The 573,067-nt window shown below is 51.4% G+C and overlaps 3 protein-coding genes across 11 annotated transcripts in view; 2 read left to right on the forward strand and 1 right to left on the reverse strand.

Moving 5' to 3' along the window:
* The first annotated feature begins 4,164 nt into the window (after positions 1-4,164).
* On the forward strand, positions 4,165-50,047 carry Efcab2 (EF-hand calcium binding domain 2). Of its 3 annotated transcripts, XM_070023134.1 has the most exons (8): positions 5,622-5,663; positions 9,633-9,672; positions 18,522-18,606; positions 31,058-31,130; positions 42,193-42,272; positions 43,616-43,658; positions 43,752-43,818; positions 49,733-50,047. In XM_070023134.1, exons 3-8 carry the CDS (start codon positions 18,527-18,529, stop codon positions 49,843-49,845), a joined length of 456 nt encoding a protein of 151 aa, XP_069879235.1. In that variant the 5' UTR covers positions 5,622-5,663; positions 9,633-9,672; positions 18,522-18,526; the 3' UTR covers positions 49,846-50,047. The 3 variants fall into 3 exon arrangements, with proteins under 3 accessions (XP_069879237.1, XP_069879234.1, XP_069879235.1); XM_070023136.1 differs by lacking the exons at positions 5,622-5,663; positions 9,633-9,672 and adding an exon at positions 4,165-4,244 and having other exon boundaries at positions 49,733-50,046; XM_070023133.1 differs by lacking the exon at positions 9,633-9,672 and having other exon boundaries at positions 5,613-5,663; positions 49,733-50,046.
* Positions 50,048-61,992: 11,945 nt separating this feature from the next.
* On the forward strand, positions 61,993-347,778 carry Kif26b (kinesin family member 26B). 2 transcript variants are annotated; one of them, XM_070023180.1, is made up of 15 exons: positions 61,993-62,064; positions 62,556-62,954; positions 167,103-167,636; positions 196,392-196,549; positions 272,564-272,747; positions 300,847-301,050; positions 303,926-304,019; positions 304,760-305,022; positions 306,645-306,828; positions 314,247-314,406; positions 330,097-330,259; positions 331,291-334,639; positions 339,834-340,036; positions 340,390-340,540; positions 342,613-347,778. In XM_070023180.1, exons 1-15 carry the CDS (start codon positions 62,002-62,004, stop codon positions 342,759-342,761), a joined length of 6,258 nt encoding a protein of 2,085 aa, XP_069879281.1. In that variant the 5' UTR covers positions 61,993-62,001; the 3' UTR covers positions 342,762-347,778. The 2 variants fall into 2 exon arrangements, with proteins under 2 accessions (XP_069879281.1, XP_069879282.1); XM_070023181.1 differs by lacking the exons at positions 61,993-62,064; positions 62,556-62,954; positions 167,103-167,636; positions 196,392-196,549 and adding an exon at positions 249,847-250,005.
* Positions 347,779-353,484: 5,706 nt separating this feature from the next.
* Positions 353,485-573,067, reverse strand: part of Smyd3 (SET and MYND domain containing 3) — a 401,196-nt gene continuing 181,613 nt past the window's right edge. For 5 of the 6 annotated variants that reach the window (XM_070023183.1, XM_070023182.1, XM_070023187.1 and 2 more), the window contains 7 exons: positions 428,926-428,993; positions 428,347-428,449; positions 424,720-424,830; positions 400,971-401,058; positions 395,932-396,106; positions 363,018-363,126; positions 353,485-354,314 (listed from right to left, as the gene is read on the reverse strand). In XM_070023183.1, the coding sequence (XP_069879284.1) occupies positions 354,213-354,314; positions 363,018-363,126; positions 395,932-396,106; positions 400,971-401,058; positions 424,720-424,830; positions 428,347-428,449; positions 428,926-428,993 (756 nt within the window). In that variant the 3' untranslated portion in view covers positions 353,485-354,212. The remainder of the gene's footprint in view (positions 354,315-363,017; positions 363,127-395,931; positions 396,107-400,970; positions 401,059-424,719; positions 424,831-428,346; positions 428,450-428,925; positions 428,994-573,067) is intronic. The other variant, XR_011372134.1, reaches the window with a different exon arrangement.

The following is a 573,067-nucleotide window of genomic DNA, read 5'->3' on the forward strand; positions in this document are numbered from 1 at the left end:
ACCTGAACTACAGTGCCACTTTTGGTTTTCTGGTGGTTTATTGGAGATAAGAGTTTCATGGACTTTCCTGCCTGAGCTGGCTTTGAACCGCGATCCTCAGATCTCAGCCTCCTGAGTAGCTAGGATTACAGGCGTGACCAATGGCGCCTGGCTTAGAATTGTCTGTCTTGTACTTTTGATGGTCTGGCTATAATATGCCATGGATATTATAATCTGTTTTGGCCACATCTGATCAGAGTCCTTCGAACTTCCTAGCTGTTGCTATCTTTCCCAAGGTTGGGAAAGTTTTCAGAGATTATTTTTTGTTGTTGTCCTTTGTTGCTGGTCCTGGGGCTTAAAATCAGGATCTGGGCATTGTTCCTGAGTTTTGTTTTTCTTTTCTTCAAGGCTGGCACTCTACCACTTGAGCCGCAGCTCCATTTTTGGCTGTTTGGGTAGCTAATTGGAAATAAGAATTTCATGGACTTTCCCGCCAGGGCTGGTTTTGAACTGCAATTCTGAGATCTCAGCCTCCTGAGATGCTAGGATTACAGGCCAATTCCATTTCCCTTGAGGTGTAGTCTAGGGTTATCATATCATGCTGCCGTGTGTTTCCATGCTTCTTGTGTCCCTTTCCCAGTATTGATGCATCTGACAGATCAGCTGCCCATTACCTTAACTGGCAGCTTCTACTGTAGCAGGCTTCCCCCGAGGTGCTGTGTCCAGGGTCCTGCCTGGAGGGACCATGTGCTGCGGTGAGACATCACTGTCTGCACCTGCATGTGCACAGCCATCTCTGTGGCCGGGGCTGCGGCACCAGCTGGGGTGCAGGGCCTTCACACGGAGTCCACCTGTGAGGATCCTGGGCCACTCGGTGGGCCCAGAAGGTAGCAGGCTGGGCCTGGGCTTCCGAGGTCCCCATGAAGACTGCCTTGTACTGGTGAGCTGGACAGGCCCCTGTCCGTGGAGAAAGGTTGAGTGGATGCTTCCCAGGGACCCTGGGGTTGGCCTGCACAGGGAGGGGTGCCCGCCCCCCTTTCCTCTCACACCCCCCCCCTTCTTGGGTCAAGGGAAATGGGCAGGGCCAAGCCTGTGCTCCTAAGGGCCTCAGTGAGCCCGGTGACTCCTGCCTCCTGGGCCCCAGGGGGGCAGTGGCATCCTGGTTACTTCCCAGGGCCTGGGCAGGCCACACTGACTGGTAAGGCAAGTGCAGGGCCAGGCGGCGGGGGTGGGGGGCACTGGGCTCCTTCTGGGACTAAGGCAGGCAAGGGCAGCCTGCCTGCTGGTGGGTATGTGACTGGACCCTGGACTGGGCCGGCAGAGCTGCCAGGGTCCTCGTGCGGAACTCAAGGTGCAGTGTGCAGCAGGAGCTGCCGGGGAGCAGCTCCCTCTCCCGGCACTGCAGTGGCGGGGTGACTGCACACCTCCCCAACACGGGCTCAGGGCCTGCAAGGCTATCTGGCAGCCCCTGCCCCGCTCTGGCAGCCATGGCGGGCTGTGGCTGCTCACCCTCTTCTGCCTGGTGAAATCTTGGTTCAGGGTTCATCTCCAGAGACAACTGGCTAGGTGCTGCATGCTAAGTTCCTTCTCCACAAGGCCAGCATGTACCCGTGCTCAGTACTGTCTCTGCCACAGTCCCAGTACGCTCTGGCATCCTGCCTGGCGCACTACAAAGAACTAGTCATTGTTTTCTGTTTTGTCTTTTGTGGTGGGGAGAAGCGCACCGAGCATCTCCAGTCGGCCGCTTTTGTCAGTTGTAGCTATTTTCAGGAATGGAGCCACATGGGATGGTAAAAGACAAAAAAATACCTGGACAGATGAATGATACAGGACTCCACACGGTGAGACCACAGGAGAACGTACATTCCTGAGACAGCCACATGGGTTCAATAGCTATGGGCATAGGATCATTTAGAATGATCGTTAGCGAAATGAACTCCAATAAATGGAAACGAGGTTTTATGTTCTTTTGCTTCTTGTTTTGTTTCTCCTTTGTACTGTTTTTTTCTCCTTTGTACTGTTTTTTGATTTCTGTCCCTTTTGTATGTGTTTATCTGTTTTGGGGGAGGGTAAGAAGCATAGAAATGGGGGAGAAAAGGTAAACAAATGCAGCAGTTGTACTCAGTAGACACTACCTTCAAAGTGAACTATACAACTGGAAGATAATGAAGAGTTGCACTGCTCAGAAAGAAATGTATTCATTATCTTATGTAACAGTAACCTCTTTGTACATCATCTTTACAGAAACAAACAAAAAAAGAAATGGAGCCATGGTGGTCTACCATTCCCCAGACAACACAGCAAGGGCTGGGGGGAGGGGGAGGTGAGGATATCTGGGCTCTATCTTTTTTTTTTTGGCCTGTGGCTTGAACTCTGGGCCTGGGCGCTGTCCCTCAGCTCTTCAGCTCAAGGCTAGCACTCTACCACCTGAGCCACAGCGCCACTTCCAGGTTTTTCTGCTTATGTGGTGCTGAGGAATCAAACCCAGGGCCTCATGCATGCAAAGCAAGCACTCTACCACTGAGCCACCTTCCCAGCCCTGGCTCTGTCTCTCTTATTCACTGTTCATTGCTAAAATAACCTTTTTTTTTTGGCTACTACTGGGCTTTGATTTCAGTAACCTTATGTTTGCTAGGCGCTTGAACCATATATCAAGTCTTTTTCTGTGTGCTGATTATTTTATTATTATTATTATTATTATTAGTGTGTGTGTGTGTGTGTGTGTGTGTGTGTGTGTGTGTGTGTGTGTGTGTGTGTGTGTGTGTGTGTGTGTGTGTGTGTGTGTGTGTGTGTGCTGGTCCTGGGACTTGAACTCAGGGCTTGGGATCTGTCCATGAACTTTTTTGCTCAAGACTAGTGCTGTACCACCAGAGCCACAGCTCCACTTACAGCTTTGTGGTGGTTAATTGGACACGAGTTTCATGGATTTTCCTGCTCAGGCTGGCTTGAACCATGATTATCTGCTTTCAGCATCCTAAATGGCTAGTATTATAAGCATGAGCCAGCGATACCCAGTTTGCTTCATGTTTTATGCTGGTTGTTTTTTTTTAATCCCACAGGGAGAGAGGTGACTAATTTTGTGAAGAATTTTTTCCCTTCAGATTCTCCTCTGAAGAACTGGCTCAACCACTGATGTATTTGCAACGAAGCTGCAGCAAAGGAGCTACTACAGCTCTCCTGAAATCATATTCTTGCTCTATTGCTGAGTGTGCACATACACACATGCGTGTGCTCATGCACGTGTTGCTGGGGCTCATACCCAGTCTTGTGCCCGTTAAGTGTGTTTTCTACCCCTGACACCCTAACCCCTTCTGGCTGTGTTGTGATGGGTCTGGTGGTTGTCTTTAAGTTCTGAGGCCGGGTCCTTCTGAAGCACAGCCATGCTTGATATCAGCCAACCCAGGAAGGCGGGTGGGTGCCTGAGACACCTCAGCAGCTCACGCCTAAAGCTCCAAGCCTCCAGGTGTGCTCAGGCTACATCTAAGGGTAAAATGGCCAGGTGTAAACAGAGAGGGGCCAGAGCGAAGGAGATTAGCAATCTCATGCAGTGCATCTCTCATCCTGTAGCAGCGGAGTGTTCGGCAAGCGGAGTCTGGGCAGAGGCTGGGGTTGGACTTCTGCCTGCCCCTTCCTGTGTGAGGGGCATTTGTTTCACCTGAAGGGGATTTTCCCTGGAAGTTTCTTTTTGTCTCTTGGCTTGAGCTTTCCCACCTGCTCTCCCTAGACTGGAGTTCCACACTACTGCTTGCTTCGTTTGCTGTCTTCTGGATATAGACTATTTTTTTGTGAGTTGTGGGGCTTGAACTCTGGGCCTGGGTGCTGTCTGTCCCTCAGCTCTTCAGCTCAAGGCAAGTGCTCTACCACTTGAACCACAGCACCACTTCCTGTTTCCTGGTGGTTTATTGGAGATAGAGTTTCACAGACTTTCAAGCCTGGGCTGGCTTTGAACCATGGTCCTCAGATCTCAGCCTCTTGAGTAGCTAGGATGACACCTGTGGGCCACTGGTGCCCAGCTTCAGACGGTCTTTTTGTTTACTGGTTTTTTTTTTTTGTTTGTTTGTTTTTTTGCCAGTCCTGGGGCTTGAACTCAGGGCCTGACCACTGTCCCTGAGTGTTTATGCTCAAGACTAGCTTTGAGCCACAGCACCACTTCTGGTTTTCTGTTGGTTAATTGGAGCTAAGTTTCAGACACTTTTTGCTCAAGGCTAGTGGTCTACCACGAGGTCCACAGCTTCATTTCCAGCTCTGTGGTGGCTAACTTGGAGGTAAGAATCTCTTAGACTCTCCTGCCCTTTGCTGGCTTTGAGCCCTGCTCTTCAGATCTCTGCCTCCTGGGTAGCTAGGATTATAGGCGTGAGCCGCTGGCACCTGGCCTATGGTCAGGGTACAAAGATCTATGTCTCCAGCCAGGTTTGGAGGCGCACTCCCATAGTCCCAGCTACTCAGGAGGCTGAGACAGGCGCGTCCTCTGAGCCCAGGAGTTTTGAGACCAGCCTGGGCATCCGAGATTCCTTTAAACCAAAGCCAGACACTCCACAGTGTTGTAGGCCTTCGTAGCATGACACATCTGTGTTTCCCGACAAAGAAGCCCATTCCTCTCGCGCTGGGCTCTGCAGGGCGTCGCGGGTCCGCTCTGGACTGGCACAGTGTGCTCAGAGGAGCCCAGTGTGGAAGGAGAAAAGGAGCGCCGAGGCTGCTCCCCAGCCAGGGGCTGGCCTGGGAGGGGGCCGGGGCCGGGGGTGAGGAGGAGCGGGGCCGGGGGTGAGGAGGAGCGGGGCCGGGGGTGAGGAGGAGCGGGGCCGGGGCCCAGCCGGGGGTGAGGAGGAGCGGGGCCGGGGGTGAGGAGCGGGGCCGGGTCCGGGGGTGAGGAGGAGCGGGGCCGGGTCCGGGGGTGAGGAGGAGCGGGACCGGGGCCGGGGGTGAGGAGGAGCGGGGCCGGGGCCGGGGGTGAGGAGGGCCGGGGCCGGGGGTGAGGAGGAGCGGGGCCGGGGCCCAGCCGGGGGTGAGGAGGAGCGGGTCCGGGGGTGAGGAGGAGCGGGGCCGGGTCCGGGGGTGAGGAGGAGCGGGACCGGGGCCGGGGGTGAGGAGGAGCGGGGCCGGGGCCGGGGGTGAGGAGGGCCGGGTCCGGGTCCGGGGGTGAGGAGGAGCGGGGCCGGGGGTGAGGAGCGGGGCCGGGGGTGAGGAGGGCCGGGGCCGGGGGTGAGGAGCGGGGCCGGGGGTGAGGAGGGCCGGGGCCGGGGCCGGGGGTGAGGAGCGGGGCCGGGGGTGAGGAGCGGGGCCGGGGCCGGTGGGTGGCCCAGCCGAGTCGGCCTCTCTGTCCTACACAGGCCGCGGCCGAGCACCGCCATCTTTCGGCCTCTCTGAGCGCAGGCGAGCGGCCGCGACCTTGAGCGCCGCTCCCGGGCCGGGGCCGGGGCCGGGGCCGGGGCCGCGCGCGCCCCGCACGGTCGGAACTGCGGCTCTGCGCCCGGTACGGCCGGGGGGAGGGAGGGGGAGGAGGGGCGGCCCTCCCCCCCCCCCAGTCCTCACCGGCCGGCCCCGGGCGGCGGCGCGGGCCTGGGTGTGCAGCGCGCGGGAACCCGGGCAACCCGGGCAGCCGAAGGGCGGGGCTGGGGCGGGGGGGGGGGGACGGCGTTGCCCGGGCGACGGCAGCACCAAGATGGCGGAGGATAAAGACCGAGAAGGTACAGACAGGGCGCCGGGCGCCGCCGCCCGCCTCCATCTTGGGCCGGAGGACGGCGCCTCGACGTCCGCCGCCGGGGCCCCGCCTCCCCCGTCCCCCCCTCCCCCGTTCCGCCTCCGCGCCATGGCGGCCTCGGTCGCGGACAGCGCGCCCGCCTCCGCGGAGCCAGGGCCTCGCCGCCACGGCCTCCGCCTCGCCAGCCGTCGCGGTCCCGGGCCCGCCCCGCCTCCATCTTGCGCCTGCCGGGCGTCCTAGACCCGGGGGAGGTGGCGGGGCCCCGACGGGGCGGCCGAACGGGGGCGGGACGGGAGGGAGGACGCGGGGGGGGGGGGCCGGCCTCGGGAGCCCGCGCGCCTCAGGCCGCCCAGCCCCGCGGAGCCGTCCCCCCCCCCCCCCCCCCGTTCCGTCTCGCCCCGGCCTCGGGAGCCCGCGCGCCTCAGGCCGCCCAGCCCCGCCCCGCCCCGCCCCGTCCCGGCCTCGGGAGCCCGCGCGCCTCAGGCCGCCCAGCCCCGCGGAGCCCCGGCCTCGGGAGCCCGCGCGCCTCAGGCCGCCCAGCCCCGTCCCGTCCCGCCCCGGCCTCGGGGAGCCCGCGCGCCTCAGGCCGCCCAGCCCCGCGGAGCCGTCCCCCGCCCCGTCCCGCCCAGCCCCGCGGACCCTCGCTCCTCCCCTCTCCCCCCTTCTCTTGCTCGTGTCAGGCCTATTTCAGAAGCCAGCCTCGGGGGCACCGTGCCTTGGGCTCATTGAAAACCTCCCCAGGAAACTGGGGTGGCTGTGCTTGCCGAGAGAGAGGCAAACACTCTGAACTTAGTTCTCATTTTGTGCCAGTCCTGGGCCTGGGCGCTGTCCCTCAGCTCTTCAGCTCAAGGCGAGCGCTCTACCACTTGACCCACAGCGCCACTTCCTGCTTTTTTTTTCTGTTTATGTGGTGCTGAGGAATGGAACCCAGGGCCTCATGCATGCAAGGCACGCGCTCTACCACTGAGCCACCTTCCCAGCCGCGGGGATGGGCTCTTGCAGACTCCTGTGCTTGTGCAGGCCTCAAACCCCCATCCTCTAGATTTCAGTCCTTTGAAATGCCTGGATTGCAGCCATGAGCCCCTGGCACCTGGCTCTTATTTGTGTGTGCCAGTCCTGTAGTGTGGTCTCGGCCTGGGCACTGCCCTTGGATTTTTGGCTCCCGCTAGTGCTCTACCACTTGAGTCTCAGACCCACGTCCAGCTTTTTGGTGTTTTAGTTGGAGATAAGTTTCCTGCACTTACCTGCGTGGGCTGGCTTCGAACTATATGGTCCTCAGAGCTCAGCTAGGATTACAGAGACAAGCCACCAGCACCCAGCCATAGTTGTCTTTTATTATCCTATATACACGTTTAACCATAATTTGTTTTGCTTTGAGCTGTTTTGAGAGCTACATATGATCATGTCACTTTAATGAATTTTAAAACATATATAATTTTTACTTATTTTTTGTCAGTTACACAGCTTGAACTGGGGCTCTGTCCCTGAGCTCCTTTGCTCAAGGCTAGTGCTCTACCACTGTGAGCCACAGCTTTACTGTGTTAGGTCTGCCTTTCTTCACCGGCCTGAAACCAGTAATCACCTGACTGTGAGTCAGCAAAGGCTCCCAGGCTCTGAGGTCACTTCCTCATCTGCTGAGGTCATTTCCTGAACCGATCTGGTCATGCCTCCCTAGACAGTGGGAGGTTCCACAGTCACTTGCACATCTGCCTTGGTCCCACATTTCCCTGTGTAATCCAGCTCAACACAAGTCTGTCCACCTCCCCCCCCCCCCTTTTTTTTTCTCTTCTTCCTTTCCCTCTGTCTCTGCAGGCCTCCATCTCTGGGCCTGCAGTTTGCTCTCTCCCCAATAAACTTCTGCGTGAAACATTGTTGTGGGTTTCCTTTCCAGTGAACCTTACATATGGTGCAGAAACCCAGGTTAATTGGAAGAGGCGCACAGGACTTTTCTGCATGGGCTGGCTTTGAACCGCAGTCCTCAGATCTCAGCTTCCTGAGTAGCTTGGATTACAGGTGTGAGACAGTGGTGTCCAGCTGACAAATCAAATTCTACTATACATATTCCAGTTTTGCCAGTGGTCCTAATTGTTTCTCATGCCTTTTATAGCGTTTTCCCTTTGTATAGGTTTCTGTCTAGAATCACATTTAGTTGTCTTCACTTTGATAGGCCATCTTACTTAATTGAGAGCAGTAGTACATTTATTTTTCTTTGTCATGACGTGGATCAACATTGGATCAGAAAGAACTCTTGTCTGCAGAGATTCATGATTCCTCCTGCCTCATGGACGGCCAGGCCCTTCATTGAAACTTCAAGGCATAAAATGTGGCCTTCCCTCAGTTCCGGATACTTTCTGAGTCTAGCAGATGACTGACTGCAAAGGCCTCTAAGATGGCTTCTGTGTTTTCATTTATCAGCTGAACATGGCTCATCTGGATCTGAATTCTCTACAAAAAACCTTCCATTTCCCTTAGAATACACTGAACTCTTCACACAGCACACCAGTGGTCTTTTTCCTTTGTTGTTGTCTGGAAGCACCTTTCATGAAATCTACACTTTACCATAGTACATGGTCATGTACCCTTTTCTCATCCTACATTTATTTTTTTTTGGGGGGGGGGGCCTGGTCGTGGACCTAAACTCTGGCCCCAGACTTCACATTCTTAACACTAAGAAATCGTATTTAAATGTAGGATGAGGGGCTGGGAAGGTGGCTCAGTGGTAGAGTGCCTTGCCTTGCATACATGAGGCCCTGGGTTCGATTCCTCAGCACCACATAAGCAAAAAGAAAAAAGCCGGAAGTTGCGCTGTGGCTCAAGTGGTAGAGCGCTAGCCTTGAGCTGAAGAGCTGAGGGACAGCACCCAGGCCCAGAGTTCAAGCCCCACGACCAACCAAAAAAGAGAAAAAAGAATGTGAAGTCTATAGTGAGTTCTGAGAGTTGGAAGCTTCAGGCTAGGTAGTCACTGCTGGAACTTCTGCCCAGGGCCATGAGGAGTAGAGCAGAGCCCGGCTTATTCATGGTGACACAAACAGCTCTCACTTCCAGGAATAAAACATTGCCCTCATGGAAATTACCACAAGAGAACTACACAATTACTCCACTAGTTGTGGAATAGCTTTTAGAAGTGCAGGGCTCAGAGTCTGCATAGGATGCAGACATTGGCATATGGTGTTTGTTGCGGCTCTGTCACCAGCGCCACGCTGTGGAGTCGGCTTAGGTGTCATCAAAGGATGGATCACTGGGTGGAGGATCTAGGTAGTGGACAAGCACTTTCCTAGCAAGTGCCAAGGCCCTGAGTTCAGCCCTCAGCTCCACGGGGGGGGGGGGGGGTGTGAGGCTGGGAGGCAAGAAGAAAGGATGGTAGATACGCATATAAAAATTTCAAAAGTGGGCTGGGAAGGTGGCTCAGTGGTAGAGTGCTTGCCTTGCATGCATGAGGCCCTGGGTTCAATTCCTCAGCACCACATAAGCAGAAAAAGCCAGAAGTGGCGCTATGGCTTGAGTGGTAGAGCACTAGCCTTGAGCTGAATAGGTGAGGGACAGCACCCAGACCCAAAGTTCAGGCCCCACGACCGGTCAAAAACAACCAAAAAACAAAAACAAAAAAAATTCAAAAGTTCAGAATTCTAGAAGGATACCCAATTTAATTTTTTCTTATTTCAAGGGCTTTAAGTATGACATTGTTTAAGTTGATTGGAATTCAGAAACCTGAAACAAAACTCACTGTGCCCCCCCCACCTCACCAAAGCCTAAATCAAGAAAGAGTGGGTCAATAGAGGGATTAAGTGGGGCCTTGTGTGGCTGGAAAGAGGCTGTGAAGTGAATCTTGTAAGTAGGTAGAGGCCAGGCCTCTGAAAAGTCAGGCCATAGGGGCCGATTCTGAGATCAAAAGGAAACCCTCAGCTTTTCAATGGGGAGACAGTACCGATTCTGTTTATTTTCTTATCTATTTTAGGCAGTACTGGGGTTTGAACTCACGGTCTTGTGTCTACAAGGTAGGCAGACACTGTCTCTGAGCCACATCTGTAGCTCAGCTTCTGTGTTTATGAGGTAACTCTATCTCTTTAAATGTACTCTCCCTCCCTTTCCTTCCTCTCTCCCTCCTTCCTTCCTTCCTTCCTTCCTTCCTTTCCTCCTCCTCCTCCTCCTCCTTTTCTTCTTCCTCTTCTTCCTCCTCCTTTTCCTTCTCCTTCTTCCTCCTCCTTCCTCCTTCTTCCTTTTTCCTTCTTATGTCTTTCTTTTCCTTCTCCTCTTCCTCTGTTTTGGCTGGTACTGAGGTGTGAACTCAGGGCTTTGTACACTCACTTGGCTTTTTTGCTCAAGTCTGGAACTCTACCACTTGAGCCACACCAGTACTTCTAGCCTTTTGCTGATTAGTTGGAGACAAGTTTCCTGGATTTGTCTGCCCTGGTCAGAATTGATCTCTTAAGCTACTGTAGCTTGTTTTCCTTTTCCATTAGAATGCTTCCATATAAGAAGATGATCAATTAGTGTTTGACAGATTGGAAGCACAAATTATAAAATTAGACTGTGATTGAGTATAATCTTTATATTTAGTGGGAGAAATAGGAATTCACAAAGAACTACCTCTTCTCTCCAAAGAACACAGGAATATGTCCCTTGGCTGTTATTATTTAAAGCAGTCTACTTGTGGTTTGGGTGTTGGTGCTACTGAGTCATGCTGGACATAACATTATTTATTTATACTTCCAGTTAATTAACCTTGAGGGCCTTTCTTCACCTTCTCTGTAGTACACTTTAAACAGCGCTCCTGGCAAGCATTTCTCTTGGGGCTTATTATTTTATCTCAGTTCCTCTAGGTGGGTGTGAGCGCCTTGTTCAGTGTTTAACTATGTGTGCAGACCTAGGCTTTAGGAAAAAACTCAGCTCCACTATTTTGCATAAAAACTTGTATTATTAATCTGGCTTTTCTCGTGGTGATGGGCACTCTTTTTTTTTTTTTTTTGTCGGTCGTGGGCCTTGAACTCTGGGCCTGGGCGCTGTCCCTCAGCTCTTCAGCTCAAGGCGAGCGCTCTACCACTTGAGCTACAGCGCCACTTCCGGTTTTCTGGTGGTTTTATTGGAGATAGGAGTCTCACAGTCTTTCCTGCCCGGGCTGGCTTTGAACCGCGATCCTCAGATCTCAGCCTCCTGAGTAGCTAGGATTACAGGCGTGAGCCACCAGCGCCCGGCAGTGATGGGCACTCTTGCTACATGTGCTATCACTCATTTCTTTTGAAATGAAGCCCGGGTTGTGCTTTTTACTTTGTTTTGGTTTTAACTTCCTAGATTCAGTTGTCTTAGTGTTTCTATTGCCAAAAATCAAGTATAACATGAAATTTTTGGCAATGGTAGCATATAGTATGGAATTAAGCTGTATAATGATATAACTCTCCTCTAACTAGTGTTATCAATTAAAAAGCATTTTTAGTACTTCAACATATTAATTTAGTTATGTTGTAATAAATTTGCTGCATTTTGTGGTCTAGTAAAAAACAACTAAGCATAAAGTAGAATATATATAATATATACTATCTATGTATATGTGTATATAAGGAGGTAAGAGTCTCACAGAGTTGCCTGTCTGGAGTGGCTGGCTTTGAACTGCAGTCCTCAGATCTCAGCTTCCTGAGTAGCTTGGATTACAGGTGTGAGCCACCAGTGCCTGGCTTGGTATTCTTTCTGATTATTTTTTTGTTTTTTGGGGGTTTTTTGGGTGGTAGGTCTTGAACTCTGGGCTTGGGCGCTTTCCCTGCACTCTTCAGCTCAAGGCAAGCGCTCTACCTCTAGAGCCACAGCGCCATTTTCTCTGATTATTATTCTGGTTTTTTTTTTTTTGGTCCAGTCATGGGGCCTGAACTCTGGGCCTGGGCCCTATCCCTCAGCTCTTCAGCTCAAGGCTAGCACTCTACCACTTGAGCCATAGCGCCACTTCCGGTTTTTTTTTCTTTTTGCTTATGTGGTGCTGAGGAATCGAACCCAGGGCCTCACGCATGCAAGGCAAGCGCTCTACCACTGAGCTACCTTCCCAGCCCATCTGATTATTATTCTGGTTATATTTATTGAGAACTTATTTACTATGAATCTACTTTATGCTAATCCATTTATGTTCATTATTTGTTCTAATCTTCATAACTCAATGAGTTATTGTGAACATTATTCTTATTTTAGAGATGAAGAAATATGCTAGTTGGCAGGAAGGGCCTGTTTGACTAAATGCATAGTTTCTGTTCATTCACCATTTTACTGTTGCATGCTTTTTTTTTTTTTTTTTTTTTTTTTTTGCCAGTCCTGGGGCTTGAATTCCCTGAGCTTCTTTTGCTCGAGGCTAGCACTCTGCCACTTGAGCCACAGCACCACTTCTGGCTTTTTCTGTGTATGTGGTACTGAGGAATTGAACCCAGGGCTTCATGCATGCTAGGCAAGCAATCTACCACTAAGCTACATTCCCAGCCATGTTGCCTGCTACTTTAAACTTTGATATTAATGTTCAGTATTTGTAGAACATCATTTAAGATCTTGATATTTGTGAAACCAGTAAACAAATACTGATGAGGTTTTTTCTTGGCACTCTACTTTTCAAGTTATTTTCATATAGTTTAAGCCTTTTCCTTCCTTTCTTCCTTTTTTTTTTGCCACGGTCTCACTATATAGCTAGTGTGGCCTTTGGGTTCTCTAGCCCAGTCAAGTCTGGAATGTGTGGTCCTCCTGCCTCAGCATCTCAGAATCTTGGAATTCGGGTATGTGCCACAGAACCTGGCTAGCTTGAGCCATTTAAAAACAGAAAAGATATGCTGGTGCTGGCAGTTCACACTTACAATCCTAGCAACTCAGGAGACTGAGATCTGAGGATCATGGTTGGAAGCCAGCCTAGGAAGGAAAGTCTGTGAGACTTTTTATCTCTTAAGTATTAAAAGCTGGAAGAGGATCTGTGGCTCAAGTGGTAGAGTGCCAGCCTGGAGCAAAAAGCTCAGGGAGAGTGGCCAGGCCCAGAGTTCAAGCCCCAGGATCAGCATGCGTGCGCACGTGCACGCGCGCACGCACACACACACACACACGAAAAGGCTTCTTTGTTTTTCATAGTATATCTTGTAAAGAAGACTGTTAAAGCAAACTTTTTGCTATGTTGAAAATGAACTATACAGCTGGTAGATGGCGATGGGAGGGAAAAACTGGAAATGTACTCTTGCCCAGTGCTGGTGGATCATGCCTATAATCCTAGCTGTTCTGGAGGCTGAGATCTGAGGATGGTGGTTCAAAGCCAGCCTGGGCAGGAAAGTCTGTGAGACTCTTATCTCCAATTAACCACCAGAAAAACAGAAGTGGTGCTGTGGCTCAAGTAGTAGAGCATTTGCCTTGAGCTGAAGAGCTCAGGGACAGTGTCTAGGTCCAGAGTTCAAGCCCCACAACAACAACAACAAAAAAAGGAAATCTATTTTCTACCTATTATTAATCTTATTACTTCAACATATTAATTTTGGTATATTATAATAAACAAGTTTGCTGTATTTTGTGGCTTAGTAAAAACTATGCATAGGTAGAATATATTATGTATATAATATATATTATATGTATTAGTAGGTACATCACCTTTATAATAATAAAACATAAAAGGTAAAAAATTTAAAAATGGCTTTATGGACTGATCAAGAAGTAAGTTGATTTATAGAAGGCGTTTAGCATTTCCTGAGTATATGTTTTAAGCTACACTAAAAAAAAACATAAATAGGAACAGCCGACAGGAAGCTGAAAACTGCAATAAGCTTTCTTCTAAATTATAAAATGTGGTTGACAGACATCTTTTTATAAATATATCTGTGATTACACACTGTTTTTAGACTTTGATAATTTTTTTTCTGAAGGGAAATCTTTCCTTCAAATTTCTAAAAGCTAAAATAGCAAATTATGACAAGACAGAAATTAGTCCTACCCATTTTAAAGCTAAGTTTGGACCATATTCCCTAATCCTAGGGCTTGAACTCCGGACCTGTGTGCAGTCCTTGAGCCTCTTTATACTCAATGCTAGTGCACTACCTCTTGAGCCACAGCTCTACTTCTGGGTTTTGAGTGGTTAATTGGTGATAAGAGTCTCAAGGGAGCTAGGCGCCCGTGGCTCACGCCTTAACCCTAGCTACTCAGGAGGCTGAGATCTGAGGGTCGCAGTTCAAAGCCAGCCCAGGCAGGAAAGTCTCCAATAAACCACTAGAAAACCGGAAGTGGTGCTGTGGCTCAAGAGGTAGAGCATTTGCCTTGAGCTGAAGAGCGCAGGGACAGCGACCAAGCCCAGAGTTCAAACCCCACAACCGACCAAAAACAAAAAGAGTCGCAAGGGGACTTTTCTGCCTGGGCTGGCTTCAAACTGTGATATTCAGATCTCAACCTCCTGAGTAGCTAGGATTATAGGCATGAGTCACTGGCACCCAGCTCAAGTCTCAAATTGAAAGGGAAAATTGAAAGGCAAAAAGCCAGGTGAGCGAGAAAAGGGAAAGGAACACTGTATGCCCAGACACCCCAAATATAGCAGCTTAAGACCACTAGCATCCATGCTTTCCAGATGTGGCTTTGCTGTCGGATGCTGATGTAGAATCTGTCATAATTCTCACCTCACATACATGGCTATTAGCAGGAACTCTTGATTGTTTTTGTTGTTGTTGTTCATTGTAGGGCTTGAACTCAGGGCCTGGGCATTGTCCCTGCACTTTTTTTGCCCAAGGCTAGCACTCTACCACTTGAGCCACAGCACTGCTTTCTGCTCTTTCTGAGTAGTTTATGGGAGATAAGTCTCTCGGACTTTCCTGTCTAGGCTGGTTATCAGTGGTGATCCTCAGATCTCAGTCTCCTGAGTAGCTAGGATGACAGGCGTGAGCCATGGTGCTCAGCTCACCTCTTCTTTGACACTAATTTTTCATCTTCCTCCTGCTTACTGCTTGTTGTACAAGCTTTGGCACCACTTTATTAGTTCTGTTCACTTCAGTTTCAGGGTCAGTCACAGGGTCGTCCACCACCCAATACTCCAGCTTCAGGGTCCTTTCCAGCTTAGTGATCTTCATTCCCACTCCTCTCAGGGGCTGCATTTACTCATAAGCTCTGGGAGACTCTGGGAAATCTTTGCTGCCTTCTTTCTGTTTATGGCACAGATCTCCTAGATGCCCAGTGCTGTTGTACCCTTATGTGAAGGGCTTAGGCTTCGAGTTGCTTTGACCTGACAGTTTACCAATCAAACAAAAGTGATTTTGACTAGTGTAGAAGAAAAAGGAATCCATTAAAAGATTGTAGGGAGCTCATAAAACCAAGAGGAAGCTGTAGAGACAGTGGACAGGAGGAGCAAGAGGATGCTGAGCAGCGCGAGCCACTGTGAGTGGCTCGTGATCACCATGAGCTCCTCAGGTGTCCCTGCTGGGCCACTGCCACCAGATTCCTGCAGCACCTGCGTCTACCCTTCCCATAATGAAGTTATAAACTCTGTGTGTGTGAAGGAAGGCCGGACTAGTGTCTAGTCTTGCCCCAGGTTGGTTGAGAAACCAACCCACTTTTAAGTCTCCCGATGATGATTGTACTTCATGTTTTAAAAAACAGAAGAGCTGGGCGCTGGTGGCTCATGCCTGTAATCCTAGCTACTCAGGAGGCTGAGATCTGAGGATCGCGGTTCAAAGCCAGCCCGGGTAGGAGAGACCGTGAGACTCCTATCTCCAATAAACCACCAGAAAACCGGAAGTGGCGCTGTAGCTCAAGTGGTAGAGCGCTCGCCTTGAGCTGAAGAGCTGAGGGACAGCGCCCAGGCCCAGAGTTCAAGCCCCACAACCGACAAAAATAAAAAAAAATAAAAAAATAAAAAACAGAAGAAACACTTAGGCCTGACTTCCTTCGCTTGTTGCCCACCCTTAGACACATCTTTTACTAGTATTCTTTCCTACTCTCTTTAAGTAGGAGACCATTTTATTTTATAATTATTTGTGGTGCTGAAGATTAAACTCAGGGCCTTGTACATGCTAGGCAAGAGTGTTATCAACAGCTTGAACTCTGGGCCTGGGCGCTGTCCCTCAGCTCTTCAGCTCAAGGCGAGCGTTCTACCACTTGAGCTACAGCACCACTTCCGGTTTTCTGGTGGTTAATTGGAGATAGGAGTCTCATGGTCTTTCTTGCCCGGGCTGGCTTTGAACTGCGATCCTCAGATCTCAGCCTCCTGAGTAGCTAGGATTACAGGCGTGAGCCACCAGCGCCCGGCCGCCCTTATCTTTCTTTAGTTATCTGAGCAGAAGAGTTGTTTCTTTTGTTGTTCAAAACTAATTTTCTTCTTTGTGTTTAAAGACTTCATTTATTCTTCTCCAGGATCTTCTTTCAGCAATCAAGCCTTCCTTTGCTTTAGTAAGATTACTTATTAATATTCTTTTTTTTTTTTTGTCCGTTGTGGGGCTTGAACAACTTTGTTGTTGTTGTAGTTGTTGATTTATAATGAGACACTGTATCAGTAAACCGTGGTATGCTCCTGTAGTACTGTTAAAAATGGAAGATCACAACCTGAAGAATGTAGCACGCAAATGCGGGAAGAAGGCGACTGCTTTTGTATTGGGAATACTGACCTTTGGTGCTCAGGGCCGGGGAGGAGGGAGATGGGTTTGACCAGCACTGCCCCTTAGTAACTGCGATCTTGGCAGGTTGTAGAGCCTCAGATTCTTTCTTTCTAAGGCTGGCCACACCACTGCGCTTGGCAGTGCACGCAGGCACCTGCACGGGCCTGGGGGGCAGCGCCTACTCCATAACCAGTTGTTGAGTGAGTGAATGCTAACTATTAAGTGCTGTAAAAAAGAGGATACGTAGGAAGAAGGACTGAAGGAAAGTACAGCAAAATGGTTAGTGTTATGTTAGAATAAAGAATGTGAGTCATTCAACAGTTTCTCTTCTCCTCCTTCTCGTCTACCACCTCTTCCTTTCCTTTTGTTTTGTTTTCTTCTTTCCAAGTCCGGTACTGGGGCTTGAACACAGGACATTGTGTTCTTGCACTTGTGGCTTGAGCCATGCCTCCAGTTCTGGCTTTTATGGCTGGTTAATTGGAGATAAGAGTCCTGACGGTTTATCTATCCAGGCTGACTTTGAACCATGATCCTCTGATCTCAGCTTCCTGAGTAGCTAGGATTACAGGCATGATCCACTGGTGTCTGGCCCCATTTTCTTTCCTTCTTTTTTTCCTTCCTTCTTTCTTTCCTTCCTTCCTTTCTTCCTTCCTTCTTTTTTCCTTTTTTTTTTTTTTTGTCGATCATGGGGCTTGAACTCTGGGCCTGGGCACTGTCTCTTAGCTCTTCAGCTCAAGGCTAGCGCTCTACCACTTGAGTCACAGCGCCACTTCTGGCTTTTTCTGCTTATGTGGTGCTAAGGAATCAAACCCAGGGCTTCATGCATGCAAGGCAAGCACTCTACCACTGAGCCACCTTCCCAGACCTTCCATTTTTTTTTTTCAGATCTTATTATTTTTTTTTTCCTGTCACACTTTAGGTTAAAGGGAAATGAACAGAAGGTGGGAGATTCATGTCTTATTTGGTGATATTTACAATTAAAATAATTACCCATATTTTGATCCCCTTCTCTCCCTTTCTGGCTGTTCTGTTATACTTATTTAATACATGTTGAGACGGGTTCCGGGTTACATATATCCGCTTATTCAGCTGCACGTGGAGTTAGCCCAGCCCCTTTCTTTTCATACCGGGCATTGGTCTGTTGGCAACTCTTGATGGTGGCTTTGTCCTTTAGCATCCTGCAGACTGTGGGGTTTCTTCCTTGCTTACCGCTGCCCTCTGGGTTCTCTGAGCTGTGCTACACGCTGCAGCCCCAGCATGGTCCTGGTGTAGAGGCCAGAGTGAACAGAAGCAGATGAGACCCTCCAAGCTGCTCCTTGACTTCAAGCCAAAGCCCAAGTCCCAGAGGTAGCCATAGACTCTTACAGAATCCTTCCCCTGTCTTCAAACTTACACTTTTCTGATCTTTCCTACAGTCCTGTGCTTTCTGTGCTCTGCCTAAGGTCCTCATGGAGACACACCAGGCGGGGCCCTTTCCAGCCTCCTCGCTCCTGTCTTCCTGCCCCAGCACTCCTGCCTTCCCAGCTCGTTTGTCTGCTTTCCTGTAGCACCCTTTGACTTACTGTCTGTCAGCAAATATGTACCGACATCTATCTTCCCGCTGCAAGGCAGGAATTTCTGTCTGTTTGGTTCCTGGCTGTTTGGTTCCTCATCAGCTGGTACAGTGTCCTTCGTAGTAATACTCAGTGACCATCGTCGGACATGTCACCGTTTCCTGTCAGTGAGCCTTGCCCACACCGGTGGAAGCTTTCTGAGCGAGCCTCGTAGGTTGGTGTCCTGCCCCTCGCCCCTCCAGGCTTCCTCAGGCGCAGAGCAAAGCCAGCGGGCAGGGCACGTGACAGAGAAGCGGGCAGCGTTTGTTGCCTCTGTGTGCTCTGCCGCTGGCTGGGGAGGCCCCCGAGCGACTGGAGAGGGAGGGGGTTCTAGGGGGTGGCTCTGGGGGGACACATAGGTAAAACGCTCTGAGGGTGCATTTAAGATTGAAGTAACTTTGGTGTTAGGTCTTGGAAGATGGAGAGGAGTTCAACATGCCAAGCGCTACAGAAAGATCGGGAGACAGCATGGAGCCAGGTGTGCTGGTCCACACCTCCAGCTCCGGCTCTTGAGAGTCTAAAGCAGGAGGATCTTGAACTTGAGGCCAGCTGGTGCTCCATATCAATACCTTGTCTCAAAAGCAGCCATCAGGCAAAACCCCGCAAGATTCTGAGACTGGTTATGAGGTTTTTGTTTTGAATTTATAACTAAAGAAACATAATTTACTTTGTCTTTTGCAGAGATAATGGTAGCAGAATTTCACAAAAAAATCAAAGAAGCATTTGAAGTGTTTGACCATGAGTTGAATAACACGGTGGATGTGAGGTTTGGAAATCTTTTTGTTACTGTCATAATTCTGAATTACTCATGCAATTTACAGGTAGGAGAAGAATCTTCTTAACATTGTACCTCGGATTTATTATGCTATTTAAAGCGTTTTTCTGTGTCTGCAGAGGTCTTTGCTAGTGACTGTTTCGGGTACATTTTGTTTCTTATTCTTCATAGTCTGGTGGATAGAACATATTCACATTGCTTATTCCAGTCTATAGATTGTAACGCAGTGAGTAAGCTGAACTCTCCTATAGCTTTAGTGCACATAGTTGGGACTCAGAAAATATTTATCAAGTGAATGAGTAGACTTTAAAAGATACGCAGCTCGTATTATCAGGCCATCACGAATAGGCTATTACAAAGAAAGAGTAACAAAGTGTACAGAACGGCGCCATGGCAAAAAGAAGAAAACACATAAAAAACGGAAACATGAACATTGGCAGAGGGACAACCCCAGAGGGACAGTGAGCAGAGGGACCATGACCAGAAGGACCAGGAGCGGGCTGGTGAGGGGTGACCACGGGACGCCGTGCGGGGCTCGCGGTGTCCATGCGCGTTGTGCCTGCTGTCTTCCCTCAGGAGAGGTCCAGCAGACCTAGGCTGCATAGAGGTGGGTCTGTGGTGGCGGCTTGAGGTTCCCTTATCTCTGTGGAATGGTGGCAGCCCACCCACGTGAGTGGCTTACCACCAGCTAGACTTGGAATGGACGCAGCTGTCCCTATACCAAGGAGGGCGCCCGGAGGGCTCCAGGCAGACTTCTGCGGTTCCAGGCCCAGCTGTGTGACTGGGAGGAGCTGATTTCTTCTCTTGGTGCCTCACTATTACATTTCCTCAGAATCATCAGTGTAAGTCATCTCAAAGTGTGGTCTGGGGACCCTTGTATGTCCCCAGGGCCTTCACAGGTGACTGAACACATACTCTTCTTATTAATAAAGCTAAGACAATATCAGCTACTTTTGTGTCAATTCTCTCCTGAGAATGTCTTTAAAAACTACATTACATGTGATGTTACAACAGGTTGAATCCAGCCGTGTTCTTCTGAGCTGGACATCAAAGAGACTTGGAGACATGTAGAAGCACTACTCTTCCTGTTAAATTTATCTTTGTGCTGGAACGTGTCTTTGTTTTTTCATAAAATTGTTACTTATGTAAACATACAATAGGGTCATCGGTTAGTGCACTAAAGAATACATATTTTTAAAATTGAGCTTTAATTTCTAATATGATGACCATAGATTCAAATAACTCCCATAAGTGACTAAGAGCATAAAGGAGTTGTGAGACCAGAAAGTTTGAGACCTGCTTCTGTCAGTGAACATTTTTTTAAGCTCTTAGAACAGTGTGAGAGGGCTGGGAAGGTGGCTCAGTGGTAGAGCGCTGGCCTTGCATGCCTGAGGCCCTGGGTTCGATTCCCCAGCACCACATAAGCAAAAAGAAGAAAGCCGGAAGTGGTGCTGTGGCTCAAGTGGTAGAGCGCTAGCCTTGAGCTGAAGAGCTGAGGGACAGCGCCCAGGCCCAGAGTTCAGGCCCATGACCAGACCTCCCCCCCCCCCAAAAAAAAAAGAGTTACATGGAGTTTCTTGCCTGGGATGCCTTTGAACCGCGATCCTCAGATCTCAGCCTCCTGAGTAGCTAGGATTACAGGCGTGAGCCACAGGCGCCCAGCTAGTTCTGCAAATTCTCGTAGAAATATTTTGTGTGTGTGTGTGTGTGTGTGTGTGTGTGTGTGTGTGTGTGTGTGTGTGTGTGTGTGTGTGTGTGTGTGTGTGTGTGTGTGTGTGTGTGTGTGTGTGTGTGTGTGTGTGTGTGTGTGTGTGTGTGTGTGTGTGTGTGTGTGTGTCTGTGTCTGTGTCTGTGTCTGTGTGTGTGTGTCACTGGCCTTGCTCCCAGGGGCCTGTGGAAGGGTAAGCTGTGTTCAAGGTTGCAGAGAGTCCCTTACGGCCATTCAGGGAGGGCTGATGAGGTAATGGGTACAGCAGTGTTAGGTGAAGACGGCCCTGTATCACCCCTCCACAGGCCACTACTCAGGAGGCTGAGATTTGAGGGTCACCTTTCAAAGCCAGCCCAGGCAGGCAAGTTCATGAGACTCTTATTTCCAATTAACAACCCAAAACTGGAAGTGGAGCTGTGACTCAAGTGGTAGAGCCCTAGCCTTGAGAACAAAAGCTCAGAGACAGCACCCAGGCCCTGAGTCCATGCCCCAGGACACAGAATGTACCCCAGTTCATTTGGAGAAGGGAGATAGGGAGTAGTAATACTGAGTGATTCGGCCTCGTGCACAGAACAGGAAACTCTGCCGGCACTGTAGCGATGACACACGTCACCTGAGCACAGCGAGGAAGACTGCGGCTGCTGTGCGCCTGGGGAGGCGGCGCAGATGGGACTGGAGGGTGCTGCTCACTGGTGTGGGTTGTGCAAGGGAGCAGGTCCCAGGGGCTGCTGGGAGCTCATTCTTTACACCTTGAAGAAATTGGAAACAAGTGTAGAGTCGCCACTGTGCGGTGTAGTAGTGAAACCAGGCCAGAAGCCAGGCTGTAAAAGTACTGTAATTTAAGTTAGCTTTTGGTTAATTTAAAGGCCTGGGAGCTCTACCAGCTCCCAACCTATAGTCTTCTGTTTCTTTCCTATGAAATTACATTAATTAACCAGTGCTAGGAACTGAGGCCAGGGCCTTGGGAAAGGTGGATGAGCATTCTGCCACTAACCTGCGCCCTCACCCCTTCCCTACCAGTGGCAAGTCGTCCGGGTATTGAGTTGAGGGATTCAGCAGAGACACACACTCTTGAAAAGGAAGAACGAAGTTGCACTCAGACTCCTGATTTCAAATTTTACTTCAGTGCTACATCAATCAAAAGACTGGTGCTGGCATTGTGGCTTAGAGCTAGACACACAGATCAGTGCAGCAGAAATGAGGGTCTAGAAATAGACGCATGTTCACTCAGTTGATCTTCAGCAAAGATGGCAGGAAAGGAATTGGAGCTGTGGCTCAAAGCAGCAGAGTGCTAGCCTTGAGCACAAAAGCTCGGGGAAAGTGCCTGGGCCCTGAGTTCAAGCCCCATGACCACCACCAATAGAAAACAAATAAACAAAAACTCTCTTCATTCTTACTGGGCACTGGTGGCTCATGCCTGTAATCCTAGCAACTCAGAAGGCTGAGATCTGAGGATCACTGCTTTAAAGCCAGCCCGAGCAGGAAAGTCCGTGAGATTCTTTTATCTCTAATAAACTACTCAGAAAAAGCTGCAAGGGGCTCTGTGGCTCAAGTGGTGGAGGACTAGCTTTGAGTGCAGAAAGGCTCAGGGACAAGCACACAGGCCCATAGTTCAAGTCCCAAGACCAGCACAAAAAAAAGCAGGGAAATTCAACGAAGAATTGTCTTTTTCAATAAATGGAGCAAGGACCACTGAAGATCCATGTGCAAATACAAGATGCTGGACCTGTTATACACACACTGTGTCTGAAAATTAACTCGAAAGGGACACAAGACTCAACCCACCTGGAAGAGCCCAAGCTATAGGCCTCTAACTAGAAAACTTGGTACATTATAACTGGTATAAGTCTTAGTGATTTTGGATTGGTAAGTGGTTCTTTAGGTATGCACCAGCAACCTAAGGGGGGGCTGTTATATTTCATCAGAATTAAAATCTTTTGTAAGCTGGCACATGTAGTTCACATCTGTAATCCTAGCTACTCAGGAGGCTGAGGTCTGAAGGACTCAGTTTGAAGCAGGTATGGGCAGGAAAGTCTGTGATAGATACTCTTACCCCCAATTAACACCAAGAGCCCTAAGTATAGCTGTGGCTCATGGGGTAGAGTGCAAGCCATGAGTACAAAAGCTCAGGGACACCGCCCAGATCCTGAGTTCAAGCCTCCAGGATTGGCACACACAAAAAAGTAAGTTGGGCGCTGGTGGCTCACAGCTACTCCAAGCTACTCAAGAAGCTGAGATCTGAGGATCACAGTTCAAAGCCAGTGCAGGCAGGAAAAGTCTGTGGGACTCTAATCTCCAATTAACCACCAGAAAACTAGAAGTGGTGCTGTGGCTCAAAGTGGTAGAGTGCTAGCCAGGAGTTGAAGAGCTCAGGAATATGATCAAGTAGTTAACAAGTCAAGAGAATCAATGCAAAAACTACTGCAAGGAAGAAAAAAGACAACAGGAGATAAAACTAATGGATAACTCATCTGTCACAGCAGCTGAATTCGTAGATAAAAATGTAACAAATGTACAAATATGTCCTTAGGAAAACCTGAAAGATATGAAAGTAGAATAAATGGAAAGAAATTATGCTTTTTGGATAAGAAGACTCGAAATACTCAAGATGTTAAACAATTTGTGTTAACTTTAAGGTTTAACACAAAATACCAACATATCTTTTCTGGAACTTGACACATGAATTTTATTTATTTATTTATTTTTGGGTCCGGTTGTGGGCCTGAACTCTGGGCCTGGGCGCTATCCCTCAGCTCTTCAGCTCAAGGCTAGCGCTCTACCACTTGAGCCACAGCACCACTTCCAGCTTTTTTCTTTTTGCTTATGTGGTGCTGAGGAATCAAACCCAGGGCCTCAGGCATGCAAGGCAAGTGCTCTACCACTGAGCCACCTTCCCAGCCCCACACGTGAATTTTAATGTTCACATGAAGAAACAAGTAAATAGGAATAGCCAAGAGGACTGATAAAGAAGAGCAGGAAGGAGAGTCAGCGTCATTTGCTCTGAAGACCCGGTGCATCTCTGCGTGGTGGCAGCTGCGAGGCCCCGGCATTAGGAGGTGGCAGCCGGAGGATGCTGAGCTTCAGACCCACCTGGGCTCCCCACACTTGAGACTCTCCCCACGCCACCCAAGCACCCCAAACCGAGAGGAGAAAAGTGTTAGAAGGGCTGTGACTGCAGGTCAGCAGTGCAGAGCTTGGCTGGCAGGGGCAGGCCCTGGGGGTGCCCTTCCACCAACAAGCCTAGTAAGAGAAGTGTGGCAGAGAAGATCCTGGCCTAGAACTAAAAATGTGCAAATAGTGTGCAGGTCACAGGAGCATTCCCAGGAGGCAGGCGGCATCTGCAGCGTCTGCAGTGTGCGGGGAAAGCGCTTGGCCTGGAGAGTGGTTTGGAAAAGAGCAGTACTGGCTCTGGGCTCTACCCCGAGGGGGCGTGGAGGGGGAGACTCAGGAGTTAAACTGAGGGTGGGTCCTGCAGGAAGCCGAATGGAGAAGATGAGCAGCACAATCCAGGAGGATCCATACATTTAGCCACAAATAAAGAATCAAGAGGTCCTGGGTTCCATTCCTCAGCACCACATAAGCAGAAAAAGCCAGAAGTGGTGCTGTGGCTCAAGTGGTAGAGTACTCGCCTCAGTGGAAGAGCTGAGGGACAGCGCCCAGGCCCGGAGTTCAGGCCCCACGTTCAGCAGAAAAAAAAAAAAGAATCAGGAGAAACTACATGAGGAAGTCTTTTATCGGGGTCAGTGTCCCTACATAGAAAAAGTGTTCTTTTAAAAATAGCTGATCAGGGGCTGGGGAGGTGGCTCAGTGGTAGAGCGCTTGCCTTGCATGCCTGAGGCCCTGGGTTCGATTCCTCAGCACCACAAAAGCAAAAAGAAAAAGGCCGGAAGTGGCGCTGTGGCTCAAGTGGTAGAGCGCTAGCCTTGAGCTGAAGAGCTGAGGGACAGCGCCCAGGCCCAGAGTTCAGGCCCCACGGCCAGACCCCTCCCCCCAAAATAGCTGATTACCCCCAAATCTTCCCTCCCCCCATTACTCCCTTCCCTGCTCCAGATGTCTCCAGGAACACTTGTGATCCTCCTGCCTTAGCCTCCCTGGGCTGGGATTACAAGTGTGTACCACCGGCCGGGTTTCCGCTTCTTGATCACAGAGATAAAAGAAATTTAGCCTCCCGCCATTTAAAAACATAATCTCTTCTGTTCTTTTAAAACCACTTCAAGGGCTGAGGATATAGCCCAGTGATAGAACACTTATCTTTAGTGCACACCACCCTGGATGTGAGCTCCGGCAGAAAAAAACAAACCAGAACCACACATTTTGTTTTTATTTTATTTTATTTTATTTTTTTCCGGTCATGGGGCCTGAACTCTGGGCCTGGGCGCTGTCCCTCAGCTCTTCAGCTCAAGGCTAGCGCTCTACCACTTGAGTCACAGCGCCACTTCCGGCTTTTTTTCTTTTTGCTTATGTGGTGCTGAGGAATCGAACCCAGGGCCTTGAGCATGCAAGGCAAGCGCTCTACCCCTGAGCCACCTTCCCAGCCCCCACACGTTTTGTTTTGAAATAATTTTAGAGTTGCAGAAATAGGGATAATTGGTGCTGAGTACGTTTGGGACCTTCCCAGCGACCCCTGTTCACACAGCACAGAGCTGGCGACAGCTCGGGCCAAGCCGAGGAACGCCGTGGGTGGCGTCGTGAACTGAACTACAGTCTGCTGGATTTGATAATGACCCGGCGCCCAGCACCCGGCGCCCAGCACCCAGCACCCAGCGCCGAGTACTGCTTCGCCTGCTCTACTCCACACCGTGCCAGCTGCTTCTTCTTCTGTTCGTCTTGCCTGGCCTTGGCGCTCAGCATCAGCCCAGTTGTTTTGTTGGTGGCCCTCAGACGCAGTGGTGTCGGGCTGGCCTCAGCATACCAGGATGCAGTCAGGCTGAGGCGCAAGGTCATGAGTTCCAGGCCGGCCTGGGCTAGACGGTGAGACCCCGCCCCAAACACAGTAACAGGAACCAGCGGCCCAGCACCTCCCTTCTCAAAGCTATTTTGAAACATCCGATTACTTATCATCAATGACAGCTACCCATCTGCACCCCTCTCCCCGCCTCTCCCTTCCCTCCCCCAGCCTGTGGTGGCCACTGTGTGTCCATCCGCTTGTCCACAGTACCGCTGAGCGCCCGTGGCCTGTGAGCCACTGCGAAGTGCAGCATGCAGGGGGAGGCAGGGGGAGGGGTGAGGTGCAGTGCACGGGGGACACAGTGTGGCCTCCTATGAGCCTTACGTTACAGAGGGGCGAAGGAGATAGGCATATACAAACACCGTGCCAGAGAGCAGTAAGTACCATGCCTGGTGTAACGCAGGTCATGTGCGTGGAGAAAATACCGGTGACGGAGCGGGTGGTTGGCATGGGTGGTTAGTGGCTGCAGCAGTCCAAGGCTCTGGATCAGGACAGCATCTCCAGAGCTGTCTTGCGAGCCTTGACGTTCTGTTATCAGGAGCTAAGTGCTAGAGGACAGTAGGAAAGCCTGAGCTTTGTGTGTACAAGGCCTCGGGCCCAATCCTTACACACACCCACACCACGATTAGGAGTCAGATTAGAAGGTTCCAGAGAGCAGATACGAGGCCTGGGAAACGGAAGGGAAGAATGGAGATCTGAGAATCGAGATTGGAAGCCAGCTCAGGCTGAAAAGTTTGGGAGAGTTAGCCAGCAAAAAGCCAGATGTGGAGCTGTGGCTCAAGTGGCAGAGCACCAGCCTTGAGCGAAAAGGCTAAGGAAGTATGTGAAGCTCTGACTTCAAAGCTCAGTACTGGCACAAGACAAAAAGGGAAAAAAGGAAAAGGAAAGATCTTCGCTTGATTAGCAGGACCTTGAGAGTGTTTTTGTTTCTTTAATTGTTTATTTTTGTGCCAGTCCTGGCTTATACTAAGCCTGGTGCTGTCCCTGTTGTGTTTTTTTCAAGCTCTACTACTTGAGCCACAAATCCACCTCCGCTTTTTGGTGGTTAATTCTCATAGACTTTCTTTCCTCTCTGGCTGGCTTCAAACCCAGTCCTCAGATCTCAGCCTCCTGAGTATCTAGGATTCTAGATTTGAGTCACTGGAGTGAGCCTGGCTTGAAATGAGCAGAGTGGATCAGTCAAATACTGATTTTGCCCTAATTTTAGCTCGATTTTGTTTTTTCCCTTCAATAAATAAAAGGTCTGTGAAAAAATGTCCTCATAGGAAATAAGGGCAGGTCCTAATTTTGTTCTTACTGTAAATAGTACATGCCATATAGTTGTGTACAGTATTTGTTAAAATCTGTTGAAAGCAAATCATTTTCAGAATCTTTGTTCTCAGGAACTGCTTTAAATTTAAATTACTTTAAGTATTCTCTTCCCCGCGGCACAGCGTCAGAGGTGGAATGTTTCACTCTGTCCTTAGAACTGCAGGAAGGTCCTGAATCTGCTCTTCACTTGGGATGTTTGTGACCTTAGACTGCCCTTAAAGCTGAAGACTCACCATCTAGCTCACAGGCACTGGCGCCACCTGGTGTCAGAAGTATGAAACTACGCTCATGGAGTGCCAGCTTGCCAAGAACCAATCTTCAACCAGTCAGGTCTGAGTGGTCCAATGTGTGTTATAAATGATGACACCATTCATTGTGACCATTTGCTCAGAAATAATTTCATGCTCGTGTTTACTACAAGTGCAAAATGCACATTCTTTTTTAATTGCTATTATTAAGGAGTGGTACAAAGGGGTTACAATTCCTTAAGTCAGGTGATGAGTACAATGTTTTTGGACAATGTCACCTTCATTCACTTTCCCTCATCTCCTCTTCCTGTCCATGCCCACAAGTTGCATAGTTCTGAGGATCTCCGTTCAAAGACAACAAAGGAAGAGAACAAAGTCCATGAGACTCTTATCTCCAAGCAACCACCAGAAAGCTGGAAATGGAGCTGTGGTTCAAGTGGTAGCCTAAGAACCTAAGTCCTGAGTTAAAGCCCCAGGATTGGCACATAAACATCAAAAGCCCCTGTTTCAGCTCAAGTAAATTGTAGCGGGCACAAAGGTTCTTGCTTTGTAGCAGTATAGAGCCCTAGCCTGGCCTGGTCTGTACCTCATTCGTGCTGTTCTACGTAAAATGTACAGTACATGTAACCACGAAACCCCCCAAAGGTGATAAATGAAATTTGCCTCTTGCTTGCTTTGGCCTTCTTGCAAATGTGAGGTTATGTACGGCTATGGTGCCGTCACTGGTGTGTGGGTGTGGCAGCGACCACAGGTATCCACAGGGCGTCTGTGGGCGTCCAGACTCCCCCTCAGAAGACAGGGGCGATGGCCTGCCTGCTCGTGAACTTCAAAACCCAGGAGAGGTGCTGACGCCTTTAATCCTAGCCACTCAGGGGGGTGGGATCTGAGGATCGCAGTTCACAGCCAGCCCAGGCAGGAAAGGCTGTACAAATTGAATCTCCAGCTAAATCATGGAAAATGCCGGCAGTGGTGCCATGGCTCAAATGGTAGAGTGCTAGCCTTGAGCAAAAGGAGATCAGGGACAGAGCCCAGTCCTGAGTCCAAGCCTCAGGACTGGCAGCTTCCTTTCTGCTGCTGTTTGTGGTGCGGTGTGGGCTGAGGTCTAGAGCGTGGCAGGCAGGATGCTCAGCTTCCTGCCTCCTGCCTCTCCTCGGCGTCTTGGGCATGTCTAGTCCTCCATCTCCTCCAGCATGGTCCACATTCCCTTCGTGACCCTCCTCCTCAGAATTCACGGCCTGACCTTCCCCTCCCGCGCTTCCTTTTTCTTCTTTCCTCCTCCCACCGCCAGGAGCCAGGCCGCTGGTGAGGCTGAGCTGTCCACAGTCACAGGCTGCCCCGGGCGGGCACCCAGCTCACCCCGTGGCCATCTGGAGTCCTCCGGCCCCACCCGGCTCTCCGCGTGGGGGCAGTGGAGAAGCACAGGGCAGCGGAGAAGCGCAGGGCAGCGGAGAAGCACAGGGCAGTGGAGAAGCACAGGGCAGCGGAGAAGCGCAGGGCAGCGCTCCCAGGCACCGTGTGTTTCAGGACACGGCTCCTTCTGCGGTGATTTCCCTCCACTCTCCAGGCTTCAGGACCTTGCAGGGGCCCTGCCCGGCCTGTTCTAGGGCTCGAACCCAGGGCTGGGGCTTGGTAAGGTGGTGCTGCGCACCTGTGCCCTTGTGAGACCGCAAGTCCATCTGGCTTGGTTATCGCGTGAAGCAGGGAGCCGAGGGAGGAAGGCCTGCGGGGTGTGGACACCTGGCCGCTCCTCCCCGCGTGGCCTGGCCCGCAGTCCCCCCCCGCAGTCCTCCCGGGGCTGACCCGCAGTCCCCCCGCAGCCCTCCCGGGGCTGACCCGCAGTCCCCCGCAGCCCTCCCGGGGCTGACCCGCAGTCCCCCCGCAGCCCTCCCGGGGCTGACCCGCAGTCCCCCCGCAGTCCTCCCGGGGCTGACCCGCAGTCCCCCCGCAGCCCTCCCGGGGCTGACCCGCAGTCCCCCCGCAGTCCTCCCGGGGCTGACCCGCAGTCCCCCCCCGCAGTCCTCCCGGGGCGCTCCTTGGTGGTAGGTGCAGAGAGCAGGACGTGCCAGCTGCTGCTCTGAGCCCAGAGCCCCGGTCAGCCACAGAGCCAGCCCTCCCCCTCCCCGGCTGTCTTCCTGCTGGTCACCTTGTCCTTATGAGGGGCTGTGTGTGTGTGTGTGTGTGTGTGTGTGTGTGTGTGTGTGGGTCTTGGGGCTTGAACTCAGGGCCTGGGAGCTGTCCCTGAGCTGCCTTTTGCTCAAGGCTAGTGCTCTACCACTGAGCCATAATTCCACTTCTGGCTTTTTGGGGGTAGTTAATTGGAAATAGGCGTCTCATAGACTTTCTTGTGCAGTCTGGCTTCCAACTGCGATCCTCAGATCTCAGCCTCCTGAGCAGCTAGGCTTGCAGGGCACCATCACCTGGCTAGGTGGCGGTTCTTGCAGGGTCTGACGGCAGGACATCCAGGCTACCTGTGTCTGAGTGGCATCTCCACTGTTGTGTTGTGCTGTGGTCTTGGGGAGAATGGAGGGGATGCTTCTCCGGCTTGTGGGTTTGAAGGTGTCAGTCGGCGGCTGCTTGGCCGGTGGCAGCACAGCAATAGTGCAGGAGTGATGGTGGAGGCGTGCTCACCATATGGTGGCCAGGAAACAGGGAGAGAGGAAGGGCTGGAGTCTCAGTAATCCACAGCTCACCCCAAGACCTAACTTCCTACCATTAGGCCCCGCCCCCGCGGGTTCCACCAGCTGAGAGCACCAGGCTGGACCCCGCGCCTGTAGCACATGGGTCTTTGGGACACATTGAACATCCAAACCATACCAAGATGACCGGAGGTGTCAGCGTATTGTAGTGCCCTGTTGTGTGGACAGTGAGCGGGCGCCGGGCACCGCGGGGCAGAAGGGAGCAGAGCTTGGCAGCTCAGGCAGAGCGATGAGATGTGGGTTCTGGGCAAGCTGGCTGGGAACGGGAGGAGGATTGCTGAGCACCCTCCAGGCCCCGCTGGGGGTTGGGGAGCGCGGCGCTATCGTGGCCAGGGTCTTTCTGCTTGTCTTCCTCCAGCAGGGCTGCACAGACACCCAGAAGCTGAGAAGGGGAGCTGCTCAGAGCTACAGGTCACCAGGCAGGACAGAGGCCCAGGGCCAGGGGCCAGGCTCCTGGCTTGGACTGTTGGAAGGCCGACTGTCAAGTGTTGGGGACCTGCATAGATTAATTAACCACTGAACACAGGTCCCCGAGCAGCCGCAGGTGAAGCAGAAGATCCAGCTGTGAAGGAAGAAGCTAAGTGAGAATTTGAGGCCCTGAGTTCAAATCCTAGTACTAGTGTACACACACACACACTGAGTCTTCTGTAAAATGTATTCTCATTAAAATAGGGAGTAAATTAAATTCTACTAAAATTATCCTAAGCAGTAAGGAAATTAAATACTTTAGAGAAGCGCATAGTTAGGGTCTTTTCTTCTTTGATACCAGGGATGGAACCCAGGACACTGCACTCACGGGGCTGGGCGAGTGCTTTGCGGCTGAGCTGCATGCCAGCCTGAGGGTTTAATTAACACTCAAGCACTCTGACTGTAGCTGTAATGCTTTCTGTTGGAAATGCTTAGCAATGTCGTCCTGTGAGTGTCTGACCTCTGGGGAGGCTTCGTGGGCCCAGTCCAGGGGTGGAGTGGGGGGGTGGGGAGGGAAGGGGATGTTCTTACTGAGGAGTGGCTGTGTGTTGTGCAGGATTTGCTGTTCCCCCGGGGTCTTTAGCCGCTTGCACGTGCTGCTGGGAGGCGCTGTGTTCTGGACGAGGCTTATTTTTCGCGGGCACTGCCCGATGTGGGCAGTGGCAGGGCGGGGAGCTGACCGTGCAGGCTGGCTTAAGTCCTCAGCCACTGACACCTTAACACCGGGGTCTCAGGAGACAATAGCACCTGCATTTTTGCAGCCTGGAACCAAAACCTGGGAGACTTACCCCCCCCACACTCTTCGAGGGGGGCGGGCGGGGGCGTTGCTGAGGACTGGCAGGGCTGGCGCGAGCAGTCACTGAAAGCATTGCGTCTGTCGCTCTGGTTCCACCTGTCCTTTCTCCAGAAAGTGTCTCATAACCAGAAAGCCCAACTCCATAAATTGGTTTGCTGTGTTATTTATGATATGAAATCATTTAGACCAATATTTCACCTGATAGTTTACATAGCAGTTGCCTTTGTCGTTCCTGTTCTAAAGTATTAATGCCTTCTCTTCCCCCAGAGAGATCGGGACGATTATCAGATCCTTGGGGTGCTGTCCCTCTGAAGGGGAGCTGCAAGACCTCATTGCCGAGGTAGGTGGGGAGACGTGTGCTTGCTGAGTCTCGGCTCCACTTTGTGTCACTTTGTGACACCACAGTGCCTGAGCCACAGAGGCCAGGCCTGGCCCAGGGCAGCTTGCGGCCCCGCGCAGTGAGGAGATGCCTATGCACAAGCAACTCTGTCTTCAAAACCCAGCTGAAGGCAGGCCAGGAGGCGCGGGAATAGAGGACAGAAGTGTGTAAATGATGGTGTTTCATGGGATAGAAGCGGAAAGACTTTTGGTTACTTACTTGGAGAAATACAACTATCAGAATAACCAGTAGGCAGCAGTAAAATAAGATCAGTGTAAAAGTTCTAAATTATTATTTATCATGATAATTTGATTTACAAATACAGTGGATTTTGAGATGGTGACTGGCTTTATTTTGTGGTTCTAGAAATGGGCGTCCCTTTACTCATGAAGTAGAGTGTGGTTTTCTAGTGGGTTATTGGAGATAAGAGTCTCACAGACTTTCCTGTCCGGGCTGGCTCTGAACCATGATCCTGAGACCTCAGCCTCCTGAGTAGCTAGAATTACAGGCGTGAGCCACCGGAGCCCTGTTTCCTGTCATTTTTATTTAACAGAGAATGTGAGTCCTGGTCAGGAGATGGATGCTCTGCCTGGGGACAGATGTCCTATTGCTCACTGGTAATAGTGTTTAACACGTTGTGTGTGTGTGTGTATGTATATATTTGTGTATGAGTGTATGTGTGTGTGTGCGTGTGTGTGTGTGTGTGTGTGTGTGTGTGTGTGTGTTTTGTTTGCTTTTGTTGTTGGTGGTGGTCATGGGTCTTGAACTCTGAGCCTGGGTGCTATCCCTCAGCTCTTCAGCTCAAGTAGCTTTCTACCACTTCGAGCCACAGCACTACTTCCAGTTTTCTGGTGATTCATTGGAAACAAGAGTCTCACAGACTTTCCTGCCTGGGCTGGCTTCAAACTGCGATCCTCAGATCTCAGCCTCTTGAGTAGCTAGGATGACAGGTGTGAGCACCAGCTGTGTGTATGCTTGCTTTAGGCTTGTTGAAGCCCATGAGCGGTTGTGTGTTGTGTGCTTGAATTGTGGCTTAGGTACTGTCTTCTCCCCGGTGTTGTAACTTTCAGCCTGTCACTTTCTGGAGCTCAGTTTGAAATCTGAAAAAAATCACTCAGCTGGGTGCTGGTGGCTCACGCCTGTAATCCTAGCTACTCAGGAGGCTGAGATCTGAGGACCATGGTTCAAAGCCAGCCCAGGCAGGAAAGTCTGTGAGACTCTTATCTCCAATAAACCACTAGAAAACTGGAAGTGGCACTGTGGCTCAAGCAGTAGAGTGCTCGCCTTGAGCTGAAGAGCTGAGGGACAGTGCCTAGGCCCAGAGTTCAAGCCTCACGACCATCCAAAAAAGAAAATTCACTCACTGACCCATCGATTTCATATTCTCTGAGCATTGCGTCTCCGGGTGTCCCCGGCCTGCTGGCCTCACTCAGGGCAGGTGAGCAGGTAACGCTCCCCAGGCAGGCTGCCTCTGCTCTGCAGTGTGGAGGCGGGAGGAGAGGCTGGGTTTTTGTGGGTGCTTTGAAGTTCAAGCCTCAATGAGCTAATTACGGAGGAGACCCGGAGGGCGTGTGGGAGCAGGGCCTGCGTGGACAGGGTCACGCACGTGGCTCTGGGCGCTTATCCCCGGCCCTGTCCCTGAGAGCTTGCGGGGCCTGTGCTCTGTCAACCATGGCCCCCATTCCCGGGCTCCCTCTGCGTCTCCCTGGCCACTGGATGAAACCCTTAGCATGTCACCGGGATTGGGAGCCTGTTGGGAGATTGTCCCTGGGCCCCGCGTTGGCCAGCCGGCGTGGGTGTGGCTCTGCGGCCCAGGCCTCGGAGGAGGCCGTGGAACCCGCGCGGTGCGGCATGGCGCGGCCTTCCTGCTGGCCAGCCCGAGGCCTGGCCACATCACTGTCCTCCCATATGTCGTTCCTCTCATGGTGTGGCCGTCGCTCGCTGCCCAACCTGACCGGGTCACCCCCGTCCCGGGCTCATCCAGGCCTCAGCGCCCGCTCCCCGGCCTTACATCTCAGCGTTAGCCGCGCATTTAGACCCTCCAGGATTTCCTTTTGAAGTTTTTGAATTTTTCTTTTTTTCCAGTCCTAGACTTGAACTCAGGGCCTGGGCGCTGTTCCTGAGCTTCCTTTGCTCAAGGCTAGCACCCTACCACTTGAGCCACAGCTCCACTTCTGGCTTTTTTCTGTGTATGTGGTGCTGAGGAATGGAACCGGGCTTCGTGTATGCTCGGCAGGCCCTCTCAGTAGCTCGTTTTTGCTCTTGAGTGTTCTTTTGCAAGCAGCATTCCTCATTTTGTTTTATACCCTATCAAATAGGATTGCTAGTGCACTGGGAGTGTCCTTCTCTTTGTCTAATCCATTTGCTGCAGGTTGACACTTGTACGGGACCGCCTGTTCTCAGCGTCACCACTGGTTCATCAGAATCAGAAATGTGCTCTTGTCTGCTTTAGATGCTCCACAAGAGAACTGTCTTCTGTGAGGGGCAGAAGCTCCCTGCTGCTGGCTAGGATGCCTGCTTTTTTTTTTTTTTTTGGGGTCCGGTCGTGGGGCCTGAACTCTGGGCCTGGGTGCTGTCCCTCAGCTCTTCAGCTCAAGGCTAGCACTCTACACGTGAGCCACAGTGCCACTTCCGGCTTTTTTCTTTTTGCTTATGTGGTGCTGAGGAATCGAACCCAGGGCCTCAGGCATGCAAGGCACGTGCTCTACCACTGAGCCACCTTCCCTGCCCCTAGGATGCCTGTTTTTTGCTGCCATGGAACTATTAATTTCCACAGCACAGGGTCTGTCATTCGTCATTGCTGAGGGGTATTATGAAACAATTCCTGGCTTTACTTTTTTTTTTTTTGTCGGTCGTGGGGCTTGAACTCTGGGCCTGGGCGCTGTCCCTGCACCTTTCAGTCAAGGCAAGCGCTCTACCACTTGAGCTACAGCACCACTTCTGGTTTTCTAGTGGTTTACTGGAGATAAGAGTTTCCTGCCCGGAATGGCTTTGAACCGTGATCCTCAGCTCTCAGCCTCCTAAGTAGCTAGGATGACAGGCATGAGCCACGGGCTCCCAGCCCTGGCTTTACATTTTAAACAGACTGTACCCCAGTGCTCCTACTCCATTCCCTCCTGTTGCAGAAGTAGCTGATGCTTCTAGAGCATTCCTTACCCTGCTGGCTCCCGCTTCAGTGTCCTGCTCTTAGTTGTCACCATTCCTCCGCCTGTTCCCAACTCCCAGCGTTATTCCCGCTGTGGCCTCTGCTGCGCCCCCTACTGGCTTTGGGCTAAAGAATGTCCCTGGGTAATTTTCCTCTTGACTCAGTAGTTCCACTGATACTCTGTTAATTAGAAATAGAGCAGTACTCCAGAGAAAAGGAATAGATAGAAACTCTAGTGCTCATAGGCTGGGGCAAGAGGACCATGAGTTCAAAGCCGACCTGGGCTCTGTACTGAGAACCTGCCTCCAAAAAGATAAAGAACACAAATCAGCAAAAACTGAAATCAAAATGAGATATTGTTAATCCCTTTAGTTTTGTTATTTCATTTTTCTGTTTTGCAGTGCTGGGGATGGAACTCGGTGCCTTTCTAAGCACACACTCTTATCAGCAAGCTGTACTGTCAGCCCCTAAATAAATACTTTCAAAGAGGCATTACTAAGGTCACACTTGTAATCCTAACTTCTCAGGAGGCTGAATTCTGAGGATCATAGTTTGAAGCCACCCTGGGCAGGAAAGCCTGTGAGAGTCTTGTCTCCAGTTAACTATCAAAAAGTCAGATGTGAGCCAGGCGCCAGTTGGTCACGCCTGTAATCCTAGCTACTCAGGAGGCTGAGATTTGAGTATCACGGTTCAAAGCCAGCCTGGGCAAGAAAGGCTGTGAAACTCTTATCTCCAATAAACCACCAGAAAAACCAGAAGTGGCGCTGTAGCTCAAGTGGTAGAGCGCTCACCTTGAGCTGAAAAGCTGAGGGACAGCGCCCAGGCCCAGAGTTCAAGTACCACGACTGACAAAAAGAAAAAAGAAAATCAGATGTGGAGCTGTGGCTGAAGTAGTAGAGAGCTATCTTTGAACAAAAAAGCCCAGGGGCAGTGCCTAGACCCTGCATGCAAGCCCCAGGGCCAGCACAAAAACCAAAAACCAAAAAGACAGAGCTATAACAGTGCATAATTACAGTATGTAAGTGCTTTATTAAGGTTAACTACAGCAGAATGGAAATGAAAAGTGCAGTTTCCAAGTTGATAATAGAAGATAAAAGAATTACGGGACATCCAGTCGATCCAAAGATGTCAGAAAAAAACAGATGAACTCAGATAGGGTAGCTGTGTCTCACAAAGATGCTGGGGAACAAAATGGAGGAGCGCGTGTTTAACCTTTTTAAGTCTGCTGCTGGCCTGTGTGGCAGAGGCCAGGGACTTGAAGGAGAGTCCGGGCCAGGGGAGTCGCAGGCTACTGGGTTCACTGCACGGGGTATGCTCAGACAGACAGACAGCCCTTGTGGGATTCTCGCTGCAGCTTGAAGTGCTGGTGACTGATAATGACAAATCAGGGTGCTCTCTTCATGCTGCCGCTTCTGCCAGCTGGGACAAGAATGGAAAAGCTCTTCAGAGAAAAGGAGCGTGATAACTGCTGTCCATCAGCGCAGCACACGCCCTGTGTTTGGCAGCTGGGGGAAGCAGGCACGCGGTCACCGTCACCGTCACTAGAAGGTGGGCGAATCTGCATGCTGAGGACTGCTCTGAGGCTCCTGCCAGGTTAGTACCAGCCACCAGGCAACGAGGCTGAGCCCAGCGCCACTGCTGCTTTCTGGTGGTTCATTGGAGAGAAGAGTCTCATGAACTTTGCTGCCCAGGCTGGCTTCAAACCACGATCCTCAGATCTCAGTGGCCTGAGTAGCTAGGATTAAAGGCGTGGGCCACCAGCACCCAGTTTTCCCTCCAACACAAGATGTGACTTTTGGTGTGTGTGTGTGTGTGTGTGTGTGTGTGTATGTGTGTGTGTGTGTGTGTGTGTGTATGTGTGTGTGTGTGTGTGTGTGTGTTGTGCGTGTGTGTGTGTGTGCACTGGGCTTGAACTCAGGGCCTTGCACTCTCATTTGGCTTTTTCTGCTCAAGGCTGGTGTGAGCCACTGGCAGCAGGCAAGCTGTGTCATGCTTTAAAAGGAAATAAAAAAACTACCCATATTGACTAACATTGGATTGAAAAGACTGCCAGGTGTGTTAAATTGATCTGCAATCAATTAAAAAAAAATTGATTTCAAAATTAGAAAACTAAAATATGTGGAATAAAAATGTTGAAAGAAAAATAAGTTCAGGTATATGGAAAATGCAAGATTATGGTACTAATGATAAGAGATGCAGACTTAAAAATGTAACCTTATGACTTGTTTTTTTTTTGTTGGTTGTGGGGCTTGAACTCTGGGCCTGGGCGCTGTCCCTCAGCTCTTCAGCTCAAGGTGAGCGCTTTACCACTTGAGCCACAGCGCCACTTCCGGTTTTCTGGTGGTTTATTGAAGATAGAGGTCTCACGGTCTTTCCTGCCTGGGCTGGCTTTGAACCGTGATCCTCAGATCTCAGCCTCCTGAGTAGCTAGGATTACAGGCGTGAGCCACCAGCGCCCGGCTCTAACCTGATGACTTGTTAGCAGTTTCTGCCATCTCTTCTGTCATCAGCTTCTAAGTTACACTGCTGCCCCATGCCGGGTCTTCACTCTGGCCTTGCCTGTCCTCTGTTCTCACGAGAGTGCTCTTCGCCCTGCAATCACAGCAGTCCCCACTTCTGACCCCGTCAGAGAAAGGAAACCTAGAGTTCTTTCACATCCCCGGGCTGAGGGGCTCCCCGGCCAGGCCCGCTGCCCTGCCCTGTTGTCCCTGCACATCTGGGATTTGTCATATACCTTCCTGGGCAAAGCCTTGGTTCTTGCTCTTAGTTTTCTGTTTGGTCATGGCTCCCCCAAGTACCCAAAATGAGCACAAATGTTAGATTTGGGCCAGAACATGCTGGAACGCAGCAAGAAAGTGTCCAGGGGTCTGTTGACATCGGATGTCTCCATTTTCATCTGCTTTGTGAAGACCCGTGACCTTGACATTAATTTTTTATTCTTTTTGACCTTGAAATTGTTGGTACGTTTTGGCGCTGAGCAGCGGCTCCGGCCTGCGTGCTGTTTCAGGGCACTAACACCATTTCAAGCCAGCGTCGTGCTGCTCAGACGCAGTCTCCTCCTGCGCCATGTGCACTGCACGCCACGAGGGCAGAGTGCCTACCTGTTTGTAACCTGGCAGGCCTGGCTCAGGAGCCGGCCAGTCACGTCCTGTTGTTGCTTCCTTCCCGCACTTTCCCTTCTGTCCCTCATGCTGGGTGCAGTGAGCACAGTGCCCGCAGCACATGTGGACACCAGCCTGGCAAGGTCCCGCGCGGTTAACAGAGAGGAGCTTTACAATACCGCTGATTGACGCGTTCAAAAGTTCCAAATTACAGGCAGAAGAGTAACTGAGCTGGGCACCAGTGGCTTCTACCGGCAATCCTAGCTACTCAGGAGGCTGAGCTCTAAGGAGTATGGTTTAAAGCCAGTCCCAGCAGGAAAAGTTCATGAGACTCACCAGGTGAACCACCAGAACACTGGAAGTGGTGCTGTGGCTCAAAGGGTAAAGCGCTAGCCTTGAGCAAAAGAGCTTAGGAATAGTGCCCAGGCGCCAAGTTCAAGCCCCACAACTAACAAAACAAAAATTACTCTGAGCTAGTGATTATTGGGTATTAACCACATACTAGACCAGGTTATCTTTGAAGAAAATTGGAAAGTCCTATCCTAATTTGATTCAAGATAATTTTGGATATTTTAATAATTGCAGCAATCAAAATGTAAGTACATGTACAGTTAAACATCTGGGATTACTTTTAGTCTCTACTCAGTTAGCTAAATGAGGAAAACCATAAAAAAAGCCTTTAGGAGTGCTGGGCATGGTAGCTCATGCCTGTAATCCCAAGCTATCTGGGAGAAGTAGGTAGGAGGATTGGGGTCTGGATATATTATTTAGGGTCTAACTTGAAATCGCTCATGGTTTTTATACTCTACTACAAATAGTATTTTTAAAAACTTTTTTCTTTTGCTAATGGGGTTGACTGAGGACCTCACACGTACTGGGCGGAGGCGCTATCATTAAGGGAAGCTCCTACTAGTTGTTTTTCTAAATCATAGGAATATCTTCTTTGGTGACCTGAAGCTAGTTGAAATAGAGATTCTTTGTAACCCTCCACGCTACTAACATTGTGTTGGTTTTCATGAAGCATGAAATAGTTGAGTTTATGGACGCATTGTTTTGTCACTGGGGAGAGATGGATTTTGACTGTCTTTTATTGTACCTGTTTCACTGAGTTCAAACACCAGCACTGCCCCTGGCCCAAGTCAAAAGATGCCAAGAAATGGGGAGGATATGGAAAGAAAGGAACTCTACACCAGTGGTGGGAGTGTAAGTCAAGAGCTGTTACAGAAAAAGTGGTGGGGGCGGGGTGGATCCTCAGAGCAGTAAGGCCAGAACTATCGCTGGATCCTAGCCCCGCCTCTCAGCAAACAGATCCCCAAAGGAAGCGGAATTGAACCCATCTGTACCACCATGCTCATCACAGTGCTGTTCACAGTAACCGAAGCATGGCAACATCACTGACTGTCAGTGGATGACTAGATGAGGAGAGTGTGGCACACATCTGGAATGTTCTTCAGCCTCCAGACAACACAGACAAGCCTGGAGGACATCACATGAAGGGAAGGCAGGCCGACGTGCATCCGGCTCAAAGCCAGCCCAGGCAGGGAAGTCTGTGAGACTCTTATCTCCAGTTAACCACCACCAAAAAAAAAAGATAAAAAGCCAGAAATGGAGCTGTGGCTCAAGTGGTAGAGTGCTAGCCTTGAGCAGAAAAGCTCCGGGACAGTGCTTGGAGTTCAAGCCCCAGGACTGGCATAAAAACACAAACAAACAAACAAAAAAGTTAAAGTGAGAAATTGGGTAGGGTATGTGAGTTCTTTACTTTTGTAAACCCAAATGATCTTAAAATTAATGTTATTTAAATATAAAATCCTACAGAATAGTGTCTGGTCCTAATAAATGTGATTACGTTGAGATACCATGTGTGTACAGGCGGGGTGTGACCTGCAGAGGGCAGTGTTGGGTCATGTTCTTGCCAATTTGGAAGTGGCCGTAGTTCCCTTTTTCACTGTAAGACCTCTATTTGTACTCATTTTTCTTTGAAATTTTTTAAACCCAAAAGGAACATTGGGGTTAACTGGCAGTCTTTTTGCGGTGTGTTAGTTTTGTTTAGAAGGATTTGTTAAGCAGGGAGAGCATGCAGTTTTCACCTCTCCCTGGGCTGGTGGAAGGCACAGGGCGTGTGTGTGTGTGTGTGTGTGTGTGTGTGTGTGTGTGTGTGTGTGTGTGTGTGTGTGTGTCCCCGGCAGTCTTCGTGATGGTCTTGCTGCTCTGGGGCTGCACTTAGACACTCCGGGAACGGTGCGGGACTGGAGGACTGGAAGACGGGGGAGCATGAGGAGGGCTGGGCCTTGTAAGCGTGGCAGACAGGGAAGGAACCCTCTGGAGGGTTCTGGAGCAGATCTCCAGGGGCATCAGGATGGGCACGTTAAGATTATTGCTCCACAGGTAATGGAGCATTGCCTTTTCTTTTTGTTGGCAAGGCCGGGGTTTGCATTCAGGACTTGACTGCACTGAGCTATGCCGTACAGAGGGGTTGTGATTACACGGGCAAGGAAATGAGTGCATTTCTTACCAAGCATTGTTGCCTCCCCCCTTTATTTTTTTGCATGGGTTACTTTGGCCTTTAAGAGACTCTTGGAGCTGGGAACTGCTCACACATTACCAGGGACAACTGAACGTGACACCTGGAGTTCATTGGAGACAATTGTCATAGGCTCAAAAATTTCTGGGACATTCTGCCTTTAGGTGGCTGCATTTCTGCTGGGGGCAGGGCCAGGCGCCGGATGGTAGAAACATTGCAGTGCAGTTGTCGCTTGGATGAATGTGTTTCTCCCAGTCAGCGGCTGCCTAGATTTCTTATTTTCAGTCCACACAATGAGTCTTTGGAGGCCCATCTCGCGCATTGGGATCTACGAGCTCAAAGAGGATCTTCAGCAGGGACTGGAAAGTTCCTAGCAACCCACGAACAGCCTGCCGTGAAGGCGGTGGCCCCCGGGCTGTGTTGGGTGCTCACAGCGTACCAGTGCTGGCTTCGTTGCTTCTCCTCACTGCGCTGAACACAGCCCCGCCCCAGCGTGCCACGCTGTCTTACAGGGGTTTGAGGTCCAGTGTGCTTACAAGGCTGTGTTCTGCTGTGGGGAGAGGTGACACGGCCATGGGTGCCCGTCACGGTCTGGGGACATGTCTGCCCTGCTCCCTTCCCCCTGACCATCCTGTGCAGCGCTATCTCTGCCCGCAGCCCCCACTGCAGCCCCCCCACAATCCACACGTCCACTGACCCTCAGGGACTTCGGTGGTTCTCAGGAGAGCCACCAAAGTCAGCCAGAGCCCTGGCCACGGGTGAGGAGGCCCCGCGCACGAGGCCCAGCCGCCTTCCGCTCCTCTGGCTGCCTCTCCTGACCCTGGGGCCCCCGGGGCCCGGTGGAGACTGGGGACGACGGGACGTCTCTTCCCTGCTGCTTGCGCACGCCTGCTACTCACCCTGAGCAGTTGGCTCAGGGCCTCTGCCTCGTGACCTCCTGGTCCGGAGGTTTCCCCCACTGTGCACACCTGTGGAGCCACACGCCACACACGGCTGCACACGGCTGCACACGGCCGCACACTGCTGCACACCGCTGCACACTGCCGCACACTGCTGCACACTGCTGCACACTGCTGCACACTGCCGCACACGGCCGCACATGGCCGCACACCGCTGCACACCGCTGCACACCGCTGCACACTGCTGCACACCGCTGCACACGGCCGCACATGGCCGCACATGGCCGCACATGGCCGCACACCGCTGCACACCGCTGCACACTGCTGCACACTGCTGCACACCGCTGCACACGGCCGCACATGGCCGCACACTGCTGCACACTGCTGCACACTGCCGCACACTGCTGCACACTGCTGCACACGGCCGCACACTGCTGCACACTGCCGCACACTGCTGCACACTGCTGCACACTGCCGCACACTGCTGCACACTGCCGCACACTGCTGCACACCGCCGCACACTGCCGCACACTGCCGCACACTGCCGCACACTGCTGCACACTGCCGCACACTGCTGCACACTGCCGCACACCGCCTCACACTGCTGCACACCGCTGCACACTGCCGCACACTGCCGCACACTGCTGCACACTGCCGCACACCGCCTCACACTGCTGCACACCGCTGCACACCGCCGCACACTGCCTCACACTGCTGCACACCGCTGCACACCGCTGCACACTGCTGCACACTGCTGCACACCACCGACAGTGCCGCACACGGCCGCACACGGCCGCACACTGCTGCACACTGCCTCACACTGCTGCACACCGCTGCACACTGCCGCACACTGCCGCACACTGCCGCACACTGCCTCACACTGCTGCACACCGCTGCACACCACCGACAGTGCCGCACACTGCCGCACACTGCCTCACACTGCTGCACACTGCTGCACACTGCCTCACACTGCTGCACACTGCCGCACACTGCCGCACACTGCTGCACACTGCTGCACACGGCCACACACTGCTGCACACTGCCGCACACTGCTGCACACTGCTGCACACGGCTGCACACGGCTGCACACGGCTGCACACGGCCACACACTGTCATGATGTGCCCAGGAGCGTGCCCGGGTAGACGGAGGCAGGAGGATCTAGAGCTCAAGGCCAGCCTGTGCTGCAAGGCCAGACCCTGGGTCAAGAAAGCAAGGCAGCGAGGCCGGTGCTTGTGGCTGTGGTCTCCCAGCGGAAGGCTGTGCAGGGGGGCTCTGAGTCGCAGCCCCGCAGCCCCGCAGCGGCCGCAGAGCTCGGTGCTTCTGCGCCCTGAGGGACATTTTCCCTTTGCTGTTCAGGTGGAGGAGGAAGAGCCCACCGGATACATTCGCTTCGAGAAGTTTCTTCCCGTGATGACCAAGGTACTTCTGGAGAGAAGGTCAGTAGAGCGTGACTAGCGTTGCGTTAACTTCGTTTATGTGTTTAGCGTGTGATGTTGTGGGCTGACGCCTGGCAGGTTCGAGCCCACACGAGCCAAGTCCCTGCCTGAGAATGACGTTCATTCCAGAACACTTGACTTTTCTTTTGGTGTTTTACGCGACCGCTGAATGTTAATGAAGCTTCCTCTGAATCACCAGTAGTGTGTGCCTAGAAGTATCAGCCACATTGCTAGTGCGCTAAGCAAAGCACCACTAAAGGACAGAGAAGCCACAAAGTAAGGAAGACAACAACATTGTAACTGTCTCTGTTGTGAATGACTGTGTGTATATGAAACTGTTAATCCTGGCTGGGCGGAGTGTCACAGACCTGTAACACCAGCAGCCTGGAGGCGGGGCAGGAGGGTCAAGAGCTGGAGTTCTAGAAGTCAAGGGGAGGGGGGCACACCGGGGAGAAAGGGCGGGTGAAAGCAGCTGTCGTGAAAATGGACCGAGGGAAATTGAGGGGAGGGGTGAGGTAGGGAGAGATGGAGGGGAAGGATGAAAGAGTACAGCTGATGAAGGATAATTTAAAGAATTCCAAAATAAACAGCTGATCTTGATCTTTAAAGCAAATGTAGAGTAGCTTACCCAATTTGATTTAGGATAGGATTTTTAAATACATAAATTGGTTTCTGTAATGATAATTAAAAATACTAATTGAATTAGGTGTGGTGGCTTATGCCCATAAGCCAGCTACTCTGGAGGTGGAGATCTAGAGGATTGCAGTCCAGGCCAACCTGGGAAAAGAGTTAGTGAACTCCCAGCCAATAAACTGGGTGTGGACGCATGGCCGGGCCCCTGGGGCTACAGCAGAGGAGCGAACTGGAGAACTGAGCTCCGGGCCTGCCTGAGCCAACAGTCAGACCTTGCGCAACCCTAAACCAAAGCTTAAAAATGAAGAAAAAGGGGCTGGGGAGGTGGCTCAGTGGTAGAGCGCTTGCCTTGCATGCATGAGGCCCTGGGTTCGATTCCTCAGCACCACATAAGCAAAAAGAAAAAAGCCGGAAGTGGTGCTGTGGCTCAAGTGGTAGAGCGCTAGCCTTGAGCTGAAGAGCTGAGGGACAGAGCCCAGGCCCAGAGTTCAGGCCCCAAGACCGGACCCTCCCCCCCCCTCAAAAAAAAAAAGAAAGAAAATAAAGCTAGTATGTAACAGCAGACCTGCCAGGGATTGCATGGGAGAAAGTTCCAGAAGCGTCATGGCTCGGCGTGCTGGCGGCTTTCGTTTTGTCCCCTGTGGTCACCTGTTCGTGCAGACGGGCTCCCCGCGGCAGCGGCACTGATGCCTTGTGTTGTGAAATTACAGATACAGACCTGTCCCCGAGGACATCCTCCTTCGGGCTTTTGAGGTGCGTGAGCTCCAGATTGTGTGTGTGTGTGAGTAAATCCATCATGTGGAACTTACTCGCCAAATAAAATGTACAACGTCTGCTTTTCCTTAGGCTTTAGATACAGCTAAACGCGGATTTCTCACTAGGGAAGAGCTGATCAAGCATATGACTGAAGAAGGTAAGAGTGCTTTCTTCCTTTCAGCTGTAAGGAAGGCTTCTGTTAGGTATTCATAATTTTTATCAACAATAAACTATCAAGCACATGATTAATCATAATGTATTCAATGTTCCTATTTGGTTGTGGGGTGGTTATTTGGTAGGGGTTAAAAGGACAGGGGTAGAGAAAACAAAATGACAGGAGTAGGTTAAATACGGAATCAGTGTATAATGATGTACAATGTATAGTGATGTAAATTACAGCCAGCCCTGTCATCTGTGTTTCTACCTGGAAAACATGACCATCAGTCAGAATAAATCAATGCCTTTATTAGATTGGAAATTTGAGTTGGAGTATGTAACGCCCCTTTTTTCCTCCCTCCCTCCCTTCCTTCCTTTGCTGTTATCAGAACTTGAACTCACAGAGCTCTGCTCTTGCTTAGCTGGCCTCTAGTCCAGTGCTTCTACTGGATGGGTCCTGGCTGGCTTCAAATGATGATCCTCAGATCTCAGCGTCCTGAGTATCTAAGATAACAGGTGTGAGCCACCAGTGCTTGCCTAAAATTCCCTTTTAAGATAAAGTTACAGATAATATAACCCCAACTGAATGTGAATTTATACAATTTGATTTTTCTGTTAGTGAAACCACATATGTTAGCTTTGAATGTAGGTCTCTCTCTCTCTCTCTCTCTCTCTCTCTCTCTCTCTCTCTCTCTCTCTCTCTCTCTCTCACACACACACACACACACACACACACACACACACACAGGGGAGCTCACATTTCCTTTAGGATTTCTCCCTACTGAGGTCACTGTGCCCCTCCTGACTCTCCGAGGCCTTTGGCACTGTCTGGAAACCATTCTTATCTTAGTCACCTCCTCCATTCTCACGCAAAGAGAAAAGGCTGTTGCCAGGGAATGGTGGCTCACACCTGTAATCTTACTCAGGAGGCTGAGATCTGAGGATCATGATCAAAGCCAGCCCAGACAGGAAAGTCCATGAGACCCTTATCTCCAGTGAACCAGCAGAAAACGGGAAGTGGTGCTCTGGGTCCAGTGGTAGCACCCTAGCCTTAAGCTGCAGAGGGACAGTGCCCAGGCCCAGAGTTCAAGCCCCACGACTGACGAGAGCGAGAGTGAGTGAGTGAGTGAGTGAGAGAGAGAGAGAGAGAGAGAGAGACAGAGGCTGGGTCTCCCGTGTCTGGGGCCTGGCTCACAGAGAGCCCTGAGTGAGGAAGCGCCTGATCATGTGACAGCAGCTCACAAGTGCCAGCAATTCTGTGGGGAGGCCAGGCCTGCAGCACATGGCCACCCGGTTTGACCACTGGGACTTGATGTGCCCGTCGGAGGATGACGGAGCCCCAGCGGCCGTGCAGGAGTACCTAGGACAACGTGAAGATGAGCGTAGGGAGGCCCTGGGACGGGAGTGGCATGACTTGCAAAAGTCGAGCCTCTTCATCCCAAGGATTAAAGGAAGTAGATGGTAGATTGTATTAGGCAACACAGCCCAAATAGTTGTGTTGAACTAATATCCTGTGCCTACGTATGCTAAGTGTTAGAGCACAGTGGTAGTGAAATCTCCTTTGTCAGTGTTATTGGGGAAGCCAAACTAACAGATAATAGAAAAGTAAGTGGCAGGAGATTAACGCAGGCTGGACTGCCTGGAAAGCCTGGCCCTGGAGGCTCTCAGAGGAACTAGTTTTCCCTGAGAAGGCAGAATGTTTGTGGGGGGGAAGGGGGCGCTGTTGAGGGCAGGGCCCTCTAATGTGGTATAGAACCTTACATGCTGTTGGTTTCAACCAGTAAATGCAGCAGATGATCAGTGAAGGATACATGCATGAATGCGTGTGTGCTTGGCTGAAAAGTGAATGAGAGGCTGAAGCCATGCAGCCGGGAAAGCAGCACAAACAAACCTGGGAGGCGGCTCGGAACGCGGGCTCAGCAGTCTGTGTGGCGGGCGGGAGCCTGGGGAGGTGGACTTACTGGGGTGACTTGTGCAGGCCTGGGCGCAGGAGTCTGCGCTTCCTCCCGTGGCAGTGGAGAAGCGTAGTAGGGTTTTGAGGTGAGTCGCATGGTCGGGAGGGGCTGTGGGAAAGTATTCTGCGGGTTGTTTGTTAGACTACTGAGAGAGGTTCAACCAGGGGTGACTTCAGCATTCTGAAGAAGCCCTAATCAGGAGGGATTGAACAATGGGGCTCACAGGGGGACTCATGCCACGATGAGTAACCGAGGGACAAAGACAGGCAGCCAATTAGAAGCATTGTCCTGGGTGGCGGTGACACCACACCTAACCGCATGCCGAAGGTGCAGCTGCGACTCCCAGGGTGGAGCCGCGCCAGCCTGTCCCAGACGCGCCTGTACCCACAGCTCACGGCATTCCCAGGCCCGGGGCCGGCTGTCTCTGGACTGAGCAGAGAATGAGTATTTGTAGGTGAGAATAGATGTGGTTACAATGACTCAGTCAACAAATACACTTCAACATCTTCCAGGTATCTGAGCTACTTTGATAGGGATACAGAGGTTAGACAGTACTATGCAGATGTTAGACTTAATGATTATTATTATTATTATTATTTTTGGGTCCAGTCATGGGGCCTGAACTCTGGGCCTGGGCGCTGTCCCTTAGCTCTTCAGCTCAAGGCTAGTGCTCTACCACTTGAACCATAGCTCCACTTCTGGCTTTTTTCTTATGTGTTGCTGGGGAATTGAACCCAGGGCCTCAGGCATGCAAGGCAAGTGCTCTACCACTGAGCCACCTTCCCAGCCCCAGACTTAATGATTATTATTAGATGTAACAGACCCATGGTCTGTGTGTAATGTACTTGATGAGTGCAGGGATTCGGTTGCTTAGGAGTTAGTGCTCATAGCCTCATAGCACAATCTGTTCACAATATCCACAGAGCACCTGGCGTGTAAGTTTGAGACTGAGTATGCTTTCCAATGCCCAGGAAGTCGTCGGATACACACGCTGGTCACATAGCACGGCGTTCCTGCGCAGCCGAGTCTGCGCGGGGCAGGGACGTGAGTGTCACGTGGTAATTTAGCAGCCGGGAGGCTCTCAGAACAACTTTTAAACAAATGCTCACATGTTGCCATCTGTGTGTCAGGCTCTTCTGGGTGCTGCTCAAAACCAGACAGGTTTCCTGCTGGCTGTGGCCAGCATTTGTGTCAGTCTTCTTTGTGTTGCTGTGAGGTCATGAGCACAGAGGTGGAAAGGTTTACTGTGGCGTTGGGCCCGTGTCTCTCACCCGATTCCCTGGACGTGGGCTCACGCACAGCATCACCACAGCTGCTCCTCTTATGGAGGCAGGGAGCAGAGGGGAGGTGGGACAAAGATGCCCTTCCGGGTCACGCCCCCTGGCCTGCTTCCTCTAACTGGTTGGCTGGACCCCGCCCAATGGCAGCCCATGCCTGTGGATTGATCCGTCAGTGGACAAATCCACCACTGCACTTAGTGTCCTGGCCAGCCAGGTGTGCCCCTGCCCTCCCCCCCCCATCTCTGAACACGGCTTTCTTCAGGAACACTGCGAACCTAAGCCATGGCTGCCTTCCCTGCATCTTCATTGAACAGGCAGGCGGCAGAGCAGCGGCTGGCTGGCCTGAGCACCTGATGCGGCGTCCCTGGGAGGCCCGGCCCCCGAGCCTGCGCCCTCACCGGGACGCGGCTCCCACCCATTGGTGCGGGGAGCAAGGCCTTGTTCTGAGCAGTGGGGTGCGGCGCTCTGCCCAGGCCTAGATGCTGGCATTCTGGCCCCGGCCCCCTCAGATTTTCTGTCCAACTTTTACTTCAGTTGGTCCAAGCTGGGCCACACTGCAACAAGGAGGCATTTTGTGGTTGTTGTTTGTGTGTGCGTGTGTTTGCATGTGTGTGCGCGTGCGTGCATGTGCGCATGTGTGTGTGTGTGGGCGTGTGTGTGTGTGTGTGTGTGGCTTGAACTCAGCACCTGGGTGCTAGCCCCAAGCTTTTGTGTGTAAGGCTAGCACTGTACCATTTGAGCTGCAGCTCCTCTTCTGGCTTTTATGCTGGTTAATTGTCCATAAGAGCCTCACAGACTTTCTTGCCTAGACTGGCTTTTTGCTGGGATCCTCAGATCTCAACTTCCTGATTAGCTATGGGTGCCTGGCCAAAGAGGAGTTTTTTTTTTGTTGTTGTTTTAGGTATGTCATGGGGCTTGAACTCTGGCCTGGGCGCTGTCCCTCAGCTCTTCAGCTCAAGGCTAGCACTCTACCTCTTGAGCATCAGCCCCACTTCCCATTTTCTGGTGGTTTATTGGAGATAAGAGTCTCACAGACTTTCCTGGCTGGGCTGTGGGCTGGCTCTGAACCGTGATCCTCAGATCTCAGCCTCCTGAGTAGCTAGGATGATAGGCGTGAGCCACTGGTGCCCGGCAAGGGGGAGCTTTTACAGGGCTGAGGAGTGGCTTCTGTCTGTGGGTTTAGCTGGCCACCTGGTAGCCAGAGCTGCTGAGGAGTTCTTCAGAGATGTCATGATCACAGTGGCGTCCACGGCCTGCTCTTCAGTGATTTTTCATGGTAAACATTCAGTCATCTCTCCATACCTCTGCTGAACATAGTAATAGACTCCCTGTGAAGCTGGGGCTTTGCATTAATCTTTCAACAATTCAATCCTTTTCATTCACATAAACAGCTTTCTTCATGAGGTGTTTATTTCCCCTACTGCTTTGACCACAGCGCTGGATTCAGTAGGTTTCTTGGTTTATGATGGTGCAGGGAAAAATCAGTCCACAACCCACCAGAGTGTACACAGACGTGCCGGTCCTGGGGTGTGAACAGGTGTGCTCATCCTGGAGTGTGCACAGATGTGCGGGTCCTGGGGTGTGCACAGGCGTGTTGTCCTGGGGTGTGCACAGGCGTGCGGGTCCTGGGTGTACACTGGTGTGCTGGTCCTGGGGTGTGCACAGGTGTGCGGGTCCTGGGGTGTACACTGGTGTGCTGGTCCTGGGGTGTGCACAGGCTTGTGGTGCGGCGAACGCCTTCTCGGCCAGTGAGAAAGAACGACCACCACACCAGGAGTCTTCTCAGATCACGCTTTATTGGAGAGCCTTTTAGTTGATGGGAGAGCTTGAGCGCGAGAGCGCGTGCACCCGAAACATGGCCGCTTATATAGGGAATAGGAACACGGGTCTTTCTATCATTGGTCGTCTGCCTTTCACCGTCACCAGCCACGGGATTGGCTGGGGACTCTACGTGGCTCGCGCATGCGCAAAGCCCAGGACCCACCGTCCCGCCAAGCACTGCCTGAAATGGAGTGGTTACCTCAAAGCTGCAAGGGAGTGGGTGCCATCTTGTAATGGCGTTTACCCTGGCTCCCTACAGTGTGGGTCCTGGGGTGTGCACAGGCGTGCGGGTCCTGGGGTGTGCACAGACGTGCTGGTCCTGGGGTGTGCACAGGCGTGCGGGTCCTGGGGTGTGCACAGGCGTGCGGGTCCTGGGGTGTGCACAGGCGTGCGGGTCCTGGGGTGTGCACAGGCATGCGGGTCCTGGGGTGTGCACAGATGTGTTGTCCTGGGTGTGCACAGATGTGCTGGTCCTGGGGTGTGCACAGACGTGCTGGTCCTGGGGTGTGCACAGGTGTGCGGGTCCTGGGGTGTGCACAGGCGTGCGGGTCCTGGGGTGTGCACAGGCGTGTGGGTCCTGGGGTGTGCACAGGCGTGCTGGTCCTGGGGTGTGCACAGATGTGTTGTCCTGGGGTGTGCACAGGCGTGCGGGTCCTGGGGTGTGCACAGACGTGCTGGTCCTGGGGTGTGCACAGGCGTGCGGGTCCTGGGGTGTGCACAGGCGTGCTGGCTGCACAGTTCCAGGGGCTCAGGCAGTGGTGGTCAGGCTCTGAGCTCCATGGTGCTTGGCCATTGGGTAGGAAGAGAAAAGAAAGCCTGAGACGATGATGGATGGTAAACCACCCTCTGTCTCCCTCAGGTGAGCCCTTTTCTCAAGAGGAAATGGAGGAAATGCTGTCGGCTGCAATTGATCCGGACTCCAATTCAATGAACTACAAGGACTACATAACAATGATGGTGATAGATGAATAGTAAATCTTCTGAAGATTTCAACAGCTGGGCAAAGGGATCGTTGGTCTTTGCTTATCTTACATTTTATATCATATATAAAATACTTGGTGATGTAACTGTTCCAAGATTTTTTTGTTTTTAAATATGATTAGAATAATTTAAAATATAAATTTACTTGGTATGATCAAGCCATATGAAATGACAGATTATTATTTTAAAACAAATCTTAAAATGTTCTAACACTGAAATGGATTGTTTGAAATGATTATTTTATTGTTCTTTCTTCTCCCTCCCCTCCCCGCCCCTTGCTAACTTCCTGTGCATTTCTAGTGAGTTATTTGTGGCCCTTCCCCGGGCACTTGCCCACTCCCTGCCTCCAGGTCCCCCAGCAGGGTGCACTTCCTCCTGTGTCTTCTTGCCCTTTCCCCATTAGCTCTAATCCACCCATGGGAGAAGACACGGTCATTTGTCTTTGTGTGTGTGTGTGTGTGTGTGTGTGTGTGTGTGTGTGTGTGTGTGTGTGTGTGAGTTGTGGGTCTTGAGGTCAGGACCTGAGTGCTCTCCCTGAACTCTTTTGCTCAAGGCTAGTGCTCTACTACTTTGAGCCACAGCTCCACTGCTGGTTGTTTGAGTGGTTAATTGGAGATAAGAGTCTCACAGAGCTGCCTGGGCTGGTGTTGAACTGTGATTCTAGATCTCAGCCTTCTGAGTCGCTAGGATTATAGGCGTGAGCCACCAGCACCTGGCGTATTATTTGTCTTTTGAGCCTGGTTTGTTTCACTCAACATGATAATTTCCAGTTCTGTCCATTTTCCTCCATTTTCCATTTCCCACTTGGTACAATGTTGGCTATGAGTCTGTCATCATATATAACTTTATTATGTTGCGGTAAGTCTCTTGTATTCCTAGTGTCTTCAGGGGTTTTATCATTAAGGCATATTGAATTTTGTTAAAGCTTTTGGTGCATCTATTAAGATGGTTATATGATTTTTTCTTTATTCTGTTTATGTGCTGTGTTATATTAATGATTTGCATATGTTGAACCATCCTTGCATTCTTGGACAGAGACCATCTTGATCATGGAGGATGATCTTTTGATGTGCAGTTGAATCAATCTGCAAGTACTTTATTGAGGATTTCTGCATCTGTATTCATCAAAGAAATTGGTCTATAACTTTCTTTTTTAAAAATTGTTATTATACAGGTGATATACAGAGGGGTTATAGTTACATAAGTTTGGTAGTAAGTACATTTCTGTTTGGACAATGTTCATCCCTTCCCTGACTCTCTCTGTTTTTCCCTTCTGTCTCCACCCACCACAAGTTGCATAGCTCATTTTCAACATGGCATCTAGTGACTACCCTTACTGCATTTGTTCACCCTTTGTCCCTTTCTTTCTGTGTATAATTTTCTTTTCAAAAATTGTGTCCTTATAGGATTTGGACTCAGAGTAACACTGGCTTCATAGAATGAATTTGGTAGTGTTCCCCCCTTTTCTATGTTGTGGGAAAGTTTGAGAAGCATTGGTGTTAATTCTTCTTTAAAGGTCTTGTAGAATTTGTCAGTGAATCCTTTTAGTCCTGGGATATTTACTAGAAGATTTTGTGTGTGTGTGTGTGTGTGTGTGTGTGTGTGTGTGTGCACTTGCACTCATACCCTAACTAGAGAAAGAGTCTCATGCACTTTTTTCCCCAGTCTAGCTTCACACTATGATCCTTAGATCTCAGCCTCCTGAGTATCTAGGATTATAGGTATAAGCCATTTACATCTTCTTGGTTCCTTCCCCCCCCCCCCATGTTATATATGCCAAGAATTTTCTTCTAGATTTTGTAATTTATTAGAAAATTATTTTTTCAAAAAATGTACAGGATCCCTAACAGATAAAAGATACCAATTGGTATCTGTTTTAACAGCCCTCTTTTCAACTTTAATATTATTAGTTTGGGTCTTCTCTTTCTTTCTTTTGGTTAGTTTGGCTAAAAGTTTATGATTCTTGTTTATCTTTTCAAAGAACCAAGGCTAATCTTGTGAGGTAAGGATGCTTTTTTGGTGGGTTAACAGCATTAACACACCAGTTTATTACGGATGTGCAGACAGAGATGGCCTACATGGAGGGAAAGCACTGCATGGAGTTTATTGCATTCGCTCACCTGACCTCTGCAGCGACGCTCACACACTTGGGGGAGCCGGGGTGTGTTTTCCCCTAAAAGTCACAGTTGAGCATTTGGAAGGAGCTGTTGTCTTCGTGCCTGATGACCCAAAGTAGCTGTGGCCCGCATGTCACACACGGCCTTCGGTCAGTGACCTCAGATTCCATGTCCCTTCCTCATGGGACCGCGAGTCTGTCCATGAATGATCCAGCAAAGACACTGACAGTCATGAGACACTGGGGGCGGGGCCAGATGGCGGCCGTGTGCGGAGGCCCGTGTGCAGAGGCCCATGTGCCGAGGATGTGGGGTTAGAAGGACAGTTTGGGTTAGCTCTAAAAATGACAACAGAAAACCAAGTAAACACGTAAGGTAATCAGCTGGACATAGTTTGACAGGTTAATATATTTAAATGAATGTGTATTTAAAAAAGAAAACTCATACAAGTCAGATTTGCTAACTTGAATTTCTAAGTCTTCTATTTTCAGTTCCGTCATTCCGCAGTGTACGTAAGTCACCGTGAATTGGATGTGGATTATAAGCATAGAAATGTGAGGTGATGTCTGCAGTACCCAGGGTTAAGCAATCCCGATTTCGTTTTGTCTTGTCTTCTTAAGGAAGTTCTCCCCGTGTGGCCTAGGCCGATCTTGCCTCTGCCCGTGGAGCCGGGGCTGCAGGTTTGTACCACCATGCTCAGCTCCTTCCAAAGCGTTTCTTCATCCAGAAATGAAGAGTTCTCATGACAGGTGCGGTGGCGTTACTTGTAAGCAGTGTGAGCATGGGTGGTCGCAGGCCGGCGGCGCCTGCGCTCCTGGCGGGCGCTCCCTGCCCCTTGCCCGGCCCAGCCCTCACCTTGCTCCGCAGCTCCGCACCGCGTCCCCGGCTCCTGGCTGCCGGCGCCGGCCAGCGCATCTTTCCGGGCTTTGGGAAGGGTCACCTAAGAGTTTATGTAATGTAACCCTTACCACAGCAGGTGAGTGGGCTAAATCAAGGGCAGCTCTGTCCTAAGGAAACGGAGGCTCAGAGAGCCCAAAGCTCACAGAGGCGGGGCCGCTTTGACCCAGGTCTCCACTGAGACACGGAGGAGGAGAGACGAGATGTGGCCGTGGCCGGGCAGGTCTCCATCTTCCCCCCCCCTCCCTCCCCCTCCCCTGCCATCTCCACAGCCTCTCCACAGCCTCTGCCCCTCTCTGTACCTGCTTTCTTTTCTTTTTTCTTTTTTTTTTTTTGGGGGGGGGTCCGGTCGTGGGGCCTGAACTCTGGGCCTGGGCGCTGTCCCTCAGCTCTTCAGCTCAAGGCTAGTGCTCTACCACTTGAGCCACAGCACCACTTCTGGCTTTTTTTTTTCTTTTTTTGCTTATGTGGTGCTGAGGAATCGAACCCAGGGCCTCATGCATGCAAGGCAAGCACTCTACCACTGAGCCACCTCCCCAGCCCCGGTCCTTTATTTTCTAGTGGTGTTACCTCGGGCCTGCTTCCTTCTGCAGCTGACCTTCCTCGCTCACCAGCCCCACGCACACCCTCCAGCCAGCTCGCTGACTTGCTATGCAGCCTTCAATAGCCACTAAAATTAGAATTCAGTGGAATCAAAAGTAACTTTGCTTGAGCCAGTGCTGTTGGCTCACGCCTGTCATCCTAGCTACACAGGGGGCTGAGATCGGAGGATCACTATTTGAACCCAGCCTGGGCCAGGAAGTTTGAGAAACTCTTCACTTAACCACCCAAAGCCAGAAGTGGAGGTGTGGGTCAAGAGGTAGAGTGCTGGCCTTGAGCAAAAGAAGCTCAGGGACAGCGCCCAGGCCCTGAGTTCAACCCCCCAGTACTGGTGTGCGTGTGTGTGCCTGTGCACGTGTACTGTCTTCATACCACGCACATGAATACTGGAGGGTGAAATTTCTTCAGTAAGACAAGAGTCACTTGGGGTTTTCCTGGCATCTCGTGCTGTGTGGGGAGCAGGAGCAGAGAAAGTCTGGGTCCTCACCGAAGTCCAGCCAAGGCCGAGCGCCTTCCCCCACGCAGGCTGCCCCAAGGGCCAAGGCCTTCGCTCAAACCTAAAAACACTCCATGCACAACTTCTGTCTGTGCAAAGTGACCCAGTGAACGAACGCTCCAAGAGCTCTTCAGCTCCGGGGCACGTTCACGGGGTGGTGGTGGTGGTGGTGGTGTGTGTGTGGGGGTGCTGTGCTGTGCTGTGTGTGGGGTGCTGTGCTGTGTGTGTGGTGCTGTGCTGTGCTGTGTGTGGGGTGCTGTGCTGTGCTGTGTGTGGGGTGCTGTGCTGTGTGTGGGGTGCTGTGCTGTGTGTGTGGTGCTGTGCTGTGCTGTGTGTGGGGTGCTGTGCTGTGCTGTGTGCTGTGCTGTGTGTGGGGTGCTGTGCTGTGCTGTGTGCTGTGCTGTGTGTGTGGGGTGCTGTGCTGTGTGTGGGGTGCTGTGCTGTGCTGTGTGTGTGGGGTGCTGTGCTGTGCTGTGTGTGTGGGGTGCTGTGCTGTGCTGTGTGTGCTGTGCTGTGTGTGGGGTGCTGTGCTGTGTGTGTGGGGTGCTGTGCTGTGTGTGGGGTGCTGTGCTGTGTGTGGGGTGCTGTGCTGTGTGTGGGGTGCTGTGTGTGTGTGGTGCTGTGCTGTGTGTGTGGGGTGCTGTGCTGTGTGTGTGGGGTGCTGTGCTGTGTGTGGGGTGCTGTGCTGTGTGTGGGGTGCTGTGTGTGTGTGTGTGTGGGGTGCTGTGCTGTGCTGTGTGTGGGGTGCTGTGCTGTGTGTATGGTGCTGTGCTGTGTGTGTGTGTGTGTGTGTGTGGGGTGCTGTGCTGTGCTGTGTGTGGGGTGCTGTGCTGTGTGTGGGGTGCTGTGCTGTGTGTGGGGTGCTGTGCTGTGTGTGTGTGTGTGTGTGTGTGTGTGTGTGTGTGTGGGGTGCTGTGCTGTGTGTGTGTGTGTGTGTGGGGTGCTGTGCTGTGCTGTGTGTGTGGGGTGCTGTGCTGTGTGTGGGGTGCTGTGTGTGTGGGGTGCTGTGCTGTGTGTGGGGTGCTGTGTGTGTGGGGTGCTGTGCTGTGCTGTGTGTGGGGTGCTGTGCTGTGTGGGGCGTATGACACCCTCCTGGGAGCCATCTCTGCCACCTACAGGAAGTTGCTGTTGAGCTGACACCAAAAGCCAAAGCAGTGTGGACATATCTACCATACAAGAGGAGAAGGGAGCTCCTCAGAAGAACTTCCACCCGCTCCGCTGCACTGCGCAGGTCCCGGAGCACAGCGAGGATGACTTAGCTTTTCAAATAAACACCCATGAGCGCGAGCAACTTCACCATAACCTGGCTTCCGCCTCAGCTCGCCAGGTCAGCTAGTAAATAAAGACCCAAGGACGCACACTCCGCTGCTGACAATGGAAAGAGCAACCAACACACCCGAAAGGCAGCAGGAGTTCTTCCCCTGGGTCCGGGGCGTGGGTCTGGTGCCAGGGGACCGGCAGGGCTGGAGAGTGTGCCAGCTACTGCCACCTGCTGGCCACAGGGCCAAGTGTTGGATGGTAAGAAGAGTCACCTCCTTCACCACCAACCGCCGCTGCTGCTGTCACCGCCTCCTCTTCACCTCCCCCGCCCCCCCCCTCCGCTGGCTGCCCAGTGCCTTGAGCCTTCCCGGCCTGGCTGCGCTGTGGATGAAGGTGCTGGATGTCTCATCGCCCCCGGACCTGGGCTGTTTGTTCTCACTGCCCGCTGCCTCGTTCTACCTTCTCTTCCCTTGCACCGAGAGGGAGGCCGGCCTTTTCCTCCTGTGTTTGGCAGTACTGAGATTGGCAGCTGGTGCTCTGCCCCGGGAGCCTTTCTGTTCTGACGTTACATTTCCTGCACAAGTAGCACAACGTCTGCCACCCAGCCAGCCCGGATTCCGCAGGGCCAGTCCCACGGCCTCCGCACGCGAGGGCCCGAGGGCATGGGGGCCGTTCTTGCTGCTTCACACTTAGTTTCTGGTCATCTTTTAGATGATTGGAGTTTAGAGAGAACTGTGTAGCTGAGAGGGAGAACATGTGACTTTTAAACATCTATACGCACGTGTATATTTAAACATGTACACGCACATGTGTATTTAAACATGTACATGCACATGTGTGTTTAAACATGTATACGCACGTGTGTTTAAACATGTATACGCACGTGTGTGTTTAAACATGTATACGCACGTGTATGTTTAAACATGTATACGCACGTGTGTGTTTAAACATGTATACGCACGTGTGTGTTTAAACATGTATACGCATGTGTGTTTAAACATCTATACGCACATGTGTGTTTAAACATGTATATGCACGTGTGTGTCTAAACATGTATACGCACGTGTGTGTCTAAACATGTATACGCACGTGTGTTTAGACATGTATACACACGTGTGTGTTTAGACATGTACACACACGTGTGTTTAAACATGTATACGCACGTGTGTTTAAACATGTATACGCATGTGTGTTTAAACATGTATACACACGTGTGTGTTTAAACATGTATATGCACGTGTGTGTTTAAACATGTATACGCACGTGTGTGTTTAAACATGTATACGCACGTGTGTGTTTAAACATGTATACGCACGTGTGTTTAAACATGTATACGCACGTGTGTGTTTAAACATGTGTACGCACGTGTGTGTTTAAACATGTGTACGCACGTGTGTGTTTTCCTGTGGTGAAATGTACAAGGCAGGAGCGCGTGGTGGAGGAAGTGCCCGCCTCACGTCGCAAGCGTTTGCCTCTGTCTTGAGCCTGTCAGCCCTTGCTGCGTCCCTGCAGGCCGGGCTTTGAGGGCTGTGTTCTGTGGACTGAGGTGTCTGCCTGTGCTTGCTTCGCGCTGTCTCCTGCTTTGGAGACTGCACCGTTACCCTCCGGTTCTGTGGGCGCTCGCTCACACACCTCCCAGTATCTCCTGCGTGCTTTAACCCCTTCCTCTGGAAGATCATTCCTGGAGTCCCATCCGCTCAGGAGGTGGAGGTAGGAAGATCACTGTGCACTCAACCCGGGCAACAGTGAGACTCATCTCAAAGAAAAAAAAATAAGAAGGAAAGGGGGCAGCTGTTCCTGATTCTTCTCCTTCTCCCCTCGCGTTTGCCTTCTTTGGCTAACTGGATGAGCCTGTAGCCTCCTACCATCTCCACTCGGTGTTAGAAGTAATGATTATTATAATATTATATTATACCATGCATATGCAGTTCATAGATGAGCAGCTGCTAGTCTTGTTCTTTAAACCTCACGTGCAGCCCTCCCGGGGTCTTCCATCAGGTTTGCCAAGTCCCTTGAACTTGGGTCAAATTCCAAGTTCTGGGGCCTGCAGCGGGTGGCAGGCAAAGTCTCTGCTCACAAGGACTCTGGGGCAGCCCAGCAGATCATAGGCAAATACTGTCTGCATATTCATCAAGATCCCACATGGACAGCGTGAGCTGCTTAGTTATCTTTCAGGGAGAAGCATGGTAGCTTGCACGGGCACTGGCTGCTCTGTTGGCACGCTGTTGCCTGGACCGATATGGAGATGCATTCACAAGAAAGATATCAAAGAGAAATGGAATCTGTTTCAGTCTGTGTTCTGCTCGGCAATTAGAAGTTGCCAGCCTGAGTTGGGATTTTTGTTTCTGATTTATACTTTCAGGCTTTCCAAGACTCAGTGACATAGTATATTTTAGCTGTGAGATTTATGAGCTATTCATCTCTGATGAGAAGGGAAAATTGCATTCTCTGAAAATATAAAAGGCCCATGAAACATTCCCAAAGAAATTGGATCCATTTAATAATTAAGCAGCAAGGAATAAGGATTAAGACTCTCATTTTTTAAAAGTTTCAGCAAGGATTTATTTTCGTATAATAGGACAAGTGGAGAAATGGAGACGAGAGAAATATTTCCTGTTCCCTGTGAAGAAAATGGGAGTTAATTCCTCGTTCTTTCTTTCTTCTTTCTTTTCTTTTGTTTATTCAGCACTGGGGTTTGAACTTGAGGCCTGGTGCTGGCCAGGCCAGGGCCTCTTCCGCTTGAGCCGTGCCCCATCTTTCCAGGTAAGGTCTGGTGCGTTTGCCTGGGCCAGCCTGGGAATGTGGTCCTCTTCTCTTCGCCTCCTCAGCAGCTGGGTGTGGAGGCTGGGTGCCGCCATGAGGAGCTGGGCTTTTAGCTAGGGCCTCACTCACTTTTCCTTAAATCAGGATGCTACTCCTGTCTACCTCCCCAGAGGAGCCATATGCCTCCGGTTCCTGCTAAGATTTCATTGTGTTTAGATGACAGACACCTTGGTGCTCATGGATGGACTGAAGAGACAGTTTTACCCAGGGTATCTATGGAACCAAAATTTTGTGTTCATAGAAGAACTGGGTCTTTAAAAGTTCACACACACACACACACACACACACACACACACACACACACACACTTCTCTTGCTAGGGTTTGAACTTAGAGCCTCATGATTGCTAGGCAGGCACTCATTGCTTGAGCTGCCTCTTTGCACTGGTTATTTATTTATTTGTAGGTCGTGGGCTTGAACTCTGGGCCTGGGCACTGTCCCTCAGCTTCAGCTCAAGGTGAGCGCTCTACCACCTGAGCCACAGTGTCACTTTTGGGTTTATTGGAGTTAAGAGTCGTACAGGCTTTTCTGTCTAAGCTGGATTTGAAAAGCATGATCCTCAGATCTCAGCCTCCTGTGTAGCTAGTACTACAGGTGTGAGTCGCCGGCGCCTGGCTTGCCCTGGTTATTTTTAAGGTAGGTGCTCACTATGCCTTACCTGGTCAGGACTGTGGCGTTGCTTTTCTGTGTTCCTTGTGTCATTAGGGGGATAGGGTGTGCGCTACTGTGCCCAGACACTGGGTGAAATGGGGTTTTATGAACTTTTTTGCTTTGGGCTGGCCTAGAACCGTGATCTCTGTAGCTAGAATTACAGACTTGATCTACCATGCTCAGTGTCAGTATAGATTTTTTTTCATTCATGAGTATTTTTAACCCAAATCTTAAAGTTCTGTGAGTGTGAAGGGAGAAGGGTATGCATGTTTGTCTAGTCCACTGCTCTATGAAGCATTCAGTTGAGACAGTGGAATTTTTCAGTCTAGTAGAAAATAAAATCACGAGCAGTCTCTTCACCCTACAGAAGAAAAGCCTTGACACCGTAAGAATTCTAAAAGCTTTCCTTGGGAGTACAGTTAATGGCAGAGAGCTTATAGCTCAGTGCTAGTGTTTACCTCGCACGTGTAAGACCTAGGGTTCCATCTTAGAAAACGACTTCTAAAAGCCCAAGGTAGACTTGGAAAAGCAAAACAGTAAAAAACAGAATTGGAGAGTACCTTTATACAAAACTGAAGTTTTTAAGGGAAACTTTAAAAAAAGTTTAAGAAATATTCTTGTCTTTTAAGTAGTTGTCCACGGGGGTTACGGTTCAATGCCAGTCCCTCCCAGCCTCACCTGCCTGGTTCCTAGTTTCCTAGCACACATGGAATATTCTGGCTGTGCTCTCTTCCTCTTCTCTTCATTTGTCTACCCTCCTCTGCTTCCAGGACCAGCTTCGGGGAAACTCATCCACGGGACAGCAGAGCAAAGGCTTAGTGGCAGGCAGACGGCAGGGGCTCCGGCCTTGCAGGGAGGGTCAGTCTACGCCTGTGTGGAGTGGCACTTGCTGAGGCTCAGGACCTGGGAGGAAGAAAATCCTGTAGCCGCCCTGATGTCCCTGCGAAGCTTCCTTCAAATCTTTGGCTGGTTCCTTATTTTTGTGCCAGTCTTGGGGCTTGAACTCAAGGCCTGGCCACGGTCGTCTAGCCTTTTCATCTCCAGGCTGGCAGCTACCCAGTGCCCAGCTTTTGAGTTTCCCCGACCTCCCCAGGCTGCCTCCGAAGCCGGCCTCCTGAGCAGCGGGTGAGCAGCGGGGGTGGCGGGCCCCGGCCACGCCAGGCTGGCTGGTCCCTTTCCGCTGCAGATGCGCAGGGCTGCGAGCCCCCGAGGCAGCACGGAGCCGCCGGAGAGCTTGCCTGCGGCCTGCGGCCTGCGGCAGGCCCAGGCCTGGGAGTCTGACCCGCCTTGGCACAGCTGCCGGAAGACCCAGGGGGCTGCGGCGCCTGGGGTTGAGGATCAGGTCCGTCGGCGCCCGGCCTGAGACTGGAGATGCGTGGGGTGACATCGTATGTTGCAGGTTCACACGTGACACAGCATAATGGTCACCACTCGGGACACCCGAGGGGCGGCGCCAGGCCAGACCCGTCCGGCCAGCCAGAGCAGGGAGCGAGGGGGAAACCAGCCCGGTGCGACCGCACGCGCAGGGTCCCCGCAGAAGCCCCCGTCCGTCCGTCCGTCCGCGGTGTTAACGGGGGCCGGGGGGCTTCCCGGCGGGGCAGCGGGTGGGTGAACGTGGGGACCCCTTGCCCCCATCGGAACCGGCGGCTGGGAGGCCGCCCCGCCCGGCGCGGCCGCCAGAGGGCGCCGCGAGCCCGCAAAAAACGCGCCCCGGGCCCAGCGGTCGCGGCCGGGCCGGGCCTCCCGCGCCTCCCGCGCCGGTCCCCGCCGCCCGGGTCCTCGGGGCGATGGCGTCCACGTGGGGGCGGGGCCGCCGCGGGGCCGCACACGCCTCCGTCCCGGACCCTCCGCTCCCCTCGCCGCGAGGCCGTGACAGCCCCGCAGGCCGCGAGGCGGCGCGGGACGCGGGTGGGCGCGGCCCGGGGCCCCGCACGGCGGGCTTCCCGCCCCACGCGGTCGTGCAGCTCGGGAGCGCCGAGCGGAGCCCCGCAACCCGCCCGTGACCCCCACCCAGGCCAATCCCCCGGGACCCCGTCCGTGACCCCCACCCGGGCCGATCCCCCGGGACCCCGCACGTGGCCCCCGCCAGGCCGATCCCCCGGGACCCCGCACGTGGCCCCCGCCAGGCCGGTCCCGGCGGCGCGGCACGGGGTGTTAATTAAAGGCCACGACGGACCGCGGAGCACCGTCCTCCGGGAAATGAAAACGACTCCCGGGGCAGCCACGTGCGGAGCGGCGGGCGCCGGCTTCGTGCGTCCCGGGGCGGCGGGGCGGGGGCTGGGGACCCCGCGGGGACCGGAGCGCGGGAGGCCGAGGCCGGCGGGCGGGCGCCGCACCTCCCGGGCCCGCGGGGCTCGGGCTCGCCGGTGCCGGCCGGGGGCGCGGGGCCGCTCCGCACCCCGCGGCGGCGGCGGGGCGGGGAGGAGGCCCGGCCCGCGCCCCTGGGGCTTGCGGGGCAGGGCTGCGAGAACAAAGGGGGCGGGGAGGCCCCGGCCCGCGCGCGGACTCGCCGGTGACGGATCCCCGCACCGGCGCGTGGGGCGGACCCGCGGGCCCCGGCGGGAGTGGAAGCGGCCGGGGGCGGGGCGCCGCGCGCCAACCCGGCCACGCCACGCCCGCCCGCGCCGCCCGGGCTCGCGCTCGCCCGCGGCGCTGCCCCGCAGCCCCGCACGCGGGCCCCGCGCCGGGAACCCCGCCGCCCGCCGGCGACCCCGCCCCCGCCCCGCGCCGCCGCGCCAGGTCGGGCCGGAGCGCCGCGCCGTAGCCTGCGCCCCGGCCGGCGGGCGGCGGGCGGCGGGCGGCGGCTCCCGGGCTCGGCGGACGCCCCGGCCGGGCCGGGCAGGGCCGCCCCCCGCTCGGCCCTCGCGCGGCCGGCGGGCGCATATTGGCTCGGCGGCGCGCGAGGCTCCTCCCAGCCCGGGTCTTTATATTTTGGGGATCTCCGCGAACTCAGTTCGCAGGCTCGGCGCGGCGGCAAGTTCCCGCGTCCGCGCCCGGCCCGCCATCGCGCCCCGCGCCGGCGCGAGCGGAGCGGACCGCGCGGCGGCCGGGGCCGGGGCCGGGGCCGAGGCCGGGGCCGGGGCGGCGGCGGCGGCTGAGGCCGAGCCCGGCGGGCGCGCCCAGCCCTCCCGCAGCCCGTGCGGTCCCCGCGCGGCCCCGCGCGCCTCCGTCCTCCGCCCCGACCGAGAGGCCGCGCCTCGAGGCCCGGCCCCGCCGGCGCCCGCGCCGGGCGCGCGTGCCGAGGCCGCGGTGGCGGGCGTAGCGCGCTCGGCTCGGCTCCAGGCTCCGCTCCGGGAAGCGGCCACCATGCATTCGGTGGCCGGGAATAAAGAGCGGCTGGCGGTCCCCGGCAGGGGCAAGAAATGCGGGGTGAGTTGTGGCGGACGCGGCGCGGGGACGCGGCCCGGATCCTCCGCCCGGCTCCCCGCTTCCCCGGGACCCGCGGCCGGGCCGGGCGCCCCGCGACCTCCCCGCGGCGGAGGCGCCTGGCGGGCGGTGCGGGGCGGTGCGGAGCGGTGCGGGCGGCTGCGGCTCCGGGCTCCGGGCTCTGCCCGCCCCGCCGCCCTCCCTCGCCCGCCCGAACTTGGGCGGCGTCGCCGACTTCCAGGCGGAGTTCGGCCCGCGGGGGGCGGGGGGTGCCCTGAATCCCGGCCGAGCCCCGGTGCGGTCCCCGGGGGCGTGCGGGGAGCGCTGCGCCCCGAAAGGCGGGGCCGCCCCGGCTGTCAGGACCGCGCGCCCCGCGGAGCCCGAGGCGGACCGGGGACCGGGCCGGGGGCACCGGGGCGGGGGTGGGGGGCCGGAGGACCGGGGCGGGGCGCGGGCCCCAGGCCCCGCCCGACCCCGCCGCTGTCTCCCCGCAGGTGGCCGAGGTCTGCTCGCCCCCCAAGCCCGCCGCGCCCTTCTCGCCCGAGAGCTGGTACCGCCGGGCCTACGAGGAGCGCGCGGGGGCGCGGCCGGCCCCCGAGGGCGCGGGCTCGGCGCTCGGCTCGTCCGGGACGCCGTCCCCCGGCTCCGGCACCTCGTCCCCCAGCTCCTTCGCCGGCTCCCCGGGCCCCGCCTCCCCGGGCATCGGCACCAGCTCGCCGGGCTCCCTGGGCGGCTCGCCGGGCTTCGGCACCGGCTCCCCGGGCTCGGGCAGCGGCGGCGGCTCCTCCCCGGGCTCCGACCGCGGCGTCTGGTGCGAGAACTGCAACGCGCGGCTGGAGGAGCTGAAGAGGCAGGCGCTGAGGCTGCTGCTCCCCGGGCCCTTCCCGGGCAAGGTGAGCCGCTGGGCCCCGGGATCCCCGAGCCCGGACCTGCGCCCCGACCCCCGTCACTGTCCCCCGGCCCCAGCACCCCGGCCCGGTGTCCCTCCCCCCCCCCCGTGTCCCTGCCTCCCAGCCTCCCCCCTTCCCTCCCCGTCCTCAGTCCCCATCCCCTGCCCCTGCCCTCGGCCCTGCCCCCCTCCCTCGACTCCCTGTTCCTGGCCCCAGGACCCCCAGCCCTGTGTCCTGACCCTCTGTCTCTGTGCCCCAGCCCTGTCCCCTGCCCCCACCCCCTGTCCCCCTGTCCCCTACCTCTTGTCCCTCTTTCCCGTCACCCGGCTTCCCGACCTCCTGTCACCCTGGATCCTGGACCCTGTCCCCCATCGTCCTGCCCCCCCTCGACCCTCTCCCCTGGCTCCTGCCTCACCCTGGCAGGACGCATCTGCAGCCCCAGCCTCCAGGGCTGGGCTGCCCCCAGGTGGCACATCCTGCTGTCCCCTCCTGGTCCGCAGGCTGCTGGCCAGCTAGTGCCCATCCCCCTCCCCTGCGACCCCGACAGGGCGCGCTCTGCAGGGGCCGTGGTTGCTCCTTGCAAGCCTTCCCGTGGCTGATAGTCTAACTACTGGGGGGGGCTCCCCTCTGAGGTGGCCGTCGCGGACCCCAGGAGCTCCTGGGTGACAACGCATGGGCGTCCACTGCAGCCCCCCAGCCCCAGAGGGCAACCAAACACGACAGTGTTTTCACAGAGTATGGCATTTGCACCCCCATGCCACAGAGGGTTCTTTTTCTTTATTGATTACGTTTATCACTGATTTTAGAGGAATCGCTGACACCCTCAGCGGCGTCCTGCGGTTCACACTGCTGGGACTCGGGGTCAGGGACGGCGGCATCTGCTTGTGTCATCAGCGCCTGCAAACACTGGCGTGTTTTCACACACCGTGATGTTTTCACACACCGGGGCTCAACCAGACACACACCCACAGACTGCGGTCACACGCACAGTGTACCCAGGACAAGTGGTTGTTTAAGAAGCGTTAGTGCATGGATTGTGGTCAGTTTGGCATGTTTGTAGTTGGATGATGAATCTGCCAGGGTGGCCTGAGAATCCATCTCAGGATCACACGTGCGTGTGCTGCACCCTCCCATGGAACACCTTGCCCTGTGCACAGATTTGTCTGCCCTCTTGCTCATGCATCGCTGCCCCATTGGAGGCACTGTGCTAGTCCAGCAATGGACATAACAGCAAATACCAAGTCAGCCCTGCCCCGGGCGGTGTCTACCCCCGGGGACCTGCAGACATGAACCACAGAATGGACGGGCAGGTTCTAGTTCACTCACGGCTCGGGGCTGGAGGCGCTGAGCTGGGCCAAGGGAGGCTGCGGTCCTGTGCACCAAGGCTGGGCCATCTGATAGGCATTTGGGGGACTTTAGATCCTAAAGATGCGATACCATCTGGGATTTGGCAGTTGTAATAGGTTGCAGACTACCAGATTATTTTAGAACATTCCTGAAGACCCGTTCTTATAATAGAAGCTTCTTTGTATAGCTGCTTGAGTGCGCCTCACATGCAGAAGTAAATCAAAACAGATTCTTTTCATGAAGATGCAAGAGCTACGGGACGAAGAGACAGCAGTGGAAACTCAGAGGCACCATCCTGACTGAGGGGCCATGTGATGACTGGATTTTTGTTTTTGTGGAGAATCCAGTGTTGTCAGAGGCAAATCAACCTGTTTATGAGATGGGGGAAAGCAGTCTGGGGAGACTGATCTTATTGCCCCAGCAAGGTGATGGTCGAAGACAGCCTTGTCAGCGACAGACACAGACACAGTTCCCAGGAATCATGCTAGGCACACATGTGGCTGTCACTAGAACCACAGTTGCCTGAGTTTTCTCTGTGAACTATTACATTAGGTACAAAACAGTGTGTGGGATTTTGCCAGGACTAGAGATGCCTTGGGTTAGCTTGCTGTCGATAATGTGATATGAAGGTTTTAAAGGCTAATGTTCAGCGTGTCTTTGGGATAATGGTTTTAGGAGTATATATTTTAAGCGTTTATACTCTCTAATTAGCTAGAGCTTCCATTATACTTATAAGGTTTGCAACAGTTTAACCAAACAATTGCCACATTCTCTGGTGTGCCCTGTGTGGTGGGTGGTAACTTGAGAGACAAGGCCTTCCTTCTCTGGGCAGGATTTATGAGCAAACTGTGGACTGATGCAGCCCTTGGGCACTGAAGGAGTTAAGCTTCATTAGAACAAGAGATGTCATTGTGACTCTAACGTGTAATTTGCCCTGGAGAGTTAAGAGTCTGGAAGATAAAGACATGTTTTTGTGGGGTAATTAGCAAAATTCATCTTTGCAATTCACTTAAGATGCTTAACGGATCTGGGAATATTTTCTCAAATAGAGCACTAGATTCTTCTAGGTGGTTTGAAACGCATTTCAGGTAAGCAGGCATCACAAAGTCAAAGGAAGACTAGAGTACTCAGGAAATCTATGTATAGTAGAACTGGTTTATGTTCTTCCACCACTAATTTATTTTGGAACATTGAGTAAAGAATCTTTTTTGCCTATTTTTTAAAACTTTCCATTAATATTGTAGTGAAAAGAATGATTTAAATGTTTAGAATAGCATAAGATGGAAGGTTTAAAAGGTACACCCATTGTTTAGAGAAAGTATGAAGGTTGACATTCATTAGACAAGACTTAGGTTTATGATTGCTAGAATTTGAGAGTTGTTGTTGTTGTGGGGCTTGAGCTCAGGGCCTGAACGCAGCCCCTGAGCTCTTTTGCTCAACGCTAGTGCTCTACCACTTTGAGCTACAGCTCCTCTTCCAGTTGTTTTTCCCCCAGTGAAACATTACGCTCCTGCAGGTGCTAATTTCACGAGTGCATTTCTCAAATATCGTGCTAGCCTGTGATGGCTTCGCCATGCTCACTTGTGGTCAAGGCCCTGTGGATTTCTCTTTGTTTTGTCTTTGGGACAGTTGGATAGAGTGGAGAGGAAACACTGGAAAGCCCTGCAAGGTGTCTGGTTGTCCCCTGAATCAATGACTGGCTCTGATGGCCCCAGAGTGTCCCCCATCATCTAGTGCTGGGATCCCAGGGTTACTGGCAGAGCTGGTGCCGGGGCGGGGGTGGTGCTGGTGTGGACGGAGGCTTCCCATGGGGGCCTCGATGGATGATGGCAGGATTGGGCTTTTTCTTGGGTGGAATTTGAGTTTTCTGCGGAAGGGATGGAGAATGGAGCAGATCCAACCCTGGAGCAGCTTCTTAGTGGCTGCACAAGAGTCAGGCATGCCACGTCCACGCATGCGCCCACGGAGCGCTCCATACTTTGAGTCTGTCTCTCCGGGAGCATCCCGCTGGGGCCAGGAGGGCGTGGTGCCGGGGACAGATGTAGAGCATCTGGATTGACTTCTATTACCTGGGTCAGGGAGAAAGTTTCTCCCTGGTTTCTGGCATTTCTCGTCGGGCACCGGCAGTGGAAGAGGATGGGAGCCACAGAATGTGGGGTGACAGGTGCTGGGCTTTGCAGGAGACAGCCCTGGACGCGCCTCCGTGTTCCCGTCTGCACGGCGAGGGCCTTTCCCGTTTACCACATTCGGGGCCTCTGGCTAGAACTAGAGGCCAGGGGGTGCGATGGCTCCTGTTTGAACCCTCTCTCTCCTGCCGTGTCTGTGATGGAACTGCGGGGCTGGCTGCAAACGGCAGCCCAGAGCGGTTCCCCTGAGTACGCAGAGACGCCCTGTGTGGCTAACGGTTATCGGACCTCTGTTCAGTTCCCTGTCGATAAGAGAGAGTCCACAGCTATGCCCCTCTCCGATTTCCTTTCCCAGCCACATTTCGGAGTCCATTTATCAGTCCAGAAATATCATCCAGAGGAGCCGGGCCTCCTGTGGAGTGGGGGAAAGATGACAGAGATGAAAAGCAGGAATGTGTCCCGGGTTAAAAACGCCAAACGCAGGCTTGAAATAGCCTCAGCCCGGGCCGTCTAGACTTGGGGAGATATAAATACATATTTCTGTAGTTTTGTCAGCTCCAAAAAAGGGGGGCATGAAAAGGAACTCCATTCCAAAGAGCCCCTCAAAGCCCCGGGAAGCACTTTTTAGAGGCAAAATGGACATTGCGTTGTAAGTGTTTACTATGAGGGGGTTCTAGCTGAGCTTGGCTTCTTTTAAGAATGCAAAGCTATTTCCAGAAAGCGCCATTGCAGTCCGTCATCTGGGAAATATTTTGGAGAAAGGGACAGCTGCGCGGTCCGGTTGTGTCAGTGACAGAGCCATCCTGCCGGTGGCGCTGGCCCTTCCCGGCCCTCCGGGTTCGCGCCAGCTTTCCAGGGGGTCGCGGAGCAGCGTCCTCTCCCCAGGCAGGCCTCCCAGGCTGGGGACCACAGAGCTCTCATTCTCCTGGACTTTAGTTGTGGAGACAATGTGGTGGAGACAGTGTGGTCCGTTTTCGCAGCAACCTAATTCACCATGCAGAACTCTCCGGCCTGGGACCATCCCCCAGCCACTGCAGAGAGGGTGATGGCCTCTCAGATATGGTTTGTAAATGGCCCAGCTGGTAGTGTGTCAGCATTTGAAAGGATTAAGTCACTGGGAACTTAGCCTACCTCAGATGAAATCAGATTGTGCCATTGATCAGCTAATGAGTAAGAGGCTAAGAGTAATGAGAGTAATAATTAGTGTTCTACACACACACACACACACATACACACACACACACACACACACACACACACACAGAGGCAAATAATTGCCTAGAGCAAAATAAAAATGAATGTGATTTTTTGTGTGTGAATGCTAATACTCGGGCTTGAACTCAGGGCCAGGGCACCGTCTCCTAGCTGTCTCTGCTCAAGGCTGGCGTTCTACCCCTTGAGCCACACCTCCATTTCCAGCTTTGTGCTGGTTGATTAGAGATATCAGTATCACCGACTTTTCTGCCCAGGCTAGCTTCAAACTGTGATCCTTAGATCTCAGCCTCCTGGGTAACTGGGATTATAGCCGTGAGCCACCAGTGTCCAGTTTCATAATTTATCTGGAAATTTCAAGTGCTTCATGTGATTATTAAAGTCATATAAAAAAGATTGAAAAAAGACTCTAGGAACAGAGAAATCTGAATTTCTTGTAGCCTTCTAAGTCTTGCATGTCACAATTAGTGTGTGTGTGTGTGTGTGTGTGTGTGTGTGAGAGAGAGAGAGAGAGAGAGAGAGAGAGAGAGAGAGAGAAAGAGAGAGAGAGAGAGAAAGGAGAGGGAGAGAGGAAGGGAGAGAGAGAGAATGCACATGTACACATGCACCAGTGTCACTTGAGAATGTGGGGGTTTTCGGGGCTCCCAGGTGGTGCTTCACCTGTGGGGGGGCTCAGAAGGTCAGAAATCTGCAGTGTTATCAGGATCAGGTTGAGCCATTTTCTTGTCTGAACCAGAGTGAGGGAGTAAGAGGGAACTCATTTTATACTCACCGGACCGGAGGGGCTCGGCTGTCCTTCCTGTCCAGCCCTGCCCCAGGCCCTGCCCAGGCCGAAACTTTGTCTGAGAGCAGGCTCTGGTCTTCCCTGAAGGTCTTGAGTTGGCCATGTCTGGGGGGGGTCCCCCACTTTCCTCTGGAATACAAAAGCAATGTCCTATCGCTGTCTGCCCATTGGCATGTTTTCTTTTCAAACCCTGTATGTTCTGCAGGACTTCCCGTGTGTGCTTACGTGCAGAATGGCCACTGGTGGGGCATTTCTACGTTGGTGCACACTCTGATGTGACCTGTCTCCTCTTTACGCTTGTATAGGTGCAAGTGGTCGCCACTCAATCTGCATTTCTAGCTTACTTTAGGAATATGTATCAAAATGGCAGGTCAGTGTGTAGCCACCGTCCTTCCTGCCCCGCTGCGGGCCCGCTCGGGAAGCGTCTGATCTGTCATGGTTAGAGAGCCATCTGCTCCCGTTTCTACATGGCGGCTCCTGTGTCTCCCATACTTAGATGGGGTCCTTTTTAGTATTTCGTAGCATTGAAATCTCTGCTCCACTGGGGTTTACGGTGAAGGGCATGGGTCGGTTTTACCTTCCTCCAAAGAGCCAGGAGCCTTCAAACCCTTTATTAGTGCACACAGCCTTCACTCTGGGATTTAAGATGCTGTTGTTATGTAATGGACTTAGAAGAAAAGACAACACTGCTTTCACGAGGCGGATTTTCAGTTGTGGGGTCCCTTGTGTTTCGGGGAGTGGTGTTTTATGGATCTGTCTCCTCATCGCAGCAGTTGGAGGGAAGCGTCATGTTGGGCAGAGGGAGACCGCGGCCCCAGCAAGGCCTTTCCTTTCTGAGCCGTTCCTCGTTATTCTTCCCACATCGTGTTCCCATAGGAACTTGGCAATCAACTTACCAACCCCCAGAAACACCATTTTGTTTGAGACCATGATAAATGTCTATTTAAACTAGGGGGTGGCTGGCATCGCTTTAGGAAGTTATCTTTCCCGAGAACATAGAAAGGCTTTGAACAAGTTTTAATTTCTAGTCACTAAAAGCGCTATCTGGGGTCAGGCTTAGCATGTAGATGACTATGTTAGTCGCGGTCCTACCGCCTCCGCCTCCCGTGGAGTGCACCACCATGCCCGGCTACCTTCAGCGGTTTGGAGGGAGTCCTCCGCGCAGGGGCTCTGCCTAGCTCAGGTTACATATGCCCTTAGATGTATGGCTTTGTTGTTGTTATGAATGGAATCTTCACTTCCATTGTCTCTTCAGATGGACAATTATATAAGTGAGGGGTACAGATTGGCTTATTAATTTTATTAGTTATTACTTGATCAATATAATTTTATAACTATTAACATTTATTAAATTCTAGTGGAGTCATTTTTTATTGCTTTTATAAAGGTGATATACAGAGGGTTACCGCTACATAAGTCAGGTAAAGAATACATTTATTTTTGGACAATGTCACTCCTTCCCTTGCTCTCTCCTAGTTTTTTTCCTCCCATCCTCACCCACAAGTTGTATAGTTCAATTTCAAAATAGTGTCCAGTGAGTACCATTGCTCTTTTTTGTGTGTGTGTTTGTACTCGACCTAGGGCTTGAATTCAGGGCCTGGGCACTGTCCCTGAGCTTTTTTGTTGAAAGCTAACACCCTACCACTTGAGCCACAGCTTTACTTCTGACTTTCTTGATAGTTAATTGGAGATAAGAGTCTCATAAGCTTTCTTGCCTGGGCTGCCTTAGAATCATGTTTCTCTGACCTCAGCTTTCTCAAGTAGTTAGGATTACAGGTGTGAGCCACTAACATCTAATTTCACTGTTATTTTTTGAAAAATATTTACTCTTTAAAAATCTTTACGGCGCTGGGAAGGTGGCTCAGTGGTAGAGTGCTTGCCTTGCATGCATGAGGTCCTGGGTTTGATTCCTCAGCACCACATAAGCAGAAAAAGCCGAAAGTGGGGCTGAGGCTTAAGTGGTAGAGTGCTGGTCTACAGCTGAAGAGCTAGGGGACAGCGCCCAGGCCCAGAGTTCAGGCCCCACAACTGACAAAAAACAGACAAACAACAACAAAAAACCCTTAAAAATATTGTTTTCAAATAGAGATATTATTTCTTTCTCCTTTGCTAATTTTATGCCTCTAATTGTGTTCTCTTGTTGTTTTTTTAAATCATTGGATAATACTTCTCACACAACGGTTAGAGGTGCTGTAGTGAGAATGAGTACTGCTTTGGCCCGTTGAGTAGGATTATCTCTTTATTTTTACTAATTAAGAATGTGCTTGGGGCTGGGAAGGTGGCTCAGTGGTAGAGCACTTGCCTTGCATGGGTTCGATTCCTCAGCACCACATAAGCAAAAAGAAAAAAACTGGAAGTGGTGCTGTGGCTCAAGTGGTAGAGCGCTAGCCTTGTGCTGAAGAGCTGAGGGACAGTGCCTAGGCCCAGAGTTCAGGCCCCATGACTGGACTCCCCCCAACCAAAAAAAACAGAATGTGCTTATAGTTCCAATAGTATTTTGTATTTCTCATTTTAAAAATCAGGGATAGGGGGAGGGGGGAGGCGGGGAAGGGAAGTGAAGGGTAAACAAAGGAGGAGGCTGCAATGCTTGGTAAGAAATGTATGCATTATCCTGCCCATGTAATTGTAGCCCCTCTGTACAGTATGTTCTCAAATAAAATAAAATACAATTAAAAAAATATTCAAATGATTGATAAAAAAAAATAAAAAAAAATAAAAATCAGGGATAGCGTATTCATACTATCTAGGGAGATAGTCATATGACCTAAAAGTTATTTAGCTGTATAAATATTGCTAATGAGCATCCTTGACTTCTGGATAGCAAACCATCCTTGCATTCCCACACTTTGCTTGGTGTGCTTTAAATATGTGCTGTTGGGTTCAGTTGGATAACACTTATTGTTGTTGCTTCGATGGACATATGAAATCTGTGTATCAGCTATCATGTTATATCAGGTCATAAACCAAATTATGAAGAAGATTGGGGTCCCTGCCCTAATATTGAAGTCAGACATACAGTGTGCCTGCTAGTGTGCAGTGTAGTGAGTGCTGCACTGGGACTGTGCCTGCTGCTGGGCACTCAGGCAGGGGATGAGCTAGCTCTGGAAAGCGAATAGGCTGTGTGCATCATGAAGCAGACATTCTGGGCCTAGGTCAAGGCAGGGGGAACACAGAGGACCATGGATGCTTGATGCTCCTGGAAACAGAAGTGGCGTGTGGTTACCATGGCACTGTGTGTGCATGAGCCAGTGTCAGGGTGGGAAGGTGGCAAGGGAGGAAGGAGAGGATCAGGTCCTGCAGGTGAAAGAATCTGGACCTTACCACAGGCAGTGGGCAGTCACCGGAGGGTGGCCAGGAGGGGAGCAACAAGAGCATCTGAGCAGAGGATGGGTGGGGAAGGGCAGCCCTGGGTCTTGCTCGGGCCCCTCACAGTGGCTTGATTAAGTCATGCAGGTAGCACTAGGCAGTAGCATTGAGAACGAACAGGCAGCTTGGACTTGATGACGTGGTGCATACAACACCCATGATGCGTGGGAGCTGACTGTCGGGGTCAGAAGAGGAGGGAACGTAGCTGTTGTTACTCATTTTACAGATGGATATGCAGCCAGAGAGAAGGGTTTGTTACTCTGGGCCTGGTTTCCCAGCATGGCTGCAGGTACGGAAATGGGTTTCAGCTCACTAGCACTTGGGGAGGAGGAGCCTAGTCGTGTGTGGAGGTGGAGAGGTCCAGTCGTGTGTGGAGGTGGAGGGGTCCAGTCGTGTGTGGAGGTGGAGGGGTCCAGGTGCGTCAGGCCAGGGCTCTAGGGTGGTTTGGAGACGGAGGAGTGGCTGTGGGAGTTGCCAGCATGGAGAAGGTGGAATTCACAGCTGTTGTGAGCTCCTGGGATGTGAGGCAGGGCAGGGCAGCACCGTGGGGCACTGTGGGGCCTGCTGGCCCTGAAGTTCAGGCAGCCTGAGGAACCAAGAAGCTTCTGGCATTTTCTGATTAACTGGAGATTAGAGTTTCATGGACTTGTGTGCTGGGGCTGGCTTCAAACTGTGATCCTCAGGTCGCAGCCTTCTGGCATAACTAGGTGTGGACCACCTGTTGTCTTCTTTGAATTGTGCTAAAATGTACACGACAGGAAGCCTCACGGGCTAGCCCTTCTTCAGTGTTTGTGGTGTGGCCTTGAGTACGGTCACAGCGTTGCGCGGCTGTGACCACGCTTTGTGCCCCAAACGTGTCTTTAGAGCCTCGTACACAGTGCCCCCATGCCCCCACTCTGCAGTATTTAAAAGGAGAGAGCTGGAAACACGTTGGAGCACAAAAGAGGAGATCATCACGGAGCCTGTCAGTCACAGGTCACCACTGCTCAGTCGTCTGTGAGGGCGTAAACCCAGACGTCCACATTTGTCCTCCAGAATCGCAGGGTGACAGGCGCCAAAGGAATCTCACTCTGTGTGACACAGGCAGGGCTGGGTGAAGGGGGCCGGAGGGCCTGGGCGCCTCTGGCTGCGAGCCTGCGCAGGGCGGGCAGGTGACCAGGCCGTGGGCCTGGCCCTGGACTGGGCTCGATCCCCGTCAGCTGTCAGCAGCGGGGCTCTGCGTTGTGAGTGGGCCGGAGGCCGCAGGAGCTCGCTGGCAGCTCTCAAGCGCTGTGCGCGGAGTTGGCTGTTGCCGCGCTTGGCTTCCCGGGAGCTTTTCTTGGAATACTCTTGGGGCTGTCCCATGGTGCTGGGCAGCTTTCCCACTGCTTCCACACACCTGAGAAGGAGGAGAGGTTTGTTTCGGCATCTGGTTTAGAGGTTTCGCTGGCCTTTGGCTTTCGAGCCTGGGCTGGGCGAGCGCGTGGGGAAGTGTCGGGGAGAGAGCAACTGCTCACAAGGTGGAGAGGAGAGGCCAGCAGGCCCAGTGTCCCTGCGAAGGCCACGCCCCAGCGCCCTAACCTCCCTTCAGAGACACCCCCACCCCCCTGACGGCCTCCCAATGTTCCCTCAGAGACACACCAAGTCCCACCCTGCCCCGCCTGGAAACCAAGCCTTCAGTTGAAGCCTGGGCCTCCGGGGTGTGTGGCGTTGGACCGCGGCAGTCCGTGTAGGAGAGCCTGTGTAGTCTGGCCAGCAGGGAACCCCGGGCGGTGGAGGCTGTGCAGAGCCCAGGCTCGCGCTTCCTCCTGTGGCCATCAGAGCCGCTCACCTGCCACCGCTCCCGCCTCTGTCGCCCCGGCGGCGCTGTGAAAGCACTCAGCCCCGCACAGGTTTGGTCTCAGCGTAGCCCCCGTGCCCACACGGTGACCTGTGCGGAACGTGTGCTGAGCGTGACCCCGTGCTTGCTCGGGGGATTTGTGGCCACTCCAGCCCTTCACGTCTGCTCCCGCGCGCGTGCCCGAGGGCCAGAGCTGTGCTGATGCTTCCGCCTGCCGGGGGTGTGAGGTCGCCGTGGGAGTGGGAGCGGGAGCGGGCGGAAGCCAGACCTCAGAGTGGCCTGAGGACGGGGCTCCTGGGGAGTGGGCCGAGTGACAGACCCAGGCCCCAGAGAATCTCAGAGATTTCCCCCAGCCGTCCTCCTGCGTGTGAAGTTCCCTCATCTGGTTCATATGCACATTTGAGCCCCCTTTCCTTTAAAGAGCCTCTCGCTGGGGAGGAGGGCCACTGCTGCTGAGCAGCAGCTCCAGCCTGTGGGAGAGGAGAGGTGAAGAGAGGAGGGGTGGGGCGGGGTGAGGAGAGGAGAGGGGGGAAGTGGAGGGGGGAAGGGGGGGAGAGGAGAAGAGAGAAGGGACTGAGCTGTTCTTTTCATTTGAAGGTAGGTTATCAATTCGCACGCTGCCAGTTCACCACTCAGGCTCTGGATCACAGTATGGTGTAAATTTTCCAGATTGTATTATGTTAGCTAAGGAGAATTTGGGAGTGAAAGACAGAGTGGAGAAAATGAGTATTCCATTCTGTTGTATCCCAGGTACAAATAAATGTGGACGCAACTGTGTGTGTTAGGAAAGAAATTCTGTGTGCCTGTGTGTGTGCATTGCTTGTGTGTGTGCAACTGAGGTTTTTATACTTGACGCTTGGGGGAACCTAGCATGGGCTTGAAATTACTTTTGATTTTTGGCTTGTTCTTTGTAGGACTGATTTTCTTGGGGAATATGATTTTAGGGGACACATCTGACTGTTGGACATATTCTCTGTGGTAGGTTTCAGGACTTTATGTGTGTTTACGTATGTATTTGTATATGTGTATGTATATATGCTTTATATTAGAGTTATATGTATGAGTTTTATATATGCATATAGGTATGATGTATATAATGTATATACACATAACATACAAATATATGATATATATATGTATATATATAAGTAAGATATATATATAGATGTAAAATTATTTTTCTTTCTAGATAGATCATCATTTATGATTGGACAGTATTTTCTTTTGCTTTGTGAATTAATCTTTTCATTTTCTGGATGGTGTCATTTGAAACCCAGCAGTTTTATTTTTGATGAGGTACTTAGCATTTTTTCCCTTTTATTAACATGCTTTTGGTATCATATGTAAGTTATCACTGTCCAGCCCAAGGGCAGGAAGTTTTCCTCTTTTCTTCTAAGAGTTCTGTACTCTTGGTGTTGACTTTTAGGTCTAGGCTCCGTGTGGGTTAGGATCATTCTCTAGCAAAGGTCATTCTGGTCTCATTCCCATTCCAGTGGGGTAGACTTGAAGTGATCATTGAAGATCCTTACAGAACATCTGTTGGGTGCTGGGTGGGTGGAGGATGCAAAGGCAGACCTAAGGATTTGGCTTCCTGGTGGTTAGTTGGAGATCCGGCCTCTTCGGGGGTGAGATCTGGCAGGGAGGCAGCTGCAGGTGGAGTTGGACTCTCTGACCCTCGCGCTTGTCCGAGGGGAGCGTGGCCTTTTGTCCACAGGGACGGAGGGAAGGAGCCTTCAGCGAGAGGCGGGCAGCCGCACGATTAAGTCGTGATGGCAGAGGCGGGCTGCCAGGAGAGCTGTCAGAGGGCAGACGAGTGACGGTGTGCTGCGGGGCTGCTGTCACGGAGCTGCTTGATAAAGCCGTCTCTATTTTAAAACCCATTCACACCTTTTCAGAGGAGTTTCATTTCACCCTACCCCAGCCTCCCGAGGCAGGCCTGGGGGGTTTTAGCTCTGCCCGTGCTCTTCCTTCCGGGACCCCAAGGAATGGAACTAAGGGGGGGGGAGGTGTGGGACTGGGCGGATTTATTTTTGAACCAAAGCCACACAAGGGACACAAGATAAAAGTCATTAGATGGAGTGACCTCATAGGACACTTGGCTAGCGGCATTCATCATCAAAGCAAACTCACGGGTGGTTTGTCAGGAGGAGCTGAGTGCTTTGTCAGTGGAGCCCCTGCCCAGGCCCAGAACTCCTTAGGCGCAGCGCCAGACATAGCTCAGGCCCGTGGCCGGTTGATGGATGGCAGACATGGGTCCTTGGTTGATTTTGGCGGTGATCTTGTTTGTACACATGTGCACACCTTGATCTAGGTATGCAGGTACAGGCTATGTTCTATCCTCTCAGGGAAGGGGAGGGTGGTCAGCATTGAAGACCCTCCTATCTACTGCTTGATTTTAAAGCCTTAGAAGCAAAGTATTGAAAAATCAAATGTACTCATTTGAAAGAGCCAGTATTTTAAAATCAGAGTTCATGCAACAAATTCAGCATGGAGTTTCGGTTTTCAAGCTGAGTATCCTTTATCTGTAAGGCTTGGGATTAATAGTGATTTTTTTTTTTTTTTTTAGATTTTGGAATATTTTAGAAGCAGTTAGAGCCCCACAGTTGGTCCAGTGCGGTGACCCCACCGCCTTCCGCCAGGTTCTGCCTCTTAAAGGTTCCTGCACCTACCGGAGGCTCCAGGGGCTGGAGAGCGTTTGGGGTGATAGCATCGCGTCCAGGGATCCTGATGATCCCACTGTGTGAACGCATCAGCCTCTGCGTACCCTCTGCATGTCTGAGCAGCCAAACTTGGGGAATGATTCCTGGGGAAACCCCGTTCAGTGGGGAGCCCTCAAGGCTCAACAGAAAGTCTCCAGTGAGTTATGGTGGGGTGCTGCTGGTTCTCGGAGCATTGAAGGCAACTTTCCTGTTTTAGTGGTGTTAATGCCAGTTGCTTTGGTAACCACATGACCCTGGTAGCAAATTTTAGAAGCTGTAAGTTTTCCTCTTATCTTTGTGCCTGATTCTCACAAAGAGTTATTAGAAAATGTATTGGACACGTGGGAGGGGGTAAGGGGCTGGAGAGCGGGCGGAGGGCGTGGGTTAGCGCCCTTTCTGGAGCTGGGGGTGTCGTGGAATCTGGGTGGAGATGATCGCTCTGGTCTTGGGGAAGGTCCAGCGTGAGGGACGAGAGTCTGATGAGAGTAGAACGTGCTGAATTCAGTAGGAATCGAGGGAGATTCAGGACGATGTAGAAGACCGTGACTGCTGAGCATGGATGAATGACTAGGAAATGACGCTGAGCAGAAAATGGCAGAAACTCACCTTTGTTCGATGATACCATTTTTGAAATTTCATGTGGGAGCTTGATTTGTTGATTTTTACTTTTCTGGCGGATCCGTGTGCCTATCTGTTTATCTGTCCATCATCTATTTATCTATCGTATCTCTATCGCTGTCCTCCGCCCATCTATCCACCATCCTCTGGTTAACATCTACCTGTTTTGGAAGGGGAAAGTTTTTCTGTGAGTCCAGGCTGGTCTCGGACGTGCAGCTGGGGAGAGATGCTTTCACGTCCCTGTGTGCATCACAAGTAAGGGGAACCTCGCGCGGTGCCTCCCGCTCCCCAACACCTACAGACCTTCACACCGTGAGCGGAGTACCTTCCTGCTGGGTACGGAGGGAACGGGAGGGGATTCCTCAGAAGACGGACATAGAACCCCACGCGATCCAGTAATTGCTCAGGGTACAAAGCCCAGGCAGGTCAAGCAGGCCTGGAACAGGGACTGGCTACCGTGCACACCGCAGCGCTGTCTCCCGCAGTGGGAAGGCAGAGGTGAGGGTGGTGTGGGTGTGCTCTTGCGTGAGTGTTACCCAGGGAGGGGAAGGAATTTACCACTGCTGCAGCCTGGGGAAGGCTTGGGAACGTCTCCGTGTCGCCGAAGGATGAGCCTGGCGTGGAAGTACACAAGGTAACCAAACTCTCAAACCAGAATGGGTTTTGCTAGGGTGGTTGTTGGGGAGGTGGGAGGGAGGTGTGGTTTAGAGGGCATAGAGTTTCAGTTGGAGAAGATGAACAAGTCTAGGAAATAATGATGGTGATTGTTAAGCAACAGCATGAATGTGTTAATTAAAAGAAGTATTTAAGCTGGGCACTGGTGGCTCACGCCTGTAATCCTAGCTACTCAGGATGCTGAGATCTGAGGATCACCATTCAAAGCCTGCCCAGGCAGTTCATGAGATTTTTTTTTTGTCAGTCATGGGGCCTGAACTCGGCCTGGGCACTGTCCCTCAGCTCTTCAGCTCAAGGCGAGCGCTCTACCACTTGAGCCACAGCGCTACTTCCAGCTTTTTCTGCTTATGTAGTGCTGATGAATCGAACCCAGGGCCTCAAGCATGCAAGGCAAGCATTGTACCACTGAGCCATCTTCCCAGCCCCTCCCTGAGATTCTTTTTTTTTTTTAATTTAATTTAATTTTATTTGTGAACATACTGTACAGAGGGGTTACAATTACATGGGCAGGATAATGCGTACATTTCTTACCAAGCATTGCAGCCTCCTCCTTTGGTTTACCCTTCACATCCCTTCCCAGCCTCCTCCCTCCCCCCCAATCCCAATCCTCCTTCCCCCTCTTCCCCCCCCCCCCAAAGTTGTAAAGCTCGTTTTCTCCCTGAGATTCTTAACTCCAACTATCCACCAGAAAACTGGAAGAGGAACTGTGGCTCAAAGTGGTAGAGTGTTAGCTTTGAGGGACAGTGCCCAGGCCTGGAGTTCAAGCCCAATGACCTACAACGAAAGCAAATAAATAAAAGAAGTATTTACTTGATATGGTAATTGAACATATTTGTGAGTTACAGTGATGTGACACATGTACACATTATGTAATGCTCAAATTCAAGTAGTTAGCATGTCTATCAGCTCATATATTTATCATTTTTGCTATACATTAAAAAACTGTCTTCTTATAAAGGTGATGGACAGAGGGTTTACAGTCAGGCAAAGAGTACATTTCTCCTTTGATAACATCACCCCTTCCCTCACTCTGTCCCTGTTTTCCCCTCCACCCCTATTTGCATGTTGCATAGTTAATTTTTAACACAATGTGATTTTTGTTGTTGTTGTTGTTGGTTGTGGGACTTGAACTCTGAGCCTGGGCGCGGTCCCTCAGCCCTTCAGCTCAAGGCGAGCGCTCTACCACTTGAGCCACAGCGCCACTTCTGGCTTTCTGGTGGTTTACTGGAGATAAGAGTCTCATGGACTTTCCTGCCTGGGCTGGCTTTGAACCACAATTCTCAGATCTCAGCCTGTTGAGTAGCTAGGATTACAGGTGTGAGCCACCAGTGCCTGGCCAACGTGAATGTTTTTAATGCCACCTAACTGTATACCTAAAAATGGTTACTATGATTTGGGTATGGTGGTGCATGCGTGTAATCTCAGCACTCAGGAGACTGAAGCAGGAGGATCACAAGTTCAAGGCCAGCTTGTACAACATGGTGAATCCTCTCTTAAAAATGGAAAGGAAAGGAAAGAAAGGTTAACTTGGTTAATCTTGTGTATGTTTTATTACAGTAGAAATTGCGAACTGTTGTCATCTTGTATTGATGCCTTTTTGCTTTTAGGTACTGCAAATAGGATCTAGAATTCAGCTGGCTGCAGTTCTGATTGATAGGTGATTAGTCAGCCCTTTACTCTAGGAAGTAGCTGAAAGTCCTGCTTCCTCGGCTGCCCACCCCGACAACGTTCTCAGAACAGAGCCACAGGGTGCACGCGAGCCTGTGACTGCTGTTGAGCTGGGAAGGAGCTGATGGTTAGACTTGCGGATGCATCTGGGGCCCTGGTGCTCTGGCCGAGCGCCCACGTGACCCATCCTGTGCGTGTGCGGAGGTCTGAGGGGGGAGGAGGGGCCTGGGCATGGGGGGCCCTGTGCCCATAGTGCTCCCCTTTAATCCTTGAGGGGTCACCGGGGCCTTTTGCTCACATTCCCGGCGCTCAGGGACCCCTCCGCACAGCCCCTCCCTCCCTCTGCCTGCTGGGGTGTCCCTTCATTTCCTTATGTGATCCACAGATAGTTATGAGGGCAGCAATGTGTCAAGCGTTTGTGCCGGCTGTTTTGATGATCCAACAAACCCAGCACACCCCCTCGTGCGGTGTGTGTGTGTGTGTGTGTGTGTGTGTGTGTGTGTGTGTGTGTGTGTGTGTGTGTGTGTGTGTGTGTGTAAAACAAATCAGTAGTTCCTCGCCATGGTGCCCACTTGGAGCGGGCCTGTTGCTTGTGCTGGTTTACACACGCGCGCGCGAAGGCTCAGACACCCGCGAGGAGCGCTGAGCTCTAGGCCCACGGGGCTGTGTCTTTACTGGTTTATTTATTTTTAATTTCCACGATGGGCCTGGCGATAGTCCCACATCTCATTTCTCTTCTGAATCTCGATTTGCAGCAGGCGCAGGAAGGACACCTGCTGTGTGCCGGGCCAGGGGCGCACGAGCTGCTTTTCATTTCCCTCTGGTCTCTCGAGTCTGCTTGAGCTAGTCGAGAGCCCTGGTAATCTCCTAGACAGAATAGTTAAATCCACTGCAGCTCTGGGACGCGCAGGGGCCGAAATCTTAAATATTTGGGAATATCATTAATGGAAGGCGATGGAGCAGATGCTGAGTGCAAACTCTCAAGGGAAGGTCCAGGTTTGGGAACCTGTGTGTGTGTGTGTGGGGGTATACATGCATGCACGCACATGTGCGTGTGGTCATTTGCACACATGGCAGTTTCCCCTGCTTCCCCCCCGCTCCCCCCCCCGCTCCCCCCAGGCCAGAGGCCATCCCTTCCTGGTCTGCTTCTGATTATACCATAGGTTTTGTTTTTGTTTCTAGAAAGATTAAAAGATTGTTAATGTTAGTGACCAACAGGGGCAGGAACCAAGTCTGTTGAATGAATGAATGAATGAATGAGCGAATGAGTGGAGCCAGGGAAGAGGCTGTGTGGTGTTGAGGTGCGACTCCCACAGGACTTAGGGGAGAATTCTGTGTTGTGGATGAAACCGCGGTGTGGGGCATTCCCTAAGGTGCTGGGAATTCAGTCTTCCCCTGTGTTTCCTCAGTCCCTCACCCCACAACTCACAAACACACAAGCACATCCAGTTTCACGCCGTCATCCTTCATGATGGAGAAGCGCATTTGTTTCTGCGGAGCGTTAGTCAGCTGATTGCCAGACACTGCGAAGGTGTGAAGCCATTGGGAGCTCAGCGAGGGGCTCCAGAGGAGAGGCCGGAGTGCCGCGGGCTGCGCAGCCTCGGGAGCCGCTCGCTGGTCTCTGGGTTCAGCAGGTTTCCTTCTCAGGTAATTCTCTGTGAACTGAGTGAGGGCTTCTGGGCCTGGAATGTGAGCCCCTCTCTCGTTCTCAGCCAGGTTTTTCTTGGCCATTGACAACAAAGTGATAGGTGACGTGCGGACTGCGTGGCGGGGGGCAGCATCACCCGTGATTGCACGTAATTGCAGAAAACACCTTGAATTTTATTAATGAGGCACTCTAAACATCCTTTAACCCATTGTCCTACTTAGCAGCTAATTTGCTGGAGTTCAGCGCTGGGATTTACACTTCTCTCCCCCTGTGGGAGCCCCAGGCCCCGAGGTTCTGTAGTAGGCGCGTGCGGGTTATTTCCAGGCGTTTCTCTAAGGGTATCAAACAAACAAGCTTGCCGGTGAGCCGCTTCCAGTTAGCCCCACCCGGCTGGCACGCAGCTTGAAATTAATTTGCTTGCAGTGGAGAGCTGGCTGAGCTCACTTCGAGACACGAGGCAGGACTTGGGATGGCCCTGGAAAAGCTGCGGTCAGGAGATTTCTCTTCCTTCCGTTTGCTCCCATAGGTTGGGCGCCTGCAGGACTGTTTCTGGGGTACCCTAGAGATGAACCTGGGGTAGAGATGGGTGGCCACATGTGGCCCTCACTGTAGACCATGCGGGCCCAGCGGCCCAGCTCCTCTCCTGGAGTGTCCACAGCCGAGCCCGGTGGCCACTTCCCTGTGTCTGCTTAGCGCTCTGTGGCCATCTGCCCCCGGGGCACGCGGAACTGTGAAGCAGAGACCGCTGCTGCCCTTTGGGTATTTGTTGGATGCTACTGTTTATTTTCCTACCAGACCGTAATCCTCCACGTGGAAGACCTCGTCATCGAGCCTGGATCACTGTGAGACGCGTAACTGGCTTTCGAATGTGTTTTCTGTAGAGGAGGGGCCTGAGGCCGTCTCCTCGGAAAGGGGGAAAGGCTGCTTTGCCTTGTGGTTTCAGAGGCTTCAGTCCATGGCCACCTGGTCTGCACCTTGGGGCCGATGGCGGCTGGTCATGGCGGGAGGGTGGCAGAGAGGCAGGGTCTCCACTGCATGGCAGCTGGGAAGCAGAAGATCCTCAAATCTCAGCCTTCTGAGTAGCTAGGATGACAGGCGTGAGCCACCGCCGCCCAGCTTCCTGTCAAGTTTTTTAAGAATGAACCGGGCCTTTAGGAGGTTCAGGTACCGCAATTAACCCCCAGAGGCAGACCCCAGGCCTGTGAGGTGGGCCGGGGCCTGCACCTCCGCAGCCTTGGGGACACGCTGTGACCGCAGTGGCTTTTCCGGTTGCCAGGTGTGCAGGCCAGCATTTCAGGCTCCGGTGAGGCTCCATGCAGAGCGCTTTCCTGACAGCCTGGAGGCGGAGGCCCTGCCTTCCACACCAGCCCTGCAGACGCGGGACAGTGTTGCATGATGCAACCCCGAGCAAACAAGCAAGCCCTCGCATTCCTCAGGTTCTTTGTCTTTTAGCATGGACTGTCCCCCCCCCCCCCCCCGTCCCTCCCCCGCCGCTCTTCTCCCGGGTCAGGGTTGGGTTTTCTCGCCGGGGCATGTGACCCTGGAGGCCAGCCGAGCTGTGCCCATGATGGCGTGTAGCATCCTGGCAGCATGGTGCCCAGTTGGCACTGAGGACTGGTGGATAACTGGGAGGGGGATGAAGACATACACAGCTCATTTTGTCCTTGACTCAGTTTACCCTTGTTGGTGTGAGTGGTGATAAACGCTCTAGCACAAGGGTTGCCCTGGGTCCCTGCTGGGAGACATGATGTATGTGTGCCGCAGCCAGTGGGGTTTAAGGGTGAGAATGGTAAGCCCCGGCCCTGTGGGTCATGGGGGTTCAGAGATGTCTAGACCTGAGGAGTGGGGTCCGGTCTGGTGTTACCCTACGCCCTCTCCTCTGCTCTTGCTCTTGCTCTGTGTCAGGGCAGACTTGGCTTCAGCCGGACAGGCCATCCCGTGGGGGGCCTTGGGAAGTGGGGGGCCGGATTTCAGGGCGGGGGTGGTCTGTGGTGACGGCGGGAGGCCAGGGTGGAGAGGCCTGCCCGGTGGAGGGACAGGGCGTGGGTCCACGCGTCCGTCCGGGAGGACCTAGGCATGCAGTACTGTCTCTTTCACAAAGAGCTCGAGTTCTTTGGCAGCTGGTTTTCTTTAGTTCCCATGAACCCCGGCATTGTTTTAGGAAACCACAGAATTTGGGAACACAATGGAAATTCCCAGCACATGGAGTGTGGTTTGGAGCTGGGCTGGGTGTGGACAGGCTCGGGGAGGGGGGACCCCAGCCTGTCCCCTCTCATTAGCTCAGTTTGTCTTCAAGACAAGTTTAAGCCTGGGAAAATAGGGATCCACTTTCTGATCTTCCTAGGAGCAGGCCCCCGGGGTCCTGGGGCCATAAAACCCAAACAGGACAGGCAGGGCAGCTCCGTTTGCGTGGCCTGGTGGCCGGTCTGCGTCAGCTGGGCCAGAGGAGGCTCCGGCAGCCAGGGCTCCAAGGCGGTATGTGTAGAAGTAAGCCGCTCCATGAGACTTTAGTTCTTCCTTCAGACTTACAAATTGCCATGATGATAAAAATATTTTAGAAATAGGAGCAATGGTAACAGTAAATTGGGGAGACTGGTGGGGTCCAACCCAAGGAGGAAAAGCAAGTTCTGAGCGGCGCGAGCAGCGGCATCTTTGGGAAAAGTTTCTCACACAGCAAGAACCGTCAGCAGTAGTTGGAGCAAGCTTGCTGGCCTGCGGCGCTGAAGAGCTTTCCCGGTCTGCTTCTCTCCCAGCCTTTGCTTTCTGCTTTGCATTCGCATCCACTTTCTCCTTGACGGCGCAGGCAGCCTTCCCAAATGGCTCAGTATTTACTTGTGAGATTGAGTTCTGGTTTTAAGGGAACTGTTTCCAAATGGCGTTTTATGCTTCGAAGTAAGGAAAGTCAGGGCGTCTGTTCTCTGCGTGTTCTGTGTCGTGGTTGGAACTCATCCCGACGCTGCCGGGAGCGCTGGGAGCCAGGCGTCTCGGGGAGTCGGAGGGAGCTCAGAAGGGTGAACGCTTTCAAGCTGCGGGCGGCATTCTGGAGCAGTTCTTGGTGTTTTATCTGCACAGGAAGCTGTGCTGTGCTGGTGAAGAAGGATTGCATGCCAGCATAGTGAAGGGAAAGAGACTTTTACATTTTTTAATTGTTTGGTGCTGGACCTGGGGCTTGAACTCTGGTCCTGGGTGTTGTCCCTGAGCTATTTTGCTAGTGCTCTGCCACCAGCTCCACCTCTGGCTTTTTTTTTTTTTTTTTTGGTAGTTAATTGGAGATAAGAGTCTCATGGGCTTTCCTGCCTGGGCTGTGTTCGAACTGTGATCTCAGCCTCCTGAGTAGCTAGGATTACAGGCGTGAACCACCAGTGCCCAGCTTAACAGAACTTTTCTGTTAAGTGAGAAATCTAGAATCGACAACACTGAGCAGCAACACATCCAGATAGCTCACCATTCATGCTAGAAAACCAGATTGAACCAACGAGAAGAAAACACTGGTGGCTTATTATGTGATCTCAGAACAGAGAATCTTTAGTCATGACGGCAAGGAAAAGAAACGCCAGGGAACAGGACACACACTGGAGGACACATTACATTTTCAGCAACATTCCTAGCAAAGTATTGCAAAACCTTGAAATAACCCAGATGTGTAGTCAGAGGAGTGTGGATAAATGATTTTTTTTTCATACCACTTGTTTTTTTTGGGGGGGGGGTGATGGGGAAGTATTTTAAAACAATAGATTAATGAACTATAGTAACCTCCAACCTTAGCAGTATATTAAGTGCAAAAAAGACTAATACAGTCACATTAGGGCAATGAACTATTTAAAACATAGAAAGGGGGGGGCTGGGAAGGTGGCTCAGTGGTAGAGCGCTTGCCTTGCATGCCTGAGGCCCTGGGTTCGATTCCTCAGCACTACATAAGCAAAAAGAAAAAAGCCGGAAGTGGCGCTGTGGCTCAAGTGGTAGAGTGCTAGCCTTGAGCTGAAGAGCTGAGAGACAGCGCCCAGGCCCAGAGTTCAGGCCCCACGACCGGACCACCCAAAAAAATAAAACATAGAAAGAAGTTGATAGTGAATATCTGTATGCCCATTGGCATTATCTCAGATATGCTGTATTATATATTATATAGCCATTCTTCTGTTTAAGTCAGTAGTTTCGTGCTTGATGTGCTACGATTTCTTCCTCAGGAGGCCAGCGATGCGCCAACTATTCTGGCTTCTATAGGCCGGCACCCCATAAAACACTAGCTGACCCCGATATCAGATGCATGTGGAGCTGAGATTGAGTGCTGTTCTTGCTGTTTGACTGGTTGATTCCTTTCAGAGGAGTGGGAGGCGTTGGTATGCTTTGCCCTCTACATACGTAACCATGAGCATGATTTTCCTGGTCTTAACGTGTGTCTGTGGCAGTTTTCCTTCTGTGTGAGTATACACAGGAGTCTTAAGGGTGTGGTCCCTGAGTTTGGCTGGCACAAGTCCCCGGCCTTCTCAGGACACAGATGGTTATCTTCGCCTTCCAAGGCCCCGTGGGTTCCATCCCCAAGTCCCTTTCTCTCATCCCCCCAGATGCAGTGGCTTCTCACCTTCATATCGCAGAGGTGCTTGCGTGGGATCCACGCACACACGGACGCACAGCACACCGTCGCTGCGCCCAGGTCTGCTGCACGCCCAGCTCCTCCTCCACGCGCTGGCTTTGGGGGGGCCAGCATGCGTCGTTTAGGGAAGCGAGTCTGGTATACTCACGTGTCCCACGTGTCCTCTCACATGTTTTCACGGACACAAGTGCTTTCATGCGGCACACACACACGTAGCAGGCAGCCCCCCGCGGTGTGCTCTCTGGAGCTCTGGGGGTCCGCAGAGCCCTTCGGAGGATCCTCGTGTGACAGGAGCTGCCGTAAACTCACAGGTCTTTTTTTTATGGACTAAAGAGGAGTTTCCAGACAAGCAGTGCTTACTCAGACTTTAGTGTGGGGCCGGTTGTAGCTGAGGCTTCAGAGGAAATAGCAAGCACCAACAGCGTTTGTTGTCGAGAACAGTCTTATCTGGACATGAGGATTAGAATTTGGAAAGCTCAAGAGCTTCCCCGGGTCTAAGAACATCTCTGGTGAGATGTAATGAACGTGATAAAGCTGCACAGTGACTTACATGACTTATATCACCATTTGCAAGACGTGTGTAATCAGGGGCACGGCCTGTGAGCTGTGTGTGATGTCCGTCCCAGCCTCTGGGACGTGGTTACAATGGTTTTCAAGTCACAGAATACAAAGGTTTATGGAGGTGGTTTCAAGTTCCATATTAAAACTGAGTCAGAAACTACCACTTGTGGCAATTCAGTTCCTATTAAAGATGAATAGCTGTCATTACCTGAAAAGGCTATTAAAATAATCCATCATTTTCCAATTACATATCTGTGTGAGGTTGAGTTTTGTCTGTACACTTCAGCCACAGAAACTTCACAAGACACATTGAATACAGAAGCAAATAGGAGATCATTGCTACCTTCCACTAAGCCAAACGTTAGATGTATAAAAGTCTTTTAAGAGAAGCACCATCATTGTTCATATTTTAAAAAATGGAGTAAAAGATAGCTTTTTTCTCAAGAACATGCCCATCTGTGATGGATGTGTTTTATTGTGTGTCGGAGATGGTGGCGATGACTGTGATTCCAGTTGCTTGGGAGGCAGAGGTGGTAAGAGAATCACATCAGAGGCAAGAGAATCGAATCAAGCAAGGCGCTACCTGAAAAATAAGCTAGAGCAAAAGGGCCTGCGGACATGGCTTGAGTGGTAGAGTGCCTGCCCAGCAAGTTCAAGCTCTAGGTAGTAAGTAGAAGTAAAAAGCATTAATATGTGCTTAATTTTTCTTATTTTAATTTCTATTATAATAGAGTCCCAATAAAAACATTGATTCTTTAATGCAATATAAAATGTTTCTGGGGTTTCCCCCTTCCCTAGAGTTTAGCTTTGAGGACTTTTGTATTTGATTTGTAACTTACCCACATTATTTAAGTGTGTGTGTGTGTGTGTGTGTGTGTGTGTGTGTGTGTGTGTGTGTGTGTGTGTGTGTGTATGTTTATATGTTTATACGGGAACATGTGTGTTGGCTCTGGGGCTTGAACTCAGGGCTTTGTGCTCTCACTTAGCTTTTCCACTCAAGGCTGGCACTCTACCACTTGAGCCACAGCTCTACTTCTGGCATTTTGGTGGTTAGTTAGGGATAAAATTCTCTTGAATTTGTCTGCCTGGCTGGCTTTGAACCATGGTCCTCAGCCCTCAGCCTCTTGAGTGGCTGGGAGTACAGGTATACGCACCTGGCTTTGCGTGTTCTCTAACCGAGCTCTGTTTTGTTGTGTGGATGTGTTATGGTTGCTTGTTCTCCTGTTGCTAGTCATCCAAGCTGTTGCGGATCTGGCTGCCTATGAGGAAAGTTACATTCAGTGTTGTACAGATCTGTTATTTTCAGATGACGTTTCAGAGTACTTGGCCATTTTTCATTTCCTTCACGATGTTTAAGTGTTTAAGGACCAGGAGCTGGAGGCGCTCTTCCCACTGGAGGGCTGGCACCGTGGCTCTCTGTGTGGCTCGCGCTGAATTGCCCGTGTGAGCCTGCTCGGCTGTAGATGTCTGCACGGGTCAGCCCAGCCGAGGAATGAGCCCGCCGCTCCTGTACCAACCAGCTGGCATGGGGAGGCGGTGGCGGCTTCTCCTCGCCTGGCCCAGCTTCTGGATTTCCTGGCTGGGGAATCTCCTCCTTCATCCCAGTGCTGTGCTGGGCAGCTTGCGGCCAGGGAGAAGACTCAGGTAGCTGCAGCCCAGGCCTCCTCCTCCCCTCGTCCCTGGGGACGGAATCTGAGCTGGAGTTTATTCACCCTTAGCAGAACACAGCCAACTTTTATTATTGTTATTATTTTAGGACATGGGCTAAAAAGGCCCATAAAAACAAGAGCGTAAGACGGCATGACTGGCAACACTATGCTGATGTGTTTGCGAGAGGAATCTGGACCCTATGGCCTTGTTTTCCTTAAAGCACACGAGGGTTCGGGATCAAGGGGCAGAGACACTTGGCAAATTTGTTTTTGCATTTTGGCAAGCACATCGCCGTGAGAATTTAGAGTCTGGGCGCTCACTCAGGAGCCCACGGTGGCGGCCGTGCTCGCTCAGCTCAGGAGGAGCTGCGTAGCAACTCGCTGTAGTCTTCACAGCCAGCTTGTGATCTGCGGTCATGTAGGAGTTTGGGCTAAGTGGGGGAAGGTATGGAATTCCAGCTCCGTCCAACAGTGACAGTTACTTTTTCTCCTAAGGCCCCCCCAACGGTGGCCAAGATGAAACCAGACGTGGCAATGTGGGTTTGGGGCTGCAAGAGCGCCTGTGCTCTCTGCTGCCTGTCACAGTGGACGCGGAAGCCAGATGGGCCTGGCTGGGCCCCCGAGCTTTCCTCCTCGCTGGGTTGCTCGGATCCCCGCCCTCTGTCCGCCAGGGTGGCATCACGTGCCACTGGAATGCTGCTCTCGTGTCATTCCTGCTTGGGTGTGCACTTCCAAACAGGCAGAAGCAGCCGCACAGGCAGCCTTTCCCTGGACAGTGACCGTGGCTGCGGGCTCAGGGACCCCTCCGCCCATTTCTGCTTCCCCTCAGTTCCTGGCACCAGGATGTTTTTCAGCTTCTTGTAAGACAGGTGGCTTGTTTGGAATGGACTGCAGGGAATGGCAGGCTGTGAACTCACCACTCACCCCCCTTTGCTTGTGCTGGCCTTGCTGGTCAGGGCCATGTCTTGAGAAAAAAACCTTTGCAGTAGTGGGCGACGGTCTTTCCATGGTCTACTTTCTGGTGAAATGAGCTGAGAGCAGGTCAGAAAAAGCGGAGGGTGTCCCTTTGATGGAATGAGTCACCATTTTTTCTCACAGAGTAAAGAAAAGAGATCTCCATTCATTCCACATCAAAGGACTTACCAAGATGGCTCACCCCGGAGGCTACCCTCCCAGGGGTGACCGGGACCCGAGCCCAGGTTCTCCGACTGCACGGCTCACTCTCCATCGCCGCAGGACTCCGTTGCGTAATAGACCTGGAAGGCCTGCAGGTCACAGCCTAGCTGCCGATTTATTTTTATCCACACCCCTGACAGGATGCTGCCCGAACTCGGCTATTTTGAGAGGCATTGTAAAATTGCCTTCCAAAAGATTTTTCAGGGACAGGATGCTCTTTTTCTGTCTAGAGTGACACAGGAACAATTCTTTGGTTCATCACCTTTGCAGGTAAGATCTGTAACTTCCTTTCAGGAACGTTCACAGGTAAGGGCGGAGTCTCTGCCACCACCTGCTGGGGCCCAGTGGCTTTGGCCCTGTCCTCCCTTGACTCTTCATCTGGTATGTGCTTCCTGTGTTCCTTTCTTTGCCTTCTTAGCTTCACTAGAGCCTCTACTTGATGGAGGTGGTGATAGTTCAAGTGCTAGTTAGGGAAATGTTGGGTTCTGTAAATGAGGTGTAGGTGGCTTTCTGTATCTGTGGGTTCTGTGTCTACATGGAGCCAGTGGCTGAGGGGAATTCACAGGAAAACACAGTTGGATTCTTGTCATCGTCTCCTAAACAGCACAGCATAGATCTTTCCATAGCACCGGCGTTGTATGGGAAGATGTCACATTATCCAGAGACAACGCCAAGTCCTGACGGGGCTGTGCTGTGGTTTGTGCAAAAGCTGCACCACATGGGGTGAGGCCCACAGCACCCTCTCCACCCTCCGAGGGGCCTGGATCAGGTCACTTGTGGAGATTGACAGGTCACTGAGGAGATTGACACCGAGTCTCAATTTCGTCACTTTCCTATTTTCTTTTCTTTTCTTCTTTTTGATGTTACTGGAGATGGCACCCAGGGCCCTGAACTATTGTTAGGCAGATGTTCTACCACTTGAACCACACCTCTAGTTCCTTTTTGCTGTTTTGGTTATTTTCAAAGATTGGGTCTCACTGTATGCCCAGCTGAGCCTGGGCTGTGATCTTCCTAATTGTACTTCTTTGTGTCATTGGAGATGGCAGGCACGGGCCACTGTGCTTTCTCCATACCTGGGAGGACAGGTACTTGCTACAGTGTCCAGTCATTGATTGAGATGGGGTCTCATGAACTTCTTTTTTCCCTGGCTGGCCTGTAATTGTGATTCCCAGATCTCAGCCTCCCAAGTAGCCAGGATTACAGACTTGAGTCCCTGGGTCTGGCTCTAAAGTTTTTATTTACTCTCCTGTGGGTATACATAGAAGTCAAGAAGAACAAGTAAGACCACTCCCAACCCACACTGACAATGCAGTCAGGAGATGCAGACTTCCCGGAGCAAACAGAACAAAACAAAACACCGATGCCAGCAGAGCAACTTCTCAGCCCTTGCCAGAAAAGGTGCCGTTTAGAGAATGTCTTCAATTGAAACTTCATCACCTGAAGGATTTGGAAGCTCTCATTCTTATTCTCTAGGAATGTCCAAGTTATTTAAGAATGATTAAAAGATAGCAGGTAATATACAAAAGTTACAAAAAATACAAGAAATCATTTCAGTAGCGAAGACAAAAGAAATGCCAATTATAAAAAGTGAAGACAAGCCACAAGGTTTGTCTTCAGATTATACAGAAGAAATAGGGACTTGGAGAAGAGGAATAAAACCAACACAACAAAATGAAATGAGATAGAGAGGCCAAAGGATCCTAGAGGATAATATGGTAAAGAAGATCCAACATAGAAATAGTTTATGAAAAAGAAGCTACAATAAATTGACTTTTCTTTTATAACCACATTCTAAGGGTACCTTTTATATAAAAGGTGTGATTCCATGTGTGTCTGGGTAAATTGTCCCAGAAAGCTTAAAATATTCTTTTTTTTTTTTCTTTTTTGGGTCTGGTCGTGGAACCTGAATTCTGGGCCTGGGTGCTGTCCCTCAGCTCTTCAGCTCAAGGCTAGTGCTCTACCACTTGAGCCACAGTGCCACTTCCAGCTTTTTTCTTTTTTCTTATGTGGTGCTGAGGTGCTCAGGGCCTCAGGCATTCAAGGCAAGCACTCTACCACTGAGCCACCTTCCCAGCCCCAAGCTTAAAATATTCTAAACATATCCTAATAAATGGAGAAGTTAAAGATGATGAGAAAGGAGAAAAGATGGAGAAGGCTGCCTGTCAAAAATTCGGGTCACTTCATAAAAAAGGAAGAAAAGTAGATTGTGTCAGACTTATTGGCAGACACAGGATGACACTGATGGGACAATATTTTAAAGAAGCAATAACAACTTGAGGAAAATGTGAGCTGGGGATTTTTATACCCAGCGAATCTGCCCCTCACATATCAGGTTATAGAAAAAAAAAGTTTGCATGATTATAGAAGCTGGGGAAATTGTTACACCAACAACTTTGTGAAGAATTGCTGGCACCATTAAGCTGGTGAACACTGAGGAAATGGGTCAAAGCAACTAAATCTATTGTGAAAGGGGACTTTGGGCTTATGAGATGGACATATTCATGCATAAGATCCTCTCTAATGAATTCAGAATAAGAAGAAGCCAAGCCAGCAATATATTCACCAAATCCACATTGAGACAAGACATTGGTACTACCAGATGCCAAATTTGTAAAGCAAGAAGGGAAATGGAGGTAATTAATGGAACTATGAAAAGACTCAAAGCACTGGGCCTGGAAATGTGTGTGTGTGTGTGTGTGTGTGCGTGCGTGCATGCGTGTGTGCACACATGTGTGATGTGCATGCAAGTGTGTGGTGCTGGGGATTAAAATCAGGTCCTTTCATGTATGGAAAGCTGTATCACTGGGCTATACCTTCAACCCAGTGATAGAGCTTTCTTTCCCTCCCTCTCTCCCTCCCTCCCTCCCTTTCTCTCCCATCCTTCTTTCCTTTTTTCTTTCCCCCTCCCCTCCCCTCCCATTCCCTCCCCTTTCCCCCTTCTTCTCTTCCCCTCTCCTCCCCTTCCCTTCTTGTGCTGGCCTTGGGTCTTGAACTCAGGGCCTGGGCACCATCAGTGGGCTTTTGTGCTCAAGGCCTTTTGACAGTTAATTGGAGTTAAATGTCTCACATACTTTCCTGCCTGGGCTGAAGAACAATCCTCAGATCTCAACCTCCTGTGTCACTAGGATTACAAGTGTAAGCCACCAGCACCCAACTATGGTAGAGCTTCCTAAGAAGAGAAGTAGAAATCTCAAGTTTGGTAAATTTTATTGATAGACAGGCCCCACATATTATTGAGTGAATAGACCTTAGAGCACCTCACCTCAGGTGTTTTGTAGCATCAGACTATGGTGTTCTTTAATTGTGGCTTACCTGTGCCTTCACTATCGTCTCCTGCTGTTGGACTAGATGGCAACACCTGGCGTGTGCCGTCCTTCTGGCCCTGTGAGGTCATTGGGAATCAGTCACCGATCTCGGCAGTTTTTCTGAGTCTTGAGAAGCTGTAGAGTTTTACTCAACAGAGCTCCAAGTGCTGGTCATCCCCCACACTTGCTGAGCAGTGTTTGCTGCCCGTACCTTAACCATGAGGCCTGTGGTGACCTGCCCTCTCCTCTCACCACAGAGGCTGCACGTGCTTTCAGCAAGCACCTGTGAGCACTTAGCTCCAATGTGACAAGGACTCACCCTCCTCAGGAGCAAATGCAGGTTCTGTGGAACCGTCATGAATGTGCGGTCACATTTCGGTGGTGAAATACTGTTTGGTTAGAAAATCGCAGAATCTCATGAACCTCGAGTTTTTGGCATGGGAAAGCATTATGTACCATCTCCTAGGTAAAATGGTTTCCCTTGTTTTCATTCTTCGTGTCTTCTTAAGGTGTGACCTAAGGGTCTCTTGGGGACTAGTTAGAAATGCAGGATCCCAGGCCCCACCCAAGGCAGAGCTACTGGGACAAAATGTGTGTTCTGCTAAGAACATAAGAGCCAGGTGGTCTGTCATATGTCAGGGTTGGGGAAACCTGTACGTTCAACCGGAGCAAAGGAATATTGTCTGCCTCCCTCCCCACCCACATCTTTAGATGAAATCTCTTAATCAAGAAACATACACCAAACCTCACTTTCTCTTTTAGTTACAGCTTTCTTCTGGGTAGGAGGAGAGATGACTGTAAGATGGCAGCAGTGCTGTAGTGTCCTGACTGCCCACGTGTTAAAGGCCTGGCCCGGGTCTGTGGGGAGTCGGGCCTGTGTGGGGAAGTTAGGTCGCGGGGGGCGTGCCCTTGGAGGGGCCGTCCTGGTGAGGGCTCCGCGCCAGAGTCCAGCCCTGACTTACCAGAATCCCGGCCAAAGCCTGGCTCTGCATTGAGAAAAGGAAGCAATATCCTACGGGCAAAAACAGGAAAGGATTTTATTTATAGTTTTGGCCAAAACTAAGCAGGAGAACGCCGTCCATGTCTGCCTTGCTCACGGCGGTGGTGTGGCTTGCAGAGCCCCTGTGTGTACACAGGCAGCCGCGCCCCTGGGAGCAGAGTCCCCTCGGGGCTCCTGGGTGGGCATTTCCACGGTCAGAGTCCTGATTTCACAGCACCCTGTACCCAGCCCACCCTTCCCATGGGTGTACACCTGGAACCAAGCTGAGTCAAAGCAAGCCCTTCCTCCAGGTATTCTGTCTGGGTCAAGGAAAGGTGGTCAACGCCCGTCTTCAGGATGGCTGGGAGGTTTCGTGGGAAGCGTCTCCAGGATGGCTGGGAGGTTTCGTGGGAAGAGGCCGGTGAGAGTCTGGCGCGGTGTGTGAATACTGTTGTGTAAATGCAATGACTCCAGTGGAATGCAGGTTGGGGACTGAGGTGGCCTTTTGGTTCCCTAACCTGTTTCTCACAGGAGGGACTTCTGAGCCAGGTGGCTGTTGGACTCCTGCCTGACGCCTGTCAGTACCCGGCAGCATGGCACCTGAGCTCCCTACTGCGCTGGGCACCTGGGCTCTCAGTCGGACACATGCATAGGACACGCAGGTGCCCAGCTGACAGTCCTGGGAGATGTGGCTGCCCGTCCTGCTTGCTGAGACCTGCAGGGAGGCCAACATCCAAGTCCCAGGGCTCCCTGGCTGCCCCTACCCCCCGTCCCCGGACTGAGGGGAATTGCTGCAGCCCTGAGCCCGGGGTGCCAGCAGGGCCGGGTGCTGGTGAGGCTGTACCAGGGCTGGGTTGGGGACATACCAGCCCTGGCCTCCTGGCTTTGGGCACTCCAGCCTGGGGCAGGGGTGGGGATGGGGGGCCCTCTGGCTGGGGGAAGGCAGAAGGGTACTGGTTTATTCAGCTGGGAATGCCCGTGTTGGCTGAGAGTTTGGCTGCATGAGCTCAGCGGGGTGGTGGTGGCCGCGGCTTCTCCGGGCTCTGCCACACCAGCCTGCCATGGTTTCTAAGAGAATCAAGCCCTGTGGGACGTGGGGGCCTGGCTGGCATTCCGGGCCCCGCACCGATCTGTTGGACAGTGAGTGGTGCAGCCCGGGGAGGTGCAGGCTTCTCACCCGCCTGCCTGCCGAAATAGCCCAGATGTGTGACAGAGCATTGTCCTTTCTGGTCCCCACCCTTCCTGCTGGAGGAGAGAGGCGCGGGGGCCTTGTTTGCAGATGATGGTTCTGGGAAGAAGCCATTTGTGCTGGATGGTTGTGGATACAATCACACTTTAAGATTGGACTTCCAAAGCCACGTTAATTAAAGGTAGGTGTTCTTTGCTAATGGGAAAACTTGTATCAGGTGGTTAGAAGTGTCTTTTCGTGTCTGTTAGGAAATGCTTGGAGGAGCTGGCTAGCCCGAACCCCGCCGTGGAACCGAGGAGTATGACTGCCTTTACTCGGTAACCGGTTAGACAAAGGCAGCTGGAGACCCCAGACTCCACCGAGCTGGAGACCCCAGACTCCACCGAGCTGGGGGGCTAGGGGTGTTCTCTGAATTACTTTATTTTATTTTCATACATTGAGGAGATGTGTATATTTCACTATGTGAAAGATTTACCTCAACAAAAATGTATTAGGTACATATTTTAGGTAAGGTGAATCATCCCAGAAGCCACACTTCACAATATAGAATAGCGGGGCACCGGTGGCTCACGCCTGTCATCCTAGCTACTCAGGAGGCTGAGAGCTGAGGATTGCAGTTCAAAGCCAGCCTGGGCAGGAAAGTCCATGAGACTCTTATCTCCAATAAACCACCAGAAAACCAGAAGTGGCACTGTAGCTCAAGTGGTGGAGCACTGGCCTTGAGCTGAAGAGCTGAGGGACAGCGCTCAGGCCCAGAATTCAAGCCCCATCACACACACACACACACACACACACACACACACACACACACACACACACACACACACACACACACACACACACACACACACACTCTTAGTCACACACACACACACACACTCTTAGTCACACACACACACACACACACACACACACACACACACACACTCTTAGTCTTTATTATACAGTTAACAGGCTGCAGGCCACCAGTTGTTACAAAGGACTGCAGCACGCAAATACACATAACCCAGCTAGGAAATATGCTAAAGAGGAAAGAGATAACAAGAACAATACCAACAAGCCAATTCAGCTGCAATGGAGAGCTGAATTGGGACTCCATGATGACTGGAGACGAGCCAGGAGACAGGACACGGGACACGATTACAGAGACACACAGACACACATGTGTCATGGAGTCCCACGGCTAGGCTGGTCCAGCCCTAAATAGGTCCGTGCAGGGGTCAGATCCTCAGGAAATTCCCAGTCCCAGGCACTGGACTGACAGATTCAGTAACCTATCAGCCAAGTGCCCGCCCCTGCCTCCAGGGGTCCGGCCACGCCCACTACCTGGGAGGCAGGTGACTGGGGTAGGGGGCGTTCCTTCCCCCAGCATGAAGACAAGAGCCAGACCTACCATCCACATGTGGCCAATATGGCGCCAGCCAGACCTGACCTCCTTACTCCAGACAAAGGGATGAGATAATTTGACCAACTCATTAAACTAGGATAGAAATGAAAACAATAGTGTCTGATTCTTCCAAAGTGAGGTACAAAGACTTTTCTGTAAGTTTAGCCTATAATATCCTGTGTTGATACTCTTTTTCTTTTATAAGTAATTTGCTTTATTATTATTATAGAGGTGGTGTAGAGGGGTTACAATTACACAAGTCAGGTAATGAGTACATTTCCTTTTGTCCTACAGTGTCTTCTGTTCCCTCCCTCTCTCCCAGCCTCTCCCTCCCATCTCTGCCTGGGAATTGTGTAGTTCATGTTCATTAGTGTTACCTCCACTGCTGCATGCATTTTTATCCTTTTTCCTGCAAGTTCTGTCCCCTTTCCCCACCCTCCTGAGATACATACACGTGAAGACACCATACACAAAAGAAGACAGAATCATCAAAAAGTAGAAAGTTAAAAAAAATACATACATACATACATACATACATATATATATACATACATACATATATATATATATATATATATATATATATATATATATATAAAAATAAAGAGATCTCTTGTTTTCATGTCTTGGAGTTCATTTCGAAATACGAGGAGGCACTTTGGCATTGTGCCTCTGTTTCTCTCCTAAGAGAGGATGAAGAGTGTTCCCAGGGTTCGTCACTGGGGTGCCTTTCCAGCGATCACTGTAAGAAGGGAGGCGAGCATGCGTCCACCCAGAGGTGCGGATGAAGTGCCCAGTTCTGCCCTTGGTTCTGTCACTCTCCAGGGGGCGCCTGGACAGAGTCCGTCAGAGTCAGTTCATCCTCGTCCACATTGTCACCAGTGGAAAGAAATGGTCCAAGGCTCATAGGATGTCCGCTTAGACGCAGCTCTGCACGGGGCCTGGGCGTAATATCCACCCCAGAAATGCAACCACAGTGTGTGAACTCCAGCGTTTGTGTTCAGTGCTCGGAGCTGAACCTCTGTGCTATCGGGTCTGTCAGGGAGCAGAATCTTGCGCGGTCAGGTTTCCCGCCTTGTTTTCTGGATGATTCTTGATTTCCTCTTTTTAGTAAGAGAGCTCAAATGTATAGACACTAAAGAGCAGAGATAATAGTTGTGACTCTGAGTTCTAGGATGCTTGTGGAGGGGAGACAGAGGTCCTTGCTGGGCTCCTGTGGGCTCCAGAGGGCTGAGAGCCAGAGCCAGTGTCCAGGCCCAGGGCTCCTGGGTGGACCTCATCTTGCAGGAGTCCTTGGCCTGGCCTGTGCCTAGATTTCCAACTCCCAGAGGAAGGCAGTGTTCCCCAGGGGCCACTGCGTTTTGCTGTAATTTAGGTGCAGGGAGCACCCTTGGCTCTGAGAATCTTGGGATTTTTCCTGGAATCTGTGTCTTTGGTGCCACCAGGGCCAGCCATGTAGGCTGGTCTTCCCTTCCAATGGGAGCTCTTCGCTTCCAATCACATTCATTTTGAATGGCTTTGCCTAATCGGTGCTTATACTGGGGTGTTTTTTGTTTTTTTTTGATGGTTCACTCAGCAGTGACATTTATTATTTTCTACAATGTTGTTTAATTTTTTGGCAGTTCTGGAGTTTGAGCTCAGAGCCTCATGCTTCTGATTCTCTATCACTTGAGCCCTGCCTCTGGCCTGGCATTTTACTGGTCAATTGGAATCTTCCCAGGCTAGCTTTGAACTTTGATCCTCCAGATCTCAGTCTTCTGAGTAGCTAGGATTACAGGCTTGAGCCTGTGGTGTTTTATAATTTTATTGAGATGTCTTATGAGATACCTTTGCCTTTACCTATCCCATTGTACCTCCTTGCATTTGCCCTAAGAGCTCTCTCTCTCTCTCTCTCTCTCTCTCTCTCTCTCTCTCTCTCTCTCTCTCTCTCTCTCTCTCTCTCTCTCTCTTTCTCTCTCTCTCTCTCTCCAGTCCTGGGGCTTGAACTATGAGCCTGGCCACTGTCACTAAGTTGCTTTTTGCTCAAGGTGAGCGCTCTACCACTTGAGCCACAGCACCATTTCCATTTTTTGAGTAGTTTATTGGAGAGAAGAGTCTCACGGAATTTCCTGCCTGGGCTGGCTTTGAACCGTGATCCAAATAATTTTTTAGAATTACCTTTGTGATAGGTGAGAAGGATGGCAGCATTTCACCCGCTGCGTGACGCAGCCAGTCAGTTCTGCTCTGTGTGCTGGGCAGGCTGTCTTTCACAGATCTGTTGGTTTCTTTGTTACCCCAGGCTCTCGGGGTGTTCCTGTCCCCCATTGGCTTGCCAGCTCATGGAACACACGATTATCACTTCATAAGTTTTGATATTAAGTAGTGTCTGGGACCCACTTTGCCTTGATTAGCTTGGATTCTTTTGACTAACTCATTAATTTCCAACAAAATTGTTAATACTTCTGTGGAAATTGTGTAGAATTTGTAGATTAAGGAGAATTCATACCCTTAAATATATCAGGTCTTAGACTAGAGGGGTGGCCAAGGTAGTAGAACATCTGCCTAGCAAGAGCAAGGCCCTGAGTTCAAACCCCAGAGCTACCAAAAGAAAATTATATTGCATTTTCCTGTCCAGAATCATGTATAGTTCTTTATGGTCCTTTATTTGTTCAAAGTGTCTTTACTGGCTTTTGGTCATCATTGCTATTTTTCCTTATAAAAGCATGAATATATTTTCTTAGACTTCTTCCTTGATACGTTAAGACTATTTTTTCATGTTGTAAACGTAAATTTTTTCTTTTTAGAAATTTTACTTTCTGGGGCTGGGAAGGTGGCTCAGTGGTAGAGCGCTTGCCTTGCATGCACGAGGCCCTGGGTTCGATTCCTCAGCACCACATAAGCAAAAAGAAAAAAGCCGGAAGTGGGGCTGGGAAGGTGGCTCAGTGGTAGAGTGCTTGCCTTGCATGCTTGAGGCCCTGGGTTCGATTCCTCAGTACCACATAAGCAGAAAATACGGGGCTGGGAAGGTGGCTCAGTGGTAGAGTGCTTGCCTTGCATGCATGAGGCCCTGGGTTCGATTCCTCAGTACCACATACACAGAAAAAGCTGGAAGTGGGTGCTATGGCTCAAGTGGTAAAGTGCTAGCCTTGAGCTGAAGAGCTCAGAACAGTGCCCAGGCCCAGAGTTCAAGCTCCATGACCAGCAAAAAAAAAAAAAAAAAAAAAAAAAAAAAAGCCGGAAGTGGCGCTGTGGCTCGAGTGGTAGAGCGCTAGCCTTGAGCTGAAGAGCTGAGGGACAGCGCCCAGGCCCAGAGTTCAGGCCCCACGACCGGACCCCCCCGCCAAAAAAAAAAGAAAAAAGAAATTTTACTTTCTGATTTCTGATTACTGTTGACCTGTATGTGTGTGTGTCACTGAGGTGTGCAACAAATTGAACTCTATCATTAAGTTGTGTACTTTGTAGATTCTCTAGAATTTTCTGTGGAGATTATCATATTCCTGTAATTATGGTCACTTGTCTCTTTTTAGTTCTGTGTATTGATTTTACTTGTCATATGTTGAAGGGATAATGACACTGGATGACCTGGTTCTAACTTTCATTAGCGTGCTTCTTCCATTGCGCTATTATTAAACTATTATTATTGAAACTATTATATGAAAGATAATCCTTATGAGAGTAAAGGATCTTTTGTCCCAGGTTGCTAATATTTTTAATCTTATGAATGAGATTTGGAGTCTATGAAATACTTCCTCTGCATCCATTGAGGTGATGATACATATCTTTTTGATGCTATAGGAAAGAACTTTTTAAGGTTAGCTAGCCCATTCTTACATTAGCTACATTAAACGTGCTTTGTATACAGTAATGGCAGTAATAAAAATTGTTATTTTAGCTCACTGCTATGTTTGATTTGACAATATTTGTTTAGAAGGTTCAACATCTGTATTTATAAGTGACTGTGGCCTATATTTAAAAAATGTGATCTGGCCTCAAGGTGTTTCACCCGGAGGCCGCGTAGCTGGGCATGCCCACGCCTCCCGGCGGAGGGTGGGGGAGAGCCTTCACACATGCCGGCGACCCTTTGCCAAGTGTGAAGTGGCATCTGTGGGGTCCTGTCAGTGACCCCTTGTTCTGGGCCTGGGCTCAACCCAGACAGACGCAGGCCTGGCCCCTGACTGGACTGGAGCCCTGGCTGTCTTGGCCATGGCAGTGGAGTTCCCTGCCTCCTCCTTCTTTCCTTTCTTAAATCTTCCCCAGCCCTGAGCATGAGACTGAACTTGTTGCTCTCTGGGGCTGAGGGTCACTGACTGGTTATTCATGGGGATGTAGCTGGAGATGTCAGCTCTTGGACGGCGTGGTGATTCCACCCCTGGCCTTTGGATCTAACAGTAATGCTGTCTCTTGCCGCTCGGTCCTTCAGTCCATGTTTTCAAATACCCTCCAGCACTGGGCTATGAGATACTCCAGGTGTGTCACATGAACCCTCTCCCCCAGCCCTGCTCATAGGCAGAGTGGGTTTGCATGCACGTCTTCAGAACCTTATAGTGTCTGCCTATAATGTCCGCACCAGGTTCACAGGAAACCACCATTGGAGAGGCAGGAGACAGCACCACTCTAAGTGACCGAGTAGTTGAAGACCAGCAACCGCTGTGTGACTACTTGTAATCTAGCTTTGGGTATGGATTTATTTCCATGGTGATAGCTACCTTCCTCATAGGCTTTTTTGGCTCCTAGGAGACGCAGGAAGACACTGGGAAGGTCTTACAAACATCTGCTTGTGGCTCACTCTTAAATTTCTTTTCCAGGTAGTCTCCAGTGAGGAGTTATTTCTAATGGGCTCTCCTGGGAGTCCGTCTCTGGAAGAATGGAATGTTTAGAAGGATGGAAGACAAATGTTCCTTGCAGAGCAGAATGCTGAGTTCACACAGCCTCACAAACAGTGGCATCTCAGCCAGTGGCGAGGGTTTGGTTAGGAGGAGGATTTTCTCCTCTGTTTATATACAGGTAGCCATACAGGTCTGTGGGTTCCCTATTCCTGGAGTCAGATGACAGCCACGGAAAGGGTTTAGAAAAATATTTACATCTGTAGTGAACACAGACAGATTTATTTCCTAAACAATGTGATATAACAGCTATCTACCTGGAGCTGTCTGTTTACATAGAATTTTGCCTCAGACACTGCACATGATCTGGAAAAGGGTTTAAAGTATGTGGGAGGGTGTATGGAGGTTAGATGCAAAAACAAGCTATTCTGTATGAAGGCCTTGAGCACCCACAGAGCTCAGCATCCACGTGGGCCTGGCACCAGCTGTGTTTTTCTTTTCTTTTCTTTTTTTTTTTTTTGTCGGTTGTAGAGCTTGAACTCTGGGCCTGGGCGCTGTCGCTCAGCTCTTCAGCTCAAGGTGAGCGCCCTACCGCTTGAGCCACAGCACCACTTCTGGTTTTCTAGTGGTTTTATTCGAGATAAGAGTGTCATGGACTTTCCTGCCCAGGCTGGCTTTGAACCTCGATCCTCAGATCTCAGCCTCCTGAGTAGCTAGGATTACAGGCGTGAGCCAATGGGCTTCAGCTGTGTTTCTAACTCCTTCCTTCCTTCCTTCCTTCCTTCCTTCCTTCCTTCTGTCCTTCCCTTCCTCCCTCTTTCCCTCCCTCCCTTCTTCCCTCCCTCCCTCCCTCCCTCCCTCCCTCCCTCCCTCCCTCCCCAAATGGCTTTTGTTCTTAAAACACTCAATGCTCCCATCCGTCCGCCCGTGTGGCGCGTTGCTGAGGCCAGGGACACGCAGGGCTGGGGTCCCCCGCCCCCCGCCTCGCTCAGGGCTTTTCGTGAGGGGTGCTCGGTGTGTGTCTAAAGACTTACAGCTCTTCTGGGTGCACATAAAGCCTGCGCGTGTTCCTGGCTCCTGACCCGTTCCGGTGCCTCTTTCCTGGCCTCGGTGGTGGAGGCCCGAAGGCAGGCCACAGACGAGGCTGCCTGACGGGGCTCCGGAAGCTTGCGGCAAGCCTCTGGTGGGGGACGGTTCCTGGGGAGATGGCCCCTCAGGCCGGTGAGGATTGCTGAGGTGCTCGTGGTCTGCCAGCCGCCTTCCCTGTCGGCGCCTTTGCCAGGAGTTCCCATCCCTGGGGCTGCTTCACACAGGAGGGGCGGCCGCCTCCCCGCGCTCCTGGCCTGCCCCGGCTTCTGTGTGAGTCAGTGATGACCCACGCGTCCTCCACGCAGGAAGACATCGCCTCTCTCCCAAGAGAGACCAGCATGTCTGCAATGCTGCTGCCGCTCAGCCCCTGCCAGGCAGTGGGAGGCGCGGCTCTGGGTGGTGATCGCTGCCCCTGCCCCTCACGCTGCCCTGGGGGACCCCGCTTCACCCGGCTGCCAGCTCACGGATGGGGAGCTTCCTGGACCTTTTGGGAGACACGTGACTTGGAAGACCCATTTCCTAGAATCAGTTCTCCTGGAAGATTCGCTTAGACCCAAGCATTAGTCATTAGTGTGAGTGATACCCAAAAAGTCACTTAGAGAATAAAAGAGCACAGTGTGTTAACAGATAGGAAAGGTGGGCTGAGCGAGAGGCCTGGCGAGATGCCGACTGGCTCCGTCAGCTTGCGGCCACAGCCCCGCATGTCTGCCCGGCTGTCTTACGCTGGGACTTCTCCCTCAGGATTGTTGGCAGTTTTCCCCCAGTATTTAGATGATTAAACTCACAGATGGCAGCATCTAAGTTATTATGGCACTGATTAAGGAATTGTTAAGGCAGATTTATTTCTCTAAATACAAACACATGTACCAGTGAGGTTTGGGCCCAAACTTTGCTAGACACAATAGTGTATTGTTTCTCTCTTCAAGATGTATTATTCCACCGTGGACTCATGTCATAAACAGCAGCGCATGGCATTTGTATTGTGGTGTCTATCTGCAAAGAATTCTCAGCTCTTGGGGCTGGGAAGGTGGCTCAGTGGTAGAGTGCTTGTCTTGCATGCCAGAGGCCCTGGGTTCGATTCCTCAGCACCACATAAGCAAAAAGAAAAAAGCTGGAAGTGGCACTGTGGCTCAAGAGGTAGAGCGCTAGCCTTGAGCTGAAGAGCTGAGGGACAGTGCCCAGGCCCAGAGTTCAGGCCCCATGACCGGACCCCACCCTAAAAAAAAACCCACCAAAAACAAAGAATTCTCAGCTCTTGACCATGTTTTGAAAAATATATTCAGTCTCTCCAGATCTTCCCCTCCCTCCCTCCCTCCCTCCCTCCCTCCCTCCCTCCCTCCCTCCCTCCCTCCTTCCTTCCTTCCTTCCTTCCTTCCTTCCTTCCTTCCTTCCTTCCTTCCTTCCTTCCTTTCCTTCCTTCCTCCCTCCCCCCCACTAGTATTTAGGTAACACGTGCAGAGCATGGCATTGTCTGAAGAGAAGGCTCTGGGCTCACATTACCTCTGTCAGTAGCCCCAACAGATGCATTCATGGACAAACAAGTCAGCAACTGGACTTCATTGCCATCTCTCTCTCTCTCTCTCTCTCTCTCTCTCTCTCTCTCTCTCTCTCTCTCTCTCTCTCTCTCTCTCTCTCTCTTTTTCTGTTAATACCATTTAATGTTATTCAAACAAATGGAAACCACTGGTCTTAGTCTCATGCCAACTATTCTATTCTGATTATTGTTCTTAAGAAATTAAATGGTATTTATTTACATCCTCAGCAGTTTGAAAATAGAAAACTATTTAGGCATAAACCTAACAAAAGATGTGCAAAACCCCAGTGGGGAAAATTGTAAAACAGTTACAAGGACCTTAAGAATTATAAATAATTTGAGACCTATACCATATTCATTATAATAGAATGGCTCAATGCCATAAAGTTTCAATTCTCCAGAAAATGAGATAAAGATGCAGTGTGATTTCAGTCAGAATTACAGCTGGAGTTTGTGGAGAAGGGGATTTGATATACAGTTTGTCAGATTTATGAGAGAATGAGAACTTGAGATGTGAAATGGGTATTATCACAGGAGAAACATACAGACCATTGGACCAAACTAGAGTTGGGAATACATAGACCCCATGGGAGAGAAGTTGCTAATGACAGATGGGCCTTGTGGAAGAGTGGGAGAGGGAGTGATTACCAATAACCAGTTCACGGCTCTGCGTTAGCGAGGAAAGGAGCAACACATCGGGCTCCTGGGCACGCCGAGTACAAAAACCTGGATGTGGAAATCAGATTCTGAACAGTTTAGAAAAGAGCTGAGGATGTCTGTCTGTCTTTCTCTGTCCCTCCATAGTGTAGCGGAATGATTTTTTAAAAGAAAACACGAACTTAAAGATCGGTAAATCTATACTAAATATGAAGAACATCAGTTTATCAAGATACCATCAATTTCAAACAACTTGAGTTCAAGCTCAGAAACATTATTTCTAATATATTTAACCTAAAAGGTTTTGTACTAGTTCTTTAAAGAACTAGTATAAATAAAGAAGAGCAATAATAAATAATTCAACAGAAGACATGCAAACAACATGAACACACCTTTGAGAGAATGGCAAATAGTAAAATAGCTAATAAACGTATGAAAAAATGCTTAACCATCAGAATTCAGGAACTCCAAATTGAAGTCCTGATGAGACACCATCTTCTACCAGCCAGACGGGCAAAAGCATGAGTGTGCGATTACCTGGTGCTGGCGGGCGAGGGCTGGCAGGGAAGTTTGCACGCACGGTTGGGCTGTGGAGCAGACCCGGGGAGGACAGTGAGCTCTGCAAGTCACAGGGAGATTTGAATGTCCCTTAGTCTTCTTGCTCAATGCTAGCGCTCCACCACTTGAGCCATGACTCCCTTTCTGGCTTTTTGCTGGTTAATTGGAGAATAAGAGTCTCTTAGATTTATGTGCCTGGGCTGGCTTCAAACCACAACCCTCAGATCTCAGCCTCCTGAGTAACTAGGATTACAGGTATATGCCACCCACACTTAACTGTCACCTGCATTTTATTGTATGCAAACTTCCACGCCCAGGCCTCTCCACACTGTGGCACTAAGTATTCTCTGAGAAACTCTAGCCCGCTGTCTTCCTCATGCCATCTCTGTTGGTAAAGCAGCCATAACATCTGCTTTCAGCGGTGGGCACATGCCATCAGAACACGGCAGGGCTTTTTGTGGAAAGGACGTGTTGTTTCTGGATGTCTGGGATCCCAAAGTGCTTCACAGAAGGTGTAAGCCAGCACTGGCAAATATGTGTAGAGCAAAGAGCTGATGTCAGGATGAAGTTGGGGGCTCGGCTGTGGCCGGCTCCCGGTGCGCCAGTGTCATACATGTTCAGTGTTCTGAAATCTCGCTCTGCACTGGTGCGTGCAGAACAGCTCTGCGGGTGTGAGCGGCCGGCGCGGGCAGCGACCGCTGTGCTCGGCCATACAGAAAACTCTAGTATCGGTGAAGAGTGGACATGCCACTCGTGACATCTAAGTACCCTTACTCGAAAGTGAGAAACGAGCAAGACTTTCAAGTGAATCACAAACCTGAGGACAAATTCTGAGGAATTCCTAAATGGAGGCTTTCAAGAGAAGAAGTAATTTGGCCAGGTGACTCTCTTGGGGGTGAAAGGTGTTTTTTAGTCAGTGGGGAGAGTTTTAGACAGCTTCAGGAGGCGATGTGGGAGAGCTGGGGGCTCATGCTGGCTGGCTGTGCATTTGGGGACATTCAATCACACCTTTTGTTTCTCAGCAAAGATTTCACAGCTTGTCCTTGTTATGTGAAGATCTGTCATGAGCTACGCGGAGGGCTGCGGCTTCAGACAATTGTGCTGGCTGGTGGTGCGGAACGTGTCCCTGTGGACGTCCTTTCTGCTTACAGATTGGGCCACTTTTCTCTGACCATGGGGGTACTATTTCCAGAGTGCACTGGGGGAGGGGTAGGTATGCCCATGCTGGGGTTCCCTGCAGGAGGCAGCCCCAGAACTGAGCAGGTCCGGATGACAGCCTGGACCTGGGCCTGCTAGCCCAGTCTTCTGGAGTCCTTCTGCTGTTTCTGATTGAATATCACATGACACTTGTAAATGCTGTTTAAAAAAATCTAAGTCTTCCTGAGTCCTATGAAGGTGTCAGGCAGCCTGGTTCAACTGGCCCAGGACTGTCTGGGCTAAACCTGGGCCCGTCGTGAGCGCTGTGGGTGGCTGGCGCTTTGATGGCTGCTGGGTAATAGCTGGGTTGTGAGAGCCGGGTGAATGCTGGTCCAGCACTGTGGCCTTCTTTGAAATAATAGTCTTTTTTGAAAAGTAGCTAAATTATAATCTGAGATCTACCCTCTTTACTACTTGTAAGCGGATAGAACAGAACTGTTAGCTTTAGTCCCATTGTTGAACAGCAGATCTCTAGAAATCTTTTATCTCATATTATTGACGCTCTGTACCCTCCATCCCCAGCATTCAGCTTCCTGCTTCTGGTGTTTGACCGCGTGAGCTGTCCGGCATCAGCAGGCTCGCACGGCATCTGCTGCGCGGGAGCTTTTTGGTTTGAGTGGTCCCGCTTGTCTTTTCGTTTTTGTTGCCTGTGCTTTTGGGGCACACCCAAGAACTCACTGCAGAGACCAGCGCGATGACACTTCCCTGTTTGTGTTCTTTGGAAAGTTTTGTAGTCCTTCAGAAGTTTTAACTTCATAGTGTGTGTGCTACGAGAATAAGAATATAATAGTGTCCTAGAGACATTGTGGAGACTCATCCCCCACAGTGTAGCCTACACCGCGGGGCAGGTGGGCCTCTGGGCTCTGCTCTCTGTCTATCAGTCTGTCTCCATACCAGTATTAAACACGCGATATCAATAGCTTTATGAGATGCTTTGAGGTCAGAAAATATGACTTCAGGTGTGTGTGTGTTTTTTTTGTCTTTTCATGATCCTTTATGGTTCTATATGAATCTTAAGGTTTTCTAACATTCTGCAGAAAATGCCATTGAGAGTTTCATGAGGATTGCAATGAATGTATAGATCCCTTGTTAGTATGCACAGTCTTCCATTCCAATTCATGTATAAGAGGTTGAGTGTTTAGATAAGTCCTTTGTTTTGTTGAGGTAATCTATTCTTAATTTTTGAGTTTTTTTTAAATCACAGAAGGATACAGAATTCCATCAGTCTTTTTTTTGGGGGGGGGAGGTTGGTCATGAGGCTTGAACTCTTGGCCTGGGTGCTGTGTCTCAGCTCTTCAGCTCAAGGCTAGTGCTCTACCACTTGAGCCACAGTGCCACTTCCGGTTTTCTGCGTGGTTTATTGGAGATAAGAGTCTCACGGACTTTCCTGCTTAGGCTGGCTTTGAACTGCGATCCTCAGATCTCAGCCTCCTGAGTAGCTAGAATTAAAGGCGTGAGCCATCAGCACCTAGCTCCATCGATCTATTTTTATCCCTGTATATATTGAGTTGATTGTGTGATTTTAATTTTTCTCCTGTCAGTGTATTGTATCATGTTGATTAACTTTTTTGGTGCTTGCATTTTAAGAACAAATTCTCCTTGGTCTTAGTGTATGTTCTCTTTACTATGCTGTTGAATTTAATATTTTGGAATGGTTGAGGGTTTTTGTATACATATTGGTTAAGGATGTTGGCCTGTACTTTTTTCTTTTCTTGGAATGTCCTTGTCTGTATTTGTTATCAGAGAAATTCTGGCCACGTAAAACGGGAAGTATGGAAGTGTTCTCTCCACTTCATTATTTATTTATTTTTTTTGGGTCCAGTCGTGGGCCTGAACTCTGGGCCTGGGCGCTATCCCTCCGCTCTTCAGCTCAAGGCTAGCGCTCTACCACTTGAGCCACAGCACCACTTCCGGCTTTTTTCTTTTTGTTTATGTGGTGCTGAGGAATCGAACCCAGGGCCTCATGCATGCAAGGCAAGCGCTCTACCACTGAGCCACCTTCCCAGCCCCCTCTCCACTTCATTATATTGGGGGAAGTTGAGAAGAACTGGTATTAATTCTTCTTTAAATGCTGTTGGAAGGCTTCTGTGAAGCCATCTGGTCCTAGCTTTCTCTTTGTTGCAGAGTTTCTGATTACTGACTCAGTCTTGTTACTACTTATAGGTCTGTTCAGACTTTCCGTTGCTTCATGATTTAGAGTTTTGGTAGTTTGTATGTTTTTAAGAATTTGTCCATTTCCTCCAGACGAGCTAGTTTGTTGGGGCTTACTTCTTTACAGTTGTCTCTTCTAATCCTTTTTGTTTCTGTGACATCTTTCATTTCCGATGTTAAATCATTTACATCTTCTTGCTTTTTTTTTTCTTAGTCTAAAAATTTGTCAATTTTATTTGTCTTTTCAAAACATCAACTTAGTTTCATTGATTTTTTTTCAAGGCACACACATATATCTATTGTAATAAATATAGTACTATATTGTAATATCAATGTGATATTTCATGCATGTTTATAATGTACTTCACATTGATCATTTCACAACCATCTATTACTCTTCTTTCCCCTCTTTTGTTATAGTTTTAATGATTCATTCTCTATTCTTTATTTCATTCTCCTCTCTCCCTCCCTCTCTCTTCCTCTCCCTCTCTTCCTCTCACCCTTCTCCTTTTCTCCCTCCCTCTTTCCCCCTCACTCTCTCCCCTCTTTCCCTCTCTCCTCCCGCTCTCTTTCTCCCCCTCTCTCCCTCTCTCCCCCTCCCCTTCTCTGTCCCTTTCTCTCCCTCTCTCCCTTTCCCTCTCTCTCTCTCCCTCTCTCTCCCCTTCCCTCTTCCTCTCTCACCCCAGTTAAAGTCAGGCTTGTAGAATCTGGATATCCATTCCTTCCTCAGATTTGAAAAATTCCCTGACATTTCTTCAAAAGAAGTTTGCTCGTCTTTGTTTTCTGTACTCTTTTTGGGACTCCACACAAGAGTATATGATGTTCTGTAAGTCCCTAGGGTTTTCCTCATCGTTTTTTCTTCACTGGATAATTTCACATGATCTTTCTTTGTGTTTGCTGATTCTTCTTCTTTTTTTAAAGTTTCTTTGGGCTGCCACTAGTGCTTGAACTTGAGGCCTGGCGCTGTCCTTTAGCCTTTTTACTCAAGGCTAGTGCTCTGCCACTTAAGCCACAACTATACTCCCAGCTTTTTTGTGGCTAATTGGAGATAAGAGTCTCATGGGCTTTGCAGCCCAGGCTGGCTTCACACTTGGATCCGTAGGTGTAAGCTTCTTGAGTAGCTAGGATTTACAGCCGTCCCATGAGCCACTGGTGCTCAACTGTGTTTGCTGATTCTTGCTTTTGCCTCATTAAGTTCACTGTTGAATCTCTAATGAATATTTCAATTCAGTTATTATATTCTTTTTATTTTGTGCTGGTCCTAGCACTTCAACTCAGGACCCAGGCGCTGACCTTTAGCTTTTTGCTCAAGGTGAGTGCTATACCACGTGAGCCTCAGCTCCACTTCCAGCTTTTTGGTGGTTAATTGGAGATAAGGGTCTCAAAGACTTCCCTGCCAAGGCTGGCTTTGAACCTTGATCCTCAAGTCACAGCCTCCTTAGTAGCAAGGTTTACAGGTGTGTGCCACCCATACCTGGCTAGTTATTAGAATGTTTAGCTCCAAATTTTGTTTCTTTTAATATTTTTTACCTCTTTGTTGGTATTTTTATTTTGTTCACACATCAATTTCCTGAGCTAATCAGTATGCTTATCATAGCTATTTTAAATTTTGTTGTATAATTTCTGAAAATCTTATTTATTCTGGTCTTTTCTAAGGGTCACGCCTCCCCCATTACAATGCTTTTGAAAAATAAAATACTTTTCCATGTTACTTTTTTCCCAAGGGTTTTTTTTTTTTTTTAACAGACTGGCTTCATCTGCATACAGGAAAATACCTCCCAGTGGCTCACCTAGAGATTCTGAGGGTCTTGCACGCTTTTCCTGTGGTTGTATCCTCCCTTGACGTGTACATAGGGATTCCCCCTGAGACGCTTGCCAACTTCCTTGCGCAGAAGCTCTCTTTGTCTGCATGTTTTCTGAAGCATCTTCAAGTTTCCCAGCTCACTTTTGATGCTAGTGTTCATTAGGCTTCTCAATCGTGCAGGCTCTTTGTCAGTACTCTGAGATGGGAGCACTTATAGCAGCCCTCTGTCCATCCTTGCCTCCCTCCTTCCTCCCCTCTTCCCTCCCTCCCTCAAGCGAGCAGGTGGAATGCACTTCCCAATTCCTTTTGCTGCCCTGGAGGAAGCTAGGACCTGACCGTCCCTCCCCCTGCCCTGCACGGGGCTGGAGAGGGTCTTGCCAAGTACACGCTGTGGCTTTTCTACCAAACGTGAAGCATCTGGTATTGTACTTGCCTGAGGTTCAAGAACTTCTTAATTGGTTTTTGGATTCATCACAAAAGGAATGAATTTGTTTTGTTGTGTCTTTGTCTCTATGGGGTTATCAAAGATCTGGGACTTGTTTTTTTTTTTTTTTTTTTTTTTTGCCATCTTGCAAACTTAGCAAGAGAGTCACAGAGACACAAGCCCTAGCAGGAGAGTCACAGACATGACCATCAGCAGGAGAGTCACAGAGACACAAGCCCTAGCAGGAGAGTCACAGACATGACCATCAGCAGGAGAGTCACAGACATGACCATCAGCAGGAGAGTCACAGACACAACCATCAGCAGGAGAGTCACAGACACGACCATCAGCAGGAGAGTCACAGACACGACCACCAGCAGGAGAGTCACAGACATGACCGTTAGCAGGAGAGTCACAGACATGACCACCAGCAGGAGAGTCACAGACATGACCACCAGCAGGAGAGTCACAGACATGACCATCAGCAGGAGAGTCACAGACATGACCACCAGCAGGAGAGTCACAGACACAACCACCAGCAGGAGAGTCACAGACACAACCATCAGCAGGAGAGTCACAGACATGACCACCAGCAGGAGAGTCACAGACACGATCACCAGCAGGAGAGTCACAGACATGACCATCAGCAGGAGAGTCACAGACACGACCACCAGCAGGAGAGTCACAGACAGAACCACCAGCAGGAGAGTCACAGACACGACCACCAGCAGGAGAGTCACAGACACAACCACCAGCAGGAGAGTCACAGACATGACCAGGCTGAGGATCTCCAGAGGCCGTCGATCCGGGTTTGGGTGGCCCAGGACATCAGTCTGGATTTGGATGGACCCAGTGAGGTGAGGCATGTCCTCACAGGAGACAAAAGGAGACCCAAGGACACAGAATCACAGGTCAAGGAGGGTGGCAGCAGAGACGAAAGACATGTATTCTAAACCGGGGGATGTCAAGGATTGCTGGTGACCTGCAGAAACAGGCAGAGAGGTGGGGGTGCGTGCTCCCACAGAGTCCTTGCGAGAAGCCATCTTCGTTTCACACTTGTGGCTTCTAGACTAGAAGAGGGCATACCTTTTTTGCTTTAAGTCAGCGAGTTGGTGGTAATTTGTTATAGCCACTCTAGAAAGCTCAGGAAAACAACAGGGGATGTTTTGGGGGAGTTTAGGTGTACAGAGCTGCGAGGAGGTGGACTTTAGACCCTAGTCCAGTTGGGACTCTAACCTGTCTGTGCCCAGTGAGCCCCTGAATATCCTAGGCTGTCGTTCATGTGGGTGTCTGGTGGGATTGCTCTTTGGTGTACCCTACCTACATTTCCCGGGATTGCTGAGGGGCTGGCTGCATCTGTGCCTGGGCTACAGATGGCCTAACCTTCCTCATGAGTCACATTTTCGATGACTGATTGTGTGTGTGTGTGTGTGTGTGTGTGTGTGTGTGTGTGTGTGTGTGTGTGTGTGTGTGTGTGTGAATTCTAATATGGTTTGGTTTGGGGAAGAAAAAATTCCAAGGAACTGAAAATTCATGGTCACTTAAAGAAAACAAAAAGACTAGGTGCCTAGTTCACACCTGTAACCCTGGCTTGGGAGGTGGAGGTAGGCAGATCACAGTTCAAAGTCAGCCCAAACAGAAGGTTAGCAAGACCCTGTCTTCAAGCATGGTGGAACACATGCTGTGATCCCAGCCACTCTGGAAGTAGAGCTAGGAAGTCTGTGGTCCAAGGCCTTTCCTAGGCAGCTATTTAAAAAAAATGAGCAAAAATAGCTACAGTGGTGAAATGCTTGCCCTAGCAAGCATGAAGCCCTAAGTTCAACCCCAATACTACAAAAGAAGAAATGGGAAAAAAAGAATAGAATACTAATGAAGACACCCTGAGTTCCCTAGAGGTCTCATTTCCACCCTGCTTTCTCTTCTGACCTGATTTTGGACATGATCCTTGCCATTATTTCCTGCCTGTTTTTGCAGCCGATGGCATTTCAGGGTGTGTCTGTCTCAGTGGTTCTGACACCAATGGGGAAGGGGGAAAGGAGCTTTGATCTGAATCTCCAGAGGGATGGGGCCTTAAGAACCTCCAGTGCTTCAGGAAAAACCCCAAGGAGGCCTGGCTGTCCCCACATGTCTGTCACAGACTCTTGCTCCTCTCATGACCAGTATCCTGTCCAAGATCTGTCCTAGGCTGAGGTCTTGAGTCCACTGATGGCTCACCCAAAGCGGGGTGGGAGGAGCAGTTGGAAGGTGCAGAGGGAGACACTGAGTACTAAAGAAGGGAAAAGTGGGCAGATGAGCAAATCATTTTAAAAGGGTGAGGGGAAAAGGGAGGTGGGGCAGTAACAAAAGAAAACACTGTATCTCCATTAGAGTGCTATCATTTCCCCCAAGTATTGCCGCAGGAATCACACTTCAGTCTCTGCCGGCATTCATGAATGTGCAGGACAATTTGCCTGCATTGTTCTCACGTGTCAGCGCTGTCCTCTTTCTCGTGAGTCAGGAGGGAGGCTCGTTTTGTACCTCATCATCGGGTGCTGAGGAGGGTTCGTTTCTTTCTGCTGATTTTACTGCCAAAGTGTGCTTTTTCCAAGTCATGGACGTCATTAAGGATGCTTTTTATTTTACACCGCTTATCGTGTTCAGAGCTCTTTTAGTTCATTACTTGGCATTCAGATTTCAGGCCTGAATCGATGCCCTTGACCGAGAGGCGAGTTCCCGCTTTGGCTTGCATTACCAGTTTGTTTCCTACATTGGAAAATTTCTGCTTCTCCCCAGACGCCCAGAGGAGGGGTAGGGGCGGCAGTACACAGCATGCTTCCAAAGTCTTCATTTGTGAGAGATTCAAAGTTGGTGATGGGAGCTGGTGTAGTAGCATCCAGCTCTAGTCCTCACCTGGTAAGGTGGATCTAGGAGGTTTGTGACTTTGAGGCTATCCTGGATATACACAGTGAGACCTGTCTCAAATGAAAAATAAATCATGCTGGGCACTGGTGTCTCATTTTGTAATCCTAGCCACTCAGGAGGTAGAGGGAGATCTGAGGATCACAGTTAGATGCCAGCCCACATAGATAAATTGGAGAGGCTCTTATCTCCAATAAACTTCAAAAGGCCAGAAGTGGAGATGTGGCTCAAGTGGTAGAGTGCCAGCCTTGAGTGAAAAAGCCAAGTTAAGAGTGTGGGTTCAAGCCCTAGTCCCCCCTCCCCCCTCCCCCAGCCGCCGTCACAAATCAGTCCAGCCCTAGCGTTGCCACAAGCTGGCTGCTCAGCTTTTAGAAAACTTACCTTTCTGTTCTCACTTCCGATTGCTTTGGGGAGTACTTTGATAGATGAACTATTGAGCAGCTATCACGAGAAGCAGCTCCATGCACCAGTAATGTGAATGAGTCTTGGAGCAGTGGGACGCCGTGTCCACAGCTCAGGCCAGTCTCGGCCTCATTCTGCCCAGAATCCAGCTCCGTTCTGCCATGCCCGAGAGCCAGTTCCGTGGGCGGCTCGTGCCAGGCTCCTGGAGCAGGTGACCCTCCTGAGGGAGCTAGGGAAGAATGTTACCACTGATGCCAGAAATGGAGCTGTACCAGGAAGTACGACCTCCCAGGGACTCTGAGTTGTGTCTGGATGGATTTATAGCTGGCTGAAGCCAGCAGAGAGGGCGTTGTCTTCTCCCGTGTGCCAAGCCCCCACACCGCCAGAGGACTATGCTCATTCACTCCCTGCCTTATACTCTGAAGCCAAGGTGTTTAAGGTTAGTGACTGATGCCTGCATTCCATCTGGAAGTTACCATGGCAACACAGATCATCACCAGCTGCCCATCTTCATTTCTCCCCAGTTCTTAACATACCAGAAGCTTTCTTGTTGTAGTGTGCTTCCCAGGCAATTAGCACCAAGTCCTTAGATCATGTCTTTTCTCTTCACCCCTTGGAAACAAGTCAGGCTATGGAAGGCCCACTGACAAATCTCTCTGGCTGAGCTGAGTTCTGGGAGAGTGTCCAGACTTAGGCTGTGGGCAATCTGGTACCTGTAAAGTCTGTTTCTTTCTCTTATGTTTTTATTTTTACTTTAATTTTTATTGTAAAGTGTATGTGTAAAAAAAGGGTACAGAGTATAAACATAAAACAAAGAATAGTACTAAGAGTTATAGGATGGTTTCTAATTTAAAATATGAAATCTGAAACGTTAAAAATATAAATTTATTATTATTAAGGTGTTGTACAGAGGGGTTACCATTTCACAGCTCAGGTAATGTGAACATTTCTGTTTTGGACAGTATCACCTCTTCCTTCACTTTCTGAAATCTGAAGCTTTTGAGTACTGATGTGACACCCAGTCAGTGTCATACAGTTAGAATATGAACTTCCCTCCCCCCATGTACCCAGGGGTGGCAGGCTTGGTCCCAGCCGGTGGTGCTATTTTGGAAGGTGGTGGAAATTTTAGGACGAGGGGCCTTGCTGGGGGGAGTGGCCCCTAGGGGTGTCAGGAGATGACCCCAGTCCCTTCCACTCTCTCTGCCTCCTGTGAGGCGAGGAGCCTCTCCCGCCATGATGTCCCATCCCAAAGAATCACAGCCAAGGACTCTGGATGGAAAAAAATCTAAAAATCAATCTAACCACCCCTTAGGTTGTTTATGCGAGCTGTATGGTTGCAGTAATGCAAAATCAACATATAGAGCATGAAATTGTCATGTATAACATTATTTAAAATGTTCCAGAAAGCTACTTTCAGGCTCGGTGTGAAAAAGTATGCATGTAACATAAATGAATTTTATGTTTTGACTTGGGTCCCCTTCCTGAGATCTCACTATGTACAAACTTTCTAATATCAGAAAGTGCCCAAATTCCAAGACACTTTCGGTCTCAAGCACTGCAGATCAGCATTACTCAGTTGAACCATCCTGCAAGCTCAAGAAATGGACAATTAGTTTTGAAGTCGCAGACCATCTCCTGGGATTTTGCTTTCTATCCTATCAGATGTAACATTTAACCTTGAATTTACTGTTACAAACCCCTGGGTGTTAATACAGTAAGTCTGCAGCATGCATGATAATTTTCTGGATTTATTACAATCAGTTTTAGCTAAGTGTGGCCAGCACACATGCATTACATTCAGATGTATGTTTCTCATGCTCCCTTGTCACTATTTTGTGACTCAGATGTGGAGATCTCCATCAATTTTGGGCTATCATCACTTGAGTTTAAATTTCATGAAGATCGCTAGGTAAAAATTAGTCGAAGTGACAGTGTGAAAATCTGAGATGTGCCAAAGGTCTATGTGTCTTTAGCAGAGCTTGGGCAGCATACGGTGGGACAGGACAAATGAACCCTGTGCAGCCTGAGCATGCGCGTTTTCCCCAGGGCTGATGCTGTGTAGACTGAGCATGTGTGTTTTCCCCAGGGCTGATGCTGTGTAGACTGAGCATGCGCGATTTCTTCAGGGCTGATGTTGTGCAGCCTGAGCATGCGCATTTTCCTCTGGGCTGATGCTGTGTAGACTGAGCATGCGTGTTTTCCCCAGGGCTGATGCTGTGCAGCCTGAGCATGCGCGTTTTCCTGTGGGCGGACTCCTTGTAACCGCTTCCTGCCCCACCATGGGTCTACTATGTAGACTTTACCACATATTCCATATTTAAATAGTGCATTGCTTAGTTTTGCCTCTGTTCTTTAAATGGTATATGGGCTATATTTTTTCATACAATTTGCTCATTTTGTAAACAGGTTTTAGTTTCATTCATATTGATCTATAGTTTTTAAAATTGGAATTCATGTTTCTTATGAATTTATCTATTTGTAAAGTTTTGGGTCTTGGGTGTAAAGGACCTTCTTCCAGAATGGATTTTAAAAAATGTGCGTAAGTTTGTTACCAACCCAGGGCCTCTTACCAACAAATTACCGGGGCTTTTTTTTTTCCCTTTTGGACACACAGTCAGTGTCAGTTCTGACTAATCCCAGGCCCATGCAGGACTTTCTTCATTCATTCATTCTATCCAGAGCCTTGTCTGAGAGCATCATGGATTTCTGTAGTTCATTCCTGGGGGGAGGGGTGTGTGTGTGTGTGTGTGTGTGTGTGTGTGTGTGTGTGTGTGTGTGTGTGTGTGTGTGTGTGTGTGTGTGTGTGTGTGTGTGTGGTGTGAGCATGTGTGCATGCTTGTGTAGATTTCTGTTCCAGGTCACTCATGGGGAGTATTAGCTTTTGGGAAGCGTGTTTTTTTTTTTTTTAATTCTCTCATTTAGATTTCCTACATTTATTTATTAAAATGTAAGCTAAACGGTCCAGCCATAAAACAACAAGCTAGGCATTAGTTATCTGACTACTGGTGCTATGTGACAGGTTTCCACAGAGTGTAGTGACTTGGGGAACAGCCGCTCAGCTCAGCTCCTGTGTCTGGAGTCGGTGGACCTGGGGATCCAGGCTGGGCTCAGCCGAGCTTGCCCCAGCTGGGCCGACCTGGTCTCACATCCTCCTTCAGCCAGTGGATTCTGCTCATGGCTGCAGTGTGAGAATGTGCAGACCTTCTGACCGTGGTCTCAGGGTGGCTAGTGCGTTCAGCCTTGGGAGGAGAAACGTGGATGGCAGTGCCCTGGTAGTTGAGGGACTTTGGAGCAATAATTCAGTTGCCCCAGAGACCTGGCTCTCCTTTACTTATGTGTGCCGGCGCTGTGTCCCTGTGCTCCCTGGGCTTCATTCTCAAACATTTCACTCCCTGAGGCTTTGAGTATATGAAATTGTAAAAAGGAGCAAAATTAAAAATATCAGTAGAGCACTAACTTGGATCGGCATCTGCTTCCCTCAGCCTTACCCGTCCTAAGGGTGGAGGTCCTGGGAGCCAAGCTTTTTCCATGGAGGCTTCGGTCATCAGCGGCGGGTGTCACTGGGCCTGTGGACCTGTGGATTACCTTTGTTTCTAAGGCTGGAATAGGCAGAAGGCAGAACAAAAGTCAAACTCATATGTTTTGGATATCAATTCTCTTCTTTTTCTTCTTCTTCTTCTTCTTCTTCTTCTTCTTCTTCTTCTTCTTCTTCTTCTTCTTCTTCTTCTTCTTCTTCTTCTTCGTTCTCCTCCTCCTCCCTCCTCCTCCCTCTTCTTCCCTCTTCCTCCCTCTTCCTCCCTCCTCCTCCCTCCTCCCTCCTCCTCCTCCTCCTCCTCCTCCTCCTCCTCCTCCTCTTCCTCCTCCTCCTCCTCCTCCTTTCTTCTTTCTTCTTCTCTGGGCCTGGGTGCTGTCCCTCAGCTATTCCGCTCAAGGCTAGCTCTCTACCACTTGAGCCACAGTGCCACTTCTGGTTTTTGTGGTGGTTAATTAGAGATAAGAGTCCTGTGGACTTTCTTGCCTGGGCTGGCTTTGAACTGTGATCCTCAGATCTCAGCCTCCTGAGTAGCTAGGATTACAGGCATGAGCCACCGATGCCTGGCTTGGATATCAATTCTTAATCCACAGATGAGCCACACACTCTAAGTATACAGAAAACTGCTGTGCAAAGTGTCCAGTTTCCAGATGGCAGACATTAGGCCTGTCTATAACAAGGGTAGTTAAGTCGTTTTCATTGTAAATTAAAGATCCTTTTTCTCTTATAAATGTAGTTGCAAGGGTCACTTAAGTAGCAAACTTTTCTATAAAATCTTTAGGATTCACATAGGGTTCATTTCCTGCACTTGGTAATTTCCTTCTTTGCATTGTTAAATTTTTGCATAAAAATGTATTTTTGTATAGCGTCTCACTGCGTGGTTGAGGCTGGCCCTGAATTGGTGATCCTTCTGCTTCTAGCTCCCAAGTGTGGAGATTACAGGCTGTGCCACCAGCCTTGCATGTAAAAAGAATTTAAATGTCTTCAAATTGACTTGTGGTTGCATATTGCATATGTATATATATATATATATGTATGTATGTTATCTCTGGTAGTTTATGATCTGATAAGTATGTTTGTCTTTCTTCTAAATTATTTGGATTTGGCTCTGTTTTCAAGGCTGTTGCCATTGCTTCCCTGTGGCGGGAGGATGCTTGCAGTGACGGTGTTACTGCCGAGGCCTTTGAGCAGGCCTGAGCCTCTTCCCCTTACTGATCCGAGACCCAGGGACAGGAAGGAGTCCCACCCTCAGTGGGTCAAGGATTTCATCCTCTTCCCATCTCATCCTTTTCCTCCTACCATCTTTGACACTGAGTATCCCAATCATACTATTATAGGTTTTTAAATATAAGAACAAATGAATGAGCCTAAGGAAACAGCTAGAAAATGCACTGACAAAGCCAGTCCAGGGCCAGGTTCCAAGCTATTTCCAGTTCCGGTCCCATCCTTTCTGTCTACTGGGCTTTAGCAGCATTATTCCCAGGAAGAACTGTTAAGTTTTCTGGGCTCCATCTGCCTCCAAGACGGATCCCAAGCCAAAATGTCGCACTGCAAGTGCTGTGATTCAGTTGTGTGGTGACTCAATTTGTTTGTTTGCTTGGTTCACTGTGTATCCTTTAAAAAAATTGTTAAGTAGTTTTATAAAGGGGTTACAATTTGATAAGTCAGCTTACGAGTACACTAATTTATTTATTTATTTGTTTTTTTGTTGGTGGTAGGGCTTGAACTCTGAGCCTGGGTGCTGACCCTCAGCTCTTCAGCTCAAGGCTAGCACTCTACCACTTGAGCCACAGGACCATTTTTGGCTTTTTCTGCCCATGTGGTGCGAGGAATCAAACCCAGGGCCTCATGCATGTGAGGCAAGCATTCTGCCACTGAGCCACCCTCCCAGCCCCTAAATTTGGTTTTATATGTAGTGGATTATGAGCTCTGTGGGGAACATGCAGGGTAAAATGAGGAACCCCTAAGGCCAGACAGCCGGTTTCACACAGCTCTGCTTAGCAACCAGGGAAAGGTGGGGAAATGGACAGCCCAAATGACTGGAAGGCCATGCAGGGCCCCGCCTAACGGTCTGTTCTAAGTGCCTCCAAAACCTACTCTCAAGCAGAAGTTTTAGGTGACACCCAAGATATGGGGCAGGCTTCCTGGGAGAGGCGGCTCCCTGGCTGTGAGGCCTGGGGACCGGGTTGGTGGGAGATGAAGGCCCCCAGGACGTGTGTGCTGGAGGATTGGGTTCTGACAAATGCACTCGAAATGAGTGGAGTTTAATTTATGTCTAGTTTCCTGTGTTTGGAGGAGGAAAAGCTGTCCAACATCTACATCTATGAGTTGGCATTTAGCACTGTATACTTAGCAGCACCAAGAACCTAAAGGTCTTGATTTCCTGCCAAAAGCCCCTGAGTCTGTGCCAACTGAGTGCTGTTCGGTAACTGTTGTTTTAAGGAAGGCAGTTTTTATTAGGAAGAAGAAAGCCAATCCAAATAAATAGTTCATGACCATCTTCTTTTTGCCATGTGTACAACACAGGTGACTAACACAATAGGTCCCATTGTATCCACCGGGATTTGTGTTCCCTGTCGCATGTCACTTACACCAGAGGAAGCTGGCCTGTCCGGAGCCACTGAAAGTAGCTCAGAAACAAAGTTTCCTTCAACTTTCTGGAATCTTTTGGAATCCTCTTCAGAGCTGAAGAATCAAGTCAGACGGCCTTCATCATAGGTGTAGTGAGGCTGTTTGTTTTTGGTCGTCAGTCATAGATGTGGTTATAGTGGGCATTTGAAAGCATCTTTGAGCCTTGGACAAAAGACTCATTGAAGAAATTATTGGCAAGTTATAGGAATTCAGACATTGTAGAATCCTCTCACTCTATTACTACTACCTATTACTGTTATGATGATGATGATTTTCTCCTCAGCAAGGGTATGGCCTTGAAAAAATAATCTAATAAGCACTTATTACTCACTGCTTTTTGCCTATAGCAGCAGATTAGAAGGAACCCGCTTTAATTAATTGGCATAATCAGGAGTGGGATGCAACATCAGGGGTGAAAATTGCTATCTTAAATTGTGGCTTTGTGGCTCAGAGGAGCTTCTGCAGTTTGCAAGTCCTTTCCCACCTTGAGTAACTATATAGCACCAGCTGCCGTGTCTCCCCCTTCCTCTCCCTCACTTTTCCCCTTCCTTTTTAGTGGGAAGGGAAAATCTTCAATTAAAACTCTTATGGAGCAGCAGATTCCAAATGGGCAATTATTGTACTGGAGAGTTGGAAGTTTATTTCCAGACTTTCCTCAGCTCATTCTAAAGACAGGAAAAGATGCCTTCCTTACTTCTTAGTACAGACACTCAGCTTTGGACTTGTCTGTTTATGTTACTTGGGAGCAAGGGTTGGGTCATTTCACTTGCATCTCTCCAAACTGTAACGCACAGTTAACACTCAGTAGGTGCTTAATGGGAAATGTTGTGTGTGGATGAATGAATGAAGGTAGCATCTGTCTCTCCTAGGTGGTAGCTATTTTGTACCTTGTGCATTTCTGCATTCCCCCCTGCCTCTGTGGTGTATCAGCTATCAGTTGCTGCATAACAAACACTCCAGTGCCCCAGTCGCGGTCTGGGAGTTTGGTTAGCTCACTGTGTTACTGTTTCTGGCCCCATGCATCAGCTTCTAGCACAGTTGGGTAGAGGGATTGAACTTGGCCTAAGCTGGGAGGTCTTCCTCTTTTTCATGTGATCCTTTATCTTCCCAAAGGCCAGTCTTGACTTGCCCAAGTGGCCCCCAGGTGGGGTTTCCAGAAAAGAAGTGCAGGTATCCACAGTTTCCTGAGGCCCAACTTCAGAGCTGGTCCAGTGTCACCCCCACTGACCTTTGCTGGTTAAAGGAGTCAGAGGCCTGCCCAAGGCAGCCCGGCATTCAGAGAGGGAAGCAGGCCGCTCCTCCGAGTCACATTGCAAAGCGGCTGGGTCAGGAACGGGCAGAATAACAAGTGTACGTCTGAATACCTTTCCACCACCGCACCTTGCAAATGCTCCTCAGTTTGCAGATTGTTTGAATACAACAAGCATAAGACATAGCTGAATGCTTGGGAAAGCTTTCAGAGAAGATGAGATTTCGCTTTAGCTCCATTGTGGGGAAGTCCTTCCGCTTCCCACCACCCGTGTACTGCCCCGCGGGTGCGCACACTGTCATCCTGTTCAGAGCACAGCCCATGCCAGTGCCTGCCGAGCACCTTATGTAAACCAGACTCAGTGGGTGAGGAAAAGAAGACCGTTCTCGCGGTCTGAGGAGAAAGCACAGTCACAGTCATATAGGACTGAGCTTGCTCGATAAAGTACTCTACCACTGAGTCGTTGCCTCCAGCCCTGCTTTGCTCAGATTACTTTGAGGTAGGTCTCACTTCCTGTCAAGCCATGTTCCTCCTATTGCTCACTTTCCCATCATAGCAGGGATGACAAGTGTGCACCATTATGCTCAGCCTCTTCTATTGAGATAGAGTCCAGTGGACCTCTCTGACCTGGCTGGCCTAGAACCACATTCCTCCCGACCTCAGTGTTCCATGTAGCTGAGGTGATAGGCACACATCACAGTTCCCAGGTCGCAGTTGAGCAAGAGTCTTGTGTGTGAGATCAGGACCCAACTCTGGTCTCAAATTATGATCCTCTTCACCTGGGTCTCTCAAGTAGTTAGGATTACAGGCACGAGCCACTGGTCCTTCCTGGGCTTTGGAGGCAGTGTCTTCACCAGCCACAATGTCTTCCCCACTGGGTGTCACGTGTGTGTGTGTGTGTGTGTGTGTGTGTGTGTGTGTGTGTGTGTGTGCGCGCGCGCACTTGTGCGCATGTGTGTGCTCACACATATGCATGCGTGTGTGTGCTCAAAATGGGGCTTGAACTCAGGCCCTGGGCACTGTCCCTGAGCTATTTTGCTCAAGGCTAGCACTCTGCCACTTGATCTGCAGCTCCATTTCTGGCATTTTGGTGGATAATTTGGAGATAAGAGTTTCACCAGTTTTCTTACTTAAGCTGGTTTGAACCACAATCCTCAGATCTCAGCCTCCTGGTCTGGGGTGTCACTTTTAGTCTAATTTGTCAGCACACTTTACTCCCCTGTGATGCTGGTCTTCCTGGGGTGGAGCTGGGGTCTCCCTTCTGCTTGGCTCTTGGAGCCCCTCCCCCCTGCTTTTGATCTCTTGGGAATGGCTGTGTGCAGGTCACTGCTGCTGGAGCAAGCCAAGGGCACGTCTGTCCCGTGCCCTCAGTGGCACATAGCAGTGTGCCGCCCACCAGCTCCTTCCCAGCGCAGCCCTGGCGTCCTCAGCTGGCCAGCAGTCCCCTAACCTGACGGCCGCGTGTGTGCTGTGTGTGCCACCGTGCCACCTGGTGGAGGAGGTTCCATATCAGGGGCTGTCCTAAAGCCCAGGTCCTGCCGTCAGTTCTGCTCAGTATTAGGTTACCTGCAGAACTGGAGTCATGATCGTTAATGTTTAATAACTGTGCGCATCCATAATAGAATAAGATCGGAGAGATGTGATTTAGAGAGGCCGTGTGGTTTTAATGTTTTACAGTCCTGCCCCCAGGGCTAGGGGAAGCCTGGCTTCTCCTCTGTCTTCTTGGTTTATCTCTTAGGGTTTTATTGTATGCGGCTGAAATAGTTGGGGTCCTGAAAGGAGGGCTGTGCTGCAGGAGTGGGGGGCTGGTGGGCTGTGGGCGTTCGGGGCTGGAGTCTCGCACTGATGGGGCTGACCCGGTGTGAAGGAAGGGTGGCCTGCGCGGGTCTTGGCTCTGGCTCTACGCGAGTGGCACCTCCAGGACTAGCAGCTCCGCGTCTTCAGATCCACGCCAGCCTGGAGGCAGATGGCTGTGGGCGAGGAAGGGATTGTGGAGCTGGAGGTTGGCAGCGAGAAGGATGCCTTCTTCCCTTCCTTTCCCCCTTTCCTGTGTAAGAACTTGCATGGAGTGGAATCCAGCCGTTCGGATGGACGTAGTGGAAGCAGCAGAAGATGAATGGGTCTTTGAATCTGCAAGTTCAAACTGATTTCCGTGGGCAGCAGCGTCCCCGTGAGAAATAAGGAGGTCGACTGTTTTGAATTCTTCCTTTGAGGCCTACAGACCATAATGGCGGCCCTGTTGTGTGACCTGAGGGGCTGTGGACAGGAAGTCTAAGGGAAGGTTCATAAAACACTTAGAAGTCTTGGGGAGAAAGGAGCCATAGAAATGGAAGGCGGCCCATGTGCTGGAAACCTCCCGCGGGGTCTCCGGGCTCTCGTTACAGCCCAGGTCATGAAGGGAGAGGGGTCCCCCCCCCCCCAGTCTGGTCTCCAGGAAAGCGGCAGGCCATCCTCTCCGCCCCTCCAGCCTTCCGAGGAGTCCGGTAGCGCCCCCAGAGCCGGCCTGCCTCCCCTCTCTTTCCTGAATGGCACAGTTCATCACGCACACCCTCCGCAGCTGCTGCCGGAGCTGCGCACCTGGACGTGGAGCCTCCGTGGGGCCTTGAGTCCAGCCGCGCGCACGCGGGGGCCGGGGAGAGCAGCCTCGCTGGGGGTGGGCGCCAGGCCGGGGCATGGCCAGGCCTCCAGGGAAGTGTTCTCACACAAGCTAGCCTTGAGGTCCTCGGAGACTTGAGGTTCTGACTGGCTTGCTGTCCCTGTCTCCTTTCTTGTGTGGGGAGGAACTGCAGCAGCCACGAGGGAAATGGCGAAGCACACACACTTCACATGCCTGAGTAACATTTCATTGAGCCCTCTGTCTGGCACAGCACTTCAACAAATGGCCAGTTTGGTCAACTTGGTCATTGATTTTGGAACTAAGTGAAGCGATTGGCTAGTCACGTGCGTGGGAGAGGTTGGGCCAGCGTGGTAGGTTACACCGCTTGGTGGTCAGGGGCTGTGGTCAAGCACACAGAAGACTCAAGAACCCTTCCCTGGGATCCACACCTCCTGACACGGCAGCGTGACCAAGTCCCCTGGGGTTTCCCTAGGGCGTCACTTCAGGTGATAGTTTCAGTCAGCACAGGAAGCACTTGAAGAGAAGTCGCTGCATTTAGACGCATGGGACCCCCGGGGCCGGGCCAGGGCTGAAAATCGTTTTGGACTTCACTGTGACAAAGCTTGTGGAGCAGGGCTCACGGACGGCTTTGGCGTGGCGGGGCGGGGAGTAGATGCGGAACTGTCTTGGTTTGCCTGAGGTGGCTGTTGTTCAGAGCCCATCCAGGGCTTCGTCTGGACCCTTCTCAAGCCCCAGCCTTTTACAGTCATTCCACACACAGCTGCAGAATGGCCAGCAAGGTGGCTTGAACTTAAGATGGTCTGTGTGCTGACTTAGCTTTCTAGCTCAAGGCTAGCTAGCACTATACCACTTGAGCCACAGCTCTTCTCCGGCTTTTTGGTTAACTGGAGATAAGAGTCTCTATGACTTTCCTGCCTGGACTGGCTTTGAACTGTGATCCTCAGATCTCAGCCTCCTGAGTAGCTAGGATTACAGGTGTGAGCCACAGGTACCTGGTTTCTTTGGAGCATTCTTTAGTTATGCTACTCATTAAGTTTAGGCTTCTTGGAGAGTGCCTTGAAGAATCATGTCTGACTTGCTGTGTGTGTGTGTGTGTGTGTGTGTGTGTGTGTGTGTGTGTGCGCGCGCGTGTGTGCGCACGCATGTGCGTGTGCTGCAGAAGCCTGCCAGGGATATTTCCAGCCAGGCTTTAGCCTCACAGAATCTCTGTGAGGGCAATTCTTCTTGTTTCCACAGTGCACATACTAAAGTTGAGTTTAGGTCACACAGCCAGGTGAGAGGCGGGGGTGGGGCTTGAAACCTTGCCTCTGACTTTGTGACCATTCTTCCATTTCTACAAGATGCCATTTTGATCATCTGATGAGGTAGCTGTATTTCCACACTAGATTTACAGAGTAAAACAAAAAAGACTTCTTGAGGAGGAACAGCCTGGGAAGCAGATTTGAACTCAGGACCTAGCACATTGGTTGATGTTCTACCATTTGAGCTGTGCCTCTAGCCCTGTTTTCCTGCTGGTTATTTTTGAGATAGGTTGTTGCTCTCTGCCCGCTGCATACCTTCATGATGATCAGCCTACTTTAGGGTTCTTGTTGCTGGAATTATAGGTGCACACTACTGTGGCAGGCTTCCTGGAGATGTAGTCTTACTTTCTGGCAGCCTGGATCTGAGATCCTTTCAATCTCAGCCTCCCAAGGAGCTAGGATTATAGGCGTGAACACCGGCATCCAGCTAAAAATGTCTTTTGGGATTTGAAGTCAGGGCTTTGTGGTTACCATGCTGGTGTTCTGCGTGAGCCACATCTTCAGTGGGAAGTTGAGTTTGCTAGAGAATAACTTGTCTTAGAGTGAGGACTGGACCTGGACTCCACCTTTGGGAGGAAGGTGCGTGTTTAGGTTTCTTCTTCCTTGAAGCTAGCGAGGCGTGGTGGTACCCACCTGTAAATTGTGGCACCTGGGCGATGGAGGCAGGAGACTCATGAGCTTGAGTTTAGACAGGAAACACAGCAAGACCATGCCTCTGAAACACACTAAGATATAGGCCATTCATCCCCCACCACCAACAAATAAACACAAGACCACAACAAAAGCGTTTATGAACTGTCTGCCAGCTGGCACCGTGCTGGCGGTGGGAAGGGGAGTGTGTTGGAGGACCAGATCCCTGCCCTTCCTGAACTCCCAGCCCTGCGCTGGGAGGTCGACCCCATGGGCGTGTGTCCTGTGGGCTTGTGAGTCTGGAAGGCTAGCTTCAGTGTGTGGGTAGATTGTCCCTGTGTCGGCTATGAGGCAGACTCTAGGATCCATTCACAGGGAATGCACAGCCATATGTGGTGCATACACACAGCCCAGCTGCATTCTGGGGTCCCAGGGACCCACGCTGCAGCAGGGAAGCGCCTTGAAGATGCTGAGTCAGCAAAAGGGCAGAGGATTCCACTAGATGCTAGACAAGTATGTGGAGAGAGAAAACAGAGAGGGGAGAATTTGGGGCTGGTTACTTAATGAGTTGTCTCATTTTGGAAAGACAAAAATTCTTACATGGATAGTGGTCAAAGTTGCATAGTCATTCCTACCCCGAAACAAGGGGGGAATCAGCAGTTTGGGCATCAGGTGTGTTTCAGCACAGAGTTGAATGTTGCCAGTTCTCTGCCTCACCCCTTTAAGGCCACGAGCAGGTGTTTGGGACCTAGTGAGCTCCACGTGTCACTGGTTTTCGGAGTCCAGCAGCCATCCGGGGCGGCTTCACCAGTGCTGGGAACAGCACTGGTGGTGCGGGAAACCTGGCTGGGGCTGGGCGACTGTGGCGCAGTTGGTGAGTAACGGGAAGAGCTGACTCGGAGAAGGCAGAGCATGTGTCTGGAGGGCTGCCTGCGCTGAGCGCGCTGTGCATCCAGCAGGCCAGATGGCGGTGTCTGTGGTTTCTGCAACTGCGATTCCAGATCGATTACCACACCCGCCATGTGCTGCCTTTCTGCCTCTCTACCATGTCCACATGGAGGTCGTGCCCCCATTACTTCACTGCCACGTCCACTTGCCCAGCTGGAAGCATGGAAAGCCGGCGGGGCGGCTCCCGGCGGGGCGGCTCCCGGCGGGGCTCGAGCTTGGCAGTTATGTCTGTTCTAGACTGATTCTGGAGTTTTTGTTTGGATCGCCCCTTTCAGGGGTCTGACCCCAGGCTGCACTGGCCCTGTCTGGCTGACCCGGAAGCAATCAGATGGCTTCTTTCTAAGCAAGGCAAATCCACATGAAACGCATGACAGCCAAGTTGGACTGGACTGGATATTTAGGAACTTATGTGTTTTTTTTTTTTTGAATATTCAAAATACTTTCTGCATGGTCTCCTTCTTTGTGACAGTTCTGAGGAGGACTGGGACAGGCAGTGTTATGTCATCTGGGGAAACTGAGGCACAGCTCAAGGGTGTGCTCAAGGTTGCCTGGTCAACATTGGACTGAGCTGCCTCTGAGATGTATCTTCTCGGTCCGCTTGCAAAGCCCCACCAGCCTGCCATACAGTAAAATGCAGTGTGGCATGAATGAGTTGTGTTACCCGCTATTTTGAACCTACCAGGTGAAGTCCTTTCTTAAATAAGTCACATGACTTTGTGAAAGTCTCTTCTTCCTCTGTGGGCCTCGAAACTCAGGTGCAGCGCCTGCTCCTGTCCATCTTAAGGAACTGGCAAAGTGAGACAGAGATGGAGGAGACTCCCTTGTGGAAACCTCTCATTGTCCCAGTGAGGAACCTGGGAAGATCGTAGGTCGTGGGCTCCTCCCCCCTCTGTGGGGGCTTCCAGAGTGGTGGTGGGGTGCAGGGTCCTGCCTCCCGCTGGAAATGCTGGTGCAGTGAGGAACTGTCAGCACATAATCATCAGTAGCAGTCAGGAAAGTCTGACAAGCCAGGCGCCAGTAGCTCGTGCTTGTAATCCTAGCTGCCTAAGAGGCAGAGATCTGAGGATCGTGGTTCGAAGCCAGCCCAGGCAGGAAAGTCTGTAAGACACTTATCTCCAATTAACCACCAAAAAGCTGGAAGTGGGGCTGTGGTTCAAGAGGTAGAGCACTAGTTTTGTACATAAAAGTGCAGGGACAAGGCCTGGGCCCTGAGTTCAGGCCCAAGGACTGGCATGGAAAAAAAGAAAAGAAAATCCTGACATAAATGTACTGTGATGCCATTAAGAGAGGGTGGCTCTTTTGTCCTAAATAATCTCTTATTAGGTGAGCAAGCTGATGATTAGAGGACTTGTTTTAGAATTATGTCTGAAGCATAGTAGCTGTACAGTACACAGACATGTCCAAGTGAACTGAGCCAGGTGAATGCCTCCAGTTTTAGTCAGCCAGGGGTGGACATTGTATTGTTTGGCTATAGTGTTCCCTAAGTTTGGTAGCAAGGAGGCTGCTAGCTTCCTCCTCCTCCTCTTCCTCCTCCTTCTCCTCCTCTTCTTTCCTCCTACCTTCCTTCCACACCCCCACCCCCTTCTTGCTTCTTTTGTGGTAGTTCCTTCAAGGTATGGAGAAATTTGTGACAATAGGTATAGGGACTGGTTATTTATAAGGTGATCATAAAGCAATAAACCAGGGCTCTGCATTCTATTCCCAGTTCGGTCTCTGATGCTCAGTGACCTTGAGCAAAGTCTCTTTACTTCGTTGGACCTGAATCCTCTTATCTGTAAAAAGACACCATCAAAGGACTGTTCTTGAAGGTCCTTTCTAGCCCTCATGTTGAACTCAGTGTGTCACCTGTATGATTTATTGACACATTCTTAGCAGGATTGATGTGGATTTGTTAATTGCTTGCATCTGGCTAATTCTTGCTTGTTCTCCCGAAGACGAGTGCTTAGGTTTCTTCTCCACTTCAAACACAGAAGAGAAGGAAGAAATCTTCTAGTACAGCCCACAGGCAGGCACACGCTTTGCACTGTCTTTTTGGAGAAAGGAAAAGCAGTACCAACACTGGAGCCTGATGGGATTTCCATCTCGTGCTTCCATGCAAGCAGAGAGCTGTGTTGTGTTCTGGCACATTCCATGTGGAGATGCTTCGGAGTGTGGAGTCCCGCAGATGTCTAAGCAGAGCCTTTTCCTCGACCTAGTTGTTCAACAAGACCCAAGAAAGGCCTCAGCCAGGCAGATGTTACTATTCAGGGAGATTTGCCTGGCCAGCGATTGACAGTGCAACTGGTGCTTTACAGTTTGCTCTACTTTTCTTTTTTCTTTTTTGGTGGTACTGAGGTTTCAACTCAGGACCTCACATTTGCCAGTAGGCACTCTACCTCTTATTTTTTCTTTTTGTGCAGTTTTGGGGTTTGAACTCAGGGCCTGTGCTCTGTCCCTCAGCTTTTTCTGCTCAAGGCTAGTACTGTGCAGCTTCAGTTCTGGCTTTTTGGTGCTTGATTGGAGATGAGAGCTTCCCACTTTCCTGCCCGGGCTGGCTTTGAACTGTAATCCTTATATCTCAGCCTCCTGAGTATCCTCTAGCCTCTAGTGCCTAGCCTCCCGAGCCAGGCCTCTGGCTAGTCTGGGACCCCATCGTCTACTCATGACTAGTCTATCCATTGCTCCTTCCTTTGCAAATACCACTGCAGGAAAAATAGCATCTGATACCCTTGACTCTGTTTTCATTCTGGATAACATTTGCAATTTTGGCTTTCTGTGATAGGTTTATGATTAGCTTAAATGGAATCATCTATGTGGAAGCCTCCCCCACCCCCCCTTCCCTGAATTTCTCAAAATACCCACTGCTGTAGCTGCTGTTCTGGGACATGGAGCTTGCTAGTAGTCTGTGTGTCACCTGTTTTTCTCTTCATTTTGTGTAGCCTTTCTGTTTCTTTAATGCAGACATCTGCCTCACGTCTCTCCTTAGGCTCTTCTCTCTTAAAAGGTACCCCTGCTAGGAGCTGGTGGCTCATGCCTATAATCCTAGCCACTCAGGTGGCTGAGATCTGAGGATCCTGGTTTGAAGCCAGCCTGGCCAGACAAATCTAAGAGGTTCTTATCTTCAATTAATCACCAAAAGGCTAGAAGTGGAGGCATGGCTCAAATGAAAGCACCAGCCTTGAGCTGAAAAAGCTTAAGCAAGAGCCTTATGCCCTGAGTTCAAGCCCCAGTCCTGGCACACACAAAGGTACCACATGTGGGTGGATTTGCTACAAACTAGTGAAGTCCCAGCTTCAGGCCTCTCATTGTGTAGGCGCCTCCAGGGGTGTGGACCGGGGCTGTGTGCCCAGGTGGGCCTTTAGCGGCCCCTGGTTTGCCCATGGCAGTCCCCTCCCGTCCCTCCTGTGGCGCCCTGGTGGGGGTTGAGAGCTGCTGAGCAGAGGTGCTGGGGGTTTAGTTTTGTGGATGTGTTTCTGTGGCTCCTAGTTGCTTTGATGACTTCATCATTGTAGGGCCCCAGCAGACAGGCCCCTTCCAGCCCCGGCAGCCTAGTGTCCAGGACAGCATGGCTCTGACGTCCCAGACACAGATTTGGGCAGAGGAAGAGGAAGGCGCAGGGCCAGAAGTTAGGCATGGAAACTTTTTTTCTTCCCTATAACTGGGATTTGATGTCAGGCTTAGTCAGCACTTGTGAGGCAGGTGCTTTACCCCTTGAGCCGTGCCTCTAGCCCTCAAGTTTTTTAGACTATTAAAAAAAATCACCATCAGGGCCAGGTGCCAGTGGCTCATGCCTGTAATCCTAGCTACTCAGGAGGCTGAGATCTGAGGATTGTGGTCCAAAGGCAGCCCGGGCAGGAAAGTCGTGAGATCCTTATCTCCAATAAACCACTAGTGGAGCTGTGGCTCAAGCAGTAGAGCGCTCGCCTTGAACTGAAGAGTGCAGGGACAGCACCCAGGCCCAGAGTTCAAGCCCCACGACCCACAAAAAATAAAAATCACCATCAAGCTGGGCATGATGGCTCATGCTTGTGACCCCAGCTACCTGGAGCCATAAATAAGAGAATAGATGTTTGAGGCTGGTCCCAAACATGAGCCATCTTGAAAAATAACTGAAGTATAAAAGGGCATGGGTCAAGTGGTAAAGCATCTACCTACTAGTATGCAGTCTTGAGTTCCAATCCCAGTGCTGTCAAAAATAGCACCACCATGCTTGAGAAGGGACTTAACATATTTCTGTTTTCTTTCAAAACAGATACTACAAAGTAATTATTATGTGAAGAGAAAAATCCAAGAGTTTATTGACAAAATATATAGGAACAGCAATACATGAGGAGTAAAGAGAAAGCAGACTGTGGAGGCGGGAGGCAGGCTTGGGGGATGGTGGTCCATCCGTATCTGCCGTTTTGGCTATGTAGGAGTAGGAAGTCTTGGGGTGCTGTTTTGGAGGGAGGCACTATAACTTTCAAAGACCTAGAGGAAAGGTATTTTCATAATTCTATCACTAAAGGCGGTTTGAGGAGCTCGATATGGTTTATCCGATTTAAACCACACAGTGTCTACGTGTATTCTTCATACAGCATGCCATTGTGATGTACCATTTTTATGTCAGCTTAAAAGACATAAAACAGGTAAGCTGGACTACATCAAACGCAGTTGTTCTTTCATTTCAAATTTTACCATAAAGCAAACGAACAAGAGCCAGGGATGGGCGAAGACTAAATGTCCCGTCTTCACGATTCAAGCCTTTTGTGTGTATGAAACTCGCCCAGTGCATCTGCACCCTTGTAAACCTGACCCGTTCGTTGTCCAGACGCGGCGGTTCATGCGGCTGGGCGGCCCCTTCCTCAGCTGTGGTTCTTCCCCGTCTCTCACAGCCGTGCTGTCACCTGCACTGTGCTCATCTGTGTGCTGACTTGTCTGCTGGGCAATTCCAGGCCACATTAGTGCCCCTCACAGTACCAGCCCATTTCTTGTCTGATGGGCACATGATAAGTTTCTGCCACTTGGCAGAATGAGTGAAATTATTAGAAATCCCAGATGCTGGGCACTTGTGCTCATGCCTTAATCCTAGCTAGTCAGGAGCTTGAGATCTGAGATTGCAGGTTAAGCCAGCCTGAGCAGGAAAGTCCATGAAACTCTTTTTTTTTTTTTTTTTTGTCGGTCGTGGGGCTTGAACTCTGGGCCTGGGCGCTGTCCCTCAGCTCTTCAGCTCAAGGTGAGCGCTCTACCACTTGAGCTACAGCGCCACTTCCGGTTTTCTGGTGGTTTATTGGAGATAGGAGTCTCACGGTCTCTCCTGCACGGGCTGGCTTTGAACCGCGATCCTCAGATCTCAGCCTCCTGGGTAGCTAGGATTACAGGCGTGAGCCACCGGCGCCCGGCCATGAAACTCTTATCTCCAGTCAACCACCAGAAAACAGAAGTGGAACTGTGGCTCAAGTGGTAGAGTGCTAACCATGAGCTAAAAAGTTTAGGGACAGTGTGCAGGCCGTGAATTCAAGACCCACACGCAGCGCGCGTGTGTGTGCGTGCACGTGCGCGCGCGCGCGCGCGCGCGCACACACACACACACACACACACACGAAATGATTGCAGACATGACACTGGCTTGACTTCCCCTTGCTGGAGAGCAAGCATATAAAGATGTGTCAAACATGCTTAGAACTCTGTACAGGGTATTATTTATTATCTGTAACCCTGGCAGCTATTCAGATAAGTGTCCACTTACTTCAGATGCCTTGTCAGTGACACAGTTTGTCAGATGAGGTATTAATGCACACTTTCTGAGCATACTTGTCTTTGAAGAGACCAGCAGTGATCTGTGGTGCTGAGGCGTCCTGAAGCCCTGTGACATCTAGGTCCTTTTCAGCACTGTCTGGTAAGTGAATGAGTGTCTGCTCTGGTCCTGGGCTGCTGGGTTAAATGTGGGGTTCCCAGGGGCCTTGTCTAGGCCAGGAGCCCCTGAACTCCTGCAGCTTCAGTTTAAAGTTCATTTTCTCACTGGCAGCCAGAATTCCTTAAGTCAGCATACTTACCAGATTAGGAATATTCCAAAGCTTCAGAAACAGCCGGGATGACATCATCCACAGCCCACTACCACACTAACAAACGGGAGCTTTCTGTCCTGTCTGCTTGGCTTTTTTTAATGAAAAACATTTTGAAGACAGTTGAACCCTCCCTCCCTCACATCCCGTCATCCCTTCCCCTTCTCAGAAGTAGCCTTCACCACCCAGGAATCTCCAGCTGGTTAATTTCTTCTCCAGCTTGTTTGTTGTTGTGTCAGTACTGTGGCTTGAACCCAGAGGCTGGGCTCTGTGCCTTATCTTTTTTGCTCCAGGCTAGTACTTTGCCACTTAAGCTACATCCCCAATCCTGTTGTTTTTTTGGTAGTGGTTAATTGAAGAGTCTCAGAGACTTTCCTGCTGGGCTGGCTTTGAACTGTGATCCTCAGATTTCAGCCTCCAGAGTATCTAAGATTATAGACAAGAGCCACCACACCTGGCCTTCCAGCTTTGATGTTACCTGATGACTTTTGGAACCATTTTCTACTTTAGACTGTCCTTTGCCTGGTTCCAATCACTGGCTGTTCTCAAATCTTATATGGGATTTCCCCTAAGTCTGTCAAATTGGGCCTGGGGGCAGGGGAGGGCAGACTGCAAGGAGGAGCAGCTCATTCTATCACATGCTACAGGCCCCAAGTGACTGACTGACCATAGTTGTAAGCCAAGAAAAACCTTTTGGCTTCCTAAGTTGACTATTCCAGGTGTTTTGTTACAGTAACAGAAGCTGGTGATCAGTAGCGAGATGTGCTAACATGGCCTATGTATATAAATTTCTGGTTCATTCAAAAACAAACTGGAGACATCTTTTTAAATTACATGAATAAGAAAGGTGAGCTGAGGAAATGAAAGTGAAGAAAGATGAAGATTGGAACAAAAGCTTTCATTCTAAGATAGTCAGCCTGGAGATGTACCACTGGACACATGTGAGGCTCTGGCCAGAAGTGGCCAGTGGGTTCATGAACTTCCTGAGAGATGCTGAAAGAAGGCTTATGGCCAACCAGCTTCCCAAGGGAGAATGGCTGTTACAACACAAAAGCCATCTGGCCAAGACAGTGGTCTTCACCCCCGAGAGACAGTCGGGACATCTAACGAATGTACACAGTGCTCTGGAGGGTGTGGGGTATAGGGAAGACATCTGAGGGGCAGAAAGCCCCTGGAACCAGAGGTATTATGGGTGCTTGTACTGCCCCCAATGGTGATGTGGAGGTTGACTTCTGTGTCAACCTGAAAGAACTATGGGTGGCCCAGGTATTTGCTCAGACTCTCTTTGGGGTCTATCTGTGGGCCCTTAGCCCTCCCCAGTGTTGGTGGGCCTTATCCAATCAACTGAAAGCAAGAATGGAAGAGAAGGGCTGCCCTTTTGGTAAGTAAAAGGAGTGCTTCTGACAGCTTAGTCTGGGACCTATGCTTCTGGGACCCAAATTAGTTCTTGGGTCTTTGGACCACAGCCACACCATCTGCCCTCCTGGGTCTCAGATGTGTGGTGGATGTGGAGTAGAACCTTACCTTCAGCTCCTCTGACTATCCAGCTTAGCAGCTACAGGCCTTGGAACTTGGCACCTGCCACAGTCACGAGTCAGTTCCTGTAACTAGGTTCTCCTTATACATATACATGTCATATTCCTCTTGTGTCTCTGAAGAAGTCTGATGCAAACATTCTATGTGTAAGAGAGACGGCACCAGTGGGAGGTAGTAGTTAGCTTAGTTTGGATTCTTTGGGTTTACCATTTTCGAAATGATGTTATTGAACAGTGGAGCATTTTATACAGTTTTTACCCAAGAACCTTAAGTACTAATACTAGGATTCATGTGTGTGTGTGTGTGTATGTGTGTTATGTTCTTTTTCCCTTTTGGTGGTACTGGGGTTTGAACTCAGGGCCTTGTGTTTATATTCTTCCTCTTGGGCATGCTCTCAGCCCTTTTATTGCTTTTAGTTATTATTTTTTAAGGTACACGTCTTGCATTTCTTTCCTGGGACTGGCCTGGACCATGATCCTCTGACCTGTAAGTTTCCTGCCATTGATGGGATGAGAGTTGTAGGCCATGGTGCCCAGCTGTTTTGTTGAGATGAGGTGTCAGTTTCAAACCACAATCCTTCTGAACTCTGCTTCCTAAGTAGGTGGGATTACAGGAGTGAGTCACTGCTCCCAGGTTCAAGGCATAGTTCTAAGCCCTCTCTATATACTAGTTCACTTAAGCCTCATAACAACATTCTCAGGGAATCAGGCACTTGGTTGTTAAGGGCCTTGTTCAGGCCTAGAAGTGACAAAAACAAAGCAGGAAGCGGATATGGCAGATGGTCCAGATGCTGCTGCTTTGGCACTGGCAGACTCTGTCTTCAGCATGTGTGCAGGTAGCAGCCGAGTGGAGGATGGAGACTGAGCTCTTGGGAAGGGAAGCAGGATGTCCATGCTGTGACGGCACTGGGGAAGGTGAGGTGCCATGCTGTGCCCCCCTGGGGAAGGTGGTTTGTGGGGGCAGGCATCCCCCTCCAAGGCATGGCACACATGACTTGCCTTGGGGCAGGGATTGAAGCTTTAGTTGATATTCACTGCTGGCTCTCATCTACTTACCTCTCTACTAGTTCCATCTGGGCTTCAGGAAGTTCTGAGGAGCATCTGTCTTAACTGCCAGTGTGCTGGGCTCAGATGATGCCCAGGGCAAAGGTGGGAGAGAGGAGCCAGGCTGCAGCAGCCCAGAATCCTTGCTCCTGAGCTTTCCCATCTGGGTGTCTCCTTCCCTCTGACCGCCTCAGCTTGGCAGGGGCCTGTGTGGCCTGGGTCTTTGGGTCCAGAGACCCTCTCCTGCCTGCTGCTGCCACCTGCCTTCCTGGCAGGTCTGTCCTGGCTCTGGTGAAAGTCACAAGATGAAATCTGTACCAAGATGCAACTGATGGCCCGGGTCAGCTTGTTGGAGTTAAAAAATATATTTTAATTTGTTTAGCTCTCAGGGGAAATTATCTGAGCCTGCATGTGCTAATCAACTTTCACATGAGCTTTCAAAGAACCTGAAGTAATTCAAGCAACAAAATGAGATTTTTAATCTGCATAAATACAGAAATCTTCTGCCTTTTTTTTTAAAGGGAAGAGGGAGATTAAAAAAATTGTAATTCATACCTCTCTTTTCCCCCAGGACATTGTCACAGCAGTTATGGCAGAACGATGGTGACACATTCCTTGCTGAGCCTTTTCCATGCGCGGGAGGGCAGGCGTTGGTGCATCGGAGGCCATAGGGTTCGCAGTCAGGACTGGGACTCAGTGCTTCTGGGACTGGCTCCGTGCTCTTTAGGCCCTGCCTGTATCTTGGAGGTAACGCTGACGTGGCAGCAGGGATAGGATCTACAGAGCCCTGCTCATGCCCAGGTGGTCTTACCTCCCATTCTCCTCTCCCCTCAGGTTGTCCTGTAACTTGTTTAGGCCAGGTCCACTAGGGGACTGCGCCGAGCTGTGCATCTCTCAGGCTTTGGTCTCTGTTCCTGCGGGAAGCCGGGGTGCAGGAAGGGCTCAGGGAAGGTCGCAGTTGGGGCTGGTTTTTAAGCACCCCCCCCAACCCCCAAAACAACAAGACTGACAGCCTGTCAAAGCCATGGGTCTGCCCGACTCCCAGCCGCAGTTGTGAGGCCACGTGTCGAGTATGCCCGGAAAGGGAACAACAGCCAGAAACCTGGATGACTGAGCGCCACCCCGGGCCCCGAGGTAGGCCTCCACATGCCGGAAGTCCTTTCTGGAGCCATCCACAGACTGGAGGGCCACGCACCGGAAGTCACGTGTGGATCGCCCACAGACTGAGGAAGGTGTCCACACCGGAGTTCACACCCAGAGAAAGGCGTCGGCATGCCGGAAGTCACCACAGACCCGGAGGAAGGCGTCGGCATGCCGGAAGTCACCACAGACCCGGAGGAAGGCGTCTGCATGCCGGAAGTCACCACAGACCCGGAGGAAGGTGGCCGCATGCTGGAAGTTACCGCACACGCGGAGGAAGGTGGCCGCATGCCGGAAGTCACCACAGACCCGGAGGAAGGTGGCCGCATGCTGGAAGTTACCACAGACCCGGAGGAAGGCGTCTACACGTCGGAAGTCACCACAGACCCGGAGGAAGGCGTCCACATGCCGGAAGTCACCACAGACCTGGAGGAAGGCGTCTACACGTCGGAAGTCACCACAGACCCGGAGGAAGGCGTCTACACGTCGGAAGTTACCGCACACGTGGAGGAAGGCTTCTGCATGCCGGAAGTTACCACACGCGGAGGAAGGCGTCCACACGCCGGAAGTTGCTGCAGACCCAGAGGAAGGCGTCCTCACGCCGGAAGTTGCCGCAGACCCAGAGGAAGGCGTCCTCACGCCGGAAGTTGCCGCAGACCCAGAGGAAGGCGTCCTCACGCCGGAAGTGCCGCGGCCCTCCTCGTCAGCCGCCCGCCCGACACCCGGCCCGGCCACGGTGAGGACGCCTGAGGCCCAGGCGGCACCCAGCTCTTGGGGCCCTGCTTCCCGGCGGCCCCTGGGCTCCCGCGCAGGCCGGGTTGCCTTCGTGGCCTGTGCGGGAGGTGCCGGCCCGCCGCCCCGCCGCCTTTGCTTTCCTTCCTTCTCTTCCTGTTGGCTTTGCACCCGCCCCCATTTCTCTCTTCGTTTTTTGGGGTTGCCTTGTACCCCACCGCTGTTTCCTCAAAGCGGAAGAAAAGTCTGTTTCTATGTGCCCTGTCACGTCTCCGGCGGGTCACGTGGTGGCGCAGACCGCGGTGGCAGCCTCGGCCCGCGCCCGAGGCCCCGCCTTAGCCATGGCGCCGCCCGGAGGCCCCGCCTTAGCCATGGCGCCGCCCGGAGGCCCCGCCTCAGTCATGGCCCGCGCCCGAGGCCCCGCCTTAGCCATGGCGCCGCCCGGAGGCCCCGCCTCAGTCATGGCCCGCGCCCGAGGCCCCGCCTTAGCCATGGCGCCGCCCGGAGGCCCCGCCTTAGTCATGGCGCCGCCCGGAGGCCCCGCCTTAGCCATGGCGCCGCCCGGAGGCCCCGCCTCAGTCATGGCCCGCGCCCGGAGGCCCCGCCTCAGTCATGGCGCCGCCCGGAGGCCCCGCCTTAGCCATGGCGCCGCCCGGAGGCCCCGCCTCAGTCATGGCCCGCGCCCGAGGCCCCGCCTTAGCCATGGCGCCGCCCGGAGGCCCCGCCTTAGCCATGGCGCCGCCCGGAGGCCCCGCCTTAGTCATGGCCCGCGCCCGGAGGCCCCGCCTCAGTCATGGCCCGCGCCCGAGGCCCCGCCTTAGTCATGGCGCCGCCCGGAGGCCCCGCCTTAGCCATGGCCCGCGCCCGAGGCCCCGCCTTAGCCATGGCCCGCGCCCGAGGCCCCGCCTTAGCCATGGCCCGCGCCCGAGGCCCCGCCTTAGCCATGGCCCGCGCCCGAGGCCCCGCCTTAGCCATGGCGCCGCCCGGAGGCCCCGCCTTAGTCATGGCGCCGCCCGGAGGCCCCGCCTTAGTCATGGCCCGCGCCCGGAGGCCCCGCCTTAGTCGTGTGGCCGCCAAGTCCCCGCCTTAGTCGTGTGCCCGGAGTGGGGGTAGGAGGAGGAGGGGTCTCGGGGAGGTGGGGACAGCTGAGCCACTCCGGCCGCCCAGGGGACCCAGCGCGAGGACAGGAAAGCCCCAGAGAAGTTACGTCGGGTTGACACCACAGGGCCGCGGCGGCTCGCGTGGTGGGGCCGCGACCTCGGGAGGAGGACTCAGGCCGGGCCGCCGGCGCACGCGCGCAAGTCGGTGAGAAGGCCGAGGGCCATGCACCCTGCAGCACAGTGCAGGTAGACTTTCACGACAACATGCGGCGCTAATTCTGCAAACGCAACCATAAGCACACATCACTGCCAACTACGTAGTCTTGCTGTCTGCCCAGTCTGAAGCGGGTCACCGCCGTCCATGTCCCCCGGCTCACGGGACTGTACTGCCAGGCTCCTCGCTGTGACTGATTGACATTTAGCTTCTATGGCTCCTGCTTATTTGGGAAGCATTCCCCCATGAGACTAATCTTGAGTCCACGTAAAAATAACTACCTTGATCTCTTTGCCCAAGAAGAAAATCCAGCTTAGTTATTTTCAAATCTTTTTTCATCTTTATTTACTTACTTCTTTTGGAGGGGGGGGTCCGGTTGTGGGACCTGAACTCTGGGCGCTGTCCCTCAGCTCTTCAGCTCAAGGCTAGCGCTCTACCACTTGAACCACAGCACCACTTCTGGCTTTTTTCTTTTTGCTTATGTGGTGCTAAGGAATTAAACCCAAGGCCTCATGCATGCAAGGCAAGCGCTCTACCACTGAGCCACCTTCCCAGCCCTATTTACTTACTTACTTACCAACTTACCTATTTTTTGTGGGACTTGAGCTCAGGGCCTTGAGTTTGCTAGGCAGGCTTTCTACTCCTGAGCCATGTCTCTGGCCTTTATTTGCACGGGTTAGTTGTGAGTTGCAGTCTCACTTCCTGTCGAGGCACACTTTGGAACAGAATCCTATTTTAAGTTACTACTTGGGATGACAATTGTGAACCATGGCGCCCAGCTATTGGTTGATAGGGGTCTTGGGTAGATGCCAGGACTGGCCTCAAATCACAGTCCTCCCAATCTCAGCCTCCCAGATAGCTAGGATTATACAGGTGTGAGTCACCAGAACCCAGCATCCAAGTCTTTTTTTAAAAGTCATTCCCAGCCCCTTTTATTTTTTTTCCTCAGAATTTGCCTTAAAAAACAATTTCAAAGTATCCTCTACCACTGAATTTATAAAGGAAATGTTTCCTTCTACCCATGCTTTAAGATTTCCAGGCACACATTGGCTGGTTTGGACAGCCTGTTTCTTTATACTTATTTGTGGCCTCATCTGTATGTGATGTAATCGTGGTTTCCAGCGGTGAGGGAAGTTGACAAAGCAAAGCTAGCTGGAGAAGCCTCACTGTCTCCTTGGAGGCAACAGGGAGCCTGCGTTTCCTTTAAGAGCCCTGGCTGGGGCCTGTCCCATGCTAGTGATGGATGGCCTTGTCAGCCCTGCAGATTGGATCTGTTCACCGCAAGGATGGACGATCCCACTGGTTCAGGGTTTGGATTTTCTGTACTCTGCCTGGAATTTGGTTGCCATGTTGTGTTGTGCTTTACTGTGCAGGGAGAGAATAAATCTAAAAACATGCTTAGCCATGGACATGCTGCATTTGATCTTCTGTTATGAAAAGATCTTAGGAGTGGATGCCTTCCTTCATTTCCCCATCAGTACCAGGGTGAGGGCATTGGAGGCCCTTGCCTGCCACAGAAGTACAAATTTGTTGCTAACAAATCACAATATTAGCAGACCTAGCATCTCCAACATTTTTCTTGTCTGGCAGGCCCAGAGGGCTCATTGTCTCGATTTCCCTGGCCCTGCTCTCCCCCAGGGTTGATTGATCTGTTTATTCTAAGCTTGAGGCCAGAGCTGGAAGGGAGGTCGTTTGTTTTGGGCACTGCTGAGAAAAACAGACTAATCACCTAAATACCACCTTGGGGAATGAAGAGACTCTGAAGGGAACTTTTCTGGGAAGCAGGGAGGCAGGCAGGCTGAGCAATGAGCGAGCTCGGTGCCCCTGGCTGGCTGGGAGGGCATCTGGCTTCTCCTGCTCTTCAGAGTGAGCCCCTCACTCCAGAGGCAGCCGCCTTGCAGAGCTGCCCCTCTCTTGTTGGGGAGGCCGGCTGAAGCTAAACCTTGCTCTAGGCAGAAGTCCTACATCTTACCCCTGGCCAGCAGTTTGAAGACTTTTGGAGGAGTGATGTCAAGGCCTAAAACAATTAGAATTTGCTAGAGTAGAACGGTGCTAGGGCTTCTGGCTCCCTTCAATGGCACAGGGAGCCTGCATGGATCTCCATGCAGGCCTCATCTCACCGGATTTACAAATTGGGCAGTCTCATCTGAAAACACAGAGAGGGAAAATGCTCTGTTTCTCTTCCTTGTTCAGATTGCCTCTGCCTGGAGGTCTAAGAATGCGGAGATCTGGCCCATACGTATTAGGATGCAGCCAGTATATTGGGTGGAATCAGCAAATATTCATTAAGTGAACACAAAGGACAGGGCACAGACCATTCATCAACATCAACACCTGTCTCTGATGTGGGAGCTGGGAGGTACCATAATGATGGACTGGCAAATACAGGTGTGAATTCCTCTTAGCCTCAGTGAAACAAAGTGTAGGAACATCCTGGAAAGGGAGAAATCAACCAGGAACAACCTGAGTCACCCTCAGGGATGATGATCTAAGGATTTTTTTTTCTAACTTTAGGAAATTTACAGCTTGGTGGAACACTGATACGTCAGGATGCAGGCTGTTGGCCAGGGCTAGGGATTAACCAGAGTGCAGGCCTGGGATCTCCCTGCGAGTCTTTTGTGTCAAGGATGTTGTTGTGAGTCCCCAAGGTCACGGGGCCAAGTCAGAAAGCAGCAAGGGAAGTTTGGGCGTCTCTGACATCCGCATCAGAGTTGGAAGGTGAACACTTTGTAAACTATACATAACTTAATCCCTTTGCCTGTGGTGTGTCTGTCATCCTGGAGATTTCACGGGGCTAGTTTAGGTCAACATGAGCCAATGAAACACAATCCAGTGGAGCAAGTACAGGAAAGAATTTCCCAGTCACAACGGAAACTTGGACTGCTTGAGATTGGCCTGAAGCTGATCTCAAAAAAATAAAATCTATTGCAGCCTGTTCCTAGAATGGAGGACTACTTTTGCAATCAGAAAGAATATGGAAATATTTTGATCATGGTTCTTCGAGGAATTTATGCCAACCATCGTGTATCTTTCTTTGGTGGTTAGGAAGTATTATTGGCTCAAAATTTCACAAAGTTACCCGTGTAGCATGAATTTGGGGCATGGATGGGGGCATGCTTAATGCTCCAATTTTGATGAGGTGTGGAGGATATGGTGTAAGAGTTAGTATATGTAATTCTTTTGCAGGAAAAATGCACTGAGGTGCCAGCAGATTCATGGACAGGAGGAAGCTTTGCTTGTGAGTAATCTAGAGATCGAAGAACCACCCTCTTGGCTGTGTAAAGATCTGCGCCTGGGTCTCTGAGAGAGGGGAGGAGGTGGGTGAGTGGCAGGAAGCCACAGGGCAGGGGCAGGGCTAGCTCCAGGAATGGCAAGGGCCCTCAGCTGGGAGGGGGCACACTAACTGTTGTTTAAGGCTGATGTTTTTGTGACTGGTGACATTGCTCTGCACTATGGCAGTGAGCTTGGAAGGAAACAGCATAGCCAGGAACATCTTCCTTTGAGTTATGACTCTCAGGGTACAAATGATAGAAAGTAGACATGACCTTGTAACAGTGCATCCAGATTCAACTCACTCATCCGGCCCGCGAGGACCTGCATCCTTGTGTATTCTTTTGCAGGTGTTCTTGCTTTGAGAAGCCTCACAGCCGTCAATTGTGTCATATAAATTACTGGCCTGCAGAAGAGGGCGGGTGGAATGTGGCATCTTGCTTGGCACTGCTCACCATTGCCTGCCACCGGCCAATGCCAGGCTTGACAAACAGCCGTATAAACAACGTGTCATGAAATGATTAGAAAAAAAAAATCACTGGGGTTATTTTACATTTTCTGTACTTGGCAAAATAATTACTATGCTAAGTGTTTTTTGATTAAAAAAGAAAACATTGCTGGGCGCTGGTGGCTCACGCTTGTAATCCTAGCTACTCAGGAGGCTGAGATCTGAGGATCACAGTTCAAAGCCAGCCGGGGCAGGAAAGTCTGTGAGACTCTTATCTCCAATAAACCATTTGAAAACCAGAAGTGGCTCTGTGGCTCAAGTGGTAGAGTGCTCGCCTTGAGCTGAAGAGTGCAGGGACAGCGCCCAAGCCCAGAGTTCAAGCCCCACGACCGACAAAAAAAGAGAAAACATTGTTAAGATGTTTTTCTGACATTGAATTTGAGGCTTTTCAGTGGTCTCTGAGCTTTGTCTTCATGTGTGTGCACATGGGCATGTGCGGGTTTGTGCCAGGGATAAGTAACTTGCAGACCATGACCCACTACAGCTGGATGAAGTTCAAGTTCAATACTAAGGCTAGTATGTCCAAGAATAGATAAAGCATGGATAGATTTAGGATGTGACTGTTTATGGTGTCAGTAGGCAGGCAGGTGGCAGAAGCCAGGGCCTGGCAGGCTTGGTCCAAATAAATACGGACATTTTTTTTTCCCCTTCAGTTTAGGTTTGTGGGGAGAAAACAAGTGAAAAATAACAGTTCTCAAGCACCCTCCCCTAATAATGAAGTGCTGTTCTCCCAACTTGCCTCTTGTGGGGGCGGTAGAGTTGTACATGACCAGCTGAGCTGGTTACCACTGTTATGGACCAGAGTGCAAAGGTGACATGGGGCCACCCTGTGTTGAGCAGGTGCATAACAGCACCACCCTTGGGCACTGATCACATGCGTGTTTTCATGGCATCAGATGAAATAGTCTCAATGCCCTAAAAGTCCTTGTTCACCTAGTCATCTTCTGTCTGTCCTCCCCCTGTCCTCCCCTCCACCCTCTCCTCCTTCTCCTCCTTTCCATGTTTCCCTCCACTCTACTATCCACCTCCTCCTCCTCCTCCATCTTCCCCTCTTCCTCCCCTTTTTCTCCCTTCCACCATGCTTTTCATCCTCCTGCAAATACTAGCACTGCCCCATGGAAGAGACTGCAGTTAGCATTGTGCTGCCTAGGGGAACAAAGACTGCGTCCAGTCACTGATGTTGTATAACCACTGCCCATTTGTTCGGCATATTTACTTACTGAGATTTGGTGTTTGTTTGGTGGTGGTTTTATTAAACATCCGGAAGGTAACAACAAGATGATTGTAAATGTTCATAACTTTAATAAGGGCAAAGTATTGTGTTACAAGATAAGTATGAATCAGATAATTAAGGGCTTGCTGATGGCTGCTGCTCACCTTTCTAGCACAGACATGATGAGCGGGTGCTTTTAACCTTGTCAGTTAGGTGGCAGCACAGTCTAGTGGAAAACAGCTCTAGCTGTGGGCCAAAATTTCTCTGGTTTGCTCTGAAGTCTCTTACTTTTACCATATCTGCATGACCCTGGGCAAGTCACTTGATTTCTCTTGACCTCCTTGAGTAATGTGGAGTCATGCTATTTTGGTTCTGGCTTAGGGAAAATAGGGTAATAGATATTGTGTGTTTCACGCGGTTGGTTTACAACTTCAAATAGGTTTCTAAAGCAAAGTGTTGTAGCATTCAACTTCATTTTATACAGCTCATGAACATCAAGATCTTCCTGTGTGTTATGTATGGATGTGTAGATTTGTGCCTGTGTGTGTGTGTGTGTGTGTGTGTGTGTGTGTGCGCACACACACACACATGTATGTGCGCATGTGTCCCTTGCATTCTGCAGTTTTACAAAGCTCTTGTGGGCCTCTTCTAGTCCTCCCACCAACCTCTGAGGGTAACATTCTTACATTTATATAATCATGGATGGGATCACCAACCTACAGAAACATAGAAAAAACTTCACTGTAGATGGTGACAGATTAAGTGCCTTTGGAACCAAATGGTGAAGAGATTTGGAATCCATCAAACGTAGAGCGCCTTCTCGAATGGAAAGACTCAGGTCTGCATAAGGGACTCGACTTCTAAGAAGCTCAGCTCAGGATAGGGCCCTCGTCACCCTGAAAGCCCCACTGCAACTTGTCACTTATCCAGACTCCCAAAGGGCCACCCTCTCCATCTAGAGGTGTTTATTAATCAAACTGTGCATTGATTTATTCTTCATTTGCTCAGAAGCACTGACCGGGTCCTCTGACTCCCTGAGGTGTCTAGCTGTGTGTCAAGACAGTTCAAGGAGACGGAGTTGGACATGGACCTGGGGGCTCTGCCACATGGGCTGAGGTGGGCTTGTGGTGGACTTTCTATGTCTGAGCTGAGCACTGTATAGATAAATCCCAGGTGAACAGAGCTGCTGGAAAAAGAAAGTTCAGAATATAGTTATTAGGACCAGGCCAGTAAACTGCCAAAAAGCCAGAAGTAGAGCTGTGGATCAAGTGGTAGAGTGCTGGTATTGAGCAAAGAAGCTCAGGACAATGCTGAGGCCCTGAGTTCAAGCCCCAGTATTGGCACTCCCCCTAATATATTTAAATATAATTCTATATAAAATAATATACAATGTATGCAATTAATATATAATATATACCATGCTACATATTATTGTGTGTAATAAAAACAAATGTCAGGTATTGTGTATATGACATACATATAAAATGTTACATATATAAAATAATATATAAAACAAATATGTGTTAAGAGAACCTGTTTTTAAACACAAAATTGAAATGTACTAGAACTTTGAAATAGGGAGAAAGAGAATACTTTCAGTGGAAGGGATGAATTGTGCTGTGATTTGTGCAGGATGTGTGAAGGTTATAGCAAATGCCTGTGTGAGTGGTTGTTGACTCCCTCACAGGAAGGAGAGATTACAGGGGCATGGGGATTTAATTGAGGCTTAGTCCTCAGCCTCTTCCTCGGCCGAGTGTCCAGGTCATCATCTTGCCTTTGCCATGTGTGGTGGGTCCCCAGACAGTGTCAGCCCGCCGTGAAACCTGGCTGTCTCTCAGATGCACACAGCTTTACCTCCAGGTGCAATGTGAAAGACTAGCCAAGACAGCCAGGAAGTCCTGTTCATGTCTATGTGTCCTAAGGAGCGCTTTTTTACATGCAGTGAGTTGAACCATATGAAATTGCCAATGTTTGCCATTTGAACCTATCAAAACATGGTAGTTTCATGGGGCTTAGCCTGCTGCAGATGATGGTGAGCCCCTTTCTCTCAATGGAGTGAGGGACCTTTTCATTCTTTATCTGAGGGTCTATGTCCCTCAGAACAAGGCCTGACCTGTTATAAGTATTTAATAAACATATACATATGTGAAAAAGAGGCTTAACATTCTATATTTTCTGGTGATTAAATGAGAAAATGTGTGCATTGATTTTTCAGCTAAGGAAAAGTGCATGTGAGAAAGTCAGAATCACATAGGCTCATTATAGTGCCCTGAAGATCTGTGTGTGTGTGTCTGCAGCATAAGATCCATCTGAGGCTATGGGCATGGAGGGCCTTCAGTTTGTTTCTGTAGTGCTAGAGCTTGAACACAGGGCCTTGAGCATGCTAAGCTAGTGCTCTGCCACTGAACCACATCCCCAGTTCTTGTCTGTTTGAGAGGGGCTCTTGCTTGGAAACCCAGGCCAGAGTCCTCCCGCCTCTACCTCGTGAGTGCTGGGATGATAGCATGCCTGGATCGTAGAGAGGTTTTCTGAAGGAGTTACTTCTTAAAATACTTGATAGAGGGGCTGGGAAGGTGGCTCAGTGGTAGAGCGCTTGCCTTGCATGCATGAGGCCCTGGGTTCGATTCCTCAGCACCACATAAGCAAAAAGAAAAAAGCCGGAAGTGGCACTGTGGCTCAAGTGGTAGAGCGCTAGTCTTCAGTTGAAGAGCTGAGGGGCAGCACCCAGGCCCAGAGTTCAGGCCCCACGACCGGATCCAAAAACAAAAAAAAAAAAAAAAAAAAAAACTTGATAGAGGCCCTTACTTTGGACAAAATTTTACTTTTATTGCAAGTGATTCTGCTTTTAGGTGAAGAGCCTAGAGTTCGTCAGAAGAGAACTTGGGTTCTCGATGAGAAGGCTCATTTGTTAAAGGGATCTTGAAACCATTGAAGGCTATGATGCTAGTACTGTGAGCCTCAGTCCCTAATGCCTGTGAGCGCAAATGTCAGGCAGAGCCTGTGTGTGTGTGTACATGTATGTGTGTGGGGAGGTTATGATGGGGATTGTCTATCCAGCACTGTCATTGCTTGCTTGACCGTTGGTCCCATTACCCTAAGGACAACCAGAAGCCGCGATCTCAGATGTCAGGCCCTGGTTGGCATGGTTAAATGGGGATAAGATGAGGGAGCAAAGTGTGAAAGTACAATGTGGACTTTGTGAGCTGCACACACTGTGTGGGAGACAGGCAGGAGCGCAGACTACCCCTCCTCTTGTAAGAGCAACGAGAAGAGCAAAAGTCCTGGAGAGTGCCCAGTGAGCAAGTTCCCTGGCAGCCAGGTGTGTTCTTGCTGTGAACATTTAGTGCAGCTGCAGTAAATCTGATGTTTTTCAAATGTAAACAAAAGTCATCAGGCAGCCAAGGTTTACCTCGTGACTTCATTTTTATTGTCCAAAGGTGTTCTGTTTAGAAAGAAAACAAGTAGCATATTCCAACAGGAGAACTGTTAGCATGATTTAGTAGGTGAGTTGTTTAGAGATTCTGTAGCAAAGAAACAGCATTTCTGGACAGTGGTAAGCTTGTTCAGCATCTCACAAATCCACTGAAATGGCCTTTGTTTCTTCCCACCCAGTCAGTTTCCCCTGTCTTCCGCCCAGAGGCTCAGATTCCACCTTTACTCCAGAGCGATCCCACACGGGGTCTGGGCCGTTTTCCCTCTCAAATTTTGGGTCTCATGGTGCTCAGAAGTGTTGACTTTCATACAAAGAAGCCAACAAAGTCTAAACCTGTGCCAGGGTTTTGGCTGTGGGCTTGGCACCGGGGCAGCAGCTGGTGAGGGCAGGGGCAACTGTCTCCCAGGACACATGCCTTGCACAGGGTCTGCTCTAGGACCACTCATGCTTTCCGGTTTTCTCAGCATTACTCTGTCCTTAACAATTATATTCATGGTTTGAAAAAAATAAAAGCCTGGGTTTGTCAGTAGCTGGGAAATATCATGGAACAGACAGGTGACGACTGTGAAATCACCTCTGTCCATTTCCCAGCCAATTTTCCCCATCATTTTGCAGATCCAGGAAATCAGGCCCCAGAGGCCATATGGTGAGTGAGACTCTGCTCCTTCCCTCCTGTTACCCTCAGTCCCCCTTCCTCTTGTCCACCCTCTCTTTACCTCTCCCTTCTTCTCCCACTCATCATGGAGGTTGGAGACCTGGCCACTCACTCTGGTGCCATTTGGGCCGTGTGGTAGTAGGGGAGGGAGTTGTTTCTTCTTGTGGTGGTGGGGTCCTTGGGCTTACCAGTTATAAAAATAAGCGCTTGTGCTGGGCCCAGAGGTGCTTTGCAGCTCTCATCTGTTTCACTCCTGAAATTAGGGAAGATAATGAGTGGTGGTGGTTAGAGCTTTACTTTGTAAGACTTTCTCTTTTGGATGTCTGACACTCATTTTGTTCATCTATTTCCTGGATCCTCAATTAGCGCTACAGCGAATGCCTGTGTCAGCTGGCGGCATTGTCTGCCTTCACTGCCAGGACAGGGAACATGCCGCTCAGTGCTTACAACCTCTGGCACACCAGCAGGGCCTTCCCCAGGGTTTCAGAAGTCTCCTGGCTCTCATAGGGACAAGTGAGTAAGGATGAGACTCCGCCCACCGGGGGATTGGCTCCTCCCCCAGGCAGGCCCTCCACTGCCACGCAAACCTGCTGCAGTGTGTGTTCTTATTAATAGATTACCATCTATTGGCCATTTTCTCTCATTTCTGGGCAAAAGGCATGAAATGGTGGATTACCATGAGGGCATCTGGCTATTTCTGGAAAACACCAGCTGAATCCACAGGCTCTGAAGCAGCTTGTTGGGAAAGGCTCAGCCGTTCTGGCAGGCCCCTTCGTTCTGGAGGGGGACAATAGGATGTGGCCACTGGCCCCTGCAGCTTGTCTCCAACGACCTGTTCTGTAGTGGGGGTGGATTTTCCCCTCAGGATTAGCCTTCGATCTGTTGTCAGGCCGTAGGGAAGCATCTGCTCTTCAGCTGTCCCCAGCATCAGCTAGAGGGCGGTCATCATTAGTGGGTGGACGGCAAGGGTGGAGTCAGGCCCTCCTTCCACCTGTGGATGGGAAGCTCCCTAGGCACTTTGTCTCTGAACCACAGGGAGATGAGGCTCCCGAATGAACAGTACCTGGGGTGAGCAGACCTTCAGCCAGATTCCATGTGCAGGACATGTCCTCTCTCTTCTATCGTGTGCCGCATGTGCCCCTACCCTGCCCCTGCCCTGCCCAGCTTCCCAGCCAGGCTGCAACTAGTAAGACTACGGGCTTCTGTTTGGAAGAGAAGACATTGGGAGATGGTCAGTGGTGATGGCCGCCAATACTGCAGATGCACACACTGCCCCCGAAATGCACATGTAGAGTCATTAGTTCATTTCATTACGCGTATGTTAACATCATGCGTTCAATGGGAACTCCTTGTTCCCTAGCCTTTGAACTTGTATCACTTTTTTTTTCAGAGTTTTAACTTAAATGTTTCCCTTATAAGAGCATAAGGGGGTGGGGGCATTAACTTGGGGCTCAGAGGAAAAGACAAGAGGAAGCAATGTGTATAGGGTCTGCCATGAACTCTGTGTGTATGTGTGTCTGTCTGTCTGTTGTGTGTGTTTTTGTCTGCTGTGGTGATGGCCTCTTGTTATTTTGCGGAGGAAATGGCAGGAGCCCTTTGAACATTCTTAAAAGGCAGCTTTAACATCCGCATGACATGTTTTGAGCACTCTAGCAGCCGCCTACTGACCTAACGTGTTTTTGCTCCTTCCTAGTACACAGGAATGTTATTAAAGTGTTCCTTCCTGGTCTTAACTAAAGCGGTTCTGTCTTTGTAGCCTGGTTGATTAATGGCCAGGTAATTGCCATTCATTGCTTTGCCTTCAAAACATTGCCACCTGTGTCATTAGCATCCTCAAAGCAGATGTCCTGTGCAAAGAGCGAAATTGCTGCCAGTTCTCCCCTCCTTGGGTAACATGTAGGTGAGAAGCCATGGGGGTTCACCGAAGGGCTCCTGGCAGGAGTCCTTGTAGAGGACCCCTGGGGGCCGCCCCTGGAGGGGCAGTAGAGAGCAGGGATTTTCTTCCAGATTGGAGTGTGGATGCCAGGTCTGCGAAGGAAGGAGGGAGGAGGTTGCAGAAGGGGGCAGTTCCTTCTTGTGTTCCAGCACAAAGGTCACGGCTGAGTCCCTCGTGACCAGACTGCCTAATGAGAGAAAAGTGTAGCAAACTTACTCCTCCGTCGTTTTGCTTAAATGGAATTTGAGACCAAAGACCCCGATGAGCTGTCCATTCTTAGGCTTGGCTTCGGAGAAGTGTGGACAGTGTGTAGAAATATGAAGGGTACCGGGCATGAGCTGATGGATGAAGAATGAGGAGGGAATTCTAGGAAGGCCTGGCTCTTCTCATTCTTCTGGGTGCCTCCATTGTAGGATTTCTTCCTCAGGGGTTTGGGGAAGGGGGATCTGGAATGAGCTGGTCTGTGTCCCACAGTCAAACAAGGCAGGCCCCAGGGTTCCTCTGTAGCCAGCCCTATCACAGGGGTAGGAAGAGTCACAGTGACGGTTTTGGTTCTGTGGCAGGCTTGGCAGAAAAGGAGTTCTGGTTTCTTCAGCCTACTTTGAGAAAAAAGGACTTCTCACTTCCATGGTTTCCTTCAGGGGGGATGACAAACGAGACTGGAGGGCAGAAGGTCAGACAGGGTTAGCTTTGAGGCTTTGCTTGGCGACATGGTTTTCTGGACTCGGTCCAATATCAGTTTGTTCTCTTATGGTAATATTTTCTGGGCATCTGCTCTGTACCTGCCTCTGCCAAGCAGCCCACAGAGAAGCCATTACTACGCTGCCATCTTGATAGATGAGCCACCGAAGAGCAACGATGGGAGGCAGTGCTGCCACAGCCACACTGTGTTCAGGTCCCTCGCTGGGTGGGGCCCTAGATCTAAAGTCCCTAAGGAGGGAAAGGATTAGATCTGCTCTGACTTCCCAGCAAGGGCTTGCCTCGAGCGTCCAGTTACCCGTGGGACAGCAGGGGTCAGCTCAGTGCAACCAGATCCCGAGCCAGTGTGGTCAGGGTCTCCTTGGCACTCACGGGGACATCAAACTGTCTGCTTGATCCGTGATGCTGCTCCCAGCTGGCCTCTGCCCTGCCCGCCCTGAAGGCCTTGTTGGGGAACCCTCAACTGTGTTCGCCCTTGCTACCAGCACGGGCCTTGTCAGCCTCTGTGCTTTTCCTCTTAATTCAGTCCGGTCTTGGACTTCTGCTTCTCACTTCCTCTGCTGTGTTGTGTCCTTCTTTGCCTGGCTTCTCAGACTCCTCTATCCCATTTACCTGTTGACTAGGCCCCTGGCACACATGTGCATGCACGCGCACGCGCACACACACACACACACAGCCTCTTATCCTACAGGCCACCAGGAGGCTGGTTTTCTTAGCCTGGGGAACTGGCATGTGTGGACCAGATGAGGTGGAAGAAACTGGAGGACGTGGCTCCCCAGGGGAGAAGTCCTCCTCACCACTTCCGGAAGGAAAAGACCACCGAGTATGAGTGTGTGCTCCCCAAATCCTGTGTGGTTCGTGGGCCTTGTGCCCCGCACACATGCTGTCTAGAAGCAGGACTGTCAGAGTTTCCAGAAAGATGGAGTGGGCCATCAGGAGAAGGGCTACATCTGGTTCAGAGCTCACTGATCTGGACACTGTACCATGGCTGAAGGCTGAAGGCCAGGAGGGCTGGGGGGGGGGGGGGGGCTGTGGCTTTATCTTATTTCACAGGTCTGGGTTCAAGACCAGGCAGGCTGGTAGGACATGCCCCCTCTGTATCAGCAGCCTTCCTTTCTGTAGGTTCTTGAGAGTCTGGGAGGGTCCCAGGTGTGGTCATTCCTTACGTTGACCTGTTCACCTACCACACCCTGAGTCTTCGGGCTTTAGTTTATCTTTTCTTCACCCTAAGCACCCTGGGTCTACAAATCCAGTTTCATTGGACTGTAAAGACTGGCTCTTTGTTAATTAGTCTGTTTGCACTGAAATTGAAACCTATGTAGGATTTTTGGTTCACCTCCCAGATCCCAGCAATTTATGGTCTCATTAACTGTTGAGTAAGCAGTCTTAAATGGTCTAGGAACAGGCCGGAACCCCGGCGGTCTCCTAGGCTCCCTCCCCGGTCTTTTGGCTGTTTTGTGACTTACCTTTGCATCCCTGGGGGAAGGGGGTTAGGGAGGAGGAGAGGAGGCAGGAAATTGGAGAGAGGAGGCATTCTGCGTTATGAAGCAAAGGTGTGACTCTCTCTCTCTCTCTCTCTCTCTCTCTCTCTCTCTCTCTCTCTCTTTGTTAGCAATTTAATCCATCTTGACTATAGGGCAAGGATAGTTGATGTACGCTCCTGATAGCTGTGTGTGTGTGTGTGTGTGTGTGTGTGTGTGTGTGTGTTGTTTGATGCTTATTTTCTAATCTTTTCACTGATGAATTCTAAGTAGTTTGAGAACAGAGGCTGGCACATGGGAATTCAGTCTTTCCCAGGTGGACAATAACCGAGGATGTGTGAGTAGGTGTGCACACCATGACTCATTTGAGAGCAGAGTGAGGAATGAGAACCTGGTCTGGTGGCCACCAGGGTGACAAGCCTGAGCTCCTTAACTTTTGTCATCCCCTGTAGTCGGGTCCACTTCAGATTCTGTTGAATTGTCCCTTGGCCTGGCATGCTACGGGACTTCGTGGCTTTGTTCTTGATGGTTGGTATCCTGAGTTTATAGACTCAGGAACATGAAAGCCCAGTACCCAGACCTCCGTCTGGGTCTTAGAGACTGGGGTATTGACCATCTGGAATTCTTTCTCTTCAGTGCTGGCTGCAAGGAGTGAAGGGTCTTCTCTGCTGTGGATTCAGGAGAGCACAGCAGTGACATGCTCTGGCAGAGTCTCACTGCTGTATAAACGGAGTCACCTCTGCCTTTCTCCAGCCCCAGCAGCCCTGCCTTCTTGTTCTGAATGGTTCCATGCAGAGGACACTTCATTTCTTCACTCATTCACTAGTACAAGTAATTTTGATCCCACTATCTGTAAGGTGAAAGCTACCGGGCTCCTACTACTTATAAGAACTATTGTGATCTTATCTGGGAGGCCCCATGTCCTGGGAACACAGAGGAAAGATGCGTCCTGCTCTCACAGTGATGATAGGAAGGTGCAGAGACACTACACCGTGACTTGTCTAATCCACAGCTGTGTGAGATACGTTCAAGAATTTTGGTAGACAGGTGTAACAGGGGAAGCCTCTCTGGGGTGAGATGCATTGGCTACGATCTGAAGACTAAGGGAAGGGGTGTTTGCAAAGGCAGGAGGGGCCTCAGCCAAGGGGAAGGAGTAGGAGTGCCAGGGGATGTCCTGTGCTGCACTGCAGGTCGGGTGCTGTGGGAGCAAGGATTGGGGCTCAGCAGGGGAAACCCCGTCCCCTCTCCTCCCGCGGTAATTGGTGTGTGTTGGATGGTTAGTGGAAGCCGGGAAAAAGCAGGGGCATTTCTTGCAGTCACTGTGGGGAGAGAGGCAGTTAGTTCTCAGGCAGGTGTGGGCAGCAGCGGTTGTGAGAGACCCTGAGGAGACAGAACTGGCCCTCGGTATTACACCATGGCTTGTTGTTATTGTGTTGTGTTGTTTGTTTGGGTACAGTCTGGGATAATCTGCTTTCCATTTCTGTAACAAATATCTATGATAACCAGCTTGAAGAGAGGAAGGGTTTATTGTAGCTCTTAGGTTTTTGGAGGATTCCTGGTTTGCCTGGCACATTGCTTTGGGCCCGTGGCAAGGCCAGAAGCATGTAGTGTGTGTGGGGAGATGGTCACCTCAGGACCGCTGAGACTGAAGGGCAGGTGGGGCCCCAAGGATCTATGCTGTCCCATGAGCCCATCTCCCACAGTTCCCAGGCTGCCCAATGGTTCCGTGAGCGGGGACAAAGCTGAGCCTTTGGAGGGTGCCCCAGATCCAGCCCTGTCAGAGCACGCCCTTCCTCACCGCCCTGGGGCCTTACGTGCCCTTGTTTTTTCTGTTTAGCTGAGTATGTACTCATGAATGAACCCAAGTGCAGTGGAGCGATTTTAGGGTGCTTCAGAGCCAGGTGAGCAGCGTTAGAGACCTTGATTCACAAAGGGGGGAAGGGTTCCAAAGATCAGTTTTGGATTACTTCTTGGGACTGTTAGCTAGGAAAGCTGCAGGTTATTGAAAATGCAACCTTGCACAAATGCAAAATCTCAGGGCATGAGAAAAAAATCAAAGGGATAATACAAAGACTTGTTTGTAAATTTCAACACAGGAGATTCTTCCATGCTGGAAAGTTTCTCTGTTTAAAAATTGTATTTTAATTTCTCTTGGTGCAGACTTGATCTACCTATTTATGGGGCTTCGCGTAACAGTTGCATACATGCACACATTGTGCATTGATCAAACCTAGTCTTCTCGGAAGCCTTGGAACATGTGTGCCTCATTTCCTAAGCCTATGGGTGGGAAGGGAGGGTCACCAGATGCAGTGGAGCCCAGAATGGAGGAGGGGGGATGTGGCCATCTCCTGCCTGAGTTCCTGAACCTTCTATAACTTGGCAGGCACTGTCTCATTCTGTGTCACAGTTACCATGGAGAAGTTCATTTCTTGTCACTCTGGTGGTGGAGTTTCAAACTCAAACAGTTGAACTAGAAACAGAGTTGAAAGCAATCCTTGGAGGATGAATAAGAATGGGTGCTTTGGAGACCACAGCAGGTGACTGACTAGACAACGTCTTGAGCCTCTGATGTACTGTGATACTGGTTAAGGCTCATGTGAGCAATGCTGGACAAACACACCTGTGTCTGTTGAAGATTGGCCACATGTGTGACCGTGTGACTGGCTTTTGGCCTTCTTCATGGGTTTCTTTCATACCATGGATCAAGATGACCAAGTTCAAGAGCAAGAGGTTAGTTAGGTTCCTCGTGAAATGCTCTGCTACGTCTGGAGGCTCCAAGAAGAGTACAGAGCCGGGCCTCGGAGCTTTTATATTAATTTACTTTTGGAAAAATGCTGTTGCTATGTGAGGGCTTGGAGTATAGCTCAGTGAGAGCGTGCATCTTTAGCATACCCAAGGCCCTGGGTTCAATCTCCAACACAGCAACCAACAATAATCATTCTGTCAGTTTTTACACCATATGTTCAATTGATAGTAATAGGCAGAAATTTAAATTGGTTAAATTTAAATAGGCAGAAATTTAAACTGGTTATAGTTTTGCTCAAGGACCAGTGTATTTTTGAAGGGAAGCATCATTAAACCCATTTTCTTATTTCCTAAACCCTTGGAATGCACAGTATTCTTTACTGTTGAATTATTTAACAGAAAAAAAATCAGCCCAGAATCTACCCCGGTATTAACTGGCTAGGGTTTAAAAGGTTTTTATTAATGCCTTGATGATGCTTGATGAATTAAGTTCTCAGGAACAAGGCCAGGCATAGTAAACAATAAATCAGGTTATACTAGCTGTTGAGAAAGAAAGTAAAATTCTGCTTGTTAATAGCAACGGGGAAAGATCTGGTCTCAATCAAGTCGCTCTCTAGAGCTGGCCTTTATATTCAGCTCCTAAGCATAGCGGAAGTAATAATGACATATCTGTGTTTGAAGCTTAGGGGACACAATCGTGTGATTCACTGAGAAGTTTGGTGAAAATTTGTTAAGGAAGTGCACATGAAGCCCATTTACAGAATCAAGCTTCCAAAGTAATTGTCCTTGAAGTTTTATCATTTATTGTTGGCAGGACTGGGGTTTGAACTCAGGGCTTCATGCTTACTAGGGAGGTGCTCTGTCACTTGAGCCATAACCCCCATCCTTTTTGCCTTAAGTTAGTTTTTGGATAGGGTCCTATATTTTTGCGTGAGGCCAGGCTCAGACCACAGTCTACCTGTCTGTGCCTCTCACGTAGCTAGGATTACTGCATCATGCTCAGCTGAGTAGCTGAGATGGAGTTCTCAACTAAGTTTTGCTTAGATTGGTATCGAACTGTGATCTTTCCAGTGTCTGTCTCCCTAGTAGGTAGGATTGCAGGCATGAGCCACCATATCCAGCGTGAGCTTTGAAAAGTCTCATGAGTAACCTCTGACCCTGTAGTTAGGAGTACAGACTATTTTGTCTAAATAATTGTTGTTCACATTTCCTGAAGTTGTCATCTGATCCGCTGGTGGTTGTGAAGAAGCTGGACTGCTGCTGGTTTATAACACAGTGGATTGTAGCCTCACCCTAGTCTGGAGCTCTTCTCTGGTGCTGGGGCTACTGTCTGTCTGCTAAGCACTGGGCAGTGTGTCATGGGCACTGGGCAATGTCTATGTCCTGAGCAGAAATGCCTGTCTTTGAACAAAGGGAGACCCAGTGTGAGACCTGGTGCCATCAAAGCCCAGGTACGGCTGCACCTGAGTGTTGACTAGCCACACATGCCCCAGTGTCCGGGGTGTTCACCCCCTATTCGACCCCACGTCTGTTTCAGAGGCCAGCAGCTTGTCCCATAGGCCTGACTCACGGGACACCTCTGGCCCTCTGCTTCAAGGCGAATCCAAGAATACAGACACACGGGGTCTCTGGATGTTATCTCCAAACACTGTGTGTGAGCCCAGGCACGCACATTTGTGGGGGGGTGGTACATACATGTGTGCATGTGTAGGAGATGTGACATGTGGCCCCTTGTGACTCTATGTGTTTACAGACTGCTCTGTAATGGTTTCCATTAGGATGTTCATATTCTTCACATTTGGGTGGTCTAATGACTGTTGATTTACATTTCTTCTGCGGTTGATATGTGTAAGTAGGCAATGCACGTGAATTGGCCTTTGCAAGCTTGTTTCTTTTAGGGTCTGTTGAAGAAAGTAAGAAAGACCCTTAAATATGAAGATGGCAGTTATGGTTGTGCGTGCCTGCAGTCTTAAGTTTTTGGGTGGCTGAGGAGGAGAAATGCTTAAGCTCAGCAATTTGAGACTGGTCTGGGCTATCTAGGAGACCCTGTCTCAATGAGTAAGTAAGCAAGTGATAAATGAGTTAAAAAATAAATCACTATACCAGGCGCCGGTGGCTCATGCCTGTAATCCTAGCTACTCAGAGGCTAGATCTGAGGATCGAGGTTCAAAGCCAGCCTGGGCAGGAAAAGTCCGTGAAACTTTTATCTCCAATAAACCACCAGAAAAAAAAAAACTGGAAGTGGCACTGTAGCTCAAGTGGTAGAGCGCTAGCATTGAGCTGAAGAGCTGAGGGACAGTGCTCAGGCCCAGAGTTCAAGCCCCACGATTGACAAAAACAAAACAAAAAACAAAAAATAAATCACTAATTTCCCAGTACAGCAGATAGGCCGAGCTGTGCTCTGTCGGTCAGGCCCGGCTCCTGTGTTTGGGGTGACAGGGCCCTGGCTTGTTCCCCCTCTTTCATGTGATCATCTTGGCCTGCTAGGTGTCAGGCTGGGTAGTCTCATCTCAAAGTGTAGCCTCAGTTTACCCCCTGTCAAATCCTCTAGCCCACCACCAGGCGTGGCCGGGAAGAGCTTCAGTACTGTTGCTGGCCTCCTGGGGTGGGTGGGTGGGTGCTGTGTCCAGGGTAGACCCGTGGTCAGGTCTGCACCCTGCCTGCCTGTGGTGGTCTCAGTGAGGTGGGATCGCGTTGAGGACGTGCGTGTGCAGTAGCCTGCGGCTGCGGCTGTATGGAACTGCGGCCACCGAAGTGATGCTGAGGAGAGGGGTGGCCAGGCCCCGGGGGGAGTATGGGGAGGGAAAGGGGTGGCCAGGTGAGGGGGTCGTGAGGTGGAGGAGGGAGGCTTCCTGCTTCTTCCTGCTGGTTCTTTCTGAGAGGAGGGGAGGAGTGGTACCCCAATGCCAGTCATCTGTCCCTAAGTAAGCAAGCAAACAGTGTGAGGAAAGGGTTGAAGTCAGGCCGCGAGGTCCCCAGGCAGCTGGTCTCTGTTCAGCGTGGCAGGGGCTCTGTGCTCTGCCCTGGCACATGACGTTCTGAGCGTGAGTGAAAACAACAGAGGTGCAGCTCAGCTCAGCTCTCCGCGTGGGCCGCAGGCTCTCACGGCCCGAGACCCTGAGCGCCCCTTCCCGGCCAGGCAGCCCAGGCAGCCCAGGCTCCCCTGCGATGCCTCTCAGCAGTAGGGTAGCTCAAGCCCGGTGTCTGAGTCCAGAAACAGAGCTGTCTCCGGTCCTCTTCTCTAAGGGAACCAAATGAGATGGCTTTGTCTTCTGTGGCATTGGTTCCACAAGTTACACGGCATGAGGCCTGCCAGAGGCTTGGCGGGATTCTGTGGACAGGCCCCCTCAACCCCTCACAGACCCCAGACACCAGAGACAGGTTCCCCACCAGAGACCCAAGAGCTTGTGCACTGTGCCGACCGCACCCCAGGGGCTTGCTCCACAGCACATCACCGGGGAGGATGAGGCAGGAGTGGAGGCTGGGGCAGGAGGCCCGAGATGGAAGGTTTCAGTTGTCAGAAGGCCTTTACCCCCCACACCCCCAGCCCTCCTCGCTGTCCCTTCACCGGACAGTCAGGCCCTGGAGAGAGTGCTTTCCAGGGCTTAGCGTCTCCACACCCAAGGAAAATGGGGAGAAGACCCAGAAGCAGGTTCTGGGCAGAGAGCACCCTTTGACCTGTGCAGAGGTGAGGAGAGGGACCCCTCTGGTGAGTGGGGGAAGGAACAGGCCAGAGGCGAAGGTCAAGGTTTCTGTCTGGGCACTGGAGCAGGGCGGGGCTGGGTGGTTGGTGCTTTGTGAAGAGCAGGCGCTGAGCCCCTGCACTGTGAGACACGCGTGGTCAGCACCCCTTCCCGGAGGGATGACACAGTTCCCAGTGTCCCGCGGGGGTCAGAGCCAGGCCACAGAGACCCTGGTGGGGACAGGCCCTCACCCCTGCTGTGTTTCTGTGCTTCAAAACCAGGACCAGAGGGATATCCACGAATGGGTGAGGCAGGGGTGAGTCTTGAGGCAAAGGTGGCATTGGAGCATCTGCAGGGGTGAGGGCCACCAGGTGATGTCAGGATGTCACGAGGGCATGTTCTATGCAGGGGCGCGGAGGCTGGGTAGGAGAGCAGCGAGAAGGCTGGTGTGGCTGACACACCCGGCGTCACAGCGCACACAGCAGAGCTGCGGCCGAAGGGCACCGGGCAGCCAGGGCTAGCAATTGACTTTGACTCTGGGAAGCTGAGGAATGCCAGGGTCAGGTTTAAGATGCAAAGGGCCTAGTTTGGCTGCTGTCTTGTGAGCAGACTCGGGGATGGGGGGGCAGGAGCTGCTAGTGCCATCACCATGAAGACTCGGGCATGGTTTCTGCCCCCGCGGAATGTGTCTGATGGCACAGATAGAGCATGTGTGACTCCCATAAGGAAGTGTGTATTTGCTGAGTGGGATGTGTGAGTCAGACGGGGGGGGGGGGGGGACTTCTGGGCCTGGGGATGAAGCAGGAAGATGTTTGCTTTCAGCTTGATGAATGTGTGATCGACACTCAGTAAGTGGTGTGCATGTAAAATTCGCACTTGACACGTGGGGGCATGTGCAGATACCCAGAGGCTCCTGCTCACTGTGGGGGGTGGTGGTGGTAATAACCCTGACCCCCAAAGTTGTCCCATGGCCTCAAGGCCAGGTGAGATTTACCATCAAGACAGGAACCTGAGCAGAGACCCAGACAGGGCAGTGACAGGGTACCTGCGGGGTGGCAGAGCCCATGCTGGGGCCCCGCTGGTCCCACGGGAGCCGTGGAAGAGGTCTGGCAAGGCTGTGAGGAAAGCTGTGCCCCTCTTTGACCTCACAGATTTCAGTTTGTTGTGGGACAAGGAACAAACGGCATTTTTCTGCTAAAACTTCATCTTTTGGAAATGACATCACCACTTCCAAATTTTAGATATTTCATCTGTTTGAAGTGAACTCAGAGAAATACAGCCCTGTACATATGTTCATACATATAGAATCAATGAAAGGGAACAGAAACATTAGACCATTTTGTAATTAGATAATTATCAGAATCCTTCATAATCTTATACAAACACAGCTACTTACACATGGAAATAATTTCATTTGCCATCAGATGATACATCAAAGCTTACACATAAGAAGTACAGCCTATATAGATTTTAGTGTGTTGTGCCAGAATTGTAACGAGGGCTTACATTTGTGAAGTCCAGCACTCAACGTTGGTGTCATGTTGAACGTGAACTTGAAAGTGAAGGGTGACCTTTAAGTATGTAGTCGGGATCTACTCTTTGATCTTAAGCTCTTAAGATCTTAAGTTTGTGAGTGGATTCTATTTGCCCAGAGCCAAGGTTCAGACTAGAGAACGAGATTTTCAGGTTTGGAGATACGCGAACATGAAATCATCCCTGCTGGGCAGGAGGCACTGGCAGAGTGGCCCATGAGTCCAGCCCGGCATCTAGCGAAGCCTCTTGGAAGGCTTGACGAATAAAAACAAGCTTCATTCACCTGGTGTTCAGGGAGAAGCGTGCGCTTAAGTGCCAAGGAAATGAACAGTGTGTGGCTCCCTTCATCCTGTGAATTGAGAATCAGTCAGGGGTCATGCAGCAGACCGGCCAGGACCTCCAGGGACCTGTTCTTACTTCTGTGTTTTTTTGGGGAAGATGTTAACTTGCCAAAATGTAAGAGGATTAACTGAAGACCATGTGCTCCCTTTTCTACCATCCCTGCCTCCTTTTATTTTGTATTGTTCCTGGGGCTTCAACTCGGAGCCTGGGTGCTGTCCCTTAGTGCTTTGCTCAAGGCTGGCACTCAGCCATGTGGTTAATTGGAGAAAAAAACTCTCCTGGACTTTTCTACTTGGCTCGTTTCAAACCATAATTCTCAGTTCCCAGCCTCCTGGGTAGCTAGGATTACAGGGATGAGCCATGGTGCCTGCCTTTTAATCCTCTCCCTTTTAAATTTTAACCATGTTTGCTAAGTCTCCTGTGTAAAAGTAAGCTGAAAGGTTGTTGCCAGCACCCCCATTGTCATCACCATCACCATCATCACTGCCATATCACCACCACCACCACCACCACCACCACCATATAAAATACAAAATTTGTACACTATTCTGTGACCACAGTCCGCAGAATGTCTAGGATCTCGTTAGCACTGATGATCACGGACACCACCCATTTAGTGCCTACTGAGAACAGGCTGCACATTACACTTAATAGGCTCCATTACGAATCCCCACTTCTCCATGTAAGGGATTGAAGTATGAATAGGTTTTTAAAAATGGCTTCTGGTCACAGATACTCAGAGACTCAAACTCCCCACAGTCTTCACAAAAATCTCCCAAAGAATCCACAGAAGCTGTGCATGCTATCTAGCTGGAGAAGATGAGACATGGACATTAGTGAAGATCTTATAGTCCTGAGAATTACTTTGCTTGTGTGGTTTTTTTTTTTTAATTCATGAACTGTTTTTTTTTTTTTTTTTGTCCTGGTACTGGGGCTTGAACTCAAGGCCTCAAGTTTGCTCATTTTATTTGCTCACAGCGGTGGCTCTACCACTTGAGCCATGCCTCCAGTCTGATATTTTGCTGGCTAAAGATGGAGTCTTGTGGACTTTTCTGCCTAGCTGGTTTTGCACCTTGATCCTCCAGATCTCAGCCTCCATAGTAGCTGGTACAAGTGTGAGCCACCAGCACCCGACTGTAAACTATTCTTCATCATATCACGTTCTAGTTAGAATTCTTCCTTTTCTTTTGAAGTAAGATGATCTTTGTTGTTGCTGCTGTTTTGGGAGGATCGAACTAATATCTCTTGCATACTGTCCTTGTGAGTCATTTCTAATCCTTAAACCACTTTGCAATGTAGGTATTATTCCCCACTTAGCAGTGGGAGCGTGGAGGCTCATAGAAGGTGTGCTGGTGTCATGGACAGGCCCCCAACCCTATCTACTGAAGCCCGAGCCTTTTACCTCTGCTCTTTGTGTGGCTGCCTCTGATTTGGACAGAATCGTTATGTTTGGTTTATTTAGCTTCTGAGCTTGTGTTGTTCACAGCTGTCTTGATGTGCAGTCTTGGCACGTGTGGGCTGTGCTGTTGTAGGTTGAGGGTATGTCTATGTCTGAAGTCCGATGGACTTTTTGCCTATGGCACTTTTTCAAATGTCCTGTGAGTTGCGTTCCCCCCCTGCCTTTGGTGCTCCCCGCCTCCCATGTGATTGGACCACAGCCACACACACCGTCCTCAACCATCGGTGCCATCCTTGTGCTGGGGTGCCCGGCAGAATCACTTAGACTGGGTGCAGCCACTACACCGGTTTATTTCACATTCCTGTGTAGAACAGCTTTGATCTGACATTTAACATCTTTCCCGGTGGTGGTTTTTCTCCCTCTGTCTCTTTCAGCTCATTACCCAGCATTACTTTCATTTTCTGCACACGCCAGGACTCATGTGGGAGCGCATACCACGTGTGATCCCTCCTACTGAGGGAAGGGTAGACTAGTGGCCTTGCTGCAGACCTGGCGTTCCAGTTCCTCTGGCAGCCAGAGGGCTTTCTGTGGAGTTTTACACTGAGGAAGTAGGGCTGTGGACCCCCTGGTGCTCTCCTAAGGGCTTGCTTTGGAGAAGACACCATGCTTAACCCCTTGCATCACACCCAGCGATTAGTGACTTCCTTTAGTCTATACCTTCAAGTTTGTAGTTGCCATTCAGAAAAGAGCCATCAATATGGACAGCTGGCTTTGTGGCCAACCATGGAGGGTCTCAGAAAGGAAAGATGCTGCTAGTGGGCATGGTAGAGCCCCCCGGGGTGTGGGCAGCGGGGTGCCATCGCTGTGTCTCAGTCTCGTTTGTTCCCTGGCTACCCTCCAGGTAGCATAGGTCTTCATCGTGGTCGGGGGAGTGTTTCTGTGGATACTGATATTCAGCCCAGGGTCATTCCTGCTGGGTCAAGGTAACATGCAAAGACTCTGGGTGATTAACCCTTTGTACCCCTAGATCCTCAGTCACATGTGGAAAGGCAGAATGTTGGGGAGCCAGCAGAAGGAGGAAGAGCGTCTTGTAGATTTCAAGGTTAAGCTGTCTTCCCTCCAGTGACGGATTCGGATTTGGCTGATTTATCTCCATCTTCCTTCTGGAAATACAGAGGAGGAAGCAGATCACTTCTTTGAGAGATGTCCAACTCATGGTCTGACTCCGGAGTGCTAAGCTAGGAAAGAGAACATTGGTGTTCAGATTGCCTCAGATCAGCAAACCTTCAAGTCTGTAGTTTCTGTTCCGAGGAGAGCCATCCGTTTGGACAGCTGCCTTTGTGAAGGAAGCATGGAGGGTCTCAGAAAGAAAGGGTATCCTGGCAGGCAGGGGGCGGGAACTCGCAAACTCCAGTGCTGAGGATGGAGGAAGTGTGAAGGTAAGCACTGTTCATCTGTGGAAGGCTGCTGTGGGAGAGCAAAGCCCGTGTCATTCTCAGGGCCCTGTCCTCCCTTCTGGGCCTCTTGGGACAGTTTATGGAGGAAGAAAGTTTAGGAACAAAGTGGGAAGGAACTGCCTTTGAAGAATAGCTTAAATCTTGTTGAGCTTGTCATTAGAGGCTGCTAGAATAATAAACCAGAAGCAAACACCAACAGGAAATGTAGGACACATGCTGGAGGAGAGGCCAGCTGTTGCCTTCACTGGGGGGGCCTAGACGCTTTGGAGGAACATACCGGAAGCACTCTTCTGGCTAAAAGAATGCGGAAAAACACCCTGCCGGGCCAGTGACATTGGCATTTATTGCTAGGCAACCTGTCCCTCTGAGGATGGAATGGAATGGAAAGCAACCAGGAACACCAGGAAATGGCTTTGTGGGCCTGGCTGGCCCTTCTCATTTTCTTGCCTGAGTTCCGCAGACCCCATGGACCTCATTAGCAGTCCCCCCTCATGCTGGGGGCCTGCCACCAGTTCTGCAGGGAGCAGCTTCTTGCTTGCTGTGAGTCAGTGGGGTGGGACTGGTCCGGAATTTTCCTCTAGGAGGTGTCTCTTGTCTTCTTCCTGGGGAACTGGGCTGAAGGGTTAAACATTTTTTAAATCCTCTTGTATATCATTGTTACTTTCTTGGGAAAAGATGAACAGATGAACAGAAAAGCCAGAGACTCTATTCTAATAGCTTAAGGAAGAATCAGTAAAGGGAGAGGCCGCATGAGGCTCTGCAGCCAGACGGACAGCTTTCATATCAGGGCAGCTGTCTAATAAGTGACCGTGCTAGTTAGCTCTCTGTCAGTGCAACTAGATAGCCTAGATAATCAGCTTATAATGAGAAATAAAAGGTTGATTTTGGAATCAGGGTTTATAGATTCCATAATTCTATAATTGAATGAGCTCCTTGTTTTCAGGTTTCTAGAGGTGGGTGTAGTATGGCAATGTTGGGGACAAGTGGCAGAGCAAAATAGGTCACCTCCTGGTGGGAGAGAGGCGGAGAGAGGGATGGGGGAAGAGGTGGGGGGGGGAGAGGAAGAAGGGAGACAGGCTCCCTCAGTTCTCATCAAAGAAATTTCCCAATGGCCTAAAGACCTCCGGCCAGGGTTCCACTGCCTCCCGTCCATAACCTCCCAGCAGCACCGTGCTGGGGTCCTGGTCTTTGTGGGCCTTCACTACATCGGCAGATTTGGTGTCTGAATGTGAAAGTCATTTGTCCCTAACCTTTTTTCTGGGAACCTTTCCCACTTCCTCTTCTGATGGGAGGTGAAGCAAGAGTGGTTTTATATATTTTCTTGAGAGATGAGTGTTTTGACAGGGTCGGGGGGAGGGGGTGGGTGCCCGGTGGGGAGGAGCTGGGGTGGGGGAGAAGGGATGGTAGGGAAAAACAAAGGAGGAGGTAATAATGCTCCATAGGAAATGTACTCATGACCGTACTCATGTAACTGTAACCCCTCTGTACAGTATCTTTACAATAAAAAAAAACTGTTTTGAATACAGAACTCCTAAATTTAAAATTTTAGGATGAAAATATTATCTAAGGGCCTAGTAGCTGGTTTTTATGTGCGCTAAAGTAGAAATCAGGGCATTGAAACAGGAGTTCTGCTTGTGAGTGACTTGTTTCCTGAGACCACATGTCAGGCTGGAAGTAGACCGCACAAGTGTCCTGGCTCCATGAGTGAGCCAGCGTGACTGCCAGCATCCAGCCACGGGCCTGTCCGTCCAGAGAGTACCTCCTACGTCCAGAAGTGTTGGAAAAGTTTGGTAGTTTGCTCTGTCCATGGTTCAAAGCACTAACTAGAAAGGTATTTTCATTTTCCTAAGATGTCTTTCCTGACTTGTCAAGGTCTGTGGAGTTGGAACTCATGGGGATAGAAGGAATGGTTCTTTGACATCGGCCAGCAGTGGCATCCTGTGCCTACTCCTGGAGCGATGCCGAGGCTGTCTGAGGCCACCTGAGGGCGGTAGGCTCAGCAGTGGCTGGGTTTTATGGCTCTCACGGGGCTAGTGCTAGTTGGCACAGGGGTTGGAGGAGAGCCAGGGAGCAGTGCTGCTTCTCACCGAGTCAGAGGGAACACAGAACTCCATGGTGTGTCTGTGATACATGGTTTCCATGAGCTCCACAGACAGGACTACAGGGGCAGCAAAGGGTGTGGCGTCTGCTAGTCCAGGAGCCAGGAAAGCCCCTGCCTTTGAATTCACACAGGCCAGGGATTGTTCCCAGGGATCCTCAGATCCCCCTGCCCAGGCAGTGGTGCCTGGTGTGTTGGAAGTCAACATTACCTATTTGGAGAGTGATAAAAACCAAGGAGAGAAGAGGACAGTGCTTCTCAGCCCAGGGGCGGCCATGCCCCTGCCAGTCAAGTGCAGAGGCAGAGACTCAAGTCCAGGGCCCCATGTCCTGTGCTGGGGGGGGGTCCTCTTCTGCCGCTGCCCCCCTCCCCCACCAGCATGCCATGTCTCCCGGACGATTGGCTGAATGAACATTTTTCCAAAAAAGCAATTCCTTTCATGCTGCTTGAAACCCAATAGTTTGGTGACTTGAAAAAACACCCCATGGGCTGGGAAGGTGGCTCAGTGGTAGAGCGCTTGACTTGCATGCGTGAGCCCTGGGTTCGATTCCTCAGCACCACATAAGCAGAAAAGAAAAACGCCAGAAGTGGCGCTGTGTCTCAAATGGTGGAGCGCTAGCCTTGAGCTGAAGAGCTCCCAGGCCCAGAGTTCAGGCCCCATGACCAAAAAAAAAAAAAAAAAAAGAAGTGCATATCCTGTATCCTGTTACTTACTAATAAAAGAAATAAATACTTAAAAAAAAAAAAAAAAAAAAAAAAAAGAAAAAACACCCCATTGGTTGTGGAGTGCACATAAATGCCATTCCCCAGGTCTCTTGTGTTATCTTAAATTATGCAATAGAACGTGGGGATAAATAAGGAAATGGCAGAACAACCGGAGGAGAAAATGGCATATGGTCATTAAAAAATAACATTTCCACATGTTTTTTGATAAGGAAAAAAATTGTTGATAAGGAAAAATTCTCATTATGGATTGTCATACAAAAAAGCAAGAAACTGTACTGTAGCACATATGGAAAGCCACATACATTCTTTTTGAGTAAATGAGTGTTTCTTATAAAACCTTGTTATGCTGCAAAAAAAAGAGAGGGTGTTGGAGGAGATGTCCGTTTGGCTGTTGCCGAAGTGTGAGTAGTAGTGGCGGGATATTCAGTGTACTCTCCCTGTGGTCTGAGGAGCACTGTGAGATGAGCCTTGTGGGGCTCCCCGGCTTCTCTGGTCAACCTTGACCTCCTACTGCTTTCTGTCATTTTCTCCAGCTGCCTGAGTTTCCGTCTTCTGAGCCACTCCCTGCTACCTCCGTGTTAGGGAGGCCTCTTGATTTATGAATCAGGTAATCACTGTGTGCCGAGGGGCTGTTAGGGAAACATAACACTGGTGCCCCAAGTCCAGACAGATTGTAATTAACAGCTACCCTCCCATCAGCTCTCTTCCTGCCTGCCCTGGCTGCTTCCCACCCTCTCCTCAGCCATACCCTGGCACGCCCCATGTAAACCCCGGTGGGGCTTCTCCCTGTAAGAGCTACAGCAGATTTGAGAAGGGCCCCAGAGGAAAATGATCCTTCAGGTGAGGCTGGTAACTGTTGAACCTGAACATTCAACTGGGCCCAAGAGATGCCGCAGCGCCTCTGTCCATGTGCGCTGTGGCAGATGAGGGGTTCCATGAGATTGAATAAGTTGTCCGGGCCACATAGTTCCCCAAGGTCAAAGGAAGGTGAACCCAGACTTAGGCCAGTACCCATCAGCACGCCTAGGGCTGCTTCTGTGTCTAATGCTGCTTTTCTATGAGAGTTAACCTTCTGATGTGTGCTAGGGAGGGCTTCTGACTTTAAGTAGTTTTTCTCTTTGGTGGTGGTTTTTTTTTTTTGTTTGTTTGTTTTGCGATGCTGAGAATTGAACCCAGGGCCTCATGGGTGTGTGAGATGAGCATTCCAACACATGAAGTACACCCTCAGCTCTTTCGTTTTTATCTTGTTTTTGAGATAGGGTCTCACCAGTACAGTAGCCCTAGTTGTCCTTGAACTTACATCCCTCCTGCCTCTGACTCCTGAGTATCCAGGGCAGCACCACACCAGCTTGAGCTGGAGGTTTTAAAGTCATAGTGGGGATGAAGCTCACAAGGAAAGCAAAGTGTCTTTGATGGTTGTGGTGGGGCAGCAAGTCAGATTCACAGACATAGCTGCAGCCAGCCTGCTATGGGGTGGGTGATCAACACTGGTTCATGGGTGACGTTTGCAGAGTTCCTGGTCCTGAACCTGTTTGGTTATAATTTTCCTTTGGTGATACTTAGCACATGGTGCTGCTGAGATCAAAAGTTCTTAGAACAGAATCTCTGCTCCTGATCTTAGTAACATCGGTGGATGAGAGGGCCTGGGGAGGGGGGCGGGGAGACACACACCCGTGTGACATGCCTCTGTGACATGTCTTCTGGTCTAACACTTGAGGAGGTCTAGGTTGGACCCAGGAGACTCTGAAGCATTTGTACTTGGCTGTCTGCTGAAGATGCTAAGGGGTTTTGTTCTGTAATGTCTGCGAAGGTTTCTACTCTAACCCTGCCCACCACGGAGAGTTCCTGTTGTGTGTTGTAGTATTGGGTGCCAGTCAGACTCTTTGGAGGCTAAGGTGGGATTGTGCGGGCCAGCCTCGAGTTTCAGGCTCTCCTTTTTACCTTCTCCCATGTGTTCTCCAGGATCCTGACTTCTCTGCTGTGGTTCACGACAAACTTCAGGTCCCCAACACCATCCGGAAGGCTTGGAACGACCGGGACAACCGCTGTGACATTTGTGCCACGCACCTGAACCAGCTGAAGCAGGAGGCCATTCAGATGGTGCTGACCTTGGAGCAGGCGGCCAGCAGCGAGCGCTGCGATGCTGCTCCCGGCTCCCCGCCGCCACTCTCCCCCATCCCTGCGCTGGCAGGCTCGCGGCACGCGGGCAGCCTCCACCAGCCCAGGGACTGGGCCTTTGTGCCTGCCGCCTATGCCCCCTCCAACTACACGGGCCTGGTCAACAAGCACAGCAGCAAGCCCAACAGCCTGGGGGTCAGCAATGGGCTGGAGAAGAAGAGTGGGTCCCCCACCCACCAGGCCAAGGCCGGCCTCCAGACGGCCACGAGTCCCAATAATGGGAATGTTCTCAACTCCGTGGCTGTTCAGGCTCACCAGTACCTGGACGGCACCTGGTCCCTTTCAAGAACCAATGGGGTCACCCTGTACCCGTACCAGGTGAGTGCATTCGTGATCTCTGCCCTTCTTCTGAACGCCGGCCTCAGAGTCTGAGCTTCCACGTTCCTCCTGGAGTACTCTCACTAGGGTGCTCCTGCCTGCTGGGGGGTGGGGCAGTCCTCCAACCCGGGTGTCCTCTCCCCTTCCTAAGACATCCTCATTGCTGTAGCTGCCCTGCAGTGCCCACCAGGCTCACTGCACAGCCTTGCGTAGGCCTGGAGATGCGTGGACTGGGCCCTGGCCTCACCCGCTCATGAGCAGTACATGCCTCCTGCAGGTGTTTGCCCGGTCCTGGGCTCATGTCTCTCACTTAGGAATGGACAGGATAATGGTGGGAAAGAAACCAGGCAATGTATGGAAGCCACGGAGTCAGTCCCGAGTCGGGTGTACCATTAGGGATTGTGGTGTCTGTTCACAGAGAATGTTGAAATTAAGACAAAGTGGGGAGTGATGTTTTTAATTGAAGCATATGGTAGGTCCCTAAATCATGACCTTGAGCAGCCTGTGGCTTGGGTTGGACATCCTGGGAATAAGAAATGTAGGGGATCAGTTCTCTGCCTTGCTGGCCTGCTTCTATGCTGTACAGCTCTGTAGACCCCCGTCTAGCACCCTCTCCTGCCATGATGGGGCTCAGCCCTTCTCTCTGGGCATCTCACTTTTAAATTCCCCTGGGACTGGGTTGTCAAAGGCTCTGCCTGATGCTTCAGTTCTCTGGACTAGTATACACCCCAACTTTCCTTATAAAAGAAGGAGGGCAAGTCTTAAATCAGCCAGGGAATTGAAAAAGAATTTGACCTGTTTTTTCCTCCAGGTGAGTTTTCCTGTTGGGTGGGGTTGGGCTTATCTCCTCTGCTTCCTGTCCCATGTCCCTCCTGTAGGGCACAGTGGGGAGTGTGGGCTGACACTGCAGTACTGAAGGGGATATGGTCATGGGGTGTTAGTCAGGGGAGATACAGATTCTGCTTCTTGGGATTTCCCATGGGCCCTGTGTTAGTGGGTGTTGGAGAATGGCCTCAGGCTGTGATGTAGGGCCTGAGGCTTCTTCCATTAAATGTGGCCTCCACCAGAGCTGTTGCAGCCAGTCAAAAAAAAATGAGGAAAGGAGTGTGGAAGGCCTCACTGGCGCTTGGGCCCAGCCTGGCCTGTGACATCTGTGTCTAGGAGCGGTGATTCGGGAGCCAGCCCTGTTCTCCTGCAGGAGAACCTAGGAAAGCCAGCCTGTCCAGTGGACACAGAATGGACACATGCACTGCTTGTGACACGCGAGGGATACAGGGAAAGCATAAATGAGTTCAAGGTGGCCGATAAAATTCCTGGTCACTTTTCAGGAGTGTTTGAGGGGGTCGTGGATTGTGACTGGTGAGCTCTTGAAGGAAAATAGAACCACTGATAATTTTCCTAAGAAGTTAGCGTTCTTAGAGATTGTCAAGCTTTTCCTTTACTGAGGGCCTTACAGTTTCCAAGTTACCAAGCACAGGTCATTCTATTTCCCCTGCGCAGGCCTGCAGGGGGGAAGCTGCTAGGCCTTCCTTTTTCTGACGGGGTGGTGGAGGGATAGAGGGGGGATTGCACTTAGAGAAATCAAATGGCTGTGGCTACTCAGCCACGGACAGGCAGCACCAGCTCCACTTCACCAAGGCGTGCATTTTCCCAGCACAGAAGCCCCCACCTTTCCTAGCGTACCCCACACAACCCTGCTAGCACCCTGCCTAGATATAACTCCTTTTCAGGCTTGGTATACCAAAGAGAACTCCTGCTTTGATATATATTATATTATATTATATTATATTACATTATATTACATTATATTATATTACCACTAAGGATGCTTTAGAGAGGCTTCAGAGTCTAGTCCAGAAAACAACGATCCAGAGAATGCTGGTTAGTTTTCTATGACCATAAGAAATGTCTGAGCCGGGCACTGGTGGCTCACGCCTGTAATCCTAGCTACTGAGAAGACTGAGATCTGAGGATCACAGTTCAAAGCCAAGCCCGGGAAGGAAAGTCCGTGAGACTCTTATCTCCAATAAACCACCAGAAAACCAAAAGTGAAGCTGTGGCTCAAGCAGTAGAGTGCTCGCCTTGAGCTAAAGAGCGCAGGGATAGCACCCAGGCCCAGAGTTCAAGCCCCTCGACCAGGAAAAAAAAAAAAGAAATGTCTGAAACAATCTGTTTACAGAGAGGAAAAGTTTGATTGGCTCACAGTTTTGGATTTCCATGCATGATTAATTGATTTTGTTGCCTTTGAACCTGGGCGAGAGGGTATACCGCAGTGGGCAAATTGTGGTCAAGCCAAACCGTTCACCTTACTGCCAGGAAGCAAAAGAGAGGGAGGAAGTGGCTGGGCCCCTTTCAGCACACACCTGGTGATGTAAAGCCCTCCACCAGGCTCCTCCTCTTTTCATTGTAGAATGCTGCGGGGTTTTTACTATTTGTTACTTTAAAATATACCAGTTTGAAAACTATAAAGAGAAACACACTGTTTTAAAGTGAAACTAAAATGAAGTGAAAAAGTTTAAACTATGAAACACATCTGGTGTATGTTCTCCAATTATTCATACACTCACAGCTTTTACAATTGAGACTAGCCTTAATCCTGTGGCCTGCTTTTCTCCTAATAGATTTTCCCATGCTGTATTTTTTTCCCCAATACGATCTTCAGAGTTGAGGCTATAGGTAGGTGGTAGAGCACTTGCACTTCCATCCCTTATACTGCAGAAATAAAATATGATCTTTAATGGCAGTGTAATACTCTATTATATGAGTACAGCTATGGTTCGTCTCTTCTCACGTATGTAGCCAAGTATTACTGGAGAGTAGGGCTTTGCTAGTGTGGGTTAAATGTCCAGGTGAGCATATTCCCACCACGCCCATAGTGCTGGTCACACACTCATATCACTCACACAGGCAGCTCAGGTTTCCCTTCCATGTCCCAAGTCTTTGTCAGGTATCTGGATTCCTCAGAGCAATGGGCTGCTACACTGGAACCAGTGTTTTCACAGAAGATGCTCAGTAGGAGAAAAAGCTGAATGAGGCAGAAAACTGGGAGATGCTGCTAAAAAGAATTATTAGGAAATATTGGTGTATTTCATTGTTTTTTTTTTCAATATTTCTGCTTTTATTCCCCTGTTTTGGATAAAAGATTTTTTTTTTTTTGGTACTGGTTCTGGGGATGATCTCAGAGAGCCTGGGCCTGTCCCCAACCTTTGCTCAAGGCTACAACTCTACCACTTGAGCCACAGCTCCACCTCTGGCTTTTTGGTAATTAATTTGAGACAAAAGTCTCTTGGACTTTCCTGCCCAGGCTGGATTTGAGCCGTGATTCTTAGATCTCGGCCTCCTAAGTAGCTAGAATTACAAAGCGTGAATCACTAATGCTGGCTTAGATTTTCTTTCTTTCTTTTTTCTTTTTCTTTTTGGTAGGTCATGGGGCCTGAACTCTGGGCCTGGGCGCTGTCCCTCAGCTTTTCAGCTTAAGGCTAGCTCTCTGCAGCACCACTTCCGGCTTTTTCTGCTTATGTGGTGCTGAGGAATTGAACCCAGGGCCTTATGCATGCGAGGCAAGCACTCTACCACTGAGCCACCTTCCCAGCCCTAGTTGTTGTTGTTGTTGTTTTTTGTATAAGCACTTACTAAGCCCTCAGAAAGCAGTGCCCTGAGGCACAGGCTAGAGCTGGCAACCCTCCCAGTTAGGGAGGTGGAGCCACACCCCACTGCCTAGAATGCTGGGGAAAACTGGAATCCAGCCCCTGCTGAGGGTAAGCCGATGTGGCGGACACTGATTACAAAGTCTTTTGTGTTCTGTTACCTCTTTCCCATGGGAAGGAGGGAAATTCATGCATCATCTCTGAGTTCAAGGGAGGGAGGAAATCTCAAATAAAGAGATGAGGGGCCTGGCTGCGAATCCCTTTCCCTGGTGTTGTGACTGTCACCCAATGCCCTGGGGCAGGGCCAGGCTCTGGCAGACTGAGTGTCTCCTGCTGTGCACACCGCCCAACAGTAATTATTCTGTGCAGTAAATATTCAGCCCTTCAAGGTCTGGCCAGCAAGTCAGAGATGGTTGACTGCCCTCAAACCCACTGTGTTTTTCCCTACCCTCTGCATAGTGCCCCAGCTCTTCCCTGCACAGTAAGCCTGTGGGCGTTGCCACTCTTGAGGTCTTGTTACACAGATACCCCAAATCCAGGTTCTGGATAAGAAGAGGAGGCTGGTCCTCCACAGCTGGGATACACCCAGGGGGAGAGCGAAGAGATCAAGTTCCCAACAGGGGTCCTAGGGACCCTTTGTATGGATGGCAGGAGGGTCCCTGGAGCCAAGCTCCTCTTACCACACCATGGTGTAACCACTCCAAGGTGGCAGAAGGGAGATTCTGGATGCTTTTGCTCTTTCATGTTTCCAAAGTATCCCCAGAAGGAGCAAATCCCCAGGAATATCCTATTTGGGGAATCTCAGATTCTTCCTTGCCTTTTGGTAGAATTCTGTTTATCCCCAGTTAAAGAAAGAGTAACTTGGGGCAGTCCTGAGATTTCATGGAGAATGTCTGTTACTGGTGGTAGGCTGAGTGAGGGCAGTAGCTAGGCCATCGTGGGTGGGACAGGTCACACAGTGGAAGCGACTTAGCAGATGGGACTGAGGCTCTGTCACATAGAGGTTGTCTGTGCCTGTGTAGGCAGCCCCAGTGGTCTCGAGAATCCTCATAAGAGGAAGGCAGGAGGACGAGAACCCAAGGAGAAAAGAGGTCAGGGTGTCATGCAGAGTAAAGGATGGGACCCAAGTCTCCAGGGCAGAAAGAAGCAGCTCTGCAGATCTCTGGACTCCTGGCTTTCACAATTCAAGGACAGTAACTATGTGGCCATTTGCTTGAGCACCATAGGAAATAAGCTTTAAGCATCGAGGACAGAGAGGCTGAGGAAGAAGAGGCAAGCTGATGGCCAGGAACACGGGCTCCGTACCCCACTCAGCACTGTGCTATGCCTTGTGGAGCCACCAGCACCCTGGCAGGGTCATCTGAACCCTGACTCACACTGCATTTGTGGTGTGCGGTGGTGTCGGATTCCCCTGTGGTGGTGGAGCCATCCCCGCAGGCACCACAGCCACCCACCTCTGGCACCCCGTCATTACCGTTACATAAGTGCCTCGTGCTGCTGAAACCGGTCCATGCTGGGGGACAGAGATGTGACGGAGACCTGGGGAGACGGCTCATCTTTCCTGCAAGCCTGTGACCTGACAGAAATCCTTGTCGCCTCATCTGGTGCTCGTGCTTGGAAGACTTTGAAGGCTGTGGCGTTCTGGTTGGAGCAGTCCGGGTGCTGGTTGGCACTGTTGTCTGCTCAGTAGGCAGAAGACATGCCAGAGATTTTAGAGGAGGAAATGTGAAGCTTTCCTTCTCTGAAAACAGACGTTCTGAATTTTGACTGCACACTAGAATCACTTGAGAGGTTGTATATAAATAATTCCCAATGCTGAATCTATACCCCAAGCCAATGAAATGAGAATATGTGTCATGGGGCCCAGGCCTTGAGGAATGCTATGCCCGAAGCTGGTGTTCTAAGTCCAGCAGTGTTGTAATACGCTGCGCAGTGGACAGTTGTCAGCCAGCTTCCTGTCACTTTGACACATTTAGAAGAGGGGAAGCGTTCAGAGGTTTCAGTAGCAGGGCCCTGGGCCTGAGGTGCTGCACAGTATCAAGGTGGAAGTACACAGTGGAGGAAACTAGTCACCTCATGGCCACCAAGCGAAGAGAGGACGAGAAGGGCCTGGGGTCCCCTAATCCCCTTTGAGTGTTATGCCCTCAGTGACCTAACTTCATTTCCCCAGGCTCCACCTCCAAAAGGTTCCACTACCCATTAATGCTGAACTGAAGACCAGTTGAGCCCATAGGGAGAGAGGAAGGCAGATAGAAGAGGAAATACTAGTGTCTAAGCTGCCAAAACAAATGATTATAGACTAGTTGGCTTTAAACAATAGAAATACATTATTTCCTAGTTCTAGAGAGTAGGGGTGTCAGCAGGGCTTGTGCTTCCCGACAGTGCCTCTTTTGGCATTTCTTGGCTTATGGTGCATCCCTCTGCTTCTGTCTCCATGTGGCCACTTGTCTGTCTGTCTCCTCCTCTTTGTCACAAACACGTTCTCATCCAGCATAATTTCATCTCAATTCTTAACTAATTATATCTACAAAGACCTTGTTTTCAAATAAGATCATATTCTAAAGTTTCAGTGGAAAACCTTATTCAACCCATGATACGTAGATAGATAAATAGGTAGAGGATAAGAGGGAAATGATTGATGGATGATAGGTAACAGATGGATGATAGATGATAAATAATAGGCAGATGTTAGAATAGATGATAGGTGGATTAATGATAGAAGGATAGATGAATAGAAATAAGTAGGTGATAGGTAATATATATATCAGGACCTTTTTTCAATAGAATCACCAGTGTAGAGAAACAGTACTAAAAGCATAAAACAAGTATCAAACACACTATAGGAATATTACCCAGCAGAAAACCCCAGCCCCCTCTGCAGAACCCAAGTGCTAACTTACCTATGTACATCACTTCTCACGTGAGAAATGTTCCCTGTGGTGCTGGGGGTGGAACCCAGGATCACCCTTGCAGCCTGAAGATAACACCTCTGAATTAGAAGTTATCTCATGCCAGGATTAGTGAACCGATTGATAAAATACTGAAAGCTCATTGACCAATTGTTTCTGAGATGTGGGGACTTTTCAAAGGGAAGAGAAGCAGTAATGTGCAGACTCGAATCTCCTCACCCTGTGGAGGTGAGAAGAGGACACATGTAAAATAATCCAGAGGGGTTTGACGTGCCTTAGAAGCTCAGACTCTCCTCACTGAAAGAACATGTTGAAGACTCTCAGCTTCTCCTCTTGCTTTCCTTATTTATAAACAAAGGAAAAATTACAATTTTAATAGGTTTGCTTTCTTGTGAAACTTTTGTGAAATGCAGATGTTTCTTTTAACATTGCTACAGACTATGGAGAGATGGAAGTCTCCTCCTCACCTAGCCCCATCCTAGACAATATCAGAATGAGATTTTGCTGTGCCAGCATCTTTAGCAGGACAGATGAGCATACTGCTGTTTGTGGGGTGGGAGGTAAGGGGGTGAGTCATCACGTTCATATGTCTAGGTCACCCTAGAAGCAGATTTGTCTCCATTCTGGGGGCCTCTGGAGACAATCTGCTACAATAGTGCTGCATCAGAGGCCTTAGAGAGTTAACTTACACCTTCCGTAGCTTGTCCCGGGTCTAGGGCAAGCCAGGGGAAGAAGGAGCCATGGGAAAGCACGCAGAGAGGCAGCCGGCTCTGTGGGCAAAGCTGTGTCCAGGCGCTTCCTATTTACAAACCAGCCTGAACCGTCCAGCCACGCTGTTCTCTACTGGGCAGGGGTGGGGGGGTGGGAAGGTTTGATGGATGGGATGGTGCGCCAGGAGCCGGTGATGTTCTCACGCTCCCTTATGCCCAGCTAACAGATCTCAGGGGCCAGACATGACCTGGTGACAAAAACCAGCCTGGATGTGTCAGGGGTCCTGCACGAGGTCCAGCGGGAGGACATGACAGGGTTAGAACTCACGCAGGCCTCCACTTCCCCCCCAACCGCCCCGCCCCCACTGGCCCAGCCGCAGAGGACCTCCTACAGCGCCTGCTCCCCGCACCGGGTCTTCCAGGCCATTCTGTGTAACTGGCATGCCAAGTCAGGTTTTCACTGTATTGCTGCCCCGTGGTGGGGAAGCAAAAGCACTGTGTTGTATCACCTCAGTGGGAGGCAGGGAGGCTGGGAGCTGGAGAAAACTGTGGGCTCAAAATGAGAGAGAAGCATGTAAGCCATGCCGCCATGTTATGTGCACTGTTTTATATACCATGCTTGCATGAAAATGTATACATCTATATGTGCTTATATCTGTAGATCTTTACTTATGCCCATGTGAACTTCTGTCTGTCTGTATGTTGTTGAGAAAGAGAGGAAGGCAGAACCTCACACTGAAAAGTTCTGCAGAGCCAACCTCTCAGCAAACTTGCTGGGTGCAGCTCCCTACCTTCTGTGCCCAGGCCAGCATAGAGGTGAGGCGGATGTAGCCAGAGCAGTTACCATGGCTCTGAAACACGGAGGTGGGACCAGTGACTGTCGGAAAGGGAAGCAACTCCCGTCTGACTGCCGCAGAGCCCATTTCTGCACGTCTGGTGGTTAGGCCCTGACCATAGGCCTGCTGCAGGGTACCACAGGGCAGGGAGAGTGTGCTCTGGAGTGTTTGTAGACACCACGGTTTCTTTTCTGTCTTCTGCTATTGACAGGTCGCATTGTTTGTTTGCTCATGTTAATTATTGTTATGTAGTTGCACAAGGAATCTCCAATTCCACTGAATCTCCAATTCAGCTGAATCTCCAATTCAACTGAATCTCCAATTCCACTGAATCTCCAATTCCACTGAATCTCCAATTCCACTGAATCTCCAATTCCACTGAATCTCCAATTCCACTGAATCTCCAATTCCACTGAATCTCCAATTCCACTGAATCTCCAATTCCACTGAATCTCCAATTCCACTGAATCTCCAATTCCACTGAATCTCCAATTCCACTGAATCTCCAATTCAGTGTTTGAAGACACTGCATCTTGATCAGTGCCACCCCTTCCACTGTTCCCCCCACGTCCCTTGGGTTTTCCTAGCTCCATTTTCACATGTGGGCATTGACTGCGTCCTCTTCATTCCTCTGTCCTCCTCCAATAACTCCCATCCCCGGACAACACGTGTTCCAGCTTCCTGGTGTGCATTTTGTTCAACTGTAAGTCACTTCAAAGGAGTTACACCGCGGGAGCCCCCCACCCCCCTGCTTGGACCATTCGTTAGTTAAAATGTTTGAGTACCTGTGCATGTGATATAAATGCTTGCATATATATTTATAATTTAGATCTAACTTCCACATGTGAGACAAAACAAGCATCCTTTGGCTCTCTGAGGCTGGCCCTGGACTTAACATCGAGATGTGATGTTTTAGTTCTCAAAGTGAGCCCTCTCTGGGGCATTTGGGTTCACACAAGGTTTTTGCTGTGTTTGCAAGACCAAGACTATTGTTATAGGGTGAAGGTGCAGCTCAGTAGGAGAACATTTGCCTAGTATGCCATAAGTTCCAACTCCAGCAACACACACACACACCAATGAAAAGTTCCAACTCCAGCAACACACACACACACACACACACACACACACACACACACCAATGAAAAGTTCCAACTCCAGCAACACACACACACACACACACACACACACACACACCCCAATGAAAACAAACCCCCAAACTCACAAAGTTCCAACTCCAGCAACACACACACACACACACACACACACACACACACACACACACACCCCAATGAAAACAAACCCCCAAACTCACAAAGTTCCAACTCCAGCAACACACACACACACACACACACACACACACACACACACACACACACACACACCAATGAAAACAAACCCCCAAACACACAAAGTTCCAACTCCAGCAACACACACACACACACACACACACACACACACACACACACACACACACACACACACACACACACACACACACACACACACACACACACACACACACACACACACACACACACACACACACACACACACACACCCCAATGAAAACAAACCCCCAAACTCACTGCTTTCAAAGTTGCTGAGACATTATCTGCCCTCTTGCTGTTCACACAGAGCAGAGGCAGTAGTGGATAAATCTGCTACTTCTTAGCATGAATCAAGGCAGTGACACCAACCTCTGCAGGCTGAGTGTGGTGGGTCATGCCTGTAATTTTAGACCCTCAGGCGGTGGAGGGAGGAGGATGTGAGCCTGGAAGAAAGGTGTTTCCTGGAAGTCAGGGAACTTACAGGAAAACAGCCAATAGGATTGGTTTATCAATTTCAAAATGTAAGCTTTCAACTGAGAAATCAAATTTAGGCAACTTGACTCTGCTAGTCTCCATAGCCTGAAAGCGGCCTCGTTCTAGAGGATTTTCCAATAAGATGAGTGGTGATATTCGTGAATGATTTATTCACACTGTGTAATGGAACCTGTCAGCTTTGGAAGCTGTGTATAACTCAATAAGCCAGAATTTTCCAGATGACCAGTGCATTATGTTTCAGGTCTTACAGCACAGTCACGGAGCAGGGCAGCCCATGGCAACCCCACAGCTGAGCCCTGAAAGCTTGGGGGGGGTTGCTCATTTCAGTGACACCCCAACTCCACTGTTGATTTGAATGTAGCAGCACAGGAGACAGCCACTATTATTTGAAAAGGCCACTAAATAGTCTTTCATTTTAACAATACTTATGAGGCTGGATTTTCTTCATCTGTTTCATGCTTTAATTGAGATAGTCTATTAGTCAGTCTGTAAAGAAAGCTGTTGTTTTCTCCCTGCAGTAGTATAGACTTAATTCAGAAGGAAACAGGTCCAGATTGGAGTTGAGCTGGGCACACATTTCTGTTGAACATAAATTCACTGTTACAGCGTTGTAAAGATGCTTTGGTTTGCCAAGACGGGCATTCACTCAGGGACAGGTTAGCTCTGGTTATCTCCTGGGACCTTGATTTACTTGTTGGTTCAAATAGATCCCCAGTCTGACTTTCCTTCAGTTCTGCAGTAAGTGCACATGGGGGGAAGAGCAGGTAGAGGAGCTTTCCCCGGCCGCCTTAGACTTGCTGTAACAAAACACCCAAGAAAACCAGCTTAAAAAGAGGAGAGCTGTGTTTTTGTTTTCAGTCCGTGGTCAGGCAGACCCATTGCCAAACTTTGTACCTGTGGCAAGGCGGCTAGCTCATGGCTGGAGCAGCGTGGCAGCCAGGAAGCCGAGAGAGAGATAGAAGGGGCCTGTGCCCCAGTATCTCCTTCAGGGGAAAGTCCCTATGACCCCACTCGCTCAAACCTGGCCTTTCACACATGGGTGTTGGGAGACAATCAGGAGCTATAGCCGAGTGTGGTGGTACACACCTGTAATCCCAGTACTCGAGTGATGAGGGTAGGAAGATTGAGAGTTCATGCCAGCCTAGGCTACATAGTAAGACCTTTTCTCAAAAAGATGAAAGAAAACCAAGACCACCTCCATCCCTAGGGCTCCTTCTAGATGGGTTCTGTGGCCTGGTGGTAGTTGGAACCCGGGCATGGGGGCAGGTGAGCAGTTATACCTAGAAATTGGCACATGCTACAAATCAGGTCTCACTCCTGCCGGCCCCCACCCCAAAGGGGGATCAGAATCTTTACCAGCACACCACTGCTTGTGGTGAACTCAACTCCAGACTTGAGTTCTCTCAGGTTGGTCTGATGACACTCCTCCCCCACCTCCCCACCCCCGCCCTGCCAAGGCCAGGGCATGGCCTTCCAGCTCAACGCTGTGTTCACACACACAGAGTCCTAGGGAGGCTGGGGTCAAAGTGTCAGGCTGGCAAAATGGGGAGCCAGTCAGCCTGACACTTAAGTCGTTCCCTGGCCGTTTCTATGTTGTGATCTTTGGCATATTTCTCCCTGCCCCGCTGCTTCATCTGTAGGATGAAGGACAGGAGAGACGTTTTCTAGCTAGACAGTGATGAAAAACTAACAGTGTCACTGTTACCTCACCAAGCGCAGCCTGCAGAAAGCGCTGGCTCCCGTGGGGCTCCAGCCAGGACCTGGCTTCCTCTGGCAGCTGCGTTGTGCCTCCTTTGTTTAGGGTTGGTTTTGTGTCTCTGTTTTCCAACATTTATGAAGCCTCTCCATCAAGACTCCAAGATCAGTGTACTCAGACTCACATGGTAGTAAATCTTTGACTTCCTCCATCTCTGGTCCCAAGGGAGAAGTTTTGTTAAATGACGATCTTTCAAAGGATGACTAACAGATTACTCTAAGATATATATTAGAATAACATTCAAGTACTGGAGAGAACACATATACATTCAGATCATATCAACCCCTCCTATAGTCACTCTGAACTGAGGTGTAATCTTACACCTTTAAGCTGGTGTCATAAATTCTTTTAAGAAAGAGCTATGTCAATTTTGCTTTCGTATTTGCTGTGAACTGTGGGTACCGACGCTATGGCTCAGTTTCCCCACTTTGCAATGCCCCTGACTACTAAGGCTACCCATCCTTGACCCTGGGCCTTGCCTTGGGTCCTGAGGAACTGGACGTCTGTACCCCGCACTAGGCACCGTGAGGCCCCCATCCTGCTCCTCCGGGTGCCTCCAGACTCAGGACGTCAGGCTTGCCCTTTTCCTTCAGGGTGACGGACTCCAGCGCCTGCCTTCCATTTCTGGTTTACTCATCCCATCATGTGTATATGTTTTTTAACATTGTTATTCTTTTATGAACATGTCTCCTTTGAAATTGTTATTCTCGGGCGCTGGTGGCTCACGCCTGTAATCCTAGCTACTCAGGAGGCTGAGATCTGAGGATTGCGGTTCAAAGCCAGCCCGGGCAGGAGAGACCGTGAGACTCCTATCTCCAATAAACCACCAGAAAACCGGAAGTGGCGCTGTAGCTCAAGTGGTAGAGCGCTCGCCTTGAGCTGAAGAGCTGAGGGACAGCACCCAGGCCCAGAGTTCAAGCCCCACGACCGACAAAAAAAAAAAAAAAAAGAGAAGTACCTACCTCTTTGTTACTAAAATTGTTATTCTCAAGGTGATATACAGAGGGGTTACAGTTTCATGAGTCAGATAAAGAGTACATTTCTCTTTCTTTCTCTTTCTCCCCCCCCTTCCCCGCTTTCTTTCTCTCTCTTGGTGTGTGTGTGTCTCTCTCTTTTTGCCAGTCCTGGGGCTTGAAGTCAGGGTCTGGGCACTGTCTCTGAGCTTCTTTTGCTCAAGGATAATGCTCTACCACTTGAGCCACAGCCCTACTTCTGGCTTTTCTGTGTATGTGGGTTTCATGCATGCTAGGCAAGCACTCTATCACTAGGCCACGTTCCCAGCCCAGGAGCACATTTCTTTTTGGACAATGTCACCCCTTCTCTTGCTTTCTATAGTTTTCCCTCGCAACCCACAAGTTGTAACGTTCATTTTCAGCGCAGTGTCCCATGAGTGCCACCACTGCATTGTGTTTCTGTAAACGTGCAAAATGGCTTGGGAATGAAGTGAAGACGTCCCTGGGTGGATGGTGGCTGAAGGAAGGGGGCATGGCTGCCCCGTGTTTTGGAGCAGTGTGGCGATGGGAACTGGGGAGCTGGAGGCTGGCTAAGTGGGCAGGGGTACAACCCGAGAAGCCTTCTCACCAGAGGTGCTGCGGTTGGGAAGGGGCGGTGACCGGGCTTCTCTGTTCCCGAGAGCTCCAGGCGTGCATGGGTGTTCCGCCAGCTGCTCGATGCCCGCCTTCTTGGATGGCTGCTCTCAGGGTGTGGAGGAGGCCCTGGTGGAGGCCACCCCCTGCTTTCCAGTGTCTCCCGTGTTCTGGAAGCCGGGTCTAGCTGCCTTGGGAAGGAGACAAGTTCCCATCCTATGGGACCCTCACGGGGCTGAAGACCAAGTCTCCTGGGAGCCCGTGCTGTCCCTTTCTCCTTACCTGGACATTTCCATGCTAAATAGAAGGATTAGGTTGCTAATATTAGGTTGCTAAATAGAAGGATTCCTGGTATGGGGGAAAGGCAATAAAAATGCCTGCCCTCTGTGACCAAGGCCGTTCCTCTAGGTGCCTTGACCCCCACCCCTTCCACCCCATACAATGATCTTGGCTGCTGATGGCAGAAGGATGGAAGCTGGGGCCCGGTGGGCAGAGGGTGATCAACTCTTGTCAGCTCCTGGGCCATGGTAGGGCCTGCAGTGACTGCAGACAGTGGCTCCAGGGCCCCTCCCGGGACATGAGGGCAGGAGACAGACACCCAGCGCCCAGGCCTGGGCTGCTTCCAGTGCACCGGAGGGGAGAAGCGGACCAGTGGCCACGTCCACGTGCTAACCGAGGAAGGAAGGGAGCCAGGGGCAGGGACACACACACCTAGTAGCCCTCAAAGAGCAATGCCATCGGAAGAAAGCATTTCTCACTATTTTCAGTTCCCTCTCAAGAGGTGTAAAATGTACATGTATGAGCGAGCATGCAGACATGCATATATCATATACACACATAAATACATGTTTATTTCCTAGAAATAACATTTGGCACAGACGGGTTGTGAGGATGAAAATAGAATACCACACGGCTTTATTCCGGTAACCCGTTCATCATTTCCTGTTCTCTCTGCACTGTTGGGAGTAAGATGCACACACCAGACCCTTCCCCCCAGCACTGGAAGGTGAGCTCCCAAGAAGGAGTGTCGCCTCCTGCAGCCGAAATGCAGCGATCACACTCCCTTCATCCTTGCTGAGCACCTTCCTGCGACTCACCCGTTGTCCCACGGTGTCCTGCGCGTGGCTGTTTCCTCTGGCAGACAGTCGGCTCTAGGGTTGGGCTTACTCACCTTCTTCCATGAAAGGTCTTCAAACAGTCACCTTATCACAGTTACCTCTTATTCTGAATTGCTAGACAGAAGCACCCTTGCATTTGGGGCGTATTTCACATACGGCTACCCTTGCATCCCCTCAACACCAAGGCTGTGTTGTCTAGATTCTGGTCTACTCCCCCTTTGCTTTGAGGATTTTTGGTGTTGGAGATCAAAGCCAGGGCTTTGTACGTGCCAGACAAGCACCTGGCCAACCAGCCACCTCCCCAGTGCTTCATTTTTTGAGTCAGGGTCTTGCCATGTGACTTTGAATGGGAAGCTGCAGTGTAGTCTGGGCTGGCCTTAAACTTTTGACCCTTTTGCTTTGGCCTCCTGTGATTACAGATGGGCGCTGCTATGCCCTCTCCCTTCTGTGAGAAGTATGTTCCCAGGTGGGGTGGAGGGGATGCCGGTGAGACATATTGAGTGTGCATCTTACAATGTTACCTATTTGGTTTAAAACATCAGATCCTTCTAGATCCTTCCCAGATTCCCCTGTTATAAGCCTGACCCTCTACCAAGCATTTTCCCTCATCCTTGAGGAGGATAAAGGTCATTTGGAGAATTTCCCTTTTATAATGAGATGACACACTCCTGTGAACTCAGAAACAGACATAAACACCTTCCATCCACACAGATCTCTTATCTCAGCACTTTTATACATTTTATGAATCAGGAGCCCTTGCACATGTGATAACTCTGCATTTCTGTGCAGGCAGGGCTTCGGTTTGCTCAGTGATTCTGGTCCCCACTCTCCAGAGCATGCTTCATATGCATCAGTGTGAATTATTAAAAACAACAACAAGCATGCGTGATAGAATAGAGACTCATCTCAGACATGAGTGTTCACCTCCCAACAGTAGGGAGACATGGAGTAATTTGCCAAAAGTTACTTGAAAAAAAGAAAGTCAGAGCTACAATCACGATTCCTAATCCCTTTCTTTCTCCCTGTGACCCCTGGCTTTGGAAATGCCCCTTGTTTTGCATTCACCTGAGGGATATGGGGAGAGGGATCGAAGATGACATTTTGGAAAAGGCTGCAGGAATATGATACAGAATTTTTGAGAAACAGTTAAAATGGGTTCTTTTTTGTGGGAGGTTACCAGTCCTGGGGGTTGAACTCAGGGCATGGGTGCTGTCATTAGTGCTTTTTACTCAAAGATAGCACTCCACCACTTGAGCCATAGCTCCACTTCTGCCCTAATTAGAGATAGGAATCTTGAGGACTTTCCTGTACAGACTGGCTTTGAACAGTGATCCTCAGATCTCAGCCTCTTGAGTAGCTAGAATTATAGGTGTGAGCCACTGGTGCCTGACTTGGATTCTTGTTCTCTAAGAGTACAGTTTTGTTCACAAATATGGGTGGTGTGGGAGAAGTTGTGGGGATCTGGCTGGCTGCCCTTTCTGATCTGACCCCAACTTGATTTCTGAGCAAGTCTCCCTGCTTGTTGCCTGCCTCACCTTACCTACCTAATATGCGCTCACCGTACACACCAGCAGAATCACACTTTGAAAATGTGTGACTTTAGCAATTTCGAAGTTTGTAGTGTTCTGAATTCATAATTTTAACCTGAAGGAGATTTGTATGCAGAGCATAAAACAGTCACAGTGAGGAGGAACCGTGCTGGAGAGCGAAAACAAGTGTCAGTCCAAATCCCGGCATCACTAAGTTTCTTTTCTTTTCTCTTCTTTTTTCTTTCATTTTCACCCCCCCCCCTTTTGGTGCTGATGCTAGGGCTTGAACTCAGGGCCTGGGTACTGGGTTTTTTTTCCCTCAAGGCTAGCACTCTACCACTTGAGCCACAGCTCCACTTCTGGCTTTCTTTTTCTTGTTAATTGAACATCAGAGTCTCTTGGATTTGTTATCAGGCTGATTTGAGCTGTGATTCTCAGATCTTAGCCTCCTGAGTAGGATTGTATGTGTGAGCCACTGGTACCCAGCTAAATTTTTTTTGGGGGGGGTCCAATTGTGGGGCCTGAACTCTGGGCCTTGGTGCTGTCCCTCAGCTCTTCAGCTCAAGGCTAGCGCTCTACCACTTGAGCCTCAGCGCCACTTCCGGCTATTTTCTTTTTGCTTATGTGGTGCTGAGGAATCGAACCCAGGGCCTCCTGCATGCAAGGCAAGTGCTCTACCACTGAGCCACCTTCCCAGCCCCAGCTAAATTTTTTTAATATCCCATAAATAGTGAATAGGGGAGGCTACTGGAATTTGAACACAGGGCCTCAATTCTCTAAGGAGGCTCTATAGCCTGCTCACTCCTTTAACCACAGCTCAAGTCCTTGAGCTTTCCAGTTATGTTTTTGGGCAGTCTTGTGTTTTTGCCCAGGGCTAACCTGAAACTGTGATCCTCCAAACTGTTATCCATGTGGCTGGTATTGGAGGTATGTGCCATCACACCTGGCTTTTTGGTTGACTTTGCCCGTGCTGACCTCCAGTGCAATCCTCCTGTTGTCTGTCTCCTGTGTCGTTGAGATTACGGGAGTGTCGCACTGTACGCCAGCATGGAAGGCCTCTTTTTCTTGGCTGGTTGAGGAATTTTTAGATCTGTGCAGTTGAAATTGAGGGCCACCAGCACATGGAGGTGTTGAGCATTTGAAATCTGGCTCCTCTGATCTGTAAAATACATGTTAGATTTCAAAGACTTAGTTCACGGAAAAGAATGAGTAGAATCATAGTATCTTGGATGTGCTGGTTAAATGCAAACTCACTAAAGCTCTTTCCTTGTACTTTTTGAGTCTGGCTCTACTAGAAAACCAAGAACAAAGCACATGGCTTACACTCATGGATGCTGCCTGCCTGCCTTCCTTCCTTCCTTCCTTCCTTCCTTCCTTCCTTCGATTCTGGGGCTTGAGCTCGGGATCTCACACTATCCTTTGGCTACTACTTGAGCCACAGCTCCACTTCTGGCTTTTATGTGGTTAATTGGAGAAAGAGTGTCTTGTTGTCTGCCCAGGATACCTTTGAACCAGGATCCTCAGATGCTAGCCTCCTGGGTGGCCATGATTAAAGATGTGAGTCATTGGTGCCTGGCCCCACTTCATTTCCATGGAGAGCTTGGCTCTGGGGAACGATGAAGGACAGCCCAAGGCTGTCTGTCTGGACAGTTTTAGAGTGAATTACCGAGGGAGGGCAGAACCCCTAGTCACCCCACTCTTTTAGTGTTTGAATTTCATTAAAACTTCCTTAATTAAATCTATTGTAAACCTGCCCTAAGGTCCCAGTTGGGAAGAGAATTGAATCTTTTGGTTCACTTAAAGAAAATGGAAGGAAATTCTGAACTCACTTCAGAAGAGCCTTATTTTTATAAGATTTTTGTAAGACGCTTTCCATTTATGTGGAGGGAGGATGACTGATCACTACAGAGTGCTTAAAAGTCTATAGAATTGGGGCTGGGAAGGTGGCTCAGTGGTAGAGTGCTTGCCTTGCATACATAAGGCCCTGGGTTTGATTCCTCAGCACCACATAAGCAATAAAAGCTGGAAGTGATTCTGTGGCTCAAGTGGTAGAGCAGGAGCCTTGAGCTGAAGAGCTGAGAGACAGCGCCCAGGCCCTGAGTTCAGGCCCCATGACTGACAAAAAAAAAAAAAACTCTACACATTTATGAGAGTTACCTAGAACCCCTGAAAGAGTCTTTGTGGCCCCACAGAGCCATCTGGAGGACGTGAGGGCTTCAGACCCACTCTAGGCTATGCCCACACCTTCCGCCTATGAACAGAAACACTGGGGAAGATAAAATATTTATTCTGAAGTGTCTATCACTGGATTTATGGTGTAACTTGCTGTCTGTTAGTGCCTGTGTGAACCCATGTAACTGCACGTAATGCCTGTTTTTATTAGTTCCGACATAAAATTTTTATGATAATGGCAAACGAAGGAGCAATTTCGTTTAGCTGAGTTTGTTCTTATTACTCCAGCTTGCACTGGATATGAGGTGCAGTCATCTGCCGGGAACCGGGGCTTCCCCAGGGCAGGGGCTCCAGGCAGGGACTGTGAGGTTGAGAGGCCCCAGCATCCCCAGAGGCCTGGAGGCCAGGGAGGAGGCCACCCCTGGCTTTGTGGGGCTGCGTGGGCCACTTCTGGGTTCGGGGATGGGGGAGGGGGAGGGCACTGTTTCTCTGAAAAGTGCCAAACCACTACTGAAAGGACTCCTACATACTGTATTTCAAGTGGAGAGTTACAGAGAAAGAGGTTCAAGTGGCTTATTGTGGGCCATCTCCCACTCTGGGAGTTAAACAAAGCACACACAGAACAAAGTTCCTTTAGATGGCGATGGGTTCGTACCAGTGGTTCCTGTGTGCAGGGCTGGCAGGCTGGCTGGACGGAGCCCACGCCTCTTCTTCCTTCCCACAGCTGCCTTTTCTTCTCTCACCCTCCATTGGGGCCAATCCCATGGTGACCTGGATTGCAGGGAAATTTCCCAAGAACGCAACGATAGCACATCTTTCATAAGTACCACCTTTTCCCTTCCCAGTGACTGAGCTAAACATGGATAGTCCACTATCCTGAGCGAGTCTGGCTCGGGAAACACAACAAGAAAGCTTTTCAGTTATAGGAACTAGAAAATGAAAGACAGGGTTATTATGGATACACAGGGCTGAAGGCTACCTTGAAGCAGCTGAGAAACTGGGCAGGTGTGGTGCACACTTGGTGAATTCTGGGCCAAGGTCTTCTTTTTTTTTTTTTTTTTTTTTTGGGTCCGGTCGTGGGGCCTGAACTCTGGGCCTGGGCGCTGTCCCTCAGCTCTTCAGCTCAAGGCTAACGCTCTACCACTTGAGCCACAGCACCACTTCGGCTTTTTTCTTTTTGCTTATGTGGTGCTGAGGAATCGAACCCAGAGCCTCAGGCATGCAAGGCAAGCACTCTACCACTGAGCCACCTTCCCAGCCCCTGGGCCAAGGTCTTCTGAGACACTATTAGATGCACTGCTTCATGGCAGGAGGGAAGCTGTAGTTGAGATCGTAGACATTAGATGTTTTTGCACATCAAGAAACTCATGGTCCAGAAGATTCTAGGAACAGGATCCAGTAGCTCCTGCCTACAATCCTACTCAGGAGGCTGAGATCTGAGGCTTGAAGTTCAAAGCCAGCCTGGGGAGACCAACCCAGGAAACTATTATACCCAATTATAACTAGCAAAAAAATTCCAGAGGTAGAATCATGGCTCAAGTGGTAGAGCACCTGCCTCAAGCAGAAGCAGCTAAGTAAGATTGTGAGGCCCTGAGTTCAAACCTTAGTCCTGGTGCCTGCGCGCATGTGCATGAGCATGCGCGCACACTCTCTCTGTCTCTGTCTCTGTCTCTGTCTCTGTCTCTGTCTCTGTCTCTGTCTCTCTCTCTCTCAGTTTCCTGGGCTTTTATGGGGCTATGCTGGCTGCTTGCCTGTTTTGGGGGGTCTACCAGGGGGAATGTTTCCATCATCTTGTGTTTCCATCATGTTGTGTGCTCCTTGTAGGACTTACCTGATCAGAGATATTCTCTATTTGTCCTGTCTGTTACATCTCAAATGGGGTTTTGTTTATTTCCTAAAGAATTTCTCAGCATTCTGTCCTTCAGAGGAATGGTTTTCATTCTTTCTCAGGGATGCTGTTTGACTTTGCTTTATTTGGGAGAGCAGTGTGTGTGTGTGTGTGTGTGTGTGTGTGTGTGTGTGTGTGTGTGTGTGTGTGTGTGTGTGTGTGTGTGTGTGTGTGTGTGTGTGTGTGTGTGTGTGTGTGTGTGTGTGTATTTGCATGCATAGGTGTGTGTCTGTGGTGTGTATCTGTATACATATGTATGCATCTTTGCATATGTGTGTATATCTCTACGTGCACTGTGTATTTTTGCATGCACGGGCATGGGTTTCTTTATTTTGACCTCATCTCAGGCTCTAGAAGAAAAAAGACTAAGTTTTAAGCCAACGGCAACATGTACGCTTGCTCTTGCAGTCTTGTCAGTGCTTCTGATGCTGGTGGTGAGTTCTGGAGAAAGCCAAGTAATTCGGTTCACAGCTCCCACCGAGAGACTGTCAGGTAGTAAAAGTTACCCCACAGCTAGCCTTCTTTTGCCCTCCTTCTGCTGACCTTCCATAATGCAGATGTGGCTCTCCATGTGGACCAAGGGTAAGTACGCGCTGGGTGTTCTCCAGCGGCATGGAAAAGGGCAGGTTTGGGCTGATTTCTTTCAGAGATGACCTGGTTGATTGCAACCTTGGATCTCAGAGCCAGTGCCGGCTCGGGTGACTGTCCCACACGTATCGAAGCCACGCAGACTTTAAAGTTCCTTCGTGCTGGGACACGGTCATGGGGGGTGGGTAGAAAGATGGCAGACTTACCTGAGATGTCGCTGCTTTCCCCAGAATAATTCAATCTGGGGGAATTGCAACAAGAATGATTTTTTTTTTAAAGAGCAGCACATTCTTTTAACTCAGGATTCGATGAATAGCTTTTCAAGTGTGTATGAAAGGCAAGAATCCCAGAAGATCAGCTCTATTTTAAACGGCATACTCCAGGGACTCAAGGTTTGCAACAAAAGGGCAGATATGGAAGAGATGAACTTGCAGGTCCACTCTGTTGGAGAATAAAGCTCACTGGCTGGGGGCCTCCGGGTGTGGGGAAGGCTCTGGCTTGTTGGCGGGGGGAAGGGAGTTGGATTTGCTTACTGTAAGCTAATTGGCATTGGCTTTGCGAAGCCTGACCCGTATTATGAAGTTGCAGCAAGTGGAAAGTACAGCTGAGCTCTGGGAAAAGCCAGAGCATGCACAATAAGACTGAAAAATCAGCATCTTAAATGAACAGAGAAGAAATTTGAGCAGAATTGCCCTGTGAAGGAATCGGGACCCTGGCAGGGATGTTCCAGTCATGATGGGGAAAAAGGAAACCCAGAGTATTTATTTACTGGAGAGACATGAGATTATACAGTTTTTGGTATCACCTCACACAGCAAATCCTGTCTTTGCTTAACTATGCAAAAAGCATGGGGTGCTGAGAATAGTACAGCGGACTGGAAGAAATCTGAACAAAGGCAAAAACTTAACTTTGGAATTTGTTTTACAACTTGTGAGGTTTAGGATTACAAATGCTCATATTTTAAAGTATCAAAATGTTTTTAAATTTGAGAATTCCAAACTCGGTTATTTAGAGAATACACAAATATTACTAAACTTCTAAAGCACTGTTTTTTTGGGAGGAGGTGAAACTAAGGATTGAAGTCAGGGCTCATGCTTGCCAGGTAGGTTCTCTACCACTTGTGTCATCCTCCCAGTCCTTTTTGCTTTAGTTATTTTTAAAAATAGGATCGTGTGTGTGTGTGTGTGTGTGTGTGTGTGTGTGTGTGTGTGTGTGTGTGTGTGTGTGTGCGTGCGTGCAGGCAAGGCTGGACAGAGATCCTCCTATTTATGCTTCCCACATAGCTGGGGTAATAGGAGAACAACAGTATGTCTGTCTTTTTATTGGTTGAAGTTGGAGTCAACTTTTTCCCTGGGCTGGCCTCAAACCGTGATTCTCCCAATCTCTGCCTCTCAAGTAGCTAGGATAATAGCCTTGAACCAGTGTGCCGGCCAAAAACTGTCCCTGAGCTCCTTTTGCTCAAGGCTAGCACTCTGCCACTTTGAGGCACAGCTCCACTTCTGATTTTCTTGTGGTTAATTGGAGATAAGAATCTCATGGACTTTCCTGCCTGGGCTGGCTTTGAACCAAGATCCTTAGATCTCAGCCTCCTGAGTAAGCTGAGAATTATAGGCATGTACCACCAGAACCTGACCCCAAAAGCATTGTTAATGTTACTTTTCCTGGTGAAATATAAAATGAAAACATGTACATGTAAATAAGCATATTTTACTTATACCCTAGATCTTGTGGCTGCACTCATTTAGAAAACCATCCAATGGAAAATGTCATGGTCTGGTGACATGGTCTGCCTCTTCCGTGGAGATTTGCAGTGGGAGGTTAAGGCATTGATTCGGATCCTCAGCCATCTCCATTGAGAAGGGTGCATGAGCCAGTCTCTGTCTCATTCCTGTGGCACATCTCTGACGGGAGCGAGATGAAAAGAGCTCCGTGGATTTGTGTTAAGTCGTAATGACTGGCCGTTTGGGTAGAACCCAGGCCTGGTTTTGCACTACCTTGCAGATGTTGTTTCTGGGGTTTCCAGGCATTTTAGGGACCTGATGTCCCACGGCTAGCCTTTTGGTAGGCGTCAGTGGGGGCTGACTGAGGGGCTGTGGCACGAACGAGGTGTGACCTCACCAGGCGGGGCCACCATGGCTTCACATGGACCCCAGAATATTGTTCTAGAAATGCATGGAGGGACTTTGCAGCTCTGCCATAGTGTATGTAGGATGTGGCGTGTCTGCAGCTGGTCAGCAGAAGCTGGGACTGGTGAGCTGGGCACCCCGGGGGCGGGGCATCCTCCTGAGGCAGCTAGTTGACTGAGAGAAAGCAACTCTGCGGTTTGGGGTGGTGGTAGGAAACCTTTAGTTGTCCTCATCTTCAGAGTTTCGTTTGTAGCTCTGAAGTGTCACCACGGAATCAGAAGGGTTGTAAATGGTCCTGTTTTGGTTTCCAGTCCAGTGTACACTGAACTACCCTGTCTCATTTTATCCTTGACTTGGGAGCTGCCCATGCTGGGCACAGGGTGGGGAGGAGAAATGCCTTGCCAGACTGTGCAGATTCAACAGTGTCACACTCAGAGGGTAGATGCGGCGAAACAGGGCTGGGGATGGAGCTTGGCGCACAGCACATCTTGGCGTGAGTGGGGCCCTGGGCTTTGGTCCCCAGCAGCAAAAACCAAAAGCAAACAGCATGTCAAAGTAGACTCTGCTTTCCTAAGTCCAGGTTTTGGGTCATCACTGTGGGGCAGGGAGGTTGGGCAGTCTGCCTGGGTTCTGACACTCACTGGCTTTTGGGCAAGGGAACATGGATGACCTCCCCCAGTGGAGCCACTGCGGGGATCTGAACATGGGGAAGCAGGGACCAAGGGATAGCTGACTGCCCACTGCCGGTGCCAGGGCAGTAGGGTTCTGATGCCAGCTCGATTGTTGCGTCTGTTGGCTTAGTTATAAGTTGAAAAAGTGAAAGTAGTTATACTGAGCCTCAGACCATTTGACTCTGTTTTCATTGATCGTAAAAGGCTAGCTGGAGAGAGCCTTGAGCACCATCGAGACATTGATCCAAAGAATCCGATGTCTTCATCCGATCTTCAGCTGTTAGCCACCTCCTGTGGAGGACTGCCGTAGTTGGAGACTGTCGGTTCCGGCTGGGGGTGGGCGCCTCTCTCCAGTGCAGGCTCAAGGGTAGAAAGAAGCCATGCCCTGCTGCTTCCAGGCCAGAGTGCTTCTGACCTCATTGCGCTGCTGTCAGGATTAAGCAGGGCAGTGTAAGGTGGGCTCTGGTGGCTCATGCCTGTACCTACTTGGGAGGCTGAGAGCAGGAGGATTGTGGTACAAGGCCAGCCCAGGCAAAAAAGTTTGTAAGACCCCATCTCCATGGAAGGAAGCCGGACATGCCGGCTGCTGGCCCGGAATGGTAGGAGGCCTGGAGAAGGTAGACGGTGGCTGAAGTGAGACCCTATCCTAAAAGTAGTCACTTAAAACAGGGCCAGAGGTGTGGCTCAAGGGGTAGAGGGCCAGCCCAGCAAACAGAAGGTCCTGTGTTCAAATCCCGATGCTGCCCCAGTAAATAACAGGACAAGTGACCTCGCACACAGTTAAGTGTCCACAGTGGTCCCCCACTGCTGTGGGCCTCTGGGTCCTCCCGCTGACAGGGCAGGGCGCCTCATCAGGATGCGCGACGTCGACCACATCAGCCAGAGTGTGGCTGAGCATGCACAGGGAGCCGTGTCCAGGCACTGCGGCGAGCTGGATGAGCGCAGGCGCCCCGAGCGCTCCAGCCCCGGCTGGGCGGGCCGGCGTGAGACGGCAGGACAGCCCGCAGAGGACACCGCGCATGTTGGAACTCTGCCTCCCCCAGCCCCGGCAGGCGGGCGGGCAGTCCAGCCCCTTCTCCTTCCAGCAACACAAAGAATCAAAGCAAACGTGCCCCAGGTGGGGCCAGATTGAAGCCCTGGTGAGGGCTGGTGACCCCCGGGGGCCTCCTCACCCAGCCGTGGAGGCAGGAGCAGGAGGAAGGCGAGGCTGTAAACGGAGGGTCAGGGGAGGGGGCCGCGGGCACGCAGCCTGTGGTGGAATTCTCTGCAAGAGGTCACTGAGTCAGATGTGGTGGATGGACGATTTTATGGCCGCTAATAAAATTTATAGCCAAAGTAAGCGAAGATAATAAAGGTAATCAAACGTGGTGCTCTGGGATGTAGGAACCTCATCCTGACCTGGTGGACGTGCTGGGGGAGGGGACTCCCCGGGCGACTCAAGGCCAGCCTGCCCCAGGGCTGATGGTGGGCCTGGGGGTCGTGGAGGGGGTCCGGGCTCAGGCCGGCTTCCAGCGAGGTCACAGGTGCACATGTTCTGAGGATAGATGGCAAGAACACTGCAAAGGTGAATGCAGTCCCCCCAAGGCACTCCTAAGGAAGGGCCCGGACCCTTTCTGATGTGACAAGAATGTCCACGGCTGTGCACACCACCAGACCTGGCAGGGTGGCGGAGAGAGGAAAAGGGCAGCAAAAAAGAGAAAGCACTATTTAATGCAAGAGCTGAATGTCTGTGTGGTTGTCTAGCCCGCCTCCTCCAGCCTGCTTCTGTCCTTCCTCCCTTCCCTTCTTCCTTCCACGGGGTGGGGGGGGGCTTAATTAAATCTGCCCCCGACTCTGCAAGCCTCAGGCACAGGCTAGATGGGTCTTGTCCCTTTGACACTATGACTGCCCCCACTAACCCCGGGCACAGTGCCTCACGCCTGTAATCCCAGCTACCTTGGAGGACAGTGGATCCAGGCTGGCCGGGGCGGAGCAGCTGTGAGAACACCTGTCCCTCCCAGGGTCACAGCCCACACAAAGCCAAACTCTGTTTTGAAAAGAAACCGGGCAAAAAGCAAATGGTGAAGTGGCTCAAGTGGTAGAGCATCTGCCTAGCGAGCACAAGGCCCTGAATTCACATCCCTGTGCCACAACACAGAAATGACTTGACAAGTTTGCTGGAGGCTAGAAGCCCAGGTTGTGGGTCTGTTCTCTGACTCTGGTCCCGCCATTGATCTTGCCACCACCTCTGTAGGGAGCAGGGCAGGGCCGGGCAGCCGGGGATGCGCTTGTTACTGTGACAAAATCTATGTAAACTAAATCTTACCATCTTAGCCAATTTTGTGTGTGTGGGTGTGTGCGTGTGTGTGTGTGTGTGTGTGTGTGTGTGTGCTGGTCCTGGGGCTTGAATTCAGGGGGCCTTACCTTTTTTGCTCAAGGCTAGAACTCTTACCACTCGAGCCATAGTTTCACTTCTGGCTTTTTTGATAGTTAATTGAAGATAAAAGTCTTGCAGACTTTCCTGCCAGGCCTGGCTTTGAGTCATGATCCTCAGATCTCAGCCTCCTGAGTAAGGAGGATGACAGGTATGAGTCACCGTGGCCAGTTTTAAGCCCATAGTTGAGAGGCCTGGAGCCCGGTGTCACGGTCCTGCAGCTGTCACCCACCCCTGCCTCTTCATCCCAGTCTGAGCCTCTGACCTCCTCAGACACTCACCCCTGCGTCCCCCTCGGTGGCCCCGGGTGGGCCTGTGTGGCTGCACTGTGCCTTCTGGAGAAGAGGCCTCTGTCCGCCCAGCCAGCGTCCGCGTCTGCCGGCCAGCCAGCCACGGAGCCACTCACCTCTGCATGTTGTTTGGCCTTCTCCTGGACACAGTTAGTTGCCTCTCTAGTCTGCATTTATATGCCGGCTTGTTTGTTTTGTTTTGTTTTCAGTTTGAATTCTAGGCCTAAACTTGAGCTTGAGCTGCGCATCCCCTTCCTCTCCCCGCTGCTCTTTTTTTTTAAAGTTGTGTTTTAGGATAAGGTCTTGTGTTCATGCCAACCTCCTCTGTATGCTTCTGAGCAGCAGGGATGCTGGCACGAACCACTGTGCCAAGCTCTTTTTGTTGAGATGGGGTCTTGGGAACTTTTCCCCCAGGCTGCCCCAGGATCACGATCCTCCTGATCTCCGCTTCCCAAGCAGCTAGGACAGTAGACAGGAGTCGCAGGTGCCTGGCATCAGCTTGGAGTTCAGTGCAGTCCCGGTGCTCCTATTCCTCACCAGCATGGCTACGTCCTGAGACAGAGCTGCTGGCTCGGCATGCCTGCCGCCAGCCTGCGTGGAGATAATCGTGAGATGATTTGCGTTGTCACCGATCAAGACTATTTATTGAGCACCCATGGTTTACCAATCCACAAAAACCTGAAGTAGCAGAGGAGGGAACAAACGGCCATAAACAAGCTGGTCCCGGGACAGGTGGCATCAGTTGAGTAAGAGGCAGTGTTTCTTGGTTTGATGTGTGTGGTGACGCAGGGAAGGGACGCGGTCTCCGTCCTGCTGTCCCTGCAGCTGGGGGGGGGGCGGTTCGGAGAGCGGGGAGCTATCAGGGTCAGGGACACCGGTGACACCATTTAAGACGAACCCCAAGGGACCAGTGGCAGTGCTTGCAGCTGCTCCTCTGGTGGACAGCTTCCAAGTGCAGCCAGGCCAGATGGAACCTGGGGTCAGACGGTGGCTCTGTCTGTCAGGTGCTGTGGGAAGAATCCTGTGACTTCCACAGTGTCTCAGACAAAAATTAAGTGAGGGACGTATGGAGTGGAAGGCTGTTTGTTGTCGTGTTGTGTTGTGGATGAGTGGGGGTGTGGACGGTGGCCAGCCTGGTGGTCCAGCATGGCTCTGAGGGGCCTGGGGCTCTGGCTTCTGGACAACGCTCGGAGGCCAGGGTTCCGGGTCTGGGAAGTCTGAGATCCCATGCTGCTTGCCATAGGCGGCCAGAAACTGGACTTTGAAGACGTCCAGGCCCGGGGACTCATTTACACCTGCTAAGGGAGATTTGAAGGTGTGGGCCGCTCTGGAACCCGTGCTCCTGTGTGAGTTCCCTTCCTCCACACACCCAGCGGAGGAGAGCGGCAGTGACAAGGACCACAGACTCCTGTTCCTTCTTCCAAACTTCGTACCGGAAGTGCGGCCATGGGCCAGCGTGTGGCTAAGAGGCAGAGGAAACCCAGGGAGGCCCCAGGGACCTGTACAGTCCCTGCCCTATTGAGGTCAGGGAACATTCTGGAAGCTGGCAGTTGCCTTTGCTATTCCTCTTGGGTTTCCTTACTTGGGTCGTTTCCTCTCAATGCGGTGAATGAATGAGAGGAAGAAAGCGTGTGTTGGCAGAATTTCGGCTGGATGATACCAAGGCTTTCCAAAGTACAGAAGGCATAAGTGAAGTTTCGAGTCGGCGGGGCGCAGCGTGGACGGCTGTGTTCCTAGCAGTGGAAGTGCCCATGTTTTCATGTTCTGGGGCTGAGGATGGGGTGCGGGCTGGCTCGGCTACAAAGGGGGAAGCTCTCCTGCATGTTGCGTTCCTGCGCTTGCGTTTTCTGCAGGGATAGAAGCATTTTTACCTAGAATTTGAGGGTGAGAGCAGGTTAGCTTTGGAGCTGTGGTATCTGTCCTCCCCTTATTAAAAACCACTTTGCATTTTGCAAGGAGACTAAAGTTTTAGAGTAACAGGTTTTCCTGATGGCACGCTTCGGCCTGCCTCGGCCACCCGGCCACCTGCCTCAGAGTCGCGCTTTGCAGAGTGTATGTCCATGGCCCGTCCCCGGGCATCCTGAGACCGTCTCTGTGCCTGCTGGGAGATGTGGACCGAGCTGTGGAACTTTGCTTCCAAAGGCATTCATTACAATACGATGGAGGCCCTTTATCTTAATGAGCCAGAAGGAAAAGGAAGTCTGTTGAAGTGATCTCAACCTTCCAGGACCTCCTGTAGCTGGGATCTTGTTTGCTTCTCTGATGCACTTGTCTTGCTGACCTACATAGCAAGAAGGCTGACTTCTCCCTTCATCCAACTGTGCCTTTCCTGCCAGCCTGCCTGGAAGTGTCAGGCCGTTCCTGGGGAGAAGCAGCACTGGAGGAGGTGTTGTTTGCCTAGCCGTGGCACGTGCATAGCAAGTGACGCTCTTCCCTTAGCTGGAGGGGAGACACTGACATAATGCAGCTCAGGGTGTCAGGGGTTATTTACTGCATTATTTTAAACGAGGAGGAGGAGTCCCAGCTCCCGTGTGGGAGAATATCCCCAGAAGCTGCAGTGGCCACAGGTGCCTGAGCTGAGTGCGGGTGCCCGGCGCAGTCCCCTGCGGCCCCTTCCTCCACCCCAGCGGCTGGCAGGGGGCAGGAGATGTGGGTAGCCGCAGGTAGTGAGCTGTGTCCATTTTCCTCATCAGATCTCCCAGATGGTGACAGAGCCTGGCCGCGAGGGACAGACGGAAGCGGTGCTGAACTGCTGCAATGCGGACAAGCCCTCGGCCTGCAGCGGCCCGGCCCCCCAGGCCTCCAGCGAGGCGCCCACCGGTGCCTCCGTGGCCGCGTCCTTCTTTGCAAGGTAAGAGATGCGCTGCTCTTCGCTTCTTTTGGCTGCGCCTAGCTGGTCACCTCCTGTGCGGACCAGGCCAGCTGCGAGAACGGGAGGGAGTTGGGGCTGTTCTTTGACTTGGCTCATTGAGTTGGTGCCCTGGACCTCATGCGACAGACAGCTGTGGTGCGCGCAGCTGCGTGTGTACAGGATGGGTGCATGCTGCCACGTGGGTACAGGATGGGTGCGCGCTGCCGCGTGGGTACGAGATGGCCGCGCTGCAGGATGGGTGCACACTGCTGTGTGTGTACAGGATGGGTACGCGCTGCCGCGTGGGTACAGGATGGGTGCACACTGCTGTGTGTGTACAGGATGGGTACGCGCTGCCGCGTGGGTACAGGATGGGTGCACGCCGTCGCGTGGGTACAGGATGGGTGCGCACCGCCGCGTGCGTGGAGGATGGGTGCGCGCTGCCGCGTGGGTACAGGATGGGTGCACGCTGCTGCGTGGGTACAGGATGGGTGCGCGCTGCCGCGTGGGTACAGGATGGGTGCGCGCTGCCGCGTGGGTACAGGATGGGTGCACGCTGTTGCCGCGTGGGTACAGGATGGGTGCACGCTGTTGCGTGGGTACAGGATGGGTACGCGCTGCCGCGTGGGTACAAGATGGATGCGCTGCAGGATGGGTGCAACTGCTGTGTGTGTACAGGATGGGTACGCGCTGCCGTGTGGGTACAGGATGGGTGCACGCTGTTGCGTGGGTACAGGATGGGTATGCGCCGCCGCGCGGGTACAGGATGGGTGCACGCCGCCGCGTGGGTACAGGATGGGTGCATGCCGCCGCGTGGGTACAGGATGGGTGTGCACGGCTGCGTGGGTACAGGATGGGTATGCAATGCTGCGTGGGTACAGGATGGGTGCATGCCGCCGCGTGGGCACAGGATGGGTGCGCAATGCTGCGTGGGTACAGGATGGGTATGCAATGCTGCGTGGGTACAGGATGGGTGTGCAATGCTGCGTGGGTACAGGATGGGTGCATGCTGCCACGTGGGTACAGGATGGGTGCACGCTGCCGTATGCATGCAGGATGGGTGCATGCCGCCGCGTGGGTACAGGATGGGTGCATGCCTCCACGTGGGTACAGGATGGGTATGCAATGCTGCGTGGGTACAGGATGGGTGCATGCCGCCACGTGGGTACAGGATGGGTGCGCAATGCTGTGTGGGTACAGGATGGGTGCATGCCGCCACGTGGGTACAGGATGGGTGCACACCGCCGTATGCATGCAGGATGGGTGCGCGCCGCCGCGTGGGCGCAGGATGGGTGCAGGATGGGTGCGTGCCGCCGTGTGCGTGCAGGATTGGTGCATACTGCTGTGTATGTGCAGGATGTTTAGCAGCCTCTTTGGCCTCAACCCACTGGTTGTCAGGAGTCCCATCTTGCCTCCCCTCCCATGACTGCCAAAGCATCTCTACACACGGTGAGATGTCTGTAGGCTGGGAACCGGTGCTGTAGGAGCCCATAGCTCTGAAGACAGTCCTCCCTGGGCAAATGAATTGCCAAATGAATTGACTGTTAAATAGATGGTTTTCCCCCCTTTCTTGACAGACTAGCTGGATAGATACCAAATATGATCTAGAGAATCTCAGAAAGTTTTGTAAAATGGGGGAAACAAAAATGAAAGGTATCTTAACAACGCCTTCTGCCTAGTCTTAGCCACATGGCTGAGACTGGGCTGGAGACAGAGGACAGCTGGCAGGCAGGAGTTTCAGGGCCATCTAATTCTGTCTCCTTATTTTATGAATGGGAAATGTAGGGCCAGAAAAGTTCAACTGTGAGTTAATTTATAGAAAAGCCAGAAATAGAAACCACATAGACTCCTCTACTTCTTCTTTGTGACTGTCTTTAAGCTTAGAAAATATTCTCGGTGTTGGATTCTCCAACAGTAAATGAATGCAGAATGAATGGAACCCTTGGGTTAGAGGCCTAGCCCTGCCTCAGCTTCCCCATGTGTAGAATGAGGATAACACCTAGGTGATGGCCGATTAGAAAGTACCTTGCCAAGCCAGGCTTATGCCTGTAATCCTAGCTGCTCAGGAGGCTTAGATCTGAGGATCATGGTTCAAAGCCAGCCCAGGCAAGGAAAGTCCGTGAGACTCTTTTCTCTAATAAACCACTAGAAAACTGGAAGTGGCGCTGTGGCTCAAGTGGTAGGGTGCTCGCCTTGAGCTGAAGAGCTGAGGGACAGCGCCCAGGCCCAGAGTTCAAGCCCCATGACTGACTAAAAAAAAAAAAGAAAGTACCTTGCCAGAGTTAACTGAGTACTACCCGGGCCTGTGGAGCATTAAGAAGGAATAAAGTACGGCTTTTCTTATCCACACAACTGGCAACATTCAGCAGAGACAGGAAGAAGGGCCTGTGACCAGGAAAGCAGCGAGTCAGGGCAGACAGAGGGCAGTGGTCACCAGGAAGCAGTGCCTGGGTCTTGGTGGAAGATTGACTTTGAGGGGCATGTTGTACTTTGGTACCACATTTTCTGCACCCATGTGTGATTTGAGTGTGGGGGAAGTGAGCAGGTATAAGCAGGTCAGCCAGCCGTGGGCCCAGGTGAGTGCTGAGTGTTGAGTCTCCGTGTTGTCTGGACCACAGCAGGGGTGCGAGCTCCGGGGCGGGCGTGTCTGGGCCATCTAGCGCGGGAGTGTATGTATATACACTCACGAGCTCATAAGACCCCAGCCTCTGGTAGATGCTCAGAACATGTGCCCGGGGGCTGAAGACTTTGGAGCCACAGCCTGCAGGTTTAGGGCAGAGAGGAGCCGGCCGCCCCTCAGCGGTCTCTCCCTCCCGAGTTGCTCAGGATGAAGGAGAGCGTGTTGGCATTGCACACTGCCCGCCAGAGAGGGAGGATGCTGTCCCACGGGGAGGGGTGGAGGTTGAGGTGAGGGATGAGCTGTGCAGGCATGCTCTGTGATGGCCATCGGCCTGCCCAACTTGACCTTCTCTGAGCCTGAGACCTTCAGTTGAGAGCCCTTCAGAGAATTCTGTAGAAACTCAGCTGACTCACAAAACACGTCTGAAGAAGGTGTTGAAGCAGGCAGAGTGGAAGCCCAGAGGCCACCAGCAGCCCCGTTAGGTACAGCAGGAATCTCCTTGGCCGGGACTCAACCCAGCAGCTTTGTAGAGCAAGGCAAGGGTGTGGTCATGAGATCGGCCGGATGAGTGGTGGGCTGGAGCCAGTTTGCATGCATCCAGGGGGAGTTCCAAACCAGCCAGCAGGCATCCGGGCTGGGAGAGGCAAACTGTGGCAGAGGCGGCCTTCCCTGGGACCCTTGCTCATGCACCAAGGGCAGAAAGGAGACACTGGACCTGCCCCAAGAGGACCAGCCAGCACTACACAGAGGCTCTGAAACACGCGTGCATGTGTGCATGCACACCCACACACCCTCCTGCCCCAAGTGGACCAGCCAGCACTACACAGAGGCTCTGAAACACGCGTGCATGTGTGCATGCACACCCACACACCCTCCTGCCCCAAGTGGACCAGCCAGCACTACACAGAGGCTCTGAAACATGCATGCATGTGTGCATGTACACCCACTAACCCTCCTATCTAAGTGGACCGGCCAGCACTACACAGAGGCTCTGAAACACGCATGCATGTGTGCATGCACACCCACTAACCCTCCTTTCTAAGTGGACCGGCCAGCACTACACAGAGGCTCTGAAACACCCGTGCATGTGTGCATGCACACCCACACACCCTCCTGCCCCGTCCTCACTGAACTGTTTTGCTCTGCTGTTCTCATCAACAACAGCCAGGCCTTCCCAACAAGGCCAGCAGCACGGGAACAATCTCTCTGTCCCCGATGGAGGCCTGCACAGAGAACAGGATGGGAGCGGGGGCGGGGGGGGGGGAGGGAGAGACTTTTTCCGTGGTCTGTGTGAAGCGACAGGGTAGGGCCTCTTTCGGATCCCCAGAAGTCAGTGCCACGCACGAGGCAAACCCAGCTTGGCTTTTACTGTCCGACAGCAGACAGGGCTCAGGGTCAGTGGCTGCAGCAAGGCTGTGTAGGAAGATGGGTGCATAGGTGGCTTTTGACAGAGGTGAAATGAGGGACCGTTGCTGCTGCCACCACTGGGGTTGCTGTCCCCGGGTCCCCTAGTCCTCAGAGGGGGGAGATGTTTGTCCTCATGAAGTAGACACAAAGTGTTCCCTGTGAACACTTGCACCTTCCTGTTAGAAACACCCCTGCAGCACTGCCAGAGAAGACCCTGTGGATGGCACAGCTGGTCCCAGGAGGGGCAGGAGCAGGGAGCCGGCGCTGGTGCTGGTCTCAGGTGGGACAGGAGCAGGGAGATGGCTCTGGTCAGGGCCGGTGTCTCGTTGCCACTTCAATGGAGAGATGGGCAGAGCTCAGAGCCTGGCGCACTGAAGTCCCAGCTCTGTGTTCATCGTTAGAATACCTTCATGCCCGTCACTCCCCAAACCTAGAAGCAACCTAAACACCCCCAGGGCTTGTCCGTCTCCACACCGCAGCACCTTGCTGCTGCCATTGCTTCTGGTTTCTGGATTTATCCATGGCTGAAGCATGTGGTCCCCATTGTCGTCCCTTGTGTTAGAGTCCCAAGATAGACAGACGGCCCTCACGGCCAGTGTGCTGCCCCACCAGGGCTGATTACTGTGGGCATGGCCCACTGTAGCAGGAGGCCCAGGGGCTGGGCGCACCTGAGCTGGTGGCCTGGGCATGTTTTGGAAAGCACTGGCCACGGGCCCCCTCCACCATGGGCCCCTGGGAAGCCTGTGTGGCCATGCTGGCTGGGCCGCTAGCAAGCGCTTGTCCACATCTGGGAATCACTTGCACTGCTTTGCTCAGGTGGCTGATGGGGATGTTTGAAGACAAAGGAGCCTGCGCCAGCCTGAGAGGGAGTCTTGTGGCATGCCCCTGCATCCGGCATCCTGGTTCTCATGCACATCTTGATGACGTGGGTCTTGAGCTAGAAGAAGGACATGGAGAAAAGGCTAGAAAGTGGGGACAGTCCAGGTTAAATCCCATTGTGATTCAAGTCACATAGCCCCTCTAAGCTTCTCCTTCCTTCCTTCCTTCCTTCCTTCTCTCCTTCCTTCCTTCCTTCCTTCCTTCCCTCCTTCCTTCCTTCCTTCCTTCCTTCCTTCCTTCCTTCCTTCCTTCCTTCCTTCCTTCCTTCCTTCCTTCCTTCCTTCCTTCCTTCCTTTTGTCCTTTTTGTTTTGTTGCTGCTTGCTTGTTTTGGTGACAGTACTAGAGGCTCAAACTCAGGGCCTGGGCACCATTCCTTAGCTAGAGGTTGTCGCTCTACCACTTGAGTCACTGTCCCACTTCTGGCTTTCTGTTGTTTCGTGGACTTTGCTTGAGTAGCTGGGGTTCTAGGCGTGAGCTGCTGGCGTTCAGCAGCCCGTTTCCTATTAGGGACATGGTCCTGGCAAGGGTCGGCGAGGATAGGAGAGTACTTTGGACATTTCACCCAACTTCTAGTTGGGATGCTCAGACAACCCTCTGTGGCTCCACCTTTTCCTTTGAGTCAGCACCGGTCCTGCCCCTCCTTCCAGTGTGTTCCCTGCACCCATAACTCCACTAAGGACCGCCAAGCCCTCTGTGGCTGTGGGAAGGCCTGTGCCCAGCATGGTGTCCGGCCGCCGGGGAAGTTGTCCACCCAGGAGCTGAGACCAGTTGGCCCTTAAAACTTCCTGGCAGGAACCAGAAAACATGAAAGGCCTGGCAGGGGGAGCCGTCCTGGAGCCGTGTTCCAATTACTTGGCTGCATGCTTCTAAGTGTTTGAAGGTGCTTGATTCTTTAGTTTTACAGCCCTAGAAAAAATAGGTCTCTAATAAACAAGAAAACTAAAGAAGGAAAAGGAAGGAAGGAAATAGCAGTGAAGAATTCTGTTCACCGTAGAGCCTGGTAGTGGCTCATATCCATGAACAGGCACCTCATGGTTTGAACTGAGGAGGGCGGAGGGTGAGCGCCAGGAAGAGTGCTGAAGCGGGGTTTAGGCGGACAGAGAGGACGCAGCTGACCTGGCGGTGCGCCCGCAGATGGTCCTGGGCCGGCGCCTGTGCCGTCACCTTCCTGCGACACATCCATAACCCACTCCCTGTCTTCAGTATTGGTCATTTAAAAGCTGTAACAGTCACCACCATTCACCTTGAGCTATGGCACATGACACACACAGAGATGAGGGCAGCCAGAGAGTGCCTGGTGAGGGGTCTCAGAACCCTGGTGTCAGATTTCAGAACCAGGGACCAGGACGGGAGCCCCAGAGATTAGTTGTGTGTGTGTCCTTGGTTTTGGCAGAAGCTCCAGTGTCTAAAATAGTCCTCAGGAAACATTTGGTGAGTGGTTAACTGAATGCGCTCACCACCGTTCCCCTCCTCCTGGTCCAGGTGAGTTGAGTGGGGCTGACGGTCGTGAAGTCAGCACAAGGGCCGTGGCCGGTGGGAGTGGGCCGGGGAGGACAGGGCCACCGAAGCTTCGTGGGAGAGATTTCACCACACGCTCTGAAGGCTTGTTATTAAAATGCAGCTTCTGTCCCATTCAAGAAAAGCTAGTGGTTTTAGGGTGACTTTCGAGGCTACCCCTCTTTCCCTGCTTCCTCCACCACACTCCCTTGCGCACGCTGCTCTTGGAGTGTTTACTCCTTTGTCTCCACACAGAGTGCTAGCACATTCCCTCCCAGGCGGGCCTTGCCCCTGTCTGCTCAGCTCAGCCACCCAGTCTCCTGGTGTCTGCTCAAATGGACCTCTTTGATGCCCAGCCTCGCCGCTGCTGGGTATGAACGGCTCTCTGACAGTGAAGGAGTCTCCAGGCTGTCCTCCGCTGAAGTTCCTGGAGGAGTTTGCACTTTTCCGACTTGGTTCCAGCCATGTGCACAGGAATTAAATTCTTCCCTTAGCTCTGGGATGCTTTGAGAGATAGCATCATAAGGAAGTCTCATCAGGAAATTGAGCTTCTTGTTAGAGCAACTACCTAGAAATGTCTTCAAGAGGAAGAATGTTCACATTGAGATTTAAAAAAAAAAAGCAAAGGATGAGTTGAAACTGGGAAGACTCATTAGCGATGGACTGTGGGGGCAAAGCCCGGCTCTCCATCTTCCCTCTGCCTTCCTGAGACCTGTCTTTTCCTCCCCTGAATAAACCCCTTTGTTTCTGTCCCCCTGGCTTGATTTATTATTTTAATTCTGTAGCTGTCTGAGTGAAGTATGTAAAGCATTTGGAAATAAAATCATGTGGAAGGCATTAGGGGAACTAAAGATGTGTTATGGTGTGTGGTGTTGGGCCGAGGTTCGGTGTGCTGACAGATGGGGTTGCTGATGAAAACGACCTGTCCACGGCACTGCCTGTTGGCTCCTTGTGGACTTAAGGGGCCCGAGTTTAATAAAGTGGCCCTGCAGAGGTTGGAGGGAATCACAGACAGTCCTCATTGGCATCGGTGAGGTTGGTACGCAGAGGCGCCCCTGAGTCAGTGGAGAGGTTGGTTTCTTGCTTCTAAAATGGAAATGAATGTTTCCATTTCTGCTGTCTGATGACTATCTGAGGGATGTTCCTGTTGCTTCAATCTGTGTATGAGATTGGGCGCTAAACACTCCATCTCCTCACACACACATATACTTCATGGCCTGCCTGATCCATGGTAGATGTGCAATGAATGAGTGAGGGTGAATCAAGGGTGCTTGAAAACCCAGCTCTGTCTGCTTCTCGAAAGAACATGATGCTTAAAAAGAAGCCATGAGTGCTCGCCAATGCCTCCGTTTCCTGAGCAGCCCCATTTCTCGTCTTCCTAGGGGCTGGTGTTAGTGATAAAAAATCATCCAGATTGAAGTGGACCCTGAGATGGGGTCCACGCTGGTATGATTCCATTTTGAGCTTTGCCTTTGTTTTAGAGATTTTAGACTTGATGGGCTTAGTTCCCAGAATGAAAAAAATACATCTGGTCCCCCTCCCCTGAACAACCTAACCCACCCTTGAATGTGGAGTTAAAGACTGACCCATAAAACAGATAGGTTGTAGTCTGGCTCCAACTGGCGACACCATGTGCTTGCAAGTAAACCTTGCCTTTTGCACATGTTTACGGTAAACTCCGCCAATTGGCCACCTGTGTGTGGTCTGGTATGACTGTACAATCCTTTGTGTGTGTTGCGATCCCATTGGTCACCTGCACATGACCAAGCTCAACCTCATGGATTTTGCCTTTAAAAATCAAAGAATGGGGGTCACTCGAGGTCGCAGTATCAGCTCCCGAGCCTGTGCTGCGGTTTTGACGGGTCAGTGTAGGAACCTTCTCAATAAAGTTGCTTCTTTGTTAAAAACAAAAAAAACAAAAAAAACAAAACAAATCATCCAGATGGGTCAACAAGTGGAAAATTCTCCTTGTTGGTTCTACATGGCGAGGCTCAGCATGTTACTTCTGATAGTCATCTGTTCTTTATTTGTCATATGAACAAATGGACTTATCACCTCGCTGTAATTGGGGCATTCTCTGCTGGCACCCAGCGGGCTTGTTCAGGAAGCCCATGAAATTGGGGAAATAGTTCACTAGACTAGGAATGAGGGCATGTGTTATTTTCTTGGCACCACCCCAAACCAAAGCTTGAAGAGTCCACAGTTTGTCTCTTAATGCCTCACAAGAGGAAAGAAGGGGAGCAGTAGTCACAAAGGACGCCATGAACACTTGGTGAGCCCTCTTGAATAAAAAATGAAATAAACAACGGAGATAGAAGCCATCATTCAAAATTTATTTCCATTCTTTTAGGCGGTTAGAAAAATAAATGTGGTTCATTTTCTTCAAGTGAATTTCCATGCTTACTCTTTGGTGCTCAATCTAAAGAAGCAGCGTGGGAAAAATAACATTTTTTAAACTTGACTATACAGAATTTTAGAATCATCTTCTAGGGATAGAGGAAAAACCCAACTGTCTTAATACCTAAAAGAACTTAAAATAAAAGACAGTGTAGCTTTGAGAAAAAAGCTCCGAGAATCAGGTGCAGGCTTGGCCGTGGCCTGGGAAGAGCCAGGGGTTCCTGCGGATTGTGGAGTCTGACGGCTGCGTCCAGCCCGGCTGCAGGAGCCCAGTGTGGCCCTGTCACACACCACCTCTGCCAGGGCCCCCAGAGCTCCCCGGAAGACTTCTGAGTAACTGCTGGCTCCAAAGACAGTGCTGAGGTCTGGCGCCCTGGGTCTGGTCTTTTCTCTAAATCTGCCTCTGAGCAGATGCGACTTGCCCGGTTGGTAGAGGCTGATCCTCGTTACCCCCAGTCTCTCCTCTAGAAAGTGCCTTTCTGGCAGCATCCAGATTTGCATTGGACAGAGCTGGGGAATTCCCTAGCTCACTTGGCACACCCGATAATCGGTACCCCTGGAGTCAAGTGCCAAGTGTCCCAAGTGAACACCGCGTTCGATGCGGAGCCCCAAGCCACAGAGAACAGCAGAGGTCGTTCCTGGCACCACTCCTAGGGTTGGCCCTGCCCTGCGGTGAGGCACCTTGGAGCTCAGCCATGCCCTGGCCGCAGGCCAGCCCTCCTGGCCTCTTTCCTCGTGTCCCCACCTGTTGGCCTGTTTAACCCATCGCTCCTGCCTTTTGGGCAAGTTGGAAATTCGACTCTTACTCCTTAAGATGGTGAGCATTAAGTTGTGGTGGTAGAGACAATAAACAAAGAAGCCATGAGTCTATACCTTTTCCGCTGTGCATGAGGATTGCGAGTGCAGCCTCGCTGCTCTGTGGTGGAGTGACCACTCAGCCTGGCTGCGAAGCCCGTTCTCAGTGGGAGGAGCCAAGAAGGTGTTGCTCATGCTACAGTAAATCCACCCATCACTCCTGTCTCCTCACACATTCTGGGGCAGGGGGCGGGGATCCCACTGTAAGTCTATCGGCTACAGGAAGTCATAAATTGAAAATAACAAGGCGATTTCCTGCACACCTGGAGCTTCAGAATTACAACCCGTTGTGAATTCTCAGATGGTCTCCTCACAGAAGAGGCGGGGTGACCATTGAAACGCGATCTCCCCTCAGCTCTGAACCCAAGCCCCAGTCCTCTCGAGCACCCCCTCAGCTCTGAACCCGAGCCCGGTCCTCTCCTCTAGTGAAGTCTGACCTCTGCTTGAAAAAACAGTCCCTCATAGGGAGGTGGCAGGAAGCGCAGGATCTGGGAATTTAATCCCGCCGGTTTTTATCTGTCTTCCTGTCTGTGACGCTCTCCCCTCACCCCTGCTCTCGCACACTTGTGCTGTGGTTTGTTGACATACATTTTCCCGTTAGGCTAGCAGTAGGCAGAAGGCCCAGGCAGTCTCCCTGGCTGTCGGTTGGTTCTAAGTTGTAAATCCTTCCCGGTGGGGAGCCCGCCTGGGTGGGCTGCTGGGGAGGTGTGCTTCCGCCTGGCCGGTGCGTTAGCACTGACCCTGTCTCTAAGTAGCCTCCCCTGGGCCGCAGAGCCACTATGTGTCACCTCACAGGAGTTAAGACAGAAAATCTTGGTGGAGAAAGAAAGCTCTGAAGAAGGGGAGCCACAAGTTCGTGGTCCGGAAGATTTCTACCTCTCCATCCTGTTCTTTGGGAACTAGGTTTCCTTTCTTTGAGAAAAATGCATAGTGGAGAAAAGGAGGATGTCCTTTACTTAGATCTCCAGAAAATCCTTTAAAATATGTAACACCGGAAGTGGTACACCAGTGGCTTATGCCTAGCCACTTAGGAGGCTACAAACTAGACTAGGGCCAGCAGGAAAGTTCAGAAGAACCCCTTTTCACCCAGAGCTGGGTGCAGGGACCTATGTCTGTCATCCTGTTACATGGGTGACAAAGATCCGAAGGATCATGATTCCAGACTGGGCCGGGCAGAAGACAAGACTCCATCCGCATGGAGAGAAGCTGCAGGCCCATTAACCCAGCAGCCATGGGAAGTGAGTTCAAGGCTCTGACAATCAAAAGTGCGGGAGAGAGAAGGAGACAGAGGAAGGAAGATAAGAATATATATCAGAAGCTAGAACTGCGCTTTCGTTCCCATATCATCCATTGCTCCTGGTGGTGTTTGGCAGGGAGAAATGAAGAAACATTCCCACAGACTTGCCCGTGAATGTTCATAGCAGCATTTATGAAAGCAAACTCATAAACCACCAAAGTGGCCAGGAAGGGACAAATGGACAAATAATTGTGGGCTACACATCCATACACTAGAATCTTCTAAGAGTGTTCAGACTATTGCTCCATGTAAGAAGATGGCTGGATCACAAAATAGCTTTCCATGGGGGAGGAACAGAGCGAGATTCTATTACACCCGATTGTAAAATTAGGGACCTGGAAACTTACTTGGTGACACTGAGTATGTCAGGCAGGGGCTTACTGGGAGTGAGCATGGGGAAAGGCCTGGAAGGGCAGGGGAAGAATGACTGCAGCAACGATATCGTTGTACATTGCCTGATGAAGATTTTTGAGGATTAGGAAGTTCGTTGTTGTTTCTGTGTGTGTGTGTGCATGTGCACACGCGCCAGACTTGGAGTTGTCCCTGGGCTCTTTTTTTGTTGTTTTTTTTGTTTTTGTTTTTGTTTTTGTTTTTGCTCAAGGTTGGTCCTTTACCACGTGAGCCACAGCTCCATTTCTGGCTTTTTTGGGGTAGTTAATTGGAGATAAGAATTTCACGGACTTTCCAGCCTGAGCTGGCCTGGAACTGCAGTCCTCAGGTCAGAGCTACCACGGGGAGCCTTCTGCACCAGAGAGAGAGATGTGTGAGGCAGTAAAGTGTTTTGCATGGAGAGAGAGGTATGTGAGGCAGTAAAGTGTTGAGATAACAGGTCATTTCCTCTAGAAGGAAACATGGTCACAATGTGAAATTGGATTTAACATTCTTTTCAAGGGTCTGAGATAAGAAAGTACCAGGGGAAGTCTAAAAAGTGGGGCTTCCATTCTTCCAGGTAATGGAAAATCATGAAGGTACACCAAGGCAGGGAGAAATGAGCAGAGAAAAGACGGAGCGTTCTTTGGTGTTGCAGCTACATTTGAGAACAGGCATCGTGTGCAGATTCAGCCCAAGGTTAGGAACCAGGAACCTCATGGAAACCTCGGAACATTACCAAGAAGAATATTGGAAACAAAGCAAAAAGACAAAAGAAGAAGTTGTCTGAATCGAGAAGCTCTTATGGAAAGAGCAACTTAATGTACAGAATGCAATGGGATAGAGTATGTGCCATGCGTGCATGAGGTGCTGGGTTCTATCCCCAGCACTACAGAGTGTGTGTGTGAATTGTAAGCCATGGAGGGGTGGAGGTATTTCCACGGGAACAGGAGTTGGGCTGACCCTTTTACCATGTGTGGATTGCCCGTTAAATGTCAAGAAGCAGTGCTGGGGAGTGACAGAAAGCAAGATGTTTTTCACAGACTTAAGACGTGGTGCCGGCTAAGAATATCAACGCACAAGCCCGGTTCCTGCCCAGATGATGGTGCCTGGGTACTGCTGGACAGGGTGAGGGAGCCTGGGAGACAATCCCCAGTGCGGGAGTGCCATCGCGCCCGGGGGGGGGGGAGATGGGGCTCACTGTTTCTGCTCAAGGACTTGCCAGCGTCAGGGCTGCTCACGGAGTCTGCTCTGCCGCGTTTAGATAGTGGCTTTGTGATAGTGAGTGTTCTTATCCAGTAAGTGCTTGAAGTTTGAAAGTAGAAAAGGCTTTCAAAGCTCCTCCAGCTACCTGTGGACGCAGACCTCTGGCCTAGGACACAGGCATGCAGGGCTCTGGCAGAGTGACTACTGGCCCCCAGGGCTCCTATGTGAAGGTCCACACCCCAGGTGCTGGCCACAGAAGGAGGCAGGGCAGGAAGGGGGTTCTGAACCAGTGTGGTCGCTCCGAGCAGACAGGCAGGAGGCAGCCCGGCGTTCTCCTGTGGCTTCTTTGGTCCAAGGCGCTGCGCAGGATCTGTGTGTAGTCCCAGCCCTGTGTGTGCTTGCAGTCTGGAGAACAGCGCTGCTGCTCCGACCCCAGGGTGGGAGAGGCGGGTGGGCAGCACGGCTGGGAGCAGAGTGCCGGTTCTCGCTGGACAGTGAGGATGTCGGACGCTGTGTCCACGTGGCCAGGCTGGCAGACTTGCTTTGCCAGAGGAGTGGGAGGGCGGAGGGTGCGGTGCAGAATAAGATCCTCGTCTCACTGGCGACCCCGGCCCTGGCCGCACAGGAGGCCCCGCAGTGCTGGTGCTGCCGGCGTGGCTGCCATGGCCCCTGCCCCCACTTCCCCCGTGGGCTCCTGGAAGCTGATGAGCGCCCGTCAGGGAGGAAGGAGCCACCCAGAGGCCCCAGACAGCAACGGCGACAGGACATGGTATATTTGTATGTGGAGATTGATAATGGGAGCTAACAGTCCCAGCAGAAGGTGAACAACTCATTAAACACAGGGGCAAGGATAATAAAGTATCGCCCGCTGCTTAACAGTCATGGGTAGAAGTGTCCCAGAGCTGTGCAGCTGTTGCACTTGATGGTTCATAAAGCCCCGTAAAGTCCGTCCAGGGCCCTTTTTTCCTGGCAGTGGACCATTTTTTTTTCTGCAGTTACGAAGCATCTGGTTCCTGTCCCTGGAAGTGCAAGGAATTCACTGGCACCGACAAGCAGCTGTCCGCCAGGAGGGGCTCACTGCAGAAGCCATGGGCTCCAGGATGGGCTTGGGTCACTTCTGATGGAAAGGGCACCGTCAGAAAGACGCAGAGCGGGCTGGGAAGGTGGCTCAGCAGTAGAGTGCATGAGGCCCTGGGTTCGATTCCTCAGTACCACGTACACAGAAAAAGCCAGAAGTGGAGCTGTGGCTCAAGTGGTAGAGCATTAGCCTTGAGTAAAGCTCAGGGATAGAGCCCAGGTTTTGAGTGCAAGCCCCAGAACTGGCAAAGAAGAAGAAGAAGAAGGAGAAGAGAAAGGAGAAGGAGTAGGAGAATGATGCAGAGCAAGATGTAAGATGGACCGGGCGGACAGTGCCTGCTGCTGGGAACCACTCAGGGTTAGTGTATCTCAGTGATCTTCAGATCTGCAAGCTGGGTGTGAACTCCATAGTAGAAAGTGTTAAAACCCCCCCTGGGCTGGAGGGGAGTGGTCAGGGCCACACTGCTGGCGAGATGGAGCTACAGGCAAGTGGCCTCTGTGGTGGCCTATCCTGGCGGTGCCTGCACACAGGCATGCTGGGAAGGAGGCTTCCAGGCCGCTCAGGAAACGATGGGGAGTCCTAGGAACCTGCTGGTGTTGTTCAGGTTCCCAGAAATGCATCTGCAGGGAAGATGCCTCAGTGTTCCATGTATTATGAGGACGCAGTCTCTAGGGAGGCTGCTATGGGAGCGAGGAGGCTGGAAATGAGAAGAGGAAGCCATAGATGGAGGCCAGGTCAGGTAGAGGGTGGCTTTAGCTCTCCCTCGCTCCTGCTGTGGAGGACAGAGTGGTCTTACGCCGAGACAGCCAAACCATCCCGAACCTCATTGTTAACGCTGGGCTTGCAGGTAGGGAGCAGTGCATCGTGGGCGGTGCCTGCCAGCTCCCCTGCAAAGCAGGCTTGGGCAGCCCAGGGCCCACCACGGGAAAGCGGGGATCCCGGACAGACACCCTCACTGACACCGACGCCTGTCCCTGCCTCACAAGAGAAGGCTGCAAGACTAGACAGTGCCCCCAAGGGTCCTGACTGTGGTCAGAAAGGGGGCAGTGTTCCTAAATTAGGGGGTCGTGGGGAGTCATCAGCAAGTTTAGGTGTCTAACTGGTGAGTGTGAACTAGAAAGTTGGGGCATTTCATGTTGGACACGGCAGATTTCATCTCTTGAGGGTAAAGGGAAGACATTCCTAAGCACACTTCCATGTTCTCTTCCAAGGCGGGAAGGAGAAAGAAGGAAGAGGGGTCTGCCCAGGACAGGGCCCCAGCTCTAAAACCACGCCGGGACACGGAGCGCCGCAGAGCGCAGTGTCCATGTGCATCTTCCCTCAACGCCATTCGCGGTGTGTGAACACAGACGTGCGCGTGGAGTGGAGGCACCTGTGGCGACGGCGTCAGCTGACCTGGCTCCCGACTGACGCCCGTGGCTCTGTCCACTCTGTCCTTTGCTTCCTTTGTGGCAGTCACATCTATCAACAATGAGGACTGAACACCAAGCTGTCCTAGCCTTAATGTGCCTAGATAGAAACAAGAACAAGCGTTGGCCCTCGCTGGCTGTGGAGAAAGTGTGGTGCGCAGCCCTGGGGTGGGCTTGGTGACCTTGTGGCACCATGCTTGTCTCACGTGGCCTTTCAGGGGATAGGGCCATCAGAGGACCCTGGGTAACACCTTAAAAACGGGACACAGTGTACGTGCTCTGATGCTAATGACAGAACTGCAGTTTCTTCAAGTGTTTTTATCCTACGGTTACAAAGGTATGTGTAGAGCAAGCATCTGACTATCGAAAGGGAAAAGACGACCAGTGATGGACGGATGTTTGCAGAAGCTGAACAAGACCTACCTAGACTATTTATTTTTGTATATATTTGAACATTTCCATAATAAGTAAAATTGATTGGATTTGTGCACAGAGATCTTCCAGCCTGGCTTTCTGCTTAGTTACTGAGGCCCTCTTGTTCTCCAGTGCGTCCGTGGGACCCCCCCCCCCGAAGAGCTGGTGTCACAGCTTGTTCGTGCTATGACAGAATTCCTGAAATGGGGTCATTTATAAAGAGCTAAGATCTGGAGGCTGGGAGGCCCGGGTCAAGGGTCTGGCGTCTAGTGAGGCCTTGTAGCTCCATAGCACATAGGAGACATCACATGAGTGCACAGAACTATGTGCTTGCGTGCGTGCCTACATGCGTGCATGTGTGTGTGTACGTGCACATGTGTGTGGTAAACTTACTCACCGAGCAGAGAACTGAGGACCTTGTCACCCCATAAAGGCCCCGCCTGTCAATACTGTGTGTGAGGATTCTGTGGTTAGAAACTGACCTTGGGGGACAGATTCAAACTGCAGCAGCTTGTGAGGACACAGCATCCCTGACGGTGTCACTTTGTTTCCCTCCCAGAGTCCTCTCTTCTGGCCCCAGGGGACCCCAGTGTTACAGCTCCATTAGGCCTCCACCCTGACGAGTCTCAGATACAGTGTTCATGTGTGCAACTGTCTGTCTTTCTCGTGCCTACCTATCGCATTCCATCCTCACATGTGGGAATTAGGTATCCATTGGGCTTGGTGGCGTCTGCAGAAGGAGCCTAGCTGAGATTTAGCCCAGAAAGTAAAAATGAAGCAGGCAAAGCATGCTGAGAACCCAGGACTTCAGAAGCAGAATGGCCATGCAGCTCAGGCCAGCAGGGCCGAGTCCTGGCCTAGGACTCCTCAGTGGACTTCCGTCTCCCAAGGCCATCTCCTTTTTGTACATCAGGAGCTCAGTCATGAGGACCCTACCATGGAACCTCTTAATCCAAAGCATAGCCAGAAACATATTACTAAGATCTGAACCCTCACATGAACCGTTCTGGCATGCAGGGAACTCTCCCGGGGGAAGTATCTGATCCAATTGCCAGTCCTTCCCTGTGCCCATTTGCAAGGCATCAAAGTGGAACTCTAGCCCTTCTTGTCTAATTCAGACCAGTCATGGCTTCAGTCAGCAGGGGTTACCGTAGACATTGCTGGGGGGGGGGGAGGGGGGCGCTTGGAGAGAAGAGGGAGGCCTTGTTATGTGGGAAGGAAATTTCATGTTCTTGCACATTTGGAGACAGAGGTGTGGACTTCAGCCAGCCAGTGGTCTCTTCCATAAACACTCATGTACTGTGAATGCAGTGGTCTCTCGGTGTGATTGGACTGCCTGCCGGAATGGTGGGTAATCTGCTCTGTGGCTGTACCTACCGTCCTGTTCTAGCTTCAGCTCTTCTCTCTGAGCCCTGTGGGGAGGGCTGGGCTGGCGCTGGCTGGTGTTGGAGCGGGGCTGGCTGCCCAGCCCCAGGCCGTCAGTTAAATAGCTCCTGACATGCTTGGCTGTTCTTTACACAAGGCCACTTGAGACTGATAGTGGCAAGGAGCTCATGGGTAATGTTCTAGTCTTAATGTTTTAATTGAATTTGGTGCAACTTGTGTTTTAAGTGTTTTGTAAAGTGAATAAGAATCCACTGAGCCCTGGAAGGAAAAATCCTAGTCCTTCTGGACACTGACTCCCTAGTGCTCTAGGACTAAGAAGCAAGGCCTCTAGGGGGTGACCAGTTCATGAGGACTCCACACCTGAGAGTGGCCTTCTAAAGCCTGGGGGTGCGGAGCCTCCCTTCCACTGTGTGGAGATGGAGGGCGATGCTGTCTGTGAGAAAGAATGTGAGCGATACGTTTTTGTGCTTATACCTTGCCCAGTCTAAGACTTTTTGTCATAGCAACAGGAATGAACTAAGACAAAGATGGATCTTCTTAGGAATGAATTCATATGGATCTTGTGAATTATGGCCAATGAATGGGAGAAAGGCTAACGTCCTCTGAGTCCTGCACTTTTACCTTTGCCTTGTTCAGGTCTGGAACTGGCATCAACACTAGGGTCAGAGGTCAGTGTTCAGGTCAGTGTTCAGGTCTGGAACTGGCGTCAACACTAGGGTCAGAGTGTTCAGCCTCACCTTGGACATCTGGAATTTTAATAGCATCATGCTACCTTCTATTCATATACATTATCAGACACCTGCTCTGTTAAATGTCAACTCCTTCACATAAACATGATGATGATGATGATGATAAAATAGAAATAAAGCTGTGGATCAGGTGGTGGAGTGCCAGCCTTAAACAAAAACGCTGAGGGAGAGTGTGCCCAGACCTGCGTTCAGGCCTACCCTCTTTCTGGCTGACATACATTTCAACCCTGTACTGCTGATCAGATAAGTTGCTAGATGCTGGTGCTCACTGAACACCTGGCTGGCCTGAAGCTCTTCACAAAAAAAGGGAAGGAAATTATAATGACTTTTCCATTTTAGGCTAGATTATGGAATTCTTTAATCTAGATTACTTGAAAACCCCTGGTTGAATGAGGAGGAAAGATAGCCTCGGTGCTTTACCGTTAGCATGGAAGATGCCGAATCAAAGACCAACTCATAAATGATAAATTACAATGTCCCAAGGACATTGTCTACCACGAGACGCTTTTTATGCTCTCCTAGTTATCTTACTGCCATCATCATCAAAGCTTGCTGCTAATAGACTGTTTCCACTATTTACCATGCATGAGATCCATTCTTTCTTATGTGAGCATGTTCCCTGTCATACATAGAGTATATCCATTCAGGGTGGGTGTGTTATTATTAAGAGAAACTTGTCAAGGTCTCTTATAGCGGGGCACCTTATACAATCCAACTACTTGGGAGGCTGAGATTGGGGGGATTTTGGTTTAAGATCACCCTGGGCAGAAACATTTAGAAGAAGCCTTCTGAACCCGCAGTGGTCACAGCATACACGTCAGTGTATGAGCTTCATGGGAGGCCGAGTTTAGGAGAATCGTAGTCTTGGGGTAGCGAGGCATAAAAGTGTCCGAGACTCAATCTCGACAAGCTGTGTGTGGCTGGGTGTGGCAAGCTGAAGCAGAGCACAGTCTTGGCCCCTGTGACTGAGCAGGAAGCAAACCCTATTTTAAGCTGGCCACAGAGGACTCACACCCGTGATTGTAGACATTCACAAGGCTGAGATCTCAGGATTGCTGTTCGATGCCAGTCCAGGCAGGAAAGTCACTGACACTCTTATCTCCAATTAGCCACCAAAAAGCCAGAAGTAGAAGTGTGGCTTGAGTAGTAGAGCATTAGCCTTGAGCATAAAAGCTCAGGGACAGTGTCCAGGCCCTGAGTTCAAGCCTAGGACTGACACAAAAGAAAAAAAGAAAAGCCCTATCTCAAAACTAGAACAGAAAAGGGCTAGATGCATGGCTCAGGGGTAGAGCACTTGAATAGGAAGTACAAGACCCAGAGTTCAAATCCTGGTACCACCAATAAAAAGCTCCTTCCATGTGTATCACTTGCCTTGGCAGCACTAATGCTGCAGTATAAGACGGGGACATTTGTCAGTTTTCCTTGTTCCACATGCAGCCCACAATGCTCTCTCCAGTGGGATTTGGCGGTTGTGCTCTCTCAGTCTCTGATGGGTTCATTGTGCTTTCCCTGTCTAGCTTGAAAGCAACCCCTGGACTCCTTCCACATCCTTGAGACCCTGGGGTGGAGGGCTCACACTCATGTCCCCATTGTTGGCTGAGATTAGAAGTCTGCTTCAGGTATTCTGAAAGTAGAACCCGCTCCTTCTGTCTGTAGCTGGTTCTACTTTGTCAGATAGTTAGTTAGAAAATTCACCCATCCATTTCTCAAACCTCATTCCATAAAGGTGGGTGCTGTGCCCCGGGCCTGGGGAGGGCATTGGTGGTGGTGAGCTTTTCTTCCATTTCATGGGCCTTTGGTTTGACTTGCCTTAATCATCGCACTGAGAAACAAGGAGAGACTGACATCATGACGCCACACCTCTGGGATGTTGTATTCTGTTCCTGATGGAGCAGATCTTCTCCAGGTGTGCAGGACGCACAGAGCTCAGGATGATAAATACATTTCTCCCACAATTCTGTCCAGCCTCCTCCTCGGACGGGCCTGCCGCCTTTCGGCAAATCTCAGATTTCTACTTAATGGCTTAAGTTCAGCAATTCACTTTTACCTTGCTGGGAGCGAGTACCATTTGCTGTCTGGGAGAGGTAGAGTTTTCACAGAATTGAAGCTAGAGAAATGACAGATCTCACACACACATTCATATCAACATCGTGGGTCTAAATCATCAACTGAGTGGAATGTAACATTGTTTTTTTCAAATTTTCTTTTGAGTTTTAAATTTCATTCATTCATTCATTCACACACATTGGGCTGCAACTGTGTGTAACAGATCCAGGAATTAGGTAGGCTGACTATATTGAAGGAAGTTGAATGGGTAAGATGGCCGTGGTGCTAAGCAGGATGGAGTGAGATGGTTATCACGCCACTTTAATTCACTTGTCTGTCACCTGCAGGTGACCACAGGTAACTCAAGTCATGGCTAAGTGGGAAACTTCTGTAGTCTCTCAAGCAATTAGACGGGCTGCATTCAAGCAGTCCGGCGGCAACCAAGTTTGCCCTCCTACTTATCTTCTAAATACTTCTTGTGTCTGTGTTTTTGAGCATGAATGGAGGGACATCTGAAGAAGGATGGAAATAAAATAGGGCTACGTTTTAGCCTTACCTGCCCCTTCCAGATGCATTCATGATTCTTGCTCCACAGCTTGTTATGTGAACTGGAAAGAAAAGAACAGGGAAAGAAAAAAAAAAAACCCATTTTTGTCCTAATAGGTTTTCTTCCTTTTGTCTCCTTCTGAGGTACTCACAGGCTCAGTAACTGAGCAGAAAGCCGGGCTGAACAGAACTTAGGAGTTTGCCTTAGACACCACACCTGAGAGCCTTGAAGTAAAGCTTTAGCAAAGCCTTTCATCTGCAGACTCCTGCCTGGGTGAGCATGGAGGAACTGCAGAGGAAGGGCCGGGAAGGACCTGGCGGCCTAGCCCGGCAGGTTCTGAGTTGGGAGAAGCCCCTGTCACAATGCAGCTGTAGAAAGTCTCATCTAGGTTTTGTCTTCTAATGTGGACCAATGCTCTAGGAAACAGGAAACTCAACCTAGATTACAACTCACTCATTAGGGACAAAGCATGGAGCTCAAGGAGATGGAAATGTCAGGTGGTATGCTTTCTTTTTTATTGTGTTGTGATTGTTAACATAGCAGGCCTTGAATTTGCTACCCCCTTGAGTGCTGAGATTACAGACAGGAACTATCATATACATTAAAAAAATTCTTTTTTTTTCTTTTTTGTTTTTTCAAAGCACTAAAAAAATGGAATAGTTGCCCATCAACCTCCTTCTTGGTTCTGTTCTTTATATGCCTGCTCCCGACTGCCTGCAGGTCATATTTGCATTAATAGCCTGTCTCTCGGTACCGCCCCTTGCTTGGTTTTAAATGAGTTGGAATTAGTTCTGAACCGCTGAGCATCTATCACTTTTTAAAAACCATACCACGTAAATTTCCACTTACAGTTGCAAGCATGGGCAAATGCCTACGGTGAGCAGGCGGCCTCCCCGGCTGCCTTCTCCAAGAACAGGAGCTTTGCTGGATGCAGGGGGCTGGGTATTGGAGATGACTGAACTCGTGAAGAGGGGTGCGTGTCGCCAGAGAACTGGGGAGGCCTTCTGGGGTCTGGTGGGGCTGTCCCACTGGGCTGTCTGGGCCTGCCGAGGCCTTGGTGCTCTTCTCTGGGCCTCCTGTAGGACGTGGCTGCTCAGACCCAGAGGAAACGTGGTGGAGGGTGATCTTCCACCTGAGGAGCTCCCCTCCCCCAACCCGATCTGAATTTCGGTAATTATTAGATCAGTTATGTTGGTGTCTGCTAGCATGTCAGTGGTGTGTGAACCTAACAATGCTCACATAGCACTCACATTGTTACAGGTTAGGCGGGATCCAGAGACAAAGCTGTGTGTGGTTCTGTGCAAACACTACCGGGTCCTGCTGGGCACCCGTGGCTCACGCCTGCAGTCCTAGCTACTCAGGAGGCTGAGATCTGAGGATCACAGTTCAAAGCCAGCCTGGACAGGAAAGGCCATGAGACTCCTATTTCCAGTTATCCAGCAGAAACCCAGAAGTAGAGGTAGGGCTCGAATGGCAGAGTTCTAGACTTCAACAAAAAAGCTCAGGACAGTGGCCAGGCTTACAGTTCAAGCGGTAGTACAGCACAAAAAAATACAATAAAGACTCTCAGTGCCATCTTTGACCCATGTAGTATTCATCTGTTCAGTGCCACTTCACATAAGGGACTGAGGCGCTGTGGATGGGGCAAGTGCAAGGGTCCTGGACCTATATCTCCCGGAGCCTGGGGCCAGCTGCAGAGATTCCCATGCATATGCGGAATGTTCTCCACCAATGGCATCTCTGGGACATTTTTCTGTGTCATTTCAGATGTTTGGAAATAGACATACCTCCAGAGCTGCAGACTATTTCATTCCAAGGATGGTATTTAATGAACACACTGCGCTGTGTGCAAGTGCTCTGTTGACAGTGATGCCGTGTGCCGTGTGCATCCTCGCATGTTGCCCATAGATCTATGCAGATGTCCATCTGTTTCCTTAGTCTGCAGGCTGGGAAGGGCATCACTGCGGGGGAGGGCGGGTGTTCTGTGGCTCTCAGGCTGCCAGTGATGTAGCCATGCTAGGCAAGCACCTGCTTTTCTGATCTCATAGCAATGCTGAATGCGGTCTGAGTCGGCTGACAGTTTATAGTGACATCTTGCTAGATTTTTCCTGTGTGTGTGTGTGTGTGTGTGTGTGTGTGTGTGTGTGCGCGCGCGCACATGCCCACGTGCACACTCGCACACTCCCACCAGTCCTGAGGCTTGAATTCAGGGCATAGGCCCTGGCCCTGAGCTTTCTGTTCAAGGCTGGCACTCTACCACCTGAGTCACATCAACACTTCTGGCTTTTTGTTGGTTAATTGGAAATAAAATTCTCACAGACTGTGTGCTCAGGCTGGCTTTGAACCATAATCCTCAGATCTCAACCTCTTGAGTAGTTAGGATTACAGATGTGAGCTACCAGCACCAGATTTTGTTCATTTTTTTAAATTGATGTCTTTACTTTTTAAATTTGACATCTTTCGGCTGCTTAAACTCTTCTGGTGAAGATTTTGTCTTTTATTCCTCCATACAACAGAGTTTCCTGTATTTTTTAAGACCTCTGAAATCCTGTTTTAAAATATAAACTGAGTTACCAAAATGTTTTAAGTCTTTATGAAGCTGCAAGAACAGTCTCCTTGTCTAATGTAGCCCTGTTTTCATCCCCAGGCCAGCCAGAGCTGCGCGGACTCCAGGGGGCTGCATGAACACTATGCAATGAGAGAAGATCCGTTATATAAATACGGCATTGTGTACAGTGCCAGTTAGCAACGCAAAAGTGAGAATTTTTAGTCTATCAGGAGCTATCATAAAGAACACTTTTATAGTGAATTATCCCAGGAAGGAAGACAGGAGGTGAAAGATAAATAATATTCTCACATGTGACCCTATGTTAGCAGAGAATCCCAGAGTGGAAGTGTCAGCCTGGTGCAGTGGCGTGAGTCTGTAAGCCCAGCACTCAGGCTGAGGCAGGAGATCAGGAGTTTGAGACCAGCCTGAACTACACAGTGAGATTCTGCCTCAAACAAGCAAGCAGACAAACAACACAAAACAAAACAAATAAGGCCTCAAAAGTATAGCTCCAAGCGTTTCAAATTAAGGAGCATCTGTGCATACAAATGTAAGAAGAATGATATAAGAAAGAGGAGAGGTGTATTTTTGAAACCAGCTCTCAGGTTTTTTTCCTTGGCCAGCCTGAACTGTGATCCTCCTTCTACTTCCTGTTGTAGCTGGGATGGTGGGCATGTACTACCACACCCCGTGTTTTCTGTTGAGTCTTGTAGACTTCCGTTACTTGGGATCGAAACGGTCTCAGTCTTCACCTCCTGAGTAGTCAGGATCATTACAAGAAAGAGGGGATAGAGGGGCAAGTGGAGAGGGAGGGAGGGAGGGAGGGAGGGAGGGAGGGAAGGAGGGGGAGAGGGAGGGGGAGAGGGAGAAGGAAAGAGAAAATAGGAGAAAAGGGAACGAGGAGACAGAGATACTTGTTATTGAGTTGAGTGATATTTCTTTTTTCTTAAAAAGTTGTAAAGTCAGGCAGTAGCAATCCCAATCAAAACTGAGGTTCTGAGTGGGGCTGTGTGTTCAGTATCTCAATGTAAATGTATACACATGACTTACAATATATACATCTAATTTAAAATATGTAATAAATGTACACTTGCATACATATTGTTTTGTTTCTCAGCTGGGGTAGAAGGAAATAGGTGGCTGTGCTAGCCCTCCCCTCTCTGGGCTGGAGTGGCCTCTGTGTCCCCCATCAGCCTGCGCACCCCCAGATTCTAGCGTGGGCCGTTGTTCCCTGTCTCTGCTGAGGGTGGGCGTGGTGGTGCAGAGGTGCTCCTGGGAGACCGCGGGGCGATTCCCCTTGACTCGCAGCTCCTGCCTCTCATCTTAATGGAAAGACAAGCTGGTGGTTCATTCGCTGGACACCAGCGCAGGGACCTGAAGCCCCCCTGCACCAGTGAAGAGCCGCTGCACCGGAAGCACGATGGCCATCTTGATGTGGTCCAGCTGCTTGCCCGTTGGTGCCTGGTTTGAAGTCATTGCTGAGTGATTGCAGGTGCTGTTTCCAGTTTCTCATAAGTCTCCCCCTGCCTTGCTTAGATATATGCCATGTTTTGTTTGAGAATTGGCTCAAGATGGATTTTGTTCCTGTTTTACTTGAAAAATTTTCAGGAGAGTTGAGTGGTTGGGGCCAGAGCCAGGGCTGGTGGTAAGACCCTGGGTTTCATATCCAGTCTTGAAAAACAGAAAAGCCAGAGCCTATTCTTATATTGGCTTCTAAATTTATTACTTATCCAATCGGGACAGTGTAAAAAAGATGACTAAATTAGCCTATTGGGCTTTTGAGAGTTGTTTTCAAAGTTATGATACCTAGAAGACACTTTGAGAGAGATCGAAGTCAAAACGAAAGTCACAGCGATCTTCTCAAATGTCAGTACATGTTTTTAATATCTATTTTTCAACAAGTTTTGTTTTACCATATTAAAATATGCTCTCTCTAGAGATAAAAGCTTGTACTCATTAGTGACTTCCTGTCACACATCTCCGTATAGGTGTTTTCTCTGGATGTATGACATTCACGTTGATTAGTTGACTAATTAATTAATTAGAGGAATGTTCATTAAGCCCATGTCTCTGTGTGGCCTGGTTCCTGGTGCTTCGGTTCATTGGGACAGGAGCAACTGCCCTGCTCTCTTAGAGGTGACGTTCTGATGGTTCTGGGGAGGAGGGGGGCAGGCAGTGAGCAAGGGCACAGGAGCACAGTGCACAGTCAGAAAGCCAGCCAGACACAGCTGTGGAGGGAGAGGGGTCTGGGTGCGGCTCCACCCATGCGGGTGCCCACTGGTTCCTGCTTGGGCGTGAGGGGAATCTTGTGGAGCATTCTTGGAGTGAACTACTTAATGAATGGAGTCCTTTACCTTTCTAGTAGTAAGACGTGTGCACCTTGTTATGCAGAGAACAGTGCGCTCCCTCCAAGGGACGATGGAGACTCAGACGCTCACCTCTCTCTGGCGTCTCTTCACCCTCTGTGTTCAGACACTCAAGCAAATCAACTCCCCACCTCTCAAGTCTCGGCTCCTCCAGAGGCCCTCTCCGAGCTCCGAGGCCTGTGTGTACCTTTGATGTTCTCCTGAAGTGCTCACGTGTGCCTCTGTTTCTCTTCTGCGCCGTAGGCTCTGCCACAGGCACAGGGTGACTTTCCTACAGCAGCCAGGAGCCCACGCCTAGCACCTCAGCTCGCTCTGCACAGACGCCCCAGGGCAAGCACCAGCCCGCCTCCCTGCTCTTGTTGGTGTGAGTGTTGGCTCCGGGATGTATTTGGTGCTGGGGATTAAATTCTCCGTCTTGCGCGCGCTGAGCGCATGCTCCCACACGGAGCCAGGTCTCGGCCTGCAGCCTTCTCTGTGTGCCACAAGCTGTTTGTTTGGAGTGAGTGTGCAGTGGCTTTGTGATGAGTCTTTATGGCTTAGTTCTCAGGGCTCTCATTTTTAAAAGCATGTTTTTGACTTTCCTGGGGGCTTGCCATGCCGGCTTCACCCTTGCTGGGCAGGCACTCCACCGCGTGAGCCATCCCTCCGCACTTGGTTTTTAAGTTACACAATTCATTTTTCCTTCCCCTCCCCCCCCCCCCCCCGTTTTAAATGGGACTTGTATTCAGGGACTCAAGTTCCCACTTGACTTTTTCACTCAAGGCTGGTGCTCTGCTGTGTGTGGCACACCTCCATTTCTGGCTCTTGGGTGATCAATTGGAGATAGAGTCTCGTGGACTTGTTTGCCTGGGCTGGCTCTGGACTGCAGTCCTCAAGTGCAGCTTCCTGAGTAGGATTGCCAGTGACAGCCATCGGCATCTGGCTGAACCAATTCTTAACGGTGAGCTAGAAGAAGGGAGAAGGAAATGGAGACAAAAAGGAAAAAAATCCTAGTAACTGCTATTAATATCTTGGTGTATAAATTCAAAATAAAAAGAAACAAACTGCTGGGCACTGGTGGCTCATGCTTGGAATCCTAGCTGCTCAGGAGGTTGAGATCTGAGGATCTCGGTTCAAAGCCAGCCCGGGCAGGAGAGACCGTGAGACTCTTATCTCCAATAAACCACCAGAAAACCGGAAGTGGCGCTGTGGCTCAAGTGGTAGAGCGCTCGCCTTGAGCTGAAGAGCTGAGGGACAGCACCCAAGCCCAGAGTTCAAGCCCCACGACCAACCAAACATGAAAAAAAAAAAAAGAACTGAAACCTCCTAACAAGTAGGCTGGGAATTTTTCTCTCTAACCATGTATTTCCGTGGCACCCCGGCCGCATCTCCGCTCTGCTGGGATGCGTTTTGTGTGAAATAACTTTTTGTGTTACTTTAGGTCACGGCGTTTCCCTGTCCCCACAGATGCCTGTGCCCTGTCGTGGCCATCACCTTTCCATTCACTCGCGTAGTTCACGCCCACTCAGAGCTTACACTGTGTCAGGCAGGCGCTGCCGGCAGAGTCCTGCTCGCTGTGGATGACCTTCATCGACGCCCAAGCAGCCATGCTCTGGGCCCTGCCGGCCGTGGGGCGCAAGCTTGGCCCCCAGACCGCTAAGCTGGCCCAGAGGGAGGTAATGATGTGACAAGGGTACCGACCCACCCCAGAAGAGATCAGTGCTTGTGTCTTGGGCTGGGTTAGGACTCAGGAGAGCAGGTTGATTCGTGTGAAGTAGTGCTGTAGTGAAGTAGCTGTCGTTGAAGAGAACGATGCATTCCTTTGACTCTTCTGCTTCTCTGCTACGTTGGGTTCTAATGAGAGGTTGGCATTGTGTCACCGTCATTCTGATACAGATAAGACCTCTTCCCTTCACAAAATAACCAGTGCCAGGTGTTTTGTGGTAGCCATGGAAAGGCACTGGGGCGATGACCAAACAGCTGCTCATCTCCCCCCCACCCCGCCCGCTTCCCCATGGAGATGTTGCACTGTGCCAGCTCCCTAGACAGTTTCCTGGCCTAGCTCTTTTGAGGAAGCATTGGGTGCTTGAGAAGGAGAGTCCTGGGCCCCTGTGTGTGGTGGGGCATCATGGGGTTCCACAGGAGCCGGAGGCTGGAGGTCACTAGTGAGTGGGATGAGAGCTGGCGAGGGCGTGGAGATAGATGTACAAGGCGTGTATCTGATGCATGTTTAGTGGGGGGGGGGGTGATCCTCGAGCTCACACAGAGTCGGTGACATAACGGCTGCGCTCACTCAGCTCACACAGGAGTGCCAATGCGTGCTTCACGAGCCTTGGCATGAATGGTCCTACGAGCCCCAAAGCAGAGAAAACCCAACTGTCCGTCAGCTGATACCAAGGCTACCAAACAGTGTCTCCAGCAACAACAACCCAAACACAGCCCACATGTCCGCCATGTAGGGTGGTGCTGGCCACAGCGGTGCAGGCCTTGCCAAGACCGTGGTGGACCAGGGCAGACTCGAAAGGCAGCATGCACCGAGTATTCACCACAGCTCCAACAGGAGCACCCTGGGATGCAGACGCACTGGTGGTGTCCTGGGAGATGGGGTTGTTGAGGGGACAGGGGGTGGTCACAGAGCAGGGCATGATGAAGGGCTGGCGGCCACGGCTGCCTCAGCATCTCGGGAGTTCCTGCGTAACTCCATGAGTTTATGAAAAAGCACTTAGTCGTAGCCTTAAAGTGATGAACTCTCTGGTATGTGAATTTTATCTTAATATTAGTTAAGCATCAGTGAAGGACAAGTTTGTGGTGGTTTGGCTCATGAAGCATTGCCCTGCAGGTACTTAGTCGTAGCTGAGGAGCAAGGCACTGTACTCTGCTGGTGCATTATCAGCAATGGAAGACACATTTCAAAACGCTGCAACAAAGGGCTCTGGAAGTTTTCCCCATAAAGAAATGATGAGTGTTTGACAGGCAAAATACGTCCAACCTAATTTAAATATTATGCAGTCCTTGCCTGCAGTGAATGTTGCACAGTATCCCGGTCATATTTGCAACTTATGTTCATGTATCGGTTAACATTTTTTTTTTAAACTCTGGGCCTGGGTGCTGTCCCTCAGCTCTTCAGCTCAAGGCGAGCACTCTACCACTTGAGCCACAGCACCACTTCCAGCTTTTTCTGTGTATGTGGTGCTGAGGAATTGAACCCAGGGCCTCATGCATGCAAGGTGAGCACTCTACCACGGAGCCACCTGCCCAGCCTGGTTAACATTTTTTTTGAAAGACCATTTTTCTTAGAAGACCCTCTTATACCAGGGTGTGGGCAGCGTGTGACCTGTGTTTCACAGGGGAGCGGAGGGCATCGGTTGCTCTGCTCAGAATTATCTGAAAGATGGCCACACCTCCAGAGTTGGGTTGCGATTACACAGGACCAGGTTATTTTTCAGTGCTGGGCGTGGCCCCAGGCCCTGCTGATGGCTCACTGCCCAGCCACGCCCAGCCAGGGAGCCACAGCTTGTGCTTGATGCGGTCTCTTGGCTTGGGGATATTCGTTTTTTCAAAGTGCAAATTGCAGTTGGCATTGGATCTATAGGTTCCATATTCATAAATTCAACCAACCATGGATCAAACATATTCAGAAAAAGGACTGGGCCTGGTGGTACATGCTGGTAAAGCCAACTACGAGTGGGAAGATCACAGTTTTGAGGCCAGTTTGGGCAGTTAGCAAGACCCGATCTCACTAAAGGAGCTTGCTGTGGTAGTGCACGCCTGTTATCCCCGCTTGCCGGGGGAGTAGGTAAGAGGATGAGTTCCATGCAGTTCCTGAGGGGGGAAACAACATGACCCTATCTGAACAATATCTAAGGCAAAAAGGGCTGCAGGCATGGCTCAAGCGTATAGTGCCTGCCCAGCAAGCCTGAGGCCCTGACTTCAGTATGATTAAACATTCAGAAAGTTTCCATTTGTGCTGAACGTGCACCCTTTGCCCTTGTTTGCTCATAACCACAGGCCGGGCAGCACAGCTGTTTGTGTGTCATGTCCGTGGGGTCAGGAGCGACCGGGACAAGGTGTGTGTCGTCCTGTGCCACACTGCCGTTTTCTAGAAGGCTCTGCAGCTTGTAGCGTCCATGGTGCGTCCTGGAGTGGAGCCGGCTCTGTATTGCCACCAAGAGATGTGTCCTTGTCCTTCTAATGTGTTTTAAGCTGAAAATACAAAAGTCATGCATGGTTCATTTGTTCAGTCACTCATTTGGTGCGTTTTTCCAGCCCCCTCCGCGAGCTGGCCCCTGTGTCTGTCAGGAAAGGGGACAGCACAGAGAAGGACCCGTGGCAGGGGCCGTCTGGAATTACTGCAGGGAACCCCTCATGCTCCCAACGGGCATCAGTTCCAAAGTTAAATTAAAGAAAGCCTACTGGGAAGAGGTGGCCGCAGCTCACGTGGGAGCCACGGCTGGGCTCCTGGTGGACTCCTGCCAGGCTCTGCCTTGCATGCTGAGCGCGTTCCTCTGACTGACTGTGGGAGGGGTAGATAATGAGTAGCGCGATCCTTCTGGGTAGATAATGAGTGAGTAGCCCTGGGGAGACCATTTGGGAGTCACTGTCTGGATTCTCGGATTGTTTGGGTGCGAGGGGGGGCACCGAGGTGGGGGGCGGAGGCGCGCGGATCAGGACCTGTCCAGGGTGGTTTCTGAAGGGAGACTTTCTCCCGCTGAGAGCACAGCCACTTGTGGAGACAGCTGCTGAGGTTTGGCTGTCTGGGGAGGGTGGGACGCAGGGTGGGGCATTCACCATGGGCGGGACGAGACGGAGTGGACCTGGAGCTGGCTCCCAGGGGCGGTGGGCAGGGCAGGTGGCCACGTGAGTGGAGTTCAGGACGCAGTCTGGGCTGGAGATCGACACTCAGGGTTCCTCAGCTCGTGGACGGGGTTGTATGCAGAGTAAGGTCACAGAGGTGACAAAACAACATCAATGGGATTGAGATGGGAGCATTTTCTATTGACTGGGTTCCAACAGTGAGCTCATGGAAGCAAACATCATGGGAAGGCTCTAGAAACACATGCTTTACTTGGTTGAGCTCCAAGTCCCCAGGCATACGAGACAGAAGATTCTGGTTAGTCGTGTAAAGTCTGTTACCTGTGTCTTCTAACGATGATTTTGGGGGTTGTTGTTATTTCCTGTTCTCCCCACACACCCCGGCCTGTAATTGTATGGAAAGGACTAGGAGGGACAGACATTTGTAAGCAGTGGGTGGAGCCTTACCACGTGTGCCTCAGTTGTCCTGTTTCCACACACAGAACGTAGCTTGAGAGGAGACAGCAGAGGGTGGTAGAAAGTAACCCCTTTTGAAGAAAGGAATATAACGAGGTAATGAGCAAACTCAAGGAAGAAGTAACCAAAAGAAAGAAAAATGGGATTGGTGTGGTCTGGAAGCCAGCTGAGAGGAATGCAGACCTGGGGAGGAGGGAGTGGAGCTGCAGTTAACCCCAGGAAGCCACAGGCCTGGCATCGCTCTAGGCAGGGCTCAGTTCAGGGCTGCTGGTAAGGCTTGTGTAAGGCTATGGGTCAGCGCCCCATCCCCACAAACCACACCCAACCACGCAAGAATGGAGACTCACAGATAAGATTGCAAACCACAGATTTCCATAGAAATAAGAAGTAACTCTCAAGCAACGAGAGCCACCAAGCTGTGTGGAGAGCGGGCTGTTGGCGTTGGGGCCATGAGCAGGAGGATTTCCCACCAGGCCAGCCCCAGACACAGAGGCTGGAGTGTTAGGAGCAACCTGGGCTTCAACTTCAGACTCCAGCATTCTCAGAACGTCTTTAAAATGGATGGCATGAATTTTACTTAAGCAGTCAAGGAATTCTTCATTTGTATGACATAACAGACCACCACATCTTGCAGAGTTGTGGTGTGGTGTGTGTGTCCCTTCACCAGCACACAAACTTCAAGTGTAGCCTTGCTGGGCACTCTGACTTGGAGCTGTAGCGGGGTCAGTGGACTGGGTTAGTGCTGGGTTTTGGAACTGTGCTCAGCACTCCGTCTCTGAGTTCTTCATTCTGCAAAGAATGTGGGATTCTTTGAATGTTCCCCCTGCTAAAGTAGTTGAAGTCTACCAGTTTTAGGAAGTTGAAAAAAAAAAAAAAGAAATATCTAAAGTTCGGGCACAAACCCTTGGAATCTTTCAATCTGCTCAGTAAAAGAGACTTTAGAAATCAACTAATTCTGTTTCCTCAAAGGAAATCACACCCCCAGATGGGTGCTCACCCTCGTCGCTGGTGAGCTAATCACCAGTGTGATTAGCCAGAATTACACTTAAGGCCCGCCAGCAATGACCCCTGTGACGTCCTTACAGCATGCCATGCATGTGCTGGCTAGGCTGGGGGTTGCGTATGTGTTTTCCTACTTAAAATATTTCAGTTCCCAAGTAAGGATTGTATTTCCAGCTCTACTGCTTGTTATCATTTGCCTGCCATCTCCGCTCCCTGGTTTTCTTTTCAGTCTCTACTTCCGGCAATTATCAAGAGCCCCATTGAAAGAAATGTGAATATAGCCATTAATTTGGGTGGCAGTGGTCCTGTGTGTAGATTTTAGTCATTAGAACTGAGAAGAGCACATAAAGATGTGAGCCAGGTGTGGTGCTAGCTACATGACTGTAATCTGAGCCATGGAGAAAGCATAGGCAGCAGGATGATGGCCCAAAGCTGGCCAAACAGGATCAGCCGGGCAGCTGAAAAATATTGAAAGCCACCATGGCTGGCGGTAAGCACAGCATCCTCAGGTCAGTCCCCAGTGAAACCGCTATAATAGCAACAACAACAACAATAATGATGAGGCTAGTCATGTTGCCTGGCTGAAATGGTTTCTATCCCCATCTTCTATGCATGAAGATAGCTGAGGTGAACTATTACCATTACAGATTGCTATCCAACATGGAGAGAGAAATAAATAATAAAAATGTCAGCACCCATTAGAAAAGAGCACAAATCATTTTCTCTCAGCAATAGAAAATAAATGACAGAAAACGACACATTAAAATACAAGGCCGCCCATGCGTGGCGTCTTTCTCTTCTGGAAAGCGGCGTCCACACAGGACCCACGCAGGCCAGTGGTGGCAAGCCTCCTGGCCCGGTTGGTCTTCACCGCCGGTGGGGTTCTTCACAGACTGAGTGGCACAGGCCTCTGAACAGCCCCACAGCCCTCTCTGGGCACGGAGGCTGCTGCACCCCAGCCCAGCTGGCATGGGAATGTCAGGGTCTGTCCCTGTGTTGCAGTCGATCTGTCTGGAGAACAATGGAACTCCCAAAGCATCCTCCAGCTCACGTGCCACACAAGCACCATCTCCCACCGCAGCCTCTTCCCACCGGGAAGCCCACCGTGACCCATCGGGGAAGTCACAACCCCGCCACGGACTGCCTCCAGCGAGCCGAGCCGCGGGCTCTGCCCCTCCTCCGGAGAAAAGTTCACGGCCAGGTTTCCGACGTGTTCACACAAAGCCAACATCGGATGATTCTTTGTTCCCCAGAGGGCCAGCGCTCACGTCAGCTTGCCGCAAGGACAAGGAGAAGACGCTCTCACAACCAGCGAAGGCAGAGGTGGCTGAGCACGGTGATTATTGCAAGACATGCGAGCAAGCGTCTGCTGAAGCTAGCGGTTTTCTCTCCTCAGTACTCCCCCAGCCCCTCGCCGTGCCCGCAGCCTTGCTCACAGACCCCCAAGGGCTCTTCTGCCCTCGGGGTGGGCTCTCGTTTGCCAGGACGGCAGCATAAAGCCAAACGGTGCGTCTCTGCAACCACGTGTGTGGTGGCCACGCTTGCTAATGAGGCCATGGCAGACATGTTTCCCTCCAGAAGTAACGTAGAGCAAGGGCTCTATGTCGGGGTCAGCTGTGGGGAAGGCACACAGGCTCTGTGTGTGTGTGTGTGTGTGTGTGTGTGTGTGTGTGTGTGTGTGTGTGTGTGTGTGTGTGTGTGATGATGTACGCGGGATCAATCTGTGGAAGGCACACAGGCTGTGTGTGTGTGTGTGTGTATGTGTGTGTGTTTGATGATGTATGTGGGATCAATCTGTGGAAGGCACACAGGCTGTGTGTATGTATGTATGTGTATGTGTGATATACGTGGGATCAATCTGTGGAAGGCATACAGGCTGTGTGTATGTGTGTGTGTGTGTGTGATGATGTACGTGGGATCAATCTGTGGAAGGCACACAGGCTCTGTGTGTGTGTGTGTGTGGTGATGTACATGGGGTCATCTGTGGAAGGCACATAGGATATGTGTGTGTGTGTGTGATGATGTACGTGGGATCAATCTGTGGAAGGCACACAGGATGTGTGTGTGTGTGTGTGTGTGTGTGTGTGTGTGATGATGTACGTGGGGTCAATCTGTGGAAGGCACACAGGCTGTGTATTTGTGTGTGTGGTGATGTACGTGGGATCAATCTGTGGAAGGCACACAGGCTCTGTGTGTGTGTGTGTGTGTGTGTGTGTGTGTATGTGTGTGTGTGTGTGTGTGTGGTGATGTACATGGGGTCATCTGTGGAAGGCACACCTTTACGAAGTTGGCCTGTGGAATGAGTAGACGGCATGCCCCAGTGTGAGAGGGACAGGGTGCCGCAGAATTTCTGTTCTCAAGTTTTGTCTCCGTCTGTCTCCTGACTGGGTGGGGTGATGGTCATACCTGTGTTCCCACTGGTGGCTACTGCGCTGGGGGTACATGTGCTCCCCGGCTTCCGGGCAGGGGTACTGTGAAGCCCCGTTCTAAAAGAACTAGCGGGGTAAGTATTACATTGCCTGGTTTTTGTTTGTTTGGGAGAGGATCTCACAGTGTAGCTAATACTGGCCTTGAACTCTATCCTGTCTCAGCATTCCAGTACTGGGATTACAGGTGTTTACCACCATCCCTAACTACTTCTCCCCATAGCTCTCTCTCCCACCCCCCAAGTGATCCCTCACAAATCACATTCACCCTCTTGGCTCCAGCTGGTGTACATCCTAACCCTGTGAGCGGACCCTGAGCCACTTCCCCAAACAGCGGGGCACCAGCTCTCCTGCTCTTTACTCCCGCTCCTTCCACAGTGGACCCCTGTCTGCAGTGTTGGGCTCACACACCAGACTGGAGGAAAAGAAAGGTCATCCCAAAATGAAACCCATTCTGGAGCATTGTTCGGATACTAGATTGGGACTTTGTTTCAAATTGCAGCTTGGAGATTGTTCCAGGAATTTGGAGCCAGCCTGCCTGTGCTCCCTCCTTCCCCTCCCCACCCTTCCCTCCCCTCCCCTCCCTCCCTCCCTCCTTCCCTCCCTCTGTCTCTCCCTTCCATGTCCCTAACTTCCTTTTTCTGTTAAAATCTCTCAGTAGAGCGGATTTATATGAGAGAGCCTACTGACAGACTCCGGCCACAGGAGCTGTTTGTTTTCTAACTTAAGTGAAATAAGGAAAGACAAGCAGACACCTTAGAATTGTGTCTGTTTTCCCCATGGAAATGGAGCGACCAACACAACACTGAGTCTTCATGGGGCCGAGGCCACAAGATGGCACACTGTGTTGGGTCCCGTCACCAGACGGAGCTGTCTTTGGCCCTTAGCTGGGAGATACAGGGAGGTGGGCGGACACTGGTGATCCTTCCTCCTAACCACGGAGACCTGTGATGACCCAGGAGCCTCTCCAGGACCTGCCTTCCCAGGGCAGCCGCGAGAGCCAAACACCCTGGGTGAGATAGAAAAGTGTGCAGCGAAGCTTTGGTTCCATTCGTGCATCTGTTGCAAGGCTCCTGTCAGAACAGTTTCCTGTTCTGTCTTCTCCATTTGATTCAGGCTCCATCTGCTTGGTTGAGCATTTTTACAAAATCAATGTAAACTCCAGAGAAAAAGTCCCTGTTGTTTGTTGGTGAGGGTCATATTTGGAGGGAAGAAAAGCACCTGTCACTGTGATAAATCACTTCCAGGATAGAAGGGTCTTTGGCAAAATGGAAGATTGAGTAGGCAACTCAAGGGGAGGGAAAACAAAAGGAAAATGTCACACAGAGTGTGGAATCGATGACTTTTATATAGAATGTTTAATGCCTGAAGTGACTACTCTCATAATTGCTCATTCAGTGCTTATAACTCAGCGGAGCAGGTAGCTTTACTTTGCAGAACAAGAAATGAAGGCTGAGCTTTAATTGACTCCTTCAGGGTCCCGTGGCTGTGGGAAGAAGAAGCAAATTCTAGCAGAGCTTACGTTCCTGGACTTGACTTCTAGTGATCCCCAGCTCAGCCCAGGTTAATTGCATGGAGTTGGATTTCCATGGCTGGCCTCACGGCTGCATGTGTTTGTGCACATATGTGTGCACATATGTGTGTGCACATATAGTAAATCTCTGTGAAGCGTAGAGGGTATGTATGTGTAGACTCACCGGGAGGATTTTACCCTTTGCTCAGATTGAAAATGTCACTGTGGTGACAGAGAGTATGCAACCGTACCTGTGCTGTGTGGCGTGGACTGAGGTCACCTCTTCTGTCGGCTGCATTGTTCGGGTGTGCCCAGGCTTGGCTGGCACTGGCCTTTCTTTCCCCTGCTGCTTTCAGGTGGCCTGGCTGTCCAGCTTCCTCTTTGCCAGAATGAGACAACCTGAAGGGAAAGTCGCGTCCAGTGCTGACACGGAGCTCTCTCCTCTGACACATATTGATTGATTGATTTTTAATTTTTTGTGATTCTGGGAAGGAATCCAAGGCTTTATGCACACCACGACAATGCTCTACCGTTAAGCCACGTGTGTGTGTGTGTGTGTGTGTGTGCGCGCGCGCGCATGCGACCGTCTTGCGTTGGTGAATCAGTGCTGAGTCTGGGAGGGAGCACCTCCTGGCCATGCCGCTTCCCCGTTCAGACCTGGCCTGCGGGCCAGGGCTGCACCGTGGACCTGCTTGCTGCCCCGTAGTGGACACTGCTGTGGAACGCAGCCACTCAGCTTTGAGGCCATAATTAGGCCGTGGTGCTGGTGTGCATTTCAGACATGCCCGTCAGAGGCCTGTCTGGGGAATGTTAATTAGCGGATGAGTTCTCGATCACAGAGGGAGCGAGGCGCCGCTCCTTGGGCTCCGGCATCCCCGGTGGAAGATGTGGTGCGTGCCCCTCCTTTGGTTCCATCTGTGCGCCCTGCTCTGCCCTGCTCTCTGAGGCCTCCTGGGCCCTGCACCTTAGCCACCCCTGTGCAGCCGTGTGGACAGGAGCGCCGGCCCCTTCTCCTACAGCACAGACCGGGCAGCCCAGCCGCCCCTCCCAGAAGCCAGGCCTGCCACGCAGGGCCGAGCACGGTGAATACCCCACCTCGGCAGCCGGCTCTTTACCGCGACGGAAACAGCCTCCTTATGACGAGAGAGGGCCGTTGTGGCTCCCGCTTTGGGCTGCTCAGCCCCATTGCTTTTAGACCTGGTAGCACATCCTGGCAGGGAGTGTATGGGGAGGCAAGGCTGCGCTGCTCATGCTTGGACAGAAGAAAGGAGCGCGCAGGCCCTGCCAGGCCCCTTGGAGGACACGTCCCACGGACCCAGGGCCTCCCACTAGGCTCCACCACTGCCCCGTAGCAGTCCTTTCAAATCTTGGCCACAGCTCCGGCAGGGCTCAGACCCCCTTTCCAGGCCCCAGAGCACAAGAGAGGGTGCGGTACCATTTGTTTCATTGTAGTTGCATGTCAGCTACCTGTCTATATGAACTAGACCCATGATGCCAGTAGAGGAGAGGTGTTTTGATGGCATAGAAGTAAACCCAGTGGCTCATCGTCTGTTAAAACTACAATCCAGGGTGAGTTCCTGGGATAGCCATTCTAAAGATGCCAAACCACAGTTTGCTGAGTGACTTGAATGGCCTGCGAGTGTGAGCTCAGATGCTCATTTTAAAGACAGATTGAATAGATCTTAAACACAGCCCTGCTTCCAGTTTAAAATGTTCTTCCTGTAATGTTTGTGAGGTTCTAATTTTTTAAGCAAAATGACGATATGGATTGAATTTTTAGTGTGGTTCCTTTGGTCATGTATGCACGTAAGCTCTGAGGTTGGAGTGGAGTCACGGTGTCCACATCTCTCTTTAGACAATAGGAATGATGCGCTTTTCTAAAACCCCTTCATTAAATGGCACCTCTTTTGTACAACTACTTAAAGTTAATAAATAATTTGAAAACATAATGGCTAACAATTATCGCAGGCTTATGCCATGCCTGGCCCATTTATTTTATTAAGACCTTTAGACTAATGATCTCATCTAAGTCTTACAGAAACAGTTTATTATGGATAAGTCAATACCCCACTTTTAAAAAGGTTTGAAAGGTGGATCAGTACACTGGAGAATGGCTCACTCTCGGTATTCTAACGCTGTACAGTGGAATGTAGATCTGTCTGCCTTATCACTTTCAGCTTGCTTCTGATTTGAAACAAATCTTGCCCTTGACCTTGTGTTTTAGACATGAGAGGGGATGAGGCTCTGGCAGATTTATAACACTGGGCAGATCCAGTACTTTCCATCCTACATTGGATTACTTTCATCAGTACATCAGGGTTCTGGACCTCATGCAGTCTAGCTTCTGTCGATCATATTTTTATTACAGTTCCCATGGTTTAGACTTCTTCTGCATCAGTGGGGTACTTGAAAGTAGGCTGTTTCATATTAGTGTCTAATTAAAAGCAACACTCATTACCCTACTTTCAAATTTGTTTTTCTTCTTCTCAATATCAAATCTTGGAAGATGGTATGTGTGACGAAAAATATTTGAGAATATTTTTCAATTTTTTTATTTTTATTTTTTTATTACTGTAGGTAAAACCTTCAAGCAAAAATCCCTAGTTCTGTGTGATTTCCTGATTTTCCAAGTACATTAAACACACAATACTCAACTATAATTGGAAAAACCAAAACAGATCAAAGAAATGGCGTTCTGAATATCTGTAATGTTATCAAGGAAGTCAGAGCCTCAAAATTCTTCAGATTTTACAGAAAAAAAAAATCAAGCACATTCCTGCCTCTTCAGGTCTGAAGAGTTTTGTTGCTTAGATTAGATTTTGTCCCATGAGAAATCACTGAACAGATTTAATTTGGTTTACTCTCTCTTTTGAGACAGTGTATTTATTCTCTGCCAGAATTATCCAAAGAAAGAAATGAATTTCAACCAGAGATCTTGGACCTGAAAAATTTAGGTCAAAGCCAATGTCTAGGTACTTTTGTGTTTCCATCAGTATTTTCATATTTATCTTCTGGAAAGAAAACAACGGTGTCTTGACATTTTAGAATCAAAAGCAGCCCACATTATTGCCTGTTGCTGGTTCCTATTGCTCCAATATAAACTTTTCTTTGCCTGGGACTTAATCCAAGATGGCAGACACAGGTAGAGTAAAGGTGACCTTGGATGTTACCGCAGGCTAACCTGTGCTTGTCCTGGGAGCATGCTGAGGTGGGGTGGGGATGTGGTCTTGGCCTGAGGTGGAGCCACTGGCTTCGGGAAGCTCTTTAGGGAAGATAAATTAAGCGGCCATTGAGGGAAATGGGTTAAAAATTGGGCCATTCGACTGAATTCAAGGTAAGGGCTTGCTTTCTGGGTGCCTTGACTAGCTTAACCAAGTTTCTCTTAACCTCAGTTTCCTTGACTGAGACATGAAGCAGAAAATCTCCCAAGTTTGGATGGTTTCTGAGTTTGGGGATCCCAGGGTTCTCTATGGCCAGGCGCTTTTGATGCTAGGAAGCAGAGTCAGCGGTTTACTCTCTGTCTTCGAGCCCTTCCAGGGAACTGTTCCCCTGGTACCCCAAAGACAAGGGCTGACACCTGTCAACTTTTTCCCCAGATGCAGTTCCAGTGTCAGAAATGCTGCTTTAGTGGTCTAGATAGGCTTTCTACCACTCACCATGCTTGGCAGGATGGCTGCAGCATGATGAGCTTTCTTGCAGTGGGGTGAGGGAAGAAATCTGTTCTCCTGCATGTCGTGAGTCCCCATCACCACCACTTCAGTAGCCCTCCGTAGCCTTCATTCCTCTTTCTGTGCATTCACAGTTAAGAAGGGAACATGGGTAAATTGGCCAAGTAAGTCATATTATGTGAATTCCCCTTTTCTAACTCACCCATGCTGATTGGTTATGTGCTATTATTTTGGTAGATATACATAGCCTTCCATAGTTCAGAGGAGGGGCTAAAGGTTTCCTCTTACAAAATCTTGTCTCCAGGTTGTATTATGAGGAAATAAGTCTCAGACCAAGTTCTTCTAAGCATATACCCTTGCATTAGCAAGCTGACAGGAAAGCTATACAATCCACAATGGCAAAATTGCTGGAAAGCCACATCCAATGTGCTTTCCAGATTCCAGTAACACCTTGCATAAGAGATACACTGGAGAGCTGGGCATGATGGCATACACCTATAATCCCAGTTACCTGTGAGTCTGGGCACAGCCAAGGCTGGCATAACCCCATCTGGAAAACAAAGCAAACAAGGCTGGACATATGGCTCAAGTGGTAGTGTGTCTGCCTAGCAAGCGTGAGGTTCTACATTCAATCTCAAATCCCATCAAAAAGGAAAACATAGATATACTAGAGGCCACTGTGATTATGTGCTAATGGAATGATTCATACAATCTGAAGAGATGCCAAAAACCATGCTCCTGCAAGGAGAGATCTCAGGCGTGCACCAGCCAGTTCTAAGGATCTTCAGGTCTGTTGAATTCTTAAGAGCAAGCCGGGCGCCCAGGCCCAGAGTTCAAGCCACATGACTGACAAAAAAAAAAAAAAGAGCAAGAATTATTTCTCAGTATTTCCAGCTAACCCACATCTCTTGAGCATTACCATTTTCACCAAAGAGAAATCAGTTTCAACTCTTATTACTTGAATTAACTTCACTTCCTTTGTTGTTCAGTAATAAAGCCAGCCAAAGCAGCTGGAAGAAATGCCTTTGGAGTGTAACTTTCTGAATATGAAGTCTTCCCAATAATACTTTGGACTTGCACGGGCACTGACCTATCAGAAGAGATTTTCACTTCAGCTGATACAAAGTCTGGCCACCTATGGAGCCAGGCGTGTCTTGGAGAACTGTCAAGGCGAAAATCTGAGCGAGAAGAGAGTGGTACAGGGTCGAGAACATCTATATTTCTTAAGCCATCTGCTGAGCATGCCGCAGACCGTTAGCAGCTTCAGAGGTTGAGAGGCAAAACTGTGCCTTCAACTTTACCATCTTGAGAAGACAAGATGCTGTAGAGAAGGAAGACTGCAGATGGAGCTGGGCTGGAAATGGAAGCAAGAAGTTTCTTCTTCATTGCTGTTTTTTTTTCTTTTTTCTTTGTTTATCTGTTTGGGGGACGGTAAGGGGAGAAACAGAAATGGAGGGGCCAAGGGTGAGAAAAGGCAGCAGTGGCACTCACTGGACACTATGTGAAAAATGAACTCTACAACTTGTGAGTGGGGATGGGAGGGAAAAACAGGGAAGAGAGTGAGGGAAGGGCTGATACCATCCAAAAAGAAATGTATTCATTATTGACTTATGAAACTGTAACCCCTCTGCACACCACCTTTATAATAGCAATAAAAATAAGAAATAAAAATTACTATTTAGGAAAAAAACAGTAAACTGGATCATCTACCAGTTTGATGAACTTGCTCAGAATTAAGTTCTATAAAGCAAGAGACTGAAAAAGCCACTGAAAAGCAGAGTTTTCAATAGTCCAATCACGAGTAAGAAATATTCATATCCCAAGTCTACCAAGGAGAAGAGGCCCTGGTATGTAACTGCGGGGGTCTTGGAAGGCTGTGTGTTGATCTGACCTGAAGCCGACCAACCTTTCTCAACCCAGTAAGCCCAGGCCTCAACTGGGTGAAGCTGGTTACACACCGCAGGCTGTCTACCAGACGATTGGACAAGTCATTATTGAAGGGAGGTATTACCAGAAGTCTCTTGTAATTTCATTTTCAATAGAAACGAGCAGACATACCAGGAAATAGACCCAAGAGGAAAAATGGACGAACAAATTAACCAAGTTATGGCAGATTTTTAAAATGTCTTTTAGTATGTTCAGGATAATAGATGGCACAATGAAGAATTTCACCAGAAACTGCAATCTATAAAAAATAAATTAGAAATTCCTATACTTAAAAAGTGAAATAATGGATATTAAGAACTCAATAGATGGACTTAAGAACGTATTGAATTGAGGACAAGACAATTCAAGAATTAGTAGTGTAGAGGACAGATAGGTGGATGGATGCCTGAAGAAGAGAAAGGCGGTGTATGCGGGAAAGAGCACAGAGATGTGGGAGTATGGATGTGTGGTCCTCCATGTAGCAGCGTGCAAGTGACATCCCAGGACAGGGAAAAGGGGATAAAGCAGGAAAAAAAATCCTCTGAAAGTAATAAGGCCATCAAAACATGACCCTAGAAAGTTCTGCACGCACCAGGATGTATAGAGAGAAGGCCTTAGCTGCCCACAGGAGTGAAATGCTGAAATCAGAAACCAAAGAGAAAAATCAGCAGAGCGAGGAGAAAAAGGAATGGCTGTTTTCCACAAGGTGCTTCTCAACACAAACCATGGATGCTGGAGACAATGGAAGGCCGTGGGGCTGTATTAAAAGAATGGAATAGCCATCCTGAAGTTTTACAAATCCAGCAAAAATACTCTTCAAAGGCTGAAGCAAGGGAGAAGGATGTCAGGGGCGACATTGATCAAGATGCTCTGTATGGGTGAATGGATGCGTTACATTGAAACCCCGGTGTACAACTATTTGGAGATGGTTTTTAAAGAGCTGAAGTAAAATGAAGACATTTTAAAGGAAACGAAAACTGAAATGTAGATGAATACTAAAAGAAATACTAAAAAAAATTCTCTACAGGTGGGAAAAAAAGGGTTCCAGCAATACAGGAAGGAGTGGCGATGGGTAGAAACAGTAAAAGTCTGGCTAAGTTAAGATACAGTCAAAACATGAAATACATTAATGGTAGAATAGAGGATATGTAAATACATGATAAAATATGAAAAACTTCCATTGCAAAATCTAGATGAATATATACATGTGTCCAACAATTATTCTAACTTTATTTTTGAAAACTTTTGAGTAAAGCATTGAAAATGATAGGGGCAGATATGATTGAATTTTGGTCATATAAAACAACAAATTGAGGTCTTGTGGAGGCCTCAAATCTATGTAGTATTGACTGTATGACCAAAATCATACAAAAAGTAGAAGAATTAAGTGAGGATAAAGTATTACAAAGTCACAGTAACATCTAGAGATATTAAAAGTTGTCACTAGACTGTAATAAGTTCAGGAACATATGGTATCACATCTACAGCAATAGTAAAAAAAATACACAGAAGGGAAAATAGAAAGAAAAATATTGTAACTGAAAGAATTCAAGCAAGAAAACAAAACAGGTGTGCTAACAAAAAAAAAATTCTAAAATGATAGCCACCAGCCCCAAATCTAATAATGATTTAATTAAGTGGAAATCAACTAGATACTCAAATGTAATGATGGTCAGATTGTATTTTTAACTAAAATCTAATTACATATAATAAGCAATGCTCTTTTAATTGAGGAACACAGAAGTTGGTGTTTTTTAAGTCAAGAGTAAAGAAAGTCAGACATGGCTGTTGAGGGCAGTAGTTGTGCCCGCGTGTATGTAGCAGGCATTGGTTTCATCCCAGGCACTATTAGAGAATATAAAACACAAAACAGACAATATTGCTCAGATCTTCTCTAGTCTTCCCGATTTTTTGTATGCTTATCCTACCAGGCCCCAAGAGAAGTATATTATATGATGATGAGTGCACTTATGTTCCATCTCCTTCTGTCTAATTTTGCTTTCTGTATTTAGAAGGAGATACATGGTTAGAATTGTTGTATATTCCCATTTACCTTGAATGATGATTCTTGCCTTGCTTTCAAGTCTGTGTTCCGTGAATGTAATAGAAGGACACCAGGTTATTTTGGTTGCTACTTGGTGACATCAGGGGAACTAGGTACTGAATTAGAGACCTTGGTGGCAATGAACACTGGAAGAGTCAGCCCTTGCTGTGCAGGTTATCTCTCTCGGCTTTCTGTGCTTAATTAGAAGTTAGTGGAATATTTTCACTTTCTCTACAAGAAAATCTACACTTGGGAGGCAACTGGGTTAAGGAAGAACATGCTGAGAAGGGAGTGAGTGAATCTTAGCAGACTCTGCTTATCCACGACAACCACTAGAAAAGGTCCGAGGTGGGAGGGAGAGCTCCGCCATTGCGCCCTGACAGGGGCTGAGTGTAGGCACAGGGACAGTATCTTCGAGCCTACACCCGAAGCAGGGACAGGCAGAGTTTGTGTGGGTGGTTAAGTTTTCTTCCTCTCAATAATAGAGCCATTAATATTTCACTTTCTTTCAGCTGGGACTTTCAATAACTGACTAGCCGCCCTTGTCAGGGGGCTGGGGGAAAGGGCACTTGCCACCTGCTGACGTTTTCACAGTTCAGAATCTGAGTTGCCCTGGGGAAGGGGAGGAAGGGAGGGGAGGGAAGGGGGGAAGGGAGGGGAGGGAAGGGAGGGGGGAAGGGAGGAAGGGAGGGGAAGGAAGGGGAGGGGAGGGAGGGGGAGGGAAGGGAAGGGGAGGGGAGGGGAGGGGAAGGGGCAAGACTAGTCTTCCCTTATTCTTCCCTGTGTTTATTTTGTGGGTTCACGGAGTTGCAATATTTTGTGTGTGGGGATCAGAAGGGAAGAGAATCTTAACAAGAGTTGTTTGTGTGCGCGTGTGTGAGTGCTTGTATGTGTGCGCACGTGTGCGTGTGTGTGTGTGTGTGTGTGTGTGTGTGTGTGTGTGTGTGTTAAAGCAGACTCCATTGCATTCACGAGGCAGCCAGTAGGTTGCTGAACTAGTATGACCACTGAAGAAACACTCGGATTGCATCTTTGTTCCTATTTTTATCCATATCAAATCTCTTTCATTTCAATGCTACAGAGCAGCTCTTGTTACTTATGCTCGAAGAGAAAGGTGTGTGGAGGCCCCCAGCTCAGGTCAGCTCTGTGCCTTGACAGTGACCCCTGTTGAGAATGAGGACAGCAAAAGAATGAAAGTAGTGTGTGCATGCGTGTATATGCGTGAGCGTGCACGCACGTGTGCACACACATGTGGGATTTTCCTCCTTTGGACTCAGTCAAATTATAAACAATCAAAATGAATCCAACATCATTAGATATGAAGAGGTTAAATAAACCAGCCAGATTTGCTAAGTGACTTAGCCAGAGCTACTGTGGATGAGTCTAGAAACAAAGCCAGATAGCGTTACTAGTTCATACTAACTTGTGCTACCATTTTCTGTATGGACATTATTTTTCCGGGTCAGGTAAACTTGGCGAAGTTCCTCGGGGCCACCTGCCCAGAGCCCTAGCTCACAGGTGAGCGGGTAACTGTGGTTGTAGTACAGCTCAGTGCCAACGAGCTCCACTCACAGATTCCCGGGCCTTGGGTAGCGTGAGGGCCTGGGAGGTGAGGATGGGGGGTGTTGCTTTGGAAAGAACTGGTTTCTCAGCCCTTACCCATGGCTCTCGGGGAGCCCTGCGATTCAAAGGCTGCAGAGTTGTGAACCAGCCGAGGACTGGTTTTGCTTGGTTGGGTGGGGTTTTGCTGTGGTCTTCAGGGCAGAGGTCAAGCCTGGTAGAGGGCAAGCTGTGAGGGTGCAGCACTGAGGCAGGGACTGCTTACGAGATGCGGAGTGCGAATGTGACAAATGAATTGATTTGAGTCTGATACAAGAGTCGGCATGAGGTTCCAGGTGAAATTCACGTCCTTAGTGAGCGGCAGCATGCTGCAGTAGCCTCAAATGCTGCTCCCATGCAGCCTGAGCCCAGAGGGGTGGAAGGACCCACCTCCCCAGGACCAGCCAGGCGGGAGGCCACCACACATTCATAGTGCGACCAAGAGAGGTGGCCAGCCGCAGGGAGGCACAGTGCAGCAGATGGGGCTGTGTCCCTTACGTCCTCATTACCACGCCTGAGTAGACATGCGTGACGATGCCGCGCTCTGCCCTGCTTTATCCACGTGCACCTGGAGCCCCGTTGTGCCAGGGCCACCCCTCCCCCATGGCACAGAGGCCTCTGCCATTCAACAAGAAGTCTGACACCAGCTTCGGGACAGGGGACTCTGGAAGTAATGCTTGGCATTGGCACTTGCGGTGTGACCTGGGTAACAGCTGTGTGTTTGTTGTTGTTGTTGTTGTTTTGCCGGTCGTGGGGCTTGAACTCTGGGCCTGGGCGCTGTCCCTCAGCTCTTCAGTTCAAGGCGAGCGCTCTACCACTTGAGCTACAGCACCACTTCCGGTTTTCTGGTGGTTTATTGGAGATAGGAGTCTCATGGTCTCTCCTGCCTGGGCTGGCTTTGAACCACGATCCTCAGATCTCAGCCTCCTGAGTACAGCTGAATGTTTTAACGTCCTTAAAGAATAAGAATACCAATGGTATATGCAGTATAGAGTTGTGATGAGTCAAAAAATGGGTATGTGGAGCTCTTGGAGATGGTTCTGTGTCACCTGCTATTTATATATGTATTGCGGTCTTTTTCAGCCCCTGAGATTTGGAGCTGGGTGAGTTTGATACTGGGGTTGGAGTTCTCAGCCAATTGTTATATGACATCACAGAACCAAGGAGAACATCATATATACTTAGCAATGTCTTCTTGCCTTTTGTAAAAGGGTTCATAATCTTAATTTTGCAGACAGATGTGTGTAGAGGTATCCTGGAAATTAGCTGTGATCCATAGAGTTGTGTGTATGTATGTGCACACGTGCATATATTGGTCTTGAGCTCGGGGCCTAGGCACTGTCCTTGAACTTTTTTTGCTCAAGGCTGGTGCTCTACCACTTGAGCCACAGCTCCACTTGCAGCATTTTTTGGTGATTAGTTGGAGATAAGAATCTTGCTAGCTTGCTTACCTGGGCTGACTAGCTTTGAACGATGATCCTCAGATCTCAGCCTCCTGAGTAGTTAGGATTACAGGTGTGAGTCACCAGAATTTGGCCACAGAACATATTTTAAAGGGAAGATAATTGCCAGTAAGGCTAGTAGTAAGATTTCATATCAAAATTAAGCTCTGTGATCTGAAGTAGAAACAGTTGCATTTTTGCTAGGACTGGACATATATTTAGAGGCATTTGTCAGTCTGGAGTAATTCTAGCTCTTCATCAACAACACAGATGGAGGGCTGGTGAGCCTTTTGCTCCATTTGGCTCTGTGACACTTCTGTCTTTAGAACCCGACAATGGTAATGGCATCACGGCACATGCACTGCGAGGCCTGATATTCTGGTCCTGACTGCACCGCCATACGTCCACAGGATCCCAGCGGCAGCTATACCGATACTCCAGACTCGGTCATGGACAAGGCTGAGTGTAGACCAACCAGGACATTGTATGCTTCAGGGGGGACAAGTACCAGATGCACCATTGCAGTAGACAGATGACTAGATCCTTCCATCTAGGGCCATCATTGATAGGTTGTAATAAGAAAGGAACATTGTTACATACATATACATACATCCACACATCCACATATGTACATACATACACACAAACATACACAGAGAACATCATTCTAAGGGACTATGTAGGAGGATAGGGAGAAGGGGGAGGGGGGAAAGAAAGATGGCGGGAAAGTAAGTGTATAGTACATTGAGCCTGTATATAAGGGGTGGCATAAAGAGTCTCCATGAAAACTGTTGGTCCACAGAAAATAAATTTAAACAAAAAGAAAGAGTACCGTTAGCTGAGGATGTAGCTCGGCAGTAGAGAGCACACACGTCCCACACGCAAAAGGAGCATTAGCTACTATTTCACAACTACTTGATATGAAAGGTCAATTGTCATGATTTCTTCAAATTAGAGATTGAAGAATTTGAAAGATTTAGACAAACATACCTTCATGTTTTTAATTTTTTTTTTTGGTGGAACTGGGGATCGAACTCAGGGTCTTGTGTTTGACAAGCTTTCCGCTGCCACAGAACCGTATATCCCTAGGCCTTTTACATCTCACTTGATTCCAGATAGGGTCTCACAGGTTTGCCTGGCTGTCCTCCAGCCTCGATATCCTGAGTAGCTGGGATTTGCATGCATCACCATGCCTGACAAAATATACTAACATCTTTTTAAGACTGAGTTGAAGTCAGGGGATTTGATGTTTTAAAAAACAAACAAACAAACAAAAAAACAAAGAAGGCCAGCAAGCTAGGAGCTCTTAACCCACGCCTGAAATCCTAGCTACTCAGGATGCTGAGATCTGAGGCTGTGGTTAGAACCCAGCCTGAGCGAACTGGAAAGCCTGTGACACTCATGTTCAATCATCAATCAAAGAAACTGGATGTGGAATTGTGGCAGAAGTAGTAGAGTGCCATCCTTGAGCATAAGAGCTCAGGGAGAGTGCCCAGGCCATGAGTGCAAGCCTCAGAGCACCTCCCTCCCCCCAAAAAAGAGAGAAAAGAGTCAGTAATTAAACTAGAGAACACACGACTGGTTTATATTAGATTGAAAGTTCAGTGAAAATCAAAACTAGGTTTTCCTTGTTCCAGTTTAACTCATGAATGGATAAATTAAAATGATAGTTATGACTGTAGATATTAACTAAATAGGAAAAGAAATGGCTATAGACAAGGAAAGAAAAGTGAAATGGATTTGGATTAAGAAATCCCACAGTGCACCTCCTCCATCTCTTGAGTCCTCTTCCTGAAAACATGGTTAATATGTGTTAACTGGAAAATTAGTTAACATATTGAAAAAAATTAGTTAACATATTGAAAATATGTGAATAGTGTATTAATTGGACAAGAACTGTATTGCAAAGTCTTTTTTAGGAAATTGTACATGTTCCAGATTTTTCTTTTGAAAATTGCATCTAGATTTGTGTGTGTCATGTTACCTCATCAGCTGATCTAATTAACATATAGACTTCGTATGTGTTTGAATCAAAATAAGAATCAAAAACATGTGGTAGTTATATATGCTGTGCCAAGATCTGCATATTTCCTGCGGGTGTCCAGCCATATTGAGAAGCTTCTAGGATATTAGCATGTTCCAAATTTAGCATTTCCATTCTTGAAAGTGCTTCCTTTCCCACATACTGTATGAGAGGTATTTGACCTTTTAGTTTAAAAAAAAATGTTTGATGTTCTGTTTCCGACAAAAGAGGTCTGTTCTCAAATGCATTGTAGGGAGAGATTCCCTCAGTTCTTTTGAAAGGAATAAAACCCCCAAACCCTCTTAAGTCCCCTCGGCTGACGATCAAGGGCGTCTCAGCACTGAATCTGCAGGTGCTGATGTGAGGGCGCCGTCTAAAGTCCTGGCAGACCAGGGGCTTTGGAGCCGGAACGGGGCGTTTGACCCCAGGTGTTCTCTGGGAGGCTGCCTGGCCTGGCCTGGTCTGGCCTGGCTCCGCTCTTCTGTGGAGTCCTGGTAACTGCTCCAAGTCCAACCTCATGCTTCTCAGGATTCATCACGTGACCCAGCCCCGACCTTGGTAAGAGATGTGACTTCCGCTCTCTGCAGAAGATCGGGCTCCATCCTCTGGGATCAGGGCCAGGGGTTACAGTCAGCTCAGGGGCTTTCCAAGGAAAGGTGGTGACCATGGCCTGGCCCTGGTCTCATGTCCTTAGAGACCTCTCCATAAAACACCAACTTCCACGTGCTCTGGACTGTCGGGGAGGCAGGGAGGCGAGGTCGGGACCAGTAGCGGGGCAGAGGTCACAGGCACAGGACACCCCGATCCCTGTTTTGTCTGGGGAGCTTCACAACCTGTCCTTGTTCATGCTGTCTTTTCTGAGAGCATGTGACTCCAGCCCACAGCTTTTTCCCTACCTTTCCCTACTTCCTTCCCTGTAGCTTTACATATCCTTTACCCCTGCCTCCCTCCCCCTCCTTCCTTTTCTCTCTCCCTGTCTCCTCGCCCTTCCCCAGTTTTTCAGTTAAAATGGCAGCTGTCCAGTTGGTGAGAAAAGTCTAGTTTTTCTCACTAGTAACTTGGGATCTACACATCTGGACCACTGAAGTAATGTAGATAGGCAGAATTGTAGACAAGGCTATGTATTACTACTCATAAATATATATTATAGGTACCTTGAATCCTCCCAACTGAATCCCTTTTCTGAGTAACAAGGATTTAGAAAATAGTTGTCAAGTACACACACTGATAGGAATTGTGTGTCACCCAGCACATGAGTGAAGGCAAATAGATTGCCTTTTTCAGAAAGCACATGATTCCTTTCAATTTTGGTGTTTTTAAATGATCAAGGATTTCTGTACTTTTTGTATTTCCCATAAGGAAATTCCACAGTCAATTTAGCTATGATTCTTTTGAAGTTTTCATTATTTTAACTATCAGATGACCATTATACATTTTCCTTGCATATAAATACATTATCTGTTTGGTGCCCGTCCCAGTCTTGAAATCATGGCCTGGATGCTGACCCTGAGTTCTTTAGCTCAAGGTTAGTACTCTACCACTTTGAGCCACAGTTCCACTTTCTGGTTTTTGAGTGGTTAATTGGAGATAAAACTTTCATGGGAACTTTTCTGCCCTGGCTAGCTTCAAACCACAATCCTCAGATCTCAGTCTCCTGAGTCCCTAGGATTACAGGCATGAACCACTGGCACCCAACACCCTGAACTTTTTGCTCTACCACTTGAGCCACAGCTCCATTCCCTGTCCCACAGACATTCTTGCATGATTTGGCTTCAAGTTATGATCCTCAGCTCTCATCCTGAGTAGCTAGGATTACAGGCTTGAGCCACCAGTGCCCAGCGGCACATACATATGCACATACATACATACATGTATATTTAAATAAAATGTGTCACTAGAGTTTTAATTGCTTGTATTTTCTTTTTAACTATTACCAAAAACCCTATCTTCCTATAAGGAGGTAACTACAAACTCTTGCTCTCTCTTCTGTGTGTAACGAACAATGGCGTCTCATTTTTTTGTGTCTCCCAAGTTGACCTTCTTCAAGGGAAAAAGAGTGGCAACCACAATGAAGGAATTCGGTTCATCTAATGTGAAGTTTTCTTCTGCTTTGCCTGTCTTCGTGCTCTTGGTAGCTCTATAAGCTAACTAATTATCCAAACTCTCCAGGAAACTAGTTTTAATTCCCTCCTCATTCTAGCTCTGCTGTCCAGTGAGTCTGCAGGTAGCCTCCAAGGCATCTTGTGTGGGATCTGCACTGGGATCTTAGCTTTGTGTGTCAGCTGACTTGTTTTCCCAATGAGTGGATGGCCTTAGGGACCAGGTTGCTATTCTTTTTTTTTTTTGAGCACCAGAGGATATTACAATGAGAAGCGCCATTTGGGTCAGCAGAACTAGTACTTTACAAAATAAAAAAAGAATAACTGCACAGCTCCACTCTCAAATGAAATCCTACAAGGTCTTCCACATCTAAAAGAGATAAAAGTTGAGCTACTCTGGGTGGAAAGGGGGTGCAGGGGACCCTGACTCCCCACCCCAGGACACCCCAGGATTCCGTGGCTTCTGAGTTCCACTAGATTAGAGGCCTGTGACACCTGGACATAAAACCAATTGCCCAGTGTTTTGGCGAGGGAAGAAGAGTCTGTTTCCTTTGCCCTGACACATGGGCATCACCAGAGGAGCTTGTGTGGAGACAGCTGATGAGGAGCGCTTCCCGGAGTGGGATGATGCCCCACGAGGCTGCCGCAAGGCCGTTACTCCACCACCATTGCTTGCAAGTGTGTCACCAGGAGGAACCAAGACACACCTGTGCGTGGCAATGTACAAGACCTCACATTGGTCTTTGTTTTGCTTTTTGTTCTGCTAACCTCCTTTGTGGATCAGCAGTTTGTGACTTCTGTTCCTCATTCCCTAAGTCATAACTCCCTATCAAGTCTCAGATGTTAGAATGTACCTAAAATGTTCTCTGTATTACGCATGCCAAGTAGTCTGTGGAATGTGAATTGATACCCAGTTCAAAGTCTGATGACAGAGCAAATATCTTCATAACCAACCACCCAGGTGAATGAATTCTCTTATGTTTAACTATTTAACTAATGCTCATTGAGGGCCTCCTTGTATGCAGAATTTGGGACATCTCATGATGATTGAGAGATCCTTTGCTCTAGATAAATAGTTCATCATCCCTAAACACACAATAGGGCGATGAGCCCATAAGTAGCTGTGATGCCTAGCGGTGCCTGCAATGAGAAACACAGATGGGAGGAGTTAGGCATGTTGGTTACCTCCACTGGGGCTGGAGGGGTGGTCTGACTACAGGAGAAGCAGCAGACTGTGTTAGTGCTCTCTTACTATCACCAATACTGGAGACCGATCAACTTAAAAAGAGGAAAGGTTTATGTTGATTCCTAGCTCTAGAGGTTCCGTCCATGGTTGAGATTGGCCCTGTTCTTTGGGCCAGTGTTGGGACAATAGTCATGGCAGGAGGTCCAGTTGCTGTCTGGTCAGGTGAGAGAGAGAAGGAACAAAGGCCTGGGTCCCAGGCTGCTCCCTCTGGGCCCCACCTAGAGTTCCTACAGCTGCCAGTAGCACCAAGCTGAGGACCGAGGCTTTCACGCAGTGCAGCCGGGGAGGTGTGGTGCTTGGAGCCGAAGAAGCCGGAGGAGCCATTGCTTGTCACTGCTTCATTTTGTTGCCTTGTCTTCCTTCCTTGGGACCCTGTTCACCGTCCTGACCTTTGTCCTCAGTTTGATCTTGTTCCTATCACCTTCATACACGGTCTTCCCACATACGTCTCACTAGGTCTTTCTCCATTCAGGTTGTTGATCACTCAACACTGTAGAAGGAATGAGTCGTCTGACAGGACACAAGGCCCCAGCAGCTCAGTCAGTCACCACCATCAGTTAGAACTGAACACAATGAGCTGGGCGCTGGTGGCTCATGCCTGTAATCTCAGCTACTTAGGAGGCTGAATTCTGAGGCTCACCATTCAAAGGACAGGAAAGTCTGTGGGACTCTTTATCTCCCAATTAACCACCAAAAAGCCAGGAGCAGAGCTGTAGTTCAAGAGACAGAGCCTTGTGAGGAAAAGCTAAGAGACAGCACCCAGGTTTTGAGTTCGAGCTTCAGTAATGGCACGCGCACGCATGCGCATACACACACAAACCAACAATTCTTGGCAGATATCTATGGCAGGTGGCCAGGCCCAGCATGGAAAAGACCGGCGGGAACTCCTGGAGCAGAGGGAGGAGACTTGCGGACCCCCTGGGAATGGTTCATGGGTGGTGGCCTGGGCCGCCCCGGGCCCTGGTGCCTAGCGCAGGCCGTGTCCTGCCTTGGGCAGGCTCTGCGCTCTCCGGGGCATGTTCCAGGCCTTGTGGGTTGGTGGAGCTCCCTGGTCAGCCACACCCCGATGCTGCGGAGGACCCACAAAGCTGAGAACCCAGAGCCACACCTCACCCCTTGGCTCTGGTCCTGAAGCACAGGAAAAGAAGGTGGGGTCTCCATCCAGAGACCAAGGCGGCAGGGCGGCCGTGCGGTCTGCACTTGTGCGGGCAGAGTGTGTGAGCACAGGTGAGCATGGCCGTGCCACGCAGAGACAGACCACCGGCGCACCACACTCTCGCGGGGGGCGCCTGCGCCCGCTCATCTGCACGGCTTGCTCTGGGGGTCACACTTGCGGGAAGCCTCGGGTCTTCTGGCTTTGTGTGTGCATACATGAGTTGGTGTGCACATGGATGTATAATTAAAGACTGGACCAGCTTGGTTTTGAATCTGCTTTGCAGCCGCTGCACTTAGAAAATTCCTGAGCTACTGTGGGTTAATGGAGTTGTAGCAAGTGTTTCTCTGCTGGCTTTTTAGCAAAGTGTTCTCTCTCGTTCTCTCTCTCTCTCTCTCTCTCTCTCTCTCTCTCTCTCTCTCTCTCTCTCTCTCTCAGTGTCTCTCTCCTCCCCTCCCTCCCCTTCCTCCCCTCCCTTTCCTCCCTCTCTCCCTCCCCTATCCCCCCTCCCTGCCTGCCTGCCTGTCTGTCTGCTCTGCCCCTCCCTGGCTGGCTGGCTCTCGGAGACAGCAGATAGAAGAGGAGAGGGCTGGTGCGGCTTCCCCTGAGAAGCATGCCTGTGCGCATTGGCCGAATCCCACCAGCTCCTGGCGTCCCGTCCCTGCCGGGTCCCTGGAGGCATTGCCATGTCGGAGCTGGGGCTGGCCTGTGCCGCCAGGGCGGCTGGAAGCCCAGAGACATGGCGAGCATGCCTTAGCCAGAGGCTGGAGTCTCAGGGATGCTTCGCAGTCTCTGCTCTGGGAGTTCCCAGACCCCCATGGATTTCAGACTTGTCCGGTCTCTCCTGCGCTTCCGCACTTCATTGCTTCCTTCTGAGATGGCCCCAGGTCTGCACAAGACATTGGAGAGAAGCTATTTATTAGCAGACATGAAGAAATGGGCTCTGTACTTGGGTCTTTAGCCATGATTTATCAGTGATGATGGATTGGAAAGCCGTGTAAGTAACACAGTTATGTTTCTGCAGTTACATGGTCTGTCTTACTTTTTTTTTTTTACTTTAACTTTTCCATTGAATTTCCTTTTGAGAAAACTGAAGGTAAAATGTCTAAAGTATTACAGAGAAGTTAGGAGGACCAGGTTACAGACATTTTCTTCTTGTGTAATTGATGTGCAGGATACCCACAGCTCTATCAGAGAGAGACTTAAACTACTGCTATAGAATCTCCAAACATCCCTTTTGGAGACTGCGAATCATGGGAAATAAATGAACCATGCTTTTAAGCGGACAGTCATTGCTATAAACAAGGCTTATGCTGAGTTGCTAAAATATCTGGCACTGACTCGCTTTAGCACAGAAAGATGGAATTGAAATGTACTCTGTTTGCCAAGTCATGGAAGCAAGTTAGCAGGTGGCTGTTAGTACAGGTTCTGTCTGTCTGAGGAAATGTGAGATTGGTATGTGTTTAGCTAAGGCGCACAGCTCCCTGCTCTGGACCACAGAGGCCAGCTCGCTGCCCTGTGAGGTGTGAGTGAGCGGAAGCCAGCTCCGGCCCGGCACAGCCAGGGCTGGGTAGAAACACTTGGGCTCCCCAATGCTCAGGAGGGGCCTGAGACCAAAGTTGGCTTATCTCCTAGGAGAAAGGAACAACCACCCAACAGATCCGAACCTGAAACATTTTAAATGTAATTTGCCTTTTGTTTGACAATAAGTTGAAGAGGTTAATGTGCAGGAAGCATAATTTTAAGCTTTCTTAATTAAAAAAATACAATATTCAAGGGGACTGCTGGGATCATAAACCAGCTGAAGGCACTAAAATAGACTTTAGATAGTTTGTTCATTTTTTAAATAGCCAGTGCAGCTTATCCCTCTAGAATCTATAACCGCGTCCACACAGCTGATCCTGGCTCTAGAATCTACAATAGTGTCCACACAGCTAATCCTGGCTTGTTTAATGTGCTTAGATTTGGAAGAAGTCTTCTCATGAATGGTCTTCCATTTCAGCCCCAGGCTGGTCTCCTGCCCCCACCCCAACCCCTTCCTCTGAGTCTTGAAAATTCATGAAAGACCTTCTGAAGATTGCAGCTGGACGCGCCCTGCCCAGCCCTATACGCAGGCAGTGTTCTAATGCAGCATGTACAAATGCCAAGTTTGAACTGAATGAGCTCAGTTGATTGCTGAATATTAAATCAGTTGTTTTATCAGGAGAATGAGATCATTTCTTACCAGCCTGCCCGAAGAGTTCCTAACTTTATTGATTGGCATGTAACTTCATCGGAGGCGATCCCCGAACACCTGAGTGGATCAGCCCAAAGCCAAACTGAGTCTCCAAACAGGTCTTGCTCCAGGGCCACGCCTTTTAAAATACATCCTTTGTTATCAAAGTGGCCTGAGACAGAAAACACATGTTGCTGGCATCACGTGAGCCGAGGCCTGCACACACAGAGTGGCTGGATCACGGGGAATGCGTGCTCTCTGGTGCTGTCTTGCTGTGGTTTCTTGTTTCTATGAACTCTGCTGGGCTCTGGCATCTGAAAGACTGGGAGGGGAGGGGAAACCTGACGCAAAGCATGCAGGGAAAAGGGAAAATATTAGCAAGGGAAACACTGCCTAACCCACATCCAGCTCCTGTGCTTGTATTTGTCCCCACAAAGGCAGGGAGCAATTGCAGCCTCCCTGGTGCACAGGGAAAGGGTTTGTTTGTTTGTTTGTTTTTGAGCAAAAGAGAGCAGGTTTTCCAGAAATAGAAAAGAAAAAGCAGCAAGAAGCAATCTGCCAGGTCCCAAGCCACCCTGGCAAACCGTCCATCCCATGGCATCTCCATGTCCTGTTAAGATGTAAAAATGAGCTGCCGAGGGTAGCAGAAGGCATGTGGTAGTGGAGAATGAGCAAACGGCCTGGATACGCTGGTTCCTGCCGCTGGTCTGAGGGCCAGCCGATTGGCATCGTGAAAACTGCTGAGCAATTAAAAGAAAATACTGGAGTCAAGATGTGGGGGGAGGTGCGGGGAAAGTGTGTCTCAGAGGAATTCCAAAGTTCTGTGCTGGGCCCAGAAAGTCTCCACTGATAATTCCTGATAATCACAATAAATCCGAAAGCGAGACCGGACGCAGCTTGTTTGTGTCTGATGCCCACAGTCACTGGCCCGTGCGGCCGCTGGGCAGCGCCAGCCTGCGCATGGCGGCTTTTCTCACTGGCCTCTTTCCGAGCAAGGTCTGCGTGCTGAGAGGCCGACTGGAGGTCTCCCACCTTTCTCCCAAAGCAGTGTTCCCCGGAAAGGCTTGTTTCTTTCTGACCACATGTGCGTCTCAACTGATCAGCCTTGTTCACACTTGCCAGCTCTTTCCCTCCAGTGTCGTGACAATGCACAGAACTCCTCAAAGGCTAAGGAGTCCGTGTCAGGTGTCCACTAACACCTGACCTACGTGCAGACATCCCTCACTGTGGAATCCTTGTAAACACTGTGCTTATGCACAATAGACAATTGGTTCAGTCAAAACACTTAAGAACAGGAACTCTTATAATTAGATTTGTAAGAAAATCAATTTGGAGAAAGGTGAAATGGGACCCAACCCGGGGTTGCTTGGCACTCGGAGTGGGGGAAGAGGCATCTCGCGTGGACCAGGGGTGCCAGGGAGTGCCAGGACGCCAGCCCAGCCCAGCCCAGCCCAGCCCAGCCGTCCCCAGCACCGCCGACGGGGGAGCACCGGCCAGCCAGTCATTAGCCGCCTTAGTCTCCCGCTCCCTTCATGTGATCGTCAGCTCTCTGTCTTGATAACAAATGGCTGAAAGGATGGATTTATAGAGAAAAGGTTTGAGAGATGCAGTCCATTCTTGCTTTGGCGTGATGGCGAGCAGCCAACACCACGCATCTCATGCCCGCAACGTGAGAGACAAGAGGCTGTGGCTGGATCCCGCCTCCCCTCCAGGATGGGCCCCAGCACCCTAGTCTTCTCTCACAGCCCCATTTCCTGAGTTCCCACCACCCCTGCTCCTCTCTCCCTGAACCGTGGCTGAGGAGCACACCTGGCCTGCACTCTGCCTTCTGGGTCCAGCCCAGGGCCGCTCAATGGCTGCACGAATCGAAGGGGCGCGTGGGCACCCCGGCCCCTAGTCTTGAGTGGGGGCTGGCAGGTGATATGAGGAGTATGAATGGCTTCCATGGCAGAGTGCAGGCGAGCTGGCTGCGGTTTTAAGTTGGTGTGAGGACAGTGCCTTTCTCCTGCCAGTGTTGTCGATGTCTCAGATACCAAGGGTCACCCTTTCTAGAAAGACAAAGCGGCCTTCTCTGCGCTGCCCGTGCACTGGACCGGCTCTTTGTCATGGAAGCGGGGCAGGTGACGGGGCCAGGATTGCAGATGCCTGAATCTCCAGAGCAACAGACCCCTGCATTCCAAAGCTAGAGATAAGGCCGGGAGCCTAGGGCCCCTGGGACGGGGGAAGGGGGGCTCTGAGCTTCACTTTACTCAAGTTGGGGGGGTGATCACAGAGGCCCCTCAGGAATGGAGAAGGAAAACGGGGTCCTAAAAGAAGAGGTCAAGAGGAGACCCAGCACATCCAAACACCTTGCTGGCTTCAGGGGGGCAGTGGGTCCAGGGAGGAGCAAGCCCTGGGTCTGGGTTGCAGCCTGAGCCCGGGTCCCTGCTGCATCTCAAACTCTGGAGGAGCATGTGGATTCCATGGTGTCTCCTGCCCGGTTTTTCTCTCCCTGTGGGACGACTGGCGCCCGAGGAGAATGACTCTGGATGCTTCTTTCTTCTCTGAGCTGGCCTCAGAGGCCAGGTCTGGTCTCACTCCTCCCCCCTTCTCCTTCCCCACCCCCTTCCTCCTCTTCTTCTTCTTTTCTTCTTTCTTCCTCTTCCTCTTCCTCTTCCTCCTTGTTGAGTTTTCTGCAGCTGTGCATGAGCTCTGGCTCATGATGAAACATTTCCTGTAGGAAATGTTCTTGGCAGAAACAAAGGAGGAATTAACTGACAGTTCTAATGGTTAGAAGATACCACGCAGCGTGTGCATGTGTGAGCGTGGCCAGGCCACGCAGGGATACGTCTTTGAGTCTTGTGATGTCTGGGCAGGTCCTCAGTGCTGTGGTTCCTGGGGGAGGGAGCGCCCATGGGCCACTGTCCCCCAGGGTTCAGCCCAGGAGTCTGCCTCGATCATCTTTCCCTTTCTTTTGGCTGGGTGTCTCCATACGTCGTCCGCGGCCATGTCCGGCGCAGGGCTGGAGGTGTGGGCTAGGCTGATGAGCTAAGAGGCCTCTCTTTGCCTCTGAGTGCTCTAGAGGAAAATTGAGGAATTGCACAAAACCACAAATCTGAGCTTTCAGCTCATAAATATGTAAGCTCCTTGCTTGGGTTAGAAAGCCCCTCAAAATCCCGTACTGTCATCTGCACATTCCCTTGAGCTGAATGCACAAGTTCCCGCTGCCAGACGGTCCTCGGATACTGGGGAGGAGAGGGGGGGAGATGAGGGCCAGGGCCTGGGTGAAGTGGGGCTGGCCCCTCAGCCCGTCTTTCTCCCCCCCCCCCCCATCAGAGATTTCCTTGGTATTTGAGTAGTAGGTTTCCGCAAAAATTTGCCACCTGACACTGTATTAGGAAAAGAGTTGAGTATGAACATGTAACTAGAAGCAGAATAAATAATGTCCAGCATTTAGCTTTTGGCACCAGCAATGGAATCTGCACAGATCTCAGTGTCTGTTGCTTGCTGCTTGAAACTCTAGCAGGAGCTTCCTAAAACTCCAGTCAGAGGTTTATGATTAAAATCCAGGCCTGGGAGAGCTTATTTAATCTACGGATACAGACTGAGTACCTGCTTTGTTATGGGTCTTTGTGAATCCCAAGGTGAGGCCAGAAGAGAGGCTAAGACATGAGTTAAGTCTCAGAGTCTGTCTACTAGCCACGTATCCCGACACACAGAAGAAAGGAACGTCCTTCAGGTGGTGGGTGTAGTAGGTTGAGGAGGAGGCGGCTAGGAAGGAAGGACATTTTGACAGAGGAGCTGGCACTCAGAAGTCTGGGAACGGATGGTGTTGTGCACGGGTGTTTCTGTTGCGTGGTGACCGCAGTTGCTAGTCTTCCTAGCTCGAGCGAGGCTGTGTGAGTAGTCAGCGTAAAAGGAGGCGAGGTCCGTTCTGCTTCATGCTTTGGAGGTTTCAGTCCATGACAGCTCATCTCTGCTCTTTGGACCTGTGGCAAGGCAGAACCTCTTGGTGGAGAGCCTGTGGCAGAACAGAGCTGCTCCCCGTACAGTGGCTGGGGTAAGAGGAGGAGAAGAAGGACCCAGGGCTCCGATAGCCTTTCACAGCATGTCCCCCATGGCCTCCCTTCCTTAAGGTGAAATTGCCTTTAGCCATGCCTGTAGCACCTGCCTTTAAGGAGTATTTCAAATACAAAGCATAGAAGCATGCAGGAAGTGCCCTATAAGATGGTACCAGGGTAGCCATTATTGTAGACCCCTGCTTGCAAACAAAGAACAAGGGAATGAGCTCCAGCCACCCAAGACCCCTTGAAAAGTCAGGTGTCAGCCTTGGGAGCCTACCGAGTAAAGAGCCTGGGATTTGATAGCATGGCTCGGGGGATTCAGAGTCAGTTTACAGGTGTATAAACTCGCCCTGACAGCATTGCTCTTGCCAATCACTTTGTCAGCCATACTAGAAACACTCACGATTGTGGGGAGAGATGCCATCGCACCGTCTGGGACACCTGAGCAGCTCTGGGTGCTCCTCACAGCCAGCTGGGCACCAAAGAGGTAGCATTTTTTAGCTGGAGGAATCCTGGGACATCATGCATTCTGTTGATTGTTCAACTCTTAGAGGAGCAGCCTTCTGGGTAGGGGACTGTGGGGAAGTCGAAGCAGATCGGACGGTGGTGCAGCCTTTCCTCTTCCGTATTCGTCCTTGGACCCTTTCACTCAGCAGTGTGCACAAAGTCCTTGTAAACCTGTTGGATAAACATTTGGATAAAGACACTGGCTATATCCAGCAGGAGTGTGAGCCATGTCCAAAAGAAAAAAAAGTCAAGTGACCGGAACAATGTGATAAAAAGTGAGCTAATACAGTTCAAAATAGAAAACTTTATGATTTCCACATGGATAACACTGGCCTGGGATCGGTCATTTACAATATTAACTTGGACTTCCAATGGTTTCATTTGTTTTATTTGAGAAGTTTTGGACTTCTGATGGAGAAAAAAACAAAATGTGAAGTAAAATTAAGTACTTGGCTGCCCCGTGTTTTTCTGTTTTTAATCTGGGGCAATTCAGAGTAGCATTCGAACTGAATTGTTGACCTGTTGTTACAATTTGATAATCTAATAAGAGTGTATTGTTCAGGTATGCGAATATCATTAACTTCTTCCATCTTGAGAATATAATTCTGAGAAAGACCTGTATACTATGCAATTCTGGTGCCAGTACGGATATGCAGTGTATGTATATGCAGTTGCTAAAAGTGTCTCTTCCATGCCTGGAGCTGTGGCAGCCTGGAGTAAGCCGGGGAGACATGGACACGGAGCCCCCTCTGGAGGAACAAAAGAGCCCCTCGGCCAGTCTGTCAGCAAGCAGTTTGCAGTACTTTCTTAAGATCAGAAACAGAAGGGAAAAAAATACCAGCCATCTAATTAAATCACCCTTTCAAAGCACGAATCTATAGCCTTTGACTCAAAAAGAACCCAATAAGAAACCTCAAGAAAAGAAAATTCTTTCCCAAAGGCCTGGCAAAATAAATGTTGGACCCATAATGATGAGAAAAATGAACACAATGATTATAATTGTTTCACACACATAATATCCTGAAGAATCCCATACAATAAAATATTATAGGCATTATGAAGAAAGCCATTTATTTGTTCCTGCACCCCTGGTGTTTGTGCGTATCTATAGATCCCACACCCCATTCTTGTGTTCCTGCACCCCCGGTGTTTGTGCGTATCTACAGATCCCACACGCCATTCTTGTGTTCCTGCACCCCCAGTGCTTGTACATATCTACAGATCCCACACCCCATTCTTGTGTTCCTGCACCCCCGGATTTGTGTGTATCTACAGATCCCACACCCCATTCTTGTGTTCCTGCACCCCCAGTGCTTGTACATATCTACAGATCCCACACCCCATTCTTGTGTTCCTGCACCCCCAGATTTGTGCGTATCTACAGATCCCACACCCCATTCTTGTGTTCCTGCACCCCCAGTGCTTGTGTGTATCTATGATCCCACACCTCATTCTTGTGTTCCTGCACCTCCAGTGTTTGTGTGTATCTATGATCCCACACCTCATTCTTGTGTTCCTGCACCCCCAGTGCTTGGCCGTATCTACAGATCCCACATCTCATTCGTGGCTCTCGCCCTCCTGAACAGGCAGCATCGGCGTACCAGCTCCGACACTGGCTTCTCCCTCCATGAACTTGACGGAAAGGCAGAGAGGCAAAGATCTGGGAACTCTCACAAGATAGACTGTGCTTCAGTTTGTAAAACACAAGAAACAAAGTTTTATTTCATCCCTCTACAGAACACAGACAATCAGCTTCCCCACAGAAAACGAAGTGCTTGTTAATGTAATGTGACAAGCTTGTTTTGGAAAGTTCCCAGATATATCCTTAGGCCAAGGCCTGCAGGGCTTCGGAGCTGCGCGTCACTGAGGAGACACCACCTCCACACAGACCTGTATTTCTAGACACCCCTGTGCGGGGCAGCGGGGAGGACTCAGCTTAAGCCTCTCAGGAAGACGCTCGTCCAGACTTTAAGTCTTCCATGGTGGCAGATTTTGAGCCAACTGTATTTTCCCATCCATCTGTCCATCCACCCGTCCATCTGTATTTGTATAGTGCTCACTATGGACCGGGAAGCTTGGGGGAAATTGCATTTCTACAAACGTAGAAAAGAGAGATAGCTTGTAAACTTGAGCTTGTAAACTTTCAGTCCTGTAAGGAAGATGCCAGTGTGCCTCACAGTGACACCGGGGTGGGCCTGGGACACTCGGGCTGTGAGAAACGTGACCAACACAGACCACTTACCTCCAGTGGAGTATTGAAAAGAATTCTGTCTACACACTGTCTAGGTTGTGCACCCTCTGTGTGAGTTTGCTTAGTATTGTTGCATATGTGCTGATTTTGCATACCGGCTTTCCTATACAGCCTATGGTGTCTTGGTGTGATTGACAATCAGTTGTCATGTCCCTGGCCATTGTGGTATGAGGACACACTGCCAGAGAGCAGTAAGCCATTGTCCACAGTACACCCAGTCTGCAGACACAGGGCTGGCAGAGTTCCATGTCAGCTGCTGGTTTTCAGGGAAGAACAAGAACACTGACAGAAACTTCCCCAGTATCTGACCTAACATTACCCATGACCTCAGTTTATTGGTTCAAATTAAGATATCCCCTTTTCTGACCTTTCTTCATTATAAAGAACTTCCCAGCCAACAGGGTAATAAAAACTCGAGAGTCGAGAGGCCCGGGACTGAAACCAACACCAACACCAACAGCACAGAGGCAGCCACAGTGTGGATGCTTTGGTAGCAATCCAGAGTTGACCCAGAGCTTAGCAGGCATAAGGCACAGGCCCTCTGAGAGGGCTCCTATTTCTAGAAGCTTACAGGAAAGATTCCCCTAAACATATATAGGATGTAGTGCGTATATACACATATTTATTTATATGTATATAATGTATTTATATGTATATACGTATATGCATATATGACTGATACCTATGTAACTAGTTCTGGTTATAAATATGTGTGTGTGTGTGTGTGTGTGTGTGTGTGTGTGTGTGTGTGTGTGTATATATACACATATACAGTCTCTATAGATTAAAATGAATAAGGGCTGGGAAGGTGGCTCAGTGGTAGAGTGCTTGCCTCGCATGCATGAGGCCCTGGGTTTGATTCCTCAGCACCACATAAGCAGAAAAAGCCGGAAGTGGTGGTGTGGCCCAAGTGGTAGAGTGCTAGCCTTGAGCTGAAGAGCTGAGGGACAGCACCCAGGCCTGGAGTTCAAGCCGCACAACTGACAAAAAAGAATAAAATGAATAAGTAAATACATAAATGACAAGTAAAGAGATCTTTAATTTTTATAAGCTATGGAAGTGATGTGTGTTTTTATTTAACTTATATTAAAAAACAATGCCATACCACATTATGTATATTTAGCACATAATACTTGGTAAAGTCCTAGCATTCTAAAATTTTATATTAAAAAATATACAAGTATAAAGGGAGATCTTTTACACTTTTAATTGCTCAAAATAGTGTGGACTCCTTTACCTTTCCTTCTTCCATCCCTGCTGAAGGTACCCCCTGTCCTTTGCTTCTGTTCAAGGTCAGGGGCTCCGCTGTCCTAGCCCAGAGCGTGCCTTGCTGTCTTTCTTGGTCACTCGGCAGTGTTGGAACATTTCTCAGTTTCTGTTCCACATTTGCAAACTCTTGCTATACCTAGAGCATGCATTTGAAAAAGCAGTGGTTGTTATCTATGGAGTCAAATGCTAGTATAAAAGAAAAAGAGACAACTTTTAGACGGTTTTGTGGCACACACAGGGTCACTTCTGAGAGTTAGTGGCCCTGAATGACACAAGCAACTTGATGAGGTTGGACAGCACAGCTACCTGAGTGCCTGCGCCAACCTCAGCTGAAAGTCACCAAGATAAGATGTCTCTGACATTTTTATAGAAAGCAATGTGAAGTAAGAGTTAATTCATAAAAGCTCAAAAGATCAAAAAGGAGAAGGGAACCATTTGGGAAGAAAAGGGAGCAGTAGACAGGCAATCAAGAGAGAGTAACGGGGAGTGAATCTGATTGAAGTGCATTATGTACATGTATGAAAATGACACACTGAGCCAGGCACAGTGGTTCACCCTTGTAATTCCAGCGACTCAGCAGGTGAGATTGGGGGGCGCAATTCAAGGTTTGAGGCTAGCCTGTGCAGACAATTAATGAGCCCCCCATCTCAATCAGTGAAAACGCTGGGTGTGGTAGCACATGTCTGCCATCCCAGCTGTGTTGTACTAAACAGAAGAATCAGGGTCCAGGCTGGCCTTGGCATAAAATAGAGACCTTATGTGAAAAATAGTGAAAGCTGGGAACACGGCTGAAGTGGTAGAGCTCCTGCCAGCAAATGCAAAGCCCTAAACCTAAACACCAAAACTAAAAAAAAAAAGTCATAATCAAAGCCATTAGAAATGCACAAGCAGTTTGTAGTAGCATATGTGTTTTACACAAGCAGGACCACACAAGATGTTGATTGATTGATTGATTGCTTACATATCATTAATTACATTCTGTCCAGTTGCACATGAGTGGTCCCCCCCCCAATGCATTTCTAGAAGCTCTGTCGTTCTATCGATGCGATTTCCTTCACAACACTCTCAGGCCTGGTGGTTTTATTCTTAGACAAGGATTCAGTGTCAGAAATTGATCTGGATATCTATGACTCACACCTGTTCATCTTAGCGACTTGGAAGGCTGAGATGAAGAGAATTGTTGTTTGAGGTCAGCCCTGGCTGAAAGCGCATAAACTCTTTCTTACCCATAGCTGGGTTCCTTCACCTGCACCTGCCATCCTTACAATGTGGAGGCTGGGATTGGGAGGATCATGGTTCTAGGCCAGCTGGGGCAGAAAAGTTTTCAATACTGTATCTCAAGGGGAAGAAGTTGGGTGTGGTGGTCTTGGCCTGTGATTCCTACCATGAGGGAAGCATGAAACTGGCAGATTGTGGCTTGGGAAGACCGATTTCCAAAACAACCAGGAGATGGCAGGGCTGGAGATGTAGCTCAAAAGGTGAGCACCTGCCTAGCGGGCTTGGGGTTCTGAGTTTTAACCTCAGTACTTCCAAAATATTATAATTAACATGTTAGTAAAGTCTAGATGGTATAAAGGTAGAATTATATATTACATATATATATATATATATATATATATATAAAATGGTATAATTGCACTTCAAATTTTGAAGAAAAAGGAGTCATTTAACTAGTAATTGATAATACCCGCAGTATAAAAAGATTTATGCATTGTACATTTTAATCTATCAATGTTTGCTAAAGTAAACACTTACTAAATGTGCAATTTAACATGGCCCAGATTTCTTTATGGCATTAACCAGGAAATTTAAAATAAACCTTCATTTCATTTTGATCATGTCTTTTTCCTATAAGCTATTTCACCATAATGCCCCTCATGGTCACATTGAACCATTTGATAGTTCTTTACAAAAGTGCTGATTAGGAACTCCTCTTCTGGACAAGAAAGTAATGAGGGAGAACAAAGTAGAAACTTGAGTTAGAAAAATGAGAAATGCACGAGAGAGCCCACTGCTTTATTTTCCTCTTTTTAAATTCTTAGTTTTTCTTTCTAGCTCCTCTGGCCCCACCTGTATATCATAGATGTGTGTGTGTGTGTGTGTGTACACACACACACACACACACACACACACCTGCAGCCTGTGGGCTGATCACAGCCCCTACCCCTGCCCAGCCTCATGGTTGTCAAATTCACAGGAACTCACGGAAGAGCATGTAGCATGTCCTGTTAGTGGCTCTGATAGCCATGATGTCTGTAGATCCTTTCTGCTTTCTTCCGACCAGAGCCCCCCAATTGGCCTCTGTATGGTGCTGCCCATTATTGTTCTGTGTGGCTTTGTGGGAGTTTGCAGTCATTGGTATAAGCTCCATTCCCAAGCACCCATCTCGCTAGAGGGAGAGGGGGTAGAAATTTCTACCTCTCAGCCTCTAGAGGGGCTTCTAAAGTGGCAGCAGTCTAAACAACTGTCTGGAATCTGGGGCTGTCCAGGCCTGCACCATCAGGGGCAGATTCTCACCGCTTCTGTGTCTGGTCCATACCCTGGCAGAGCTGACCTCTGTACACACCATTCTCCTTTGGAACAACTTAATGATGTGTCTGGATCTCGGCTGTAGTAAACATATTGGTATTGGAAGGAGAAATAGAAATTACTTGCTTTAGCAAATGAAACTGTTGCATTCAAATTTAATTAACTAAGAAGCCCCCAAACCACAGAGCATATCACCCAGCATTGACAATTAATTAGTTTTGCCCTGTAAGAGCTACAGGTATTGAGCAAAGAGTTACACATTAAAGGCTGGCTTTTTTTTCCTTTGCAAATACTGCCCAGTTCTAACTACCACACCTGGGTAGCAACTTGCTGCTTTAGGCAACAAATTATACCTAAAGCATGTCATTTCATGTTCATTTTTAATTTGGCATGATCAGAACACAGGATGAATGAGAATAAAGCATTGTTCCTTTCAGAACAAAGGCATGAAAAATAAGCCATCTACTTTTTGGTTACTTGTGCTTTTCAAGATCGCTTTCTTCCAAACAAAGAATGAAGATGAATATGTTGGAAACTAAGGATGAATGGCCACCTTTGGCATGTGTGCATGTGTGTGCACGTGCTGGTGCTGGGATTTGAACTGAAGTATCACACTTCCTAGACTGGTGCCCCACCACTTGGGTTATGCCTCCAGCCCATTTTGCTCTTGTTTTTCTAGAGGTGGGATCTTGCTCTTTCCTTAGGTCAGCCTGGATCCTCCTATTTCTGCTTCCCACCATGACTAGGATGACAGGCACTCACCACCACACCCAGATCTTCTCTCTTGAGATGATTTCTCATGAACTTCTTTGCCTGCTACCACAGTTCTCCCAGTGTGAGCCCAGCCTGGCTGGCTGGCTGGTGGGGCCTGGCCACCCTGGCGTGTAGGCAGGTACAGTGATCGATTGTTGTAGGTTATGGCAATTCTTCCTTTTTACATTGCATTAGCCTGTGTGCAGGTGATTTAACCAGAAAGGCAGCATGATGTAATGAAGACAACGCTGGAGTGATTACACTCTCGCAATCAAATTTTCTGGAATGTGCAGAGTTCCTTAAGGAATTTTAATTTTACTTGGACAGTTCTTGTGTTGTAGAGGGTGGACATAGGGTTTTTATAGGCGAATTTTTCTCAGCAGAAAACCAGGTGCTGGCATTTCACAAGGAATGGTCTCTATTAGCATAGATGAGCTTTTCCTCAGCGTGTGTTCTTGGACAGCAGCGGTGTCAGTGCTGTTGAGTTCTTGTCTGTTCTCTTCAGCAAGGTCTGCCAGTGCTCCGTGGCTCTTGTTTAGGAAAGATGGCAGCAAAACCAATTGACTTTGTATGTTTGGCTTTGGGAATGGGTTTTTAAGTTGCTTTTCACTTACACAAATCTGGCGTGGACAGTTCCTATAATTTACGTATCAAGCCCCCATGCACAGGTGTCACTGGGGGGGGGGGGGTAAGAAGCTCCCCAATTTCCCTGTAGTCAGCAAGACGGGGTGGCGGGTCGGGCCAGCAACATAAAGAGCCACAGGCAGGGAGCGTCTGGGAAGTCAGCCTGGGAAGGTTCGTGGGCACTGAATTTGTGCTTTATGTTTGCCTCTTGCCTTATTGCTCTAGCTGGGCATTCTAATACTATCTTGAATAGGAGTGGAGAGAGTGGACAGCCTTGTCTCATTCCTGATTTTAGAGGAAATGGCTTTAACTTTTCACCAGTAAGGTTAATGCTGGCTGTAGGCTTGTCATATACTGCCTTTATTATATTGAGGAATGTTCTATGGATTCCTAGTTTCATCATAGAGCTTTCATCTATCGCTTTCATCATAAAGGAGTATTGGATCTTGTCAAATGCTTTTTCTGCATCTATGGAGATGATCATGTGGTTCTTGTCCTTGTGCCTATTGATGTGTTGAATTACATTAATTGACTTGCATATATTGGACCAGCTTTGCATCCCTGGGATGAATTCTGTTTGATTATAGTGTATAATTTTTTGATGAGTTGTTGAGGTTGATTGGCCAGAATTTTATTGAGAAGTTTTGCATCGATATTCTTCAATCTGCACAGCAAAAGACATAGTAGCAAGATAAATAGAAAGCCTACAAACTGGGAGAAGATCTTCACTAGCCATACAAAAGACAAGAGCCTCATATTTAAAATATACTTACTGCTCAAAAAATTAAATCTCCCAAACAAATCCTCAAAGAAACAACCACCTCATTAACAACTGAGCTGAAGACTTAAAGAGAGACGTCTCTGAAGAAAAAATAAGAATGGCCAATAGACACTTGAAGAAATGCTCAACTTCTCTGGCCATAAAAGAAATGCAAATCAAAGCACCATTGAGATTCCACCTCACTCCAGTTAGAATGGCCACTATCAAGAAATGTAGTAACAACAGATGCTGGCAGGGATGTGGCCAAAAGGGAAGCCTACTGCACTGTTGGTGGGAGTGTAAATATACACAATGGAATTCTGTGCTTCCATCAGGAAGAATGACATTGCCGTGTTCTAAGGAAATGGAAAGACTTGGAAAAAATCATATTGAGTGAGTAAACCAGACCCCAGAAAAAGTAAGTTGCATGGTTTCCCTCACTTATAAGAACTAGAATATGTTCATGATATTCTTAACAGAGGGTTTTGATTGCCCAATTGCTAAGTGCAAAGGACCATATATAATGAAGCATGTCAACATGAACCCCAAGAATTGGAAACAAGAGGTTCTCCTTATGTCCTGCATGCAGTTATTTCTTTTTTTCTCTTCTAGTTTTCTGTGTCCTTTGTCTTGTATGTAAGTTTATTGGATCTGCGAAAGGGAAAGGGAATCACAGAAAGAGCCGGACAAAGGGTGAACTAATGGAGCATTGATACTCACCTGCCACTATATTGGAAATGAATTACACAACTTGGGGGGAAAGGTCTGGGGAGGGGAAAGCAGGAAAAAATGAGTGATGGGGCAGCAGTATTTGAAGACGAATGTACTCATTACCTCACTAATGTAACTATAACCTCTGCTCATCACCTTTTCAATAAAGATAAAAGAAAAAAAGGGAATGTTGTGGCTAAACTCTAGAAGATTGCCGAGGCTTGAAGTGAGTGTGTGGTCCCCGGAACAGGTCTGGTCCAGTTTCAATCCTGTTTTCCTCTTGGTCCTGAATGGAACTTACTGTCTGAGCAGGACTTGGTCTTATTTACCGAATTCACTGGACATGCAGGAGTAGACAACCTTAATAGAAAAATCTGCACAGGCTTGGGCTGCCTCCATGTGGCACCAGTTTGTCCAGTTCTGGATGAAAGCAGGTTCATCAGAGACCAGTTCCCCACATCTCCCATGGCCCCGGAACTCATCACCAGCCACTGGGAAGCTGCTTCCCCAGCATCCCCGTCAGGTGACGTATCAGAGGAAGTCATGTGGATCTGCTCAGCGTGTAGGAACTGCTGTGTGTGGACAGAGGCGGGCAGAGACAGCAGATGGCCAAGCAGGGCTGGCTTCCTCTCCCCCTACACCCACACCCACCAGACAAGCCGACGGATTGCTCTTAGGACGCTCCAGTCCCGGCATGCATTGCTGCAGCGTCCCCAGCCTCAGTGGCCCGGTCCCCCAGGCACCTGGCAGAGGCAGGGGACCCCCTCCCTTGGAGCCTGGGATTCAGAAGCCCTCAGCAAGGCATCTGCTTTGCCACCAATGGGTATTCTTTTGGTGTTTCCAAAACCCAAATATCTACAGCCAGGACATAACAGGCTTGTGCTTTGTGTTCCTGCAGAGCTGCCTGTGCCGGCGGCTAATTCTTTCATTAAACTATTTCTGCTTTATCAGGATGTGTGACTGTGTCAATTTCCACCAAAGGAGTATGGCTCAAAACATGCTGCCATCCGTGCCTGGCTTTAGCCTTGAACAGGGTTTAGGCAAAAAAATTAGTTTAGGAACAGATTCCTTTTCCACCCATTATCTGTGCCTTTGGTCGTATCTTCATCTGGCCATGACAAAGTGGAGACATACATGGACTAACAGCAGCGATGCTTTTCAGAATCTGCTGCTTATGCCTCTTGTTGCTTCGGGTGCCAGGGAGTGACAGCCGGTCGGCTCGCACGGCCCGGCACGGCATGGGGCCTGCCTGATGAGAAGCCCCGAGGCCGGCAGTGGGTTGTGTGCTGTGCGTCCCGGCTTCTCCCAGCTTGTCTTTATCTCCGCTGCTCTGCAGCCAGGATGAAGTTCTCAGTAGCACTGGGGAGTGTGGGTTCTTCTCATCTCTGCAATTCAGGAGCTGACTGTTTAGTATAGAGCAGTAGCTGAGCGACTCCAAGACAACGTGAACTCTATTTATAGCCTGTGGCTTGCATAGTTCTCTGCTATATTGTTGTCATTTAATAAATATCGATTGGTTGATCAAGTTCCCGGGAGTACTGAGATGACTTCGAAGGAGCTCCCAGCATCCATTTCATGGGTGTAGAGAAAGATACAGGAGGTAGTGGTATTTGTACACCACAGTGCTGTGTGGTAGTTGTGGGGTGGTTGTTGTGGTAGTGTGGTTGTTGCTATGCAAGGACATACTCTCAGGTTGTTTGAAGGGATAAGCTATTTTCAAATAATCTACCTTTCACATCCTAATTCTGGCCCTGACGTAACTCACTAGACGAAGACATTTCCCTCTGTGATATGGAGCTGGGTTGCTAAGCAACAAGATCAGTAATTGGTAAAATGCTTATATATGATTTGATTTGAGTTACACACAAAAATATGTAACTGGATTTTTCCCCTCTTCATTATTAGACAAATGATTTTCATTTGGTTTTATTTTGCCCAAATAAAATAAAATAACTGCGTTCATTTGTCAGAGCGTGCAGTAACATGGTGGTGTGCAAAGGCCCGTGGTGTGGCAAACAGAAGACGTGAGTCCTGCTGCGGGGGTGGACGGCTGCCCCCTCCCGGACTGGGTAAAGCCAGGTGACTGCTGAGCCTCCCTCTTCTTCCTAAGTCAGTAATTTCCAGGACAAATACCTTTTCTGCTTGCTTTCTAGGGTCAGGTAAAGGATGGATGGGATGATGTGTACAAAATACCTTAAAAATAAAACATCCCAAGGCCAAAGCATCATCTCAACTCCAGGCTACTTATCCTTGGACTTGTGTTGATAGAACTACAGAGGGTGCCTGGCCGGGGAGAACGGTGTGAACGGTGTGAGTTCACATTGGTTCTTCAGCGAGAGCAGAGCCCTGGGGCAGGTCAGGAAGCCCGGGAAGGGTGCAGACACATGGTGTTGACCTACTGTGGTTCCAGAAGTGAAAGGCCGCACTGCAAAGCACACCTTGATGCGCAATGGAGGCGGGAAGCATGTTCTGCCCAGCCCAGTGATGGGAGGACCCGAGTGGATGAACCGACTCCCCATACCAGACAGCGGTGAGTCCCTGGGGCACGGGCAGGTCCTTGGCACCATGGCTCTCACCGAGGGTTTGTGCTGGGAGTTCATCCGTGCAGATCTTCCCAGTTCTAAGCTTTCCTGCCATGTAGACGGTGTGTTTTGCTGCAGTGCTTTTTGAGGCGATAGTCGGCTGTGCTTTGCCTCCTTAGCAATAAGCATTTTATTTGAAGTCATGTCATAAATGACCTTCTGGCACTAATGAAAGGAATCATTTACATAAGAATCAGAAAAACTCCAAGACCCGTATGTTTTCTCAGTCTCCTGGGACCGGGAAGGGCCCTTCCTGGTGGCCAATTAGGAAGGTCCAGGGTGACTGCCCGATTTACCATGTGCCTACCGGATACTCTCCAATAGGCACTGCTCCAAGACGTGGCAGCCCTGGCTTCTGTTACCCTGGGTGGCCATTTTGTTTCCAGAGCGCAGGCTCTTGTCACTTAATCTCCATACTTACAATCTCTTTATAAATCGTCTCCCTCTCCCCTATCCTGCATGGGTTTCCTGGAAACTGCTGTGCTCTATCCATCACTGCTCCTTACCGGACAGTGTGGCAGCCCCAGATGCCCTCACGTTGGACTGCAGTGCCATGGGTGACGAGGGAGACTGGGCATCCTCAACCCTCCTGCTTGGGGCCTCTCCCTGGCCGCAGGTGCAGCCGTGCAAAGGACTAGAAGGTTCTCAGTCACCACCCCAGCACCCCCAGCTTCTGTTCGTGGTCTGAGTTGGGCCTAGGATTCCTTGAATGACCTCTTAATTTATTATAGGCGTTCTACTCTACATGTCCCATGGCCCTCAGCCAGCCGGAGCCGTCTCAAAATAGAGTCGGCAACTCACCATGTGTGGAATTTAAAAAGGATCAAAGTTCTTAAAAATGACTGCATTGTGTGGCTTTCCTGTCTGACCTCCAGGGAGAAGCTCCATTCTTCACAAAGCTAATCATTCTTAAAACATTGGACAGTCAATATTTTAATCCTGGACTCCAGAGTGGCAAATCCAGTGTGGTTCTCAGTAGATACAGTGGGGATGATGGATTTTCCATCAAAATTCTCCACAGTTACCTAGTGCCAGTGGCTCGTGCATGTAATCCTAGCTACTCAGGAGGCTGAGAGCTGAGGATTGAGGTTCAAAGCCAGCCTGGGCAGAAAAGTCTGTGAGACTCCTATCTCCACCAACAAAAAGTTGAAATAGAGCTGTGGCTCAAGTGGTGAAAGACCAACTGAGAGCGAAAAAGCCAAATGAGAAGCATGAGACCTGAGTTCAAGCCCCAGTACTGGTACAACAAATTGCATGGTCTAAAAAAAATTGCATGCATGCATGCACACATACACATGTATGCACTAGACATCTGGGGCAGCAGTTTGGCAAACAGTCTGTTCCACAAATACAGAAAGGAAAAAGAAGAAATTCTTGTAAGTTTCTTTGCGATCTCTGTAACTGAAATCTAAGACTTCCCCCCTACTCAAACCAACTAAATTCATCAGACAGTACTACAGGGTTTATTTTTATGTTCTGTTGTCTTATTTTTTGTTTATTGGTTGATTGCAGTACTGGGGATTGAATCCAGGGCATCATACATGTAAAGTGAGTACTCTACCACTTGAGCCAGGTCCTTGAACCCATTTATTTTCAGGTTGGGGGACCTTGCCAGTGTGAAGGCCATCAATTCTTGGCTGATTCCTGGCCCCAGGTGTGACCCTGGGCTTGCAGACCTGTGGGTTCTGTGAAATGCGAAGGGCAGGGAGTGAGCAACTGCACCCAGCAGGCTTAGCTTCTCTCCTGCGCCACACCTGCATGGCAGCACGGCACCACTTCATAGGTGCTCAGTGGATATTCATTTCTTCCTGCTGGGGAGACCATCTTTTTTCCCTGAAATAAGGCACAGAGAATAAAATGAAGCTAATGGCTGTTAAAGATGGGTGCTGCTACATGACATGTGGGGATACCGGGGAGAATAAGACAGCAAGATTGCTCACTGTGGCCTTACAGGGTAATGGTTTGCTATCTTATAAAACAACTCATCTGTTTTTCTTCTTGTGGAAGAAAAGAAAGAACTTTAAGGCACAAAACACACCAAATACCCTGCTAGCCCAAATGTCTACCTTGTCCATTTCTGACTGCCTCTTCTTACATTCCTGGAGAATACAGTGATCTGTGAGTGATTTCTACACTTGGACCTTTGGCTTGCCGTGTGTCATTGAAGTGCTGCACGAAAAGGACTGAGGCAGCTGAGCTCCAGGAAGTCGGAGTATAGGAAATAGATCAGACAGCTCCTTAGCGTGGTGACAAATTGGGAAACAATGCTATTGTGCAATCTGTAAAATGCTGTTCCTATTCCTTTCAAAGTTCATGATGTGTGTATTTTCCATGCATATTTGAAGAAGAAAATACCCTCTCAGTGTACTCTCTATACTTTAAGTCTCTCCATTCCTCTCATTCTGGCATTGGAGCTGGCAGCTGCTTCCCAGTGTCCGTGGGCCCCCGTGCCTGCTGGGCTGGGAAGGTGGGCTGCCTGCGTTCCCTCTGGCATTGCTCACGGAGGGGCGAGGGGGGTTGCTGCCCACCCCTGCTCATTCCCAGTGGCGAAGGCTTCTGTGCGCATGCACACGAGGTTAACAGGACGCTCCAATGTTTACACCAATGTGACACCAACTCGGCCTTCTGGTGTTAAACCTCCTTGTTTGCTGAGGTTGAATGTTGAATTTTGTTATGTAAATTGAGCCCTATATAAAGAGAATAGGGTGAATGTGGGCATCTAGACCTAAATTCAGTCTGAACTCTTCGCCTTATAACAGCACCAAAGTACCATCCATTAGTGGGTGTTAGGAAAGTGGCAGAGAGAAGGAGATAGGCTGGACTCCATCTTCCACAGGTGAGGATTCTTCATTGAAGAACAGCAGGGGGCGGCCACCTTCCCGTGGGATTGGAGGCTGCTGGAGGAGGGGCTGGAGTTGGGCTTTTATGGGATCTGAGCTGGGAGACAGAGGTTTGGGCTGGGGAGGCTGTTCGGGCTGGGGAGGCGGGGTGTATTGGCCCGCCTGCCTGTCAAGCACATCATCAAGCACGTGCTAGCGTAGCTGAGGCTTTGCCTGGTGTCCCTGTGCCCCTGGGCTGATGGGTGGGGGTCAGACCTTCCCACTCCACCTTTAGCTACATAAGAAGATTGGGCCAGGAGGGGGGGAGTAGGTAAGCCCTATCTTTGGAGGAAGAGATGGGGAAAGAGGTCGGACTCTTTGGAAATTCTTGGTCCTGTTCCCTGTGGAGGATTTATTGTCAGCTGTCCCGTTTGGGATTTATGGTGCCAGCGGTCCCATTTGGGGGCTTATGGTAGGGGTGGGGGTCTCATCCTGCCAGGGGTGAACTTTTCCTGAGAACCAGGAGGGGTCAGTGTGGGTTCTCGGGGCAGGGCGGGGGGTAGAGGGGGGGAAGGAGGTAACATGGAGGTGAGGAGTAAGCCCCAGGCCTGTCTTCCCGGGCAAAGCATTCCAGGCTGGAGCAAGAGCCTGTGCAAAGGTCCTCAGGTAGCAATGTGCTAGGAGTCTATCGACTACTAATTTTGATGTTTTTCTTAAAAATGAAAGCAAGTAGTTGAAAACGTGGGGGACACAGAGCTGATCACGAAAGGCCTTCTAGGCCACTGCACCTGCCTTGGATGGGCCTTGAACGGACCTAGTTTTGAAAGAACTGCTCTGACTGCTGTGTGACTAGGCCAGCTGAGGCCGTGAGAAGCTCTGAGGATGGGGGGGGCATTGGTGGGGCCAGTGTGCCCCTGACGGGGTGAGAGGTGTGGGGTTGCGGTGCGCTCTGAGTGCTGAGCTCGCTCACTTCCCCGCGGTGCATGCGTCCTGGGAGAAGAGGAGCCACAGTCAGGACGTCTGACGTCCTCCACGTCCAGCCGGCGGGCTCCCGGCCCTGAGACAGAGAGGACCAGGTTAGTTCGAGGGAGTGGGTCTGAGGCGTCATCGGACCCCCAAGTGGAAGTGTGGAAGAAGCATTTGGATAAATATAAAAGAGAGCGCTAGGCTGGACATAAAATGCAAAATGCAGGTGTCCTGGGGACAGCACACACCCAGAGACAGCACGTGGAAGGGAGAAGGGCTGGGATGGGCCCCACGGTCCCCACAAAGGAGCTGGGTGGACGAGAAGGAACGAGTGAAGGACCCTGGGAAGGAATGAGTGATGTTCTGGAAGCGGGGAGAATGGGTGTCACACAGGAGGGCGGGGGAGGGCGGGTGCCCAGCACGAGTGACAATGTGGCCATGGGTGGCGGCGTGGAGCGGCTGCAGGGTGGGTGCAGGGAGAGCCGGCTGCCGTTAGCTTACAGAGCACTGGAAAGAGGAGGAGTGTCACTGCCCGCCGGGGCTCCCTCGGGATTAGCACGTCCTCACGGAGGAGACGGTCATTGAAATCTACCCTGCCTTGGGAAGGACACCGAGGGAGCCTGCCAGTGAAGTCACTGAAAGAGAGCCAGTTAGTAGTTTCTCACCTAAACCAAGGACTTCGCACCATGAAGAGAGGCCCGGGGCTTGTCTTCCTACCTGCTTCTTGGGGACCTGAGATGTAACTGCTTTAAACAGCAACTCTCCATTTACTAATATCTGATGAGGAAGTGGATGTCTTACAACAAGACCCTGTGCGACACCAGGATGAGTCCCGCGAGAGCGTGCAGGGTGGGCGGCTCGCGGCCCTGCTGCCCGCGCTCACCTTTTCTAGAACTGGATTGTGGTGTTCTAGGTGTTGCCAGGCTCTGGAATGACAGGCAGTGTTAGTGGTGCTGGCAAACTCCTTCCTTCCCCCTCCCCTGTTCTCTGTCCCCTCCTCTGCCCTCTATACCCTCCCCTGCTGACCCACCCACCCACCCCCCCGTACTTGCTGATGAGGTGCATTTGTCTTAAAAGGTCGCCCTCACCACAGCCCCTTGCCTGGCTCCGTGCTGTTTCTGGACAGCCTGCCTCCGTTGGTTGCCACAGGTTCTTGGTCGGACTGGCTTGGTTTTACAAGTGTTGGTGTTTGTAAAGCACTCAGCACACGTGAGTTGGTGCCAGAGAGGCTGTTAGCCTAAGGGATGTTCTTTGTCCCCAGCTCTATTCACGCCGGGCCCGTGTTAGCAGACTATGAATTGTGACAGCAGAGCCATGCAGTTTTATGGCCAGTGTTCCCGTGGTAGAAAGGATCGGGTAGCTTATTACAGCTCGAGGCGTTGCACAGTCAGGCCACAGGCCACTGAGCCCAGGAGTGGGGCCGAGACTCAGGCAGGCCTTGTAGGGAAAGGAAAAACCTGGCCCCTGTGTATCCGGTGGCACCAGACACCTGACGTCCACTATGTCTCCCTGTGTCTCCCCTGCAGAGCTGCCCAGAAGCTAAACCTGTCTTCCAAGAAGAAGAAACACCGGCCTTCCACCGTGTCCGCAGTGGAGACCCCGCTCTTCGCCACGAGCTTCAGTGGGATTCTGCAGACCTCCCCTCCCCCGGCCCCGCCCTGTCTGCTGAGGGCGGTCAACAAGGTGAAGGACGCCCCCGGCCTGGGCAAGGTAGGCTCCCGCGAGGCTCGCCATCTCCTAGAGGGGAGTTCTTGTTGGATTTTGGCCACAACACATGGACCCCAATGTTAAAATAAGGGGGCTCCAGGGAGAAAGGGAGACCAGTGGCTCCCCTGGTCCACGGGTCCCCTGTCTGAATATATTTAGTGAAAAACTCTAGGAAGAAACAATCAAGACATTTTATAGGACCCTGTTAAATATATATATATATATATATATATATATATATATATATATATATATATAATGACTGTTCTGTTTACATTATTGTCTCCATGTGTCTAATTTACCTATTAAGCTCTGTCTTAGGTATATATATGTACATATATATATATATGTATGTAAATTATATATATATATGTGTGTGTATGGAAAGTCATAGCACTGCAGCGGTGGTGCTGTCCTCGGCCTCTGCCTCTGTCTCGCATAGATTAATAGAGGGCCGGCACTGTAAACATTCCCTTGGTCGAATAAGCTGAGGGGTACATTCAGATATCCAAATGGTTGGGGATTTGGCTTAGGCAAGGGGGTGGGAGGGAAGAGGGCAGCTGCGAACTGATTGACAGAACTGCCACCATGTACAATGAAAAACACACAAGTCCCAAGCAGAGGTGGGAGGGCTGGAGGAGACCCTGCCGGGGAGGCCAGGCAGGCGCAGGCGCTGCGCCGTCCGCCGGGACTCAGGGACGCTCCGATCCCGCCCTTCTAGCTAAGAAGCACAGCTCCTAACGGCTACGAGACAGAGACGCACGGGAGGTGTGCAAGATGCTGTTCAGTGGTGTGGGGTCAGGGCGTGTGGGGTCATAGCGGGTGGGGTCAGGGCACATGGGGTCAGGGAGCGTGGGAGTCAGGGCACATTTGGGGTCACAATGCGTGGGGTCACTTGGAAGCCTGAGATCATTGTCTCAATAAAGCCGATGGCTTATTCTCCGTGGCGAATCGTGGGGCGGGGAGGCATCCGTTGAGAAGCAGGCGCGTGTTGTTTCTGCTCTCGTCCATCCGGGTGCACTCCCTGTGACGTGATCACGTTGCCCCTTGGCCTCGTGGCCCCAAGTTGCCCTCCGCTCTCATAGTGTCTGCAGTCTCCTGTAAGTGTGACACGTCTGAGCCCAGTCCTCATTCAGGGTGCGATCCGCTCTGGGCTTGTGAGGTGAGGGGTGGGGACACCAGGCCACAGACCAGAGCCTCGGGAGCGTGGCCGTGGCCATGGCCTGGCGTGGCCGCGGGCAGTGGCAGCTTCTGTCTGATCGTAACCACTTAGCAGCCCATCCCTGCGCTGTCCGCCAAGTCTGGGGACGGCGGGGACAGCGGGTCTGGGGGGTGGGGGGTGGTAGGAAGCTCTTGCTGAGTGGAAGCACCCAGCAGAGGCTGCCTCCTCCTGGCCAGGAGGAAGCTCCCGCAGCTTCCCACAGTGCCCGTGGCCTCGGCGCCAGCTCCCCGACCCCTCCACCTTGACGTTTCAAACCTGAGCTCAGCCCTCTGGAGCTGGAGGGGGCAGGGGTGTGCGCTCACCTCAATGGACTGAAGATGAGGTCTCACCCTAGCCGGCAGGCCCTTCCCTCCTCAGCCACCAGCCTCTGCGGGGGAACCAGGGTTTGGTTTGGTTTGTGTTTTGTAAGTTTACTAAGAGCAACCTTCTTATTTAGGGGAGAGGGAGATGGATGCACAGGCAGGGCCCAGCTTTCCCACTGGCCCCAGAACCAGGGCTAGACACTGGTTCTTGCTGCGGCTGCTGGCCCTCACTAGGGCGCATGGACGAAGAGGAGGCGTGGAGCAGGGGGTCACCTTCACTCCATCCAGGAGGAGGCTCCGCTCTCCTCACTGGAGCCCTGAGTGGGATCTAAAAGGTCACCAAAGCCAGGAACAGAGATGGGGAGGGAGTCTGTGCCGTACCCCACCGCCCCTGCTGCCCCAGCAGCCTCCGTCTCCCATCACCCACTGGTGCTTTTCATCTTTCATTGAGCCTGTCTGCCATCGTTCCCTCCCTCCCTCCCTCCTTCCTTCCTTTTTCCTTCTTCTCTGTGCAGAACGGTTTCAATCCGTCAGATTGTGAGTGTAACACATCTCAGTCAGTGTCATCCCTTCATCCAAAGGCCTCCGCAGAAGGCACGTGAGGGAGAGATTTGAAAGAACTCCCAATTTTCTTGAGACAGAGTTCACCACACCCTCAGGCCCCACCTCAGGACCCTTAGCTTGTAGAGCGTTCCTGGCACACAGCGTGTGTTTCTGAACACCTACTATGTGTCAGGTGCCGGGCTGGGCAGTGGCCTTGCAATGCTGGACCCAGATGAATGCTGTTTTTGTACCATTTATAATAATCTGGAGCCTCAGATAACTTAGAAATCCCATCACAGCAAACCAATAGGACAGATGTGATTTGAGACAAAAGTCAGAATTAGACTTAACCTGATTCTGTGTAATTTTCCAGTGGTACCATGTCATAATTCCACAAAGTGTCCTGGTAGAAACATTGTTAATAAATAAAGATAATTAGAGGATCAAAGTAGCTTATTCCTTATTTACACTTCACCGATTCTGCTTCTGTGTAAACGATACCTCTAATCTGTTTGAAAATGGTTCCTTTTCCTACGTCAGTAAATGTTCTTCATGAAATTTGTTTGCACAATTAATTAACAGCCCCGTTTTAGGTTCATCTGTTAGTGTGTCACAGCGTACTGCCACAGCTCTGTGTCTTGGGTTATCAGTTCTGGAGCAAAGCCTGTAGCTGTTTATCTGCAGCCACGCCCCCTGGGGCCACAGCCCCGGGATACCAGTGCGTTGACAGGGAGGCAGGGGTGGCGTGGCCACGCGGCACTGAGGCTGGGTGGGTTCCTGCCCCACATGAGTATCCCAGGAGGAATGCGCGCGAAACGCGAGGAGAAGCACGGGCCCGGCTTCCCGTCACAGGCCCAGGGGTGCTCAAGAGAACGGCCCACGCCGGCTTTTCCCCAGACGTGGCTGGAAATAGTGGAAAATTGAGACTCGAGCAGCAAGGAACAGACATTAGTTTGGAAAGAGAGAGCAAACATGTGTGACACCGAGCCAGGGACAGGTGAAGAAGGGCTCATTGTAGAGACCCTGGGAGAGAGGACAGCGCCGGGGGAGAGAGGACAACGCCGGGGGAGAGAGGACAGCGCTAGGGGAGAGGACAGCGCCGGGAGAGAGAGGACAGCACCGGGAGAGAGAGGACAGCGCCGGGGGAGAGGACAGCGCCGGGAGAGAGAGGACAGCGCCGGGAGAGAGGACAGCGCCGGGGGAGAGGACACCGTCGGAAGAGAGGACAGCGCTGGGGGAGAGGACAGCGCCGGGGGAGAGGACAGCGCCGGGGGAGAGGACAGCGCCGGGGGAGAGGACAGCGCCGGGGGAGAGGACAGCGCCGGGGGAGAGAGGACAGCGCCGGAAGAGAGGACAGCACCGGGAGAGAGAGGACAGCGCTGGGGAAGAGGACACCGTCGGAAGAGAGGACATGGCCGGGGGAGAGGACACCGTCGGAAGAGAGGACAGCGCCGGGAGAGAGGACAGCGCCGGGAGAGAGAGGACAGCGCCGGGAGAGAGGACACGGGCTGCTGTGCTACTGAGAGAACGGGGTGGGAAAGGGAGGAGGCCATAAGCCTCTCCACAAAGGAGCTGATGAGGAAGCCAGCCAGCACTCAGCCTCAGCCACCATCACTGTGGTGCAGACCTTCTGCCTGCTTGGGTGGCCACTTAGCTCTGCCTAGGAGATGGGCTGGCGGGAGGAGGGGGGTGGAGGGGAGGGGGAGGGGTCACCTCCCATGCCCATCAGCTGTGGTTCTACAGTACCTGGCCAGGCTCCTTCCCCCTCACGTACAGCACCTCACCAGGCCACCCCGCCCTTCGCCATCACTCAGGCGTGCGGGCAGGCATGCACACGCGCGCACACGCACACGCACACACACACACACACACCATGGGCATGAGCCTAAGCACAGGCAATCTGATAGATGGTGGAATTTGGGGTTAGAAATAGGCCTGCCTATTTTAGGATTATCTTCCTATGTAATAAAGGCTGGAGCCTTCATTCTTTCCTGCTCTATTTTAAGTTGTCTGTCCCTTACTCAGCACTACTTCTCAATCCCCCTGCCAACATATTTTGATCCCTTATAAAATTGGGTGGTTCCTGTCTCCCAGTATTTCTCTGTCTCTCTCCTTTCTCCCTCTCTATCTCTCCATCTCTGTCTTCCTTTCTCCATCTTTGTATTTGTCTGCCTGCCTGCCTGTCCTCTCTGTCTCGATCTCTGTCTCTGTCTCTCTGTCTCTGCCTGTCTTTGTTTCTGTCTCTTTCACACACACACACACACACACACACACACACACACACACACACACACACACACACACACACACACACACACACACACACACACACACGTGTACTTTGCTTGGCTCATATCACCAGATCCTATGTTATCAAAGGTCCGTAACTCTAGTAACTTTCCCTTGTCTGGTATATAAACTAATAGCATAGAAAAGGGTGGCTGTGGAGATTCCTGCCAGGCTGTACCCTGCAGAAACCCAGAATTCAGGGAGCGCAACTCTGTGCCTGCGGCCCTTATACCCCAGTCTCGTGCGCTTCTTTCTGAATCCTAGTTTCTACATTCTTGCCACAGATGGATGGGCACTTGCTAGGAGTTTGTCAACATGCATGGCTGCTGGGCAGAAAGGTCTTAAAGGTGCCTGGAGTCATTTGTTAGTCTTCATTATTATGCAACTCCTCTTCAGTTCTGCTGACCAAGTTTCACAGGTGCCATTTCTGTTACCTTCATTATCACTTGGAGATGAGAAAGGGCTAAGTGGTCATTTCCATTCAGTTAGCTCAACTTTGCATAGTACAGCACATTACCTCAGAGGAAGAGCTCACGTTCTGGTGTCTCTGGCCTGAGATGTCTACACAGGAAAACTGGATGGGAAGCTCTGGGGGAGCTGGGAAGGGTTTTGTGTCACCCAGTCTTCCTGTCTTCTGCCCCTTCCCTGCGATGGTAGGTGAAGAGAAAGGATTTTACAGCCATTTCTTCCTGAGAGTCTGTGTCTTCCAGTACTCTGGGCTTTCCTGATGGCTGGTGTGCGCGCCCACGTGTGTGTGTGTGTGTGTGTGTGTGTGTGTGTGTGTGCACAGAAAAGAGGAAGAAGAGGGTTTTGTCAACCACCCAGCAACCTGTTTCATAATTGGAGGAGAATTGTGGAGCCTTTCGGTATACCTTTGATTCCTAATTAGCATTATGAAATGAAAACCTGAAGTAAAATGAGGAATTCTCTCTGGACGAAATGCCACTGTCTCAATTAACCAAAGGGCAATAAGATGGATTATAACTCCAGGACAGAACTTAAAAAAAAATCACTGTGTCCAAAATCTACCTTTCTCAGGCTCAGCACAAGGAGACAGTTACTGACAAGAGGACATCGGTGAGTGGGTTTAAGCTAACGTTCCTACTGGCTTGTCTTCCTGTGCCTTTCTCTTGCTAATTGCTGGAAGGGAAGCAAATTGTATCATGGCTTGTTATAATTATCCCATTAAAGGGAATTGGTAGCTGTTTCGATCAAAGAAACTGAGTCATACTTGCTGAGTTTATTGGACAGTTTTCCTTTGTGTCCTCTGTGAGTGTAGGAAGTCCTCGCCAGCGGCTCACAGCAAATGAAAACGGCCGCATCCCTTCTAAGGCCTCTCCAAGCTGAAATGTATCATAGGGGAAATCATTCTAATATAGTCTTAAAAGCAAAATATATTGTTATTTAGCTTGTTAAGTGGTTTCTGAAATTTAAAAAAATATCCCCTTGCCAGCCAGAGATGTTAGCCTTGGGTGTTGGTTAGCCAGCGATGTTAGCCTTGGGTGTTGGTTAGCCAGCGATGTTAGCCTTGGGTGTTGGTTAGCCAGCGATGTTAGCCTTGGGTGTTGGTTAGCCAGCGATGTTAGCCTTGGGTCCTCTTTCCACAGCTCCAAGTTCTCAGCTCTTGTTTCCTCATCTCCAAGGTTTGCCGCCCAAGACCAGCCCTGGAATTTAAGTTTCTGACTTTCCAGAATAAAAAAGGCAGCCAGAAATGCAGTGGCATGGTGGCATTCCGTGAGCGCCGAGCACTCATTTCCCGCCAAGACTCTGTCCTGATCCCGCCCTACCTCTATATTGGGGCCACAACCAATGATGTCTGTGGGTGGCCCAGTGGAGAGCCTGTCACAGCCCCGCTGGGTACTAGGTACCCCCATTCGCCGAGTCCTGTACCGCCTGAGCCAGATGGACGGTTAGTTCCCTTTTCCCCATGCTGCTGTCCACCATGTCATGGAGCCAGAAAACCCTCACGAGAGCCTAGCGGATGCCGGACCGCCAGACTGCCCATGAAATAAAGCTCTCTACTCCATACAGCGCCCTCGCCTGGGGTGCCACAGTTACAGAAAGCAGAGTACGTGAAGAGGTAGAGCTTTCTGAATGGAAGTACACTAAAGTGAGAATATAACAGTCATTTATGACTGCCCCTGGTGCCTCCTCTCATCTCCCACTCACCACCACTTCATTTGCATGCATGGGTGCTGTGTCCTTTGGGTGCTAGTTACCTAGTGGGACACTTAGAGGAACTAAAAGCAATCTCTGCCCTGAAGGATTCCAGAAAGAACTATTGTAAAGAATTAAACATTGTTTAGCAGGCAGACAACTCAAACTAAAAATATTATTATCATCATCATCACTCAGGTTTATCATGGCAGACAAGGCTGAAATTGATGCAAGGGAATTGGCTTGCTGGCAAGCTTTCTGCTGCACCCCTCCTTCCTCCAGAATCAACATCACCTTCCCTAACTGGGGTAGGCGGGACTTGAACCCTTTGATATGCTACGGGAAGGTGTCCTGCTCTTAATCACAAGAACCAGCTGTGGTGCTGTGCATAACACACGTTCACTCAGAATCCCCCGGAAGCACACGATGAAGACCTTGTGCCTTTTCTCTCTGTGGTGGGGAAAGTGTTTGGTTTCGTTCAAGGTCACATGAAAGACATCGTAATGGTAGGTCATGGTCTTCCATCCAAGCCTCCACATTCTGCTTTCGCCACTGAGGGAGAAACACCACAATACATGTACATAGATTAATTTCATTTTATTTTTCTCTTCAGTTGTACAAAGGAATTTTTAGCAAGGTGGTTTATGAGTACCGTATATCTTGATCAATGCCACACCTTTCAACATGATTTTTGAAGGTGTTTTCTACATGTAGGCCATGCTCCTAACCGCCAACCATTAGGGATTCCAGCCTGGTGTGCAAGAAGGAAGTTGGTCCCAGTGAAAGGCCTCAGCGCTGGGGCTTCTTGCAGGAGCAGCTGCGAGGCTGGGCTGTCTGGCCCGCACTCACATAGTGGCGTTTTGATCTTCAGTAACTATGGATGGGAGTGGTCCTTATCCACCAGCCCAGAGAGGAGATCTGCTCTGTTCCTGCTGCTGTGTCCAGTAGCCCTTGTGGATCACAGTTGACCTCTGCTGTTTCTCTGGTTCTTTGGAGAGGTAGATTGTTATGTAAAATTGTAGGAGGCTCTGGGATCAAGTGATCTGGGTTGAACCCCAGGTACTGTTTAAGTATCTGGGGCTCACAGTGTTTTCCTGTGAGAATGAAGTTGCTTGTAGTGTCCGCTGACGGCATACCAAGTCCTCAGGCAAAGGTCATAGAAAGTTATACAGAGGTTATAGATGTGGCCTCCTGGTCAGCTTCCATCTTTGCTGCTAACAAAGGATTCTCCTTGGAGCTGGGATAGCCTGGCAGGTCCCCGGGAGGGGGAGACCCCAGTCCTCAGCGCCCTCTCTCCTGTAACAAGCCATATTGGCTTCTCTGCAGCTAGAGGGAAGCAGTTTAGTGAGAATCCATTCTAGCAAAAGCCCAAGTGACAAATAGATGGTCACAAACCCTTTTTTCTAAGGTAGAGCTTAAAATCTGACCCACTGTGAGCTTTCAAGAAACAAAACGTTTCTTTTTGTTTTTGGTTTTTTTTTTAATTAATTAATAAATTTATTTATTTTGTCAGTCAGGGGGCCTGAACTCTGGGCCTGGGCACTGTCCCTCAGCTCCAGCTCAACGCTAGTGCTCTACCACTTGAGCCACAGCGCCACATCCAGCCTTTTCTGCTTCTGTGGTGCTGAGGAATTGAACCCAGGGCCTCATGCATGCCAGGCAAGCGCTCTACGTTTCTTAAGTCTTCTCAGCTATTTCCGTCATCAGATTAATGCTGGCTCCTCTTCCGAGCACAGAGCCAGGAGGGCAGTCGAGGCCTCTGTTGTGACAAGACCCGGAAGTGCCCGGCGTAGCAGGAGAGCAAGAGCTAAACAGCATCTCCCAGACGAGTGTGATAGCCGTTTAAAGCGGCAGCCTGTGGGAAGGCCAGCACGATGGTGTGAGCTGTCTGTCGCAAGAGCGTGCTGTCGACAGCGCTGCATCACCAGTTGGGGGTCCTTTCCTCACTTGAAGAGGAGTGTCAGTCCCCCAGCTGAGCCTTCGGTGAGCGTTGTGAGATTCTCCCCCAGGCTCGGGCTCACCTTTCCTGTCACCAGAGAACAGATGCAGGCCGCCCTGCCCCCCGCCTCCCTGCAAAACCACAGATCCGTGGGAAGCACGCGTGTAAAGACCTTCACGGTGTCTCTCAGCAAAGGAGCGTCTCACCAGGGGACAGTTTTATCCAAGATGTATTTTAGTATAACAAGGTGAAGGTAGAGAGAAATAGAAAAAGGGCGCGACTTCCTGATGCTTCACAGGAAATGGTAGTTGAGGGCTTTCCTTTGGTACTCTTCACGCATGGTAGCTCTTCAAGAGCCGTCCGTGTCCTCAGCCCAGGGAGCTTCCCATGGACCCCTGCGGCCTCGGCTGAGCCGCCATGCCCGGCCCGGGTGCCCACGCAGCATTGGTTTCAATGTTGGGCTGGTCTTCCCTTCCAGGCCCGCCACCCTGCATGTGGAGGTGCTGGAGCTTCAGGGCAGGGCCTGCCCTGTCTGCTTTGAGTCACAGCAGGGCCTGTGTGCTTCAATAACAGCACTGTGCTTGAGGAAGACACATTTACTTGCCAGGCAAAATGCTTGGCAAGGTCCCTGGTCCCTGGAGACACGGAGTCCCTGTGTGCCCTGTGTGCTCAAGATGTGGCGATGGTGAGCTGAGCTGGCTAGTGCACTCCGTCTCAGCAATTTAGTACTCCAGAGAAGGCGCTCAAATCCTTGGCTGCCATCAGCTCACCGGAGTAGTATGCCTGCTACAAAGCCGGGGGGTGTGTGGGGAGAGGGTGTGCGTGTGGGTGTGGGGTGTGCATGCGCGCACGTGCATGCACACATGTGCGTGCTTGCACACAACCTCACGGTGTGGAAATGAAAGTCTGAGGGCTTCTGTTCTTGTCACCAAATTCTGTCTTCATGACAGCATCACAGTTTGGGGTTGCTCTCGGCCTGGTCTTGGTTCTGTGCCGTTTTCCTTCCTCGGTATTTCGGCGCTCTGGCTCAGGCCGGACGCAGCACATCGTCTGCTGCTGATGCTGGCTTCTGCCCCCACCTGCCAGGGGTGTCTGGCCACCTCCTCACCATCATCGGCCCAGAAGAAGGCTGGCTGCTCCTGCCCAGTCCCGCCACCACGTCCCTGCCACCGCCCCCCCCATCCCTCCTCCAAAGGCCACCCGAGTCCCCATCACCTGGGTTCTGGACGGATCTGCTCAGCGCAGTCCTGTTCTGCCGTCAGGTGCTCGTGCGCTCCCACCATGCCCACGGATTTCTCCTCCTCAGATGGAGCCCCGGCACCTCGAGCTTTGTCTGTCACAGCTGCAGTCAGCCTGGAGAGCTGACTAGTGCCGTCTCTCTGTGTGTTGTCAGCATTTTCTCTTCTCAAAATGTAATCTAAAAGAAGAATCTTAGGTTTGAATTGAAAGAGAGAGCAGGCTGTCAAAGGTCGCTAGGTCCAAAGCCCGTAAGACGCTCCAGGTTGGAGGGTTCCCCGGCCCCGGGGAACCCTGTACCCCGGAGCCTCCCACCAGCCTGGGCATCGCAGCGGTCCTGGGCCTCCTCCAAGTGTTCTTGAGGAGGATGGAGGCCGCAGAACACATTCATTTCATGTGCTGTGTGTCGAGACTTCTCGCAGGGTTATCAGAAGGGTCAGAGCTACGAGAAATACCCGCAGCAGGGCTTCCCTGATCGCGGAGGGCCCGGGAGCCGGCCCTGAGCGGAGTGGCCCCGAATCAGAGCAGAGAGATACAAGAGCGATACGAGATCAATCATGTCCCAGTGGGGATCCCTTTCTGTGCTTCAGCATTCTGAGCGGGGTTCAAGATGGCGCTCGTGGGCTTTGTGCGTGGCTCACCCGGCCACATGAAGAAAGGTTGGGGGTTGTCACAGGAGAATGTTCCCGGCTGTCAGTGAAGGTCTGCGGCACCTCCACCGGAAAGCCTGTGGGTTCAGGGGGCAGGGCCAGGCCAGGGACCCCTTGCTCTCATTCCTCCTCTGCGCGGTGCGCCCCGTCAGTGTGATTCGTCTCCTCAGTGGGTCCTGGGTTCCTCCGGGGCTTTGGAACAGTCAACGCTGCCTTGTTGATACAAGAGAGCCCAGGTTTTCTTGAAGAGAACCCCCTGTCAGCGGCCGAGAGCAGAGCCACCCAGGGTTGGGACGTCAGCAGCATTTTCATGTTTCTTTCACACAACCCACGTTTAATGCACACCACGTCCCGCCATGCCGTTCCTGCCTCCCTCCACACCCGGCCACCGCTGGGGCCTGGCTGCATGCTGCTCTCCGCCTCCCCAGCCCACCCCCTCCCTGCCGTCTCCCCACTTGTTCCAGATCCCAGCAACCCCAGCCCCCCTTCTGTGTTTATCTGCCAGCCCCCAGGGGCTGTGGGCCCAGAGGGGATGAAGCCTGGCACCCTGGGAAGGAGCCTGGGAAGATCCCAGAACCCCGCTGTGCCTCCTGTGCCCACTCCTACCCCACACCAGCCCCAAGCCCGGGGCCCTGGGGATGGCAGACAGCACACCCGGCTCCTCTCCTCCTGCATGTTAGGCAGTCAGTGTCTGTGGCCCATGGAACCAATTAAAGCTCAAAACAGAAACTTCTGGGGTCTTCTGTTGCGTGCTGGTTTTGTTTCCCATAATGAGAATTCATAGTCTAGTACTGAGTACTAGGGGCCACAGACAGAGTACTGAGGCCACAAACAGAGTATCGAGGACACATACAAAGTACCAACAGCCACAGACAAAGTACTTGGCTACAAACAGAGTACTGAGGACACATACGGAGTACCAACAGCCACAGACAGAGTACTGAGGCTATAGAGTACTGGGACCACAAACAGTTCCGAGGACATGTACAGAGTACCAGCAGCCATAGACAAAGCACTTGGCTACAGACAGAGTATGGGGGCCACATGCAGAGTACTGATGACACAGACAGAGTACCGAGGCTACAGAGCATGGGGCCACATAGAGAGAACCAGGAGCTTCAGGGAATCCTGGGGCCATGCAAAGCTCTGTCGTCTGGCTTCTCTGCAGAGATGCGTGTCCATTAGCTTTGGCTTTCCTTGTCTGGCCCTCCACAGTGCTGCTTCCCCTGAGTCACAGAGTTTGAGCCTTGCTCTCGGTCTGGCTCAGGAAGGGCTCCTGACGGCCCTGGGCACAGGAGGTCTGCACCGAGGGCTCTCGGGTGGGTTTGAGGGCTTCTTCGGGGTATTTTGATCCCTGGGAGCTGGCCCTCGTTGTGTGGGAGGAGGAGATGACCCCCCTTCTCTGCCCTGACAGTAGTAGGACAGTTCTGTGGAGCAAAACCAGGCGACGAGAACCAGCCTTCCCTAGAAGGGCCGGGTGTCGGCATGCAGTCTCTCCCCTCTGCTGGACCGGCCCAGGCAGTGGACAGTTCTGCTGGGTGGCTCTCTGGGGGTGAGCTTTGGTCGGCTAAGTATGACAGTGCAGCACAAAAGCCCTGCGTACGGAGGCTGCAGACTCTGACCTCAGCCCTGTCCAGTGTGCACGGTCCTCTACCTCTGGTGGCGGCCTGGGCGGGTTGCAGCAGTCCCTAAGAGACAGGCAGCCCTGGACCTGTCCTCGCATTTCACACACCAGACGCCATCTGCCTCTTAGCTCTCATGCCACCTGGGGACGCAGGTGCCACTGTGCTCGGGGTGGCTGGACGGGGGGGGGATGGTGACCTCAGAAAGAAGGCAGGGCACACTTGCATTGTTCCCCACATGTGTCTCAGGTGCAGATGCCTTTACTGTGGCTACAGCCCCACTGCCCACGGGGCCGACCCCCACCCCCACCCCGGGGCCCAGGGAGCCTGGGAATATTGCTATGACAACCACTTGGAAGTCCCTTAAATATTAATGCTTGGGCACAGCCAGGGAGACCCAGCGCAGCTTAGCCGTTGTCATGGATGTGGGGAGGGGTTGGCAGGCCGGGCTTCTCGTAGGGACGATGGGAATATTCTGGAACTAGTTGTGATGGTCACAGGGCCTTGTAAATACACTTTAAGGAACCCACTAATCTGTACTTGTTAAAGTGGCTGCAGTGGGAGATTCTACGTTGTATGGATTTTACTTCAAAGAAATTAAAAACAAGATAGACAGGAAAGCTACACATGTGATCGCACGTCCTGTGAGTCCCAGCAGTTAGCATCTCGCATCCATCTCGTTCCAGTCCCACGTTTATACCTCCTGTAGGTTGTGTGTCTCTGTTCCTTCGCTGTGGCCCTGTGGCCCGCCCATTGACCAAAGGCTGTCCACATTCCCAGGCCTCGTGAGGCTCCAGTGTGTGTGCCGGGGAAATACCTGCATCCGCTGTTGCTGCCGTAAGAGATGGAGGAACATCTCGGTGCCAGTGCCTCAAGCCTATAACTACTCAGGAGGCTTAACTATGGAGGCCTAAGGTTCAAGGCCAACCTGAGAAGTCTGCTAGACTCCATCTCTAAGACTAGCCAGCAAAATGCAGGAGTGGAGGCATGGCTTAAGGGGCAGAGTGTCAGTCAAGCTTGAGGGCCTGAGTCCAAACTCTAGTACCACTGAAAGAGAGACAGGGGTGGGAGTGGGATGGGGGGGGTGAGACAGGGAGGGACATGCCCACTGCTTCCTGCAGCCTGCTGGGAACCTGAATTCTGTATTGATCGAATTCTTGACATTGTGTTCAGACCTGAGCTGGAATAAAGCCGTTGTAACTGACTAGAACACATGCATTAGGAACAGCAAAAGCAAAGAAAAATCCCGGGGGGGACACCAGCATTATGTGACACTCTGCTCTTGGAGTGCAGAGGTCCAGAAATTCATCTTAAGTGAGTGCACCCATTCTGTATATTAAGGTCCCAGTCTCCCCAGGCCGTGGCTTTTTTTTTTTTCTTCTGCAAATTAGTGACTGAAGATGAGTTTTCCCCTGACATAAGTCCCTGAGCATCTTTGCGATGCAGATTTTTCTTGGTAATGAATGTAGCTAGCTCACGGACCCCTGCCCCCATGCACAGGTTTGCTTTTGCGTATGGAAAACTAGCTGAAGGAAAACCAGAGCGTTTGATCCGCCCTTCTGCCGTGTGGAGGTGACCGACTTCCGCTGCTCCTGGCTGTTTTTTGACGGTACCTCAGTGATCCTCAACTCACACGCACCCAGAGGATGTGGGCAACGCAGTGGGTGGGCTCACTGTGCACATGTGCCGCTCTGTCTGGTTGGTGCCGGTGTGGAAGCTCCCCGTGAAGGTTCTGGGGCTCAGCGGGCCTGGACGCCTGCTCCTTGCTGCTTGGTGATGCCGTTGGCTGCTCTCACCGGGGTCCTGTCTGATGAAGGGTACCAGGTGCCTCTTCTGCTCGGTCCATGGGGATGGGCACCGACCCCGCTCCGCCGTGGCTGCACACTGTTCACTCGCGTCCACCCTCTTTTCCAAAGTGGTCACAGCGGGGACTATGACACCGGGAGGGGTCGCCTGTATCTTCTCTAGAAAAGGGTGGAGTCGTAAGCTGCGCCTGTTTGCGGCACTTGGGTGGTGCGGGCCTGGCCTGGCGGCGGCCCTCCTACCCACACCCTCCAGCCGTCCCCCTGGAGAAGGACTTTCCCACGTCACGGAGACTTGGTTGTGAAAATGACTGTTTGAAACTCACCACGTTATGAGCTATAGATATAATTCTTTCAGAAGTGTTCTTAGTAGGAAACCAGATGTCGGTAGAGGTCGCTTTTTGTGTCGATCATCTTCTGATCTGGCTTTCTCCCTGCAGGGCTCTGTCTGAACCAGGGAAACTGAGGCAGCTGTCAGGACAGGGTCTGTGGCCTGAATGTGCTCACAGTCTCTTTCTTTAGGCCACTTCCTTAGGCTTATGTGGGGTCATCTATGGGGGCTCTGAGCACCCCAGGGTAGCGGAGAGCACAACTCAGGCTGGCCTGCAGGGGGAGCAGCCCCGCCCTGCCCCACCCCTCCCCTCCCCGCCCACCTGCCTGACAGCTGGCAGAGCCCGGAGCCCCACAATCAAGAACCCCCAAAGCCACACTTGGGAACCCCCACAAAGCCGCACTCAAGAGCCCCTGCCACGGTCAAGAGCCACAGTCAAGAATCCCCCAAAGCCATGGTCAAGAGCCTTCCTGCCTATCCCCCCCCACCCCAGCAGCTAGAGGGGGAAACAAGGGCCCTGGAGGTTTGGGGGACTGGGCTAGTATATTCCCTCTTCCTAGTCCCTGCCTACTACAGACTCTGGATAGATTCTTCTTGCCTCTGTTTCCCTGGTGAGCAGGTTCTTTGGAAGTTTGTGAGCTGAGTCCAGGGTGAGCAGACTTCGGGGAGATGATACAGGTAGACTGAGGGGTAGGCCCAGGTGGGGTCACTCTATGAGACCCAACTGACTGTGTACCCAAGGCCAGGAGACCCAGTCAGCGTCACTGTGGCTCTGACTTGGTCCTTCTTCCCTCCTCCCTCACCCCTCTTCTCCTTGTCCCCTCCACCTTCACCTCCTTGGGATAGTCCCGACTCAGCCACCTAGACGCTTGTCCTAGAGTTGTGTGCGGTGGTCGTGTGCACAGAGCTCAGCCTGTGGTCTCAATGTGAGCTGGGGCTGGCGGCCTAGGCCCCCAGGGACGGAGTGACTTCTGACAGGAATGACCCAGCCCGGGACTAAGCCCACGCCCTCTGAACCGGGCACATGCTCACACCGCCCAGCCCCCGGCCACAGTCGTGTTTGTCCTGCACACGGGTTTCCTTCCTTGCTCTGAGCAGGAAAGCGAGGGCTGACCTGCACAGCGTTCGGGCCTTCGCCGTGGCCGGCTCCACACTGGCTTCCTCCAGTCATGGCTCCGTACAGGCGGCTTCTCCCAGCCACCTACTGCACCTCCGCCTGCCGCAGGGATTCCGGGTGCACTGGCCACCGAGGCGGCGCCCAGCAGGGCTGGTAGACACACATTCTGCAGGAGAGGAGAAAGCTAGTTGCCCACCGCTGGGGAGGGACACTTTCCGCCCCCTGGTGACATTTAGACAGAGTTCCCTCAGACCAGTCTTCAGTGCCCGGGAGACCTGCCTGGAAAAGCACATGCCAGTCTTGGAGCCCAAGTCCAGACCACTTGTGATCAGCAGAGATTGGGTTTTCTTGTAGATGCATCCTTGAGCACTGCAGGGATGGAAGTGACTCTGAGCTGTAACCCCAGGTCGTGGGGGGGGGGAGGGGGAGCAGGAGGAGGAGGAGTCAGGCCTGCCTGGGCCATGAAGCAAGGCCCTTTCTAAGAAAGAGAGGAGAGGGAAGGGAGGGGAGGGGAGGAGAAAAGAGAGGGGAGGAAGAGAGAAGGAAGAAAGGAAAGAGGGAAGGAGGGGAAAAATAGGTAAAGAATGAGGTTGGCAAGCTGGGTGCCAGTGGCTCAGGCCTGTAATCCTAGCTACTCAGGAGCCTGAGATCTGAGGATCACGGTTCAAAGCCAGCACAGGCAGGAAAATCTGAGACTCTTACCTCCAATTAACCATCAGAAAACGGAAGTGGCGCTGTGGCTCAAGTGCTAGAGCTCTCACCTTAAGCTGAAGAGCTCAGGGACAGCGCCCAGGCCCAGAGTTCAAGCCCCCACGGCCGACAAAAAAATAAAATTAAAATAAAAATTAAAAAAAAAGAATGAGGGGGCTGGGAAGATGGCTCAGTGGTAGAGCGCTTGCCTTGCATGCATGAGGCCCTGGGTTCGATTCCTCAGCACCACATAAACAGAAAAAGCTGGAAGTGGTGCTGTGGTTCAAGTGGTAGAGTGCTAGCCTTGAGCTGAAGAGCTGAGGGACAGCGCCCAGGCCCAGAGTTCAGGCCCCACGACCGGAACCCTCCCCCCCCCCCTCCAATAAAAGGATGAGGTCGGCCTGCTTGAGCAGCCTCGGTGAAAGGCCTGTCTTTCAATGGCTAGCTGCGGTTTCCGTCCCAGAGCTCAGCCACTGTCTCACAGTAGAGAGGCGCTGGACAGGGGGCGTGGCTGCTAAGCTTGTGGGTGTGGTTTCCTGTGGGTCTCAGGTGTCTTCTCTGGAACTAGAACAGCTCCAAGTGACACTTGCTCTTCAAGAGTGACTCAGGCGCCTTGCTGTTACTATGGGATTCGTGTGACAGTCGTGTCGGGTAACTGCTGAGCTTTGCGCAAGGGCTGTTAGGGCCTTTGGGAGTCAGATCTTAGCCGCGGGAGGTGGCAGGATGCTGAGTTTGGTGCCCTCCTGGTGCCTGGGGAGTGGCTGGCAGGTGTGCTTGCAAGAGACACCCCAGCCGTGGCTTCCGTGTGCCTCCAACCTGTCAATAAAATACACAAAAGAGACCTGAGTGTAGGGCAGAATGGTTTCAATCCATCAAGACAACAATTTACAATTTTAGAAACCCCCGAATACAAATTTACACAATTCTGAGCTGTTTTACAACGTATCAGACCATTAATCTAAATTTTAAAAGACCCTTATAATGCACTTAGCCATAACATGTGTTTTTTAAGTGCTAAAATATGTTTCAGTATGCTAAGTCACAGTGGTGCAAGAAAAAAAATGACTTTAGAGAGTTCATAAATCTTGTCAAGGCAACCATAAATACATTCACTGTGAGGTCTATTTTGTGTACGATTCGTAGGCAGAGGCTGGGCCTGGTCTATAGGCTTCTGTCTGTCCCTGGCCTTCTCTTCTCAGTGGGGTACCTGTGGTAGGGGAAATGAATGAATGCACAGGATGCCGAGCCAAAGCTGGCCTTGAATCCCGAGTCTCATTCAGCCTCCCTATGGGATGTGAAGGAGGGCTGTTTGTGTTCCTGTCAGTCTCTGATGTGCCACCTTAGAGGGAAGCTATGAGCACAGAGAGGTGCACCCCCAGTGGAGGTGTGTCTCTGGTGGAGGTGTGTGGTGGAGGTGTGTCCCTGGTGGAGGTGTGTCCCTGGTGGAGGTGTGTCCCTGGTGGAGGTGTGTCCCTGGTGGAGGTGTGTCCCTGGTGGAGGTGTGTCTCTGGTGGAGGTGTGTCCCTGGTGGAGGTGTATCCCTGGTGGAGGTGTGTTCCTGGTGGAGGTGTGTGGTGGAGGTGTGTCCCTGGTGGAGGTGTATCCCTGGTGGAGGTGTGTTCCTGGTGGAGGTGTGTGGTGGAGGTGTGTCCCTGGTGGAGGTGTATCCCTGGTGGAGGTGTGTTCCTGGTGGAGGTGTGTGGTGGAGGTGTGTCCCTGGTGGAGGTGTGTCCCTGGTGGAGGTGTGTGGTGGAGGTGTGTCCCTGGTGGAGGTGTGTCCCTGGTGGAGGTGTGTCTCTGGTGGAGGTGTGTCCCTGGTGGAGGTGTGTTCCTGGTGGAGGTGTGTGGTGGAGGTGTGTGGTGGAGGTGTGTGGTGGAGGTGTGTGGTGGAGGTGTGTCCCTGGTGGAGGTGTGTCCCTGGTGGAGGTGTGTCCCTGGTGGAGGTGTGTCTCTGGTGGAGGTGTGTTCCTGGTGGAGGTGTGTGGTGGAGGTGTGTCCCTGGTGGAGGTGTGTGGTGGAGGTGTGTCCCTGGTGGAGGTGTGTTCCTGGTGGAGGTGTGTCTCTGGTGGAGGTGTGTCCCTGGTGGAGGTGTGTCCCTGGTGGAGGTGTGTCCCTGGTGGAGGTGTGTCCCTGGTGGAGGTGTGTTCCTGGTGGAGGTGTGTGGTGGAGGTGTGTCCCTGGTGGAGGTGTGTTCCTGGTGGAGGTGTGTGGTGGAGGTGTGTGGTGGAGGTGTGTGGTGGAGGTGTGTGGTGGAGGTGTGTCCCTCGGTGGAGGTGTGTCCCTGGTGGAGGTGTATCTCTGGTGGAGGTGTGTGGTGGAGGTGTGTCTCTGGTGGAGGTGTGTCTCTGGTGGAGGTGTGTGGTGGAGGTGTGTCCCTGGTGGAGGTGTGTTCCTGGTGGAGGTGTGTGGTGGAGGTGTGTGGTGGAGGTGTGTGGTGGAGGTGTGTGGTGGAGGTGTGTCTCTGGTGGAGGTGTGTGGTGGAGGTGTGTCTCTGGTGGAGGTGTGTCTCTGGTGGAGGTGTGTGGTGGAGGTGTGTCCCTGGTGGAGGTGTGTTCCTGGTGGAGGTGTGTGGTGGAGGTGTGTGGTGGAGGTGTGTGGTGGAGGTGTGTGGTGGAGGTGTGTCTCTGGTGGAGGTGTGTCCCTGGTGGAGGTGTGTGGTGGAAGTGTGTCCCTGGTGGAGGTGTGTTCCTGGTGGAGGTGTGTCCCTGGTGGAGGTGTATCCCCGGTGGAGGTGTGTCCCTGGTGGAGGTGTGTCCCTGGTGGAGGTGTGTGGTGGAGGTATGCCCTTGGTGGAGGTGTGTCCCTGTGGGGGGGTGTCCCCGGTGGGGGTATGTCCTCAGGTTGTTCTCTCAGGGCTAGCATTCTACTACTTGAGCCACAGCTCAACTTCTGGCTCTTTGGTGGTTAATTGGAGATAAGAATCTTGTGGACTTTCCTGCCAGGCTGGCTTTGAACTGGGGTCCTTAGGTCTCAGCCTCCTCAGTAGCTAAGACTACAGGTGTGAGCCACGGCACGCAGCGGCAGCCTCTGTGTTGTCAATCTGGACACCCCCACCCCCAGCGAGCCGGTCACTGCCTTGTGTTCTACCCACCCAAAGGTCTAGATGGGAGGAAATGAGAGTCTGTGCAGTTTGCTTTTGAACATTCCCAACCTCTGATCTAATTGGACCTTTTTATTTCTAGCCTGGTCTTCCCCGGCCTTTATCTCACCTTTCACTTCCAGAACCTTCCAGGAAAGAACTCATTTCTGAATACTCCCATCTCTGCCCTCTAAGCCCCCCCTAGAAAGCGTGCAGGTCCTGTAGGGCTGAGCTCTGACCGCGTGGCTGGGGCTGCGTGGACGTCCGCCAGCTCTAGCCAGGTGACACTGTTGTGTGAGTTGCATGAGCGTTTGCCTCACAGCCCGACTGCCCCGTGAAGCCTGGGTCTGGATTCTGGCCGCAGGGCTGCCCAGCCCCACCTCTCTGTGGGCTGTAGCCACACATGGTCACCAGGCACCTCCACCCGAAGCTCAGTCTTCTGTGGGAGAGCCAGTCCATCCTCTGTACCCTGCATCTATCCGCGGGTGCTTCGCATCATGATGGGGGTGGGTACATGAACTCACTCTGGCCGCAGGCCCCTGCGCCTGTCCACCGCTGCTGAGTGACTCTCTTACAGGCAGATGGTGTTGTACCAGGTCCCCGGGACCCGATTGGCTTCCACTCAGATCTGGGCTGCCTCTTCGGCCTCAACCTTAAAGTCTGGCTGGAAGGTCTATGCAGTACGTCTCCTCAGCACTGTCTGTGAGGGATGTGTGTTTAATGACGGGATCCATCAAGTCCAAATGCCTTCGGGAGGGACGGTGACCTGGTGAAATTATCCTGCCTCCTGCTTTAAAAAATTATCTTCTGCATGAGATAAAAGCTGGCTGCCTAGCCAGCCGTGCATACTTCCTGAATCCGAAAATGGTCAAGCGAAAACATCAAGCATTACACTACAACACTCTCACTCTTGTGCTTTCTCTGCCTCTCTCTCTCTCTCTCTCTTTCTTTCTCTCTCTCTCTCTCTCTCTCTCTCACACACACACACACACACACACATACACACACGTGTGGGCATGCACACTCAAGTACATGTGGCAACCCATTGCATCTCTGTCAGGCTTTTGTGTGAGGTTAAATATATTTGACATCCTAAACCCTGAGACTATTGTAGGTTTCAGCCTTTGAGCCCAGCGCTCCCTGGGGTGCGTTCTCTTGTGGGGTGATTCCCTAGCTAGCTCCTTGTTTTCTTCCTCTGTGGGCCTAGGCCTGCGCGGCTCTGGGCTGCGGGACAGTGGCTCGGTGTGCATGCCGCAGCCTCCCCAGCAGGGGTGGCGGGCCCCAGGGAACCCCGCCCAGAAGGCCCCCCCTCCCCGGCAGGCCCCGCCGGATGCCTGTCCTTCCAGCAGCTGCAGCGCTGTGGTAGAAGGAGTGGGTTTCGTGCTGGCTCACCTGCCGTGGTTCCGGAAGCACGTTGGGAGCCGGAGCCAGCACACGGTGCGTCTGCAAGACAGCTGCTAGTGGGAGAGCGAGGGCTCTGTGGCAGGAAGGCGAGGCTGTGTGGCAGGAAGGGGAGGGCTGTGTGGCAGGAAGGCGAGGCTCTGTGGCAGGAAGGCGAGGCTGTGTGGCAGGAAGGCGAGGCTGTGTGGCAGGAAGGCGAGGCTGTGTGGCAGGAAGGCGAGGCTGTGTGGCAGGAAGGCGAGGCTGTGTGGCAGGAAGGCGAGGCTGTGTGGCAGGAAGGCGAGGCTGTGTGGCAGGAAGGCGAGGCTGTGTGGCAGGAAGGGGAGGGCTGTGTGGCAGGAAGGGGAGGGCTGTGTGGCAGGAAGGGGAGGGCTATGTGGCAGGAAGGGTGAGGCTGTGTGGCAGGAAGGGGAGGGCTATGTGGCAGGAAGTCGTCATCGCTCCCTCACTCCGGTGGCCGTCCCAAGGCCATTTGTTCTGATGCCTTGTGAAATTCCAGAGCCAGTGTCATAACTGGCATTTCTAGAAGGATACCTGCCAGACTTCTGGATACTTTTTTCCATCTATGGCCAAGGCCAGAAGCAGGGGGATGTTGACATTTTAGAGACCAGGAAGCATCCAGCCGGGAGGTACCAAAGACAGGAAGCCCAGCCACGGGAAATTCTCCCTGGTACCTGTGGTTCTCCAAGCCACACAGCTCTGGTCTGCAATGTGGACACGGCGTGTCTGGTGCTGGCAGTGTAGACACGGCGTGTCTGGTGCTGGCAGTGTGAACACGGCGTGTCTGGTGCTGGCAGTGTGGACACGGCGTGTCTGGTGCTGGCAGTGTGGACACGGCGTGTCTGGTGCTGGCAGTGTGGACACGGCGTGTCTGGTGCTGGCAGTGTGCACATGGTGTGTCTCGTGCTGGCTTGGTAATGGTAGAGCTGGTATGTAGCTCTTCACACATAAGCAAGCTCCAGGGAGAGGTGGGCTGTTAGTAGCAAGTGCTACAAGCCCAGTCTGAGTACATGTGTACAAATTTGGACCTGCGGGTCCATTGCTGCCCCTCTCAAAACTCCTTCCTACCGTTTTACCTTTTGAATGGGTATCTCCATTTATAATGAAAGGATCTCTTGTACCCAGTATTCAAGGACACCTCCAGTTGTCCTACCCAGTACTTTCCCAAAGTCAGGCAAGAGAGGACGAGGGAGGGCACTTTCAGGCCTTGACTGAAACTTGAACTTAAGAAAAACGGGGTGGCCCACATGTCTCGTCTCCTGCCCTCCCCTCGCTGCCCCCTCAAGTGCAAGGTAAAGTCTTGGGCCACACTCCTCTGACTCTGCCTCCCATGCAGTTAGGCTCACGGTCATGACCTCTGGCTCACGCATGTCTGGCTCACGTGTCCACTCTTGAAGAGCTCATTTCAAGCCGTCCTTGAGTGAATTCTGGTGCTCAAGAACCCTCCAGGCAGCCAGGCACCTTGATGCCGTCGGTGGAGTAACGACGGCTAAGGTGCGTGGGCGCGAGGGACGTGAGAGTTTCTTCTTTAGTATTAGGCCAGGGTGTGTGCTGTGGGCGTTTTGTAGACTGGGTGCAGAGAAGGTCAACTTCATCGTCCAGAGGGACACAGTGGTGACTGTGTAGACACAAGCCGCGAGCCTGTCTGCACTGCCTGCGCCCCGGCCTGTGCTCCCGGCGGCTGGCGCTGGAGGGGCCTGGCAGGATGCCCCGGCATCCGGAAGCGCTGCCCTCACCTGGGATGCCCATCCGAGGCTGTGTCTTCACGCCAGTGTCTCCTAAATAGGCCACTGTCGCGTCCTGGCCTTTCCTGACGGCGCAGCCCCTGAGACGTGTCTGTCTGAACCCATGCAGCCCGCCGGCTCCTGCCCAACCCCGCTAATTGTGTGAGGACCCTGCTGCCCAGACACTAGTGGGCGGGCTTTCTCCCTGCCGTCCCGCTCCCTCCTCCGTCCCCCCACCCCCAGGCTTGCTGGTGACAGATGCACCCTGATGAGGCGCTTCAGGGACTTGCTGCCCCTCTGCTCCCCGAGCACTTCTTTATGGAGTATTGGACAGCTCATGACCAGGCTCCATTTTCTCGTCCTGCACATGCTCCCTTCCCCAGCCTGGCTTTTAGTCATGTGAACCTCCTCTCCCTGATCGCATGGCTGCCCGTTCCTTGCCACCGGTGCCATGCCAGCTCAGCTCCAGGTGCCTCTCAGTGCCAGGACCGGTCCAGCCCACCCTGGCTCCTCCACCAGGACACTTAGAGGAGGTGCAGCAGGCCAAGGTCACGGCCAGGCCGAGGACTTTGAGAAAATTCCCTGATCTTAGCCTCTAAGTAGAGAGGGTGATGGTCACAATGATACTTACTGAACATAGCTGCTGTGGGAAACCCGAGTGGAAACTTCTTATGAGAAGTTGTTTGTCAACCAAGATTATAACACTTGTGAAGAAGTTACGGCAGTGGGGCTGATGGCTGATGGACCGATATAATACGCCAAAATCGCAGAGCAGGGGAGGAGAGGGGAAAGGTGGGAGAATGCATAATGCTCAGTGCACACTTGCAAAGATGGAATTGGGTAGCTAGAGGGCTTAGGAGGAGTTGGGAAAGAAGGCGGAGAATGATCGAATATGCATTGTACTCACAAACTGCCATGTTGAATTGCAACCCCTTTGTACAACTACTTAAAGATCATAAAAGGAAAACAAACATAAAAAAAAAACCCACAAAGCAGACACTGCTCCCAAAGAGGCCGGAGGCCATCAGTGCCTGTCTTGGCCTTCCCACCTCCAGGCCTGCCCTGGTCTAGGAGTGGATCTCATAGATGACAGGATTTAAGGAAGGAAACACGATCTGATGGAGTTGTGTTCAGTAACTGTGGCTCGATGGAAGTGACTTTATGATACATCTAAAAACTTCCTCAAAATTCAGAGGTTAGAATCTTCTTACTTCTCCCCTGCATTGCCAGCGATGGAGTTGAGACCTCCAAAGTCATGACTGGAATGTGATTCCTGTGGTCTCCTTAAAATCTTCTAGAACCATCCAGCTCCATAAAACTATGAGGATCTTCCTTCAATAGGAGAGATTTCAGAACATTTACATTTATAATTTAAACTTTCTCCTTATATAAAGCTGGACTTTTTAACGTTTTCATCCTTCTCTCCTGTTGGGTTGAGAAAAGAAATGGAAAGTTATATTTATGGAGTTTAGTGTATTGTTCGTGATTTGGCAATATAATTTTGCATTAAACAACGGCTGGGAAATGACACCCCTGTCCCTTGCGGTGAGTTTTTGGAGATGGGCGCTTGCCTCATCAGCGTCTTTGGGATATGTATATCAGAAGTCAAGGCACAGAGGATTCGGGAGCTGCTGCGTCTCCGGCAGGGCAGGGCAGGGCAGCCAGTGTCTTGAGAAGAGTGGATGTGAGCGCATGGCTTCGGTCCACCGCATCATCTCAGGGGGAAGGGCTGGGCGCTGCCCTGGAACAGCCCACATGCTGGTCCATCACACAGCCTGGTTAGGACAGAAGGAAAGGAGAATATTCTAGAGAGATGCCACGGCTAGCCCGGAGTGCACATCCAGTCTTGAGTGGGCTTCTCACCTTTACTGAAGACGTGAGCAGATCAGACATTCTTCAGTGTTGACGGGAAGAGGAAAGAAAATAATTTGGTTTTTGTCTCTCTCATCTCTGTGATGTATGTGTTTAATTTTGCTTTAATTTATAGTATTAAACCCAGGAGAAGAGTTCTAGTTCTGTTAATTTGATTTAGGAAGTCTATTCCATACTAGGTGATTTGAGGAAAATGGATATTCTTCCTTTCCTAAGACAGTCCAGTCATCCTTCAGTGTCCATGGGGACTGGCTCCAGGGTCCCCCGAATACCAAATCCTGTGGGTGCTCAGGTTCTTTATATACAGTGCCCCGTTCCCCCCTCACGTGTACGTTAAACCGTCGGACAATCACGCATGCCACCTGATGCTGTGCGTGCTGTGTCCACAGGGTAGGGTTGCACAGACAGGTGCATCTCCCCCCAGGAGCCTCTAGCCTGTGGATGTGCAGCCTGGGGACCTGGAGGTCCACCTGTGCTTCTCTGTGTCTGTGCACTGTGGTGTAGTTGATTACTTTCTGCTGCTCTTGACATCTGTCCATCGAGGGATGAGGATGCCAAAGGGCCTGGTGGCCCACATGGTCAGGCCGTGTGCCAACATCTGGGACAGCGCGCGGCTTTGGATATGCTGTGGAGCCACGGTGGCCGGTAGCTGGGAGGAGCGGTGTGGGCCTGCGCAGACACCGGGCTCCCCTCAGTGGGCGCAGCGGGCACCGGGCTCCCCTCAGTGGGTGCAGCGGGCACCGGGCTCCCCTCAGAGGGCGCAGTGGGCACCGGGCTCCCCTCAGCGGGCACCGGGCTCCCCTCAGTGGGCACAGTGGGCACCAGGCTCCCCTCAGTGGGCACAGTGGGCACCGGGCTCCCCTCAGTGGGCACCGGGCTCCCCTCAGTGGGCACTGGGCTCCCCTCAGTGGGCACCGGGCTCCCCTCAGTGGGCACAGCGGGCACTGGGCTCCCCTCAGTGGGCACAGTGGGCACCGGGCTCCCCTCAGTGGGCACAGTGGGCACCAGGCTCCCCTCAGTGGGCACTGGGCTCCCCTCAGTGGGCACCGGGCTCCCCTCAGTGGGCACAGCGGGCACCGGGCTCCCCTCAGCGGGCACAGCGGGCACCGGGCTCCCCTCAGTGGGCACAGCGGGCACCGGGCTCCCCTCAGTGGGCACAGCGGGCACCGGGCTCCCCTCAGTGGGCACCGGGCTCCCCTCAGTGGGCACAGCGGGCACCGGGCTCCCCTCAGTGGGCACCGGGCTCCCCTCAGTGGGCACAGCGGGCACTGGGCTCCCCTCAGTGGGCACAGCGGGCACCGGGCTCCCCTCAGTGGGCACAGCGGGCACCGGGCTCCCCTCAGTGGGCACTGGGCTCCCCTCAGTGGGCACCGGGCTCCCCTCAGTGGGCACCGGGCTCCCCTCAGTGGGCACAGTCCTTGTCAGGCCCGCCTGCATGGCATCCATTCGCTATTCCTTTGGCTTTCTGGCTCCGTTCTGCGCCTGCGGTGCGGTGGTGCTGCCTCCCCTAGAGGAGGGGAGAAGGAGGCTCAGCTGTGGGAAGCGCGGGCCGGGCCTCTGTGCAGGGCAGCCGGGAGGAGCGGGATTGAACTCGATGTGTCCACGAGTCTCACGTGTGTAACGAAAGCTGGGGCTCTTGGCAAGGTGTCCAAGGACCCCATTACAGCGGGCCAGGCAGGAAGTGGCGTGCAGACCGACAGAATGACGACACAAAGGAGGTGAAAAATACCTTTAGAGTGAAAAATACCCATGTATTTGAAGACTTGTGAAGAAGAGAAGGAAGCTGGCATTTCATCCAGCTCCCAGTCTCCCGGGGGCTTAAAGCTCTGCTCCCTCCTCGGCCACCGGGGCTGGGGCTTCAGAGCGGCCCCCGACGTGGCATGTGAGCAACACGCAGGCGTGGCCTCGCGGACCGCAGCCGCCCAGTCTGCCGTCGTCCTGCTGCCCGCTCAGCGGCTCATGTTTTACACGCCGCACCTCTCAGCACTCACAAGTGGCACGACAAATCCCAAGTGGAAATGCCACCGGCCATGTAGTTCAGTCAGTTCTGCTGGTCCAGGAGTCAGGTGGAAACCCTGGGGCCAAGGCCACGCCCAGAGGCCGTGGCGGGGGCCTGCGCGTCCCTGCTGCGTAGCTGGACATACTGTAGGGCTGAGAGGAGCTGAGATCAGCCTGGGGGCAGAGGAGACACACAAACGCCACGGTGAGCTGGCGGTGATCACCGGGGGCGTCCAGTGCTGGCCAAGGAGAAGCCTCATGTCTAAATACGAGCCCAACACCTCCAGTCCTGCTTGGGGCTGAAGGTTCCCAGAGTCCAGGGAAAGGCATTCCATTGGGAAATGATGGGAGATGAAGACCTGGAGGGAGCAAGTGAGGAAAAGAGAGTGGAAGAAAACCAAGAATTGAGCACTTCAAGTGCTCAGTGCCATGTTCAGCACCCCATGTGCTCAGTACCACATTCAGTTCCCCATGTGCTCAGTACTACACTCAGCACCCCACGTGCTTAGTACCACACTCAGCACTTCATGTGCCTGTTGAATTTTTGTGATAGCACACCAGGCTTTGTTAGTCCAGTCGCACAGGGAGAAACCTGAGGCTCGATGCCCCTGGACTGTGGGAGGCAGGAGTTGGCATGAGAGGGAAAGCATGGGCACCAGGGTGGGTTCAGGCCCAGCCTTCCCACTCACCATGCGGTGACTTGGAACGTCTTTTCCTCCCCGTGAGCCTGCCTGCCAGAAGGGTTCCGTGGTTTAATGCGAGTGGCAGAGCGGGCCTGGCACACAACACACGCCCCTCCCCATGGCAGGCGCCGTTCAGTGTTCTCAGTGGGGGATTAAGATTTGAACCCTGGAAGGCCGGTCTCATCCCAGCTTTGGGTGCCATCCGCTGATAGACCTGGCCGCTCGTCCCCACTGGGGTCTAATGAACTCATCAGGGCCCGTGGAGCCCAGGCCCAGCATTGGTCATGCCCTGAGCCCAGGGCCCTGGGCATTTTTCAGATCCGGCCTCGAATGCCACTGATGGTCTGAGGGTAGGTCCGAGGCTGGCCGGAGGATGGTGATCTCACCCCACTCTGCACGGCATGCTAGCAGCTCAGCATTTCTGTATGTTGGAAACACCTGATTTAAAAATTGACAGCCACTCACTCCAGAATTTCATGATGGAGATTTCACAAGCCTCTCCATTGGTTAGGGTTTAATAATAATCCTTGAGCTTGCATTTACAAATCTGTCTCAGCACCTGACTGGCTGCTGTTGCACCATGAACCTTTGTAGCCCTGAGCCTAGCCCAGGGCTAGGTACTTGGAGAAAGTGCGCATCCTGTATTGGATAAACTGGCAGCACAGCAACGAAGCTGGTAAGAGGATAATATGGCCTCTGGACCATGTGTGGCTTCAGCTAGATCTGTGCTTAGCTGAGGGCCGTGAGAGGACAGCTGTTCTTGGCCATGGGTGGGCGGGGTTGGTGTTGAGTAATGCAGATGCTCATGCTCAGTGACTCAGAAGGTGAGTTAAAGGGCTCTGCCTGCTGTTCCCCACTGAGATGCACTCTCAGTGCCTGAAATGACAACTTCTCTGTGCTCACTTAATGGGATCCCAAATAACATGTTGCAGCCAATCTTTTATCACTGTTGCCATAGAACACATTTCAGATGCTGGCCATTACCAACAGGCCATTTCACAGGGCTTTAACGATGACACGATGACATGGGGTTTTGTCTCCCCAAATCCTGATGAGCCGAGCTAGGGAGTAAATTACAGAGCTAAAGTTTTATGTGCATGGTTTATTGATCTGCAAGCTGCAAGTGAATCGCACTGCCTGCCAGAGCTCAGATTACCTTTTCATCTACGTAATTGGGCCACCAGGGCAGTTAGTTTTTAATTTACATTAATAAGAAGACAAAGAACACAGTGTGCCATCTCTGCATTGCCGTAATATTCTACCTGGTAATTATACATACATCAGCTTTCCTAGGACCCAGCAAGGATCGCGTCGCTTGCTCACTGCCCCTCACATAACTGTGTGTCCCAGGAGAGGCCAGTGCTCCCGAGAGGAGCACCAGGAAGGCTCCTTCGTGAAGGGCAAGGCTGTCCTGACCGCACACTTTCCCGCCCGTTTCCTTACAGGTGAAAGTGATGCTGCGCATCTGCTCCACACTGGCCCGTGACTCATCGGAATCCAGCTCCTTCTTAAAGGCAGATCCTCGGAAGAAGCAGGTCACGCTGTACGACCCGCTGACGTGTGGTCAGAAGGCCTTCCCCAAGAGGGGCAGCCAGGTGCCGCCCAAGATGTTCGCCTTCGACGCCGTTTTCCCACAAGACGCCTCTCAGGTGAGTGGGAGCTCCTCTCCAGCCTGTCCACTCCTCCCTGGGAGTGACCCGAGACCAAGGAGCTCCCCGAGAACCAGCTCCTCCTACCTTTAGGAGCCTGCAGAGCTCCAGTGGATATGTACACGTCCTGACGTCAGCAGCGGCTGTGTGCTGGGATTTTGATAAAATGCACCTTGGGGAGGATGAAGAGCAAGCCAGCTGGTCCCTGCCTGGGCCTCGGGCTGTGGGCAGGTAAACACGGTGCAGGGATCTGGAGTCAGAGTCAGCAGCAGCCTTACCTGTATGGATCCAGTGAGGTTGAAGGCCAGCCCGTGTCCTAGCTAGGCGCTGGAGTGTTTGACAGGGAAACCGAGGCTGGCATGCATCCGTGGCCAGGGTATGTGGGCTAGCACTCTCAATTTCACACTTAAAATAAGCAGTAAGAATTTGCTATTGTTCCTGGGTCCTCTGAACAGTTCTGCTCGTTCAGCTCGCTGATGTGCCCATTATGAACAGCAGCTTGAGAAAACCGTTCTGAGGACCTTGGCCGGGCACATCACATTCTGGGGTTGGCTGGCTCTGGGCTGGCGTGGCATGCCTCTCTCCCGCAGTGCCTTCCACATCGTCCATCAGGCTAGCCCAAGCTTGTTCTCGTGGCAGCGCCAGGCTCAGGGTTGATGCCGCATCCTTTCGCTGAATTCTATTTGTCCAGACATCAGGCAGGGGGAGAGACTCTGATCGGATGATACAAGCTGCATTGTGAAGAGCGTGCACACAGGGAGCGATGGAGAAGCAGGGTCATTTTTCCTGACTTATTACCAGTATAATTTGGGGTCTGCTCTGAGTCTCTGGTATTGAGATTCCTGGATCACAAGCAGTCAAGGAAGTACCTGACCTGGATGGTTCAACCAAAGATTCTAGTAGATACCTGTTCCCGCTGGTATTGGCCTCCAGAGCTTTGGAGAACACAGAGCTCTAAGTAGCATCAAATAGGGTCTGAAATCTAAAGGCTAAGGAAGTAACATGAGCATCAGGTTGACAAATGCAGAAACTAATCAATAGCCCAGAACTGGGGTGATGGCTCAGTAGACAGACATGAATGTAGCATGCCCAGGAACATAAGTAAATAATCCTCAGCACCATAGGGAAATAATCAAGGCCATGCGTGTACAAGTAGCCTGCCCTGCTTTCATGGTGTGGCAGACACTAGCGTTGTTCTATAAACTTCTAATACTAAGACATATGCACCACTATGTGTGGCATGGTAATTAGAAGTCCAGAGCAGAGCGTGAGGACTACAGTGCCAGCCTGTGAGCTTCCTCCCTGTGGTCAGGCGGTAGAGATATTCACACGGCTCCTGTGTCACACCAGGAGCTGTGTCACATACACAGCAGAAGCAGCAAGCCATTTCCCAGGCCACGGTCAGCTCTTTACACACAGAGGGAGGTCAGGTCAGGGTCCACCCAGGCGGGGCCTTCCCCGGCAAGGAGGCTGCCTGCCACCTGCACCGCGTGAGCCACGCCTGCGTGTCCACCATCCGCTCATCTCTACACAGGTGGCCCGGTGAGGGCTACACACACACACAGCCAGTGTTCTCCCTGTGGCTTGAGACTCTGCATGGTCTGTTGCGTATGACCACAGCGGGCCTGCAGCCTCTGGCCCCCCACCTCACTCCTCGTCCAAAGGAAGCAGCGCCCATGGGCAGAAATTCCCCAGCTCTGCAGAGGCGCCTGTGGCAGACTCCTCCTGGTCTCCCACTCGCTCTCAGGACCAGTGCCAGGCTCCCGCTGGCTCCATCCCAAGGCTTGAACAAGGTCCTGAGGCTCACCAGCCCCATCGGCTGCCCCCAGCAGGGCTGTGGAGGGATCACCCCAGAGCCAGTTTGGAAGAGAAATTGTTTTTCAAGTATTTGTTTAGGTTCCTTGTGCTGCCGAGCCCTGGAGCTGACAAGCACACGGCTGACTATGGCTGAGGGTGTTCAGATTCCTGCCAAGAGGCACATGCAGCTCAGCTCGGGACCACAGAGCCCAGCCTGGCCCAAGCCCCGGTGCCTTCGCAAGACCCGTGCTGGCTCGAGACAGAAATGAGTGCGCGAGTGCGTGGAGACAGTCTTGTCCTCCTCCTGCAGTTGTCTCAGATGCGAACTGCAGAGACTGACTGGTCCTCAAGCTGGGCCCATGGTTCACTGAGCTCCTACTGTGTGCAGGGTTCTGTGGGCTCTCAGCATCCTGGGGACATACCCACAGCCACCAAGAACCAGGCCCCTCGCTGGTTAAACCAGGTTAGGGATGAGACACTGCCAGGCTGAGCATCCTGACGGGTGGTTTACACTAAGCTCACGTGCAAAGAAAGGAAGAAAAGGCCAGTTTTGAACCAAGGAGGACATGGACTAAGAAAGAAGAAAGTGAAGGGAGAGAAGGCATGCATCATGAGCCTCTGTGTACATTAGGTCTGTGTTCCTCAAAGTTGCTGTCCTGTGCTGCTGGTTTCCTTCTGCTAAGCCTGGCAGCGTGTGTGTGTGCATGCATGCATGTGTGTGTGTGTAAAGGGTCTAGTAAGCAGGAGGCAGTAGAGAGTTGAAACACTTGGTCAGCAGGCTGGAATGGCAAGTGGGAGGGGAAATGGGTCCAGGAGCATCTCACCCGCCTCCATCCACAGATGCCACGGGGCAGCACCAGTGAGCCGAGGGGTCTGGGTGGTGTGCAGTGACCACTGTGGAGGGGAGGAGGGTCTCATGGCTCTGGGGTTTTCCAGAGCTCTGTGGCCAGGGCTGACACTCCAGGAGCACGGTGGTGCTGGGATCCTGTGTGCCAGGAAATGGGCTCCCAGCTAGTCACTGATGGTGCCTACTTGTGCATGGTGCATTCACCACCGATGTCTCTCTTCCATCCCACAGGCTGAAGTGTGCGCTGGAACGGTGGCGGAGGTGATCCAGTCGGTGGTGAATGGGGCAGACGGCTGTGTGTTCTGTTTTGGCCATGCCAAGTTAGGTCAGTGACAGCTTGACTTTATGTGCTGCTCCTTCGGGGGAACGGGGGAATTGCGTGGTGCCTGGACTTGGAAACGCCAGGGGAGCCCAGCAAGTGGGGAAGGTGCCCATGGCCCCCTGGGAAGGAAAGGGCAGAGAGCTATGCCCCCTGCCCCTCTGCTGTGCTTTCTCTGTCCTGATCTCGGCATTTGGCCGCTCACCAGGCCTTGCCTGACTTGCTCAGTAAGGTCCCAATTTGGGAAAGGGTCCCACAAGGTGTCCCTTGACAGGGATGGCCCCAGGTCTGGGCTCTGGGCAGGAGAGGGCCCTTCCCCTCCCCCACCCCACCCCCACGTCCTTGTCACCTATCTTCCCCTCTGCTTTCTTCTCCCCTGCTTTCTATTCAAAGTAGTGGCCCAGATTTTAATGGAATTTACTTGGGCTATAAAAATATACACAGCATTTAACTTGAGCAAGGATATAAAGCGTGACTAGGTGGATTAAACCTGTGGGGTGGCGATAAAAAGAGCCATCATCATGATAAGAAGTGCTTGCCTGCCCAGCACACGTAAAACCATGTAGCAGCCGGAGCGGATGCATGTGGAGGCCCGAGGCACGCAGAGGCACGCGCTCGGTCCGCAGAGCTCCCAGGGACGCCGTTGCCTGCTTCCCTTGCCTTTTCCCCCGCCACTCCCCTGTGTCCCCCTCTTTGCCCCTGCCTCTGGTTTTGAGCTGCTTTCCCGCCTTCATGGGCTCTTGCAGGAAAATCCTATACCATGATCGGAAAGGACGACTCCATGCAGAACCTGGGCATCATCCCCTGCGCCATCTCTTGGCTCTTCAAGCTGATCAACGAACGCAAAGAGAAGACCGGAGCCCGTTTCTCAGTCCGGATCTCAGCTGTGGAGGTGTGGGGGAAGGAAGAGAATCTGCGGGATCTGCTGTCGGAGGTGGCCACGGGCAGCCTGCAGGACGGCCAGTCCCCCGGCGTGTACCTCTGCGAGGACCCCATCTGCGGCACACAGGTAACTTGTCCAGGAAGCTCCACCCAAGAGGCAGTGCCGGAGGACCCGGAACTTGATGGCCTGCAGCCATGCAGCCCATCGGCTCACCCAGCCTGAATTTCTGTTCCTTGTTGGGCACTGACTGCGAGTGGGAGCCGCAGTTTTCATGCATTTGAGGAAATAGCTCTCCATCCTTTACACCCATCCCAAGAAAGAAAAATAGTACCATCTTTCTTTTGTTTAACAACAAACAGAAATATTTACTGCGCCACACAAATAGCGGCACCATTACTGGGCTGTTTATGGCTCTATAAACTGTGTTTCTGGTGCTGGTTCACAGCCAGATTAGCAATGCTGTAGGAAGAAGTAATAACTACCTTCTAATTAGAACAGTGATGTAATTGCGATGGCTACGGAAGCCAGGAGAAGCTCGGTTCATCTTCTCAGGGTGTCACTGGGTTTTATTGTCTACATTTATCTATTTATTTATTTATGTACGTATGTATGTATGTCTTTATTTGTCTGGACTGAGGTTTGAGCTCAGGGCCTTGTGCTACACCACTTGAGCCATGTCTCCAGCCCTGTGTTGCTTTCATTTTTCAGGTAGGGTCTGGCTTGTCTCGGGCTTGTCTCAGACTGGCATCCTCCTGCCTGTACAGCTTGTTAGTTGGGTTGTACTCTCATTAACTTAGCCTCATCCCACAATCCTCTTGATCTCCACCCCTGAGAAACTGATACTATAGGCATGAGTCACTACCCACATCTTCAGTGGCCTCCTATTTTAGATAGGGGATTTGTTAGATGGGAACTGGCCCCACCCACGCTGCAGCCTTAGTGCACCCCCTCCCCAGCCTCTGCCCACAGCACCAGGTCTCCCATCCCCTGCAGATCCCAGCGTCTACATCAGAGTCACCAAGGCTCTGCTCCACACACTGACTGCTCAGCCCCACCACAGGGGTTCTGAGAGACCCCCAAAAAACAAACAAAAACTTGTAGTTTCCTTTTGTACTGGCCGATCCAGATGCTCTGATATTCGGCCAAGAGTTCACTCTGTCTGATGGTCAGCGGCCCAGCTTGGCAGTAACTCAGGACAAAGGTCAAAAATGCTCATATCTTAATCCAGATGGGACGGCCTGGAGTCTGGGTGTTTCCGGGTACCGTCTGCACGGACTTCTTATTCATAGCGATGCCAGCAAACAGTCCAAAGCAGCTGTACTTAATAACTGAGAGTTAGGAGTCCAGGAACCATAACCAGAGCATGGGCGCTGTCAGCTCTGCACCCCATTCTGTGACCCGACACTGAGCGCTGAGATGAGACTCGGTTCTGCCCCTAGGGAGTGGGGTTCTCACTGGCTGTCCTTGGCAAGGTAAGGCGGTCGCTCGTGCCCACGCACCTCTCAGATCCAGCCGCTTGCTCTGACAGCCAACCGCTGTACCTCAGCCACCAAATTGGCACACGCAGGTTGTGTCCAGTAAATGGGCCCAGCGTGCATTTCCGGAAATGAGCGAACTAAGCTGAGCCTGGCCTGTGAGCAGGGGACCTGGGTCTGAAGGACGCTGGCGGTATCTCTCCCGAGGGAGAGACCGGGCTTTGCCAAGTGGACACCCTGGCCTGGGGCCTTAGCTCTCCACTTTCTCCTCAGCTCCAGAACCAGAGCGAGCTGCGGGCCCCCACGGCCGAGAAGGCCGCCTTCTTCCTGGACGCCGCCATCGCCTCTCGCCGGGTCAGCCAGCAGGACTGTGATGAGGACGACCACCGCAACTCCCACATGCTCTTCACGCTGCACATCTACCAGTACCGCATGGAAAAGAGCGGCAAGGGCGGAAGTAAGTCCCCTCTGCCCTGGCCTGTGTCCCCTGTGCTCGTACCCGCCCACGCCGGGTCTGGCTCAGTGATTGGTGATTCATGGGGATTGTGGAGTCTAGGCTCAAGGTCACCTTTGAACTCCTCAAGGGTAAAAGATTGGTGCTGTGATCACAGGAATGTAAATAAACAAACTTAAAAAATGAAAGGTATCCAGCTACTCAGGCGACAGAGAGAGGAGAATCTTGGTTCAAAGCCAGCCTGGGCAGGAAAGTCCATGAGATTCTATTCTCCAATTAACCACCCAAAAGCCAAAATGGAGCCGTGGGCCTCATGCTGGGCTGGCCCGAGGGGCTCCCATGGCACAGGCCCTCCTCAGGGCTTTGGAACCCAGGCCGGGTCCCCAGTGCTTTCTGAGTGAACATCTCAAGGACACCGGATGCCAGAAAAGGGTCAGGAGAGGAACCCTGGCTGGGGAATGATAAACCCAACTGCCCAAAACAGAAGCCATCAACAAGCCTCTTGTTGAAGTCTAGAATGATCTATGCAGCCGAGACCTCAGGACCGTGCTCCACGTTTCTCCCCGAGTCTCCTCGCCAGCTAGTGTTCTGGGCACGGTTCCCCTCCACAGGACCCCGGGCCTGACAGCCGCCCACCCCCACCCACCCCCGCAAGCTCGGCTTTGGCTTTGTCCTTTCTCTAGAGCAGCCTGAAAGTGGACTTGTGTGGCCCATACCTGCGCCGCTCCCTCACTCATCAGCGCCTCTGCCATTGGTCCCGGCCCTGCTTGCTTTTTCTCCCTGGCTGCCCACTTCTTTAATTCCAGCCGGCCCTGGAGCCCCAGACCTGCATGCCCCCACGCCCAGGCTGAGGGAAAATGCCCCTCCCCGGGGGAGGCTGCACGGCCTGGGCGGTGACCGAGGGATCCCCAGACATGGTTGTCAAGGGCAGCGACGGGCACCTCAGACAGGAGCCAGCCCCTTCTCCACCACACACCATGGCGGCGGGCTTCACTGGGGAGAGCAGAAACTGTCGAGTGGCGATCTGTAAGGGGCCATCAGCTCCCCCAAAGAGAGCCCACGCCATGTAGGGTGCTTCTGTTTAGAAGGGGTGGGAGAGGAAGACGTTGCGCTGGTGTGCCCACCGCACACTTCTGGGGCCCCGGAGGCAGCCGGCCCTCGGCTCTGGTGGGGTCCCGCGCAGTGAATGGACGAGTGTTTGGACTGTATTTTCTAAGCAGCTGTCACTAGTCACATGTGGACTGTAGCCGGCAGCGCTGCTCCAGACCCCAGTGCTGAGCCTCGTGTGTGCTCCCACGGCGCTGAGGGGCTCTGTAAAGCACTCTGGGAGCGACTCTTCCAGCTCTTCCCTTGTGTTCCTCCCTTCTGCTGTCGCTGAAGCCACACAAATAAGGAAAACAGTCAGTTCAAGGGCTTCAACTGTAAGGACCTGAAATTCGACTTCCACCAGCTTAGGAGAGAACTTGACCTTAGCCCCAAAGGCCAACACCTCTCCCCACCCTCGCCTGGTATCTGGTCAGTCCAGGGCCTTATTAAATATTCAACTCCAAACTCATCTTCTTCCTGTTTTTAAATGTGAAAGAGAATTGCTTTTTAATAATTAATCCAGGTGGAATGAAAAGGCAGATGTGGCCGATGGCTCTTCAGCCCTCCTCTGGGTCTCTTCTGATGCTGCTGAAGATGAGAATAGAGGGCTGAAGTGGGGTTCGGGCTGCTGCAGGGGACCCCAGAGCACTGGGTTCTCCCCTTGCCCGCCAGCAGGTCTGGCTTCTCCAGGGAAGAGGTCAGGCCGGGAAGCTTCCCAGCCGAGCGCTCGCCTGACTTCATATAGTTAAAATATAATGAGAAGATCTGGAGTGCTGTTTAAAATGGAAATTTTGTTTGCTTATATATAAGAAATAATCCCTGTAGACTCGGCAGCCAGAACTCAATTAAGGGAAAGTTTATTAATTAGCCACCCTGCAGGGAGACAGAGAACAGAGCCACTGCTGTGAACCTGCTAGAAGATGAGCTCAGAGATCTCTGGCACAGGAACCAAATACACTTGTGTGTACATGTATGCACACGTCTCTGTGTGTATACATGCACAGGCACATGGGCACCTGCAGATGTGCATGCACACACACATGCACACATGCACACCTTCAGCCATGGTCAAGAATGAGAGGGCGTGGCTGATGCATTACTGCTTTGAAGCTGGCACTAGGGCAGGTGTAAAACAGCTTCCTGGTTTCCAGGGGTTCTAGAACACTCCCGGGCTGTTTCCTCACTGCCGCCAAGCCTTCCCTGCTGACCCTGGTATGGCCTGTCGGCCCCTGGGGGATTCAGGCTGTGGAGGACCAACCTCCAAGTGGCCAGAGGTGGGTGAGCACCTAAAACAAGATAGTAAGTAGAGTGATGGTTCAGGGCACAGCGTCATGTGAGCAGGTTTGACTTGTTTATAAAGTTTATTTCTGAGTTGGTGAGACAGGGTTTCACTGTATAGCCCAGACTGGCCTCAAACTTAGGATCCTGCTGCCTCAGCCTCCCCAGTGCTGGGACTATGGTGACATCTCCCCATGCCTGGCTGAGAAGACAATCTCCCGAAGTATCACTTTGATAAGTAATCTAAGCTTGCCAGCAGCCATGACCTCAGTTGGGCCCATGTGTTCATCACCCCTTGTTTCCTGGGGGTCGTGGGGGGAGCCAGTGTGGGCTGGGCACACAAGAATGAGTGTGTGTGCACTCAAGCTTACGTCTGTGCCAATGCTCACCTCTTTGTATGTGTGAGGCTGGGGTGTGGCTCAAGTGGTAGAGCGCTTGCCCAGGAAGCATGGAAGCTGTGAGCTCAGTGCTCAGGACCACAGAACCCACAGGTCAACCCCTGTTTTCCTTGGTCTGGATTTCCTGTCGACAGTCAGCCCTTTCTTCACCCGGGTCACAGAACCACTTATGTCAGCCAGGCCTGTGTAGCTGATGGGATTCAAGATCATTATTGAGAAGGTCCGGGGCAGACTGTGGCTCTAAGGGGGCCGGGGCTGGCCCCTGGCTCTGGCAGCAGCCTGCGGCGGCGAGGGCATTGCACACCACAGCGCAGCAGTTCCAGTCTTTCTTTGAGCCCCCTGCCCACCTGTCGCCCCTCTCAGAGCAAAGCAGCTTCCTGTTTACTGAGGAGGTAGCAAGAACCTGGTGTCCTCCCTCCGATGCTCTACTTTTAGGTTCAAGATCTGCTTGTCTCCATGCCTCAGTTTCTCCCCTAAGCTTCTCCCGTGGATCTACTCCTCCATTCTTGCTTTTCTCCTGTTCCCTTGTATCTCCTCTGGGACTTCATCAAATGTGACACTCCACACACTGTCTTTCTCTGTGTCATCTTGGAAGAGAGGAGGGAAGGAAAGAACAAGACAATAGCAACAGGACAATAACAATAACAAAACAATAGTATAATAACATTAACAGGAACCCCGCTTCCGCCCAAGGAAACCTTCCCAATGCTGGCCTCTGGCTTAAAGCTTTTTCCTTGGAATCCTGTTCCAGTTTGGGGATGTCGTGCCCTTGTTTGACTCTGCCTCATTTTCATTGCTTCTGGAAGACAGAGGCCCATTACCCGCCTTTGGTCTCCACAGAGTTGGAGGCCCCTTGTCTACTACCTTCAGTCTCCACAGATCTGGTCTCGAGCCTGAACGTTGGTGCGTGGTGCTTGTCAGTTAAGTCCAGTGGAATGTGAGCTTCCTTGTCATCCAGAATGGCTTCCTCCAGAAAGAGAATGACCACCTGGGATGGTTAATCTTGCTTGCCAACTTGATTGGTAGAGAGCTGCTCAGGATATAAACAATGCTTACTTCTGGTTGTGTCTCTGAAGGGATTCCCCAGACAGTTGGACCATGAGAGCTCAGATCTCATCAATGGAGTCAGAATTTGATGGTGTTCTTGGGAGGTGGTAGAAGTGTGGGAGGAAATGAATCCCTGAGAGAAGGGACTGAGGGTGGATCTTGATTGGTCCCTCCCCTTTCTGTCACTCATCTCTGCTTCCTGGCTGCCATGAGGTGCACTACCTCCTCCTCCACGGGCTCCCAGTGCCGTGATAGTCTCCCTCGCCTTAGGCCTGCCTTGCTGGGGCCAAGAGACCATGGCCTGAAGCCTCTGAGACCATAGTAACTCTGCTGTGAGCTGCTGTCTCAGGTCTGTCGTGGGGACAAAGAGTCTAACAATCACCACCCAACGGCTTTCTTGTCCCAGGGAGTGCATGTTCGGAGAACTTGGGCCACATCATCCTGAGTTGGAGGGTTCATTGAGAAAACTGCTTTAGAAGCAGAGTCACTCATAAATATTTGAACTTAATAAATGGCACTAATCAGTACACAATAATCTTATAACATACAGTCATGTTTGCACTTCAAGGTGAATTACAAACTAAAATTCTAACTCTCATGAACCATGCTTATATTAATGGTCTCTTTAATATCTCTTCCAAGATAGTCAACAACTTAAAAGACACGTGTGTAGCCAACTGGGTATTGATTATTTTTTCCACATGCTTAAAATTCCCCCACTCTGTAGTTTCTCATTTACACCCAACTCGGCACCCTCTCTAAATTTCAGTTCCAGTCATATGTTTTCAAAACAGTGAGTTAAGTTTTCATGGAAACATTTGCTTTCTTTACTAAGCCACATTGTATCATACTGATACTTACAGGTGAGTAGCATAAATAGGCTTAAAACCTGTTGGCACATCAACTCCTTTTGTGGGAGTAAAGGTGAAGAAACAGCCACGGGCATTCTGTGTGCTGCGGATGTCTGTGGGTGCCTCTTGGAAGCTGATTGAGAAGCTGGCTCATTGGGCCACGTTCTAAGACTAGACCCCACCCATGGCAGTGTACTAGAATCACCTGGAAAAGTCTGACATGACCCCATGTCCCGGTAGGAAACCTGGGAGAGGGAGGAGGACACAGGAGCACTCACGAGGCCCCCGTGATTCCGGCATGGATTGGAGTCTAGGGTCCTCCCTCCTTAGGCAAGCTGAGATGAAGGAGCATCTGCTTGTTCCATGGCTAGTTCTGGACTCCGCCTTAGATGTGGTGTTCATCTTCTTGGAGACTGGGCAGTGTCTTAGCATCTGAAGCTCAGTTTCTCATCGGTAAGATGAATGCCATCAGTTTGTAAGTTTTGCCAACCAGAATATGGTATACATTGGTAAATGTTGTATGTGCATTTTGAATGAGGGTGTATTCTGCTGTCATTGGAACAAATGCAAATCTATATCCTTGTGATTTTCTGCCTGCTAGTTCTAGCAGTTACTAAGGAATGAGTATTTAAGCTCTTCTTCTTGACGCTCTGTCACATCTTGTTTTGTATATTTGTACGTCTGTAATTAGGGTGTGACCATATTTTATTGTGGCTTTTTCTTCAGTTGTCCCCTTGTCATTACATATACTCCATTCACAAAATTGTCTTTGATGTCTTTTGTCTCGTCCTACCTGCATCCACCCAACTCTTACATTTTCCTTACTCATGCACATGACCTTCTGGAAAATGTGTATCATCAGACACTTTATAAGGACAACACAAGAGTAGAACTGAACTTCCTTCCCATCTGACAAAGTCTTCCCTTTAATAAGGATATTCAGAGTGTTCCCCCTTCATGCCTTCTCTCTCTCCCTGGCTTTCTCTGTCTTCTTCACTAGTTTTGAGCAGTGTGATTATGAAGTGTTTCGCTGTCATTTTCTTCATGTTTCTTTTGCGTAGGACTGATGGAGTGTCTTAGATCAAATTTAGGAGGCTCCTACCACTGTTAAATATTTGGTCTGTAACACACTGTTTTTCCTATCTCAGGAAATGTAGTTGCCTGTATTTGGACACTTGAAGTTGTACAACTGCCCTTTTTATTCCTTATTGGTTTATTTCTAAGTTTTACACTTCTCTCTGCAGTTCATTTTCCAGATTTTTTTATTGCTCGATCTTCATATTTACTCATCTTTGCTTTAACAATGTCTGATCTGCCACTGATTCTATTAAGATAATTTTTCATCCCATGTGATATAGTTTTTCCTCCTGAAAATGTTTAATATATCTTCTTTATGAAGTGTGCGCTGGTCCTGGGGCTTGAACTCAGGGCCTGGGTGCTGTCCCTCAGCTTTTTTAGCTCCAAGGCTAGTGCTCTACCACTTGAGCCACACCTTCATTCCCGTCTCTCTTTTTTGGTGGTTAATTAGAGATAAGACCCTTGTAGACTTTCCTGCCCAAGCTGGCTTTGAACGGCCTCGCAACTAGCTAGGATTGCAGGCTTGATCCACTGGCACCACTGGCTATTGTACCATATTTTGCATGCCTGGTAAGTTATTTTTAGGTTCTGGTGGTACTGGGGTTGAAACTCATGAGGCAGACTCTACCACTGAAGCCGCTTGCCAGCCCACCCGGTTCTCTTTGGTGGGTGACAGGTATCTAGAGAGGTATGTTATCATTGGGAGCATTCTTGAGTTGTGCGTGGGGTGCGGTTTCATCCTCTGTGTCTTTTAGTATTTCTCAGATGGGGCTGGCTCAGCGTTCCATCTCCTGCCAGTGTTCCTTCCCCTGAGCAGAATGCTTCTCGATACTCTACCAAGTCCCAGGCATGGAGCTTCTCCGGCCAGGCTGCTGGGAGCAGACTTCTGTTGGCCTGTGTGCCAGCTGTGTGCCAGCTCTGGGGCTGCCTCTGCCATGTCAGATGGCCGGTTCTCGGCCTGGGGCGTTTCCCATTTGCAAGTGCTGTCCAGGGCTCAGGCGGATACTCAAGAGGCGAGCAGATCCCCCCCCCCCCCGTGCTCTCTTTCTAGCACCCTTGTGAGAGCTGTTGCTGCTGCAGCTCCCTCTCCCCAAGCCCGGGGACTCACAGCTTCCCCTGGCCCCTGCCTCAGCCTCAGCCCGAGGCTCTTGGCCGTAAACTGCTGCGACGTGGGAGGGCTGGCCTCGCCCGCTTTCCACCGCCAGAGAACACCACATGGGTTGAAAATGGTTGTTTTAGGGTTTCATTCTGTTTTGGGCTTCCTGAGGCAAGAGAACCAATCTAGTCCCCATAACGTCATAAATTCCGAAAGCACGAGTACTCCGGGCAAGTGCATCAAGTCTTAGGAACTTTTCCTCATCTGTGGTAGAAGGGTGCCGGTACGTAGCTTCACATTTCACCTCCGCGTGGAACAAGATTTCTGTTTGTGTGCCTGGCAGAGGACACTCAGCAGATGCAGTCCTCCCGTCTCCTCGCCCGCTCCTCCTCCTCCTTCCAGCTTGCACCTTGCGCTTTCAGCCTAGGTGTTGGCTGAGTTGAGTTCCTGTGATGATCACCAGGGCCAACAGTAACCGCCTTAACTTGGGTTTGAGAACTCAGCTGTCCAGAAACCAATTAGGGACAAATGTTACCATCCTTTAAGGAGCTTACCTGTTCTCGCTTCTCCTGTCCTCTCTCCTTCTAGTGTCCGGCGGTCGCAGCCGTCTGCATCTCATTGACCTCGGCAGCTGTGTGAAAACGCTTAACAAGAACCGCGAGGGAGGCTCAGGGCTGTGCCTCTCCCTGTCCGCTCTGGGCAACGTCATCCTGGCTCTTGTCAACGGCAGCAAGCACATCCCATACAAGTAAGTCACTTCTTCCACAAGGGTGGATGGAGTGAGCGGGGTGCCAGGCGGGGCGGGCACCCTGGGCCAGCTCTGTCTGGGAGGTGTGGCACGGGGAGGGAGGGGAAGGTGAGCTGAATGGACTGTATTACTGTTTAGTATTCTCCTTAGAGGAGGATTCTCTTACTGTGTTCTTTACTAAGACTCAGATAAGGATGGGAAACACGTAGCTCTCTCTAGCTCTCTCTGGCCATGGAGACGACGGTGTTAGTCCAGGGACAGTTCCATAAGTGCCATCTCCACAGCTGAGCAGCTTTGAAAGCAGTCAGTCCACTGCAGGGCTGACGTTAGCCTGCTCAGAGGAAGGAAGTGATCCCGTTGCGGTCTCCCGCCGCAGTGCCTGCTGGGGCCTTATGTTGTCACTGTGATGCACCAGGCAGGGAAGGGCGTATCAGCCTCAGGAGCATGGATGAGGGGGTTGGTTGTTGTTGGATAGGGACTATTTGGACATTTATAACATCATTTGATAGGAAATTATCAATTCAGGCTCATGGCCCAGGGCAGCTGGTGTGTCAGGTGCCAGAGGCCTTCATGGCCCTCACACAGCCCGGTGGCCGGACATTCTCTCCGACGTGCCAGAGTGGGCTGATTAAAACAGTGAAAACTGAGATCCCACTTAGATGTGGACTTCAGATCAGCAACAAATAACCATTTAGCATGAGCCTGCTCCTGAAGCTGGGAGGGATGTGGCATCCCGCGTGAGCGCTGACAGCCCTTCGGAGGGTTGCTGGCGTCACCACGTACCTTCTCGTGCAAGTGCATGTCCCCCTTCAGTAAATCCTGCCACCCCTTCCCATCCCACCGCTGCCCCTGCGGCCGGCCCGCCTGAGTCGGTGCTCATCTGCTCACACAGAAGAGGCACCTGCCCTGCAGAGTTACCATGAGTAATGCATGTGGGCTCCATGTGCAATCTGTAACAAAGAATGGCTTGAATACACCTTGCTGCTGTGTGGGAGGGAAAGGTAAGTGGGCTGCTCATGTAGTCTCAGATGCAGCGGGAGTTGGTGAGGCCTTCCTCCGTCCTGCGGCGTACGCCACACCCGGCCAGTTCCATCCTACCCAGGAGGGTCTTCTCAGGGCCGTCTCCAGGAGCTTGCATGAGATTGTAATGCTGCCTTCCTAGCTAGATAAACACGAACGTGGTTTTCCTGAGCCTTTCGTTCTAAGAAAAAAAATTCAATTTGAAGATTTATAAAGTTTGCTTTTCTGTCGTTTCTGCTGTTGAGTAATACAACTGCTAAGGTTGGAGACTTAGAAAGAAAAGAGCTTGCTGGCTGTGCTTGGTTCGCATAAAATGAGATTCAGCACGTCTGTGAATATGGTAACGTCACAGATCCTGATGTGGACGGGTTTCTCAGTATATTCTCATTATGAACTCTTGGTTTTGAGTTTCATGTAGATCACTTGTACTCCTTTCAGAAGAGTGCTTTCAGTAAATAGTTGTGGAATTGGGATGGATGAATGTAAGCATATAACTTTAAAAATTTACATAAAGTACCTTTCTTTTGTTTAGAGTTTGGTGTTAGGATAAACAAACAGGGAAACATTCGTTTTGAGCACTAGCTGAGGTTCTCTTGTTAAGTCAAATGTGTCTATTAACAGGAGCTAGCTGGAATGCCTGCGCAGGGCTGGTTGAGACCCACCACTCTGCACTCACCAGCCCGTGCCTTTCCCCAGCCCTTCGCACTTCCCAGCATTCTGGCACTGAGAGGGGGACTCAAAAGCATCTCAGTGTCTTAGATCAGCAGACTTAACACGAACGTGTCTGCACGAGCCCCTGTCCTGGCGTCCCCCCCGCCCAGCCAGACCCTGCGGGGGGTGGGGGGGAAGGCTCTACACAGCTTCTACCTAGACCCCGCCCTTCACAACATACCACACGCTTACAAGGCTGCCCACTGCTCAGTGCCAGAGAGCACAGAGACCTGACAGCTAGCTGCGCTCCTTGGCCAGTGCTCCCGTTCCACCATCTCACCGCCCCTGATGGCCATCATGTGCAAGCTTGGAAAGATCTTCCCTGTAGCCTTCGATCAGATTCTCAGCTGCAGTAAACACTCAATATATGACATCTGCATCACCACTGAAAAGTGGTTGATGAAACCAGGCATGGTGACTCACACCCGACCGAGATCCTAGCTATCTGGAGACAGGTCTAAGGATCGAGGTGAGATCCGAAGCCAGCCCTGGCAGGAAAATCCTTGAGACTCTTATCTCCAATTGACCAGCAAAAAGTTGAAGGCGGACCTGTGGCACAAGTGGCAGCGTGTGAGCCTTGAGTAAAAAAGCTAAGAGACAGCACCCAGGCCCTGAGTTCAAGCCCCACTATTGGCACAAAAGTTTTTTTGTTTTTTTTTAAGTGATTCACCAACTAGAAACTATCTTTTTTCGGAGCAAGAAAGGTAAGACGAGGATTTCCTGTGACCCCGGCCGGGCGGCAGGAGGGTCCACCGAGCCAGCCCGCCCAGGCTTGGAGAGCCTGGAGGCCTGTCCACATGGCGCCCACCCCTTCGACCAGCTCTGTAGTTGTTGGCGCCCATGCTCCGCCCAGCAGGGATATTCGGCGCAGCAGGATGGTCTGGATCTGCTGATGGGCTTCTCCTTGCTCCACAGTCACACCGTGCAGCGTCTCACCAGCACACAAAACACCTGCTCAAGCCTCGTCTTGGCCGCGGCTCCTTGGGGGAGGGCATTCCTTCTTGTGCGGTTCACTCGCAAGAAAAATCAGAAAACCACACTCCGTATTCCTTACCTCCCCCGGCCCTCAGAACATAAAAACCCCCTGTCTTCATCTGTCCTCCTGGACGACCCTGTGCTCCCAGCCTGTGTTCCTGGGCTTGCTTCTGGAAAATTAACTGGGTGTACAGAGACGGGGCATGGCCTGCCTTCATTTCCCTTCATCACTGAGCCAGACAATTTGTCATGGGAACAAGCCGGAAAGTGAGTTTGGATTCATTATCCATCCTGGTGTTCCTATGGCTCCTACATGCAGCCGGAGTGGTTCTTCCTTTGCAAATGGTATTGTGTTGCAGAGGACAGACGCGGGCGCAGGGCGGCGCCTCTCACCAGTCCCCGTGCCAGTGGTCGCCAGCGGCGACACCAGTCAGCACAGCCCTCGGGGCAGGCCCGCTGGTGACCACCCCAGTGCCTCCTCCATTCTGTACCAACAGGCTACATGCCTTTGCACCTCGCCCACTTCACCATACTTTGTGCCCAGGGAAGTCTGCCCCGGCTTTGAGCATTTTGACGGCCTATTTGCAAAGTTTCTTCCAGGCTCATTCATTAGAGTCATTTGCTTCTTGGCAATAAGATGCTGGGTGTCTTAGCACCCTGGAGTTGGTTTCCTCAGGGCCCCACCTCCATGCTGTGTGTCCCCACTCCTCGAGGGCCTCTGCCCCAGCCCAGCTCCTTCCCCAGGAGGTGCTGTCTGGTCAAGGCTACAAACCCTTCGGAAACGCCCTTCACAGGGCGGGACTGGGACTAGTCCCAGGAGTGTTCCTTTTCTTTTGGAGACACGATCACTTTAATAGGTCCCATAGTCTGCCGGAGCCAGGGCATGCTGCCAGACCAGGTAGAAGACAAGCCTGGCGGGGCAGCAGGGGTGGGGGGTGGGAGGGGGAAGTATGGTGAGGGTGTTTTGTGCAGGTGTGGACAGTCACCACGCCTCCAGGCAGGTTGAGGGCCTCTTTTCTGGGGGGTTTAACATTTTGCAGGGGGGAATTTGAGCTTGAGCGCGCGCGCGCGTGTGCGTGTGTGTGCGTGCGCGTGTGTGTGTGTGTGTGTGTGTGTGATCATTGCCCAGTGAACTCACGGCTTCTGCGTTTGTTCATGAGAAGCTGGTTGCAGCTACCCTGGAGAGGACTCTAAGCTCTTCCTGAAAGGCAACCTAACCACTTTGTGATCTAAGGAATGCATGTCTGCGGTGTGCAGGCCTGAGCCGAGCTCAAGGCTGTTTCTTATTTATCAGCAGGATATGTGCACTCTGCTTCTAGGCAACAGATATCTGCTGCTGGCCTGGCTCCCGGGTATAAGAGTGCATGGAAAATTGTCCTGTGCCCCACCCCCCTGTGTTGCATGTGTCTGCGATGCTCTCCCCGGGCTGGTGGAACAAAGCTCTACACGGCCACCTGTGACGGATCTCCCCCTTCCGTGGGTGTGGCCAGGATGCACACCATGACCTGCTCTCAGCTGGGTCAGACATCTCACTGGCGGTCGGTGAGTTTGAGGCCTGGCAGCTGTGCGGACCCCTCACGCCCACCCATGGTGGAATCACTGCAGGAAGGTGGGCTGTGTCTGGGAAGGTCTGTTGCACACTGCCTTCAGGCTGCAAGGGACACTGCAGCGGCGTCTGTGTCTACTTCCACAGCCTCAGTTCCCCTGGGCACCCAGGGGCGCCCAGTCTGTCAGTAATGGGTCACCTGCTTCCAGAGCCCCTTCTGTGGGGTCAGGATCCAGCACTGGTTTTAAGAAGGTACTCAAGTCTGAGCACAGTAGCTCACTAGGGCCAGGAGACAGCTCTAGAAACAGGTGTTCAAGCCGGGCGTTGGTGGCTCACGCCTGTCATCCTAGCTACTCAGGAGGCTGAGATCTGAGGATCGAGGTTCAAGCCAGCCTGGGCAGGAAAGTCCACGAAACTCTTATCTCCAATAAACCACCAGAAAACCAGAAGTGGCTCTGTGTCTCAAGTGATAGAGCACTTGCCTTGAGCTGAAAAGCTGAGGGACAACGCCCAGGCCCAGAGTTCAAGCCCCACAGCTGACAAAAAAAAGAAAAAGAAAGAAAAAAGAAAGTGTTCAAGCCAGTGCCTCCGAGGAAATGGCATGATGCCCACAGAGGCAGCTTTTCCACAGGAGGTAAGAGGCAGTGGGGTGTGGGAACCCAGACCCAGGACACCTCCCCGCCTCCCCAGACGCGCCCTCCGCACACCCACGTAGTCAGTGTCGCCTGCTTTCTCAGAACCGGAAACCCACAGCATGCGAGAGCCTGGAGAACGTGACTCGAGGTGGTCAGCTACATCCGGCCCCAGCCCGAGGGGCCTGTCCTCTAGACCTGAATGGAAATGACACGTACCATGAAATTAAATAGATACTCACAGAAAAATGCAAAGGAATATTAGCTCTCCAGATTGACTTAAGATAGCATGAAATGAGAAGGTGCTCTGTGTAAGAATCTGTGCGTATGACACACACAGATGCCCACTTAGCCTCCTTTAAATGTGCGTTAAAGCTGGATTATCTCCTCCCAATTTATAGGGAGAACATCAACTGAGAACTATTTGCACGAACTCCAGATACCAGTTTATAGCAATCCCTGTTTAGAAATAAAATAACTACAATCTCCAGTTGCCAGGCAACTACAGCCATGAAAATTCTTAGTGTTGCCACTTTAAAAAAAAACCACTCATTTTATACATTTGACCCACCGAGATGCAGACAGCGAGCCCAGAACATCCCAGGGACCCAGAGAGCCCCTCTTTTTGAGATCTTTAGCACCCTCTTCTTTTACCTCCCTCTTGGCCACTTGCTTTCCTGGACAGTGGCATTTTCCTAGTTAATTATGGACGTTTCCAGAGATGGCTGTTGTTTTCCTAACAGTGCAGGCAGCAATGAACTCCAGGGCCCTGTGTGCAGTCATCAGCGCGGTGCGGCGTGGCAGGTGTGGGCATGCAGGGCCGCAGCGCTGGGCTGAGGCGGGGCGCGTGGAGGCCCCACAGCGTCGTCCTCCTGGTTCCCACAGTGTTCTTCACCCGGGCTGGGAGCTGAATATTAGGCCCCCAGTCAGACCCTCAGGCCGCCAGGCCAGTAGGCCTCTCTTTGCCTCCGTCCACACGCTAGTCCCTGTTGGATAACAAGATGTGATGGTCTGAGGACTGGAAAGGAATCGGTCTTCTCCATTTGGCTTTTGGCTTTGGAGGTTTATCTTTGTGTGGGGCCAATGGCTGAGGTTACGAATCGGTTGTCTTCCCGCTGGAGTCTAAGCCAACTGTCAAATAAATACCAGAGCATGCCTGGGAATTCCAGCCCCTCCTCCTCAATCCCCTCTCAGCAGGGTTCTCCTGCTGCTCCTCCACAAACGAAGACCCCAGAACTCAAGAGCAGAAACAGGCCACAGAGACATCCCTTCCCCAGATGGCCACGCTCTTCCAGGAAGGAGAGAGCATGGAGACAGACAGACAGAGTTGGGCCTCACCAGCTCCACTGCCCCCCCTCCCCTGCCCTAGTGGTCAGACCCTTTTCCTCCTGTGAGTAAAGAGATAGCAAGAAGACAGCTGAGCAGGCTGAGGAGGGTCCAGCTTCGGCATTCACGCAGCAACCACGTCCCGGCAATGTCAGCCGTCGCAGAGTGGGATTGTGCTGGGCTCACGTGGTGTGGGGCACGTGGGCTGCGGGAGAAACGGGAAAGGGACGTCTCTCCCCCCAGAGCCAGGCCACTTCCCAGGGCCGGACATGGTGCCGGGCCGGAGGAGGAGGCCGGGGCAGGGTCCGGTCGTCCCACAGCCCTGCGGCGGGACCTGCCTTGCCCCGTGTGCTGTCTCTGGCTGTGAGACCCCCTCGTGCCTGCCACTCAGAAGTCACACGGAAGTGACCAGGCTGGTGGGGCCCGCACCTCCCCTGCAGACACCCCTCCGCCCCCTCAGATCCAAGCTGCCTCTCCATGTGACAGACTCACCCCAGACTGATCAGCCCAGAAATACCGTCCGTCCCATCCGTCTGATCTCTGTGAGCCCCTCTAAGAAGTGTCCCCCAAAACCCATCCCCAAACTGCACAATGTGGATGGGTCTGGCAGTGCTGTGTCCTTTGAATCAGTCTTTGACTTGTAAGTGCCGAGTCCGTTCCAGCTTCGCTTTATGAAGGTGGACCCGCCTGCGTTTGCTCGTTGAGAGTCTGTGCCTGGCACGTGGAGGCCGCCTCCCGCGCATGCATGCTCAGCACACAGGAGCAGTCCCCATGGAGAGGCTCAGCCTCACCCTTGGGGCCTATGCATGAGCTGAAGGTCGGGGTGCTGCCGAGCCCCCAGATGTGTCTGTATTGCATCTGGGACATGATGGAGATTTTTCATAGAATACAGCCTTGCCTTGCAAGCACGGCGTGTCTCCTAGTGCTCAGGTTAAATAGAAACGTGTCTGGGTTGGACCTAGTAGGTTATGGCCTTTCTTCAGTGAGATGTTCAAGGCTGACTATAATCTCAATTTCACCCTTCACTTTAGATGCCACTTGTTCCTAAAATCGAAGTCCCTTCATTCATGGGCCTCGGCGCTGCGTGATAGCCGGGAGTCCGCACGCGGTCAGGGCCGCTTCAAGCTCTCCCCTAGCTTTTACCATGCAAGGCTAACTCCCTACTCCTTGAGACACGGTTCTACTTCCAGTTTTTTATTCTGCTTCGTTGGAAGTAAGAGTCTCTCAGATTTGTCAGTCCAGGCTGGTTTTGGAGCTGGGATCCTCAGCCTCCCGAGTAGCTAGGATTTCAGGTGTGAGCCACCGTGCCTGGCTGGCTGAGGCTTTGGAAGGACTCATCTCAGGAGTCTGATGGAATCTACCGAACTTGCAGGAAATACCTGGGAAAATGGGGAGCAGACACAAGAGCTTGTACCAGTTTATTCTTTTCCATTGCTCATAGATTCAGAAACATTCATTAGGCCCCTGTAGCAGGCAAGCCGTCTGGGAATGCAGCACACAGAACCTGGCCATCCACACGCCGGCCCACTGCCCACTCCAGGGAAGGAAAGGTGGGCGAGGCGTCCTGCCTCCTGCCTCCTGCGTCCTGTGCAGAGGCCTCTGCAGCCTCTCATCCGCTGCTTCTCTCCCCTGACTGCTCCCCCAAGTCCCCAAGTCCCACCTTTAGGCACCCAGCCGTTCACAGTGGCTCTGCGCACGCCACACTGACGGAGGGTCTCCGGGCACCGTCGCGATCACTGTCATGAGTGATCACTAATCATCACACCCCAAGTCCCGTGGCTACTTGAAAGGAAACAGCTGAAGGAGAAGGGTGGTGGGCCGCTCCACGCCCGCCGTCTCACCGACAGCCGCATGCCCTGGGCGCCCCGAGGGCTCCGTGGTTATGCGAGGGAGCTTCAATTCAGGCTTCGCAAAGGTTGGGGCAGACAAATGCTGGGGCCTCATTCATTTTCTTAAAAAAGGTGTCTTGAATATTAATTGAGCTTCAATCAGAGCATTCAACCATAAATTCTCACCTGTTTTGAAACTGGCTCAGGCTCAATTGAGCATTAATAGATTTTTTTTGTCCATGCAAATGGGGTGATAATTCATCCTGTGTGTAATTGAACTGTTTTGAATTGTTACATTCATGGAGCAGTTAAGTACCAAATTGTTTAATGTACTACCCAGGTACTCTTTAACTAAAATAAATAGTGCTGGTTTTCATTTTGATGTAATAAAGAGAGTACTAAAGAGGTAAAGATGGTTATCTGGAGCCTGAGTCTATTTTGAGATGTATCATGAGTCCATGTGGGAGAGGCTATCTTGAGACTGTATGTGGAGATGGTTATCAGGAGTCTGTGTCCGTGTGTTAAGCTGTCTGTGTCGGTGTGGAGACTTTAGCACTAGTCTGTGTCAGTGATGTTATCAAGTCTGTCTGTGTGGAGATGTTATCACGAGTCTGTGTCTGTGTGGAGGTGTTAGCTCGAGTCTGTGTCTGTGATGCTATCGAGTGTGTGTGTGTGTGTGTGTGTGTATGTAGATGTTATCACGAGTCTGTGTCTGTGATGCTATCGAGTGTGTGTGTGTGTGTGTGTGTGTGTGTGTGTGTGTGTGTGTGTGTAGATGTTATCACGAGTCTGTGTCTGTGTGGAAGTGTTAGCTGGAGTCTGTGTCTGTGAGGTTATGGAGAGAGAAAGAGAGAGAGAGAGAGAGAGAGAGAGAGAGAGAGTGTGTGTAGGTGTGTAGATGTTATCACGAGTCTGTGTCTGTGGCTTTGTGGAGCCGTTATCGTGAGTCTGTGTCTGGGTGGAGAGGTTATCATGAGTGGAGATGGCTATCCTAAGTCTGTGCCTGAGTGGAGGGCTGTAGACTCTGAGGGACTTTCGTCTTTTAGGGTACCTACTACTTGGTCGCTGTGTAGTTTGGTCCTCACTGCCACTTCTTCTAGATGGACCATGAGATCGACTTTTGTATTTTTATATTTTATAAGTGCACAGTTCCAAAGTACGTGCCCTGACATGAATGTGTCCCCTCAGCATGGCTGGCTTCTCCCACGAGGCCGTGCTGCAGTGGCACGCCCACCTGACAGGAAGGACGGGTGCTGGAGTTTCCTCCACAAAGGTGCAGGCCACGTCCCGCTGCCGTCTCAGTATTCTTAGCCCTCAAGGTGGAGGCTTTGGTGTCATCTGTGTCACATGCAGCCGGCAGCTGGCGTAATGCCCCCTGTAAGATACGAATCTGTTCTGGGCAAGGTGGCTCACTCCTGCAATCCTAGCTACTCAGGAGGTGGAGTCAGAAGGATCACAGTTCGAGGCCAGCCTGGGCCAAAGGTTCACAAGATCTCATCTCAGCCAATGAAAGTTGGGCAGGGTGTTACACGCCTGTCATCCCAGCCACGGGGGATGTGTCCAAAATCACCGTCTAGGCTGGCTTGGGTATAAATGCAACACCCTATTATAAAAAAGCAAAAGCAAAACACAGGCCACAGTGGCGGGATGATTTACAAGGTAGAGTACTTGCCTGGCAAACACAAGGCCCTGAGCTGAGACCCCAGTATCATAAAACCACAAAACAACAACAACAAAAACCCCAGCAAAGCTAATGTCACCTCCTTCTCCAGCCCTAAATAATCCAAAACGGCTTCCTTATTCAACTCAGGATAGAGCCGCGGCTGGAGCACACACCGGCTTCCTGATCATAGAATCTCGGTGTAGAGACTACTGAGCACCACGGCCTCTCTCTACTCGGTTCAGTCAGTCGCGCTGCAACCCTGTACTGGCCTTCAGCGCCTCCTCCCTATACCAGTTCCACTTGTTTGCCTCCCACACTGTAATTGTGGGCGTGGCCTGCACAGCCATCCTGACCACTAGGTAACAGAGGGAACCCCTGGGCCTCCTGCTGCTCTGGGTCTCTGGAAGCCTCAGCTGGGCTGCTCAGCTGCATCTGAGCACCTAAGGGCGTGTCTGTCCCTAAAAAGTCTCTTCTGTCGTTCCATCTGTTTCTGATTGTTACTTCAAAGGAATCATCATCATAATCTCCCCTTGGCCCTTCTGCCCTGTAACTCCTCCCTAATTGTGATGTGCTTGCCTGTAGGTTATTAATTTCTCGTGACTGTGGTTTTCCTTTTATAGAAGGAGACCACCAAATGCCTTTTCTCTTTTCTTGATGAATTTCTGAGATTTTTTTAAACCAGCTGGTGAATTTTATCTAAACACTGATGGATCTAATGAAACAATCCAGTGTCTTTCCTCTACTCGTTGAAGATGGAAAGTTACATTAGTCTGTTAACTCTGTATAACTTCCCGCTCGTGCCTCGTTTGACTCTAAGAACCTCTTTAAGGGTTTATTCCATGGCTCTTTCTTTGCTCTAAAAATTTAGGAGTCAAATGTTCCCCAGTGGCCAGGGATCCCAGGCCTGGTCTAGGAAGCACTGTTGGGAAGGGGTAGAATCTCGAGGAGGTGGAGGAAATGGCAGGACTTGTGGCTCTGGGCGCCTGGCAGGGTGCCGCTGAATTCTAGTTGACTTGACCTTTGACCCCACATCTCAGTGAGATGACTGGATTCTGTGGGTGACATCTCCGCTTGGAGGACTGGAAGCTGTCAACACTTACAGAACTGACTTGTGTCTCTCTCAGGGGTATTTCCTTCTGCTGCTCCTTACCTGGGATACAAAACCCTTTTCTTTCTTTCTTTTTTTTTTTTTTTTGGCGGTTGTGGGGCCTGAACTCTGGGCCTGGGCGCTGTCCCTCAGCTCTTCAGCTCAAGGCGAGCACTCTACCACTTGAGCTACAGCGCCACTTCCGGTTTTCTAGTGGTTTATTGGAGATAGGAGTCTCACGGTCTCTCCTGCCCGGGCTGGCTTTGAACCGCGATTCTCAGATCTCAGCCTCCTGAATAGCTAGGATTACAGGCGTGAGCCACCAGCGCCTGGCCAAAACCCTTTTCTTTTCTTACGTTTTGTTCAGTTTTTCCGGTGTTTAGGTTCACAGAGTAATTACAATTTCTGTTTTTTAAACAGGGCCAGAATTAGAAACTGGTCATTCGTAAGCATTTTGTTGTTGTTATTTGATGCTCTAAATGTCTTAATTTCCTTATGTATGGTAATAAACTGTTTGTTTGCAGTCTGCACATCCCATTCTGCCATCTGGGGTTCCTGCCTCCTCCTTCTTGTGGTGCCTAGTTTCTTTGTGTGTTTATTTTTGTCTGGGGCCACTCTCTTGCTCTGGCTTTTGTTTGTGAGACCCTGGATACAGATGGCTTCCTTCACAGAGCGGCGTATTTACCTCTCCTAGGTGCAAGTTAAGGATAGTCTAAATTGTATTCTCAGCTTGAAGCATTTCAGACCACCCAGACATTGAGAATGAAGACTGCAAACCTGCATGTAATTCAGATGGAGGCTCCAAATTCTTAGGACAGTTTCTTACCCCTGTTCAGTGCTGTTTTTCCAGACATGGCTTCAATATGCAAGATGTTGGAGAGAAGTTGATGTAATAAAATCTCCGTGTATTTTGGGCTGTCTTCTGCTTCCAGGGGCTTCTTAGGCCCTACAAATGCTAAGCTAAGATCCCCTGGTTTGGCAGATGTTTTAGTGTGAAAGCAAATTTTCCTATTGTCTTCTTTGAATTCCCAACTTTACTTGCTTTTTTTTTTTTTTTGCCTAAGAATCCCTTAATTTTCTACAAGTTCAACAATACATTTAATGTTGTTTAACAAGTATTATACCCACAATGTTTAATTGTTCATGGCAAGAAGGTCTTTCTAAGTACATAGCCTATCATATTGTTCCGTTGCCATTTTTCTTTTACTGTTACACATCTCTTCCTTCTTCTAAATTACAAGAGGGATTGTATAATTTATGTTACGTGTCAAAACTCTTGAGAATGAAAAAGGATATTTAACATTATTTAATGCTTTGAAAGACAAGTAGATTGAGAAAATCCACTTGTGTTGGTGAACCTATAAAAATTATTGTATTCAAATTTTACTTTCAAACATAAAACATTTTCTTGCAAACAGGAAAATGTCTGCAAATCAAATGAAAAAGTTAAGACTTCCCTGCTGTTTATCTGAACATTAAAATGAATAAGCAGAGTAGGTATTCGACCTGGTCTAGTGCTGGTGTGGTTTGCATCCCAAGCGTGCCCCACAGGGCTGGGCCACAGGCTGTGTCCCTGGCTGCAGAAGCCCTCCGGTTGGGGCTTTGGGGGCAAGTTAGGTCACTGCATGTGGCCTGGGGGGGGCGACGTCAGAACCCCAGCCTCTTCCTCCTCTCTACTTCCTGGCCACCGTGAGTTGAGTCACCTTGTTCCTCCACCCGCCCGCCACCATGTGCCGCCTTACTGAGGCCGAAGGCAACTCATGAAGTAGCCAGGGACTGAGACCTCTGTTGAACTAAAACCTCCCCTCCCTCTAAGCCGATTATCTCACACGTGTTGTCGTGGTGATCAGAAGCTGAATCATGCAAATAACGTGCCAGGGGTATTATTTCTTAGATAGTCCTGTGCCATCCATTTTCCTGTCTCTGCGTCCACATCGCTGGGAGGAGTGCCACCATGCATGGCTCGGTCTTTGAGACATTGCTCTGCTACCTTTCTTTTCTTTTTAGGGAGGGGGAAAGGTGCAAGAGCCTGGGCTGACCTCAGATTATGATTGTGTGTGTGTGTGTGTGTGTGTGTGTGTGTGTGTGTGTGTGTGTGTGTGTGTGTGTGTGTGTGTGTGTGTTCGTGTGTTCACAGGTGGCATTGATCTGCTCGTTTTGGTAACTGCGGTTTCCATCCCTGTTGGTTGAGTATCACAGTGTGGTTGAAAATAATTACAAATTTACATGCTCCACAGCCCAGGCCAAGTTCAGTAGAATAAGTTTTTCAAGTCAGGACGAATAGCATGGGTTAAGTTTACAAAATGTCTTTTTCTGTCACTCCCTAGAGCAAAATTACAGAACTTCACGCGTTAATCTTTCATGCATTTGGAGCTCCTGATGTCCAGATTTCCACGCTCTCCCATTTGCAAGCTTTGTTGTTAATAATTACAGTTTACCATTAGCTTCAACTCCTGTGGGTTTGTTTTGTTGTTGTACACTGGTTGGCACATCAGTGGGACTAATGGTCCTTCTGTGGCCGCCATTATGGTCTGTTTTCTCCAAGTGAAGTTGATGGCACCCTTGGTATGAGCCTTCTGGGAGCTGCCCTGGAGACCGAGCTGTGAGGCCCAAGCAGGCCATGACTTGTCTGTAGGGTGCTCTGGGAGGCTGGGCGAGTCTTGTCAGGATGCAGGAACGCCTGCAAGCCCATCTGAGGAGTGCTTTCCAGCCCGTGGTGGAGGCATCTGCTTTGGAGAACAGGAAAGATGACCCCATAGCAGGTGTAGTTAGGCACGCGGGGAGGGAAACACTTCCTTTGACGGAGAGTTTATCCATTGGGTATTTGTAGAAACATTTATAGGAAGACATCTTCAGGCTGGTGACAGGTCTAAATGTACTGGAAGAAATTGCTTCTGCCCATATTACATCATTTCATAGTTTCACCAGAAGGGGGCGCATGTGGCTTCGGGCGGCGCTGAGGTCCACGGCCGTCCCAGGAGTCCAGGGAGACCGCTCCGTCCGGCCACCTCACACAGCGCCAGCCCAGCGCCAGGCTGAAGCCGCCGTGCGAGCTCCATCTACGTTCTCTATGGGACAGGGCAAGTCCTTCCGGACTGCCAGCTGAGTGTATAACAAGTGGGTCAGACCAGAGTGGGCCTGTGTGTGGTCCGTTGGGAAAATCACTCCAGGCCCATGTTGGTGACTGGGGCGCTTCCTGCTCCTCAAACCATGTCAACATCCTCACCGAGGAGGGAAGGCTATTGGTTAGGACCAGAGATGGGGGGGGAGGAGCCTGGTCCTGACCTTGACTGTCCACAGAAGGTCATTGCACAGGAAGCCACTGGGAAGGAGCACGCGTCATCATCGTATCGGTCCTCCTTGAACAAGCCTGTACGTGCGTGTGCCCTGCGCCCACGCACTCTGTGTTCCAGGATCTGTACCTGGATCTGACACCTGCAGAGGCAGGGAGTGGAGGCTGCTGGTCTGATGTGAGGCCATGCGGGAGGGCACCACGTGGGCGGGCACGCAGGCCACAGCCACAACACCAAAAGAAGCCATCTGAGGAAAGACACACCAGAGCCCGACAGCCAAAGGAGTGTGCACTTGTGCCATGGAGCTCTTAAACCCCCAAAGCGCCTTCATCTGTTAGAAGACCAGATACTAACCCAGGTAGCTTCAACAGAGACTCAGAGCAAGGTGACACATGGATCTGCTGGCAGAACTGCCCAGTGATTCATGGGACCCGGAGAAGCTGGCGCTCCTCCCTGACAGTTCCTGGGATCTGCGATGGCCAGACGGGAGTGTGCATGACCCAGATGGAAAGCACCTCCCCCTCCCGTCCTGGAGACAAGGCCCAGGGCTCCTCGATGCCCTCACCGCCTGGGTGGAGTCTCGCCAGGCCCCGCTCACCCCCCCACCCCCAGCCGAGTGCTGCCCTGGCAGACACTACAAGAAGGACTTGGAGCCAGCCCCACGCCCTCCACCGCTTTTATCTCTGATGATTTGCTGAGGTTTTGCCCTGGTATATTGGAGCATTTGCCAGTGCTGGGACATCAGCCCAGCTTCCGCAAAGGCACCTTAACGGGTCCCAGAGGAGGAGGACCCTCAGCCTCCCTCCCCGAGGCTGCCTGCGGGTCCGCGGAAACGGCGCATCGTCTTGCACGGGGCCTCCCCAGGGGGTTCGGTGGGGGACATGGACATGAGGATGACCCCGTCCAGCATCGCAAACGCCTTGCAGGCACACGCCAGCATGACAGGGAACGGGACCGCAGCCCTGGGGCTGGGGACCCCGCGGGGATGGGACAATGCCCAGCAGAAAGGCTGGGCTGCTCCGGCAGGCCCCTCCTTGAAGAGCCCACAGCTCCAACTGCAGCCCTGGACGTAGACCTCCACAGCCACCGCCAGCTCCAGAGATCTTTCTAGAAAGCTCGCCTTCTGTTTCAGAGCAGTATTGGGCTGGCATCTGTGTGTCCCCATTTATTAGGAGTGTGAATAGATTTGCGTATTGTGCGAGGTGCAGATGTGACCGTTCAGGGACAGGGACAGTCACGCGGTTGCACACGTCACACACAGGTCGCAGCGGCCGTGCCGTGTGTGGCAGGAGTGGTCGTGTGCAGACCCTGCTCCCACAGACCCCTGCGAGGGGACGTCTCCTCTATCCCGAGGCCTCAATCTGGAGTGTCCTGTGCACACCCAGACATGTGGCACACCCAGTGCGGGGCCGGGGGGGGGTGGGCGCGTGAACCCCGCCTCTGCACTGAGAAGCACTTGCTCAGCTGCTGAGTGCACACAGCCCCATGCTGCCCATGGAGCCGATTCGTGTGCCCCCCGACCCCGCCGATCGCCCCCTGCCCCGCCCCGCCCCGCCAGCACGCACACACGGGCAGCCCTCACGCAGCGGAATTCCCTTTGTCCGGCAGGGAGAGCAAGCTCACCATGCTGCTGCGCGAGTCCCTGGGGAATGTGAACTGCCGCACCACCATGATTGCACACATCTCCGCGGCGGCCAGCAACTACGCCGAGACCCTGTCCACCATCCAGATCGCGTCGAGGGTCTTGAGGATGAAGAAGAAGAAGACAAAGGTACGCGGCCATGGGTGTAGAGGGGAAGGGAATGGCTCAGGCAGAGCCTCAGGAGCCCTGGGCCTGCGGCCGAGTGTGCGCCAGCTCTGGAGCAGAGCTTCTGCACAACTCTCCTTTCCCAGGGCTAGCTCTGTGCGTGCCGGCCTCCTCCCGCCACCCCGTCACTCCTACGTGCTGAGAAACTCGGCAGGCCAGGCCTGGCCCAGGAGGAGCATTTGGGAGAATCATGGCAGCTGTGGCCGCTCAGGCTCAGAGTGGTGGGGGAGGATTCTCCCCTTCTTTTAATGTTCTGCTCCCTGCCGCCCCCCCAAACAGCTTCACAGCCAGTGCTCTGTGACAGGGAGACAGCCCCTAGAGGCCAGGCCTGCCTGGACTAGCAGTTTGATTTCCTGTGGGCCTTTCGGGGGGGTGTCCCGTGCTCAGCAGTCATGATATGGGACAGCGGCTCCACCCGAGCGGTGCAGAGGCCAGCCACCAGCTGACTTCCACGGCTGTGTGGAGCCGGCCGTGTCTGCTTGCCCAGTGGTGCAGGGCTCCCCAGGGACCTGTTTTTGTGTGTGTGTGTGTGTGTGTGTGTGTGTGTGTGTGTGTGTGCGTGCGCACACGTGCGCGTGTGCGTGCACGCATCTGTGTATGCATGTGCATGTAAGCATGCTGGTCCTAGAGCTTAAACTCAGGGCCTGGGTGCTGTCCCTTAGCTCTTTCATTCAAAGTTGGTGCTCTACCACTTGAGCCACAGTTCCACTTTTGGCTTTCTGGTGGTTATGTGGGAGATAAGAGTCTCATGAAGAGGTCTGGAGACAAGGCTCAGGTGCTAGAGTGCTAGCCAGTGAGTGAAAACAGCAGGTACCAAGCCCTAGTCTTGGACCTAAAAAAAGAAAAGAGGCTCACGGACTTTCCCACCTAGTGCGCTTCAACCTGCAAGCCTCAGATCTCAGCCTCCTGAGTAGCTAGGATGACAGGCGGGGGCGCCGGCCCTGCGGGAGCGCTGTCAAGAAGAGCCACCGCATTAACTCTGCTCTCACCCACAGTACACGTCGAGCTCCTCGGGGGGAGAAAGCTCCTGTGAGGAAGGCAGAATGCGCAGGCCCACCCAGCTGAGACCCTTCCACACCAGAGCCACCGCGGACCCCGACTTCCCGCTCGCCCCCCTGTCCAGTGACCCCGACTACTCGTCCAGCAGTGAGCAGTCCTGTGACACGGTCATCTACATCGGGCCTAATGGCACGGCCCTTTCGGACAAGGAACTCACGGATGACGAGGGCCCCCCGGACTTTGTGCCCATCGTGCCCGCCCTGCAGAAGCCTCGGGGCGACAGCCGGCCTGAGGGGGGGCAGGCGGCGGCCAGCAAGGCGGAAAGGGACTGCTTGAAATGCAACACGTTCGCGGAGCTGCAGGAGCGGCTGGGCTGCATTGACGGCAGTGAGGAGCCCAGTGCGTTTCCCTTCGAGGAGCGGCCGGTGCAGCCTGGGGCGGCGCAGCCCGGCAGGGCCGCCACCCTGCTCCCCGAGTCTGACGAGGAGGAAGAGGAGGAGGAGAAGGAGGACGACAATGGGCCAGATGGTGGCAGCCGCCGGCCAACCGGCCAGGAAGGCGCGGAGCCCCGGGACTCCAGGACGCAGAGAGCCCTCTCGCCCGTGCCGGCCTCCGGGCGCAGTGGCAGCCCCAGCCCGGCCTCTCCCCGCAGCATCCCGGGCGGCGGCAGCCAGCACAGCCCCAGCCTCCAGAGCAGCCGCGAGAGCCTCAACTCTTGCGGCTTCGGCGAGGGCAAGCCCAGGCCCGCGGGCTCCCCACGGCTGGGCGTCGCCAGCCTGTCCAAGACCCCTGAGTACAAGCCCCCCAGCTCCCCCTCGCAGAGGTGCAAGGTGTATACCCAGAAGGGGGTCCTGCCCTCCTCCACCCCGGGCAAGGACGCCGGCCCGGCCTCCGGCGAGTGCGCACAGCAGCCCGAGGTGCGCACCCCACCGGTTGGCATGAGCCCCCAGGTTTTGAAGAGATCTGTGTCTGCCGGGAGGGAGGGGGTCCCGGAGGGCCCGGCAGCGGAGGACGCGGGTCGGGCGGGGCCCGCCCCAGACACCAGCCCCGAGAGGCTGAGCGCCACGGTGACGGTGCAGCAGCCGCTGGAGCTGAACGGGGAGGATGAGCTGGTGTTCACCCTGGTGGAGGAGCTGACCCTGGGCGGGGCCCTGCGGGGCGGCCGGCCCGCCAGCATCATCAGCTTCAGCAGCGACTGCTCCGTGCAGGCCCTGGCCTCGGGCTCCCGGCCCGTCAGCATCATCGGCAGCGTCAGCGAGGACCTCGAGTGCTACTCCAGTGTGGCGCCCGGCTCCGCCTCGGAGGTGAGCGGGGCCCGGTTCCGGCCCCTCCCGAAGCTGGGCCCCGAGGACAAGGGGCGTGAGGTGGGCAGCCGGCGCTCCTCCATCAGCTCCTGGCTCAGCGCGGTGAGCGCGGGCGGCGACGGAGAGCCGTCCTGCCACGGCCTCATCGCCCAGACGTGCTTCGGCCACGGGGAGGCCCTGGCCGAGCCCCCCGCCTCTGAGCTGGTCCGCGGCGCCCAGAACACCGCCGTGGTGTGCAGGGACAAGCCCGGGGTGGGGCCCGACGGCCTGCTGATCCTGTCCCACGGCGGGGAGAACACCTTCGTGGGGACGCCCCCCCTCCGGGGCTGCGCCATCTCCATGCTGGGCCAGGCCGTGCTCACCCTCTCCAGTGCGGCCGGCCTGGGCTGCGAGGCCTGCGTCCCCGTGAAAACCAGCGTCACCTCCCACCCGCGCACCATCGGGGGCCCCCGGGGCCTGCAGGAGCCGGGCGCCTCCACCGCCGCCAGAGCAGCCCGGGCCCCGGAGAACAAGGCAGAGATGACATTCGAGGACCCCTGGCTCAAACGAGAAGAAGAGGTACAAGAAGAGAATGGCGGCTCTCCCGGTGGAGAGGGGTCCCGGGGCGAGGACACCGCGGACCCCGCGGGGCCCCAGACCAGGGCCGAGCGAGAGCGGGATGAGGAGCCGGGTCCGGGGGACCGCGGGGAGGTGTCCGTCTCCCCAGGGACAGAGAGCTTCAGGAGAGTTGTGGATGGCTGTGAGATGACCCTGCCCGGCGTGGGGGCGCAGAGCCCCGTGCACGGCAACAGAAACCTGAGATCCAGCAGCCTTCCCCGGGCCTTCCAGAAGGTCAGCCGGCACGAGGGGCTGGACGGAGCCCCGTACCCAGTTGTGGTGGATCCCAGCGGCCCGGGCCCTGGCGCCCAGCCCTCCAGGGCAACCCTGGAGCGGAAGGGCGCCTCTCCAAAGCACTGCGTCCTGGCTCGCCCCAAAGGCACGCCCCCCCTGCCTCCCGTCCGCAAGTCCAGCTTGGACCAGAAGAACCGGGCCAGCCCACAGCACAGCGCCGCCACCGGCGGGAGCCCCCCGAGTCAGCCCGTCGCCGCCTTCCTGGCCAGCTTCCTGGACGAAGCCAGCGGCAAGACCAAGGATGCGGGCGGCGGCGGCAGCAGCAGCAGCAAGCTCTTCAGCGCCAAGCTGGAGCAGCTGGCCGGCAGGACCAACTCTCTGGGCAGGGCGACAGTGAGCCACTACGAATGCCTGTCGCTGGAGAGGGCCGAGAGCCTGTCCTCCATGAGCAGCAGGATGCACGCAAGCAAAGACAGCACCATGCCCCGGGCGGCTCGTGGTCCGGGCCGCGGCCCGGGGGCCTCGCCCCCCAGCTGCGCGGCGGCCCCCTCGGCCGGGGCCTCGCCCAAGGCCGGCCCGTCCAAGATCTCGGCCGTGAGCAAGCTCCTGCTGGCCAGCCCCAAAGCACGCGGCCTGTCCACCTCCACCACTAAGACGCTCAGCTTCTCCACCAAGTCCCTGCCGCAGTCCGTGGGCCAGAGCACCCACACGCCGGCCGGCGGGAAGCCCACGTCCTGGTCCACGCAGTCACTGAGCCGGAGCCGGGGCTCGGGGCTGGCGGCCAAGCTGCCCCTGCGCGCCGTCAACGGGCGCATCTCGGAGCTGCTGCAGGGCGGCGCGGGCCTGCGGGGCGCACAGACGCGGGCGGGGCCCGACGAGGGACGCGGGGCGCCCGGGGAGGACAGGCCGGCCACCGGGCACCCGCTGCCCTCCCCCTACAGCAAGGTGACCCCGCCACGGAGGCCGCAGCGCTGCAGCAGCGGCCACGGCAGCGACAACAGCAGCGTGCTGAGCGGGGAGCTGCCGCCCGCCATGGGCCGCACCGCGCTCTTCTACCACAGCGGCGGCAGCAGCGGCTACGAGAGCGTGATGCGGGACAGCGAGGCCACGGGCAGCGCCTCCTCCGCCCCCGACTCCACCAGCGACAACAGCAGCTCGCTGGGCAGCCGGTGCCGGAGCCTCAAGACCCCGAAGAAGAGGGCCAACTCAGGTAGGCTGCGCGGAGGGGAGGAGGAGGGGCGCGGAGCTGGGCGCCATCACCCGGTGGACGCCACGCCAGTGCTGGGGGTGAGGGGCCAGGGCTGGCCCACCCCCTGCTGGTAGGCATGGCGGAGGAGACCGGTGCTGGCACGCCGAGAGGGCAGCTGGCAAACCAGGAGCTGTGTGGACACAGGACCTGGCTCTGCCCCGTGTGTGCCCGCCCGCTGTGCACACACGTTGGGTGTGCTCTCTGTTAATGGGCCTCCCCAGAGCACACGCCCCGGTGGCTGCAGAGACCCCAGTGTGTGGCCAGTGGCCCCGAGTTTCTGGCAGCCAGGCCGGCAGTGCAGGACGGAGCACTGTCTCCGGAGTGTGGACGGGACAGGCGCGTCCTCCGTCCCCACCCCAGGCTGGTGGAGACACGGGGCCCACGGGGGCCTTCCCCGCCACAGTGCCCCGAAGCCACAGGAAGCTGTCCCAGGTGCATGCTCCGCACAGCTCACCTAGAAATCACTGACTTCTTCCTTGGGTCCAGCGTGACGCGAGGCAGAAAGATAGGATGGACAGGGAGAAAAGGACCCCGAGGCCACCGGAGCCTCTGTGGGATGTGGGGGAAGGAAGGAGGAAGAAGAGGAAGAGGAGGAGGAGGGGAAGGAGGAGGAGGGGGAAGAGAAGGAGAAGGGAGGAGGGGAGGAAGAGGAGGAGGGGAAGCAGGGGGAGGAAGAGGAGGAGGGGAAGCAGGGGGAGGAAGAGGAGGAAGGGAGCACCAAAGAGACAGGCGCAGAGGACAAGGAGCCCTCCAGGCCATTGCTTCTGAACTGGCTTCCAAACAAATTGTCCCGGCTTATTCTGCTTTATTAAATGCTTATGAAACAAAATGTTACCCTGAGCCCACCTGCAGTGGTGGCCAGCAGCCGGGAGGGATGGGCTGCTGCAATCTGGTCTGTCCTGTGCCATTGTGTGCACTGCCCTCCCTGTTTGGGGTTAAAGGGCAAGGGTGCTCAGGAGTGAGCCTTCCCTTTTTGATGGTCCAGCAGCGGTGGGGACACCACCATGCCACCTTGAGGGACTTTGCCACTGCAGGAGTCCTGACGTGGGCACCCCCATCCCCGGTCACAGACGTGACAGTGGACAGCCCCATCCACCCCACCCCAGGTCACAGACGTGGCAGTGGACAGCCCCATCCACCCCACCCCAGGTCACAGACGTGGCAGTGGACAGCCCCATCCACCCCACCCCAGGTCACAGACGTGGCAGTGGACAGCCCCATCCACCCCAGGTCACAGACGTGGCAGTGGACAGCCCCATCCACCCCACCCCAGGTCACAGACGTGGCAGTGGACAGCCGCCCATCCCGCCCCAGGTCACAGATGTGGCAGTGGACAGCCCCATCCACCCCACCCCAGGTCACAGACGTGGCAGTGGACAGCCGCCCACCCCACCCCAGGTCACAGACGTGGCAGTGGACAGCCCCATCCACCCCGCCCCAGGTCACAGACGTGGCAGTGGACAGCCGCCCACCCCACCCCAGGTCACAGACGTGGCAGTGGACAGCCCCATCCACCCCACCCCAGGTCACAGACGTGGCAGTGGACAGCCCCATCCACCCCAGGTCACAGACGTGGCAGTGGACAGCCGCCCACCCCGCCCCAGGTCACAGACGTGGCAGTGGACAGCCGCCCACCCCGCCCCAGGTCACAGACGTGGCAGTGGACAGCCGCCCACCCCGCCCCAGGTCACAGACATGGCAGTGGACAGCCCCATCCACCCCAGGTCACAGACGTGGCAGTGGACAGCCGCCCACCCCACCCCAGGTCACAGACATGGCAGTGGACAGCCCCATCCACCCCGCCCCAGGTCACAGACGTGGCAGTGGACAGCCCCATCCACCCCAGGTCACAGACGTGGCAGTGGACAGCCGCCCACCCCACCCTGGGTCACAGACGTGGCAGTGGACAGCTGTCCACCCCACCCCGGGTCACAGACGTGGCAGTGGACAGCCCCATCCACCCCACCCCGGGTCACAGACGTGGCAGTGGACAGCTGTCCACCCCATTCCAGGCCACAGACACAGCGGTGAAGATGTTTGGTGCTAAGCAACAGCTTGGCCCCTTGTGGCTGTCAGTCTGTCTGTCCCCAGCCTTGTGCGGCTCCCTGCATCTCACCTCAGCCGCACTGGGCTGGGGGGCCGGCCCCTCCCCCTGCCCAGGCCTTGGCGCCGGGCAGGTGAGGTGGGCCAGCGGGGTAGTGGTGTGCTGGTGTCATCACCAGAGACCGCAGGAGCGTCTGCCCAGGCCAGTGTCTGTGCGGGAGCTCCGGGCCTTCCCGGGAGTTGGCTGGAAGACCTCTTCAGTGCGCTCCCGTGCTGGCTCCAAGCTGCGGGTGACGTGTGGCCGTGGCTGTGGTCATGCAGTGTCGGCACCTCCAGGTACCCTCACGGAGCCCACGAACCTACCAAGCGGCCCCGTCCTTCCACGCGCTTTACTCTAAGACTTCCACCGATTGACTTGACTGCTCTAGTGAAGTAAAGGGGATGAAGAAAGTATGGGGGGCCCAAAATGTGTAAAACACCCCCTTGGGGAGCAGGGGCAGGCCGAGCCCCGTGGCTGCGCAGAGCTGAGTGCGTCCCGAGCAGCCGTGCTGAGGTGAGGCTGGGGAGCCCGCGAGCTCCCCGGCGGGCGCAGGGCGGTGATTGGCTGCCTGCGGGGCGCAGGGCGGTGATTGGCTGCCTGGAGCGGGTTCAGGTCACGGGGGCACGCCAGTGCCCGTGAGTAGTCTCTGCCTTCCAGAGCTGAGCCGCTGCCCGCATTGGTGGGGTGTGTCCTGGTTTTGTTCTGGGAATCTAAGGAACAGAGGCCATGGCTTAGTTAAAACCCGAGGTGGCTGAGCTGCCTGCTGCCCCATGCCGGATGTTCAGTGTTTCTATTCAGAATGAGGGCACTGCTTTGAGGACAGAGTCGGGGCGTGAGGACACCGACACCCTAAGAGATCAGGGCCGAGAGTCCCACACTGCCCAGGCTGTCTCTGGGGACGAGGTAGCCGGGAGTCACCCCCCATGGCTCATCCCCCCAGAGAGGTGGTCTGGCTTTCTGTAGGTCAGGAAGCCACAGAAGCCACTCCCACTGAGCCCCAGCCTCCATCCTCCCTGAGTCCCTGCTCCTCCCACACCGGTGTTCCTGATCTCTGCCCCGTGAGCACGGCCTGGGCCAGAGTTTGGGTAGGGACGGACGCATTTCCCCCAGGGAGTGGGTGAGGCCTCCGTGCCAGGGCCTAGTTCCTGACATGCCACCTGAGCCACAGCACTGGTGCCAGGTTCCGAGATGTCCAGCAGGTCAGGCCCAACACCAGGCCTCTCCTCCGGGTGTCAGCAGGGCAGACCACAAAGTAAGGCAGCCTCCCCAGCCCCCCACTTTTGTCTGGTGGAACACTGGGTCTGAGGAAGCTCTTCCTAGTTCATGATTGTGAGGCCTTGGATGCCAGAAGCAGATACTCGCCTCGCCTGCAGTTGTTATTTCTTATTCTCATAGATCAGGGCCTGCACTTGATTAGAAACTGTGTGTGCACTCATGTGTGTGTGTGCTTGTGTGTGTGTGTGTGTGTGTATAAGAGCGGGGAGATGGGGAGAGAGTGTTTGCATGAGGTAAAGGTCTGGGCTGTGAAATCCTGAGTTTTAATGTGAGGTTAAGGGAGCTGAGCATGCAGCTCACCCTGCACCACGGAAACAGCCACTGACTGCCCCTCACCTCCCGTCACAGCCTCCTGCAGCTACGGTGAGGTCCAGGCAACTTTCCACGGTCCTCTCTGCAGCGGAAAGGGCCTGGCCTCTCACTCTGAGCCGAGCAGTTCTGGCTCTTTCTTCCTGAGGTCATTCAGCCTTCCTTGGCAGATCTGAGTTGGAGAAGAACAGTTTCTGTCTTTCTAGAAGTGCTATCAGGCCACCGGCTGCTGAGCTAGGGCGGGGACGGGCAGGAGGCTGGCGGGAAAGTGGGGAGACCCCTCCTGCTGCCCTCTGATGGCCCCCGGATGGGAGTGAGATGGGCGCTCGGTGTGGTGTTGGTTTGGTGCCACCAAGGGCACCGGGCGTTTTTGTTGATGGTGCATATGCTCTTCTGCGAGTCTGCTCTCCTGCCTGTGTGTAAGTGGATTATGTGTATCTTCTGGACGTGAATGCTGTCAGAAGTGTAGCTCTGAGCAGATGCTTTCTCCAGTTCTAGAAGATGTCCCCTCACACGGAGCGTGCCTGTGACAGAGGACTCGAGGACAGCGGCTTCTCGGGAGACAGGCCTCCCCTGCGCGCTGATGGGCTCCAGCCCAGGGCTGGCGGGTCTGGAGAGGCCGACGGCCACAGCAGGGGCAGCAGAGCAGCGCTCCTGACCGTGTGGCAAAGAGGGAGGCGGGGAGCTGGGTTCACCCCCCCACCCCCGCCGCAGTGATGTAACTTCCTTCCACCTCAGCAGTGTGGCGGACCAGAGACCGGTCCTTCAGCTCGTGGCCTTGAGTGGACATTCAGGATCTGCTAGCAACGCCCTTTGTGTGCGACAGTTTGAACTCTTTATTCTTTTTGTACCTTAGCTTCCTCTTCTGTGAGAATTAAATGAGATATGGGGGCACACAGGCACAGTGGTGCTGTTGTTGCTCAAGCACAGTCTCGGGAAATCCTACAACCACAGCACCCAGCGCGGACCCTTTCCCAATGGAAGCGCCGGTACTGCCTTGTGCCACAGATCCCTGCTGACTGTGCACGTGGCCCGCCATGGAAGCGGTGGCAGGGCTGGTCACAGGTGGCACTGGGAGGTGACCGAGGGCGAGGAGAGAGGGTGACTTTACTCAGTCACCCTGGGTCAGGCCAGCCAGTGGAAGCCATGGAGGGCAGCGTGTTTATGAAGCGGGTCTGCTGTGGAGTGGGCCAGAGAGCGGGTACTGAGCTGGACGTCAGGTGCCAGTCCAGTCCACAGGTGCTGGTCCGGTCCACGGGTGCTGGTCCAGTCTGCGGGTGCCGGTCCAGTCCGCGGGTGCCGGGCTGGATGTCGGGTGCCAGTATGGCCCATGGGTGCTGGTCCGGTCCACGGGTGCTGGTCCAGTGTGCGGGTGCCAGTCGGGTCCACTGGTGCTGGGCTGGACATCGGGTGCCGGTCCGGATGGCATCCTGATGATCACAGAGGCTGTAAATACTGAAATGGTCTCTTGTGTCTCCTGTGCCTCAGGTTCGCAGAGGCGGAGGCTGATTCCAGCGCTGTCCCTCGATGCCTCGTCCCCGGCCAGGAAGCCCACGGCTGGCGCGGGGCTGCGCTGGGTGGACGGCCCTCTGCGGGGCACGCCAGGGGGGCTGGCGGAGCCCTTCGAGATTAAAGTCTACGAGATCGACGACGTGGAGCGCCTGCAGCGCCGGCGGGCCAGCTCCAGCCAGGTGAGGCGGTGACCTGTCCCCAGGGGCCAGGCCTGCAAGCCCGGGCTCCCCAGGGAGCGTCCACGGACGCCACAGAGCCAGTTGCAGTGTGGCTCTGGAGGGGCTCGGCCCTCCTCCTAAAAAGCCCCCGCATCCACCGGCTCTTGCTGAGTTCGGAGGTCAGCTCTGGAGTGGAGGCAGGCCTGCAGGCGCCTCCCTGGGGCCAGTGTCTGCCTGGGGGCAGGAATGGGGCAGGAAGGGTGGAGGCCCTGCAGGGTACGGGCACCTGCTCACCCCCGAGTCCGCAGCCAGCCTCCGGCCCAGACGCGGCAGCCAGGGCTTCCGTCCTCACTCTCCGACCGCTCTGTGCCCAGGAACTCATGTGCTTCAACGCAAAGCTGAAAATCCTGGAACACCGGCAGCAGAGGATTGCCGAGGTCCGAGCCAAGTATGAGTGGCTGATGAAGGAGCTGGAGACGACCAAACAGTACCTGATGCTGGACCCCAGCAAGTGGCTCCGTGAATGTAAGGGACCCCACTGTGTGGCTGACGGACCGTGCCCCAGGACCCCGGGCTCTAGCGGCCGTCCACATGGATGGACGGTGTGTGTGCCAGGTCTCGGTGTCTGGCGGTGACGACGGTCCTCCGGGCTCTCCAGGGCGGGTGGACCACATAGAGATGGGCGGCCTCGAGTCATGCTGCTCCTCCCGAGCTGTGGGCCTGTGGTCCACCTGCTCCCAGGCTACACGCTTGTCCCTCGAGGGCCACACTCGAGATCTGACCTGGATCTCGGCAGGTTGCGGTGTCTGGGAGCCACGCAGCAGTCCAGCATGGCTTCCGTGTCATACACAGCCGCGGCGGCCTGGTCAGGCAATGATCACATTTCTCCTCGTGTGAGAGGCAGATTCAACTGTCACCACCCCCCACCCTGCCTGCCCCACCCATCCCCCAAGGGGCTTCTCCACTGGGTCCCCCACCCCGCCCATCCCGCCCTTCTTCATGTCCGTGAGTTCTCCCAGCTCCCTCGACCTCAGTGGGTTCTTGGGACTGTGACCGGCGCGTGGCCCATCCTGCCGCATGGGATTCAGCCCTCGTGGCTAAGCCCCCAGCTCCATGCCTCTGTGCTTGCCTGCACGCTGCTGTGTGATCTCGGGTAAGATGCTTAACTCAGGAGTCCTGATTTCTGGCAGGCCTCCTCCTCAGGCAGCCGTGGGCTGGTCAGTGGTCAGCTGTGTTGGTCGGGGGCCTCCTCCGCGGCAGGCTCGGGAGGAGGACTCGCGGTCCGTAGGCCTTGTGTAGGATGATCTCCCAGTTCGTGGCCGGGTGTGGCCGCCAGGGGTGCCTCCTTAGCGTCAGCTGGCCGTGCCCGGACAGGTCCCCTTTGGACTCGTTCCATTCGGGGTGCCATTAGCCAGAGTCTGCCGTGGAGACTCCGCTGTGCGCGTCTCCTCTCCGCGGCAGTGACTGCCCTGCGCCCCGCGCGCTCCCGCTCTCTGGGGCGGTGCGTGCCCGAGGCAGACCTGGACGTGCCCTTCAGCCTCCACAGCCCCAGCTTTCTCTAGGATGGGAATCTCGGGGCATCTGGGTCCCCAGATGCTTCAGAAGCAGCCACCTGCTCTGGCCTTCGTGCCGTCCGCAGCCCGGAGGTTCTCTGGGAGGCTGTGCGGAAGGGGCACAGACAGAAAACCCAGACAGTGCCGGCGCCGACAGACCGCTGGCGTCCATTTGTCTTTCCGGTTGCTGTGAGCAAGGCTGCCCATGCGCCTGCGCACACTGGGTTCTGTTTTGTACCCACCGGATGGGTGCTCAGGCCCCCCACCCCACCATGCCCCGCTGTCCTGGCCTCGGCCTCGGCCGGCTGCAAAGCCGGACCCCACCCGCACCCGCGCCGCAGGGAATCCGCTCCCGCTGCAGCCCCGAGGCTCCATAGCATGGGACAGTTTGCCCCCTCTGCTCCTTGTTTGATTCTTGTCGCTGAAGCAGGGCTGACGGGCCGGGCAGGCTGGAGATGGTATCACCTTGCTCTTAAGGAACGGGTGCTGGCAGAACTGGGGGTGCAGAGCCAGTGTGGCCTGGCCGGGACTCGGACAGACTTCCTGGCCTGGGCTCACGCGGCCTGGATCCAGCCTCTGTGGCACCCTGCCGCTGGCGGCGGGCAGCGAGCCCATTTTCCTGGCCGCTGAGGGACAGAGAAGGCTGAGCCCGCCACCGGCCGCCACGCGCCACGTTGGCTGGAGTGGAGGCTTCCCGGTCCCAGGCCTCCGCTGTCCTGACCTTGGGACCCTCATGATTAACCTGTCTCTGGTTTATCATCCCCCTCCCCCAATAACCGCGAGCGTGGAGTCCGCAGAGGATGCACCGAGAGGCAGGACTGTTGCCTGAGGGGCCTGAAGGGTAACGAGGTCCCCGTGTCACTCAAGCGAGACCCCTGAAGGCGAGCTCCCTGTCCCCCAAAGCCTGCCAGCTGCAGCTAATTAGGAAGAGTGGAGGGGCCCAGGCAGTCCTCAGCATGGGTCAGGAGGTGGAGGGAGGGTGAGGGCGGCGGAGGTCCGCGGGCCGAGGCTGGAGCTCACAGAGCCTCTTCCCCTCTCACGCAGTTGACCTGGAGCAGGTTCTGGAGCTGGGCTCCCTGGAGTACCTGGAGGCGCTGGAGTGCGTGACCGAGCGCCTGGAGAGTCGGGTCAACTTCTGCAAGGCTCACCTCATGATGATCACCTGCTTTGACGTCACCTCCAGGCGCCGGTGAGGAGGTGGGGCCGGCCGGTTCCCAGGACGTCAGACGCCACCCCCCCGGCGCGGCCCGGGTGCCCAGCGACGGCAGGACAGACGGAGGACGAAGGTCGGTGGAAGTGTGGATGCGCGTGGAGAGGAAGGTGGATTGTCCCTTGTTTTCCGTAGGAAAGGTGCAGACACCAAACACACGCGGAAGGAGAGAGCCACGGGAAGCGCGCGGGACGCAGGGTCCCCGCGCGGGGCAGAGAAAAGCACTTGGAGGAACCATGAGGAATGCGTCTGTGCGTGGAGCTGCCGGTGTGGACGTGGCCGCGTGCGTGGAACTCCCGGTGTGGACGTGCCGCCGCGGAGACCCACGCCAGGACGGCCCAGAGTGACGGATCAAGTGCCTTGCAAACCTTCACGATCACCCAGCCGTCTGTGTCCGTGTCTGTGTGCAGATGGTGCTAGTCAAGGTGAAAACCACGAGGACAGAAAGCCCCGCCCCTTGTGACGTGTGCTCGCGGCTCGTTTTCTCGGTGTTTTATCCTATTTCTGACTTGATGTTTCTAAGTAAGTTGTGTTTGTAGAACGATTTCCTGACCTGTGTTGCGTACGAATAAATGTCGACCATCTGTTATAGTGCCTCTGACAAGGCCGCTCAAACGGACGCGGGCTCTGGTGCCTTTCCAGAGCGGGCTCGGCGCTGGCGACCCTGCGTCTCCCCACGTAGCAAGTCGGGGCGGCGGGGGCAGGGGGGTGGTCAGTGCGATTTTGCAGCTGCCCCGGGGGACACGTGGTCCCGGGGGAACAGCCGGCCTCCTCCTGGTGCCGGGCTTCTCATCGCCTCATAACAAGTTTATTTTCCTTTGGATCCCAAAGACTCTGGATTGGAAGCTTGGGCCGGTTCAGCCAGGCAATGGTTCCTGTTTGGTGACGTCAGTGACGAGGGGCGGGGCTTCAGTGCAGCGCCGCAAGATGCCAACACCGCAGGTTTAGGACAAGGAGCCACGGGAAGCTGTCCACCTGGACGCCGGGCTCGCCCCCTCCCCGCCGCCCCACGTCGTACAACCCCGGGGAGCCGCATCACGCAGCTGCGAGCTCCGTTCAGCATCCTGCACCTGTTACAACCGAAGCCACGGCACGCAGCCCTCGGGACACTGCCTGGACCCTGGGGACCCAGCGTCCTCCCCGCCAACCGGGAGTGTGCTGGGGCTCGCATGCCCGAAGCACCCCCCCACACACGCCGGGCCTGCCAGGCCAGGCCGCCACGCTGACTGGCCCCTCGGGCCCATGAACCAGCATGTCCATTGGTCTGCCCTCCAGATCCACAGGCCACAGCCCCTCCTGTGACAGCCGCTCAAGGCTGGCGGGTGCCTGGCCCCTGAGCGGCACGGAGGGCCGCCCCAGGGACCAGAAGCCAGCGCGGCTCCTGCGGGGCGGGCCGATGGGCCCCTCCCCACCATGCCACCGCCCCAGCTCTCCCTCACCTGCTGGGCCTCCGCAGCCACCCAGAGCTCCTGTGCACGGGTTCCTGCAGGCCCCTGGGCCGAGAACCACATTCCCCTGGGTTCGAGTCTGCCCTTCGACATCCCGTAGCATCCCTGATCTGAAACACATCTTAGTTTTGATGGGGGGGGGAGGTCAGAGGTGACCATGCTGTGGATGCTGTGGAAATGCTCGTGTAGTGAGGCATCTCTGAGCTGCCCCGGGCGAGGGAGCCCAGCCGGACGCAAGCGGCCAGAGCCAGCTGCCTCCTGACAGGACCCGCCGCGGACACTGCAGACAGCTGTGCGGTACAGGAGAGGGCAGAAGAACCTAACCAAGCAGAGGGCATCCCCGGGGGCCACGTGGCCATCCCCCGGGGCCTGTGACAGTGTGGTCTGAGTGTGGAGTTGTCCCCTGCCCCTTCCCTCCCTGCCCTTCCTTCCCCGCCCTTCCCTCCTTGTCCTCCCCTCCCTACCCTGCCCTTCCCTCCCTCCCTACCTTTCCCTCCCTCCCTGCCCTTCCCTCCCTGCCCTTCCCCCCTCCCCTTATTCACCCAGATGTGCTGCAAACGACCATCTTGCTTCAGCGCGCACCACCTTGCGGGCATTGGTGAGCACGGGGCACTGTGTCCCTGGCCCTGCTGTTGTCTGACTGCACCGAGTTGGGGCTCAGGGCGCCCATCAGCAGTGTGGTGGGCACCTCCACCCAAAGAGTGCCCCCTCCGGGGCTCCCAGGGGGTGATGGAACCCCCAGAAGGCAAAGGTCTCGTTTCTAGTGCTCCACAGAGGAGAGCCACGCGGCCGGCTGGGGGGCGGCGGGTCCTGGCCCGCTCCCTCGGGAGGCGGCTGAAGTCATCTCGGCCACTGCTGTCATCCAGGGAGCACAGAGCCTTCCACGCACGCCGAGGTGCCAGTCACGCGTGGACAGGAAACCCCTCGGTGTTCACCAGAGTGTGTGTGCCCAGCCGCCGTCTCTGGGCCTCAAGGTCCGCTGCTCCGGGTCTGTCTGGGCGGCCGCTGCCAGGCCGCCCTCCCCCCTGGCGGGCAGGGCTGCAGCCCACAGCCCCGCGTGGCGGGAAGCTGCGTCCGGTGCCAGTGTTGTGGCAGGTGTGTGGCCGTGGGCATGGGAAGAGCTCCGGCCGGCGCTGCGCTGCTGCCCACACGTGCGGCCCACTCCTGGAGCGTGCACTGCACGCCGCTCACCAAGGCCACTGTCTTCAGAAGTGGGGTCCTGCGTGCGGGTCTGGTGCCGACTGAGCCATGCACTGCCCACGTCCCTGGGGCCCTGCCCTCCCGAGGCCGGCGACAGCCCCGCGCCCCAGCAACGCTCACAGCGACAGCCCCGCGCCGCCACAGCAACGCTCACGGAGAGGCCGGCGGCCGCTTTGCTGCAAAAGAAACAAAGCTCAGCCTTAGGGCCACGGCAGCACAGGACTGTGAGCAGGAATACTGAGTTCCTGGTGCTTTGTCCTCCTCTGGAAACAGTTACCATTTGCAGCACACACACACACACACACACACACACACACACACACACACACACACACACACACACACACACACACACACACACACACACACACACTGTGCCACTCAGCAATCTTCCTGACAAATAGCATTTCTAAATTGAAAACTTAATTATTCCCCACTAATAAATAAAATCAGAATTCCCACTCGGGATGCTATTAAAACTTTGATCAATCCCCAAAATGTTTGTTTGGTTTTTCTGTTGTCTTAAATTCCAGAGCTGATCTGTGTGTCCCTGCACAAAAGGCGTTCCGCTTTTGAGTGGCCCTGCCCAGACCTGAGCCAATTGGCATAGACTGGCACAGACTGGTGCCGGGCAGCATCCACCGCACCGGGTCACGTCGCGCCCAGGCTCGCAGGCCCTCCGGCTGACAAGCTCCAGTCAGCTCAGAGGGAGCTGAGGACGTGGACGGGCAGCGATGCCGTGTCGGAGTTCATTTACACACCACAGCTGGAAACAGTTGGAAACACGTCCCAGCTCCTCCTCCGCACGGAGTGTGAGCGCGTGGACCGTCCCGGCCTTTTCTGTTCTCACTCCCGCAGTCTCCGCGGAGGCCGGGGGCAGGGGGAGGGAGGAGCAACGCAGGAACAGGGCAAAGGTCCGGCCACGGCTGTGTGCAGCACCTCCGCTGCTCCCGGGGAGGCTGAAGGGAAGGCAACGAACGTGGCAACGTGTGGAAGGCAATGAGCGTGGCAACGTGTGGATGGCTATGAACGTGGCAACGCGTGGAAGGCAACGAACGTGGCTATGAGTCCGCAGCCTGGTGAAGAGGAGCGGCCACAGCGCTGAGCAGGGGCTCCCGCCCGCACCCCGCGGCCCTGGGCCTGCAGGAAGGCGCCCGGCCCAGGATTCTGTCCGTGACTCCCAGTCCTGGGGGACCCAAGCCATCGCGTCCCCTCCCTGGGTCCCCAGGGGAGGGCGGGCTGGGCTGACGAGAGGCCGCTGAGCGCACAGAGCTGGCGCCCGGCTGGTTCCATCCCTGGAGGGGTGGCACAGCACCCCTGGGAGCTGGTCGCTCTGCTGCCCGGGGCCTCGCCGCCTCTCGCCAGGCCTGGGTCACCCCGCGGGAGGCTGGGTGACGGTGGCGCCCTGCGGGAATGGGAGGAGGAAACGAGGTAAGGTGGCCGCGGTGCTTGGGTGGGCGGGGAGAGGCAGAGGCTCACAGGCCCTGGCCCCCACCCAGCGTGCCCGGGAGTGTGCCCTCCGTGCCAGCGTGCGTACGTAGGTGGATGTGTGTACGGGGCAGGTGACAGGTGGGAAGGCGCAGGGCAGGAAACCCAAGTTCCAATTCCAGCTCCGACCATAGTGCCCTGTGGCCTTGGACGTGTGATGGGCGTCTCCGGAACTGTTTCTTCTCTACGAGACGCGGACCTGTGCGCCGAGCTTTATGGGTTGTGTATGTTATATATGTACATACGGCTATGCTTCTGTGGGGAAAGTTGCAGACAAGGCCTGAGTGTGTCAGACAAGGCCTGAGTGTGTCAGACAAGGCCTGTGTGTCAGAACCACAAACTCACAGACAGGTATGCACGTGTGTCAGAATCAGCAAACTCTGAGTTTGAGGGCCTGTCTGGCCCTCAAAACCTTGTTTTCACGGTGGATGACAGTATTGGATGTCCTCATTTCAAATTCACCATTTAGCTGGATAGAAGATGGGTGCTGTTTAAAAATGTTTAAGTTCTTAGTTCATAAGTGTTTGCTGTTAATTTTTTTTTTTAAATAAAGCTCATTCGTTACGGTCAGGAACGCTCCACTTTGGTGACAGGCAGGTCTGGCCAGCCCGGTGCAGGCTGGGTTTTGTGTGTGGGTCTTTCCAGAGCTATAGAAAAGCCATTGGCTTGATCATGATAAATAGGAGCAGACTACCTGGAGGAGAGTCTGAAAAAGGTTACACAGTTCTCATGAGCTGCTGGTGTGAGTCTGTGAAACCGTGTGCCATTCCTTGGTGTGAAGGCGTTATTTGCTGGCTGTGGAGGTGTATAATGTGGTCAAAAAAAGAATCTGGTGTTTAAAAGACTCAAAGTACAGTGGCATTAAATGTTCACGTTTATCTACTCAAGAGTCGCGGGTCTTCTCTGTCTAGTTTGTCGTTCGTCCCTCTGCCTGGGGAAAGCGAGTCAAGGCGAGGCTGAGGGCCTCACAGCACCTTGGCCTGGTCTGAGCCCTGCTGGTCCCTGAGATGTCCAGGGACAAAGCCTGTCCCATCCCAGCACGGGCCGGCCCGCACCTCGCCCCGTGGCTCAGCCGGAGCGCAGTCACCGCCAAGTGTGTTCAAGACCCAGTCCGCTGGGGTCGGATCCTTCCGGTTCCCGGTGCCTGGGGTCACACGGGGTCAGGCAGTCACTGCAGATGGCTTGGCCGTCCAGGTGGACACTGGGCCTTGGTGCACGGTGCTTGCATCCAGCAGAGCTGGGCACGTGCCAGCAAGAGCAGAACCAGCCTGGGATTGCACAGACACCGCCAAGGCTGTCCTGGCCCCCGGGACGTGTCCTCCCTCTCCCTCAGCCCCCTCCCCAGAGCAGCCGGCGCCACTCACCTCACTGGGCAAGGCTCCTGCTCTGTGACCACCCAGCACCCACGCCACGCAGCTCCAGGCCCTGGGCAGGGCCTGCCTGGTCACCCGGGCAGAGCCTAGAGGTTTCTAGAATCCGAGCCTTCAACTGGGAGGGGAGGGACTAGGGACAGGGTCACGGACAGGGTCACCCCTCACGGTGGCGGGGCCTGGCCTGTGTCCCCCCGTCAGCTCACACCTCTGCCCAGGGGCTGCTGGCAGCGCACGCGCAGGTGATCAACGTGAGCGGCTTCTCCTCGGCGGAAGCCAGCCAGTGCCCCCACGCAGCCTCCGCGTGATGGCTCCTCCGAGTCGGTGCGGGCACAGCTGTCCCCAGCCTGCCCCAGCCTCCTGCCCCGAGGACCTACGTTCTTCTCTCCAGGGCCCTTCCATCTCCCACAACACGGCGGTGCCTGCCCGGCCGCCCTGACCAAGAGTGGGAAACAGCTGGCGCGGCCCGCCGAGCACGGGCGAGGCCGGAGGAGACAGTCGGCCGGGAGGAGGCCCGGCCCGGGCGCGGGAGGAGCACGGTTCCAGCAGCTGCTAACGCGCATGCCCTCGGTCAGCCCGACTTTGGGTGGCCTTCCTTCCCCCTGCGGAGGCCAGGCCTTGCCTCCGGCCCATTGAAGAAGCAACACGAGGTGGCGGGGGGGGGGGGGGGGAGGTGAGGGGAAAGAACACCTGTCAGTCACCTGCGGGGTGGGGGATGGGGGACAGAGCCCCTGCCGGGGCCAGGGCTGTCCACACCACCTGCGCTGACGGGGTTGTTTTCCATCGGGAACGCTGCCCTTGGGCCCGCAGCCTCCGTCCTTCCTGAGCTCTGTCTGCTGTGGGCCGGGGTCCAGAGTGAGCCGCAGAGAAACCAAGACGACGCTCCCCGAGGCGGCCGCGGGAGCCGGGCTGCGCTTCCTAACTGGGCTTCAGACCCGCAGAAGGAAACGCAGATGAAGAACCACGGTGGCTATTCTGTCTCACACACACGTGAGTGCTGACTGATTTGGGATTGTCCTGCACCTGACCCTCGGGGAATCCCTCCCCATCATCTGTCCTGCAGTCACCGTCCACTCAGAGCCCACGCGCCACCAACAGCACAGTGCCTGCAGAACATTCCGCCACACAGGGGAGCCGTCCACCCCAGGACAGCCATCTACCCCAGGACAGCCGTCCACCCCAGGGGAACCGTCCATGGAGATAAACAAGAGTGCTCACAAACAAAAATAATGGAAATAGAGGTGAAAAGTCCTACAGAAAGTCTGACTAAAGCAGGAGAGATCATTCACAAAATAAAACACAAATACAAAGAGAAAACGAGAGCATCAGGCTGATCCTGAGAAGTGCTCACGGGAAGTACCAGAGAGATTTGGGTTCTGTTGGGGGGTCCTGGACCCCAGGGCTTCATGCTGGGCGGGAGGAGGCCCTCTACCCTGGGGCGCACCCTCGGACCTGGACACACAGCCTTTGTTTTACAGCTGCTTTGCATGTTCATGTGAAATCTTAAGAAGCCTTAGGCTCATACATCATTGTATCAGAATCTAAAGGCTTTTCTCAGTTGTTTTCTTAATTTCATGGCTGCTTGGAGGATCTGGTGGCATCTCTTTTGGTAGTGCAAGCATTTGGCCTCAGGACCTGAATGCCCGGTGCTCCCCATCCCCGGCTCCGGATCTCGGGGTGATGGGCAGAGGCTGTGAAGCCACATCCCCAGCTCCAGATCTCGGGGTGGTAGGCGGAGGCTGTGAAGCTGTATCCCCAACTCCGGATCTCGGGGTGACTGGCAGACGCCATGGAGCCCTGCGAGGCTTAGAAAGTGGTTTGTAGGCTGTCCTTACACCATGATCTTCTGTTCCAAGTCTCCTAAGTGGCTAGAATTACAGGTGGTTCGAGGGATTGAACCTATGGCCCGTGACAGAAGGCCTGGCACAAGCAACTTAAAGGAGGGAAAACTAATTCTGGCCTGTGGATTCAGAGGGGCCAGTCCACCATGGAGGGCATGGTGAAGGGGAGCATTTCTCATGGTGGACAGGAAGCAGAGGAAGGGGACAGTAAGGGGTTGGGACAGGAAGGGGTCGGGGCAAGAGATAGCTCCCGCAGACATGCCCTCCGGACTCCGGCTCCCAGTGCTCAGCTTTCTCTGCCGCAAAGTAGGCAGGTTCTGTTAGGCTATGGCACATCAGTGCCGCTGTGATTGCTGCTCCCTCTGGAAGGAAGGGGAAGGGAGGGGGAGAGGAGCAGGGAGGGTGCCCTTTCCTTTCCTTTCGATTTCTTGCCAGTCCTGGGCTTAACTCAGGGCCTGGGCACGGTCCCCGAGCTGCTTTTGCTCAGGGCTGGCACTCTCGCACGAGAGCCGCATGTCTTATCTCTGCTGGTATCCAAGGGCCTCCAGCGCACGGGTCTCCTCCTCGCTGCGCTCCGCCCTGCGCCCAGGGTGGCCGAGCCAGAAAAGATTTAAGGGTTTTGGAAGAGGAAGAGAAAGGCTGACATCGTCTATTTGTCCAAAGCAGAAAGGCGGGAAAGCAGGCCAAAAAAATGGGAAGCCTCAAGGAGGAAATGGGAGAAGAGCGAGTGTGACCTGAGCGGCGTGAACGGCGTGGGCGGCGGCGTGGACGGTGTGAACGGCGTGGGCGGCGGCGTGGACGGTGTGAACGGCGTGGGCGGCGGCGTGGACGGCGTGGGCGGCGTGGGCGGTATGAACGGCGTGGGCGGCTTGAGCCCACGGAGCCATGGATCCAGATAAAAGAGCGCAATGCACAGGGTCACACAGTGCTCACAAGTGACCCAGGAGCCACATGTCTGCTCATTCTTCTCCTTTTGCATTAAGACTTTCTATCAGGATATTCTCAGGAGAGAATCACAAGGGCACAAGTGCATTTGATCACATAAAATGATGCTTGTCTAAATGAACTCCAAGAAATGGAAACAAGGTTTTTTATTTTATTTTATTAATTACGGCTCATTTCCCCCCTTTGGTTCATTCCATTTTGTCACTGTTTTTGATTTCCATACCCGTTGTCTTGTTTACATTGATCTGATCTGGGGAACAGAAGGGGAGCACAGAAACAGTGGCATAAGGGATGAAGCAATTCTGCGGTGGTGCTCACTAGATACTATGTTGGAAATGAACTATACAACCTGGCAGGGAGGGAGGTCGGGAGCGGGAAAACTGGGAGAAAATGAGGGAGGGGGTGGCAATTCTCAAAAAGAAATGGACTCAATACCTGACTTATGTAACTGTAATCCCTCCATCCATCACCTTTATAATAAAATCCAAAACAGCTTCCTACCCTTTCCAGTAAGGCCCAAATGATATCTTCCTAAGATTCAGGATGAGAATTCTTATGCTAGAAATAGTTTGTGAATAAATAATGTACACCACAGTTATCATAAAGAATAAGACAATGTCTCGAAGTCCTGCTTCATCACCAAAGAGCCTGAGCAGACATATCTATCTAGAAGAAAAAGCAGCCAGAGGCAACACATACCTGATTTCAAGACACACCTTCCATCCATAGCAACAGAAGCATGATGGGGTGCAGGAAAACAGATCTGCAGACCCTGGGGGCCCTGCACAGGACATCCTGCTTTCTCTAGGGAAAACTGCCCCAACCAGCGCTGTGAGAGGGAATCTCCAGGCACAGAGCTGGGGAGTCCCGGGCTCTCAGTACGCGGTGTGGGGGAGAACAAGTACGCTCATGAAGATGGCGAGCGAGGAGCACTGTGCTCGGGGAGCGGCGCCCACGTGCGGGCTGGAGGGAAGATGCTGCCCACATATGGAAGGCTGACCCTGGCCTGGCCTCGTGTACAAAACCTGCCAAGAGACAGATCAAAGACCTATAGGCAGGCCTGCGAGACACAGCCACGTTCACGGGGGCGATGACTTTATTGACAGAGGTAAAGCTGACATTTTAGATATGATCTCAGAATCCCAGAAAACCAAAGCAAAAATTGACAGACAAGATCACACCAAACCAAAAACTCCTTACTGCAAGAGAAAACGAATAGAATGAAGAGACACTACAGAGTGGGAGGAAATACTTGCCACTGTCCACCCACTAAAGAGTTAATATCTTATCACCGGGGAACTCAGAAGTCTCAATAAACCAGCCAATAATAGAATAGGCAACTGATCTGAATAGATTTCTCAAAAGCACAGATGCATATATTCAACAAATACAAGAAAAAAAGCTCAGTATCACGAGTCATCATGAAAGTGCAAATGAAAGCCGTAACAAGATAGCAACTGAGCAGCTAAAACGGCCATTATCCAAATGAAAACCAGAACAAACGCTGATGAGGATGGGGAAATGTAAATGGGTACAGCTATGGTAGAGGAAATGGGGATTTCCTTAAAAACAGAACTGGCATCTGATCTACTTGCCGTCCTCTGGGAAGGCAGGAGGGCCTGGCATCACTCACCAGCTCTGCTTCCTGTGACGCTGCTCAAAGTCCCACCACGTGGCCAGCCTGGGCGCTTCTCACAGGCACAGTGCACAGTGCACAGTGGGATAGATTCAGCCATAAAGATGAAGGAAATCCTGGGGTGTGTAGCATATTGGATGGAGCCCAAGGCACATTTAAATGAAATAAGCCAACACAAACACAAGTACTGTAAATTCTCATTTATGGAAAGCTAAACAAAAAAATACAGGGCTGGGAAGGTGGCTCAGTGGTTGAGCGCTTGCCTTGCATGCCTGAGGCCCTGGGTTCGATTCCTCAGCACCACATAAGCAAAAAGAAAAAAGCCAGAAGTGGCGCTGTGGCTCAAGTGGTAGAGCACTAGCCTTGAGCTGAAGAGCTGAGGGACAGCGCCCAGGCCAGAGTTCAGGCCCCACGACTGACAAAAATAAGTTGATCTGAATACAGAACAGAGTGCTGCTAGAGGCTGGCAGGAACGGGCTGGACCCGCGCACGCTGTGCGAACACACTGAATGCCACACAGAACCCCAGCAAGACGAACACGCACCAACAAAACAGAAAAACTAAGACAAAACTCTGCTTCTTGCTAGAAGTGGACAGGAAGTTTGTGTTGGGAGTAGTTGTGACAATAGTGATTTTTTTTAATCCAATAACCTCCCCAGATTTTCAGAGACAGAGAGTTATTTCTTATTGTGTTATCTTTTAATAGTGTATTCTACCTGGAGATCTTGAACAGTGAAATCGCCAATAACTGTGCAAAGAAAACAGTGACCGGGCGGCGTTTTTAGCGAATTTTTAAGGATTTATTCCCACTGTGCTGGTGCATCATTAACGAGCCCTCGGCTGGCCGCCTGTTGTCACCGCGGCCCAGGCAGGCACGGCAGCGTTCCCAGCGGTGACATCTGCCGCGGCGGGCGCGGGGCCTGGCTACGGCAGGGGCGCGGGGCGCGGGCGCGGGGCCTGGCTACGGCAGGGGCGCGGGGCGCGGGGCGCGGGGCCTGGCTACGGCAGGGGCGCGGGGCCTGGCTACGGCAGGGGCGCGGGGCGCGGGGCGCGGGGCCTGGCTACGGCAGGGTGCAGGGGCGTGGTGGGCGTGGGGCGCGGGGCCTGGCTACGGCAGGGGCGCGGGGCCTGGCTACGGCAGGGGCGCGGGGCGCGGGGCGCGGGGCCTGGCTACGGCAGGGTGCAGGGGCGTGGTGGGCGCGGGGCGCGGGGCCTGGCTACGGCAGGGGCGCAGGGGCGTGGTGGGCGTGGGGCGCGGGGCCTGGCTACGGCAGGGTGCAGGGGCGTGGTGGGCGTGGGGCGCGGGGCCTGGCTACGGCAGGGTGCAGGGGCGTGGTGGGCGTGGGGCGCGGGGCCTGGCTACGGCAGGGGCGCGGGGCCTGGCTACGGCAGGGTGCAGGGGCGTGGTGGGCGCGGGGCGCGGGGCGTGGTGGGCACGGGGCGTGGGGCGTGGTGGGCGCGGGGCGCGGGGCGCGGCGGGCGCTGGGCGCGGCCCTCCGCCGTCCCTCACGAGGTTCTGATGTTGGCGTCACACTCTTCCAGGAGCAGGATCAAGTCTTGGATCAGGCTGTGCTCTCGGCCGTGGGTCACGCGCATGATGTCGAAGGCCTAAGGGCAAGGAGGGAGGAGAGGTCAGAGCCGGGCGAGAGCGGCAGGTTCTGGTGGCTCCACTGCCGGGGCGGGCGCGGGGGGCGCCGGTGGTTTGTAGAGCAGCGATCCACCACCAGGACGCTTCAGCAATGTGTGCAGCCGCGGTGGGAACCCAGAGCCGGGCGGCGACATCGCAGCCTTGTGCTCCGGAGACCCCTGGAGACGGGACTCGGCGGCTGGAAGCACCAGCAGGGCACCTGGGAGGACCGAGCTCTTGCGGGAGGGGGGCTCCAGCGCTGACACGGAGCCCGGGCCTCCAGCTGAGCGGCCTCCGGCGCTGACACGGGGCCCGGGCCTCCAGCTGAGCGGCCTCCGGCGCTGACGCGGAGCCCGGGCCTCCAGCTGAGCGGCCTCCGGCGCTGACACGGGGCCCGGGCCTCCAGCTGAGCGGCCTCCGGCGCTGACGCAGAGCCCGGGGCTCCAGCTGAGCGGCCTCCGGCGCTGACAGGGAGCCCGGGGCTCCAGGCTGTGGCGAGAGCTCTGGGGCCCGGCTCGGCCCAGCCAGCGGCTGGGAAGCGCTGCTGATGCGGAGCGGCGGGCGGCCCTCGCGGCGGTGCCGACGCGGGCCTAACGCAGAGGCTGAAGGAAGAGGACATCAGCCGGCTAGACAGCAAAACGATGGGACATCAAAATGACCGGTGGCCGGATAGGAAGATTTCCTGAGCGACAGACAGATGAAGAGGAGAACGGAGGAAGGAGACTCGCAGCCTGATTCCTGTGCGCGCGGGCGCAGCCTGGCCGCGGGGGGCGGCGGGCCTCGTCCAGGGTGTCCCGGGGCGCAGCCTGGCCGCGGGGGGCGGCGGGCCTCGTCCAGGGTGTCCCGGGGCGCAGCCTGGCCGCGGGGGGCGGCGGGCCTCGTCCTGGGCCGGGGGACTCGGGAGCAGCGCCCCGGGCGGCCAGCTTGTCTGAGGCCCGGCCGAGCGGCGGCCACCGCAGAGGGCAATTCTGGCTTCATTTCCTCCCTCAGCCGAGCTGACTGGGAAATGGGGAGCGGAGCTGGCGCGGGGAGGGCCCCGGCGCCTCCGAGGGCGGCCCTGCCCCGGCCGGTCCGGGCGCGCGGCTCACCACCCACAAAGAACGGTCCCCACCGACTCCAACCTCATCGCTTCTTTAAAAAGAAAGTAATTTTAGAACTGTTACGACAGATTACACAGAATGAATAACTCAGATAACGGGTTCAAGCCGGAAACCATGTCCCGCTCATACTGATTTTTGATGCAAACATATTAATCTTATTGCAATCTCCTACACTTTCCCTGCCCGGGAATCCAGTCCGCGACTTCAGGGCGGAGGCAGCGCCGGCGAGGCCGCGAGGAGCAGGCGTGAGCTTCCCCGTGCCAACGCCGTCCCAGCAGGAGGAAGCAGGTGCCCAGTGCAGGACATGCAAACAGGTGTGCAAGAAGCAAGGGCCGCCCAGACCCCAGGCCTCTGGCACTTCGAACACCAGCTCCCAAGCACAGTGCGGGGTCTCTGGGAGGAACAAGACCTGGCCTTGGCTTTAGGGGCGCTCTGGCCTGTCAGAGTCAGGGTGTAACTAGTTTGTCATCACCATAGCCAAACTGTATTCTATAGAAGTGTGACACATGCTAGGCCCAGAGGAGGGAGGGCCCAGGGCCCTGTACCAAATAATAATAATAATAATAATCATAGTAATGGTGGTGGCTGATGATGAGGATGTATAACCTCGGGACGGGTCACAGGCAGGCGCCCATGCCTCCCGGGCTGCTCGTGAAGCCCCGTCTCCTCCCCCAGCCTCGGGGTCTCCACTGAATGAGGACACCGACAAGAAATTCCACCGCAGACGCCCCAGACCCAGACAGGACTTGCACTTGATGCTGTTTCCCACTGCGGTTACTGATTTCTAACTGAATTCTCTGGCTGTGGTCGGAGACTTTACTTGGCATGATTTTACATGAATGAATCTTCCACATTTATTGGAATTTGTTTTATGGCCCAGAATGTGGCCTACTCTATATGTGCTCAGTAGACCCTTAGGAAGAACGTGTATTTTGCTGTGGTGTGAAGTGTTTATAAATGCTGATTAGACCCCACTGCTGGTGGTGTTATTGAATTTTCACACATCCTGCTGGTTTTCCGTCGAGTTCTTCTATCTATGTAGACTAAAGGGCTTTGGTGCCTCTAGCTATACTTGTGGTTTTGTTTACTTTCTCCTTTCCGTTCTACCTGGTTCTGTTTGCAGCACTGGGGTTTGAATGCTGGGCCTTGTGCTTGCTAGGCTGCTGCTCTGCTGCTGTTTTTCAAGGGACGCCTTTAGGAGCAGGAGCGGCTCTGCCCAGGTGTGTGCTGACCTTCGCTCGCCTACGTCAGGCTCCTCAAGAGTTGCTGGAATGACGGGCCTTCGCTACAGCTTCTCTTCTATGGAGATGAGGGCTTGTGGATTTTGTGCCTGGGCTAGCCTCAAATCCTCTTTCTAGCTCAGCCTCCCAAGAACCTAGGACTACAGGCGTGAGCCGCAAGTACCATTTGGTTTCTGAGATATGGTCTCACTTTGTTACGCAGGCTGGTCCTTTCAACAACGTGTTAGAGGTTTTATTTAAACATTTATTGCATCTCTTTAATTCTTAGTATTTTATTCTGTTTGATGCTATTATCAATAGAATAATTTCCTTAATTTCATTTTGAATTGTCTGTTGCTAATACATAAAAACACAACTGACTGATAATGTTGATTTTGTATTCTAGTTTGTGGATTCATTTCTTAGTTCTAACAGTGTATGTGTGTGTTTGTGTTTTCTCTATACACAGCACCGGGTCGTCTGTGATGAGATGATTTTATTTCCTCTTCTCAGATCTGATGCTTCCAACATTGTTTTTCTCAGACCTTTCCCACCCACCTGCTTCTCTTCTCCTTCTGGGACAATAACCTTAGATCGATTGTCGCTGATGTACAGATTCTGGAGGCTCTAGCTAATTGTACTCTTCTCAGTTCTTTCCCCCTTGTTTTTCAGGTCAGGTGGTATCTGGTCACCAGTTTGTTCCTTGGTAGCCTCTGTTCTGTTGCTGACTCTATTTTAGTTAGTATGTCTCCTGGATCTTAGATTCCTGTTTGCTTCTTTGTATCTTCTATTCCTTCCCTTCCTTCCTTTCTGTGCTGGTCTTGATGCATGAGTTCAGGGCTTGGGTGCTGTTCCTGAACTTTTTTGCTCAAGCCTAGTGCTCTACTATTTGAGCCACACTTCCACTTCCGCCTTTTTGGTGGTTAATTGGAGATAAGAGTCTCATGGAGGGTTGGGTGGGGGGGCGGGGGGGAGCATGGGAAGGGATGGGAAGGGGAAACAAAGGAGGAGGCTACAATGCTTGATAAGAAATGTACTCATTATCTTTCCCATGTAATTGTAACCCCTCTGTACAGTATTTTCACAATTTAAAAAAAAAAAAGTCTCATGGACTTTCCTGCCCAGTCTAGCTTTGAACCTTGGTCCTCAGATCTCAGCCTCTAGTTAGGATTATAGGTGTGAGCCACTGGAATCCAGCTATTTTCTATTTCTTTACCGTGATTTTCTGAATTTTTCATTTGCTTGGAAGGTATTTGTAATTGCCTATTTAAGCATTTTATAAGAGCTATTTTAAATTGTTGTCAGATAATTCAGGTACCTCTGTTATCCAGTGATTGCTTTTTTTCACAGTTGGGATATTCTTGGCTCTTTGTGTGATCTTTTTCACTTGAGACATAGTCACTTTGAGTGTGCATTTCTGAGCTGCTGAGTTTCGCCCGAGCCTTGTGTGAGCTGTCCAGCAGAATGGGGAGCAGCACCTGCCCAGTGTCGGACCCCCGACTCCTTCTTGCTACTTCCTAGCAGGGAAACCCTGCTTCGTGTTCTTTATGAACACTTACTCACTGCGCCTGGAGCTTGTCCACGCTTTCTTCCTTACAGTGTCTCTTCTGGGTGCTGTTACTGTTCAAAACCCAATGCTACACTGTTACTTCTTCTGTGAAGGTGAGTGACGCAGCATCCGTAATAGCCCCCTCTGTCCCGCTCCTTCCTCCCGCTCACGGATGACTGGGACGCTGCGCGTTTCCAGGGCCGGGAACAGCCCGGAAGCTCCGCCGCCGCCAGCTCTGCAAGCCAGTGTGCACCTGTCTATTTCCTGTGCGTGTCGAGGGCTCGCATCAGACTCCTAAATAAGAACACGACCGAGGGTCAGGAATCCCTAGAGCAAACCAAGAGATGGGAAAAACAGCACCGACGCTTTAATCAGCTACTGTGAGGGGCGGGAGCGGGAGCAGGCTGGGGCCGGGACCTGTCTGTGCTTTGCACGGGGCCGGCTGGATGTGAGGGAGCAGCTGAAAACCGCACATCACAAAAGGAGCGGCTTGAATTCCTATTCCCACCCGGGAAAAGACAGACAGAGCCTCACCATGGAAGAGGCCGGGCTAAACAACGCCTCACCATGGAAGAGGCCGGGCTAAGCAAAGCACAGCGCAAGCAGTTTGAATCTCCAGCCTGAAGAGGCAGCCACTGAGCAGAAAGTCAGCTGATTTGCAACCGACCTCTATAACCAAGGCCAGCCTAGCACTAGCCAGGGCGGGGCCGGGCTGGGCCCCGGGAGCCTGCAGCAGGCAGGGCTTCGCGAGGTGGAAATGAGAATGGCTCCGAGCTGGCCACATGGCCTCTTCTTCCGCAAGAGCCCGGGTCCTGATGGTACCTGCAACGTCTGTTTCTGAAGCTTCTCGGCTTTCTGTTCCTCGCCAGGCTCTGGAAACCTTCTTCGCGCCATTTTATTCCATTATCTCCGGGGTCTCCATCATTTCAGGAGGCAAAGAATCCATTCCTGTCCTCCTGCCGGCCGCCCAGTCCCTCAGCCCGGCGTGTGCAGGAGCGGCTGCCACCTCGGACCGCCCGGCCGGCCGGACGCTGCTCTGCGGCCGGTTCTCAGCCAGGGCAGCACAGGCGAGGGCCGCCAGGCTTCTGAGGCCCCGTGTAGCCCCGAGAGCCTTCAGGAAACACATCCCCGAAGCACGACCCTGGCAGGATTGTGCCCGAGCATGTGCCTCTGCTCGACGCCCCAGGAGATACCCACGGCCATTCCTCATCCCCACGCCCAGTGGACACACACCTACACCAGCAGCGCTGCCCGCAGGACGCTCGCCCTGTGAGCGGGTGGCCAGAACCAGCCGCCGGTCCCACACCCCCTCAGCTGGAAGCACGCCGTGCGCCCGGCCTCGCCCCCACAGCGCCACGGAGCAGCCAGTGGCCTCCTAAAAGCAGAATCCGCGCGCGGAGACCGCCCTGCACGCGGCCAGCTGCACCCGAGCGCCCGGCGCCAGCCTCGTGGCCTCGTGCCGCACCCCGGGGTCCTTCTGGGGTGGCGGAGGCCGGGAGGCTGCGGTTGGAGCTCAGGCCTCACGACCGCAAGCTCTGCTCCACCCCACCCTCCATCTGGCCGCGTGAGGCTCCTGCCTGGGCTGCTTTGGGGGAAATGCCCCGATGATTGCTGAGGGAAGTTTCTGGAAGAGGCGAGGCTGGCTTACAGGAGGGGAGACGAGGTCACAGGGTGTCAGGGCCCTCGGGAGCATCCAGGGGGCTTGTGGGCGTCTGTACCCGGCCCTGCTCCATCACCCAGGTGGGGTGAGGCCTGGTCTGGGCCTGGCCCGTCTTTGCGGCTGGCCCTCATGTGGAGAGGGGATCCCCACACACGCCCGGCTCTCCCTGCATGGACTTGGGGGGGGCTTGAAGGCTCCCCGCCTCCCGAGTGCACTGCAAAACCGCCTCTGCGGAAGCAGCGCGGCGAGAGGACCGCGGGGGGGGGGAGGACCGCAGGGGGGGAGAGGACCGCGGGGGGAGGGGAGGACCGCGGGGGGAGGACCGCAGGGGGGAGGACCGCAGGGGGGGAGGACCGCGGGGGTGGGGTGGGGGGAGGACCGCGGGGGGAGGACTGCGGGGGGGAGAGGGGAGGACTGCAGGGGGGAGGACCGCGGGGGTGGGGGGAAGGACCGCAGGGGGGAGGGGAGGACCGCTGGGGGGGAGGACCGCAGGGGGGGAGGACTGCGGGGGTGGGGGGAGGACCGCGGGGGGGAGGACCGCGGGGGTGGGGGTGGGGGGAGGACCGCGGGGCGGGGGAGGGGAGGACCACGGGGGGAGGACCGCGGGGGTGGGGGGGAGGACTGTGGGGGGGAGGACCGCGGGGGGGGGTGTCCAGGTCCTATTCAAAGCTCAAAGCACAGGGCGCTTAGCGGCCGTGCTGATCGGGTGGATCCGCTCTGCCTCTGCCCGTTCGTCTCCTCGCCACAGCGCCTTCATTTTGCACAACACAGGAGAAAGCGCGTGAGCCCACTCGGCGGATGCGAGCAAGCTGTGCGTGTGAGGAGCCCGCCACACAGCCTGTGGATTCACCTGGAGACTTCTGGAAGGCGTGCTGGCCCCGACCTGGCGGGCGGGCGGGGGCAGCTGCCTCTAGTCACTGAGGTAGAAACCGGAGACCCCACGCGCTGTCGGCGGGCTGCAAACCCCAGACCAGGCGAGGGGAGGGGAGGGGAGGGGCGCCCCACAGCGAGGAGCACCCCAGACAGACCAGGGGAGGGGAGGGACGCCCCACAGCGAGGAGCACCCCAGACCAGGGGAGGGGACGGGAGGGGCGCCCCACAGCGAGGAGCGCCGGCACCTCCCGGTCTGCTAAAGGTGTCAGGGGAACGAGAACAGAAAGGGTGAGAACCTTCCAGAAACCCTAGAGTTCCTCCTGTTGCCTGAGAGCGGATGTCAGCAGCGTCAGGAGCGGCCTTGGACGAGGCCGGCGCACTGAGGGAGCTGATTTTTAAGGCTCCCTTAGGTATTCGCTAGTTTTCTCCTCTAAAAACGCTCACGCGGCAGCTGCGCCCTCCCCTCCCCTCCCCTCCCCTCCCGCCACAGCCCCTCTGCAGACGGGCCGTGGCGCTGGGTGCACCTGCGCGGCCCACCCGGCGGGGCCAGCCGAGCTCCGGAGCACCGCGGGGGGGGGGGGCGGCACTGTGCAGGGGGGGAAGGCGGGGGGGGCGCTGTGCAGGGGGGAAGGCGGGGGGGGCGCTGTGCAGGGGGGGAAGGCGGGGGGGCGCTGTGCAGGGGGGGGAAGGCGGGGGGGGGTGCTGTGCAGGGGGGGAAGGCGGGGGGGGCGCTGTGCAGGGGGGGGAAGGCGGGGGGGGTGCTGTGCAGGGGGGGAAGGCGGGGGGGGCGCTGTGCAGGGGGGGAAGGCGGGGGGGGGTGCTGTGCAGGGGGGGAAGGCGGGGGGGGCGCTGTGCAGGGGGGGGAAGGCGGGGGGGGTGCTGTGCAGGGGGGGAAGGCGGGGGGGCGCTGTGCAGGGGGGGGAAGGCTGGGGGGGGCGCTGTGCAGGGGGGGAAGGCTGGGGGGGCGCTGTGCAGGGGGGGAAGGCGGGGGGGCGCTGTGCAGGGGGGGGAAGGCTGGGGGGGGCGCTGTGCAGGGGGGGAAGGCTGGGGGGGGGCTGTGCAGGGGGGGAAGGCTGGGGGGGCGCTGTGCAGGGGGGGAAGGCTGGGGGGGCGCTGTGCAGGGGGGGAAGGCGGGGGGGGCGCTGTGCAGGGGGGGGAAGGCGGGGGGGGCGCTGTGCAGGGGGGGAAGGCTGGGGGGGCGCTGTGCAGGGGGGAAGGCTGGGGGGGCGCTGTGCAGGGGGGGAAGGCGGGGGGGGCGCTGTGCAGGGGGGGGAAGGCGGGGGGGGCGCTGTGCAGGGGGGGAAGGCGGGGGGGGCGCTGTGCAGGGGGGGGAAGGCGGGGGGGGTGCTGTGCAGGGGGGGAAGGCGGGGGGGCGCTGTGCAGGGGGGGGAAGGCTGGGGGGGCGCTGTGCAGGGGGGGAAGGCGGGGGGGGGCGCTGTGCAGGGGGGGAAGGCTGGGGGGGCGCTGTGCAGGGGGGGAAGGCGGGGGGGGCGCTGTGCAGGGGGGGGAAGGCGGGGGGGGCGCTGTGCAGGGGGGGAAGGCTGGGGGGGCGCTGTGCAGGGGGGAAGGCTGGGGGGGGGGCGCTGTGCAGGGGGGGGAAGGCGGGGGGGGCGCTGTGCAGGGGGGGAAGGCGGGGGGGGCGCTGTGCAGGGGGGAAGGCTGGGGGGGCGCTGTGCAGGGGGGGAAGGCGGGGGGGGCGCTGTGCAGGGGGGGGAAGGCGGGGGGGGCGCTGTGCAGGGGGGGAAGGCGGGGGGGGCGCTGTGCAGGGGGGAAGGCTGGGGGGGGGGCGCTGTGCAGGGGGGGAAGGCGGGGGGGGGCGCTGTGCAGGGGGGGAAGGCCCCGGGGAGGCGGCGCTGGGGGGGGAAGGCCCCGGGGGGAGGCGGCGCTGTGCGGGGTGGCGGGGAAGGCCGAGGGGGGCGCTGTGCGGGGGAAAGGCCCCTTCCAGCAAAGGAGACGCCCTGCGAGCATGAGCTGAGTCCCGGCCTCAGCAAGGAACTCATCCCAACGCCAGCCAGCCCCCCATCTGCCTCCACGGCTTCCAGTGTGTAAATGTGCCTCAGTGCCTGCTCACAGCCCTGAGCTGGTCACAAAGGCAGCCGCGGGGGCCGCGGCTTTGCCCAGACCTAGGGTTCGCAGTCCAGGTGGGCAACAAGGGCTCCTTCACAGCGGACCTGTGCACCTTGGGCGCGTGTGCACACCCACGGGACACCCACGGGCCCCACGGGACTGCCGCGCCCGCGCCAGCAAGAGGCACAGCCGGTGCCCGCCCCCCCGCCACTCACCAGCCGCAGGTTCTTCATGGCCTGGGGAAACATGGCTTGGTGCAGCTGCAGCTTCCCCACCTTCATCACCTGCACGCCTCGGACCGGATGGCTGCCCGGGAAAAAAACCCTGCAGGAAACAGAAGGCAGCAGGGTCAGGAGCCCTCGGGCGGCTGGAGGGAGCTCAGCAGCCAGGACGCAGCGTGCCGCGCGCCGCTGCGCCAGAGACGCCAGCGGCAGGGCCGAAGACGACGGGAAGGTCTCCTGACCACACGAGGAGAGGCACCAGCGTGGTCCCGCGCGTGGGGCGGGGTGCCGCGCTGCATTGTGGGACAGGAGCCGGCCCCGCCCTCTCTGAGGAGCGCAGCCGGGCACAGCCTCCTTTCTGATGGATGGAGTTTCTTTGGTTCTCCCGGGTGGATTCTTTCTGCTTTTCCTGTAGCCTCCAAGCCCTAGGTTGACGGTGCGCCGCGGGCTTCACCCCCCCTCCCCCACGCACTGGTCCTGTCGTCGTCTTGGAGCAATTGTTAGGTCAGGCCGCCGCTGGTGCAGCCGGCACCGTCTGCCCGCAGGAGGAGCGCAGCACGCGCAGCACTTTCAACAGGACAGAACGCAGCTGCAGACCGAGCCCGCGCCTGTCTCATGACCCAGAGACACATTTAGGGCCTCGTGAGAATGACACTCGCCCAGTCCAGACTCACAAGAACCTTCTAGGTGGGATTCAGTGGCTGGGCCTCTCGTGCATGGCCCAGGCTCAAAGGCATCTCTGGATTTTTCCTGTCCGGAATGGGGGCACCATGAGGGCCCCGCACTGCGCCTGGGCGGGAGGCGGTGCCCATCCGGTGGGCCTTAGTACGCACTAGACGTTCTACTAGTGTGCTGCCCGGTGAAGTGAGCGGTGACTGAGCTGGGCTGGACCAAGGAAGGCTTCCTGGAAGAGGAGGGAGGAATGAACGGGCTCCCAGCTGGAAGGGCTGGGTGGAGGATGCGGCCCCAGACCTCGGGGGATCCGGCAGGGACACAGCGTCCCCACGGAGAGCCGCACCGCACCGGAGGCCCCGCAGTTCCCAGCCCCAGAGCCAGCGGTCGGCAATCTGTGTAACAGACACCGTCCTCCATTCCTTCATTCCTGCTGAAGGAAGGCCGAGAGCAGGGCTGGGGCGGGGGGAGAAACACAGGGGCCACCTGGGCCCGGCCGTGAGGGCAGCGGCCCGCCGGGCACAGAGGGAACACGCGGTCACTTGCAAGGAAAGGCTTCAGACCCTGACAAAGGCTTTCGCGCAGGACGCCATTAGCAGAGCCCAGCTGCCCGCGCGGCCTCTGAGAAGCGCACCTGGCGGAATTGGATTTTACTGCTGTGAATGTGGCACAATGAAACTTAGAGGCAAAAAAGTAATTCTATACTAATAATCTCTCCGTGAAGTGGGCGTCTGTCATGTCAGAGCAGAAGGAAGGCTTGGGTTCTGAGTAACCAGGCTGTGCCAGGTACAGGGAGATTAACTCCCCCCCTGGCTCAGGCTCGAGGGGAGGGGAGGGGAGGAGAGGGGGAGGGGAGGGGGAGGGCCACTGCGCAGGGCTTCGCGCAGCGGTGGGTGCTGAGTGCGCCACCTCCTGGAGGCCCCCAGCGGACTTCCGGGATCAGATGAGCCCTGGGCCAGCCCTGAGCCAGGGTGCCCTTCTGATGTGCGGAGGAGGGGGAGGGAAGAGGCCCTGGGGGGGTCATCCTGTGCAGGACTGTCTGAAATGGAGGGCGGCCCAGGACTGAGGAGGAGGGCTTGGATGTCCCGAGGGCTGAGAGGCGTCTGCTGAGAAGTGGGGGGAGGGGGGTGGAGGGTCGGTGGGGCTCGGGCTGGGGCCTGTGGGAGCCATCCCTGAGGGAGCCCAGACCGCATAGAGCCTGGGGAACAGCAGGTAAGTTACAGAAATGAGAAGACTGGGGAACCTGGAGACCCCAGCACAGGGAGCAGCCAGACCATAGGACGGGGGGAGGGGGGTCGGGCGGGACGGGGGGGGGGGAGCCCCAGGAGGGACGGGGGAGGCCCAGGCAGGACGGGGGAGCCCCGGGTGGGACCGCCCCCCCCCGCGTGTGAGGGCATGCGCACCACATGCGAGGCTGCCCTCCCCCTGCACACAGAAGCAGGATTGGAGGGGGCTGGCTGAGAGGATTTCATTGGACAAGAAACAAGCCAGAAAAGAGACCCAGAGGCAGAGACTCGCGTGAGGATGGTGGCAATGAGAATGCGACCAATACAACTATGGCTGCGAGCTGACTCCAGCCAGCGCCCTGCGGAGACACCAGCAAAACCACCGTACGGAAGCCATTTGCCGGGTCGTCTCTCCGGTCAGGATGCCGGTGTAGCCTGGGAGGCTGTCTTTGTGCAGAGAGGTGGGGGGGGGTCTAGCAGGCAGGAGGAAGCGCTCTGGGGCCTGCGTTTGGACCCACGAGCACCAAGGTCTTGCTGTCACATTTCACCAGGGGACTGGGACTCAGGGAAACTGGTCTGTCCCCAGTGGGAAGGACACAGAAAAGATACTGGTAGCAGGACCTCTGTAAGTCCTACAGAGCGTTTCTGACATGGTGCTTCATTAGAGATAGCACCTTTGCCATTTGCAGGTAGGAAAAAGCATTCAGGTCTGTTTCTCAAAGTCAGACACAAAGCACACAACTAACCTAAAAGAGCTCACCCTGTCCGCTTACACTGTGCTGAGAAACCAGTCAGCTCCAGCTGTATGGACTTCAGTGGAGAAATGTGGAATGCTGATGCAAACAGAAAAACCACTGCATCTCTAATGAAACTATTAGAACAATGCACAGTGGACAATACCACAGCAGTGGGGTTGGGGTGCTGCAATCCGAACCCACCAATCAGTCTTCCACCACTGAAGTGAGCACAGACATGAGGTGCTGGCAGGTGTGGAGCAGCATCACCTGTACAACATCCTACCAAACCGAACTGAACTGAGCCAACCCAACCAAACCAAACAGAACAGACCCCAACCCAACAGAACCAAAGCCGTAAGCCACACTGAATCTCACCAAGCCCACAGGATTAAATTCCATTTCCTAGGAAGAGCAGCCAGCCAGACTGGGAGGTAGGAAAATCTACAAGACCTTGACCCAGGGTCTTCAACAGGTCAATGTGCGGGGGGCGGGGGAGACAGTAGATTAAAAGAGCCTAAAGACATAACAGCCACTTTTGATATATGTAGATCTTTGCAGCCTCAAGTGAAAAAGCTAAGGGATGGTGCTGGGCTCCAGTGCGCACACATGCAGACAAAAGCTTCTCTTCTGTTCGCGATAAAGCAAGCACTGGCAGCCACAACCTCCGTGGAGGCCCGGGAGGAGGGAGTCTGGTCCCGGAGGGCCGAGGCTAGCCCTGGCCACAGGGCTGACATGAGCGCCGCCCTTCCGCAGGAGGGAGGGGGCCGCGCCGGCCGCACCTGCGGTCGGGAAGGGACGTGTGGGTGGCTTCTTTGTTCATGGAAACCCCTGCGTTGGAGAAGCCCTGTGCCCGGCCTAGCTGCTGGAACTCCAGCAGCCAGGAACTCTGCTCTCCCTTGGCTTTTTTTTCTTGGCAGTACTGGAGTTTACACACGCTACGGAAGTGTTTGACCACTTGAGCCACGCTCTCAGCCCTTCCTGCCTTCAATACTTTTCAAATATGGTCCTACCCCCCGCCCCGCCGTCATGGACTGCAGCTGTATGGCTCTTCTTGCATAGCTGGAACAACAAGAGGCACCTCGCGCTCTGCCTGGCTTTTCCTGTTGAGATGAGGTCTCTCCAAGTTTTGGCCAGGGCTAGCCTGGACCCAGATGACAGGCGTGAGCCACGTGCCTGGCTCTCCTTTGAGACTGGCTTTGAAAGGCCAGATGTTTCCAGTGGACAGGCTGAGCAAGCAGCTCCTCTTAGAGAATATGATCTTGTTTATTTTTGCCCAGCTCTACTCTAACTCATACCAGAACCAATGACAAGTGTTTAAAAATCGCTAAACTTGAAAGATGTGCTTGAGCTTTTATACGTAAAAGAACTTTCAGGCCCAGTAATAATGTTAATAAACGGAGTCTCGGGTTTGACAAGGTGGATTATGACACACTTGCAAACCGTTTCCAGAAGATGGCTGGTACCGGCTCTGCTGGCGGGGCGGGGGGGGGGGGAGGGGGGCTTGCAGTGCCCAGCCCAGCTACCCAGACCTTAGAAGACGTTTAGGACAGTGTATGGAATCTGGAAGGAGCGGCCCCTCCTATCAGCGAAAGGCTGTGTTCTCCCTGCGAGCCCCACCTCCTCGTCTGGACAGCGGCGGCAGGAAGGCCTCAGAGGCTCTGTGCAGCTTAACCCATCAGCTCTGCTCTTTAGCTCAACACAAACAGAGAACCACATTTTTTTTTAAGTTTCCGATTAAGCTGGGAAGTGATTACAGGCACTCAAGCTACCCAGGAGGCTGAGATCTGGAGGGTTGTGGTTCAAAGCCAGCCTAGGAATTAAAAGTCCCCGAGACATGTTTCCAAAATGCTTGGCAAAAAGCCAGGCTGGAGGCATAATACAATGGCAGAGCATGCAGACGCAACGCGGGGCGGAAAGATCAGGAGCAGCACGGTGTCTGCTGCCCCATCGCCTGGGCGGCTGCCATTCCCCTCACCCGGGAGGCGGGCGATGGTGTGCTGAGTGCCCACTGTACGCAGGGGACACAGCAGCTGGGGACAGGGCCGAGCAAGGGTGCCTGGTGCTGCTCAGCTTCTTTGCTAGGCAGGAAAGGCCAAGGGAACAGCTACCCCTGCGTGCTGGGCTATGCTGGAAGGATCCCAAGACCACTCCACAGTAGAGGTTCAAGATTAAGGCCTGTGTGCCTATGTGCGTAGTGCCAAAATCCTAACACAGGCATCAACAATGAAGACAGTAGCAGCTAGTAACTGCTGAGACGCCATTTCACCCTACCGCACCCTGTGAGGCTGGTGCTTTTAGCAAACACACGTTAGAAAGAGGAAACTGACGCTCCAGAGGTTCGATCCTGTGCTGGAATGACAAGCTCTGGAATGACCGCCACGGTCCAAGCCAGAGGCCCAGGCTTCCAACACAACCTCCACGGCTGGCTGCCAACCTCCTGCGCTGCCCACGGGCAGCACGCTATGTCTTACCATGAATTCTCAGGGGCCCGGAAGGTGGCTCAGTGGTAGAGCGCTTGCCTTGCATGCCTGAGGCCCTGGATTCGATTCCTCAGCACCATATAAGCAAACAGAAAAAAGCTGGAAGTGGCGCTGTGGCTCAAGTGGTAGAGCGCTAGCCTTGAGCTGAAGAGCTGAGGGACAGCGCCCAGGCCCAGAGTTCAGGCCCCACGACTGGACCCAAAAAAAACAAACAAAAAAAAAGATGAATTCTCACAGCAGGTTAAAGAAGAGATCAGTAAAGCATATGTCCCTAAAAATTAGGAGGGACTCAGGACTGAGATCAGGAACTAAGAACCCTTCTGATGCCGATGGAGAGTGGGAGTTCTCTGGGCGCTGTGGATCACGCTACAATCCTGGCTAATCCCAAGGCTGAGGTCTGAGCATCGAGGTTCAAAATCAGGCAGAAAAGTCCTCGTGAGACTCTTACCACCAATCAACCACCAGAAACTAGAAGTGGAGCTGTGGCTCAAAGAGCCAGGCCCTGAGTTCAAGCCCCGCAACTGACCAAAAAACCCAAACAGTAGGCACATCAGGCTGCCGCTGCCTCTCTGGCCCCTGGAGCCTGTGGCTGGAGGCTTTGGGAGGGGCGGGGGAAGGATGCTGGGAGGGGCAGAGGCAGGTCCTGCTCCAGGGAGCCGGATGGGCAGCCCTTAGTTTGACTGCCCACTAGACTGACTGGAAATGAAGACCCCAGAGCTGACCAGTTCTCTGAGGGCCGGAACCCTAGACCAGTAAAACATTCTTAAAATGTCAAGAAATTATAGCCAGGTACTAGTGGCTCACAACTATAATTCCAGCTTCTTGGAGGCAGACACAAGGAGGATCACAGTTTGAGGCCAGCACAGACAAAAGTTCAAGGGAGCCTGTCTCGGTACAAAAGCAGGGTGCAGTGGTGCAGCTCTGTCACTCCAGCGAGGACCTGTCCTTGGCAGCAGATGCAGGGACTCGCTGTCCGCTTGCCCCGGAAGGCAGCTCGACCCGACCTGCACAGAGGATGGCGGCGTGTCAAGCCTGCCTAGCACCGGCCGAACCACGCCAAGGCCCTGAGTTCAAACCCAGCACCACCCAAAAAATGAAGAGGAAAATCCTTTACAGGGCATCTCGATGAGACAAACACATTTTTTAACCAGCAAATAAAAAAATGTAGTCGTAAGGAATATTAGGAAGAAAAACAACATTTGGCTGGGCCGAATTCCAGGCGTCCGTGCGGCCCGGGTCTGCTCCCCGCTGCCCGGACCGGCTCTCGCCAGCCAGCGTGACCACAGCCAGGCCGCCAGGGCGCCCACCAGCGGCCCCGCGCCGCAAGTGCCGCTCTGCTTCCCAGAGAGGCAGCCACGGCGCAACTCACCACCACCACCAAGACCACGCCTCGCAGTCCCCCCCACCAAGACCACGCCGTCCCTCCCACCAACACCACGCCTCACAGTCCCCCCCCACCAAGACCACGCCTCACAGTCCCCCCACCAAGACCACGCCTCACAGTCCCCCCACCAAGACCACGCCTCACAGTCCCCCCCACCAAGACCATGCCATCCCCCCCCACCAAGACCACGCCTCACAGTCCCCCCCACCAAGACCACGCCTCGCAGTCCCCCCCAAGACCACGCTGTCCCCCCCACCAAGACCACGCCTCACAGTCCCCCCACCAAGACCACGCCTCACAGTCCCCCCCACCAAGACCATGCCATCCCCCCCCACCAAGACCATGCCTCACAGTCCCCCCACCAAGACCATGCCATCCCCCCCCACCAAGACCACGCCTCACAGTCCCCCCCCACCAAGACCACGCAGTTCCCCACCACCACCAAGACCACGCAGTCCCCCACCACCACCAAGACCACGCCTCACAGTCCCCCCCCCACCAAGACCACGCCTCGCAGTCCCCCCCAAGACCACACCGTCCCCCCCACCAAGACCACGCCGTCCCCCCCACCAAGACCACGCCGTCCCCCCCACCAAGACCACGCCGTCCCCCCCCACCAAGACCACGCCTCACAGTCCCCCCCCACCAAGACCACGCCTCGCAGTCCCCCCCCACCAAGACCACGCCTCGCAGTCCCCCCCCACCAAGACCACGCCTCGCAGTCCCCTCCCTGGAAGCGGAGCTGGTGAACGTGCGCAGACTCCCCCAGAACTCGGGGACCCAGAGCCTGTAATTTCCCTGAAAAAAGACACAATCTAGACCGTGAACAATGCGATGCTCTTTAATTACCAGCTGAGCTGGAGAGCGTGGGACGTGGGCGCTCCACGCTTACCGGTCATTAGAATTCCAGGATTCTGAAGGCCAGGGAGCCTGGGAGGACGCTCTGCCGCCCAGTCAGAGGGGAGCCAAGGACGGTGAGGGTGGCTCACCCCAGACCTGAGCCGGGCGGCCCTGCGCGTGAACTGCACCCCAAGCCAGGCAGCCCTGCGCGTGAACTGCACCCCAAGCCGGGCGGCCCTGAGTGTGAACTGCACCCCAAGCCAGGCGGCCCTGCGCGTGAACTGCACCCCAAGCCAGGACGGCCCTGAGTGTGAACTGCACCCCAAGCCGGGTGGCCCTGTGTGTGAACTGCACCCCAAGCCGGTGGCCCCGCACGTGAACTGCACCCCAAGCCAGGATGGCCCCGCACGTGAACTGCACCCCAAGCTGGGCGGCCCTGCGCGTGAACTGCACCCCACCCGGACGGCCCCGCGCGTGAACTGCACCCCAAGCCGGGTGGCCCTGAGTGTGAACTGCACCCCAAGTCGGCGGCCCTGAGTGTGAACTGCACCCCAAGTCGGCGGCCCTGAGTGTGAACTGCACCCCAAGCCGGACAGCCCTGCGTGTGAACTGCACCCCAAGCCAGGCAGCCCTGAGTGTGAACTGCACCCCAAGCCGGGCGGCCCTGAGTGTGAACTGCACCCCAAGCCTGGCGGCCCTGTGCGTGAACTGCACCCCAAGCCGGTGGCCCTGAGTGTGAACTGCACCCCAAGCCAGGTGGCCCTGAGTGTGAACTGCACCCCAAGCTGGTGGCCCTGAGTGTGAACTGCACCCCAAGCCGGGCGGCCCTGAGTGTGAACTGCACCCCAAGCCGGGCAGCCCTGAGTGTGAACTGCACCCCAAGCCGGGTGGCCCTGAGTGTGAACTGCACCCCAAGCCGGGTGGCCCTGAGTGTGAACTGCACCCCAAGCCGGGTGGCCCTGAGTGTGAACTGCACCCCAAGCTGGTGGCCCTGAGTGTGAACTGCACCCCAAGCCGGGCGGCCCTGAGTGTGAACTGCACCCCAAGCCAGGCGGCCCTGAGTGTGAACTGCACCCCAAGCCGGGCGGCCCTGAGTGTGAACTGCACCCCAAGCCGGGCGGCCCTGAGTGTGAACTGCACCCCAAGCCGGGCGGCCCTGAGTGTGAACTGCACCCCAAGCCGGGCGGCCCTGTGCGTGAACTGCACCCCAAGCCGGTGGCCCTGAGTGTGAACTGCACCCCAAGCCAGGTGGCCCTGAGTGTGAACTGCACCCCAAGCTGGTGGCCCTGAGTGTGAACTGCACCCCAAGCCGGGCGGCCCTGAGTGTGAACTGCACCCCAAGCCGGGCGGCCCTGAGTGTGAACTGCACCCCAAGCCGGGCAGCCCTGAGTGGGAACTGCACCCCAAGCCAGGACGGCCCTGAGTGTGAACTGCACCCCAAGCCAGGACGGCCCTGAGTGTGAACTGCACCCAAGCCAGGCAGCCCTGAGTGTGAACTGCACCCCAAGCCAGTGGCCCCGCAGGTGAACTGCACCCCAAGCCGGGCGGCCCTGCGTGGGAACTGCACACTGGGCCCCTGGCCGGGGTGAGTGCTTATGCCACGGCTGCGGAGCAGAGCTGGATGCGTTGAGATGCAGCCAGGCTCCTGCCACCGAGCTCTGCTGCTTTTCCGGTAACGGCTCCGGGTCTCCTGCGGTCTTCCACTCTCACCCCCCCCCCACCCCCCCCCCCCCCCCCCCGTGTAGTCGCGGTTGGAACTCACTGAGCAGGCTCCCGGCGCGGTCACACCCAGCACGTCTTGGATGGGGCTTGTGTTTTCCCTGGGCTAGCCTCCATCCACAGTCCTCCCACGCATGTGTCCCAATCCTGAGGTTGTGATGCCAGGCATGTTGAGATGAGGTCTTGTGAGCTCTTTACTGACCTTGAATCACAATCCTCCTGATTTCTGCCCGCCTTCCTTTTTCAAGTCAGATCCAAAGACACCTCATATCTTTCTTTACCCTCAAGAAGCGGAGAGCAGCAAGGTAGCTGTCGTACGTGCCCAGGTGTGGACCTGCTCACCAGTGATCGCCGTGACCGCCTTCCCGTTTCACCCTCAGGCAAACGGAAGACAATCTTGGCCGGCGCAGTGGCTCACACCTGTCATCTCAGCGACTCAGGAGACTGAGAGGCTCACATGGCGGCTCAAAGCCAGCCCAGGCAGAAAAGTCCCTGAGACTCCTATCTCCCCCACACCACCAGGAAACCAGAAGCTGCGCCATGGCTCAAAATGGCAGAGTGCAAGCTGAAGAGCTCAGAACCACACCAGGGCCCGAGCTCTTCCATCCTGCAGAGGAGAGGACAGGTACAATGGCAAGAATGCCAAGTGAGAAGAGGACGTCTGCTCTGACATGAACGTGCTCCAGATAAAACTGCACTGCACTGAAAGCCGGGGGGGGGGGGGTTCCTGCTGCAATGCACGGCACCACGTGGCCAGAAGGGCTGCAAGGCTCCAGCTCTTTACACTCTGACACCCAAAAGCCAGGGCCGTTTTCTTGCTATGCAGAAGGTTCCTGCCCCTCTCAGGGTGGCGAGGCTCGACGGCTCTGTCCCCTGAGCCCCATGGGGCCCCGGCTCTCCTGAAGCTGTGCAGTCGACGAGGGCGGTTGCTAGTGTTGCATAAGGTTGGCTGGAGGCGGCTGCTCAAGTCAGCTGGTGTCTCCCGCAAAACAAATGGAACTTAAGTCGCGCCTGGGACACACGCACCCAGGACATGCCTCCGAGCCCGGTCCTGCACAGTGTGCATCAGGAGCTGCTGGCTGGACAGACGGACCCAAGGCGGCCAGGGTCTTTCCAGCAAGCCTGCCACTGACAGAGCAGTCTTTGAAAATGAAGATGACAGGATCCCTGTCTGTCCCCCTCTATTAATATCAATTTCAAAGGGATCAAAGACCTCAATGTAGGATCTGAAACCTTGAAACTACCACAGGAAGGAGTAAGACATGCATTAGAACTTCTTGACACAGGCAGGAGCTTTCTGAGTCAATTTCTAGGGGCTAAGCCAATCAAAGAGAAGACTGACAAATGGAATTACATCAAACTCAAGTTTCTGCATGACAAAGGCTAAAAAGCTAAAAAGACAGCCTGCAGAACGGGAGATCTACATGTCAGGGAATGGCCTACTCCAGAATGTGTGAGGAGCTCAAGACAGAAAGCCCTCCAGGAGTCAACAGCACAACTGATGAATGAGCACATGAGCTAACCAGACTTGTGCAAATGGCCAACAGACACCTGAAGAAATGCTCATCATCCTGGGTCATAAACATAGATTCCATCTCGCTCCAGAACACAAACAACAGCTGATGCTGACCCAGATGCAGTAGAAGCAAGCCCTAAAACATGGCTGGCGGGAATGTAAACTGGCACAGCCCCTGTGGAAGGCAGCATGGAGGTTCCTCGGAACACCTGCACAAACTACCCTCTGACCCAGCCATGCCACACTGCTGGATATTTATCCAAATGGTCACATCAGGATACAATAAAGCAACTAGCACAACCATCTTCTTTGCTGCACTATTTACCATAGTCAAGTTATAGAAACAGCCCAGATGCCCTTTGATGGGCACATACACACAATGGAACTTTATCCATTAGGAAGAATGATATTACATCACTTGCAAAAAAAAAATGGATGGACCTGGAAAAAATTATATTGAGTCAGGACCAGTGAGACAAAGAATGTATGGTTTTTTCTCATACGTGGAAGTTATATCTAATTTATACGTGTGTAAGTAAACATGTCAGGGTTATATGCCCATGTACATAATCATTAAATGGACAATGGTAGATGCAGGAGAGAATTCAAATGGCTTAACTCCCTAGCACAACTTAGTCTTACAAAACAAGGTAGCTGGTACTTGAAGTTTGTGGGGGAAATGCAGTTACAATATTCCATGTACATCGTATGAAACCAGGACAATCGGGACGGTGAGGCTGGGAGAGAGGGAAGAATGATGGAAGAATGATGAAGGGGGTGAGTTCCCTCAAGGTGCATGGCACGTGTGACCTGAAACACTGAACGGTGACATTCCTGCTTAGAGAGGACTAAGCGAGAATGAAGGGGAGACAGGGGCCTCTCCACTTGGTCATCCTTGTGTCTCTGCTCCTCACTTGGTACCTTGCGCATATCTTATACACTGGGTTCAATTAAATATTTTCTAAACAAAAAGTGAGAGACTGCATTTGCTCATCCATTTTTGGTGGGGGCGGGCAGGGTAGAGGGCTGTACGAGGTTTTGAACTCAGGGTCTCACTTTTGGTAGGCACATGCTTTACCACCTGAGACATGCCACCAGTCCTTTTTTAAAAACTGATTTTTCGGTTAGAGTCTTGAGTTTTTCCCAGAGCCAGTCTCAGACTGTGATCCTCCTGTTCTGACCTTCCACATAACCAGATCATCAGTGCATGCCTCTGTGCCCAGCTTATTGGTTGAAATAGGGCTGGCTAACCTCTTTGCCCAGATTGGCCTCAAACCCCAATGGTTTCAAGCAGCTGGGATTCCAGGCATGGGTAACTGAGCCTGGTACTCTTATGATGCTTTTGAAAGCACATATTACAGTAGTTTCAAGTACTTTCACATTACTGCACAAGTTATCCAGAACGCGCTCATCTTGCAAAGCTGAAACTGCCCGCATTCCCCGCCCCTGCTGTTCCTGCGAGTCGACTAATTTCTGACCACTGCACAGGGGAGTCACCACTGTGTCTGAGCTGGCTCAGTCCCCAGTGTGTCTCTGTTCCTGCAGTGAGTGACAGGACTTTCTCCTTCAAGCTAAAGAATACTCCACTGTAGCTGGGCGCCAGTGGTTCACGCCTGTAACCCTACCTACTCAGGAGACTGAGATCCGGAAGACTGTGGTTCAAAGGCAGTCTGGGCAGAAAAGCTCCATCTCCAATTTACCAGAAAAATGCCAGACTGGAGGCATGGCTCAAGTGGTGGAGCATCAACCATGAGGGAAAGGGCTGAGCAAGAGCCTAGGGCCGCAGCGCTAGCTCACCCACGGTCAGCTCTGAGCCCAGCTCCGCCTCCTGACCAACCCCGCCCAGCCCAGCAAGGGTGGGATTTGCCAGGATTTCTAGGCATCCGAGCGGTGGGCAGGTGCTGGGAAGAGGGGTATACTCCACAGTCCATCACTTTAAGGCTGCTACTTTATTTCTACAGGGAACAAGATGGAAAGGAATATTAAAAATGTTAAAAAAAAAAAAGAATCAAGAATTGTGCAAATCCCAGTTCTTCTCAGATATTAAACGGCTGAAAGACGAGGCAGCCTCTGTCCTTGTCCCTCAATATTGCTTCTCCTAAGGATGTCTGCGGGGTGCTGGCTGGCACCCTGGAGAAGGCATTAACTTTTTATGACCTCAAAGTTCTTTAATAAATGAACTTTAATATTAAAGGATTTCTGGTTCTTTAGTACCTTCAAAAATGAAATTACACCTTCTAGAAATTATTCTTCACCTCCTTTGCGGGTTTGCAGTCTTGCCTGTCTCATTCCACCAAAAAGAAAGCAGCAGACATGTCTGCAGGTGGAGGGCTGGGGGAGGAAGCTGGAGGAGGGCTGGAGGAGGGCTGGAGGAGGAAGCTGGAGGAGGGCTGGAGGAGGGCTGGAGGAGGAAGCTGGAGGAGGGCTGGAGGAGGGCTGGGGGAGGAAGCAGGGGGAGGAATGGAGGAGGAAGCAGGCGGAGGAATGGAGGAGGGCTGGAGGAGGAAGCTGGAGGAGGGCTGGAGGAGGAAGCTGGAGGAGGGCTGGAGGAGGAAGCTGGAGGAGGGCTGGGGGAGGGCTGGAGGAGGGCTGGAGGAGGAAGCTGGAGGAGGAAGCTGGAGGAGGGCTGGAGGAGGGCTGGAGGAGGAAGCTGGAGGAGGGCTGGAGGGCTGGAGGAGGGCTGGAGGAGGAAGCTGGAGGAGGAAGCTGGAGGAGGAAGCTGGAGGAGGGCTGGAGGAGGGCTGGAGGAGGGCTGGGGGAGGAAGCTGGAGGAGGCCTGGAGGAGGAAGCTGGAAGAGGGCTGGAGGAGGAAGCTGGAGGAGGAATCTGGAGGAGGGCTGGAGGAGGGCTGGAGGAGGGCTGGAGGAGGAAGCTGGAGGAGGGCTGGAGGAGGAAGCTGGAGGAGGGCTGGAGGAGGAAGCTAGAAGAGGGCTGGAGGAGGAAGCTGGAGGAGGAAGCTGGAGGAGGAAGCTGGAGGAGGAAGCTGGAGGAGGAAGCTGGAGGAGGGCTGGAGGAGGGCTGGAGGAGGGCTGGGGGAGGAAGCTGGAGGAGGCCTGGAGGAGGAAGCTGGAAGAGGGCTGGAGGAGGAAGCTGGAGGAGGAATCTGGAGGAGGGCTGGAGGAGGGCTGGAGGAGGGCTGGAGGAGGAAGCTGGAGGAGGGCTGGAGGAGGGCTGGAGGAGGAAGCTGGAGGAGGGCTGGAGGAGGAATGGAGGAGGGCTGGAGGAATGGAGGAGGGCTGGAGAAGGAAGCTGGAGGAGGGCTGGAGGAGGAAGCTGGAGGAGGGCTGGAGGAGGGCTGGAGGAGGAATGGAGGAGGAAGATGGCTGCTCTTGCAGGTCAGCATTGCAGAGACCTGGGAGAGTGCACCCAGCTCTGGTGGACGGGACGAGAGCCTCAGGCTCTCCTGCCCGTCCCTCTGCCATGGAATGCAGCTGTGCACGGCTGTGGTCCCTGCCTACATGAGAGAGGATGCCAGCAGAGGTGCCAGCTGTCCCGTCTTAGACATCATGAACAGCTACAAACTGGGTATCCACAGATGGTGGTCGGCCCCTGCACCACTCCGTATAGAGAAATGAATCAAAATGGAGCAAATGCCTAAGTGTAAAAGCAGAGGCGAAGGTAAGTCAGGATGGCTATGAATTATTGGTCAAATTTTCTTAATAAAGCCCCAGAAACACAACAACTCAAAGAACAGTTGACATGAGATTGTATGAAGTTGCAGAGCTTCTGCATGGCAAAGGTCATAGCTAGCAAGGTAAGTAGAAAGCTCACGGACTGGGAGATGATCTTCACTAGCCATACAACAGACAAGGGTCTTATATCTAAAATATTCTTGGAACTCAAGGAAACAACCACCCCATTAATAAGTAGGCTAAAGACTTCAAGAGAGACGTCTCTGAAGAGAAAATAAGATTGGCCAATAGATACATGAAGAAATGCTCAAATCTCTGGCCATAAAAGAAATGCAAACCAAAACAACATTGAGATTCCACCTCACTCTGATTAGAATGGTCATTATCAAGAACACTAGTAACAGATGTTGGAGGTGATGTGGCCAAAAGGGAATGCTACTAACTTTGGTGGAAGGGCAAACTTGTTCAATCACTCTGGAGAGAAGTATGGAGATTCCTCAAAACACTAAACATAGAGCTCCCCATGACTCAGCAATCCCACTTCTGTGCATTTACCCAAATGATCACAAACAAGGCCACACTAAAGCTACCAGCACAACCATGTTTACTGCAGCATTATTTACCATAGCTAAGATATGGAACCAACCCAGATGCCCCTCAGTAGATGAATGGGTCAAGAAAATGTGGTATATATGCCCAATGGAATTCTATGCTTCCATCAGAAAGAAAGAAGGGAAGGGAAGGGAAGGGAAGGGAAGGCAAGGCAAGGGAAGGGAAGGGAAGGGAAGGGAGCCAGCTAGACAAGGTGCTGTATAACCTAGATGATGACACTGAGAGGAAAGATGGTCCTGGTGGCTGTGCAGGCAGCGGCTGGCTCTGTGCATTCTCTATGCACCTCTAGGTAGTGCTCCTCCTTTGGGGAGAACTCTGAGCCAAGAATTCTGTCACAGGGAGCAAATGAAACAATCCCCAGCCTATCTCGGCAGGAAGGGAGCTTAGAACAGATTTTCTGAACACCCCCAGCCGCCAACTACACCAGACCCAGATTCACTAAAATCTCATCTGCCATAGGGAACATGTCCTCTAAACCAGAGGAAGCCGTGAGCCTGGAGGGAGGGCGTGTGGCTCACCAGGGCTTCTGGTGCTGTGGCCACGGTCCACTGCCTGTGGCTTTAGGGTCTGTGGCAGCACAGTGTCTCGTGGCAGTGGAGGCCGAATCGCCTCATGGCTTCCAAGAAGCTGAAAAAGATTCACAGCCACCTCAGGGTTCACCCCATAACCTAACCTCCTCCTCCTGGGCCATCCCCCAGACCACCCCCTCCCAGTACAGCACAGGCTGTGACCAAGGCTTCAACACACGGCACGGGGACCGTGAAGATCCAATCTGCGGCAGGGACTTTATGTTCTCTGCAAGTGTCACTTCCATCCATGTGGTGCTGAGCGCGGGGCCTGCGCTGGAGCCGCCCCTCGCCCGAGCCGGGGGGGGGGGCAGGGGGGTCCATCAGCCTCATCCCACTCGTAACCAGGTTGAAGTTAACCCCGAGTAAACAGGACTCGAACTTCAGAAGCCCGGCTCCAAATGTGTGTGTGGAGGACACAGTGCACAGGGTTGGAGGGGCCGCTCAGCGCTCGCTATCAGGTGGGACGGTGTCTTGTTTTCCTGCGCAGGGGCGGCACGGCCAGGGTCTGCTGTGCCCGCAGGGATGGAAGAGCAGCCATGACAGCAAGGGGGGGTGGAGCTTCCTCAGAACGCAGGGAAGGCCGGCCTGGGCTTCCGGGAGGCTCCGCCCCAGCGGGCTTCTCTCAGAAGGGCCGAGGAGGGAGCTGGTGTCCCGGCTGCGAGTGTGCCCGCCCGCCCTGCCCCCCACGCTTGCACACACACTTGGCCTCCTGCTCACACAAAGCCTGCCGACACTTGGACGGAATCCAGCGCGGTATTTTTCATTTAGTTGAAGCCGTTTTCAGGGTTTTCCAGGGATTGAAGGTCAAGTCTGGAGCGGACTGTGGTATTAATAAAGCCCTTGTGAGGCCAAGTGTGGAAATGACACTTGAACCCTTGGAGGACGGGAGCGGAGCGGGGCCCTGTGGCGGCACCCTCAGCCGGGCCGTGGGCGAAGGTGCGCTGGGGGAGGGTGCTGGCTCACAGCTGGGAGGCGAGGTGGATCTCAGACACGACGGAGCAATGTAAAATGAGTGAGTTTGTTTCCTCTCAGCCACAGACGTCTCCCGAAGGCCAAGCCTGCCTTTCTCTACAAGAGCACCAAAACCGCGTTCGGCACTTGCACTGCGGCGTCCCGGGTGCCACAGGCCCCGGACAACGGAGCCAAGCGCCCGTGGACTGAAAACTCCGAATCGGAGTCACAGTCACCTTTCCTCCTTGGGGAGACTTGGTGATCTCGACTGTCTCTCGTTGCTGCTCAGAGTTATCACAGAACATTTTCTATCCCTGGCTAGAATCATCGTTTTGCTAAACACACCTTCCATTTCGGAATATCTTCAGATTTGCAGAAAAGTTGCCAAGACAGACTGGGCGTCGCACGCCACCTTCCCCCGCGCCCCAGTTACATCAAACAAGACCGAGGAACATCTGGCAACTCTAAGCTGGACAGCACAGCGGCAGGAGGTTTGGAAGGAGGAGCTGGGGTGGAGCCAACGCCAACTCAGCCTGGGGAACCTGGTTTAAGATGAGCCAGGAAGAAAGCGGGACCGGACCCGAGCCCCGGAGCCCAGAGCCCTGCTGCCTCCTTTCCATCTTCTGCAGCAGGCTGCACGCCGGCCACAGGCGCCCAGAGCTTGAGGCTTGCTGGGGAGGGGTTCCTGAGAGGTGTCTGGGTCTGGGAGGGTTCATTCCAGTCCCAGCCGCCGCCGCCCAGGGCACCTGCGCTCCGCGGCGGGGCCCCACGGGTGCCGCCTTCCTCGGAGCACTGCTCTGATTTTACACCGCTGACCTGACTGCGGTGCTGCCCGGCTCGGACGCGCCTGGGACCTTCTCGGTGCTCGCACGCTCTGACAAGGAAGAGGTCGGAGAGCAGGCCCCCGCCCCGCAGCCCGGACAGGGCCACTCTTCCACCCACCCAGGGGCGCTGCTGTGGGGAGGCTTTGCAAATCACCTCCAGTTTAATTCTTGAACATCTGAAAGTTTAATTTATTTACAACACAGCATAGAGGTTCTCGCCCAGCATGCATGAGACCCTGGTGCCGATCCTGGCACCACATAGGTGCACACATATACGCCCCGTGCAGACATGCATGCTCACACGCACGCACGCACACACCTATCTAGCAGTGTAAGACGCAGTCACTGGGCAACCAGAGGTATTGCTACAGCAATGGGGCAGGAGCCCGAAGTCCCTGTATTGAGGAGCTATGCTGCTCGACCTCCTCGGAGAGAGGGAAGGAGGGAGGGAGGGAGGAACGCGGTGTGGCTGTGCGGAGGGCCGAGGTGAGCGGCGGCCCCCAGTGGGGCTGCAGAGCGGCGGGTGGGGTGGGCTCACGGGGAAGCAGCGCGAGGAGGCCTCCACAGCACCCAGGAGAGGTGCAGCTACGTGACAGGGCCGAGAGCAGCGAGAGCGAGATCCTGGAAAGGACAAACTCTGGGAGCTGCCCCCCCCGCCCTCCCCCCCCCCACCCCGTCCCATAGGCGCAGGGCAGCGGCCTGACCCGGCCTGCCACAGACGCCCGGGCCTCCGGCTCCCTTCCAGGCCTCGGCTGGGCGATCCCGTGGGTGACCTTGTCCAGACACCCAGCCCATTTCCACTCACAACACACACGCAGTGTCTACAGAAAGGCAGGCATGAAACAAGCTGCCTGGAGAAGCTGGGGGGGGGGTGAGCTCATTCCACAAAGAAAGCCGGGCGGTGGCCGGAGGAGCTGGCAGATCACAGGGGGTCTCCCGCGTCTCCACCCCCGCAGGTCTCGCGTTTTAAGACCATGAAACAACACACGATGAAAAGTCTCATTCAGACACGGAGGTGGGCGGGGCTCCCGTGGTCGATCTTCAGGGAACATCATTTCAAAGGCATTCTTCTCAGCTTGCACGCGTGGCGTGGGGGGCAGCGCACCGCTCTCCCATCACCACTGGGCCCTGGGCACAGGTGTCAGTCGGGGGACACAAGCGTGTGGGCTGCGCGCGGACGTGCGGCCACCGTCGGCTGTGGGGCTCAGGCAAGGAGCAGGCCCTGGGCTGCGGCGCTCTCAGTGCTGGAGCTCAGCCCATCACACCTGCGGGGGCAAAACACAGATCCAGGCCTGCTTTCCAACTCCTGACGCTGCGCGGGACAGGACCTAGACCACACGCAGGGCGCGGGACAGGACCAAGACCACACGCAGGGCGCGGGACAGGACCAAGATGACACGCAGAGCGCGGGACAGGACCAAGACCACACGCAGGGCGCGGGACAGGACCAAGACCACACGCAGGGCGCGGGACAGGACCAAGACCACACGCAGGGCGCGGGACAGGACCAAGATGACACGCAGGGCGCGGGACAGGACCAAGACCACACGCAGGGCGCGGGACAGGACCAAGATGACACGCAGGGCGCGGGACAGGACCAAGACCACACACAGGGCGCGGGACAGGACCTAGACCACACGCAGGGCGCGGGACAGGACCAAGACCACACGCAGGGCGCGGGACAGGACCAAGACCACACGCAGAGTGCGGGACAGGACCAAGACCACACGCAGAGTGCGGGACAGGACCAAGACCACACGCAGAGTGCGGGACAGGACCAAGATGACACGCAGAGTGCGGGACAGGACCTAGACCACATGCAGGGCGCGGGACAGGACCAAGACCACACGCAGGGTGGGGGACAGGACCAAGACCACACGCAGGGCGCGGGACAGGACCAAGATGACACGCAGGGCGCGGGACAGGACCTAGACCACACACAGGGCGCGGGACAGGACCTAGACCACACGCAGGGCGCGGGACAGGACCAAGACCACACGCAGGGCGCGGGACCGGACCAAGATGACACGCAGGGCGCGGGACCGGGCTCGATGTTAAGTGTCATGGTGCACAGAGAGTACTGAGTACTGAGCACACCTGCCTCTCACAAATAGGATCAGACTAAGTACATGAATCAGCGCATGGCAAACAGCACTGTGCAGGCACAAGTGAACAGACGCTGAATTGTTCTGTGAATCAGCAGCACAGAACCTGCGTGCCAAACAGGAGCAACACCCACACCGTCTGCTGGGTGCGGGAGAGCTGTGAGCGGTGCATCCGTCGTCGTCGGTCATACCTCACAAGGCTCGGCCCGATCGCCGAGCGCCCCGCCCGAGGTGACCGACGCCCGCCCTGCAGGCCCCGGGGTCCTGGTCCCTACACCTGGCGCCTCACCTTCCTGACCACCACCTTACCCTCTGCCGTGCTGAAACACTGAACCCCACCCAGCCCTTTAACAACTTGTTCTCAAGGGCTGAAGGAGGTTGCTAGCTAGCTAGGCTGAGGACAGTGAGGGACAGCTAGAGACATGGGGTTTGCTGGGAGTGAAAGAATAAAAATGACCCACACTGGTTGGCAGGAGGCACACAACTCTACTAAACTACATTTTAAGTGGCAAACTTCCATGTGACTTGACTCTCAATGAAGTTGTTTAAAATATGCACAGATGGCCAATAAACATCTAAAACATCTAAAATTTCAGAAATTTCAATGAAAGAGTCAAAGGTAATGATATATATGCATATCTAAATCTTTATGTTTCAACCAATAGAGTCTAAAAAATAAGGGAGATACAGAAAAGGACCATCTAGAAACAAGATTGAATGCTATGATCTTAAATATTGCTGAAATACTATCATTCTATGGATAGTTGGGAAGACAAAGCGTAAGTTCAAGAGTACAAAGCAGAAGGTCTAAGAAAGCACAAGAAAGGAGTCTGGAAAGGAGGAAATAGAAAAACGTCCCCAAAGGTATAGGAAGACCACAGCACTGAAAATGAACTGCGCAGACAGAAATGAAAGGAGAGCCGGCCACGCGGCCACACGGTGCGCTCCAAGATGGCCAGCAGCTCAGCCCTACCTCGGAGAGAGCAGAGAACTGACAGCCAGCTGCTCCCGAAACAGAGACATGGCGGACAGCAGCCTGCTCCCGAAACAGGCACAGTGCACAGCCAGCTGCTCCCGAAACAGGTACAGTGCACAGCCAGCTGCTCCCGAAACAGGCATGGCGGACAGCAGCCTGCTCCCGAAACAGGTACAGTGCACAGCCAGCTGCTCCCGAAACAGGCACAGTGCACAGCCAGCTGCTCCCGAAACAGGCACAGTGCACAGTGCACAGCCAGCTGCTCCTGAAACAGGCACAGTGCACAGTGCACAGCCAGCTGCTCCTGAAACAGGTACAGTGCACAGCCAGCTGCTCCCGAAACAGGTACAGTGCACAGTGCACAGCCAGCTGCTCCCGAAACAGGTACAGTGCACAGCCAGCTGCTCCCGAAACAGGCACAGTGCACAGTGCACAGCCAGCTGCTCCCGAAACAGGCACAGTGCACAGCCAGCTGCTCCCAAAGCAGAGACATGGCACACAGCAGCTGCTCCCAAAGCAGAGACAGGGTGCACAGCAGCTGCTCCCAAAACTGAGACACGGTGCACAGCAGCTGCTCCCGAAACAGAGACACGGTGCACAGCAGCCTGCTCCCACAGGCCCGCGGACAGCAGCCTGCTCCCGACACAGGCCCGCGGACAGCAGCCTGCTCCCGACACAGGCCCGTGGACAGGCCACGGGTGTTTACGGCTGCACTGAAAATGATTTGGGATTGAGAATTTTCTATTCAAAACATCCATCAAGAATGAGAGTTCTGCATTTCCATCCAACAGAGCGGGAACCAAGAGGCTTTGCCTTGGGGGCAGGGGTGGGGGGCGGCAAGAAGAAAGGAAGGTTCCGTACCACACTGTTTCAAGCTTCAAGGTAAGCCAGGAAGATGAGAACATACACAACATCAAACGGTTTTTCACAGCTTGAAATTATATGTCATTTGATACAACTCTAAAAATGTCTTTTACTTAGAGATTTAAAAGTAAGTATAAGCTGGTGCTGGTAGCCCACTCCTGTAATCTAGCTACCCTGGCTACTCAGGAGGCTGAGGTCTGGGAATCACGGTTCAAAGGGAGTCTGGGCAGGACAGCTTGTGGCATTCTTAGCTCCAATTAACAACCAGAAAGCTGGAAGTGAAGCTGTGGCTCTGGCAGAGTGCTAAGCCTTGAGGAAAAAAAAAAAACACCTCAGGTTCAGAGTTCAAATCCCAGGACCAGCACAAAAAACCTCAACAAACAAATGAGCAAACTATACGCATCACTGAAAATGAAAATGGTTAGAAAAATGACTGCTAAGAAGCTTGCCAAAAAGTGGAGAGGGCAAAGCAGAGTCTGCTGCTTTTTATTGTATTTGAACAATGAGATGCATCAGAAGAAAAAAGTCCTTCTTAATCTGTCAGAAGAGCAAGCTCCTGATACCCAGGCACATGCTCCTAAAGCAGCACCCACATTCTACACACACAGACTCAAGGCACCTCGGGAAAGACCCAGAAGAAGCACTGTGTCTGCACGGACTGACAGGTGTGCTTTTTGTGTCATTTCCTGAACACTGCAGTGTAACGGCGATTTCCAAGGCACTGCTCCTGCATTAGGTGTCAGAAGTAATGCAGACGTATTATAAAGTTTCCATACAAAAACCGTATGCCATTTTATTAATGTATTTTCTGGTACTGGGATGTGAGCTTAGGGTCAGATGGCTAGACAGGTGTTCTACCACTTGGGCTACATCCCAAGAGAGTGTTAGCTTTAGTTATTCTTATTTTTGAAGGGTCTCATATTTTTTCCCTTTGGCTAGGATGGGCAGAAATAGCTCTCCCTGCGCCTCCCAGCTGGCTGGGGTATGTCCACTTTAACATTCTTCGTAGTAGGCCTCAAACCTGGATCCGCCCCTTCTCGTCTATGCCTGCCACTGAAGTCACTGAGATTACAGGTGTGAGACACTGTGCCCATTTCCCATAGGGAACTTGGGTGTCTGTGGACCCTACTGCGTTCATCTGCAGAGGGCCCTGGGTCACCGAGGGTGGACGGTATTATACAAAATTATTGTGTGCATCCTGTTTTTGAAGTTAATGTGCTCTTGAGAGATGGTGGCTTACTTTAATATTCCTTTTAGGGATCCTAAACGACTATCAGGTTATTAGCAATCCTAGGGGTTCTGCAGAAAAAGCCCTGTTGAGCTTCATTTGAGAGCAGATACATCCACTAAAAGAGCGATCCAATGATGATTAAATTGTTGATTTTAATGTTTGCCAACTGGAAGCTAATACTTATATGGAGAATGTTTTCTAAAGCTCTGAAATGTATATGTGGAACAGGAATACTGAATGTCCAAAAGGTAATAAATTGATATTGCTGGTGTGTGTGTGTGTGTGTGTGTGTGTGTGTGTGTGTGTGTGTGTGTGTGTGTGTGTATGTGTGTGTGTGTATGTGTGTGTATGTGTCTGTGTGTGTGTGTGTGTGTGTGTGTGTGTGTGTGTGTGTGTGTGTCTGTGTGTGTGTCTAGTCTGGTTGCTTGAACTCAGGGCCTGGGTGCTATCCCCGAGCTTCTGTGCTCAAGGCTAGCACTCTATACTTGAGTTGCAGCTCTGCTTCTGGCTTTTTGGTGCCTAATTAAACCTAAGAGTCTCCTGAACTTTCCTGCCTGGGTTGGCTCAGCTCAGGCCCTGCTCAGGCTGGTCTCAGCCTCCTGAGCAGCTAAGGTTACAGATGCGAGTAGCGAGGATTACAGATGTGAGCCACTGGTGTGTCTGGCTCTGAAGACTTTTTTTCAGCTTTAAAATTTTCCAGCATTTTGAATTTATTTGTCTCATCAACCCTCCAGTTGCCTATCAGTCTTAATTTTCTATTTCTAGCAATTAAGCATTTAAATCAAATACAAATTCAAATCCTGAACCCATCAGGATTTTAAATATACAGAAATCTAATTTAAATTCTAAATTGATAGAAATTCAAAATGAAGGCTAATAAGCTACTTAGGAATTAGTCAAAGAACATATTAAAATGCTTATATTTTAAAAAGAAAATAACATTTCAAAACACATAAAGGAAGTCAAATGCTGCTCAAACATCCTGTCACATATTAAATACCCAACTCAGGAAAGCAGGATTTCTTCCAAGAAGTCTCCAAGTGACTCGGGATGCTACTTTGTCCCGTCCCTGGCATTTTCGGTTAGTTTTGATCTTGAGACAGGGTCTCACTGTGTTGCTCAGGCTGGACTCGAAGTCACAATCCTCCTGTCCCAGCCTCCCAAGGGTAGGACTGCAGGCACGGCCGGCATCGCTGGCAGGACTGGCTTTGCTGAAGACTCAGGGAGCATCTCAGCGTTAGGTAATAAGGTGATCTAATGGGACATTCCCCACGGAACTCTGTCCCCGGTGACTGTGTCACACCTGGCGGGAGGTTCTTGGTGGAGAAATGATCTGCCTTTGGATCCTCAGGCTTTAGCAAAGTGACCTGAAGCCATGTTGTCAAATCTAGCGTTTTCCCAAACGCAGGGGAAAATCTGCCCCAGGGAGCCTACTTTGGGGAGCACTTCTGAAGCGGCTGGAAGTCAGAGCATGTGCTGGGGGCTGGAGGTCAGGCGGAGCGTGTGCTGGGGGCTGGAAGTCAGAGCATGTGCTGGGGGCTGGGGGTCAGGCGGAGCGTGTGCTGGGGGCTGGTGGACAGAGCGTGTGCTGGGGGCTGGAGGTCAGAGTGTGTGCTGGGGGCTGGGGGTCAGGCGGAGTGTGTGCTGGGGGCCGGGGGTCAGGCGGAGCGTGTGCTGGGGGCTGGTGGACAGAGCGTGTGCTGGGGGCCGGGGGTCAGGCGGAGCGTGTGCTGGGGGCTGGTGGCACGGGTCAGAGCCGGCGTGGGGCTGGTGAGAAGGCCTCTCTGCCTGATGCTGGCCGCCAGTCTACTTCCTCCTCCTGTCTCCAAGTGAAACTGGCTGCACGCTTTTCAGATCCTTACCATGAGAACGTGTTTGGCAGAGTATCTCGGGGTGGGGCAGGCTTCCTGTCGGGGTCTCGCAGTCGGGTAAGGTGGGGTCAGAAGCCTCCGTTCTGGCTGCGGGAGGGGGCGGGAGGGGGGAGAGGGAAGGAGGGGCGGCCACTGGCAGAACTGCGCCATTCCCCAGCAGGGTGAAAATTCTAGACAGCTGCAGACTTGAAACGCCCTCGTTTCTGAACGTTAGTGACCGCCCCCACTGCATACCTCCCTCCTGTCTCCCCAGCTCCGTGGGAGGCGGGTTGGGAGGACCGCTTTGGGGACTGTCGCAACAAGATCCAGTCCCCTCAACTCTGCACACTGGGGCCAGGGCGTCCGCAGGGAGACGTGGGAAAACTGGAGTTGAGCCGACTCCATGCTTGTTGGAAAGATTCATCCTCCAGAAAAGCGAAAGGCGGCGACTGGGAGCGCACAGGCCCAGTGTCCTCGGCCTGCCCACCCAGGAGCCCGGGTGTCCCGGGCCTGTCCACGCGGGAGCCCCGTGTCCTGGCCCCGCTCAGGGGCTCAAGATCTGGACACCTGTGGGAAGATGAGGGTGACGCATGCCAGGAGGTGAGGCAAAGAGCCAGGGACGGGAGGCGAGGGAGGGACGGCGTCACAGAAGGGAAGCTTTGGGGGGATAAGTTTTGGGGAATTAACCACATTTAAGATGAGTATCAAAGTTAAGCTGCTTTAGGGTTAAGATGGTTGGTTAGAAGCTTCCTCTGGAACTCTATGAATGAGAAGAGTCAGGGTAACTAAGAAGATAATGTAGTTTGGGGGAGGGGGGAAGAGCATCAGAAAAATGAATGAGGGAAAAGCCATGGAGCAATGAAAGGGTTAAACAGTTTGAAGCCCCGCAGCGTAAAGCCAGGCCAGCCTGGTGACCAGACTGCCAGATCCGACACAGAGTCCTGACAAGCCTCGGATCCAGCGTGGGCTTGGGCAGGCCAGTGACTCCGGGGCAGGCAGGCACCGGGAAGCCATAGCGGGTGCCCTCTTGAGAGGGGAAGACGGGGCTAATGTTTGAGACTAAGGTACTCAGGGAACCTGCAAACAAGAGACAAGGGACACTCGGATACAGTGTGTGGGTGTGAGATGGCTATACAGATGTCCTGGATGAGGAATGGTGAGAGTCTCTGAGGCAGACCTATTGAGAAGCTTAAGTTGTAGGGGCGCGGGAAAGCAAAGGACATGGAAGTCGGTAACTCTGCAAGGACAGAGCAAGGACAGAAGCCCATCACCCCCAGTCCACCGCACAAACAGCCCTGAGGCTGTGGTGAGCTTCAGGAGGGAGATTGTCAGAGAAGTAAGAGGGAAATAAACAGTTCTTGTATGCAAATGAAAAGTAAAACACATATACCAGAACCTATGAGATTCAATGGAAGTATGTCAGACTGGTCTCCAGCTATATAAGCCTTCATTAAAAAATTAGAGAATTCTTAAGTAACCTGATGATATTTTTCTAAGGTCTTAGAAAAATAAGGACAAGTTAATCCCAAAATTAGTAAAGATCAGAGAGGAAATTAATGAAATGAAAACTAATTAAACAATGCAAATGATCAAAGAAACAAAGAGTTTGTATCTGAAAAGAATAAGAAGATACCACTGAAATACAGAGAATTATTACAGTATTCTGAAAACTTGTACTCCAAGAAGTTGAGGAATCTGAAAGAAAAAAAGACATTTTTGTACACATAATGACCTATTAAAATTGAACCAAGAAGATACAAAACTTAAACAATAATGAGGAATGAGATTTAAATAGTAAAACAAAACCTTCTAACTCAGAAAAGCTGAGGACCAAATGGACTCATTGCTGATAATCACACACCTATAAAAAACTGACATCAATGCCTCTCAACCTGCTTCACAATATAAAGGGAAACAACACTTCCAAACTCATTCTGTGATGCTAGTGTTATCCTAATACCAAAACTTGATAAGAAACAAAAAATAAATCAAAATACTATAGGGCAAGTTCCTTGATGAGCATAGAGGGAAAAATCTCCAATAAAGGGTTTACAAATTGATCTCAGTAACAGATATAAAAAGATCATACGTCATGATCAAGTTGACTTCAGTCCAGGAATGCAAGGATGGCTTAACATACACAAATCAATGAACATATCAATATACATGCACCTATGATTTAACATACAGAAATCAATGAACATATCCATATACATGCACCTATGGTTTAACATACAGAAATAAATAAACCTGGCATCCATGGCCACACCTCTAATCCAAGCTATTTGGAAGACACAGATCAGAAGGACTGTAGTTCAAGGTAAAGGGTTCATGAGACCTCAACTCAACCAACAGCTGGACACAGTGATACGGCCCCATCATCCCAGCTACATGGGAGGCTGAGATTGGGAGGACTGTGGTTTGAGACAAGTCTAGGCAAAAAAGTTCCTCAGACAAAACTCAGCTGAAAACACTGAGTATGCTGGCTTACACCTATCATCTTAGCTATTCTGGCTTACACCTATCATCTTAGCTGCAGCAGGAAACACAAATGGTTCAGAGTCTAGGATAGCCTGGAAAAAAGTGAGACCCAGCTCAAAAATAGCCAAAGCAAAAAGTCTGGAGATAAAGCACCTGTCTCGCAAGCACAAAGCCCTGAGTTGAAAATCCCAGTACCACAAATCAATCAACAAGTAGGTAAATATGTCTTATCTAATAGGTGCGGAAAAAACTTTTACAAACTCCAACAACTTTTTTTTTTAATTATCTTGGGCTAGAAATGTGGCTTAGTGGTAGAATGCTTGCCTAGCACTGCATGAAGCCCTGGGTTCTATTCTTCAACACCACATAAACAAAAAAAAGCCAGAAGTGGTGCTGTGGCTCAAGTGCTAGAGTCCTAGCCTTGAGCAAAAGAAGCTCAGGGACAGTGCCCAGGCTCTGAGTTCAAGCCCCAGAACTGGCAACAAGAACAAAAATTATTTTTACATAGTTGGGAGTTGCCTTTTAACAATGCATTATGAATCCAACAACTTTTCATGATAAAAGCCCTAAAGAATCTAGGAACAGAAGTTTTACATTTCAACATCATAAACACTACATATAATAAATCTCTAGCCCAAATTGTACATTCAGGGGGAAAACTGAAATCATTTCCTTGAATATCAGGACCAAGCCACAGATGCCCAGTAGAGCCACTGGTAGCCCTAGCAATAAAGCAAGAGAAAAAAATTTAAAAAATAAAGAAGTCAAATTATTCCTACTTGTAGGTGATGTGATCTTATACTTAAAAGACCCTAAACGCTCTAGTAAAGGGCTTAGAGCTCATATGCTTTCAGCAAAGTAGCAGGATACAAATTTAACAAACAAAAACAAGGAGCTTTTCTATACAGCAACAACAAATTACAAGTGTCTAAAGATACTGAGGCATAAACTTAAGCAAAGATGCACTACAAGGCACCAACGAAAAGCTGAAGAAGACAGACAAGAGCGAAGGACCTGAAACAGTCACGGATCTGCAAACTAAATATTTATAAGATGGGCGCGCTACCAAAAGCAATTTGGTTCAATGTGATTCCCATCAAAATCCAAATGACATTTTTTCCCCACAGGAATAACAAAAAAAATCAATTCTAAAATCCATATGGGAACATTCACAACCTCGAATAGCAAAAGTAAGCCTTTGCATAAAGAGCAGTGTTAGAGGTATTATAATACCTGACTTCAAAGTATACTGTAGAGCCATAGTAAGAAAAAAAGCATAGTACTGGAATGAAACAAGATACATAGACTGACAGAAGATTCAGAAACTACTGCCATCTGATTCCTGACAAGGATATCCAAGACAGACGCTGCGAAGTTCCTTTCAATAGTGGTGCCAGAGAAACTGTATAGCCACAGATAGAAGACTGAAAGTAGATTCCATCTCTCACCCTATAAAAAAGTCAACTCAAAATGGATGAGAAACTTCACGTAAGGCTTGAGAATTTGTAGCTACTAGGTGAAAACTTAAGAGGAACATTTCAGGATATAGGGGTAGAAGCTTTCTGAAAAGGACCGCAATAGCTCAGGCAGTAAGAGCCAAGACTGATAAAAGGATTGCGTCCAATTGAAAAGACAACCGACAGAAGAGGCTGTATTTTCTCCAAATAGTCATCTGTCAGACGATTGATATCTAAAGATCTCAAGACACAAAATGCCCAAATAAAATCCAATCAATAAATGTACAAAGGAATCGAACAGATACATTTCAAATCAAGAAGTAAAAATGAAAAAAAAAGTACAAGTGGCCAATAAATATATGCAAAAAAATTCAACATCCTTAGCCATGAAGGAAATGCAAATAACTCCGTCAGAATGGCCACTACACGGAAAGTGACAAGAACGCAGGGGAGAAGGTGGAGGGGAAGGCGCTCTGGCACTGCTGGTGGGAGGGCCACCAGCTCCATCACCGCGGCTCTGCGGAAAGCAATATGGAGCTCCTTAAACTGAAAACAGAACTCCCATATAATCCATCTATACCACTTTGGTGTGTACTATAAAGAATTAAAGTCAGCTTACCGCAGGGATACGTGCACACCCACATTTATCTCAGCATTATTCACAAGAGCCGAATTATGGAACCAGCCTAGGTGGCCATCAATGGACAGATGGATAAAGCAAACGTGGCATAATGTATACAAAGGGATTTTACCTAGTCATTAAAGGGGGTGAAATTATATTTTACTGGGAAATTATAGTTTACTGGGAAATGGGCAGTACTGGAGATCACTGCGCTGTGTGAAATAAACCAAGTAGTACATGTTTTCTATCATTTGCCAGAGCTAGGAGGAAACAAAATAAAAAGAATGTCATGAAAGTAAAAGGAGGATTGCTAAGGAAGTAAGAGGGCTAGGGAAGAGGGAGCAGAGGAGTAAGGGATAAGAGTAATACAGAGTGAGTGTAATCAAAATACATCATATACATGAATGGAAATGTCACAAGGAAATCCTTACTAAGTACAATTTAACACACCACAGTGAAAAACAAGCAAACTTTATGATGTAGCAAGCTGGCATTTAGACATGTGTCATAAGGACTTTATGGATCCAACTGCATCCGTACACAGAGAATCAAGTACAGAGACGTTAATCACAGCATTGTCTGACATCACTGATGAATGGCGGAAGACATGGGGATAGATCTCAAGTTTATGGTATATTCATGAGCTCAAATACATTTCAGTTACGATTAAGAGGCTGGGGCTGGGAAGGTGGCTCAGTGGTAGTGTTTGCCTTGCATGCATGAAGCCCTGGGTTCCATTCCTCAGTACCACATATATAGAAAACAGCCAGAAGTGGTGCTGTGGATCAAGTGGTGGAATGCTGGCTTTGAGCAAAAGAGGCTCAGGGACAGCGCCCAGGCCCTGAGTTCAAGCCCCAGGACTGGCAAAAAAAAAAAAAAAAAGAGTAAGAGGCTGGTGCTGAGGAGCTGACAGGTGCTTCTACTCCACTGGAAAGTGAAAAAAGGAAATAGAAACCACAGGCTAGAGAAGGATCCCCACTTCCCTTCTTTGTGACTATTAAGGAGAAATCTTGGCTTCCCTCTGCTCCCCATTTTTCACCATGCTGGGTAAGTGTAACTGCCGGATGGGCTGAGCCTCCCAAGAACTCTGCGGAGGGGGAAGGGCTAAGCGAGGAGCCACAGGGGCTGTCGTGTGCGTGAGCGGCGCTGGCAACCCCGGCCTGCCCGCGGTGAGCGGCGCTGGCAACCCCGGCCTGCCCGCGCTCACTTCTCGTAGACTCTAGGAAGAGGCTGAGTCAGGAGTGGCGCTGGGGTGTGTGCAGAGTAGCCACTCACAGCAAAGGACATTTCAGGAAAGCAGTCTCTCACCTTGGTGATCTTTGGGTCATGGGACAAGTATTTGGAGGTGAGGGTGATCTTCGTCTCTCTGCGGGAGTCTGGATCTGGAACGGGCCTCACGGACACTGTTAGAAGCACCTGGTCCAAGCTGGTGCTAACGAGAAGTGACCGTTTCTTGTGCAGCCTAGGTGGCCTTCTGGTTGTGGGGAGGTTGCGGGGGGGGGTACCCGGGAGGGGGGGTACCCGGGAGGGGGCGTGGGACTGTCTAAAGTAACAGCGTGTCCATGTTCTGAGAGTCACCTTAAGATCCAAAAGGATTCCGCATCTATCACACTCTAAAAAGAATCAAACTTAATTCTTATTTAAGTTAATGTGCCACATAATTTAAAGATAACCTGTGTTCAATTCCTGCCCTGCCCCACCTCATTCTCTACATTCTTGGTGAGATGCAGGGGGGTGGAGCTCTGGCCAGGCTAGGATTCCCATGCTTTGTGGCACTATCTCCAGAAGGAAAGCGCACCCCAAATTCTAAGAAAAAACAATTGGCAACTAACTGTTGGCACCTGACTCATTTTAGAATTGAGATGTGTCTCGAGTTCTCTCTGAACTATCTTCAGGTTGGTAAAGGGCACGCGCCGTGAGCAGAATTGTGGATCTGCACACAGACCCTCTCAGGAGGTACTACTAATGATCAGACGTTTGACGAACCCATTTCTAACCTGCTTTGTGAAAGCAATAGTATTATATTGCATCCTAAAAACCGGGAAAACCTACTGAGTGAAACTGGACGACAGAGCGGTAGGACGAGGGCATCCTCCACGGCAGCAGGGACCGTGCGGCCCAGGGGAGGGTGGCGCACTCACGGGAGCTGAGGCCTCGGCCTGGGCGTGGTGAGCAGCATACTCACCCTGGAAAGCAGTGATGGCAAATCCAGGCCGAGCGGACCACCTACGTCCCTGGCTGAAGATGAGGGCAGCCCTCGCGGCCCAGGGCGGCGTGCAGGCAGCGGGCAGCAGGCACCGCGCTCCCCGCTCACCCACAGCGGATGGATGGGAACGCAGCCAGCTTCCACACCGCGCCTCCTCCCCGAGACTGTTAAGAGACCTGCAGGCATCTGACCCACGCGGATGCAGCCCCTGCTTCCAGGGAGACGCGCCTGGCTGCTCCTAGCTGTTGGATCATGATGGCCATTTCTCCTACAAGTCAGAGCAGGCGGAGCGCGCCGCAGAGCACTCTGCAGCAGGAAGAGGAACCGAGGGAGGCCTGGGATGTGGCGTCAGGGTGAGGACTGGGTGGGACCTGCGAACACCAAGCACGCAGGAGCGGAAGCCAGCCACGCTGCCGGTCACGAAGGAGCGAGCGCCTGGGAGTCCCGGCAGGCTGGCATCCTCACTGCACGGCCGCGCGTGGGCGCAGCCTGGCAGGGTGTCCCGGGTGGGAGGGGAGGCGGGCGGGGAGGCTGCGGGGCGCACCAGCCGGGAATGGGAGGCTGGTGACCAGCAGGATGGAGGATTCTCTCCACCTGCAGCCGCGTCCAGCCTGGTGCTCCCCGCCGTCTCTCCTGGTGACACCCCGCCTCTGGGGACCTGTCCCATCTGTGTGGAGAACAGGCCACACTGAGCACGTCTTTCTCTGCTCACCGGAAAGACTCCGGTCTGATCCCGAGGCCCCTGCTGGGCATCTGATCAAGGCTGACTCACAGGCTGGATCCCAGAACTGCGGATTCCACCACAGCTGACGCAGCCGCTGCCCACGAAGCCTGAACACACGCAAGGGCACGCCGCACCACTGCTCCCGGCCACGCCCTCACACCCTGGGCCTGCTCCAGCCCACAGGCCTAGCTAGCTGCACCCAGGCCCACCTCTGCTGCCGCTGGTCCCGGGGCATGCCCCCAGCCTCGAGAAGCTCCTCCTCCAGGAGGTGGGAGCAGCCTGGGCTGTGCCCACCTGGCATTCCTGCTCTGCGGGACGCTCCCACGGGCAGGTCCGTCCAGGCTGGCTGCGCATGTCTGGTCTGGGCGGCCCCTGCGCACCTGCTGGGCGGACAGGCTGTCCACGGACGGCTGAGCTAGGAGCCCGGCTTTCCTCAGGATGGCGGCCATCTCTCTGAGAACAGCCCCTCCATGCCCGAGCGCTTCCCAGGCACTCTGCTCCATGACCGAGACGGGGAGGCCAGCCGCACGCACAGCTCCTCTGTCTCCGTGCCTCTCCTTCCTTCCGACTCCTACAACTATGTTCTTAGCCCTTGGCGGACCGGGATTCCAACCTCCACAGCGCCAGGCTGGCGCCACTCTGCCTCCACGCTGCCCTCTGCTCAAGCTCCTGAGTTCCCAGAATGCCTAGGAGCAACATCCCCAGCAGCCTGGAAGAGCTGGGGCCAGGCCTGCACACGGCACCACTGCCCGTGTGCACCTGTCATCCGCATGTGCAGACTGACACGTGAGGCACAGGACCCCACTCGGCCTGGCCAAGGAGTAAGACCCTGCCTCAAAAGAAGAGGCAGAAAGAGAGGCAAGAAAACCAAGAGGGAAGGGAAGAGAAGAGGGGTAAAGAGGGGGCGGAAGAGGCGAAGAAAGAAGAGGGAGAACAGAGATGGGGAGGGGGAGTGGAGGAAATGGAGGGAAAGGAGGGAAGAACCCTCGACAGCTCCTCCCCTGCTTGGATGAGGCTCTGAGCAGGCTCCAGGGTCACAGGTGGCCCACGTGTACAACCACGGTGCACACCCACAGCACAAACCAATGCACAGCCCGTGCCCACCCACGGTGGCGATCCACGGTGACAGATGCACACGTGGGTGAAGGGTCAGGCTGGCTCTCGGGCCCCACGCCTGCCCCCTCCCCCAGCCCCGCACCCCCCCCCCGCCCGCGGCGGGGCTGCACTCACCGGTAGGGTTCCATGGTGCGCATGCCGTAGAAGAGCGCCTCCTCCAGGAGGCCCAGGTGGATGCAGGCGTCCATGGCGCAGTCCAGCACCTTGAGCTGGTAGATATTGAGGTCCGGGAGCCGCTCAGAGTTGCTGCTGATGCTCGCCTGGCACAGGGCCAGAACCTGCTCCCACTCTGCATTACCCTTCGTTAAGGAAAGACTAAAGTAAAATGAGGTTCTGTGGAGGCTGACGAGCTCCCGCACCGAGGGGAGCCCGCGCCGCCGCGTGCGCGCGCCCCGGAAAACACTCGGGAAACAAAGGCACGTTTAAGCGGCGGCCTGGCGAGGTAAATTCTGTTGACATCAATAAACCATCTCCATCCAGGCCTGTGCTCTGGGCTCCACCTTCCCAAAGAACCGCTCTTGCGGCACACATTCTCCCTGAGCCTGGCCATGAAGTGAAGGAGGCTGTTCATTCAACTTTCAGGACGCACGATCTTGTTCGGTTTAACGTGATCTCCTCTTGTCAGCATCTGCGCCCCATGTGACGCTGGACGAGGGCGGCTCTGGAGGATTCCATGGCACAGGAGAGGCCTCCCCTTCGTCTCCATGGTGCTCGAGTCTCGGGCACACACGCATCCAAACACACACAACCCACCGCCTGCACCAGAGCAGCTGCTGCTGCATCGATTTGTATTTGTTTTTTAAAAAATTATTAGGCAAAAGTGAAGCAAACCCCAATCCAAAATTATGTCTTATGAGGACAAACTGTGAACAAAGAGAAGGGCGAGGAGCGCGGAGCCCGCCCTCAGCCCCGGTGCTCTCCCCCTCTCTCTCTGGTGATAGTGCACCAACACACCCAGCATTCCCTGTTTCACCGAGGCCGTCCGTCAGAGGGCGGAGGCTGCCGCAGGAGGCGCTGGCGTCCAGCCCCTGTGGACTGCGTGGGCACGCACAGCTTCCCACTCCATGGAGGCCGAGGGGGGCTGGCTGGGAACCAGCCTCGCTCCACGCCGGCCAGGGTGGCGCGGCCCCGTCCGAGTGCAACCGGGGAAGTGTCTGAACATTTCAGCTGCAGCAGCCGTGGCGAAGTCTGAGGGCGGATGATGCTGGTTCCCTGAGCCAGCTGTGTGGTCAACGTGCTTGGACATGCTGCGGGTCGCGGTGAGTGGAATGAGGGGGGTCTGTGAAGGGTCGTGATCCCGGCAGTGCTCCGAGGGTCGTGGGGAGCCCTGTCATGGGCACAGAGAAGAGCGACACAGACCGGGCGCCGGCCTCCCTGCCCGCCGGGCGTCGTGGCTGTGGAATCAGGCGCTGCCTCCCACAGGCCCCGTGCCCCGCACACCACGCTGGGAGCCCCAAGCACCACAGTCCTACGGAGGCAAAGGGCTGTGTGCAGAGAACAGTCAGAGTGCGAGGAGCCTCGGTGTCCGTCCGGCGAGGTGTCCACGCGGCCGAGCGGGTCCCCAGAGGCTGCCGGGGCCGTTTCCCAGGCAGGGCCTGATTCTGGAACAGACTGCCGGCTAACCTCGGTGGCTTCACCGCAGGATTAGACCTGACGAACGGTCCGTCAGGAGCGACTGCCGCGGCAGACACGCGCCTTACGTTAATATTGGGCTGTGCTGTTACCTGTCTTTCATTGCTAGGTGTTCCCACTCTTTTGAAAGGGGTTTGAGGTGACAAGCCTTAGCACTGAAACCAGATGTGACATTCTGCAGCCAGGCACAGAACTCGTCTACCGCAACTCCCCATGAGCTGGAGAGCATGATGCCAGGCTTCCTGAAGAATACTGGCACCCGCCTCTTGGCAAACCTTTCCTGCACAGCACCCCAGTGAGCAGAGAAACGGAATAATGTTCACTAAGAGGCTTTTCCCCCGCGCGAATGCCAGTGTGTGTTTGCTGAGAATTTAGTCCCCGGCACCTGTGAAGTGCGGGCTACCAGTCACTCTGTTCCAGTCAGGGGGTGCGTTCCACCAGATGTGGGGCCAGAGACGGCGCACAGAGGTGCCAGGACAGACCCCTTTCCTCTGGGCATGCTCAGATGACCACAGGCTTGTGGAAAAGAGAAAAGGGAGCCGGCATGCCTGGGAATCAGACCAGAGATCTTGTTCAGCTAATCCCATTATTCTCCTGAGGCCCGCCATGCTGCAGCGTCCTCTCACCAGTGAACCCCGATCATCCGCACACGCCGCGGCTCCCCTGCTCACGGGAGCCAGCGCTCAACACGCCTCCTGCTCTCCTACAAACAGCTGGCGCGCTTCCTCTGCACGGCATGCCTCTGCGGGGCAGATTTCCCTCGCCGTTAGTTAGCCTGACTCCTATCCTCCCACACGGCACAGTTGCTGCTCCTTCCTCCCCACCCCCCCCTCCTTCTCTTCCTCTTCATTTTTTGGTCAGTTGGTGGTGGGTCTTGAACTCTGGGCCTGGGCGCTGTCCCTCAGCTCTTCAGCTCAAGGTGAGCACTCTACCACTTGAGCCACAGCGCCACTTCTGGTTTTCTGGTGGTTCACTGGAGATAAGAGTTTCATGGACTTTCTTGCCTGGGCTGGCTTTGAACTGTGATCCTCAGGACTCAGCCTCTTGAGTAGCTAGGATGACAGGCGTGAGCCACCGGCACCTGACACTGCCCCCTTCTTAACCCCCCAAATTACTGCTGTGCGTTTGCTGCTCCTACGAGCATCTCTCTCTATGGCAAATGTGTATTAGTCAGCTTTACCACCATAATGAAATACCGGACTCAGGCTACTTGTGAAGTAAAATCGGGTTTGTTCTGGTGCACGGTTGTGAAGGCCCAAGTCCCACATCAGGTGCCACACTGGGTGGTGTGTGGGGAGGCGCCAGATGGCATGGAGTGAACGTGGGTCAGAGCAAGTGCTCACAGCTGAACCCCAGAAGCAGTGGGAGACCAGGAGACCGGGCTCCCACAATCCCCTTGGAGGGAGGGCAGCTCCCAGTGACCGCAGGGCCTCTTCAAGGCCCACAGTCCCTCTTGACAAAGCCACCTTCCCTAAGCAGGAACTAACACGCATGTGAGAGTTGTGAGTGCAGTGCTCTGTCTCCTAATTTCGGCCCAAGGTAAATTTGGGTCAGCAAAGTGCCTGGCACGGAGTCAGTTTTCAGTAAAGCCTCTCCCGCTGAGAGTGACTCATGGCTTGGCTGTCCATGGCCCCTACTTCCATACACAAACCACCGAAGAGGAGCTCACTCCCCCGCAGCATCACGGCCCTGGCCTGTGAACCTGGGCCTCTTGCTCCTAGAGTTGGCTGTTTACTCTGTTCTTCCAGTCCACCCGACTCTGGTAGGCTCAGAACGTGTTAACACGGCCTAGTCATGTCCCCCACCCCAACGTGAACAGGACACTGCATGTGTGATCACATCCCATGCTAGATAATCTTTTTTTTTTCCCCCAGTCCTGGGGCTTGAACTCTGGGCCTGGGCACTGTCCCTCAGCTCTTCAGCTCAAGGCGAGCACTCTACCACTTGAGCCACAGTGCCACTTCCAGTTTTCTGGGTTTATTGGAGATAAGAGTCTCATAGACTTTCCTGCCCAGGCTGGCTTTGAACCGTAATCCTCAGACCTCAGCCTCCTGAGTAGGATGCTAGGATGACAGGTGTGAGCCACCAGCACCCGGTGCTATTAATCTTATTTTGTGATCTACATCTCTGCAGTCCACGATCACAACTGTTTTTCATATTCTTATTACATTTTGCTACTTGTCACAGCCCAATAATTCCTTCGCATGTTCTGCTGTTAAGCTTTATGCATATTTACAGACCTGAACTTCTAGACTGAAACAGAAAACTTTATATGCGTTTTAAAGCTCAGCTACCCTTCAAACTTCCAGGAGTCTGCTGGGTTCTTGAGTCTCCGGTCTACTCTCTGCCCCCTTTCCATTCATACTCTTTTGGGGTATACTCTCTGCCGTCCTGTCCACTTTTCACACTCCTCTGGGATTTGATGAGCCTGGGCCTTTGACTCTCACTACAGTTGCCGAATCCCAGGCTGACCCAGCCTGATGTGGGGACAGTCATGGTGACAGCAACTAACTGGCTTCATTCTCTCACTGTGGCGATCGGACCACTCAGTAGGACATCTGGTTTGCTGGTACCTAATATAACCTTCTTCACCTCTTTTCAAACTCCTTTGTGAAATCTAGGTACACACCTTATCAAAAAGCCCACAGCTCTCTGGCACACCTGCTTAGTGGATCTAGACAGGATCCAGGTGCTCGGTTTTCTTTTATGTTCCTTGTTGACCAACTCTATATCCTCAAGTCAGACTGCCAACCTGCTCACTGGACAACAGATTTGTGAAATGATGTACTTTACCTTGAAAAGTGGAAACATCCACCTACCGACTGTCCCTGTCCCTCATAATCATCAAAAAACCCCACCCCACTGTAGATTTTCTTCATGCCTACAGTACAATTAGCTCCAGGGTCTGATGAGCACTGGCTACTGTTTTTCCATCCTGAAGTCTCTTTTGTACCATGGCGCCTGCTGCACACTCTGCCCTCTCCTGGCAGCGGGCTCCTCGGTGTTGGCCTGTGCCGACGCTGGCCCGACTCAACACACCCTCAACATGGCCAGGCACCAGGGGCCTTTCCAGAGACCTCCACCGTGTGCTGCTCCCGTGCTGAACTTTGACCCGCCCGTGTTCCTCACCATTTATGCTAGGGGAATTTATTGTGCGGAATTCTCTTGCTGTACGGTCAGTCTCCTGGGTCCGGGTGTCCATGTTATTAGGTCACAAGGATTCTATGCTCTTGAGAATGAAGGTGAATAGGAGAGGAAGGGAATATAGGAGTTTGTTACCATTTACACATAAAGAAACTACTGCCACCTCTGCTACTACAACTAGGCCACGTTAACTACTGGTGGCAAGGCTCTCCTGATGATCTTACAACAATCTTCCAAACAACGGGTGGGTCCAGAGATGCAGCCTGAGGCCAGGACACCGAGGAAGACTTATGGAGAGGTCTAACCCTGCCACTGTCCTCATTACCCCAACAACCAAGCAATAACCAAGCAATCCCAAGAGTCCGGCGAAAGGATACGCCACTGTGCCTTCAATTCTTCAATCTTCTTCAGTGATTCTCGGACTTCCTTCCACACTTGCTCATCACCGGCTAGCATGTCAGCATCCTGCACAGGCCAAGTTGAAAGATAGGAGGGAAAAAGACAAATAACTCATTATGCAGTGAGCAAAGGATCTGAACAGACATTTCTCCAAGGAAAACATATGAACAGCCTATGAGCACATGCGCTGGGAAGACGCTCAACATCAGCAGTTCAAAGCCACAGTGAGCGTTTTCATACCCACTAGTGTACCTCGTCAACAGGAAGCAGGAAGGGATGCAGAGAAATCAAAGTGCTCACATTCACCTGGTGGCAACACACCCTGACACAACGACAGACTTTCCGGTCCCTCAGCCGTGTAGCCCAGGGCCACCTTGCCACCCCCCATTGGCAACGCCAGACACAGGCCAAGAGGAACGAAATCACGCTCGAAAAAAACTTGTACACTGATTATTCATGGTTCACAATAGCCAAAAAGTGAAGACAACCGAAACGTCCATCAACTCACGAAAGGGTAGAGAGTAAAGTCCAGTGGGACATTATGCAACAGTAGCGTAAACGGAGGGCTAGTATCTGCTACAACGTGCATGAACCTAAAAAGATAACACCAAGAGACAGTCACCAGACACCCATGAGGGGGATGAGTGGCGGGGGTGGGGAGGGGGAACGCAGGCACGGAGAAGAGCTAGCGGTGGCCCAGGCAATGCGCAGTGATTGCCAAGGGACAGAAACGTGCTAACTCGCTGGGCTGCTGGCTACACAACTCTGTAATAGACTACGAAACCCACTTTAAACTGAGCAAACCGTGTTAAGCTTTATTGCTCAGTAAAACTGCTATGTGAAAGACAAAGGAAAGAGACCGAGTTAAAAAATGATTCATGAGGAAGCCTTCAGATCACGTCGTAACGAAGTGTGAAGTTACCCACCACTGCACTGCACACCCAGGTGACTAACTCTGACTTCTGTGAAAATTAGAAACAAACTCTAACATTCAACGAAAGGATTCAAAATAAACAGATGAGGAACCGTTGCTTCAGTGTGCGTCCCGCTTAGCTCGAGGCCCCAGCTCCGTCTCTCCGGCATCGCGCCGGGCCTCACGCAGCAGCTACGCGATCAGCATGTTCACTGAGTGACTCAGACCGCGTGGCCCAGAACTGCGTCCTGCTGATCTTCACGGCTGTTCCGTGTGACGTGTGGCAACACATGGGCGGGGTGGGGGCTCAGCCGTGGGAGAAACAGAAATGGGTCTGAGTTTTGCCGGTTTGCAGCCATTCTAAGCAACTGAGAGGAAAATGGTCTCCCTGTCCCCTTGAGGGGTCGCCTCTGCACCCCCGAGACCATTATCAACCTGAAACCTGGGCTCAGAGACATTGTGCGGCCTGTCCAAACCCTGAGCGCGGATGGGAAGTTCACAGCTGCTCGGTCCCTTCCCGGTGCTGTGCGTATCGGTCCGGCATCGGCATCCTCGGCGTGGCCCCGTTCCCCAGGGCATACTGCTCCATGAATGAGTCGGCCAACAGCGTCAGGTGGCCATTTACATTTAAAGCACTTCAAATTAAATGCAATAAAGATCCCAGCTCCTCACGCAGGGCAGGCAAGCGGTGGACAGCATGCAGCGCAGCACTGACCCCAGGGCGTCTGCTGGCCTGGAAATGCTGCCCGACCCTGCTCTCTGCCGTGTTCAGTTCCCAGGGGCCCAGTGTGGGGGGGGGGAGGGGAGGCACACCATCCTGGGGGCGGAGTCGGGGTAAAGCGAGGGGACAGACCTTCCCAGAGTGCCCGGACGCCCCTGGAGTCACCTAACGGGCCTCCTGGGAAACAGAATGACAGAATGAGTCCCGCGGACCCTGTCCAAGAAAGCAGGAAAACACCAGGCCGCTGAGAACCGCAGAACCGAGATCCCAGGTCAGACGTGTCACCTGAGCGTCTGTGCGCACGCACGGGACAAAAGTGAGCACCACTCACACGTGCCCGGGGGGGGGGGTAACGCCATGCCCTGAAGAAGCCCGACAGCGTCTCCCTCTAGATGCCACTCCCGCTCCAGGCTCTTGCTGGCAGTCCCCGGGATTCTGTGCTCCACTTCTGGGTGTCACTGCGCCAGTTCAAGCCCCGGGCTCTGAGAAGAGCATCTGACTTGTTAGTTCCGGGGAAGGCAAGATATTCAGCCCTGGAGGAGCCCAGAATCTGTAGTGCTGTGGCCCAGGGAAGGGAAACTCAGGGGCACACAGGATTGCGGATGTCACTGGCTGGCCTTAAAATGGGGAGCTGCCTAGATCGCCGGGGCCCGCATCCCTGTGATGGCCTCAGAGAAGAGGAGGAGGTGGGAGAGGCTGTTGGTGTAAGGGGAGGGAACAGGCCAAGGAATCTCAGCAGCTTCCCATGCTGGAAGAGGTAAGCGGGGGGTGCCCCCTCCTCCCCCCATCCAGGGGCAGCATGCAGGAGATGAGCATGGTGCCTTTGTCTCGGAGTCTGTATCTGTCACTGTAACAGTCTCTGAGGTGCCTTGTGCATTCCTGGCCGCGGGGCCTTTGCACAGGCTGCCGTGTACATGGTGTGAACTGTTCTGAGCACCCATCTTCCCCATGCCTACTAGGCCAAGCTGGAGGCACAGGGGTGGAGCTGTGAAAGAGTCAAGGCCCTCCCAGTGTTGATGCTGAGGTGGGGGCAGAGAGAGACAGACGAGGGCTCCCGGGTTGAGCAAAACCCACCCAAGTAAGATGGCGTTTGAGCAGGGGTCTGCAGGGGGCAGAGGAGAGAAGACAGGGCAAGGACAGCAAGTGCTTCAGAGCCCAGGCAGCAGCGGGGCCTGTGGCGCTCCAGAATGAGCCCAGGGGCTGCAGGAGGCTGCCTGGGCACGCCAGGGCTTCCCCAGCTAAGCATCAGCTGTGTGCATGGAACACGGGGCTCCCGGCCTCTGAACGCTCAGCACAGAGCCGCGAGCTTGCTTCAGAGAGCTGCATGCTCCCGGAAGAGGGAGGACCTGCAGTGGGTAACTCTCCGGATGGCCCTTGTATTAGCTCAGTAATTCCTCACGGCGTCCCGTGAAGCATCGGTACCTGGTGAGGCACAAGAAAGCTTAAGGAACTGTGCTGGTGGCCTTTGGCCTCATCAGCCAGGCAGGGTTCAAGGCCAGCTCTGTCTTATGTCATCCTGCTACACCCTCAGTGGGTCTGAATGCCCCGCCCCTGGCGGTTGCTTCCAAGTTAAAGCTTAAATCTGGGCCTTAACAAATTCAAAACATCCTAGTGTCTAAACAGTGTTAAAAAAAAAAAAGTAAAACCCTCCAACGCAGAGCCCTAGCGACGCTTCCATCAGGCAGGGTGAGACGTGGCCCGGAACTGGGCCATTCCACATGGGAATTAGATTCATAACAAACTCCACCAGCAGCGAGGATAATCAGATTAGCTGTTCTCGTGGGCTGACCCCTAAGCCCTTATTCAATGAGCAGAAGAGCAGGCGGGCTTGGCAATTGCTTTCCAGTCCCAGAAGCATGGCAGTAAGAAGGCTGTAGGGGGGGCAGGCAAGGCTGCACTCAGCCCAGAGCCGGCCTTGTTGCCTCTTGGCTTCCTTTGGCCAAGAGGTGCGTGGACCACGTCCCTGAGTGGAGCAGAGGCCATCCACATCGCCTCATGAGTCGCTCAATCAACACCGCAGACAGCTCAACTGTAAAAACAGGTACCCATGGTACAAGAGACTCTGACCTCCACATCAGCTGGCAGCATGCTTCTTTTGGGTTTCTGAGCAGGAAGTGCACCTGCCGGGTCAGCAGTCACGTTCTTCCACGGTGTGACTGTGAAGTCCAGGAGGCTGCCGAGCACTGCGGGTTCCACGCCAGGTAGCACAGCAGATGCGTCCATCCGGCTCCCGTCCAGCATCTGAGAAGCCTGATGCATAAGGGCTGGAGACCGAACATGTGCCCTGAGCTACTTTCAGATGGTTCTTATTAACAGAAAATGAAAAGGAGAAAGGCTCTTTCCTCCCCAGTGCTTCCTGTTACCCAATCCTCATGTAAACCCCAACTAGCCTAGACTGGAGACAGATGAATGTAGGACATGAAACACAGGTAATGAGCATTTATAAACTTTCCAGTAATTCAGTATTTCTAGTCTTCAAAAGAGGAAGAAGGGATTTTTGTGGTTTTTTTCCTAAAGTTCAAGTACAGTGTTTGCACTCAGGAGACTGGGAAGTCTCAAAATTCAAAATCACGAGGGAAATAAAGTTTAATTTGCTGTGTGTTTGACTGCAGTGTTCTGGTTGGTGGGAGTTGTGGATTAATATACAATGCCATCTCTGCTGCAACCAATTTCCATGTCCGCTGGCAAAGCCAGCTGAAAGCTGTTTAGATTCCACTTGAGGGGAAAACGGCTCTTTCCTACAGCAGAAACGCAGTGGCTAAGAATGGAGCGGTCACCCTGTATGGAGCCCCGACCATCAATGGGCATGAGGAGCACCACGGCGGGGTAGGGGAGGGAGGCAAGCTTCCCAGCCCAGGCTCTGACTGCCGCACTTCTGTTCAGCTGCTCGTGAACCCTGGTGCCACCGCCGTGCCTAGGCCACCTCTTTCTGAGCCAGGCCTCTCCGAGAACCTTCCTGAAGCCCTCTTTCTTCAGCGGTACCCACCCTCAGTAGAAGCACCCCTGACGCTGCTTCTCTAGAACCTTGGTCGGCAGCAGTCGGGGCCAGGGCCAGTGGACAACAGGGGCTGACTAGAGTCAGCCTGGCTCGGTGGACCGAGGGGTCTGCATGCTGTGATATAGTCAGGGTCCTGCGGAGCCACGCCTGCCTTGCGAGACCACGCCCACAGTCCTGCGGAGCCACGCCCACCCTCGCAGACTATGCCCAGTCCTGCGGAGCCACGCCCACCCACAAGACCACGCCCACAGTCCTGCGGAGCCACGCCCACCCTCACAGACCATGCCTGAGGTTCTGCGGAGCCACGCCCACCCGCAAGACCACGCCCACAGTCCTGCTGAGCCACGCCCACCATCACAGACTATGCCTGAGGTTCTGCGGAGCCACGCCCACCCGCAAGACCACGCCCACAGTCCTGCGGAGCCACGCCCACCCTCAGACTATGCCCGCGTTCTGCGGAGCCACGCCCACTCCTCTGCTCTGCAGGGGGATCCCCATCCAGTTCACAGAGCACGCCTACATCCGCAGTGTAGCGTGGGTTCGAAGCCAGCACCCGCACGGCTCCGGCGGTGGGCGCCCGGGGTCCACGCTCGGCACGGCCTGGCCAGCACACACGCAAGGAAGATCCCGGGCAGAGGAGAGCCTTCCTGGGAACCCCTCGGGCCTCGGCCCGGCCCGGCGAGGCCTCCCAGCCCGCTGCTCAGCGTCCGCGGCGGAAGGCCAGCGGGTGGCCGTGCACGGCTGTGGACGCCCGACTCCGGCCGTCCCATCGCCGGCCTCGCTGGCTGCGCAAGCACAGGGGGAGGCTGGGACCTGGGGAAAAGGCAAGGATTTTACAGGAAAATGGTTCTAAGGGCAACAGCTCTTCAGATGAAATGCACCCCCATTCCAGGGCGGCTTTTAATTTAGCGAGACGAACACCACAGCCTTGTCTCCGGCGTCTTCGCTGTTTCCTTCTCTGGGAGCAGCTGTTTCCACTCTTGGCTAAGCACAGACAGGAAATTGCTGGAAACTGTAGCCCAACAGGGTGGGGTCAGGACGAGGGGCAGCAAGGAGCGGACAGGCGAGAGCGGCTGCTCAGGGTGGTTCAGACAGGAAGGGCTGGCGTGGGTCTGTGGCCAGGCCTGGGCCAGGCCTGGGTTTGGTTCCCATCTCCTCTTGGGAGGGGAGGAGGAAGGGATTCCACGACTCCAACGCCCCCAGCACAGAGGAAGGAACCATGGAGGCCACCCTCAGTGCCAGCCCTGCTGCTGGAGAGCCGTGCCACCGCCACCAGCACCGCCTGGCCTTCCCCTGGCCCTCCCCAGGTGAGAAGTCGATCGGGGTTTCCATGGAGATGGGCCCAGGCATCCTGCTCCATTAGTCACCCAAGCAGAGGCGTCTGCGGTGCATGCTGGGAGACCTGAAATTCTGATGGGAGCGACTTTGGGCTATGTGGCTGCACAAACGAATTGCAAACCCCTTGGTTCCTTTCTCTCCCTCTTTCTATTTCTGCTGTGTTTTCTCGTACATCCCCTGCTCCAGACCCAAGGCTATACCCAACGCTGCCAAGCTGCCACGGTCACAGAACCCACGGACAGCCTCCACGAACCTCCGTGGGTATGGCTACCCTGGATGACGTTCCAGACCAGGCGGGCACGGCGCTGCTTTCTCCTGAAGCAGACAAGCATGGGAGATCACTTACCTACGGTCCCAGTCGGGGGGGAAGGGGGGGAGCTTGGGGCGTGCTGGACGCGGGGCTGGGCACATCCCACTGGGCTGACCATGGGGACCCGGGGGAGATGGCACTAGACACGGCCCTTTGCTCACATCTGCGTCTGCGGTCCGGAGGGGGACGGCGCATTCTCAGCCCCACACGTGGCTGCCCTGAAATCCTCAGACCATGCGTCAAAAAGTTCACAAGGACAAGGCCACATCTGAGGGACACACTCGATGCTGCAGTTTTACTTTAAAAAAAGAGAGAGAGATCTGGAATGCATTTGTCTCCCAGTGGAAAAGGTTAACATTCCCTAAAATGTTCTAGAACAATCCCAAGCCAGGGAAATTAGTCTGGAGGGCCGGGGGTGGGGCCCACTCCGGGCAGTCCCTGGGCCTGCGTTCCTAACTCGGCCTTGGGAGGGGGAGCACAGCGCAGCTCTTCTGTGCCCCCCAACCGGAGGGCCTGGCGCCGGGCGACAGAATGCACGCGTCTGCATCTCATATTCCGGTAACTCCACGCTGGCCCCCGGCCAGGGGACCTCTGTGTAACATCCAAGATAAAAGCTCTGGCCGTGTGTGTGCCCTGCCCCCTCCACTCCCCTGTAACTGTCTCGTAAACCAGGCGCGTGACGCCCAGCGCAGGGACCGCCACGCGGAGCCGAGCTCTGATGGGGCTTCGGAAATGTTGCCAGGGAGCAGGCAGAGGGTGCCCCACTCCACGCAGGGTGGGGATCTCCCCCAAGACTTGAGGAGCGTGGGGAAGGGGTGGGGAGCTGGAAGCAGACGCCAGCCACTCCTCCTGGGAAGACCCAGCCCCCCCCCCCCCCCGGGCACTGGGAGCACAGCCTGGCGCCCTGCACTAGATCCCCCAGCTGGTGGCACAGGGTCTCCCGTGTGCTCATTCAGGTACCAGCAGGGATCAGGAACATCATCAAACCAGGATTTGGGGGTACAGAGGGCATGCCTCTTGATCCTTTTCATTTTGCTTTGGGGTTATCCTTTGTTGGTCCAAGTTACACAGTCCTAGACCGTAACAGACAGGCTGTTTTGAAACCACTTAACTTTGCACGTGACTCTGAGTGAGACCTTAGCGTAGAACATGTTTATACACTAGAACACATAAGGGCTTCTGGAAGTAAACAAGTAGGAACCTTGGGAGTAGCCCTGGGGGACCTGAGCTGCTCACGGCCCTGCGGGCAGGGCAGGCCCCGGAGTGGCTCACCCCGTGCCGGAGGCTGCAATCCTGTGTGGGAGGCTGCAATCCTGTGTGGGAGGCTGCAATCCTGTGTGGCAGGCTGCAATCCTGTGTGGCAGGCTGCAATCCTGTGTGGCAGGCTGCAATCCTGTGTGGCAGGCTGCAATCCTGTGTGGGAGGCTGCGGCGGCCTCCTTCCCCTCCCACACCTGTGGGAGGCACGCTTGCCCCCACCCCCACCCCTGCTTCATGCTCCGGGGTGACTGTAACCACTTGTACTCAGGACCAGGCTGCCCGCCAGGGCCGCGCCATCTGCTCCAGCCCCACTGCCAGCTCCAGGATCCCCTCCCCGCCCACTCGCCTCCCCACTCCTCCCCACGCTCTCTGCTGTGGACAATGTGCTCAGTGGTGGCACGGACCGGGGTGGGCCCTTCGCTGTCCTTGGCCTGCCACGTGGTGGTGCGGGAACAGCAGGGAGGCGCCCGGAGGCGGCCTCCACCTCCCTGGGCTCCGGCCAGGGCTGAGAGGTCACAGCAGTGACTCGATTCTGATGTGGCTCTGACAGAGCAGCATGGGCACCTTCACCCTGCAGGAGCAGGGGGCCGGCGGGGCGGGGAGAACAGCCCCGGAGCCACGGGAGGAAAGGGGAGGGAAAGCCAGTGAGGCGCCAGAACCTGAGCTCCCCCTTTTACTGGAGTCCTGCTTCCGAGAGCCACGGGGATGGCGGTTACACGCTTCTGAGGGAAAGAGGAGGCTCACGTGAGAGGCTGAAGAGGCGGGGAAAACCAGGCGGGGGAAGGGATCTCGAGAAGACGACGGAGGAGGAGGAGGTGAAGTATTAACGTGTGTTTTCAGATGTCTAGGTGGAGAACACCTGCCTGGGGGCAGGAGGACCAGTCAGGTAAGGCCACAGCAATGTTGAAAGCTCGGCACCAGCCGGAATAAGGCAGAGGCGCCGCCACACAGGTTACAGGAAGGCGGTGACTTGGAGTCCGCTTGGTGGAGAGGAGGGGACACCGGGGCAGTGGCCTAGCACGTGGCTCCTGTGACTGGGGTGTGATGAAGCCTTCGGGTGTGATCGGGATGAAGGAGGGGGAGCTGGGGAGGGCCGAGTTCCCTGTGGGACGTTCACCCGCAGGGCAGTGGGAGGCGGGCGGGGCTGTGGTGGGGTGGGTGCCGGGACCTAGCCCCCTGAGGCGGAGGGGAGGGAGCGGGCAGGGCGGGGGCAGCGGTGTGCAGCGGTGTTGGGGGAGGTGAGGCATCTTAGGCCAGTGGCTTAGAACTGCTCAACAGCCATCCGGAGCGAGCGGGCCTGCGGAGGACGGAGTGGCAGGCACGGCACGCGGTGCAGAATGAAGACGGGTCAGCTGAGGACACAAAGTTGGCAGGGAGGGAGCGGGCAGAAGGCGGGTGTGGGGCAGCGCAGTGCCCGCAAAGATCAGCGCTCAGCATCACAGGTGCAGAGCAGCGGGGACGGACGCACCGCAGCACCGCAGCAGACGCACCGCAGCGGGACGCGCCGCAGCAGACGCACCGCAGGGGGATGCACCGCAGCGGGACACGCCGCAGCGGGACGCACCGCAGTGGGACGCACCGCAGCGGGATGCACCGCAGCAGACGCGCCGCAGCGGGACACGCCGCAGCGGGATGCACCGCAGCGGGACGCACCGCAGCAGACGCGCCGCAGCAGACGCACCGCAGCAGACGGGGGACGCACCGCAGCGGGACGCACCGCAGCAGACGCGCCGCAGCAGACGCACCGCAGGGGGATGCACCGCAGCGGGACGCACCGCAGTAGACGCACCGCAGCACCGCAGCAGACGCGCCGCAGCGGGACGCACCGCAGCGGGACGCACCGCAGTAGACGCGCCGCAGCAGACGCACCGCAGGGGGATGCACCGCAGCGGGACACGCAGCAGCGGGACGCACCGCAGCACCGCAGGGGGATGCACCGCAGCGGGACACGCAGCAGCGGGACGCACCGCAGTAGACGCGCCGCAGCAGACGCGCCGCAGCGGGACGCACCGCAGCGGGACGCGCCGCGGACGTCATCCACCGGTGGGAAAGGTACGGGGGGGGGGGGGGAGCACATAACAGGAACGAAGGGAACTGCCCTTCTGCAACTTCCGTCAGCTGAGCGGGTCCCTGGCCGGGGAGGCCCAGGCGTGCAGGCGTGCTCCCGCGCCTCCACCGCTCCCCTGCAGCTTTCCACGCACGCACTTCTGTTTTGTAATGAATCTGCAGGCCCTGCCGAGCCCGGGGCAGGTGAGACGGTATCAAGGCCACAGAAGGCTCTGGCCTTCTTTCTCCCAAGAGGAATTATTCGCAGAGGCGAGCACAGCAATTCTTTTGGAAAAGTTCCCATCTTGGGTTGCGGATGAGGTACACGTTGGGGTGGCGGGAGGACGTTATGAACGCTGTCATGGTGTGTCCTGCCCACCCGAACCCAGGCTCTGGAGGCTTCTTTGGCCACGTCTGTCACGGTCATCTATGCAGACAAGGAGGACATGCAGCAGCGTTTCTGGCCGGCTGAACCACTGACCACGCGTCAGCATGGACACTGCCACACGGGGATCTGTTCTTGGTAGGAACCATTTTCCCTACTGTACAGAAGAGGCTGGATCAAATAACAACCACGACACGATCGAGGAGTATTGTGCTAATTTAATGCTTTACCTTTAAAATCATTTGAACGAGGTGAAAAACCACTCAAGGCTCTAATGACAGCTGCAGCTGAAAAGATGCACTAACATCCTCAAGTTTAAAGAACTAAAAAGCGGTAGAGGTGGGCTTCTCTGCTATACGCACAGCCTCAAATATGCAAGTATCTAAGGCCGGGCGGGGGGATGAGAAACCTATTCTCTCTTCCTGTCTTGCTCACGGGAGGCACTAGGAGCCTGAGGCCCATGGCAACAGGCAGGTTTTAGTGGGTGGGATAGCTGGACTTCCGGTCACAGTGGCCTGGAGTGGGGCCCTCTGCCTAGAGACGCCGTAGGCTGCCTGCAGACCTCTTCTCCGCTGGAAGCACCCCTCCGTCCGGCACCCGCCCAGGGGGCCCTGCCTGAGGCACACAGGCCCCGGGGAAGGGCTTCTTTTCACTTGGTTAACTACAGAACTGAACAGATCTCCTCCACTGGGCTTGTGTGGATTCTACTTCACACTCCTCCTCGGATGAAAATGTTCACATCTACGCATGCTACAACTAGGCCTGTTGATTGAAGAGTGACCCCCGAGCCCTGGAAGCGCGTTTTGGGAAGACAGAACGAATGCTGGGCACAGGCTGTGCCCGGAGAGGCCCACTGACGCGGCGCTGGGAAGCGCGCGCTGCCTGGGTGGATGGCTCCCGCGCAGGCGGAGGGAGACGCGCGGCCGCGTGCCCAGGGCTCGGCACTGTTTGCAAAGCAGCGGTAAGAACCTCCCTGCCTAGCTGGACGCACTGGCTCAAGCCGGTAAGCCTAGCTACTTGGGAGGTAGAGACTGGGGGACTGAGCTAGAGGAAGTTCCTGAGACCCCATCTCAACCAGCACCACGCGGAGCACAACAGCTGGGCGCAGCAATGCGCGCCCGCCAGGTGTGACGCAGGGAAGTACAAGCAGGCCAGCCTTACTTTGAAAATAACCCATGCAGAAGGTGCTGGAGGCATGGTTCATGCGGAAAAGTGCCAGCCTGGCAAGGTTGAGACCTTGAGTTCAACTCCCAGTACTACCAACCAAACCAAACCAAACCAAAACAATCTCCCTTCCTGAAAGGCCTCTTAGAGACTTCGGGAAGCCTCCGGGAACAGAGATCGGTTTGGATCTTCCTACTGTGCTCAGCTCTGTGCCTGGCTAATAACTGCACCCGTTCTGTTTAGTCAGCCCAGCGACACACACTCATTCTGTGTTGTGCTGGGCAACATGGGCATACTGGAGAACAGGAACACAGCAAGGAGGAATCACACACAGCATTTGTGAGAAGGGGAAATGGGGTGCTGTGGGAAAAAACAGGTGAGGAACACCCGGAGCCTTGCTGTGGCCCCCGTGAGAGCCTCTCGAAGCAGTGAGGCTGAAGCATGCAAACCAATGGCAGAACTGGAAGCAAAAGTGCAAAGGCCCTGGGGTAGGAACCTGTCACGTTCCAGCTATGAGCCTAGGCTGAGGCTAGAAAAAGAAGCCAAGCCAGGCTAAGTGAGAAGGGGACTGAAGAGTCCCCTCCAAAAGTCTCGGGGTCTCTTTCTTTCTCCTCTCTTCCCTCCCTTTCCCCCCCCTCTCCAAGTGGGCAGAATGGAAGCCAGCAATCACTTAGAGCAGGGGGAGAAAGGGTGGTGGAGAAACGCTCGCTTATAGCCGTCACCCGAAGGGAGAGAGGACAAGGAGTGGGGAGTTCACATGGCTTCTGCCCAGGGCTCCCCTAAACCTCCTCAAACCCCACCACGCCCACAGCTCTAGAGAACCGCCAGGTCCCAACAACAAGGTCCCACACAGCCTCTTCCCCAGGAAGCGTGTCTTTCTCCCAAACCACGGCTTGAAGTTACACTACGGCAAAGGGCAGTGTCTCCTTGTGAGTAGCGTGAAGTTACACTACGGCAAAGGGCAGTGTCTACTGTAAGTAACGTGACTGAGGGCGGTGGCGTGGGAAGAAAGAACAAAGTTTGAGAAACTCGCAGCGCGGCTACTCAGTCAACAGCTTAATGACTGGAAAATAAATAAATCAGGACCCAAGCGTCCCCTTGGGTCCTGCTCTTATTTAGTTACACATCTGTTCTGCAGTCGGATGAGGGAGCTAATTACTTTTCTAGGACATGTATGTATTTTGTGAGACACCACACTGCACCAGTTAATAATAATCTACCGTCTGTTGACATAAAATGCTTAAATTAATAAAAATCGAAGTGATACACCTCATGGCAAAGCCTACTTGGCTGAAAGGCAGGATGGCAGCGGGAGTAATTTTCCTGGGTGCAAATGACTGAGATGAGCTTCAGTAGCAGCATGAAGAGTACGTCGGGGAAGGGCTCCCCTGGCTGTTGTGAGGGGGCTGGGCGTGTGGGGGAGGGGGCCGGGCGTGTGGGGGAGGGGGCGGGTGTGTGGGGGAGGGGGAGGGCGTGTGGGGGAGGGGGCGGGCGTGTGGGGGAGGGGGCCGGCATGTGGGGGAGGGGGCGGGCGTGTGGGGGAGGGGGCTGGCGTGTGGGGGAGGGGGCGGGCGTGTGGGGGAGGGGGTGGGCGTGTGGGGGAGGGGCCGGGCGTGTGGGGGAGGGGGCTGGCGTGTGGGGGAGGGGGCGGGCGTGTGGGGGAGGGGGCCGGGCGTGTGGGGGAGGGGGTGGGCGTGTGGGGGAGGGGCCGGGCGTGTGGGGGAGGGGCCGGGCGTGTGGGGGAGGGGCCGGGCGTGTGGGGGAGGGGCCGGGCGTGTGGGGGAGGGGGCTGGCGTGTGGGGGAGGGGGCGGGCGTGTGGGGGAGGGGGCCGGGCGTGTGGGGGAGGGGGTGGGCGTGTGGGGGAGGGGCCGGGCGTGTGGGGGAGGGGGCCGGGCGTGTGGGGGAGGGGGCCGGCATGTGGGGGAGGGGGTGGGCGTGTGGGGGAGGGGGTGGGCGTGTGGGGGAGGGGCCGGGCGTGTGGGGGAGGGGGCGGGCGTGTGGGGGAGGGGGCGGGCGTGTGGGGGAGGGGGCCGGGCGTGTGGGGGAGGGGGCCGGGCGTGTGGGGGAGGGGCCGGGCGTGTGGGGGAGGGGGCCGGGCGTGTGGGGGAGGGGGTGGGCGTGTGGGGGAGGGGGTGGGCGTGTGGGGGAGGGGCCGGGCGTGTGGGGGAGGGGGCGGGCGTGTGGGGGAGGGGGCTGGCGTGTGGGGGAGGGGGCGGGCGTGTGGGGGAGGGGGCCGGGCGTGTGGGGGAGGATGGCTTCCGCTCCCCAGTGAATACTACAGCACGGAAGCTGTTAGACTGCGGGGCTCCATCCCCCGTAACTGCACCAAATTGACAACGGTAGGTAGCTACTTTCTCTTTATATCTATGTGCTCAATCGTTAAGTCTGAAAAGAAATGTGGAAAGGGTGTAACTAACCCTTGAAGCTTTATGAATAGTGAAAATCCTCTGCCCTTCACCGAGCGCACCTTTTATAACCAGACACCAAATTGCTAGCCCTGCAGAAGCCATCTGCTTCCTCGGAACTACAGGGTGGCGGACCACTCCGTAGAGCGGTAACCGTCTGGCCCACCGCGCTGACACGGACAAGTGTCTTACAAGCCTTGAAACCGCCCAAAGAAAGCCCTGAAATCCAAGACACTCCGTAGTGTTTGCATTATTTTCTACCTCTTTGGGGCTCAATGAACAGATGTCCTTTTGTTTGTAAACTCTCCTGCTTCTTTCTCGCTTGCCTGAAAAACTTAACAGAATACAAAACAAAAACGATTTTTAAAAACTAGGACTTGGTGTGGTTTGAATCTCCAGCACGTCTGGAAGCCCATGGCTTGGGGGTGGGAGGAAGTCGGTCACTGTGGATGTGCTGAGAAGACATTCAGGCCCCGGCCGCTCCTCCCGTCATTTTCTCTCTGTTACTTCCCGACCGTATGAGATAAGCAGCCCGCTCCCCCACACATCCACCATGGCGTCCTGAGCTGCCCCAGGCCCAAAGATAAGGAGCCATCCTTTCCTGGACTGAGACCTCTGGAACCACGAGGCGGCATAAGCCCTCCTCCCCATACACTGACCTCCTAAGTGTGGGAAAGCTAACTAGCACAGGACCTCCCGGCCAGGAGTATATACCTGTGTGGCACTTTCTTCTGTGTTGCCAAAGCTAAGAAACCAGCAGGCAGCACTGCTTCCGACCATGCCACACCCCCGTCCTCACAGGTCGCTGCGATTACTTGGGTAAGGGCTCTTTACCCGGGAGGCCACACTGATACCGTAGGAATGTGGGCACGAACACGCAGGCTGCATCCTTGCCTGGTTGGTATTTGGGGCTTGCCTTCCAGGAGCTCTGGACAGAGTGTCTTCTGTTAAACGACTAAGGGAAGGGGAGGGCATTCAGTAAATATTGTGGATCATCTTGTCCCAAGAAGCAACAGACAGAGGTGAAAACAGCTTCCACCTCGAAGGAGTGATCTAAACAAGAAAAAGAATCCCATTTTATAAGGTATAGAGTTTGTTCTAATGGTGGAAGACCTGATTTTTCTTTGCAATTCCAAATCATCCAACATGCCTGAGAACTTATCAAGCCAAGGCACAGAGTTCTACAACCTGAGGGCTAGAAGCTTCCTGGGAGCTCACAGCCAGGCGGATGGGATGACTGTTCTCACGGGCCCCTCAGGTGAAACGCAACTGCAGCTTTGTAAAAGATCCAGGTCAGTACCTCTGACCCAAATACCTGTGGTTTGCGTCTATTTCTTGGCTCGCAGGGGGACTGAGATCCACGGCACTCCTCGGGAGGAGCCCTCTCTTCTGTAAGCTGGAGACTTTCTGTGCCCCTAACCATTTCTTCCATTGTTACTTTTTCCTGGTGTTCTCTGACACCATTAGGAGTTTTCTTCCACCTTTTTTTTTTTTTTTGGGTCCGGTCGTGGGGTCTGAACTCTGGGTCTGGGCGCTGTCCCTCAGCTCTTCAGCTCAAGGCTAGCGCTCTACCACTTGAGCCACAGCGCCACTTCCGGTTTTTTTCTTTTTGCTTATGTGGTGCTGAGGAACGGAACCCAGGGCCTCAGGCATGCAAGGCAAGCGCTCTACCACTGAGCCACCTTCCCAGCCCTTCTTCCACCTTTTGAAGTTACAGGGTTGTTGGGTGTACTGCGTGTTCAGAGCAAGGCTTGAGAAGAAGAGCTTTCAGTCTCTTGATGAGCCAAAAGGTGATCGCATAAAACCAAGGAATTTGCAATTGGTACAAGGCTTTTGACTGACCTTCTTTAGGACATGAAGCTGTTATAAAAGCAGACGTTCATTTACACGATGTTGAACTTGGGGAATTTTCCTCATCATCTGAGCTGTCTGAGCCCAAGGGAGCCTTTACCATGCTGTGTTGAGTGTAACCTAACTGTTTAGAAATAATGTTTTAATTTCAGTTGTAGAAAGAATAACTTATTAATGGGCTGCTATTTTGTGTATTCTGTTTTGAAAGGCACAGTAAATAAAGAAATTAACATGAGGAAGGTATTTAAAAATGCCACGATTAACTACATTCTGAGAAAATCAAGATGAGTCCAAATCAAGGATGGGGACATTTGCTGCCTAGAGGAGTTTGGTGACAAATGTGGCGGCAGGCAGCTGTCTCGTGACACTTTGTCATTACAGTCAGGGAAGCGTTACTGAGCCTCAGGGTTCCAGGTCTCTAATTTACATGCCAGGCAGAGACAGAGAAGCCCACAATCTTTACTCCTTTGAGTTCTCAGAGTCGGAAAATGACGAAGCAACGAAGGCTGAGAAAAAGACCATGAGATGACACTTGCAACTGACACCTTGACCATAGGAAGTGGGCTGGGGTGGGGGCCACAGGGCCACAGGAAGTGGGCTGGGGTGGGGATCACAGGGCCACAGGAAGTGGGCTGGGCTGGGGATCACAGGGCCACAGGAAGTGGGCTGGGGTGGGGGCCACAGGGCCACAGGAAGTGGGCTGGGGTGGGGATCACAGGGCCACAGGAAGTGGGCTGGGGTGGGGATCACAGGGCCACAGGAAGTGGGCTGGGGTGGGGGCCACAGGGCCACAGGAAGTGGGCTGGGGTGGGGATCACAGGGCCACAGGAAGTGGGCTGGGGTGGGGACCACAGAGCCACAGGAAGTGGGCTGGGGTGGGGACCACAGGGCCACAGAGTCACAGGAAGTGGGCTGGGGTGGGGACCACAGGGCCACAGGAAGTGGGCTGGGGTGGGGGCCACAGAGCCACAGGAAGTGGGCTGGGGTGGGGGCCACAGGGCCACAGGAAGTGGGCTGGGGTGGGGGCCACAGAGCCACAGGAAGTGGGCTGGGGTGGGGGCCACAGGGCCACAGGAAGTGGGCTGGGGTGGGGGCCACAGGGCCACAGGAAGTGGGCTGGGGTGAGGATCACAGGGCCACAGGAAGTGGGCTGGGGTGGGGACCACAGGGCCACAGGCCACAAGCCCTGTCTCAGGGAGAATAGAGCCACATGAAGGTGCCCAGGGGCCCTGCCCTCTGTCCCAAGGAGAAGCCATCTCCTGTGATGTGGGGAACAGCACATTTCAGAACTGACATAGCAGCTATAGTTCTTGGTTCCCAGGCGGCTTTACGGCTCACGCCCCTGCCTAGGACCTCTCCCCGTATCTCACGCCACACTGCAGCCAGGGCTGTGCGGCTCTGAAATCAGGAGCCCTGCCCAACGCCTGCCAGTCCTGCCCGGCTTCGGTTATTCAGAGAAGCAAAATGTGGATGATGTGCAGGCACTCATGTTGGGTTCTGACTTCTTACAAACTCGTCCAGGCAGGGCAGAGAAGTATCTTTTCTGAAGATTACACATTTTGGTTACGGTGCAAACTTTACAAATGAGCACCACGGCTCAGATGATTGAAACTGGAGCGTAAGCCACTGGGGACTGGCTGTTCTCATGTTCACAAGGCAGCTCTGCCCTTGAGTTTACAAAGTAGGGAAATAAAAACAACTCTTGCTTCACTAATGACCTTTAAGAAATTGATGACATTTTAAATTAGACTCCAGTTGCCGTAATAATTTCACTGAACAGAAAATTCTCACTTCCTTCAAATATATTTTCTTTTTTGGACAAGTATGATTTCCTCTTTTAGTTCCCCTGCTCCCTTCTTCTTCTTCTTTTTTTTTTTTTTTTGGGTCCGGTCGTGGGGCCTGAACTCTGGGCCTGGGCGCTGTCCCTCAGCTCTTCAGCTCAAGGCGAGCGCTCTACCACTTGAGCCACAGTGCCACTTCCGGCTTTTCTCTTTTTGCTTATGTGGTGCTGAGGAATCGAACCCAGGGCCTCGAGCATGCAAGGCAAGCACTCTACCACTGAGCCACCTTCCCAGCCCATACCCTGCTCCCTTCTTGGAGCCCACAGCCCAGCCGATCACACAGATGATCACACACACACACACACACACACACACACACACACACACACACACACACACACACATGCAGAGAACTCGTTCTTTGTAGATCACCAGGCTACTCAAGGCTTCCTAACTCAGGTGCCGTGGAGGGTCTCCGAAGAGTCTAATGAAAGCAGTATGAGAATTGCAAAAGACCATTTCTGAAAAGAACCAACCCAAGTCCCAGAGATACGGCTTCATTTGCACAGCAGCAAATCAGAGGCTGTGGGCCTAGAACGGAAGCCCCAGGGAGTGGGCAGCCTGCCAGCTCCCGGGTATGCCCCAGAGTCCCGAATGGATCCTGTGGGTGCCGCACGCTGGAGGGCTTGGTCAGGAAGGGCAGCACCTGGAGGCTGGGAAGGAGATCAGGGCCTCCCCCTCTGTGTCTCCTTCTGCCTCTGGAGACTTGGATGCCGAGCAAACCGCAGACTTCCAAGCACGGTGTTTGAAGCTCAGGCCCTGAAGGACTCTCCTCTCCTCCAAACCCATCATCATGTGGGGGGAATTATAAAACAGAGACCCAAAACAGCTCTGCCAGTTCAAACACAAGATAAGCATTTCTTTGAACCAACCAGAGAACAGAATTGAAACGTAAAGCAGTGAGCAGAGCTGAAGCCCCTGCACCAAGGCCCAAAGCAGGTAGGAGGGGCGCAGAAGGAAGATGGCAGAATCTGTGCTACGGCCTAGAGCCAGGGAACGGGGAACAGCTGCTGTGCTTGGAAACACAGGTAGGAAACTGGGTGGGAGAGGCCAGAAGACAGAACTGCCAGCGTGCTGTTTGGTGACCAGGCCCGCACAGGCCTTGATGTCACGGACAGCAGACAGCGCCACCAGCACATCCAGGGGTAGACGGGGGCCTGCAAGGTCTGGGGAGTCAAAAAAACTACCAAAAAGGAGGGCAAATTCCAGAATTAGAAGGAGCAAAACTAAAGCAGTCATCCACTAGAAACAAGCCTGCCACAAAGAAACTACAAACCAGAGCGAATGCAACCGCCAACAACAAAATCATCCAAAGAGAGACAACAAAAACCATCGAATGCCGTTTCTCTCCATAAAACAAAGCTTGGTGGAATGAGGCTCAGAGGCCATGATTAGGTTCTTTACTAGGTAAGTGGCGTAGGAATGTGCATTAGAAGACATGAGAGGTTACAGAACGAAAACGGAAATAAAACACCCAGAGAGATAGGAAGGGTGGAGGGAGCTGGCGCGGCGGCCGCACACCCGGCTTCCCTCCAAGGACCGCAACTAAGAGAGAAGAAAAAAGCGAATCTGAAATCCTAGAAACAATAAAGAAAAGCCCCCCCACTTAGAGGAACGCAGAGCCATCGTGACACAGCACGTTGTAAGCGAGCTTTGGGAACGGGCGGAGGCCGCAGCTGGGCAGGGCCAGGCTGGGCAGACGAGGGCAAGGGAAGGCCTCCGCGTTTCCACGTTCCCAGCTCCATGCGGGTGTCCTGCGGCATCCCGGCCGCAGACGCGGCACTAAGGAGGGGCCACAGGGGGCTCTGGCTTTCCCCCACTGACCCGCAACACCCCTCCAGAACGGGGCAAACAGCAGCAGGGCCGCCGAGGGGGCCTGGCTGCCTCCCCCTCCCTCCTTCTCTTATTCAGCGACGGCCTGGACGACGCCCGGCAGCCATGACACGCACACCACCACTGTTGCCTGCGCCCGTCCACGTGCATCAGGTGTGCATGAGTGCGGGGTGGGGGCTCCGTGATGGGGGTGGGAAGAGGGTGCGTGAGGGACCTAGCCCCAGGGGCTAACATTTTCTGAATCCGTCTTTTAGCTTTTGCTGCTGAGAAATTTAAAGCGAATCAGATCCATCTGAATCATTACAAAACGCACGCTGTGAACTGTATTCTAGGCCAGTAAATATAAAATGTAAGGTTACGTCAGACTTGGGACTGTCCTGCCACGGGGCCTTTGGACACTGTAAGAACACTCACCGGCCACATTAAGCCGTGGGGACAGCGGGGCTGTGGCTGGGGCAGCAGCGAGGAGATCTGTCTGTCTTGTTTTGGGTCTTTATGGTCCACAGGCCAGCTGTTCCCCACCCATGTGCACAGTGTGCACGCAGTTGTGTGAATGGATGTGTGTGTACCTGACTTCAGTGTACTGTCAAATAAAGTTGGTAATATTGATAACAAGATGAACCATAGGTTTGATCCTGGGATCAGGACTTTGGAAACAACTGAATGCCAAACTAAGAATCTGAAGTGTATCCTGAGCACTGAGGAGGTTTAATGCCCAGCAAAGTAACAGCGAGGACACGATAGTTTGTGGGAACATTTACTCTGAACAGCGTGAGGGGTGGATGGAGGAAAGCAGATGGGGCTACCTCAACAATCGGGGAGCAAGACAATAGAGCTCGGTGTGATGACAGGCATGCTAGTTTAAAAGAAGAATTGTCAGAGGCCTTAGGAAAAGAAAAGAACATTCTAGTAAAGCACTGTGCCATCCCAGGGAGTTCGCCATGCACCATGTGCCACTTGCAAGTATGGAAGCGATCAGATCCCCCTGGGCTACGGCTCGTATGTATTCTGACCTGATCAAGCCGTAACACCGCCCAAGTCATTCAAACTTCCCTTAGGTAGTAAGTTTATTTCTTCCAGAAACTAAGCTGCTGTTGATTATATATGGCAATTACATGCATGCAAATAATGCCAGCTACAAAATGTTCCTACCTTCCTGTAACATAATATTATGCAAGTCCAGCAACAGACACACAGCTGTCTGTGGGCATGGGGTAAAAACTGTTGGATGCAGAGAGCTTGGAAGATAAGCTCCCCACTCCTGTCTTTTCTATTACATTACGTATTTTCGGTGGCATATACTAATCATATAATGTGAGGTGGTTCACTGTGATACTTCCATGTATACATATAATGTATTTTGATCATATTCACAGTACCTAGTACCTTACTCTCCCTTCTCTTTCCCTTTCCCTTTTTAAACCTTTCTTACAATAGTTTTTAAAAATGGGTTTCATATGACCTTTTCCTACATGTACACTGAGTCATACACTGCTAGCTTTCACCTTCCCACCTCCCACCGGTCTCCCAAGATGGACTCCCGAAGTTCCAAGTAAAACAGAAAAGCATGCCTGAAAAATTCAAGTCTAGGAACTGGAGTGTCATTACCTTTGACTGCACTACAAAGTTTGAATTAATTCTCTCTGGGGATGCACTAAGCTGAACAGCAGCAGAGATTGGAGTGGGAAGTCTATGTAACCAAACAGGAAAAAAAATCTAGACAAATGGGAAAAAAATAACTAAGTTTATAGTCTCATTTGAGTGCATATTCTCCACCTCTGAGCAGGAAACATGTCACAGAGACATCAGCCAATAGGACTAGCGGGGCTTTCTGACCACGCATCCGAGTCTCCGCATCAGACACCAGAGGCGGGCTGGCTTGCCCGGGATCACAGGGTTTGTTGGGAGTGGCCTGAACAGCCTCGTACGCAATGCAGGAGACTTCTTGACTCCACCATCTAGACAACCTGCAGGGTTAGTGGCGTTTGTGTTATGTACCAACCTGACATCACACCTGACCTCAAGCCAAGAAAAGAGCACTGCTCTCTCTCTCTCTTGAGTGGCCCTCATGCAAGGAGGAGGTTGGTTCTCCTGCAAGGGACAGGGAGCTCCTGACTTACTGCTGAAGCTAGAAGCCCAGCCATGTTTTGCTTTGATCTCAACTGAAATATCAGCTCTCCCGGGGTCTGGGCCCTGCCAGCTTCAGACCACAATGCACGCCACTAATGCGACAGGTCTTTATCTGACTGACTACAGATGACCAAGGGACTTCCCAACCTCTATAATCACAGGGCCACTTTCTAACATCAATCAATCAGCGAATTGCTTTGTCTCTCTCCAAATACACACACACACACACACACACACACACACACACACACACACACACACACACACACACACACACACACGTCATGAGCAGCATAATGATATTCTGATCAAGGACAGACTGATGATAAGACAATGATCTTGTAAAATTTTAACAGAGCTGAACAAGTCCTGTTTCCTAGTGCCATCATCATGCAGTAATGTTCTAGCGCAAACTTGCCCGTGAGGAGGAGGTGGTACTGCCAGTGGAATAAAGGACACTATACAGTAACATACAGTATGCAACATGCGATTACAAATGGTGATGCTACTGGTTTATGGTTTTACTATATTGTATGTACTTCACTGTTATTTTAGAACTGACTGCTACTGACAAACACAAGCTTACTGTGGAAGAGTTCTGTTGTGCTATTCTATGTTTGTGCTGTGACAAAAATCACCTAGTGACGCATTTTCCAGAATGTATCCCCACCGTAAAGTGACCCGTGGCTGTGCGTGTGCACACGCATGTGTGCATAGACACCCACACGTCTAGTTGGTTCTCTCTTCAGAACCCTGACTCATACAATATTAAACAAGTTTCTAGCTCAATGGAGTAAGAGAGAGCAAAGAAAATGACCTGATGTGGTGAGGATGCTGTACTGGTGTCCGGAAGGCATTCACATCCCTTTGTCCCTGGAGTCAACTCTGAAAAGCTAAAAAGCTTCCTGTCCTCATTTACAGCTACGTGCGGCCACGTGGCGCTGCTCGAACAATGGAACGCAGGCGGCATCCCTAGGCACACTCTCCTTTGCCCCTTTGGTAGCCCCTTCTTTCCCTGTCCAGAGCTTGGGCCCCTGCGATCAAAAGCATCGCAGGAGAAATAAGAAAGGTGAAAAGAAGAGGGGCGCTCATGACAAGCCCTGAGCAGCTGCTCCAGTCCTGGATCACGACTCCAGAATTAGACCAGCTGTGCCCTACCTACTACAACCTGTTAATTTTATCTGTAGCCCAACCCTTCCCTACACCTCAACATTTACAATAAAAGTGAACAGACATCAAGGTTTAATAAAGCATAATTCATTCAAGCGTTTTGTCACACTTGTGACATCTAAGAGGAACCAAATCCAAGCGCACTCCCATTCCCCAGAAGGCCTGTGGGACACGGGCGTGGCGTGGTTCCCTTCAGATCACCGTGGGGGGGGTGGCCCCGGGTGCCCTGCTCCCTGGCACGCTGGCCGCTGGCAAAGGCTAACTCTAGAGTGCACCGGGGCCGTGGGCCACGAATCCAGTGTCTCTACTAAATGGTTTCTAAAAGCCCTTTTTCTCACGAAACTATGTTCTTGTCTAGTACAGCACCCCAATGAGAGCACTGGCCTTCCTCAGGGAGCGAGAGCAAGGGTCTCTGTCCATAGATGCTCAGAGGCGGACAGGTCCCTGAAGTCACGGGGCTGGAGGACGTGCAAGCAGCCTGCAGTGCAGGTGGAGGACAGGAGGGAGGGACACACAGCCCAGCCACCCTTTCCTTCCCGCTATCCCGCAGCCACACCTCGGAGCCTCTCAGAGCTGTTTCCAAGTTTATTTATACTAACTGACAGCAAATGAGGTAATGATCGCAAGCACTAACACCATCAACAGCTACACAAAAGCACTCCTCCATCAGATAACCCAATTATATACCAGTAGGCTCAAAATGAGGAGAGCACCCCAGGACCCAGAGAGGGGCTCCATCTTTATCTGCTGGCATTCAGTCTGGCTCTTCCTCCTTAGTTAGGGAGAACAGAATCTCCGTGTGATAACACTTCCCAAGAAAGCCTTGTGGAACTTATTTTAGAGATAAACTAGATAACACTTGGTATTTCCGAGCAGCGCTGTTATCAGCTGTAATGGAATCCAACTCTCTTACTACATAACAGCCTTGGGCCTTTTCTACCCTTGAATTCCATATTTAATGTCTGCATTCCCCAACTGTAAGGCCCACAGAACCTCACCTGTGCTTAAATCAGCCTGGCAGGGAACAGAAGGTGCAGGAAACAGCAAGTACATAGCCTGTGTACTCTGAGGGGCCTTTGTATTTTTGTTTTTGTTGGTCCTGGAACCTGAACTCTGGGCCTGGGCGCTGTCCCTCAGCTCTTCAGCTCAAGGCTAGCGCTCTACCACTTGAACCACAGCGCCACTTTCAGCTTTTTCTGCTTATGTGGTGCTGAGAAATCGAACCCAGGGCCTCATGCATGCGAGGCAAGCACTCTACCACTGAGCCACCTTCCCAGCCCTGGGTCCTTTGTTTAACAAAATAAAAGCCGAATTCTCTGGAAGGCTTCAAGAAGTATTCCACTCTGGCCCCATGCAGCTTACCTTGTCCTTGGTTTGACACCGGATGCAGTCACACTCGAAGTAGTACTGGCTCCTTAGCTGCTCCCGCCGCTCCTCGCTGGTCATGAGCACGTCCAGGTAGCAGATGGTGAGCTGCAGGACCAAGAGGAAGCGATCACACAGCCGCTGTGCATCCTGCACGGAAGGGTACTGGCACTCAGAGTAAAACATACTTATTACATAACAATAAGAAGAGAAGATGCCTCTTAGAGCCCCCTCACCACACAATTGCACCAGATTTTGATGTACTTCCTGTCAATCTTTGTGCAGTGTGAACACACACACACACACACACACACACACACGTCACATAGTTAGTAGAACTCAGCTTGTGGCCTCTGTATTTTTGTCTGAATCACACCTTTTTGTCCTCCACTGGACGGTAAATTACAGGAACTGTTTGTTGTATGTTTGGTACTAGGAAGGTTTAGCTATAAATTCTAATGGCTGGTGACTGGAGAGGCCAAGTCCATCCTGGCAATCAAGGGGGCGGCAGATGACCGGCCAGATTGCTCTTAAATCCTCACGCCTCCACAGTGCCGCCTGGAATTCAGCCGCACCCGTATGCTATCATCGGATGAGAAGACGCATAGTAAAGAGTGCTATCATCGGATGAGAAGACGCATAGTAAAAAGTGCGGTCAGTCTGCGAGGAGGAGGAGCTGTGAGCGTGCCTCACTGGCGGGGCCGCGTCACTCCTCGGGTCTGTCACGTGCAGTAACTAACGCCTATGAAAGGGCAGCGGGGTGCACGTGGGCAGCCCCCCGGCCGACAGCCCCCCAGCAGAGCCCCCGGCAGAGCCCCCGGCAGAGCCCCCGGCGGAGCCCCCGGCGGAGCCCCCGGCAGAGCCCCCGGCGGAGAGCCCCCGGCGGAGCCCCCGGCGGAGCCCCCGGCGGAGAGCCCCCGGCTGAGCCCCCGGCGGAGAGCCCCCCGGCGGAGAGCCCCCCAGCGGTTCTCCAAGTCCACCGAGTGACAGGTCTCTAGGCAACCTTGCGATGCTTGAACAGATCTACAGTGCACTCAAATACATTTCCAGCTATCTAAACCACAACTGACTTCTGCCACAATTCCGTCTCAGAGCCTGTCTACTCGCAGGCGGGAATAAGTCCCCTTGTGTGATCTACACTGCAACCTCAAAAGTTATTCTTGACTTTGCCACCCAAGCGCAGCAAGAACTATAAAAAATACACGGAGAACCAAGCTCTGTTACCTTTCCGATGTCCTGTCCTTCTGAACTACCATCACCACTTCCCTGTGAAATGCAAGTCTCAGGCTTGGCTCCACGCCCCAGGTGCCCTGCCCTCCATTCTCCAGCCACAGAGATTCCTCAAACCACAGGCCCGGTCAGGGCGGCTTCTGTTTGAAATGCCACAGCAGCGCCCCCTAAGGGCCAAGTCCTTGCAGCGGCCTCCACACTGCGACTCCCTCCCACGGACCACGAGCTCCCCAGGAAGCAGGGAGATGTGAAGTCGGTGTTCAAACACTAGTACACTGACTTGGTAAGAGTAACTTTCTGTGAGTTTTTTGTTTTATGGCTACTAGCTCATTTTTAGTGCTTGTGTAACACTAGTGTGTGATAATCCCGGGGGAAATGTGGGTCCTGCATCCCGGCAGCCCACCGTGGCCCCGCGTGGTCTGTGGACCTGTCTTCTGGCTGGGCCCGCTGTCCTACCGTATGCTGGTGTCGTCTTCTTTCTGCTTCAACCAATCTCACTTTTCAGCGAGGTCTAACCCGATGACAAGCCGGTTCCCACCCCACGCAGCACCCCTAAATTCCCTCACGCATCCTTGTGATTGTTTCCTTGCAACGTTTATCAGCTTGTACCACCCTGTGTAAGTCACTTCTCTGTTTTTAAAGACCAAGTAATTATGGGGGTGTGAGGTGAGGGAGTAGGGGTGGCGTTACAGAGGAAGAGAGCGGGATCATCTGCTGAGGGAGCTGTCAAGATCTCCCCAGAGCAACGCAGACCCTCCGTGTGGTTTTCCTGAATCTCAGCAAAAGCGTCTCCAGTCCACCAAACCTGCTGTTACTTGCGTGTCATCACCCAGGCAGAGAAGGCCCTCCCCTCCCACAGGAAATGGCTTCACCCGCGGCACCGGAGGACAGGAGACCTGTCAGGTGCACCACGGCCATGGCCGGGGACAGAAGCTGCTGTCTGACCCGGCTGCCTGGCCGCATGGAACCCAGCCCAGCACAGGAAGGAGCAAACAGAGGGAAATACCTGAGCTGCTGCAGCTGAGATCTTTCTGATACTGAGCAAAAACTGGATTTGCTGTTGCTCCAGAGCTAGGAAGAACAGGCGGGCAAACAGTAAAAAAAAAAAGCACAAAAGATGGGCTTTTCAAGTACATGAAGACTAGAAGGGATCTCTGTCTCAGAACTCACTGACCACGTCTAGCCGTTTCTCTGCCTGCTTGTCAGTTTTCCTTTCCAGTGCTGAGGGCAGAACCAGTTGCTTGCTGGGCAAATATACCAGCACCGAGACGCAGCCCGGCCTCTGCTGTGTGCTTTGTGCAGATGAACACGTCGCCCGCCACAGCCACAGATGCCAACGGGCAGCAGCTCCCTTTCTCACCTGCCTCAGAGTCATATACCTAGACCTAGAAAAGTGACCCTAGATTCTCCCGACCACTGATGGGGAGCCCTGAAGCTGGAAGTCGGGCAGGTTGCCGCGTCAGAGGCAGCAGCGCGATGGAGCGTCTCTGTGGAGAGAGTCTCCGCAGACCAGCCCTATCTAACACGTGGCATCTCCAAGTTCAGTTTCATTGTCTGAGGGCTACATAAATGTAATCAAAGCTGATTCTCTTGTGATAAATACCTATTTTAGCAGATTGGAAGGTAGAAGGAAACTGGTTCTAAAAAGTATGAAGGTTTGCGGGGTTGCTGGTGGCTCACGCCTGTCATCCTAGCTACTCAGGAGGCTGAGATCTGAGGATGGCAGTTCAAAGCCAGCCCAGGCAGGAAACTCCATGAGACTCTTACCTCCACTAAACCATCAGGAAACCAGAAGTGGCGCTGTGGCTCAAGTGGTAGAGCGCTAGCCTTGAGCTGAAGAGCTGAGGGACAGCGCCCAGGCCCAGAGTTCAAGTCCCATAACCAAAAATAAAAAAAAGTATGAAGGCTGGTCACCAGAGGAGGCGGGCTTGGCTGTCCGAGTTCCAGGGAGGGGACCAAGGCCAATGCACCGCTGCAGGTTACACGCCCAAGCCTCTGTTTCCTTTGGGTCTTTGGTGAGCCGAGCACTTTTGTGAAGGCTCTAGAGCAAATCATACTCGCTTACTCAACACGGAACTTAAAGTGCACGATCACCTTAGAAGTGAGCTGAGTGGCTGTGGGGAGAAGTCAGATGTACAGCCAGCTGCCTCCCTGCCGTGTAAGATGGCGCTGGAGAGGAGGGACGGCGGCTGTACACATGAAATACACCCCGTCTACACAAACATCTCATGTGCACGCATGCATTACCATCCACATACACGATGGCTGAAAAATAAGCGAACAGCCATCTCTGTGCAGGCGTGGCTGCGTGCTGGTCTGTGCGGCGTCAGGCGCGGCTGGCTCGGGGATCGGGCCACACCGAGAGGGCTTCGCAGGCAAGTGCCTCATGCTCACCTCTTCTCCTGCCTGGATGTCGCGGACTGCACGTAGGAGGAGATGGGGCCCGTTGAACACAATTGAGCAGTTGGGGTCGCAGCTGTGGTTGAGCAAAGACATGCTGAGGGAAAGAAAAGAGGAGACGTCAGAGGTCAGCAGACAGAATCCACACCACCAATGCTGGGAGAGAAGACACAGGATTGAGGTTCAGGCCCTGAGGGCACAGAACAGCACGGGTGGGCAGCGCAGAGGGCAGCGCAGAGGGCATGGTGAGGGCAGGTTCGCCGGTTCCCTCTCTGGTCCGCCAATGTGGCCAGAGCACAACGTGCAAATGGCCAAACCAGCTCAGCTACAGCAGGTCTGGTGAAATGATCCTGAAATGATCAGCCCTGGGGGTGCCCGGGTCTCAGGGCCCAGCATCCACTGCTTACTCGAAGCCACCAGAGAGCAAGCATTCGGGTGGGAGGAGGTGCCTTGCCACTTATGCACGGCACAGAAGGTGCTGGTGTAAAATCTAAGACTTTTGCACCTCCTTGGCTCTGGGGACAGCGCTGCCTGCCTGCCTGGCTGGGCTGAGAGGGGAACCGTTCTCCATACCTGGGGTACAGGCCAACACCGACCTCCTGCATCTCCGCATTGCAGATGGTGAAGGAGTTGCAGATCACCTGGAAGAAAGGGAGACAGCCACTTCAGACACTCCTCCGGGACCAAGCAGAAGCCTCTCGTTGAAGTTGCACCGAGGAGACCCAAGCCCAACAGGGATGCCTGGAGAATTGCAAAGGTCCCTGCAGAAGAGCTGGTGTTTTCAGTGCTAGAGCACTAACACCCTGGGGGAGGCGGAGGCTTGCACGGTGCTCAGATCTCAGCCTCCGAGGGGCTGGGGCGGCAGGAGACAGCGCCAGCGTGCGCCTTATCCACACATCTTAAGCAAACATGGGTCTTGTGTGCGACTGCAAAGGCGTCCTGCCACGGAGGAGGAGCAGGCGCAGGGCCAAAGCTTCCATGCTGTTCTTGGAAACTCTGGACACTCGCTGGGGTATGGAATATAAATGTTACCACATGCTTCCTTGGATAATCAGAACTTTAAGGAACTAATCTACCAATGGGGGAAAAAACCCACCAGATCTAATTCGCTAACATTTGAATCCAATCAAAATTAATTTTCTCTTTAGTATGAAGCAAATCAAAGACTTTCCCAAAATGCATTTATTCTAGTGGATTTTTTATTAAGAGGAAGAGCTAGCAGGGGGAAGCAGCAGCTCGGGGGACTCCTTGGAAAATGTTTCTCACCCAGGGATGTAGGTGATGTTTCTCACCCTTTAGCATACTTACCCCCGGTGATTTAACAGTTACTCGCCCTGTACACACCGGCAAGGGGCAGAGGGCAGAGGCGGTATCTCAGTTGGGCCTGTTTTCCCGTGCCTAGCACAATACCAGGTACCTCGACGTCACTAACAGACACAGGCCCAACCCATGGGTGGCATGCGTATGGCTGCCCATCCTCAGATGGCCGCTACCCAGGACAGGGTCAGGGAAGGTGCTGGAACACTCTACAGGAGCTCTGGATGCAGAGGAGGGAGACGGAAGCTGGCTCCACTTACAGAAGTGGTGGGCACTTCCTCTGCCGTCGGGCAGCGTGGCTGCCCAGGGCTGCCACCCTTTCCCTGGCTCTAACTCATCTGACCACCCATCACCCAGATGGAAACACAGTCTCTTCCATTCAGAGAGCACAAGGACTTGTTCAGTTCTCTGCTTGATGTTGACGACATGAACTGACCGCTTACCATGCGAGGAAGTGAGCGTGCGCTAGCTCCCTGCGGGCCCCTCCCTGGCCTCCCTCTCCACCCCGACGTCTCCTGAGCCACTCCTTACCTTCTCTACCCTCCGGTCTCTTTCCCATTTCCACTGCTACCGGTCTACCCCTTTTCTCTCAGTTCTTCTCAGCTCTGTAGTGCAACAACCGTGTTTTAAATTTTTATTTAATAAGTTCCAGCCAATTCCCTATCTATATTACGCCTAATGTTGTGTGCTATTCCTTTTGAGTCAATGAATAGCAAGTGTAGTTTCAGCCTGCCCTCACTTTATTAAAATGTGGGGTCTGTTCAGCAGGGCTCCATTACAAGGAGCATTTCAGGGAATTTTTGACACAAACACTGACAGCCGTGATGGACAGGAGATATTTCTCAGGTTTTATTCCTTATAATTGCAAGAAGAGGTAGACAGTACTCCCATGAATGTTCCAGAAATAATTGAAAAGAACTGTTCTGTTCTGTCTACCAAGAAATAAGCAAATGAAAATAAAGTCCAAAAATAACTGTTAAATATTTTTATAGTATTAACTTTGTAGAAACAGTTTTCTTAGGAAATTGCATACGGGAAAATACTAATGAGTGTCTATGTCATACAAAGGCATACTTAGAAAAACATACCAGTAGGATTACTGCAATGAAAATAAAAGCAATCAGGAGGAAAAAAAAATCTTAAAAAATTCAAGCACACGGGGTGGGGAGGTGGCTCAGTCTGGTAGAGCGCTTGCCTTGCAGGCCTGAGGCCCTGGGTTCAATTCCTCAGCACCACATAAGCACAAAAAGCCAGAAGTGGCGCTGTGGCTCAAGTGGTAGAGTACTAGCCTTGAGCTGAAGAGCTGAGGGACAGCGTCCAGGCCCAGAGTTCAGGCCCCATGACCGAACCTCCCCCCCCCCAAAAAAAAATTCAAGCATGGTTATTGCTTTAAAAACAGTTCCCATGACATGAAACTGGAACACATATGTATTATTTTTGAGCGTGAAGCTATGTTTACTCTTCGTAACTTTTCCTTTATGTCACGGTGCCCTTATGAGAAGACAGAAGTCCAGGGAGCTACGTAAAGCGGTCGGGTTGCGTAAAGACAAGAAACATGACATTGCAAAAGTCCCGAGAACCAAACCCTCTGTCCTTTGGTGCAGGTTCTAGGTTCAGAAGCTGACATGTGTAGGCCGGGTGCTGGTGGCTCACCCCTGTAATCCTAGCTACTCAGGAGGCTGAGATCTGAGGATTGTGGTTCAAAACCAGCCTGGGCAGAAAAATCTGTGAGACTCTTATCTCCAATAAACTACCAGAAAACCGGAAGTGGCACTGTGGCTCAAGTGGTAGAGCGCTCGCCTTGAGCTAAAGAGCTGAGGGACAGCGCCCAGGCCCAGAGTTCAGGCCCCACGACAGACCAAAAAAAAAAAAAAAAGCAGCAGACATGTGTGCTCTGGGAGGCCCCTGCAGAGCAGACTCAAACGTAGTCACTAACAAATCAACGTGGCGAGGCCATGTGTTCAGTTTGTTTTGTTTTTGATTTTGTCGGTTGTGGGGCTTGAACTCTGGGCCTGGGTGCTGTCCTTGAGCTCTTTAGCTCAAGGCTAGCTAGTATTCTACCATGTGAGCCACAGCGCCACTTCCAGTTTTCTGGTAGTTTATAGGAGATGAGAGTCTCACAGAATTTTCTGCCCAGGATGGCTTTGAACCACAATCCTCAGATCTCAGCCTCCTGAGTAGCTAGGATTACATAGGCGAGCCACTGGCGCCCAGCCCATGTATTCAGTTTTACAACTACAAGCTTCAAGTGTAGTATCTGATAAATGGAGAAATGAGACACAAGAAGGAAAATTGCCTTGGTTTGTCTGTTACCACAGCAAGTCCGAACAGATCAGAGAAGCTCCCACCACCTACCAGCCCATCCTGAGAAGGCCATCATGATCCCAAGTCAAGAGCTCTAACAAGCTGCGCAGCATACGGAAAGAAGCTCAGCGTCTGAAGGCGTCTGCACTGCCTGTGCGCTGGCTGGGTGAGGCCCCCAGCAGAACGCCTGGCAGCCAGAGCTTCTGGATCAGAGGCTGACGGGTGAACGCACCGTACTCCACTTTATTCAGACCGTGGCGTGATGTGGTAGGAAGAACGGCAGAATCGGAAACAGCAGGCGCCACACCATACCTGCAACCAGCCCGTTCTACGCCGGGACATTTTCCTCTTTTGGAATATGACATTTTATTAAATATGAATTACTTCGGCTTTTACAGTCTTTTTCTAGCCATGAAGGTAACGGCGTTGCGATCTCAAGAGTAAGAGTAACAGCAGTGAAGCGGGCCGGGAAGGAAGGCCCGCGTGGAGGAGCAGAGGCAGCGCTCCCCAGTCAACCCTCACGGGCCCCAGGCGTGTCCTGTGTTGCCAGGAGGCTGACAAGGGGAGGGAGGTGGGGAATGGAGGCATCCGTGTCTCAATAACTAAGAAAATGCCTCTGTCCTTGGCCAGGGAGGAGCTGCGCGAGCCCAGTGGCTCAGAACCAACCGTGCCTGTGCTCAGAGCCGGCAGCGGCTTTGCCACACGGCCTCCCACGCTCTCCCCGCCGCGCCTCTGCCGGCCATCCCCGCGGACCCCAGTTAAAGACAAAAGCAGGTGCGCAGACCCTGAAAGCTGGGAAACAAGAGCATCCCACACAAGCAGGCTCACAGCAGATAAACCCGCGCAGAAAAGGAAAGCGCAGAGGAGCCACCGCTCACACAGTGGCAGGAGACCTGAAGAGCGGAGTCTGACCCGGGCTTCGAACCTAAAATCCAGGTGCTGCTCAGTTCAGTCACCAGGACACAAATATCGCAGCTAAAATGGACAAAGGACTTGAATGGACATTTGAAGATAGGATAGTATGCATCTCAAAGAAGATACGCAGATGGCAAAAAGGTTGCTCTGCATCACTGGTGCTAAGAAACAGAAATTAAACCACCCTGAGGTCATCTCTAGAACAGCTACTGGAATGGCCGTCAGAAGGGTGAAGTCAAGTCAGGAGACCCCCCGCACACCGCTGGCGGGAATGTGAACTAGAAATACTATCCGGAAAACAGCAGAGGTCCTTCAAAACATTAGAAATAGAGTACCACAGGCTGCAGCCATTCCAATCCGGGTATACAGGTAAAAGAAGTGAAGTGAGCCACATCTGCCCTGGAGTGCAGCAAGATTAACAACATCAAGACATGGTCCCAACCTAAGTGTTCATCAGTGAATGGATGGACAAGGAAAACGTGGTACATATATAAAATGGAATACTATTCAGCCTTTAAAAATAAGGATGACTGTTGGTGCTGGCTCATGCCTGTAATCCTACCTATCCAGGAAGCTGAGAGCTGAGGATCATAGCTCAAAGCCAGTCCAGGCTCAAACATCCATGAGACACTTACCCAAAATAGCAAAAAGTCAGAGGTGAAGGTGTGACTCAAATAGTAGAGCTCCAGCTTTGAGCAAAAAAGCCCTAAATTCAAACCCCAGTATGGGCACAAAAAAACAGAGGACTGAAGGCATGGCTCAACTGGTAGAGCACCTGCCTAGTAAGCGTAATAATCTGAGTTAAAAACCTAGTGCGGAGGGAGGGAGGGAGGTGGAGTAGGGGAGGGGAAGGAGAGGGGAGGGAGGGAGGAGGGGAGGAGAGGGGAGCGCAGGGAGGGAAGGAAGGAGGGAGGGAAGTTAGTTCTGCTGTCTGTAACAACACGGATGGTCGCAGGGCACAGAAAGGCAAAGCACTCACTTCTGCGCGAGGCAGAAGGGCTGCGCTCACGAGGCGGGCTGTGTACCCAGCACATACAGGGTCAGGTTAGCAAAAAGCAGCATTTCTGCGATCTGCCATCTCCATGGTGAGCACACGGATAACCGGGAGCTGCACACACGTTTCCAGTGCCTCACCCTCTGATAGGAAGCAGAGATCTATCACTTGGCTGTTTCGGTTTAATTTCTTACAATTTCGTGTTGTCTTCGTGGCGTGCTCTGACATCAGAGGCCGCGCGCAGGCCCTCCCACGGAGGACTTCCACAGGGTCACATTTCCTTCCTTCTTTATCCCGCTCAGCTGCCCACACGGCAGGCTGTCATGAAATGTGGAACCAGGCAGATTCTCCTTTTCCACATCATGGTATAAACTTGCTCAGTTTTTACTGTATTGCGCCCCAAAGCCCAGAAACGCACCATTTGTAAAACAAACCCCTTAAGACCGAAGCACAGAGCGTGCCCCAAGGTATGAAAAATGAGCTAAGCATGAGCAAACGAGCCTACATCTGGACCAACACAGTCCTGAAGGCTGGAAAATGATGATGATGATGATGATGATGGAGAATTTAGAGGAGATACAGGTCAGTGCTGAGAAGGCAAAATGGCGATGCTAGCATTTCACTGTTTCTAAGCATCCTCCTCAAGCTAAGGTGCTTGACAGCAAAGTCAAAGTCTGGCACACACAGTTTCTCATCTTTATCGGCGCTTACCCGTAGGCATGGCTCAGCAGCGCAGCGCTAGCCCAGAGAGCGCGAGGCCCCCGAGATCAAGCCTCAGTATCGCCACAGAAACAAACTGTCGGTTTCATTATTCCACATTGTGTTTGTCCATCAGAATGTCACACTGTACCCCCTAAATACACACAATTATCATTTGCCAATTAAATATAGAAAGATATTAGAAAATAAGGATAAACATAAATGATAATTCTGAGCATTGGTGCCAAGATATTTCATATAATGATTGTGTGTGTGTGTGTGTGTGTGTGTGTGTGTGTGCGTGCGTGCGTGCGTGTTGGTCCTGGGGCTAGAACTCAGGGCAATGTCCTCAAATTTTCTTGATCAAGCTTACACTCTACCACTTAAGCCACTGCTCCACTTTTGGCTTTTTGGTGATAATTTGGAGATAAGAGTCTCACAGACTTCCTGCCCTGACTTACTTTGAACTGTGATCCTCAGATCTCAGCGTCCTAAGTAACTAGGATTACAGTTGTGAGCCACCAGCGCCTGGCTCACAGAATGCCTTTTATTTGGGTGAAATACATATAATGAATCTTGAGAATTTAAAACAATGCTAGAAGGAGAACATATAACGAATATGTAGTTAGCAGTCGGCATGAGGCTATCAATGTCTTTGGTGTGTAACGGAGATGCGCTTGTATCTGGCTCCCTCTAGAACAGGCACCAAAGGGGACACCTGGAATCCAGAGTTACAAGCCAGCTCCAACTTCTGATTCCTCACAGCACACAGAGAGAATCCCCAACCCAGGCCTACGTTCTACAAGCTTCCCTTTCCCTCAGGGTGAAGAAGGGACCTGGCATACACGTAACCCCTGCCGCCATGACCCTCAGAAGCAGAAGGCGGCCAGAGCTGGCAATACCAGACACCACTCAGGTGAAAGGAATCAGGACCTGCAGTTCTGCCATAGCAGGAAACAAGTGGCCAGTTCTGCCCTGTGGAGAAAAAAGACGTACAAGCTTCTAAAACGTCCTGCTCTCAGTCTGTGATGGAGTGTGATGTGAGGAAACCCTGCAGCCACGGAACTGCAGCGGCTGGAGTATCACAGCGCCATGCTTCCTCCTCCAGGCCAGGAGAGACACAGGCGAGGGCGAAGGCGAGGCGGGGCAGGCCGCTGACCCACAGCCACTGAGACCACGCCGCCAACCCACAGTGCCACACCCCACATCACTAGCTCACAGTGGACCCACATCATGCCACCAACCCACCATCTACCTGGATACCACTCCACTAACTCACTGTCCGTCCACACATCATGCCACGCACCCCCGTCCACCTGGATACCACTCCACTAACTCACTGTCCGTCCACACATCATGCCACGCACCCCTGTCCACCTGAAACCACACCACTAACCTATGTCCACTGAAATCATGCCACAAACCCACTGTCTACTGAACCCCATAGCACTAGCCCACCACACAGCTCCAACTGAACCCCATAGCACTGGCCCACCACACAGCTCCAACTGAACCCCATAGCACTAGCCCACCACACAGCTCCAACTGAACACCGTAGCACTAGCCCACCACACAGCTCCAACTGAACCCCGTAGCACTAGCCCACCACACAGCTCCAACTGAACACCGTAGCACTAGCCCACCACACAGCTCCAGAACAGTGTCCCTCCGTAGCGGGCGTGCACAGCCACCGGAACTGCCACCTGCACACAGGAGACGCCACCGGGAGCTTCGCATCCATGGGCCCTCTTGGTTCTTCAACCCTCCCAGCATGCCAGCAGCCCAGGCTCTCCACACACGGAGGGCAAAGAACTCAGCAGATGTTTCTACAGCCCTAGAGTCATGCTTTTATATGTTGGCTGGGAAAGCTCAGTGGGACTGCAGGAACAAGGCCGGGGCCCAGACCTCAGGGAGCCTGCGGGTTCTGCAAGCAGGAAGGAGCCCAGACTTCAGAAAGCCTGCAGATTCTGCAACCAGGAAGGAGCTGAGGAAAAGCTGCCCCTTCCACCATCTTGTCTCACTTCATTTTCCGAGAAACTCAACAAGAATGGGAAGGAAAGAAACCTGCCACATTTCTCTCTGATTTTGACAAATTTCAGCCTTTCTCAGCCAAAGATGATTTTCCTGACTACTGGCCATATTTCTTTGTAAGGCACTCTGTCAGAATATCATTGCACTAGCACAGGTGGTGTCTAATCTGTCAGCTCAATTTAGAAGCACACGCTCGGCTCTCCTCAGAGGCTCTGCCTGCGCTCGCACTCTGCTCTCCACGGGAAGGCGGGCCGGGGGTTGCTGGAGGCCAGTTGGGAGGCGTATGGTAAATGGGGTGGCTTCTGAGTTTCCTCTTCTCCCACTGTCTAACTACAGCCAGCCATGGGTCCTAAATCACTGCGACAGAGACAGGGCGACCCTCCCCAGCAGGCTGGGAGATACATCAGCTACAAAAGAGCAAGCGGCTGCAGGAAGAAGGGAAAGAAAGCCTGGCACTCTGTCGTGTGAATGTCACAGCATTTGTCATCACTCACACATGGAGCAATCAGGGACAGAATAAAAGAGAGCTCTTCTCCAGCTAGCCAGATCCAGCCTGGCCCCATCCTGTCCTCGAATACCCAGGCTGCCTTCCCGGGCCGCAGGGATGCCTCGGTCTCCCCATCACTTCACATTTGCAATCATCGCGGAATAAATCACTTTCTGTGAGTGAAATGTGCTGGATGGTGTATGTGCCTGCATCTCCAAATCATTGGCCATTTTGTTTTGATTAGGAAGAGCCTAGAAGTAAAGAACCAGAACTGGCAGAGGTAAATGAGGGTAAGCCCTGGAACGAGTCCCGGCCCCCGGGAAGCGGCCGATGACCGCAAGATCCTGACCATCGCAACAGTCCCTCATCAACTCGAAGACATGTGTAAATGGCAAGGTGCGTCGTGACACTGGTCTGTCCAGAAAAACCACGAGCACCGACCAGCAGCCAGCAGCCGTAACTTTTGAGATCTTGGAGTTAATGAAAGGCAGCATCCTCCGACCTTTCCCTGGTGACTGGAGGGCTGTGAACTGCAATCATGGGAGTACAGCACATTTCAGGCCACACTGGGCCCCGAGTTTCCCGGCTTGCCCGCCCTGAACAGATTGTGCTGCACGGCCCTTCCCTTGAGTCCCAGCGACAGCAAATGAACCCGCAGGCTTCTGGTCAGTCACATGACAGAATGTCACCCTGACATACAGTTAGGGAAGCTGTTCCAACCAGGGGGCTTCCAAGCATGGCTAGACTCGACGTGGCTTCACGCGCGTGTCCCCGGCTCCCGGCGTCTTCTTCCCCTTCTCAGCCAGGCACCTCAAGTTCCCCTTGGAGCTGCACTGAAATTAGTTCTTTAAAACCCCAGTGCACATTTCTTTCCCACCTATTGCATAGCTCTCTCTAAAGAACCAAGTGAAATCATTTTTATAGTTGATTCGGGAGGAGAAGTCATTCATCATTAACCTGATAAATGGTAGAGCCAAGTACGAAATGCTCTGGAGCCTTAGCTGGCCATCAGTTACGGAAACACTGGCTGTCAACGCCACTGGCTGTAAAAGGGAACCGAGGAGAAGACACACACAGACATGTACATGAGGTGTGGGAACACTGGCAGAGTGTTCACTGGCATGTGTGAGGCCCTGGCCTCAATATTCACCACAGCAAAACACATCCACCAAAGAAAATTAAGAGCTGAGGACCAGCGGCTCACACCTGTCACACCAGCAACGCAGGGCTGAGGGGGGCTGGGGTCTGAGGGCTACAGCTTGAAGGGAGTGAGTAGCCACGCCTGCAAAACTCTAGCTCCAATTACCAGCAAAATGTCAAGGCTGGAGGTGCGGCCCAGGTAGTAGAGCACCAGAGTGAACTGAAAAAGCAAGCAAGAGCACAAAGCTCTGAATTCATGCCCAGGTATCAGAGGGGAAGCAACAACAACAACTGCAAAGATGGCTACACAAGCTATGTAGGAACTGAAGCGCTGCCAGGAGCCCGCCAGGGCTCAGGCAACCTCCGGTGCCAACCAGTCCTCGGCGCTCAGAGCCTGCAGCACTCACTGTCCACAGATTCAAGAACACGGCTGGCCCAGCGGTCGGTTTCCCAGGACGCACAAGGACTCTTCAGATAGCTTCCAAAACACTTGCGTCTGTATCCAGCTCAAGCTCCCCACGTCTGTAGACGCTGCCTGTGTCTGACCACTGAGGCCAGCTGCGTCTCCTTTGCACTTCTCGCCCCGGCCCCCGCCAAGCAGAGGCATCTGAACCCCTAGGCTGCTGTCCCCTTGCTCTAGGGATAGCACAAAGAAGGGGCCAAGTCCTCCTTTTCTTCAACTAAACAGAATTAATTAGTTACTTTTAATGAAAAATAGAATTCCAAACAATCCTTTCTTTCTCTCCAGGTGTATTCTGTACATCCTCTCTTCTCATTTTCCCAACATCTAAATGCAAAACACAACATATTCACTAAAGGATCAGGGTTTGATAATTACAGCAAATACAACTAAATTTGCATATGTGAAGTTTCCAACTTTGCATTCAAAGACAATGAATAATATAACAGTCCAGATGAAAATTAGTCTTCTGTTTCTGAAGAAAGTTATCGATGGCAGGAAAACAAATACTAGTTTCAAAGAATATAAAACAGAAGTGCCCTTGAGTGAAGATTATTTTTGTATGCAACTACACCTTAATAAAGCTAAAGGGAAAAAGATTATTGAAAAGCCTACACAAAAGGGAAAAATAAAGTATTACCAATAAAAGACAAGTCTAAAAACTGAGATGTAAGGATCATGCTGGAGAAGGAACCAAACACGAGGAAGAGGAGAGGAAGAAGGGTTGAAGGAAAAGTGAATGAAGAATAAAACTCCAGAGGCCAGAAGGAAAGAGAAGCAAGAGAATCACCCAACTGTCAGCATGCATTTGGCTTGTCATGAAGAAAAATAGAAAAAAAAGAAATGAAAAAGAAAACCACAATGACAGCCATCTGACGATTGCTCCGTCTACTGTCAACCTCGTGGAGTGGAGAGGCTGCGGAGGGGGCGGCACGGGCGCCGTTATCGCCCTCCTTCCATCCACCCCGCTTGGAAGGCTGTGATACGCACTCCCCATATGCCTCCTTTACTGCCAGACGCAGGCACGTCCTGCTCCCAGGGATGGCCTCGATCTGTGCAAAACAAACTACGCGGCCATGCAGACAGACCAGTGAAGGCAGATGGCAATGGAGGCCACAGAGCGCTGTGAACACTCTTCCTAAGGGATAACTTCAGCTTCCCAAACGCCTCCAAGTGCATGTAGCGTGTGGATTCCAGCCAATGCCCTTAGGTGTCCAGCTGAGTCTCATACCTACATGGTGTACCATGGTGGAGACTAAGCAACTTTGGCTTAAATCTAACACTAAATCCCACACAGAAAACTAATCATCAGAAGGTGCAAGTAGCAATTAGAGGTTGACCCAGAGGCTTTGAGAACCTAAAACAAAGAAACTTGGTAGCCCATAATCATAATGTCCCCATAAACATCCATAAAGTGACAGAAATGAACACTTTTGGGCAACATGCGGTAGTTCCTTCAAAGGGGCATTCATGATGGAGATCTGGGACTTGATATGTACTGTCTGTCATCAGTGTGGAGGGGAAAAGAAGTGAAGCACAAGGTCATCTGGTTTCCAGTCCTCCGTCTGCATTTCAAATAATGCCGCAGTGGGAAATCTGATTGCATCTTAATATAATATACTCCAAACGATGTCTTTAACTAAAAGTATTTTTTCAAGATGATATTCGGAAGAGCTGGGGAGACAGCTCAAGAAAACCAGCTGACGAAGAGAGCAAGGGCCAGAGGTCAAGTTGGGAGTGGGGGCCTCTGTGTGAGCACTGGGGCCTGCAGCCACCCACCAGCCCGGCGAGTGCCAGTCAGCCACACCCACAAAGGCACGGCGGGCGGGGCTTCCAAGATCCCTAACAATCCTTGTGGATGAAGACAAGATTCTGTTTCCATTACTACTTTGTTTCTCATTTTATGACAGCAGCAGTGAATCCTCAGGCTAAATTTGCCAGCAAAGATGCAGGGGAACACACCGCCAAAGCAAACAGCTACCGTTCACTTACCCGAGGCGCCAGTCAGATCACCGACTATAATCACTGGCACAGAGAATTATGGGAAGAAATTCAATAGGCAAGCAGAAGGCTGTCAACTAGGGACGAGTTTTTCTATAAAATTGAGTTTTATTCACACAAGTTCATTTCACAGTGACTCCTTCATTTTCTTAGGGTCACAATTTAAACCTATTTAGTGCAGGAAGAAAGGAAGAAAGAGAAAGAGGCAGGAGGGTAGAAGAAAGCAGGGAAGGAGAAGAAGCAGAAGAGAAAAGGAAGGAGGGAAGGGAGGAAAAGGGAAGATGAAGGAAAGGAGGGAAGTGAAGAAAAGAAAAATGGAGGGCGTATGACTGACCCAGCAGATGTACACAAACCTCCCTTCATTCCTGTCACCCCAGTTCCACCCCGGGGCCCGTCCACCAGCCCATGAGCCTCATCCCATCTTCCATGTTTCTCTTCCCACTCTTGGACAGAGACTGGGGAAAATGAAAGAACCGTCAGTCCTCGCTGACCTCAACTTCTCCCTGGTCTGCCGCTGCTTCCCTGAAAATAGCCCCATTTGGGACCCTGGATCGTTCCTTACAAGTGTTTGATAAATGTGTGCACACCGTGCACTCCACACTTGCCGCTTCTCTATTAAGCAGGCCCAAGCTCTCCTTCAAGCACCGCTTACCTGCCACACCGACATCACCTGCCCTGTGCCTGTCCATCAAACCCTGCAGCGCCCCAGCTTTCTGTCCGCTGTTCCTCTCATCCGATGATCCTCTGACTCAGTCTCGTGCTAAAAGCAGGATTATCTAGTCAAGTTGTAACCTACCTTCCTCATTACCTTCTCCCCTGAGCCTTAGAAGTAATGAGGAGACCTTTACTTTGGACTTAATATCATTCAAAAATGTAAGAGTGTGAAGTCAGGCTCAAGGTCCTGCGGTTCAGGTAGGCACGTGGACTGTTTCTATTCAGAGACCGAGTCAGGCCCTGTGCCCACCCCCCTTTGTGATGGCCGCCGTCCCTTCCTTGGCAGGTGAAAGCTCAGAGAGGGCCCTCTGGCTTCCCTACTGCAGAGCAGGCCCGGTGCCGGGGAAGCCATCGTGGAGCAGGAGGGTGCTTCAGACCCTCATGCTGACGGAGCGATCAAACAAGCAGAGGCCATCCACCACGCCCTCGCGCCCGCCGTCCACGCGCCCTTCCTCCACCCCCTCGCTCGCCAACTCCTCAGAATGCCCCACTGCTCCCCAACGTGCCCGCGGGCGGGTGGGCCTCTGACCCAGGAAAGATGTGTGAAAGGCCTGGGCCTGGCCCCCGCCATTCTCCTCTCGTTCACTTCCCCCGCGAGGCCTGTGCTCCTCCCGGGAGCACCACCAGCGCGCCATGCTCCCAGCGGGGGGGCGGGGCTTTCTCCGCCTGCTCTGTCCCACGCAGCCCCGCACTGGTGCCCCACCGGTGCTCGGCGGCCCCCAAAAGGAGAACTGAGACGGGACAGCAAACCTGGGCCACCACGGGAGCTGGGGATCTGAGGGGTCGCGTCTCGAGGGACGTCTGAGCAGAGACTGGCCGCCGCCGCGTTGCCCCCAGGAGGCACGGGCCACCCTGACACGCTCCCACCTCGCCATCAGCCAGAAAACTGGCTTCCCCCGGACTCCTGGATGACCTCTGTGAGCCACATCGCGTCCCAGGTCCCAGAGGTATGGACTGAAGGCTGGAGGACGCCGTGGAGAGACGAACGCCCAGGCAGTCCCCAAAACGCTTCAAGCTCCAACTACAAGCTGCGCTGCGGAGGGCACGCGGCCCTGGAGCGCGGGCGGGGCCCCCTGCGCCTGCTTGTCCCCCTGCGCCTGCTTGTCCCCCTGCGCCTGCTTGTCCCCCTGAGCCTGCTTGTCCCCCTGAGCCTGCTTGTCCCCCTGCGCCTGCTTGTCCCCCTGCGCCTGCTTGTCCCCCTGCGCCTGCATGTCCCCCTGCCTGGCGACCTTTTCTCTAAGAACAGAGTAGGATGCACCGGAAAAAAATGAGTAAAATCTACAAGAAATGAGTCTACTGCCCAGGAAGCTTCTTGAAAAAAGAAAAAAAGAAATCAAATGAAGAAATGCAGATACAATCTGTGTCCCGGGGAAACCAGGCTGGGCTGGAAGCGTGAGTCTGAGCTGCAGCTTCGTGCAGCCTCACGGCTTAACGCCTGCACGTGTGGCTTGGCTCGATGCCGCAGGTCTAGAAACATCTCTGCATTGACCTTGGTGTCCGAAGGTCTAGAAACATCTCTACATTGTCCTTGGTGTCCGAAGGTCTAGAAACATCTCTGCATTGTTCTTGGTGTCCACCGACGTCCACACAGAAAGGCCAATCAATGACTGATTATATTCACCCCTGAAAGCTCAGAAACAAACATCTTTTCTGCCTAAAAATGATTCAGACACTAAACAACAACTGACAGTGTGTTAGTGATAGAAAAAAATTCATCCAGGAAAGAGACTCAGTCCCTGCGGGCAGGTGTGGGCTCGAGCGGGGGTGGGGCCAGCACAGTGAAGAAGGTTGAATACTGTTGACAGGGATTATTTGCAATCAGGAAAACGGAACAAAGAGACATGCAGGGGATGCGGCCTTTGGAGAAGGGGTGAGGAGTGGGCTGGAATACAGTGTAGACACATGCAGACGTAACAACGAGATCCCCCCACAATACAATCAAATAAATACATTTAAAAATTAAAAAATCCATCTAACACTAAACGACCCCTGAGTTCAGAAGCAGGAGTGACTTGGCCAGCCTGGTGTCAGCCCTGCAGCTACACAGGTCTTTAGACATTTGGAAACTTGAGCATGTGCAGAAACCAGCTCCAAGTGAATGCCACAGGTCCCCTGGGAAGTATATCCCCTTAAAATGACAACAATTACATATTTAGCCACCTGCCCAATTGACTCAATGTATTGAAACTACCAGATGCCTTGGAAAATTACAGAAATGAGCAGGTTTGTGTATACTCCTGAAAAAACAATTGATAGTAGTCATAAAACAAGTCTACGGGGTTGCTCGGTGGAAGAGAACACAAAAAACACGAAAGAGGACACAGGTTTGATCCTGGGCACTGCACACACAGGTTCCAATCATGAAACAGTTCATTGCTAATCCTTTTTCCCCCTAACACTGGATTTGAACTCAGATCTTGAATTTGCTAGGCAAGCACTCTACTGCTGAGCTGTGCCTCCCAGCACTTCTTAGCATTTTGAGGTAGGATCTGCTTCCTGCCTGGGCACGTGCCTGGGCCTTGGGCTGCCTATTTTGGCCTTCCTGTCGTACCTGGGGTGATAGGCACTCACCACGGTGCACTGTTTCCAGCTGAGGAAGGGTCTTTCTGTCCGAGATGGCCTTGCACTGCAGTCCTCTCCAGATGGCAGCATGAGCATTACTCTCAGTCCTCACACACTTCCCTGGCGACCACACAGAGCGAGCTGGCACTCTCCTGACAGAGTCACCTGGAATGCCCAGCGCCCTGAGCTCTACTTCCCTCACGCCTGCCACAGGCTTTTAGTTAGGGGGGTCAGTCTTTGGAGAACTCATTGTATCTTGCTGGCACTTTGGATCCCGGTTTCCTTCTCATCCTTTGCCTTGAAATACGAGTGTAAAGCACTGCCGTGAGGTCCACACCCCGAGGCTGCCCCAGCTCCACACCCCGAGGCTGCCCCAGCTCCACACCCCGAGGCTGGCCTCCAGCTCCACAGCCCAAGGCTGCCCCAGCTCCACACCCCAGCTCCACACCCCGAGCCTGGCCCAGCTCCACACCCCAGCTCCACACCCCAAGGCTGCCCCAGCTCCACACCCCGAGGCTGCCCCAGCTCCACACCCCAGCTCCACACCCCGAGGCTGCCCCAGCTCCACACCCCGAGGCTGGCCTCCAGCTCCACATCCCGAGGCTGCCCCAGCTCCACACCCCAGCTCCACACCCCGAGGCTGCCCCAGCTCCACACCCCAGCTCCATAGCCTGAGGCTGCCTCAGCTCCACAGCCCGAGGCTGGCCCAGCTCCACACCCTGAGGCTGCCCCAGCTCCACACCCCAAGGCTGCCCCAGCTCCACACCCCGAGGCTGCCCCAGCTCCTCAGCCGCTCCCTCCCCTGCCTGGGGTCCGTGAGGCAGAGATGGAAGACTTTGGAAGACTTCACAGCCCATGGTGCTTATTTACAAGCGTGGACCAGTGGCGGGCATTTCCCACTCTGCCCTCAAGGAGTCCTTGGGGTAAAGAGAGAGCCCCATGTCTCCTAGATGCAGTTCATTATCATGAAAACCTGCTCGAAGAACGTAGGCTTCCGAAGAGCTCAGACTTCTGTTTTTCTCACTGCTACGACCCTGTGGTTCAAGCTGAGCCTAGAATGTGTAGTAAGTTGCTTGCTAAATGTTTCTGGTGGATAAATGGAAAAATGAGTGACTTGCATACACTTCAACTGGGGCTGTCTGGTTGCTTTTCACAGCACCTGTGCTGCGCCTGTTTTCTGTTACTGAGACACATTATGCGACCCAGGGGATTCTGAAAGAAAAGGATGATTGGAAGCTGAATGTCCGAAGGGCAGACACAGGCTCTGGCTGTGTGGGTTGAGAGGCGAGGGGCACACAGGAGAGCGTGTGGGCCAGGAAGCAGAGGAAACGCGGCGGGACCAAACGCAGGCTTTGGAACAGTTCTCCTGAGATCTACCTAGGAGTCCCCAAAGAACGGACTGTAGAGGGGCCAGCCACACCCGATGCAGAGGAGAAGCCACAGCAGCACTGGGGGAGCCTCTTCTGGGCTGCATCTGATGGCGTCGGTAGGTGGCAAAAAATGCAATGCCTAATCTGCCAGAAACTGGGATTTACGCGGAGCAGGAGAGCGCAGGGGTTACTGGGTAAGACCCGAAGCCCTTGCTCAGAAGCTGGGACTAGAAGCCACTGGAAGGCTAGCTGCAGTCCTGGTTTTAAAAGCAGGACAGGACATCTGTTTCTGGGCTGGTGTGTAAGGACCGCAGTCCATCCCAACAACACAGGAAAGGCTCAACAAACTGAAAAGCCATTAACTGTTCTTAGACCTGTCAGAGACGCACGGTCACAGGGCAGCCACTGCGTCCAAGCGGAGTGACATGCAGGCCGATACAGAGAACAGCCGTTTGCAGGAACAGAAGCTCCACGGGATCCAGTCCCAGGGCAGGAAAACACGAACTGTGACCGATGCTGATAAATCCAAGTTAAAAACCACGGAACCTAGTCAAGGAGGGCACAGCGCCAGCCCCAATGCTGCTGACCTTCCCCAAAACGCTGGAGAAAAATCCCTGGGCTTCCCCGGGAGCCAGGGAGAAGGAGCCATGTTGAACACTGTCGGTGCATGCGGTCCTGAGCAAGGCCTGTCTTCAGGACAACTACTGCCACATAGTCCTCTCCCTTCACCACCACACCACCACCACGGACACCCCTCCTACGACACCACACCACACCACCACACCACACCACCACGGACACCCCCCCACCACCACCACACCATACCACCACACCACACCACCACGGACACCCCCCCCCACCACCACACCATACCACACCACACCACACCACAGCACCACAGCATAGCATGCCACAGCACCACAGCACCACAGCACCACACCACAGCACCACCACAGACACCCCTCACACCTCACCACACCACACCACCACGGACACACCCCCACCACACCACACCACACCACAGCACCACAGCACAGCACGCCACAGCACCACAGCACAGCACCACACCACAGCACCACCACAGACACGCCTCACACCTACCTCACCACACCACACCACCACGGACACACCCCCACCACACCACACCACACCACACCACAGCACCACACCACACACCACACCACACCACACCACACCACAGCACCACACCACACCACACCACACCACACCACACCACAGCACCACACCACACCACACCACAGCACCACACCACACACCACACCACGCCACAGCACCACACCACACCACACACCACGCCACCACACCACACACCACAACACACCACCACGGACACCCCCCCACCACACCACACCACACCACACCACACCACAGCACCACAGACACCCCTCACACCACACCACACCACACCACGCCACAGCACCACAGCACCACACCACACACCACAGCACCACACACCACGCCACCACACCACACACCACACCACACCACCACGGACACCCCCCCACCACACCACACCACACCACACCACCATGGACACCTCTCACACCACCATGGACACCTCTCACACCACACCACAGCACCACACACCACACCACCACACACCACACACCACACACCACACCACACACCACACACCACCACACACCACACACCACCACACACCACACACCACACCACACCACACCACCACACACCACACCACACCACACACCACACACCACCACACACCACACCACACCACCACACCACACCACACCACCACACACCACACCACACCACCACACACCACACCACAGCACCACAGACACCCCTCCCACCTCACCACACCACAGGCCTTTTATCCGGCATGCCACACTGCCCAACTTTCAAGAAAACATTACAAGGCACACTAGAAGGTAAAAACAGAGTGAACACACTGAGCAAACACCAGAACCAAAGTCAGGAATGGCAGGATTATTTGGTTTATAAGGCCAGAGATTTTAAAAACACCAATTAATATACTAAAAGCTTTGATGGCAAAAATAGACAGCAGGAAAGAATAGATGAAAAGTCAGCAGAAAGGTGGTAATTCTAGGAAAGAATGAAAAATAAATTCTAGGTATGTAGTATATCTTCACAGAATTAAAGAACAAACATCTTTGATGGTCGACCCATTAGTAGACTGGACCGAGCTGAGGAAACAAATCTCCAGTCTTGAAATAGAAACTTCCAGAGTGCGAAGGAAAGGTAACAAAGGCAAAAAGAAACACAGTAGAATATTCAAGAACTGTAGGATAACTTGGGGCGGGGGGGGGGGGGGAGAGGGAAGGGTCAAATACACAAGAGGAATCCAAGAACAAGACTAGAGAGAGAAAGGCACAGAATAAACAAATACGTGACACTAGAGGGACTGAAAATTGCCCCTAATTAATTCCAACACCAAACCACAGATACAGGAAGGTTAAGGAGATCAACAAGAGGTCAGAAAAACTAGGCCTAGGTATATCGTATCAAAACTCAGAGAATCAGAGAAAAAGAAAATGTGCTAAAAAGATTTAGAGAGAAGGGGCTGGGAAGGTGGCTCAGAGGTAGAGCGCTTGCCTTGCATGCCTGAGGCCCTGGGTTCGATTCCTCAGCACCACATAAGCAAAAAGAAAAAACCCGGAAGTGGCGCTGTGGCTCAAGTGGTAGAGTGCTAGCCTTGAGCTGAAGAGCTGAGGGCCAGCACCCAGGCCCAGAGTTCAGGCCCCACGACCGGACCCCCCCCCCAAAAAAAAAAGATTTAGAGAGAAGAAGAAAATAAAATGCTTTACCTAAAGAGGCCCAAAGTTCAGAATCATGTCTTAGATTTGGGCAGGGCAGCATCCACCACACACACCAGTGCTTGAAAAGCTGAAGCCACTTGATCTTAAACCCAAGTGACTGTATGGAGTGAAACTCAATCTCAAAAAGAGAAGGCAAAAGAGAAAAGAACTATATTTGACTTCTCCATCTTCTCCCAAACATAAGAACTGGTGAATTCCTTTGAAAACGGTTGGGGAGGCAAAATAAAATAACTTAGATTTTTATTTAATCTAAAAAATGGGGCGTCTGGTGGCAATTAATACTAACACAGGATATCCTTGAGAGTCAGTGGCAATAATTAATGGCTACTCAAGCAGACGGAACATCACACACATAGCCAGTATGAGTACATCCTCACAGATGGAAGGGACAGCAACTTCTGCTAACCAGAGCAAGGCGAGGTTCAGCCAGTTCATGGCTCGCGGGCTCTGAGACTGGACCAGGGCCCCGCCCACCCTCCCACAGGGGAAGGAGCCACAGTGCTGAGTGCTCAGAGCCTCGGGGCCTGGGGCCTGGCGGCTTGAGTCCTCAGTGCTCACCCCTGGGCCTTTGCCCGACCTTTGTCACCCTGCTGTAAATCAGCCAACACAACTCAGCGCCATACACTGCTCAGTTCCTTAATAGCACACAGCTTTCCAAGAGCAAAGGGGCTTGAGGGAAACCAAACTAAGTGAGGGTAAAAGAGACACCAGGAATATGGGTTCCCATGCTCACAGTGAACGGCCCAGGTCCCTGAACGCACGGAGAGCATTCCTTTGTGCTGCTCTGAAAGCCAGACTCCATTAGAAGAAGGAGCCAGGCTCTGTACGCCCCGTCGGAATGCTATTAGCATTAACAGGAGATTTTATTACCTCTCAACGTGTGTGTAAAAACCAAGTGTCTCTAAAAACTATTATTCAGTTGCCATTTATCACGAGGACTGTATAACACAACATATAAAAATGTCAGAGTTTCCTCTGAATACCTCCCTGCCCCCAAACCGGGTGCACCATTCCAGTGCGCTCGGCCCAGGAACCGAACGTGACGCTGGCCGGATCAGACTGACTTGTTCCTCCTGAGGGGCCCTGAGCCACGCTGCTATCCACCTAAAAACATCCCGCGACGCAGGCACTTGCTGTCGGTCACTGGGTCTGAGAGCCTCCCATGGAGCCCCGCACGCAGTCAGCATGCACTACCACTTAGCCAGACGGGGCTTTGTGGGCCGTCCTTTGCTTACCCTCTCAGCCCCACTTGTCCAAGGCCACACCCCGGCTCCTCCAACCCTGGCTTGTTTCTGTGATGGTTTGCTAAAGAAGCCCTTCCTTGCCTTCATCAGTGGAGAATCATACCCGCTGCGCACTGCCACAGAGAGGTTCTTGATACGTAATGCTTCCACGACCCAAGCCAGGGCCAGGGCTGCGCCTCCAGCAGGCAGAGCGTATGACTCACCTCCCCCTCCTTCCCTCTCAACTCCACACCATTTCCAACCTTGAGCCAGTGGGGAGCACACCTGGCTGCGACAGAGGCTTGGCAAATGCTGGCAGGACGAAGAAGCAAGCAGACTTGTGGACATTTGGGTTTCTGGGGTCCCTGACCCATTCCTAGGTCTGCCACGTGCGCTGTTAGTCACCTTCCCTCCCGATTTATAAGCTCCTGTAGGACAAGGAACATGATGTGTGCATCTCTGTGTCTCATGGCACTCATCTAAACAGAAGGCTCTTAAACAAGTTTTCCCGAGTGTGCAGGCGACCAGCCGTAAGTAGATACCAATGGCCACTGTGACAAACTGAAATTCAACTATGTGTTCCTACAAAAGAATTAGTACACCGGTCGCCATTCATCATTCCAGGGACTTGTAGACTGGTTTGTTTTCTGAAGCACTCTGTTCCAGGACTAAAGAATGCATCTGTCGCTTGTGGCTTCCCACTGTATGACTGGCTAACAATCATCTGTCTTGGAAAAATAGGAGGCAAAAGAGGGAGGGACAATTTCAAAACCTCCCTCACTGTGTGGGCAGCAAGCACGAAGCCGGGCATTTGGGAGCGTGGCGGTCTACCGTCAGCTCCCGCACAGAAGCCAGCGTGACCGCGTCCTGGAGCGTCACTTCTTCCTGCTCTTTCCCTCCTGCTACTCTCTGCTCTGGCTCCAGGACTTCTGCTGGTTTCCATCTCTGCTCTTCTCACCTCCAGGTTTCTTCATCCCTGCCATTCTAAACCATTCAATTCCAAAACTAACAGAGGCCTGTGGCAACACCAACAGAGATGGAATCTCTTCCAAGGCAAAATACTGGGGTGAAATGGAGGCAAAAGAAGTCTCCCCGGTGCTGTTCCAGGTTGAGACACACTATGGGGACCTGGTGGGCCATCGGGACCCAGTGCACCAGACCCAGCAGCCGCGTGGAGTCGGGCAGCGGGACGGCCAAATGACTGCACAGATCAGAGTGAGTCATCGGGTGTGCCACAGAGCACCAGGGACAGCCCGCTGCCACCAGGAATAAAGTAGGGGGACAGCCACCTCACGGCACACTAACTTCACGCCGCTGGCCTCCTCTGTCCTATTCTGCCTGGCTTGTGGTGTCACCACGGCCGTCCCAGGAAATGGATGCTCTGTCATCAGAACTCAAGAGCTTTTCAAACGCTGCTGTCTGGCTCTAGTCGCGGCAGCGAAAATGCTCATCCCTGCCGACTGGTCCATGAGCTGTCTCACTTTCAAACAAGAGCGTCTAAGAGTTCATTCTGTTTCACTTCACGTGGCCTGGGGGCTCCACATCAGCACCCCACTTTTAGGAAAGAGAACCATCGTGCGCCTTGGTTTAAGAAGAGAAGCGTCTCGCAGGGCTGAGGTGAGGCGCGCGGGTCCCGCAGTCAGACATACGGCTTCGGAGCTTCCCTGCTGGCCTGCGCACACCACCCACGGGGCGCTGGCTCTCCCAGCCTCAGTTTCCTCATCTGTAAGTGTCAGCGAGGGTGCTAGCTGCCTCAAGATGAGTACACGTGGCAGACCCCAAAGCTTTCTAACCTCACGGAGGAGGCGGCGCACGAACCCGAGCAGCCTCTATCACAAACCGCACCGCGGGTCGAACATCGCTGTGCGGTGTTTTCTACTTGAATTACCATGAAGGCATCCCAGGCAGGCGGCTGGCGTCACGCTGAGCGCCTGTGCGCACGCACGGGTCAGGTAGGGAGTGACCAGGATTTTCATTTGTCCGACTCCGGTGACCGGCAGGGTCTGAGGGCAGGAGCGCACCCATGCCACCCGCTGTGCTCAGCATGAGGCGAGGGAGCACGTGCTGTCACATGCGGACGGAGCTGAGGTCAGGGGCTCCGTTCCATGTTCCAGACCGAGGTTTGTCTCTTTCCCTTCTGTGCATCACACACACACACACACACACACACACACACACACACACACACACACACACACACACACACACACACACACACACACACACACACACACACACACGGCATGGAGAAGAAATTGGGAGGAAATGAGGAACCCCCTCACTGAGGCGGAGACACTCAACGCAATTCCAGAGCACGCCAAATGCAGCAGCCATTTCACAAACCCAGCCAATGCTGCGCGGGCTCTGATTCTGGAGAGATGCTTTCCGGCCAGCTACAGAAGCCCAGCACCCCACCCCCTCCAGTGTGCATGCCGCCCTGCTGCCCTGGAATTATCTAGACCTACAGCCTGGGACACACTGGGCTTCGCAGTCTCTCAGCTCCAGCTTTCTTCTACTGCTTTTGCGTGGCCAGGGCTGAGGAGAGTCACTGTGACAAAGGCAGAGCTCAGAAAGTCTACAGTGTTTACTACGGGCTTTCACAGAAGCATGCCGACCCCTCCTCATTTGGACACGCTCAGGGAGACTGGGCCAGAGTGAAGCCAGGAGGCCTCGCTGACTCACAGCTGCATCCTGTGCCTACAGCAGGTGGCCAGGGACAAACGTGTCACCAAGTAAGTCCTGAGACTGCATGCAGCAAGTGTGGACGGCACAGCACACCACGGGGTGGCCACCGCGGCAGGGCGGGGCCGCATGCACTCGCTGTCCTCTCTGGGAGGCTGGACCATGGAGATCTCGACTCAATGCCTGTGGTTACCAACTACCCAGGAGCCCTCTGTGATCACCAGACCAGACTAACAACCAGGACATAATCATTACAAGAATGCGATGTCGCTGAGCTGTCAGAATAGATTAAACCCGGGAAGAACCTTTCCACATTAGAAATGTTTTAAGGGAAGAAATACTTGCAAAGGCTGTTCAAATTTAAGGGTTGCCTGGCCCACTTGAACCCACAACAGCTGTCAAAAGCAAACATTTATAAGCAGAAATTCTCAAGGTACTTGGTGGAGGGGGGGGAGGAGAAACGGTTTCCAGACTTGAAGGAAAATGCAGTCCACATGGCTGCAGCAAAAGCAAAGACAGCAGCATGCTGAGGGCGTTGCTCTGGGGAGAGGCGTCTTTCAGGCTCATATGAAAAGCACGCACAAGTCCTGTCTTCAATAAAGTTGTTTATGGTTAGAGTCAAAGCAAGCAGAGACCTTTTGACTTGGAAAGTGATCACAGAAAACTATTGCATTAAGAAAGAATCTGATACTATTTGTCTCTCTGCTTTTTGCTCAGGCCCCCAAACCATGGCTTCCCCAGGCTTGGGCTGGGCCTCCCTGGCGCCCCCTCCCCCTGACTCTGGGCACAGCCACTGGGACCCAGAGCGCTGCATTGTCTTCTCCTGGGAGTTTGTGGAGATGGGACCTTGCACATTTTTTTCAGCAGTAATGAATTTCATCTTTAAAATATGGTGGAAGCTTTAATTTCATAGTTAAATTCCACATTCAGATTTAAACAGGAGTGGCATCTTATCTCCATTTATGAGCAAATATGAAAACTGGAAGTCCATTCGAAAGCTGAGCTACTACTACAATCAAGGGCCGCTTATAAGTTAAATACCTGTATCAAGGAAATAATAGTAAGGATTTTTAGGATATTTAAAAAAAAACGAACTCAGCTCTATCTAATTGATACGTAATCCACATCCCCACAGGCAAATCCAGGAAAATGTGCATAAGCCACTAAACTGCTTTTATCCTATTCAGAACTTTTTGTTTATTTATTTATTCACTCCACAGGGTGAGCAGAAATTCAGACCATGTCGGGAGCAGAGGGCGTGCTCTGAGGAGTGGACCACATCTCTTGGCAGCCACACTTCAGAGAGGGGCCAGGCGTGTCTGGTAGGAACCCGGGAGGAGCTGGAGCGTGGCATGATGGTAAGTGACCCACAGCCCAACCCACGTCCCACACCATCAGCTGAGCGGGCTGCCCTGGGGGTCACGGGGAAAGGTTTCCTCACAGGGTCGAGGTATCGAGACTCCATGTCTCTCCTCCCTTGGCTGTAGTTCTCTGAATGATGCAGATTCTTTCACGATCAGGGATTCTAAGCTTCTATTAGAATTACCCACACCATTAATGCATTTTCATCAAAAGGAACACAAATAGGAAAATGATGGCTAATTATGGCAGATTTCTCATTTTCCGGAAGAAGCAGACAAGTCAGGGCGCTGCGTCTTCATCAAAGTCCTTCACGGTGCCGAAGTAATGACATTGACGGTAACCATGTTTGCGTGGCACGCTGACAAACATCTAAGATCAAAAGCCCAGCATGTGGCCCATGGGACCCATGGCCAAATGCCCAAAGCACATTTTTTAATTGTTTGACTTTTCCTCTTAAAACTATGTGCTGATTTTCTCTTTATGTGTTTCAAACCTGATGTGGATGAGTGCTAGTAGGATTTCTCATATGCAAACCTCTCATGTGGTAAGATGGATGCTGTGTACTCTGGTTCTGAACAAAGTGATCTCAGCAATCTCTTGACTGTGTCCAATGAGTAACACAAAAACCCCACTGAAATCACAAACACAAAAACCTCCAAACTCCCACAGACAGGCCTCTCGCACATGGTGTGGTGGAATAGTTCTGGCTGGAAGGAGTAAGTTGCCAAAAAATACAATAGTTAGCTCCTGGTGAGAAATGAGGGGGAAAAGAATCCAATGCTGTAGCTTTAAACTTCCTTCTCACATTCTAGTTCACTTAGAAGTTGGCATTTCCAAACCTCTGAACGCATCTAACCAACCCCACTTGTATCCCAAGACCTTGCAGTGGACAGCTTTCCATCTCAGAAAGAAAAAGTATGCCATTGTCTGCCCTGTTCCTCTCAGACAAGCTGCCTTGCACGGTGTGAGTACCACCGCTGCTCCTTCCTCCTCCTCCTCCTCCTCCTCCTCCTCCTCCTCCTCCTCCTCCTCCTCTTCCTCCTGAGCATCTCTCCAAGCTGATGGCAGCAGGAACACCCAGAGGTACCTTGACAAACCTCAAACCCAGGGTTACTGATTTGAGGGCATTTAAGGAAGAGCTGATGACTGACTTTTCTAATGGATCTCCAGCTACTGACACTACAGGCCCAGAGCAGGCCTTGAGACTCCTGTTCTAGGGTCTGCCAACAAGTTATTCCCTTCTTGAACACCTCCCCCGGATTCCTGAGCCTTTCCCTCAGCCTGGCTCCCTACTCCAAGCAGATGAGTATGTTTGAATTTCTATCATCCTAAAACACAAACAAAACCCTCGTCTGGCTTTGTTGGGAGTGGGTGTCCTTCCACACATGTCCTCTGCACACCCCATCCTTCCCGGCGCTGCAGCAGGCCATGTGCCCTGCAGTGTGCCCGAGCAGGGCCTCCCAGCATCCTGCAGGTCTGAGAGGCCCTGGGGACTCTGCTTCTCAATGCCTCTCCCGCCCACCGGCACCCCCTGTGGATTCTGCGCGCTGGCTCCTCTTGCCTCTGCCCTGCCCTGGGCTCCCTTCCTGGAATGCTGACCGAGTACCTTTCCCTCCACCCTGGATCCCCAGCCTCGCCCGGCCTCTCTCCCTCTCAGCCTCCCAGCTCTTCTTCTCACTACTCATTTTCCTGAGGATTTCACCTAGCCATCACCTTCACCCTGCTGCCTCTCCCGAGCTTCAGGGACGTAGAGTGCCCCTCACCAGACAGCTCTTTATTTGCCCAACAGACATATCCATTACTAAAGGCAAAGCCGTTAGCTCTGACCTCACTTCAGTTCCCTTCTTGATTTTCTAACAAAATGGTTCTCCCAAGGCCCACTGCTCTTTGTCCCCCAGGCTGAGCTGCCCAGTCTGTTCCGGCCACGCCCGGCCCCTGTCCGACTCCTCCGGTCCGTTCCTGTCCCACAGCTGCTCCAGCTGAGTCACCCTGTCTCCCCCGGACCCCACGCTGTCCACGCGGCACCACGGCTACACCAAGCTCTGCGCTTCCACGCTCCCACGCTCTGTCCGTCCTCTCTTCACGCTGCAGGTGTGGGAGCCTCAGATTTATGCAATAGTTCTCCACAGGGCGTCCTAAAATGGCTCCACAGCGCCACTGATGAGACTCCGTTTTCTGTTCACCGAATGGCAGCCAGCTTCTAACCTTCCATCTAACCCCATCTCTAATCACTCCTTCCTCACGTGCTAAGCACTAATAACACCAACATCACACACTTGTTCTCTCCTAGGTAGAAACTTTTCTGTATTTGTTTCTCTGAGCCCAGATAGCTCTGACTAAATCCTGCATCACATTCCTCTTTTGTCTAAAACCTTCCCCTAGTCTCTTGGGCCGAGGCCCTTCCATTCTGCCTGGAAGCTGCCTTGCGCTCCTCCGAGTAAAACCCTTGTTCTCGGTGCTCAGAGCCACACCTGGCTCATCGTGAGCCCTCCCCAAACGATCTGGACATACACGAACACTCGCCCCCATGGGGGCAAAGAGCACACATGTTCCAGGACCCGCGCTAATGTTAACTTCGCTCCTGTGACACTCTAAATAGCCAACATCGTTCATTTATCTCACCCCAACTGGAGATGTTTAGCTGCTTCCAGAGACTAAAGTCTTCGTTTTTCAGACACCGGGAAAGGAGACACTGAAAATGTGCAATTTAATTTTAACGGGTCCTTTAAAAGCTATTGTCTTAGAGAAATGTTCCCATTCCAACGGCTTTTCTCATGAGGAAGCAGCTGAGGGAGAGTGGAACTTGGGGTCTCCATTTCCATTACAGGTGCCCGAGCTTGTTCCTGACGTCTTGATCCGACAGCCACCGGAGGTTACAGCTACCACGTGCAGCCGTGCCCGTATTCCTGTGGCTCACCAGGGCTTCAGGTACTATACAGCCCTAGAGACTCCTGTGGCTTTTCTGCTATCATGACGTCTTGAACAGAACTGTCCAAAAGCATAAGGCCAGTGGTAAATGCCCCGAAGCGGCCAAACGTGCAGCCTGTGGGCATTCAGGGAGATTCCACTCACCGGAAATGCCCCCGGGTCCACACACCAGCAAGGAACACAAGATCCTCTTCTCCCCCAGAGCGTGGCCGGCCACACCCCAGCCGGGTTGTAGTGATGGCAGGTGCTGAGACCTGGGAGCAGCCTGGACCCACCCTGTTCAGCCCCAGCGCACGCGCTCAGCCCTGCCTTACAGACACTTGACCAAAGAAAAACAGCTCAGAAAATGAACAAGTGCTTGAGAATCGAGACAAAAACCAACGGAACGAAGCGGACGATGCATCTCACGTAGCTGCTAGTGCACCCGGGGTGTGGGCTCCTCGCTGGAGACAGCCCTGCTTTCCACATGCATGGCTGTCTGGGCGGGGAAACGTGACCAGTCCAGGCTGGATGAAGGGGTAAGGACACAGTGTGGGCCTGAGATGAAGCTGAGACAGGCATACCCTCCAAACACCAGAGTCCAGATGTTCCCCATCCACGGGAAACGTACGCTGAAGAAGGGTCCCAGGGAGCTCACAGCCACGGGCTCTCTGCGTGCACTGACAGGGAAGTCCACTGCTCACCGATGTGGTCAGCATCTAGACATCTAGCTTGCCGGAGCACCCCACTGCTGCCCTTCTTTTAGAAAAAGGGACCTGAATCATCATTCAAACACAAACAATTAGAAAATGCCCCACACGAGTATGTAGGATGTAGCCCAGGTAGAGCACAAGCCTGGAGCAAAATACTAACGACAGGTGAAAGATGGGCCTCTAAAATCACATGATTAAAAACACGGACCGCTATCAGTCACAAGCAACACCACCTACGCCTTTCTGTGCCAGCTTCTCTAAGAACCGCCCCATGTCTGAACTTGGACACACAAGGACTTTTTTTACACACCCCCTCCACGCTTCACACAGAGACGTGACCTACAGAATTTCTGCTCCGAGGCCGAGCTGCTCTGGCGCCGCGCAGGCTGCACGTGGTGACAGGCCCGGAGGACTGCTCCGTCCCTGAGCAGGAGCGGCTGACCTGCGCGCACTGGACGGTCGTCTCTGCACCTTCCACAGGGGACAGCGCCGGTCCCCGTGGCAGGATGGACAGTCGGTCCCAGGAGGCAGGGTGCATTACTAACACAAAGTCAGCACAGGAAGTGGCGCTGCGGCTCAAGTGGTGGAGCGCTCGCCTCGAGCTGAAGGCCCAGAGCTCAGGCCCCACGACCAAAACAAAAATCATACGTACATACATACATATGCACGCACGCACACACACACACACACACACACACACACACACACGAGTGTACACGTACGCACACTCCCGGCTGAAACGTATCCTCTGCTACAGGCCTTTTGGAAGGAGCCAGGTATCAAGCTTTCCTCCTGCCCCTCTCTTTCCCTCTCGGCATGGCGGGTTTCTCTCCGCCCTCCTCCCCCGTGTAGGCTGGGAGCGCTGGGGACTGCATTCCCGCGCCCTCCTCCCCGGTGTAGGCTGGGAGCGCTGAGGGCAGCTTTCCCCGGCATTCCTGCGCCCTCCTCCCCGGGGTAGGCTGGCAGCGCTGGGGATGGCTTTCCGGCGCCCTCCTCCCCGGGGTAGGCTGGCAGCGCTGGGGACGGCTTTCCCTGTGCGTCCCGGACACTGCGCGCATGCGCAGCAGGCTCACCCTAAACCACACCGGCGTCTTCCAATACCACGGGAGCTGGGTGCTCAGGAGGAAATGAGGACGTGAACGCTCTGCCTTGGCGTCTTTCCTCCTCTTGCCTTTTTCCAGCTACAAGAGTTTGGGTTTTGCTTTTTTGTTTTTCTCCCTGGACACTTACAGTCCAATTGGGTGTAGAGGCTTGGGGGGCTGCCTGCTTAAACCTGACATAAAGCAGGCAGACTCAGAGAAGAGGCATGAAGCACTTGGTTTGAAAAGCACCATGCGCAGTGCACAAAAGACACGCATTCGACCTGCCGGGCGCCGCGTTCGGACACGGCCCAGGCCGGCTGCGGGGCTGGCCCCGCTTCGGTGGTGAGTGAGGGGCACCGCCCCATCCGCTCCGGTCCCCGCCTGGGACCTGAGGGACGTTTCTAGGCCACGGCTCCTCACATGCAGTCGGGCAGGAGACCAGCCACCCACGCGGGGTGAGAGGCCGGGCCTTCTCACACCAGCTCCGCCACATTCTCGGGAAGTTGGCACTTGGGGCAATGGTGGCGATTCCTCGCAGAGAGGACGGCCTGGCTGCGGGGAGGCGCCTGGCTGCGGGGGAAGCGCCTGGCTGCGGGGAGGCGCCTGGCGGCTGGGAGGCGCCTGGCTGCGGGGGAGGCGCCTGGCTGCGGGGGAGGCAAGGCGCCTGGCTGCGGGGAAGCGCCTAGGCGGGCCCCGGCCTCCAGCGAGGTGGCAGCCTGCCTGGCCTGGCTTTTAGTGTAGTGGTGCTCGTGCTGGCCCGGTGACCACAGACACGGGAGATGGCGGGGTTTCGCGCACTGTGATGGTGGTGGCTCGGCATAGCTTGCCGGTGTGTTACGTCGTCACACATGAAACTAGATAATGATAAAGCATGATCGTAAGCTGAAGTTCAGCTCCAGAGTGACCTCATCATAGACAGCTTCCTGTGTCTCTCATGTCCTCCAGCTTAAAGCCACACATGCACCGCTTGGCACGGTGCTGGCGGGGAGGGCTCGGGGTACACGTGCGCCGGGCCGGCTGCCCGCAGAGCAGCGGCCGATGGAGGATGGGGGCCGAGGGGCCTGTGCGTCCAGGTGGCTTCCTGCTGCTGCCGGGACCGGGTGACCCGCCACCAGGCTCTGCCAGGTGAGGAAGGGCCAACAAGGCCAAGGCAGCGTGTTCATTCCTGCCATGTTCTCCGTCTGTAGGCTCTCTGGCGCAGTTCCAGAGAAGACACACGGGGATTTGAACCTGTGACCAGCCCAAGACAGGATGATCTGGGCACACTGGAGGCTGAGTGCCACTCTGTCCTCTAACACTCCCCCAGGAAAGCCACGCCATGCACAGACGGCACGAGGCCTCTTCCACGCTTCCCCTGAGGGGGGCCCAACAAACAGAAAGTGAGGATCACCGTGGAGGGAAGCGGGGTGTGGGGCTACTAGGGGCCAGAGGAAGCGACGCGCAGGCTCACGGCCCCTCCAGGACAGGCCTGGTCTCCCGCTGGGCCTGGGAGCCAGGCTCTCCCAGCGTCCCGGCCATGCGCAGGCGCAGGCTGCGGGTCTGGGGAGGAAGGCCCGAGGGGAGGGCAGGCTCCACCTGCCGCAGACTTAGGCGCTGCCTAGCTGCGTCTCACTGTGCGTGGAGGGCCGGGTCCGCGTGGGAGCCTCTGCTTCGGGCCCTGCACGCGGAGCCCGGGCCACGCTTGCCTGTCAGCTCTCCATCTCAGTTCAGGGCATGGGTTTAAGTCAACGCAACGACGTACGGGCCGGAAATGAAGGAATGCTTAATGCGCGTGCTTGGAGAGGCCAAGTCTGGAGGCTCCCTTTCACGAGGCGGCAGAGGGACAGGGGAGACGCTGTTCCCCAGCTCCCCGGCCCTGAGGCAGCCGGGCGTCAACCACAGACAGCGGGAACCGGCTGCCCGTCCCCTCCCTGCGCAGAACGAGGCGGGCGTGCCTGGGGACTGGGACTTGGGAGCTTCTCCCGTGGGGGCGGGGGGGGGGGGGGAGCTCCTGTCTCCTGGAGAAGTTTTTCTAGAGATTAGTGACAACTCCTGCTTCAGTGAGAGAGGCACCTTTGCCTGTGTGACCAGATTTCATCTCGCTGTGAATCCCTGGTGACAGGGATTGTTTTCTGCAGGGAGAATCAGGGTGGGCTGGGGCGGGGGAGCAGGAGGCAGAGCGGTGCTCGGTGACTTCCTCCTGCGGGGCCAATGGTGCCCATGAGCCGGGCGCAGCCCACGGTCCTGAACCCCAGCATGCCCAGCAGCCCTGGGAAACAAGACCTTGCAAACACAGGAGGACACAGGGGTAAGAAAGAGGGGTGAGTGCAGGGCCAGGCCGAGCCGGAGGCCAGCACACCTGGCAGCACCGGGGATCTGCACACCCTGCCCCTGCAGACCTCGCCCGCTCCAGCCGGCACCGGCGCTGCGCTGGCAAAGCCTGGGGAAACTCAGACCTCCCCGGCCCGGGCTGAGAGGCGGGAACAGCTGACTCTGCAGACCCCCAGGGCAGGTGGGGTTCCCGGCCTGGCCAAGGAATCCCAGAGGGCAGGCCACAGGCCGCGGGCCAGCTTCCACCAAGCACCTGGGGGTGAGGAAGCCTCTTCCTGCCAGCGGCCCCCAGCTGGGCCGCACCCCACTCTTCTTCCCATCTTTGGGGTGCATGGTCCAGGTCAAAAGCACAGGGAAAGTTCCCTTTCTCAGCTCCCTGGGTTTTGGAGCCCATGGGCTCCTACAGACGCAGTTCTAGTTGGATAATTCTGAGTCAGCTGCCTAACAGAGCATCTCATGGGAAGTACAGCGTGAAGTCTTTAATTTGTGTTCTTACTTGCTAGGTAAGATCCCACGAAGAGACTATGTGACACCTCTCAGACACCTGTTAAAACACCTAGCAGGACTTACAAGTACAGTGCCTGCCCAGCACACAGGAGGCTGTGGGTCAATTCCCAGCACTGGCAAAAATCAAAGCAAAACAAAACCAAGGTAGAAGATGAGCACAGAGACATCAGCAAGCACCTGTGGTAGGAGACGTCACACCGCGAGCAAGCCCCGCAACGGGCTCTCCGCCATCCTCATTTCAAAGCTAGGAGCCGGGAGCCACAGGAGCCACTGCATGGCCCAGGGCCATGCAGTCAGAAGTGGCAAAGCCTCCTTCTACACTCAGAAATCTAGACCCAGAAACTATGTTTAACCACTAATTGCTGCTCGCATCAAAACCATAAAAGTGAATCAGAAAAACAAGAGGTTAAACCTGGGTGACAATGAACAGTGGAGCCAACACAGTCTTCATTTTGCAGACAAACACAAATGTCGAACAACGAGTATTAAATACTTCATCTTTTAAACCGATCCGAGCCCCCTCCAGAAAAACCAACAGAAAAGCAGAAGTGGGTTTCAGTCTGTAGAAATGGTTTAAGTCCCAGCTCGGTGACTTCTTGTTTTCCCTGCGTTTGCCAGGAGTGACGGTTCCGTGCTGGGAACGGTGCATCTGCCTCACAGGCTTGCTCTGCCAGCCAGACGGGCGTGACTGCCCCCACGCTTGCTGGCACTGCATCGCAGCTGAAGACATCTTCTCTTGCCTAATTCCCCGGAATAAGAATTCTTGATAGTGGCGAGATAGGTGAACCTGGGGCTTGTGCTCTCGATGAAGGCGTCGTGACTAGACAGACATGCACCAGCACCTTCCAGGCTCCCGGGCCGCCCCGCAGGCACACCAGGCAGGACACCAGGAGGTCAGGATTGTTGTTGTTGTTTTTTTTTAATTCTTCCCAGAAGAGGGAGGGGAGAGGGAAAAGGAAGATGTCAGAGGAATGGCCGTGGTACGTGTAGGCACAGATGACACGGTAGGCTGCAGTGAACTGGCACCTGCTGTTTCTCTACAAGGCCCAAAGAACCAACCATGTCCCCACACGAGAATGAAACTTCTCCCAACCCTAAAATCCCTCTGTGGACCACAGAAGTCTGCCCCTCTCTCTCTCTCTCTCTCTCTCTCTCTCTCTCTCTCTCTCTCTGTCTGTCTCTGTCTCTCCTCTCTCTCTCTCTCTCTCTCTCTCTCTCTCTCTCTCTCTCAATGTGCTATTCTTTTGCAAAAGGGCCAAAATCCACTGTGGAATTTTCGTTTTGGAGTATTCACTACCATAGGGATCTCAGATACAATGCCTCTAAGCCTGACAAGGACCTCTGGTTCCAGGCTGAACTAGTCATCCTGCTGGGTAAACTACGGCACTCTGGGAGTCCAAACCACATCAGACATGACCCAGTGTGAGGGTGTTGTTACCCAAATGCCTTGGCATGAACCCAGCGCTGGAGACCTTCCGTGACACTGAGGTCTGCCTGGCCCCGCCACTGTCTTTCTTCATCTGGGGAAGGCTGTGCCTCACGTTTCAAGTCCCGTGGGGGAAGAAACAGTTTCGCGATAAACATGCTCACCCCACCCCACCCATCTCAGGAAGGAGGCCGGGTGCCCGAGGCCTCTGGCAAAGGGAGGGCAAGGGAAACACTAAGGCCCCAAGCGGACCTACCAGCCAGCTCCAAACTGCCTGCCTATCAACTCACCAAACTTCTTACAACTTGATCGTGTGAATTAAATGACACCCCAGAAAGTTGCTACTGATGAATGAGGAAATTGCCTGTCAACAGATGAATTGCACCAGGACGAAAATTCTGCCAGGCAAGTCCAAGCCTGTCTCCCCACGCTGAGTCTGATTCCCAAGAACACATCTCCCATCTTGAGTGTTAACATAATTGTTCTAGAAGCCTCTCCGCTGCAGGGGCTGCAGGAGAGACAGGTGAGGAACTGCACTTGCAGACAGGCAGTCTTCATGTTGGCTGCTTTAACCGAAGCCCAAGAAGCCTGTCTGCCACCACAGCTGGGGTCTGAAGATGGAGGCAACTGTAGTCCCATGGCACGTGGCTGAGGCTGGAGGGGCAGACCGGTGCTCCCCAGTGCGCTCCCCAGTGCGCTCCCCGACCCTCCCGGGTGGGACTGGAGGCAGTCCCCTGAGGCCCCTCTGCCTGCATCTTCAGGATGCAGCCCAAACCAACCCCGGACAGCAGCAGCGCAGCGCAGCACAGAGCACGGAACTCCCAAATGGATGATGGGAGTCCCGGGCCCCTGGCGCTGACCCCCTCGCTCCGAGGAGGAAGACGGAGCCTCTGAGGCGTCTCTACTCAGCACTGCAGAGTCTCGCCCTGTCACGGCTGGGCTGGTTAGAACCTCAGCTGCCTGGGCTGGGAAGGTGGCTCAGTGGTAGAGCGCGTGCCTTGCATGCATGAGGCCCTGGGTTCGATTCCTCAGCACCACATAAGCAAAAAGAAAAAGCCAGAAGTGGCGCTGTGGCTCAAGTGGTAGAGCGCTAGCCTTGAGCTGAAGAGCTGAGGGACAGCGCCCAGGCCCAGAGTTCAGGCCCCACGACCGGACCCCCCCCCCAAAAAAAAATCTCAGCTGCCACTTTTGTTGCTCTGTATGGAGAAGCAGCCACGAGAGCCCACTGAGGCGTGGTGCGGCACCGGGCAAGATGTGCGCCCACGCTGGCCCTGTCTGGTTCAGCCCCGGGAGGAGCCCAGGAGGAGCCCCTCTGCCCCTGCACCACAGACGGCTCCTCACTCCCCGAGCAGGCGCAGGGGGCGGGAGGACGGGAGGAAGTCTGCGGGCAGAGGACCCCAGCAAGGGCTTTAGGGAGTGCTTTGCTCCAGGAGGTAAAGGGGCAAATAATGCCCACGACCAGGTGCAGCCAGAGGAAGACACGGGGTGGAGAGAGGTTCTGCTCCACCACAGGCCGCTCCCTGCCACTGGCTGACGCTTTGGACTACCCCACCAGAGAGCCCCCCTGCGGGCAGCCCTGATCTGTGCTACCATGGCGCCACCTAGTGGAGTGGTGGGACTCACCAGGACCTGGCGGGAGGCATTTGGGGTGAGTCCATCGTTGGAAGTATTCCAGGCAGTAAACTCAGATGACAGACTATGTACAACTGGGGTTCGCAGACTTCACATCCTGTCCCGTGTGTTTCCCTCCCCTCCGAACAACTGGCGTGGTCTTCATCACCATGCTCCCTCCCCGCCCCTTCCAATCAGCTCATGGAGATCTTTAACGAAACACACATGCTTTTTAAAGATGTGCTTTGGGAAGGGTATAATCCCGACTTTCTTATTTTCTGACTGTACCTCCTTTGAGTGTGTTTAAAATGTAGAGACAAATCAACGTCATGAATCACGTACAGGTTTATTATGGAAGCTATAACTATCTCAGACACCAAGGCATGAAACAGTAGCATGCACTGGTGCCACGGTTTGGGCTCCACAATTTTCCCATGAAATTCCTTTGAGCACCAAACCGGACGCAAACCTTCTGAGGACCGTGTAGGGCGCGTGCTCTGCAGCGCCAGGGGTCGCTGCATCTTCAGGTCAGCTCTCAGGAAGCAACCCGGGCAGGGGAGAAGCGTGGCTGCCAGCTCTGCTTCGCACCCTCAGCTGGCACTCGGTCACTGCTGCTGGAGTCTCCTCCCTGTCCCCGCGCCACCGGTACAACGGCCACACTACCACCTCAGGTTTCTTGTGAGCCTTCATGAAACAGGTACACAGACCGGCACGGCGCTGACGCACACAGGTGCTGAGTGCGGACAGTCCTCCCCGCCTGCCTGCCCAGATCACACCGTTCCCGTGGGGACTCGAGCTACCACCTCTGATATGTTTTATAAGAATTCAAACATGAGAGAGAAGAAAAGCCTTCGCGTCTGCCCCTGCCCCCCACGCTGGTGTTCACTTGAAAGCCAACCAATTAATAAGCACGAGGGCACAGATGGAATTTTGCCAGCCACAGCGCCTGGGAGAGCACATAACACACTTGACTTTAATTCATGTGCACTACAATCTTGTGGGTTAAGGGGTCATAAAAGTTCTTCTGGCTTTTCTTATACTTCAAAGAAAGCAATTTAATGGCCATGAATTACAGTCTAGCAATTACACTGTGACTATGAAACACAACTGTCTGGTGCGACTTCCAACCTGGCTCCCGAGCCAAAGGGACTTCAAGGGAAGAGTTTAAACAAAACAACCTCTGCAGGCTTTTAGTAGGCTTCCACGCAGCAGACCTCAGTGGGGCCCAGAGAGCAGCTGAGCAAGTTCTAGAGGGGGTCCCCTGGCCGCGGGGGGCAAGGGGCAGCCCAATCCATGGAAGAACTACACACTGTTGCCGCGGGAGACCGCGAGACACGGAGGCCGCCAGAAACGGAGTAGGGACCAATGCTTCACCGGCTCTAAGGGGGAAGGGCTGCCTGAGAGCGTTAATGAAAAGAGAGGTCAGGCAAGCACCGTCAGTGACTCTCACGGGCTCAACCTAAGCTATTCCCGTCGTGCGGGACCCTGCCTAGAAAGCCGCTCCTTCCCCCGGCAGCCACGACAGCCTGCGGCCGAGAGGCGCTCTCGTAGGTGGCATGCTCCAATTGGATCTGGATTTGATTCTCAATCCTGGGTTTTCACTTAACCAGCTGTCCAGCTTTAGACACGTTCTCGGAACACCAGCGTGTTCACTGAAGGTGGGACAGTCAGCCAGCTGTGGACTCGTGCGACAGTCCTACAAGCCCCTGCCTGAGGCAAGGGGAAATGAAGTCTGAGTCTAGACCAGGCAAAAGAGTTTGCAAGACCCCACTTCAACCAAGAGCTGGGCATAGCAGCTCATGCCTGTCATCACAGCTGCAATTGGAAGCATTAATAGGAGGAGCATGGTTCAGGCCAGCCTCGGGAAAAAGTGAAATCATATCTTAAAAATATCCAGAGCAGAGGGCACTAGAGTTGTAGCTTAAGTGGTAGAGCAAGCGTCAAGACCTGAGTTTGAACCCCAGTACTGCTAAAAAAGTAAAATAAAATAAAGTAAATGAAGGTGGCCCGCTGATCTACCCCAGGCCGCGATGAGGCTCGGGAGGTGACAGAGCCACACTGGCTGCTCCCGCCTCACCTCCTCCCCGCTGGCATTCCAGCAGCGCCCCGTTTCCCGCCACTAGCCAACAAGGCCAGGTGGAAGGATGGAAGAGAGGTGCGATGCACGTGCAGTGCTCACACCGAATCCCCCGCCATCACAATCGCCCACACCGTGAGGGTCTGGATGAGGGAGGGTCAGGTCCTCCCCACCTCCTGCCACGGCCGCTCAGCGACGTCCAGGTATGACGAACCGCCCCCGAGGCGAGCTGGGCAGGGCTGGCCCTCGGTCCCCGGCGGCACACTTGCTGTGGACCTGTGGAGAACCAGCCACCCTCCGCAGTCGCCTCCCTCCCACCGCCCCCGTTTTCTAGTTCCATGTGCACCCGTGTGCTCTGAGCATCAGGACTGGATCCGCCGCCACCTTTCCCTTTCCTCCCGGCCTGTCCTCCTCCCACATCTGCGCTCAAACATGTTTCTTATTTACTTAGTGGAATGTCAAGCTCATTTGTTTACTAAACAGGAGCCCACCTTGGTGCTCGGTATACTGCTGACAGCTCTGCTCGGGCTACAGAGCACAGACAGCCCCAGCCCCAGTGCCCTCCCTAGGTGAGCATTCCAGCAGAGACGAGGAGTCAGGCTCCAAGTTCCACCTGCAGAGTGTGAATCTAGGCAAGTCAATCAGCCAGTCTCCCCAGGGTGAAAGGCCAGGGAAACTGTGGCTGGGAGATGCTGGGCCCACACAGCCAACACACAGTAAACGTCAACCATGTATAATGTGAACGGTGTAAGTATAGCATGAATGGTGCAGGTAGAATGTGAACAGTGCATGTAGAAAGTTAACAGTGCAGATACCATGTGAACAGTGCATGGAGACCGTGCACGGTGCATGGAGAACATGCATGCTGCAGGTGGAACACGCACGCTGCAGGTGAGCTGCTGCGCTTGCTGTGGCAATGTGCTCCTCCTCTGTGTGTGAGTTGGAAAGCTGGGCTTCGGTATTCAGTGCTGATCACTCTACTGGCTCTTGAGAGGAGACAGGGTTCAGCCCAGGCTGGTTTTGATGAAGAAGAGCCTCCAATAGAGTTCTTAATTAACCTTCTCTTCTTGAGGTTCCTTTTCATTTCAGGGAATATTCTACAACCCTAGCTTTAGTGTATTCTCATCTAAACTAAAAGATTTCACACTTTTTAAGTCATGGAAATATTTACGAATACATGGTTTTAACTGGAGCCCTGTTACTCAGCAATGTGAATACACACACTGACAAGACAGACAGATGTATATATCATAGAAGAAGAATCACTGTTTGCATAGATAGTATGGAAGAAATAACCCTAGGTCTCAGGCCAGACCACCTACATCGGATAGTGCGGAAGGTGTTGTGGCCAAGTCTCCGGCTCCTGGAGCAAGTCTTAGCTTCCTGTGCAACAAGAGGGGTGTGCATACCTGCAGAACCCCGGCTAACGACAACGAGAAGAAGCTACTGGGAGCGTACTGTCTCACAGAAAACCATGTATCTTATAATGCTGCTAGAAGGCTCTCTCAACACGATTCACACCAAGAAAGAAGTGAAGAAATAAGATTTTTAAAAAATGATGGAAACGATGAGTGTGGAAGAATAAGAACTGTCTCTCCTTTTCTCGATTTCTGATGAGAACCAGAATAGAGGACAACACTTTTTCTGCTGGGGGTAATAATCTGATCATGGCAGGATAAAGGTGGGCCTCTGCACGACCCGCTGGCTTCCTCGTCCTTCACACAGTACTGTTAAGACCTCACGGCAGAGACACAGCAGCCACGGACAGGGAGCCCAGCAGCAGCAGCACGACTCCGCCATGAGTGTGAGCTGCGTCTTTGTCCCTGGACAGCAGTGTGTGCTGCAGTACACTGCCGGGTCTGTGTGCGCCGGGACCCTGCTGGTGCCAGGAAGAGAACTAAACACAAGTCAATCAAAACTCTGCTTCATCTCCTACTACGCTCGTTTACTTAAACTCAAGTGCTCGCAGGAGAAACATGAGTGCATTTTTGGCCGGCAGTTACTGGATTATCCTTGCATGGCCACAGAATGAACAGTGCACTAAAAAAAATACAGATAGGGAACTGAGAAGAAGGGGAGATGAAGACCAGACCTCACCGTAAAATGTTTCTTGGACGGCTGGGTGTCAGTGGCTCACGCTTAGATTTCTACTTGGGAGACTGAGAACAGGACTGAGATTCAAGGGTAGCATGGGCAGAAAAGTCCGCCAGACTCCATCTCAGAAGAAACAAGCTGGGTATGGTGGTGCAGAGCCGTGGCCCCGGCTGCCTCTGTCCTAGTTTATCTGTTAGTCTGAAATTATGTGCACCGCCCTGGTGGCTTCACTATCATTCACGTGCTGGAAGCTGCCCTCCCCCCCGCCCCCGCCCCGCAGCAGCCCTGAAATGGGTTGGACACTGAAGAGGGGAGGGGCTCCAGGAGAGGACCTGGTCTCGCTGAGGATAAATGCTGGCCTTGTACTCTTAGGTCATGAGGAAGTTTTCACACAAGTGTGAGCCCTTGCCCATGTGCTCACTCCTGAGCTTTCTTCTCAAGGAGTAATCTTCCTGCTGTGTGATGTCACGCACTCTGTAATGTCATCTGTTATGTGATCTTACTGCGTGTGATGTCATCTGCTATGTATGCCAACAATGGAGGAGGGCACTTTACCTTGGACTTTCAGCCTCTAAAAATGTATACTAAGTAAACTTTTTACCAAGTACTCAGCTTCAGTATTCTGTACAGCAACAGGAAAATGGAGTAGGCCCACGCTCCCACGTCATGAGGTCAGAAAAGGACTGGAGCGGTCATTCTGCCATCCTGGTCAGAACACGTGACCCAGAACCAGCAACGTCTGACAATGAATTTGGAATAGAAACCTCCCCTGTAAATACCTTTATAAATTCCGAGGCTTAGTGATATACTAGCAAGATAAGCGCACACGCATCCACGTACCTCGAGTCCACCTTCAGATCTACACTGATGGGGGCCATCTTACAGATGGATAAGCCAAGCTTAGGCATTTGCCAAAAGTCGGTGTCTGGCAGCCCTCATCAATAACTTCATGCTGATGCCATATTTTCTTCTATTCTGGCTAAACTTTCTCTTTTTAAAAAATTAAAAAATACCAATATCAAAGTCACCAGTGGTATACGCTCTCAGTAAGACAATTTGAAGTTCACCAACAAGTAGGGGATTGGCCCACCTGCCAGTCATTTAGACAGGACTGCAAGGTGGGAGGGGGCTTCAGAGATCCAATGGCCTTACTCACACTGAGAAGCAATCGTACTCACTAGGCCCTGCACAAGGTCCAGATGCTGGGGTGCTGGGAAGTGGGTCTAAATCCCAGCCCAGCCCTGCCTTGGCCTCGTGTTATCGTCCTGCTCAGCGCTCTGCTTTTCAGCAGAGTTCTTGAAGTCTGCAGAAGCCCCCGGATTGCACGATGGTTAAGGGAACTATGTGACTAGGACAGTAGCGCGGGCATTGAAGTGGTTTGATATCTCCCCACACTCACAGGCATTACCTGCCAGAGAGTTCCCATGCGCAAAGTTCGCATTTGCTCCACTGTACACATTTCACCCAGCTTCGGTGCCCCTAGATCTATCCCTGTCTTCCGGCAGGAGGACTGAGCACCGAATGTGCAGACGGCAGTGGAGCAGAGGGTGCTGGCTATCAGTTCAGAATGGAGCAGCCGGAACCGGGTCAGGAACATCATCACAGAGTCAGTCTACAACACTGTCTTACTTTCTCACCTGTCATGAGCAGATAGGGGAGACTTCACAGCGAACATATGGAATTAAACATGACAAGTTAAGAGTGTCCAAGTGAGGAGAAGGGAAACCGACACTCAGTGTTTGCCCTACTGCAAATGAACCTGAAGAACTCTTGGTTCAAACGACAGGTGGCGCTGTCATTTCTACATTTTCCCTGGCAAGAAACCTTTACAGCTTGTGATTTCACCTTCCAGGAGGCTTCGGCAGTTTCTGGTACCACCTCTGTGGGTAGCGTGTGCATATGTGTGAGCAATGAAATGTAAGCAGGGAAACACTGGGCTTTGTGTAATACAGTTTACCAGGGAAATAAACTCTGTATGTTTCCGTATGTTTTATCTCTCATTATCACATAGACGTCTATCTTCTATCTGCCCCTGGTATGCACATAAGAAAAAGGACAGGGATAACCCGAGGTCCTGGGGCACCTTGCAGGCAAACGACAGAAATCTGGCATTTGGGAAGTGTTGTGCTCTTCATTCCCATCAAGAAAACAACACCCTACTGTCTACTTGGTAGGCATTATCTTCATTTCTCTGTCCTAAAAGGAAAGAGCAGGGACAGGAATTACGTTTCCTTGAGGAAAACACAGAATTTAAGAATGACTTTCAAACATGCCAAGAAGAGAGAGAGTATATTTTATAGTGTGTGTGTGTGTGTGTGTGTGTGTGTGTGTGTATGTGTATTATACACGAGAAATGTTCCATGCGAATAATCTTTCATTGAATACTCAGCCCATTTTTATATTCACATATCTAATTTTATTGTGCATTAGTAGATATTATGTACTTTCTAGGCTGTAGTGTATCAGCTATTGGTTTGCTATATTACATTTATTTAATTTTGGGTTTGTGGGTTTTTCCTATTAAGATTTCACGATGTCAATCTGCCAGTTTATCAAAAGTGAGCACAGCCTGGCTATCATGCTAGATCACAGCCTGGAGCAGGCCCAGGAGGAGGTGGTGTGGAGGAGGTGGTGTGGAGGAGGTGGTGTGGAGGAGGTGGTGTGGAGGAGGTGGTGTGGAGGAGGTGGTGTGGAGGAGGTGGTGTGGGAGGAGGAAAATGGTACTGAATCACAGGCCACACTGCAAGACACCAGAGCGCTTCCGGACTGTCCCTGCATCCCTGCTCCACGCGCCAACGTTCACTCCGGCTTCCTGCGAGAACCGAGGGTTCGAAAATTCCACCCAATGCCTTTTTTAGTGGACAGCTTACAACTCTCTTATTTTAAAAAAACTACAGAACAGTCAAAAATGCACCAAACATTCAAAGGCCCAGAAAGACTTGGCCCTTATTAGCAAGTCTGAGCTATGACAAAGTAGATGAACAAACGGGTGTGGCTTCCTGGGGAGCATCTGCACCTGTGGGTGAAGTGGGGCTCATGGGGTTCAACGCGTGAACGCTGAGCTAGGAGTCATAGACTTAATCCTGACTCTAGCTGGCTAACTGTGATGACCCAGAACTCTCGAAACCCAATTCCTAATACTGATAGCCATAAAGCAGATGTTTTGTCAAGCTGCTGTGAATATTATGAAAGGGTTATGTATTCCTACCACAGCAGGTATTGTGGGTTTCAGTGGAGAATGTCCTATTAAAACAGTCACCAAGACACAGAATCCAGCTCAGTGCTCTAAGCTCAACAGCCAAATCAAGCAACCCGAAAATCCCCTGCGGACAGCACAGAGAACAGGATTTTCTCCTAAGAATGCAGGGTTTCTAAAATTTTAACTGTGGTTAAATATATGACAGGAAATTTACTCTTCTGACCATCACATATTATATTTGTATATATGGGGGGTGGTTAGCTCTGAGGTTGACTACATGGCCTCACGCTTGCAAGGCAGATGCTCCACCATGGGAACCACACCCGAGCTCCCGCTTTAACCATCAGTGAGTGCACTGCCACCGCTGTGCAACCACCACCACCATGGACACCAATCCCCGTCCCCAGCGCCGCCTCAGCCCGGCGAGCGCCGCTCCGCACGGCCTCCATCTCTGTGGCTGCCCTGGGCACCGCGCCCGCCCCGCCTCCCATGGCTGGTTTCTTTCACTTAGGATAGTGTCTGCGAGATTCCCCAAGTCGTGGATGTGTCAAATCTCCTTTTCAAGGCTGAACTCCCCTCTTTCAGTTGACTTGGTTCTGCATCCCCACCCATCCAGGCTGGGCCAGACGGGAGGAGGGCTGTAAGCACCGGGGAAATGGACAATATTTGAAGTTGAGCGTGGGGGGCCCCACCGGGAGCGACAGGGGACAACCACTGCACACAGCTAGAGATGCACACCGGGCCGGCGAAGGCCAGGCCGCCCTGGGCCCTGCAGGCACAGACAAGACCCCCAGGGCGCTCAGAGTCCACCACGACCAGCCAGCGTCGGGAGGAAAAGGAAGGATTATACTACAGTCACAGAAGGAAAGCCCCATCTGAAAATGGCTCAACTCAAGAAGGGGGAGAAATGCTGAAAGACAAGGGCAGGCCAAGCCCTGGGGAGAGAGAGGGGAGGTCAGGCTGGGAACCAGGCAAGCCAGGAGAGCAAGCAGAGGCCTCCAGGGTTGCGTACAGTCTCAACAGAGCGCTCCCGGCCTCCAGAGCCTCTTCCCACCACAGCTCAAACACCAAGGGCTTCTACGACGCGCTCCCCCCTGCGCACAGCGGCGTCCTGGCATCCCGATCCCGGGGCTTCTACGACGCGCTCCCCCCTGCGCACAGCGGCGTCCTGGCATCCGGATCCCGGGGCTTCTACGACGCCCCCCCCCCCCCCCCCCGCGCACAGCGGCGTCCTGGCATCCCGATCCCGGGGCTTCTACGACGCGCTCCCCCCTGCGCACAGCGGCGTCCTGGCATCCGGATCCCGGGGCTTCTACGACACGCTCCACCCTGCGCACAGCGGCGTCCTGGCATCCCGATCCCGGCTTCTACGACGCGCTCCCCCCGCGCACAGCGGCGTCCTGGCATCCGGATCCCGGGGCTTCTACGACGCGCTCCCCCCGCGCACAGCGGCGTCCTGGCATCCGGATCCCGGCTTCTACGACGCCCCCCCCCCCCCCCCCCCCCCCCCGCGCACAGCAGCGTCCTGGCATCCGGATCCCGGGGCTTCTACGACACGCCCCCCACCCCCACCCCCCCCCCCCCCCCCGCGCACAGCGGCGTCCTGGCATCCCGATCCCGGCTTCTACGACGCGCCCCCCCCCCCCCCCCCCCCCCCCCGCGCACAGCGGCGTCCTGGCATCCCGATCCCAGCTCAACCGACTACACTCCTGTCCCAGGGACAGGTGCAGCACTCCTGCCCCTACTGTAGAGCCCCAGCCGGTGTGGGCCGGGGAGATGCAGCCCCGCCACCGGCCGGGCAGACTCCATGCTGGCTTCCATTCCCAGCTCACTTTTACAGAGAAACCCAGACAGAACGGGGCACTCAGAGCCTGTGGCTTTCTCAGGAAACCGCTAACCACTTTTGGGGGGCTTCTTGAGGTCTCCCTTCCCCGATGAGCTGAGGAAATGACAGAGAACTCTTGCCCGTGACTCATGTCTAAAGCTGACATCTTCTGTCAGACCTGTTTCCTTTCTTCCAAGCACCAAGCCTAGTTTGGGGTTCAGAATATTAACACCTCCATTTCAAATGCTTTCATGCTCTCAAGAAAGGAGCCTGTAGAAAGAATGATGACTGTCACAGAGCAGCGCTGGCTGTGGGCTGAGGGTCATTAAGGGCTTCCTGCGAGCAGATGGCTCCTAGACGCCTTGCAGGTCTCAACAGAGCCCTGCAGCAACCCGAGGGGGAGAGGCTCTTCTTCCAAGTCGGGAAGCATGACCAGAAGACCGCGGCCCACCCTCTGCCCTCCCCTCTGATTCCTCTTCACAGCACTATGGTTTCTCGGGGTTGTCTTTATGCTGAGAGAATTGTTGCTTTTAATGGGGAAGAAAATGAAAACTTCCATCAACTTTTATATCTTGATGGAATCTAAAACTCCTCCCTGTTCATTACAGATCAAGCCCACGACCCTGTCACAAGGCGACCCTGTCACAAGGCGCGGCTGCAGTCAGGTCCAGGGCTCCCAGCACACATCTCTGTGCAGCTGCTGTGTCCAAGGACAAATCCGATGGCAAAGATAACAGCTTTTGTGAGGACGAGGGTGGGTGGAGAGCCACGTGAGTACACAGGCAGTCACAAGGTGGCAAGAAAGGGAATGACCCCCTCACCTCTCTCCTTCTCTACCCCTCTGTCCTTCACCATAGGCCAAGGTCAGGAGAATGTTTCTGCTGCCCCTGCGAGTCCACTTCGAGTTCAGGGAAGATCGAGACGCTGCGGCTCCACACCACATGAGCGAGGAATTCCACGACGTCTTTCTACACCAGTGTAAAATCATGGTGCAGCAGGGTTCCTAACTGTAGAAGTGGGGTGTGGCCGGGTCACAGGGCACAGGCTTAGCAGGTGCCAGGCTCTGGGTTCCACCCCAACACTGGAAAAGGAAGGGAAGTGGAAGGGAACAGAGGGAAGAAAAGGGAAGGGGGGGAAGGAAAGCAGAGGAGGGCAGGCGTGGCCGGGCTCATGGCAGGGGTGGGCGGCGCAGCCCCAGTCCCCACCCCTCCCCCTCCCCCCGACAGCCGCACAGAGCCCCAGCCACACACGGCCCCGTGGTCAAGGATCGGGGGTGACAAACCAGACCCCTCGAGAACAGAAAGTCTGGAATTTGGATTCCTACAACCCCCAAAATATCTGTTCAGCCTGGGAGCCGCCCAGCCTCCCCCAGAGATGCTCAGAGAAGAATTCATTTGTCCATCACAGGATTATTGATCAGCCTCCATTCTGATGTAGTAATTAATCACTCTATTGATGAAAAGCCACTCGGGTTTATAATCCCATTGATTCCTCAGCAACGTGGGCAGAAGTTTCACAGATCAAGTTTGTTTGTATATTTTTATTTAGTTTTTGGCAAATCAAACCCCATTCAAATAGGAAATGGGGAATGGGAAATGGGGGATGGGGAAATGGGGAATGGGGAATGGGGAGATGGGAAATGGGGAGATGGGGAATGGGGAATGGGGAAATGGGGAATGGGGAAATGAGGAATGGGGAAATGGGGAATGGGAAATGGGGAATGGGGAATGGGAAATGGGGAATGGAGAATGGGGACTGGGAAATAGGGAAATGAGGAATGGGGAAATGAGGAATGGGGAATGGGGAAATGGGGAAATGGGAAATGGGGAAATGGGGAATGGGGAATGGGGAAATGGGGAATGGGGAAATGGGGAATGGGAAATGGGGAATGGGAAATGGGGAATGGGGAATGGGAAATGAGGAATGGGAAATGGGAAATGGGAAATGGGGAATGGGAAATGGGGAATGGGAAATGAGGAATGGGGAATGGGAAATGGGGAGATGGGGAATGGGGAAATGGAGAATGGGGAAATGGGGAATGGGAAATGAGGAATGGGAAATGAGGAATGGGGAATGGGGAATGGGGAATGGGGAAATGGGGAATGGGGAATGGGGAAATGGGGAATGGGGATATGCCTGCCAGCGATCCAGCACCGCTCTCCTGAGGGCGGGCGTGGCACGTTCTGTGGGTGCCTGACATCAGGACTAACAGGGCGTTCTGGGCCTGAAGGCCACTAGCGGCATCCTGGACCCAATGGAAACTGTAAGTAATGGAGAAAAGCAGAGAATGGGGTCCCCTGATGAATAAATACCCGCCTGGTTAAACAACAAGAGAACCAAAACTCATTGTCATCTTCGGGTGTGCTCAAGGTCAGTGCCTGAGCAGACAGGCTGTGACCTCAGCAAAGTCAAGATCAAACTGGCTCTCAGATATTCAAGTGCATCCATAACGGAGAAACCTGTGCACAGAGACGTACACTACAGAACCATCCGTCACTGTGAAGGATGAGATGAAATGTCAGTTTGCCGGGGACAGGGAAGAGGTGTGGCTATGGTTTTAGGAGCCACACAGCCTTGGTTTAAATCTGACTGTTGGCCAGGAGCCAGCAGCTCATGCCTGCAATACCAGCTACTCAGGAAGCTGAGATCTGAGCATCATGGTTTGAACCCAGCCCAGGCAGGAAGGTTTGGGAGGCTCTTATCTCTAACTGCTAAATAGCTTGAAGTAGAGCTGTGGCTCAAAAGTTAGTAGAGTGCTAGACTTGAGCTAAAAAGCATAGGCATAGTGCCCAGGCTCTGAGTTCAAGTCCCAGGACCAGCACAAAAGAAAGAAACAAATAAAACCTGACTCTTTCCAATGGACTGTGTGACTTTGATTGAGTTCCAGGCATGGCCTTTGAATCAGTTTCCTCATCTTCATGTGAAGGTTTAGAGCAATCCCTGACACATAATAAGAGCTTAATAAACATTGGATTAGTACTTATTATTACAATACACTGCTATTATTTACTTTTTAAACAGACAGCAAAGGATCTGGATGTACTGCATAGAAAGATAACCTTGAGGGCTAGGCAGGATGGCGAATGCCTGTAATCCCAGACTCCTGGGAGGCCGAGATCAGAAGGATTATGACTAGAGACCAGCCTAGGCAAGAAAGTTAACGAGACCTGGGTCTAATGATGGGAGTCTGAGATTCCAGCTATGCAGGGGGCAGAAGTAGAAGGATTCATATCCAAGGCCAAAGCACAGGATGTCATGTGAACAATAAATACAGCAGAAAATGCGCGGGGTAAAGGCTCGGTGGAGGAGCACCCTCATAGCAGCTACAGAGCCTTGAGCTCAGGTTCCAAAACCACTAGAGACAGACAGACAGACAGACAGACAGACAGACAGACAGACAGACAGACAGACAGACAGACAGACAGACAGGGATGATCTTGAATCACTGTGGAACAAAAGTGTAAGCTGAAAATTGTGAATGTGAGTGACAAGTTCCCCATTTACACGTGCGAGCGCGCGTGCGCGCGCACACACACGTACATACACACACACACACACACACACACACACACACACACACGACGCACTCAGAATGCTACAGCAGATCCCCATGGAGATCCAGAGACCCCCAGCCCCGTGTGTGAACGAAGACGCAGTGGTCTGCTACATCACAGATTCGGCTTTCTCCCACACGATGGGTAAGAGACAGAGCAGGCTTGTCCCAAACACAAACACAGCTATGCTATTTCCAAAACAAGACCACAAGAGAACCCAGTCTCATCTCTGCCAGATCCATTCACAGACAATACTGAGAAGGGAAGTTGTGGCAAATGTGGTCAAGGAGATAAAAGAAAGAGATGACCGAACACGAGTGTCCATGGGAAAGTCTGTCCCCGCCGCCTACCTGTGTGCTCGAAGAGGAGAGCTGCAATGTCCCACCACAGTCAGAGTGCACTGCGACTCTCCGGGAGGCCTGTGTTCCAGGACTGGTGGAATCACAGACAGAACCATGTTAGACTAAAATGCCTGCAGATCAGAAAAATGTCCAGAACACTCTGCTGGCCTACACCACCAAGGGGACACACAGACATTTCTAAGTCTCAGTGCCTTCAGAGAGGTCACTGGCTTTAAGCCAAGGGACATACTAGCATCCTCCAAACAAGGAGCAAGTGCTCTCCTTCTTGTCATTTGAGTGGATTTATGACCAGATTGGACAGACACAGAGACAAGGTGATGTTACTAAGATGGAGTACAGGATTTCTAGTGACCTGGAGCTGTGTGCAAAATTCCCAAGTGTTCTACAGGGAACCTCATCCCAGAAAGGAGATATCGTTCCCCAGACCTCCCTCCCCCAAGCCACAATCCTATTGGGTTTGAGGCTCTGGGCTTAAATCCTAGTTCAAAACAGAAACTCCAATGATAAAAATAAGCCATAGCCCTTTCTCTCTGTGCCCTAAATCTGGCATAAGACAGTATACAAGCTCTTGGATCAAGCACTCTCATGTAATTATGCCCAGTAATTACTGTCCATCTTTAAGAAACACTCAACTACACAAAATTATAGTTTTTCTCTTTGTCTTTGGGAGAAGACAGGCGGGATGTTTTGTTCATCTGTTCACTGATCTAACAGATAAAAATCAGAATCTTCCAGGGCAGGTAAAAGCAAGCAACTCCTTAGATATCTGTCTCCTACTGAACCCTCTAGAACTGAGTTTCTTCGAAGTTTACAGATCACAAATACATAACTGTAAGGAAATATACCTTGTGTTTCAGAGATCTGAAATAAAGACAGGTGATTACCACTCTGTTTTCTGCAGTCTAAATATTTTCTCCAGATGAAAATGGCTGAAATCACTTTAGTCTCTCCAGACTGTGAAAATGCAGGAATGAAAATGACTCTTTTGTGTTCATGGGGTGTAGTACAAAGTAGACTCCATTAATAGGACATTTCAAGGTCACGTCTTATTAAATATCTTTACTATAGTTTTCAACGTCCTTTTTGCAGCACAATTCTTTTATCAATCAAGGCTGGGGGGAGGGGAAACTTGTGAAAATGTAAAATCCCCAAACACAGTGATACAATGTGAAAGGAGCAAGATTGTGTGCGTGTCAGGAGGTGTGTGAACAGGCTGGAACGGGAGGGGCTGCTTCCCTAGAATACTGTGCGAAGACCACTGTTGCACTGCGAGCTGATTTCTCCCAACTGTTACTACACAAGATCACCTTTCAATAAGTCACTTCCTTACACAAGCAAGGAGGGGTTCAGCTGGAAAGCGATGTTAATCAGCGTGCAGCAGCACAGACATGCGCATACTCGGATCCCTGGCACGTAACCACCAAGGCAGTGAACACTGCAGCCCACCTTGGCTCAAGGTTGGGAAGTTGGACCTGGCTGCCCCGTGAGCCGAGAGGGAAGAGGCAGGCCTCCGCTCTCAGGCCTCCTTTTTGTCTGCCTCCCGCTTTCACATACACAGCGAAGATCACTGACAGGATCATCAGTAACAGATCACAGTAAACGGTCTTGGTAGCCTATCATCTAGGTGTCAAGGAAAGAGGGAGGAGAGCAACTTCTGGAGTTGTATTCATGCGTTTATTAAACACTGAGATTAGAGACCCTGCATGAAGTAAGAACAAGAAAAATCCATTACTGCGGTGGAAATGTGGGCCTTTTGCAATGAACTTTACTTCAGCTTAAAAAGAAGTTAAACTGTGGAAGAAACTGATTTCCAAAAGCTTGACTGCCACCAACACTGAATTAGGGGATGTTCACTCCTGCTTCGTCACAGTGTGCCGACATGCAAGTGCTCCCGGCCATTGTCACCGGAGAAAGTATTTAGGCTGCAGAAAGCGAGGGGCAGCAAGCAGCCTGCCTTTGTTTCAGATCTCTGAAATAGAAGGTGTGTTTCCTGTGATGGCGCGGATTCCACAGCCTCTGAAGTTACACCGGAAAGACCCTCTCATTATTCTTGCACACATGTGTAATTTGCTGGTTGTAATTTTTTTTTCAAACTGCTAAATAAAACCCCTTCCCTTTTACTGGGAAGGAAAAAAGCCAGCGGCTCTGTAGTAGGTGTCCGGCGTAGCGCCTCCCCCATCAGGCACGAGGTATGGATAATTACTGCTTGGTCAGGCACGCTGAGTGAGCTCTTCTCCCACGGGACACCTTCCTGTCAAGATGTCAGCAGAAACAACCCTTTAGATTACGGGAGAGGCTGCAGTTCCCCCGCAGCGTGTCTCATAACCACCAACACCCTCCGACATACAGAACCTGCCGTGATCGGATCACCCAGCACCTGGGAATACGCGCCCTCCCCCGCCCCCACCCACGCCGCTCCCACCAGCGCCGCAGTAATTGATGCAATATGTCTTTTTAGCCTCCCAGTCACCACGGTGCTGCTGCGGCAACCAAGGGCTCTCCGCGTGCAGGGGAGTGGGAGGGCAGACCAAAGAGGACAGAGCGGAGGCCTGCCTCTTCCCGCCCGGCTCACGGGGCAGCCAGGTCCAGCTCCCCAACCTCGAGCCCAGATGGGCTGCAGCATCACTGCCTTGGTGGTTAGGTGCCAGGGATCTGAGTATGCGCATGTCTACCCTGCTGCACGCGGCATCAGCCACCACCTTCTTTTCTTTTGAGAAAACAATCATATACAATAGTATTACCAAGACATGGCCTCCTGACATTTTCCCAGGTGAGGTGACAACACAAACCATCACTTTTCATCCCACATCCTGCTGTGTCCAGAAGGCTGCATATGGCCGTCAACTGGAAATGGTCGACCTTCTGAGAGACAGAGCAGAGGTCAGGTCTTAAGACCTGATGCCCTCCCTGCCCCCACATACACACACGTGTACTCGTGTACACACACACTGCTTGAGCAGCTTCACTTCGTTTCCTCACCTACAAATAAAAGCAAGCTTGCACCGCACTGGTTCACTGTCACCGCAGCGGCCATGTGAGGTGGGCTGGCTGGGGGAGGGGCTTCGCACGGCCTCCCATCCCTCACCGCGTGGCGCAGGCTCTGGAGAGGGGCTCGGGGATGGTGGCACCTCAGGGTGGGTGACAGCGGCTCCCCAGGGAGAGCCGGAGACGCTGCGTCCGAGGGCTGAGCGTGCACGTGGTGGTGTGGCCATGTCTACCCACTTCCTCCGCCCGCAGGCTCCACCCCAGGCCGAACTCCCAACACGAGAATCTTGGAGGACCAACTGCACTCAAACCACAGCACACAGCAGACACACAGCTGCCACTGGTTCGCAGACGAATGGACACGTGTATTCCCACAGTCTGTACGTGGACTTCTACAGCAATGTAATTTACAGCATCCCCGACATCCTCCTACGGGGAAAGACGGGGCCAACTTATGCCCTGACCCACGGCCCGACAATGAAGAGGAGGAGCCGGGTGCCAGTAGCTACTCAGGAGGCTGAGATCTGAGGATCACAGTTTGAAGCCAGTCCTGGCAGGTGAGTCTGTGAGATTCTTACCTCCAATGTATCACAGAAAAAGCGATTCAAATGGTAGAGTGCTAGCCATGAGCAAAACGAGCTCAGGGACAGTGCCCAAGCCCAGACACATGGAACTGCCTGAGTGGGAGACTCCAGTCTGGCTTGTTATGTGTGCAACGTTCTGGAGATGTGCCCCAGCATCTCAGGCAATGGAAGCCCCTCCTGACTGCATCACACCAGTGGCTTGGGCGTTGTGAGGGCTTCAGTATGGAATGAGCCCCACGGGCTGGAGCGCTGAATGCCTGTCCCGCGGGGAGGGGTCTGTGGAGGGCTGGCAGCTGGAGGAGGGGAGCCACTGTGGGTGGCTTCAGAGCTGGAGCTGGTCCTGGTCCCTCTCTGCTTCCCGTTCCCAGGTGGTAACCACGCTCACGAGGGCTGAACCCGAGGACGGAGCCTCTGAAACAAGCCTGCACACACTTGCCCTCTGTCCAGTTGGTTCTGTCAGCTATTTGGCTATGGGATAAACAGGAACTAGATGAAGATACAGAGAGCTCCGCTGTTTCCTACAACTGTATGTGGATCTGTAACCATCTCAAAATAAAAGTGTAATTCAAAAAAGCAAGGTGTCTATTTCAGAAGGTCACAATGCTATCACAAACAAGGCCAGAGTAATGGTTTAAGTGGTCGAGCACCTGCCTGGCCAGGGTGAGGCCTTGAGTTCAAACCTCAGTGATACGGAAAAAAGAGGCAGGGGGAAGAACAGTGGAACAGGCAACAGAGGATGGTGACCCCGCTGACCAAGAACCACAGCTGCAAGAATCGGGCCCCTAACAAACGAGTCTGTTCTTTTTCAGACAATGAAGAGAGGAAACAGACCGAGCAGAGCCTGGTGCTCCACGCTCAAGAAATGGTCTAGTTAAGAAAGACTGAGACAGAGCGGCAGGAAAGGGTCAGGGGGGAATTGTGGGCTCCTTGGCTGGGCCAGGCGGGAGAGGGGGGCAGGCACACACACCTGGGCAGGACGCTGACTCTAGGCTGCAGGGGGTTGGAGGACACGCTGGCTGGGGCTGGGGCGGGACCGTGGCCTTTTGCAGGACGGTGATTGCCTGTGGCCCTGCTGCCGCTGTAGAGGAAGCACGGCGATCCTGTGCCCACATGCCTCTCGTGTCTCCTGAGTTACCCTGTGCGAAGCCCCGGCCACACCAGGGGCCCTGTGAACACCGCACGCACAGTGCGGCACAGAACGCTTGGCCTCAGAAACCAAGAGAGAAGTCGCGCCTCTGGCTGGACAGAAACTCAGGACCCGAAATGACCAGGCAGCCTGGGTTCAATTCTTCAGTCCTGAATCAGGGCCTGGAGGAAGTCACATACCATTGTCCAAATCTTTCCCACGTGAAAAGTAATAGGGTGAGTGCACCCTTGTTTCAGTGATCAACACCTGGCAGTTGGCTCTGTTGCGCTCCTGTCCCACAGCCTTGGGTCCAGAAGCATATGCCTGAGGAGCAGCACGGACCATCCAAGGCCATCTTGTTATGCACCACCCGCTGAGGGTGTCTGCTGCCAGCAAAAGGACGGGGGGCCCCGCCACCCAGCACGGCCCCAGGCCGCCTCTGGTGCCACTGTGAAATGAGCCCCATCACCGACTCCAATGGGACGGGACTGTCGCTTCGTGAAGTGACGCCTGGCAGACAGACACATCCGAACCATGGTAATTGGAAGCTCTTGTCACCAGATAGCAGCAATTCAATTTCTCTGCGAATGCCTGTGTGCTACACTGGTATCTGGCAGGTGTAGGAATCCCATCTCTGATTGCCAATATTCCCAATCTACTTTCTTTGCCTATTTTCCTACTGCAAGCAATTATGGCTGAAAATCAGTCTGCAGCATGCATTCATCCATATTCAGTTCTTTCCACTCTAGGCAAAGCTTGCCCAGGAAAAATAAAAAAGAGACAGATCTGAAAATGTGCATTTGTTCCTATATCCTGATCCTCTGACTGTCCAAATGTTTGGTTGTTGACAATATACAACTTGCTCCATATCAAAATAAAGATTCAGAAGACACAGCTCCAAAAAACTAGATCATATATTTATTTTGGGAGAAGTAAAAGTTTCAATATATCAGATCCATAAGAGAGGAACAGCCTGAGTTTGTTGAATGCATGGTGATAGAGATTTGAATAGACAGACAGTGTGATGAGGTCCAAGCATGTTGGGGAACACAAGATTTAAAAGCAGAGCCTGGGATGGACACAGCAAGACTAGGAGATAGGCAAAGGCAAGCTGGCGAAAGGGCCGGGTGAAGCCAGCAGATGGCCACTCTGAATTAAGAAATTACTAAAGGCCAGAGGGCACCAGTGACTCACGTCTATAATCCTAGCTACTCAGGAGACTGAGATCTGAGGATCGTGGTTCAAAGCCAGCCCAGGAAAGAATGTCCATGAGACTCTTATCTCTAATAAACCACTAGAAAACTGGAAGTGGTGCTGTGGTTCAAGTGGTAGAGCAACTGCCTTAAGCTGAAGAGCTGAGGGACAGACAGCACCCAGGCCCAGAGTTCAAGCCCCACAACTGACCAAAAAAAAAAAAAAATCACTAAAGGCCATGAGTCAGGAACTAGAGTGTTGAGATCTCTCTCAAGGTAGGTGAAAGTTCCCGGGGGCTATAACCAGCTGGTGACTATAACCCTTACTATGTTCTTTCATTCAAATTAAAAAAATAAAAGGGTGACTCCTAGTGATCTTTCTCCAGAGATAACCAATTTTATTATTTCTTTGGTTTTATTTTCTACATCTATGATACACTCTATTTATGCATTCTCTCTTTCCTCTTTGTACACACAGCTGTGTGCTGCACATGTTTTAGTTTTCCTGTGAGCCTAACACTGCAGCTTGCTGTCACTTTCCTGAGTGCACATAAAGAGTGTGCTCGTAGTTTGGTACAGCTCCCCAGTATCCTACTGAGTGGGTATAACACAGCCATCGGTGGGCACCGAAGGCCATCTCCATTCTTCCCCTAGCAGGAACCAGTCTTACCCATAGACCACTTCATGTGTATGCTCAAAGATCAGCAAGAGACATTGCTCTAAGTGTGAGAGCCGAGTTGAGCAGTGCATACTGCTGAGGGCTGCCTCCCTAGCTAGACAGGACCTGTTTCCCTGAACTCTTGCTAACATTCAATGCTAGCAAATACGCTTCTCTTTGCCAAGCCAACCAGTAACAAAGTGACATTTCAGTCCGTTTTCATCTGCATAGCTTTTTGCGTGGACTGAGCTGAGGGCTCCATGGTCTGTGTCCCAGGAGGCTGACCCAGGAGCTGGATTCACCTGGGCCTCTTGCCTGGAGCTTCTGGAAGGTACCAGCAGGAGCACTGCAGACACCACTGGCAGCCTCTATGGTCTGTGATGACAGTCCCCTGTGCCCGGCCCTAGCTCCACGCGGACAAGACACCACTCTCTGTGCTCAATCCTGGTAACTAATGGCTTCCTTGACGGTCTGAGCATCACGCCAGCCTTCCCTCTTCCCCAACCCAGCCCAGCTCCTGCAGACTGCCTCTTCCTTTACATTTCTGCATTTCCACCTTTTGGGGACAATGTTGACTGTGATTTGGCTTTGCTGAGATTAAACTATCCTGTATCATGCCTATTTTTCTATTGCATTTTTCACCTTTTCATTGTTGATTTACAGTCATAGGAATTCACTGTTCATTAGAGCAAGAGTTGGTAAACTTTTCTGATTGGCCCCTCAAGGACAGATAGGACATATTTCTGGCCTTCTGAGCGGGAAGACGGTCTCGGGTGCAACCACTCGATGCTGCCACCGAGGGCGAAAGCAGCCACAGATGCAGAGGCACCGCGCCTGTGGCTCTGCACCAGGGCTGCGCACTCCGGCTGCCGACCTCTGCATCAGGGGCTCCTCTGCTGCGGGAGTGGCAAACCTTTTTCTCCCAGATTAGTCTTTAACAATTCATGTAGTGGTTTCTCAGACAAAGTCTTTAGAACTGTCATTTTAACACAGTGCAATGCATTGCGCAATTTATGAATTCTGGTGTTCATGTTACATTTACACGAGAGTAAAACCTTGAGAAACTCAGGGGAGAAAAGGTGAATGGCTTCGTGGAAGTATTGCCTAAGACTCAATGGGACGTCCTCTCCGGTGACGTCCCCCACGGAAGGTTGGGCTGCAGGAAAGCGAGCAGAGCGCCTGCTATCCTGGCACCCGGGCCCCCAATTCCACACCTTAACAACACCTATTCTCTACGTAAGAACTAAGAACTCAGGACATTGGGAAAAAATTCTCTAACTCATATCCTTGCAAAAATCCAAGATCTTTCCATCCTATGAGTCCTCGTTCATCCTCAACAGCTGTGGCACATCAGGGACAAGGGGACATCGTGACAGCTCTCAGTAAGGGGTGGTTCAGTGATTTCATTTCTGATCCTCACTTTGAGTCCCATGAGACTTTACTTCAGGGCTAAAGCCTCTCACAGCCTGAGTTTATAATGAAGTTAGTGCTTGACTTCTGTAAATTAAAAACAAGTATCTCTGTGGAAAGCCTGCACAGGGAAACAGAACGTAAAATATTATCAACATAAATACCTGTTACTGCCAGGTCCTGGTGGCTGACACCTGTCATCTCAGGAGGCTGAGATCTGAGGATTGCAGTTTGAGCCAGCCTGGACAGCAAAGTCCCCACGAAACAACTATCCCGAATTAATTACTCTAAAGCCAGAAGGAGCTATGGCTCAAAGTGTAGATTGCTAGTCTTGAGCAAAGGAGCTCAGGGACGGCGCCCAGGCCCTGAGTTCAAGCCCCACCACCGACCAAAAAAAAAAAAAAAAAAAAGCCTGTTATGTTCAACAGCCTAGAAGAAGATTTTCACTTAGAAAAAAATGGACATTCAAGACCCTTGAGGTTTTTAATAGTTTGAAGTCATATGAGCTTTACATATTTCTAACTGCCATAGAGAAGTACACACTGCTACAGCTGAAGAAATACAACACAGACTGTAAATGTGGTATTTCTGCATGGTTCTCGTCCTGAAGAATTCAGGTAGCAATAGAGGTAATAGAACTTCGGAACTTCTCACTTGAGTAGTAAAAGCATCCTTAGGATGGGATAGTAGATGATGTCTCCCCTGCCACCGTGTGCATATGCACATGTAAGTTCCTATCTGCCTGCCCAGCTGTGAACATGGGCATGTGCACACAGAAACCTATCCCAATGTGTTGCCTACAAAATCATATCAGAAAATGTTTATCAAAGCCCACATATGAAATCAAAGGGATAAAGGTGAATACAGGCTTTGAGAAAAAGGAAAGACACAGCTCAGTAATAACATCTATGCCAACCTGTGAAATGGGCTTTATTACTGCTGTACTTGCTAACCTCAGACTGATCTCAGCGACTTCAGATCTCCATTTATTAAATGGACCAGTAAATTTTATACACACCTAATACGAAAGAGAACAATGTAGAATTAAAAGAGGAATAACTGTGACAATACAGCTGAGTCACAAGATTACAAATGTCAGTTACATTGTGTCTACTGATTGGGTCACGCTGTACAGAGGGCAAGGTCATAGGTTCATGAAGTCGCTCCTCGCCAATTGCTCTGGTTACATTTCAAAGGCAGGTCTGAGAGCTCTCTCTGTTACTACCAGCCAAAAGAGCCACTGGAAGTCGCTTAGCTCAAATACAACCAGAATACTAACAAGTAACTTACTATTACTCAGTGTGGATCATTACCATTGTGTAAGCAACAGTTAAGGATCAGCTTGATCTGTGACCATGAAAATCAGGTAGACATTTTTGTGGAGTACTACTAAACTGAGTTTATTCAGTCACCCTTAAAGTTCTTATACTATTTTTTTAAAGTTCACTTTTCAAGTATATTCTGATGTTTGGTTTAAAATTAATTCATTTGGGAATCTTCAGGATGCTTGCTGTATCACAAACAAATCAGAATATATTCACGTGCAGAGATTAAAATGGATTTATTCGATCAAAGGATTTAATTGCTTCACTAAGCGGATGTAAAGAAATAGGGATAGAGCACCCTGGAATGAGCATCCTGTTGAAGGAGAGTCAGAGAAAGAGCAGGCAGACAGGACAAGAGAGCAGCGTGTCCCCTCCTCCTCCCCGAGGACCCTGGGGCAGAGGTGGCAGGGGCGGGCACCCCTCCCCGTGGGTGAGGTGGACAGCAATCCAACAAGACCCACAACAGCTGAGGCGGACAGAAGCTCAGGGCGCAAGGCCGCGCTGCCGGCGGGATTCCGTCTGGGGAGTGAGGGCTTCTGCCGGCCCTCCAGTCACCAAGAGGCTGGCTGGCGCTTGCTTCTGCACCTCACTTACTCTCACTTTAAATGAACTCTGCCTCCGCTCTGGCTTTTTCCTCCTCACACTTCTTTATGTGGTGGAGAAAGGAGGAGGCCGGATGCGAGCTTTTCTCCCGTCACTGCTCACTGGCAGTGGGCGCCTCGTCCTTGGCCGTGCAGGTCGCTGACCCCATCACTCCCCACACCAGCACCGCGTGGTTTGGAAGGACACTGCCCCACTGCTGTGCTGCGGCCACATGGAACAGCCCAGCAGAGCGGACACGCGCTCCGAGCTCTGCTTTCTGATATGAGTTTGCTAGCCTTATCCAAAAATCCAGCCTAGAAAGACAAAGGCCAGAACCTGAATGAATCCAATAGGTACAAACTGCTCCCTATGGCTCCAGCAGGTCCAACAGGCTGCAGTGGGAAACGGGGGAGGGGGTGTCGCGCAAGGCACGCATGCATAACACCCAGGAAACATCAGTAGGCCTGTGCCAAAGCAGCCCACGAGGCTCTAATATCTTCTTTCATTGTTTTGGTTTTTTTAAAGGAGCTTGGTATTATTATATCTTGAAACTACATGTACTCTTGGATCTCTAAGTTCCTATACAACTCTAAAATCTTGTGGTGTACATTCACTGCTACTACTGTATCAGTGTTTGCTGCTTAGAATTCTGTTTGGAAACCATGTAAAATACTGCATACACAGCAAATAACTAAAGATAGGGAGTTGTGTTCTTTCTGTCTCTGATGTATAACTGTTGAACTCTCTGCAAAATACCAACACACATACCCATCACTGTGGGGGGGGGGTGAACTCTTAAAGAGTCTCCAGGGAGTGCAAAGGCTGGGTGCTCTTCACATATTCCTTCCTGATATGCTTTTCTTTTCTCCTTCTTTCTTTCTTTCCTTCCCTTCCTTCCTTCATTCCCTGTGTCCCTCCCTCCCTCCCTTCCTTCCTTCCCTGTGTCTTCCTTCCTTCCCTCCCTCCCTCCCTTCCTTCCCTGTGTCTTCCTTCCCTCCCTCCCTCCCTCCCTCCCTTCCTCCCTCCCTTCCTTCCCCTTCTGTCCTTGCCTCCCTCTTTCTTTCCTTTCTTGCTTTCTTGTTTTCTTTTTTTTGCTGTCGGCTGTGGGGCTTGAACTCAGGGCCTGGGTGCTGTCCCTGAGTTATTTTAGCTCACAGCTAGCACACTATGCTTGGACACAGCTATACTAACAGCTTTTTGGTGGCTAACTGGAGATGAGATGCTCAGGCTGGCTTCAAGCTGTGATTCTCAGATCTGACTTCTGATTTGCCAGGATTGCAAGTATAAGCTAACCTCAATCTAGAAGATAGGAATCTATCAGAAACAAGAAAGATATGACCAAATACATGTGGCTCAGCCCTAACTCATATGCCAACACTGTATCCCAAGCCTTGCAAAGTTCCTGAGGACGCGCTTCCCTCACACCCCTCCCCAGCCAGCTTCATGTCCTCATCTCACAGTGGAGGAAAGTGGAGGTCCAAAACCTACAGGACTCTGTCCTAGATTTATAACTAATCAGTGACATTTTGAGGATGTGATCAGAGGTCACCAGATTCCAATGCCTGTGTCCTCCAACTATAAAAAGCAAGTCAGTCATTTCCCTCCAAACACCATCCTCGCGTACATCAGCTTTTGCAGTTCTGATCTCCTGCAGTGCCAATGATATAAGATGCTACTGTGAGCTCACAGATATGAAGTAAATATTTAAGAATCCACAAAGATTAGAAACAAATTAATGTAAAGAAATGGAGGCAGGACATCTACAAGAAACCCAGCAGAATATAATTGTATTTCAAGAGCAAAATACAAGGTAGGAAGAGTGGTAAACACTTGTAATCCCTGAATGCTAAAAGCTGAGGCAGAAGAACCGAAAATCTGAGGATAACTTGGGCCACATACCAAGACTGTCACACAAAAGCAACAATGAGAAGTACAAAATGTCATGTCAAAACCAGCTTTACAATGTCGGTGGGGGGGGGGGGGGAGGGGGGTATAATTGGCTGGGAAGGGAGGTGAAGGGTAAACAAAGGAGGAGGCTGCAATGCTTGGTAAGAAATGTATGCATTATCCTGCCCATGTAATTGTAGCCCCTCTGTACAGTATGTTCTCAAATAAAATAAAATAATATTAAAACAAAAAAAAAACAAAAAAGGCACATACTGTGCTCATTTCACAGCACATACTCAAACCTGGAATGCCAGAGAGGAAGGGAGCGCCTCGGGACGAGGCTGCCACGCAGAGTGACGAAGAGTGCCACGTCTCAGCGACGGTGACGGTGAGGACTGGAGCAAGCAGACAGGCCGTGCCACTGCTACACACGAAGGTGAACAAGTAAACTAATGAAGAGTGTACATTTCAGAATGCTCCTGGAAAGTACACTGAAAGCTTCACCATAGGAAATGATAAATGTTTGGGGAAACAAATCAGGTTAACGTCATTCAAATATTATACAATGCAAGTATGTATTGAAACCCAACACTATCTCCTATTAAACAGGAATCATCTTTCTGCTCGTATACATCACTTAAATAAGTTCAGTGTAAATGGAAACCTCCATGTTCTCAGGTATTCTATAATTTTTAGATGCAAACTAAGCACTGCGGTGGTCTACGTGATGTGGTGATCTACGCGGTGCGGTGTGCAGCAGTTACAAGGGATGCACACAGTGCCCGTAACACAGGCAACAGTCACTGAGACAGGCTTTGCGTGGGCAGTGTTCAATTATCTACTCATATGGAGGGACTTAACATTGTTAATGAGCAGATTCTGAAACAGCCACTTCACATGACATTGTAAGTACTGTCTGTCCCTTCCCTGTGCCCAAGAAGGCAAACCATGTTCATTAACCATGCGTGTATGCTGCCCTTCCCACAGAAACCCTTCCCCACCTCTTCCAACAAATGAGTCAGCTCCCACAAGCCTTCCTGAGCTCCGTTCTGGCCGCCGTTCCTCCCATCTCCAGGAGCTCTACGTTTGCCTTTATCAAAGTCTTGGCCCTATACCAGTTCTGTAGGGCTAGTTCTGGAACTCAGAACACTGTCTGCTCTGTTAGTACAGTAGATGCAAAGTAAATATACTTTCAGGAGGAAAGGGGGCAGGGGATATGATAGAGGAGAGATCGACTGAAATAGAGTACAAACGTGTGGAGAAGGAACAATGAAATCCTCCCTCATATAACTGATAGAAGCTAATTAAAAACAGAAAATATATAATGAAAAAACCACGTAGCCCGCCTGAATGATGTAATGACTCAATTTGTAAAGCACAGTAGGAAACTATTCTGTCTCTCTTTCCCACCTATTCTCACTACTTTATCCTTACCTTTAACCACATACAATTCAACACACACACTAATGTTCACACACGCACACACACTCCATTCTATGAAACCGATGAATAAAAGTAGGCAATTGGAATGAAAAATGAATCATCTCTTAGAGTCCACAAAATCCCACAGTCTACAGCTCAATTAAGCAGAAATGCCCCAAGCACACACTACTGTGTAAGTTATTCAGAGCAGTTAAAAAACTCCATCCTAAACATAAAGTAAACCAGATCTAAGGCACTACATCCTAAACACCGAGCACCTGAATACCCCTGCAGAAAACCAGAGAGGCCCAGAAAAGAAAAGGCTAGTGGCACACTAATGCTGTTTGCGGGAACAGAAAGAACCACAAGCCGATGATGACTTTACTACGGGGGGTGGAGAAGCACTCCGCGGCTCTCGGCGTTAGGCAGAGGATGGGACAAAAATAAACACGTGTGTTCTCCTGCAGGGCACAGGCTTGTGTGTACAAGAGACTAGATGAAAACTTGATAAATACTGTTTACCTTCACAATGGGATGGAGCCGCACTTCCAGTGAACACACTTGGAAAATCATGACATATGACACACTGTGAGGGATGATGGACAGTGACGTGTGTGTGTGTGTGGGGGGGGTATCTCTGGCGCTCGTTCAGAGCCATGACTACATGCTTCCTCTCTGGGGGCGCTGCCCTTAGGGCTGTGCCACAGGCATCCATCCCACTGCCGCATGGACTGCAGAACGACTCCGCTCAGGACCCCCGGATAAGCAAAGCCAGCCTGCCCTCAGTGTCCATCGGGAAGCAGCAGTGGCGAAGCCCTGAGCGGCCCTGGCGAGCAGGAGCGGCTTTTGTCCTCCCAGCCTCGGAAGCTGCTCTCCCACACTGTGCTCCCTAACGCCAACCTTCAAAATGGAAAAAAGAAATCATTCCACAAAATAGTATGGATTCCAATTTTCTTCTATCTTAATAGTTCATAAATAATTAAAGAGACCTAATTTAAATTGATTCATGGTATATTTTCCTAATTAAGGGAATTCATTGTGCAAAAAAAAAAAATCATTACTTAGATTTAGTTCTCAGTACAAATGATAATGACTCACGATCACCCCCTAGGCGCTGACGTCAGCAAGTCTGCAGCTATGCACACCAACTGACATGTGCTAGACAAATGCACTGGCCTGCATCCACATAAAACAGAAACCGCTTATTCACCTTCCAAGATACACACACAAAACACTTCAGGATGACCTTTCTATAAAGAACTTCAGGTAAGCAGGTGGCATGGGGCCAAGTTTTAGGCACAGAGTGACAGACTCGTTTCAAAAGGAGTTCATCTTGGTCTCATGCTAGGCAGAGAGAAGAAAACACGTGGAAGTTCATTTTGAGTACTCCTCGCCAGTACGCAGTCTTATGAAAAGCTGTCTGATAGCCAAGGCTGTGGAAGAGGGGTGAGGACAGCTCATGTGAGCCCACACACAACCAACGAAGTCACCGAATCACAGAAACACCTCCGCGGGAAAGGCAGATGAAGACAACTAAGCAGAATATGATAAAATGTTAAAGCAATTTGTATTAAAATGAGGAACTTAACAAAAATCACTGTCAGCTCTTTTACGATACGGCTTTGAATGATACACCTCATATAAAAGCGAGGTATTTAAAATCTACGCAGTGATAAAATACACGTGAAGAAAGTATCTTTAGTATAGAACAGAAACTCTGAAAATCCAACCCACAAAAGTCCTAAAACTGTTAAGAATTTACATAGATGCAGATGCAAAATTATGCTAGAAAAACATTATCTTTTCCCTATGTCAGAGATAAGCTGCTAAAAATTCAGATGAAAACTATTTTATAAAAAGCAGCATGCCGTGTCATGTAGAATAAAATATGAAAAATATGTAACTATGATATGAAAAAGGAGAAAATATGAACATAAACATACATGAACAAGACAAATACATTCCTAAAAAGGCTAATCTCTCTCTCTCTCTCTCTCTCTCTTTCTCTCTCTCTCTCTCTTGTTAGTCGTGGGCCTGAACTCTGGGCCTGGGCACTGTCCCTCAGCTCTTCAGCTCAAAGCTAGCGCTCTATCACTTGAGCCACAGCCCCACTTCCAGCTTTTTCTGCTGATGTGGTGCTGAGGAATTGAACCCAGGGCCTCATGCATGCAAGGCAAGCATTCTACCACTGAGCCACCTTCCCAGGCCCAAGGCTAATCTCTTCAAGTCAAGTTTTCTGAGGTTAATGTATAGATTTAAGTACATATACTTCCAATGGGAACATAATGGAGTGTTTTTTCCCTTTAACTTGGTTATTTTATTTATTTATTTATTTACATATTTATTTTGGTGAAGTCATTTGAAAGTTCATTTGCCAACAATACTCATACAGAAGAACAGCTAAGATACCTATGCAAGTGAAAAATCACGAGAGTGGGACTGTTTTCCAAGACATCGAACTTACCATCAACCACACAGGAAGAAATGAAATGGGGCTGACTGTACATGGGAATGAAATAGTAGAACAATGAATTAGCCAGAGACTATGGGAAGAAAGCCCAGTGTATGTCAAAACTCAATGTATTTCAAAGATAGTTTTTCAACTGAGGAGGAAAATAACAATGTATAATAAAGAGCTAGTGACATAGTACACCTCTGCCTGCGAAATAGAAAGCAAGATTACATTACCTCAAACCACATATAAAGTAACTTCTAGATCTACTGAAGACTCCAACTTTATATAAAAATAATTATGGGGAAAAACCCTATTTCAGTAACTTTAATACCAGCTGTGATTCCCAACATGGGAAACCCCTATTCCATTGAAAGAAAAACAAACTATATTTTAACGTAAAATATGATTATTTTAATAATGAAGGCTAAAAGACAAATGAAATGTGAAGATGTCTGTAAAATGTTGAACCAAGTTGATATCCCAAATGATACCTACAAAATGACAAGGAACAGACCAAAAAACTCTAAAAATAAACGAAGGAGTAGTTCGCACCATTTTCAACAGATAAGACTCAGTATGTACATAAGAAGGCTCTCCACCATCCTAGCTTCCATGGAGATCTGTGGATCATGACCCAAAGCCAACCAAGGCAGGAAAGGTCCGTGAAACTCTTATCTCCAATTAACCACCCAAAAAGCTGTGGCCCAAGTGGTAAAGCACTAGGCTTGAGCAAAAAAGCTCAAGGACAGCACCCAGGCTGAGTTCAAGCCCCAAGACACAGACACCCCCCCCCCACACACACAAACTTCAAACAGATAATTTTAGCAAAGTGATTTAAAAGATGCTTAATATATATTTATTAAGATACAGCTACCAGATAAATGAAAAGGAGGGTGGACAAAAAGGAGGGCCTGGAAGCCAGACCAGGCTGGGTTGCTATTACTTAGGAAGGATTGAAGGAAAAAGCAAAGGCATGTGAATAAGAAGTTTGGGAGGGGTTAGGAATGGGGCTGGGTGGTAGAGTGCTTGCCTAGCATGCATGAAGCCCTGGGTTTGATTCATAAATAGAAAAAGCTACAAGTGGCACCATGGCTCAAATGGTGGGGTGCTGTCCTTGAGCAAAAGCAGCTCAGGGACAGTGCCCAGTCTTTGAGTTCAAGGCCCAGGACTGACAAAAAAAAAGGAGTTATGGGAGCCTCCATGTACACAGTGTCATGAAAAGCCACAGGGATTCCCAGGCAGGACATGATGAAGATCAGTAGGAAAGGGCATGCAACATCAAACAGGGTGCTTTAAACCAGGTTAGAGCTAAAATTGTGAACATTGAGAGACTGCTGCAGAGTTCTTGGCATGGCATGTAACTTGCAGGTGTGTGTATGTGTGACTATTCAAGTGTATGTGCGCATATAAACAAAAACATGTGTGAGATGCAGCTACACAAGTACATATGTGTGACTATGCAAATGCACACATCATGTAGACTAGATGTCTGTGTGTAAGAGAGAGATCACACAAGTGCAAACATGCATATAAACAACAGGTATCAAGAGAGGCAGGTTTTTTTCATATCTTAAAGGAGTTGAGCAAAACCAATGTTCCAGCTTTCAAATTATATGGTAATATGGTTCACATTGAAATAACAATTCAGAATCTCTAGGGATCCACAGTTAAAGGGACAATAAATTGGTGAAGTAGGGACACACTGTAACTGTGACCAAAAACTGCAAGGATGGGCAACTCAAGGTCACAGGCAAAAGCAGAAAAATGAAACTATGAAGACGAAGACATTCCAAGCATAGGGCTTTAGGATAAGATTTTTGTGAAGCACAGCTAATATTAATTTCTTCTTTAATAGGATGGGTGAGGGAGTTACAAAGAAGTTGATCAACCCCTCAAACAGTAAAAACACTACCCAATCTTTACATTCAAGCTGTGTAACTAAGACTAGCATGAACCACGTTCCCTTCTCAACTCAGTTCCCAGCATGGATACATTTCCCCGACACTGAAAAAGTCTAGCAATTAAACTGAAGCCCATAAAACTGATTTCTTCTTTAGTGCAAAACACACCAAAGGAAATGCAATTTTCTCTCTCTCTGACCTACATATTGTGGCAATTACTCTGAATGCTTCATTTTCCCCCCTGGATCAGAACGTTCAAGTGGTGCATAGGCCTCTAAGACCATGTGTGATTTCCAACAAACTTCTCCTATTAATCATTCTGAGCTCTGTATGCTCACCAAAAAAAAAGCAAACTACTAAAACAAGAACTTTTCCAAAAAAAAAAAAATGGCCGACTAAATCAGAGAAGCAACGCAAAGGTCCTTCCCCAGACATTACTGGCACCATCACAAGATGGAAAAGACCCAGACGATTCTGCATAAATCTAGTTCATCATCATTTTTATAAAAGTCCAGCCTTAATGAAGTCCATAATGATGTGGATAAAATACATTTAATTAGATTATAAACTGCAACATAAACCAGCCGCACCAGGCCTCTTAACATTTGCCTCTGAAGATCAGAGGATTGAAAAGGAGTTATAAAACAGCCCATTCGTTTTTCTGGTCTTTTAAAAGAAGAAAAGAAGGACCATCAAGTATAACGAAAGCTCCCGACAACTTTTACCAAGTGAAACCCAAGTCTGCTGTGTAGAGACCTCACACACAGGGTCCCGTGACAGAGTCAAGAGACCAGCATGAATGTAGGATGGCAAGATCACACAGCTTCAGGGAATTCTAACGTTTTCCTACCTGACTGACGGCATAGAGCTCTCGATGGGATCCGGACGAGACATGCAGGAGAGAAAAACCTCAAAGCTGGCTAAGTAAAATGTATTTCAGGGGTTATACTAACACCATTTCCTAATGCTTAGCATTTCCACTGCGAGTGTGAGGAGGGAATCCAAAGGTCAACATATTCCCCCGCAGACATGCCTATCCATCTGGCTAGCTCATATGCTGAACTTGCACAGGGTGTTAGAAATGTGCGTGCAACAATCACTACTAAGTTCAAATAAATATCCACAGAATCCCCAAATGTAGGATCATGACTGAGAGACAGAGAGCCCAGCCCGAGCACCAAACACACCATTCTGCCCAAGCTCACAGCAGTGCAGGGTCTTCCCAAGGAAGGAGAAGAAGCTTCAGGCACAACTAAAGCTCCAGGCGAAACCCGGGTTCCCTGTGTTGGGTGATCTCATACACAACATTCCCCGGGGTTCATGATAGGGATTGAGCACAAAGCATTTGGACGTTCTTGGCATAGAGTAGATGTTCAGTAATTTCATCACAATAAAGGGATACGTGTATTTGAGAGAATTAAATAAAATCTCTAATAAATAATAAATGAAGACACACACCAGATTCCCAGATTAAGAGATCCAATATTAAGATTCAAAGTGGGCTTTGAATCAAAGGCCAGCAAGGTGGAGAGGCCGGAGCACCCAGCGGCAAGTCTGTTACTACTGCGACAGAGCTGGAGAAATCACTATTATAGTTGGGGTCACCTGAAGAAGTCTCAGTGAATTTACATGACTCGGTTTGCGGCTCAACTATGGTCTCTACCAACAAGGGGAAGCTGCCCACCACAAAGCAAAGACTGCAGTGCACTGCTGCACTCCATCCATCCCCAACAGCGCTGAAGTGTGGCCAGCAGATATGGAACTGTGCAGTATTTCACAGTAGCTGAGTCTGACAGTTGTCCACTAGGGGTTCCAAACCGCAGACGATGTCACGGGGAGCTGAACTGGGAAGGGTGCCCTGTAGTAATCAGGATCACTTTGGCCATCTAGGAGCTGCTGAAGCAGCATTGCTTCAACAGTGCTCAACAGCAACACGGATGATGGCTATGACAATGGCTTGGAGGAGCTCTTCTGTATCAGGTCTACCTGTGTCCTTTCAAAAATACAGAAAAGCCAGGTCATGTCTGTCAGCCCAGCCACAGGAATGGCGAGACCAGGATGCCAGTGATCCAGGCTAGCCCAGGCGAAAAAAAAAGCAAGACCTTATTTGAAAATAGTAAAAGCAAAATGACCAGAAGCATTGCCCAACTGGCACAAGGACCTGCGGTCAAACCCTAGTGCTACCTTAACAATACACAGTGCTTTTTGCAGAAAAGGAATCCGTGGGATACATGGGCCTGCAGAGGTGAGTATCACACCACTCCTGCTCCAAGACAGGCTGGACAATGAGTCCTACCAGCCATCGGCAAGGGGGTCAAGAGCACAGATGTCTGGTTCTTGTAGTGACGTGGGCTCCCGGTGTGGAGAATCCAGCAGACCACCTCACGTGCCCATCCAAGGGCATGCCACGCACGCGTGGGAAGGGTGGGCCTTCATAATGTCACGTGGGGCTGCAGAAATGCCACAGCTATGGCCCCAGTGAGAGTCAGCTGTAGCTGGGATGAAATATATTCAAGTCCGAGCTTAAAAGACTTCAAGTTTCACCCTAGTCTGTCCAGAATGGAACTGGAGTATCAAGAAAGGAGTGGCACAGGAAGTCTTGAGAGTAATGGAAGCGCTCTGAATCGTGATTGTGAGGATAGTTTCACAGGGGCATAAAACTGTCAAAACTCATCCAATTAAGTAGATTCATGCAATTATATAAAATTATTGCTCAATAACGTTGATGAAGGGGAAAAAGACATCAGCAAATTAGCAAGAATATAATTTATGCCTCCTGCCTTTGCCCATTTCATCCTGCCACGGTAACTCACTTTCTGTTCCGTGGGAGGCAGGAGAAAAACCCACTCACTGGACCACTGATGTCCCGCACGACTCCAGTGGTGCTGAGTGTTGAGGTTTATGGCTGAGAACCCCAGGCCTGGCGTGTGGACCACGTTTAGCTGGCGGCTCACTGGAGCCACTGCCTGGGCTGAACTCTCCACACAGGTGCGATTAGAACTTCCCACAGTGGGACTTCACCAGGCACAAACACAGGGCAAGCTCTGAGAACTGTGGGTGGAAATCAGATAGCTCCACACAGGCTGAGGACCTCTTGTAGCGCTGCCACAACTTCTGTCTCGAGTGGTTTCTCCTTACTTCAGTCACAGTTAGGCTCGGGGACTGGAGCCAAGAGGCTCCTGGGGCTGGGGCTGTAGGGCTAGCGGGGGGCCTGTGTGGTGTGACTCTTGTTACCGTGTTCTCAGATGCTAATTAGACACTATAACTGCATCCGTCTCAGAGGGCTTTTGTCAAACAGTGGAGGTAAAGCACATAACAGCGTCAGGGTGCAAGAAATTCTCAAACAGTACCTTCCTTCTTCCACGCACTTCACCTATTCATCCAGGGGCAGAAGTACAGAACAACAGGTAAAAAATGAAACAAAAAACTATTTTCTTAGGTGGTGATTTGTGCTTACTGATATCTTTCTTCCTTCCTTCCTTCCTTCCTTCCTTCCTTCCTTCCTTCCTTCCTTCCTTCCTTCCTTCCTTCCTTCCTGCCTGCCTGCCTGCCTGCCTGCCTGCCTGCCTGCCTTCTACTTGCTCCCTCCTTCTCTCCCTTCTCTCCCTCCCCCTCCCTCTTCTTCTCCCTGCTTTTTCTCCCTCTGCACTGACATATATAATGGGCACAGATGGCATTAAGCATGTGAAAAGCTGATCCTATGCCATCGGCAAAGTAGAAACACAATGAGATTCCACTGCACACCTAGCTGAGCAGCCAGAATTCAGATGCCAACATCACCAAATGCTGGCAAGGACTTGGCACAAAAGGAGCTCTCTCCCACTGCTGGTGGGAGTGTGCAATGTGGCCATCACTTTGCAAGGCGGCCTGTAACTACACAATGGCACATGCTCTCACCACACCATTTGGCATCTTACTTGGGGACATTTACCTAAATAATTAGTTGAAAGCTAATTTCTACACAAAATTCTGCATCCAAATGTTTAAAGCAGCTAAGTGCCAAAATGTGGAAGCAGTCACAATATCCTTCAGTCAGTGGATGGGAAGACAAATCATGGTACATCCCGAGGAGGTAGGACTCCTTTGCACTGAGGAGATGTCGTGGCAACCTTACCTGGTATTAGGAAGGAGGCCAGCATGGAAAGGCTCACCACGCGATTCCAACGACAGAGAAGAGGGGTGGCTGCAGGGAGTACGGGGGAGGGGGAGAATCTAGGCGGGTACAGGGGCCTTCCACGTTAGCCCCCCCCCATGTGATGCTGTCAATATACACCCATCCAACCATGGCATGTCGGCATCAGGGCGACTCCTGGTGAGAACTAGACTGCGTGGCGATAGGACAGGTCAAGGCAGGTTCATCAGTGGAGCGCATGGGCCTTTCTGGGATGGCGTGCTGGCCTGCGGGAGGCGGACGGTTTGCGGCGCGGGCCTCACACCTTCTCTCAACGTTGCCCTCTCCAGTAAAGCCGTCTTTGAAAGCACATGCCGGAAGCACCGCCCGCCGGGCTGCTGGACGCAGCGCATCATGGCAACGAGTGCGCTGCACTCATTGTCTCTGGAACAAGTATGCCTTTTTCCTGCCTTTCTCTGCCTAGGGAAATGGAATTTTGCACTCTCAAACCCTGGGCTGCGACCCTGGAGCAGCCAGGGGTGGGAGCGCCAGGAAGACCTGATGGCCAAGCGCGCTAGCCAGCACGCGGCTGTTCTTGAATTACAGGAGTGCAGGAAAGCAACTTGGCATTATTAAGGAGACAATTAAAACTGTGGGAAGTTTTCTACACTATACAGACTACAAAATGACTTTGAAGTGTATTTTTTAAGGTACAGGTAATGTTTCTTGCATTCTGTTCACCTAGTCACAGTCAGAAGTCTCAGGAGTGGAGGGGTGAGGGGGGGTGACAGGCACACAGGGGTGGGGGAGGTCATCCAAGCCCAGGGGGCAGCTTCTGCCAGGCTCTCCAACTAGAAGGTTCAGAGAGCTGGAAATACTCTACACCAATGGGAGAACTTAAACTGAGGAGGAGTTAAATTCACAGTTCCTACAAGGGCACCTGGTCTGACTGGCAGAAGGCATGCCATCATTTCCTCTCTGGCTCACCCCTCCCCCGGCTTGAGAAACTTTCAGTTTATGACAAGTTAGCAGAGCCAGCTTTTCTCATATCATAAGGTGGCACGGTTATTCTCCTTTCAAAAGGTTGTAGCTTTTCTGAAGAGTGTCAGAAAAGAGATAAATAAGATGCAATTATCCTATGGCACAATAATATTTCTCTTTCTGAAACTCAACAAAGAGAACTAATGGAGAAGAAATATGTTGTATGACTGCAGAAGCCAGCTTGAACTGGTAAAAGCCTAATTACTAGCAGTATTTGTTAAGCAAAATCCATTCATTTTGGAACAGAAGGCGGTTAAACATTAATAAGAAAATTAAAACAGAGGAGACAGTAAAAACTACTTGTCAGGATTCAAATCTGGCAGTGTTAACAGACTCCAGAGATCACTAAGCATAGTGCTTCAAATTTTAAGAAAAGCTGTTTTGTTAAACTACATAATATTTGATAAAATATGCTAATTATAAATATCTCATTTTGAAAGCTGATTTAAGAGTCTGTACATTTTCATGAGAGAATTTTTCATAAAGTTTAACCTTATTTTAATAGGGTTTACTAAATGATAAAAATGGCACAGTATTCTCAAAATAGCAGAGCATCTTTCATCCTATTTGAAAATAAAGAAAATGAAGGCAGTTAAGAAATAAACTAGTCCCTGCACCTCTGCAGGAAACTGAGACCTGAAGATTGTAATTCAAAGCCAGCAGGGACAGGAAAGCCCGTGAGATTCTTATCTCCAATTAGCCACCAAAAAGCCAGAAGTGGTGCTATGGCTCAAGTGGTAGAGCCTTAAGCGGAAAAGCTCAGAGACAGCACCTAGGCCCTGAGTTCACATCCCAGTACCAACACACACACACACACACACACACACACACACACACACACACACACACACACACACACACACACACACACACACACACACACACACACACACACACACACACACACACACACGAAGAAAGAGGATGAAAGGAGAAGGAAGGAAGGAAGGAAGGAAGAAGAAATAATAATAAGGTTGTTAAAATGTTAAGTTGAATAAAATACAAACACAAATTCAGACATCATGGCATGCGATGCCCTTCCGAATCATGTCATGAACCAAGTAAGTGGCTCAAGTGCCTGCTGTACAGAGCACTTAACCGGAGCTCTGAACATTCCTAAATGGAGGAAAGCAGGTTCTGCTGTTAGACTCTAAAACCCTCATTGAGGAATGCAAGTTGATATTACCGCAACACAATAACCAGACTTATCTTACAATCCCAGCAGCCTCACTTTTCAGTTACCTGCGAGTTCCAAGAGACCACGGTTCACCTTGCCAAGACTTGGCCACCAACTTACACAGCGAAGACGCTTCCTCATCGTGTGCATGTGGGAAAACACCCAGGACCACTTCCCAGAGACAGAACAGAGGCCTCCATGAATCCATGTCCCTATCTGGGTCGGCTATCTGAGAGGCATCTGCCCCTCCCGCCAGAAAAGACTCATCAGGAGAAGCTTGAAAATGTGCTGGGTTTAGGGCAGCTGGCCAAAGTGACTGCCATAGAATGCGTCTAAATCAGGGGAAGCTGTGCGTCTAGGCTTCAAACGCCTTGTCACATCAGAAGACAACAGACTGCCCAAGTAATGACTGGCCTCATGTGCTATGTGGCCATTTTCAAGTATGATTTTTTTAATTACATGCAATCATGTTAGCCATTAACTAACACACAAACACATCAGGCCATTCCTCCGTAACAAAAAAGACTATATAAGAAAGAGCACACTTGAAGTACATGCGTTTTGCATAAGGTGAGTCTCTGTCTTCTCAGAGCATAACTCCTTTGAACTCTTAACTCATATTTCTAAACATCATTATAGTCTTTAAAGTTTCCATCAATTCCAAATGGTCAAGCAAATTTCCACAGATATTTGCCGAATGGATTAGCAAGCCAAAGTATGTTGAATAATCTTTCGGGTAAATCTTTCGGCAACATCCAGCCAATAAGTAAATTAAATGCGGACTCAAGATCATCATTCCCAGCACTTTCTCATGTTGGACTGTCCCCCAGAACTCACTGCCCTTCTGCCATTGACATCTGCCACTTGGAATTGGCCCTCTCTTCTGGAGTGCTGTCTACCTCTGTGTGCGGCGAGGACGTGTCTTCTAGAAGGCAGCTGAGCACTTGCCCAAACTGCCCCCAGCAGTGCCCCGCCTCCCCCCAGCCCGTCTGCACTGGGTCTCAGCACCTTGTGCTCACCCCTCCCGCTGCCCCCTGCGCCGACAGCCCCTGCAAACGCCAGTGTCCCAGCACCGGGTGTGGTAACTGACAAACTTCTCCAAAATATGTCCTCCGCTTGAGGGCCACCATTTTGTCAGGGGTCCTCCTGAGTTCGAGTCCAGCCTGACCCAGGGGGAGGAGCACGCCTGGGCTGTGAGTTGCTCCGGCTACTCTGTGGACTGGCTCGTTAGCGGTGAGATAAATTTAGTAAACCTCCCTCAAGCGTGGGACCGAGCCTCTGCCCCAAGACGGGACCAGGGAGGGACTTAACTTCTAAACACCTCACACTTCAATGAGAAACTGTGCTGAGGAAAACCACTGTCATTCTCCACAGAGATGACCAGCTTTCAGTCTAACGAAAGCGTATTCCTTTCCTAATAAACATTCCTGATCATTTTCCCTGTATCTTGCCCGAGTTTCTCACGCTGGTTCTTCTCCAGGGCCTGAGCGGCCTGCACTTTGTACTACCCACTGCTGACTCTCCACTGGCCGGCCTGGTGTGGGGCTGGGGATGGTGTTTTTCCAAACCTTACACTTTCACTGGGGGGCTGGGAAGGCGGCTCCGTGGTGGAGTGCTTGCCTTGCATGCATGAGGCCCTGGGTTCCATTCCTCAGCACCACATAAGCAGAAAAAGCTGGAAGTGGTGCTGTGGCTCAAGTGGTAGAGTGCTAGCCTTGAACCGAAGGGCTCAGGGACAGCACCCAGGCCCTGAGTTCAGGCCCCACGACCAGACAAGAAAAAAAAAAAAGAAAGAAAAGAAAAGAAAACAGTAGCTTTCACTGGGCCAAGACAAGATATAATGTCTAGAGAGATTTCAACACCCACCTCTGTTCTCTACTTCTCAGCCCTGGCTGAGTTTTTACCTTCTGATTCCTCAACTCACCTTTGTGCAATTAAGCTGTCGAATAAAGGAATGAGATATGTCCAATCTTCCTCATGGAACTTAGAAACAGGTTTTAAATAAATGAACAAAAAGCTGTAAATGAGCTGCTCACAGGAAATTTTACATACTAGCGATCCTCAGTATTTGAAGAAACGCCATGGAAAACCAATGAAGTGCTTTTAGGGTGAAAGGAGTAATTGTCCTCCAATTTACCTGCTTTAGAACCCAATGTTGATGGGTAGAGGCAATTTAAAAATGTACATAAACATACCTTCTTCATTGCTTTCACCACCTCTAAATGCAAGTACATAACCAGCCAGAGAAATCAGATTACTATTAAACATGGAAACACTGTTATCAACGAACTCGCACCACAAATTATTAGCACTTGAGAAGTGAGAATGTTCTCGCAGCCCCGCAACCCCCCACCTCAACCCACCACGCCTCATAGCCTCTCCCCAAGGTGCTAAAGTGCTCTCCATAATCAAGGCAAAGTTCTTGATCCCCACAGAACTTACAGCTTCCAGGAAAATCTCCTTGCTCCTTTCCTCTTTTCCTCCCTCTATTACGAAGCACTTACCAAAGCCCTGGGTTCCTTCCCCAGCACCCCGGGGCAGGAATGTCTGACATTAGATGTAAACCTCTCTATCTCTCTATATTACACTTAATAATAAGCCTACTCCTTTGAGTCTCTCACTTTGTAATGCCTCTGAATTCACTATTCATTGGAGCTTCCCATGGCAAATCAGTGCAGTTTGCAAGTATAAGCAGCCATTCAAGCTGGGAGATTAAAAGGTGGCCTGTGCTCTCCAGCACTACAAGAATACTGAAACTTTTAAAAATAAAAAATGAGGCTTTTGGACATTCTTAGAGGTTTAATTTTAACAAACTGAAAATTTAATAATCATTCCCTTTTCAACAATTTAACTATAAACAAGGTATTTAGAAAGCACCTGAAAACTGGTCCTTCTGATAAAAAACAAAGTCTCTTCATGCTTTTTACATAACCAATTTTTTGTGTATGTTTAGTTTGGGGTTTTTTGGCAGGAGGGGTAGCCAGTCTTGGGTGATAAACTCTGGGTCTGGGTGCTGTTTTGAGCTATTTTGTTCAAAGCTAGCACTCTACCATTTGAGCTACAGCTCCACTTCTGGCTTTTTCATGGTTAACTGAAGAAGAGTCTCACAACTTTCTTGTCTGGGCTGGCTTCAAATGGCCATCTTCAGGTGGGATTCCAGGTATGAGTCACCAGTGCCTAGCCTTTTTTTTTTCCTTTCAAATCTATTTTTCACAATTAGTGGAAAGTTAACTTTTTGTGGCCTGACCCCTCTTCAATAAAACGGTCTTAGTTTGGCGTAGAGGAGGAGCAGACGCTGCTGTGTGAGCTGCTCAGTCAACGCCAAGCTGAATTCCACACTGAGGAGCAGACGCCTGCCGTGACCTGAGGCCTGATGACCCGCATGGCTGCTGGCCCTCCCCCCCCCCCCCGGCTGCCCATCCGGGCATCTCCACGGCTGCCCACCCTTGCTCATCTGCCTGCCCACGCTGGAGCAGAGCTTCTGGCATTGGGAGCCGTTAAATCTTCCAGAATAATTGCATGCTGCTTTATGTCGTGCTGTGTCTGCTGGGAGAAAAGGTAAAATACTTCGGGTTCATTATCTGGCCTGATGTGGTTTTATCACTAGAGTCTGGGATGGGAAGAGAGTGGCAAGAGTTAGTACTTTATTTCAGTATGGACGGACTTTCGTTGGACTAGCAAACTTCTGGACTCAGGACAAGTTCCAGTGAATTAGAACATAAGCGTCCTCCAAGAAGCCCCGGGGCCAGACACAGGCAGAGCAGGGGGCCTTGTGCCATCACAGGGGTCACAATTACCCACAGGGATAAAGGAAACCCAGGCATTGCTAAAATACATCGACACTAGTGTTTATGTATCTGGACATACAAAGCACCAGTGGAGGTAAAAGGTTTGGTTTTGTTCTTAATTAGAACGCTGATCTGAGCTGGAATTATCTGGTTGGCAGGTAAGCCCAGCATTCCCTGACCCGCCCAGACTCCCCTATCACTCACCCTTCTGTTACCCTTCCTCCCAAAAGTTAGTCACAGGATGCGGATTGGGAACACCACTGTCGGGCAGTACATCTGGGTCTTATCACCTGGTGTGTGAGGATTTGCAGTTTCTTCCAACTCGGAGTCCTAAAGTGCTACAGACTTGTGCCTCCTGGTACCAGTAAGAATGCTCCACCCACACCGCCTCCCACAGCCGCTGGCCTTGGGCTAAGACAAGCAGAGCTCAGCAGCAAGGACCATCACTCCTGGACACAAATGTAGCAAGAACCCAGTGTATTAGGCACAACTTCATTAAACCTCCTGTTCTGTTTCCATGTGATGACAACAGAGCAGCAGTCTGGAGGAGAGGCTGGAGCTCCGATCCCCGCCCTGCTGTCTGTGCGCTCTGCCCAGGAGAGGACTGGCTGGGCCACACAGAAAAATCCTGGACTGTGGCAAGGCCACACACTCCAGCACCAGCCAGGTCAGGGAGCACAGGGGAGAAGTCGCACCCTGTTGGGCTAAGACAAGAAGCTACAGAGGGTCTCCAGGCAGAGATCTGCGGTTCACAGCGTGCTTCTCGCTTCCGGCCTCCGTGAGCCCAGGACGAGGCAAAGGCAGTTAGGTTGGGTTGAATCTTTCCGGCCTAACAAAGTGATTTTCATTGGGGAAACCTGGAGACTAGGAATGGAAGTGCTGAGTGTGGAAAAATTGATTCCAGATGATTGTATGTCTTATGTTTAAATTCAGATTAGTAAGTCTAGACACTGGAAATAAAGCTACAGGCCAAGGAAAAGAACACCCAAGCAGGAAAAAGCCACCATTTCACAGCTGCCTTTATTAACCAAGCACAATATTTTACATTTCCTTCAGAACAAAACTTCTCATGATAAAATCAGCCACAATACAAAACTATGTGTTTCAGCTCAATACATCTTCTGATCAAAGAAAGCGGGGGGCAGAGGTGGCTGGGGTGAAGCCAGCAAAGCCGTACCAGCAGTTCAAGCGTGTGCTGAAGCCAGAGGCCATGTGCTCAGACACAAGCTGGAGGTCAGACCTCCAGCCAGAAGTACAGCAGTACTGCCAACAGCAACTGCTGACGAACATTTGACCTTCCTAAGACTTTGCTACCACTGCACTAACAAAAGGCACACCAAGGCTGGGGTGAGCTCAGTGGTAAAGCACAAGTCTTACATACCCAATGCCCTGGGGTCCACTGGGGGAACAGGGCCCCCCTCATAGCAACTAACCAGACGTCCTTCAAGTGGATTGGGGCTTCGGCTGAGGCCTAGCTTTGCAGGCACCACAGCCATGCACTTGCAGAGTTCTAGGTACAGATGATACGCGCAGCTACAGCATGGGAAGGCAGAGCTCCCCTGCCCCAGCACGTCAGCCAGGAGAGTGAGTGCAAAGATGCCCCTTCAAAAACAAAGTCACAGAGAGCCACACAACAGAGGAATCACTGCGCAGGCTCAGTCTACACAGAAGATTAAAACACAAGCAACTATCTGGAACACCGCCTGGGGTCGCGGCTCCATTCTCCAGATCCGCAATGGCGGCACACAGATCGTGAGGGACTTGTGCAGCCCCAGGCTGCGTCTGGGCTCTGTATTCTCATGAGCGGGCTGACTCACTGCAGCTGGGATGAAAGGAACGCTTTGAAGCAGCAAAGTCTAAATCAGTTATCTTTTGTGACAGAAGAAAACAAGCTGAGGATGTGCCAAAAATATAAAGATGTTGTGTGTAAACTGGAGCTTCATGCCACATTTCTTAACTATGAAAGCATGCACATGCAACCCGAGAGCTTCGGCTCAGGGCCCAGTGATCTTGCTTGGCTTTTTCTCTCAAGGCTGGCACTCTACCACTTGAGCCTCACCTCCACTTCCAGCTTTTTCTTGCTAGTTAATTGGAGAAAACAGTTTCAAGGACTTTATTGCCCACACTGACGTCAAACTGTGATCCTCAGAAAGCAGTCTCTAGAGTAGCTAGAATTACAGGCACGAGCCACCAGTACCTGGTTTAACCGAGTCTTAATATCCAACATATTTCATTAAAAAAAAAAGAATCCTATCATAGTTGTTATACCACTAAAGGCACTAAGTAAGACTCAGCGGTGACCCACCTGCACTAATGCACATCGAACCTAAGGCCAAAGATGACCAGAAATTAAACACAGACAAGTTTCTAAATAAATCTTTCCTAATTACTTAGTATTAGTAAGATAAAATAAGAAATACAATCCCAAACCAGGAAATGAAGCCTATATGAAAGTGAAGGATGGGTGTGGTGTTTTGCTCTGTAGTCAGGGGGTAGTGGGGGGGGGTTCCCAGCGTGCCAGGCCTACACGCACCCCAAAGCTGCTTTCCAGCCCATTCCCATCCAAACCCTGCGAGGGCTCTTCTGGAGAATCCTGCACTTCTCTGGGCCCAGCAGCAAGGTGGCAGCACCTGGCACTACCCTGGCCGTGTGCGGAGCTGAATCTCCTGGAGTGAGTGCTGGTGCTTAGTGTTCCACTGCTTCCCAGGAAGGCCACAGCAGGCAGGCGAGCCTGAACCTCGGACCACCCCCTCCCCCCTCCCCCTTAAGGCTGAGAAAAAAGGGACTCGGAGAGCCATAAAAACTACCCAGGAGACCCTGACAGGGAGCCAGTGAGTTCCAAACCCACAGCCTTAGTCCTCCTGTTTTCCTTTCCCTTCCCAACCCTCCTGAGGGCTAACTTCATTATGGGACATGAGAAAAGATAAGATGAGGAGAAAGTACTATCTAACATTAATCTGGTCCAATTTTACTCCGTGGTGTTTAGCCGGAAATGTATCTGGGCATTTTTGTAGCAACATCAGTAAGAGACTAGAAGTGCCTCCATCTCGAAACAACAGGCTTTAATTATTAGTTCTCTAACACACCCTTTCAAAAAATGACATCCAAAATGGTAGCAAACTTGGAGCAAATGAAACACCAAAGGGAATGCCCCTGGATTCCCTCCCCTGAAGTACCCAGAGAAGACTGCCAAGGGCTAACCTCCTCCAGGGAAGCGAAGTCCACTCCCACCGCTGAGAGGCAAGGAGGCGTCTTCACAGCAAAGCCTCCCCTGAGAGGAGGGCCAAAAGAAGTGAAGCCATCCACCCAGGGGAAACCTCACAAGAAGTGGAAACACTCAGGGTTCTGTGCGATCCTAACTGGAAAACAAGAGAACCAAGGAGAAAGATGGGATTAAGTGGGAAGGGAATGGTGTGTCTAAATGCACATAAGCAGTCGTAATTAGTGAAAATCTGATGGGAGAATTACTTTAATAGCATGTACCTTTTACAGCTTGCAGATGCTTACAGTGAGCAGAACAAGCTACTACTTTGTTCAATAATGAAACAATGATAAGAATTTATGTGTGATTGGTACAATTTAAACCAGCGGTTAAAAAGCTATTTATCTCTTAATTAGGAAAAAATACTCTTTAAAGACATTAATTGGCAACCATAAATTTCAATTCTATTTTCAGCCTAATTATCACAAATTCCAAATAAGTAGACTCCAAAACAATGATGCTTTACTGGTTCAATTAAGATCATAGTTGAAGGATTTTCTAAGGAGACTGAAATGGAATAAATTAAGTCTATCAGCAGAAACACGAGTACAGAATATCAAATGTTATAGATCTGGATGTAACAAACATGGAGCCATTAGTAAGTAAAACCCAGGATGCTGCAGGGATGTATGCAGAAGATGTTATTTATCAAAACCACTTTTTATTTGTGTGTGTGTGTGTGCGCGCGCTCATTTGTATGTGTGGAATCTTGAAGGTCACATACCAAAATGCTAGCAATATCTATCTGTAGGCAGGAGGAGGGACAAGAGGGAGAAGAAAGAGGGATTAAGAGAGTCAGGGAGTATTTTAGTTTTATACTAATTGTTTAAGTAAATCAAGCTGTTCATGGTAAAAGAATGTCAGAGGTTTTAAGGTTTCTTCTAATTTCTTACAAAGCAGTAAAATACTGTTTGCACTTCTTGGATTATTTATGAAAATTTCAAGGGAATTTTGACTGTATATTTTCATATTATGTGAGACATTTAGAAGTCAATTCATTTTCTACTCCAACTCTCCATGTAGATTCCACTGTATGTTTTGTTCTTTTTTCCTACTTGTTTGACCCCAGTAAGAAGGAAAATAGTGTAAGGTCCCAAGTATGTTTGGATGTCTGGCAGACAACAGCTTCGTCTCCATGTCTTCACCGCCCCTGGGGAACAGCAGAGTTCCAGCAATGGAGTGCAGAATAAGTTCAGGCTGAGTAGGAACCAGCCACAGAAACTCGATATATAACCTTATTGCAAAAACAAGCTTCCAAAGCAAAAACAAACACAATGCTCACAATCAAAAATGTGGTAGGGAATGGCAGCAATAGAACAAGGAAATAAAGTCTAATGAGAAGGTAGAATTTTTTTAGATATTGCACCCCAAATCACAAGTGCTGATATTAACTTTACGTGATCTGTCCATCATAGAAAGTAATCTCTAATGGCTTGCCAGGCACGGTGCCACAGCACATGACAAAACGATGGGAGAGAGAGGTTAGGGGAGGAAAGACCAAGCACAAAAAAATCCGTTTCTGAATTCCTGAGGCAACCTGGAATAGCAGTGCTGCTCACGGAAACCAGCTGCATGTATCATAAGTCATTTACATACATAAATGAATTTCTATGTAGATAAATTTATTTATGTAAATAAATCCCTAAATGTATCTCTTAACTTTCTTCATCAACTCCAGCTAATGTTCCAGGGGAATCTTATCTTTGTAGAAAACATCCTTGAAGGGCTGGGAAGGTGGCTCAGTGGTAGAGCGCTTGCCTTGCATGCCTGAGGCCCTGGGTTCGATTCCTCAGTACCACATAAGCAAAAAAAAGAAAAAAGCCGGAAGTGGCGCTGTGGCTCAAGTGGTAGAGCGCTAGCCTTGAGCTGAAGAGCTGAGGGACAGCGCCCAGGCCCAGAGTCCAGGCCCCACGACTGGACCCAAAAAAAAAAAAAAACAAAACAAAAAAAAACAAACCATCCTTGAAGAAAGAGAGGGTTTGGGGGACATGGGTAATAGACGGGGTTAGTGTGATGAAAGTATAATGTATGGATACAATTAATATACACTCACAAAAATGAGTGAAAGGAATCTGAAACAGGTTCTGTTGAGGACAGGTAACCATGGGGGAACGAAGGGAAACAAGAGATAAAGGAGGGTAAATATGACCAAAATAGTTTATATTCATGAAAATATGAACTGTTTAAAAATAGAACTTTTGAAAATGTTTCAAGGAGGGGGAGGACTGATAAGGGAGAGAGACAGGGTGAATCTGATCAGAAGTCATTCTATATGGGTATAGAAATAACTCAACGAAATCCCTGTGCAAGTAATAAATGCAAATATAAGAAGAAAGCTGGAGCCGGGTGCTGGTGGCTCACATCCATAATCCTAGCTACTTAGGAGGCTGAGATCTGAGGGCAGTGGTTCAAAGCCAGCCCAGGCAGGAAAATCCTTGAGACTCTTTCCTCTAATAAACTACTAAAGAAAAAAAAAACTAGCAGTGGAGCTGTGGTTCAAATGGTAGAGTGCTAGCCTTGAGCAAAAAGAAGCTCAGGGGCAGTGCCCAGGCCCTGAGTTCATGCCCCAGGGCCAAACTAAAGGGGAAGGGGAAGGGGAAGGGGAAGGGGAAGGGGAAGGGGAAGGGGAAGGGGAAGGGGAAGGGGAAGGGAGAAGGGAGAAGGGAGAAGGGAGAAGGAGGGAGGGAGGGAAGGAGGGAAGGAGGGAAGGAGGGAAGGAGGGAAGGAAAGAAAAAAGAGAAAGAAGGAAGGAAAGAAAAAGAGAGGGAAGGAAGGAAAAGCTTGAAAGGAGGCAGGAAGAAGAGGGAAGGGAGGGAGAAGGGGGAGGGGAAGGAGGAGGGAAGGAAACAAGCAAGCAGGAGAAAAAAAGAAAAAAGAAAAAAACTTGTTACTATTGTACATAAAGATTACCAAGGACTCTGTTTTTTCCATGTGGAGGGTAAATCGTTAAGATACCTTACTTAGATCTGCTGTCCAAGTTTGGTGCGCTCCTGTGCAGCATGAAGCATGGAAAAGCTCAACCTGTATTTACCTGTCTACCTCTCCAATGGCATCTGAACTTTATCAGCTCAGGATACTATCTGGCTGTCCCACAAGCTACACAGAATGGATGCAACAATCAAGGCTTAGAAACCTGCAGAGTCTATTTTTGGAACTGCAAGTCTACTTCTGAAAGGATAATTAGTGTGCATCAATCAGAAGCAAAACTCTGAAAAAAGTCCATCACCAATGCAAATAAGTTACCCACCTGATTAGTGCATACGATCAAACAATGCAGCCCGCTAAGGAATACACAGGCCATTTTAATGCCTCTGACCTTGGCTTTGATGGAAGAGAAATGCCATCTATACAGTGTTGGTTGTTTTCTCCTTAGACCACGGTGGTTGGTCTCCACTGTGAAGTCACAAGCTAAACCAAACACCTGAAAGACGTCTCTACTTTAGTAGCATTTTCACTTTGAGATTTAAAACAACAGTTGCCTACTGACCTAGTTCCAATTTTTTTTTAAATTACGAGTGGCCAGATCAGAATTGGACCCATATTTCCAATTGCTAGAAAGAATTTAGAACAGATGCATTACTCTCTGGGGACTCTAAGAGACAAAATGAGCAGTAAAGTTGGGGCTCTATTCACTCGCAACCAAAGTTGCAGAGCAAAGCCCAGCTGGTTACAGACAGGTCAGAACTATGAGGATTTCTTTTTCTTTCTTTTTTTTTTTTTGTCGGTCATGGGACTTGAACTCTGGGCCTGGGCGCTCAAGACTAGTGCTCTACCACTTGAGCCACAGCACCACTTCCAGTTTTCTAGTGGTTTATTGGAGATAGGAGCCTCGCGGTCTTTCCTGCCAGAGCTGGCTTTGAGCTGAGATCTTCAGATCTCGGTCTCCTGATAGGATTACAGGCATGAGCCACAGGAGGATTTCTTTTATTGTGTCCAAACACATTAACATATAAACAAAACACAATATATATACAATTTGGTATTTGCCTAAGAATATTATCACCTAACATAAAACAAGGCCAAATCAAACAAAAAACTGATCCTGGCACAGTAGCTCACACCTCTAATCTCAGCATTCAGAAAGCTGAGGTAAGAGGATTTAGAATTAAGGCCAGCTCAGACCACATAGTAAGACCCTGTCTCAAGAAAACAAAACAAAATTCCCCAAATCACCTTTAGTGAAAAGTATGAAAAAATGTACAAACAAGCCAAAAGACTAATTTTATTTCTTCATCCACTGTGAAAAATAATGATGTGTTTCCTAAGTTGCATGAAATCATATTTTTACTCACTTGAAAACTGCACTTTCTTCCATACTTTAAAGTTTTGGTATAATCTTAGGAAAGGCAAACTTCTCACTGCAACAGAAGCAATGTAATTCGATCTATCACTCCTGCTTCAGTCGGCTAAGTATTGATCCTTTAGTGCCACCACTGAATTAGTTAAAAAAAAAAAACTAGTAAATACAAACGATAGCAGCTCTGCAGATCCTTAAAACCCACTATTTAAGCCTGGAGATGCACATTTATATTTTATGATCAGAGTGCCCACAAGAATACATCAGAGAGAAGAGCAGAGACGGCTACTAAATGCTACATCTACCTGCGTTCCTCTTAACACAGCTTTGAATCTGTGTATCTCAGAGAATAACGCCTGTTCTCTTAAAAAAAAAAAAAAAAAAGCTGTTCATCTCCACCAAAGACACTGTCACACGGCCTGTCATCTGTTTTAAATACATCAATATGCACAGTATTTGCAGTGTGCTTTCTATGGATTTCAGTTAACTTCTACTCAAGCTCTAATGACATCTCAAGAATCCTAGTGAGGAATGACTCTGGGGACAGTTATTTTTCATCTGACACGCTCTAATGACGTGCCCCAGGCCAGAGGTAGCTCTACGCCAGGCTCAGGACACACTGCTCAACATATGGCACTGTGGCACATCACACTTTAAGCTGAAGGAGTCTGAGACAAGAGCAGAAGCAGGAAGGTCACTCTGACCTTTCTCCCTACTATTTTTCTCTTAAATAGGTCATAAAACGGAGGAAGGAGTGAATGACCTTCCCCTGAAGCAGCTCAAAACGCTCTTCTGTGACAAGGGCCCTCCCGTACTCAGAAACCAGCGAGGGCACAGAAAAGAAGCATACCTCTCTCACTATGTTTTTCCTGAACTCTCTACTCCATCAAACCTGCTGTAAAAATACTCAAGCTTAACTGTTCCTTCAGGTCTTCATTTCCTTATGAAGGCTCTTGAAACACATAAGCAGATCTGGATATTCCTCTCTTATTCATGTGTCTTTTACAGTAGAAGCCCAGCCACGAACACAACATGAACAGATTTTTCCTCCCTGTCCTACAAAAGGTTCCCGATACTTTTGTTTCTGATAAACTGTAGGGCACATGTTACTTTGCACTACAGATGACAGACAGAAATGATTTTTCCAGACAGACAGAAACGATATGCACGTGGCTAAGGACAGTGTTGAACTCCCCCTGCCTGTGTGTAAGCAGAGAAAGAATCCAGCATACCCCATGGTGACGATCCCCACGGGTTCCAATCTGCTGGCTTCTGTCCGGGGTACATCCCCCACGCCGGCACGAAGATGAGCAGCCTGCCTCACTTCCTCGCAGCACTCTGCTATGGCTGCACTACACAAGCACACTTGCTTTAAAAAAGGTTCTCAGGTCTTGAGACGGCGATGGAATCTCTAACAGATTTTAGTGGACCAGCTGCAACTAGGTGGGCTAATCGCGGAAGCGAGACGCCCAGGCAGCTCTCCTCCCGGTGCCCTGGGCCGAGGCGGGGCTGAGGTCGGCAGGAGGCAAAAACATAGGACCCTATCTGAAAAATAACTACAGCAGGAAAGGGCCGGGTGTGGATGGAGTGGTAGAGGACCTGCCTGCCAAGTGAAGAGTGAATGCACCGAGTTCAAACTCTACCGCTCCCTCTAAAAAGAGAGCTGGTAGGAAGAAATGTTTCTTAATATTCTGTTATTCTGCTGGTGTCTTCTAATCAGTCTTCGCTTTTAAATAATCCTAGAGATCAACAGCAGGTTTTCAACTGATGTGTTGAATCGGCTTGGTTTTGTGGACTCATCACTGGAGAGGAAAGGGTGGCAGTCAACCCTGGGTCTCGAAGGCAGACTCTTTTCTAAGCATCGTACTCAAACCAGCATTTATTTCGCCTAACTTTGCGGTTCCTGAAGAGCAGCCATGAACACACAGTTCTCTGAGTTCTTCGGAGGGAACAATGGCACCCAGCCACTCCCAGCCACTTCTGTGACAGGAAACTGATTCCCAAGGGGCTCAGGAACCTGCACCGCTGCCTGCTCACACCGGAGAGACAGCGCACAGCTACTGACGCCACCAGCACCTGTGTCCACGGTAACAATGTTTCAACCCATAACTGTGTGAAGAAACTTAAGACCTATTCACTTCTGGTTGGGTCCCCATGAGGCTGAGAAAAATACTCTGTTCAACTCTGAGCTGGCGACAATTGAAGGGAAAAAATAAAAACGCTAACATTATGATGCTAATAATAATTTCATCTGCAGCAACAGTCAGGCTGATTAGATGATCCTATGGGTGATTTAAAGTGAGGGGAAATACACCCTTAGCATAATTTAATAAGATCCTCAAACTGAAGCATATTCAAGGGCTTCATGAAAGACCTTCTCATGGCCTTTTAATAGCTCTTTCCAATTCCAATTAACTTGTGAAATGCCAATTCTCATTACCTCATCAGAAATCCAAAGCCAGCCCTCCAGACTGGATTATTAACTAACCCTTGAGTGCACAATGCCGCTAAGGAGTTGGGTCAGTCCGGCACAAATAGGCAGCTCACACTGAGAGACGAGGACAACTTAACAGGTAATTAAAAATAAAAACAAATTCTACTCAACTCTGAGATACACCGGCTCCCTTTACCAAACACATTTACTGGTCCTAATTGTTTGTCTGGGGTTAATAAGAACTGGTATAACCTCCTCACACAGCCTCAGCACTGGTTTATGTGGAAAGGTCCGAGAGGGACCAAGAAAGCAGAGCATGGCACTGTGGCTGCCACCACAGCCAGTGTGACACTTAGATCCCCTGGCTCAGGAGGTGAAGGTCTGTGATCTGGGGACTGTCCTACAGACAGGTGCCCACCAGGACCGGCACCACACCATGTTATCTGTCCCGCCCAGGATCACTGACTCCTCAGCACCACTTACAACCTTTGCTTCCCTTTCTGCCAGGCTGCCCCAGGCTGCCTCCCACCCCAGGGACCTGGCCGCCCTGCCCCAGAGGCTGGGGCTCCTTCAAGTTCACGGTGTCAGTGCCCATCCCAGAAGGGAGGACACGCTGAGCTGTCAATGTTCTGACACAGTCAATGTCCTTGAACTTTTATTATCTCCTACAAAGGCTACACAAAAGCAGGAACCTGTTAAACAAACAATACCCCTTTCCATATCCATACCACTCAGAAGATGCTGGTGACTTTCTGGATCAGAACTTTATAACGTGACATTCTGCCCTTGACTTCCTGAGAGACCAGTGTAATTCTCTTCACAGACATACTAGCAATCAATGGCAGCCAACTGCACTATTTGAAGAACAAAGATAACTGTAATGAAGGTAAGGCTTATGTCCTACACACATAATGTCATGATTTTATCAATGGTATACTGAAAATGGGGTATCACTGCAGGCTCACACCTGTAATCCTAGTTACTCAGGACTCTAGGATCAGAGGATCACAGTTCAAAGGCAACAAGAGCAGACAAATCCAAGAGACTCTTAACACCAATAAACCAACAAAAAGCCTCTCAAGAGAGTTCAGGGCCCGATTTGAGGCCCCAGTACTGGAACCAAAAAACAAACAAACAAAAAATCCTCCATAAATGCTTCCACTCATCAGATCTTGCAGCACCAGTTCCTGGCACAGCGCTGGGCTCCTTAAATCTGCCAGTCTCCATCCACAGACTCGGCCCCTGTCTTCAGTCATCTCAGGACTCACCAGATCAGCCTATAACTGCGAGGAAACCCCTGGATCTGCGCGTGTGCAGTGGTATATGCCTGCCTTCAAGAGACAGAGGCTGGAGACTTACTGGAGCCGAGGAGACCTGAACAGCCAGGAAGCTCAGTTTGTAGATGTAAGCCAGCACAGTTTATTTACCTGGTATGGAACACAAAACACTGGACACACTCTACTCTGACGCAGAAAGAAACCACGTAGCCGGGCGCTGGTGGCTCACGCCTGTAATCCTAGCTACTCAGGAGGCTGAGATCTGAAGATGGCGGTTCAAAGCCAGCCCGGGCAGGAGAGACCGTGAGACTCCTATCTCCAATAAACCACCAGAAAACCGGAAGTGGCGCTGTAGCTCAAGTGGTAGAGCGCTCGCCTTGAGCTGAAGAGCTGAAGGACAGCGCCCAGGCCCAGAGTTCAAGCCCCACGACCGACAAAAAAAAAAAAAAAGAAAGAAACCACGTAAATAACTTATTCTTGGGTATGTACTGCCTAAGATAAAGCTAGCAGCAAAACAAATGCTCAAAAATGGCTGTTGAATTAAGCTGTCTTAAAAAGTTACTTATTATAAGCATCCCAAAATCTCCAAGGATTGACACTATGTTGGAAATGAACTATACAACTTGTGGGGAGGAGGGTTGGGAGGGAAAAACTGGGAGATAATGAGGAAAGAGGTGACATCGTCCAAAAAGAAATGTATTCATTACCTGACTTATGTAACTGTAACCCCTCTGTACATCATCTTTACAATAGCAATTTTTTAAAAAAGAATAATTGTTAGGCCAGATGTGGTAATTCATGTCTGTAACCCTAGCTACTCAGGAGGCTGAGATCTGAGGATCACAGTTCAAAGCCAGCCCAGGCAGGAAAGTATAAGACTCTTATCTCCAATTAACCACCAAAGAGCCAGAAGTGGAGCTATGACTCAAGTAGTATAGCTCTAGCCTTGAGCAAACAAAAGTTCAGGAACACTGTCAGGACATGAGTTAAATAAATCCCAGGACTGACAACACCCCTACACACACACCACAATCACTTTTAGTACTAAATCTTGTTTTAAAAAATCTCATTCTCCTTTCAAAGCAAAATTAAAAGGCACTGAGTGCTTTGGCTCAAGCCTATAATCATAGCTACTCAGGCCAGGCCAGCCTGAGCAAAAATTACGTAAGCCTTCATCTCAAACTCATCGCTGAGTGCAGTCGTATGCACCTCCCATTTCAGCACAAATAGGAAGATCACAGCCCAGTTCTGCCTGGGCATAAAGTAAGACTCTCTATTGAAAACAACCCAAGCAAAATTTGAAGATAGAGTTGTTCAAGGAAGTATGAGGTGCTTAGTTCAGATCCCAGAGCAAAAAACAAAAGAGCATAGCTGCAAGGGTACAGAGCCCAGACAGCCTGGGAAACTGATTTCTACTTCTAGGACAGACTTTTTAGAACACTTGGCTGATAAGATGCTAACTTGGATGTTGGAGGATGGCTTGGAGAAGATCAGGAGACAGCGGAAATGCCCAAATGCCAGTCACAAGTCCTGGCTTCCCATGGCTAATCAAATGGGCACCATGTAAACAACGCGCCCTGAAATCCAACCCTCCCATTCTTACACTGCTGCCAATCAGCTCTAAAGCAGCCAGAGCTAATCAAACTTATTTGGCGGCCTTCCTATCGAAACTTTACCAAACTTTAATTTCAGCCCCATGAGCCCTGCAGCTGTAAATTAATTGAATAAAATTTACAAACATTATGCAGTGAGATAAAGCAATTTCCAAGTGCTTTCCCTACTCAGTGGACTTGGCTGCCTAGCATGGTAGTTTGCATGACAGGAGTTCAGAGCCCCTGGAAACCATCCTAATCCTGCTCCCCTGGCTTTGTGCCTACTCATGGAGCAGTGCTAGCCCACGTCCAGAAAACTAATAAACCTCAGATTGGCCTACGCACTCAGAAACACTCCCAATACACCTATGTTCTTCACGTTGTAAATATCTTGTGCAAAGGGAGCAGCAGTAAATGAGTAAACTGTAGCAAAATCTCTAGGTGATAGGCAGGCAGCTAAGCATCTCATTTAAGATCACTATGGCCTAAAGCTAAGGCAACTCTGCTTTAACATGAACATTCCTTACACTGGTCTTGGAATGCTTCCACTTCACAGCACACAGCCTGGGCCTTAAACAGGAAGTCAGGTGAGATCAATGACCCTGGGAATGGCTTTAACAGGAAGTCAGGTGAGATCAATGATCCTGGCGGGAGTCAGCCAGCACGCGCTCCATGCATAAGCTGACCGGAAGCGCCAAGACCTTCGGAGAAGTCTCAACACACCGAGCCCCTATTCCTGTGTGCTTTCCGGAGTTGTCAAGGAGCGACGCCCCGCCCCGCCCTGCCTGGTGGCCCAGCACGGCTGTCACTCGCCAGCCTAGGTCTCCCTTGCACCTTCACCCCTTTGCTGCCATCTGGAAACCTGTCCCCTGTGCGGTCCGGTGGGGCAGTAGAGGAGAAGGCAAAGCTCCTTCCGCCTGGGTTTGGAGCAACCTCCGCTAATAACACTAAGGAAAATTTATAGATTAAAAAACTGAAGGACACGACAGATGAAACACTAGAAGATCAGGTATTTTGTTTTGTTCTGCTGTAGTGTTGGGGCTGAAGCCAGGCAAGCTCGGTGCGAGGCCCAATCACCAAGCTACGCCCAGCCCTTGCAAGGAGGTTCTCAGCAGCACCTGAGGGCACGGTGTGCTCGGGGAGTGCGTGAAGCCACGCAGGGCACTCCACAGCCACTTTTGAAATGAAATGTTACTATTTCTACCTTTCCCTACAGGAAACAGACAGAAAATTGAGCCAACATCTCACTGCAGATCACACTTCCAATATGGATGCCAGGCAAGTCCACAAAGAAGCCTTTTATAACGTAATGACCGAAAAGCTCGGATACCCAGGGCAGCTGCTACTGGAGCGACCGTTCCTCACACCAGCGGCACACCAGAAATCCTTGCAGCACCAAGAGAAGCACAAAGAAACCTTCACAGCACATGCCCTGGGTTCGCTCTTACAATCCTGCTCTAGCTGAATCAGCTCACTCAAACCAAATCCATTAAATAAACGCTCAACACTTGTCTCTTTAGACAAAAAGCAGAAGGAAACAATACAAAGATTGCTAATACTTGGCAAGGAAATCATTCTTCCAATGCCATTTACACCAAGACCTCCAGCCGTGGTAACACCCTTGGGAACGCCAGGGCAGGTTTAAGTGCATTTAACTCAATGTCAGAAACACAGACTATTTTTACATCTTCCAAATAAATAAATCTAGAAAGGAAATGCTGTTTAGATCAGAGAGTGATAGGTTTAAATAGCCAAAGTTAAAGAAGAAAGACATGCTTGTGTGTATACATACACTTCATCATGTAATCCCTGAGCAATAACAACATGAGTAATTTGGCTCCAAATGAACAGTCAACTCTAAGTCTGGGTAGTTTCTGGAAAAGAGAAGTCCAAAGAAACTTATGCATATGATAAGATCGTACGTGGCTTTAAAGCTAGTCTCGTTTTTTGTTTTTGTTTGGTCAGTTGTGGGGCTTGAACTCAGGGCCTGGGTACTGTCCCTGAACCTCTTTGTGCTCAAGGCTAGGACTCTACTACTTGAGCCACAGCACCATGTCCACTTCCTGAGTGATTAATTGGAGATAAGAGTCTCATGGGGACTTTTCTCCCCAGTCTGGCTTTGAACTGCAATCCTCAGATCTCAACCTCCTGAGCAGCTAGGATTATAAACTTGAGCTACCAGTACCCAGCTTCTAGTCTTGTTTCTGACAAGAAATTAAAATTTTCTTTCTGCAAAGGAGGAATTCAGCCACAGAGTTCCTTACATAAATGGCTGATGCATCGACCCAAATGAGCCTACTATGTCCCCAAACCCCATGACAGGTGCTGTGGAACCACCACCACCAGGACAGCTGCTTCCGCCATGGCCGCTCTTCCCTTCTTCTGCACTGATGTGTGGGCACCTCAGACCTGCGCTGCTCTGCTCTGCACTAGCCTGGGCTGTGAACCCCTCATTTCACTGGGGAAAGCAGGTCTTTTATTCTTCCAAGACCATGGGCGCCTGCAGTTTAGGGACCATTTCTTAATTACAATGCCTGACCCAAAGAACATATCTGATAAAAATCTGACAAATGACCAGAGGGAACAACTAGTCCATTCCCACTGCACGTCTAAGAAAGGCGCTTACTACTTACCAGGCTGGCTGTGTATTTTACTACAAAGAGAGGTTATGCTGGACCTGATCAAGAAAACCATGTTCTAGTTTTAGAACCAGCTGGCATGCTTTACATACATGGCCTGCTTGCCGTTCAATTCCGTCTGCCCTGTGGAGGGAGGCCCTAGAGCACTGGCCTCCCAGTTCACTGCTCATTTGAGGTTCAAAGCCAGCTCAAGGGAGAACAAGGTTGGATTGGTATTTGACAAGCTTAACACAATGTATCACGAGACTCTGAAGGATTTAAAAAGCGTCCTCCTCTGCCGTGAAATCTACCACAAGAAAATCTGCACTGCTGGCCTGCTTCCAGCAAGGCCCGGCACCTGCAAACAGAGACTGAGGTTCCATGAAGAGTCTCATATATCCACCTCTCACCAAAAGCTCCGAGAAGCCCCTGTCTGCCCCGCTTCCTACCCGGCACTACCCCACAGGAGTACAGCTCACCTGGTCCCATGTTTGCGGCACTAAAACCAATGACTCCTGGGGCAGTCTGGATGTCAGCAAGCTATCTAGGAGCAAGGAGGAAACACCGGGCCTGGGAGAGGACTGGGACCTGAGATGATCAGGGTCCTCCCCGTCCTACAGCGAGGCAGTCGTGCACGGCAAGGGGAGAGAGCAGCAGTGAGACGGATCACAACTCTTCACCTCTGTGAGGCCACAGCAGTTCACGTTCCACAGACACACAGACACAGACACACACAGACACAGACAGACAGACAGACAGACAGACACACACACACACACACACACACACACACACACACACACACACACACACACACACACACACACACACACACACACACACACACACACACACACACACACACACACACACACACACACACACCGGCTCTACCACAGGCCAACACTCAGGAGGAACAGACATGTCAGCGAGTGGACACTGAATATATGGCTTCAGAAGAGTCTAGAGAGAAGTCTGTCTTGGCTCAAGTGCTATTGCATGTATGGTCGGGGACAGTTCAGCTAACCGCCTGCCCATCAATTATGTGTGAGCCTCAAGCCAACCAAGTCACATGAGCTATTCCTCTTCTGACTCCCGACTAGGATAATGCCATGTGAGTGTTCTGTGAATCTGAAGGTAAACTAGGATTTTAGACATTTACAAATTGGTGAGGAAACTCTCCCTTAGGCTTCTCTTTCACTTTCCTGAGATAAATCTCTGAATCCTCATTCTCAAGGAAACAAGTGTAAAACTCACCAGAAATCAAAATTAAGCCTTAGCACGGAATTCCGACCCCGACCTGATACCTACATAACAGACGCTGTCTGATGGAAATGTGCTCTCCTGGCCTCCTGAGCAGCTCATTAAGAAGTCCTCCGAGACAAGAAGACAACCACGGCTCGTATTTCTCTTGATTAAGGGAACCAGAGTGCTTTCACTGTGGGCATTTTCTATGAGGTCCTAACCACAGTAACCTGTCTGACTGGTGCTAACCTAATCTGAGGTCTGCTAAAGTCAATGGCCTCTACTTCAGCCTCAGGGTCTCGATGGCTACCCGCTTGGATCCGTGTTTTTGGCTGAGCAAGACACACCGAATGAACAGCGGTCCTGTCCACCAGACCTGAGCAAACACACCAGCACCTGCCACAGTAACACTGTCAGGTACCTCGCTCGAAAAGAAGTCTACTCCAGCGGCATTCCATCCTTGTGTCTTAGCACTCCCGCACGACACACGAACGAACAGTAACGTAGCCTCACAACCAACAGCTCGGCCACGAATGCTCTTCTAGGCCTTCTCCACAGGAGATGGTCAAGAGCCTGACACACACCAAATGGCAGACCCCATATGCAACTCCACAAGCACAACCATCACCCTTCATGGGGCTGACCAAGGGGCTTTTCCTAGAGCACTTTGCCATATGGCAGTTAGGATAGGTGGCAATATGTCGGCTTCCTCTACTGCTAACAGACTTTGCCTGCTACTGACCTTCTAGAGCTGTTAGTTCAGGTGAATTCAGAGACTGCATTGGAAAAATACTACTGGCATTGCATTACTTAACAGTGCTATTTTTGTCTGTGACACAGGTGTCCCCTAGTCAGGATGGGCTGTGCCCAGTCCATACATGGCTAAATGCACTGTGAATGCTTCCCCCGGGCCACCATGCTGGGAAAGAGGATGCATATACAATACATAGTCCTCTCAGCCCCAAATGACCCAGCTACTTCTACCAAGTCAGACTGCACGGTATGAAATCAATATTTAGAATTCTTCTAAGGGTAACACAAATTGCCACACAGAGGAACCAGCCTCCATTTTCCGGGAGCTGCCAAATATGAGCTGTGTTTTTCAGGAATTCCACGAGTTTTATGAAATGAAAATCAGCATTCATCAATTTGGGAAAAACGTTAACAGTGACCAGACATTCTTATATAATTCTCTGTTCATTTTTTTTTTATAATTTCTGTAATTACTAGGTTTTGTTTGCTTTCCTTCAAATCAGTTCCTTAATAAATTCTCCTAAATCAGGTTAACAATTCGGGTTTCATAAAAAGGAATCTCTTAGTACACAGGCTCAGGCAGCACAGACTGCTGCCGGAAAGGGGTCAGGTGTGAGCAGCCACAGCGGTAGAGATGCATGGAAATTATACACAGTGAATCATGTGCATTTGGAGAACCTACATTTAGCGAAGTAAGGTTTTATTTGTTTGCTTGCTTAGCTCAAGATCAGACAAAGAAAATAAAAATCAGAGAATACTAACATCCTTTAAAAAAATACTTGGGAAAGAGGAGAAGCTGTTCATGAGCACCATTTTGAGAACAGTAATGCTTCAGTGGTAAACCTTGGTGGAAATGATTCCGCTTCCAAAAGCACCAGTAAAAGTATGGCTGAAAACTAAACTTCCCAGGGTAAAAAACAGAATACATTCAATAAAAAGGGATAATCCTATTATTTCCACTCAAATCAGAATATGAATTTAAGGGTATACATATTTTACGGATTAAGACTTGGAACTGCTTTCTACTTGTTAAAATAAAAGAAACATATCAATCATGAGAAACCTGGAAAGTATATAAATAGCAAATTCGAGTTAGGTGGCTAGAAATGAAATAAATTATTAAAAAGTATTTCATGGGGATAGTCAATTCAGTGGAAATATTTATGCATTATTCATTCTTTCTCCTCTCTTTCCTTCTCTCCTCTTCCTTTCTCTTCTCTTTTCTCCTCTTCCTCTCTCTTCCCTCCCTCTCTCTCTCCTCTTCTTCTACTCTCCTCTTCTCTCTCCCTTCTTTTCTCTTCCTCTCTCCCTTTCTCTCTTTTCTCTCTTCTCTTCTCCCTCTCTCTGTATACAGTCTCACACTTTGCCTGGGACCAGCCTGGGCCATGATCCTCCTATTTATGTTTTTCCACATATCTGGGATTACAGGTATGAGCTGCCATGCCCAGCTGCTTTGTGTTTGATCATAGTTTGCTGTTAGATAAAATAGAGCTTTATATTCACTAAGAAGTACCATGTTGGTATTGTCCTGCTTTATTTGAAATAGTACAATGAATCACAATGAATGTTTCTTGCTCCTTGAAATTGTTCTAAGAAAATCCACAATGTGTGTGTGGTTTGGTTTGGGTTTTTTTTGGAAGTGCCGAGGAGCAAGCGCAGGGCTTTGCAAACAGGGAACAAGTGGCGCCCTCAGCTCGGGAAGCTGCACTTTCCTACTTGACTCTCTAGTTTCGGCGTGCAGATTTGGTTCTTCCACCGACGACAGTGAGCATCCTGGGGGAGGGGCACCCTATTCCCACTCCTCCACCTAGATATGGTGCCTGGCCACAGGCAGACTTCAAAAGCCAAGGATCTTAAAATCTTAGGCCTAAATTTTCTTTTGGAAAAAGTACAGGTGGGAATAAATGTATTTGCTCAGAAGCGAACACCCCTTTCTGTTCCTGCACCAACGACCACTGGCTGACACACTTGGTAGCCATCTTGAGGCCCTCCACTAGCCCCTTCGCAAGCTGCAAGAGGGAATGACGTCCCCCAGGGAGCATACTGATGGCATTTCCTGTGGGTGTTGCGTAATTCCTCAGGTCCAGCACACAAGCTGCATGTACAATACTTACTAACTCTGTGCTGAGGGGAGGAGAACACTAAGCGCGAGCGGGCTCTGACGGGGAACGGTGCTAGGAATCTAGACAGGCACATCACCGAACTTCCCTTCCCCATGAAACTACCAACAACAAGACGAGAACTCATAATTAGACCGCAAATGGGTGCAAGTGTTCAGCCTACTGCAGCCTGCAGAGAGGCTGTGTACAGCCAGGGGGATCTTCACGTCACAGGGTCCTCCACAGGTACTGGAGCCTCTTAGCCTAACCCAGAAAACACTGGCTCTCAGAGGGCCCCCAAATACGCTGCTGCTTTACTGCTGCTTTACTGCCTTTAATCACAGAGAGAAAAGTATTACAAGGAACAGAATAGCTTTCAGACATAGTAAACACGACCAGTGAGGCCCGAGAATGCACGTCCAGTTGTCCAAACACAAACCAGTATTGCCTCCATTAACTAAGTGCCTCATTCTCAACGGTCAGGGGTATGAAGTCTGCGGATCAGCTTAGACCTCGTTCCTTTCAACAAATACAAAAAGGCAATGTATATACAAAGGCAGTATTAAAAAAAAAAAGTAGACCACTGATTCCCAAACCAAAATCCAGCCTTGTTTTAACAAGTGATGAGCTGATTTTCCTTAAACTCTACCTGCAGTGGGTACACACCGGAAAAACCCACTGAATCATCTGCTTTCCTGTAAATATAGTGTGTCCAGTGACAAGCCCCAGCGAGTTTACCACACACAACACTCCACCCTACAGTTGTCTGTCAGATTTGCGAACAACATCAAATCCCATGAATACAACCAGGTGTGAAAGTGCATGCCTCTAATCCAGCACTCGGGAGGCTTAGGTAGGAAGATCCAACAACTTTGAAGGCAGCCTGAGCTACACAGTGAGACCCTGTCTCAACAAAACAAACAAACAAACAAAAACCCAAACAAACAACAAAACGTCCATGAATGTTATATTCACTTGGTAAAATCCATATAACAGAGTCAAAACTGACAGACAGGAATTATGTTATTTTAATCTTTTTTCTGGGCACTTTTTAGGTTGAAACAAAAACAATTAGTAGCTTCCACTGGAAAGAAGCAGGGTGGGAAGGCGGTTCCAGCTGACTTCTCTGCCGTGTTCCTGTGCTCACGCAGCGTGTGGATGGCAGCTGCCTGCTAGGCAACCAGAGCCAGCGTGAAGGGAAGGGAAAGCCAGATGGCCATGAGAGCTTGTTGATCTCATCTTACGAAGACTTTTCACTTTGCATCAGAAAGTATTTCATGCACATTCTGAAATCTGAACCCATGTGTCAGGCTGTTCAAGCTCAGTGAGGACAAGCAAATGCACCCCTCTGCCAATGATGGGATACATGCATGCATGTATACACACACACAACTTTCGTCAGTCTTTCAACATAAGAATAGCAATGCAACATCAGCTTATGTTACATTGCATAGGAGGGGCAAGTAGATAGTGCCACAGCTGGAAAAACCACACTAAAAATCCACCTGAAAACACCATGTGGTACTCCAGGAATATATAAAAATGTTGGTTTTATGTATTAGAAAGCCTACTTGAATAAACATTCAAAATATGAAAAATAAATGCTAATTCTTTAAAAACTGTGTCCCTTTATTCTTGAAGAACAATGTGAATAACATGATTTCTCATCACTAATCCTTCCTGGATAGTTTCTCTCTGCCAGTAACATTGGAGGAAAGAGTTACAGTGTTGAGATTATTGATCTAGCTATGGGTCTCAATACCACTGTCCACAGTAGAAACAGCATTATTCCCAGGAGAAAATACCAATAATTGTATGATTTTTTATAATAAATGTTTTTATAATAGATGCTCAAAAGCAAGGATTGTCGCTGTCTTGGTGGTACCATGCTTGCCTACCACAGGCACAGCCCTGGTTTCCATTACTATCACCACAACAATTGATAACCAAAGAAAGGCCGGGTGCCGGTGGCTCACGCCTGTAATCCTAGCTACTCAGGAGGCTGAGATCTGAGGATCTAGGTTCAAAGCCAGCCTGGGCTAGAAAGTCCATGAGACTCTTATCTCCAATAAACCACTCAGAAAACCAGAAGTGGCGCTGTGGCTCAAGAGGTAGAGCACTTGCCTTGAGGTGAAGAGCACAGGGACAGCGTCCAGGCCCAGAGTTCAAGCCCCAGGACAAAAAAAAAAAAAAAAAAAAAATCTTAAAAAAAAAAAGGACAAGAAGTTAATGAACAATAAAGGATTCTGAAAATGACTGTATAGTCTCTATAGCCAAGTATATAAACATGAAACACTACTAATTTTTTAAAATTTAAATATAAAATACAAGAAAGCATAAGGGGAAGGAATCGGCTGAATCCAATTCTGTCTTAAAATACATTCTTCTAAATCTCAAACATTAAACAACAAAAGGGTAAAACGTCAGAAGCAGAAGACATCACAAGGGTTCCCTGAGGGCTGTTCAGAAAGTTCTTGCCAGGTAGAAGGTCTGGCCACAAATGACTGGATATAGGACAGACACAACGCCCCTTCACCTCACCAGCACTGAAGACATAATGAGACAGCCAGACAACCAAGATGAAGCAGGCCGCAGCCACCACCAAGACGGGAGCAGCCGCAGAAGCTGTGCCAGCAGATGGCTCAGGGCTAGCACATTGGCTGAGTTCCATCGCCAGCATCCCCATAAACCACGTGGAGGTTCCTTTTCTGTTCACTGATGCTGATGCCTAATCCCCAAATCCTCCATGCTCCTCCAAGAAAATGCCAACGGAGCTGAGTCAGTGCTGGAACAACCATTATGTCCAATAATCAACTCTTCCTTCTTCCTCGACCTTCACTGTGTGTGCATGTGTGTGTCCTAGGGTTTGAACTCAGGGCCTGGGTGCTGACCCTGCGCTTTTTTGCTCAAGGCTAGCACTATACCACTTAAGTCATAATTCTACTTCCAGCTTTTGGGTAGTTGATTGGAGATCAGAGATTCATGGACTTTTCTGCCCAGGCTGACTTTGAACCACAGTCCTCAGAACTCAGCCTCTTGGCTTGCTACAATGGCACCAGGTTTAAAATTATTTTTAGCACATTGTAAATATAAACACTGTGTGAGAGAGAGTTCAGAGGAACGTACTCACAAGGACAAGGTGTGCACTCTGGCTGTATGACCTGCCTTTTCACGGCTGGAACTCTAAGGCTTTCGGGTACACTTGGAATCTGTAGAACCTTGGAAGTGATAGTTCAGTACAGCAAAGACAGGTGGAGAGCCTATATCTCTAAGTACAATTGAAAGGTCCCTCCAGGACCTCGATATGAGAGTAAAAACTCTGATATGTTGAGGTCATACTGGCTGAGGCTCTGTTCTTACAGCTAAGTAAATACAGTCTCTCTCCAGAGTGAGATTCCCAGTCATTCTCCATCACCCAGCAGGAGCTCCAAGGCCTATCGCCTTTTCCATTTTGTCTCACGTACACGCTACATGATTTTTCCCAAGAACGCATTCTCTGTGTGGGAGGGGAACACAATCTATTCTCACCTAGCACTAGGTACACAGCTGAGACTCCCAATAACAAAGACAGACCAACAAAAGAGAAGCACTCCAGTCTATGCAACACTAGTCTTAGTTGACATGGGAGTCTTCAGAAATGAAGACATGGGGAAACTGTACTTTCATGCTTAGCTGTGAAGAGGGGCCGCCACAGGAACTGTGACTGGACAACGGGGAGGGCTTGGATGGTAATAAGCTGGGAGGAGCCTGGCAGCCTTCCATAAACAAGGGGTTCTCGTTCAAGGAGCAAGGAACGTTCGTCTCTACATCCTGTACTCCTGCCACCGCTCCTGGCTCAGAGTGACCTTGGCTAGCTGGGCACTGACTTGATCTATAAAAATGCATCACTGGCCAGCAAAGGGTGATAGGATTTGTTCTGTGAAGTCATAATCTCTAACCCAACACATACGTCCCGTGTGCTTCCAGAACACCGTGGTGAGCATGAGCAGTGTTCACACATCTGCCTCTCCTGCCAGCACAGGGCTGGACCACCTATTCTATGAGTCAATCAGCGCTTCTACCTCGGAGCCAGTGCCAGGCTCCCAGCACCTGCTCAATCAACCACCATTTCCGCAGCGCTGACCAGAACTGGCTAGGTGACTTTTCTTTCACCTTAGCCTCTTTACACACTGCTGCAATGAACATGCAAAAGGAATGAAAAGACTGCATTTTAGTAACGGCTAGAAACAGGGCATCTTTTAAGACAACATTACCTTCCATTTCATAATCCCTAGTCCCTACTATGCAGTGGTCTTTCAACTTTTGTAATATGAAAGAAAAGCAATCTTTCACCAGATCATTATCTTAACATGACCTTTCTTTTGGGTATTGTGGGGAGAAAGTATTAAGGAGCCATGCAATGTCTTACAAATTAGTGCAGTGTTTCTTCCTTTGGTGTTTCCTGTTATTTGGTTGGGGGAGGGTAAGTTTGAACTGCTCATCATGGCTATGAACTTTGAAAGGACTCCCAACTTACCAAGGAACACTGTTTCCTCATTATTCCTCATATTAGTATAACCCAAACTCATCTAACTATTTCTGTGAAAAGGAGAAGGGGTTGACTTGGGAACACTGGATTTCTTCTTCAGTGTAGTCCCAGACAAGTGACGCTGGGAAATACTTTTCTATCAGGTCCTGAAATCAAGGGCCGAGCATCCCAGACCTTCTCGCAGAAGGCTTCCCTACAGTACAGCAACTTCACACTGGCTGTCACAGGCACTACATGTTCTGGCAATCAATCATAAAAGGAGTAATGCGCAATGCCCTGCAGGAATAGAGCACGCAGGTCGTGATGGCGTCTGGGACAGAGCATAAGACACAGCACAGAGACTGCTAAAGCACTGCTGTCCAAACAAGACCCACTGCTGTGTTCATAAGAAAACCCCAGGAAGTGGCGCTGTAGCTCAAGTGGTAGAGCGCTCGCCTTGAGCTGAAGAGCTGAGGGACAGCACCCAGGCCCAGAGTTCAAGCCCCACAACCGCCAAAAAAAACAAAAAAAAAAAAGAAAACCCCAGTTACTACCATGCCTAGGATCCTCCTTCATCACAACGCACAGCACCTCCAATGAGCTATCCAAACAAGACCCACTGCTGTGTTCATAAGAAAACCCCAGTTACTACCATGCCTAGGATCCTCCTTCATCACAACGCACAGCACCTCCAATGAGCTACAGCGCTACTGGAAAATACTTCCACTTGCAAGAAATCAGTCTCTCAAAATTCTAAGCTAATCATGCTTTGTAGACTGAATGGGAAGAGTTGACTCCCAGGAAGGGAATACAGAATAAAGACAAAGATTTCTAATATTGTCTTGATTCCAGTAACAAAGGTCCAAGAATGCATGCACAGCCATCCCACATGCACGCACGCACACACACACACGTGCGCGCGCACACACACACACACCCTGCTCAAGGTGCTTGCTAGTAATGGTACTGAGAGTTTTGAAAAAGACCAATGGCAGCTAAGTGATAAATTACTAAGAATCCAAGAATCTCCCATGTATCTTCAAAAACAACTCACTGAATATTAATCCTGTTACACATTAATGAAATAGCTTCAGTTGCAAAGTAATTTTCAAAAATGTACGCATGAATTAAAGAGCACATCACAGGCTTGACTAAGGGACTGGTTTTAGTTAGCTCTTAACTCTATCCTTCCACCAAACTTTGACTAGTTACTCTGACTGGAGCTCCATAACCCAATGCAAGATGGCAGTGTATCTGATGACCAGGCCAAGCCTGGATGGTGTCCCAGCCAAGAGACACCCAGACACCCACCATCGACCACCCCTACCTCTATTCCCCAGGGCTCTTTTCACTCAAAGTGTCCACTGAGGAGAGCAGCCATCGTGAACCTCAATCAAGCACCGGGGCTGCTATGGCAGGCCCCATTTTAAATATGTGGATCACGGAATTTCTTCTCATGACGTTTCCAACAGGAAAAAACATGCTTGGCTGTGGGGGTGGGGGTGGGGGTTAATTTCTACAAAAACACAATCTCCAGTGAAGTTTAAAGGCAAAAACTGGGTTGGGAAGGTGGCTCAGTGGTAGAGCGCTTGCCTTGCATGCATGAGGCCCTGGGTTTGATTCCTCAGTACCACATACACAGAAAAAGCCAGAAGTGGCACTGTGGCTCAAGTGGTAGAGCGCTAGCCTGGAGCTGAAGAGCTGAGGGACAGCGCCCAGGCCGAGTTCACGCAACCAAATAAACAAACAAACAAATGTGAAAAACAAGAGGGGATAAAAGCAAATGAACATTAAGAAGTATTCTCCTCCTACCTTACCCTGGTCTTTTCCTGAAAACTGAGTAACTTGAGTCAACTACAGGGTTCAGAAACCATGGAAATCTCAAGTCCTGAGCCATGACACCATCAGTAAGTGCAGCCAAACCTGCTCGGAGCCCTGCAAGGAGAACTGCTTGCTGCAGACAGCTGACAGCACAGAGCGCCGTCTACACAGCAGGTGCGTACAGCACAACACGGAGCAGGAAGGACGCCCCTGCAGCTCCACCCTGGCGGTGCCAGGGTCAAACTGCAACTCTGTTTTCTTTCTCATTACATTACAGCTACTCAAATACAGTATTTCATTATTGTATAGGCAGTAGCATACCAGGTCCAAAAGGTGCAGTTAAATCATTCAAAGGAATGGGGCAATGTTTCCAGGTTTTCAGTCATCGCCATCTGATGTAAGGATGAGCAAAGCAGCGGCACCCTGGCAGCGAAGGCCGGGAGCTTGGTCCACTCCCGCGGCAGCCTTTCTTCCGTCAGCTCACCGCGCAGGCCCGCTCTCCACCCGTCACAAGCCTGTCCCACCCACCAGTGAGCTTAGCATTTTCTCTATGTTTAAATCACTCACACAATTTAATTTGTACCTATGCTTCCCTACCAATACTTACTATACTCTGCAGATAACAAATCTCAATAAATTGATGACAAATGCTTCTATCGCCATCATCATGAAGCAACTGTTTTGAACAGTGGTGAGGGATGTCTGTGAAAACCACCTCAGCCTATACTCCGGCCTAGCAGTGTGGGAAGTTGGCTGCTGATCCAGGGCAAGTCACTTAACCTCCCTAGGATTGTTCTAATGCAGTAATGTGACACCCAAACACATTCCTATCATCACTAGCAGGCTCAAATTCTGAGGTTAAGAAGCAAACAGATTCTATCAAATGTGCCAGTGATAGAAAAGTCTTTGAAGATAATTAGAGAAGTTGCACGACTTCCAAAGATCCAGTCCCATAGTAAGAATGTCAAGTTTGATGACAGCCCATTTCCTTGCACATGCTGGTCACCCATCCATGGTAAAACACTGCTCTGGGCGATGCAGCTGCACTAAATGTGTGTGACCATGGTCAGCCTGAAGGAACAGCTGCACAAGCCAACATCCAACTAAGATGTAAGGCAGATGACGTGAGAACCGGAAAGACACAAAGAACGTAACTGCACACGTAACATCTGGGTAATGGGGTCAGGTAGGACACACCCCTCATCTGGCATGTACAATGAGGTCACAGAGACCTGAGCCAGCCTGCCCCAACTGTGACCCCTAAACATGTCGAGTGTTTCCCAGATATGAGATTTATTCTAGTTGATAAAGATGTTGATGACAAGATGAACCATGGGACACAGGTGGTGAAAGTGATAACCGGAGAAACTAGGCTTGTTAGAAACTTGGTCTTTCAGACACCTTGTGGTGCTGATATGGATAGACACGTTTTGTTTAACATCCAGGGATTCGGTGCTAAAGATGTTATCTAATACTAGACAACAATTTAGAAGCTGCATCTGAAGACACGATAGACTGGCGGGCAAGGAGGAAAGCCTGCTTCAGCCGAGTGTAGCACACAGTCAGAGACCATCGTAAAGAATTCCACAGGAGAAAACAAAGCAAATTCACCAAATGCAGTCAAAGTGAAGACTTCAGGACGAAGCAGGGCAGGGCTGGTCTCGGCTCATGAGCGATGCTCTGTTCTGCTCTCTTAGTAACTTAACTGTCTTTGAGGGATTCACCGTGTGACATTCACGCAGCATCTTCTGCTGCGCACTGACTGCTGAGAGTGGACGAAGGGAACTGAGTCAGCTGGCAGCATGATTCTGCTGTTTAATCAAACGGGAACCAAGTGCTGTGGCCCTGGGAGAGGACACTGTGCCAAGGAGCTCACTCAAGGCTCTATCAGAGGCCGCAGAGAGGATTCTCTCTGCTCCAAGGGTAAAAAATCGCTCCATCAGGACAAAAGAGCTTTGAATGCATTTTTTCCTCCCTTTTTAAAAGACATTATATGAAGACAGTGCCACAGAACCTGCTAGAACATTTTAGCTGTGCACTAAATGGAGTTGTACACAAAGTAAGAATCAGTACCCACAGCAGGAAACACTTCACCGTGCCCTTCATGCAGCGTTTTTAAAAGTTCTGTCTCACTGAATAAAAATTACAGCGAGGTCTACTTATAGTCAAAGGCAGAGAGGAAAGGAAGCTAAGCACACGAAGAGATCCCAGGCGTGCAAAACGCTTCCCAGAGCGAGCCTGGGGCGGGCCTCATGCAGGGATGCCGGCAGGTCTGGCCAGTGACTTGTGCACCTTTCAGTTTTCTCAGCCACAGGCTTTCCTTTCCCCAGTCACGAAGGAACAGAGGGCACCACTCGGAGAGGCTATAATTCAAGAGTGAAGCTCTGACGGTTCATAGACAGACAAAATTATGATGAAAATACTCATCTGAACTTCAGACCTCCCCAGGTACCCCTATTTGCCATTAACAGCATTAGCAACATTTTCTTAGTTTGCTCTTACTGATTAACACATGTGAAACCACCTTATACTCCCAACCCCAAAATTCTTGGGTGCTTGCCTGAGTTTCGAGTGGAGGGCAGAAAGTCAACAATTTCAGTTTTGAGAAATATAGGCCTGTGAAGACATTGTCTTAAAGGCTACATTTTCTTGTTTAAAAGAGTAGTCAGGTTCACAGTAAAACAAGTTGGAAGACAGATGTACATTATTTTTCATCTTGTTTGTTAAAGTGGAAGTAAGGAAGTGGATCAATAATAGGGCTAATTAATCTCATTCCTGAGGGGAGAAAGAGGAAGCAGCTCTGTACTGAGGGTCCAGACTGCCGGGGCTTCGAGTCAGATGCACCGCTAACTGCTGTACCAGACACTCTTCATCTTTTGTGTCCAGACACTCTTCATCTTTTGTGTCCAGGGTGTCTAACTTGCAGGCTCTGATGGTGCACACTAGATAATATTCTCTATGTGAGGGAGCGGCCAAATGCCCAACAAAGTGTCCATGAGTGGTAGGTGGTACTGCGTATGCCTACTGTATTGGTGGTACCGTGCATGCCTACTGTGTTTGTGGTAATGTGCATGCCTACTGTGTTGGTGGTACTGTGCATGCATGGTACTGTGTTGGTGGTACTGCACATGCCTACTGTATTGGTGGTACTATGCATGCATGGTACTGTGTTGGTGCCACCATGTGTGCCTACTGTGTTGGTGGTACTGTGCATGCATGGTACTGTGTTGGTGGTACTGCACATGCCTACTGTATTGGTGGTACTGTGCATGCATGGTACTGTGTTGGTGCCACCATGTGTGCCTACTGTGTTGGTGGTACTGTGCATGCATGGTATTGTGTTGGTGGTACTGTTCATGCATGGTACTGTGTTGCAGGCACTCTGGGATGCTGGGTTGTACAGGAAACAGCAGGTGACACTTGTCCCCTGTGGAGACTGTAGATGGGGATGAGAAGCAGCAGTAACATAGTAAGTAAGTTAACTATGTCGACTACTGGGAATTCATACTGCTTTGGGGCAATATCCTAATGAAGGCCAGGAGACAAGGCCAGGACATGGGCAGCTTGGAGCAGCTTTGAGTTTTTGGAGCAGCTATATGACAGTGATTTGAAGGTTTCTGCTTCAAATGGAACTCTGTTTCATGCACGATTTCTGCCCTTACCATATACAGTGAAACTTGATGATGATGGTAATGATGGCGATAAGTGAGTATTTAATACGATTAAATAAAGTTTAATACTGTGATAGAAATAACAATAAACTACAGGTGCACCTTTTTAACTACCTGTCTTCTCCCTTTCATGTTTCACTCTGTCTCACTGCAGTGAGTTTAGCGATTAGATTCATCTAAAAAATAGTACTTTAAAATCAGAATAAAATTGAATACGGAATTCTTCTGCAGACTGAGGATTTCCCAATGGCCTTTTGTCAGCTCTGCCTCTTTCCAGTGCAGTCTCAGCTCAGGAAAGCACCAGAACTTACGAGAACGCTTGAGCTCATTCTGTTTGGGGTTGTCAGTCCCATGCGCTCCCGCTGCACAAAGGTTTGACCTGCATGGAGATAGTGACCTTGCCATCTCATACTGCAGGTGCTGACCTGTCTTGCCTCAGTCAAAGATGCTGTCCTGCTGAACGCAGGACCAGAATCTCACAAAGCGCTCTGGGCACGGCCGGAGCCCAGAGGATATATGCTGAAAGAATGACTGTGGGGAAATGCACTCACCACCACCAGTCTGAAACCCCTTTATGGTCCCAAGACTCTGCCACGTCAAGGGGGAGACCAGAACATTCAGATGGGGTCTCCAGAGGGCCACTGGGAACCGTTACAAACTAGTTCTCTGAAGCAGAACTGCTTCCCCTGCTGGCCGCGTCTGCCGCTCCCTGGACGGCTGGGCACGCAGGAGCGTGGTCCCCGCCAGGAAAGCACCGAGGGGAGGGCGGCACTGCTGTCCAGGTCCTGTGGAGGGCAGCCCTGCTTCTTGCGCAGCCAGTGCTCCCGTGGGGGGGGCAGGACACACTTGGCGAGACACTGCTGCCTGGAGGCACTGTCAGACGCCCATCCAGCCCGCCGGCACTGGCCTGCCCCGCCTGCCTCGCATCCCCCGGCTACCCAGGGGTTTCCTGGGGAGAGAGCCGGCCCAAGTGCCGGCTGTGCAGGGCACACATGATTCCCCTGTCATAAAGAGGCTCCCACTTAAAACCAGGCCCCGGTCAGCTGCTCTCCTGCGCCTGTGTCCTCACACTCCTGCTCAACATAATGGCAAATTCACACTTGAACTCTTTCAGTCAGAAGTGTCCAAGTATGTACCACATTCCCATAGTCCCACAGGGACCCAAAACTGTATTCTGGCTATAATTCTTGCTGATTATTTTAGATCAAAATATTCCCTTCTAAATTATAGAATCTGGCAGGCAAAGAGGTGTATATATGAGGGAGAAGGATCTTAGCTTGGGCTGCATAGTAAGACACTGTCTCAAAAAAGAAAGGAAGGACAAATAGAGGTAGGGTGGAGGAAAAATAAACTAGTGGAGGGCCTTAACCACAGAATTTACTTATCATAGGGCTGGGAAGGTGGCTCAGTGGTAGAGCGCTAGCCTTGCAAGCATGAGGCCCTGGGTTCTATTCCTCAGCACTTCATAAGCAGAAAAAGCCAGAAGTGGCGCTGTGGCTCAAGTGGTAGAGCGCTCGCCTTGAGCTAAAGAGCTGAGGGGCAGTGCCCAGGCCCAGAGTTCAGGCCCCATGACTAACCTCCCCAAAAAAGAAATTTCTTACAGAAAGTTCATTTGAACTACAGTTTCATGATTTTTGTGAGGACAGTGACTAAATCTCACATAAATCTCTTCCCGCCAGTTGCAGACAAATGCAGACAAATTATTTTATAAAATACCTCAAATGCAACTACGTAATTTCCCCTTTTAAAAAGTCAAAAGCTGAAGGTCAGAAGAAGGTTATAGAAGTTAACCAAGACAGTTGATATAGCTCAGAGAAAAATAAAGAACCAGAGGGGAAAGATATTTGCTCTGTCTGCAATGTACGCTGACAGGTGATGTCTTCATTCAATTTTTAGCACCATTTCTGAAGGACTGCTTTATGTTCTGAGATCGGCAAAAATCCTATAAAACATATCCATCCACAACTTAGCTGATCTTAGAAGGTATTTAGAGCTGATACAAGATTGAGAGAAACAATGAATACACTGGACTTATAATTTGGAAATAGCTTTACAAGCAAGTCCCTAGATTAGAAGATAGGTTTAAGCATATAATATTACATTCATCAATATGAAATCTGAATTCTGAATTTATTCCAGTTTTTAATTCATATTTCTTCTTCTGATTATTATTATTATAGAGGTGATATACAGAGGGGGTACAGTTACATAAGTCACTCCTTCCCAAGCTCTTGCCTGAATTCCTATCTTTTTAAAATTAACTAAGCTACAAAAAGATAATTCATGTACATGGCACTACCTGAAGGTATCAATATATTAGACCAACAGAAGCCTAAATGCCCAAGAGACTCCGGCTAAGACCCTCAAAAATCTCAATGAGAAATAAAAAGCCAACCAGAGAGTACCACCCAAAACAAAACAAAACTTTATAATTAAACCAGTGCTATCTATATGCTCAAAGAACTTCAAGGGGAAGTGAAGCTATGATTCAAGTGGTAGAGCCCCAGCCTTGAGTGTGGAAAAAAAAAGAAGAGTTTGAGGCTCTGAGTTCAAGTCCTATTACTAGTGCCAAAAAAAGAGAAAGGAAAGGAAAAGGAAAAAAGAGAGAAGAAAAACAAAAAAGGACGATACCTCAAGGGGAATATATTTTTGTTGTAAATTCAAGCCTCAGGACAGGCACAAAAAATTAAAGAAAAAAGAACTACTAGTATCCCTTTGGGGAGCATCCTGTATTTCCCTGGAAGCAGCACTTTTGAAGAGAAAACATGGGCACTCCGACTTTCAATGGACTTTTTAAGCTTTCCACTGACTCTATATCTACATGCAACCAAAGTTTGGCTTACCACATTTTCCTTTTTCTCCCATTCCCTTTCCTCTCAAGCACTAATAGCTACTTGTAAAGGATGCTTGTTTGCGTATTACACAGCCTAAATCTATAGTGCCCAGCTTAGCCAAACACCAAGGGCATTTGGTGCACCCGTGGGCGGCTGCCATCTGCTCCCTGAGCTAGGGCTGAGGCAAGGAGCAAGAGCTGCAAATACGAAGACCTTCTCTGACTTGTAACTACATTAATATTTCAGGGCAGGAAAATTACTATTATTTAAAACTCTGACACACTCATAAAAATTCAAGAAGTAGCTCTTTCTTCTACCATGATACGCTGAAGTGCTGCAGTGGCTCAGCCAACGACCCGAAAGCTGTGGGATTCTGTGTCATTCACCCCGTATCTTGTGTCAGCAGAGTAGCTGGTAACACAAGGCAATGAAGGTGCTTTTGATTAATTAATATGATATGGCCTAATTAAATTTTATAATGTGAACTTTTGGAATCCATCCTAATTTGCATAACTTAAGTATGCTCCAAACTGATAGAGGGTCATAAATAAGCCATCTTAGGGACATGTGTCACATTCCCCCAGAGAACCAGCACTCTAATGACATTCCTCTAGTCATCCCATACAAGTCCACTCTACTGAACACAGAGGTCACCAGGTGAAGAACATACATTTGCTTAAAATGCAGCCATCCCAACATCAATCATTGTAAAGCTTCTTAATTAAAGAGAATATGAAGGTCATCAAAAAATGCAGGAAGAGAGAAATAGAAACTGCACTGTACAAATAAAAATGAAAGTTCAAGCAAAAGGAAGCATAGATCAGTGAGCAAAACTCCTGCGAGGAATCAACTTCTAACTCTAATCTGACCTCTCACGGTCCTTTACTGATTTTAAAGGGCCTTAAGGACTATGGAACATGATTAAGTGGAGGCTTTCCAACACCATTTTTTTGTTCGCTTATGTCAAACAAGGGAGAGGAGGGGGTGAGGGCTCATGGGACTGTGCGACTGGGGCTCTGACAGTGCTTGCCATCCGGCTTACCATCTTCTCAGATAGGACACCAGAGACGATGCTCCCAAGTCACCATTTCAACACACGGCCACGATCTGCAGGCACAGTCACACACAGCACAATTTGAAGCAATTGTGTTAAATGTGTGTATTATTCACAATCACTACCCTGCAATAACATAAAAATCAGCCATGGAGGTGAGGAGCCCTACTGCTCAGTGAGCACTGACACCCGGAAGCTCTGGCCCACCATGTGGGACATCCTGCAGAGGAGCCTGAGAACCGCAGACAGCATGGCGTCCCACCCCACTCCTGCTGAGACAAGCTTCTGCCCATACCGGCACTTACAGAGAGAGAAAACAGCCAGTCACAGGGGAGGTGAGAACACCTAGGAGTTGGAGAAACATGGGAAGAAGGCTGGGGTTCATGGGGTCTACAGATCAGGCACAACAAACACACCAGCAAATCATTTTAAGGTAAAAAATATAGTGTACTGAATTAATGAGAAAACCAGTGAATACCCCAAGCAAGGAACCAATGAACACAAAACAAATGAATACATAGGTGAATGAGTGACCTTCTAAATGGATGAGGATAGTGAATGGAAGACTGGGACTAAAATGCAGCTGCTCCTAAATGTCAGATGAGCAGTAACATCTCTAAGAGTTGTACAGGGCACATTCTGACTAACTAACTGCACCTTGCATAAAACCAGTAAGAGTTCACTACAGAAGAAGTGACCGAGGAAGACTAGTTAGGAAGGAAAAGGAAAAACAGGGAAACAGAAGCCTAATAACAGGTACAAGATCCACAAGCTAAGCTACTTCTTGGACGACACAAGATCTTGGACTACATCTGCTATGTCACCTGTAGTGACTACAATTTTGGAATTGATGAGCTTTGGAAAAATGGAGATATAATTCATACATCATAATATTCAAGCTCTACAGTACCCCGTTTGATGGCTTTTACTTATGCAAGTCGTTTTTGTCACTCCAAAAAGAAACACTAAGCCACGAGCAGTCCCACTGGCCTCCTTCAGTGTGTGAGTTAGGCATACTTCAATCATAATCTGCATTTGTCTTTTTTGTCTATTTCTCCAAAGAGAATACAGACAGCAGCAAACTCTCAGCAGACATAAACAATGATCTGCTAAAGAGCGACTGCCACCTCTGGGATGGGCCACAGAAGCCAGTCTCCCTGTCTACCTACTGAGGCTGAATTTTTACCTGACTCAGTGACATGCAATTTTCAAGGTTGTGAAGAGTTGGAAAGTTTCACTTGGCTTCCCAACTGCAAAAGTTCAAGCTGTTTCTCTTCTCTGAATGTAGCATCAGCTCAGAGGATGGTGTAAGTGGATGGGGCCCAAGTAATCACCCATGTTGGCTCCCACAGCCTTAGATCGTAATTGATTTTTCTTCTAAGCTGCAGAGCGAAGCTGATCTCTCTCTAGGAATGCATGTAAGTTTCTCTCCAAGTCCCTAGATAAAAGTAGTGGGTTATATATTTAGTTGATTATTTTTTCCACTCTAAGGTAAACTAGGAAGGCACTTCCATTAAATTTTACCTATAATCCATTATTGGCTTGGGGGATACCTCTGTGGTTTGTGGCAGCACATTTTAAAATAAGCAAATCTCCAAACTCCACTCAGAGACTATTTAAAGAAATCTTGTTAGGCACTGAATATGTTCCCACCAAATACCCATATACACTGTCTTCTGATTAATTATTTCAAATGTAAAATATCTAGTTCTTTAAAGATATTCTTCAGATCAATGAAGTCTAGCTCTACAAAAATAACATGTGAGTCTTTCTTTTTCCCATCCTGTAAACAGTGCCAAAGAGACTCAAGTTACCACCAGGCCGTGCTGAGCCCTCATCTCTCCCTTCCCAGTGACACCCAGAGCCTAGCACCCCTTACATGTGTCCACTCAGCTACTGAACAACTGTATTCATAACAGTTAGCTTCTGGAATTAAAAAAAGGAACTATTTTTTTTTATCAAGTCACTTCTTGGATCAACTGTCCCCCAAAAATCTATTTTATGTTTAAATGTTTCCTACACTATATTCCTTTGAACTCATCTCCAGTTATGTGAAAACCACCTGATAAAGCATTCAGCCCTTCAAGTGTGCTGGACATGGTTCAATCCTCTTTCCATCTCTTCCCAGTAAACCTACGATGAATACGGAGTTGGCCCTGGTCACAGGGTTGCTGAGGAGATGGGGAGCTGCGGCCTTTTCTGTCAGTTGCAGCCGTTTAATAGACTAAGAGGGTGCAACTTCTTCCCTCACAAGGCTGGAATGCCCTGTGGGAACGGAATCTTCCAAATGCTTCCTGAGTTGCAAAAGTCTGTGCCCTTCCCGGAGTAGTGGCAGAGTCCTCAACAGGCTTCAGAGAACTGGCCTGGTGTCACGACAGTATCTGAGCAAGCCTCCCAGGAAGCTGCGCAGAGGAAATTTCATTTGTTATAGACATAAACCTAAAACCAATCCTTCACCTTATGTTTGTTTATAAAAAGTCTTTCCTAAAGAATCACAAAACCACTCCAAAAACATTTAATGAAAGCAGGAGGCTAACATCTGGGTGTTTCACTACCTGGGAGAATGGCTCAATCTCCTGCAGAAAACCAGAATCAGAACTGATTTTGCTCTGAACCTAAAACACCCGACTGGATGATTTTGTCGAATGTTAAGTGATCATTTCCAGCTGTGTGCCACAGGAGCTGTAAACCACACCGGGATGCAGGGAGCCCTGCTCCCAGCTCCGCTCCTCCTCTCCTTCCCACGAAGCAGCCATAGAGCAGGCTGCAGGCACCAGCACGGCTGCATAGATTCCGTTAAACAAAAAGGATAAATTCTGACTTCGTGATGACTTGCGTTTGCATTTACATTCAATTTTTTTCATTCTTTTCAGTTTTATTAAAATTAAACACAGTTTAAAGAGAACCACTTAGTGCTATAACACTTGTGATAAAAACAAAAACAAAAACTGTAGTTCTCTGAACTTGAGTTTTCATCCTCAAAAACAAACACTTTCAGTTCACACTAGGGATCTCTTCATGTTTACTCACGCATTTGTAATCCTTATTAATTTTTATTACCTTTAACAATTGTCCAAATGGGTTTCCATTTATGAGTACATTGCATCTTGACCCATGGCACCCCGTCCCCCCTCCCTCCCCATCTGTCCAACCTCGCCCATCCCTCAAGTCACCAACTTTAGGAGCAGGTATCAGTTGTCCAAATGGGAGGCAGCCTGGAAGCATGCTACCGCAGCCACTCCCTCTGCTTTCACTTCCCAGGTTCTGTCTTTCATGGTGTGGGAACTCACAAAAATAACAGGAGCCCACGGGTGTGGACGTCCAGCGCGGGAAGATGGTGCCACGCTGCAGAGCCACAGCCTCCCAGAGCAGGCTATGAATTTAAATGGCTGCGATGCCATCTACCCAATACTTGACAACACCACAGAAACCTTCTTTAAACTTGTTAAACCATTCAAGTTTATGCAGCAATCTAGAAATACTCAAATTTTAGTAGTGTGTCTCTCAGATTCCGTATAGAAAAACAGTACTTGCTGCCATGTGTAACCTGTTCCTGCTCTAATGATGTCTTGTTTTGGTGCAAAGTTAACTTTCCTATAAAGAAGAAAAATCACACTCAGGTAACTCTGCTTTTTCAGAGATTGTTTTTTTTATCTCCGCTGTCTTATTCTTAAGCCTGCACTGAAGAAATTACTGTAAATAAAATGAGACGCTCGGAAGCAAGCAGTGGAGAATAGCCACGCACCGCCAGGCTCAAACCTGAGCCATGGTGTTTGTTCTCTTCCTCTCCACTCAGAGGGCTGGCCTTGGGTCCCAATGCGGCGTACCTCAGTGACAGCAATTAATCAGTACAAATGCATGCATGCTCACTAGCAAGTCCTCCTTTGGGCATCTGAATTCTTTCTAGATATCTACAAACAAAACTGACTAGAAAGATGAAGAGATATGGCATTACTTCTGCCACAAGGCAGCTATTTCATGGAGAAAAAGGAGGCTAGGAAGTTCCACATATGCTGCACTGGAAAAGGAACCATGTCCCCAGCCGGCACACAGCACACATGGACGATAATAGGGAGTGAGTCAGGGACCGCATAAGGTAACATAGCCACTAATGTGCAATCAGAAAAACTAGCCTGGCAGGTGTGCTTTTTAAAGGACATACTGTTATAGTGTACTTAATCCATAGGCAGTCTGCATGAGGATCAGGGATTACTCTTGCATCATATGTTACTATATGAACCACATCTTCCCAAAGGGTGTTAAAGCCAGTGCCGTTTAGTAAACTGTAAGTCTCTTGCAGTCTAGCGTTCTCTTTATTCCAAGTTCTCTTTATAATGCATTTTGAAAGGAAAGATATCAAAGTTACCCTACGGAAATCATTGAATTTAGGTGTAAACTCCCACAATTTTCTTATTTGGGTTTGGGTCCCCTATATCCCTAAGGCCCTGCCCTCAGCCCCTATGTTTCTGTACCCTCCCCCAACACCAGTCCCCATCTAGAACCATCAACCCATTTATCTGCCTGACTGCAGAAACATCAAGCCACATGATTCCAGCAGGACACTGAGCCACCTGAGTCTCCACGAGCAACGGTCCACGTTAGGCAATGAAGGTATGATTCCTCAGGAGACGGTCAGCAAGCTGCTTGAGGAGCTTTGGTGAGGACTGGGGACTGCAGGAAAGTAAGATGCACATTTCTCTCCCATTCCCTGGCTATACTGGTAAGATGCTACTGCAACCCAGCAGAGCCTCCTCCCCGACCCAGCTCCCCTGAAGAGCTGGCAGAGCACTTAGAAGGTGTCAGACAGTGCCCCTGCCGTCACGGCCTAGCACTCACTGCAAGCCCCCATAAATGAAACTTCTTTCTCTTCACAGAAGAATTCTGAAGCAGAGTCAGCCATAAAACACTAGTGCAGCCCCTTGCAGGTCAATGTGTTTTGGTACTGGAAGCTCACAGTGTCAGCATGATAGACCCATTATTATTAAACCGTGATTTTTAATGAAACTCCATTTCACTGTAACATCTAAAATGCTGTGGCTAAAATTGATTAATTATACCCCAGAAGAAAGTAATAGTAGACTTCCCTATGTCAATACATAATGGGAGGCTACCATTTTATTATTCTAATTATAGAGGGTAGAATAATATACCCTCCCTATCAACAAATTTCAAGAATCTGCTTTTATCTTTTTTTTCCCTCCAGTCAGAGTCCTTGTTAATGACAGGAGCACATCATCATTTAATTAGCTGACACTGACTGGCAATCTACCCACTTCTTGTTAATTGGAATCGTTTCATACAACTATCCATAAAGGCCTCCTTTGCAAAGCTAATAACCTTCGCACACAGGATCTTTGGAGGACTGCTGGAGATACACAACACTTGGACCTAGTCGCTATGTCCGTACTCTACTGAAGGCAAGGAACACTGAATCTCCCCCGCAGAAACAGGAAGTAGGGTGCCAGGGATGGCACCGTGGTACCAGCAGTCCACCGGCCCAGCCCTTCTCAGAAGCACCAGGTAACAATGTGTACCATCTTAGAGGTACAAAAAGCCTCTGGAGACTGAATGCTTCACTAATCCACCAAACCTAAAGGAAGAATAATCGCTTTACAGACTCCTGAGGGAAATCCAGCAGCAGTCCCAGCTGCTCCCAACAGGCTAAAGTGGGAGAATTCTTTTTTTTTTTTTTTTTTTTTTTTGTCGGTCGTGGGGCTTGAACTCTGGGCTTGGGCGCTGTTCCTCAGCTCTTCAGCTCAAGGTGAGTGCTCTACCACTTGAGCTACAGCACCACTTCCAAGTGGGAGAATTCTTAATGCCCAAGAGTTGGAGGCCAGCCTAGGTAGGATGGGAAAAGCAAGCATTATGGTAAATAAGGTGATGACTAAACGTTCTCATGGCCTTAGGATGGAATTCATGACAGTGGTCTGAAAATACTTTGGAGTAAGGTCTGAGAACACAAGTATGCTTTTGAGAACTCAAATAAGGGAAGCCTGGGTGGAGTGTGTGTGTATGGGGGGGGGGGGGGGGGCGGGGTCACTTCTGTTATAGAATGCCAGGCCCATCAGAAGTATATTTTCCAGGTAGAAATCTGAGTGAAAGAACCACTTAGGCTAGAAACTCAGACTAGAATTGCACAGGCAACAGGCAACAGCACTGTAGGGGCTGTGGGCCGCTTTGTGTCCCGGGATGCTAGTGGCACAATGACTTCGCAAAGGAAGTACAACGCGCTGTCGGAAGTCTAGCCGGCCTGCCCGTGGCGCCGTGGAAAGAGCTTGGGTGTAGAAATCAGAAGTGAGTTTCAGTCTGAGCTCTGCCTCCGGTGCTCAAGTTCATTCACTCTGCAAGTTTCTGGTTGATATTTGTGAAGTGAAGGCCATGAGGCAACACTCAGTTTACAAGATGAGCAGGAAAATCAATTATAATGTGTTCAGTGGTGAGTATCTGCTCAATAAATAGCAGCTTTTATTTTTACAATTAGACATTACATTTGGTCAATACGCAATACGCTGAACTACTGAGACCAAGTTCAAAGTTCTGTGCCAGTGCTGAGACAAAGGCCAGCCAGCACCGAAGCTCAACCGATTGGAGACCGATGCTGCACGGCTACCAACCCACTCTCACGGTCCACTCAAGGGCCTTCCCTCGAGGCCTTCAACATTAACAGCACAGTGGAGAAAGAAGGGGAGAGGAGGAAGGAAACGCTTGCAGACATGGAGGCTGCTAGTTATCTAGCCAACACCACGGCTGGCACAGTAATAGGTCATCTCAGAAAAAAATGTGATTCAGAGACCACTGAAAAGAGCAGCGTTCCAGTGTTAGCCCCGAGACTTCCCCGATGGGCCTTTCCGTTAGTCATTAAGATGACGACACATCTGATAGCTGTGCAGTCAGGAGGAGGCCGGGCCGGCCCACAGCACCCACCCTGCCTGGGCATGTGGTATCTTCTCAGAAACCAGAAAGGACACGTGGCACCCCAAGACACTGCTGGACCAACACTGCTGAAGACCTGGCAAGAAGCCCAAGTGGAGAATCAAGGTAATAGGGTGAGCTGGGGGACGAGGAGTCCTTGAGACAAGCTTCTGCGAAGGAAAGGAAAGAGCTGAGTCAACAGCTGGAGGACAACGTGGGTTCTGAAGAGGAGGAGGACTTAAATGTACAGTACAGCCTGTGTTAGTCATTTAAACTCAGTGCTTAGAATTAACAACGGGACGGCCTGGGAGATCTACATCATAGCTGATCTTCTATATGAAGAGACAGATGCAGGCAAAGTAGACTCCTGGTCCAAGACAAGAAATGAAGACAGCAGCTGGATTGGAGCCCAGGAGCCCATCCACCCCCCCCCACCTTCCCCCCCCCACCAGGGGCTCGGCCACCCTCGGCCCCTCCCACGACATCACCCTCGATCCCTCCCATGACACTCAGCATGCAGTCATGCTGCTGCTCCATCCAGGAGGACTGACACTCATTTTTCATTTTCTGTAGGCTTCCTTAAAATATTTCAAAAGCCCCTAAAGAGAAAAGCATCAGATTAACTAGGAATGATTTTTTTTTTCCTTTCAGATGGGAAAGTTTAACTAGCTTCACCAACAAAGGGATTAAGTCCACTGAATGAGGAAACCACATTAAAAATAATGAGGCAGATAAAGAAAGCTTTTATTATTTTAATGAATTCAAAAGCTGGAGGCATTACTGAGATGAGCAATATGTTCACTGCCCTAATCCAATGTAATCAAGTTTTAAAATTACTGTTTAGGAAATTTTCTGTTACAGCAGACAAAAATCCAAAATATGCCAAGTGCACAGAATATTAAAATTAGCGTCAACTCTTGAGTGCCATCAAACAGAAATCAATATTCTAATTTCTAACTCATGAATACCACCTATGAGATATGAAATTTCATTATATACGAAGACAGCTCTTTTGTCTACAGTTCATCTCAAGGATTTCTCTATTGCTTAACCCATAAAATAAGAAAGTAATGACTAAGCAAGGTTTCCTTGACCGACCACTTGCATCTATACACACAGGGAGATAACTCCACCGCTCTGTTCTTTTGCATTTGCTGCTTTACAGAAATTCAGTTTCTGACCCACTTAACTGGTTGTGAGTGTAGTGAAAGAAACTCCACAGCAATAGATAGCATAAACACAAATTTGACGTGAATTTTGTAGTTTTCTAAGCAGCCTTTTCTTTCTCAGAAAACAACCAAGGAAAAAAAATACCACCCCAAAGAGGATAACTGTATCATTATATTTCATCCTTTCTCAAAATACATCACACCCCTAGTCATGATGATGATCATCATGCCCCAATCGCAACACATCATGCTTAGATATTGGTTCCCAAACAACTAAGGACAAGCATGGCTCCGACGCAATGAAATTCATTTCACTGCATTATTTTCATTCACTTTGAACACATTATTCAACAACAAAGAAAATGTAAGTTGCCAGTCTCAGGTTCAGCTTTCATTTTAATAAGAACATAGCAAGTAGTTAAAATTAAACCTTGGAGACAAGAGTTCAATTCATCTTCCTACAGGTTTGTGGTTAAAACCACTCATTCTACATCATTTTAAAATCTGATTCTGGCTATTGTGAAATGATCATAATGTGTTCAGCCCCCAGAACCTCAGTAAAACTCATCTGAAGTATAGAACACCAACCTGACAAAATGTTCTATATCCATAACAGAATACAACACAAATCTCAATATGAATCTGAACATCTCAGGAACGCCTGGGTTGTGGTGAAGGGATCTGCTACTGGGTTTTCACTTCTAGCTCCTTCATCAGCACCTTCTTGTCAGCAGTTGGCTGGGACTGTTGTTCTAATTTCACCAGAAAAAGAAAAGCTCAGCCTCTTCTCAGGACCTGGCTGCTCAGAAAATAGGATAGCACATTTTGCATGTGCTGGTTAAAATGATGGCAGTGGTCTATCTCTAAGCCTACAAATACTAACATACCTGTCTCCATGAGGCAAAGAAATGATGCACATGGACAAACTGACACCTAAAGCAAGGGTGTGGCCGTGAAGGGGCTCACTCAACCCAAACACAGGAGCCTAGACAGGTGGGGATGCAGAGACAGCAATAGAGAGGAAGACAGAACCAAACACTGCCCACACTGCCATGCTTAGACTCCAGAGCCCAGATCCCAGCAAAAACCTCCAACCTCACCTGGACTATGACACTTTATTTCTCCCTTCCTGGACAAGTTTCTGGGAAAACAAACAAACAAGTATTTGCCATTATCTTGATAGCTCAAATTTCCAACTTTTTAAATACCTATTAGGATATCACCGACTATTTAACCATGCTGCTGTGACCTCTAATGATGTCTGATATGTAAAGTGTTTCCTAGAAGGTAAAATTGGGGGCTGGGCACAATGGTACACACCTGCAATCCCAGATACTCAGGAGGCAGTGATCAGGATTGTGAGCTGAAGCCAGTCTAGACAGAGAGTTAGCTTACACTGCGAACATGATTCAAGGCTTAAGTGTCAACGGTTTACCCCTGCGCACAGTCCAGAAAGATGCCCAGGACACAAGGGGGGCTGTTGTACCATCCTGTGAGTGCTGGAACAAAGACTGTTCAGACTCAGACCCAGGGCTTTCTGTTTTCCTTTACAGTAAGAGGAAAGCAAGTAACATGTTATAGTGTTCAAAGCAGTTATGCAGGAAGAGTTCCTGAACTGTAAAAACCTTCAAAACTTTTGCACCAAGGACCAGAACAAAGAAAGCTCATGGTTCATTATGCCTACATTTAATTTATTGCAATAACAATGTATTTAAGTAAATGAAATCATTATCAAATGTATTCTACACTAGAAGAAATAAATTAATGAATTACTTTTATTCCAACCCATATTCCCTTATCTTGCATAAGCCATATTTAGGCTTTATCCTCTGATGAAGAGAATAAGAAGAATTGAGAAATTTAGTAATGAATAATAATAATATTATTATTAATGTTGGCAATCATTATGCCATTGATCTTTTGCTTTAGCCCCAAGGCAAATTAAAATTCTTTCAGGACACAACCAATATAAAGAAGATAACGTTTATCCCTTAATTCCGTAATTTTCTTCTTTCAAAATAGTAATCAATAGGAAAAGACCACTGACTATTCTTATGTACTCTGGGGTAAAGATAAATATTAAATACAAACTTCCAGGCCCATCAAGCTTTCCTGCTCTACCATAATCAAAAACTAACATTATAATAAAAATAGTCATACCAAGTAGCTTGAACATCAAATAAAATGATTATTCATGTATTGTGCTTGATGGAAGCTGCTTTGTTCTCCTGAGTCCATGCGGCTCCTCTCTCGGCCCAACCTCTTGAGGAAGGACCCGCCTCTCCCCTCTCAGCCCCTTCTTTCTATCTGCCCAAAGATGGGATGTGGAGGACTGACTGCCCCCTGCTTTCCCAGGTGCACTCAGCCATCAGGCCAGACACCAGACAGGTGCAGACTGCACCATGCAGTCAGGGCAGTCTACCTGAGCTTGCTGCAAACATCCATTGTGGGCCCAAGCAAAAAGCCCCCCAGCTCCCCAGACCTAATGGCTTTTTCCTTAACCTCAGCCTCCTTGCTCAGACCTCATCAAAACCCAGCTTCCGTCCCTCCCCTTGGCACAGTCTCTAAGCCCATGGAAAGGCTGTGACCCTCGCTGCTGTATCTCGATCAACAGTCTTCACCTATGGCAGACTGAATTCATCCTGTTTCCTTCCTTTCTCCTCCATTTTCCTAACAGTGCTAAACACTAGCAGTACGATTTATACTTCCTACCATAAAGATGCTTGGAACAGCACTAAAAATTACATGAGCCATATTTATCTTGAACTACAGCTTGAGGACAGAGTTTCTTTTTAATTAATGTTGAGAGGCTGGGAAGGTGGCTTCGTGGTAGAGTGCTTCCCTTGCATGCATGAGGCCCTGGATTCAATTCCTCAGCACCACATAAGCAGAAAAAGCTGGAAGTGGCACTGTGGCTCAAGTGGTAGAGCTCTAGCCTTGAGCTGAAGAGCTGAGGGGCAGTGCCCAGGCCCAGAGTTCAGGCCCCACGACCGACAAAAAAAATAATAATAATAATAATGTTGAGGTCTCAGAGTTTTCCATATTGGTCATAGTTACCATATGTTTACTAGTAAAAAGCCTGTCTTGGGCCTAACTTGTCAGTGTAAGTTAGTGAGCTGAACATTTTCTATCAGAGATGCTATGCTCCAGAAGTCTACCAGAATGATGGTGCTGAGCACATAGCAAGCGATGTACTAGCAGGTAGGCATTTTTCCACAGTATGGAGTCTGGACGCAAGGACTTGTGATGTCAAACAGGTTCTCTACACTTGAGCTATATATATTTTGCAGACTTGCTTTAAAATGTAAAATACATGTATTTATTTTAAAAGCATCTTATGATTCAAGCTATCCTTTCTACACAATAGTCTAATGTTTATTACAGTCCCTGGTATATTTGAGTGCAATTACTTCCAACATTAGTTATCCCTTTGTTCTTTATTCTTTATCTTCAAACACTTTTTATTACCCTTGAAGAGCTTGTACAAAGGAGTTGCTACTTAACAAAGCAGTTTATGAATACACTGCACGCTGATCAGTGACCCTCAGGCAGGGTCTCACTGTAGGCCTGGGTCAGCCTGGGCTGTGATCCTTCTGCTTGTACTTCTCTGCCTCACTGGAGATGACCGGCATGCCCGACTATGCCAGTCAACTGTGCGTTCCCATAGCTGGGATCACAGGCCCTCCCCACTATGCCCAGAGTCTCGTGAACTTTTATGCCTACAGTAGCCTTGAACTATCATCTCCTAAGTAGCTAGGATTACAAGTTTAAGCACTGCACTCACAATTAATTTTAAGAGTTAGATTCCAAGTAAAGGAACGTTGAGAACACTATCTGCTGCCACTCTAAGTCTTTCACATCTAAGGTATAACATGATTATGACCTAACAAAAGCGCAACAAAATATGCTTTCAGTTTCTTAAAAAAAAATTAGAGGTTGGAGGCATGGCTCAGGTCATGAATGTCAGCCAAGGAGCAAAAGCAAGTATAGGATACCAAGTTCAAGTCCTGGTCTCACAGAAAACATGAAGTGTCTTTTTTTGTGAGGTTTGTGTCAAGTCCTATAGAAACAAATCCAAATATAAACTCCAAGGAGTTTAACATCTAGGTGGGGAGACCAACGCTGGCAGCTCATGCTGTGATTGGTCTACAAGATCACGGGACTGTTTGAGGAACAAAGAAGGAAGAGTCGCCAAGTGCTTCCTCTGAAGACAACACATTTCAGCTGACACTGAGGTCAAGCAGAAATTCTCCGTTCTGAAAAGTAATGTACACCGAACATGCTTAATCTGAAGTGGTCTTAGATTCTGGGCAACTTCAGGATTAGAGCTCTCAACAGGTATAATCTGTGCAAATTTTCCAAAATCTAAAATGCTTCTGGCCTCGGGCATTTGGATAGCAGTCTCAGTCTCAACCTTAGTGGTAAAGAGGTCTCAGTGGCTGATGGGCTGCCTAGGACAGGTGACACAAAGAAGACTCGGCGCCTGGTCCGGGTAACTGAGTCTGTGTGGGCAGCCATGACTAAGAGGGGTCCTTGGGGGTCAAGGAGGTGAAGTTGAAAGCTCTGCCTTCCTTCCATGTGGAACGGCAGAGCTTTCTAGGGCTGGTGAGGACTTCCTCGGGAAAGGAGGAGAGCGCTGTCCAGGCACCGGTCCTTGTCACCTGCGCTCCCGCAGCTCCTCACCGCCAAGGTGCCTGTGTGCAGCCTGGGTTTGGCCTTGCTGCAAAGTGTAATTTGGATAGCTTGGGCTTGGGCTTCTCACGGCTGACAAAGGAATGGTGGCAGAGATAAGTTAACCCCCCTTGGCCTAGCATTCCTATTCTTTACCACCACATTGTTTACTAAGCAACAGAAATGTTTTTTTTCCCTCTTATGATCTCATGCTTTCCTTTTTCATATTCTATTTTTGGATGTTCTAGGGCCTGAACTCAGGGCCTCCTGCTTGGAAGAAAAGCACCCTACATGTGAGCAGAACTCACGCTTTTCAAGGACACGCAGACAGACACCACATATTGATGAAAGGAACCAATGCTAACAGACGTTGCTTCTTATGTAGTTCCTTTGTTATGTACAAAGGCCTTCCTCATACAAGGACTCCTCTACATCCATGGTTGGGTGGCCAACACAACCCATGCCGAAGGACTGAAGTCTGCTGGCTTCTTTTGTATTCTGCTCCACTCTGTTATGCTGGTTAATTACACAGGACAGCCAGCCGCACAACTTTATCAATCCCAGTACAGCTGCCCTGGGACCCTGCAAAGCTGGCTATCTAGTGTAGGGCTTTCAGATTCTCAAGCACACAGAACCATAAGCTTCTGGGGGCAGCACGAAGGCCCTGGACCTGTGGCAAGGACAAAAGACACATGTTTTTTGAAGAAATATGTTGCCAGTGAGGCGCCAGCAGATTGAAGATGGCAGAAAGTAGAGGTGCTTAAATGATTCCAGCTACGGCACAGTCCCCAGCAGATGAAGGGACAGCCACAGGTGCACACCAGAGGTAAACAGACCTCTAAATAAGTAGAGTCAGGCACACAAGCCACAGAACCCACAATTTTAGAATGAATTATTCAAGCTTGTACCGGCCTGCCATTGGGGAGGGGCTGATTTCTTAGTGAAGTCATCTTGTCCCAAATGCTGCTACCTTAAAGTAAAAATAGACTCATTATTCTCCCTGACTTTCCCAAAAATTGGTGAAAGATGAAGCAGTCTGTAATTGATATGTCTGACATGAAAATTTCCTTCTAGGTACTGCCATGCTTTGAAATGTATACCAAGAGGAAAAGATGGCTTTGACTTGCACAATATAAAATTTTATGTTTTGATGAAAGCCATGACAGAACATTGCTATACTGGAACAAAATGTATGCATCTATTTGAAAGTTTACTATACATTCCATGTCCACTATAACAGTCAGGAGGCAGTGGCTCAAACCTATAATCCTAGCTACTCAGGAGGCTGAGATCTGAGGATCATGGTTTGAAGCCAGCCCCAGCTGAAAAGTTACCATGAGACTCTTATCTCCAATTAACCACCAGAAAACTGGAAATGGTACTATGGCTTGAAGTGGTAGAACACTAGCCTTGAGCAAAAGAGCCTAGGGACAGCACTTGGGCCTGAGTTCAAGTCCCATGACCACCACGACCACCAAAAAATACTTTTAAGATAAATAAATATGCAAAGGTCTACGGGGGGTGGGGGGGCTCTGGGTTTACATTTTTGTTCTTTGGAACTACCTACCAGAAGCCCAGTAGGGTATAGGGTTTCTATTTTTGGTTTTCTTTCTCCTGCTGTCATCCGGACTGACCACAAGGCCCTGTGCATGCTAAACATATGCACCACCCTGAGCCTCACTCCAGCTAGAAAAGGTGGAGGATGCCTATAACGTGTGTCAGTGTGCCACTATGAATGACATTTACATGTGACTGCATTTGCATAGAAATGCACACCAACACAAATACACTTGTTACAAATTGGTGTAGCACCATGAACTGCACTTTTTTCCCTCTCCAAACCACCTCCTGAATGAACTGTACAAGTATCCCATGAATATGGATAATACTGTTTTATATGTTGAAGAAATACTTACCAAAGTCAGGTACTGGTAAACTATTAAGCAGGAAGAGATCTGGAGGATAGAGAGTCAAAGCCAACCCAGGTAGAAATCTCTTTGAAACTTCATTTCCACACTAACTAGCAAAAAGAAGAGTTGGAGTTGTGACCCAAGTTGTAGATTGCCAAGTGAGCAAGCATGCCTCACAAGTGCTAAGCCCTGAGTTCAAATCCTAGTACCACCAAAAAGGAACAGAAATAAAAAGAAACAAAAGAAAAAGACATTTATGAGCACCTAGTCTGTATCAGACGCTCTAGATGTAGCAGTGAAGACACAGGAAGTCTTTAGGGATTGGCACACACACACACACACACACACACACACACACACACACACACACACACACACACACACACACACACACACACACACACACACACACACACACACACACACACACACACACACACACACACACACACACACACACACACACACACACACACACACACACACACACACACACCCTCTTCCTATGAGGATGAGCAGGGGAGCTGTGTGTAGCATCGAAGGCCAGCAAGGGCAGCGCACAGTCTGACGGCAGAGAGCATGGCTTGTGAGTGTAAAGTCCCAGAGGGCGGCCCAGGTCATCCTCACTGTGGTGAATGAGCACACCTCACACACCACACTCCAACCACAGGCAAGTAACAGCAAGAGCGAGAACTCTCCCCAGGTGACCTGGCTCGGGAGCTGTGATGCAGCCCCTTCCTCTTCTGCCACCCTCATGTGCCCGCTTCAACCACATCCCTCTGGGGACGGAGCCTTCCGGGCCCTTCCAGGCCCTTCCCGCTCAGCATCACTGTCCTGTCCACTCTTCCTTGTGTGTTCCAACAGTCAAGTTCACTTGGAAGGAGCTGTCACAGGCCTCCTACCTATCTCCTCTTACCAAACTGGTAGGAGAAGGAAAAGACCTAAAATAGTAGCAGAAAGCACCTCCACCTGCAGCTGCAGTGGCGATGTGGACATGCCTATTAGTGGGAGCAAAAGAGCTACTCTGCTCCTCTCACAGCGGATCCTGTGCTGGGGGGGGGGTGCGTGGGGGGAGGGGGGTGGGGGGGTGGGGGGGGAGATGACACTGGGTGGAAATTTCAGAGCTCCTGCCAGCTCTCCATTGCTGAAACATTAATGAGTGTCTGCATTTGCAAAGGTGGCCCAGAGCCTGGGGATGTTTGAGAGTAAAATTGCTCTGTATAATGAAGGAAAGGTAATTGAGTTTCCAAGGCTTCCATTAATAAAGATGGAGAAAGGCAGGGAGCGGTGAAGCTGATTGCTGAAGAGCCACATGCCTCTGTCTCTGCATTTCTGCTTTGCCAAACACTCCCCAGACCTAGCCACGTGGTCCGGAGCCCAGGCTCTGCATTCCATGCAGTCCAGACCCAGCACTCCCCTCCACCACGCCAGAGCAGTAACCCTAACTGCAGTGCATCTGTATTACCTCATCCTTGAGTACACATCCAGGCCTCCAGAACATGTGGCTGAGCCTTTGGGGATAGACTAGAGAAGAAACATGGCACATCTCCTTCCGTAGTAGGGTCAAACCAATGAGCAAATATCTACATGACTAGAAGTCTGCTAAAGGTCTACTCATGGGTGTTATGAGCGTGTAACGGTTTAATGGAGTTCCTGAGCTATAGGTCCAGGGTGCGAAGTCTGCCAGTCTAAGTGTATATACATTAGGGCAGGGTGTGTGCCAGGCAAGCTGCAGCAGGGTGCAAACAGGAATCACAGACAGACAGACAGACAGCTAGATAGACAGCAGCTTGTCTGCACGCCTCAGAGCCTGGGAAGCCTCAAGGGACAGAAGAGGCCCTCTGGTGGAGCTGGGCCATGCTGGAGGACACCTAGCCAAGCGGACATGGCCGAAACGAAGTTCGAACCCTGGGGAATCTGCCAGCGTGACTAACAGACAAGCTACAGCTACATCCTGGGAGCAATGCAGGTCAAGTGAGAGAGTGGATACACCACCAGCAATCAAAGGCAAGCTTCTCCACACTGGCTAAGGGCAAGACTACCTCAAGTATCGTCACAGAACATTCTAGAACTCAGACAAGCTAATGCAAAAAATAGATGAGGGTGTAGTTCTGGGGACTAGGTCTATGAAAGCCAAGTGCAAGTAACAAATACAATCTGTCTTAAAGATAGCCTAGGCTACAGCTAGGAGCTGATGTGAGTTCTCAACAGCCACTTTAGACAGTCACTTAAACTGACAGCATGGCCTGTGTGCTGCCAGACCATTAAGTTCTTGCCCCTGTTTATCAGGATCTGGAATTTTTGTTTGTCTTGCTTCTGAATCCTAATTTCCCACCATGGATGAACCTGCAGATTTGGGGTATCATTACAAAGCAGCACTTTGTTTTCTAGTGGCAACTAAAATCTGCATCTTGAAGTCAGATCCCTAGAATTATCTCAAGCCAGGCACTGGTGGCTCAGGCCTGTAATCCTAGCTACTCAGGAGGCTGAGATCTGAGGATTGGGGTTCAAAGCCAGACCAGGCAGGAAAGTCTGTGAGACTCTGATCTCCAATTAACCACCAGAAAACCTAAGTGGTGCTGTGGCTCAAATGTTAGAGTGCTCACCAGAGCTGAAGAGCTGAGGGACAGTATCCGGGCCCAGAGTTCAAGCCCCACAACCAACCAAAAAAGAAAAAAAAGAATTATCTCAAGCCTTCAAGTACAAGAGAATGTGAGAGTTACTATCGATGTTTAGAAACTGGTGGTTATGTCAGGACTCTTTTAAAAGGCCAAGAACCATGTACCTGCATAATAAACAGCTCAGAAGACACTACTTATATTAGTAGGCATTTGTTTAATGCAAGGAAAAATTATTTACAGCTGAAAAGTAGAGTGCAGTCAGCTATTTAACTTGACCCATATGTGGCTAGAGGCTGAGAATACACCACCTTCTGCAACTGTCTGCTACATTACCGGCCGCAGTTAACTTCCTTCATCTCTACCCTAAAGCTGACACTCTCGCATTCAAACTCCCAGGACACATCAATTATCATTTGTAAGTCTTTCATTTGGAAGGACCCTGGGAACACAAGCCGTTATATAGATAACAGATGCCACACGTGCCTAATATTGCAAACTATTGTGACTCTTATGCTCAATGGCTGGTTGTAACCAGGAACCTCAAAGCCACACTCTATATGTCTATAAAATGACAATGACAACAAGGGCTCATTCTACACTTGTAGGCCATCTGACATATTCTAGCTTGCCTTGATTTTGTTAAAAGAAATGACCTTGAAAATAATTCAACATATCAAGGGCTGCAGTCACTGACATCTGAAAATATGTTCATGTCTTCATAACACTGCCAAGGCTTCATGAAATAGGAAGACATTTTACTGCCCTTTAACCAATTTATATGGATTTTACAAGCCTATGCATATTCACCACCAGGCCATTCTAATCTTCATCTATTCCCTGCCCCGAACTTGGAAACAGAGGAAAAAGGGACTTGACCTGGTGGGCTGGAAAACGAATCAGATTTTGCAAAGGTGTCAGGGTCTGGTTTATTATGTTTTAAGCCTACATTTAATTAGCGTGCTCTCAATAAAAACACAAATTCAGAGTCAATCTCAATGTTCACTGTTTATGCATTTAGCTTCTCTTTAAAAGGAAGCATATGAGCAACTTGATAAGTAAATATTGTCCTTGTCACTTCACAAAAGAAGTGAGCACGATTAAACGAGGATTGGGAAGCAGACAGTGAGACGGCAGGAGAGCACTCACCGGATCCGCTGGTGCTGGGTCCCCACGCAAAGCTCCATGTGCTACAGCAGGGAGCAAAGGGCTTAGCGGTGACCAGCAGCCTCAAGAGTTTGATGATGGAGTCAGGAAAAGCAGATTCCCAGAGCAAAGTCCAGATACTCAGAGATGTGCAAAGAAGACACTCAGTGAAAGGACATCCCAGAGAGAAGGCAGTATCTGCAGGTAAGTTCACGTTCTCGCCCAGTCACTCCATCCCCGTCACCCAGATCACAAAATCTGAAAGTGCGGAAATGCTGAGTGTTTCTCCCAATGGATCCTTTGAAAAGGCTGAGCTGTGGGAGAGCAGGCTGCACCTGGGGGCACAGGAAATGTCCCCTGAAGTAGTTGGGATTACAAGCATGCACGACCGCAGCTGGCCTCTTGTGTGGTCATTTTTTCTCTTCCCCCTGTAACCAGAGCACGGGAAAGGGAAGGCAGGTAGATAGGAAGATTTCCAAGAAAAAAATCCTAACTTCCTCCTTGACATAGGCAGGAACAATAGCAGTCAGACAGTTCAGGAAGTCAGATGGCCGAGGTTGTGAGTAGCATCTAGACCACTTCTGTGAGAAACACAGAGGGAAAGCTGGAACTGAGGATGCCAAGCCCACAGCAGAGATTACCAACGCCAGGGTCTTCCTGAGTAATCCCCCTCATCCCCTGGCTGACGGTGATGCCTTGGACCAGTACCATTCTGTGCATATCAAGTTTGCATTCTTGTGAGGGGTGGTGAATGGTAAAACACTGGGGGAAAGGTGACAGTCCTATGAGGAAAATGTCTATGTACCAACCTACCATTCACTTAACAAAGTTTCTGTGTGTGTGCCAGCTGCTGTGGGCATAGATGGGACTTAAGATGAAGGCAAAATATGGGAAACTGTTGCATGTAGATGGTGAAATAGAAACTAGAGAGCTTACGTGGCAATGAGAGAGTGTGTGAGGAATAAGGTGGGCGAGGAGCCACACGTGTGCTGGAACCTAGGCGGGCCTGGACACCCATGACAAGTGTTTCTGGGGGAGTTTCACCTTGAGGACACATGCTGGGGCAAAGCCAAATGCCGGGAGGTGAGTGCCACTGGATTCATGCCCATGACTGTGACCTCAACTACCACAATTCTGATTGAGTGGTCCTGAAGGCCAGACTTCGGGGGACAGGGAGAAGAAGAAGGGAGGGGAGGATTGTGAATGCAGACAGCCTCAGCTCTAACTGCAAGAGAGCACAATGCACAACGCAGTGGCAGGGAAAGAGGTGGCGAGAAGTAGCCCTTCCCTCCTGTCTTTTTTGGAATGACCAAAGACAGTGACTCCAGGCAAGGCATGGAAAACAGGCACCTGATCTGAAAAGGGAGGTCCTGGAAACATTAGAAAATAGATGTCTTTGCCGCTGGGGATGGTGAGGTGGGATGGAAAGAGGAATAGCGTCCATAATTTCAGGGCACAGGGTGGAGGCCCAAGAGTGAAGAGAAGCTCCCACCCAATGGTCTTGGGCCTGGAACATTCCAGTCAAGATACAGAGTAATGGAAGGCCTCCGGAGAGTACTCACAGGAAAGGCTAGGTCGGGTTATATTAACTGGGGAGACAGCATCTTATGTTTGATTAGTAAGTTTACTTACAAAACAACGTGTGTGTGTGTGTGTGTGTGTGTGTGTGTGTGTGTGTGTGTGTGTGTGTGTGTGTGTGTGTGTGTGTGTGTGTGTGTGTGTGTGTGTGTGTGTGTGTAAAGTTGGATCAACTCAGTTAATAAAGTAACAATTGCAGGGCAAGGAGTGTAGCTCAGTGTTGAGGACCTGCCTAGCATGCAGGAGGGTCTGATTTTTGTCCTACCACCTCTAAACCAAAGAAGAGAGGGAAAGGTGGCAGGGAGGGAGGAAGGGAGGGAAGGAAGAAGGGAGGGAGAAAGGGAAGGAGAGAGAAAGGGAGGGAGGGAGGAAGATCAGCCTGATAATACAACGTACATTTTAGAATTAATGCTTTCATTTATCACTCAATATGTGGGAGGGGAAACCTGGAAACGCAGACAATGCTGACGCAGCAGCATTGAGCCTCCAAGGCCGGAGTGCACCCTTAAACTGATGAAGTGTGGCGATGCCAACACCTGCAGATCTGCACGGGAATGCAGGGCAGCCAGGGTACCCTCTGGGCCTCACTCCCATAATCTAATTTCTGGTCTCTATTCCCAAGTTTTGTTTTGTCAAAGATGATTCGCTCAGAAACACTGTAGAGAAAAATGGGACAAACGCTGAAAAGCTTCTTTCTAGAAGACATGGAAAACAACCTTCAGTCATCGAGTCTCACTGGGCTGGGGCGCCCTCGGAACCCAGGGAACTCAGGCCCCACTGGCTGTGCTCCCTGCATGGCTGTGGCAAAAGCACCTGCTGTGTGTGTGTGTGTGTGTCTCCCCTAAGCACCATCCCACGTGTGCAACGCACTGGACAAGGAGCCACCACGCTGACTGCACATGCTCCCAAGCCCACGAACACCCACCCTTCTGCTGCTCACATGCAAAAGGCACAGGGCCACTGGGCTTCACAAGCCTAGGTCCTCTGCGAGCTGGCTGAGGGCTACACTCCCTATTCTGTCTGCACCCTGTCAGTTTGTGGAGGTGCTTACTTCAGAGTGTCCGTAGACCATGTCAGTCGGTGGTACACACTGCTGGATACCCACGTAATCATCCTGTTCTGTTTTGACTGAGGTGAAATTCACACCACAGAAAACCATCCCTTGTAAAATGAACAATTCAAGAACATTCACAACATGTGTGACTGACCAGCCCCTCTAGCGCCTCCACTCAGCGTATTTTCAGCACTCCAGAGGGAATCTTGTACTCATTAAGCAGCACTTCCCACAACCATCCATCTGCCCTGTCTACTTGGAATATTTTGTATAATGGAAGCATGTGACCTTTCTGCACCTTGCATCTTTTTCAGAGGATAATGTACTAAAGGCTCATCTGTGTTACAGCAAGCATCGATAACTCATTCTTTTTTTACGGTTGAGTAACGTTCTTGCATTATCCATCATCAAAGAATCTTTGCACTACTTTTACTTTTGGCTACTATAAAGCGTTGTGGTGAAATATGCATATATATATATGTATATACCAATTTTATGCTTTTGGTAAATACCTCATAGTGAAATTCCTGTGTCATATGCTAATTCTAAAGACAAATTTTTAAGGGCATGTTTTCCATCGTGGCATTGTTATCCACAGGGCGCAGGGTTCCAGTTTCTCCCCGCCCTTGCCAGCATCTTCCTGGCCGCACCCTGCATGTACAGTGGCGCCCCACTGAATGGCTGGCTGGCACTTCCTCAGCAACCAACAAGGTGAAACATCTGTCAGCCAGCTTCTTAGGAACAATGCCTACTCAAGTCTTTTGCCTTTTGTTCCATGGGGTCGTCAGTCATTCATTTTTAAGCGAGGTAAACAGTCCCTTTAAGAAGACAAGATGCAGAACAAGGGGGTAACTGTGTAGTGGCTGAGAAGTCGTGCCAGGAGGCCAGACAACGTGCATTTACCCTGTAACTCAGTCACTACGGGCGGTGTGACAGGTACCCTCTGAGCCACAAGACCCTCATCTGCAAAACCAAGTACTAATGGCAAACTTTGTGAATGTGTACTGAGGGCCGAGTAACTTGATTACTGTAAATCACAACAATGTGTCAACATTACAAATCTACCAAATGTTTCAAAAATCAATCAATGTTTGCACAGAGAGCACCCTGGTAGAACTGCCTCAAGTATTTCCACAGAGAAGAGGGGAGCTCATGAACCCCCACCAAACTCATCCACGTAAGAATGGCTGCAAGCGGAAGCTGCAGTATATGCCAAGGGATCACAACATAAGGAAGGAAACCACAGAAAATATTAATGTGACATATCTTTTTAACATAAATGAACACCATTCCTGTTCTCTTCTAAAGAAAGCAGCACCACGCCTGGGAAGAGCTGTTGTACGGACAAACATCAGGACATAGCTTGTAATCTCTCTTATGTTCCTGTTCCTGAGAACAAAAAGGGACAAAGCGTAGGCTGCTGTGGTTTATAACATGCTTTGGAAAATTCAACCATAACACAACGCTAAGAATGACCAGAACTCACTGTGTTCTGCACACAGGGCAGTAGGGCGTGGCAAGCACCCGACCTGCTTAGGAAGTGGTTATTCTTCCAGGGCAAGGGGTCAATGTGACCCACTGAAATTCTCACCCAACGAATTTTCAATATGCAGTATACAATTGCTTACTTGTCTTTTTTGTCATCTTGCAATGCTTTAACAAGAAATGAAGTCATTGGGGAATGTTAGTGTTCCATGTTTCCCACCCCCAACCCCTCCACTATGAAGCATGACTTTCTAATTCACTTGGCAGCAACCTGTGGGCTCTACAGAGGAACGCAGTCCAGGATTGTTTTCAACACTGGATTGAACTCAGCACCTTGTGCTGGCTGAGTAAGTACCCTACCACTTGAGCCACACCCAGTCCTTTCCAAATTTTCTGTCCTAAATACAAATCGCTTGAAATGAAATCAGTGGGAATATGGATACTGAGTTCAAGGCTAGCTGAGCTAAATTGCAAGATGTTATCTCAGAAAAGAAGGGGGAAAATAGTCTCTACACTTATTTGGGTTTTGTCGTCGTTGTTGTTGTTTTGGTGTGCGTGGTTTCTGCAGCATCTTATTTTGTTTGAAGACTTCTCTGCATTTTTAGATACAAATAGAAATTACAAGGTATTTTCCAAACAGCCTTCACATCATTTTGAGTTATTGTCTATGGCTTTGTAACAGAAGAATAGCTTTTTAAGATTGATGTTGTGGTGGCCCCAGTTGCTTAGGAGAAGCTCAGGTCAGCCCAGGAAGCATCGAGAGCCCATTTCAGAAACAAGCTGGGCTTTGAGGGCCATGGCCATAATCCCATCCACTCAGGCAACAGAGAAAAGAGGACTGCAGCCCAAGGCCAGCAGAGGGAAGGTTCAAGACCCTATCTGAAAAACAAACTAAAAATAGTGAGAGGACTGGGTGTGGCTCAAGTGGTAGGGTACTTACTCAGCCACCACAAAGTGCTGAGTTTAATCCGTAGTCTGAAAAACAAAATTCCGAGAAAAACCTTTGCTTGCTTAATACATGCTTTCAGGATCCTTATTCTAATTGTTTAAAACATGTTGATTTCCAGTTCAATATAATAGTTAATTTCTTCATTCCCAAGCAATGGATGACACAGACCCAATGCTGTCTATGTCCAACCAAGAATCTCTTTTGATAAACGTTTCAAAGACAACAGAAAACAAAGGCATTTAAATGATATAAAATTGATCATATTTAATGCTTTCTTCATTGAGTTCTACTTATTTAGTACCAATATTATAATCCTTCCTTTCTTTTAGATCTATGTCGCTGACTCATCTCTCTGTGTGCTTTTCTTTAAATCACAGTATTTTGGAAACCAAGTGTCAGCAAGCATAGGCTTGAGAATATCTGTTTATTAGGAGCAGATGTATTTATTTTAAGGGTTAAAAGAGTACACAGCCCAAAGAAGAATCTAATCAATTACTAGTTATTAATCATATCTGCCTCCTCTGTCATTCTTTCACTGGTAACCACCTGGCCAACTAAAATGATTTACATACGGTGATACACACAAACATTAATTTTATTAATAAAGCTGTACTTCATTGTTGTATATAATAATGAGACATTTATGAGATACTAGGCAGAAGTATTGCATAATTGTGTGATTTCTATTATAGAATTTGAAATAATAAAGAGAAAATTCAAGATTTCTTTACTGATATGAGACAGAACGAAAGCAGAGAACAGATTCATTGAAAAAGAAATCCACAATAGAGCACAGCCCCGACCGGCGTAAGAGCCTGAGTTTAGACCCCAGTGCACCCAAAGGAAAGGACAAATCGCCTTCCTATTAAGCAAAAAAGTTGTGCTTATAGAAACAACTTCTACAGTATAAAACTGCCCTAAACTTTAAAATCCCTCCATTACTTGGGGAAGAAAACACCTGAAGTACTACTATCTGCTACTGAAGTTACCCCCCACTCCCTCCACATCTGGGACTACTTCACAGGCCAGGAGGGAAGACGGCATTCTCGGGCAAGTGCTCACTCAGTGGTGGAATACAGAACCTGCCACTCGTACCATTTCTGCTGAAGAACATTTGCTAGGCAAAGTTTCAAACATTTATTGGAGACACTCCTGCAATTTACAGGCCTGTGTGACTGCCAAGTGGGAGAATATGCCAATCACCTAATTACCAACTATTCACTGAGGAGGGCTGAAAAACACATTGTAAATGAGACGTGTAAATTACCATGAATTCCAAATACGCGATCCTGTACAGTACATGGCATAGAAACCTTCAAAGTATATAATTTATTCAAAGGAGTCTGTGATCCTCAATACATTCTTCACAAAATGCTCTTTGTATTAACCCACACAGCCACAACCTCCTTGGCCTTTCATAATATTTATTCACTCAAAACCAGCAAGATAATGAAACCAAGTCCTCCAGCTGAAGCTCATTTACACACGATCATAAAGGACATGATGTTTTTATTCTTTCCAGTTTCTTCCTTTCCTTCTCACTGACTCATGCAGGCTCCCTCCCAGCCATCACCGGTAACTTGTAAATAATTCTTATTTGTTCCTGATGCTTATGTGGAGTTCCTAAATTGGAGATCACTTGACAAAATTTGCCTCCTTCAACAACTTTGATGATCCCTAGGGGATAAAGGGCATTCTACTCCATTCTTTACTCTCCATCTCTAAAGAGGGACAGAAAGTTTCGAGTTAACTTTGTCTTTAAAAATGCAAGTACCGCTGGGCGCTGGTGGCTCACGCCTGTAATCCTAGCTACTCAGGAGGCTGAGATCTGAGGATCGCGGTTCAAAGCCAGCCCGGGCACGAAAGACCGTGAGACTCCTATCTCCAATAAACCACCAGAAAACCGGAAATGGCGCTGTAGCTCAAGTGGTAGAGCGCTCGCCTTGAGCTGAAGAGCTGAGGGACAACGCCCAGGCCCAGAGTTCAAGCCCCACGACCGACAAAAAAAAAAAAAAAAAATGCAAGTACCAATCTGAACCGAATAAGAAAAAGGAATGTTCTTTAAAGTATATACCTAGATATACCTAGACCAGCAGCAAACAATGGAAAGATTTCAAAAGTAAGGAGAGAATGACCTACATCGACCATCTGTTAATGATGGTATGCAGAACTCTTCCCCCGAGATGGTAAGCTTGACTGCTTTCCAGTTAAAACACACACACACACACACACACACACACACACACACACACAGAATTTGTAATAATCAAGATGGATGAAAAGGAATAGAAAGTAAAAGGAAGGAAAACATTGACATTTTCTGGTTTATTTGAATAATAAAGGAAATACTATTACTTGCTTTTGGCTTGTGGGTATAAAGATCCATATTTATATCCATGACTTGGGTATCCGTAACTTCTCAAATATTTTTAAACACCCAAGTCAAGTATTCTAGATACTAAGATGTTCATTTAATCAGGCACCAGGGTTCACGCCTGTAATCCTACCTACTCAAGAGGCTGGGATCTGAGGATCACGTTTTGAAACCTACCCAGGGAACAAGGTCTGTGAAGCTCTTATTTCCAATTAACCACTAAAAAAAAGCTGGTACAGTGCTATCCTTGAGCAAAAAAGCTCAATGACAGTGCTAGGCTCTGATTTCAAACCTTTGTACCAGAAAAAAAAGAAAAAGTTCATTTATACTTTTAAACACTTGGCTTATATACTATTTTCTTCAACAAAAATTCATGCTCTTTATAAGGGACAAACTCTCAATTATGATCAAAATTTTCAACTTCATTGCTTCCTTCTTAAATTAGATCCCACCTCTCACATTCTACGTATTGTCTATAAATATTTAAAAAAGAACAAAAACAGAAATAGTAATTGACTATTATCAAAGCCAGAGCTGCATCTGGTTACCTGCAAATTATCTAAATAAACAATTACAGACATGGTAGCTTGCTGAATAACTAAGTGTAATTCATAATCCCAACTACCCTTGACCTCTACATGATCATCTTAAACATGGCTAGTCTATATACCAGTCCAAACAAGGATTATATGAGTTATACAAGTTATATATGATTAGTAATTGTTCCATGATGCCTTTACTGAATACTTCAAAGTACTCCTCCTATATTCATTCAGTTGATCAACTCCACCTTGTCATTAAAATTGACCAAATACTATATATGACGCTAGGCAAAGAAAAGGAACAGGAGGGCAAGTGTGTGCAGTCCAGAGAGGATCTCAAAACTACGTATACCAAGTCAAGAGGAACGTCTGACACAGGACGAGCGTTGCAGAGAAGAATCAGCGCTCTACAGAAGAGCAAAGGGGAGCACACTGTATGACAAGGGATGGCAGTGGAACCTGAAGAGACCGTACCGCTTCCCAAGCAAAGTCTGGTCCACAGTGTCCTGTGACCATCCCAGTCCAAAGTCCTATGAGAAATACAGGCGAGAAGAGATAAGAAAACCACGTAGGATCATGATGCTACAGCAGATGATGACAAGTACCTAGAAAACGTCGCTTTTTTGTAAGAATTTAGTTACAAGTGTGATCATTCTGATCCTCTTCCGTGATAGCGGTGTCTTCGTAACTGCCCCAGACCACTCTTGCTTACACCAGGCTTCCTGCCTCCATTTAGTGATGTATATAAAATAGCAGCAGTCTCCTATTTGAATGTTAATTATTGTTGTGACACACAAGATCATTTAAATGGCTTTGGTAATTTATTCTTCCTTGTAATTAGACATAGTAATTGGAAAATTTTTCAGAGTGTAACAACAGCTCTGAAGGTGAAATGGCACGGGAGGAACCTCTGCCATGGGATTCCCACAGGAATCTGGAGCTGGGTGTGTGACGCACAGCCACTAAATGCACAGGCGAGGGTTCAAGGATGGGTGTTTCCGATCTGTCTGGATCTCCTAACCAGGCTAGGACTGAAGGTGATCCTTCTGACCTACCGGATGAACTGGCTAGGGGTCAGGGATGGTCTCACTGGATCCAAGCAGGAGACACCCAGGACCTTCAAGAGCTGATGATTGAGAGGAAAGCAAAACCCAAGCAGATGGAGAGAGCCAACTTTCAAAGCTCTATTTACACACAATTCAGAGATGCTGCAGAAAGAGTATTAGCCACAATACCCAGGGGTTTGATGGACTAAGTTTCAGTTATTTCCTTTGTGGAGGTATTTTCCTGTTTTCCACATCATAAATGCTCAACAAAAATTTACTGAAATGAAAAAATGATTGCAAGAGTAAATGGGTAAGTGCATGCATGAATTCAAAATACTAATAGCCAGCAAGTGGTAAAATGCCAAATATACCACATTCTCCCCAAAGCACCTTCTCTTCAATTGTCATTTCATTACACTTTCACCAGAAATTATGGTAAAAAAAAAAAATTCCCTAACAGATTATCTCAGACATACTCACATGTAAAAATAACAACTATCTTCTACTTCAAATATCTCTTCACCTCACATTGCATTATTAGCTTTCTTATTAAAAAAAAAAAAAACAATCCCTAGTCATCACCCTGCTTCATGCCACTGTCTACATGGCTCACTTCTCAACGTCAGGTTATCATCCCTTAAATAACTGGCTCATAACAGCAAATATTTAGGCAGTATATTAACTAGTATTTTTAAAAATTAGTCCAAAAGAAATGGGGGCATGGCTCAGTGGTGGAGTCCTTACCTAGCAAGCCCTGAATTCAAATGCCCCCCCCCAAAAATCCAGAAAATGCTGACATATTTCTTAAATTGTTGTAATATATAGGTTTTATCTTGCATTGCTCTATTTCTCCCAAGTGGCAATTTGTTGTTGACCAAGCCCAGTTATTTGTTATGAAGAGTCCCCCCTGCAGTCCCCGCCCCTCCGTCTCTGTCCTTTATATTTTCAGGTAGTTGTAGTCAGAGGAAGAAGCTAGAACATACTGCATGGGGAAATGATGGCAAGAAGACATGGAGGCCATCTACTGTATCAGGGATGCCACTAACTTCCCAGTGTTGGGAGCACTGGTTCTTCATTGGGCTCTGTAAGCTCAGGGAGTTGCCAAACCATGACTTCTGACTCTGACTCCTTTCTCAGCTATAAACTAGACTGCTTCCATAAGGAGAGTTTTTCCCACCAACTATATCGTTAATCAATATTTGAGTCTTTCCTTTGATAGCTACAAAAAATGAGTTCATTCCCAATATTGTCTCCGGAAGTAGCAAATGAAGATTGTATTTTGACCTCTGAAACTTCCTTGAGGCAAACTTCCCAATCTATCTCAGAAATCTCAAATAAATGATTACTGAAATAAAATCACTAACACTGATTTCCTGCACTGTATCATAATTTCTCCATTTATAAGGCAGAAAGGATTACTGTTGTTAATTTCACAAAAGGAGTTCTTAAAAATAATACGACACATATTTCTTTGAAATTATCAAAGAAAGAGTACTATTTTAACCTAGTTATAAAGGAAAAAGAAGTATATTTGAACAAACGGTCTCAAATCCTCCCAAGGTAATTCAGTATCTTGAAAGAGAGAGATTCATTTCTGTTATGATTTGGCTAGAATGCCCCCTATGCCCACGTTTCCAAAGACTAGTCATCAGCCTCAGGTGCAAATATGAGTAATGCCTGCTGGGAGGAAGCTAGGTAAGTGGACATGCCGCTGAGAGACCCTATTCCCCGACCGAGCTGAAGAAAGTCTGCTATCCAGCCATTCAGAGAGGGGTGACAAGAGGATGTGTCGATCAAAGATGAACTCTGATCCAGTCCCAGCTTAGGTGAGGAGAAAGGCACTGCAGAGGGAGAAGGTGGAGGAAGCCAGCGATCTGCACACAAAGCCAGGTGAATGCACCTCGGCATACCCAATGCACAAGCAGCAGCAGGCAGCATCTCAACTGGCCACTGTTTTCCTGATAACTATCAAGAGGATCATTCCAGTAGCATTCGGTGAAGGAGGAATCTGCCCAAATGTTTCAAAAGCTCTACTCTGAAAAAATCGAAATGAATATACCTTCAAAGTGAAAGCTCTGAAACTCTAAAATGTCTCTACGCGTGAAGATTCAGTCCATCCTCTAAGTGAGAATGTGGCCCTAATGGGCCCCTGGACCTTTGTCTCTTCTAATCCACCATGTTTACACTCCCTGTCTGGAGAGAACTTAGCAAATCAAAGAGACCAAGGCCAGGACGACTAGCCGGAAGCCTGGCCTTGTTGGTAGGGGAACCCTGCAGGAAGGGCCCCGGGGACGCCGGGCAGAAGTGCTGCAACATCAGCCCGCGGGCCGCAGGTGTGAGTGCATGTGGTGCTGAGTGATGATGAAGACACGCAGGCGCTGCCCTTCCGGGGGAGCAGCAGAGCAGGAGCCTGCGTCAGATTCCCGCACGCGGCTCCATCCCACGGCATGCCTTGTCCCAGGGTATCTGCAGTGTGGGCCTACATCCTGCTTTCAGTGGCCCCCGTAACGCCCTACAGGCGCCCAGGACTTACACCTCACTGATCTTTCTCATGTTCTATATAATACAAAAATCCCACTGTTATAATAGTTCAACTCTAAGCTTTAAATGATTTATGTTGACTTTTTGTAGTCTGTAGATCAAATCGGGAATGTCATATAAGCATGTAATTTCTAATATAGAGGAAATCTGAAACCTTAAAACTTTTCTCATAGGAAAATTAAGAAAATTACAGATTGTAAGGCTTTTAATTTACCAGACAGGTAAGTAGGTAGATTGGTAGGTAAATGGTACATAGGATACAGATGGTAGATATATAGATTATGATGATAGGTAGATGATAGATGCTTACTAGACAGACAGACAGGCAGGCAGAAGACAGACAGATGAGACATAGAGGATTCTTTAAGGCTGAGAATTACAGTTCTTTAGAGTTACTACCCACTATCTCCACAACCACAATCTCCTACACTACCCTCAGCTAGGAGAGCCCCAGACTTTCCTCTTACTACTGCCAAACTTTACCTACAAAGGTTTGCATCAAACAAGCGACAGATTTGCCACACATAGAACTTGACGCTTAAAGCTCCCTGGCCACGTGAATACAACTCCCAGGGAACTAGCAAACTCAGTTACGCTGAGGTTCTAGTTTGAGCCAGGAGTAAAAAGGACTCCTTTGACTGTGAAATCACTAAATAAATAATGGTGTTTTAAGTGAGTACAAAAAAAATGCTTAGTAAGTACAACATCATTATCAAACATAAAAACCAATACTTGCAATACTGAACCATTCTGCTTCGACCGCCTTAAAAGCCTGCCCACACTGTGCTAACAGATGCTCAGGTACATCCGGGCTCTAGGCCACGGCAATGCCTGTAAGGGCCCGGAAATGACATACTGCTGAAGAAAGCACAACTGAAAATTATTATAACAGCTCACCTCTCTTTCATATTTTACCTTCTATGGCCAGACTTTCCCTATTCTGATGAATACTTTGTACTCAGTTATTTTTCTTGCTAGAAAGTAAAACCTGCATGGATTACTGTCACTGGTCTTCCCTGTCTTCCCTGCCCAATACAGGACCAGGATGGAATGTTCTTGCAAATTTCAAGGTTTGTTTGATATGGAATTTGAACTCAGGGCTTCTTGCTAAGTAGGCAGAAGCTCTCTGAGAAACTCCTGAGCTCTGTTTTGCTCTGGTTATTCTGGAGATAGTATCAAGCTTCCTGCCTTGAACCACATGAATCACAATCCACCTATTTTAGCCTCCTGCTGCAGCTGAGATGACAGGTGTGTGTTGCCACACCTAGCTTCCATTGGACACAGTCTCTCAGACTTTTCTGCCTGGGCTAGCCTGGAACAGTGAACCTCTCAATCTCAGCCTTCTAAGTAGCTAGGGTGATAGGTATGAGCTACCAGTACCTAGCAGAAACTCTTGATTTTTGCGAAGCTTTAACCCAAAGCATTCAGAGCTGTGACGGTTATCTGCAATGGCACTCTGGGCATCTTTCTGCCTGGGAGAAGGAAGGGGGCTCTCAGCCTACTAGCTGACATATTATGGGACAACTTGTCTTAAAAGCTATTGAACGTAAACCTCACTGACCACCGCAAACAAACACCTCCCTTTACAGGGGACACTAAGCTGCAATGCTAGAAAAACTTTCGTATTATTTATGAGACAGTTATTCCCAGCTCACTGAGGCCGGGGCAGGGGTGGCGGTTGCTAGGAGTAAACTGACTGGGTTTCCTAGGCATTTCTGAATAGTCTGTTGCAAATGCTTAATGTTTGTACAGTGCTAGTTATTAACTATTCCAAAAAAAATCACTCCTTGAGAGAAATTACAGTTTATACTCTCCTATAGCAAATGTTCACATGAGCTTTTTTATGTTATTGTTGTTAATGGTAGTATTTGCTTTTGCTTTTGCTTTTTCTTTCTTTTAGAGGCAAAGGGGGACAGAGAATGGAAAGAAGAATGAACAAGTGCAAATCATGCAGTTCAGTATATACTATGTGGAAAATGATGTATGTGACTTGTGGGGAGGTATGGAGGAGGAAACTGGGGGGAAGAGAAAGAAGGGGTAACATGTCCAAAAAAGAAATGCACTCATTACCTGACTTATGAAATGGTAACCATTTTGTACAATAACTCAATAACAACAATGAATAGATACATATATTAAGAGACAGTAAATGCTCACCAAAAAGGTCCAAGAGCCAAGGACAACTGTTTGTCAGTTTTCACTTCATAAGCATCGTTTTGACGCCACACTGGTAGCAACTGTTAAAAGTAGGTGCTGTGATCCAAGATCTTGAATCTGAGTCAGGCTCCACTTAACAGCACTCACTCTGGCTAGCTGCATGTTTGCCATTATACAGATTACAGCCAACATCCCTCACATCCTGGCTTTGTTTCCTCCAGTGTCATACCTGCTTTCTCGAGCAGGGAAAACAAGACCAGTCAGGCCCCATTAACCAGAAGCTTCTCATCTCAGGGTAGTCACATCTAGTAGTGAGCCGGCCAGTGGGCTGCTCAGAATGGCCCGGACAATGACTTTATCAACCTGGACCCCCATTCCGAATTAGGACAAGTTGCATTTCCCAAGAACAGAGGCAGCCTGCAGTGGGAGCAAAGTACAGTCAATGTGAAGAGCATCAGGAATTCACCTGACCGGAACACTGCTTGTTAACAGCTAATATTCAGATGAGGCCAAGGAAATACCATTTTCATTTCACAAGCATAGTTTACTGCAAGAAAAGTGAGCAAAGATGAATTTGATTAAAAAAAAAAACTTCAAGATATTTTTAATAAAAACTTATAGTGTACTACTTATTTCTTAGAAAGCAAACATAACAAAAGTTACAGCAAGCAGGCTTCTCAAATGAATATTCATGAAGCCATGTCCTGCCCTGGCTCTCACAGTCTAAGACAGTCATAAAAGACTTGTCACCCTGAGACAACAATGCCGCTTCTAATGGTGCTTCTAAATGATCAGGTCTGAGTCCATAGTTGAATGCCAGAAGAGCAACATGAAAAGGAGAATTAACGACCAGAGTGAATAACCAAAGGTCACAATTTTGAACAAAAACTCAGAAATTTTACAGTATCACTTACTTTTTAATATAAAACAATAGCATTTGTTTTGTTGCTCAGAGTGAATAAAAAGATGAACTAACTGAACAAATGGAAAGGCTGAGCGTAATTTGCTTTTCTTTAGGAAGAATATAATTAACTAATGGGCACTAAAGCTATTTTTAACCTAAAGTTGCTTAATTAGCTGTGTTAGAGTTAATCATTAGCGTAGTGAGCAGCGATGTAGTTGGACCAGGCCTGGACACATCTCAGCAGGGACAGCAGAGCCTTTGTCGCCTGGCTGAAGGCAGCCAGGGAGAAGATATCCAGCCTTGACTGGAATGCACTCCAACCCCAGCACTGCATGGAAGAAGGAAGAGGCATGCAGCAACTGAATGTGCTTGTGGTGTTACTTACTTCTAATCAAGTGGGAACTCTGAGTAGGAGTAACACATCAGCCTGGTTATCTTAAGGTAAAAGCTAAAGGCAGATTTGGGGCAAGGGTAAAGCTCTGGCAAAGCACTTGTCTAGAATGCTAGGGGCATTTCCTCCAAGACACCTGAGTAGTTGAAGGACTCTAAGCAGTAGACGCCTGGACAGTTCTTCCTCTTAGGACATTTCTACACTGGTGGGATTGTGCCACACAGCTCAAAATTCAGAAGAGCACCTCTAGCTGGCTAGCTTGGGCCGTGCTCACTAGAGGATCTTCTCCGATAATTACAGCAAGACTTTACCCACAAAGGGAGGACAAGATGTCCACACAATGTGAGCACGCTACTCCTGGAGCAGAGGCACAGAAGCTGGGCACACATGAACACAAGCATCCACGTGCACAGGAGTCCAGGGTAAACACCAAACCTCAGCAGCCACACTACGTCTTTTGTTTTCTATGTATCTCCTTCAACAATCAGAGGTGAAACTGAAATCCATGGCATGTACATTGCATAACTGAAATCACACAGAATCAATCCTAGATTTCCTCCTTAGCTTCGATTTCCAAAGGAAAAGAAACAAGTTTCTCACCAAGTCATGGCAAATGTTAAATCTGCCCAATCTCAGAAATGCAGATCCTAGGAACAACAGCCTTTCTCTATCCTCATTTTACCTATATTTCTTCATAAAATCCTTATCACTTGGGCTGGGAAGTTGGCTCAGTGGTAGAGCGCTCGCCTTTCATGCTTAACGCCCTGGGTTCGATTCCTCAGCACCACATAAGCAGAAAAAAAAAAAGCCGGAAGTGGCGCTGTGGCTCAAGTGGTAGAGTGCTAGCCTTGAGCTGAAGAGCTGAGGGACAGCGCCCAGGCCCAGAGTTCAGGCCCCACGACCGGACCCAAAAAAAAAAAAAATCCTTATCACTCTACTCAAGTGTTACCTACGTTTATATAACCCTCAGAATACAATATCAAGGAGACAGAATTCTTAGAGAAGATCAACTTGCCACCTCTATGAGCTCAGCGTGCCCAATGTATACAGCGCTGGAAACATGGGCGAGAATGTAGCATAGACAAAAAAAAGCCACTCATCCCTACTGGGAAATAGCAGCCCTACCGATGAGGGCCAGGAGCAGAAGCATTTTTTTTTAAAAACCAATGCAAGCTCAGCATTATTCCACAGTGAGAAAATGTGCATTCATAAGCACACATATGCAATTCAGTTTATGGTTTGGGTCACTGTGTCTGTAACCTAAGCAGATGGTGGGTGTATTTATGTGCAACACTTAATCAGAAGTGTGGCAGCACCAGCTATCGTGATGGCCTGCTGACCTTGGTTAAGGACAAAGCCAGAAAAAGAGGCTGAGAATGCTCAGATGAGGCCAGAAATGGAGTCTG

This window comes from Dipodomys merriami, unplaced genomic scaffold, assembly GCF_024711535.1.
Source record: "Dipodomys merriami isolate MVZ:Mamm:240054 unplaced genomic scaffold, mDipMer1.0.p SCAF_158, whole genome shotgun sequence".
Taxonomy (NCBI): Eukaryota; Metazoa; Chordata; class Mammalia; order Rodentia; family Heteromyidae; genus Dipodomys; species Dipodomys merriami.

What these genes read in the sequence shown, in the direction of transcription:
- Efcab2 (XM_070023133.1), top strand. Translation starts at nt 5,639, where the DNA reads ATGGCGGAGGATAAAGACCGAGAAG. An exon ending in AAGGTACTTCTGGAGAGAAG is followed by an intron (nt 42,273 to 43,615) that starts GTCAGTAGAGCG and finishes GTGAAATTACAG; the next exon opens with ATACAGACCTGTCCCCGAGG. An exon ending in CAAGCATATGACTGAAGAAG is followed by an intron (nt 43,819 to 49,732) that starts GTAAGAGTGCTT and finishes TGTCTCCCTCAG; the next exon opens with GTGAGCCCTTTTCTCAAGAG.
- Kif26b (XM_070023180.1), top strand. Translation starts at nt 62,002, where the DNA reads ATGCATTCGGTGGCCGGGAATAAAGAGCGGCTGGCGGTCCCCGGCAGG. An exon ending in GCAGGGGCAAGAAATGCGGG is followed by an intron (nt 62,065 to 62,555) that starts GTGAGTTGTGGC and finishes GTCTCCCCGCAG; the next exon opens with GTGGCCGAGGTCTGCTCGCC. An exon ending in GGCGGGCCAGCTCCAGCCAG is followed by an intron (nt 340,037 to 340,389) that starts GTGAGGCGGTGA and finishes CTCTGTGCCCAG; the next exon opens with GAACTCATGTGCTTCAACGC.